This window comes from Pithys albifrons, chromosome 5 (assembly GCF_047495875.1).
Source record: "Pithys albifrons albifrons isolate INPA30051 chromosome 5, PitAlb_v1, whole genome shotgun sequence".
Lineage (NCBI taxonomy): Eukaryota > Metazoa > Chordata > Aves > Passeriformes > Thamnophilidae > Pithys > Pithys albifrons.
The window spans coordinates 63,191,020-63,701,367 of NC_092462.1; the positions used below are offsets into that span (position 1 = coordinate 63,191,020).

The following is a 510,348-nucleotide window of genomic DNA, read 5'->3' on the forward strand; positions in this document are numbered from 1 at the left end:
TCCAATTCGATACTCAAGAATGGCTTGCTGTTAAATGACACTCTGTTTCAGCCATGACCTATTTTATGGGGACTTTAGAAAAAAAGAAGAAAAAAATTACTTTTAGTTATACAGCAAATCAGAAAAATCTTGATTGTTCAGACCAGGAACTTAAGCCAATATGGCATAAACAGAAAAATAATGTATCCAAGGCTTACACTTAGTCATCTGTGTCAAAGCTAAATGACACCACTAAAACATATTTGGAATTTGAGGATCTGGAAAAAAAGTAAAGAATGACAGAAATAAAATATACGGACCTGGAAGTTCAGTCCCCAGACTAGTGTTTTAAAATAAGCCTAAACTCCTTGAATTAGTCACCTAATGAAATTAATTGAAGTACTGAAATGAATTTCCTACTGTAATAGATTTTGTAATAGCTTCAGATGAACAATTTATTTGCTCTGTTTGAGGCTTTTATGCAATTGATTGATTAGTGAACAGTTTTGCAGTTTAATAGTAAATATCTGTAGTGGCTTGCATGATTTAATGGCTAAAGAATTCAGTGTTAATTTACTATGAGACCAAAAATACAGAAAAACATTGTGTTTCAGTTGTTGGCAGTTGCTATGGCTGAGTTATATAAACACAAGGGCCAGCATCTCTTCAAGAACAGTGGTAGCATTTAGGAGACCCATCTGTGCCAGGCACTTCAGAGTGGCTAACAAAATGTGTTCTGAAAAGATAACTGTTGACCAGACCCCAAATTCTCTGAATTGAATGAAAATCCTCCCAAAGTCATTAGGAAGTCTGGAATCAGGGTCTTTCTTTCACTATTACATTTCAGACAGTGTCTGTGGTCTATTAGAGGCAGTAATTCTTCGTAAACACTGATTTTTTTCACTAGGACCATTTTTGTTCAGGATTCACTCAGCCTAGATTTTAGCACAACAAACTGCCATAAATGCAGTTTGGGTTAAATTAGTTCTGTTCTCCTCTTACACTCATTTGAAAATATATTGGTAGTATCATCTAAATCCTCAGCGCAATTTAACAGCAAGAACTGCTCTGCTGAGAGTTACCAGTCTCTCTGTCAATGACTGCTATTGTTTCTAGCAAGTTCTCAGTATTTCTTGTGGCTGTTTTAGCAATATTCTTCCAGGAATCCCTCATCCTTGCTCATGTCCTGCATCATTTGCACTCCTCTGAAATTGTATCCAGTTTTTAAAAGGAATTCAGAAATATGTCTGTGCTACTAACATTTTTATCACAGAATATGAACACAGAAATGGATTATTCAATTGAATGGGGGGGGGAGGGGAGAAAGAAGAAAAAAGAAATAAATTCAGAGCAATCCTACAGGCTGTTTGGGGGGAATATCATGACATTGTAAAAATGACATCTCATTCAGTATCCCACACGAAATAAGTTGATTGCCCTGCAGAAAAAAAAAGTGAAAATAAGAGTTTTGAGAATATACTTTTCATTGTTGTTTTCAAAACCAAAATCATAGAAACATGGAATAATTTGGGTTAGAAGGGATTTTAAACTTCATCTAGCCAACCCCCCTGCAATGAGAAAGGACGTTTTCAACTAGATCAGGAGGTTGCTCAAAGCCCCATCCAAAATAAGAGTTAGAACAAGAATGGGAGGACAACTACTATATGACATTTCTTGGTCACGTATAAAACTCAATGTAATTTCATGTTGTCACAGAAAAAAATTATTAGTGATTTATTTATCAATGGAAAAACTCTGTAACAAGCCCAGAATATGTAAGTGGTAGCAAACTACAGCAGCTTACTGTACCAGGTCTGCTTCAAGAAAACAACAATCTGATATTACCAATGCATTATATCCCCACAGAAAGTGAATCACTGCTCCTTCAGCCACTGACCCATCATTTTGGAAACTGCACTTTCTAACTGATTGCAAATACTAAGCAGAACATATGCAAATACTAAGCAGAACATACATATCAGGTGCCAAAATATTTTAATAGTACATCATCTGGAGATGTAGATGAATGAGTGAATTTTGACAAGTGAAAACACTCAGAAAAACTGGAAAGATACTGAAAAAGAGGGAGAAAAGTCATCCAGAAGTTAAAGTACTCTGTTTGCAGCTCGGCCACAGACTCCAGGTTTGACCTTTAGCAAACAGGTTTGTCATCAGCTTTTCCAGGTGCTAAACCAGACTTCAGCTTTCCCTCCATACAAGAAAAATGATCCTTCCCTGGAAAGCAGTTGGGATGATGCATTGTGAGAGGTTTAGACACTGTGGTGATAAACACTGTACAAAAACAAGCTACAGCAAGATAAAACTTGTACTGTCAGTCACCAGACTGTGAGGAGATGTTTTTCAAACTGACATTTTCATAATATTTACTATAAAAATGGGAAATTTTCACTTCTCTTTTCAACTGTACAACTATTGTACAGTAAGCATGTAAAGATAACTTAGAAATAAGACAGGCAAGTGTAAATGTGTAAACTGTGAGTGATGTCAAGTGGTGTTACGATTCATACTCAGACCTCTGTGACACCCACATGTCCTGAGGAGAAATGTGGCTCCAAGAGGGCAGCTCTGGCCAAAGCAGGAGACAAATGTAGACAGACTACAGAAAATACTCTGAAGCAACCTGGCAAGTTTATTTATGTCGTATATCAACACCTATTTATATAAAACAAACAGAATTATGTAATACTTAGGAAAAAGACCTGTACCTCTCATTACCAAAGGATGCTCTAAGTGCTAACATTACATGGGTACAAGGGTGGAGAAACAGATGAAAGAGAAACCCACTGAAAGCACATCCAAATGTCAGAGAGCTGGGGAAGGATGATAGCTGCTTGCCCAGTTCTTGGGTTTGCCTTGGCACTAACATATGCTACACTGGGGACATGACACTGACTTCAAAAGACTTTCAGATGGACCAGTTAAAGCCTTTCTTAAGGCATTTCAGAACAAATTTTCCAGGACACACACACATTTCCTGTAGTCAAGCCCTAAACCACATCTGCCTCCAAAGAGAATATTCACAGTGATAGGCTTAGGATGCACCAAGGCCAGGAGTTTCAGCAGAGGCTTCATTCCCACTGACTGGTCTTCTACTCTTTCCCCTGTAATACAGAAGCTCACATTTATAAAGCCATCCTCTTCTTTGAAATAACAACACTCTTCTTTTTTTTTTTAATTAATCAAAAGAGACAGTCTGTATTTTAGAACAACCATGATTATACAGTGATGCAAATATCCACATCACAGACAAAAAGGCTGTCATGTTACATCAGAACAACTGCACATCTCACACAATCCCCACTGAATTGTACTTCTCCAGGTATCAGGAGGGAGGATAACAAATATATGACCGAAACACACTGATGGTACTACCTAAAAAAGTGACACAGCCATCAGTTCACAGAGAACTACAAAGATAAAGCTGTACAGTCATCAGAAACACAAGCTCTTGCAGTTCATTTGTGAGCACTCGTGTATCTGCATCTCAGCACATACCATGAAAAAAGTAGTACCTTTCAGTCAGAACAATTAGTACCTTTGAATGGAAACATGTTTCAACTCCAAGATGAACAGTTTAATAGGAGGTATTTGTACAGACTGCAGTTTAATTGCACAATATTTCATAGTGGACTTCTCTCTTTTAATTCCAGTGGATTTCAGTAATGCTAAAATGAGCCCTGACCCAATTGTGTGTTCATGAAAGCTATCCATCTTATGCTATGTCTTCAGGAGGAGCCAAGTGCCATGGTGTGTGTGCAGGCACTGGTGTGTACAAGGGCAGGAGAGATTTTGGAGAGTGCAGTGTCTCCAGAGGGAAGGACCACTCATGTCACCAATGGAGCTCAGCAGCATGGCCAGCTCCTCATGACAAAATCTGGGCTTGGAACTCAGCCTCTTGCCCCTAATCAGTGCTTAGGTGAAAGGTGTGCGAAGGGGCTGTGAATTTCTAAGAGTTTCTCCTTTGCTCTGTGTAAGAGAAAGGAATGGAGAGTACATGATCTTTCAGAGCAAAAAGCCTGTGTCATGTCTGCATCACAAAAAATTAAATCAGTGTTAAAAAAATTGTGACCACTAATGTTCAAGCAGGAAACTAAGGCATAGATAATTCACACTGTATAGGGTTTTCCCCTTTTTTATTCCCCTACTAAAAAGTTCCAATGATGACGTCATCCAGGAATATCTCTTCTGTTCATTCAGTTCAAGGACTGTTCATTCAGTTGCAATGTTTTGAAAAGCTATTAAAATAACCTAAATAATTTTTCTCCTGATTTGCAAATATTGCAAAGTACAGGATCTCTCATGTCTCTGCACATGCATATTCTGAGTTTACAGAAACACTTGAGAATTATTATGAAAAGGCCTGCAGACCTTTCTTTCACATTGCATTTATTTGGTATCCTCTCAAGGCAAAAACAAGCACACATTCTCTACCAGCTGGGGTGCACTGTGTTAATTTTGATAGAGCAAACAGATCCAGACGACAAAGCTGTAAATATGTACAAGCACTAACCAGGGTTCAGAGGAAATGAATGCAGACACCTTGATATGAGCACCATAGCAACAGCCTCCAGTAAATCTTTTTAACCCTCTCTTAAAGAAGATGAAAACTATTAAAGCATTTGAAAAGCAAAAGCAAAAAAAAATTAAACTATGCTGCTTACCACTATGCCCGTAGAGAGAAATTCTGTAAAATGAAAAATGCATTTCTTTGTCAGTCTTTTTAAGGGCATTAAAGTATTTAGCTGTCTCTTTGGGGAAAGGAGAAGAACTAGAATGGTTGCTGCTCTGTGAGGCTGTTTTTGCTTCCCAAAAGACAAAATGGGAGCAGACAAAAAATTAACAGAGATGCTCAGTTCTTCTCCAGACCTGGTAAATCTCAGACTGGAGGAGCACTACACAGATAACTCCATTCACTGCCTCTCTAGCTGTTCTGTTGCTAAAGATACCTGGGCTTTTTCTTTTTACTTTTATTTCCCCTTCTTTTTTCATATCTTAATTTTTTACATGTCTTCCTTCCTTCCTTCCTTCCTTCCTTCCTTCCTTCCTTCCTTCCTTCCTTCCTTCCTTCCTTCCTTCCTTCCTTCCTTCCTTCCTTCCTTCCTTCCTTCCTTCCTTCCTTCCTTCCTTCCTTCCTTCCTTCCTTCCTTCCTTCCTTCCTTCCTTCCTTCCTTCCTTCCTTCCTTCCTTCCTTCCTTCCCTCCCTCCCTCCCTCCCTCCAGAAATCAAAAGCAGATGGATGCTGCACCCAAGGAACAGAGCAGGGAAGAGACAAGACATGAAGGAGGGATTGGGGCCAGGGTGCTGGTGATGGCACTGGTGATACACTCTCCCTGTCTCAGTCATCACTGCAGAACATTGATGTGGGGATGTAACACAGTGGGGATCACCAAAGAGCTCCCAGAGACTGGCTTGCTCCTCTCAGTGCATCTGTCTTCTTTGTACCACCTGAAAAGAAAGGAACTGAGTCAGAGAACAATAGTTTTTCTCAATTTGTCTACCAGTTAAGCCTAAATCAAAGCTTGATTTCTTTTTCATGTTGACTCTCAGGAAACATTTGATCTTGGTAGCATCAGTGGGCTTTTGGTTTTTTTTCTGAGAAGTTCAGAAGGTTATACTGCTTGCAAAAACATTTCTAGAATAAGGACTTGTACTTTGGCCAGCTTGGGTTTTAAGCCTTTATCAGTCTTCTCTTCCCAGTAACTTCTTGTACCTCCTTTTGGTGGTATGCACAGCTGAGCTGTCAGGGTCTGAAATGCACTGTAAATACTAAAGGATGTGCCTCGCCCTATTGCCATGTTAGTGAGCCCTGCACACAGCACAGGATGGGGTATACAGCCCTGACTGGCAGTCCCAGCAAGGCAAGTAGACCTATTTTTAATCAAAACACTCAAAGTTTGACCAAAGTGCTACTTTTGTGATCTTTTTGGAAACAAAAACAAATTTATGCAAGAAAAAAACCCAACCAAAATAGCTATTTTCCTACCAACTACAATCAACAGTTATGACTGTAGTAATTTAAATATCATTATTTCATGCTATTAATAACATCGGCACTGCAGACAAAACATGAAGTGACTATTCCAAGCTGGTACAAGCAGTAACTCCAAACCCAGCACTTACTCATGCTTTAGTGCTTACTCTGCTAGGCCAGGACATTCATTGGTATTCAGGAACTGCCACCTGAAACAGAGCTTCAGATGGGCTGTGTCACACACATATTTTTGAGGCTTTTATACTCTCTGCATGCTGATTGCAACCCTTGCTGATGATGAATCTATCCATGCTCCTGAATTTTAGATCTCACATTATATTCATTTAAGCTCATGAGTATGTGAACAGGTTTCTATTCACTGAAAAGAAACTGGCATCCCACCCTCTCTCTCCACACATATTTCACTGAAGCAGTAGTGGTGGAATTGCCTGGATAGCCCTTAATTCCACACTAACTGCTTTGCAATCATGGAGTTTTTTTAAGAGATTACCTTTACAATGGCATTGAAACTAAAGCACTTTGGGATTCAATGTATTCTCAAGAAATAACTGAAATTATTTCAGTCAGTAATAAAGATGTTCTTTTTTAATGACAACTCTCCATTATCTGAAGTGAAAGACTGTCATCCCCTCATTCCAATAGTTGCATGCTCAAGAAGTACTTATTGCTCTTTTCCCCTTAATTGCTCTCACAGGCCTTCATGTTTAGGGCACTTGTGAAATAGCATCAGCTATTCTTCACCCCTCACTGGGAAGGGATGGCATCAGCTACTCGTAGTCAACCTTTATGGGATAAATGCCATGTGGTAGCACCTGCAGGAAAGACCACACTGTCTTTTCATCAAATCTACTTATTCTGTGCTTCATTTGCCCCTCTGTTAAACAGTAGTAGCAATACTTCTTTACATATTTAAGCAAGACATGCTGAAACACAAAGTATTGTTTTTTAAAAGAATAAAAATCATTCAAGGTGAGAAAAAAGAAAAGATGTAAATTAGTCTTTGATGTACATGCCCACAGTGTGCAGCATCAGACTGGTAGTTGTCATTCCACCTGCAATTCTCTACATCACGCAAGGCTGCTCATGTTACCAGACAGTCTGAACACAGGGGAGTAGTTAGAATTATTCATTTTAACTGTGGTGAGAATCAAAAGGAATGAAAATTCCCTAGTCACTGGGAGGTTACACAAGGATGAATAGAGCAGAAATGGATTTCAGGTCTAAGGATTTGCTTCCAGTTAAAATACAGAAAGCATGCACAGATTTATTTTTTTCCCTATGTTTATATGTTTATGCTAAAGCAAAAAAGGAAGTTTCAGAAAACCCCAACAATGAAGCAGAAACATATGAATCATCAACAGAGCTTCAAGGGGTATCTGATACATCTGTTATCCATGGATCTGTGCTCAAGATCTAGCTACAAGGAAAATTTTTGGTTGGAAAACTCACACACTTTAGCTTACTAGTTATTTAATTCAAGCATCAGGAAAAACTAAGAAAAAAATCCAAACCATAAAATTTCCTCTTGGGACTGGTATGATCAATACTTTCAATTTTTGTAATGCAATGGCATGGCACAAGAGCAACTACTTGCATTTCAGAAGTTCCTGTGCAGTGGCATCATCCTCAACCAGGAGGAGTAGATTTCTTAAGTCAGCAATAGAGCTATGCACTCCCAGGCAAATCTATCTCCAGGATAGCCTTGTAGGCTCTGTAGATATTAACTGTCATGAAAGGAGTCTAAAGATTTGTTGGTGTTCATTTTAATTAACACAATCTATAAGCAATAAAACCAAGACTCTCCCACAACACAGTGAGCTCCAGATGAGCATGGCAACATCCTGAGCATATTTGCATCATAATATCCTTTAGTCTCCTAATATCTCTGTACCCCAGAGCCCCCAGAGCTCAGCCCCAGTCCTCACTCACAGAAACTGGGGAAGGAGCAAGAGCTGTTGGGCATGAAAACCAGCAACAGTAAGTCAATTGCATTCAGCAAAGACATATATTTCAGTGTGACAGTGACAAAATTTAGCAGTTTGCCAGAAACCCTTCCTTCCTTCAAAAATCTTGTAATGATGGTTATAAAGTGATAATCTAAAGTATTGCTTAACATCTGCAGGTAAAGAGCAAAAGAGTTACTCATCTCCCTTTCAGACTGTCTGCTACAAAGGTCCCAACCAAGTCAAAGACTGAGCCTGGATGACTGCATTGCCTCACATTTCTCCCCCCACTGAAATTGGGACATTTGAATTATTGGATCTTCAGACAACTATATTTAGGATTTTGGAGAACTGTATAAAGTCTACCTCTTCGGCAGTAACAATATCGTAACTCAGCCTGGTGTGAGGGAATACCTCTGCTTTCAAGATTACAATGTTTCTATTCATACAGGCAGGAGAGGACTATGAAGCTGCATCTTGGCATGATTTCTAGGACTGTTTTATATACATTGGACTGTTTTATATACCTTTGACTGTTGATGGAGGATGACATTAAAACACCTTTTTTAAAAAAACCCACTCTTCTCTTGTAAAGCCCTGGTCACTCATTAGAAAAGCATTAGAAATAAAACAAGCAAACAAACAAACAAAACAATTCTTAAATAAAAAAGTACCTATATATCTTGATTCCTCTAGCATGATCTGTGTCAGTCAGCTAACCCCCGTCAGCACAGCCCACAGGTGATCACATAAGATAGGCTGGGAGCAGCACACAGCTGTAGAGCCTCCACCAAGCCACCCCATCTAACTTCAGATGCTAAACATGTTTCAGGATCAATCAGACATCAGGTTACACAGTCTTATTGAGACTGGACTGCTTTGGGACTACTGGCACATAATTCCCAATTAAAATTTAGGTAACTGTGGAAAATAAAAGTTCAAGGCTTCTGAAATGTAGGTGCCTTTAGAGTTACAATGTAACAGAGAAGAATTTATTGAAGATCATATTTTGGATAATGGAATCCTTAAAAAACCCTAATATGAGCACTCATAAAAGATCACAAGACTGTGGATTTAGCCCTAAAGAACCAGTGTAAAATGAACAACTCTTTTTTCCAAGTGTTTTGTAATACTTTTTATATTTTGCTTCTAGAAAAAAAAGGCCTATTTAAATAAATTCAAGGAAAAGGGGAAAAGATTTTCTGTTACTTGAAAGAAGTAAGCAAAAGAGGAAAATGCAAAGTGTAAACAAACCAGCCTAAACATTTTTATTTCCATTTTTGTTTAATATGTGTTAAACAAGTTTGGTTTCGAAATGAGAATCATTCCTTCATTCTAAACATTGGCCAGCTATAATCACATATTTGTTTGAAATTGCTCCCACACCAACTGCAGCCAAGAGCTGAAAAGTTCTGGTTTGTTTTGAAAATAGACTTAATAGCTGTGAAGCTCCTCTGCTTTGCCCAAATATACTTGTTAGTCCAATAAAATGTAGTTGTTCTCGCCCATAACCATAGTGTCTGGAACTCAGTGTCTTCTGCAGAGGTGCTGAGATGCACAAGGAAAATGTACCTCTGCTTTGCAGTAGTCACACGTAGCAAAAATGTCTAAGAGGAGAAACCATCCCAGGGTAGTGCCTGTACCTGTCTCTCAGTTATGGGAAAAGCCATGACATTTACTTCCATTAGATACTGTGACATTTAGATGGCCAAAATAAGGCAAAACAAATTGCAGCACGTACCTTGTGCACAGAGTGTGCTTTGACAGCCAGAACATGCTAGCAGGATTTTGTGCCACACTGAATTACTCTCTGGAGGGAATCACTGTGTACAGGAGTTGTATTACCCAAACCCTGACATCTTCATTCACGTAAATGGCATCATCACATTTAAGGTACTATTCATATGCATAAAAATTAGAGGAATCAGGGAGATTCCCAGTCGTTTCTGCATGGCTTTTTTGATCCCTAAAGTTTACAGAGCTTTTCATATCATAATTTTCTTATTACACGTCCTTGGAAAATATTATTTCCAAATGCTAATAGAAGTGCTCTCTTCATACACTTCAGTTCAGAAGAAAAACTCAAACACAGACCCAAGTGCAGCAATACAGCTAGTCTCAGAATAAAGTAATTTCTAAACCTCACTGTACTCCTTCCACAGTCTGGGCTAGGTATCAGAAAGTAACTTCACTTTTGACAGTAACATACAAAATGTAGCTCAAGATCTCTGTCAGCACATGCACCATTAGTGTTGCAGCTTCCTGCTTTGCATCAGAAGCTCATAGGAAATCTGCTGAACCTGCAGCTTTTCTGTGCCTGCTTTGGAGGAGATGGTTCACGAGTCCCCTTTCCCCCACTGCAGTGCTATTCAGGAGTCAACTCCCATGAAGGACCATGTTGCATATTCAACAGCTGGCTGTGAACTGCCTAATTGCACTGCTGGTAAGATTTGCCACTTGTTCTATTCACAAGTGAAATGAAGTACACTGGGGCCTTGGTTCCCAGATCTTTACTCATCCACCACTGGGATTCTTGCGGGTTTTTTGGTTTAACTTATGACAGAAAACTGTATCTGGCTGAGAGGAGTTGACAAGAAAGCCCAGAGCTTTCCTTAGGTTTTTGTCTTTCAGTGCATGTGATAAATTGTCACATATCCATTCAATGAGGCAGAGACTTGAGGGTAAGCTAGGAGCTGTTCTGTAGGGAATCAATTCATTCCATGTGCTTCCTGAGGGTGTTGAACAGAGATGGAAGAAGAAAACGTACTAGATGTCCTCACTGGATACAGAATGAGTATTTGGTTTTGCAGGCACTGAGATAAAAACCCAATGCTATAAACAGCTTCTTAGCACTTATGTAATTGGGACTACATTCAGAAGTTAGAATGACATTACAAAGTCTATATTTATATATTTAATATGCCTAGTAGTCCTCACCAAAAAAAAAAAAAAATTTCACCCCCCTGCCCAAGATTATCTTCTTAACTGTGAACACACAGAATTTTGAGGACACTACAGCCTTCACCAGCTACTGCACTTTCCTCACATCAGAGCCACTTTCCTCACATCAGGAGGACCCTACAAGTTCAGCTCTAAGCTGGTCCTCCATGGAACCCAGGACTTCATTTGTTCCAGAACCTATGCAGTCAAGAACACACTTTACAAAAAGTACTATATCCCTTCAAAAAGACAATCATGTTAAGAGTATGCTGTCTTCTTATATAAGTAAGGTGAAAAGTTAGTAAACAGAATTGTGAATCATTTAAATCAACTGAATTGGTTGGATGTGGCTTTTCCTTGTCTCTCCTGTGAAGAGTTGCATTGATCTAGAACTTGTTTGAAGGCTTGCATGTCTTTATAAAGCCATATAAGTTATACTGATAGATTCTGCAGTAATCTTTGTTTGGGTTTCATCTGATTTTTTTTTTAACATGGCATACTACATATTTTCTTTAAAGTTTTGTGCAGAAAAGAAATGTGCACTACCCCACCAGGACTGACTTGGGCACCAGCAGTGCACCAAGCAACCACAAAGCTACTCAGCATTAATCAAACAATCATAAAACTAAAATAAATTAAGAAAAAAAAAAAGTGGGTGTTCATGTGGGTCTGAATTAAGTCAGGGAACATCACAATCTCTAAGACAGTCATTCTCCTGGAAAAAGGGGAGTTTCAGGAAGGGACGAAGCAAGGACTAAGATGGTAATTTTAGAATGATGAATTACCAGCAATCAACAGCAAATGAATAAAAGTTTGTTGGCAGACATGACCAGATTTAATACTAGTGATGGTCAAGCCATAAGCAGAACAAAAATATACTGGAAAAATATGACAAACAATTATACATTTCTCCAGATTTATACAGACATTGCACATCTATTCACTCAAGGTATTTTATAATGGCCTTTCAAGTCATACTGAAAGTAATATTTTACTTCTTCTGAAACACTGCATAGGCATATTTTTTGCTCAGTTGAGTAACTATAAAACCATTCACATATTGCAACCAGATGTAATTCTCAACTACACAATATCAAGGACTAAATTCTAACCCAATGCTCAAATTTACCAAGTTCTGCCCTCATATTCTGAATGCTATTTTGGCTTGGAATGGTACCTGCCACCTCCAGGTTTAAGTTTATTCTCTTAATCAGCTGTTTTCAAACATAAGTGGTTGAAAATACACAGCCTCTTTTTCTGAGGTAGCTTCTCTAGCATAATTGAAGAAAAGGCTCCAAAGAAGCTGACTTTTACAAAATACAATTCACTTCCCTGCACAAATAACCAAATGTCTGTTTTCTGGTCTCCAGAGGAATCTCTGAACAGTGGAGAAAATAAATTGCTTTTGGTCAGTTAGACTCTCAAGCTTCTTGGTACAGCTGAGGTGGGGAAAATAACTAGTGGGTTACATACTAACAAGCACAGACTGCTCAAATACAGAGGTGGGCAGTTTTCATTAAATATATTGATGAGATTAAATATGTATCACAGCTTGTCTGCAACACAAAGGCAAATGGTGAGCGCACTGCACAGTCTTGCACAAGTGTGGAGTCTGACCTTCCCTGCCTTGCTCTCTGTGAATAACAAGCAAACAAGTGGAAAGACAGCACTGAAGACCCGAGCTGGTGGCCTTTGCCAGCCATTGTGCAGAGGGGAACTAGAGTGGAGAAACAGAAGGTGGAAAAGGCTGGTTCCTGCTTGGAGCACTCAGATGGGAGGATAATATTCCTCATTTGCATGACATTGTTCAGCTGCTACCACTGTTCATTTTAACTCACAGAGCTCTCAACAGCCTGTGACAATATAGCTTCTATAATTCTATAAGGAAAATAAGCTTTATGCTGGTACACCTATGGCTGAACCAGCTACATCAGCACAAGCAGCAAAACATTTGGCAGAGAGGGAACAAGACCAACAAGTCCACTGAGGGAAGTGGACTTGGCACTTGGTGCTTTGAAAATCCCACTGTCAGCCTCTTGGGAAAAAGAAAGGCAGTGTAATTACCGACACTGGGTTGTACAAAGATAACAACATAAAAACTTAACTTTCCCCATTAGAAATGAAGGTGTTAAAATAGCAGCTGGATAATGAAAGAAAGCAGCAGGAGGTCCCCAGGTTCAAATAGGGCAGATGAGTATTTTGCAGAATTAACCTTATTAAAGAGACATTGTCACTTTAACAATTCATCTAAACCCAAAACAATTATAGTAATCAGTGAAGATAAAAGTTATCTAATAAACATAACAATTAACTCCACAAAAGTGTCAACTCTTCTACTCTCATTTTTACCTTTTTTCTGCAATGCTAGGTCCATATATGTATTTTCACTTCTGTTTACAACAGATTGACTGTGACACACTATTGATAATCTCTACCAGAACATCAAGTCATTCACTCTTGATATTAATTATTCTTTATTAGGCTTAGCATGTATATTGTACTTTATAATAAATTAATAATACTACTGAGGCCAGAGAAATGAAACATAAACATATGGCAGAAAATCTCAACCCACTTGTTTCATAGAAGCATTTTCAGCTCAATCACTGCAGAACAACATTGTGTGTACATTTTCCCCAAGATGTTTTACACCACGTGGGATCTTTGTTATTAAAAAAGCCTCCAAACCTTTAAATCTTTTAAACAAAATCTTGACAGAATGAAAAACATATCTTGCATGCAAATCCATTATCTGTATTTTTGATATCCCCCAGCCGAAAACACAGCAAGGAGAATAAAAATATCTTTTGAACTCTTGTTCTTTCTAAAGAGAATTATGAAGGCTTCATGATATTATCTATGACAGTGATTTTTGTTTCAACCTCTATTAAGAAATGTAGCAAAGAACTTCATTACTCAAATTAATTGGACTTCAGTGAAGGCATTTGTGGGGAAACTACAGCACACAACATGAACAACAGCAGCATAATGCATGTTGAAAAAATGGTAACGCAAAGCTACTGTTTATTAGTCCAGCATGGAGAATAATTGCTTCAATAAAACATAATGCTGCCAGTAAATCAGTTTTTACTGTGTGGATTAAAGCATCATTGCCCAAAGACAGTTCGTTTTGCTTCCTACTTGTATGCTTCGGCTCCTTGGCAAGTGGCTTCAGGTTCAGGGGACACAACAGCACAATGGAGACGGGAGTATATCATCAATGGTCAGGGACACAATGAGAAGTAATGAAAGTCCAGGGGAACACAATTTTGAGAAATTAATAAATTATTTGAGAGTTCTTTACTTCCAGTACTTTCAACTTTAGCAAATCCATTATATAGCCAGGTGGAAACTGACAGGGAGTGCTACTAAACAAGTAACACACTTCCCTGAAATACAGTAAGCATGATACTAGCCCCTCTACCAGACACTTAATTTAGCTACGTCTGTTTAAAATAGGAGGTTCAGCTAGACTATAGTGTCCCTTTTTGATGTTAACACAGTGAGAATGAAGAATGATTTGGAGCATGTGGATAATGTTTCAAATCCTGAATAATCTGGCCTTAGAATACTTATTGATGATAGTGAATCCAAATGGGCTTAATCTGAATGGCTTGTCCAGCATACGTATTCCTTGAAAGACTTCAGCTGTGAAATAAGGATGCTAATACCTATGGCACACACACAAAACTGCACACGAAACAGCTGGCACTCCTGTGTCCTGTAAATGACTGAAAACTGAACGTAAGTCAAGTCTTTACTGAAGTGAGCTATTTCTTGGTAGTACTTCTTTCATAAGGCACAAGTGATGTTAAGATCTGGATGTTTCTTTGAATATGTTTTGCATGATATGAATGTGACTCGGCACGGCATGGCATGATTCTCCCTCCTAGAATAGTTACAACCACTGAACTGCTTCAAATTTCTGCTGAGGTGTGAGAGAGTTGCAAATCAGCTTTCTGGTATTAGACAGACAGATTATCTATTAAGGATAATAAATTGATACAGCTATCAATATTCGCATGTTGCATTTTATTATCATAACTGATTAAAGCTATTGACCTCAGTCTTATCTGTGATGAGTACTGTCGTTTCCCTTTTATAACAGTGTAGAGTCTGGGCCTGCAAAGAAATCTTAGAAGAAACTCATGTTCAAGAGAAGGTACTTCAGCTTTCAAGCTCTCCTTGCAGCCATGAGCGCAGCCCAGGTTTTCCTATTGTTTTCTTCTTGCACAGGGCCAAACCTCTTTCTGAAATACCTGAGACAACTCCTATACAGCTCTGATCTACCTCCAAGGCAGGGCAAAACCTACTCTTTACCCACCCATGCCTTGGGGATGATATACTGGACACATTAAAATATAGCAACTGAACTCCCATAACCTTGATAGGCTCCTCCTTCTGTGACAGCAAAGACTTCCATGGAAAGATTGAAGAATGCAATCAAAAATCATTAGGATTATCAGTCTAATTACTGCATTCATTTTCTAATGCTAATAGTGATAGGAAACACTAATTGTTGTTCACTGTGGGATGAATATTTAAACATGTCAAAGAAGCAAGAAAAAATGGGTTTTTTTCCACTTGGAATAGATGCCAACTGCAAAAACAGACACATTGTAACATTTTAATTTTTAAAATTACATGGTACCTTATTAATGCAAAGACACAAAAGATCTGTACATGATAAATTACAAAATATATGATTACAGTACCCTCAGAGCACAGCATTCAAATATAGTTAAAAAAACCTCAAAACAAGCTTGAATATCATGAAACATTAACAAATACATGTGGTTCTCTTACTCAATATTTTCCTGTTCCTCTTTTTAGGATTCATATTTACAGGCTTCTTTCAGTCAACCAGACAGGTTTAAAAATTAACTCCTTTTGAAATGTAAAATGGTATTCTCATCAATTTAGAGAAATTCACCAATAAGAATTTTAAAAATACTCATCTAAAATTGTGACAGTTGGCAGCATTGCAACCAAAAAACTTTTGAAGGCATTCTATGTCTCTTTACATTTCTCCCTTTTCTGCTGAGGAAGATGATACTGGTTCACCAAGAAGAAGACTGCAATATGTTGTGAATATGTAACACAGTTTTGAACTGTAGCCACATTCATAGTGCAGCTGAGGTTAAGTTTAGAAACAACCGTTGAAAAGCTGAAATTACTCCAGGATACAAGGTTAAGTACATAAGTAAATGATGAAAATTTAGACTACCAGTTATCACAGTAGAACACAGACTGCAGAGTAACTTTCAAAGCATATAATATAGAATATAATATTACACAGCAAATCAGCTAGAATAACACACAAATCAGAGAACAGAGGACTTGTGGTTCATCCACTTCATCTCTTCCTGTCATCTGCTATACTGCAGCTTATTACAAAAGTATATAAATACAAGAATAGTAAATCAGTACCTACTTTATATAATAAACAACCTTTTATATAAATTATGAAAATACAGTAAAATCAGTGCAAAAATTATCAAAATGCACTGAAGGATCACTGAGTCCTGCATGCCAGCATGTGTATCATAAAACACCCATATTTCATCTAGCGCATCAAACACCGACAAGAATTAACAAAGGTACAATGCACATCACTAACTGTGCCATTCTAAAATTACAGCTGTTTTCGATGTCAGACAAATCAGATTACAACAACACGTTATTGAACCACACATTTCATTCTTTCTCGTTAATTTTAGTGAATTTTAAATAACTCCCTCTTCCAAAATTGACACTTCAAATGGAAGTTGCCCTCATAAGTCCATGTTAGCACGAGCGGCCTTTTTAGAATTAAGAAAGTTCTTTTTCTTTTTCCTTGGAGAATTATGCAAAGCAAGTATTGGATTACTTGGCTCACGGAACAAAAGTATCTTCTCCCCTGTGTCCAACAGCTCTATGGCTTCACTGGTTGCACCATTCAAAGAAACAGGTGGTTGAGACTGTTCCATAGGAGGATGTGTACGTGAACATCCAAGATGAATGAATGCTGTTTTTTCTAAGAGAGCACACTGCTTCTTCTTTATCAAACTACATTAATGAAAAAATTGGATTGAAAAATGAGAACTGGGAAAAAAAAGTGTACATTCCTACATCATATCCTGACATAGAAGTGGTGACTGGAAGCTAAATAAAATCATATTTCAACAGGAAGAATTGTAATTTTTATTCCAACCCCAAATAATTTACATATCATTTCATTAGATACAAAATTACAAAACGAGAAGTGACCTTATTATAAATAAACATAGGAAACATGAGTAATGTATATGAAAAAAATGTAAGAATTTTTTGAATATTTTTGGGGTATTTTTTGGGTATTTACTATACTTGCTTATCTTGTAAATATAGTGTAGGAAATGCAAGTACCAAACAGCAGAATAGTGCTAGAAAATGCATATTTATGAACTTATTTTCTGATTTCTAACAGTTCTAAGAAGAATCTTTGGAGATTAAATAAACTGTAAACAAAAAAAAACTCATGTATGTTTCTTCTGGCTTTGTTCTTACCTGTCTTTTCTCTTTTTTAGAGAAGGGATCCTTCCTACACTTCTGTTTATCAGATCTTGCCTTACTTTTTTCTCTAGTGCTTGCCACAACTCTTGGTTCTTCCTGAAGGAGCAGTGAACAAAAAAAATTCCCAGCAGCAAATCCCAAAATATAAACATTTTTCTCCACTTTCTGACTTCAGCTACCAAACCAATGACAGTAATACCATGAATATAGTCAATAAGAGTGTTCAAGTACTTTTGCTGCCCTGCCACATCATATAAATCAGCTAAAATCACACCTCAGGGCATGGTTCCAATGACCCTTATCTGTTCTTTGACAACCCACATCTGCCAAAAAGAGGGTTTAGTTTAATGCCACAACATCTGCTTTTCTCTCCTTCCCTAGTCATGGCAGGGAGTTGGGAGAGCAGATGTAGGAGCATCTCTCAGTGATAGCTGCACAAATATTCAGCTGATATTAATGGGGCTCCACTGGAGCCATGTAGGCTCTGGGAGTCTGCCTGTCTCTGTGAATAAGGGGAAAAACAATGGCCACTTGAGACTTCAGTAATGAACTGCAAAGGGACAGGCATCTGCAAGGCTGAAACTTCCACTGCTAGAAAGGAGGGTCTTCTTTATATCCTTAGAAGCTACAGACACTAAAACATTGGTGTGCTATGAATATTGTAAATACAAAAAGCAGAAGGAAAATATTTTAACAAACTCCACTTCAGTCAATAGAAAGCAAATAACTATGAAATAACTGTTTAATTAATGAACTTATAAAATTTATTTACTTTTTGTCAATCAATTTATTACAGTTAAAGTGTTTCACACAATAAGGTAGCAGTTTCAAAGTATTTATACCCCACAAAATACTTTGAAAGGAAACACTTATACACTTGTGAATTTTTTCTGTTGCTGTCATCTCCTTGTCCTGCAAATACAGGCACGTGTAAAGCAATAATCTTGTCTTGCAATGGTCTACCAGAAAACATCACACTTACCTTTTCTTGCAGCTGCCAAACTCATCTGCATTACTGTCATTTTCAACACCATCTGAATATTTAGTGATGGAATCAAGGACAGAGAGAACCTCACTTTGTGAGCTGCAGGGCAGCAACAAGTTCAGGATCCTGTGCAACATCCCCATTGATGCCCTTGTCAGTTTAGCTAAATAACCTGCCAGATGGACCTCCTAGAGGATTAATGAGTAGAATACAGATAAACTTAGCATTGAACATAAATGTTATACAATTTTAATTACTATAATTAAATAACTCGATTATAGAAACAAGAAATACTTTGGAAAATCATTATAGTAGTGACAATTTTGGTGTCAAGTGGTCACACTCCCATGCTGACTGTTTCCACCCATATGCATCTGACATCACAGTTGTCCATTTCATTTGGGATACAGGCAGTGTAAGTGTTAAATAAGTAGTGCATTGTGGCATATTTGCTTAGAGCATGTACTCACTGGCTGTCAGACTGAAAATTCAGAATGCAACCATGTTCTAACATGTAAGGCTTAGTTAATTTGTGTATTCTACTACTATAAAGAAATCCTTTCAAGATAGCAAGGAAGCAATATTGCAATTGCATTCCTTGGTCTGTAAAATCAGGGGGAAAAATAGCCTCTAAAACCCAATCACAGCATTTACGTGTTGCCATGAGTGACCACTTCGGTGTTCAGCTTCTCTTAACACCAGATTCTGTGATAAGCTCAGAACAGCTTTTAACATTTGTGAAGAGGTAAGGAAGTATCTGCTTTTGTTTTGGTGGTGGTTTTTTTTTATTTCCAAATGTCCTCTCTTTTTTGGCCCAAAGGTCAGACGTAAGGCATATTTATTCATATAATGTTTAAATAGATAAAAGTTCAAATTCAGTTGTTCCCTAAACACTCAGCCAGACCCATTTCCTGCATCCCTCTAAACACCAAAATCTCCTTGCTGTTGTCAAAAATGTAATGTTCCCAGGGCTGTTTCTGCAGATCTCTTCTGCATATATGAAAAGTCTACAACATATTGAGAACTATATGATAAGAGAAGAGCAAATTAAAGCAAGTTGAATGGCTCAAAGAACGACAGAAAAAAGCTGCTGTTGTCTATTCAAACCATACACATATCTCAGGTAGCTGAAGTTGGGTAAGAGGTGCCAGCCGCTCAAGATGACTCATGACAGCTGAGTCATTACTGCTCTGCTGACTCCCCTATAAGCACCAACGGAGGAGATGACTACAAAGCCCACATCACGTAAAAAAATCCACAAGGTCCCATCATGCAAGAGGACAGCCACTTTCTTTGTCCACAGTGGATTCAAAATGTCACAATAAATGTTTGAACCCTGCCTCTTTTTTGCTTGGCAAGTTGTCAGAGGAGTGAATGCACCTAGGAAATCCCTGTATTAAGTGAATCTTACTCTTTAAAATCAAAAAAGCATCACCAGCAAGGCAGTCTTAATCCACATTTAGATGGTCACACAAAAAAAGAAATCAGTAAACCTCCTTTTCCCACAATTGTACCCCAAGCAGAGAACTCCCCTCCAAAAGGTAGGAAAACTAGCCACTTCCTAAAGTCCCAAGGGCTCTTCAGTGTTGTTACAGGTTTTCCATGGAAACCACTGAGATCACACACAATTAACAAGACAAATCCTAAGACTGATGAGAGTTTAGTAAATTGGTGCAGTTCTCAAAACGTCCAGTATTTTCAGCCTAAACAGGCACCAAAGTTGGATACTAAAGAGATGTCTGCTCAGGCTACTTACTTGATTCTTCTTTGCAGAGGAATGCAAATAAGAGCACCCATAGACATCTAAGTCTAATCAATACTTGTATACAGGCCTTTGGTCTTTGAAAACTGTTCATTACAAAAAACAACATTAAGTGTGAATAAACATGACAGATCTCTGTGACCTATTCTGACCTTTTGGGCTAAAGGTCTCAGGACCTTTAACTCAGTAATTTACACATGGATGCTCGAAACATCATGACTTCAGTACTGCTTTCCTATTAACAGTTTCCTCTTTTCTCTGACCCTTACCTTTCTGCAACCAAATATGACCTGGACTGAGAGGTAACCCTTAATACTTTTCTAAACCAGCAGAATTATCAATTAAGCGATTCTGTAAGGTGCTGTCAACAATCCCAAAAGTGGTACAGGTGCCCATCTGCCAGATGCACCTGGCATATGTATAGCAAAGGGAGTGCTGGTGTGTGAACATGCACCAGCACTGAGCAGCGCTTTCAAATGCTCACAGCTACGCAAAGCAGATTGCAGAAACAAGAAGGAGAAGTGAATGTGCATCCAAACACGGGAATGGTCACGCTAGTCAGACCAAAAGCCCTCTAGCATTGGATGAGTTTGATTCTTCAGGTTAAAAGACCACAAAGATAAGGAACTCACTTTTTTGTGGTATCAAATGGATACAAGTGCTACTTGTGCCACCAATAGGCTTATCTGTATTCTCTGAATTTGGAAAAAATAAACCCAGGAATGAATCATGGTTTACCAACAGCAGAACTGCTTTAATGTATTTGGACTGAGCAATGTGTATTTAAACAACTAATGCAAGAATCAATGAGCTGGAGATACACTGTTTCCACATGACAGTCTGCCTGTATCATGTGTTGTATCTAAAATGAAAACAGTGCACCTGGGGCTCTGGCTACAAGCTTAGTCAAAAGTAACATGTTAGCCAGAGGCTTATGATCCTGACTCACTATCATTGGAGCAAGTCTCTTATTGACCTAGATCTACCTTGATATGGACATGAGGCGAATTATGAAATGCACAAAAGTAAAACTTGCCTGTTTTTTTCAGAGAGAGCTCTGACCAGAGCTCTAAAAACTAGTACAAAATGAAAAATCCTCTTTAAAGAAAAGAATGAGTGTAAGATAGCTGTAGTGTCCTAATACTTGCCCATGTAATGTGTTCTTTAAATTGCAAGAAAACAGGACTAAAAAGATTTAAAAATCAATTTCCAATATCAGCTTACAGGATAAGCACATCCAAAAGTAGGAGCATGTTATATTGTGAGCCTTAATAAATTAATATTCTACTAAGGACATAATTCTTCACAGTTGAATTAAGAGCAGTCAGGTTTGGAATTACATTTGGAGTTATTACAGTATTATACTTGTTAAGAACAGATATTTTGTTTTATATATCTGCAGGATAAATATGTATAGGTTTTATGGAATTTCAATAAAGTATGATGCAGAGTATCTCTGGTCTACACTTTGCATGAATAAATATAAACAAAATCAAATGGTATATTTAATGCATATTTACACAAATAAATTATTTCTTCAGGGAATCTTATGAACCAAACAGAAAGCACAGTAACCCAAGAACACACTCAGCAGTGCATGCAGTTTTTCAAGTGCAGTGAGGTGATAGCAATGCTTTTAATTATAGATCTTGAACATGTCAAGATCTATAATTATTAAGGGTCATTGTTCCCCTGCTATAGTGTGAAGAGGACTGGGTGCTGTGAAAATTATGACATCTGCTGTTTGCATACTTCTGTAATCTGCAAAATAATAATTTTAACCTCTCAATTTGCAGAATACATGCCATGATGCTGAGAAGCTCTTTCACAATGTATCTGTGTCAAAGAAACAAACATCATAAGACAATTTATCATAATCCAAAGAGAAATGGTCAATGATCTACTGTGCCACTTAAGGCACCCACAGACTTATGGGGCCAGATGAGATCCACCCAAGGGAATTGAGTGAATTGGTGCAAGTGCTCACTGAGGCATTTTCCATCATCTACCAGCAGTCCTGAATAACTGGAAGGGTCCCAGTTGACTGGAGGTCAGCCAATGTGACACTCATCATCCCAAAAGGACTGGAAGGAGTCCTGTTTAATATCTCTGTCAATGGTCTGGATGCAGGGATTGAGCACACCCTCAGTCAGTTTGCAAATAACACCAAGCTGGGGAGGATGTTGATCTGCTGCAGGGTAGAACGGGTCTGCAGGGGGATCTGGAATGGCTGGATTGATGGGCTGAGGCCAACTGTATGGGTTTCAACAAGACCAAGTGCTGGGTCCTGCCCTTGGGTCACAAAAACTCCACACAGCACTACAGGCTGAGGGAATGGTCTGCAAAGATTTCCAGCAGAAAAGGACCTCAAATGCTTTTTGTGCCCCTCACAAGAAGACAGACACTGAGGGGCTGGAGAGAGTCAGAAGAAGGGCAGTGGAGCTGGTGAAGGGCCTGGAACACAAGCCTTATGAGTGGCTGAGGGAGCTGGGGTTGTTTAGCTGAAATAAAAGAAGGCTCTGGGGGGACCTTATTGCTCTCTACAACTACCAGAAAGGAAACCTGAAATCCTCCAACAACATAAAAAGAACTTACAAGACTTGGCCCACCAAGACCAATGACTTAAACCATAGTAGGCCATGGAAAAATCAGCAAAATCCAAATGACCTTTCAAAACATTTTTGTATCTTTTCTGATGTTTAGTTTCCACTGATATCAATTAGTTTATCTTATCTAAGACTTATATTTATCCTATTCAACATGCCTCTGAATGTTTCAGCAAAATATATACATGAGCCTGTTAACTCCCTACCTGTTTTACCAAATTAAAAAGAACCCTGAAATCTTGAGCAACTACAAATGTGCAAACACAGCCTCATATTTAATAGCATCTCTGAAAAGCTGTCACTGCCCACAGCACCATTACACAACTGAATGAATGAATACATGCAAAGTTGAAAGTTATAAAAAAAAAATAATCACATTAAAACTCACCATAATGTGAATATTTACATCATAAGTACCCCACAGAAGCCTGCAGCAGAAATTTTTAGCTGTGTTGGCAGGATGGTATTTCTGTGAAGACCCAATAAAACATCAGAAGCTCTATGTGCAGGAGGCCATGGGGGCAGAAAACACTGTGAAGGAACTGCAGGCTGGGACAGAATTCAGCAGCTCCTGACAGCCACATCAGCTTATAATATACCAACTATGAAGGCCAACACGGTAGCAAACTGATTTGAAAAACACAGTTGCAACAGGAGGCTCAGCGAGAAATCAAAGTGGAAAATAACAGTAAAAACGCCACCGATAAACTCTTAGGGAACACATAGCTTGGATTTAAAACTGTAGGGTGGTAATGCTGGTCATGACCTCCTCAGCAAGCACCTTCAAATGTTATGCTCTATGAGACACACCAAAAGAGGTTTTGGATGGAAAAGTGTTAAGATGAGATCTAAATTCCCATCCTGCCTGATTTAATTAGTTAGCACAAAGCAAAATATTCCATTCCAGGACAGCACCTTAGCCATCACACTGACAGGCATGCAGAGTTATGCCTCTTCTAGCAAGGCTCCCAAAAGGACTCTGCTCTGAATGGAGTCCACGTGTCCCCATGAGAGCCAAGGACTGAAATTATTATCACATATCTGGAACCATTAGGAGATCCTGATGCAAATTCTTTACCCAAATCAGAGTAAGGATCTGAAAACGTGCCATCTTCCAGATAAATCTCCTAACACAGGTAATATAATATACAGTAGTCTCACTCTAATTCTTCATGAGAACACCTGATCTCAAATAGACATCTAATTCAGGAGAGAATAAAGAATTTAGAAAACTGAGCAGAAACAAGCTAAGACACAGGAAAAGATGAGAGATCCTTAGACTAAAGTGGTCCTTCCTTCACATGCTGGTCTCTGAAGCTCCCAATTTATGATACAAGGGACTGTGACCATGCTTGTCCCTGGGAGGCAAGATACTTGGATACAAAAATTTGTACCACTAAGACTCTTTTCTGATGAAAATACATCTCAACCAGCCGAAAAAAAATTAGGGTCAATCAAGTGATTCATTGTTTAAGGTCTTTTGTAGGACTGACCAGCAGACAACAGATAGTAAATTACCTGAAGACAAGATGCTCTATTTGAAAACAAGTATGAGTAATAAGAAAAAAAAACTAGCAGTCCTTTAGTAATTAGTTTTGAAACATAATCAATGCAAATAATTTCTAACATTCATTAAAATATAAACAAAACCCTGGTCCCATTACATGAAAATCAGACTGCAAATCTGTCTGTCAACCAGAAAACCAGGCACTTTAGTTCTCCATGGAATGAAATGCAACAGAACAACCCCCTGAAAGGATTTGTAAATGAACAAATGGAAGTAAAATTCAAAAGGCTGAAAGTAGGTGAGAATTAACTGAACTGACTGACAATACCAGCTGCAAACTGGCAGCAACTACTAGCAGACAGTAACTCCAAACGCATCTGTAGTCATTCCCAAAAAAGAAGAAAAGCTGATTTCCAGATACAGCTGTAATTTAAACTTGGAAGCTTTGTTCCATTTCATGCTTACCTGACTATAAACTGCCAAAAATGCATCCATTTCTATATTTTCCAGAAGATCTTCAAGCATCACACAATTCCATTGCTCATCTCTCAGGCTGAAATGAAAGACAGAATTAACATTGAAATCTTCCCAGGTGCAATGACTGTATTATAGGGAACAATATCTGAAAGTCATTCATTCAGGAAGCATATCTCTGTCAGCCAAGTTGTGTGAACAGCATAACTCATAAAATATGACACCTTCTACCATGTTCTTCCCATAACCACCAAGCAAACACCAGAGCAGAATCTAAGCCTATGCTCTTGCACACAATTCAGAACTGTAATTGCTCCAAAGTCATGTGATTCAACCTGTCCCCATTCTTTTCTTTAAATTTCATCACCACACTTTATGCCATGTTGTGAAATCTTTTTGTTGCTGAAATGTAATATTCAACAGTTAACTAACTCACTACTGGTGATTTTTTGGTTTCTAGGCCAAATCATGATGCCACCATCTACAAACTTGTGCACGTACAAAAGTACAAAACCTGTTTCTTCCCATAAGTTTTCAGGTAAAGATTAGCTGCAGTTTCTTTGAAGGCTTCACTGATAGGTTAATGGCTTGTGGGTACTGCTGCAGAGCTCTATTTGCTCTTCTAGTGACTTTACTTCTGCAACAGGAAAAGTTCTTAATGTATACTGAACAGAGCTCCAGCCTTTTCAGAATTAAAACAAACTTACCACTATCACAGCCATTTTTCATATATCATGGAAAACACTCTTTTCTAATGGAAAGCACCCTCTGAGGATCTCACATGAAGTCTGAAACACAGTAGGCTTTTAATACTGTGCAATACACATGGAAATATAATTTCTACCTCCTGTAACCCTAGTGAAGGTAATACAATAGGCTGCAGTTTTGCAAATTATCATCTATTTCTGCTAGGTAACCTGCAAGACAAGACAAATATTTCTATATACCTATATACATTTTATTTGTCACTGATATCTTTGCTTAAAAACTGGCCAGGGAAATGTGAAACTGAGCCTGTCTCTGAAGAGGACTTTATATATCCCACCAAAAATAGTTGTGTGACAAGGAATTCAGTCCTACAGTGTGACAGTGGAGATGGACATTCAATTTAAATTGTCTCAGCTACTTCCTCTGACCTCAGCAGATCAGGTTTCTCTAAAGCCACTACTCATCTCCTTGGGAGATGAAGTAACTGGATTAAAATTCTTTACCTTCTTGCTGCTAAGGAGCATCATTATTTTTCCACTATGCCCATCAAGAAATGGTGATTGCCATGCAACACAGCACAGTCTATATTTTACTAAATTATTATTATTTCATGTTTCTTATTTCAGTACTTCCAAGACTCCTCAGTTACACTCTGGGCCACAACAAAGAAGGGAGTGTTAAAAGACAGATGTATAATCCCTCCCCAGCACAACAGAACATTTAACATTCTGCTTCTTTGTGATGTCCTACGGTCTCTAAGAACTGCAGTAACATAGTAAAATCTGAGACCAAAGAACTTACCTTTGCTGACACAGATTTATAAATTGCCTACACTTATTCATGGCCTGTATTAGCAAAATTGTCATGTGTCTTTCTGCATTTGTTTCCACAGCTTCACTTGAAAGTCCCAAACCATCCAGAATCCACCTCTGCCTACTCATTAGATGGTGTTGTGCTGACTCCTTATGCAACATCTCATACTCCAGCTTCCTGTCAAGTTCTTCCATTTCCTAGAGGTTGAAAAGGTGCAATAATAAAACGTTATATTATAACTTGAAAGAACAAATTTCATTTGAAGTGAAGGAAAAAAAGATGATAGTATCAGATTTTCTGATATTACTTTATTCATTTCCCATTCTACCCAGACACTTGCAGTCATTACACTTTCCAATTCACTGCACAGCTTCAGTAAACATGACTGGGACATTATGGATATCAGAACAATGATGAGAGATTTGACTCAATTTTCATTGTGTTAAAAGTCAATGCTCTCTGAAAGCTTCCACCGTAGAGGACATCTAGAAAGTATAGTACCAGCATGGCTGAGATCTAAACTAAGGAATGACACCATTAAAATTCATCTATAAGCTGCACAAAATCACTGAAACAGATTGAGAAATTCAGATGGGCAAGTTTTAGTTATACTGAATTAACAGCTAGGATCAAAGAGATTTGAAGTTTAAAGACAGTTAGTGTGTTAAGGTTAGGGTTAAAATACAGTGCTCTGAAAATCAAAGGGTGAAAACCCAAAGTGTTTCAGTGAACTGGATCCCCCCTGCTAAAGAGTCAAACTAGACATCCAAAGGAAGGCTTTGTATTCCAGTTTTCCAATGTCATGGCTGTCTCAACTCAAGCTTTATGTCACTTACTATCTCAGTGCCTGACTTCCTAACCTGTACATTGGAGAAAATGCTGAGTCTTATTCCTCTGCCTCATCAGCTGTATTCACACTGCAGATCCATTGGAGCAACCCATCTCTAACTAAGTGTCTCCTCCCAGGATTTGACACTGGTGCTCAGAACCATTCTCCTAACACCAAATCTGAGTTTCCTCTAAGGTGATGAAGCCAATTCTCATATAGCCACGTATGTTTGTTTCATTGATTGGCAAAAATGATCACTGATGTCATCATCATTATGGAATCCTATGTAATTTAATATATTTGTTTTAAAGCAACAGGTGATTAAATTTGCCAGTTAGTGGGACCAAGGAGCTGGATACAAACATAGCAAGATAGAGAGGTTTGATCAGCAAGAAACAGTCCCTGTAAATCAAGCCTAACAGGGACTGTAAAAAGTTGTCTAAAATACCATCACTCCCTCAATACCCCTGAAAAAAAATAAATTAGAGCTTAACTCAGTTAGTGCCCATTGGATAAAGAAAACAGCATTAGCTGCTCTAGGTCTCTCTTCTGCCCCTCCTTCAATCCCTTTTGGTCCCCTGTTCAAGGATAGAGAAACTGAAAGTAACTTCTCTGAACAGTCCCCTCATACTTATGGCATAAAAGGCAAAAATATTCCATCTCTATACAACTTTCACTATTTCCTACAGGTTTAATACAATTTTAAGCAAAACTGGAGGCATAAAAGCATCCTGACTGCCACTCTATGAGAAACTCTGTAGAGAAGACCACATTAAAATTTAACCAGGAATTTTCACAGCAATAGCTGTATAATGATGCCCTCTAGCAAAGAGGTTTTTCTCTTCAAAACCCATTTTGTTTGTTCTACTCTAATGCACTCCCAAGACTCACTTGGATGGTTTCAAATAGTAGATGCAGAAAAAAAAAGTCCTTATGAATAAAGAGCACTGAAGTATTAAAAGTGATTAGAAAATTGGCACATATCAAGTATGTCATAAATACAGTGAAGGGAAGAGGTCTTTCCAAAGTTTCCACTATTTCAACTGCATGACTGTGCTTGGAGAGAGATAGACAGGTAGAAGTCTGTATATATAATCACTAAAATCTTGATAATTGAAACATATAATGGTGTTATGGATTTTATGTACAGATAAGACTTTGACATGAACAATTTTGTAACACAGTCACAACAATTTAATACCCCAGTCATGACTCAAACTCACTTCTCAGTTATTTTCCTTGCAATCAATAAAACATCAATTAGCCACCAAAATACTACTTCTTCTGACTGCAATTATAATTAAAATAAATAATAATAATAATACACATTCCTTCTCTGGCTCTAAGACTTTCCTTCTCTTTACATCTTTTACTGAATGCATGGAGAGCACATCATCACAGAAATTAAAGGCTGGGCCACCAAAAGTTGCAAATCAGCAGTTAAATCCAAATCAAAATAAGATACTGTAATAGCTGCTGTTTTCTAATAGGATTTTTTTTTTATTTTAACAACTACATTACTTACAGGATTATGTGCTTCTAAAATCTGAATACATTCCAATTTTGACAGGGTTTTTGATGTGCTTAGTTGTTCAAAGAGCAAAGCTTGCACATTTATTATAGCAGTATAAAGCTCCAGCATTTTGGATTTTTTAACAGTCTTTTGAAAGGCTACAGAAGCAATATACTCTCCAAGTTTATTTTCCAGGTCACGCAGGTGACACTCCTTTTCAAGCTGCAACTCGTACTTAATCTAAAAAAACACCAAAACAAAAAAGACAGAGATTAACAGAAAACCCTACATGTACAATTACAATTTTATTACTCTGTAATTAACAAAAAGGATTAAAGCAGCAAAGAAATCAATGCTGTTATCTTATAATGTTTTAAGAAGTGCTTTTAACATTTAATTCCAGCTTTTACTGTGATGAAAAAAACCCCAAATAATAAGGTCAAATACTGTAAAGAGATCAGGCTTTTTTTTTAGGGTAGTCACAACTTTAATATTAAATACTAACCCCAAACAGAACGTATATATAATTTTTACTATAAGTCAAAACTAAAAATACAAATAAACCTATGCTTACCCATGCTATTGATTAAATGGGAAAATAAACCCTTCTGTTTAAAAAAAATATGAAACTTATAGAAAGACTGTACTTAGTTCCAAATTGGCAAGTGTCAGTTAATGTTGACCAATGACATTCAGCCTACTATTCTTTGAGCAAATAACTAAAAATCCTCTTACACAGAACAAAGTTAAACTGTAAATCAAGCATGTACTGGTAATGGATTTCAAATCAGAATAAAACTGGATTGAGTTGACAACAAAGAGGATTAAATCAAAGTGATTTAGCTCAGTACCTCTGTTGCTGCCACCCATGTGATGGGATGGGACATCTACAAAAACTGTTCAAGGGTGAAAGGCAAGCGCAGCACATGCAAGCACATGATCAAAGCAATGTGATCGATGAGCTCTCTGTGCTATACCACTGACACTGACAGTCAAGGATACTGCACTGTGACTATTTCTTGGTTGGACAATGTGGAGAGCAGCCAGTTGCAATTACCTTCTTTAGTTGCTTCCATCTGAGCTTGCCACTCTAAGCTCCCTTCGTAGTCAAAGAAAAAGAAAAGGTACTTCTCAGTAGGTTTCATACTCTAAAAAATGGGTTTCCACTGATATGTAAGGTGGATGTGCAGGTTAGATACTGATGGCTACACTGCATACCTAACACTTAGGTATTTGAATCTTCAAAAGACAGTAAAAAATTACCAGTTTGGTTTTATTCTCTCTCCCTGTTGATTTGGTTTATCTTGTCAAAGCAAATTTATTTTTAAAATCCAAAGAGTCATTTCAAGACATTGTTATGAGCCAGTGACATAAGACGAAGGCCTAGAAGCAAGGCTATTCCACAGTTCAGTTCCAAGGCACATATTTAAAAGAAAAATAATAAATAAAAAAAATATTGTTCTTCAAAAGCCTGTGCACAAGACTAATTTCTCAAGTAAGAGTCAAGTTTTTGTTCTGAAAGGCATGTTGAAGTAACTATTGTACTACTGATCGCTGTGACACAAGACAATGTTACTAAAACAATTAGCAATTTTCAGAGTTATATTGTCCAACTGTCCAATTTTAAAGTCTCAGTTGTGATGTTTACATTGACTTGCCCTCACCCCTCATTTTAGTGGTGAAAGTTATGGCACTATTAAGTGATTCTTAAAGAGGGGATTAAATGGAAGCAGGTCCTTTACAGTTAAACAGACCTGTTAACAAATACCAGAACAAATGCGTGTATGGCCAAACTTCGCGAACAAAGATTTGGGAAGGGCTCTCCCCACATGGGTGTGCCCTTCGAGCCTGCGCAGTGGATTTTTTAGGTGAGGCACAGCGTGTGCAGAACTGGCCCCACCGTTTCAGTCCTGAGGTCCATCTGCCATGGCTGAGCAAGCTTGGACAGTGACAGTGAAGTCCTTGGGACTGTCACAGCACCCGGTACTAACCGGAGCTGACCCTGCTGAGCATCCGAGATCTGATGGGATCGGATGGCAGGGAGACATTGAACTGCCAGGGGACGGTCTCCACTGAGACTCGAACTCACGACATTGTGATCCAGAGTCCGGAGTGCTCACCATTACACCATGTCCAGAACAAATTGCTTGTAAAGAAAGGCAAGACGTTTATACGCAACTCAGCCAGCCACTTAATACTTCACTGCCAACAGCTGCTGTCTGGCAAAGTGTTGTGGGACATGCATCACCTCAGCAGGCATCACTTTAAGGGGCAATACATATTAGTAATCAACCAGCCTGGATAACTAATGCTGCAAGTCACCTTTGAAAACATGAACAACACTGAGTTTTCCAGTCCAGGAGGGAAAATAGGCTAAAGGTTGTCAGTATTTTTGCCCCTGTGTTTCTTCTGAGATAGATAACAGTTCCTTTCAGAAAGGAGCAGTTACTTCCTCAAACACAAGACAGCTCAAAACAGTTACAGAATACAGGAGTAGACAGTCTACTTCTGAAGATTTTCACAGTGAGGCCAATGATACTCTCAGGTGCTACAAAATTAGGCTTCAAATTTCTTGCCATGGCCTCCCAGCTCACTACCTTCTACCTAGATTGTCCTTCTCTGTCATGCCTGTTTTACCATACTACAGAACACATTCTGCTGCTGCTTTCATTGCATGAGCTGGTGAACCACTTCAAAGCCATGCTGTAGAGAGACAGAATCCATGATGACACTGTCTGAAGTCTACAGTAGTGAAGGTGAAGAAACACAGCAGGGCTGTATTGGTCCATTATTCTTTTTCCCTGCCTTGAATTGGCCATGCAGCTTCAGGTGGGCAATTTTGAGTGAGATAATAAAAGTGTTCACATTAAGGCAAAATGTAGAAGTGTAAGATTCTAAATGACGACTGAGGTAACAGATTGCAACAGCCGAACAAACTCTACTTCTGTGATCAACATAAGGTTTCCTGCAATACATCTGTGTTCTAACGATAATAGGTGAACTAATGGTTTTCTCTAATGTTACTTTAGCTTCCTTATTGGTAAACGCAAACAGGATTTGGCTTTTCATAACTAACGTGCAGCCAACACAATTAGAACAACAACACGTGTGCCAAATGGTGCATATAAAACTGAAACAATGAGGCTTAGAGAAAGTAACTTCCCAATTTTAAAACAAGATGCCAATAAAAATGTAAGGTAATATTCATATCAAAGAAGTATTTGGTACTTTTTTTAGCATAAGAGCTCAGCCCATAATTGGTTGCACTTCCAATTAACAGTACCAAAAAACCCCTAGATTTTGGAGATCAAAGCATTAGGTATTGAAGTCAAAAGTTTAAATGCCTCCATTAAATGATTAGGGCATTCCTGGACCACAGTTATTAAATTATTGACGAGTGCTAGAACACACTTTTTCACTTGTTGCATTCTTGCCCAAGCACCAGCTCTCATTTTCAAAGACTGAGTGCTGGACTAGCTAAACATTTGCTTTCACCATCTGCAACCAATATTAACAAGTTGCTCTCAAATAAAAATAAAATTATGTCTGAATTAACATGTTGACTCAGTAATTTTCATTTCAGGATACAGGTAAAAAAAGCACCAAAAAGAGGCATAAAACCAGATTTTTGTCCAAATCTTTTACTACAATTGGTATTGCAATCGCTTGTAAAGCTGTTTTATTTATCTACCAATTTTAAATACTAATGACACCTTCTTGTTCTGTGTAGTTCTTCCAGCTGTGCACCACCTATGCCTAACACAGTTATTGCAATGTCCCTCTAATATAAAACTAGTATTACCCATATTTTAGACATAGGAAAGAGTAGGAGAGAAAGGTTAAATAACACAAATAAGACCTCATGGAACATCTGCTGTGAGAGAAGGAAAAATCCTCCCAAATCCCACATTAGCATCAGCCCCAGTCATTTCTTAAGGATTAACTTCAGACTGGGGCTGTGAGTCTTTAAAAGGTACCTACCAGAACCAAGACTTACTTTCAATTAGCTCTGTACAAACACATTCAGCCCCTATCCAGTTCGGGGTTTCCAGCAGCATTAGCAGACGTTCAAGAACTAAATGTAGCTCAGCTAAAGTATGCAGTGAAGTACTGCCCATGTTTTGAAAGCCTTACTAAGGAAACCACAGGGTCTAGGGGAGTCTTTTAATCTTGCACACACCAAGCCCCAGAGCCACTGGGAGAAAAAACGGTGAGACATGAAATCAGTTCGGTAACTAAGATGCAAAAACCAAAAGCAAAAACTATTAAACTTGAAATGTACCATCTTGATAAATGCAGGCAAAAGTGGGGAAATGCATCATGCCACTAGACCTTATGCCTTCTTTTTCTTATTCTTATTCTCACTGACAGAAAACTGTCATTCTTCAATTACTAAAGACTTTTCAGCGCAGAAAAGGTTTGTACTTACCTTATTCAAATTTTCATTTTTCACCGAGTTTTCATAAATTAAAATTTTGTCCTGTAAAGATTTCTTCAGACTATCTAACTTATTTCTATTCCTGGATACTGTTTTTCCCATTTTAGAATGCTGCTGTAAGAAGATAAGGACAAAATGCTTTATTTGTAAGAGACATATGAGGATGCTAACGTTATTACTGCTATTATTGGCACATCCACCAATTAATGAAACACTTTGCAAAGATGACTTTCAAAATATTTCTGAAATGAAGGTGCTGCCTATTCCTTCAGAGGACTCCTTTTGAACATTCAGACAGAGTTGGGATTTTTTTTTTTTAATTTCTTTCAAGTACAATTATATATTCATCCTTTCCATGAAAACTGGTAGCATATAAATTTGATTTTAAAAAAGCTTAAGCAGTGATAATAAGAGAAGATTTTGACTGATATGTTGTCTTCCCAGCAAAGTGAAAAATGAACAAAGAATATTAAATTAAGAACTACATTGTTTTCAACATACAGTCTATGAATCACAAATGAACCATGATAATATTAAGAGGCACCATTCCATGCAATCAAATTATTCTTGACCTTTATGTTTCTTTACAAGAATACTAACTAAGTATAGGTACTCTTGGGGACATGATAACATCTGTTCAACTATAAGGCTTTGCAAAGTCATTTCCCTTCTTTACTATTTCAAAAATCATTAAGGTTTTGAACTAGGCTAATTCCTGGTATAATTAACACAAGGTAGTTTACATGTTTAGAAAACATAACTGAAGCAAAAGAAACCAAGGGCAAGCCCTCCTTTTTAAGTTGGTATCTGATACAATTCACACAAGAAACACTTTCTTTCCCTTTGCTATATAAGAACTGAAAATCATTTATGATTCCACAGATTTTAAATTTTACTAAAGGAATTAAATATCCCTCAAGGTTCTTTTTAAAAGTGCTAGATTTTATAGGCAGACAGACTCCTTGTTAGGAATGTTTCTCTAACTTTCAGTGAGTATGCCTCATGTTCTACATATGTAATGTCAAAAAGCCCCAAACCCTCTGTATACAGTCAACTCTTTTGGCAAGAAGAAACAGAAATCATGCCTGAATTCTTGCCAAAAAGACCTGTTAATTCAGGAACTTTACCCTCCTGAAAGGACAAGAGAATGTAGAACATTGCCTTTCAGAAAATCCCCAAATCTTTCCTTGATTTAGTGCCAAATTTAGTAATGAGTAGAGTATGACACAGAAATCTCAGTCTGGGCTGTCAAGGACTCAACTTGTCTCTAATATGCAGAATCAGGCTTAGCACCACTCAGACTTTGGCATTTCAGTGGACTCTCCTCAGAGTTGCTGTCCCTTTGGACCACCCATCTGCCTCTTTATGCCTTCTTCTTGAGAAAGCTGGAGGACACTAAAGCAGCAGAAATACCCAGGTGTATGTGAAAAAACCTGTCTTTATCCAACTGCCACCCAAACAATTGTCTTTGAGTCCCACTGGTCCACACAGACAAGAAAAGTGTGCACTTCTGCTGCACCTGTGAAGAACTATGGACCTGTATCTACAGCCAACACCAAGAACCCACAGGTACACCATAAACCCCTTGCATATCCCCACACTGATATCACGTCATTCCTACCTGTTTAGTGGTCATTGCTAAATTCTGATCGACTTTCAGTATCTCTGTGTCCCTCTGCTCCATCTCAAAAGTTTGAAGCAAAGTTCTTGCTCTTATCTTGGGCCAAGCCAAGCTGCTGTCAACCTGAGAGAAGCAGCAGTGCAACTCTTGCCTCATTCTAAGCAGTTCCTCCTCTGATAGTGAGAGGGGTAAACTTAGAAGCTGCCTGTTAAAAAAAAAACAAACGAGCAATTTGCTGTTCGGTGATATAGGCAATACTGTACAAAATATAAGAGACATGCATACAAATACTTTTCATGGTAGTGATCATTGGGTTTTTGTGTATTTCACACATCACTTAATTATTTCACACACACCATTGAGGTGCTCAGCATGTTCAAAATACCCTTGAGGATACTTTAAATTCTGCATACAAAACTTCCTGGACTGTAAAACTTCATTTTCAAGGGAAAACAGTTTTTGAATATTTAAAAAATAAATTATTTTTTGCACATTTCCTATGCATGGAATCCTTCCACCTCTTTAGATAATACAATCCCTGAACTTTGGCTGAAATCAAGACAAAAGCTTGCCATGAAGCCTCCCTGAGCTGTTTCCCAGCACTTAACAGTCACAGTTACTGTGAAGGGAAAAAATAAAATACAAAAGTCTCTCTTTATAAATCAACACATGTCATCTCTCCATCACCAAGTCACAAGGGTTCCAGCTATTATTTGTAAAAAGGCTCTCTGCAGTCTGAACACAGAATATATTTTAGCAGTAACTTGAATCACTCAAAGTTCCCATTTTGCAGAAAGAAGGTTCTCAACACAGAACTCTGGGGAACTGATCATCAGGTCAAGCTGATGCTGACCTAAAAATAAAGCATGCTCAACTGTGACTAACCTTAGACTACCTTCATCTGACCTTGTGACTGAAAATATTCCCTTAAGAATATTTCGTCAAAAATAATATAATTTTTATTGTTTAGAAACTTTTTTCTAGTTAAAAAATAATGGTTTTGTATTTAAAGCATGAAGAGCATGTTTTTTAAAAAGTAGTTTTCACTGAAAAATATTTTATACTGTGTGTTTCATTAGTATGTATGCTTTTATTCAATATATCACAGGCCTGCACTACCTCATGACTTCACTAAAATATTTGAGTTTAGAAATCCTTATTTCTATCTATTGATTCAGCAGACTACAGCTAAATCCTTAATTAAAACATTTTTAATGCATGAAGTTTTTCCCTTCAAAAAATTACTTACTTTAAGACAAGATTACTCTAAACAACCAGTACTTAACCATTTCTCATGCTGTCTTAGACTCATGGAAGAAAATCTACGCTATAAATCCATATACACAGATATATAGACAGAGATATAAAACAAAATACAGCAAATACAGATTTTCCATGTCTATATTTAAAAAGGACTTTAAGCATTAATGATCTTCATAAATATTTTGGACCAACTCATTGTCTCTTTGAAAATCAACAAAAATGAAAAGCTATCATCCAAAACAATTCTTTGTGAAAACTAGATAGCAGCTGAGAACATAAACATGAGTGCTGGTATCTGTCATCAAAATACCATAATTACAGACAATGTACTGAACAAAAACAGTGACAGATACTAAGAGGCTTTTGATAGGACAGTTGTTGATGTATTTTTTGTATGTATTTTCCACTATTTTACTAAAAAAACCCAAACAGCTTACTATTGCTTCAATAAAGACAGCATCTAGCAAATATGACAGGCCCACTGCAGGCTGGAACACAATTGCCATGGAATTCTAAGTCAGAAACAGGAATGTCCTGCCAGGTCATACAATCTACTTCTCTACTTCTGCAGGTCTGCTCTCACCAATATAAACAAGAGATACTAAGACAAGCTAGAAAATACATATAAACAAATGGCTTATAGGAAAATATTTTAAATGCTGTATAAAATACAAAGCCCTTGTAATTAGAACCAAAACAAGACACAAATGGAATTTTTTCTCTAACAAAGCAAATGTAATGGGTAAAGTCTCTTTTTATATACCTGTTACATGGTTTCACACTGTGTGGCAGGAAAACTTATAAAGATGCTGACTGGGAAAAACGGCCCCCACAAATCTATTTTGTTTTAAAGAAGAGGTATGAAGAAGAAACCTTTACTAGTCCCTTTCCCCCCCCCCCCCTTCCTATTCAATCTCTTATGCCTGGTACATTTTCTCCCGGGGCACGCAGCCTACTACACATTTGCCTGTTCCAGTTGCTTCCCCTAAAGCTGTAATTTTATTTTTTCATGTTTCCTTGTCTCTATCAATGCCTGTTATTAAACAGATGTTATACAGGAAATGCAGTATTATAAATATTCAGACAATCTAACAACTAGTCAAAAATGTACTTGAAAGCCAAGAAGAAATGCTGACAAAGAAACGAGGATCTCTCGGGGACCCTGCAGTCTGAGAGGCATGACCATGCTTGGTCACAGCCACAGCCTCCCCCTGTGCAATGCCTTCACACCTCCCTGGGGTCACACACTAGCAGGCAGCAATGGCTCATAGTATTTCCTGGGGCCAGAAAACCACTCTGCAATGCTGCCTGTGCCTCTCTGGCCCAGGGCTCTGTGCCAGGGATACTCTGTCAGCAGGCCAGAGTAGCCAAGTCTGATGCTTGGAGCCCATGAGCTGGAGAGGTAGGTTATTGCACTGTGTACTCAGGGAGTATGTGGAAATACTGTGACAAAGCTTAAAATGAACTCTATGAGTAAGGCCTGACTTCAGGCTAGAAGGGATAAACTGAAATTGGACATGGGGGGCTAATTAGGTCTGACATACTAACTGGTATTTCTAAAGTACAGAACCTCTGAGAACAGACTGAGAATAATAATGAAAGATGAGCAAGTGAAACCTCACATGGACTGAATGGAAGTATTAAACTTCCACTCCATGTTTTTCGTTTCAAAACTCCTGTCTCCTGGGATTTCCACTGCAGTGCTCACCAAGGAGGTTGCAGGGGCTGAGCATTTGGGGGAAAAAAAAAATCAGTTTCCAAGTACCTGACAGAGAACTAATCAATAGGAATTATAATTGGACAAGTGTGACAATTCCTAGTTCTCTTCTATTTGCATTAGTAACTAAGGAAAAACTGCAGAAAGATACTTGCATGAATACTGATTGTTCCCAGCTCCTTAATTTTTTTTGTCCTGAAATGCCTGCTTCCATTTCTTGGCTTAGTTCCTGCCTGGTGAGCTGAAGCAGCTCTTCAGCAGCCATGCTCTTGCCATGTTCTTCCCTTTCAAGCTGTTCATGTTTAAGAGCCATTTCTTTTTTATGCTCCTCCACAGCTTCTAGCAGGAACAACTTTGGCACACTGAACTTGACCAGTTCTTGCATAAATACTCCACACTGAACACGTTTAAGCTCTTCAACAGCTTTCTCTGTTAGGCTCAATAGAAGTTCTTTCAGCTCTTCACTGGCCTCGTTGTCAAGCTTTTCAGTCAGTTCTTCAAATTCAATGGTGTGATCACTCAGAAGATTTTTCCACTGTCTCAGGTAGTGTGTGATGTCATTAGAAGTCATGAAGTGGTCTCCAAGTGACAGCTGCTCCTTCTGATGCTCCTTCTGCTGATTCATTTGCCAAAAGGAGGAAAAAGAGCAGAGAACATCTCAAATTCTAGCTCTGTAAGTATGAATTTCATAGCAACACAAAATTTCATACTTCTGTTCTTCCTTGTTCTCAAAACTGCTTTTCAGTGTTCAGAGGCTCACCTAGCCCTCAACATGATAGCTTTGTATGCATCTAGAAGGCCTGTGATAATTCAGATTATTGTTAGATACAAGGGCTAACACAAGCCTGTGATAATATATACTATTTCTGGATTCTTCTATCCAACAACTAATAAACCAATGCACAATTATGAGGTTTGATATTAACTCAACTAGCTGAACTTCAGTGATCTGGCAGCATTCCAGGAGTGAATCTCGACCAAATAGCAAGTAGGGAAAAGAACTTAAAAAAAAAAAAAGGAAAAAAAAGGGTTTTTTTATTTTCTCCATTTGCAACATGCAGCAATTTCACTGGAAAGCTAAACCAAAGCTACCTACACTGAGAATAAATACAACAAATGATGTCTCTATTATCATACCTACTGTCTCTGCTCACACTGATTTCTGTTAAAGAGCATAAAATATTGGAACACATATGCTGCAAAAAATCAACCTCACCTACTTTTGATCATCTAAAAGAAATACCACTTAATCCAAGATAGATTTTTCTACAAAAAAAGGCAGAGAAAGATAACGTTGAAATCTATTTTTGGACAAAAACTCCCTTTCAGATCAGTTGCACTCATCTTACATCATGAGTTTACATTAAGCTCTTTAGATGGCTGAGGTGGTGAGGTAACATGAGTCCTCCCACAAGCAACCACAGGTAGAGCATCTTTTAAATAGTTTTGGTTTGTAGCTGAAGTTTAACTGTGCTGTAAAAGTCATTCAGGTCACACATAGCCAGGAAACCTACAGAAAATGACTGTCAAGTGAGTCATCTACCGTTAAACAACTCCAGAGCTCAGCTGGCTTTTTGCTCTCTGCACATTACAGAGGCTCGTCATGACCCCATTAGCCAGGTTAGACTAAGTAGAAGGATTTCAGAACTTTCTCCAGCTAAGCTGAAGTTAAATTACTTTATTACAGGTTTTTCTAAAAGAACAGCTACTAATTACTGAATAATTAATACAGTACATGGTGGTACACAGCTAAAATCAATGGACACTTATTTTTTGCCATGCTTCTGGCAGCGTTGACCCCTGTTTTAAGAACAAGATTTTATTTTTAAATTAATTTAATTTTTAATTCATGATAAGCCCTATGAAAATAAATACACTGAAAATAATTACCTTTTGCAGCATTTCCCGCCTTCGCTTGGTAATGAGTTTCTGGCAAAGCTTTTGCTTTTCTTGTTTTAAATCATGATCAAATTTCTGTTTAACAAAATTAATTTCAGACTCAGCTCGGTTCAGCAGCATTCCCAAATGACTTTCAGGCAGATGACCTGCTCTGCAAAAACAGTGTTTGAAGCCTGTTATCCCAAATTCTTAAGAGCAAAAGGATATCTGAGGCAATTAGTACCATTATAAGGCTCAACAAAGTAGACACACCAAACTGTCTTTGTTTCTTTAGCAGTGACACCTGGGAGGTTCAAACAGCAAGTAGATAAGAGAAGGACAAACTCAGAGATGAGTGTAGAACTGAGGCAGTTTCTGAAGACAGAGTGAAGGTGTATGAAGAAGGAATGGAAAGAAGGAAGGGAAGGCAAGTACAAAACTAATAACATACCAGTCAGTAATGTGATATTCAAATGAGACATTTTAAACCTTATATATTATTGGTATTTAAATTTTTCATTTTATGCCCCTGAAATGCAACTTTAGATGTCTTTAATAAAAACAACTTTCTCTTCAAAGTATGAAATCAATAAAAAAAAATTAAAGTGCAAAGCAATCATATCCATAAAACATATTTATACCCTGATATACTATTACATTTTTATCAGAACAATTACAAAAACTTTCAAAATGGTAGTGAAATACAATAATCTGAAAGAGAAAATTGTAAATCTTAGGCCCACAGTGCTTTCAAATGGAAGTTCAAGGTTATGGTCTACCTCCAGTTCCTATAGTATTTAATGTTAAAGAGAAAACAAGGTCCCAACAATGCTGGCAACAGTTAAAGAAATCTCTCTCTGCACATATTCAAACTGAATTTCAGAACTTAACTGCTACTATGTTTACAGTAGCTATTCCCCAAATCTTTCTTATTCAATGGAAGAATAAAAGGACATCTTAATTCAGACTAGGCTCTAGGACATTTATGTGTTATAATTTCTATCAAGCACAGTGGACTTCTGAAATCTGGTGTTGAAAAAGTCAACATAGAACTTTGAGTTGAAAGCACCGATTCCTGACCTGAACTTCCATGTTATCCATATCCCTTCCAGTTTACTTATCCAATCCCCATTTTTCCAAAGATACAAACATTACACACAGAGCCAGAATTCAGGTGAATTCAGGGCTTCCGAGGTTCCATTCCAGTGTGATACCTGCCCTAATTCATAAATTAAAGTAGCAGCTAAATGTGGTAAGTAAGCCCTTTAACAGAAAAGACAGTCTCATTTTGGTTGATTAGTATTTATTAATACTGTGACAGCTTAACTCCAACTAAAATCCTCAAAATAAAAGCTACAGGAGTGCAGAAGATTAAAGCATTGGCTTGTTTGCAGCCACAGCATTGTAGTAACAGTGGTGGCCAGATTCCACAATTCACACCTCTATTCACCTCTCCATCTACTGCTCAAGCATCCACAACAATCTGAGCAAGCCATGAAACATCATCCCCTATATAATGCATGTGCTGGATAGAAACTCGGATGTGCTTTATCCCACAGTTTTGTCAACCAGCTCCTTTGCAGAGCTTTTCCAAAGTCTATATATTACATTGCTTTAATCTTCTGCAAAGAGGATTAAAATACGTCTCAGTATCTTGAAAGCAATCTACCATGCATCATTCTTGGCCAAGTAATTTTTGCCCTGAAACTAATCAATGTTGAAATTACAGAGCCACAGAATATTCTGAGCCGGAAGGGACCCACATGAATCATCGAGTCCAGCTCTCAAGTGGACGGCCTGCATAGGGGTCAAATTTGTGACCTTGGCATTATTAGCACCATGCTCTAACCAACTGAGCTGATCTCAGGGTCCAATTCAGTGTTATGTCAAAAAAACCCAAAACCAACAGTGCCAAGTTTTTACCTATGTTTGGTAGCTAATTCTTGTCTCTCCTTTTTGATCAAGGCCAAGGCAAAAGATACATGAATAAAAAGTAGATTAATTATGGTGAGGAAGTGAGGGAAGATAATAACCAAGATATTATTTTAACACCTTCATCCTTTCTTGTACGGAGGAAATAAAACCAGGCTTGCTGCATCCAATTAAAGTCCCTGTCCAGAGCACTGAAATGAGTCTGCAACAGAAAAAGATAAATGTGCTGGAACCACCCAGCAAATGAAAGTTTAAGAAAAGTCATGCAATACAGAATGACAGGAGGATGATATATAGCTACCTATTTTTAGGATGAAAAAACCCCAAAACAGTCTTTAGTTTCAGGTTGTTGATTTATTTAGAGATCCAGTAGGTCAAGAGGTCATACTGTAGGTGATGCAGTATCCCACCACAGAAGTCTATGGCAGTTTATGTGCCAACTTATATTAATCAGTATTACAATAATTCCTAGAAGGCTCAGTCTTGGCAAGAGACCTTAATTTCTGGTTTCATATAAATACAATATAAAAACAATTACAGTATTAGGAATCAAAGATGTCCTGTTCTCAGAGGACTCTGAACAGAAATGCAAAACAAAAGGAGAGGAAAAAGATAATGAGACAGTATAGACTGTATGATAAACTGCTTGGTCTTAGCATACCAGACATTTAAGCACTGAAGAAATGTGCAAGCACATGTGTAATGTCTTTGAACAAGGAGAATTTTAATGAAGGAGAATACTGCTGTAATGATAAGGATGTTTAGAGGGAGATCCTCCCTCCCAAATGCAGTGAGCATCGAAAAAGCACAAAGATGACGTGTGCAGCCAACAGCAGCACTATCATAGGTCAGTCAGAAGCAGACCTTGACTTCTCTGTACGGGACAAAAGCCAACAAATTAAGGAGAAAACAAGGAATGAGGGCACTAAAGTAAAAAGCAGAACTTTAATGTTACAGAGAACTCTAAGGAATGCTGGACCCCAGCAAAGGAAGACTGTTTTATAAAAGATAGAAAAGTCATGGGAGCATCACTAAAGGAAAAGGGAGATAGGTATGAAGCAGAAAAGTTCTACCAGCCTGAATGTACATGGAGGCTGAATCACAACACTATACAGAAACTACACAGGGACAACTTGCAAGACTGTTCCCATGCTGCTCCAGCTACCTCAGAATTTCACCTACTGAACTGGCATCTTTCCAGTGCCTGGGTCAGCATTTATATAAATAATTCAGGGCAATTAATGTCCTACATATCAAAGTGCTACAAGCAGAAAAGGTTTTAAGATTAGGAAACTTCATATTGACGCATTACTCCTCAAGACATTCACTTTCCAAGACCAACTTCCAGAAAGGTCCAGTAGGACACTGTTGGAAAACTACTTCATATGGACAAGGTACATATAAATGGAGATTATTCGGGAGAACAAGACCAGCACAGGATGCTTTGCTTCAATCTTTTAAGAGTCTATTGACCACTTTAGAAACACAATACACAAGAAATTCTTGAGGTCTTATAAAAATTTAATTTTGGGGGGAAGTTTATAAAGGAGCTTGCAACTGTTTGTACTGAGCAAGTCACAAGAACTGAATTCAACTTTTAAGAGACTGAAGGAGAAAGAAATTTTCTTGTTCAAAGCAGATACTGGCAAAAGAATGATGCAATACATTACAGATGCTGCAGATTAAAAACATCAAGAATCTTGTATCTCTGTTGATAGCAGGAACAACCCAGAATAAAGAATGCCTTAAGTATTGCCCTTTTGCCCATTAGTCTCAAAGAAAAACCATAAAGAGCCTAGTTAGACATCCTCTAATCTACAACAACGGATTATATTTTAAAACCTCCTTTTCTGCCTTTTCTCACAGCAGTCCAGACTTGATTTTCAAAAGACAGAGGACTCAACAGCTAGTCCTGACAAATGGGATATTTTATTTAAATACTGTGTTTAGAAAGCCCAGCTTGAAAACTCTGGCTGCTCTATATAATTTAAAATGTTCACAACCCTCCCTAGAACTGGCTTTGGTTTATTTAGCTTTCTATAACATTCGTTTCTGGCCACATATGCTTTCCACGTTAATTTGAAATTGCCTTGCTATCTGATAAATTTTAAATTTACTATTAAGCTCCATTTACAAAAGCCTTTCTCCCCTCAATATTTATCTGTTGATTTATAACTGAATCTATCTGTGGTATGTGTAATCTGTATATTTTCTCAGTTTCTCTTCTCCATACAAAGTTACGTATTTTAAAATTCCATTTATAGCAGTAAGTTTAAAGCACTCTTCTAAAGCTAAACAAAATACATTAAGGCAGACCTGTATCTACAGACAAGCAGATTCAATGATAAAGTGAAAAATAAGAGGATATTATGGATACAACTTTAAAGTACCAGTCATTCAAGCCAGATTTCTCTTGGCGCTCTAATTTTATTATTCCAATTTGTAAACATTCCCCAAATCACTTTACAATTAAAAACTGAAATACAAGCCCATGTAATATATTTATAAATTTGGTGCATACTAGGGTATTTCAGTTTTCCTGAAGAAAACAAAAGGCTAGCACATCAACTGTAATACTACAATCATAGAGTTTTATAATCTCAACGTCTAAAGAATCAATAACAAGAGTTTGGCCAACATTTGTCTGAAAGGAATTACTGCATCAGGAAGTGTGAGAAGTTATAGGAAAATAACTAGTTCTAACCCCAAAAAGTCAAATGGGATTGCTTCAGTACAAATGCTACCTCAAAAATGTCTCCTTTGTCCGCAGAGTACAACAATCATTTCATACTTTGAGAGTTTAATAGAGTAGTGCTAGAAAAATTAATTTTTCTTCTTGGTAATGCTTCTTGCTGCTTTTTGAAGTTTCTGGGTATTTGGGGGTTTTTTGAGGATTTTTTGGTACATTTTTGAGGGTGAGATCTACAAGGTCTTGAATTACTAATACTATGCCTTTCCTCTGTTTTATAGTTGATCTATTTTGAGACTGTTAGGTGCAATAAAAGGCATTAAAATGACGGGTGAAACCTTCTCCAATCAGGCAAGTCCCAGCTGTTCATTGCAATGGCCACACAGGTGAGTTTCTCACAAAGGCTTTGCACATAACAAAAACATCTGTAAAAATATTTCAAATCATTTCTCATAATACAATTCCAAAGACAGGCACAAACTGATCAAAGGGAATTCTCTGTGAAAGATGTATCTGAATTGTATTTCCTATGCTGAGACATTTATTTTTTCCTTTATTCGCACAGCTGCACATCTCAGCAAAACAGGCAAAGCAGTGCAAGCACACTGGAAAACCTCTCTCCAACCAATGAACTTTGAGGCTAAACTTAGGGTCCTTGATTCAGGATAAACTCAGTGTATGATTCCAATGAGGCAGTTAACAGGAAAATTAAAAAAAAAAAAGCAATGAAAACTTATTAAAAACCCCAGAAAAATTACTTCATCACATCAACAGAGGCGATCTTGGGTAGCTTTTAACAGACTTCCTGTTTCCTAATATTACTTTTAAATTTAGTTAACATCATGAAAGTAAACCACACTGTAAACACTGATGTTTACCTTGTTCTCTTACTGCACATTTCACATATTTTTCAGGGACTGACATCAACATAGACATCAAAATATATAAATAAAGCTGGATGCACAGAATCAACAGCAGCAGTGCTATGTTGTTTTCTGGTACACTAACATATTTTGCTTCCCTGGCAATGCTACACAGTAATCTCTCTGTATGCCAAACTAACATATGCCACAGTCCTCTGAGTAGCAGCATGATGTCTCTCTCAGTGCTCCACATTGCCATGTAATTTTAAATAAGTAAGTGTCTGTGTGTCTGGTAAGTAATAATTTCTCTCTCTCCCCTTTGACTGAGTATCCTCTCAGAGAGTATTCAAACAGACTGGATCTGGTATGATATCTCAAATAAATTAAATGAGTGTATTACAACAGTCCATTTGCAGGTCTACTTTTTACTTACGTGACCTTTCAATCCTTGCAACAGGCATACTCTGCTAGTCGAAATGCTCCCCCAGTTACATTGTTTATAAACTTAGTCAACTATCTTTAGAAAATATTCACACTTTCCAGATGAGATTGTAAATCCAGCCCCTCAAACACATTCAATAACTAGAGAATTAAAATTGTTCTTTTCTGTTAAGTCCAGCTATTTGTACATAAAGAACTCAGACAAAAGGTCTTAACTGGCACACGTTGCAATGGACTCTGGTATGATTTTTCACACGATTGTTGACTATTTACACGTATAATGGATGTATAAAGGCATGGAGAATCTTACATGAGTCTGGTTACCACTGAAGTCAGAATTACAAACAGGTACTACACGTTTCCAGCAATTCACCTCTGTGCTATACAAATTGAACACAAACAACAAAATCTCACCTTAGCATCTGCTAGGATATTAACTAACCAAGTCATCAGTTCTAAAATATTTTCTTAGAATTAACTTAAAAGGCAATATTTTTATGTAACTTTCCTGCTAGGTAAACACAGAAAAAAGACTTGAAGAGTATTCTATAGTATGTGAGACAGTCAAACGGCTGACAAGAAAACAACTCTTAATATTTACCTTTCCATCTTATTAAGGAGACTTGATATCTGGGCTGCTGCTGTATTTATAAGAGCAGAGGCATGAGAATTCCTTAACTGTATCTTACTTATAAGATACTCTCTGTAAGAAAATCTTCTATTCAGATGATATTTTTTGCTAACTTGCAAAAAGTCCATTAGCTCTTCAATGTCTCCCTAGAGGAAAGAATGTGAAAAAATATATATTTAATAGATATAAGGCTAATTTCACCTGACACCTGTGAGTATCAGACTAGATTTGTTCATTAACAAAGTTAAAAATTCTTACAAGTGAAAAATAATAAGCTCGTATCAACTTAACTCTAATGATTATGTCAAATGATTAGTCATTTTAACAAAACAAAATAAATAATGTCCTGAGCTTTTGGCCTGACTACCTCAATATTGTGTGTACTCTCTTGCATAGTTAGTGCACTTCTTGAGTGCCCTGAGTTAACAGGTCATTTGATCAGGTATGCACAATTAAACACAAATGCAACCATATGATTATGGTAACATGTTCAAAGGTGTCTAAACTGATGTCAAAGCCAGTGATAACTCTTCCGCATGAGTCCAGCACAGCATAGGAAGAGCCAAGCCTGCTGCACACAGGCTGGCTTAGAAGTTCTTCCTTCCAGTGGTGGGGAACAGCAGGGGTTTAGCACCTACAAACAGGTCTGGCAGAGACTGGAATTAGGCACAGAGTGGCCTTTAGCAGACATTCTGCCTATAATCAAATAACCAAGACAAGGTCTGATAGTTATGTGACCCACGTCTGAGCAGGCAAAACATTGCCAAAACTTTTTTCACTTGCTCTAGCTCTCTGAGCTGTGTGTTACTAATTGCACAAGTGCTTGCTGCATCTGCCTCTGACAATGGCCCATGTGTAGCTTCTGTGTACTGAGACCGTACATCAGGTTTTAGGAGTGGGTCTTACATGTGTGGACACCTACTTTTCAGACATTTTTAACCTCCACTCTCAACCTGTAGGACCATAACAACCACATTCTTCCTCAAGAAGCAGACGAAGAACAATTTCCAGAATTTTTGTAATCCAGAGCGCTTTCAACTCAAATGGGGTAGAAAACAAACCAAACAAAGACATTGAAGAAACAATTCCAGCTATTTTGTTGCAAGAGGCTTAAAAAGTAACTGAAAGCAAAACTGAAGTTCTGACCAGCCCTCGACCATGTAAAACAAGTACAAAACTATAGTATTTCAGACATACCACAGTTTCAATAACCTACATATTTGGACTGGGGAGCTCAGTACATCTGAATGGCACCTGCTCCCAAGAGGGGTTTGAAAATGTGCATATGCTTCAATATACAGTTGTGTAGATGTCCAGATGTGCATAATGAAGGCATTATAATTTTTAAAATACTAAGCAAGTTAGCTATAAAAGTGACAATTATCCTGAAACATTTCTCAGAAGTTACTGTATGTTTGTATTATGTCATTAGGTTAGAAATGGAGTTACCTGTATTTTAGAGTAACCTTCCACTAATGTTTTAGCTGCTTCCAACTTCAGTTCTCCCTTTAAAGTAGCATTTGTTATCTGTGCAAAGAAGATAGTATGGAGCTCCTTTCTCTGGGTCACAGCCAGCTGTCTATAAGCCTTTGCAAAATACTCCTCCTGCTTTACCAGAAGGAACCTCTTCAGGCAGTCCTGCTCCAGTCTGTGAAGTCTATCCAGAAGACTTCTGTATTCTACAGCAGGCTGCAGAGGAGAGAGAAATAAATATATCTGAAGTGATTTTCAGATTTCAACATCTAGTCTAGTCTCCTCCTATAACCAACAGAAGGAAAAAGTCTTCTGCAGAGGACAAGTCACCTCATCCTTAAGATGTCCACAAGTATTTCTTCCCTGCCATTTCTTTTGAGTTTCTAGAACCTTTAGTTCATCTTATGCATATGCTACAGAAAAGCTCCCTACAAACAGAATTTAAAATTAATCTGGAAACGTCAAAGAAATTGAACTGACTCACTAGCCTGCTGCCATCAATTTTCTCTACACAATAGCCTGATAAAACACTGTTCTTCCGGAGACCCTCAACATACTGGAATACCTTTGATGGGCCACATTCAGCAAAAAAACCCTTCTTTTGTCAAAACTGCTGTCATGAATTATCATAACAGTTCTTAAAAATTACGGGTATGTGATATGCAAATATCCCTTGTGACCAAGAAGCAAAGCTGCACTCGTAAGTAACAAATTGCATTATTTATTCCCACCAAATCATCCTCTTTAAAGACAACCATGAAACTTTAACTTGGGCATCTTCACATTTTAACCTTACAGAGATGAAATATTCAAAATTTATCAGAATCCTTTCCAGCCATATGAAGTTGCTAAAAATACTAATATAAAAAAGGGTGAAGGGAAATCAGTTTTATTGTAAACATTCAGTATACTCAAAAAAGTACATGGAAAACTGGAGCATAACTTTGTACATGGGATGTTGGACTGGTGACCCAGGCTCTATTTCCAGCTAGTAACTATCTATGAAATCCTGGCTAATGCTACTTACTCATTTGGACAGAGATCTTGGAATGAAAGTGACAGACATAAGCACTAAATTTTTACTCTAAACTTGTAAGAATCATACTCTGACTTAAATTATTGATCTATTATCCAGAGACTGTTCCCAAAAGAAGTCTACTACCTGCTCTGCCTAAAATACAGATCATTCTGTTTGCCTTCACTCGGTTTGGAGGGAAACCAGCCTTTGGTTATGCTTACATTCTCACTTTCTTCAAAATAAGAACATAAATACTGGATGTTTTTTACCAAGATTGTAAGGTTTATGATGCAGTGAGTTTGTTCTGCTCTGAACGTGCAAAATACTTGTGTCTGGAGTGTCTGGAGTGTCTGGAGTGTCTGGAGTGTCTGGAGTGTCTGGAGTGTCTGGAGTGTCTGGAGTGTCTGGAGACCTCAGAAGCTGCTGCAGTAAAATGTAGTAAATAAAAATACACCACTTTGCAACAGTTGAAGTGACTATAAAAAACCCAACAGAGTAATAACAACCCTTTGTTTTCAGGTATCAAAGATTCTCTTGAGGTAAATTCATTTTCTGGTAAAGTAAAAAATTTCTTAACAACCACCCTAATTATGACATCTGAATTTTTGAACATACTTAAACTGTAGATCTTTTTCTTTACTCCTCTAAGAGGGTAACTCAGCTGTTCTGGTCTAAAAGAAAAACTATCTACACAAAACTACATATCATGCAAAATACCTTGATTTTATACCAGATTCACCTTTTCATTAATTTTCTTCATTAATTCCTCAGCCTCTTCATTTGCAGCTCTTGCTTTTTGGCACTGAGCTTCCATTTTCTTCCTAGTTTCCAGATTACATTCAGCTGTTAAAGCTACCATCTTCCTTTCATACTCCTCTTGAATCTCCTTCTCCATTGCAAGAAATTGCTTTCTGAAAACAGAACTTATCTTCTTTTCCACATGAGGAAAGAGGCTGTGACTTAAGACCATGTTCTTCAACATCATAGCAATCACTTCTTTACAGATCTGTGTCCGATATGCCTCCAGATCCGCATCTGCCCGTGTCAGGCTAGCAACCTCCAAGCTGTAGAAATACAATCCGGACTGTAAGAAATCAGAGATTATAGAAAATTTCTACAAGGAAACAAGGATACCTAAAGTCATTTGATACTGGGTAATGAAATCGCAGTCAGAAGAGTGCAGAAATATCACAGCATATGAGTTTACTAGTCATGACAGTAATCATTCACTTCAATGAAATATATCCATCTTTCTATTTCCATTTCAGACAGAAAAAGCTTGTCTTTAATAAAACTCAAAACATTCCCTCAGATAAAAGTCAATAGAGAAGTACCCCCTTCGAGGAAACAAAACCCACCACACCTCTGTTGGGAAGCAGAAATGGGTACCTGAATAGATTACAAATTTCACTGACTGTAGAATAGTTCTAAACTCACTGACCCATCTATACCGACACATCAGTGTTTTGTGTTCTGTGCTGGTATTACTCCCTTCTCTGCAGGGAAGAGTGGACAGTTTGATTATTTGATGATACATACAAACTAAAATAGCTGATATCTGACTCTCAAGAACATTAATAGAGTTCTAGAAAAAAGATGAAAACTAGATGGAAATCCAAAGACTTTTACAAAATTTAATAAATGCCATATTGTATATGAATAAATTCTCATTTATTTTAGAGTTAATGAAATTGGAGTTCTAATTATTCTAGCTTCCTATACTCTGTAACTACTCTAAATTCTATATATTTACCTATTCTGAACTCAATTTAACATTAGAAAATTAGGTTGGTTTTGCCCCTGCATGTCAAATTACATGACCACACAGCACTGTCTGCTTCTATGTGTGAATTATGTACCCACGAATTCCTTTGTGACCTAGAAAACACACTTTTAGGAGCTTACATTTGTTCATTTTTTCACATAGGCTAAAGTATTGGTCTGTGTTTTCCACAGATAAATCTCAGAATAAATTTAAAGTCCATAGTAAAGATCCTGACAAAATTTGCAACAAAGCAGAACGATACTAAATTCAGAATGACATATATCAAAGCAAGAAAATCTAGAAATATTTTGTCAAACTTGCCTTTTCTTATATAAGTAAATAAAGTTTAACTAAATCGGTGAAGTATTACCACGCCTTCCCTCCATTAACACATGAGATATATATTCCCCATCTAGAAATCAATGGGATGGAATTGTTTTCTTACAATGACTCAAACACAAAGTATTTAGCATTAGCTTAAGCAGTGATAATCTATCCCAAACCGATTTTTCTGTAGCAGTCTTTCAAAACCACAAAAACAGACTGGTGATGCCCATACTGGTCTTGGTGATCTGCTGTAGGGCTAGTTGCTTGCAGCTACAAAACCTCCTCCATTTTACCCCCTCTTCCTTCCATACAGGAGCAATTGAAACATCATGCACAGGAAACATTCTTTATAGTAATCTGAAGGTCCTGTAAGAGCTAATATTTGCTATAATGTCCCCAAGACAACACAACAATCCAGCTACTCTGTGCGGTGTACAGATGGGCATTGCAGGACAACACCTGAAGGTACACAGTCTTCTTGGGTGATGTTCACCTGCATTCATGGTCAAGTGCTCCAGGTGCAAATCTGCTCCCTCTGCCTGGGGAGAGTCCTTCTAACTCCAGAACTGCAGGGCAGCCACAGGACAGCTGATGGCAGGAACACAGTAACAGGATGCTTAAGCAACACAGCAAGAACTTTAACTGGGCAGCACAGTTGTGTATTTTCTCTTAAGCAATTTGGGGTTTAGTCCTAGGACTTTTGCTGGCACAGCCAACTACTAGCAAGCTGTTTGTTTATGACACCTTGGGAAAAAAAAGTATCTCAGTGTTGTGTAAATGCACTTAAATAGAAACAAGGATTCAGAAAATGGGAGCTTTATGCTATAACATTTCCCTAACGATTGTCAGGCAGTGGTAAAAGGCTTCCCTACACAGATTCACCAAGTCATTACTAGCCTGTAAAATCCAAGCCACCAGATTTATTTTTCTGTTTTACTTCCTGCTTTCAGTTCAACAGTTCTGATTTAATTGAAGTGTATCTGTTTTCTGTGAGAAATATCTCATCCTGGTTTTCAAGCATCCCCTAACAGAGAACTAAACACTTTAATTAATTGTTCCACTAGATAATTTCTCTAAGACCTAAAAATGGTAGCCTCATTCTCAGCTTCAATTTGATTAGTTTCAACTTCCTTTGTTTACTGGAAGAAAAAGTTCCTTAGTCAGTATTTTTCTGTTCTTCATGCATGCACTGATAGGCAGTGGTCCCAGTGCCTACTAACCCTTTCTTACTGAGTTGTTAAAGACTGAATTCCCCTTCTCTCTCCCTGGAAAGCAACACTTCACAGCTCTACCACACTGATAAATACTTCATAACATATAATTTATTCTTTATCACAAATACAGCAGCTTTTTAAAGCATGCTTTAAAAAGCATTCTTCACCCATCTCCTTAATTGTTACTTTTCCAGTCTTCTTCAGAAGTGATTCCAGGAATAAAAGCCAAAATCAAACACCATCACAACATTTTCTATTATCTTTCCCTCAGTCTTCCCAAGCATTTCTTCCTATTTACTGCAAGTCATAGACTGAACCTGATTTCATTTTGAGCAAGATTCCCATGTTCTTTCTCATCCACAAGATGAGTACCCAAATACCCAAGGAGCTCCACATGATGCAAAATGGAGGAGGAGCAATAGGAGTAGTTCACTTGATCCTGGTGTGTCAGCAAGTGAGTAATGAGGCTGATAAGATGTCAGGTGTATTTAACCTGCAACTCTCACTCTTCATTTTCCTGACAGCACAGCTGTGAAGAAGGCAATGAAAGAGAAGAAGCACATGAACTGTTCCACCAATCCAAGGATAACAGCATGGAGAAAAGTAATTACAAGTCACAGCTCTCCCAGGTCACATCCTGGAAGACAGCAGTCAGACCATTACCTTTTTCAGTGGCAGCTGGAGAAAAGTTGTTTCTGTATAAACTTGAAATCTACCGTCCCTGTGATGTGCTCTGCTGCTGGCCTGGGGTCTCTGCACAGCAGCCATCAGGAGTGAGATAAGCTCATCACATGCATCAGAAACCATGCTTCAAGCTCTTACTCAAAACAGAGAGGCTGAGGGCAGGCCTAACATGCTGAATCAGTAAGTCTTGGGGTCTTAGATGTCAGCTGTCGCTACAACAACATATCCAAATCCTGTACATATAATAAACCAAATGCTTTCATTTAGTTTAATTCAAGTCCATCAGAAGAACAATGTTTATAATCATCCAAATTAAATGTGCAATGTTTTGTGACATGTAACAAAAAAAATTCCAGACTGACACTGGGTCTCCTCTAGATACATTTAATAAGTTGCTTTAAATGCTCTGCACTCTGCTTGTTACAGCAGTTGATGTTTAAAAGGTCTCACCTCACTTCCTGAGATATACAGCACCACAGAAACATGAAAGCTAATGAAGTACAGGTAGCTGATGGCAATCTATTGATGAAAAAGACCAAAGCTCCTGTTGGACAAAACATGCAGAAAAAGGATGAGGATGGTATAGAGGGTAGGTGGCACAAAAGGAAGGAAAGGTGGAGGGAGGAAAGGTGAACAGACACATAGAAAATGAAACTGCAAACAGCAAGTATAAAGATTTTTCACTCACATGAAGAGGATATAAAGATCTGTCAGAGAAGACCTGGAAAGGGAGAATCCCAGATACCAAACACAGAGAAGCAGAGAGTGTGCCTGGAGCAACAGATGTCCTCCACAGACCTAGTAAGAGAATACAGGAAAGCAGCTAGGGTCAGGAAAGCAAATATAGTAAATTTAAAAAAAAATCTCAAAACATCATACCACAAAAAAAGGAAGCCTCCCATTAACTATCAAGTAATTGTGTCTTTAGGTCTTATTACTCAAATTACAGACCCACAGAGGGAATTCTTAAACAGGAGAATTAATAGCTGCTGAATTTAAAAGTCCCAAAAATAATTAATGGCTTTCAAACACATTTTATAAACTAATTCTGAGTTCACAAAGATAAGAAACTACTGTGACACAACTTTCTGAAGCTTAAAAGAGAGATAAACATCAAGCAAATTCCTCTTTAGTTACATTTTCTCATCAATATAGAAAAATCTGTCATTTTCAGAAGGCTCATCTCTCATCTGCCAGTGGCAGCCGAATAGTAGCATATATATTACTACAGTATCCAGAGGAGACTGGAGCAGCTCGGTAGCAGTTTCAGCAGAAGTATTGCTTTGTAATGCACATGCTCCCCAAAAAGCATGTAATTTAGGGCCATTTGTAGGATGGTTTGTCTCCACTGTTCCCAATGCGGCAGTGACTCAGAGCCCCAGGGCACAGCTGCTGCACTAGCTCCTGATGGAGAGACGAATAAAAATGGGGAAGGACAGACGGACAAGTGCTCCCAGCTCAGTGGCATCCACTGTTACAGTCTGAGCCAGAGCAGCATATGTCCTGTACCCATGGGCACAGTGACAATGGCACAGCTGCAGAGAGAAGGATAAAGGAGGACAAAACCCAGGTTATAGTTTGTGTTCCCTTGTCACACTTCAGAGAAGTGAAGATGGAGAAAGGGTCAGATAAGGAGAATCACAAAAACCAGTCCCTGCAGTGCTGTCTTTAGTAACAGTAAGCAAAGAAAGTCAATTCAAGTGTAATGGGCATCAGAAGTCTTTGAAAGCTGCTGATGTGGCTTGTTTCCCAATCATCCATTTACTGAGGGGTTAATAATACAATATTGGTAAGTTGGGCTGTGTTTTATTTTTTGGGGTGGGGTTTGTGTATCTGCTGTTTTGCATTGCTTTTTTAAAGTAACATGTCAACGAGGACTCTCTGTGCAGCCCTGTAGCTTCCTCCCTTCAGCTTCTCTCTCCTTCTTTGACCTCCTCTGCTTTCCATGCTCTCCTACTGGATGTAATCTCAAGAGAGACTGCAAACACTTCAGGGCAGGGATTTACAAAGGCTACAGCACAACAAGGTGCTAACCTTTGTAGGAGACCAAAATTGTGCTAAAGTAGAAGCAGAGGTAATGGCATGAGGTCTGAAGGGCCACCATCAGCTACTGACCGTCCAAACCCAAATTCTTCAGCCCTCCTGTGCCAGCACAGGGTGTGCTGCCTCTCTGCCTGCTGCCAGGCCGTGTTAGCAGAGGTCTGAAGGTGTTTGTGCTACTCCAGTAGCTGTACTGGCCTGCAGTCAGCTCTACACTGGAGGAGTTTATCCATCAGACTGTGACACTTACACAGCCAAGCATAAACTTGGCACAGCTCACACATGAGCCTACAGAGAATACAAGACATCACATCAGTAAATGAAATTGCTAAGAAAGGCACCTTACAATTACCTAAGGATGCTTTCATATGGATGAGTCACAGGTTAAGTTTAGCTTTCCAGAAGAGGTCAGAATGCTGACAAAACCAGAAACAGGATTCCTATGATATATAGCCAAAAAACAGTAATTAAAAAAAAAAAAGAAAAAAAATTGAAAAGAATGATAAATTGAGTGTAAAGACCAGTAGCTCTTCAAAAACCAAAAAAGTTTCATGAAGAATTCATAGAAGTCTAAGCACAAGATTTGGCAGCAGTTTCAACTATCAAATTCCCTTAATTTTCCACAGCAATATAAAAAGAGTAAAGATATTTCAATTTTTTTTTTTGCTTGCAAAAAATAAGAAATCTGATAAATCAGTGATCTTCAGAAAATCAATTTTAAAAATACAGCTACCTGTAATACAGTGGTTCCAATAGATCTCAGAAAGTGGTTCTTGCACTAAAAAATGAGTGTTAGAAACACTTCAGTCCTGCTTCCTCTGAAATCATCACACATTTTGCCATTGATTTCAAAAGCACCAACTTCAGCCTGGATACTAACAAAAGCATAAATAAATATTATGGCTATATGCGTTATGCTTTAATGCCTGAGGAGCTTCAAAATTTGCTGTGATCTACTCAGATCCCTCTGATCTACTCAGACAGGGTGAGTGTTCAGAAGACAAATGGAAGAAGATATCAATCTTCTTTCAAAATGATATGGAATAAAGCATCACTCACAGCACAATTCTCAAAAGGAGACTCTTTTCTGGATGAGATAAATTATTCCAGATGGACAGCAGAAATGACCCATATAATTCAGAACTTCATAGTTAGCCAACATGAAAGAAAAGTGTCATTTTTAGGATGAAAAAAGGTATGTATTCAATAATTTCAAATTACTTGCTTTCTTCAGTTCCCCTGTATTTTAGGTGCCTATCACATATTAAGTATTAGAGCTCCTCTGATGGTAAAAAAAAGTATAGTTTACACACTTGTCGAGTTCATAACAGCATTCATAACACAGAACTACACATGCAGGGTTTGGCATTTATATCATGAGTATTCATTTCATCTTACTGTTGTATCAACATTATTATTAATTTTAGTTGTACTCCTGCACTGAACACATTTCACAGAGTACTAAATATGGTCTCCCCTCTAAAACTCCAAAATTTTAATTACACTTTTACAACATTACGGAAAACAGAAATTTAACGCCTCAATTTATTTATTTATTTTAATAATAATGGAACTCTTTCTCAGCATTTTCTATGTAGGAATATTCAAGTCTAGCTGCTATGACAAAGTGATCGTTTATACCCCAACCCTGACAAGTGTTCAAAGTCAGGCTGGATAAGGCCTTGAGCAACCTGGTCTAGTGGGAGGTGTCCCTGCTCATGGCAGGGGAGTTGGGACTCAATGATCTCTTAGGTCCCTTCCTACCCATTAACATTCTATGATTCTACAAATCTTACTTTCCATTTGAATTCAGCGTTTAAAAAAAAAAATCGCATTTGCTTCATAGAAAATCAAACTGACATGTACAGCAAGAAATTTACACTTAGAATGTTAAAGTGAACTTCTAATACGGTACAAAATTCATTTTATTTTTCTGTCAAGGCTCTCTGGGGACAGTATGATCCTGTTCTCCAGTACACTGGTTTCAATGTCCTCTACCACAGGAGAAAATCAACTGCAATGTACAGATATTACTTACTCATTTCCCCAAATAATTGGCAGTATATATTGTGTATCAGCAAAGTGCAATTCAAGTTCAGCTAGAGCTTTGACAAACTCAAGGAAGCATAGCTGTACAAAATGAAGCATAAAAAGAAAAGTTGTAGTAGTGGAAGGCCATCTAAAAAATTAAGCTGCCTTTAACACTGCTGTATCATCTGAGACTATGAGCATGGTCAAACCTCATCACATCAGACACAAACCTAAATTGCTCAGCTCTCTTCATATTCAGTTCTAAACACAGGGAAAAAGAGACCTACAACATTTTGAAATGTGATCTTCCAGTGAGCATGTCAAATATTCAAATCATATAGCTTCCCCTTATTAGCATTCATTGCCCATGGGTTGATACTCAGTAACATACACAGCAAGGAACCTACTGAGAATAAAAGCCAAGCTATTTTGCAGCATAATGTTCATACAGGATATGGTTTATTAAGAAAAAACTCACAAATTGAGTAACCGAGAAGCTTCCTTATGAAACATTAAAGTATGTTTTGTTCTCTAGCCAATCCTCCTAACACTGCAAAATGTCTGCACTCCAAAGTCGTCCCTGTCCATAAATATTGAACACATGCTCCTGATGTATCTGCTAAATGATTTGGCACTGTCACTTCTTAGAAGACAACACAGCTTTATGTTGCAAAGAAGACAAAAACATCTCATGGCTCTTATACTTCTGAGTATTTTTCTCATTTGTATCTACATAAAAGGATGAAACACCAGAACGATTCCAACCATGTTTAATATGACAATGCAATTTGAAAAGAACCAATTATGTTGGCAAATTTATATGTGTGTCATGCAGGCAAAAATGAAACATATCTGCATCAAAACATGCAGAAGGAATTATAAAGCTAGCATACAAGCAAGATGATATTGGTTGGCTGAAAATACCTAATCAAAACTTCTCTACAAGAGCCTCTATATTTTTTTTTACCAAAATAATAATGTTTAAAAAAGTATTACGATGCTAAAATTCGTACTGATATATATATGACATAAAAAAGTTATGCTCAATATACAGGCCCAGTTCTTATCCTCGGTATATTGCCATTCCTATGAGACAGAACTAACCTGATTCCTTACTGAAAACACAAATATTCTGTTGGGTGTAACTAATGTAATAAAACAAAATGTAACAGTGGTGATACACTGCTTGTGACCACAACTAGTAAAATGACAATCCGCTCAAGTACAGAATTAATTCAAATTCACTGTAACTATCAATTAATAACTTAAAAATGCCCCATTTTTCTTTTTCCCATTATGTGTTGAAAATTACTATCCATAAAGCAGGTAATTCAGTAACAAGAAGAATTACTTCGTTCTGGTTTTAGCCTAGATTGCTGTCATAGAAGCTCCCAAGGCAACAGTACAATATTTTACCTTTGCCTTTGGAATTAGTTAAAATTCTGGATAATGTATGACAGTTTAGGAAGTGCAAGACTCAAATGAATCTTTTAAGGAATATAGATCAGAAATTAAAGGACTGCTTTGCCCTATATTGCAGAATTAATAAAGAACCAATGCTATTAGATGAGGAAACATCCTAAGCTAAGTATCAAAATGTTAACAACGAGGGATAAAACAAGAGGTGTATTATAGCTACTGAAGAAAACAGAAAAAACACTGCATGTGTCTAATATAACCACCAAAGTAGTGTTCATCTTTCTGGCCGCCCAGCCTGCAAGACTGGGATTCGTCTCACCCACCTGCCGCTGAGCTGATCAGCCCAGGCCTCAGGCAATCAGGTCAGCAGCGCAGCAGTCACACATCTCATTTCAGGAAGTCACACCCTACAAGTGACCTTTCCCACTTCTGAGTAAAGAAGGGAACTCAGGGCAACCTGGTGTAGGCATTCACATTGCACAGATCCTCTCTCAGTCAGATAAACGCATCACCAGTAAGAGAGGAGAGGAATGGGTTTGCAGTAACACATATATTCAATGAGTACCAATAAAAAGAGGAAAAGAATAGGAAAAATGCAGTAAGTGCATCTGTGTAACAGTAAATGAAACAGAAGGTCCAGTTTAAAAAGACAAGAAATGAAATAATAATAGAATTAGGAAGCACCCACTACACCAACAGTTAGAGGCTGATCTAAGCCCTTCACAGTAATGTCTGTCACCATTTCAATTGTTTTTCATCACAGGAATCACTAACTCTGGATACCTTTGAGGTGTCTCTACTATCCTCATCCTGGAAGAAAGAAGATAGCTCAGAACGCGAAGGTTAGTGAGTATTTGCTAATGGGCATCTACTTGATTCACTGAATGCTCTATCTGCTTAGAGGAAAACAAAATAGAAACTGTGAGGAAAGAAAAGGAAGAGAAATATGCACAAGTTCCATAAGAATATTAAAATCTTTAGCCCCTGGATACATACCTAAACTAAGATATGAATCCCATTTTATAGGTTTAGAAATAATCCTGTTATAAAAATAAACCTATTCAAAGGTTTGTAAGAATATTTACCTTTCTAATCTGAAAATAGTCCAGCAGGGTTTTTTCAACCTAGATAGATACTAACTATCCTTGAAATAAATTAATACTAAAGTGATTTTAAAAAAATGGTTGATCCTGTTCTTCCAATATTCACATAATGATTTTTCAGGATAAGTCTTCTCAAAGCCTGAGTTGCTGTACAGTTATAAAAGCAAGGACCAATGTACAATTTACAGAGATAAGTATCCAATTATCAAGGAAAGGCAGGAAATAATAATGCTGTTAGTTACCCTTTAAGAAAGAAAATTACATCCATGGTCCTGTAACTTTTCAGCTTCCACAGATTTTACAGTTGCATAATACTGCCTTTCACCTCACGTACCAGAAGCTAACGGTAAGACTGAATAAACAACATCCAACTAGTCCTCCCATCAGACCTTTTTATCAAATTCAGCTGAAGAAGAGATCACTTTTAACAGCAGTTTAAGTCCAACAGCCCTGACTGGCCTTTCAACGACATCAACAGTGTTTCTCTGCTCTACCAAATGGTTCCACCGATTACAGGCACATGGTATTTTTCTGGTAGCACCACAAACTGTAACACCTTAGACTCTGATGTAGGTATTTCCAAAATACACTACTGAACAGTAATGCTGGCACCCAACAGGGGCTCTCTTTTCTAGGACAAAAGCAGAATGTGTTCAGCAATAGTAGAACACAACCTTTCAACATTTCCTTGTAGCCAGAAAAGCTTTCTTTTACTTAGTGAACCACAGAGACAAAACCAGATGTTCATTTGAATTGGAAATATTGCATGTGTAAGGCCTAGATGGAGTTGTGACTTCTATCAGTGAAGCAATATGAAATGCTGACTTTCAGTTCCCATAGATGGTTGTTTAAAACAGTTCAGAAGCCTAAGGTAGGGCAGTAATATGTGTAAACAGACACTACATGAAATAATAAAAGGCAGATAATAAACATATTCAAAGATTTGACTGATGATAAATGTAACAAATGTGATGGGATAACAGTGAATTCTTACTCTTCTAAAGCTTGAAGCATGTTCCCAGGTTCTTCAAAGGCCAGAATATCAATGATTTGGTCATTCATAATTATATCTTCACTAAAGAGATCACTTGAATTAAAGTGAGAATGCTCCAGTTTGTGATATTGGTTGAGTTCATGCTGTACCTCCTAAAAAAAAAATAAAAGTAGCAAGCTTCAGATTATTAAAAAAAAATTATAATGAGTAATTGCTCTCGTTTTCTTGTCATTTAACTCTGGGTGAGAAGGTTACTACTTATCATCAAAGTGTGGAGCTGGAAAGGGTATAAGATTGTGCAATATGTATCTGAAATTAAATATACAACTTTTGTTTCAGGCTGATCTTTTTTAGTATGCAACTGATCTGGAATACAAATGAAGAAATGAATAGAAGACACAGAATACTTGAGAAAGTTGTCAAGGAAGTTATTTTCTACTATGAACTTTCTAGGTAATTTTCTTTAAAATTGCCATGGTATTAAATTATATATGGTAAGTTTACAGTATTTTGAGGTGAACAACTTGAAAAACTAATCCTACGCGTAATGGAAGTGACTCAGTTCACAGAAATGCCCTTAGGACTGAGGGTTAATAAAATTACTATACACAAAACCCACTATAAATATCTGATGCTAGGACCAGGCCAGACCGTTTTTACTACTTCATCATCACACTTTCTTCTGTAGAAGGAAACAAGGGAAAAAGTCACATCCTTTTCATTTAAAGATATTAACTTTTCAGACCTATTGTACATAAAACATTATCGATGGTGTAATTTTCAACCACAGATAATAGTTGCAAGGGATTTGTGAGCTATTCTGGTCAGTCCAGAGGGATGAGAGATCCACCACTGCCTGGACAGATGAGAGGTTCAAACCTCTTAGCTCACCTGTCTTAGAGGACTACTCCAAGCATGATAATACTCTGAGGTCTCCAGCTCCCTGCCATTCAAGTTGCTCTACTTTACATAAATGCAAACACAATTGATAGAAGCAAGGGCTGGATTTGGGCCAACTTGACTAATATTTATCAGAGTCTATATTTTCTCTTTCCATTCCAGTATGTACTGAAATCCTTTCTCCAAACTGGAACAGCTTGGATAACAAACACTGAAAATGCTCTATATCTACAAACCCATATGTTTTGCTTAATCACTCAAGAGATTAAGGCACATCCAACGAACTAAGAAACGAAAATTCAAAATTCCTGATAATCAGAAAAAAATTTGTACCCAAGTGTGCTGTGCTCAAGACAAGTTGCCTACTTGCCTGACAACTGTTTATAAACCAGACATTGTGCCTCTAATTTTGAGAGATGGAGAGGAGGACGGGAAGAATATGAAAGGAAATTAATAGCCAAATGGTGATTTTCCTCCAATCTAGAACCAACATCTAAGTACTGATGGCAGTTGTTTCGATCAGGTTATCATTCTTACACTCACCTCGAAATCTCATTTTGCAAAAGATTAGAGGTTTTAGAGACTTCGTTACCTGTGAACCAAATTCATCACTTGGTGGCTTTTTATTTATCTTCAAAAACTCTTCACACAATCTGTCTTAGCTAGCAAGTTATATGATCAGACATGGTTGATTAAAAAAATAAATAAACCCTCATAGACAGTATGACTCACCTGGTTTTTACTACAGAAACTCCATTTTACTATTTGGGTGCGGTAAATGATGAGAAAAACAGCACATGTCAATACAAGGGAAACGAAAAAAGCAGTGAAGAACCCTGAAGCAGTGATGGCATGGCTGTACAAAATCTGAAATTAAAAGATCAAATAATTAAAATGCATTAAAAATACATTTTAAATACATATAAAGATCAGATCATAATGGTAATTTGAAGATTATAATTGTAAGCAATATAGTAAATTATTTTTAAATTGTTTCACCAACTTTGGGGTTTCCCAGCATAATGTTATAATTGCTATATTTGGATAAATATTTTCAAACAAAAGTGTATTTTCCATCAGTTTCAAAGTCAGCATAGTTTGTTATGTTCCAAATTCCTGTACAATTCTAAGCAACAGAACTCCCACAGATAGAATTTTACATGCTGTAATTTTTGGGTGTTCAGTACTTAATAGCCTGTTCTCCAAAGTAATCAAACCCTCCTAAGTCTTTTTGAAACTAATGGCATTTGATGTTGCCCAGAGGCTCTGAAAACTGAGTCAGATTCTGGCTACCTTTAACTACTGGCCATTTCTTGATTCAATAAAATTGAGTGAATACCACAGAGAGAAAGTATAAACATGAGTTCAGAATAAACATGTAACTGACAGTTCACAAAACATTCAATCTGTGTGCACCTTTCCAGTTTCTGAGTCAGAAAAGAGTAGCAGGAGCACTGGAACAGTGAGGCAGATAACAGTTTTGTAGGTCTTTCACTTTAGCTCTTAACTTAATCTTTAAATTGAATTGCATTAAAAATTAATTTTTACTTCATGCTCCACGTAACAAAAGTTAATTCAGTGTTTGTTAAGTTCTATGAGATCTATGGATGAAAAACATAGCACAGCTATTACTATATTTCACCACAAACTAATTACTCTGCTGGGGTTAGGAACTGTAAATAATTAACATGCTGCTTGCAAGCTGGGCTGGGTCACCTCTTGGAGCAGAAACTTGACAGCATTCCATGGAGTCAGTGGGAATTCTGCATAGGAACCCATAATCAAACACGGTCCGCAATGTGAAAAAAGGTTTATTTCAATTTAACAGCAAATTTTATTCTTTACCGCAGGGGTTTTTTTCCTCTCTGATGTTTCTGTACACTGATAATCTTTCATATCTCTAACTGAAAGGAACTGCTTCAGGTCGGACTTTGTTGTTTCACAGGGTCAGCTTCTCAAGGCTCCTAAAGTTGTTCAGCAACTCATTGTTTTCAACATGTTTGCAGTTGAATTAGGCAATGATGTCACTATCAAGGAGATCATCAAGACATTAATGCAGGCTATTATTTCACAGTTCCAAGAGGATTCACAGTTTACTTCACAGCACTGTACACTTAGAATCAAAATTTGCTCCGACAGAGGTATGCTTAAGTTTCTTTATATGGTTTAGTTTTTTATCCTTAAAGAACATGGGCTCTGGAAGGACAGTCCATGTCATTGGGGGGGGCTGCAAAGCCCAGCAGGAGAACACAACTGGTGCTTAATGCCATCTGGAAGCACCACAGAGGATGCTTCAGGGCAGGTGCCAGAGCCTCAGCTCAAGTCAGAACCTGTGTTGGCCCTGCAAGTCGACCTTCAAACCACGGGCATACCAGTAAGCCTCAAAAGACATTCCCTACGTTAACTTCTGAAGCCATCCCAATAGTGGGAAGGGGCATTATAGGCCCAAGTTTCTTTCAAAAACTGCTGTGCTCCTGCTGCTTTGCATGATTCTGAGGGAAGCAAGCCTCATAAAAATCTAATTATCATCTATCCCATGCAACATTCTTAGATAGGAGAACTTCTTCTTGTTCTTTTCTAAAGTAAACTATCTTTAATGCGGAGGAAAAGGACTTCACTCAACCAGCCTTTGAGGTTTACGATGAAAGCCATTTATTATGCACTGCACACGGTTTATATAGGGTTAAGGCTACGTTCTATTGGCTAAATTGAATCTCACACCATCAAACTACAAATCCTAATTGGTTATAATCCATATCTCACAAGTCCAGTGTTTTGATGAAACATCCTAGCTGTTCCCAGGTGTATCTTCAGCATTCTGTGAGAAACTACTGCGTAAACTCCTAGGGAGTGATTTCCTCCCTACTACTCAGCAGCAGCTGTGGTCTTGTTTATTCTTCGCTGGTAGATGCTTTCTGTCTCACAGGGTCCATATAGATCTGAATTGCTCACGTTTCATTTCTTCATACCAACACTTTTCACTACAGCTTTGCATTCAGCATCAGACACACCCAGTCAAGGGCAGTACTCACAGCCCCTGAAGAACCAAGGGAAGACATCTGGCACAGACACTCAGATAACCAACAGTGATATTTTTTTCATAACCCACAAAATTACTTTGTCACAGGCAACCAAGCATTTTCTTCCAGCAGCACAGAAGAGAAATCCATAGGGTTTGTAAAACTTTAATGAATAACAGTAGCCAAGTGTGCAAGCAACCATGTGAAAGCTGATGGGACCAACTTAGCACGGCACTGCCTTGACTACATAATTAATTCTTCTCTTTTCCATCCTCAAAGTCAACATTAGGTATCAACTTAGTCACATATTTGTGTTGTCTTTAGCATACTCATGAACAGGCCTAAATAGTCATTTTTAAAAAAGAAATCTGAGATGGAGAGCATTTATGACTGTTGAAGATATGAATGAAATACAATACATTGCACCTTTTTCATTTAATTCTAATTTCCTTGCACAAACTGATTTCATTCTGAAACCACCTTATTCTTGGCCACAGCCCAAAGACAACTATTATGCATGTGAAACATGGTGTGTTCCATAATTTCTAAGCTTTATTTTTCAAAACTTTACAGTATTTTCCACACACCTTTACCACACTTTTTAATTACATAATCTAATTCTTTACTTAGTTCAAATGCAGCTGAGCTAATTTTACCCACCTATGGAATGGTCCCCAAGAACTTCCTGAGGCCTAACTATAAAGTTCAAGTTGGGAAAAAACCCAAACACACTAAAAAGGTTTTATGTGTAGTAACAGATTGTAGGAATTTTCATGGTGGGCTGAGACCAATGTACCTTACAGTCTCAGCTTAGACATCATCAATTGCTGCAGATTGATTCACACTGAACTTTACAGAAAACCATTTATTAAGCTATTTTTATAACCCAGTCAGTTACTATATGGCTTACAGTTCTAAGAACAGTTTCCAAAAGCTACATTTATGGCAATTCAATGGATATTTCTTAGCTATACAAATGTCCAATCCTTTTAAGTATTACTAGATCTTTATCCAGGAACAATGAGTTCCCTAGCCTATGTATAGTTCTACTTTATATCATGTTTAATTATGGCTTTCATTTTAACAGAATGTGTACTTGATCTTCAATTAAGAGAAAGCCAAGTCCAGACAGATCTGTTACAAGAATGGAAGATGAGAAGGCAGAGATCCCCAGCAGAAGAGAATACTGGAACAAGAGGCCCCTGTGCACAACCTGGAAGCGACTACTTATTCTAAAGGTGGGGAGAAACTCATGACTTATGGAAGGAATGAGTGATCCAGTCCTCAGGACCTATGCAGGCAAGCCTCATCCATATGAACTTTAGATTTCAAACAACACAACTAGGGCAAAAATGTTCTACAGTGAACAAAATATTTTTTCTGTCTGAAACAGAGAATCTCAGTGCTCTTGCCAAGCAAGCCACGGCCCCTTTCAAAAATGACCTCTTGCAACAGCAGCCTGTCAAGGTAATGAGCAGCTGATGGAGGAAAAGAAGTTTGTGAAAGAGCTGGTGAAGAGATTAGCCATGAAACTGAGGGATGCAGTGGGGCATTTCTTAAAAAATTATCTAGAATAATAATACCATTTGCTGCCATCAATGTAATTTTTAAGGTTTATTCAGCCTCTTAAAAACCCCATTAATTCAGACGCCAAGAACAGAAAGTTGTATTAGAAGAATGACTAGTTAAAAAATGAAAGGCAAACAAACTTTGCCACTCTTACTGCAGTTTTATTTCTAAGGCTTGTGTATCAGCATAATACAGAAACTTTGTCTCAACAGGTGAAAGATAACATCACCCACTGGGAAAGATGAAAACCCTTTTCATGATGGCTAGACACAAGAGCAGGTGAGCATATTCCTCATCAGAGTTTTCTGTGTTTGGACAATTCTTAAAATGAAAAAACATAGCAAGTAATATAATGGCATTTTTAGATTTTCCATACTAAATATTGCTGTTTTAAGACAAAATAAGAGCCCTTATACTGAGTCCTGTTTTCTTGCTCTTAAAATCTGAGAAGACAGAACTTTTGTATGATTAATAGCCAATGGTTGAGTGATGAGTCATAAGTAGCTACTAGGATTTAGTTTAGATTGTCCAGAAGTATAAGCAGGAGAGTCAACATAATACCACATCACAGAACTTACCTTCGTCTTTTCTTCTTCAGTTATGGTGAATGACGCTGTCAATGATACAAGATGTGTTTTATTCTGTGAGATAAAAAAAAAATTACCTGCATTAAAGACCTCCTTAGAAGATAAGCTCTAATTTTCATTAAACTTAAAGCTGAGACAAAGCTGATAAGAAAATGTGTACTTAGGGGTAACACTAAGAGACATGGTAGCAGCTGCTCTGCGGGATACACTTCCCTTCTCATCACACAGAGGCATATCCTAGTGGGCACAGCATTACATTTTTCTGTGCCTAAAAATCTTGGTGCCCAGAACAGGAGCAACAGTCAGTGCATACGTCTCTACTGTCACATTCCCTATTTGTCTTCATCTGTACCACTCTCATGCACATTGGACATTTTCTCCTCCAAAATAAAGGAGATATGGCAATTGAAAATATATCTGCAGGTTCTAATGAGATGCAATTATGAAAACCACAGAAAAATTATCAAGTCATATTTTAAAAGTGAAAAATTGTACTTTGGCAGAAATCACTTGTCCTGTGTTCTACTCAAAACCAGGCTAACTCCAGCATTAGACCACTTGTCTCAGAGCCCAGTGCAACTGAGTTCTCAAAAATTAGCAAGGATGGCAATTTCACAGCTTCACTGAAAAATCTTTCAGAGCTTCTAAACTCTCATACTAAAAAAATGTCTTTCTTATGAGCAAGGAGGTTTTTCTTTGTTGCAAACTGTTTTTTCATTAAAAGAAATTATTTTAAAATATGGCAAAACCTTCAATCTCTCATAGACTACAGGAATAGACACCTAAGTCTGTGGGGGACACCTATTTCCAGGATACACAGATAAACAGGAAAGAAATATAAAAAGCAGAAAAAAAAAAGCTACAGGACGACACAAAAACCTGTTACTTAAGGAGGTTCGTGACCTCCTAAGCTGTGAAGAATAACTCATGTTTACAGATGTTTATAAAAACTATAAAATATTTATAAATTCATGGTAAGCACTCAAAAGCTCTCTTAAGAATTTAATTTCATTATATGCTGGCTTCATTGCTTGGGCAGACAAGAACCACCTTGGAGACTGGTTTTTACACAAAAATTGCGAAGAGCAAAATAAAATTGTGAAGTAAATACCTGTGACGAACTCCTGAAAGTTAGCTTTGCAGGCAGTGTCAAGACCCTGCCATCCCACATTTCTTTTGCATCAAGAAGTGCAGAATAGTTGACTGCAAAGTGTTCTCCACCTGTTAAAACAGAGATAAAAAGCCAGGTGTGTATATTAAGCAGGTGAGGTCCATCTGCCGGTGCCTGGGTAGTGGCCCCTAAGTAATTGTGTCTGTATTTTTTACATGGAACAGTAGCTACACTGACTTGAAAACAATCCAGTACAGTCGTACATCTTTTTTTCATACAAGAAGATGGGATCAACCTCTGAGAAGCTGAGTACCCTGCTGAGATCAGGTGCAGTTACAGATGTTTGCCAAATTTGAAAACAAAGTTCAATATGAATAAAACATTTGAGGAGCTTTTCAGATTCCCCTTTAGACTGTGCTTTCTTGCCAGCAAAAGTGCTCTCCTAGGAACCATGGTGCAATAAACTCAGGACACAGACTTCAAGGGAATTCAGCAGAGGAGGCAGCCAGAGTCCACCAGCACAGTCCAGAGTGGAGGGATATGGATAGATGTGCTCTGTCCAAGGAAAATTCCTCAAAGATCCCTGGGGAAGGCTTGGCACAGCACTGGAGCTTTTTCCTTCTAACAGAGCAGATGCCCCACATCCAGAGTACAGTTCATGGCTGGTAAGCTCAGCAAAATCTTTCATATTTTCTGACTCTAAGAACTTAAGTAAATTTGGACTAGGTTCTGGAAACTGCATTAAATGATGCCCCCAAGCTACCGAAAAGCATCATTTTTTGATACTAAAACTCAATGTGACATATTTAAAAATATTTTTTTGTTATAAACCAGACAGCCTACATTATAACCACTAACTAGCTGGTTCTCCTCCTGTTGAAACCAAAGAGAAATCTGACAGATTTCAGCTGAATATTCATTGATTTCAGCTGATTCACAGTGCACTGAAGTACTGAAAAATTGTTATGACTAACATTCAGCATGACAGTACATAGGCCAGTGTAGGCATAGCCCTTCTGTCCAGGTCTAGTGGCAAGGTATGGGTGGATTTCAGGATTAACACAGTAATGACCAAACCTCAAACTATGCAGAAATCTGTTCTGCTGGATTTTCTTCCACTTCAGTATTTTTCATGCTGATTTGTACAACATATATGTGCTGGAAAAGCTAGCTTCAGTTCCAGATTCAGTAATTGTAACTAAATTAAATAACAGCTCCAACTGGATCAGCCATTTTTCTATTCTTTCTCAGGACCATTGTTTCTTGGGAATATCTGTTGAGAGCCAGCAGTTCCTTGATGTTTTCAGCAAAACTAGCCTTGTAATCAGTACTGCTACTCACACTGTTGTTATTACAAATGGAGCTTGGTTACCCCTAAGCAATCAGACAGCAGCTCCAAGTCTACTTATTTCCCTTTTCTATTTGGAAATCTTTTACCATAAAACCATCATGACCATAGACTCGTCAATCATGAACAGGTATCAGTGAAAACTTCTGAAGCTTCAAGATAAATATCATGACCCTCAAAAGCGAGCTGCTTATTTTTGATGTGCTTGTACTTCAAAAAAAAGAAGATAGAAATCAAGAAAGGTGAAATTTTACGCACATGCACTGATCCAACTGCTACCAAAGGAACAGACTGATATCAAGACTGGAGCAGGTTTATCTCTCTATTACTTGCTTTGACTTTATGATTTGCTCAGCTTGGACAGATACGGAGAAGAACTACCTTATTTCTGATGTATCATCTTCCCTGTTTGAATGGCCTTTTGCATTTCCAATGCACTTCACTATCTTAGTGAGCTGACCTGATCACTTGGCTAAAGAAGGCTCAAAATATGATTAAAATGCCTTGTGCAGAAGCTTTTAAAAATAACCAAAATGAACAAATACTACCATAAAAAACTCTTTCATTTTGATGGCTGCAACTTTTTAGAGAAGACAGGGGCTTACTTCTGTGCCCTGGAGATTGGAAGCAGTTCAAAGGTGGGAGTCAAAATGTGAGTTAACAGAATTGGAAACTGCAGCTCAAAACTTTTCCCAGTTTTTCACATCTATTAAATGACAAAGAATTTAAACCACTATAAATTAATAAATATTGTGATTTGAACAGATGCTCTTCCACATGTTCAGTCAGGGCTATTTCCCTGCAGATTTCGTTACCTTGCAAGAATCTTTTCCTGTAAATTTGTATGCCATCTGTGGTCTTATTCCCACTGGTTTTCTGAATGTGTAGACCAGTGATGTTGTCCAGGAGGATAAGATCAGTAATGTTTGTTGAGAGCAATGTGTTGGTGTTATTAATCACAAGTGTAATGTATGCAGTTTGAGGGTCATGCTCAACATCCACCTGAAAACAGAAGTATTAGCATTAATGGTGCAAAACCAGCTGTATGTGCATCTTAACAGCAAAATTCATAGTCTTGATTACAACTAAAACTTCATTATACATGGAAACTTATTTTCTGAAGGCATTCTGAGTGACCTGCAAATGAAACTACACTCAGTTTGATCTCAAACTCTCATGGAGATTTTAATCTTTGGTACATCAAGCTGTTGCTTGGAAACAAAGTGCAAGAAAGCCAGAAGTTGGAAACCCAGCTCATGAAGAACCAGAAGTGTAATCAAGAATCTAAGTATCCCCATGATGCCTCAGTCAAAACAAAATTGGATCATAAATTTATAACCAGACTGTGGAAAATTCTTAACTTTGAATTTTTGTACCATGAGGATGTTTCTTTTCCAAGCTGCCCTCACTGCAAATTCATTTTTTGGTCTCTATTTCCTTTCTCTTCACAGCAGCCCTCCTCTTTGAAGCATGTCGCCTGTCTTGACTCACCCTTCCTACCTGAGGGCAGATGGAGCCACCAGTGGACTTGGGAGTTCATGGCTCTCCTTCCTGTTAGTGGCAAAGGTCATAAGCTAATCACCAATCTCCAGCAATACACAGTCATGTGATTTTATTCATTTATTCCATTAAGCCCGTAAGTCTTACTGAGCAATTATACCCTCTAAATGAAATTACTTTGAACACAGAGTTGCCTACTGACCTCTCACCTTCCAAATTGCCTTTCCCTGTGTGCCAGTTTTAGCTGGGGTACAGTTAATTTTCTTCACAGCAGCTGGTACAGGGCTCTGTTTTGGACTTGTGCCGAACACAGGCTTGATACTGAGCAGGGCTTACACTGAGCCATGGTCTTTTCTGCCTTCAATACTGCCACACTGGCAAGGAAGTTGGGGGTGCACGGGAAGCCAGGACAGGTGACCTCAACTGTCCAAAGGGATATTCCAGACCATATGACATCATGCTCACTTGTATGAAGTGGGGGGAAAAAGGAGGAAAGGGGGGATGTTTGGAATGATGGTGTTTGTTTTCCCAAGCCACTGTTGTGCACAACAGGGCCCAGCTCTCCTGGAGATGGCTGAACATGTCCATGGGAAGCAGCGAATTAATTCTTTCTTTTAATTTGCTTGTGTGCACAGGTTTTGCTTTCCCTACTGAACTTTTGTTTATTTCAGCCCATGAGTTTTCTACCTCTTACTCTTCCCATTCTCTCCCTGATCCTGCTGGTGGGGCAGTGACCGAGTAGCTGTGTGGTATTTTCATAACTCATATTAAACCAGAATTGTCTGAATGTTTATGAGGTCTATAATAATAATGTGACCTATAGTATAGCCATGACGGTTTATGAGGCTTCTCAAAACGACACTAAATTAACACTTCCTTGTCTGATGGAATTATGATTCAGACCAAACCTTTCTCATTTTAGATCTTCGTTTTTAGGAAATGTCTACACTGTATCTAGACACCAGCAAATATAAAATAATAAAGCAGTCCCCGCAAAAATGAGTTCTAAAAATATGAATTGTGATAGACTTCAAAATCACACCAGAGTTCATGGCAACTATGTTTTTTTCTTGCTTTTGGAGCAGACAGTTAAGCTGCCAACCATCTACAGGAACCAAACCCAATGGCAGCCACTGATGATGCATAAGCACCTACTCTCTGCTTCTTGCTCTGCTGCTGAAGTGCACCGTGTGTATCATCACCCCGTGCAAGAGATGTCACTTCAGGTGCCGAAGACAGTGGAGTGAAAGAGTATGGACATGACAAGAGAAAAAGAGGACGAAGCAATTACCATGGAAGTTGAAAGGAATTAAGGGACTTTGTTAGCAATAAGTTAGAACAACTAGAAACAGAAAAGGAAGGGGGGAAAAAGGAGGATAACAGAATATTTGATAATCTCCAATGCACAAATGCTTATGAGATTGTGAAATGAGACAGATAAAAGTATTAAAAGATAAAAATTTAAATTTAAATATTTACTTCTTCTCTGCTAAATATTATTGTCATTGTGAAGTCCTATTAAAGACAAGTTTATGTCATATTATGGAATGAAGCTCTTAAAGAAGCACATTTCTGAAAAGAAGGGAGTGGGTGCTGGAAGCATAGGTAAAATTTAAATACTACAGTTTCCATATGAGTATTTCTGCAATAAGATGTGAAAAAATCCTGTCTCCAAGCATTAAACATATGTCACCTCCATGCTCTGAGGAGCCATTCATGGTAGGAGGAGAAAAATGGGTAAAATTCACTTTTTTCCATTTAAAACAGCTAAAGACCACCATATGTCCAGTCTGTCTCTTGGCATGAAAGCATCTGTTCAGATGACTTAGAATTGAACTACATGACAAGGTAAGCCAATAAAATAAACTAAACTGCAGCTCAAGGTGGAAGACAATCACATATATTTATACAGTTTTCAGTAATTTACAACCAATAGGACTGCAAAATTATTTACTCCTAAACCCAGCATCTACAACAGGTGACCTTGGATCTTGTATGCAGGATTTTGCAATTTTTCATGAGCCTGTGTAAGGCTGTGCTGTGAACATCAGAGAAAATCAACATGCAACTGTCTCAAACTCTTTTTCTGAGAGGCTCTGGTATAAAAATTGGGAATTTACAGTCAGAAAAGCAAAAAATGCTGTGTTACTGCTTCTTTTGCCTGAAATGTTCACTATTCAGCCTCATTAATTATGGTATGCTGCCATTTCAATAACAACATTAACGGTAATTAGTGCCATGAGATGTGATGCATATTCATTCCTCTGTATGCAAATGAACCGGTGCAGGTTATGAGGTCATCTCTCCTGTACTGGTTACTGAATCCTACATGCAGCACTTCAGTGGCCAAATTCAGACTGCTCTTAAAGTTGGATGTGCTTTCTGTCTCCCAGGGACAGGTAAGATGAACTGTCTGTAAGTATAAAAATTCAGTCTTGCTTCATTCAGTGTAAAAAATAGGGGGAAAAATACAAGGAAAAAAAATAAAGGAAAAGCAACAGTCTCGGCACACCTATCAACCTATGCCACATAAAGCAAAAATAAAATGGAAAGTTTAAAAGTTTCTTATAGCAGGGAGGTCTTTGTTCTTCATAAACATTTACTGAGTGAAATGAAAACTTTTTTTCATTAAATACTGTGGTGTAGGTGAGTCCCACTGAATATACAGACTATGACAGAATGGCTTTTCCATGGCTGTGTGGTAGGATACCCAAAGACCCAATGGACATCACAGGGCTCAGTGCTTCATCCTCTGGAAGAAGTCCATACACAGCACAGGAAGGGCATCAATGGTTGGGCCAGGAGAGTATCTCAGAATGCTTATCTCATCCCGTAAAATTTGTCTCTATCCCTACCCAGCCTTATGGCTGATTATTCTAGAGTTCACTGGGATTTGCCCATTTATACTTTTACAAATTCACAATGAAGTTTTTACTTTGATCACAGTTTAAACTCCCCCAGAGCCTGAGATGTTTCACTGACTTCTGTTTTGAATCAGCATTGCAAATGTGCCTCTTACAGAGGGTGTGACCATCTTCATATCAAAATGCACATACTCCCAAATACTCAGCATGGGCACAGTATTTTTCACACTTTTTATGGGGCATTTGGGTAAAAACTTCTTACCAAATTAACATGACAAATATAAGAAAACTTACCATACCACATTTCTGAAGGGTTATTCCAAATTCAGAAGACACTGATATATTGGACACATCTTCAGTCTATGAAGAAAGGGGAAAAGTCTACACGGTGTATGAAAATACTATATTTCTGCATCACAAGTTAAATTATGTAAATAATGAATTATTTTTAAAAAATGTAAAGCCAATCATCTTCATATTTAAGGAGTTATCTCAAAAGTTAATCTTTTTTTCTAGTCAAAATTTTCAGGAACTACTTATTCCCACAAGAATCTTAATAGATATATTCATGTTCTGGCTATTACAATTTCCTCGCAAAATACACCATGCACAAAGTTCATCAGACTATACAGATAATTTTAATTACCAAGTGTCTATCAGAATTTACTCAGCAACAACATAGCTGCATCTGTCCAGTAATTCTTTGGAAGTCTCACAACTAGTCAGCTGAAGTCATCTCAAATGAACATAATTTCACCTGAGACAGAAGTAGAAATATACTAATTGGATAGAAAATTTGCAACAACATTCATTTTTTACAGAATTGCTGCCATCCTTATAAATACTAAAAGAGGCAAACCATCTTTTACTGACCAACTGGGGGCTAACATCAGACTCTCGTTTGAACAAAATCTTCTTTGTCCATGAGGGTATCAAGGCAAACAGCGAATGGCTCCATTGGTTGTCGGAAGCTGCAGAAGTCAAGAGCCAGTGAGGGGCTTTGCTTGCCTGAATGTCCAGAGGGAAGGGCACTGCTGGAAACCAAGGCGAGATGCAGCATTAGAGATAAAGCTGGCTCCTGTGGGGCAGACACATGGTGCAGACTCCAACCAGGGATGGGGCTCATGGTACCTGACTCTCTGTGCACACAGTGACCAGCATGCTCCCTGTCAAAGCACTCAAAATCATTACAGACAACAGAAACTGAGGCCAGATGAGAAACGGACAGGATTTGCCCCACAAAACCCAGCAGGAGTTAGAACAAACCTGTTTCCTGCCAAGGGAACATCCATATACACCATAGACAGAAAACTCCTTACCATTTAAATGTAAAGTATCTAAAGCATGAATTAAAAGGTTTCAGCTTCAAATCAACTGTTAGTATTTTCAATACAAAGAAATTTTCAGCAAAGCATAAGTAATGGAAACACTCTACAACGTGAGAGGCTTCAGTGCTAAAGGTGTTCTGCTTCAAAGATAGAGTCTGCCAATTAAACATTGACTATGCCAATACATATTTAGAACTGAAATACTTCACTGTTGAAAAGTATATTTCAGTCACACTTCAGTTGAATTAAAGTGCCATGAAATCAAATGCTTCTCAATTTAGTAATCAGCAATATAAATGCTACCTTATACTCTTAAGTTTTCATGAAAGATTAGTCTGTATCACACAAAACAAACAGCAGTTTTGAAATCATTTTACTTTGATCTACTAAAGCAAAAGCACCTATGACATCAATAAAAGGAGTTTATACGGGAAATCAATACCATGCTAAATTGTCAAAAGGTAAAGCTGCTGAATTAAGATAAAAATGCCCAGAAAATTTCAAAATTATAGCTATTTGTGTTTAAAGAAAACACTTTTTTCATTGTTTACATAATAGTTCTATTTAATTACTTATTTTTCTCATATTTTAATCATTGATACATATTAATATGAACAAAACCTCTCATTGGAAAGAGAATATTTTTGTCAAATTACTTCTTCCCATTAAAAACTATTACATAGTAATGAAATATGAAAAGCTGAAGACATTAAAATCTTGTTATTATGAGAAGCAGCATTTTTTTGATAAGACCCTGATTTCTTGGAAGAACAGTATAGAGAAACACTGTTAGCTGCAGATAGAGAAGGCTCGCACAGAGCATTCAGAATTGGACCCTTAAAAGGAGCCTTGAACTATTGATGCACATGAATCACTGAGAATAGTTCTGTTAACGTAACAAATGAGATGCAATCCTGCTGCTCACAGAACCCAGGAGGGCATATGCACTTTGGGGAGCTTCCCTCTCTTCCCCTCCTAGAACAGGTAGGTTTTTATTTTGGAGGGAGTAGGGTGTAGTTTATATTGGACAAAATAGTTGATATATGGGCCAGAAAAAGATAGTGTTTATATTTTAAGTTTTAATTCACTTTTCTGAGTTTTATTTAAACCACTGTTAAAAAAATGCAACAGACTTGGTCTAATTTAGGGACTGTAAAAATAACATGGCAAACTCAGTGAGAACAGTAATATGTATAATTACAATACCAAATGCCTGCATATATTTGGGGTTGGAATTTTTTCAGCATAATCATGCACGACATATTTCTGTTTCAAGACTAAGCAACACCCCAAATCACTCAGGATGACACCAGTGCTGAATTCTAAGCACAGTACAGACCTGCTAGCTACCAATCTGAGCCCACATGGCCATGGCACTTCCCAGCATACCCAAGTATCATATTGTATCCCACCTCCAACGGCTCTAAACATGTCTCTGACTACTGAATCAATCTCCTCTGCAGTTTTGTATACATATTTCCAAACATTGAAAAAGAAGAATTTTATAAATGCTGTGTCATGTATTAATGCAATTGCCACCCCATTCCTGTGAGGATGGAGCATCAATTCTCCTTTTTGTTCTTGCCAGACTAGAGGAAATGCAGAAAACTGAAAACCTGAATGAAGACCTGAAATTTCTTGGTAGGGCTTTGTAAGAGTCAGAAGCCAAACCAGTAAAATGTATTAACTGAGTTGAGCAGCTACTACCTTTAAAGTGATTCTTGTTCAGTAGATAATTTCCTTCTGAATTTTGGATGAGGGCTATCAGCCAACAAGAAGTGGTTAATTGCTTCATGAAAATATCTTTAGTTCTTGTGCCCTGTGCAGCATAACACCCCCATCAGAACACCAAACTGCACCTTTCATGTGACAGCAAATCCTGATACCCCCCCTCTGGAGGATATCAAGTCCACATTAACCAATTTAATCAACTGATCACGTTCCTTGACTGAATAAATCTCTGGATTACTAATTACATGGATGAGTTTGTTTTCAGATTGTGTTTTGCCATCACTTACAATCCCAAGATAATGTGTCCAGCTCCCTGCAGAAGTCTCCAGGCGTGTTATTTGGCTGCTCCATCATCAGTAACTGGAGGTTGGGGATTTTGCAGGTTTTCAACATAATGTTAAGGAGCCTCAATGTTGACAAGGATGTTTCTGCAAATCCACTTGTATCTTCCCAGCACTCAGTGGAAGGTTTTGTTTAAACAGATTTAACCAGTACTACACATGTCCATACGGCAACATGTGCCACGGCCTTTCTCCAACATTTTTCTCATTCTTCCTATTAATTTTTAACAATACAGCTGTTCTGTAATACCCTAGTTTCCCTGACACTAAAGCAGTACTTTTCTGCAGCATTATTTTTTCTAGTAATGACTGCAATAACTTTTTCCTAATCCACACATATTTAACCTCACTAGAACTGCTGACCTACAAGAACATAACTGCTTTTTCACATAACTTGCTGCATATTCTTAACATCAAGACAATATAATTGTATTCATCAATTCACCTGCTGTCTCTTTTCAGGTATGTTTCTATATAGACTGTAAATGGCTGATGACTTCTTGAAAAGCTGGGAGCTGAATATCTGAGAAAGGACAGAACAGGCATAGCACATTCTGTGGTTTTCACATATACTCTAGATTTCTGTTCTGAAATCCTTTTTTGTTTTGTTTTGGGTTTTTTGTTTGTTTGTTTGTTTTAAAGAAATAGATTCATCTGAGCTTGAAAAATACTAACACTTGACTAGGATACCATGCTGCTCAAAAGTGCAAATAGTTTCCATGGTGACATAGCCAGTCCCCTTCAGCAGTGCACCCCAGTTTGGACAGCAATTCTGAGGTCTCCTTGTTCCTTTCACTCTTTTCTTCTTACAGCTTCAATCTTTGCCATTTTTCAGGCTGTTTTCAGAAAAGCTATTATCAAGCCTGTATGGTCTTCACTTTCATTAGTTTCTAAATGGAAACTATTCCTACTCATTTTAAAAAGAAAAGGCCAAAACGTTTCCCAGCGAGCGAACTAGTAGAGCATGAGGCTTAACCTGATGCTTTCCTGCAAACATCTCCAAAGATGCCAAGTGAAACAGTTCATCAAAGAAACACATTAATTTTGCTTTCTTTTGAGATGTGAGACAACAACCACCTTTAAGAAGAAATTTTGTTTTTTCTTAATTAAAAATTCCACATTTTTACAATGTATTATCAAGTTGTTAAATATTATCTTTTTTAATTAGCACATTAGTAAAATGTTTTCCCATGACTTAATCCTACATAAACCAAATATAAACAGATATGCCAGAACCCTGTCTTAAACTGCATATTCCTAGCTAATTACCAGTGCTGCTGGGTCAACTTTGTATTGAATAACAAAATGAAAACATGAAAATAAATATTAATATCATTGAAGCAGCTGGAAGATTGGTGTAACCTTTTACCAGTCATGTTACTGTAGCATTCGCTCAGTCCCACAAACGTGCAGTGCCACCACCATGTGAAATGACAAATGCACAGTTGATCAGAACAGTCTCTTCTAGCTCATGTTCCATTTTCTTTGCTGTTCCCCCTAGGTACTTATCTGTCACTCCAGCTTTTGCCCTGTTGCTTTGGGTGGTGACCTCTTGCTCCTTTGGGCCTCCAGGCTCCACACTCGAGGCACAGGCCTGGGAAGGAGAGCTCCCCACTGCCAGCCCTCACTGCACTTGCCTGGTGATCAGGGAGTGCAATTACCAAGGATCCCACCTGGTACAAAACACACCTACTGAATGGAGAGTGTGATAACAGTGGCTCTCTGTTCACACAGACTGAGGGTAGGAAGACGGGTATCTAAGAAAACAAATTGTCCCATTTGTGGTCACCATATTGTTCTTTGCTAAGAAACTAGTTCTATGTAAGGACATGGACCTGTCACAATACAAGCCTTTAGCACTGCACTAAACAGGTGGAGTCCTAAACATGTTTGTAGTACAGACAGCCATTAGAAGGGTAGGTATAACATCGTGATAGAAGTTAAAGTGAAGGTTATTCTTGGCTATGTGCCACCCTGACAGATCTTGGAAGCTGAGCAGGGTCAGGCCCAGTTAGTACTTGGATGGGAGACCTCCTGGGAATACCGGGGGCTGTAGGTTCTAGTCCTGAGGACTTCACTGTCACCATTCAAGCTCACTCAGCCGTGGCAGATGAACCTCAGGACTTAAACGGTGGGGCCAGTTCTGCGCACGCTGAGCCTCACCTAAAGATCTACTGCACAGGCTTGAAGGACACCCCCACGTGGGGAGAGCCCTTCCCAAATCTTCGTGAAAGAAGCCCAGCCACCCTCATTCATGGCTTTGGCAATTAAATAGGATGATAGAAAAGTCTTACAACAGATTTGCAGCAAAGACTCCAGTATGTCCTTAAGGCTCCTGTACCTTTACAGACATCCTAACCTGCCAAATTACAGTAGGACAGTGAAGACTGACAAGTTTGTGAAATGTCAAGTTCAGAATTAAAAATTACCTCACACTGAGAGGAAGAAAAGCAATATAACTAAGATATTAATTTTAATTCATACCTCTCAAGGGCTGAATTTCAATTCGGATCCCACAATCTCATTTGCGTTTCCCCCCCAAATTTATCAGCAAATCTTTAATCAACCTTGCTTTATTTCAGTGGGGGAGAAAGGAGTTAAATATACTTGTTTACCATATTTTTGTTGTTGTTCTAAATTACTCTCTGCCTTGAAAGCCATCCAGGATACAAGATCCAATTTGAAGCCCTTTCAATTACACACAACAATGAATACACAAAGGTAGCAATTTACGGTATTTCAGTTTTGAATGTTGCCATTAGCTTTTCTTGTTACAATGTCAAAGAAACTATGGGCATCAACAAGATAAAACAAACCTACTTTCCAGGCCTGTTTTCAGTAAGTCAGAGCAGACTCAAATGTAACTCTCAAAAATCCACTGTGTTCCCCTATCACAAAAATATTCTGGGGTTGTTCTTCTCATCTTATCCAGAAACAACTCAAGGAAGCTCCCAACAGTAACACTGAGATCAGTGTGCTGTTACAAACCATTCCACACTTCAGCACACTGCCAGTTTCAATGACAAAGGTTTTAAGCAGAAGTTTCCATCTCTCTGCTTTAATTGAGAACTTCAGTAAGAAGTAGAGAGTCTGGTACTCAGATTAGGCAAATCACTAAAACCTCTTTAAGAATGTTTAAAAATTTGTGTTTATTAGAGCAGGACAATTCTCCATTATAAAATTAAGCATATAATTCAGTGTTTGTAGCAACCCCTTTATTTAACACATATATTTACCTACTAACAAAATGCCAGTTTCAGAGAATCATAGAATCATTTAGGTTGGAAAAGATCCTTAAGTCCAATCATAAACCTAGGACAGTTAAGTCCACTACTAAACCATGTCTCTTAAGTGCCACATCTCCAAATCTTTTAAATACATCCAGGATGTCATGTGGCGACTCAACCACTTCCTTTTCCAATGCTTGATAACCTCCTTTCAGGCAGTTGTATAGAGTGTGATTAAGGTTTCCCCTCAGGCTTCTTCTCTCCAGGCTCAACATCCCCAGACTCCTCAGCTGCCTCTCATAAGATTCATTCTCCAGATCCTTCACCAGCTTCTTTGCCTTTCTCTGGACATGCTCCAGCACCTCCGTGTCTCTTTCCTGTTGTTAGAGGCACAAAACTGAAGACAGGATTCGAGGTGTAGCCTCACTAGCATCCAGTTCAAGAGATGCCATTTCCCTAGTCTTGCTGGCCACACTATTTTAACCACTAACAAAAACGTACTGCATGTCAAAATCCTCAACTTTTTCTTTAGTGCCAAAAGGTTCTTCTGAAATGTAAAACTGCATGCAATTCCTCTCAGTGGATAATACGTGAATAATTTGCAACCCATCAGAAAGCAACATGCACACAGAAAAGATGACATTGAATAAATACTGAAAAAAACAAGCAAGAAAGCACAGCAAATATGAATTACTTGCTTTTGTGTTTAAATTAATAAACTCATTTGTGAATTAGCCATGGCATAGGGCAAAGAAATTAGAGGTATCTCACTAGACAACTGCTTCAAAGTGTGTAATTTCTTGGCAAATATGTGTCATGAAATCATGTCTTGGGCAACTGTAGTGATAACAGGGTTTATTTCAGTCATTGTGTTCCCCTGTTAATGTGCTGTATGAGGAAGTCACAACCTTTCAGGGTGCTCATCTCTACCACTCTTGGGTGAGGAAGAACCTATTTATAATACACATACGAGGAAAAGAAAGACCAGAGACTCAGGGAAATTAAGTGATTTGTACAAATTTACAAAAAGCCTGTGGCAGTCAGCCCTCAGACACAGCTACTCCAAGCTGTAAGGGACTTCTCAGAGTACCCTGTTTTGATTGATTAGACAACTACTACTGGAGATGCTCAGTGTACCTGAGATCAATGACAAAAAAACTTGATATCCACTGTAAAGACTGTTAGTATCCCAGCAATACTTCCAGATCTACTATAAGATTTTAACTTGGTCCAGGAAAAAGTGTATTAGACGTTGTAACTGCAGAGGTCTTTGAAAATAGCTTGAAGAGTAGGTATTGCAACAGAGTTAGTAAATACACAAAGGCTAAGTTAGCTTCTGAAAAGGAATAAGGTCTTGATCAGCTTTAAGTAACATGGGTTTTGCACAGCCCTGAAGAAACCCCTGGACATCAGAGGGGGCTCCCCTACACCATTAGGTTCAATGAGGAAAAATGGCTCCTTCTGAAAGTGATTCAGAGCAGGGTACGAACTAAGGTCTTCTCAAAGGGTCTTTATTCTAGATGAGCTGTATAGGGAACCTAGAGAACCTTTGTTCCTAACTTTTTTGAGAAAACAGTCCCCTGTGGTGCAAGATCTTTATGATATCAACCCATCAGGGCACAGTTGCAGTTCCCTGCTCACTTTTACACCCATGCCCCATGAGTCCTGGGACTCCCACAATACTGAAAAGAGAGAGCAAACAGTTACATACCTTCCATTCCTAAGCATCTCATCTCTTTCTGAAGCCATAGATTACCTTTAATAACCTAGAAGACAGCAATTATAAAAAAACTCTTGTCATAAATGTCTATTAATAAACTTTTATGCTGAATTTATGCTTCACAGTTACACGGAACCCTATCCCACAAAGCCTTGAGTTTCACAAAATTAACCAGAAGAGACACAACAGCTTGTTAAGCAGTTACGAGACTCTGCTGCCCAGCGTGGCCATGCACACTTGGAGCTCAAATTGTACTTACACTTCATGTTATGAAGCTGAGCCTCTGCACTACAGTGGAGCCCAAGTGTTTGCTATTAATTTGTTCTTATTAAATAATCTTTCTCTGCCATTTTCAAAGGCATATTGGAGGACGCAGGAAAATGTGATCACTGGAAGTCAGCAGGAATGTGTCCATATTAGATGATCAAGTCTACTGATGTTACACTCATTTTTCCTCTGGAGCATTAACAAAGACTTTCAAAGGGACCACATGCTAAAAACGGCAGGTGGGAAGGCAATCTGTGCCAGCCTCCTGCCTGGGCCTGGACCACAGAGATTGGTACAGAAATCACAGCTCTCAAATGTCAGTAAAAGAAACCAGTGCTTTTAAGGATTGTTCCTGCCCAGTGTTTTGATCAGGATGTAGTACTCCTACAAGCAAGTTTTCATTTAACAAAAATGCTTCCTTGCAGGAGATAATAGAGAGTTTGGAATGCTGACTGATTAGAAAGGACCAAACTGCAGAGTGATGTGACCCACACTTGCTGTTTCTGTTTGCTACCAAGCACTGCATGTGAGTAATGTTAAGTACTGACTTATGTCAACACCACTGTTACAGTACAGCAAGTTAGGGGCAATTTTCTTCTTTGGCTGCTCAGAGAAGCCATCACTTTGGTTACTGCTAGAGCTGTAACTTTAGTTAACCTTGTATGAAAACATGTCTCACTTCACAAAGGGCATTTTCCCCCAGTATCACAGAAAATGCAAGACATATCACAAACTTGGATGCACCAGAAACCCTGGGGTTTAAGAGCATACTGTTCAGGAAAACATGTCTATACAGGATCAGAGGCAACTCCTGCAGAGGAGAAAGAAGAGACATGGAAATGAACACTAGCAGGTACACTCTGAGCAGCTCTGGGAGACAGCCCTCAGAGATCCCAGGCACTGAGCTCTCCATTTCAGGCTATTTCCAAATACCTTGTCGTACTGTCCTCCCTGCACTTCAGAATTCTTGAACGCAAGCTGAGTTATGGTAAAGTTCTCTAATGCTGTAGAGATTTCTTTTCATTGGTTAAACAATCTGTATGACCATTAATTTTAAGCAGCCACACATCTCAAAAATACAGAAAGAACAGGAAATTCCAGTGGCAAGCTTAAACAAAAAATTGTGTGGTGGATAGATACATATCTATATCTATGCATTTCCATATATGCATGTGGATATGCAGCAACAGAAATTACATCAACAGTGAATCAACCTTTGTCAGATAATTTCTAAAGCAGTCTAGAGCTCTATCTGCATTAAGGAAATGTGTACCAGTAGACTGAACAGACATAATGACATCAGTTTAAAACACTGATGAAACTATAAAACACCAATACAATGGTCTTTTACACTAAAAGAAATGTTTATAAATATAAATATCAAATATTATGCATTATAACAGCATCTATATAAATGTGAATGTTAAGCATCAACAGTTGCAGTGTAAATGAGCCTGTAACAAAAGCAGACAGTGGTCTAAGCATGCATAAAGACATTCAGAAAATGTGGCTTTCTAGCTAAGAAGCTTTATTTCCTACTTCTTAAGAAATCAGTGCACAAAAATCCATGGTGTTTGCATGTCCACATGCATCAATTAAAAATTACATAACAGCACTCCTTGTTTTCCCTTCTCCTATATCTGACATTCAGTTCTCAGTAGTCTGCTGTGGAAAATATAGCCTGGGTATTCGGCACAAGTCTTCCACTCTGCTGTAGAGAGCATCAAAACCAGAGGGCAACAACAGGGGCTCCGGATAGTGCCAATTCCATGGGCCACATCATGCTTCAAAAGTAATTAAATTAATGCAGTAATACTGTCAAGAGACATATTCCCAAAGTCTACATTAATTTATTCTTCTGGTAGAATAAGTTGGCATATTTTTGTTTGTTTTCATTTTCCTGCAATACTATTTCCAGTTGATTACTCTTTCTGTAGCCTCACCACAAACTATGATTTGTGATCTCCCTGTACCCCCTACTGTGCACGGTCTCAGATATACTCCATATGGACAAAAGAAAGCTCTGTCAACACATTTTGAGATGGCTTGACAAACACAAATCTAAATAAGAAGAATGAAACATAAAAGACACATTGTAAAAGTTAGTGGGCCTGTGACAAAACACCTAGGGCTGTGCACAGTGAAGCAGCAACACAGAATGACAGAACTGTTGGGCTTGGAAGGGACCTCTGGAGATCATGCATTCCAATCCCCTGCCAAGGCAGCATCACCCAGAGCAGGTTCCACAGGAACACCACCAGGTGGGTTTGGAATGTCTCCAGAGAGGGCCTTCATCCCTCCCTGTGCAGCCTGTTCCAGTGCTCTGACACCTTTCAGCGTAAAGTTGTTCCTCATGCCGAGGTGAAACTTCCCGTGTTCTAGTTTGTAGCCATTGGTCCTCGGCCTATTGCTGGGCACCACCAAAAAGAGTCTGGCATCATCCTCTTGGCACCTACTTTTGAGGTATTTATAAGCATTTGCGAGATTCCCTCTCAGTCTTCTCTTCTGTACACTAAATAGGCCCAGCTCCCACAGTCTCTCCTCATAACAGAGATGCTCCAGACCCCTATTTATGTTTGTGGCCCTTCCCTAGACCTTCTCCAGTCTTTCCCGTACTGAGGAGTCCCGACCCTGTCGGCTGTCCCACCAGGCCGACCCGAGGCAGCTTTTCGGGCCGCTGCCCTCAGCCCAAGCGCCAGGGAAGCGCCGCTGCTCAGCCGGCACTGCTCCCCGAGCACACCGTGAGCTCTGCCCTCGCAGGGGCCTCCCTTCTCGGGGCCTCGCACCCTCCTCCCGGCCGAGGGGCCGCTCCGCTGCCTGCGGGCACGGCGCTTACCGCAGCCGCCGTCCCAGCGCGGGGCTCCGGGGGCGGGCCCGGCCCGGCGGCCGCTGCCAGGGGCTGTGCGGGCGCGGAGGGGCCGCCGGGGAGCAGCGCCAGCAGCAGCCCGGCCAGCGGCCACCGCATGGCGGCGGGCGGACGCTTTCCAGGCGCTGCCACCGCGCCAGGCCGAGCCTCAGTCTCCGCATCCATCCGCCGTCGGTCTCCTCCCACCGCGGCCAGGGCGGGGGGCGGGCGGTGGAGGGCCCCGGGCAGCGGGACCTCCCCTCTGCTCGCTGCGGGACGGGCGCCGTGCGATGGCGTTGGCCGGGGCCTGCCTGCGGGCCGTGGGGCTGCAGTTCTGGGCCGGCTCGCTGCAGGCGCTGCCCGCCCTGCTGGCCCCCGCCGTGCTGCTGGGGCTGCTGCTCGGCGCCGCCGCCGCCGCCCTGCTCTGCCGCTGCGCGCTCGGGCCGCGCCCGCAGGCTCAGGTACGGGGAGCGGTGCGGCGGGAGCGGCGCACGGGCAGGAGCGGGCGTGTGTGGGAGGGCGGAGGGCCCGGAGGTGCCGCTGGCCGGCCCGTCCTGCGCCGCACGGGACCGCGGGGGACCGCCCTACAGCGGGGCGAGGTGGGGAGCCCCGAAATTCCTGACACGCCTCTGCTGGAAAGGACTTTGCGGCTTCATTTTAAAACAAACGGGCTGACTCAGAAAGAAGGCCGAAGTAAGGGTTTATACCTTCTGAGTGTTACCCCGGTGGCCTGTTACCTCTGCCATAGGTGACCCAAATGTTGGATCTCGCAGCCGTCGCTTTCGTGCACGAGGCTGTGTTGCTTTAGGGTGTGAGAAATATAAGCTTAATTCGTGTCAAAAATGTAATAAAGTATACTGTATGGCTTGCCAATGCATTCAATAGGATTCCAAAAGCATTGAATATTATACATCTGGGCGTTGCAGAATATGCAACAGAGCAACTATAAGGAAGACATGAACTTAGTTTAACATACAAAAAGAGAGTAAAAGAAGAAAGCCAAAGTTAGTAACTAAGCAGCCTTTTGATACAAGATAGATACAATGTAAACAAAGATTAAGCTGGGTACCTCAACACAATAGGAAATAGACGCAATTAAGTTAAGGAGGGAATACCCCCAAGCGAGAGGAAAAAAAACTTAAGCAACAAAGCGTCTCTAGTAAAAATTTAAGCCAAAAATATCGCAATCCTTCCTGACAGAATCAGGTGGAAAGATTTTTTTTTAAAAAGGGAATCATTTAACAAGAAATAAAGAATATGTTTTGACTGTATATAAGCAGAGCATGCAAGCTCTAAGGTTGTGTTACTAACAGAGCAGTGACTCTGGTTACACCCAGCACGGTTTTACTCTGTGATTTTCATTACTTGTACAATTAAAACTGCCCTTTTTGCTGAGTTACTTAGTCATTTTGGGTGGTCATTTATAACATGGGGGTAATGGAAGATGTACCTGGCTTGCAAAAGCTTTGCGAGATAATTGAAAATAAACACTAATTTCAACCCTAAACCAGTAATCTTGTTTCCAAAGCATTTTACGGACTTTTCCAAAGTTCATTTTACACACAGCACAGAGTATTAGTTCTAACCCTCAGCAATAACTTTGCACTGAGGGTACACACATGGTTATCTAAGAAATAAGGGAGCCTGAACATAGCTGAGAGTTTGCTTGATGCCAGACTAACAGAGTTTTCTAAAATGTGTGATTTTGTTAATATTTGCTTTTCTAAAGTTTCAGTTAATGTGGTGGATGGTTCGTGGCTCTTTATTGCATAAAATGTTTGGACCTAAAGATTGCAGAGACAGCCCAAACCTGAAGAACCACTACCAGGCAGATACATTTTCTGAGAATTGTCAATTTATGCTTCTTTCTCCCATTGCATTTAGTCCCAGACCTTTTTGGATTGACTGGATGTAGCACTGGTTGGTGCTGGCACAGCTGGGAAATTTTGAGCCCCTCAGAGAGTTCTGCCACCTTGCAGTGGATGCTTTAGACTGGCTTGGTTTTTACACCTTTTTTGAGCTATAGCAGCTCTGCTGCTTGTGTGTGTGTCTGCTAGTGTTGACCATCATTAAACACGACATAGGAGACAAATTCTTTTGCTCCCAGCTGCTTTGAAGTTGGAGGTTTGAGACTCTGAACCCATACTTCATCCTACTAATGGCGGCACTTCAAATGCTGGATCAATGTATCTTGTGTGAGGGCAAAGATCTCTGATTCAATTGCTCATTTTCCCTGCCTTCATTAGGTGTATCTCTATTGTACTGCCACTACCAGCTCAAATGTAGCAGTGTACAATTTTATCCTTTATGTCATATATGTCAATAGGGAATAGAAGCTGTCAGTTTTCTCTAGCCTGGATCTTCAGATATATTTAGATGTTTAAATGCCATTAAAATCAATGCTGCCTCTGTAAAAGTGTTATTTATTTCAAATAACTGCCTGCTGGTGCATACAGAACACATGGCAGCGTGGTCAGGTTGTATTCTGAGTCTGATTGCCCCAGTTGAACAGGGTTACCTTAGGGCGTTCATTCTTCACACTGAGTGCCCCACTGATGCTGTGGAGCAAGCTCTGTGTGTGTATGGCAGGTACTGAACTGCAAGTATTGCAGCCTTCTGTATCCAAAATAAAAGCAGGGATAGCTTGCCTGAGGATGGCATGTCCCATCCCAAGCAGCTCAATTGACCTTAGAGCAGGAGCAGGGCAAGTACCTAGAGTCCCAGGCAGCTTTAAGCACTGCATTAAGCCACCAGCATTTGTCACTCAGCCCCAATTACTCACTGTTTTATAGATCTCTGCCTTGATTTGTGGGACCTGGATGCATACAGTTAAGTGCCTTATTAGTTTGTTGATCTGTACATAGGATGCACTGGGTTAGTTTTGGTAACTAAGTTAAAAGATTGCTGAGGGACACTGTAGCTGTTCTTTTCTCAAACAGATTTTTAGGAACCAGCATCTGCAATTCACCACATCTTAGAGACTAACCCAGGAATATAATCTGAATTGTTGCACAGTCTTAAGTTCCAGAGAGGTGAGAGAAGCAAGTTCATAAGGAATTAAATGTGTGCAAAGGCTGGGCTGTTCTCCGTATTCTGAGAAAATGGCCTACTTTGCATACCAAGTGGCCAAATAATTCAAGGAGAATCTTTCCATAAGACAGTGACATGCATAGTGGCTGCAGCTGTATCATTAGACTACATCAAAAAGCAGTGAGTGGATTGAAAACCTGAAAAATAATTTAAAAAGTAGTCAAGCTAGCATGGCTGCCATCTTTTCCTTCACTACAAATAATCCTTCCAATACTGTGTTTGGAGGCATTGACCAGTGCTAGTATTGTTTTTTGATCTAAGTAGTGCATAGGGAAGATCATGTGTATCAGATTTCATTCCCATACAGTCTGTATCCCTATCAGTGGCTTTCTGTGTGTGGGAAGTGAGGCCAGTGATAGAGGCTGCCTTTGCAGAAGGAAGATGGTGAATCTTTTCTGATGAGTATTTCTCTCAGACAAGAACTTTCTCATACATAAAACTTAATTTAGGAAGTGTTTCTCGTAGCCAGGGAGCTAAAAGTGTTCTCTTCATTGCCAATAATTGTAGGTAATTTTAGTTATCTTGCTTTAATTGAGACATTTGAGCTCAGACTGCGAGACTGACTCCATAGCCTGTAGAAAGACGATTTGAGAGCAGATGGATTGATTTTACATGTTTATAATCTCTTAAAACTTTTCATATTGAAATTCTAATTGTGGAATGACAAATTAATGAAGTTCATTGATTTTAATTATTCCTTCCTGAATATGTAAAATTTTCATTCATTTTCAGATTGTGTTTTTCCAAAATTTTCAACTAATACTGAAGTATTTTTCACAATAGAGACATGAATGTATCCAGTCTGCTCTCAAAGATGTTTCCAGTGAATCTGTATGATGTCAGTGTTACATTTTATATATTTTCTCTTGGAATTTCAGAAAGATGATTCCCAGAGACTTCTGGAAAGTTTCAACTCTGATGAAAAAGAGCATACATTCACAAAAAATAAAGCAGAATCCTATACATCGCAAGAGGAAATGGTCATGGAGGTAAAGCTCTGCTCTTGGTGGTGGATGTCCATTTTGCTGCATGTAGTGATGAGCACATTTAAGGCCTGCTCCAAACTCTCTTAATTTTAGTGGGTTTGGAGTTGAGACTTTAAAAAAATGTTCAGAAAAATGTGAGATGGAGAGTGGGAGTTTGCTGCTTATGAATGCAACCATTTCAAGCACTCATTCGCCTTTATAAATTCCATTTCAGCTGGGGGACTCTTTAGATATTTTAATCAAGATCCTGAGTCCTTTTTGCAGAGAGGCTTTTTTGGTTTCATCTCACTGTCATCCTTAACTTCAAAGGGCTGATAGGATAAATTAACACTAATGACATAAGAAAAAGTTCTTAAGTACTGAGATAAATGCTGATAGTTAATAGTGGATTCTTTCCTGGACAAAGGGCTTTATTAGAATAACTTTGACAATAACAAAGTAATTCAAGTACTGTGGTGAACTGGGATTCATGGACAATGAGAGAAACGCTTTGTGAAGAAAAGTAGGAGAAGGTATAAACCCTCAATGAAAAAATCAAACGCTTTTTTTTTTTTAATCTCAAAATAACTAGAGAACCAGTCCTACCCTGTCATTGTTAGATCAGTGTCTTTCACCCAAAGCTAATTTGACTGCTCTTGGTGAAGACAAATGACATGGTTAAACTGCACATTTTTTAAAAAACGTGCGATTCAGCTTCTGTCTATTCTACCTAAATTAAATACATGCAGAAAAGCCAGCCAGGCTGCTGCTTAGCTTGCAGCAACTGATTTCAGAGCACAGAAGCTCTGGAAAGCGTCCAGAGAACCTTTGTGTGCTGAAGAAGAGGAGGTGGATGAAGACAGAGGGTCCCAACGACCCCAGCCCCAATTCAACAGGGGTGGGAACTGGGAGGGGACAGAGGTGGAACTGGACATGTGGACAGTAGTGATTGGATAGGTTATATTATGAAAGCTATAGAACTTAGAGCTTGCAGGCGCGCGCGTCGATGTATTCCTGGATGAGCGGGGTTGCTCATTAAAGTGCCTGCCCATTATCTTATCTCCTACAAAACTTGGCTCGAAGTCTTTTTTACAGACTTTTACGGCAACATACTGTTGGTTTAAATCCTCACAGGTAATTAATCTTCATTTAAGTTTTGTAGTCAGGAATTATGACAAACCATGGTTGGTCATTTTGCTTGAGTAAAAGTACAGCATAACAAGTGAGCGTGGATTAGATTCTCTTCTGGAGTGTAAATGCTGTGGGAGAACTTAAGCAATTATACATCTTTATGCATATTACTAGTGCTTTTGAAATGGGATCACAGTCTTTCAAAGGTGATCATTCAGAACTACATCCATTTCACAAACATGTTAGCTCATTTATAACACATTATGGAGTAACCTTGTTATTTGAGGGGACTTTCTGCCACCTATTTGTGTAACTAAAGTTTCATATATTTTATTTCTATTCATTTGTTCCAGTTTCCAGAGGTTTTTGCTGTTACTAACATCAAATTGAGAGTACATGAAGGAGCATAGATGGAAAATGCTTTTAATTAGGTTAGAGCACTTGAGAAAAACAGGTATTTTCTGAGACTTTCCACATTGCAATAATACCATAATTACTGTATTAATAATAACTGTGTTACAGTTATTCCTGAGAAGCAGGTTGTATTAGTTCTACCACACTGCAATATGGCTTTTCTAGCATTGGAATGGCTGCTCTGCCTCCAGCCACTGCAGAGCAATAGCTCTGTCAGCTCCTGTCCCTGAATATGTACTGCAGCACTGAGACCACTCAGCATGAACAAATGTTTTACATGCTGCCCTCATGCTTTTAACTTTATCAGGAAATCCAAAAATTATTTCTGGAAATAAGTGAAATGGGGATGAAAAGGTGCAATGATAGAAATCTGATTAATTATAGAGTTTGGTCTTCTCTTCCCAGTTCTATTTTTAGACTCTATTAGTTCTTTGATATTTCCTAGAACAAGCTATATAAAGAAAATGGTGTTTTGTCAAATCAGAGTCTTTCATTTTATATGACAAAACCAAAAATAGATAAAAAAAGAAATCTCCTAATGCTTGGATTTACATGTTTCATCTGTTGCTTATAGCCAAATTTTTATTAAGCCATACATAACCTCTGAAAACAAAGCTGATTATCCCATTGTTTCAGTGGTTAGAAAAAGGGAGTAGCAGAAAGTCAGATTATGTGATATAGCAGATTGTATGAAAAGAATGCATTATCTGTAAAAAAAAATTTGGAAAAACATCAGTATTTTCTCTAGATTTTAGGTAAGGGTTATACTAATAAAGTTCTTCCTGGAAAAAAATGATGACTAGTTTTCCTTAAGCTATTGTTTCTTTATTTAAATTGAAAGACTGAATTTATAGCCATGATATCTGTGCAGTTTATCCTTTAGTATTTTCTATTATTAATCTAATTTTAGTCTCATGTAAAATCTTTGGTTGTTGCTAAGAGTGGGAGGGGGTGTATGTGTGTGACAGGAAACAAAATGAGAATATCTTGTGAATAGCAGCTATTGCCTATTTTCCTTTGCAGGATTAAAAACATTTTTGTAGCAGTGTAGAGTTCCCTTACTGAGTTTTCATACTCTAAATGAGTCTTACGAGAAGGCTTCTTGTGCCAAAGCAAAAACAATCAGTAAATGGTTATCAATTCTAAGTTTTGTAGCAAAAACGGTCATGCAATACTTACAGTGAATAATCACCAGAGCTACTGCTGTTGCCAAATGCTTTTCTGTTCTTTTCCATACAGGAAAATGAGTCTCCTCTGAACAGTAACATCACGGCATTTGCATTAAAAGCAAAAGTGATCTATCCCATCAATCAGAAATTTAGGGTAAGGTTTTAGATTCTACTTGTAAAAATTAATGACAGTCATTCTGTGTGACAGTAAATTGCAGAGTCAAGTAAAGAAGAAAATTTATTGCCAATCAGCTTAATGGGAATCTTTCTTTGTTTATAGTCCATTGATTCAGGGCTTATTCTGTAAGGCATCAGCTGCTTTCATCTCCCCCTTAAACCTGCAATGCTTTACACTTCTTCCAGTCAATTTTCACTATAGTTAAGAGACTTTTCTGCCCATTAACATTAATGGAAGTTGGATCTGTCCAAGGAGCCGTAAGAAAAGCCCCACAAGGATCTGAAAGGAAGAAGGCATGCACGAAGCAACTGACTACAGTAGAAGAATGCTTTTCTGGGCAGTGCAAAAGCCTGTCAGTATCATGAATCTTAATTTATATGGAAACCCTTTCACTGTCTGTACTGTTTAATTTTTCTCTTGAAAGCAAACACTGCAAATTGATGAGATGTTTGTCTCCTTTTTCTGTTGTATGAATTGACCTGGTGAATTTTCTTTGACTTGTAGCCTTTGGCAGATGGCTCATCCAATCCGTCTTTGCATGAGAATCCAAAGCAGACAGTTCTGCCTAATCAAGTTATGGAGACATCTACATCAGGCAGCCTGGGCTCTCTGAGCCAGGGAGACAAAGAGGACTGCAGTTCCTCCATAACAATACATTCCACAACAAGTGATGACAGATTTCAGGCTCGAGCCTTCCTTAAGGTGACCAGCTTCCCTGAAGTGCTGATATGTGAGAGGTAAACTTGCCCTTGCGTTCGGTCATTTCCTGGTGTGCCCCAGCTGGTTTTGGCACAGTCACTAAAGGTCTGTTACAAACCAAAGGCTGGGCTTAAATGCATACAGTCACCACATCACCCGCTTATAAGCCTAAAAAGGTGGTTGTGGAGATTAAAGTAATACATTATGCTGTCTGTTGAAAACCAGCTTGTTGTTTATGAAATTATGAGCATCAGAACTTGGGCAAAAGCTGTCTCATGAAAGGTGTATCACTGTTAGGATAAAGAAATCACTTTGTTACAGTTCGTATGCTGGGTTCACCTGTGGTGATGTGCTCAGCTGGGGATGGAGTCCTCTGCACTGTACAAGGTCCAGTCACACAGCAGTTGCCTTGAGAACACCAAGTGATCTGCTCTCTCTGTTCTAATGAGATCTACTTCTGTTTTACTGTGGGAGAACAGCTCCTTTCTCAGATGTGCCACTGATAAGCAGGTAGAGCTAATGGAAATGGACTGTCAGCTCTGGCTTGCTTTCAGCTGCACCCCTACATGAATACATGTCTGTATCCTCACTAGTAAGGATAAGGAAATCACAGTTGTATCACGGGGATTGCGGAAGGTACTAGTGGTGAAAAATATTCCTTGTATTCCTTTTGTTGTAGCCACTCATGTCTATGTTTACCTTGCCCTTTTCTAAAGGAAACTGCAACTCCAGCTTTCTTAAAAGCACTACTTTATTTTGCTTACTTTTACATACACAAATTTTATCTGAAAGAGAAGGCAATGTAGACATAAAGCAACTGAACTGCTGTTTTGGAGCAGTGGTTTTAGGAGAATTTAGTGGTTAAATGAAACTGCTACATGGTGTTACCCTTTTGTGTAACCATAATTTAGATTGATATTAACATTTTTTTAATATTTCTTTTAGTTTTGATGTTAAGCTGTGCCTTTGCAGTCTAATTTTAAAAGATCTCATGCTTCTTGATACTGAACTCAGAAAAGAAAAGCATGTGGTAGGTACTTTTACCTCATTTATAGCTCTTTGTTTTGACCATCTTAGTTGAATATCAGTTTAGGAAACAACTATCTAGCTGGGATGTAGTGTAGCAGAGTTGGATTTTTACATTATTGTCTTTATTTTTTCTCCTGTATATATGTGAGCTTCATAAAGGAGTAAAATATAATGAAATATATTAGTCTGTGAAGTAGCAATATAGCTAGTATCAAAATTTACTTTTAAACTTTACTCCAGAGGATAAGATACAGCACTTGAGGTTCATAAAAAGAGGTAATAACTTATTTAAGGATGAGTTTGTCGTAAGGACAATTCCTATGTGTTGCAACTCGAAAGACGTCAAGGTTTTAGAATAAAATTGAAAATTCAGTTCAACTGAATCAGTGCCATTGTGATAAGTATAATAGTCGTGATTTTGTAGGACTAAGAAATTAAGGTGCCATTTAAACAGTAGATAACTACCTACACAAGTCACAGCACCCAAAGCTGACAAGGAAAAAAGGAAAGAAGTACTACTAAAACTGTACAATGCTTAGTTAGGACAATTGTTTGTGTGACTGGTTATGATCAATTACAGATTCATTACTGCTACTGAGTTTTAGCTCAGTTAATACAAATATATACATAAAGTCTATAGCTTGCTTCTCTGCTTTTTGCTTGACTTCTGTTTAAATAGTTTGGTGATTTCTGATATCATTTACTAAATGCACTGAAAATACTTCAAAGAGTGGGATTTTCTGAACAAATTTCTACACAATTGAAAAGAGGAAGTGTAAAAGTAAACCTGGAAAGCAGTTTCTATTCTGATGCATTCAATAGATGAGAAAGGAAACTTGCAATCAGATTCCAGAAGGGAGTTTAGCTTGACTAGTGAAGGTTGAACTTGATCTCAAAGTTAATCATCAAATTGTAAATGAAGGTAAGGTAGCAACACAGTGATGCAATCATAGAAACACGGAGAAAATGAGCACTTAATATACCTTGTGGCCCACTAGAAATCACCACAAAGGACTTTGACCTTTAGCTGAATATTTAAATACCTTTTTGGTAGCAGGGAAAAAACACATCAGTCTAGAGAACAGTTTTTTTCCACTCTCCTTTCTCTGATTTCAGTCTTTCTTTCTTACCATCCGATCTAAGGAAACATCTCTTTTCTTTCAGTTGTTTCCTGTATTCTTTTTTTCTTTCCTTTTAGAGTATGTAGTATCTTGGTGGTGTGTTCAAAACTAGACAAATTCCTATCCAAAACATTTGCAAATGAGATGCAAAACATGGCTGCTTTATGGTTTTCTCTTCTCCTGAGCTCTAATTATATTTTCCAATTTTGCTCAGCCGACACTTTGGCTGCAATAACTGTTTTTATATGTAAATATGTTTTTATTTATGTTTTTTTATGTTTAAAATGAGCAAGTTCTGCATCATCTGTTTTCAAGTATATGCGTAACAGGCAGGTGGCTGTTAAGTTTCACATATTTTTATTTTCATATTGGAAAATGCTGCAGCAGTTAATAGTGAAGTGAATTGTCTTTATACTAAAACTCTAATTGAGACAAGAGGGGAAAAGGTTAAACAAAATTTTTCCCAGTGTTAAAGAAATTCAAAAACATCTTTTTGAAGACACTAGTATTACAGTCTCAAAAAAAAGGAACACAACTGAAAAATAAGTATGTTTCTTGTAAAATAAGCCAGCTAGATCTTGAGATGGTTACTTTTGGGTTGTATATAAAAATGATTGATGCTTTATGTGACTGACTACAGTTGAAATCACTGTAACAAATCTTTATTATCTTTAGATTAGTTAGTATCTTTGAGTTTAGGGTTCATTAAACTTTAGAAAAATGGGCTTTGTATTTTTAAGTGATCTGCATTTTCTCCAGTCAAGAACAGTTTCAAAAGTGTCAGTCTGGTTACAAGAATAAAGGAGATTATGACCTTGTCTTTGTTAGAGTATAACACCATCTTCCAGTGTCTAACTGAAGCCAAAACCAAAAAACTTTTCATAATGGAAGAACTGGAGAGCTGCTGATGATGTATCTGTTATTTCACTTATGATTCACTATAATCTCCCTGTTTGATTTAAATCAACAAAAGTTATCCCAAAGATGTCCTTACAGTGATGAACAGGCACCTAACTTGTGTTTTGTTTACTTCCTTTTAAAAAGATGTTTATTCAGGTTCTCAAAATATACTTCACAGACTTCTATAGTAAAAAGAAGATTACTGATGATTCTTTCAAGAAGATCCTTTTAATTCAGGAAAATGTAAGTGGGTTTGTTTGTTAATACATAAGAGCACAGAAAATAAGACTTAATCTTATTACCACAGCAGGCTATCTCACCTGCTCCTGTTAAATAGCATTGTAATTTGTAATCTGTTTCTAAAGAAAGGCAAAGAATCTCCCTTGTTAGTTGGTTTTCTCCATTGCCTTGTATGAATTTCCTCTTTGTTGTTGTATGAAGTGGTCAGGACAGTGATGTGTGTAATCAGTGATGTGTGTTAAGGATAAAAGTATTTTGTAGTTTGATCCATTTAAGCAAACAGAACATTGTGAACCTTATTCACTCAGATTTAATAATTTCTAATTATCAGGACTTTGTTTGGTCCCATGAATCATTACTGATAATAAAATAGCAGGAAATAAAGTACCAAAACAAACTCAAGGCTTTCATCAAGGGAAAATATATCCTTTTTTCTTTTGTGTAATTGTATCAAAGACGATATGCCAGTTCTGAACTAGAAGACAGTCAATATGCATTTCAGGTAAAGTCACAGTACTATTTCTAAGGTTCTTAGAAGGAGAAAAAGTGTTACAAAACTAAACAAAATAGGAGAGCTACTGGTTCCACTTTCCATTTTCCAGTTTAGAATCATAGAAAAATCTGAATTGAGAAGCACATCTGGAGACTGTCTGGTCCAATCTGCTGTAGGAAGCTTGGCCTTAAGTAAGGTTGTCCAGTGCCCTGCCAATCCAAGTCTTGAATGTTTGTGCTGAGAGCAGCCTAATTACAGTACTGTTTTTTTCTGACATATAGATGTAATTTCATGTTTAGGCACTAGTCTATCAGCTTGTCAGCTCTAGTTGTTGACTTACTTTGTTTGTACAGTCTCACAATCTGAATTACTATGAGGAATCTCTGTAGTTGTACATTATAATTTATATCCAAATGCATTTTGCCTTAAAACACTCTTCTGCCTTGAATCCAATGAGAGTAGATGTGCAAAATCCTTTTTCTGATGGACTTTTGGTAATGACTTCAATTTATAAAGTGAGCTAATCTAGATGAGGCATGTTTCCTGATATAGCCTAACTCTTAGTTTGATGGCATTGATGTCTTCATGCACCTAACTAAGATGCTCCAGGACAAAGATTAAATCTGGATTACTGGAAGCAATAATTGCCTCAGTAGTCTGGTTGTTTAAGTGTTATGGGATTTCTGTGTCCTGTATGATGGAAGGAAAGATCTTGTAAACCTGACAGCCTTAAAACTGGGATATCCCAGAAGGAACGGGGCCAATTAGGAATAACATTTAAAAGAGATGTTGGCAATAAGCAAAAGTGTTATATGCTTTACTGCAGACAGCATTTTCCTCTTTTTATTTCTGTATCATAAATATTCAAGGAATTTTGATGACATGGTTTGTGAAGCATGTCAGGATCTGGTTACGTTTCTTTAAGGCGTAAGGATATCAGGTTAATGCATTGACACCCAAATGTGGGTGGTATTACAAGTAAATGCTTGTTATGTAAGGGATATTGCAGCAACAGAAGAATCATCCATTTCAGCATCAACCTACCAAGCAATGGGAGCAGATTAGTATTTGTTGCTATCATGAGCTTTCAGAAAAAATCCTCTTTGTTTCTGAGGCCTGAAAAACTTTAAAACCTCATATAATCATGTAGCCTATAATTTCTCCCTTATGAGCATTACAGGTGTGTTCATCCATGTGTGCTAGCACTCTGCAGGACTCACTATCTCATCGTCATCTGGATGCTTATCTCAGCTTTTAAACACAGCATGTACTCTCGTTCCTTCCATTTAAGATGTGGCACATGCATTAAAATAAAGGTATCTGTAGATTGATTCTAGGGATTATTAGTATGAATTCTCATGAAGTTCATAAAACTTGAATTCAGTGGTGTCTCGGTTTGAGGCGAAAAAAACCAAAATGTTTTACCCACAAGCAGGGGAGGGGCCTCCTCCACAATAATCACACCACTCTTTATCAAATTTAAGAAAAGGAATTTTAATACAAGAAGGATAACTGCTATATATATATATATATATATGTAAACAGACTAGTACAACCCACTTCCCCAACACCACAAGAGAGGAAAAAAAAACAAACCAAAAGAAACAAAACAACAACAAAACCCAGCAGGTTTTTTTCTCCGGGAGAAAAGGTTATACTTAAGTGTCCTTGTCACAGCCCGGCTGGCTGCAGAGTGAGTTTCAGTCCCTCTCCAGCGAAACAGACGAGCAGTGGGCTTTCAGATGGACTCAGTCTCTTCCCCCTGTGTTCCCCGTCCAAAAAGCAGAAAAGGTACGAGCAACCAGCAGCAAATCCAAGGCAGGTAGCAACAGCAGCGCGGCACGAAAAGTAGTCCGAGGTGGGCAGCGGCAAGACAGCCAGGAAAAAACCCCAGCAGTAACCAGCAGAGCAGCCTGCCTCCTTCGAGCCCCCACTCCCCCCGTTCCGCCGAGCCAAGACTCCCGAGAAATCCAAAAAAAAAAGAAACCAAAAGAGACAAACCTGCCCCCACCCCAGCCATCAACAGTTAACTACTTCTTTTGTTAACCGCTGGCCTGGGCAGTTAAGTGGCAGGGGAGAGAATTTACATAATAATCCCAAACTACAACAAGTGGAAATGGACAACAGTCTTGCTTGTACTCACATAGTAGTGGAAATGTATGTATGTGTGTTAAGTGTAGTTCAGAGATGCCATGTATCTGGAGATTTCCTTGCTTGCTACAGAAGGCACATTAGCCAAAGACAGAACTTTCTAAACACTCTTGTTCAGCTTCCTTACCCATAAGCCAGAACTGACACACAAATTCACTCCCAAATTTGGAAGTTATGTTTGTTTTTCTGTTTAACATATCACTTGGGGTTTTTTCTCCAGGATTTCGAAGAATTAAAGAAACAACTTGACTCTAGACTCCGGAATACTGAGATGTCAGGAGCCCATAATTCAGAGTACCAGACTCTAGAAGACTTAGAAAGGAAAGAAAGGGAGTATTCTGAGCACATAATAGATAATGTAACTTTCTAATTTTTTTCTAACCTTTTATTTTAATGTTACTCATTTGGTGGGAAATGCTTTAGTGCAATGGTTTTGTTGACTAGTCCACAGTTAGTATTTTATATGTGTACAAGTACTGAAAACATTTTTACATTGCTCCATCAGAGTATCTCCTATTTCCTCTGGGTGCCAATATATTTGTTGTACAAAACATGTTTTATATAGAAAAAACATTTTCATACTTTTTTAAAAACACTTCTGTTTTATCACTCTTGGTTTATAGCTGAAAAATATCTGTGGCTTGTCTGATGATAAGATTTATTTCAAGCCTATGTATAGCCTGACTTTTAGAAATTTTATCCTAGCACCTTTTTTTCATTAATCCCCATAACTAAGAGAGTAATAAAGACTGTAAAACTTTTTCAGTTGATAAAAGTACTTAGAAAATAATTACAGGGCAAAGCTTTAGTGCGTTTTATGCATTTACTTTAGCAAAATATTTTTCTTTGTCTCCTTTTCACATTTAGAATACATTTACATGGTTTTTATGTAAAAGTATTGACTGATATCAGGCATTCGATTTTCAAAGTAAAGATTTTTTTTTCTCTAAAGTAGAGTCATTGTGTTAGAATGGCTTTCAGGCTAGAAAACTGGAGGTTAAGAATATTCTGTGTATTATTTTCCAGTAAACTGAGTAATCTGTAAGTTATTTTCCTTCCCAGTCTCGAGGTTTAAGTAAAGTGACTGCTGATGAAAGTGAGAGATTGACTAGTCAGACTGATGGCTCTGTGAGCTGCCTGTGCTGATTGACTCTGGCACTTCAGCCCTGGACTAAACAGCCCATAGTCTCAGCCTTGGGCTTTTTCCTTACAGGATTTAACATTTTTTAATGTCTGGTGGTCAAGGGCTTCACTGTGGATTTTCTCAGCTTTCTCTTGATTCTCTGAGCCTTTCTGTTTATAGTGGAAGTCCTGGTATTGTTGCTACGTCTGTGTCAAGTTTCTTTTGCAATTTAACTTCACGAAGTGAAAAATTGATTGCTAAGAGTTCTCCAGAGGTAAATCACAGTAAAAAATTTCTGGCAACCTTGCTGAGAAACATGGGGCGGTTATTCACCAGCAGCAATCACCCTTCAGTGGGTCTGTCACTCTTGCACCTGCAGATGCTTTTCATCCATATTGAAAATTATTTCCCTCTGTGCAGATTTGTATAGATCAGGACCTTGAACTAATCAAGTCTCCCCTTGATAATATAAAGGGGTTTTTGCCATACTCACTGATAACATAGTCACATTTTTTTCCAAAACTCATGGATACTTAATAAAAATCTTGGTAGTGGATGCATTTTCATATCTTTATGTGTACTGGTAATTGCTTTGGAGACCACAGAATATTCAGAGTTGTGCACAGTCGTGTTTGTGGGATCAGAGCCTAAAACTAGAGATTAGCCATACAATAATCTATCAGAATGGGCACATACAGTCTGCTGATACTGCATAAAGTACTTAATTCCAGTGCAGTCCATAATATGCTTATGTAGCATCTGGCTATAAAAGGCTTTGATGGTGAAAAATAGTAACAAGTTTCAGTTTTCCTTTTTTTGTAAAAAATATTGTTTGACTGGAATGTCTGCTCCTACAACTAAACAAACTGCCCAGAAAAAAAGGTGCGGTTTATCTTTTATGTTTTTTTCATTAATACGAAAAACATAACAGATTTTTATAGATGCAGTATGGGGACAACTAACAACAAATTCTTAGCAAGTTAAAAGGTTATTTCATAAGGTAAAGATTGACCTATTATTTATATTTCACCACTTGTGTATGATCCTGTAATAAAAAAGCTCATAAGCTTTGCAAATTGTTTGCTATAACTAATACTGAAAGCTGTCTGTTGTCTCAGTGACTTGTATCTCTGTAGACTCGTATGACTGTTGCTGTAGTGAAATACCAAATGATTAATGAAGGAACATGGGTTGTTTTTTGATTTGTATTCCACAGATGGAAGCCTTCTGGAAGCAGACTGACAAAGCCCAGCAGGCTTTTTTGGACCAATCAAAATGCTCAAGTTCCAAAGCAACAAAGATAATGATGGATCTGACCGAGAAGATGATTGCAGCAGAAAGCTTGTTAAGTGAATCTGAAGATTTGAGGGCAATGGTAAAGTAGAAAAAGAAATAAAATTTGAGAGAGATTTAGTCAATCTGAACAGAAAGAATGATGCAAGTGTACAGAGCCTGTCAGTCCTGCCTCAGGATGTAGAGTGCTTACTCCAGTTGTCTTTGTGAGCTTTTTTGCAAAAAGCTCAACTTCTGTTGCAGTTTAGGAAGACTCACTTTCATTCAAAAATGAAGGCCTGTACTCTTGTGCTATAGAGTACCTCAAAAAGAGGCCCAGAACTTCCATGTTGCCCTTCTGTCCATCTTTCCTTCTTGAGTATTTAAGTTTGTTTTGCAAGCTTGTTGTTGTCTTTTACCGACTTAATGTCTTCGTGACAGCTACAAATAATGACAAACACCAATAGGTTTAGATTAGCTGTTGCACATGAACATGCAATAAACCCTCTGCTATCCTGCAGTCTTCAAGATACTCAGAAATATTTAAGTACATGGAAATTGTTATTCACATGGTCTTGAGAAGCATCTGCAATTTTCTGCATGGTTTGGGAATGAATAATTCAATGAAAGGAAAATAAAACCAAATATGCATTCTTGGTTTCTAAATAGGAATTTATGTTTGTTTTAGGACATACAGGAAAGGTTATTCAGCTGGGAGCTTATGGTCAAAATGATCGATTCACTTAAGTCCCATATACCAGAAGAGTGCAAAGGTAGATTACATATTGTATCAAATATTCTGGACCATTTAACTGTAAAGAATAATCTTTCAGTCCGACAAAAGGAAGAGTTTCTAACAGATCTGCACAAAGCCTTCTGGGAACAGCTGGCACATTTCAGTAATGGTGAGTACATCAGTTACCTGTGTGAACAGTTTGCTCGTAGTCACAAATTCACATATATCATGATACAATTTATTTCATGGACATTTGTTTCTAAAACTGGCTATGCCTACTTCATAGTCTTTGCATAGGTTCAGCCACTAACATTCTGTCAGCATAAGCAGACATCTGTAGGTGCTTTTCCCACCTTTTTGTCAGTTTTCTCTTGTTCCAAAGCAAAAATACCTCTGTCAAGGCCTTGATTTTATGCAAAGTAGGTGTTTATAGTTATGTTTAGCTGTATATTGTAATTAGTAAATCCTGTGCAGAAGGGCATTATCCATCTCCTGGTTTTAGATAGAAATGAAATATGCTTGAAAAAAAATTATCTGGAGTGCACCATTTTTCCCAATAGAGTCTTACATTGACCTTTCTTATGAGCTCCTAAATACTGTACCTATAATTCTCAAGCAGAGCACAAGGACAGCAAGACTGTTCCTTGGTAACAAACAAGGCAGTAGTAAAGAAACAAGTAGTGTTCAAAAATAAAACATTACTACACTTAATTTGGGTGGTACTTTTATCACAGGCTTTCCTGTACTTTCAGTGCACTTTCGAGTGTTTTGTCAGTGCATCCTTAGCCTGTGGATAAGCACAGTAAGTTAGCATGGAGAATAAGTAACCTGCTTGGTGCTGCAGTATTCTGCTCTTTTATTTCCTCACAAAATTTCTCATAGTTAGAGCAACTGGATGTGGTGGCAGAAGAGCAGGCACAGAAAACTGTTCTTTTGCATTCCCCTTTAGCTGCTTGTGTCAGGAGTGAAGTGCTTCTGTGGGGCAGGGCAGGTGGGAGAAATGAATAAAATTCTTCTTAGATGAACACGCAATGAGACATGAAGAAGTGGTAGAACACCAAAAGCACCAATTCCACTCAGCAGCCCAGGATCCAGATAGACTCATTAATATATAAATCATTTAGAGTTATAGCAGGGATGAAAGGTGGAGGAATTTAGTTTCAAATATTTCACAGTACTAGCATAAAATCAGAGGGACCTTGACAACTTTTGCTCCAGTTTCTTAGATAAGTCACTTTGGAAGTCTGGTATGGCTGTGTGCCAGTTCAAGCTAATCTGAACTAGCACTGCTTTGGACCTTTTCTCCCCACCATATGTTACTGCCCATGTCCTTGCAGCAGCATTTGCATATCTGCAATTAAGTAATGAGCCACTTTTGGACCTTCCTGAAGCAGGAGGGGGAGGTTTGGGAGGTTTGTTTCTTGAACTAACACGCTGCCTTTGCATAAGCAGCAGCACCAGTGAAAGGGAGAACTCAGGATGGTAGCCATCCAAAACCTGACAGATTTAAGTGCCATGTAATGACTTAAAAGTTCACATTTAAAAAGACCATCAGGGTAAGAAGCAAATTTCAAATCCTACATGGTAATTACTTGTCTATTTCACTCACTAACAGATTTCTCTGAGTTTATGTTGTGTGACAGTAGCAGATGCTTCTTTCCCCCTGTGGAGTTGTGGTGCATAATTGTTCGTGGTTTATGTTCCAGAATGTATGCAGCAAAGTAAAGACCTGATCTTGAAACGACTGGAGTGTCGTGCAAAGAAGAAGGAAGAGTTCAAACAGAGACAGGAAGCTGAACAAGAGAGTCTCCTTAGTAAAACTTTTCTTAATGAAGATGTTCATAGTTTTCTCAAGGTGAGCAAGTAAAAGTTTGTTTTCACTGTTTTACTAATCTTTAAGGCCAAATATATTGCAAATTTCTCCCAGTTCCATAAAATTTGGAATTTTGAGTCCTCATGAGAATTGTGCAGTAGCACAGGTGGACAGGGTCAGAACCCTTTTTGCCTAGGCTTTCCTGTAGACTTTTCCTCCACTGTTGGTCTTGTTGCATTGGAACAGAATGCCAAATGGGTTAATGCAAGATTGCACGTTTTGTAGAAAACTTGTTTTATTTAGACATTATATGTTTGCTTCAATACAGAAAATCTCTAGAGGAAAGTATCTGGCCTGCATTACAGAAGAAGATAGTCTGCATTGATCTGATTGCTTTTCTATGACTGAAGTTGCCAAGCCTCACAAGACTATTAAATTTCACAGTCTCCCATCCCAGATGAGTCTCAGCTGAAGGGTCAGATAAAGTGTGTCCACAGACAGGATGGGCTTGCTAGCCCCCCAGCAACCATCCTAGGAGAAGGACAACTCTGACTCCAAACCCAGGCAGATGGAGCTCACTTAGCCCTGTAAGGCCATCCATCTAAGAGAAGGATGCTCTAGCCAAACCTACATCCTGAGGTATTTGCTGTCACCGTCCAAGCTCGCTCGGCCCTGGCAGATGAACCTTAGGAGTAAGGGGTAGGGCCAGTTCTGTGCACGCTGTACCTCACCTAAAAAATCCACTGCACAGGCTCAAAGGGTTCACCCACATTGCAAAGCCCTGTAGCGACAGGTGAGGGTTAAAACGGCAGGTGAGGAAGCACTGGAAGCTGCAGACCCAACCCTGCATGCAGGCGGTTCAGGACATTCGTCATTCGTCATTCGAGACTGACCCCAGAGATGACAGTCTCGTGAGGCAGCATCCTGAATGACCAAGCAGCCTTTTTTAAGGAGAGCACTGCTTGCTCCACACGGAGAGGGGCCTAGAAAAGGTGGCCTAACCAAAGCTCATCTCCATACCCAGCTGGCTAACCATGGCCAACCAGCATCTTCTGATGAGGCCAGACAAAGACAAAGAGACAAAGACATACACCTGCTTCCAAAGGTGTGTTCAAATTGACACTCACATGTTGGAAGGAGACTTTCTGCTGTGTCTTTTGCGACTGGACTTGCCTTTTTAGCCACCAACATTTAGCCACCAGCATACTTGCAGCAAGCTTGGGTAGTGCCCTTCCCAAATCTTCATTTGCAAAGCCTAGCCATGATGATGATGATGGTGAGAGGAAAAACACATTATGATCTTTGGCAGGATGCCTTAAAGAAGGCAATTGATAATTTAATATAGTATACAATGGCCAGTGTAATGTTTTCTTGGTTGTATTTTCTATAGAGATCTATTGTTATTGTTCAGAATGAATATACAAAATCAGAATTCTTAGCTATAAATGCTGAGAGTGCAAAACACCTATAACTGCTTAGAACTGCAGACCTAAGTTACTAAGAATTAAAAGAAGAATCAATCCTCAATTTTAATGCAAAGAAATAAGGTGAAATTGGTTACATCCAGCAACATTAAAATATTGGTGAAATCTAGTACCTTAAATAAAATTACTGTGTGAGAAGACCCAGATTCCAGCTGTAGCAAACTCAAAATTTATTGATCTTAACACTGCAGAACCAACTCATTTAATTATTTTGTATGAATTGGATAACGCAGTTATTGTTTTTGTATGCACATCTGCCTGGCAACACCTCACATCAAAACAAAAGGTTTCAGGTGCTTTAAAACAGTAGAGCACTTTTTGCATCTTTAGCTTTTTGTAACTTGAGACAAATAATTCTATCACACATTTTTTTAGCCACTGAGTACTTGTGAATTTATTTTCCATAGACACAACATTCAAAACTCTGGGACACATCCAGGTTCATTAAACAAAGCTTAGAAATTTTGTATTAAGTCTTCTTCCCTACAAAGTTAGAACCACACAGCTTTATGCAAGACATGCTTTATTCTTACACCTTAGAAAGCTAATGACTATGCTTACTTAAACTGTAGACTAACAATCTGCTTATGACAAGCTGAGCAGGAAAGAGCAATTTGCACTTCATGCTGCAGAACAGAACACAGCTGAGTCTTAGTATTATGCAATGCCTATGTGCAAATTATAAAAGTCAAGAAGGTAAGCCTTTCTGCTGCCATGGCAGGAAAGTCTTTTGTCCTAGAATAGATGGGGTCTTGATTGCAGAGACTCTTTGAAGAATAGGAAAAATTTGTGTATACATGCAGCTCCCATGGTTTGACTTAAATAGTCCAGTAATTATTTGTAAGAACTATCCCCCTGGCATTGAGGAGCTATTTTGAATGTTTCATGGTTTCACAGCCAGCTCAGCAGTGAAGGAATTGATCCCAAAGCCTCACCATGAGCGCAGAGTTTTACCCATCAAAAACACTTTTTTCCTCTGCCTTTACTCCTCCACCTCACTGAGGGGCTCACACCACCATGGTAGCAGCCTCAGCAGTAACTGACCTTTCTGCTGAATTTTAAGTGGTTGCCAATTACTAAGGTGGATTTTGAAATGAACTTTCTTCACATCTGTTTCTTCTGAACGCAAGTTGGATGGTAATGATTTAGTTTCTGGAGCTCTGATTTTTTTATAAGACAGAACAAGATATGTAGTAAAGGTTAGAGTCCCTATATCATTCTGTCTGCTTCATTTATGTTTCCATTGGAAAAGGAGTGTTTTAATTTTGTTTTTTTCACTGGCAAAGAATATAGGAATGATCAAGTGGAGCACACAAACCATAAAGTGCCAGTTAGAGTAACCCACTCTGGCTCAGCCTACCCACAATGAACATACATGTTATAGCAGTTAAATTGTCAAATTCTGTCATAAACTACAATTCCATGAGGAGTGTGAATTTTCAAGTCTACCTCTACAAGAATGATTGGTACATGAAGAGTTTGTGAGCACTTTGATACTCGTTAGAAGAGCTCTATTGGCATACCTAATGAAGAAATCCATATTTACTATGGGGGTGTGAGAAAGCATTTGGCAGTTTAAACAAAAATATGAAATACTTACGTGTAAGACTACTCATCAGTCTATAGATTGAGATAGTCTGTGGAATTCAGTCATCCATGAGCCTGCCAACACATCCACAGTCGCAGTCCTCACTTGAAGTAAAAAATTGCATCCCTCTTAAAACTGTGACCAGGGACCTAGTCAGAACCAAGGCATAGATTATCCTTTTAGAAACCACCGTGGGGCATGCTGACCAACCCCAGTGCCAAAGCCCTGTACAGAGTGATACAGCTGTAACTCAGGTGTCTAATGATGACATCTGATGGCTGTTCTGCACCTCGTAGTACTGCTGTGATGCAGTGATTCTCGTACACCGGAGAGAAGGTTTCAAATCCGATCATTTCACTTGTTTTTCAGTAGTAAGTATATATTATTTCCAGATAAACAATTGCTGTTGCAGTGGTACATGGGAAGGGCATCGAGGAAGGAAAGGAGAGGATCACAAGAAGCTACCCAAACCTTTTCAACCATTTACATTAACCTATTTGTTTCTTTTAGGCTTACCATGAGCTGGTAGAGAAGCATCAGCAAGCACAGTGGGAACTGGAGGAGGAGGATGACTATGAGAGCACAGAGGCTATTGCCGATCTCCACAAGGTGCCTCTTCTGGTGACAAATGTCATTTACTCAATTGACTTTGAAAATCCTCTAACGACAGTACATAGTGTCAGGCCTCAGGAAGGATTGGGGAATTGCAGGAAAGATCATGGCAGCTCCAGGAGGCTAGGGTGGCAAACCAGAAGACCGATGGTCTCCCACATTAGCTTGCCTTTTCCATTATCTTCCCAATTCCTCTTAACCACGTATTGGTCAGAAAAAGCATGTGTGGTCTGCCAAAACGTGCTGCCCAGGTGGCTGACAAGGCTACAATAAGGTTGAGAGCATACAATGTCTGGCATTACTACCAGGAGGGAGGCTTCGTTTATGTACCACAATTATCTCTCCTGCATTGTGGTAGGATGATACTATTCTTAGTAAATTTAACTACATTTCCAAAAATAGTCTTTTCATCTCTTTTCCTCTCAGAGAATTTTTTTTTTCTCTAGTCAAAAATAGGTTTTGGTCTCAGCTATAAGTAATGTTTTTACACTTCTTTTTGTTCCTGATTTGGAAAATAGGTAGATGCTTCATGCTTTTGCGTCACCTTTAATTATTTTCTCTCTGAAATGAAAAAATGAGATAACATGAGCTATCTGACGAAGCCCAAAACTGTAGTCAGCACTGACCTTTAATTAGGCTGGAACTAAACACTTTCAGTTCAACAGGATCCTTGTCATGATTAATTATGACCCTATCAGGATGTTGTGGAAACCTGTGGTCCCTATCACATAATGATAATATTCTCATACAGTCTTAATTAGACCTAGTCCACATGCACTTTCATATTCAGTTGATTAAAAAAATTAAAGCTACTGTATTTAGAGCAAATAGATTTTCTATGCCTTTGTGTAATGGTGCAAGCAACAGATATTGGAGAAAAACTATGGCTTTGGAGAAAGGAAAAGTTTGCTTGGAAGGATATGCCAGTGAATCAGAGTAGATTAATTGTACAAAGCTATTTAATATAAGAGAAGTTAACATGTTTGCTGATATTACTATGCACAGTTCATTGTTTAGAGTTTCTAACTTCTCCACCCTCTTCCTCAGTTCACATGAAGTCTCTGGAGACCAAACAATTTTTTTTTTACTCTGCACAGTTCCACCTCATTTGTGAAATTATATTGTTTTCGTTTATTGTGTACTCTGATTTAGTGGCAGTAACATCAGACTGAAAATCCTATTTCTTTCAACACTGTTAGCTAAGTTTTCTTTCCCACTAAAGAAAAATTGGTTTGGGAGAATTAAATGTTTCTAGAATTGCCAGGTTGTCAGGATAACTGCACAAACTCAAACTCTGCCAATTCGTCCAGCTCTAAGCCATTATATTCTGTATTACAACTGCTCTCTTATGACTAGACCCAAACAAAACCTGCCAGACATGAAAAACCAAGTATTATGATCCAACTGGCTTCTATTCAATGATGGTCCACAAATCTTGATTTCCACCTTCTTTCCTGTAATAAAATATTTTTACGGTGATATTGAACATAATGAACAACTGCACTTTCTCCCTTAACCCTAAATACAGATGCTACAGACTGTTTTAAGAGGAGGCTACTTTTGAATATACCTCGTATAAGCTAGAAATAAGAGAAAATACAGATGAGCGTCTCCCCACTGTAGGTAAATGGGACTGTTCGGACTTCTACAGCAGAGAAACGTGCAATAGTTACACATGTGCCATAAAAGCAAAACCAGTTTTGCTGTTAAGGGAAGGTGGTTCATTGCACAAACAATGCCTTTACTTCTCTCTCTGCTCCACCACAATTTCAAAGCAGACATGCAGCTTGGAAAAGCAGAAACCTTTCCCTGGGCAGCAGGACTTTTCCCTTCACTTAGTTGCTCCAGGTCTTGCTAAAGAGAAGCTACTGCTACCAGTGAAGAAGGCAAGATACCTGTGAGGAGGCCACAGGGATTTGAGATACTCCACAGTGCTGTTCTGAGACTGCAACTCAGGTAGACCTAAACAAGCAGACATTAGACTGACCATCCAGGTACCAACAAGGTGACTTCATCACTGTCTATAACTACCTGAAGGGAATTTCTAGCCAGGTGGGCGTTGGTCTCTTCTCTCAGGCACTCAGCAATAAGACAAGGGGGCATGGGCTCAAGCTCTGCCAGGGGAAATTTAAGTTGGATATCAGAAAAAAATTCTTTCCAGAGAGAGTAATCAGGCATTGGAATGACCTGCCCAGAAAGGTGGTGGATACACCATCCCTGGAAGTTTTTAAACTGAGATTGGCCGTGTCACTGAGTGCCATGATCTGGTAAAGGGACTGGAGTTGGACCAAGGGTTGGACTTGATGATCTCAGAGGTCTTTTCCAACCCAGTCAATTGTATGATTCTATGATTCTATAAGATTCACATGGGAAAAGTCAGCTCTGTGCTACAAGGCCTATGTGCCTGATGGGTTTGAACCAGGGATTTTGTAGAACCAGTTAATTGGGGCACTTCTGCAAACACTGCAAAGCTTGGTGTTGTATTCCAGAAGGTCTGCACTTCCTGAAGCTTAACTGATAGTCATTTACCCTGCACACATTTGGAAGGTTTGGACCGTGCTGTTTCTGTTCTGTTACAAACAAGGAAAAGGTTAAATTAAAGATTTGGTTAAATATTCTATTGTTCTCTTAATGTCCGTATTTCCTAACTGCAAGTGTGTGTTAGTAAATAAGTTAGGAAGCAAGAAAACAAATTCACCAGCAGTAGTAGTGCCCTGTTCTACAGCTTTTTTATCATTCCAGTGGATATGGAGGCTTAGCAAGATTACTGAAAAAACTGAGTGAAACTCTAAAATCACCCTAGCATGCTCCACAGATACTTGGATGAATATTCCTCAGCCTGTGGGCCATTAGACATCCAAAGACAGACTGAAGATATTTTAAAAACAAACGTAATAGTCTGTCAGAGTCTTCCCCCCAGGGAAAGGGAGGGAGGAAAAAGAGAGAAAAAGAAACTAGAAGCAAAACTTCAAAATGGCAAGGTTTTTATATTTACATAGAAGAAAGAAAATTAAAAACAGAATATAACACATATATATATACAAATGTGAAAAGAAATAATACCTCTAGCGAGTCACCCAACCAACCACCCAAGCCCACAAAACTCCCCAAAAAGCTCTTCCAGAGAAAACTCCCAGCAAGAGAGGAGAAAAATTAACACGAAAATGTTCACCTCCCCAGGTAACACAGCAGGGGAGGGCAGCAAGGCTTAATCTCGGTAGAGGCAGCAAAGTGTGTCCTCACAGGTCCAAGGCGAAGAGCAAAAAGAGGCAGAAGCTCCACCTCCCTCTCTTTTTATATTTTCTATGATGTCAGATGATATGAAATATCTCTCTGGTTGCTTAAGTCAGGTGATGCTTGTCCCCTTCTATCTACATCACTCTGTCTGGGCCTGCCAAACAGAGGCCTAGCTAAAACTAAGGCCAAAACTACCACAATTTGTAAACACAGTAGGAGGGGAAAGAACTAGAAGTAATTAAACATTTAAGAGTTCAGTCCATTTTTATTTTGTTGCAAAAGAAAATTAGTCTTGGAAAACTGCACAAATTACTTATGCTTTCCTACACAGTCAAATAGCTGTTGCATTTAAGGGAAATAAAACTGAGGGCTCTTAGTAGGACCTAATTACCTAAATTCAAGAGGAGGCAAAGTGTTACCTAAATTCCAGTTTCTTCATAACCAAAATTTATCAATAGCATCTCATGTGCCCCCTCTTCAAGTAGCTCATACTCTTTTCTAGCCAAAGGTTAAAGAAATAACATATTTCTTCTGGGCTGAATAATCTAATATTGTCCAGTCCTCACAGGATTTTGAGTTCCAGAGAAGTTCCTGCTTCTGTACCCATTGCCATCCCGACTCTGGTTGGAAACCCTCAAAACTGGAGTGAATCACAACGCACTTTTCAGATTAATGGCAACAGAACCCAATCCTAAAAGGGAATTCAGTGTGATGGGGTTTTTCCCCATGACCAGCAATTTCATCCATCAGTATTGCAATTTATAAAATAAACACCAATATCCGAGTAAAAAACAGCCACTTTGAATCAGACAGATGACCGTTTTGAGTAATATCCAGTAAGTTTATGTAATGCAACACCACCATTGTGATGGAGATGCATCATATCCAGTTAGCTGAAGTCAGGTCCCATAGAACAAGGTTCCATTCTCAGGCAAACCTTCAGCTAAGAGTAGGTACTAGCAGCTTTCAAAGCAACTGTCTGGGAACACACAGTTGCCTTCATTCTATATCGGTTTTCTAGACCATCCTTCCTCATTTAAAGCTTGCATTGTAGGCAACACAGCAGAATTAATCCTCTAGGAAGACAGCCATACAAGGTTGCCAAGGGCTGCACAACTGACAAATTCACTCAACAAAGCATAGAAGCTCAAGTGCCCTGCCATCACCCAGAGTTCATGGACCTTGGTTGCAATAAAAAGTTCCTCTGTCATCTATGCACTAGAACAGCTTGCATTTCCACAGCTACCTTGCAAGCAGGGCAGTTAGCCTAAAAGACTTAGTTTCATGAATAAGTGGAAAGATGATCTCAATGCAAGAGGTGATACTAAAATACAAGGAAAAGGTCACCACGTGACCAAACAGGGAACCAATGACTGTCCTGGGGGCAGAATAAAAGATGTCACTTACCTGTAAGTGCCACTCCCTTGTGAGAGAAAATCCTAACCTTGTTCTCACAATGTTCTTCTAAGCCCTTCTCAAATTTCTATGCCTTTTTCATTTTTATGTTTTTCCCTTTTAAACAGATTGTGAGTTCATCAAGATAGATTTATATAACCCTCTAGTGCTGCAGACTGTAGTGCTACGGTGCATCAAAGAATTATCCAAATTGGTGAATAAATATGTAACAATTCAATGATCCGGAAGCTGACTGTGTTTGCATAGAATAATTGAGTAGGTTTATTTTGCGTACACATGAATAAATCAATTAAAATTATTTAACCAAGGTCAATGCAATCTGTTGATGCCGGAAGTGAATGAATGAGTTATATTTGGAGGATAGTGTAGGACTTTTCAGCCACACTAGTGGATTGAACTAGTGCAATGTAGGTGAATAGTCTGTGTCTCGACACAGGCTCTGTAACTAATTTTTAAAGTGCATGTTGAGGAATGGGGGTGAATGATTTGATTATCACCATGTATCATAACTGAAGGAATAATTGTGCAGAGCCTAATATTTTCATGAACACGATCTGCAGAGTTATCCCATATACCAGGGATGTTGTGCTGCAGTAATAATCTGTATTGGCTTGGGTAAATTTTCAATTGCTAAGATTTTACCATAGTTTTGTTTTACATGGCAGCAAAAACAACATGCACTCCCCACTCCAATATACCAATATATACTGTTGTATTTTGCATGATCTTTTGAAAAGAATAATGGCTGTCTCCTTGCAAGTCTGTCTCAAGTTATCATATCAGATATTTACCAACCTTTAATCTTTTCTCTCTTCTTTCTTTTTTTTCTTGTTTGTTTGTGAACTAACCATGTATTTCAGTAAGGAAAGAAGAAGTAAAAATATGTTAGTGAGTAACAATTCCTGTTAAGAAAACAGACATGCAGATTGCACAAAGGAAATCAATTAAGAGCTAGGAATTACATAGCCTGTGGTAAGATAGTTCTTTTTCCTCAGCCTTAACTTCAAACCCATAAAACCACAACTTATTGCCATTTGTAATTCCCCTTTGCTGATAGCAGTTCACCAGAATGTTGTTTCATTTGACTTGACACAGGAATGAAATGCACAGGAATTTAAACTAAAAGCTATTAAATTATCAATGGGCAAGGCAATAAACATTTTATGAATGGGTAACATAAATGTGAGATTGAAGAAAGTGTTTTATTCTTCCCTTTGATAATAAAAGAGTGAAAAAAATTTTTGACAAAATAAAAAGTAAAGATTCTCAGAGATTTACTCTTTCATTACTTTCCTTGTGTAATTTCATTGTCATGTGATATTGTTAGGACATCTTTCCAAGTACCGAGTACATCTTTTCAAGATGAACCACCTAGAGTTTGTTTCAAGTGGAAACCCCTTTCAAGAGACCTCCCCCTCAAATGCTCACTTTTGAAATTTTTGCCCCATGACTTACCCTAAAAAGGCTGAAAGACAGCATCATCTGATAGATTAAATCTGTGAAGTCTTACCATGCAAGCTCATTCTAGTTCTGGACTTGGGCTCTATGAAATTTTAACTGGTCATTTCGGTCAAAGATGATACAAGATGTCTGATAGGAGATAGCCTTTTCTAAAGTTTGCTTCTTGACTTAGTGTATAAGAAAATGTATTTTACCTCTATATAGTTTCACAATTTGTTAACAGTTAGATCTATTCAGAGACATAACCTTATCTACAAAGGCACATTTCTAAAAAGGGAGTAAAGAAAGAGAAGATTGAAATTGCCTCAGGGACTAATAAGGCGGTGAAATTTCAATGACTGAAATTTCAATAAATCTCCATTTTAAATGCATAGAAATCAAGCAGTGGAATATTTTTATTATCTTGTCCTAGGGATGAATTCAGCATCATTGTGTTTTAATAATGTTACGATGCTTAAAAGCAGAGTATGGTTTCATTTTCCAGTTGGCATTCCAGCATTTCTGACATGGATGAAAGAAGTACATGTAAGCAGCTTTTCCCCATTTAGTGTGTCTCTTCTGAGTGTATGTTACGTATCTTCTAGTGGCCAGTGGTGTGTATGTCCAATGTCTAAGAATTTTTGATGTATTGATGGGATGCATGACCTGAGTACTGAATCTCTGTGCTTAGTAAGATACAATATGGTCTGGGAGATGAATCTCTTATCTCCTAAACAAGTGTCCTAGCCACTGAGCTTCTGGAGGCACATGGAAGAGTGTTCTACAGCTTTGATCAGGCACTTTAATTCCTTTAATGAAATGATGTTGTATCACAAGTTAACAAGTAGCTGTTCCAAGGTAACGAATAGCTGTGAAGTTGCCTCTTTGAGATAATATATACTACTTAGTGGTTGGCATGTAAAATAAACCACAACAGGCCTTTCTAAAAACATTTTCTTGCTTCACCATTTCACTATTTATTTTATTCTCATCTACATGTAGGAATCTTTTAATCATCTAGTTTTGAGGGGGAGCATTAATACTGTTTTTCAAGTTTGAGTGAAATCTGATAAGCTGTGTATTTCCCCTGGTTTTTGACCAAATTTTATATTTATTGCCGCGTTTTAAATTCAGATGCACTCAGCATTTTAATCTGAGCTCATTTTATTTCTGTGCATACCCTGTGGTATTTCTTTATGCTTGATGAATTTCTGTGGGGATTTTTTGAAAAGCTTTGAGATTGACTGCCAGGTACTACAAACAGGTTCATTCATTCACTGCAATCAGTTATTCTATTAATGGAATCATTTTGAATAAATTCCATTAAGTCAAATCTCTAAAAACAAGAGATGACATATCAGGAAGCTTGTAAGAAATATTTTGTAATCCAAAAATAAGATCTTGGAAGCAGTAGAATTTCTTAACAATTTTCTTTTTATTTCTGTGGAAAATAACTTCTATAATACATAGTATGCCACCCCTGCTCACAGACAGACCTTATTGCTGTGAGAGATCAAGTAAATTCCTTAGTGTACAAACATTTTTGAACTATTTTGTTAGCTTGAATTGCTTGGGTAGAATTCAATCACATCTGTAATCTTTCTAAATGTAGACTTAGTATTTCCCCTACCTGATTTTAAAAGGCCAGTCCACTGTGGATTTTCAAGTGCTGCATTAAAGAGCGTGGCCATTGTATTCTCCCTGTGGTATGGCCTTGTGGGTACAGCGTTCTGTCCTGGTAGGGTCTGGCATGTGAGGACTGCCTGGGATCTGATGTCCATATGATTTGGCCCATCACATTAATGAGGTGGTATAGGTAAGGAATTTTTTGGGAACAGGACCTAGTCACATTTTTCCTGAGTAACTATGTACCTACTGTGGTAGTACCAAAGGCTGCAGAGAATACACGCAGAATTCTATTCACTGCATCTTTAAACAAAATGGCATGACAACAAGTAGCAAAATACCATCTTTATGTTCTGTGCAAAATATTTCCTAGTAAATAATAATACATAGCTGTGAGCATGCCAAGGAAATGCTTTCAGTTCTGTAGCTAAATGTGTTCCAAAGAGATTTAGCTGCCATTGTTTAAGAATAGAATTCCTTAACACCCTGCCCGAGATCCTTTGAGATTGCAATAGAAATGCCACAGACTCCTCTAGACTGCTTCTGAACTATTTCAGACTCAATATAAATTCTTTTATCACTGAACACCCAGTAAAGGCAGGGGAATTAACTTGTCTGGTAAGGCTGGTAAAGCTCAGAGAAGAGATGGTTTACTGAGATAGAGCAGTTTTTCTTTAAATGTTGTATGGGATATGAAGATCAGAAATGCAGGATCTTTAAGCTTATGTTAAGTCAGAATTTGGAGGCTTGAATTCTACAATAAATAGCAACAGAAGAGAAAATGCAGGCAAACCATTCTGCACTGCTTTTGCTAAGCTAAACCAGACCCACAACTACACAGATGATTAGGATGTCTCTTGTAACAGGGACAGGTAACTGCAATAATTAAGGAGTAGGGGAGATCAGTCCTTCAGCATAGGATGCACTTGTGTAGCAAATATTACCCCAGGGATACTGTCATGTCCAGATTATGAGCAATCACTAGAAATGGAAGAAATGTTACCAAAAATGAGGTATCCGATTGTTGAGTCTTTGACTACTAATTCTCATCCTTTGTGCCCAGTACCCAGTTTTTCAGAAAGCCATAGCCCAATTTGCAAGAATTCAGAACACTTTAAGGTCAAAGAAAGCCAGTGGAGGCTGGATTCTGAAAATCCTGCCAGCTTTAAAGAGATAAGAGAGTGGAAAGAGTAAAGACTGCTCATCTCCAAGGTATAGTGAACACGTTTTTTAGTGTCGTGCCTCAATCTATCCATAAGAAGAGGTTACTGCAGGGAGCTGTTAAGCTATTTATTGTTTGTGAAACAGCTAATTAATATGGTGATTAGCATCCTAGAGGGATCATAGGAGGAAAATAATAATTTCGTGTTCAGCGCACAGCTTGTGTATTTTACAATAACTGAGAAATACAAAATATTTTTATGAAATCAATCTGTTCGAAGGTTATTCATAAACCTAAACATGGAACAGATAAAGGTCCTGTGGAAACATTACATGAGCCCCAAATTTATTATCATGGGGACACAGAACCACCTTTCACATGCAACCTAACTTCTGGTCTTTCTTTATTTCTGAGCTCTTTACGTCACAATTTAACATCCTATTTTCGTTTTTTATGGTTTTTTTTGTATTTCTTTTTAGTGTTATTTTCTAATTTATGATTCAACATCTAACAGTTAGAATGGGCTCTTACACAATAATACATTATAGCAGTTTATACCCCCCAAAAAACAAGTCCCCTAGAACTTTTCATGGCTATGAGCTGCAGACAAATGTATTTGACATCTAAATAAATATATGTTTATATTGAGAGGTTCTAAATTTTGATCACCTAATAAATTGTAATTAATCCTGTAATTAAAAGAAGGGAACAGCTTGAAGACAATTTGTAACAGGAATGCCTAAAGAGTTTTAAAAATATTATCTGTATTTTAAAGAAAAGAAATCTAGCTGTTTTCAAGACAGTTAATACTGATTAGAATGAAAGCAAGCCCAGTTAGGCAGTAAAGCTTTATGGACTGGTAAGATCATGTGGAGCTTACACAGGAATAGCTCTTCATACTGCGGGAGTACCTCAGTGTCCATGTGACCTTTCCAACATGTTTTTGTTTTCTCTTTTCGACTAAGGAGAGCTATCTGTCCCCACTCCTTCTCCCCAGGAGTTAAACTGTAGCAATTTTGGCAACACAGGTGCTATTGCCACTGTGTGTTTAACAGTGGAATTAGAACAGAGTTTGTAGCTTGTATCTGACTAAATCACCCAAACGAGTGAAACAGCCTTAGCAATTGAAAATTGCTGGTATGGGACTAGTTTTATTAAAACCACGAGATGTTTGTTTTCCTAGGCTTGAAACTGTTCTGCATCAGAATGAATTTGAAGAATTCTGTTCTATAAAGTGCTGAAGAGTGTCATATTTTGAAGCACTAACTATTGATGACATGACTAATGTCAGTTTTGCCCCAAAGGTCCCAGGGTTCATTTTGTCACCTGTGTCTCTCTCTATCCATCTTTGTCTCCCTGTTAGGAGCTGTACTCTAAAGCTTCCCATGCTTTAGAAGAGTTGGTGACAGAGCTGTTTCTTCAGACCCTGCCAGTGGTGACCGGCCTCTCTGTAAAAGAATGTGAGCTTCTGAAAGAGGAATGGCAGGAGAATTTGGTCCCTCAGCTGGAGAAATGGGAGACCCACTGCCAGAAACGCTGGAAGCTTTTCCAGGAACAGCTCCTGCAAGAAAAAGAAGTGAGATTCATGTCATGTTTTGGGACCTCAGAGTTTAAAAAATGGAATATGGAAAAAAAATTATCAAGATACTTATTTGTGGGGAGTGTAAATATATAGCCCAGGTCCAGACATGACTCCAGATTCGGGAGGGGTGGTTTGACCTGCGGCACAGAGTGAATACGTATGCTGTGCATGTAGCCTTGCATAGAGGAGTCAGAGAGTAATTACTGAACATCTGTCCACAGTGTTTGACAGCTTTGTCAGCACATAAACATTTTTTGGCAAGGCTGCTGTCTGATGTCCTCGACTCTTGAGCATCTACAGAAACAGTTCAAAAAAACTTTCATTAGGGCAGTTTGGAGAAAATGCGTTTGAATATAGTTTACAGGCAAGGCTTTGCAATGATAAATACTTCTTACTAAGTTTTATGTATTAATACTATAATAATTGGAAATGTCTGATACACACTTTATATAAAACTTACTCTTTATATTAAGAAGGTGAAGAAACATACATCCAGCTTTCCTGCTTTGTTTCTGTCTAGCATAGGAGGCATTGACACCAGAGGTGAAAAGCAACAAGAGTAAACACAGAGGCAGGTGTCTTCAGCATTAGGCTGGAACTCAGTTATCCTTTCAGTTGATTCATGAAATGTTACATCTCTGTCAGCATTGCTTCTAACACTGCCTGATCAAAGGAAGACCTTCTTTATTCAAAAGTGTGCCCCATTCTAAAGGTTAAGTGTGTGCTGCAATGTTTAGAGTAACTGGAGCTTCTTAAATAAAAGGCTCGCAGATTTCTTTAGCACTGGCAAAATCATACTTTCCCTTATCCTTATTCTCCAAAGTGCCTGGAAAGCCAGTGCACGTTTAATGAAGTACTCAACGAGTCCCTGATTATTGCAGTGCTATAAGGAGTTTAACTTTTCAACCCACTCATATTTAAAGTTCTACCATAAAACAATGTGATTCAGAAAACTTTGGGCTTCCTACTAAATCTCCTTTTTTTCTTCTATATTTTCTTTACTTACATGCACTTCCCTGATCTTTTTATATTTACTTGATTGTAAGTCACCTGTTCTGAAACAGGTACTTTCGTACTTTCCTCTGTTGCTATCATTTGGTACAATGTTGAGTGGAGAAACCACATCCTGTGAATTTTTCTCGAAGGATTAAGAGGATTAGTTCATCTCCAGCACTCAGCTGCTAGATAATACCTGTTTGGGCAGCACCGTATGATGGATTCATTGCATGTGAATTCAGATGTTCTGGTCATGCCTAAGAATAAGTTATTTAAATTAGAAAGTTGACTTCCCATCACTTCCAATGTACCAGAGCATTCATAATATAAAACAGATGACTTCCTAGCTAAAAAAAAAAACAACAAAGGGCTTGCTGACATCATTAACAATAATTACTATAGAGGAATTAACTTAGCAATGACAGAGCTCTCACACTGGTCTCTGACTCACCAGCGCTGCATTTGGGTTTTATTCAATATAAAAATTTCCTGAGCACTAGCGCTGTCCTAAGGACCAGTGATTCTATGTGATAAATTCCAATAAGAGATAAGAGTTTCTCCTAGTGGGAAACTGTATGATTCCTCAAGACCATATTCTGTGCAGAAGCTTAAGTAGCTTTTTTAATTTAATGTGTGTGGCTTTTTGGAAAGTGTTTGAACTAAACTTGAAAAAAATCTGCTGTATCTCCAAAGAGAGCATGCAGGGAGATAGCTGTTTCACCAAACCTAGGCTGGCAAATTTTCCATTGTAAATGAGTCTGAGAAACATGACACAACACATTCTGTTATGTTCAAATGCTTAATGCCTTTTTTGGCCCTTTCCTGTTACAAACACAGCAACATGAGCATTTAAGCAACAAGCTGACACTTGTGTCCTACAAAAAGAAACAATTCATTTCCATATTAAGGAGAAGAGAGTTTTTGTGACAAGTGATAATGTCATTTAAGGGATCCTGTAGATGTTACAGTGGTCACCATGACAGAAGATCCATAAATCAGCAGTCATATTGACAGGCCTTTCAATTTATCAGCCATTTTCCAGTGGGGAACATGCAGGAGATATGTCTTTCATTTACCTTGTGATAAATATACTATACTAAGAGTTACACAGCCATCTGCTTTACAGGCTTATGAAGTCTTAATAGCAGAAGACTTTTCACCAGGGTGTTTATGTGTGCTTTTCAAGGTGGCTCAAAAAGACATTTTTCCCTCTTACATGAACCGCCTTTTTTAATATTTTAGATTGCCTTTCCTAGCATTTCTTCTACACATCTGAAATACAATGTCATTACAGGGAAACAGAATCTCTTTTACAAATGAAAAGAAAAACTTTTCCTTATACTCTTGAGGATGTGAGTGAGGTAAATGAGAATAAATGACTAATGAAAATAAATCTTGAGCATTTTGCTACATAGTCCCTAACTCATGATTTCTGTAGATGAGCTTTCCTTCCTGGGCAGGGGTTTCAAGGAGCAGCCTCCTGCACCAGGCTAAGGGACTCGCTTGTCAGTCAGTGTGAATCGCACCCCATCTACAGGCTGGTAGGGAGAAATCCCTTCCCTTCAATTTCCTGAATAATCTGTGCTGAATATGTCAAAACAGAGGCGAGAGGCATATTCCTCACCTTTATTGCCCAAGAGTAATGCTTAACATTAGGAGTGCTTCAGAAGATCTTGTAAATGGACTTATGACCAGGAAGCAAAACAGTTGGAAGCTTGCATAATAAAAACAGGAGTTTTCCAACCATTCCCACATCACTGACACTGAGAAAACTGAACCAGTGTCTGCTTACCAGTTTTAAAATGGTGTACATTTTACTGCTTTTGTTTTGGTTTATACTCATTTTTTCATGGCAATTGGAACAACACTTGAAGAAGCCAGACATTCCTTGCAGCTTTACTCTGCCATTTACCATACTTTTGTCACTGGTTTTACTGGTTAAATGCAGAATCAAAGAGCCTGAGTTCTGTGCCAGCCACTAAGTCTGTACAGCAGCCTGAGTTTCTTGCTTCTACACGAGAGCTGTCTCTGAGCAAAGTCAGGTCATTCCCAAGAACAGGAAAGCTTGTGGAGATGCTTGTGGACTTGACCCAGCATTGGAAGATTGGTGCAAGCTGAAAGCCTGACCTAACCACATGGCTTGAAATAGTTGTCTCTGGCTTGCTGGTTTTCAGTCATATGACAGCAGCTCCAACTTAACATTCCCAGAGAATCTTTACTGTTCCATTTCTGCCTATGTGTGTGAGTTCTTCCTGTATTTTGGAGGTAGAAAATACTTTGCCTTGCCAGCCCATCCCAGTGAGCTGCTGAAGAGTTACCTCCAATAAAAAGTATCATGTTCTCTTTCTTCACAGCTGATCCTTCCCATCTTGATCATCTTCGTAATAGCACTCGTGAGACAAAACACTAGTTTAGTGTTCAGTCCAAATCTCAATCCTCCTTAGTTATCTTAAATGTGTAATAATCCCCCTCCTTTCCTTTAGTTCTCTTACTACTAATATAACTAATGTGCTTCTACTGTTCAGTTTAATAACTGTTCACTGGGGGAATTTCTGCTGCATTCTCAGCTTTGCATTGGTCTCAGGGAAGTGAGGAGACATTTTATAGGTTCTGCAATGCACTCTTAATGGAAAAGGTGACTCATTCACTTCAAGGCACTTTCACCCCTACAGAACTAGGGTCTTTCTTCATAAACAGAAGTAAAAGATGACTATAAGCCCTGTGTTTGTTATCATTCTGAGAGCCTTTTTGAATAGGATATACTTGATAGCAGGTGAGGTTCTAAAGTTTGGGTTCTTGGCTGCAATATTATATCAATTAACATTACAGTTGTAGTTCAAAAATCATCTTCTGTTTAACAGGAAGTGTGCAGGCAGGCCCTTCAAGAGCAACTCCTCAGTGAATAATAAGGTCTCCAAAATTGATAGGAAACTGCATCTGAGCCACAGCCATTCTCTCACTGGAAATTAAAATACTTATAGAAAGTAAAGGGTCATTTTCAGCCCTTCTTTTAACTGCTGAAAGAGTCATTATAATACACAGTGTGGTGTATCTACAAGGCATATGCAGGAAGCCGTATCCACAGAGCTAAAGCATAGTAAGAAATACTGATACAGTTATTACTTCCAGCGAGTCTTTGCCATCTGTTACGATGATACCTGGCGATCTGATAGACCTTAATTTGACACTTGCAGCATACAATCAGAGAAGGCACTGTGTTTGACTGTGCTCTGTGATTATAAGAGTCATCTAGACCCAAATCAGTTGAGATCTGGATGCACAGGTACATCTGTGCTGCATGCTGAGACAAGTACCTTGCAGACTCTGAGGCTGTGCTTCTCATGCTCAGCTGCACTGTTCCCATCTGTCACTTGTTGGTGACTGCCTGCCCATCCTTGTCAGGCATCCTGCTCAGGAACATGTGTTTTGGTAACGTGTTCTGCATGGAGAGAGGTCAATTAGATGTGTAGCTGTGTATACTACAGAGAAGGTGCTTGCCAAGAAAGAAAGACATTTTTATTTTAAAGCCAAAGGTGGTTGAGGTTTCTGATGTCTGCACTTCCCAATTTCATTCTGTGCTCACAGATAAAGCTTCTCTCCTGCACAGATCTCTGCTTCCCAATGAAAAGGCTATCAAATCTGCAGGAGGGCCCAGTACCACTCCTAATTGTGGTCCTAATACTAGCAATGTGCAATTACACATCTAATTCTTTGCTAGAAATATCGATCTAGTGAAACCTTGCTGGCTGCAATAATAGAAAATTTAGTCCCCTGCGTTCTGAATGAGGCTGTAACATACAGTGAAGCTGTCAGAGACTCAGAGTATTATATTTAATTTAGGGCTCTGGATACACCAGCAGGTAACCTGCATTTATTCATCTGCCAGTGTAGCCTGAAATATACTCTTAATCTCACAGTAACAGAGTTTGGGGCTTACAACCATTTCACCTCATCACATATTCCTTAAATTCCGGCAATGTGCTAAACAAAATCTTAAGTCCATATCTCAAAAAATTTACAGTCTAATGGCAAATCCATCAAAACTCATTGAAAGATTAAATTCTTTGATCTAAATATCACCCTGAGGGAGCTGTAAACTTGCAGTCCATATACTTTCCTAATCACGCAATCTCCATTTCCAGCTATTAGCACTGTGTACTATATACACAAAAGTGTGATGGAAAATATCTTTATTTTGTTCAGTGAGAATAAAAACTACGTTCTCTACCAGTGAAAAAAACACAAACAAAAAAACCCACTGCAACCCGCTGATAAGAGTCGATACAATATTTTGTTTCATATTGTTATTTTTCTCTTATTCTTCTGTTGCTTAAACCAAAAAATCTGTAGGACACACAACTCAAGGCTTATCCAAACCAGTGCAAAGCCTTCCTTTTTTTTTCCGTGAGCTTGGTTTAAGATTGTGATCACTGAAAAAAATATTCCTAAGTAGAATAATTTTAATTCAGGATGAGTTTGTTTCTTGAAAGTGGGGGATGATTGCTTTTAGCAAAATGACACCAAATACCCCCTCTAGTTAACATGGTGACTAGAATGACTGAAACCAGAGTATTTTACATTTGTATTTTTTCCCCCCTGCTTTTAGCTGTGGACAATGGAATATGCTCTGTCTGCTGTGATGCAAAAGCACCTGTCTGAGAAACAAGAGAAGATAATTCGAGGTGTCGTAAGCAGACTAGGATGCCTGAGTGATGAGTAAGCATGGTTTCATCAGTCAGCAGCGAGGCAATACTTCATTGTTGCATGCACAGATAAAAACTAGGGTACATTACACTGTGCAGTGTGGAGGGATTATGAGCATCTTCAGACAGAGAGGCAATTGCTCTAGTTTTTCAACTGAGTATCAAAAGCAAAATAAAAAGGTAGACAAATCATGATTCCTGGCAAGTAGAAAAAGTAGTCTTGTGTGATTTCTCAGTGGTGTGCTTTCTGTGTATCTGCTATGTTTGTGAGAGATTTCTAGTCTTGAACCAGCCTCTCTGTACTCCATATGTCACACTGGAATTGCATATTCTTCAAGATAAAGTGTTCAGTCCAGCAGCATTTAGATGGTTATTTAACTGTTGTATTCCTTTTTTTCTTTTAACTCCAGTATGACAGAATTAAAAGTCTTATCACAGCAATACCCGCTCTTTACACCTGAGCAGCTTTCCAAGGCATGCTTTGTATAAAAAGACATTACACAGAGTGAAGAGTAACTCTGGTCACCTTTTACCAATGACTTTGCTGAACATAGCTGTGCCAAATCAGCAAGCAGCTTTGCTGATGTCTTTTTAATGGTCCTTTTTGCAGGTCTGTTAACTATATATTGCAAAAACACCAACTTCTGCTGTGTTCAGTACTCAGAAGGTTAACCCTACGAAGAGCTGGAATGACAACCCTGGCCCACATGAGACTGTCCAGGAAGAAGAGCTTGCTTCAGGAGCTGAGCGAGCAGCATGCCCTGCAGAAAGGATCCTCGCCATGTCAGGATGAGGACCAGTGGCAGTTACAGAAGGCAGTGGTAAGTACAGTGTCCTTGTGCATTGTCTCCAGAGGTCTCCTATGGTATGATATTTGGCATTAGAAATAGCCATAGAAGATCTTTAAAAAAAACAAAAAAACCAAACAAAGTCCCAAGTAGAAAGTAAAATGTTCCCTGTCAAAAATGCACCTGCTGCTGGCATGGGAGGTCCCTGAGTGTGCCTGTTGTAGTTTGGGCAGACATTTTAAACACCCTGATACTTTATCTGCTGTCTAGCCATCTGTGATATGTGTGTTCAAAGCAAGCTTATTTAGCAATTTATTTTATATGAAAATACTAATGAAAGAAGGCATGTCAACGTGTATAAAGGATTTCTGCAAAGTTGCTGCTTCAGCAACTCCTACTAGTTCTGCTAGGGATCATAATATGCACTTGAGATGTTCTTACTTGAGCATTAGAACAATTTCTTTTCCTACTAGACCTAGCAAATTCTTCAATACTGTCAAAATTTTTCAGTCTTTTTTTTCTCTCCACTGCCCACAAGAAGCTCAGCATCCATTCCCTTGACATCCTTCCAAATTATCTATTTCCTGTAGATCAGGGAGGTAAGAGTAAGGTTAAAGGATTTTTAGACTTGATAGGCCCACAGGTCACTTTCAAATCTGTTTGTGACTCTGGTTTTTAAGGTTGATCTATTAAGTGTTGGTTATTTACTTACCTGCATTGGAAATTTACCTAGAAAACCAACAAATTTCATGTCAACCTTAGACACCTTGTAGCAGGTGTCAGTGATAGCTCCTGCCCAACTCATTGCTCCTGCACATATGGGTTGAACCCATCCACCACTTTGCAGCTCTATGCTCCATGCTGTCACTGTGTAATTAGTTGAGAGATAATATTTTGTATCCCTCTAAGTTTGATTTGCATAATGCAAACCCTTCATCTCCACTTGGAAGGGGAATAAGGAAAATTTGTGTGCTGCCATTTTCACATTTGAAATGTCAATTGGAGTATTTTGTTAAGTTTGAAAATCTTAAAAACTCTTTAACCTTCAAAAGAAATCAAGCATAAACGAATAAAATACAAATGCATATCACTGCATTCCTCTTGCTTTCCAGTACTCCCTCTCATTTAGCTCCCACAGAGACCTTAATTGATGCAATCACTATGTTCCCTAACAAAAATTAAATGTTTCCAGGTATTAATGTTCTTTTGGCCCTCTCTCTTATTATAGCCTTTTTCCAAGTCCAGCTAAAACCCAGCTCACAAGGAAGTGCCTAAAAATACACATATAAGATCCTTGCTGCTAACAAAGTAGGACACAGGTGTGGAATTGTGAAAAGTCAAGGGAGAGAAAACATGTTACAAATTACATCTAAAACTAGAACCAATCTATAAGGAGTTAAAGAAAAGGTTAATTTACAGACACTCAACACTCAAGATTTTTAGGCATACTGTATTGTTTTAACTAAACTTAATTTTTGCTTGGGCGAATTTGAGATTGGTGGACACTGTCATATTTATCTGTTCATTTCATGTAGAATGTAAAACATTACTAAAGGATCCTGGCTTGGGCATGGTCATGGCATTGGGTTTCTGAAAAAAAAAAAAAGAAAAAATATAGTCACATTCCAACTCCCTAAGAAAACTTTCAAAAACATATGTCTGAGCTATAAATAAAGACATGTCAGGACAACCCAGCATTAATAGAGACATCATTATTTTTCACAGGTGAATGTGGCCAGAGCAGGTTCTTTTTCTACTTGTACTACTTATTTCCAAGAAGGCATCAAATAGGCACTGTTGAGTCCCCCAGAATAATTTTATGCTATTTAGCCTTAAATGAGAATATTAATGTAAAAAGGACATCAGCAACACAATAGAAGGCCATCTATGGGAGACTAACACATGTAAGGAAGACAGAACAGGTTGTGCTGGTGAGCATATACTATTGTGTGCTAAAGAGAATTTAAATGTAAAGTAGATTTTAAAAGAAGAACAGAAAATGGTGGCAAGGATGGTCCAAAGACCTCAAAGGACTAGAACTCTTTACCCTAAAAACAGGTGTCTTACAAAATATTGTATGTTTTAAAACTGGCATAAAATATGTGAATAGGGAATAATTTTTCTTGTGTCTTTAATGAAAGAAGAGAGCACTGAGCAAAGCTATTAGATGACAGGTTCCAAATGAAGAAATGTGTGGATAAGCTTTAGAACTCATCACCACAGGATGGTATGCAAATGGTTTTAAAGTGCTATTATACCATGCATGACCTTTCCCAAGGGCCTTAACTACCAATATACCAAGTTTTTCTCAGATAGAGCAAACCAACTGTACAAGTATTCCTGGTGCATAACTTGCATAACTTGTAAATTTGCCTTTTTTCTGTGCAGTTTATCAAAGCATCCACAATTATCCTTTACTGAACTCAGGTTATTTGACATAGATGTGCATACATCACTTGGAAATGTCTAATAGGACAGGACACAACTGTTACTGTGTGTGTCATGACAGAGGCTATAGTTTTGTTGCAAAGACAAGTGGGTTAAAAGACTGTACACAGTTCCACTGGAAATTACATTGTTCTCTTTATTAAAACAGTAACATTCTGAATGGATGTAGACTTCTTTCAAAGTGAAGCTGACTAAGTTTATTAACATATTTAAATGCCAGTGCTTTCTTTTTGTGTGATTATCAGGAGTCCCACATTCAGGAAGAGGAGGAGAAGCTTGAGGAAGAAACACAGGAAACCAATTTAGAATTTCATCAGCAGCTAGTCACAGAAATACAAGAAGCTCTTCAGTTTCTTCAGCAGCACATGGAGCAGGTGATTGGGCAGACGCTGCTGCAGCATGCCCGACAGGAAGCTGGAAAAAAGAGTTTGGATGATGGGCAGGACTTCAAGGTATGGAAATGTTCAGCAGCAGTTTTCCAAAAGGAACCCAAGGGCTTCTTTGCTAAAATGGAAGACAATTTCATTTATGCATTACCTTGTGTGTAGAAGTATTAGCAGAAGGAGTTCATTACAGCCTGTGTTAAAACTGAAAATACTTTGCCAAGTATTTACAAACTAATCCTTATGTAGCGGTAAAGTATTTGCTGTATTACCCAAACCAGAATTTATTAAGCCAAACCCTGGAATGTAAAAAAAAATGTCAGGGTTCTTGATGGAAGAGAACAATGAAAAGGAGGAAGAAAGGGAGATGGTTACCTCTTGATCAAGCTTTTGTGATTAATTGTGTTTGTGTATTAACAGCTTAATTGTAATTTACAGATAAATAATTAAATCAAACTAAAACTTGCTTCCTAGATGAATAAAATTTTTCCAAAGTAAATATTTGGATTTTCTGTGTAATGGAAAGTCATAGTAGAGCTACTAAGCTACTTTGCTGACAGTTGGGTTGACAGGTAAAATGGGCTACAGAGGTTGAATAGATAAGGGTAGGACCTCTTCCCAGATGAAAATAAGGCAAATTAGAAAGATTTTACAGCAGGTTTTTATGTCAAAATGCCATATTTTTAAAGCCACATTTCACACAATTTTGTGTGCACATACCAAATTAGATTGGGTCTTCAGTTTTAGACAGATCAAAACACTTCAGCTTTGGGCTTAGAAAATGAATTGTGACTTGTATTGTCTGATATAGGAGAGACTGGTGGAAGCTGCTGTTGAAAGTGTGTATGGGACCAGCAATAATATCAGTAGACTGGTGCAAAACTACTACCAGCAATTAGGAAAAATCACAGAAGGCTATGAAGGTAAAAAGCTTCAACAGTTGAAATCCTTGCAAGGTATGTATGATATTCACAACTGTAAAACAATTATGTCTAAATTAATTATCTTAGCACTGTAAAGATTGCTTTTATAGGTAACAGCAATCTGTTATTTAAGCATCAAAGCAAAATGAATGAGTAGGTCCGTTTACATCTTTGAAGAAGAAGTGGTAGAACAATTTTTATTAATTACTTGCATTACAGCTGTAGGTGCAGGACCCTATTACTCAAAATTTGGTACAGACACACACAGAACGATGTCTAGTGATGGAAATTTACAGTTTACCGTGAATGCTGCTTCACCAAGCTAAGATCAGAGATACCACCATAGTCACAACTGCCTGCAGTTGATTTTCCAGTTCTTTAATCCTCAACACAGGGCAGAAAAATTTTAAAAGTAAGGAGTTGTACAAGTATTAGGTTGTAAATCTACCACTGTTCAACTTTGCATATTAATTCATGCAAATGAAATGAATCAATGAATCAAACTGAAGCTTTTCCCTAGAAGGGAGGAGGTCTGAGTTTGCAATCTCTGCTCCCATGTAAAGAAAACAAACATCATTAGCAGATAGTCTGCTTTCTCTGAGGTGACTGCTCTGAGCTTTGGGGAATAGATTTTTAAATTAATTCCTTTTTTTTGGCTCAGTGAAGCGGTGTTGTTTCTGAAGTTGAGGAAATGCATTAGAGGAGAGTGACTGCACTGTTTCATATATGTCAACCATGATCCTCTAACACTCTTAACAGGTTCTGAAACTGCTGAAGAGGTTTATGAACTGCTGAATCTCACATAAATACAGGCAGATTCCCTGGAATTATTTTTTATTGCTTATTTCCTTCAGGATAAAAGAACGAAAGCAAGCTGTGATTATTGATTTCTTTTGTAAACACCTTCCCTTCCCCTGATGAAACTGTTGGCATTAAATGAAGTCAACAAGTTAGCAAAACACCAGTAACATCAGAGGTTAAGTATTTGAGACCCATGGAATGGATACTTTTTTTCCTAAAAGTAGAGTTAGCAATTTTTTAAATAAAAACTATTCTTTAATCACAGAAGAGGTTTTTTGAAGAGGAATAAACATATCCACTCAAGGCTGAGATTCAAACATGAGTTGGTAGGAAGGACATGTGACACCCAGTATTAGCTAGGCATACTCACTGGCCATTAGACTGAACCCATTTGTTCTGCACTTCTCTGCTGTGAACCTTGAAGACTTTGATAATGGAAGCTGAAGTGCTAGGGGTAAGGCAAAATCTGTGCAGGGATTTTTGACAATCTGTGTTTCAGACATTGACTGCCAGCAAAGTAGTACTTTACGGAAGTTCTCACAAACTACTTCCAAAAACCTCTTTGATCCTGATTGAACCAATTATAGTGTCCAAGATCCCTTTGATTTGAGTTCCTTCAAGCCACAATTAAAACTGAAGCCTGTTCCAGAATGCTTCTCTGAGCTGAGCTGAGATGAATGTCATTACACTCTTGAATGTTTTGCTTCATCAGTGTTTTGTTATTGCTCTCTGCTGGGTCTCCCAGTTAGGCTGTGAGACCTAGAATACCAGTCACAAGAAGCCTAGTCAACCTTCTTGTGGTTGTTCATTTACATTGTTTTTTCTCCTAGAAGTTGTGTGGATATGTTTTTGTTTGAGTGTGCTGCTATGCCAAGTACTACAAGGAAGAAAATGACACATGTAATGGAGCACATTTTCTTTTCAACTGAAGGAAAAGAAAATCCTTCTACTGCAATATAAGCCTTCAGTCAGGAGGGAGAATGAGAGTATTTATGTTGGTAATGAAGCAGGAATGGTTTAGATTTGGGTGGCCAGAGAGAAACCCAGCTGAAATGCACAGATCAAAAGAAATGCTACAGTGAAAAAATACTGCAAACCTACATGTGTGTTTTGTAGCTTGGCATTACAAGCTGCTGAGGGATTTGGACACTTTAAGTCACATAAGTTTTTCCCTAACCAAACTCCAGGTTTGCAGTGTATAGCCCCACTTCTTTCTTACTTCTGCTGCTCTATTGGCCCCAGAAGCACTTAAATTTCTCACAATGATTCTTAACAGCCTGGAGCTCTGCTCGGGCACACAGCCAGGTCACCCCAAGCCCTGCCAGCCAGCCAGCTGCCTTCCATCTAGGCTCATCCAGGAGTCAGAACATCCACGTTCCTTGCTTTGCAGGAGGGGTTAATCTGTGAGGTGATCTCCAAGAATGATCATTACACTAAGAGTGTGATCCTCCTCACCAAGTCTTCTCATAGCTTCTCTTTCTAAAACAAGATGGAAAAAACAGTGTTGGCAATAGAACCACCTACTGTGTTAGCTGTGGGGTTAAAATGGCCACATAGGAAATTTCTTACATACTTCATTCAGTGACAGCAAAGTAGGAGTAAGGACCATAGTGCCAGGCATCTCTCTGCCAGTGACTGCTTAATGTCAGGCTAGAGGATTATGCCTCTTCTGAGATCGCTGGATCTAGTAAATGTGAATTTAGTCTGTCTGGCACAGCCACAGAAAAAAAAGGTGGAGAGCACCTCCCCTCACACAGCCAGTGCAGCCCAGCCTAAAGTCATTGCTCCCTGATGGTGCCTGTCAGCCTCTCTGAGCATTCAGAAAAGGTTGGATACTCCCCAAATGAAGGTTATGTACCCTGATCTGTTACGAATCCATGCATCTCCCTCCTTCTCTTTTATTTAAGCAGTGGTGGAAGATCCTGTCTGTCAGATGTGATCTGAGCTCTGCTGCCAGGCAGGACTTCAGGGGCAAGAGTCAGAAGCCTGGTCAGCAGAGAAGCACTAACTTAATCACAGAGTATGAGCATATGCAAAAGCACCCAGAATACTCTGATGTCAGTTGAGGGGATGTTTTATGAAGCTAAGCATTCCCAGGACTAAGTAGCCTCTGAGTGGAGGTTTTCTTTATATTGCACATTTTGTTTAGGTATTGCAGTTCTTGCTTAATAAATCAAGGTCTTTTTATAAAACTTCTGCTTTGAATTCCATATTAATCAGTTAGTCTAGTGGGAGAATTCGGTAGAATAGGAGTTCAGTGACGTTACCATCTCATCTAAAGGCTGCACAAATTATTGTCAGTGCAACAGATTACAGTGGCAGAGCAACAGTGTGTAAGAAGTACTTGATATCCCCTAAGGAACAGTAACTTTGGAAAGACTACCTAGAACCAGGATTTTTTTTTTTTGCTGAAGGTTGCCACAAGTCAATTTGTGATTTTGATCAGAAGATTTTCCAAAATATTATTTCAACAGAAAGAAACGAAGGGATCAGACTTAAGAAGAAAGAAGAGAATGAACTGGCATTGAAAGAAACACACACCAAAGGCCTCCTGAATGTGTCATCCATGGTCCATCAAAGGTAAGGGTAGGCAGCAGCATGGCTGACTGTGTTTAAATATGAGTGATTGCAGATCTATATAAATGTCTAGCTGAATAAATGTCTTGAGTTTGAATTTTGTATTTGTCTTTGATGGAAAAGAAGTATCTGTTGCCAAATTACATCTGCCCTTTGATCTCAGGCATTTACATTCTTATTAAATAAACTTTTTGATGGTCATTAGTTACAGATTGAAGAACTGTACTTAGTTTGAAAAGAGGGAATGAAAAACAATGCCAAAACATAAGCCAAATTTTAAAAGAAATTTAACATAAATGTAGGATGGGAACCAGTGCTGTCCTTTCTACTTCAAACATCAAAAGTGTTTGTTAGTTTGCTGTGGAGGAAACATACACCATAATGAAGAGAAAATGTTTAAAGCACAAAAAATACTCAAAATGGTAAGATTTCAGTGAATGCCATTGACAATCAAGATTACTAGCACTAAATTTAGAGTACAATCCTTCAAATTTTAATTAAATAAAAATAAAATTTAGGTAAATACTGATTTTATAAAATATAAAGTCCAGACAAAAAGCACTGCAATTGCAAAGGAATAACTTGTCATAAAAAGCTGTATGGCTTGGCATGCACATGATACATTTTTGTAAACATTTTTGTCTTTAGTCTTGGTTTATTATCCAGAACAACAGAGCATCTGCAGTTTTGTAAAGGGGTTAATTTTTTTTTCAGGCATTGTTGCTTCTAGATTGAAAGAAGTTTTTGCCCACTTTTTTTCATCCTTGTTTGAATTAGTATAGAAATGGATTTATATAAAGGACTTCATAAAAGGTCTGTTAGTTATTCATTATCAAATTTTTCATTTATTCTGACTCAAATTTGCTTCTAGCTGTTGTCTCAGATTTTTTCTCCCATGATCAATTCTAGTATCTCAAAACAAAATACAATGAAATTGGCCTTCATACAAGCAGAAATAGGGTAATGAAGAATGTAATTATTCAGCTCCTAAACTGGTCTCATACCCATCAGTAATCAAACCCACTTTCCTATTTTCATTATGATTTCTTTTATGGTCAAATCCCAGTCCTTTTTAAGTTAATGACAAAATTTCCATTCATTTGTCTAACTCCCATTAAACTCTACATTATTTTACTGCTTTCTTTCTTTCTGCCCTTGGTGCAACATTATGAGTGTGAGTTCAAAAAGTAAATTTTGAAAGCTAACCTCTGTAGGCAGTGACCATTACAACAGCAACTTCATTACGTGGAGATGTCAGAAACAATTTGTGTTACTTCCTTCCCTGAGGAATGTAATGGATGATTGACAGCATTGCTCTCAGGTAGATCAGGCAAAATAAACCAGAAGAAATACAGATGCAGCAAAGTTTCAGCCATTCAGGTTGTACTGTATTAGTAATAATCCTTAACCAGAAAAGTAAGTCAAGCAAAGAATATAGTTGTCAATACTCTCAATTGCCAAATTTTGAATTATCATGTTTCTGGCTAAGTCACAGTCTGGTAGTGAAGAGCCCTGGATGAAATGTCTGATTCTTAATCCCTTATCCTCACACCTGATCTTCTAACAGCTTGTCTCTTTGGCAAGCAAACAGTAAAGATGATTTTAGAAACACATAATGGTTTTGAAAGCAGATTTCAGTTTTAGAGCTGAACTCCAGCTCCCAAAGTCCAGGCATGGACAACCCAAACTCCTGCTGCAATTCTTACCTCCAAAAGGAGTTTGTATCCTATGGACAGCCAAGGCAGGTGATTAAAGTAAGTACATCTGTCTAAAAATCTACCACAAAATTTTCTGTCCCAGCAGGATCTGTCTGGATCAATATTGTTAAAGAGCCTTTCTCTTTATAAAATCTTCTGAATAGACTTTGTCAGGATTGTATTCCTCCCTTGAACTGAACAACATCTGTATTTTTACATTTCTCTTGACCAGAATATTGCTGCAGCAAAAGAAGGTTTTGTCTCAGTTTGAACTGCAGCAGCAAATTCGTCTGGAGTCTCTAAAGCAGAAGCTGCTGAGCTTGCATCACCTGGAAACTGAGCTGGAGAATCAGCTAAGGGTAAATCAGAGTAAAATGGTGCATGGATCTGAAGCAGTCAATGGCAAAACATGGGATAGGTTGTGAGGCCTCTTTGCTGGCCTAGTTGAAATCAGGGCTAAGATTCACCACCATCTTGTGGGAACTGACTGACCATATTGTTTTCTGTGTTTGCAGTGACACATGCCTGTTTTTTAATGCCACATGTAGCATAACATAATCCACAACTGAGCTGTGTTGTGTTAACTGACTGCTGGTTTATCCTTGGGTGCAGGAAGCAGAGCAGGACTTCATGAGCGAGTTGGCTGTGCTGACCAGAGTTCCAGTGACTGTGAAGAAGAAGACTTCCAAAAGGAGCAAGCCAGCAGGTTGATACAATCCTGAATTGTTTAAAAAACCCGCATAATTCCTCAATCAGTGCAGATTTTGCAATATAACATATTGGAGTTTCAGGAGAGATTGTTCATCAGTGCCATTTCCCTAACTGGCATGTACAAAAGTAAGGCAGCCTTTGAAGGTCACCAGTGTGCCAGCAGCACAGCCACAAATAAGTGTCACCTTCTGTTGTAACTCCAGAACAGGCTTTGGACACTAGATCACATTGTTCCACAGAGGCGAGGCTTTGCCCTGCTCAAACCAAAATTATTTTTCATGTCTTTATCATGTCCTCTACAAATTACTCTGTTCATCTCAATCACTAGGTCTTTGGGAGAACAACAGAGCTGTCACCCAGCTGTCATTCTCCTGGTGGAATGGAAGAATTGCCTTCCCACACATATGCTCAAAACCAAAATCTTGCTGAATCGGGAAACTTGAAATATTTATATGAATTTACTGTAGTTTTAACAGATTAATTCATTCTTCAAGAGATACTTAGGGACAAATTGTCAGAATAGCAGTTGTGTTTCCCCATCCACATTTTGGGTGGAGCATACAAAGTGTCATCCTTTGAGCCATGCAATCTTGCTGTCATTATCAGCATGAAGCATTTGGCATTACATTCTAAAGATGCTGAGAGGCGAGATGGGAGCCTGAAAGGGGAAAACAGCTCACTCACCTGCACAGTTTTGAAGTCTCTCCCCCCAGGCTGGTTGTTTCTCAAGCATGCAGAACCGTGGTAGGCACATGACCCCAGGGACACGTGTAGAGACTCAGTTCAGGGTCCTAAAGGCAGTGAATTTTTAACACCAGATTGTTCTGATTCAAATCACTCAAAATTATGAACTAGCTTTTCTTCAGTTTACTGGTAATAAAAAGCCATTTTCAATTACTTGCTGAGAAAATACATGATAGGGCTTTCAACTGTGGCACCACATGGAAGCTTTACTTCAGTGTTCAGCAAGTGTGAAAGTTCAGTCTGCTGTGTGAGAACTAACCAGTGGTGAAAAAGCAGTATGCTAGTCTAATGTAAAGTGGAGTGGTTTCCTTGGAATACTAACATGTATGCATGAAGTGTTAGAGTGTATTGTTTTGCTTTAGGTTAATCAAAACCAAAAAAGCTCTACTATATGTGATTCTTTTTTTTTAATCCACATGCATTTGGCAATTCAGGGAAAAAAACAAACTCCAAAAGACAGACTTTCCACTCACCTGAATCAGCAGAAAAAGATGATTTTCATGAAAATATTCAAGAGCCCCATGGACTGACTTCTGGCTCATGCAGGTAAAGTAGGAGCTAGAAATATGGTATGTGAAAAACAATTTGTAAAAAGCTACTTTATTTTATAAAAAGCTACAAAAATCTACTTCATGAGCAGGCATGTCAATCAAACCCAAAATATAATGCCTACATTAGCTAAGCTTCTTCCATAATTGTTACTTGTCACATGTACTTGATCTATTTTTCTTTTAAAGTTAGGAAATTAATTTGTGTTTGCTTCTATGTATATTTTATAAATAACTTTGATTATAGGTAGAGAAATGAGAAATACTGCTTCCTTTAATTACGTTTTTTAAACCTGAGTCACAGACAGTATAAATCAGCAGAAACAAGTGAATTCAGTGGAGCTTGGCTGACTTGTAGCAACCAAAATATGGTCTGTGGTATTTGGGCTTTCAACTTCCACCTTTATTTCAGGAACAAAGGCAAGCGCCAGCCTTTGGCTGATGAGGGTAGTAGCTCTAACAATGATTTTCTTGATAGATGTTTCAGTTGGCTTGTGCTGGGGTACTAACTAGAGGAGAAGAAATGGCTGCAAACCCGAAAGATGCCAGCTGATTACTACAGGCAGATCAAACCAGCCAGCTGGTCACTGGGGCTTGATATATTGAGCAGAGAAAATCCTGCTGACAGGCAAAGCAAACAGTTGGTTCTCAGGAACCACAGGCCTTTGGGGAAAAGTATTTATCCCCTGAGTGACCTCAGCCTGGGGCTGACTTAAGGAGATGGCTCCTTTCCCTGATGGCATCAACCCTTTTCACACACTCCTTTCCCACAGCCAACAAGGGGTACATGTGTAGGGAACAGGGACACAACAAAGGAACGTTTATCTTTTTGCAACTTTGTTTTGGCACCTCAACAGAGGCAGCTGAAACCAGGGAGTGCAGAAGTTATATAGCAAGTGCCTTTCTTTTAACAAAACAGTTTAGTTTAAGAGAGAATTATAGTATTTTAAAATCTGTCTACAATTGTGTTTTATTTTTCTTATATATTTCTTTCAGAGAGATGTTACAGAGTCCACATGAAGTGGAGGCTGAACCAAGGAAAAACTCAAATATGTTAAAAAAAAAGGGCAGCAGGTAGTAAAAGCCTTTATGCGAGCTGTCTGAACACACTGTACCAAAGCGTTCTTCTGGGGAATCTCAGCCCCTGTAGATACTTACTGAGCTTCTTTGCTGAAGAACAATGAAGAAAATCAATAATAACTGAAAAATCTTTTTTTGCTACAGACCAAGAATCAATCCCAACTTCCTTTAGCTGCTAATAAAGCTTTTCTCTTGGTTTTGGTAAGGAGGAACAAGGAAGTCCTTAATCTAAGTGCTTTGAGGTATGCCTGGGAAATGTGGAGGGGAGATAGTTTCAGATTTGGAATACACATGAGGAAACTGCAGTTACAGGAGAACAGATCCACACCAGGCTGGTGGCCCAGGTCGATGTATCTCAGTAAGGTTTCATCACAACAGGAATGTACCACTTGCTTTTGAGCCCTAAATGTGGTGGATCAAGTCTTACTATTTTGTGATTGCTGCTTTGACTTAACAAAAATAGATAAAAATGCAAATAATATGTAAACAGACTTCAGATGGTATTGGTACATCAAAAGATGACATTTGGTCTCCCTTTTGTTACATTCTAGTTCCTCCAGGGCTATGTATGCTTTTAAAAGTCTGTACAAATATTTATATATATATATATTTCTCTGCCTTTGTCTCAGATTTCAAATTACTACTTTTAGAAAAAATGAGACAGAAGCAGTTTACTCTTTCACTTTTTTATACTTCAGTTTCTAGTCTTCTTCCTTAAGTGCACCCTTTTGTTTTCGATACACTTTGTTATGGTCATTACATTTCCTGTGGGAATTCTTGTTATGCAAAGCAGCCAGTTCTTGCTGGCTGTACAGAGCACCTGTATTGGATAATTAATTGCCCCACTTAAGCAACCTTATAGCTTTCATGAAATGGAAGTTTTCTGCCTTTTAAAAAATAAACATGGTATTTTGCTAATGAAAAGGCTGTTCTTTGGTGCAGGATGGAAAATACTACATGAGTTACGCAGTTTGTCTCAGACAAACGTGCTGCTACACAAATGAGTTTACCAGGAGTGTTAATTTTCACCCCAACCATTTAAAAAATGAATTTCTAAATTGTACTACCTCAGGCATTCGATTCTGGTATTTTGGTAGCTGAGCTCTGTGATTGCTCTGCATTCCTGACTTGGATATTTGATTTGCTGCTCATTCTGCCTTTTTTTCCCCTGCTCTGTGCAGATGGCATTAAGGAAGCTTTTACCATTAGAGCCGAAGATCCTTTAAACCACACAGCACGGCAGCGGCTCCCGTTACAGTTTGGGTGCAGCATCATCAGCCGAGCGGGTCTCATCACCCGGTTGGGGTCTCCCGGGTGCTCTCCTTTGCTAGGCAGGGCTGACATGGCTTTTTCTCTCCATTGGAAAAGAGGAATGGTTTGGATTATCCCAAAAGCGGTGCAGCAGTGCCCTCTGCTGGGCAGCTCGCGAGGTTTCCATCCCCTCGCTCTTGGAGGTGGCGGGGAGGGAGCCCCGGGAAGGAGCCCAGGAGGAGCCCAGTGCTCGGCAGGACCTCTGCGAGTCCCCCCAGTGGGTGCGAGCACTTCCCAGCCTTCCATTTGCCCGCCTTTCCCGGGATGGAGTTTCCACAGACTTCTCTTCTCCCACAGCGACATTAGCAATTTCCTGGCAAAACCCCTGCTACTCTTGCTCCTGTCACTGACTTCTCAGATTCCTTGAGTTCCTTCAGCACCAAGTTCCTGTTTAATGTCCTGTGCAAATTTCATGCACTGCCTGTCAGCAATGCACATACTGAACAAGACAGAGTTTAACTGGACCAAGAAACAAGTGTAGCAAATGCCAAACAAAGCTCAGAACAGTTGCTCTGCCGTGAAGGGCTGTTGAACTTCTCTTAGGTTATGGAATCATAGAATCATTTAGGTTGGAAAAGCCCTGTAAGATTAAGTCCAATCATAAACCCAGCACTGTCAAGTCCACCACTAAACCATGTCCCTAAGTGCCACACCTCCACATCTTTTAAATACCTCCAGGGGTGGGATGGTGACCCAACCAATTCTTTTGGCAGTCTGTCCCAATGCTTGGCAACCCTTTTGGTGGAGAAATGTTTCCAATCTAAACCTCCACTGGAGTTATGTTATTCAACTTTAACCACAGTAACCATCAGTATCTGTATCCTGATGCTGAAGATCTCCCTCCCATCTCCTGACATACTCATTACAGAGTGGGCTTTTTACCTCTGGCCCCTCAGTTTAGTTTAAATCCATGTGACTGCTTATTTCTGAGCCAACACAGGACTGAGATTTTTCCTGATGCTGTGAAATACTTTATCACCAGCCAAATGGGCACGGCTTATTGCAATAGTCACAAGTTTCAGCACAGACACTCCAGTTACTCACCAGGAAGAGAATATTCTCTGCCATGAAATGGATGAATTGCTCGAACAGGTAATTAAGAGAGAGTGCAAAACACCTATGCTTGGAAACTACAACTGTCAGCTGGACAGCATCCTGGTCAACCTACCTTTGAAGTTAACCCTGCTGTAGTAGGAGACTGGGCTTAAGATGATATGTCTTCCAATCTAAATCTTTCCATGAGTCTAGTATTGCTTTCAGCTGATGTGTTACTGAAATGTTTGGGTCTTCTTTCCTATGTATCTTTCCTGTATTTTAAGGGATGGTTAAAATTTCCCACAGGACAGGGATTGTGCCTACAGAGTCTTGAGAGATAAAGTGCTAAGGAGTTTTGCCAGATGAGAGCAGGCTCCAAGAGAGTGCATGTCAGATCAGGGAGCAGGGGTCACCTAGGCACCAGTCACAGCTCAAAACACTTTATAATACAAATCTATAAAGCCCTCTATTTTATTCTGGAAAGGGTAACATGGAGTTTTGATCATGTTTTACAGATACATATCAAAACCATTTGCTGCAGAAATTTAGGGGAAAATGTTCTATCCTGTTCTTGAACATGGAGGGTAACATTTTTCCATCTCCCATGCACCCCTCTCCCAAAACCCTCCCTGCCATCACTGAAATTTATTTGGAAAGTTTGTGCGAACTTTAGCACAACCATAATGAACAGCTATCCTAAAATCTGTTTGTTTAGATGACTGAGATTTAATTTTTTTACTAACAGCAGACGAACAATGACTAACAGTAGTAAGTACAGAAGAAAGGAAATTAGGAACCAGAGCATGGTGCATCCAGACATCTCTGAATTTTTAAGGGAGGTGAAAATTCAGATGAAAACGCTGAATTCATGGACACTTCCTGAATGGAAGAAAAAAAAAAAGGCAGAATCCAGTGTTCTATTGAGCCTGGAAGAAAAATACACATTTTTTATACCTAGGACTCCGTGAAAATTACACAGGATTAAGATACAATCTGAATTAAATAGTTGCTATTGCAGATTGATATTCTAATTATGAAGTTGTCGCTATCATGCAGATTTGCAATATTTCTAATTTTAGGGGTTCTTTTTAAATGTAACAGCTACACTTGCTAATGCCAGTGTATATTTACATGCACTGATAGGCAGATACCTGAGTAGATATTTTGTACACTAGAGGGTTTTCCTTGGACAAGTGTTCATGACAGGAAGATGAAATCCTGGAAAACAATACAACAAATTCTTCTTGCCATGTCCTTGGGTCTGCAAGGCTGTTGCCACAGGAGGTCTGTGGGAACCATGCTAGGTCTAAATGGCAAGCAATAGTTGGTGCCAAGATGACTAGATCAACACTTTGTCATCATGCATTAAGTTGTGCAATTCCTTACTCTGGGAAGCCATAAAGGCCAAGATCCTACTTGGGTTTAAAATCACTTTGGCAAATTCATGGCAGAAAAATTCACTGAGAGTTACAAAGAGGCTGTTGCTTTTCAATTACAAAGCAGCTGAAATAAACACTCAGAGGAACATCAGCATTACTTGTTTGCTCTTCTGGCCTCCTTCAAGCTTGTGTTGTTGGTTACTAAAACCCAGAGTAGATGGTCATCTGACCTGGTCCAGTCTGAGATTCTAGTTCTTGAGGACCAAGACCACTCTATTGCCAAGACACACATTTAAAGGCTAGGACAGCTGTCAGTTTTGGTACAGTTTTGGCATCATAATTAACAGGCTTTGCTACAAACACTAGAATTCAAACATTTAACTGCCTTGCTCTGGTAGCAGACAAACTAACACAAGACAAACTGGTCCAAAATACCATTCGGGAAAAAATCCATGGATACAGCCTTCTCTTCCACATCACTTGATTGACAAATAGTCCTGAAGCTGGTTGTAGGGACTAATTTTTACAGACTAATGGTCTACAAATAACAACAGGGAAGAGCCAGTTTTACACTGGCTACATCAGATGTTAAGAGGTCATAACCTGCTGCAAATTTTAGAAGCTTGATAATTCAGAAAGCATGGAAGCTCTGCTCTGCTTCCAGCTGTAGCCAAGCAGTTCCCCTCCCTCAGGTTCACAAACTGAACATCTCCCAGCTTGGTGCTCCTACAAAGGAGCAAACTTGAGTTTCCTATTCTGCAGGATGCACTTGGATCACCAGCTAATCCACATCTTCTTTAATGTTAGGGTTTTTTTAGGAAGGTTAGTGATGTAGGGGGCAGGGGCATTGCTATGAAATAGGCCTTCAGGTGGCAAGAGAAGCACCATTTACTTTGCTTAACCCTCCATGAGCAACAGCACATTCCATGTACCATCCAAGTAGGGTGGCTGTGCTCCAGTTGCTGCTTGAATCATACTCATGAACTGCATGTTCAAAGCAGAGACTCGGGCACAGCACAAGACCCACAGGGTCCTGCAGGCTGCCCCTCAGCAGTGCCATGGCAGCAGTGGCCAGGATGCAGAGCTTACGAACCTCATGGGCACAAAGTATTTCTCCTTGGAGAAATCATAGGATAGTCATTGACCTGACAAGCAGAATCTTGTTCACACAGCAGCACTGAACCATGAAATGCCTCTCAAACACCCACACATGTATTTATTCACAGGCACTTCACTGTGAAAAAATAAATTCCTGTTAACAGTGGATCCTCAAGTAGCTTGTTGGCAAAGGGTTCTCTGGTTTAGGAGGCTGTTAAATGTGTAGGAAAAGTGGAATCTCAACACCAGAAACACAGTGATCATTTCTGCCACCTCACATGTGACAAGCCTCATGCATTGAGCAGGAGTTTTATTTGGAGGTGAGCAACCATCGCTACTTGCACAAAGCATGCAAGGAAAGCACTAAGAAAATTTTAATGAGCAGGTTCAAAATTTTCACACTATGTCAAATTTGCTGCACAACTTCACAAAACAGCTGTATTTCTATTGGCAGGGTTACAGCACCAGGACTGTTGCTGGCTGTCAACACTCACAGCAAATGGGTTGGAATAGGACAGTGCAGATGAAGACTTGGCATTTCAGGACTGCCTTACCTGCTAGGTTGTAGGTTATTCCAGGGCAGGTTGTCTTTAGGCTTCTCTGCTAGCATTAATTTACTTCCTATAAAAAATCTGAACAACCAAATAAGCAATTTGTTTTAATCTTTATCATATAAAATATCTGAACCACCAAAGCAGACCTGGGTATGAAGAGTACTGTCCAGGCAATAGGAGACATGAATTCTTAGCAGAATGGACTGTTCATGAGAAGGTTTGTTTTTTTAGGGAGCAACCACTTTGGTTCACTGCAGACTGAATTGCAGTTTCTCCACTTGTTCAGCCCAAAGCCAAAGCTGGCTGTTCAGACCAGCTCTGCTGCCAGGTTTCAGACCAAGCTGACCAAAACAGTGTTTTCCAGCATAGTGGTTCTGTTCCCAGGCAAGCTAGAGGTGATGGCACACTGGCTTCACAATGACAGGCACATGGCAAGCACCACATGGTCTGTGCCAACATATTCGCGCTGTGTGGATGCAATGGAGGGGTGCTAAGTGGTCAAGCATCACTGTTAGAACCATTCCAGTGGCATCACACTGCTGTAGAACTTCTCCTGGAGCAGCTCTGTAGTGTAGACAGAGGCAGAGTGGCACAGGGGGAGGTGTTTTGCTGACCTGCCTAATCTCATGGCCCACACCTCCCACAGCATCTGCAACACAATTAGACGGGTAAAAAAACTTCAGAGAATTCAGGTTCACTCTCCTCAGCTTACCTGCAGCATGTCTTGATCATGCCATGCCTGGACACTGTCTTGGATCAGTCAGCAGAGAAAATCAGTATGAAGTCAAATAGAGCTTAGGTCAAACTGAAGCACTGCATACCACTAGTAAGCACATTTTAGTCAATAGTAAATGCAGTTTTTAGGAAGTACATTTTTACTGTGTGCTCTGTTTAATTAAGGCAGATTGTATCATGCTGTGGTATGCACATGGAGATATCTGTAATCATGTCTTTAACATTATTTGTGATCTCAAGTGATTCCTTCTATGGCATGGTGTCAACATAAAAGACAAATCCTCTTGAGTTTCTTCATTCTAAGTTTTCAATCACTGAGTCACAGGACTGGAAAGCAGAAGACGACACTTACCCATCAATTAATTTCCTTTATTTCACAAGCTTTGAATTCAGAAATTGAACCACAACTAGTAGATCTTGAAACGGTAGAGTAAGTAAAAATGCATGTGATTACAAAGGAAAAAATTTGTACAAAAAACTTTAAAAATCCGACAGCAACTTGGATTATCTGTAAGTACCAAAAATCTCATGCAGAAGGAGAGCACTACTGCCCAGGTGGAGAAATCCCTGCAGGGGTGGCAATGGCATTGGTATGTAAAAATTATGGCTCTGTCTAAAATGGAAACAAGAAGGACACAGACTTGGAATGTACCGAGTGGGAACAGACAGGTGCTACGGAGACCATTTGTCATTACGTGTCCTGATGACTTTCTGTGTCTGAGAGAAGTGCTTCTTGGATTTCTAATAAATTAAAGATTAAACAGCAGCTGCCTATACTACTCTACTTCTTACTTTCAAGATGGCCATTTTCTTCCTTCATAAGTGTTTTTGGTGGTGTTTCTCAAATACAGACATTAATCTTGGCATTGTGTCTAGTCAATTGTTGGCAACGTGTTCTAAAGGGACTCACTCACAGAATGCAACTTGCATAAATAACTCAGTAACATGCATTAACTACTCTAATACAGCAAAAGGGTGCAAAGGAACCATCATTCAGTTACGAGACAAAGCTAAAACCTGTAGTCACTAAAGGGGCAATGGAAGCACCATGCTTTAAGGTGACTATGGCATGAAAGCACAATTGTGAGGCAAGTAGTTCCAAGCAAACACACCACACTATTATCACCTCTTCTATACAAAAAAAAAAAAAAAGACATTTCCATTTTTATTTCCGTTAGTACCAAATAAAACTGTGGGCTCAATAACACAGATATTGAAGGGAATGGACATTATTCCCATGATACTTCATCCTTCTCTTTCTGTCCATCGTTTTTCAGCCAAGACTGGTAATATTAGAGCGACCACCAGGAGGCGCCACGATGCGGTGGCCAGTACGACGTGGGTTGTTGTCATCAATCTGAGCTCCTGCAACAACAGAGAAAGAAGAAACAAAGCTGTGAAAAGGAATAAACCATCAGCAGTGACATTTTACCTGGCTATGCTTCCCTCAGACCACCATCTGCTGGTTTCTCTTGAGCCAACCTCTGCCTGAAGTGCTCAAGAGACCTTCAGGCACATTTCTGTGCATAGCCAGTTGTCTTTAATGAGAAGTGTAAGATTAAATGTTTAGGATCACACTGATGCTCACCCTGCATGGGGAACTGTACTCCACTGAAGAAGAGCCCATGACAGCCTACAGACTGGGTTCCCTTTGCGAGATTAGACCCTGACAGAAAGAATCACTAACTGCAAAGAAACGCCCAAAACATGTATGTGCAGTGGATTTTTCAAACCTGATTCACTGATTTAGAATATCTGTCCCTACTGAGTCCATGGGTCAACAGTACAGTAAATCTGATGTTAGTGAGGAAAGGAGCACTGAGGTGATGTAACCTCATGCCCACTTCAAACTGTTTTTTAAAATGTTGAAAGGTTAAGCTTAAGGGGACAGCAAGCTTTCTGACAGGCTACATACTGCCTGATCACACTCAGCTTCCTAAAGGCAATGCAAGACTGCCATAAATGTGTGGAGTAATTTAAAAAGTACTGTAGTCTCTGGTTCTACTGCATTTCGCAAGAACCCAGTAATGTGTGATTGCATCATTTAGATCAAATTTGTACCACTAAATGGCTTGGTAGTACCCAGATTCATCAGTGGACTGTGAAACCACCGCTTCAGATGCTTATGAAAATCCTGCTGACTGGTTATTATACTAAGATGTCAAATTTCTAATCACTGTTTTTGCTTTTTATAGCTTCATATATATCTGCATATGCTCACCATGGCCCCAGGTGTATGGGCAGAAATATCCTTCAACTCACTAGAAGGGTTTTTTAAGTATTTGCTCTTCTTGGATTTTCCTCCAGAAGTTTCGTTTGGTTTCTAAGGACAGGATCTGTCAGGGAGGCAAACTCCACAAGGGAGAAAATCCAAATGACTTTCATAACATCATGTGGAAGCAGTATTCACCACTGGGGCTGTAGACTTTTGAAGGGTAAGGATTTGACACACTTGTAATCGTCTTCAGATGACAAGAATTATTTCCTGCAACCCCAAAGGATGATTTCCAATGTTTCTAATGTACCATGGAAAATGTTGTGGGCACCAAGAGCAAAGAGGATAAGAAATACTCCAATCTGCATATGAGCAACTTCTGCACACAGTTTATGACCATGGACAAGGACAGCTGAGGTTTCCATGTCTAGCAGTTTCTGGTGATGGAGCATCTGAGATGTCTGAGACAGAAGGGTTGCACCAGACCCGAGCCCCATCAGCTGTACACACCACAAGGGGCTTCCCTCACATCAACCAGGGCCTCAGCTAATTGCAGTGGGCCAGGTAAGTAATAATGGAAGATTGATGCAGAGAAAAATTTTAAATTGCAAACATCTTGAATATTTGGCAATGTGTAAAATATTCCAAAGGAAAGAATGAATAAAAGCATGTATGCATATGCATATATATTTGTTAAGTATAGGCATGCATATGAGTATATACAATCCTTTTACATTTGATTCAAGAAGCAATTACGATTGAAATTTATCACCAATAATCCATACTTACAGCTTTTAAATGTTTCTTGTTAGTCAGGCTGACTTACCTGATAAGCTGAAATTGGATTGATGGAGGTTTCTGATTGGTGGGGGTTGGTTTTTGGCAGGGGAGGATTTAGTTGAGGGTGCAGGAGTTGCGTATTTTGGCGTAGCTGGGATTTCATACACAGGGCCATCATACATTCCTCTGGAGACTCCTTGCAGTCCTCCCACCTAGACCAAGAGAAGAGTAAAAATCCATACTGAATGGTCCAATAATGCTGCCCAATGATACTCCTGCCTGTACGTAGAGAGCACTGAGCACAGAGCTCTATTCTGCACTGGCTGGATTGAAAACACATCTATACTTTATACATAAAGCAAAGCAGTTTGCTTTATATATAAAGGAAATTATAGATTCCTCCCTACATTTTTGTATATATAAAAATTATGAGATGCTTATCAGGCTTTCTTCTCAATAAATTGGGAGAAATGGGATTCAAAAGGACAAAGGTTGACCTAAGATGTTTGTTTTACGTAAGATCAGTCACAATCATCTCTTCTCTCTCCTTTCAGCTGCCAAATCACACTTGGGTTGTAACATGACTGATACCCATTTATACCAGCTGCAGCCATTTCTCTCCTACCTGTATTCCCCCTGCTCCTTCCCTTCACAGATCTCATTCTCTTCACTGAAAAGTGGTGGCAATTTTTGAATTAAATTTCAAATGTTTCTACTTCTTGTCATCAACTAAAAAGTGATTATAAGCCAGAGTGTGGCATGGGACCCATCTTAAAATATTTGTCCATAAAGTATCTGTCACTTGAGCTCTGATTTCAGTTCAAGGTCTCTAGATTTTTTCCCTGTACAGCAATATGATAAAAGACAATCAAAATAACTTCACTGTCCTTAAAAGCTTAAAATCTGAGAAATAACATTATAATAAGAACAGTTCCAATTTTCAGAAAGAGCCTGAAGCCACTGAATTGCAAAATCCAAAGCTCATCAAAAAGATCAGAAGTCCAGGACTGCAAGACTGTGGTTTCAGGGCCGTTTCCCCAACAGGTTAAAAATTAAATTAAAATACTGTATAGAAAGACCCTATTCACAGGGGTTTGATCTAGCTCTCACAGAAATCAAGGCATTTTTCTTGCTTTCAGTGATGGGGCAGAGGAGCCGCTGCCTTGCAGACTGAGCCAAAACTAATGCTCAGAGGAGAGCAGCTGCCAGTCACAGCAATGAATCCATCTTCCACGGACACACAAAGGCACAAATTTGTACTGTCATCCCTGTGCCAGGGATAAATTTGTACTGCTAACCTGTGCCAGTTTGCTTTGCAGTCCTTGCTTGGTATGGTTTTTCTATATTCCTGTCAAGCACTGACATGTTCCTATGGCGGCTGATACAACCATCACTGGGTTTTTCTAAATATTTCCAATGGATAAAATTTGACTGTGGGAAAAGAAATGCTGTCATGGATCTGCTCTCCCTTCCCCCGGCAGGCAGCAGAGGGAGCTGCAGGAGCAAAAACAGCAGCCCCTTTGTCCCTTTGCACACCTGGCCAAAGTATCAAAGGTCTCCCAAAGCCCAGGCCTGTCTGCAAGACGAAGGTTACTCAGCCCAGTTACTTTCGTGCAAACTCCTGCCAAAAGACACTACTCTCTGATACTTGTTTTTGAAGTGCTGGTTTCAGTATTCTAATGATATCATCACTAATTTAGACAGCACTCCCAGCAGCTAAAACCTTGAATAGCGAGTCTGAAGGGAAGGCCCATGTCATCTATATGGATCATGTACAAAAAAAGTGCAACACTGATTGGTATTTTGCAAAACTTTTGCAGGTTCATTTGCTTTTTATTGTGCCTTTTTTCCTAAGAAGCACAGAACTTTTTTGTGCAACTTGACAGATTTTTCATAATAAATGATGAAAGATGTGAACTATCAATCTGCTCATAGACTTCATTTCAACTGCCAGTCTCACAACCTATGATTTATGCTTGGTTGAAGAAAATATGAAGTTTAGTCAATTTTTTTCATTATCTATGTTCACACAGTGACTTTCTTGCTCAGTGGCAAGAAGCAATTTCCAAATAACCCCAAAACCAGTGCCCAGCCAATTGGTTTTCAACAGAGCAGCACTGACATAACAACTCAAAACCACAAGTGACCCAGTTTAATCTTGGTCATTTCCCAAGCTTTTTATTAAACAAAAGAGAAGTTTTCTGAGTCATGAATGCTGCTAATACCCGGCTCACTAACTGCACTAACAACAGTTCACAGATGCCCAATATAATGAGTATCTCTGGTTTACATGCTTTGCTTTTCTGCAGTGTGGCAGTTCAGTATGTAATTTAAAATTCTGCTTTTGTTCTGCTTAATCCTCCTCCACAAAAAGCTTTATCTTTTCCTGAATTTTAACTGAAAGTGAATTCTACCACTATTCTACCTCCCTTCAAAAGCCTGCACAGCTGGACATAAGTCAATTATGCCCAGCTGAAAATTATATGCTCTACACACTGAAGCTCCTGGTGTTAATGAAGTTTTATCAGTTCAAAAATTGCAGAGGAACCAGTTTTGTGGACATTTTTTGAACAAGTCATATACAGTCCATCTGATATGGACTCACATTTGCACAGTAACATTAAAAACCTGCACTACTGTGGTTCCAATGGGGTTTGGCTACAAAGAAGGTTAAACAGTATTTGACAATACCTTATTCCTGATTTTGATGCGCTGGTAAAGATATTCAGGGAAAGGTTTGCGAGGGATGAAGCGACCCATCCCCTTATTGACGTGCAGATTTCCATCTTCAAACACAATCTTCCCTTGGCTTATGACCACGAGTGGGGCACCATGGCACTCCATTCCTTCAAAGATGTTGTACTCAATGGCCTGAAAATCAACCAACATACTCACTGCCAGATCTCTTTCAATTAATACTTTTAACCTGTATTTTTGTCACAGTTTTAGACAACTGCCATTAAGAAATGTGTAAAATTGTTTTGTATGAAGGAAAAGTAATGCATTATGAAATTATTTTAAAGGATCTTTCTGATCAGACTTTCCCGGATCAGACTTTCCCTTTCCATTTCTCATTTTCATCAAGGCTTTCTCTCACTTGTCTTTGAAGACTTCTCTATTTTTCCACAATCTCTAGAAGTATGACAGCCTTAATATGAAGGAAAATTGTAACTCAGCTGCTGGATACCCGGAGGACATGGTCCCACCACGCATCTGCTGTGATGTGTAAGTGAATTTCAAAGGGGACAGAACACATATTTCTGTTTGAAAAAGCACAGAAAGGACCAGAAAAGCCTGAATCTAAATGAGAATAACAGGGCAGTTGATTATTACTTTCTTGAAAATAGATATATCCCAAGAAAGAGAAATAAAGAACTGGATCATCTACATTTACTTTTGAAAGGTTTCTAAGTGTTCTTGCCTTTTTAATATAAAATGCATTACTGAATTTCCAGTAAAACTTTTGGAAGAATTCCCCAGTGCAAAAGACCAAAGCACTGAGCAATAAGGTAACAACTTTGAGACAGACAACACATATGATAAAATCTGTCACAGTCAAAATCAACCTGACTGTCATTGACTAGTACTCTGCCCTAAGGGCAGAGGAGTATGTGGCAAAGCTCTGAAATTAAGCAAAAAATCCCATCCATGAAGCTGATTAGAGGTGTATTATCAAAATATTTTATCATCTCTCACGGTTTAGAAAACTGTTGATTTGATCATGCAATTTAAAGTATCAGGTTCCTTTCAGGTAAGCAAAAGAAAATGAGCTGGTTTAAAATTTATCCTCGTAGCCTTTTTTAACCTCAGCTGCAAAGCTGCTGATTTACACCAGTTTACAGATCTGCCACAAGCATACAAAAAATGCATAGGGCAAGGGTATATGCAGAGAGAAAAGACATCCTTTCTGATTCCAGTGTTTCCAGTGCAGGATTTCAACACTTTTGTGTCCTGAAACACTTACCCATTTCAGAATAGGAGTAGGCAGCTACCCCACTCCTCTGTTCCCCAGACATTTGGTGTTCACATGATTTAGATGAACAGCTGAAAAGCAACAGAGACATTCCCTTTTTCTTGCTGGTTTTCCTGTTGTCCTTACCGATTTATGGCTTTTGGCTGTTATAGTCTTCACCTTATCAGGGTCCCAAATAACAACATCAGCATCTGATCCTACAGCAATCCGGCCTTTTCTTGGATATAGATTAAAGATTTTGGCAGCATTGGTGCTGGTGACAGCTACAAACTGGCTCTCATCCATCTTGCCTGTGGCCTAAAAACAATGTGGTTTGAACAAAACATACTTATGAAATGGGGATTTAATATCCAGAGTCAGGTCAGGATGATACTGGAAAGCAGGTACTTTATAGATACGGTGATGTTGCATGAAACAGATTTCATCACACAGGACTTTATACAAAGCACATTATTTGAGAGTTTCAAATAAATGAATGTGTTACTCCTGGCATTGGAAACACCAACCAATGAAACCTTAATGCAGAAGATACCACCAAGGTACTCAGTTATCTAAGGTCCCTTTCTCTACACACTGATGCCTAAGTATGTTTTGTTCCTAGTCCTAGTAATTTCCATTTAAATGTTTAACCAATTTTAAAACAGAGGAACTTCTGTGAGTATTAAAAGCTGAAACAAAAGATCAAGAGTCCGATACTTTTGGGAGCATTTCTTGCAAATTATGTCCATTCTATTATTAGTATTACCAAACCTAAGTAATACAACCCCAATTATAAAGTCCTTGCCTGGAGAAATGTCACCAATAGAACTTTGTACAGTCAGTGATGGTAATCACAACTGAACACAACAGCATTTTGATTTCTCAGTAGAGTATTCTGAATTCTTCCCTGGCAATGAGCAAGAACAATGTTCTCAGAAAGAACAGCAGAGTCAAACTTTTTAGTACTAAATAAACACTTATTTCCTGCCTGGTAAAACATGAGGTTTGCAAAATATTGAGCTACTGAATGTTACCACCTGTAAATATGTTACAGCCTTTGTTGCAGGTCCTTCCCATTGAGGGAGGAACAAAAGAGAAGTATCACTGCCTGGCTGTGCTTTGCTTGCTTCCCTGCTTTGCTCCTACATGGCAGGTACCTGAAGCTGCTTCTGTGCTTGGAATCTCAATAGCAGTCCCTGAAAAAAGTGGCTATGAAATAGAGTCTGGAGAAGTGCTCATCAGCACACTGTAAACACCACCATTTCCCAGTTTGCAAAATGCACTCAAGCACAATGACTCCGTGTAAGGTAACGAGTGTGTGTGTGTGTGTGCATGGGTGTGGGTGTGTCTGTGTGTGTGTGTGCATGGGTGTGTGTGCGTGTGCATGGGGTGTGTATGTGGAGGCAGACAATAGAGGGAGAGTATCACTATACATCAGGATCCATGGAACCATCAAAAATTGCTTATACTGGCAGTCCACTGCAAAGTATGCCAGTATGAATCATGTGCAATGTTCTCCTTCAAAGCATTTCATCATTTAGCCTCAGGCTCAGCTGCCATCCATTTGCAATTTCTCGAAAACGATGAGACACTTCCCAAATTCAAACAATCCATTCATCACATTTATATGAGGTCCACTTCAGAACCATTAAGTTGCTCCAGATACTACATATCCCTCAGAAGCATCCGCTCTGACACAACTGGAAAATAGAACGGTGGAGTCTGGGAAGCCTCAGGTCTAATAAAACACAATCATGTTGCAGTGTCAGAAGAGAAATACAACTCTGAGTTTAAACGGGAAAAGGTTTTTGAAATAAGCGATTCACCTTGCAGTAGCATTCTCTCAGGGAATTCTCAGAAATATAATAGAAAGTCACTTAAGAAGTGGCCAGGAGTCTCCTGGCTTTCATTATTCAGCCAATACTCCATTTTTTTCAGTCCATAAAAGTAAGTAATTACTTACTACAGCCTTGTCCCAGACAACAGTCATCCTTTCCTCAATTCCATTGACCCCTTCAGGAATCATAGTGAAGTTGTCCTTTCCAATGGCTTTCTGGGCAGTGCTATATGGGCAATGTCCGCTCCCCGTCACCTGCAGGTCCCCACTGTGGAGTTAACACACAGAAGGTTTAGACCAGGCATCACCAAGGTGACCTTGGTCTCAGACAGGCTGAGAATGGACTTTCCAAGCCTACCTGCCAGAGGCATAGGCTGCAAATCATGTTGGCTACAGATCACTGAGGAGCAACAATAGCACTGGACATCTCCACTTTCCCCCAGGAGCACCCTGAAGGTCTGGATTACAGCCCCCTCTGGTTTCAGGCTGCTTATTGAGAGAGATCAGGCAAAACCCCACTAACCAGGCCAAAGGATTAATCTAGGATTAAGGAAATTATCAGAAGCTTGTATGAAATGTCTGCCACTCTCAAGATAAATTAATTCACAACCACATTAAAAAATAATGGCAAATATTACAGTGCAAAGTCATGAGCATCAAGCTTGTTTCCCTGTATTTCTCTCTTGCAAATATACTTTTCTGGCAAACTTTACATGAATACTTCTTATCTGACCTTCCAAAACAGAACCATGAAAATAAAAAAGGAAATTTTTTTACCAAGTAGTCTTCAAATTAAACAATGAAAGGCATAGTGCAAGTCAAATACATGCTCTGGATTATCTAACTTAAAGGTCTTACACAGAAAAAGGCATGAAGTAAAATGCAGAAAGTGCTATCATTTAATAATGTTTTTATTTAAGAAGTCAGGTCATTTAAGCCTAGAGAACATTTGTTTTCAGAGAGCAGAACTGGATCACAGCTGCTCTCGGGAATAAGGAGAAAGAACATAATCAATATGCGGAATCTTGCAAAAATAGAATGACAAAAAAGAAGATAGATTCTCCAATATCCAAAGGAAATAGGTGTTATTTTTAGCTCTTGATTAAGCTTATAGAGGCAAGCACATTAACACTCACAATGATTTCTCTCCCATCACAAGGGTGAGGTCCCCAAGAGCCTGTCATCCTCTTTTCTAACTGATTATGCAAGTTCCAACTCTGAAACATCTGAATGATTCTGGTCCACAAATTTAGATCCAGAAAACTAACAAAGAGCCAAGTACAGAAGAAAGAAGGGTCACCCCTCGGTAATTCTAATGCAATTTTCTGGGGTGCCAGCCTTAATGATTGCTGGCAGAGAAGAATGTTTGGCCCCTTTTCTGGTTCTTCACCATGCTCAAACCCATCCATGCAGTTTTTACTAGAAGCCAAACCCAAGAATTTAACACAGAAAAGGCAGCTACGGTTTAGCTTTTCCTCATTATTAATGACTGCCTGGTGTTACTCAATAGGATTAAACCAAATCCATCAGTTAAACACTCATTTATTCTAACACAACAGTAAAGTCAGAAGATTGCAATGCCATGTCTTCCTTTTTGATGCTCTTCTGTCAGCAAAGCTTCCTGTGGCTTACCCTCTCTTTTTTCTGCACCCTGATGGATACAAACACAAAAATCTGAATATCACAGCCAGGCCCTGCATCACTGCCCATTTCCCTGAGGTTATGCTGTGACTTTTACACCATGCTACTAGCTCCTACACCTGAAAGATAAAAAGGACTTGTTTCCTCTGAATTCCATTTTCCCTCTCTGACATTTAATGGCAATTAATGACATGCACTGCACTGCCCAGTCAAATCAATAGAAGATTTCTGAAGCTGAAGCATGTTGCTTGGGAGCTGCCCAACACCTCCTGGTTAACCACATGGGCACTCCTGCAGTCTGGATGCACTCTGCTGTCAAACAGGGGATAGGCACCACATCAATTAAAAACCTCAGAGTCAGAAGGGGTCACCACAAAATAAATGCCAGATTTGTCATCTTATTCTTCCCTACAAACAAGTTACACCTTCTGTGAAGCACCAAGACCTCCCATCTCTTGTTCCCAAGAGATGACATATCACAGCTGCAATAATGCAGCAGCCCACCATGGAAGATAAAAGCTAACTCAGGTTCATGGCCCACAGATGAAACAAGGACCAAATCCCATGAGGCAAATCCAATCTGCACACACCATGAGACATGCTGGGCTTTTGGACATTCAACTTTCCAGTGAAAAATGAACACTTTTTGGTGGAAAACAGCACAAGCAGTACACACTATACTTGCTGAGGAAAGATGTTTTAAAGCTATTTTAATGAATGTAAAACACTGGCAGCCAAATGAACAGTGCAATAGAAATGTGAAACACTGTCTTTACTACCATCCTTGAGTAACATTTCCTAAGAATGCAGGGCAGACTGTTAAAACATACAGTTCTTTTTTTAGTTGCACAATATAGATTTAAAGTATTAAAACTGAAAGCAGGCTAAGCTGCTGTCATTTAAGATCTAGGACTTTAAGCCACTAGGAAAAAAAAAGCCATTTTTGCATGCTTGAAGGATAATGAAAACTTCTATAACTTCTCAGTTGGTCTTTCTGAAGTTTATTTTAAAAAGTCATTATTTGGATTCCAATTCTAAATATTCTCTTGCTATTTTAGCTAATCTGCTTTGACCCACATACTATTATTTTAGGAATCTCTACTAGAAAACATATAGCCATGTCTGACAGAGTAGAGAGTCAAACATTTTGATAGACATTCACATGTACTGGTAGTGATGGATCAGACCAGGAAAGTAATTTTTCAACTTGTCCTTATTTTAGGGAATAAAAAGTTCAGTTATGGAAAACCATTTCTGCCATCAGATTGTCACAACAGAGCCACATGTAACTCAGAGCCCAACTGTGCATTTATTAATGCAGCATCATTAGAGCAGCTGAGTTGCAGCCTGAAGGGCTCTGCTGGACAGCACAGCCTGACCCACTGTGTGCAAGGAGAGATGTGTGCACACCACAGCAGTGGCACTGACTGACAGCAGCTTCCCATCACGTGGATGTGCCCATCCAGCTCCAGGGCACCAGAATCACACATGCCAGCGCCTTACATTACCAGCCACACTGGCACTGCTGGCCACACCACCTGCCTGTCAGTCATGGGGAGGAAATGTTTCCTGAAGGCCACTGGGTAACTTTTAAGGTTCAAATTCTACTGCTCTGTCTAGAGCACTGGAAATCCCAGAAAGGGGAGGCAGGGGGTGAGATGAATGCCACCACATGGAATTAAGTAAAGTTTTGGATGGTAAGTTGAGTTCATCACCCCAGTCCTAGAAACTTACTCTGGTGGGACTTCAGCTGTGAATTTCGTATCATTTCAGAACAGATGGTCTTTTGCTTAAGCTAAAGGAGACCCACAGTTGGATACAGGCAGGAAATACTTTCAGAGATGGGTTTACAGTCTGGGTTTCTGGCAAGGCACCGGTGATATCTTCTCTTCTATATGAGAAAGACACTTCTCCCTCTTGCTGGCCACATTCCTTTCACTCTCTGTAGTGATTAAAGTTTCCCTGCCAACCCGAAGGCAATCAGCCCATATCCCTATCCTGTTATAAATGATGGCCTTCAGTTTCCAGTGTGACTCCAACCAAGTCCCTGATGGTCTCATACCTGCTCTACATATACCACTTATTTTTACTGTCTTCCAGCTTGAGGACCCTGGAGCTTATAAAGACAGAAGGCAAGTTAAAATTAAAAACAAGGCTGCAAGAACTAAACACAAGTAAACCTGTATGATTTTGGTCCATCCCAGATGAAGGCAAACTACTATGTCATAAGTTTTCAATATGCAAGAGCTAAAACCAAAGAACTCTACTACAAACACAAGTTAGTTTAGGACAATTGATTTTCAGAAGAGCACACAGTCGACAGCCCTGCACCAGGGAAGTTTTCTCAGTTCTAGATTTCACAGACAACCCTCATTCCAGGAGCTCTGCTTGCCGGATATGACTGGGGCTTAAAACTGAGCTTTTCTCACAGGTGGGGGGGTCTGTCCACCAGATGGTTGCTTATGCTTGACAGTGAGTGTGTATTAACAATTCAGATAAAGAAAACAGCTAGAGAGAAGAGAAAGCTGTTTTGAAGACTGTCTAGTTGTACAACTATGAATCACTTCAAAAGCAGAAAGAATTAATTCCTGAATAGCCAGCAGTTGCCTCTCTATCAAGCTAACCATGGAGTGTCCATGACTGCTCACCTGACTGACGGCCTAAGCATAAGGATGTAACTATCCCTGGCTTTCTAAGTCCCTTCTCTGCTGTTTCATGTACAAGACTGGTCCAAAGAAAACCAGGCTGATCACTAGATGTTTCATCCCATATGGCTTGAGCACTTGCCTCATCATGAACCCGTAAAAGAAAAAGGGAAGTCTTACCATGCTAAGAGCGAATTTAAGTGGTCTGGAGTGGTAGGATCAGGGCTCAGAGGTGGTGAGGTCACAAAAGCTGCAGCCTTGGCCCAGTTTTTGCTCCAGTAATGTGTCCCATCTGTCCCCAAACTGGCAGTGATCGGCTCTCCAAAAACAAGGGGTCCTTGGAGAGAGTAAGGATACAAAGAAAATCATTACATCCTATTCTCTTTTCAGCACGTTACACTGCTTGCTGCATGCAGCCATGTATAATTCACGCACTGCTACATGGCCAGGGTAGCTTGCAGAAAATTAAGCAGCCCTAGTTTTGTCTGTTTGATAAAAAATTTATCAGGAGTCTCTCTGAGCTACACATGCTTTTCATCAGCATATTTACAAATCTCTCTTTCTAATCCAGAAGGAGACAGTTCAGACCTGGTATTAATTTGTTCTGTTTTAATCACAGCCACATTCTCTCTTTTGCTCCAATTCAGAGTGCATTGGGTGGTGGGTTCTTCAGCAGACAGATGCCTTTTTACTACTCCCAGGTTGGGCACAGCACCAGCAGATAGCAGCAGATGGTCCCCAGCCTCCCAGAACACAAATGCCAAGACGGTAATTTGCTCTTTGACTTTTCCATATTGATCACGAGCTTTGTAGTATCAACCAACAGAACAGTCCTGAGCTGCAAATGCAGGTTCAAAAGCAGCTCCTTTTGGTTGCTTTGTAACCTGGATCCCACCATGGCCCCAGCAAGCAGGGGGCACATCTGGAGGGTCAGCTTCTAGCACCATGGCCAGGAGTGAGCTCCAGGCATCTCTAACAGCAGGGTCACTGCCCAAGCCAACCCTCAGAGGTAACAACCTGAAATACTAGCATGAACAATGTGTGAGACCCTGTTAGGAACCAAGTATCTTCCTCCCATGAATAGAGATACAGCAGTCTAAGGGAAAACAGGATAAAGAAGAATTACAATGCAATCCCCAACAGGGCAGTTTGTGGGGAGAGCTTTTCAACTGAAAAATGTACAAGGATTTCCCCTCATCTTTTCCAGCCCTAAATATTTAAGAGTGTGATGGTGCTACGATTCCTTGACAGCCTCTCCCTGTTGCCTGTCATTTGGGTCAAGATATTTTACCACTGAGCTTCTATTCAACAAAACCAAATGAGTTTGGGGGAGAAAAGGAAGGCACTTACCTTTCTTTCTGGCAAGTGCAATGATATCAGCCGCACTCTTGCTCATCACCTTGGTGATGTACACTGGGCAGTTTATTCGACTGGCAATGGTGATGGCACGGAAAACTGCTTCTGCTTCAAGCTGAGGAAAACAAAGAGGAAAAAAGTTAACTGTAAATGCAGTCTGAAGAAAAAAATGGAGGACTGAGCCATTTCTGTTCAGCAACAACTCTTCAGAGGTTCATTCTACTTCCTCCATACAGAGAGACACAATGCTGAGAAACAGGGAGCTCAACCTCAAACACTTTGCAGTAGCATAACCACAGTCAGGATGTACTCAGCAGCAGGGCACAGCTGCCCCAGCACAAACACGGCTCCCTGCACCCTAGGAAAGGTCATGTCCAAGTAGCTGATGCAGCTCCTTACCTCCCTACCACCTTTCTGCTTCACACTCCTATCCTGCAGTTGAAAGGAGAATAAAAGTAAGGAAACTTTAACCCAGCTTGAAGACAAACTCTGAGTTCTCCCTGGCAGCTTACCCTAATCTTTACACAATGATGACAGTGAATGCAAAGTATTCTCAAACAGCAACTTCAGCACTATGGACTGAATTTAGTCCATAATCCAAAAAATGGCTTTGAAGCGTTGCCCAGCAAGTCCCCTCTGTCAGCCAGCGTAAAGGCAATCTCTTCTCAGGGAGCCATCTGGGACATAGGCACACAAAGGAGACTTCTTCAGACGTAGAAGCAGCATTTCCCAGCAGCTTTGGAGACTCCTTTCCCCAGCCATCAGTTTTATACCAGACCCTTCCCAGATGCACTCACAGTATTGGCATTTTAACTCCTAAAATCCTGTTGTGACTGAAAATACTGACTCAATGGGACAGAAAATTGTCTCCACGAGTTGTGCTAGAAAACTTGAGCAACTTAGGCTTTCCAAAACCACATGGCTTAATCCTTCACAGTTTTGTGAAATATTTTCCCTCAAATCAGACTGTCACTTCAGGTTGTCTGAGGACTTTTATCAGCACATTTGCTCTGGAAGCCACAAATGCACCTTGAGAAGAGCTAGGAAGGAGGCAGGGCATTTGTCCCTCAGCAATGGGGCTGAGGCAGACAGATGCATGGCCAGAAAGATGCAAAATTCCTTTCTAGGAAACTGCAAATGCAGATTTTCCTTAGGCTCTTGTTCTCATTAAAAAGAAACTACACAATTCTTTTAAAATAATTTAGGTGGAAGCTAAACAGTGAAATGGAAAACTACATCAACAGTTCAATAGAAGAATGCAACCAATTAAGCTCATTCCTTTTGCCTTGGGGAGAAGTTATATAAAGATCTGCAAACCACAACAATCTCTTCAAGTTTAGCCTCAAATCCCCAGGACCTCATCTCTTTAGTTTTCAAGGAAAGCAGTCACTTCCCACTACTGCTCCCCACCATTCTATTAACAGTCTGAACTGTGTATACATTAAGGGGCATTCTCATGTCTCCACATTTTCCTTCTCATTAAATAAAACCTTTCCAGATGCCTGAGAAGATCCACACCAGAGCCTGGATTTTATTATAAAGGAGTTGCATAAAAACGAGCTGCCTCGCAGCATCTTTCCATTCTCATGTATTTCCTTTCTACACCTGCATTTCTGCCAGCAATGTATCTGCTAGCATGAAAGTAGATTTATATGTAGGCATAATATCCATGGGTATATACATACACATGCATCTTATAGGAGTTTTTCAGCCAAAGCACTTCAATAAATGCCAAAGCCTAACCCTCAGGCTGCATTGCTGATTTTTACCCTAATAAGCACTTTTTTTTTTTGTCATCACAAATCAAAACACAAAGGCAACACTTAAAAACTACATGCACACCCATGCCTAGGGAACCAGGAGCTGCAGCTCCTGAGTGTGCAAGGACACATATCCCTGGACTGAGGGAACATACCTGCTGCAGCATCAAAAGTGTTTTTCAGGCAAACAAACAAGCTGAAAGGAGCTAGATTTTTCAGGCTTTGAAGAATATTGGAAAAGGCAGTGGGAGAAGCAGACTGCTGCCTTCCCCCATGCACCCATCCATCATCTGCACGTACAGAAGCCAAGCTCTGATACCATGTGTTCAACAAAGTATTTCCACAAACAACAACATGAGTAAAGTCTCTTACCTCTTCAGGCCTGCTCAGGGCATGTCCCTCAGGTCCAGTGATTCCCATCTCCAGAATACGCTTTTGTTCCTGGAATGCAAGAGATAAATGCTGACACAGCTCCAGGATGAGACCCTTGCACTTGGCATCCTCAGGGAGATTAAGAGCCATATTGTCTGACTGCCCCTTTTAATGTCTGTGTAAATGCAGCTGCATAAGCCTGCCGAACACTGAAAACACTGGCTCTAAACTGGTCCTGTGCCACCCAGCACAGCCAGCCCAGCTCTCTGCTATGTGATAGAGTGTATTTGTGTCCAAGTCATTGGGCTGCACCACCAGAAACCTCCTCTGCTGCCCAGAAAGTCTTGCTCGACATCAAGACACCAACCCAGGGAATGGGCTTCAACCAAAACTCTAAATAGTAACTATGGATACTTCCAGCCTGCAATTCCTTCTCTACTTGCCCAGGTAGAGTAACTTGCGCTGTTACACTTCTTAACTTTCAGCATTGCTGACACTTTCAGTTCTCTGTAACACTTTTTTTCCTACACAGTGAATCACTAAAATTATGCTTTCACAAAAGCAAAACAGTGCTCTCCAGTTGTGAGGGCACCGTGTCCACACCAAAAAGCCCATCTTAGGATCAACAGGGGTTTTTCAGAAAAAAAATTTGTGCTATTCAGCTTCACAGCAATGAGGTGGGTTTTTTTGGTTTTTTTTTTAATAGACAAAAAACTTCATTTAATTTAAGGCCAAGCAGTGGTACTGGGATACATTTCCCTTTTTGGAGAAAATGGTGGTCAGCCCTTTCTGATATGAGGTTGGTCCAGGCCTGAGAGCAGAAGTGGGACCACAGCTGTGGATGTACCTCCCACCCTGCAGGGCTCTAATGAGCCCCGTTCAACAATGTAATGACTCTGTGACACAGACAAATAAATGTCCTCTAGAGACCAGGATGAAGTTACTGAACATACTTGAATGTGTCATCTAATAAATATTTAATCCCAGGTCCCTGAGGGTGAAAAACTCACACATTTGTACCAAGACAGTCCAGTAAAACCTGAGCAAGGCAACGTTCACACATATTTAGCCTTTGCTGCAATCAATCAAGGCTGAAGAGGCATTGATAGGAATGTATCAATCTGAATGTGTAAGAATATTTTGGTTAGAAAAACATAAGGTTCCATAGGTATTTTTAAAAACAGCTGTTCTGAATCACTAATGCAATGGCTCTAAGCAGTGCCAGTTAAAGGTTTCAGATAATTAAAATATAGCAAAAAATGAAGTTCTAACCACATAAAAAATAGCAAGTTGGCACAGAATAGCTACACAAAGCAGGACATATTTGCAACCTGAAGGAAGTCATAAAATAAGGTCATGTGACAAAATAACACACTGTAAGAGGGTGCTAATAAACTAGAATATTTGGTTGACAAGATCAAATTTGTATTTTCACACAGGATAGTCCTGAAAAAACTACCTGCAGGCAGGTTTCTTTCGGTAAACAAATAATCCTTCTAAATAAAAGCATAAGGACTGACTGTGTGAGACATGGCAATGGTGAAGAAATATGTTGATATATAACATAATTTACATCTATTTACTACTTCTTTTCCTAGTATTTTTTCTGTCCCGTATGTTAACATTCCATGGCTGTATATTAAAGTTGATCAAACTAAAAGCTAACTGCAATAGATTTGTATCAGAAATGCAATTTCACAAGTCTGTCTTCATTTGAATGGGAAATGCATCAAAACATAACAGGTGCCATTTGCCTTGTTTTATTTGGCCATTCCTACAGTAATATTGACTTAATCATGTTTCTTATTATTCATTTTCATTCTACTGGATATTTTATGTTGCATTAAAACTATAAATTATGTATTTAGAAGTTTTAAATCATTCTAAACTTCATGAGAAATCACTTTTTTCACTCTCTTGAGTCCAAATGAGAATTTTACCCTGGTTTCTGAGGGGGAAAGACACAACTGCACTGAATGTGCTTTTTGACTCCTTACTAGTAATTTTTGATCCCAGTGGTTATTTTGGCCAAACTCAAAGTTAAATGTGAACGGCAGCTCTCAATGGGGGTAAATTCTAACCAGGCAGAAGGAGGACAGAACCCCACAGAGGGAAGAGCAAAATATACCCAAGGCAAGAGTCTTCAGCACCCCCAACCACTCAGACATTCCCTTGAGATTCTCCCTTAACCATGAGACAAGGTGGGTTGCCTTGTCCAGACCTCAAAGGCAGCTTTAGCTATTGTAATTTCCTTGTCAGCCCTGCAGCCTAGTCCTTGGATAAGCCAGCAGATAAGCAGCTCAGCAGATAAATCACACGGCTCACTCAGCCTCAGGGACCTAAGAGGGGCTTGGGGCACGTACAAGGGATCAGAGGAGGGAGACATCTCTGCAAGAGCCTGAAAAGACGCATCTGTCACAAATGCATAAAGTCACAACAACACCCACCCAAACCTGCCCACCCTGTTTTGGAGGAGAATCCTGGCCTCTGAAGGACCAGCTGGAAGTTTGCTGTCGACAGCTGTCCTTGGGTTACCTCCTTCTGTGCCACGGCACAGATCAGAGTTACAGCTTGCTCCGGTGTGAGGACAGCAGCTACCCAGGGGACCTGACCTGCAAAGACTGCACTGAGGGATACAGCATGTTTTAATGAACATACTAAATTGGAGCCCAGTTTCCTGGTTCAAAGAGCATGGATTACACTTAAACACACATTTTTGAAATCTACAGAAAATCATGACTGTTCTTATTCACAAACTTGAAAGATTTATAAGAATATTCTCAAAAATAAATAGGTCTGTGAGCTTTAAGACCCACTTCAAACTCACTGTGCTGCTTATGCTGATAGCTGCAGCAAGAGGCTTTAGCATAAAGCTTTCCAGCTCTACTTTTTGTCCCCAAAATTTCTGAACAAGGGTTTACATTATTCTGCTTCACTTATACGGATTCAGAATAAAACACCTCACAAAGTGAAGGAAAAATGACAGTTCACTCACCTGAGCTATTAAGTCTCCATTTTCAGCATGGACCAGGATAACAGCCCCAAGACTCTTTAGAAAGGTAAAGGCTTCATAAAGCTGCAGGTAGTATAAAGAAGGAGACACTGCTGAATAAGGAAAACACATTACTTAACACACAAAGCCCTCTGTTCTCCTCAGTTTTGTACCTTCTATGCTGGTAATCATCTCATGAATAGCAAATTACCTCTTTTCAGAGCCTGAGCTTCACTGCTTGTTGTTGACTTAACCACATCTGTACAGACCAGCCAGGAACCCAGGACAAGTTTCTGCCCTGCTGCACCAAGACAGGGTGAACAGCCCCAAGCAGGGCTGAATTTCCCTGGGACAGAGAGTCTGTTCCAGCCTCTGCACTGCAGGGGTGCCTCACCATGTCCTCCCACACAGACCTAAGGATAGTGGGGTTATTTTCTGTAGTTTTAGCAAATGTAATTTTTCCTATGTACTACAGACACTTTTAGTACAGATAGAACACCTCTTTTCTGAAGAGTAGACATAGTTTCTTCAGTGTCTACTTCTGCACTAGGGCACTCCAGGTAGCATGGAATGGGTCGCAATACACAGCTTGCAACATGAGCATTTAAACAAAGCAACAGCCATTAGTCCAGCCACACATTAAACATTTTGATGTATTTCTCTCAGCAATTCCAACAGGGAGTTGAATTTAACAGGCATTGCCTCCAGAGAATATTTATATAGTATTGTCTAAAATTCCAATTAAAACCACATGTATTGGAGGTGTAGCAACAGTTATTTAAGAGACCAAGAGCTGTAGCTCTGGGAATAAGTAAGAAAGAAACATTTTCTCAACTGAATAAGTAAACATTATTATTACTAACAGATGCCATTGTCGATTTCCAGTGGCCTGATACATATGAATGGGAAAGCTGAAGAGTCTGGAATCTGTAATGAGCTCTGGACAAACAAGCTCATTGTTATCTCCAGCCCTAATGAGACAAGGCCACCTCCCCCAAACAGCAACTCCACTCAGCTGCTTGCAGTAACCAAGAAACTCTTGAAACCTCAAAACTGACACTGCCTCAAGTGCTTCATCTTTTTCTCCTACTCTGACCTAAAGCTCTTGAAAGGTTACTGTAAAATCAAATGAGCACAATCCTGAGCTGACCTGAGTGGATCCAATGTTGGGAGACACCAGAAAATTGCTAGCGAGAGCGAGTGTCGTAACATGAAGAAACACATGCAGGTGTTCTACACAGCTCAGCACTGACCCCCAGAGAGAAGTCCTCCCACTTCACATTTCCCCCAGTGCCACTCAGGTTCAGTGGGATTGTTTCCCTGGGATTCAACCTCAGCAATTCCTCAAGCGTTGAGAGATGAGAGAAGAAAGCACGGATCACAGCAACGAGAAGCATTCAGAGTAATACCTGGCTGTCGGACATTTGGTAGAGATCTTTGTACGCCATGTAGACTTGAAAAGAGTTCACACCTGTTCCAAGACAAAATTCAAAGGTGTTGCCATGTAAGTGGATTCTTAAGTTGTATTCAAACAAAAACTTCAAGGAGTGCCTGGACTAGGCTTTTCACCACTGATTGCAGAAAACAAAGTATGGGTTCACAGCTGCATTCCAGCTGCTAGGACTTGAAGCCTGTATGCCCCTCTTCTCTGGGGGAATTTGTGGGATGCTGTGGATTGCCCATCTCCAGCCCTGGAGCAACCCAACCACCACTGCAAACAGGACTGCTTGTAGCCAAATCACAGACAAGCAATGGTGGCTAAAGTGAGCATGTGAAGTTTGTGAAGTCTGAAAAACCTTGTGTAAGGTTCTGTGAATCACTGGTTTCTTTTCAGGTTTCCTTAGCTGATCAGGAAAACATTTCAGCTTGACCTAAACTGTTCTTTTTGATAGATAAAACTTCTAGTTAAGTTCCCCCAAAGTGATGAGAAGATGTAGGAACTGTGTATCTGAATGTGCAGACAGAGTTGGTTTTTCTTTACCTTACTCCCAAAGCACCCAGCTTAGCTGATGGTAGACACTAGGAAGGAGGGGAAACAAAGCCTGAAACTGGTTTTACAGGCAGCTCACCACTTCTCTCCTTCCACCTTCCAAATGCTGGCAGTCATACAAAATCATGAAGGATGGCAGCCTCAAATTTTAAAAATCATAAGAAATGCTAGTGTTGAGTGTTGGCTGCCAAGAACCAACTGCATTCAAATCCTTACAAGTTTTGCTATTTATTCCAAATATTTGGTTATTTATACAGGTCTGCATTCTAACAGAACAAGAATTAGAAAACATCTTCTGTTCATAATTTCCATATATATGAATTCATATTACTTTATAAATTTGTCTTACTCTTTACCTACTGACAAGATCCCCAGTTTGGTAGATGGACCGTTTCAGACTTTTCTGGCTTAAAACAAAAGTAAATTCTAAGCTGTGTATGCTGCATTTCAAAATGGCTGTGATGAAAACTTTGCTTCCTGCGGCAAGGAGAGAAAGAGATCTCTTCATGTTATTTATGTTATCTACACAAAATGAATAAGGCACTCTGATGAAGATGTAAGTCCTTCATGAGTGCAGAATGAGCAAATACATCCTCAGGCAGAGGGTATGGCTGCTCACACACACACACAAAGAGAATTTGTTTATTCCTAATTACAGGACTAAAATACCCCAGGATACATGCAGGTTGAAACACTGAAATGATCCCTGGTACTATGTCTTCCTGCTAAGTCCAGGCAGCTCAGAGAGAAATACAAAGCAGGAGCTGGCCACTTCTTGCTGACTTCCATGCTGAGAAAATCCAGCCTGAAACATGGACTCCCATCAGCCCATCCTTTCTTCCTGTCTTCCTACTTATTAAGTCCTCAGAAAACACACATGGCCTTTACTAACTGTAATCCTTCCACCTATTCCTCATTACAGTTTTGAAGTACTCAGTATGATCCCATTTTACAACACAAGTTGACCACACCTTCCCTGGGGCCAGTGCTTGCAGCCTCATGCCCTCAGCTCTGTCTCCGACAGCAGGACCCGGCACATCCACCCTACCTGCCTTGGAGGAAAGCTCAATTTTCTCTCCTCAAACTCACCCCATATCTCAGATGTCAGCGGCACCCTGGAGCCACCTTGCACACACAAAGCAATGAGAGGTGTGTTAGGGCTGGCCCAAGCCATGCTTACTAACCTCAGAGATGGCATGGGACTGAATCCTCTCCTACACATTTCACTGTAAACAAAGAGCTGGGTTACCTATTGCTCTCCCTTATCCTCCAAGATCTAGCCAAAGGTAATTCACTTAATTCCAGTCCTTCAGGAGATAAGGCAGTTTTCTCTGAGTACTGTGGTTGACAGAGGTACACTGATGCAAGTAACGCATATTTTCACCCTTTTTTCTTTTATTGCCTTTGTATCCTCTGAGGTCCTCTTCAGACCTCAGTAAAATGACTGAGTTTTGCTCCCATTCTGTTTGATGTACTCCTTCAAATCAGTAAGAGTAGAAGGGATCCCAGAAGGGATCCTGGGCCTGCTCCTTCCTCCAGTGCAGAGAAGAGTTCTCCCATGTAAACACACAACCATACAACCCTCAGCTGCCACCTCAGACACATTCACAGTGGAAGAGCATCTCGTAGGCTGCCCTTACAGCTAACAGGGGAGATGGTGTCAACCATTCTGTCTCTGAGAGTACCTATACCACATATAAAGAGCACAAAGTTACACATAAAGGTATCCAAAACTCTTTGCCTTGATCTGGTGTCTTGACCTACTCATTGGAATTCTGCAGCTTTTCAAAATCCTTGGTCCATGGCCTATTGACCTTAACATTTAACATCTGTGACACACTATATTCTTGTTAACACCCCACTTCTCTCACACCAGGAGTACTCAACAGGATCCCCTCCACATTTCAGGCAGAACTACAGGTTTTTTTGAACAGCGATAAAGTCAAAGAAATCACTGAGGCCCCTGTCAGCAATTTCAGGCTTTTGTTCCTTTGCATATACTGGAGAAGACCAATTCCAAAACAGCTGCAGAAATGCTACAAGCCTGAGTCTTTATAATCAGTATTTGGTTCTACAAAATTTCCAGGCCCTTCCAAAGCTTGTGTCTTCTTAAATTAGCTTTGTATTGATTTAAAACTGATTAATTGTTCAATTATACCTAATGACAAGGCACCTCAACAGCCACCCTGTGAGCTCCCTGTTAGTCATGCTGATTGCTTTAGACATATGCAGCACTGAAACTCAATGAGCTGAGCCCTGTCACTCAGCTGCTTCATCCACAATCAGCCGACAACAAATTCAGTCCAGATTCCCAGCTGATGAAAACCAGGGTTACTCCACTGACATCAAGTCTATTTGCACCAGCTGGTTCAAATGTTTCCAATTATCAGGAAATATCACCCATTAATCTGAAAGCCCTTGCCACACTGAAGTATTTCCTATTGTGCTTGTGCTTTCATACTCATTCTTACCTTATGTCTCCTGATATAATGGCTCTTGCCACTAGAGAAGCCCCATCATACATCCTAGTTCAGAACTGAAGAACAGATTCCTGCTTCCCCTGACAACTAAAAGGCAGGTCAGATTTTTATTGAAAACTCACATTTCAATAGTTGGAGAAAACTATTAAACTGTCTGCATCACACTTTTAATGTAAACCCTCAGGCAAATTTGGGAGTGCTGAGCCATCTGTGATCGAGCAGCTCTGGAAAATACCACCCAACACTTGAAACAAGGCACAGTATAGTTGTCTGAGAGTATAGTCAGCTAATGCACAGCAGTGGATTCACGTTAATGCTGGTCACAGAGCAACAGCACAGACCTGCCACAACCAATGCTGACAGATGTCATCACCTTGTAAAAATCACCTATATTACAGACCTATGTAAGACCAGCTGCAGTTTCTCTAAATTATGTGCAGTCTTAACGACTGAAGTGTTTGGTTGCCTAAAATCTGGTTATACAACACATGTACTGCCAGCATCCTGTGATATGGGATAAACTTCCCTAGGTGACTGCACCTCCATGGCTTCTCAGCAAACAACTGCTCACTTAAAAATAGCATTTTGCTTTGTGTTTCTGCTTTGACAGTACATTTGTCCACAAAGAGAATCCTTCACATCTAAGTCATCACTAGCACCACACATTACGAAGGATGCTGAATACACATATCATTTAAGTTTCCTAATACAAGGGATCATTCTGATTTGCCCATAGAAATGGAATACCATGTCAGAAAATACTACGTAATTAATGTATATATTTTCAAGGAAAGTATCAAGTGAAAAATATTTGAAAATATGTATTTATGGAAAGAAAATCCATGCTGTTATGCCTAATTTTAAGGAACAAGATCTAAGCTAGGTATTTTCTGAAGGCTAGATCAAATAGCCCACACATGGGCATCTGGTGCCACCAAGATGCCATCCATATATCAAACTGGCATGCATGGATATGTATTTATGAGAGCTTTCATTTGTGCTACTCTGGAGTGGCAGATGGAGCCGTACGATAATTCATAGCATCTCACATGATAGAAGGTACACCTCTTAACTGAACTGAGTCAAAATCAGTTGTCTTAAAGTCCTAAAAAAGTGACCTTTTTTTTGGAAGTGTTGAAACAAAGCATGTTCTAGTAACTTCAGGGAAAGCCACTGGAAATGAAGCACTTGAGAAAATCAGGACATTTTTTCAGTATTAGGTACCTAACGTTAGCATCCCTTTTTTCTAACAACTTGAACCTTTTTAAAAATACAGGTATGTTTTATTAAAAAAAAATCAAGTCTCAGCAAATTATCCTAAGTCATTGCTAAGAAATGAGATTTAGCCTGTAGTGACAGTTTCACAGACACATGTGCTTTTACATATTTGGACTTAATTTGAGGCAGCTGAATCTCAGATTCCAGTCTAGTTAAAATTTGAACCCCTACCTTGAAATGTTTCATTTTTTGCATTCTCTAAATAGAGGATCTGAGGTGACTGGGCTGATTATCCTAAATGCTGATCTCTAAGTTTACCTTCAAGTAAAATCTACCTATGCAGCAATGCCTGAGCCTATTTCCACATGTACAAGCAAGCACAAAATTATGCATTTGTATCTGACAACCACACATTTAAATCTTCCATGCCTATATTGCACGAAGTTATATATATGCACAAAGTTTTAGGTTCATTTTACACAGCAACAAGTGGAAATACAAGTTCAAGATAGTGCAGGACAGCATAACCAGTGCCTGTGCATTGACTAAAATACTTCAAAACTCCCTGTAATATTTCAGTAAAACAAAAAAATATTACTATATTTCACTCACTAACCTTTGTCTTGCACCAGTACTTCCAGCTCTTCTCGAATCCCATCATACCAGCTGGTGATGTCCACGTGGAGTGAGTAATCACAACAGGATTTGGTATCAGCTGCCTCATGCCACTTCTCAAAGGAGGTCAGTAAACTCGATCCAGGTTCTGGAAGCACATGGTCAACTGAAAACGAGATTGAGTGTGTGTTAGCTGGACAGCATGCCCACTGTTCAGATTTCATCAGTGCCTGTGAGTAAGCAGTCTCCCAGCACCTCAGCCAGGACAGCAGCCCTGGAGGCACTTTGTGTGCAGACTGTTCCTTTGGGGTGTCAGCCAGGTCCTGCTGTCACAGGTGCAGCAGACTTTGTGAACGGTCCATACTAAAGATAACTCTGGCAACCTGCTTGGGGCAGGATCAATAGATACACAAAGAGAGAGCCAAACACCTCACAGTTTAGGAAACATTTGTCCTTCTCTTTAATGTTTTGTAAGAGACCACAGGTTCTGGACTTCGCTGTATTTCTTGTCTGATGTGTCCGTTTCTAAGTATTTCAGTAAGCACAATTATTAACCAGTGCCCAGCGTTCACTGAATTGGCCCACTGCCCTACCAATACATCAGTGCAGATGTTCAATGTTTTCTCAGCAGCCAAAACTGGGCATACAGCCAAAGGTCTCAATGGGGATGAGGACAAACACTTGGCCACAATACACAGTAGACTGAATGCCCTGCAACCACAGCATCTTCACTGCCTCAAGACTTTCTGCATCTAAGGATGCCACAACGTCTACTGACATAAAAACATGACTACTTATGCATATGTACTTCTTGTTGCAGCGCTAGGTCAAAAGGCAGTATGGAAACAAAGCAAGATGGGCTTACTAGTGGCATTTGCAAGTCTAACACTGCATATGAAGCCTCAACTGAAGAACACAGACTGAAAAAAGCTATTAACCAAAAGAATGAACAGCAGTGTGTTCTGTGCTTATTGCCAGAGATTCTTTCATCCAATACCTGCTGCTGAACACAGGTAACAGATCACACCACTCAGCACAAAAAAGCCACATTGCAATGCAGTGGGAGTGAAACTCCACTGGGAAGCTCCTCTGCACAAGGAAGCTACAACAATTTATGTCACTTGAGCAACAGCCTCACAAAATCTAACCAAGGCCAAGTCACTGCTAGTAGGAAAGATAAATCTTGTCCCCCCATCTGGTAGACCGAAGAAGGGTCTTTAACAATTAGAAACACTTTTTCCTTCCACCAAGAAAGATGTTCTTCTAGCACATCTCTAGTAAGGAGTTCCTCAACTCCTGCTGCCAAATCCAAGTTCGTAAATAAGCATCTTGTTACTTCCCAAGCCCTTGAAATGGCATTTAGGTGGGAAAAGCAGGTCTTTGTCAGATTTTCTGTGCCATGTACTTCAAGCACTACCTACATTGTTTTTCAAAAATCCCAAGAGTATGTATTTTACCCCCAGTGTTTGTTCTGTATTTCAGAGTAAAATCCATGAGACAATTGTCCATGCTGCTATTTCTTTCTGAGGGAAGGTTCAATTTCAGGCCAACCCTGAGTGAAAATGATGGATGGATCTTGAACACAGTGCCCAGAAATTTGAAGATTCATTGCAGAAGATCTCAGAAAATCAGTCTGGAGCTACCAGTAGCTACCCTCACATGTGCTACACAGGCTTCAGGCTGGCGTGGGAAGAGAGAGCATTGCTAGTACTCACTGATCATGGTGGTGCCCCCTGCTAGCGCTGCTTTTGTGCCTTGATAGAAGTCATCAACTGCAGTCATCCCATGGCAGGGCTTTTGTAGGTACGTGTTGACATCTATTCCCCCAGGAATAACCATGCGCCCATTGGCCTCTATGGTCTTGACTCCTCCAGGAACAATCAGATTCTCTCCTATTTGCCTGGACAGCAAGGAAAGCCAGTATTACTTTAATTAAACAAATAAGTACAGAGGATAGAAGCACGTAGGGCAGAGGAACCCAGGGGCCATACAGAAGGAGGTGGGTCTCCACAGGAAAGGTGAAGCTCAAGCACCTGCTCTGGCTGTCCTGCCCAGCACTGGCACAACAAAGTCCAGGCGACCTGCCTCACTGAGCCATGTGCTTGGCTCACTTTTCATTACTCTAGTGGCCAATAAAGGATCTGTAATGTACCAGCATTAAAAATTGATCCTTTCTTTATATGATTCCAATCTTTAAGCAATTAGAATTATGTACAGTTAATGCTCTCTTGGGGGTTCCAGTTTTGTATATTAAGTTCTTAAATGAAACAGAAAAACAAAGATCAACTATTACAGCAAGCTGGAATTGTAAAAATGTATGGCAGAAGCACAAGGCACATCAGAAAGCGTTATAATTAGTTTGTCATCAATTAAAAAGAAATTCAAATAACCTAAGATACAGAAATACATATTTAAGAGACCTTAACACCATGACACATATCCTTCATCCTCCTCTTGAAGTTAAAACTAAGTGAAACCATCTACTTAACTGTGTAGAAAAATGACAATTAACTGTTGCCATATTTTTCCCTTCAGGTCTACAAAGCAGGAACTTTTTTTCATTATTAAAAATATTAATCTCCCCCCCCATGCTGGTATGAGGCAAACTCCAGATACTTATGATCAAAATACTTTTAGTGTTCATGAACACAACTGCAAATAAATTAACCTTTAACTTTTAAAGCCACACAACATTTTGATAGTCTACTTTGCATGGTGCCAAACAGGGAAAGGTATGGGTCTGTGGAAGCCACACCTCTGCAGTGTTACACCATAATGTATCTGGGCTTAGAGGCAACTGTAAGGTAGTTTAAGATAACTTAGTTTATCTCACATTGCAGACACACAGTCCTTGTATTAATTTCCTTTTGTCTGGGATAAAATAACATTTATCTGCATCTGAACAAATACCCCAGACATTTGAGGTGCTGAATCTGTTTCTCCCATAGTAAAATGCAACTCCCACTTACAGATCAAAACACAGCAACTGATTAACAGCTGATTGCAACAAACTAGAACCAAAAGTGAATATAACTGCTAATTAAAACCAGTGAAAAAAACCCCCACAGATAATTACTCACATTGGAATTTGATCAAACCACTAGAGTTAATAAATAGCTCCAAGAGGTCAAGAATTTGTTTCATATGCTATGTAAAAATGTCACCTCCAGCAGCTTGGCTCCCCTGGTGCTCCAGGCTTTGGCTGAAGGGAAGCACAGCCATTTTAGCAAACTTCCCACCAGCATCCTTGAGCTGGGGTCTCAGCCACCCAGCACTGAACAAATCCAAAAGCACTTTCTTGTGAGAGCTGGAAATATCATGGCTTGGAGCTGTACAACTCCACATCTGGCCTCTGACAGTCACCAGCATGTGCAACACTGGGAGGTTGTCACAACCTGCTTACAGCCACACAGACTGTCAGTGACACCCTGACACACAGGGAACTGATGTCTATGCAAAAGCCAGCAGCTGCCCAGCACATTCAATTGTGCAAACAAAAGTTACAGGAAGCTCCTCTGCTGTTAAAATCTGACTTAAAAGGGCATACCATAAGACATTCCACTCATGAGCAGATTCAGTGCTTGCATAGTTAGGTAGCCCCACGTGTAATGATGGCATTGCACTAACATTCAGTAGCTGAATCCAGTCCCAAGATTTTAACCAGAACAACCCTCTGCCTTTGTACAGCATTTGTGCGGCTAAAAAAATTGAGCTGGGAAAAATATTCACTATGTCCAATCTTCTTTGAGTATGTCAAAAGTGTAATTGCACTCCAAGAATTAACACCCTTTAAAAACACCAGTAAAGAAAACCTACACAAAAATATTAAAGCAATTAATTTTTATTTTCCTCCACAGTCAGTTTCTACCAGTTACCTATTCAAGAAGATACATACTCTCTAAAGAAGAAAGAGTGCTAACTATAGACTAAAACTTTTTCATGACTCAGTGCTCATTACCTTCAGTGTACAGTCGAGTAATAGCCTATTCAGCTCTTTAAGTAACATGGGACCACATGGTCTTTGTGCAGCATGATGCTGCATTACTACCTGTCAGAACTCTCATCTCTTGACCCAGCATCAAGATTAAGGGTGAGAGAAGGTTGATCTTCAGTGGCACTCAAGGTTATTTTAATTCAGACTGACTAGAACAGAAAGTAGGAGATCAAGTGACTGGATTCAGGATTCCTGAATTGCTCACTCATTAATGCAAAGTGTACATGAATAAGAATGGGGTGCAGTTACTTGTGGATGAAAAAATACAATAGTGCAGATAACTTTGTTCCAGGCACTGTACAAATGGATGAGCTGCTTTTCTGATACACCAGCTACTAGAAAACTCAGACCAATGGGAAATTGATACTGTCTACCACTTTGAGTTGAATAAGCTGGTAAATTCTGTTGTACATGAGCTGATTAAAATACAACAGAAGCCGCAGGCTTCAGCCCTTCCCAGGCTTCCCCCAAGAAAGCTGAAAACCTCTCCCAGAACTCTGTGGAATTACTTCTATGGTTATCAAGCCCAGGACTCTTTCAGGCATCTGAGGCTCTTCCTAACCTGGCTGATCACCTGGAGCTCTGGAGATCACATCCCCAGTCACCCACCATGTGCCTCCAGCCCAGAGGGACCCAACCATTCCCCTTGGCAGGGATGGAGCAGAGGACAGCACGTACCAGACTTGGCACTGAGACCAGGGCTCATTTTCCCATGTGGTAACAGAGACAGGTAGATGCAGGCAAAATTTATCATTTATATTCCAATAGCAATTTAAATTACCAAATATTTAAACTACTATTTAAACACCTAGATGTCTCTCAGCTGCCAGCTAAGTGTGAAGGGCTTAAGTTTCAGGTAGGAAAAATCCACCACTGCTCCCTTGTACCTTGGGATCCTGTTTGAGCATTGATAGGTAGGAAAAAGCATCTACCATCCTTAAACTGTAGCTAATTTTCACACTCTAGGTTACATCTGCTTTTCTCTCTGCAGAACAATCTGCAGGGACAAAAGTGTTAAAACACCCTATTAATTTCATTAGTCTGCAAGAGAAACCCAACCCTCTATTTTACAATCGGTTTCTGCTGCAGAATAAGAAAATTAATCCAGACCTTTTATATCCCAGCAAAACAAGGACACTACTGCCTATTCTGGGCTGAGTGGTTTGGTGTCTGCTTCATTCTGTGGCAAGAATTCTGTATTATCAGCATGATCTGCAGCTGGAGAGTTAGAGCATCAACCGAAATGTGGATGCCTGAGGTTCAAGGTTCTGCTCCAAAGGATCTTGAGCCATATTTAACAATAATGTTAAATATTCAGACACAATGGGAAGTTCCAGCTGGAGAAGAGATCGAACTCAGTGCTTCCTTAGGCTGCAAAATTCATCATCTGAACACAGTAAGAACCCAAGCCCATCTCCCAGCAAGCTGCCCTCACAAATTAGCTAATTTTTTTCAGAGGACTTCTTGCACAGTTTACAAAGAAAGAAAAATCTTGGGTCACCTCAGTCCAGAAAACCAGGCAGGACTCTGGAGCTGAAGAGCCTCTTTGGGCAAAGATAAATGGCTTTTAAAAATTAAGATCTTCCCTATCTATTCATTATTAACCCCAGCTATCTTGGGAGGTAGGAATCCACACAAGGATTTCAGAGGGAGTCCATGCACTCAGCAAGTGCAGGTCAAAGCTTCGCATTGCTAACCCACCTACCAAGTATCATTGCAAAAAAATTCACAGCAATTTCAGACTCTCAGCATCTCATGCACTTAGTTGTTAAAACAGTTCTGATGCTGGTGTTACTAGGAAATTTGCAACTGAACTAACAAAAGCACAGAAAAACTCAACTAAAATACCTATCAAAGAGAGTACAACTTGGGTGATTGTTGCTATTAAAAAAAGATACATGTCCAGAATTTTGTGTCTTCTCCAATTATAACAGTATGCTCCTTTTGCCACTTCTGCAATGCAAGTAATAATACAACTGAAAAGGCAGAGTCAAATATTAAAAAGAAAAGCACGGATACAGGTATTCAGATTTTTTTCTGCTATAATATCCTGAACTATAATAATGTAAATAGCCACAGTTATATTAAGAATTGGACCTTTAATCAGATGATACATCCTTAAGGAGCTCTGAAAACAAGAAGGTAATTAATTATTTACCAGATAACCATAATTATATTTCTGTGCATTAAATTATGGCCTCTGGAGACCAAGTTCTTAGGTCACTAGTGAAAATGTTTAGTAATCAACAAAAAGGCTTCGATCCTTGTGTACATCAGCGTGTTTGTACACGCCACATAAATTTTCAAAGCTGGAGACCCTCATGTCCACTAAGCCAAGCTAGGACAAGCAGAGTACATGGACTCCTCTGTTATACTTTCCCAGACTCTCAGTAACATGTATTTCAAGTTTTTCACCTAGCAAATACTCTCCCAGTTCCTGTATTTTATAGCCTGATAAATCAGGATTTTCTTTCTACTTTATGATGCTTGAAGATCACAACCATTTCTTGGAAAGAAAAGGGCCACATCAACAGTGCATATACAGTGAGTTGGAAGGGGCCCACAAGCATCAAGTCCAACTCTTAAGTGAATGGCCCATACAGGGATCAAACCCACAAGCCTGGGTGTTATTAGCACCATGTTCTGGTCCACTGAGCTAATTTCAGGGTCAATGTTGTAGGAAAAGAACATGTTGTGCTTCAGGACTAACCAAGAGAGTGACTGAGGAGTGGCAGGTCACCATTTACACCATGAAACGTGGGGCCTATTTCAGATTTCCATGCCATATCACCCTTTAGAGCATGGCTGCATTTGCACAGAGTAGGTGTGGGGAAAAAAGAGGTGTTGAGAGGTCATACTTGCCTTGACTATTTTAGAAGAAACTAGGACTGAACTTTTTGAAAAGCAATTACCTTCAATTTACAGTAAAGAAATTCTCTATTTATCTAATCTTAGTAGAGATAAAATGGCAGAATTTAATAATTAAACACTCCTCTACTATGGCCTCACATCTAGAGGTAACCAAGATTTAGGCACAAGATCTCAGTCAGCACCATCAAGAAATCACAGTAGTCTATGCTAACAAACATGCAAAAAAAGTTCAATATTTTGTAAAACCAACTTTATAAGTCCATCTTCAAGGTATATGTCTGCATAGAAGGAGTGGTCATCATTGATAATTCTTCCTCCTTTAATGAGTAGTCGGTCACTCTGGAGGGAAAAAAAATGGAACAAATGTGGGTTTGTTGAAATAAATAAACATAATAATGTATTGATGACACCAAATATATTCATATTATACAGAAAGCCATTAATATCAAACACTTACCCCATATAAATGTCTACACCACAGATTGCTATGAGTACATGGACAGTGGAGTGGAAAACCACGGTTTCACTGACTCTTTATTTGTGACTTTCTGAATGTGAGACCTCACGGTCATCGCAGTTCTTTTTTCTAAAGGCAGAAATCACTGCACATGGAAACACTCAAAATGCCACTTTATCCCTCTTTTACCACCACCTTATTGCACAAAGACCAAAAAGGGAAGAGAAGTCCCCAGAAGAAACTGCTCAACACTGCAATGGCCAAACTGAGCTCACTTGGGACTCTCAGCACCTCTGGAAGAGTAACAGAGCTTGGAATGGGAAGGACAAGGTCAGGAGAGGCTGCTTAGCCCTGCCATGTAGAAATTCCTACCTAAGGAAATTCCTTTAACATTAGCTCAGCAGGGTTAACTATACCACTCCATTAGAGCAGCCAAGGGACCTGGCCCACAGCTTGTGCCTCCTGTACTGAGTTACAGACTGACAGCTGATAGTTTCATTATTCAAATGAAAGTATAGTTTCATTATTCAAATGTCATTAAGCCAATTTGTGATTCCTACAGGTCAGAGGATGTTGATAAACTGGGGACACTCTGTGCTGAGAGTCCCTACATCGTATCTCACTCACTCCATGAGTGATGACAGGAGGCAGTCTCCAAAGTTGGGTTCACATGAAATATCAAAAACAGCAGAGAGCGCTCCCAGCTCTGTATTTTCTGAAGTTTCAGAAAGCAAACATTGTTTTTCACTAAGAACCGTTCAAAATATCAAGTGTGTAGAAGTACTGTTCACAACTATTATCTGCTTATATTTTTCTCTATTCAAATGGTTACATTCTGTTCTTAAAAATTACATGTCATAGAAAGCAAACTCCTGAGAACCACCATTTAAACTCTCTCATTGAAGAAGTCATACTGGAAATGCCAGCACCCCGCTACCTATCCAAAAACAGGGCAAGTCTGTACCTTCAGTGCTGTTCTGATTATGGCTGGGGTATTTAATTTTCCTCACAGCAACTAGTATGAGGCTCTGTTTTGGATTTGTGCTGGAAACAGTGCTGATAACAAAGGGATGTTTCAGTTATTGCTGAGCAGGGCTTACACAGAGTGAATGCCTTTTCTGCTCATCACCAGTGAGGAGGCTGGGGGTGCACAAGGAATTGGGAAGGGGCTATCTGGGACAGCTGACCCCAACTGACCCAAGGGATATTTCATGCCATATGGCATCATGCTCAACAATAAACTCAGCAGGAGGTTGAAGGGCAGCAGCACTGCTTGGGAACTGGCTGGGAATTGATTTCTTGGTGGTGAGCAACTACACTGTGCATCACTTATCCTTGTTGGGTTTTATACCTCTCTTATTTTCCTTTCTGTTATGTTACTATTATTACTGTTATTATGATTATTCGATTTCCATTATCAATTTTTTCATCTCAATTCAAGAGTTTTTTCACTTCTGCCCTTCATATTCTCTCCCCCATCCTACTCTGGGGTGGGGGAGAACTGAAGGAGTGGTTGTGTGGGGCTGAGTTGCCAGATGAGGTTAAAGTGTGACAAGCACACGATGTTTTTGGAACACTTCTGCCAAGTGACTGTGAATGCTGTAAAACTCTAAAGCAGGCAGAATCTTTTTTCCCATTCATACACAAAAAGGACCATTTATTATAAATTATTTCCTTGGCTCACCAGACAATAACTCAGAATCTCCATTTTGTCCATGCTTTATACTGGTTTAATTACAAGATGACTCAGGCGTATAAACTATGAATGTCCTGAGTTCCCAGCTTAGAAAACAAATGAGTTGATATATTTCTTAATCTATAAAACCAGGACAACAATAAACAATAAGTTTCTAAAACTTTATTCATTAGAAAGTGCTAAGGCAGAGCTCAGGGTGTTCCAATATAACTTCTTCGTTAGGTGCTGCATAATGACTTCTTAGCTTGTATTTGAACAATTTGGCAGGTTGAAAGCCTTTGTATCATTCTAGAAAAGCAAAAGGGCAGAAACAGACATTTTTAAGGGGAAAAGGAAAGGATGGGAGAAGACATTTGAAATACAGCACACAACAAAAGAGTATGTACACAGAAGGTCTGAGGCTTTTATCCACGTGCTGCAGCAGCAAGATGACCCTGGGTGGGAAACCAAGGCACAGAACTATCTGACATATGTCCCTGGGACCTGCCTCAGATGTTGTCACCCCCTGATTAGAGTATGGAGATGAACGCAAGTCCTCCATCCGAAATTTGCCAGAGCAGGCTCCCTGTTTCCTCCTCAGCCTCCCTACTGTCACTTGTAATTGCAGGACTTGTGAATCAGCAGCTGGAATGGTAATAAGTTACTTCATCACATGCAGGCAGTTGCATCTCCTCACCATGATTTACTACGCTGCCTGCTGACCTGCGGAGACCACCATCTTGTGAGCTCTTTTTACGCTCATTCAATTGCCTTCCTAAACATTAATACTGTCCAATTACAAGAGGCAAGAGCTTATTGATACAGGCAGTGTTACCAGAGCACTGCATCTGTCACTGCTAATGAGTCAAAAAATCTGCATGCTCACCAGAAGTTCTACATATTATTGCTTTTAAAACAGGAGAAGATGCATAATGAATAGAAACAAATGTCACAGGCAGGGAAAATAAGACAGACTAAAATAGAGCTGAAGAAAAAACATTCCAGAAAAATAACTGCAGACATATAGATTTTATGTTTTTATATATACATATATAAGTAACAAAACTAGGCATTAGAATAATCTAATGTAAGAAGGATATAAATGCATTTTCAAGACAACACTCAATCATGGCATCAGCCATTAAATCAAGCCTCACTTAAAGCCTGTAAAGGATTACCAAAAGTTTAGCTACAGTCTTGCCCCCTTCTGAACTTTGCAGGGTGTGAGAAATACTGGTGAAGAAAAGAAACCTGCACTTTATGGATACTTTTAAAATTTTAATTCTTGCCACCTCAGAAAAAAAATACAAACAATTCAGAATTGTTTCAAAAGGGAGGAGGTCCTGCACCTGAGCTAGACTGGGACTAAGGATCCCCCAGCTGGGTAAAGGAAACTGTGGAAGACTAGGCCGCCAAAGAACACACATCTTGATACTCCTCAGGTAGACTGTCAAGCCAGCAGGGATGGTTCTGTGGAGCCTTGCCCAGCTTTCATCAGGACCTGATAGATGTGAAAGTATCTGTAACACATTTCCATTTCAACAAATCAGCAAATTCAGAAGAAAAAAAAGAGTTTTGTTGGAACTTCTTCCAAGCAGCCTGAGCTGCCAAGTGTGCCTGTAGGACACATAGCTTGCTGCAAAGCAGAGAGTACCTTGACACAGATGATGCTGATGGGCACAAGCAACCCAGGTGAGGTTTCAGTACCCCGTGCACACTCAGCAGCACACTGTGCCCAGTCAAACAGGTGTTGCCTCAAACACCCTGCTCTGGACCAGGGATGACTAGTTCTTAGTCAAAGCACCAGTACCCAATGCCTATGGGCACCTTCCCCATAGATGCATTTACATCAACAGGCCAGAATAATTACATGAAAACAAATGACTGGAAAGGAGGCACAGGTTAACATTGACAAGCAATTTGCTGTACTCCTTATGAAATAACTTTTATACAAATCCTTGGTCAGCATGGAGCATTCATTCCCTGCCACACTCTAAGTACAGGCTTCAGGAACAGGCACAGCCCTGGCCTCTTGTCCCCAAAGGCAAAGGGATGCTGCCATCCTGCACCACTGCCACCCTGACAGTGGTGCTGGGCAATCCTGCACTGGTTTAGGTCACTGGTACTGGCAGCAGTGAAATCCTGGACAGAAATCTGGGCACACACAGGCTCTCTGAAGTAGGTCAGCCTCCTCAGGCACGTGGGTGCTGTGTGTGGTCAGGGGCCGTGTATTATTTACCAGGGGCAAGACGTCAGGCAGCCTGCTTGCAGTCTTGAGAAGTGACAAATGTCTAGAAAAACCAGGGACCAGAATCCTCCTCTCCCTGTTCCATGCTGGAGGAAAGACACACTCTGCAGTCCCCTGGGGAAAGCAGCAGGGGGAGGGAGGAGTGACCTGAAGTACCTGAACTAATCGTGGCAGCACTGGCCCATATTTCCCTTTCCCAGCTGTAATCCCCTCTAGATAGGACACTGTCTTTGCCCAGCTCTCAAGAGGTACCCTCAGCCACTCACTGACCTCTGGGTGCTCTCACAATGCAAACAGCAACAGCAACAATGCAAACAGGCTCATCACTCAGCTCAGGAGGCGACAGTAGTGGCTGCCTTCCTAGGGTGGCTGCCACCTTTGTATTCAGCTGACAGATGTCCCAGGCCTGCCAAGCCCTAAGGGCTCCATACCAAGCCTTCAGTGCACTGCCTGGCACAAGAAGCTCCCAGCCCACATCTTCCCAGTGCAAGCCAAAGGAAGCTGCTGGGACCCTCTCCTCCCTACAGCCTGCCAAGGACAGACAGCAGGAACACAGCAAAACAGAGAGGGAGTATTATACCGAGCAGTTCATGAGATGCCAAGATTCAAGGGGAAAAAAACCTTGCTCTCACTGGCAAGGGAGATGTAGAAAGCACCACTGTAAATCCACACTTCACAGCCACCGCAGGCTGCGGGAGTCAAGGTGTTTCTCCTTCACTGGTCGCTACTGCAATGATGTGACCACATTGTTGCTGTTTGCTTCAGAGTCCTGTGCCTGGCTATGACACAGCACCAGCACAGCCACGATGCTTATCTGCTGTCTCTCCCGCAGCTCCATTTTACAGGCGCTCTGGCACCTCCCGGCTCTGCTCACTGCAGAGTATGACACAGCCACTTCACCTTCAAACCATGCACGCTGCCATCCTGATCATCCTTTCCTAATCACAGTCTAGCTTCTCTTGCTTAACCTGGCAGCAAAGCTGCAGAGCTTAGTCTGTGACATGACAGCAATTGTCATGGCAGCGGAAGGAGATGCCACAGACACTCCTTTGCTGCAGGAGGCGGGGCTGCCTGCTCAGACTCGAAGCGGCGGCTGTCGCTCCCTCACAATTACTCTCCACTACAGCAAGAGCAACACGAAACATCTGTAAGCCGGTGACTGGCACGATTTGTACAAATTGCCAGTTTTCCTGCTATTTTTCAGTGAGTCGTCTCAGCTCTTGTGAAGCGTGTCCACACTTTCACGAGCACCAAAGGCAAAGGGCAGCAGAGACAAAGCAGCATTAGACCAACCTGCAAGATCCCAAGCCCAGGGTCTGCTGTGGTCCCAAATCCTGCACTGGGCTCCACGCAAGTGCAAGTGAGATCAAACTCCCTTGGGCAGCAAGGCGCTCAGCTCTGGGTTATTTGAAAATATGATTCGAATGTTAGAGCAGGAACAGTTGCAAATAAATTTAAAATTAGCCTTTTTTTTCATTCACCCACTCCCCTCACAGCTAGAGGTATCTAAAAATATTGCACACAACAAAATTCAAATAGTTTTTACACATGTAGTTCTCAATCTGCTTCTTGGGACTACTAAAAAGCATAGTAACAGAAGAAATAAAACTGCCATAAGATTTACTAAACATTATTTCAAATTGGTGCAGCATGTCAAAATAGAATGCAGCACAAGTTAGAGCAAACCACAATTCTCTACAGTATCAATACCCATGTACTGCACCTGCAGTCACCTTTCAGAGAAAACCATGCCTGTCTAATACAAGCTGGGGTTTAAAAAAAAAAAAAGAATGAATTTTCCATTTGCCATTATGTATGCCAGCCATTGGAAAAGATTCAGAAAGAGTCAAAAGTGGTGTTTTCATCGAACAGCAGCATCTATCCAGACTGCAATTCCTACACATACTATTACATTCTTGCTTTTCTGTCACAAATGGAACGTCTGCCTATTACATCTTCATCTCTAAATCAAGTAAATCATTAACTATTTACAGTTTGCTTTACAATTTATCTACAATTAACTTCATATAACACTCAGCATATGGGTCTGAGAGCTGCTTCATTCTTGATTTGGACCTTCACAATTGCTGCATTGCAGATTTTGCCAAGCAAAAAACTGCAACAGTCAAATGCAGACTTTCCAGGCCTGGAGGAGGAGAAAACACTGAGCAGTGATTTCATCCTCTGGGTAATTCTAAGGACTTACTAGAACATAACATTGTCCTTGCATCTCAAGAGCAACAATAGCTGTATTCTCTAAAACCCAGATCAGTCAAGAGTCCTGAAGATGACTAAGGGTTTTATGCTAAATAGCCATTTGAAAACAGTTTAAATTCCAAGTCCACCTGTATTTCCAGTTCTCTGTCTATGAATGGATGTGATTTAAGACATCAGATCAAATGCAAGAGACATAAAAAGGCATTACACTAAATTATCACACTTGCAGCCAAGACACTCATCTTCACTCTTTTAGCACATCAGAGGCAGAATTCTTTGTTAGTAAGGCTTTAAAAAGGCCACTCAGTTACAAAAGACACATCATCCCCAGATCAGAGTGAATGTACAGAAAATACAGGTTGATATTTTTATTGTCTTGGTTATCCAAATCTCCTCAAGGAGATTATTTGCAAGAGAGCCCTTTGTCAAAGGCTAAAGTCCCACTGCCAACCAACGGAGGGAGGCACTCGGAGCTCCTCTGTGCTTCCATGCATTCCTTCTTGCAGACTTATTTCCTATAATATACAAGAGATTTACTTTTTTGGGGGAGGGCGGGAATGTATTTGGTTGCCTTTTATCAGAGCTGGTCAGATTCAGATCCAATTGTAATACAATACAGTTAAATTACCTTCCTTTTAGCAAAGTACTTACAAATAAGGAACATCTTTAAACTTAATGGCAAAAGAAGAAAGACATCCTTCCCAGGAGGAATGTTTGTTTAAAATCCTTTCATAAGGATCAAAGAGCTGTAAATGGGATTTCATGAAGTACTGTCTGCTTATAGAAGATCTGCTTTTAATCAGCACTATCCCTCCTTTTGAATTTCAAGTCTAGGCCACCCTCCACAGGAAGTCATTTTTAGCTAGAATGAACCCTGAATCAACTCAGGGAATTCCTTGTAAAAATTCTATCCTTGAGGCATCATTTCCGATAGGCCACTAATGGAGAACCCTGCTTTTAAGGTTCTTTTCTTAACAAATGCACTCTAGTATATGACAATTAATTTAGGAAGTATTATGTTGATAATGGATAATGCTGTATCTTGGTCTGTAGCCAATGTATTCATTCATCTTTATTCATTTAGAAGATCTGATGTTCTTTTGTTTCCCCTTTTGAGACCTGACTTTCTATTTAGCTGGCAGTTTCATGGCTTAATCACACAGTCTAAAAGGACTACTCCTACAGCTACCAACTCCACAGAGATTTCTTCACTGTAAATGTCATCTTTGCTTAGCTTTTAGAAAGGAAGTACAACAAACATCTTATTGATGACAATATTCATTGGCATCAGCAGGGGTTTCACCTAAGTATGGGCTGGAGGGCTGAATCCATTGCATTGTATGTTGCTATACCCATCCCCTGGGTTACACACAGGTTACGTCAATTAGAGGCGATCTCAAAATCCCAGCGAGCCACTCATAGCAAAGCTTAAGTCTGGGAAAGATAACAGCCATTTAGAGAATGGCTGGCTGCTGTGTGCCACTGAACTCAAGATGTGTTTTATCTAAGTTGTAGTCAGAAACCTGCATCAGGCTACTGAGACATACCTGCCTTGGCGCTAGTCACAGTCAAAATCTAGCTAAGACCACAAGGAATCCCTTCTCTGTCAGAGGAGGTGGATGCAAGGGAAACAGAATAGTAGAAAACGCTTTCAATATGATGTTAGCAATAAATAATTCATGATCAACTAAATGCAGTGGATACATGTGTATTGTTTGCACTGAGACACTTTCTGTTGTCATGGTCCTTCACATGTCTACTTTTTCTGCCAGTGAGAGCAAGTTGTGATGCTTGCTGCCTCACCTCACGTGGTATCAGCACCGATTCACAATCCTTCCATAGCCCCTTTGTTCTGAGCACCACCTACTCCTTTAGCCAGCCATGTGCAAGGTGGGCAAGGGTAATCAGCATTACCTGGGTCCTCACTATTACACACAGGAGATTTTACACTGACTGTAGATTTCACCGGAATCAGCAGGGACATTTATTATTTAGTAGTAATATAAGCAGGAGCTGATGCCTTAAACCTTGGAGGACATACACTACGTATCAAAACTGTTGTCTTGTGACAAGCAAATGTAAATCCCAAAGTACCTGTGCTCCACAGAACAAGGCCGCCATCTTTGTATGTAGCAAGATTAGAAATCTTCAAATTGTTTTGCTACTCTATTCCATCTGTCACATACATACATTCACACACACACAACAGCATTTATCTCTCCCATGTGTACAAAAAGCAAGTTTATCTCAAATAACTCTCACAGTGCTCAAGTGCTCCCCAAGCCAGTGGGCTCTCCTGCCTGCCAAAAAGGAAAATGGAAATTTCACTCTTTTACCACTTATATGATTCTTGATTATGAAAGAAATGGGAGCGAAGTGGACAACATGCCCCTGTGAGGAAAGCAGTTCATTGGCAGTGGCCACTCTCAACACTTGTAAGATGAAGGTTCAGATAACCACCTCACTGGACCAGTTGTCTTCCCCAACAGCCACTGTCTCCTTTCCAAACCTGCCCAGCTTCCAGCAAAACACAGCTCAGCTCCCTGTGGTGGCACCAGCTATGATGCTGAGAACACTGATGCGCTGTTGAGGGCACTGACTGATGAACTTGCTGTGGCAGTTAAAAGGATCACTGCCCAAAGCCCCTCTTTTTGTCCCTCTGCCAAAGGTTTCAGTCTTCACAGAAACATCCCCAGAAGGACCTACTCTGAATGTAATTAAAATCACCATATGGAATTGGCTTGAACACTGTGGCCACTTTTTCTACCGTATAAAAAAGGAAAGGAATAGACATGTCACAGAATCAAGGAAATGGTGTTAAAAGTCCAAAAACTTATACTGAAGCAACTAAAGCATCTCAAGAGCTACCAGGCTGAAGTCCAGTCCACTATGCCATGTGAATGCACAAATGTTCATTGACAGACAAGTAAACTGAGAGAGGACAAGTCTATTAAACAGATACAGATGGGAAAATGTAATTTTGAAGATTAAGCAAATAACAAAATAACAAATTACCCTTACAAAGAATAAGCAGTCTCAGGCCTTGGTGTTTTAAAGAAGCACAAAGAGTGCTGTCTAAATCAACCCAGATCTTGCACCAATAGCAGAATAATAACATGAAACAGAGTTCCCATGCCTAGGACTTAGTAAGCTTTTCAAACACTTTTGGCAAGTCACACCAATCTGAGTGTAGCTTCACACTGTTCAACAAACGTGGGAGGTAAAAAAGCATGACCAGGGGAGACACAGAACAGATCCAAACCTAGATGAAGTTCACCATTCCATGTGCTCACCATGCCTTGCATCTGTAGGACATGTCTCCCCTGGTGTTCAAAGTGAATTAGCTGACAGTTTTCTCACTACTCTTGTTTCACACCAGAGCACCTCACATTACCCCAGCACTCTGCTCAGGCCAAACAGAAAGTTTTTGTCTTGAACCAGTGTCTCCCACAGCAGAAAATACAGATGAATGCATTTTTTCTTTCTCAAAGTATTCTGTTGTCCTTCAGCTGAAGCCTACTTATTTCTCATGTCTCTTGACAACAATTCAAAAGGTAACAACTAAAATTATTATCTGTGCCCACTCCTCTGAATTTCTTCAGCCTCTCCATTTTCATGTATCTGCTTCTTTTTCTCATGCTGTATCAGCTCTTCTCTTTTCTAGCTATGCTCCATAATGAGATTGATCCTTCCTCTCTAACTCTCCATTTTTGAGCTGTCTCCTCACGCCTTACAGCTCAGGACCAGCAGTGTCTTTCCCCATTCATATGTCAATCCTTGGACCATTCCCAGGAGAATTAGTCCCATATTCTAGGAGATTTGGGCACCATTTTCCTCTCCCAAATGCCTCCTTGCATTTGCTTTGGTGACTAGCCACTCTGCCTTTGCTCAGTAGAATTGTATTCACACCTCCTCTTCACTGAGCTCAAACAGCTTATGTTTTAATGGTGCAGTTGCTGCTGGAACAAACACATCCTGTAACAGGCATTTTACATGCCACAAGCCTTTTTTAAACTGTGCTCTATATATGCTGAAACTTTGAGTTCATCTATGCTCAGGCCTTTCTTGAAAAGTGCCAAGCACTACCACAACACAGAAGCCAAAATAATCTGTAACAGACAGTTCAGTGTCATCATCTCCATTGATTCACATAATATGCTGCAGGAGTATAATAGCAATGTTGAAAGCAGTGGGCAGAGGGGTATATCCTGGAAAATCTGGTCTGCATGAGAACATCCTGCACAACTGAAGCACGGAAGATTGCCACCTCATGCAGAAAAACACCTCAGCAATGGATGTGATGGCTGTCCATACTACACAGGCTGAGAAATGTGCTCCCATGGACACACTCTTGGCCACACATTATTCACACTCTGCTCCACCCCCAGCCAACACTCCTGAACTAGTGGTTTGAGACAGCTCCTCCAAGGACTTCAACACAGTGCAGAGGACATGACTGCATGTTTACCCTTACTGGTTCAACGCATCACCAAACTGGTCTGGTGCTTCAAATCCAGAGGTCCTTCTCCTCCCACAATAGTTTCAGTGAAAGGGTCCCAGTTCCTTCAGTCTGACTCACATCTGAATGGCACCTTACACTGGAGCGCTGCTGGTGCTCTACTAACCACAGCAAGCCTGGATGCAGTGTGGGATGCATAAAGGGCAGAATAAGAGTCACAAACAGGATAAACTGCAAGAAGCATCAGCTTCAGAAAGTGAAATGATAAAAAAAAGGTAAATGAAATGAAAATAAAGAGGTGCAGATTGGTATATGAGAGTAGGGAGATGCTCAGTGCCAAAGGGGGCTGTCTCTACCATGAGAAAAGGGAAAAAGGAAGGCAGGAATAAAGCTCCTTCAAGGAAATGGGGTGAAGGGGGCATCAGTCAGGCCCTGTTGCCTGAAAGGAGTCAAGAGGCAAGACATAGTCAGGCAAAGCACAAGGAGTCAGTGACGCCCATGCACACCAAGGGGAGTACCCCAGACAGGATGCCACAGGGTTGCCTTCCCAAGAGTCGTATCTGCTCCCATGCTGATCAGAGGTGAAACCAGCCTCAGCCTCCTCCCAGTACTGCAGACCTGATCCCAGAGGGAAGTTTGGGCCAGGTACTGACTACTGGCAGTGCCTCTGCTTGGATGCTGTTCTGGTGCATGCTAGGTGCTGCTCTGGTGTGCTCAGGACAGCTCCTGGCTCCATGTAAGGAACACAAGCTTGATAGGGGAAAAACCACAGCAAAGTACCAGCATACAGGACACTGTCAAAAATCAGTTTCTCACTACTCCAATGAATCCAGGAGCTGGTGTAGCTTCAAAAAGCAGGACTGTGAATGTGGAGGAAATGTTAGTAACAAATGACATTTTTATATGAGTTCATCATCACGGTTGTTGCACACTATCGCATTTCCTTAGAGACCAGAAGGCTTGAACCTACAACATATTTCCTTAGTGGCAGGATTTACCACACTGGAATGGGGCTTCCAGAAGACACAGACAGATCCTGTGGGCACTTGTGAGATATGCAGCATGCACAAGGTTTAACACGGAGTGCCTGATTTGCTTTTGCTGAAGAAGGGCCAGAAGCACCAAACATAAGAAAAAAAAAAGGCAGCCCAGCCCTCATGCCTGCCAACTTCACTAATGTTAATTTATGCCTTTGATTTGGTCACAAAACTCAACACTAATGTTAATGAATATTCATTTATAGAAGCTTCAACACATCCCATTTCAAAGAGAACAGGCTGAGGTTTGGGTTTTCTTTTTTCCAGCAGTCCTCTCCCCAGTACGAGAAGAAAATTTGTGAGAAGTGACAAAATTAAAACGAACTGTTGATTCCAAGGCAAAAACTCATAATTCTTCCAGTTTCTTATTTTACTCCAAATTAAGAGCAAAGAACCAGCTATGGGTGGGAACATGTTACACTCCAGTATTCAATGAAGGTTGAGTCATGCACAAAGCACCTGACACTCACTCAGGGTCTCCCCTAGCCCAGACATACCCTGAGTAACTGCAAGTCAGACAACGTTGAGGAAAAAAGCAAGAGGAGCCATCACCCAAAAAGCCACTGCAACACGCAGCCTCAGCCTTGGCCACCAGGCACTGCTGCCTGTTGATAGTGGAGACCTGTATAAATGCAGCACTTCGGTATCATACAACTCTGCTTTTAGAAGGAGGCTGTTCCCCTCCAGACCAAGTATTTTGCCTGATGGATGTTTCTTTAAATTAGGGATAAAACCTCGAGGGGCTTACAAAGCCTTACCACACTGGCCCCAGTAGCTCGTTAAGCACCAGGTTTGCTCAGGAAGGTGCCACACCCACCAGGCAGCCGCTCTTCATGTACGGAAACTTGGACGGCGCTGCACTGTGTCAGGGAAAGCTCCACGAGCCAACCTTTGAGCTCACCCTGCCTCCTCACTCATCTCGGCTCCAGGTACCACTGCAGAGGTGACCCCAACACCCACTCAAGAACAAACCAGGCAGCAATCGGGAGACCAGCTGCTGGGGAAAACCTCTACCGTGTGAGCAAGCCATGGGTGTGATCTCCCCTAAAACACGACTCCCCGGAGCTCTGCCTTGTCTTTATCCCAGTCTGCATATCCCCAGATCCTATGTATATAAGGGAAACCACATACTGTACCAAAGGATCTAGGTCCATTCTTTCTGGCATGGAAAGCACACTCTATTGTAGCGCTATTCGGTATGAGAGCATCTAGCGGGAGACAGGCACCGATGGGAAGAGGATGGGTACGATTACCTATTTGACTTCTGATCCCCACAGTGTCTGATATATTAATAGTGTGCAGAGGTGATGGCGCTGGCATCATGGCGCTCTCTGATTTTCCACGCTTCCCCCCACGCCCACGCTCCCGCACCTGCCACTGCTCCGCACTCCCGGGCTCCGCCCGGCCCACGGCGCCCTGCCCTGCCGGGGGCAGCGCTGCCCCTGCCCGCGGCGGGGGGTGGCGGCAGGGGCACGTTGTACTGCGGTGGTCCCCTCCCTCTTTTGTTCTGCCGAGCCCGGCGGCCGAGCCGCCCCGGGCCCGGCTCCTCGGGAGGGCGGCGGCACCCGCGGCCCCGGCAGCGCCCGGGCGAGCCCCGCCGGCCTGCCCTGCCCTCCCCGCCCCGGGCTGGGGACAGCACACGGCAATGCGCCTCGGCTGGGCGGCAGGCGAGGGAGGGGAGGGGAAAACACAATAAAAATTAAAATAATAAAATTTAAAAATGAAATGCAGTCCCTCCGCGCCCACAGCGCCGGCAGCCGGAGGACGGGCGCCGCCGCCCGCACTCCTGCCCCGGGGAGCCCCGGCCCCGCCGCCCCGGGCTCGGCGCTCCCGCCGCACGCCCTTCCCCGCCCCGCTAACAAAGGAGCGCCGGGGCCGCTTACCGTGATGTGTGGGATGCTCTTCTTGCCCTGGTACGACATGTCGGCTCTGGCTAGCGCCGGGCGAACGCAACAAACCCGAGGAGCGAGCCGAGCCCAGCGGAACAACACCGGCGGTGCTGAGAGGAATAATAATGCGGAGCCCGCCGGGTGATGGGGCGGGGCAGGGGCGACCGACAGAGCCGTGGAACGGGGGCGAAGTTCCGTCGCCCAGAGGAAGGGGAGCCCGGCAAACCCGGCACCTTTTTTTTCCGGCTGCAATCAAACAGGGACGCGGCTCCCCGGGGGGTCGGCGAGCGCTGCCTCTGCCGGCGGCAGCAGCGCCCTCCCGGCTGCAGGTCGGAGCAGGATTCGCTCGCCGCAACCCAGGAAGCGTTTCCTTCCCCCCTGTCCCCCACCCCTCCGCCTGGCCCCCCTTCACAGCCCATCAATCCAGCCAGAGCCTCCCTCCCTCCGCACCGGCGCGGGGAAACACCGCCCCGCCAGCACCGCCACCGCCCCGCTCAGGTCACCGGCAGGTCCCACGCGTGGGCTGCCGCAGGATGGGGACAGCGGGGGTAACCCCCGGCGGTGGGTCCTGCTGTGCAGAACATGGCAATGGCACTGCCCATGCTGCCCCGCAGCACTGACCCTGATGGCACAGCCCTGCGCGGTTCCCATGGCACTGACGCTGATGGCACTGCCTTGTTCTGTCCCTGTGGCACTGTCCCTGATGGCACTGCCCCTGATAGCCCTGCCTGCTCTGTGCCTGATGGCACTGCCTGCTCTGTCCTCACCAGTTGCTCTGTCCTCCTTGTCACTGGCCCAGTGTCACACATCCTGCTCTGTCCTGTGTCTAGGGAGGCCATGGATGATGGCACAACCAGGCCAGGTCAGGTGGATGCTATGTCAGCAACTGCTGGAGAAATTAAGTGGTTAGTTGAAACCCTTTCTGTCTTTTTCTCTCACACAGTGCCTCACTCCGCCCATGGTACAGGAACCAACTGCAGGAAGGGTAAAAGGTACTGCAAAGCTGCACCCAAGTTAATCCCCCCCAAAGGCCCACTCTGGGACTTACAGCACACCGACTGCTGTGACACACACATACAAGGCATTTACCACCCTGGCCACATCCCTGACATATCTTCACCAAAATCAACTGCATGAAGCTTGTAAAAAGCTCTGGACACCACAGCACAGGGGTCACACACACCTGCTGCTTACCGTGCACCTTCCTAAACCAGTAGCCAAATCTTGACTGCTTCACCCCTCACCTCCTCACACCACTTTGGTCAACTTTGCCAGTATAGTGGGATCCAGAGAGGTAGCATGCAGCTGTGCTCACTACCCTGAGTCCCAGGACGAACTAGGAAGCAGGGAAGGTGGGGTGGCAGCACCAGGGATATGCTACAAGCTGGGGTGTGCCATGCTCTCCCACTGTCCCGGGGTCCTGAAGGAAAAAACACAGGAGTTCAGGTGAGCTGGAAAAGAGAGGACTGCGCTGCAGCTGGCAGCCTTTGAAGGCAACCCTGAGGTCGCTGCAGAGAAAGCAGCAGCATCCCAGGCAGTGTCCCACCAAGCCCTACCTCCTTGCTCCAGTGTCCCACTGCAGCTGGCACCCACCAGGCTGCATGGGAGGCTGTGTGGCACCTGCACCCATACCCCAGACCAGAGGGAACCAGCACTTCATTCATGCTCAAACTGAAGAGGGGAGAAGCGTGGAAACCCTCAGTTTAGCCTGTGGAAAGAGTAGAATGTGGACAAGCCATAGAGGCTCCAGGTGGGGTAATAGGGGAAAGGGAGCATCCATGCAGAGGCATCACTGCAAGGCCTAATTTCTTTCTAAGGGGAAATCAATGACAATGCCGGTTCCCAGGAGAGCCAGCCTGCCGGGGCTGCCTCCAGCCTGCGTTCCACTGACAGGGCTAAGATGGAGAAGCACAGCTGTCAGGGGCCGGCCAGCCCCACCGGATCTCACTTTTTCCTTGAGTCTACAGAATGAGTCCAGGTTGCAGCCCCAGAAGTGGGGAAGCCCGGGCAGAGGTTTCGGCCGATCCGCCAGCCTTCCGCGCTCCCTGCCGGGGAGACAATGCAGGCGCACCGGGAGCCGGGGGAGCAGGGGCAGAGCCGCGGGGCGGGGGTGGGGAGCCGGGGCAGGTCCTGCGGCTGTGTCTGGGACAGACTCCGCGGAGCTTCCCGGGGGAGCAGCGGGCTAGGGTTTGTTCCAGGGGGCGGCAGGGAGGCGCCGAGGGACCCGAGGTGCCCTGCAGACCCCCAGCACGGGCAGGAAGGGAAACGGAGAAAACTCATCGCCATCACTTACAAAGGATTTCTGGGCTCTCCAGCTCCCGCTAAGCTCCGTCAATCAAGTGAGGTACTTTAGGGGCCAGCCGGGCTCTTATCGGAGCATCAGTGTGCCGGAGAGGAGAGGGCCGCGCCTCCCCCACCTGGCGTGCCGAAACTGCCCCGCGCTGGTGGCCACTGTCCCCCCGCGCCGGCGACCGGGGCTATGCGGCACGGCACGGCACGGCTCCGTTAGGCTCGGCACAGTGCGGCAGGCTCGGCTCGGCTCGGCTCGGCTCGGCTCAGGCGGCGAGCGGGGGCGGCGGCTCCCTCCCCCCTGCCAGGGCCCCGCTCACCTGTCCATTGTCCTGGCCCTGCAGCAGCTCCTTCCCCGTGGGATATTTGATCTCCACGCCCGGGGTCTTGTCCTCCCGGTCTCCCGGGGAGCTGATGACGGAGCCGGAGATCTCGCTGATGTCGCTGGCGGTCTCGCTGTAGTTGTCCCCTCCGTCCAGCATGTCGTGCCGGCTGCCGCTCCGCGGGGTCCGGGACCCCTTCTTCCCCACGCTGTAGGCGTCGAAGTCGATGGTTTTGTTCTCGTAGGCCCCCTCCACGGAGGCGAACATCCCTCCGTATTTCTGCCGCGGTGTCTGGGCTGTTGTGCCTGGCCTAGCAAGATACACAGGCAGGTCATCTTCTTTATTCCAGTTCCTCTTTCTCTCGGCCATTCTCGCTGTCCGGATCTCTCTCTCTCTCCCTGCCTCCCACTTCTCTGCACCTTCCACTAGCGGGATAGGCTGTTAGTGACCATAAAAATGAATGGATGCATGCAGCAGTGGCGGAGCTGGGTTGGCTGGTGGGTTCTTTCCCTTAGGGAGATGCAAACGTTAACCTCCCACCCCCCTCCCGCCCCCCGGCAAAAAAAAAAAAAAAAGGAAAAAGAAGAGAAATAAGAGAGAAAGGAAGAGAGAGAAATAAATCCGAGCGGGATTTAAAAATAGCCGTGTTAGTAAAGAGCACGTGAAAATAAAGTACAAAGAGCGGAGCGGAGAGGGTGGCAGAGGCAGGTGATTGGAAAGCCCCTGACGAATGAGAAGAGCAGCAGCGATTCCCCGAGCAGGGACCGCAATGCACAGCTCCCCCGGTATAGAATGATCCGGGGGGCGGGAGGCAGGGGGAGGAGGCAGGAGGGGGCTCGCCGCATGCACACACAGCCGGTGCCAATGGGGCCCTGTCCTGCGGCGGCCGGGCGCCGGTCACCTGCTGGTGGCGTGACTTCGGGGCAGAGGGAAAAAAATACAAAAACCAAAAAGAGAAAAGCCACAAAAGCTACAAATCTTCCCAGAGCAAGTCGGAGGGAGTTTCCACCACTTTGCACACTGACACTGCGCCCGCCCCCTCCGCGGGAGAGGCTGCGGCGATGCCCGGGCGGGGCGGGGGGCGCGGCACCCCCGGTGCGGGCGGGGGGCGGGCCCGCTCTGGGCCGGCTCGGGGGCGGTCGGCGACCGCAGGAGGAGCGGTGGGGAGAGGGAAGAGCGATGGCCGGGGTCGGGGAGGCAGCACAACCAGCCCCCGGGCAGGGGGGCTGGCGCTGTCCCTGCCGCAGCAGCTGCTGCCCGCGGGGGTGGTGGCGGCTCTGCTCCGCCCCGCCGACTCCGGCTGCCGCTCCCCGCTGCGGCGGAGGGCGCCCGGCCCCGTCAGGGTGGAGGCAGCAGGGTGCGGGCAGCAGGCAGGGTGCCGGCCCTGACACGGAAGTGATCGCGCCGAGCGCTGCCTAAGCCGCCGGCACTGCCATCGGGATGGGGCGCCGGGGGGCGGCGGCTCCGCGGGCCCGAGTGTGCGACCCGCGGCACCTCCCCGCCGGCCCCGCAGGGCAGGGGGTGTCGGCCCGGCCCCGCGGAGGGCAGGGGCTGAGAAGGCAGGGGGTGTCGGCCGGGCCCCCCCCCCGCGTTCCCCCGCAGCGGCCCGAGCAGGGCGCACCCCCCGGAGCTGTCCCTTCAGCACCCCGGGCGGCTCCCCGTGCCGGCTCCTGTCTGGCTTTGGTCTCGGCAAAGAGAGGCAGCCAAGGGAGGGCTTCGTTTCGCTGTGCGGGATGCAAGTTCCCCGGAAAAAGAATGGATTTTTTTTTTCGGGAGAGGTGGAGCGTGTGTAACCCTCAGTTCTCAGCATAGCCCAGTTCAGAAAGTCCATCTTTATGCCCCTACGTGTCTTACAATGCCCAAGGAGATCATCAACCGAAGTCACAAGTCCTTGGACCCTCCTCTCCTGCACATGCAGCCAATCTCAGGCAATTGTCACAGCCTTAAACTACCCCAGTAGTTACATAAGGAACATTTTATGTTGCTTTGAAATAATGTATTGGAACAAACTCTTCTGAGATCGATTACATGACAAAGCAAATTTGAAGCAGTTGATCAATCACAAGGCCTGTTTGCTGCTCATGTACAACATACTTAAGCTGTTTGAATACAAGCCCAGCCATACAGCACTGTTGTCTGTATACTTGGTGGTCCCAGCACAAGAAAAATTGCAAGTTAGAAATCAGGAGAAGTGGAAGGTTTAAAACAAAGATCCCTGAGATTTCATAAGAAATTAGTGCAGATGACCATCCTTCTCATTAACAACTACCCATGGACCCAAACCATGTGAAAAAGCAGTGATGTGACATACCTGAGCATTGCCAAAATGCATCAAAGGAAAGTATCTTTCTCTTCTGCATTTGTTACAATGCAGAGGTACGTCTTGTCCTGAATGCCCTCTGTGTGCGTTCAACACTGTGGGTGTTCTTCACATGAGGGGAGTTAGGAAATTAGGCACAAAATTTCACCTATTATTGGTTATTAATGCACTGATTTTAGTCATGTCTGACATTTCTGAGCATATATTGCCCAGGATTCCTCAGCTCACTTATTAAACTGTACTTCCAGATTAACACATTAATATCATATGGAGGTTTCACTGGTGTGTGAAGAAATAAGTATAGCTAGTAGGATGTTGCATTGTTACTTCCTCAAAGTCTTTTTTTATATGTGGACCAATATTGATTTTTTTTGTTCCTGGTGGTAACATTGAGATTTATTGATCGTTTTGGAAAGAAAGAAAGTCAATTTGTTCCTCCACAGGACACCAAACCCTGACAGTTAGTGAAATATGTAGGTGGCACATGGAGTGTGATGTGTGACCTGCTTGTCTTCACAAATATTGGAAAAATTATTTATGAGTTATTTCTTTGCAATCAAGACATTAATTTGTACCTCCAGAATAAAAACTTCTGATGGTCCCATAGTAGGTGCAGTATGCTGCACATAGCGCATGTGTCTGCTAAATGAAGATCATCTTTTATTTAACATCCATAAAGCCAGGAAAGATGGACTCTGTTTACACTTGGGATCTAGTTAGATAACATTGTTCAGATTTCTAAAGCTGCTGAAGTTTTTTGGAATAAAAATGAATAATGCTATTTTTTCAATATTGATAGGACATTCATCTTAATGCTGATACATCAGAAGATCACAAGACTCAGAGAACATATCAATGCTTAAGAAAACAGCATGAAACTTTCTAGTTAGAAGTAAGCATAAAATCATACCAGAGTCTTTCTTTGCTTTTAAATGTTTGGGTTTTTTCATAGTGTAGCTCTTAGTTTATTAAAATCTAAGTGTTCTAATATACCAGAGGTATAATGTCCTTCTGTTCAGTAAGAGATAAAATTGCAGTTTTAGGTGCTACAGAAGCAGAGCCAGTTACATCCTGATGCCCTGCCATCCTGTGAGTTTCCCTAAAAACAAGTGTGCAACTTTGGAGGATTATACACTGCTTTGGTATAATTGTCTCGCAAACAGTGTATCTCTTCCTGTCTTGACCTTCCTTGATGAAAAGAGGACCAAACTTGATTGAAAGTGTACCCTCTTCCTGTAGGACTTTTATTCCAAATAGTCTAGATGAGAGAGAGCATAAAACCTAGAGACATGCTTGCTTCACACAACAAAACCTACAACATCTGGACAAAAGTACAGCAACAAGGATACCACATACTGGCTCGGCTTCAGTTGTAGCTGGAGCTCTTCTTGCAATAGTGTGAACGTCATGAGCTAGCACAGGACTTGTCTGGTGCAGGGGCTCAAAGAATATGCAACATACATTTTGCACCTATTTTTGCTATTGCGCATTTTGCAACAGAATCAATAGACAAAAAAGATGAACAGTTTCAAAGGGAGTGAGTGTGAAAGGAGACCAAAGTTTTCTTTCTCCCAGAAGAGTGACTTGAGTCACCAAGTCACTGAGTCAGTCTCCCTCTCTGCTTCATGTGACTGGTGTATCTCTGCCAGCAGTTTCCTCCTCCCTGTCCCATGGATTGGTGATTTGGACTGTCTCCCGACATGTAGGAAATGGGGATACAAAATTCTACAAGCTGGGGAAGGCTCAGGTTACTAATGTTCTGAGCAGTGATCCAGTTCATAGTATTCTGCTAATTCACATTCATTCCACTAAATCAGCAGAAGGAGAATGAAAGCTCATCTATCAAGAGGAGCAAGACCCCAGATGTAGCAGTTTTCTTACCCTGTTAGAAGACCAGGTGGTCCATTTCTCAAAACTGAGAATTCCTGGGTTACTATCCACAGATACAGTTGTATTTACAAATATATCTCAGAAGATCTGTCACCATTTTAAAGTTAAAATAATAAAAATTTGAAGTTTTTAATTTAAAATATGCATACATTTAATATACAAAATTATACAAATTATACATTTGACTAACATAGAAAAATACATCTTGTTAACAAGATAAAATGTCAACATATCTTACATAATTTAAGTGAGAGTTACAAATCTCTGATAATCATCAAATAGACTTTGTGACTTCATTACAATTATGTATTATCCCTACTTACAATGAAAATGAGTACATATGTACAGTTGACATTAATGGCAAATGTCTTAGAGTGGAAAACTTTGCTGAAAAGTCATCCAGAAGGTTTTAATGGAACAGTTAAAATATAAGTGGCCTCTCTCATATTATTGAAGCTTCTCACTTAGCTGAAAGTAATTTGACACCCAGTTACAGTGTGGTCATGGGAGAGAGTATAAACCTTTTTGCATTTATTTACAAACACCCTACCCCACCCTCCCGTATCTGGTACACCTGCTTAATCAGTATCACGTCATAAACCCCAGCCTTTTTGTGCATTCTTTGGTACCTCTTCAAATGAATTTGTGGCCCCAAGAACTGATGCTCATGACCACTGGTTACCACTCCTCTGCTGGCTGTGCAAAAGAGTTAAATAATTGTACAGCACTAAAGCTCAAAAGGCAAGATCTCTGTATATTATTCATCCCAGAGGTGGGGAAATATTTTTGTTTCAGTCAGCAAATGCGTGCAGTAAATCTTCACTCCTTATTTGATTTACATGGTTTCCTTTTCCAAGTTCCAGACAAAAGGCAGAAGTGTAATTTATAAATAAGCTATAAAAATCTGATCCATGCTGTGTCTTGTCTTACATACTGTGAACCATGTAATGATTTTCTTTTAAAACTATTTACATTTTCTTTAAAACTTGTTTGCCATCATAGGGAGCAAAACAGAAGACCACCACCAGTCTGATTTTCAGCCTTCATTTTTTTCTTTTTTTTTCTTTTTTTTTCAGGAAATTTGTCTTAATTCCTAGAAGATAAAATTCACTCATGAGCTAAAAGCTTATTCAACTTTTTCAAAGAGCTGCTTAGGGACCATCAGTGAGTACATTAATTGCCTCACGCAGACTTTTTTGGCACAAGAGTGGTTTTCATATGTTAGCAACATTTTCCCTCTTTTTCAAAAGGAGCACAATTCAGAGAGTAGAGAAATGTAGTTGTTTGGCATTGGTTTGTGCACACTGCACAGTAACCACTCACATTGGAATTTACATTTGCATATTAATATTCCCACAGCAAGAGTTACACAGAGAAACAACAGTGAACAGAGATTTATACCACAGATCCAAACAACTCCAAATCAAGGCAGGTCTCCACAGTTACTAATCTCTTTTTTCCTTCCCTATGTGCATATACAGTGTTGAAGAGAGCATGATGCCCATGTTATCTATCACATGTGAAAATTTCTTAAGCCAAGTAGAAGCAAGCATGAAATATTGGTCCCAGGGAAGCCAGTGGAAATTTGCCGGTCACTTGAGTGGTGCAAGCATTTCATCCAGTATATTTAAACTTTCTCCTTTTTTTTTTCTTTTGGCTTTTAACTGCACCTTGCAACTTTCATATTATGCATGGATCCCAACAGTAGAATTTAAGCTAGCCATATTTTTAATTCACATCCTATGTAAGAAACAGTATGCTGTCTGTCCTAACATTTGTACAGGGGCAAAAATTCCTGTCCATAATCCCATGGCTACTGATTTCTAATGCAAATATTTTTGAAGCCAAAGGCACAATATATTTTAAAGGAATTCTGCTAGAGCAGGTTGAACATGTTTCTGTAATCCTAAGGTCTGTTCCCCCTCTGCCTCCTTAAGGCACTAAAGGATTTCCAAAGGATTAGTGGCAAAACCTAGCATGCACATGTCCCTCCTTCCACCTCACAACAATAGTAAATTCAAATACTAAAAAGCCTCATCTGCAAGTGAGAAATACAGGTAGATTTATGAAACACAAACCAGACTTTGCACTTTCCGCAAGGATAAACATCAGCCATACCTTAGCAGGAGCTTTATCCTGGGATCTCTGCTGTGTATGTGAAGTATTTCCCGCCAACTGTATTATTCTGAATGTAACATGATTATCATGCTGGAGGCAATCATTGTACTCTCAGCATTTGCCATTCACAGTGGTGTGAAGAACAGAATTTGGGATTTAAAGGTTGCATAAAGAGCAACCTGTAAGCTATGTTTTCAATATCCTCCAATGCTCTATACAGTAGAGTATACATAAATAAGTGAACTGCCAAAGAAATCATATTTTCTATATAACACTGCCCATTTTGTCTATTTAAGGTGACAGAAGGAGATTGTATTTACTTACATAGAACTTTGCAGCATCTTAATTTTGACTAAAGAATTTGGTCAAAGCAGTATTGTGCATATAAAGCAATCAGAACAAAGTGCCCAATTTTGCATTCTGTGAAAGTTTAACACAAAATGACAATACATGTAAAGTATCTCCTGGCACCTTTACCATAGACAGCACATTAAACAAATTAACTTCTGCTTACTGACAGAAAGTCAAACAGACTCTGTAACAAATAGACAACACTTTTCACTGTAAGGCAACTAGAAGATAATAGCTAGGCTCTCTTTCTTAGCTAGGAATTTCACAATAAAAGTTTACTGCTTTTTTACAATAATTTGAAGTAAACTTGGGATTTAAATTCCCAGCCCTCAGCCACATGAAACATATCCATCAGTCTATCAATTTAATTAAAACACAGACTTTTCCAATATCTTTGAGACAATGTTCATATTAGAAAGTGGTAGAATTTCAAGAAGATCGATGTCATAAAACCACAAAGAATGAAATGTGTTCTACATTCCATATGCTAATGGTTCTAAAATGAAACCAAAAGGCAGAAAGCCTAAGATGTTACAAAATGGACAGCTTCTTTACCAACATTTAAAATTTATGGTGGGAGATTATGCACAAATACTAGGAAAGAGGCCTAATAATTTAGTTCAACACTTAATTCAGAAGGAAAGAGTAGGGTTTAATTGCCTGAGTGTTGTAGAAATGATGTAGGTTTTCAGGTGGATAGTATGCAAATAGATAGAAGTCTACACATATGTCATTGCTTTATTTTAGGAACTTGTAGTTAAGCTTCAAGTGTTACCATGACAACATGTGATCTTGTTACTAATCGTAATCTAGAAATGCACTTTACATTAATCTGATTTGGGATTCCACAGTTTATTATTATTATTCTGCTTCCTTTCAAATTATATCTGTAATTTCTGGGCAACTAAGCATTGTAAAGACAGCACATCCTAGCAGTTAGCTCAACATTTAAAAATAAAAAGGGAAATATCAGTCATAAAACAGTTATCAGAATTGAAGGTGCACCACAACATAAGAGGCAGATTGAGAGCAGTACCCATGGCTGCTGCCATTCAGGTCAGCACAAGTATTGCCACTGAGTTAACAGTGCTGTGTGCCTTTAGTTAGAGAATCAGTGGATGCACCCATACAACCCCTTATCCACAAGTCTTGTGCCTGCATCCACGTCTCCCTGCCTTCACAAATGGTACTCAGAGGTGAACAGTGTGTGTGATCTGTATTGTGCAGTGTAGTTGCAAACTGTGTTTGCATCATGTGTGCTATTACCAACCAGTGTGCACAAACCCACCTGTTTCAGCAAAAGCATGTATGCCTGCAAATGCCTCTTCTGAAAGTTAATTCAGTGTGGCCTGTTCATGCAGTTGAAATACTCAGAGTATTAGGACACAGCATTTTGATGTTCCAAGTGCCTCTCAGTGCACATGAAGTATATTCCCAGTTCCTACTTACCCTTGTAAAAATGCCATTCTGTCCCACTTGCTAAACAGTTTGTACCCTCAAGTATTGCATCCTCAGAAATACTAAACATCCCAACTCAGTTCAAAGCCTCTTTTAGGAATGCTCAAAGCCATATCAGGCTGAAGATATTACATGCCCACACAACCAGACCCATGAACATGAAGCTTGTGCTTAACTTGGTAATTGCTTTAAAATGCAAATGCTGAGATCCCAAGGAAACAAAACAACACTCAGTCTCAAACCACACACTGGGTTGTCCCACATGGCCAGCTTCCACTACAGGAGGTGGCTAAAGCATCACAGATGGCAATTCAGGGCACTTTTCATTTTTCCACATAACGTAGCAGCTGCAGTCACCACCAGGTCAAAGCACATTGCTTCATTCGTTCAGAGCTCTACTGCTTTTTCTGTGTGACTGATACACTTTCCTGCACAAGAGGAAGGAGGGGCGAGGGGGGGAAGAGAAGTAAAAAAAAAAGACAAAAGCATAAGATAAATATCTGAATTTTCAAAATTTAAGGACTTGTTATTCATTCAAGGTCAAATGAAGCATTTTTGTGTCTGGATGCTTCCATACAAACATAGCATAATGGCAGCACATTGTAGAAACTGAACTGTCCAGAACATATTGAGACATTCTCCCATGATTTACTGATTTAAGATGAAGAGCAGTTTTATACTTTTCACTTTTGCTCCTCCTCCTTGTACACAAGACAAACATCCATTTGACAATATGGAAATAAACACTCCCTGCCATCTTCCCAACACTATTCCATAATTGCCTGAGCAGGGATCTACAGTAGTCTTGTGAATAAAGATCAACTCAGGAATGACATCACAAATCCAACCTTCCAAGCAAGTCCAATTTCTATGACATTTCTCAGAGAAATATTCACCATTTGAATCCTTCCTCAGATATTAGGTTTCAAAACCTGCAAAATATTTTATCAGGCTTTGCAATTTTTATTGAGATTGTCATAATTCCTGTTAAGTATCACCAATAATACACTGCCTGCATAGTTAACTCTAGCTAAAACTTGATGTCTACTGGAGAAACATACATCTTAGTACATCAGGAGAACAAGAAAGGATAATAACATAGAGAATTTTTTTAAAAATTCTTATAATAATCAACTGGTGATAGTAATTAACTGTCATTACTAAAATATTTCCTAATCACTAACATGCCCCTCAAAACAGAGAAATTAAAAACTGGGAAAGAAGAGAGCCTTTATGGGCTGTACTTTAGTATGAAAAGGTTTTTCCAAGCATGAAGGACAGAAATAAAAAAAAAATCCTACAGAGTGGGGCAAAGTAATAAAGGGGAGGTCATTATTTTTGGAGAACCAGCTAGATGGGTTATTGTAGGACACAAAACCAGTGAGATATGCAAAAGTAAGTCAGTGAGCCAGGAGAGTGCCAACTGGGCAGGAGCACATCAAGGAATCCTTGTGATAAGAGACATTTAGAGCCCTTACATACTCCCAGATTCAAATCTCTGCCTTGGATCAGGGGATGGCAAATGTTCAGACTTGCTTCTAATTCAAAACAACACCAGGAGCTTTCCACAGCCTTTGTAAGACATTATACATTATTTCGGCCTCTGCTGTAGGTGGATCCAAACAAAACTGGTTTTGGAATTTCTTCTCTTTGCGTCATCTACTAAAGCCCCAGGTACTACTGCTATATTTGCCAAACTAATATTTGCTAGACTAAGGAGCATTTACAAATGTAAAAGTCAATATTTACATATTTTTTCCTTCAATTTTTAGTATTTTTTGTCTTGAAACATTAGCTGCCAATTATATTTCCTTTCTTGTTTTGTCAGACGCTTCACTTTCCCTTTCACATTCCTTTCATTCTCTTTGTCTATCCTTGCTCCTTCCTGTGTGACATTATTCATCCCTCCTTTTATTCTCCACCCAAAGTCATTATGAAACCTTGTGCTCCTTGAAGTCAGATTTCCCTGACAGAATCTGCCACCCTTTTCTTATTATTTTTCTTCATGACACTTATCTATCTAAGCAGTTTGGCAAAAGAAACATAAATCACTAATGAATTGTCTGGTAATTATTCTGGTCAGGGAGGAAGACTGTGTTGTGAAAAGCTTGAGGAAAATAAGAAAGGCCTTAATGATGTCACTTTACCAAAATAAAATATCGACCAGGTATTTCCCAGGCTTAAACACAAAGATGCAGATTCCAACCATGCATCACAGTGATCAGAAAACAGCTGAGTCTTTATCAATAGTGGATCTAAGGGTTTCAACATGGATATTTCTGATGCTCAGAAATTTGCTGTCCTCCTGTTCTTTGGTAGGGCTAAAGCACATGGTTGAGCAACGATGCAGAGGCTGGGCTTGTGCTCCTTCACATCACAGGCAAAATCAATTTAAGTCACCAACACAAAGAACTGCTAATGTGGAAGGTCATTAAACAAAACTGATTTCTCTGTGACATTGAAACCTTGAAGGAAACCTTGCAACATAAAAGTGATGACTATGCATTGCTCTCTAAGCCAGGACAGAGTCATTTCCAGTGATCCATGTTCATGCACTCACTTCATGTTCTCCAATCTTTTACCACCTCTCTGAGCTGCCAGCATTTATTTGTTCTAGCTGCTCCCAGCCCTTCACCTCTGTCCTTGTTCATCCTGTGCTAAGCACCAGGAAACTTAAGATCATAGTCAGTTCCAAAGCTGGACCAGTTTGCTCAGGGTTTACTTAGTCAAATTTTGAAAATGTCCTGGGAGAATGCACAGCCTCCCTGGGCAGCCTGTACCACTGCTGGGTTCTCCTCAAGAGGGAAATGATTTTCCTATATCCAGTCTGAACTTCTCTTGTTTCATCTTATGCCCTCTGTGTCTCACCCTCTCTCCATGCACCACTGTGAAGAGCCTGGCTCCATATTCTTTATGATTGTAAGATTCTAAATTGCTTCCTCACAGGGTCAGGAAGGTTGTTGTGAGGTTCCCCCAAAGCTGGCACTTCTCCAGCATGAACCAGCCTACATCCCTTGACCTCTCTTCACAGGGCAAGTAGTCCACTCCTTCAAGTATCTAAACTACCATTTTTAATGAAGCTCAGCTTGTTCAGAGACAGACAATACAAAGAATATAAAGATCAAAATAGTACTGACTGCTCTGCAGTAAGTTCATCCACCTCAGCTCATACTGGTGGAACAGAACTAGTGCTGACCACGCACCTTCTCCTAAAGATGGCTGTCGTGTTTGACTCCTCAGCTTCAATCAATTCCCTGCAGAGCAGAAGTCTGTGCCCACTGCCAGGGTCTATGGTATCCATCCCTTGCAAAGCATAGGGTGGATGGAAGCCATCTCCCTCTCCTTAAGAACAGCAGTAAAGACTTTGCAAAAACTTTCAGAGTGTGCATCAAAGTTTGAAAGGAATGAGCCAGCGCAGGTACTTTAAAGACAAAAAACATTGGGGCTGGAAGGACAAACACTAAGAGCTGCAGGACTGCACATGCATTCCCAAAATCTACTATGGCGTCTTCAGGGAGTGCCTATGCTCATTTTTAGAATAATTTAGATTGGAAAAGACTTTTCATATCATTGAATCCAACTGGAATGAACGCACACATGGGATTTTAAGTTAAACGGTTCCTTCCATTTAGAAGACAAAGACAGAAAAAGGAGGATGTTATTTTATTATGATAATTTGAGAGAAGACATGAAATATGGTGATACCACTGTCAAAACATATTTAAATAATCTCTCATCTCTGGGGTGGGTTTAGGTGGTGGACCATCATGCAATTCCAGTTGTTCCAGTCTGACGTCGGAATAGTATCAGTCAATGCCTACTGGGAACATTTCTTCAGTTTGTAACACAGCTTTAAAGATCTAAAGTCACCAGTATGCACTGGCTGCTCAGTGCCTCAGTTCTAATGTGCAGGGCCAGAAACACCATATTTCCACTGGTTTATATCACTAGAGGTATTTAAAGTGAAGAAATTGCAAAATTCAAGGAATTAATGAAATTTCATTATATCCAGCAAAGAAATACATATTTTTGCTATTTTGAACAAATATTTGAATAAGATACAATGCACCACCAGAAAAGTTTCTGCTGTAAAATATAAAAAGTACTCTGCTATGTCTCTGCCCTTATCGAGGGTAACAGATTATCCTTTCTTTAGTACCACTGCAGCACCACTAGTTTCTACCACTATTCTAGAGCTACAAATGAGAGAAAATGCCAGGCATGAGGGCTTGTGCTGTTCTTTAATGTTTTAGAATGAAATTGAAGATATTTTGCTTGGTCTAACTAATATGATCATGAGCATACAGTCATTTTATAATTTCTATTAATTACAAAAAATTAATGTGTCTGTGGCACACCCACACTTCAATAGAAAATTATCTACCATAAATTGTTTAATGTGTGTTTTATAGAACCTTATTTTAGAATATAAACATATTTACTTAGAAAAATTTTGATTACCTGCAAATAGAAAAACTGGCAAACAAGAAAGTGATTACAAGAAAGGAAACATGCAAAGCTGCATTTTGCCATAATACACATGGGATCCTTCAGCTGTTTGGTAAAGAAAAGCTATATAACCAGGAGCATACTGATCTTTGCAAAAACATTGGATTTTGGTGTTTGCAAAAAAAAAAAAAAGAAAATCAAACAGTATTCAATGTAGTCTCATTCACAAACTGCTGCTTCTAAAATTCATTTCTACTTGATGAATTCACAATGGAGATGAAGAGGTGTGAATCTCATTAAACTCTGAATGAAGACACATCGATCCCAATTACAACCAGAGGCCAACAGAGCTTGCCTATAACTCAGAGGAAAGGAATTGCTTCCAAGGAAAAGAAAAACAGCAACCAACTAACCAATCATGAATGTTGAAAACCATAAATAAATTATATTCTCTTAGAATGTTAGAAAATTAAATTTTTGTGCTTAATAAAAAACATTAAATACTAAACAGTGTTACATTTATAGACCTGATTCAACATCATTGCTCTGGCTTTATGTCAGTTTCTTTATTATGAAACTAACAGTGTAACTAAGGTGAAACTGTGGCAAATGAATTCATGAATCATAAGTGAGGACTGTCTTACTCAAACGCTATGCAAAAATACATTATTTTCATTAACAGTAGAATATGGTCAATATACAACATACAAGCAGTGCTGCTATTTAATGCTACATAACTCTTCAGAAAAATGTCACACACAGAGAGACACTAATTTTCACATTGCTTAGAGAACAACTTAAGAGTCTTAATTAGGGTTGGGTAATCACAGTGAAGAGGAGTTGCAAATGTGAATCTTATAAATGTGCATGGACAGTTGAACTCATTGCCATGCTGAATGTTATTCTGGAAGTCAGTTTCTTCTGTTAATGGCCTATCAATGTATATATAATGTATTTACTTTCAAAAATGTCTTCTAGAACAAGATCCTTGCAATCCTTTGCAGCTTTGAGATGCAAATGCTTACAGAAGAATCCCGATGTCTAACTTCCTGCTCATCAAATATTCCACAATTTTGCAGGCAGGCAGCAGTAACATACACACTTATGAGATCAATTGCTAACCCAAAATCTTAGACGTGCAGCCAAAGCTAGCCAGCTTGCCAAGAGGCTTAGGGTGAAACATGCTGATAGGAGGCAGTTTAAGAATTTAAAATGACAAATTAGGAAACCTTGAAGACTGATCACAGATTGTTGGAACACACACATACACGAAAAGGAAAAACCAGCTGGATTTTTTTTTTTACGATAGAGTTCACCCAGTGCTAGTCCTAATTAAAGTAAGGCCCTATTCCAACTTAAAATAAGAAACAATTAAACCACCCTTGTATTCAAAGGATCTTCTACGGGACTCCATTTACTTGGCTGATTTGATTTTCCTGTAATGGTACTGCCTCATTTATATATCCCAGAGCTTTTATTAGCTTTGAAAATCTACCAGCACTTATTAAATACAGGTAGTTTTTTGGTGGTAAATTATGCACATGAATTTAGTGTTATTTACATTTCTCCCAGTAAGACAATCATAATGGACTTGAAGACTAAACCAAATGAGTTAACGTCATACTATAGAGACAGTAACAGCATGACAGGTCCAAATACAATGGCAGAGTGGTACCTTCTATGTAGCAGGCACATTGTTTTTGAGAAACATCACAAAACAGTACAGTGAAAAAGCAAATTCCAAAAGGATTATCTTGTCAAGTCAAAAATGGGAGACAATTCCCATCACATGCATGTTTCGCTGAGCTTAGTTAAAGAAGTGAGCATCATCAAAAAATTACCAACAGTAACAGACAGTAACAACAATTCACAACCATTACTTCACATCTAATGTAATTCACTTAGTGCTTCAGCACCATAATACATCCAGTTACAAGTGGGACATACAGTGTTTCTTCCCGTGCTGGATATGCAACAGACAGTTTGAAACACAAAAGTCCCACAGCTCCTGTCTCCACAATGCCCACCCACCCATCCCCAATAAAAAAGCAATATTAGTGCATTCAACTTCATTATTTCCAAATCATTTCCCTTACAGTTTCTCAGAGAGGTACCCTTAACATTGAAATCTTCATTATTAGATTCTGCTGATTATGTGCAATATCATTCTCACAGAACAGTTGTTGAACACCACTGCCAACAGATATATTTGCAATAGGTAACAGCCATGAATCTGATAAAAGCAAGCTTCATGTCAAGGTGTTATGCACAACCGTGAAAATCTGAAAGTCCTGCTGGGATTGAGGAGCACAAATTGTGAGCAGGACAAAATGAGGCCCTTGGAAGTAGAGGATGTTTGAGCCCATCAGTCTCTGGAGAATGCTCTCTCTTTACCAGATGACCTTCCCAGGCAGTCCCATTCACATTTGCATGGGTAACAGCTGCCCCGAAGACTGAGGGTTATAAGCATCTAAGGCACAGTAACCTTTGGGCCACATGGGCTTTGTCCTGGGGGCAGCAGAGATGCCTGCAAATGCAGACCTGCCCACTGTCCTTCAGGGATTTTAATGATCTGAAAAGTACTACAAATGTCCTACAGAAAACAGATTCATTTAAATTACTTGACTTAGGGGGAATCACAGCCATTTTTTTTTAAAGACAAAGTCATTAAGAATGGCTCACTCAATACAAGACAAGATTTTATGACTCACAGGAGACTGGAAAAATCAGCAGCAACACTGCATATTTAGAGTATAATATTTAGTCATCAAAGACACTTTCAGAGTTATTGCCTCCTCCTTAGACACTTTTTTTTTAATTGCTATAACAGAGCTGCAGCAGTAACAAAGAAAAATCTTTCCTTAAAATGCACAGTCATACAAGTAACTGATCAGCAGGTTTGTCTTGCTGCTGCCAGCCTAAGAAAAATGGGCAAGTGAATTCACATTTCAGAAAAGCCTTTTTTATCCCACTACCTCTCCAACCATGCAGGAAAAATGATGTATGCACATCCACAGCAGATTAAGCAGCATCTGAAGAAGAGGATTTCTAGATGCTCTGCACCTCATAACAAAAGCTTAGGAAGACAGGAGCACATTAAGTATTTTAGCATTTCCGTTTTGCTTTGTTTTCCTTACCTGATCTTTACAAAGTTCTGTTAAATGCCAGAATAGCTGCTAAAGAAGGCCAGATTTTAATTTTTTTAAAGTAGCAATGACAACAATATCTTTACAAGTGTAGGAGTAAATCATAGACTTTCAGATGAACCCACTGCAGATTTGTGCATCAGCCTGCACATCCTGTCTGCAGAGACAGTGAATGGACAGCTGTGGTCGCAGGAGCACAAGGGTGATGGTACCTTTGAACACCCCATGGCAGAGCCAGACAATCCACTTGTCATCTGCAAAGCCTCCAGACCAACAGTGAATCTTGCTCAGCCAGAGCAATCTAAAGACTGCAGCGTTTAGTAACTGCAACACATTGTTACTGCAATGTATTCTGACCCACCATCAACAGTAAAAGCCTAAATGGTTTTATACAAATCAAACTATTTGAAAATTATTTAATGAAAGAAAAGCATTTGCTATTCCCACTGACATTTGCAGAGGCAAAGCAAATTTCCATGCCCCAGCTTTACCCCTGTGATGGAGGATTCAGCAGAAAGCATATGACCTACATAGCAGGAAGTCAAACTTTGTTATAATCTTGTCCCCCTGAGCACTGAAAAGTTTGGAAATCAGACAAGATGAACACAGTGGCCCAGATTCTCTCTGTCATTTGGGCAATTTTACATTGCATCATTAGTCCTAATTCACCCTGCAGGGGCTACAGTCATGACAGTGAGCCGCAAGGCTATATGGATAGGGAAAAGCCAGAGAATATTCACCTTGCAGGGACCTGCAGCTGCTCAAACGTCACTCTGTAGCTGTAGATTATAAATATAAATTACAGTAACCTTCAGGCTGCTAAAACTTATTTGGCAATACTTATATTGAACTTAAGTACATGTTTGGTACATACATGTGCCCGGGTAATTCTGTCCACACTATTTGGACCACTATCTCTACTTGGACACAGACCTCAGGGTCAATCATAAAGCATGTATAGGAAAAACCACAGGGAACCAACATGTTTTTCATCTACTTTTCCAGTACCCTCATATTAGTCATTCTGTAAGTCAAGTGTCTTTCTAGAATCACCATGTCCTCCAATACCCTTAGGACAAATGGGATTTGTAGGCCAACTGACTAAAGGCAGACTAGTGCTGTGTGAAGAGCTGCAGATGACCCACATCCCAACTACAAAGATACTGGAATGGTGTAAATATTTCTTTGTCCTCTCTTCTGCCTTATTGAGCTTTGCACTCATGATATCTAAGGCCAAGGGATGCAGGACCTTCAGGATCAGGTGCTGACATGTTCGGGTTTCTGTGTGGGGTTACTGAAAGTGGTCAGAAACACTTCTAATGGCACACTTGACTTTGATGACCCTGAAGAAAATCACACCTGATTTCCTGCCAGGTCCTCTTTCCTGTTCTTCAACTGTACTCCTGACAGGCTGACAGAGAGTGGGAGTTAAAAAGAAGTTACTGCTCCAGGATTGTCTCAGAGATTGCAGAACTCCTAAGCTGCTGGCTCCTCTACAGATCTCATTAGGCAGGATGCCAAGAAACTCAGAGCAGAGTATCCCTGCTCATAAACTCTCAGGCTGCCAGCTCTGTGGTAGCCCACCAGGCGGAAAGAGAAGAAGCAAGAGTCTGGAAGCTCTGGAAATGTTCAACTCCTCGGCACCCCAGGCAGCCAGAGGATCCTCACAGGATTCATCAAGCTGGTGACCCCAGAGCTTTTTCTGTTTCTAGTTCTAGATGTCATTCACTTCAGGCTATATGATGGTTGTAGGCCACTTCCAATTAAAAATATTCTATTTTATTCATTTTCTTTTCAAATGAGAATAAAATGTTTTTTCATGCTGCATCACTTGAATAATGGGCTGTAATGGCTGGTGTACAACACATCTTGTGGTCCCATTCCTTAAACACACAGATTGTACCATGAGTCAGCAGACTGAGCTTGCATCACATTAATTGCCTCTTCACCCATCCTTTTTATCCCAGGTATTTATGCTCTGCCAATTTAAATTTCAAAACCAAGCCCTTTTGGAAAGAACGTGTTTTATGAGGTTTTGTATCTTCATGTTAGCTAAACTGAACAGGATTTATTTTTCTGAAACCCTATTACCACAAAGCTCTATATGCAGGTCAGCAGGCTTATGTAACAGTGATGAATCTGGCTCTCTGTCCCAAATAAGACAGAATATGCTGTGACTGCTACATAACCTTGTGCATTGCTCATCAAAGGCTCATATACAACCTTTTTTTCCTATTAAAGGAGACTCACTGAAATCTTAGTCTTCACTTTTCCAAAGACCTATAATTGTTACATGTTCTCTGCCTGGTGCTTACAGTCAGACACAAAGGACATCTTCATGAAGTTTTTTTTAATTCACTGGTTCCTATTCATTCAAGTTAGGGTTAGGGTTTTGGTGGGGTTTTTTTGGATAGAAAATATTTTGAGTTCATTCATATTAGTTGTATTTTAATAAAATGTTTTAAGCTTTTGTAAACTTGTGAGTTCCCTCCAGCACATTGTCTTGCAGCTGCCTGTTCCTTTGACCTTTTTCACTTTGTCACCCCAGCGAAATGCTCATGGCAATAGTCAGGGATCATAAGTGCCCATAGGGCACAGTGTGGACACTATCCAGTCTTAGATGTTGTAAAAATCTTTTTTCCTTTAAAACTAGGTCATGGTATTTTGAAGGGAAGGGAATACAAGTCAACAGCAGGTGACCAGCTCGCACACTGAAGTGAAGTATCTGTAGATCCGTGACACGCACTTATACATACTTACAAACAGCAGATTGACCTGCTGCAGCAGGTAGGCACAGTGATATGTTTTATTCAGGTACCAAATACATGTAGACATCTATGCAAATCCCAGTTCTAGATCAAGCATGTAGCTCTAACTTGTAACTCTAGCCTCCAGCTAGCACGGAAATGAAATCACTGACTCTCTATAAATATGCAAATGTGGTTAAATGCAAGGTGATGTACCAGGAACAAGGTGTGCAGCTTATGCCTGCAGAATGGTAGACCATGTCCAGAACAGCAGCAAAGAAAGATCAGAGGCTCTTCCAGTAGACAAGTCAGCATGTCCAACAAGCACAAACCAGAAAGACCAAACAGGACTCGGCATGTAAAGTAGCAGGCTGATTGACAGACAAGCCTTTGACACCTCTCAGGGGTACTGATGCAGAGTAGCACATGTGAAGGAGGATTTCGCTCCTTCATTACTCCCAGGTTTGAGACTTTTCTGAATAAATGGTCCATCCTGTAGGTATGACCTTTTTTTTTCATTTAATTCCATATTTTTACTACAAATAAAATATTGACACTAGGCCTGGACAATAATTCAATACCAAGTAAACCAAAACCAATGGTTCTATCCAAGAACTGTAACTCTTAAACTTACTAAATTCACATCTGTAATAACATTCAGAGCATGGCCTGTTAAGTTCATGCACAGAGCAGGCTCATCCCCTGAGCGATCTGATGCTCAGTTAATATATGCAGTGCTATACTAAGCCCAGTTAATCAAGGCTATCTATTCTGAAAGCAGAAAAAACCCCTCTGTACGTCTATCACAATCCATCAGCTTTCCCCACTCACTTTAAGCAATTAGTTTCAAAGACTCCCTGACTCAATTTACATAAAATGCTTCCTTCCCTCATACAGTTTGTTAAAGCATTAGACTATAATTTGTGTGTCCCTGACATCCGATCCCGTCAGATCTCGGAAGCTCAGCAGGGTCAGCTGCAGATTAGTACTTGGATGGGAGACTTCCTGGGAAATGCCGGGTGCTGTAGGTTCTAGTCCTGAGGACTTCACTGGCACCGTCCAAGCTCGCTCGGCCATGGCAGATGAACCTCAGGACTTAAACGGTGGGGCCAGTTCTGCACACGCTGAGCCTCACCTAAAATCCACTGCGCAGGCTGGAAGGGCACACCCACGTGGGGATAGTCCTTCCCAAATCTTCCTTCGCGAAGTTTGGCCATACATAGACTATAATTTAATAAGGATTTCTTGGAGATCAACAGTGGCAGAGAGGTATCAAAGATTACACAATGCCTCAAGCACAGTTCCAGGAATTTTTGAGGGCAGCAATTTCCTGGACTACATCACCACCTTCAATTGACTCACATGCAAGAATGTTATTTACTATCAGAGATTTCTCAGTCTGTCTGCAGAGAGATGGCTATGGATGGCTATGGATGCAGATAGAATAGGCAGACGATAAGAGAACAGCTATCAATGGGCACTGGGGGGGCCTCACATTGTACAGTTTTGGGCATCACAATAAAAGAAGCACATAAAGCTACTAGAGGGTGTCCAAAGGAGGGCAGTGAAGATGGTGAAGGGCCTTGAGGGGAAGCCATATGAGGAGCAGCTGAGGGCACTTGGTCTGTTCAGCTGGAGAAGAGGAGACTGAGGGGAGACCTCACTGCAGTTACAACTTCCTTGTGAGGGGAAGAGGAGGGGCAGGCACTGATCTCTTCTCTGTGGTGACCAGTTATAGGACCCAAGTGAATGACCTGAAGTTGTATCAAGGGAGGTTTAGGCTGGATATCAGAAAAAGGTTCTTCGCCCAGAGGGTGGTTGGGCATTGGAACAGCCTCCCTAGGGACGTGGTCACAGTACCAAGCATGACAGAGTTTAGGAAGTGTTTGGATGATACTCTCAGGCACATGGTGTGACTCTTGGTGATGGTTCTGTCTGGGGCCAGGAGCTGGACTAAAAGATCCTTGTAGGTCCCTTCCAACTTCACACATTCTGTTATTCTGTGCCATAAAGCTGCAGTTGAAAAATCAGCAAGACTCACTGGAAAACCTCTGGAAGAGTGAACTTCAATCATCTGCAAGGGGAGAAGCAAGTGGAATGATCTGCCTGGATAAGATTTGAGGTCCAGGCTTCTGACGGTCAAAATGTTTGGTTACTAGGAGTTTGGTTTTTCAACCAGGACTCCAGCTGGCATAACTTCATGAGCTAGCTCAGTTCTAGACTGATGACTTAAGCAGGTGGTGATGTATTTGTGGCTTTCAGTTAACTACTTGGTCTTGCAATACCTCCTCACACAGATCTGTTCAAGAGTGTTGGAATGGGAACAGCATATTCAGGAGACTTGTAAGATGAAGCCCAAAGTATGAGGACACAACAGTTGTGTTGGCAACAAGCTACTGCAAACAGTTGCATAAGCTGAAGAGAAGCAGGAGCAATAGTTCCAAGCGTCTGCTTTTAGCATTATATTTACAGCTTCTCCCTGACTGTGCATATATTAAGCAGATTGCAAACTTGGTGAGTGGAGGGAACAATCTGGCTATTTATAAGGCAGTTAACCTTTAGGAATGACCTTTGTTTTTACATTAAACAGGTCTGCTTCACGTTCAGAGTACCAGCATTTTCCCCATTTGGAAAAATGAGAAAATATCTCATAGCTACCTGTGAAGATTGCCAGAAAGAAGATTACATCCTTGCATTCTGAAAGATCTTGGCTGATTTAGACAACATAGAGATGGAGTCAGTTCAACAAGGCACAGAGAGTGGCAGAGAGAAGCAACTCCAGAGCACATGCCAGAGTGAGGGAGACTTTTCACTGTGGAATATTCCAACTGACTTTTTTCTAATCAAAGCAAACATGCCACACCTATCTTTGTTCAGAAGCTACCAGCCAGTACCAGCTATCAGTTGGACTCCTCAGCCATATAATTTATCTAGTTTTAAGCTGGAACCAAAGAAATTGAAACAACAATGGTTGGCATGACAGCATTTTTCAGACCCAAGTTAAGTGTTTTCTTGTTTCCAGGGAAACTCACAAAAACCACGTAAAACAATCCCTGTCATGACTGAAAAAAAAAAAAAATTTATTTTTAGATTTGGTAAACCCATCCATTACGAAAGGGAAATGAATTACAATGAAATTGAGAGCTGCAGTAACTGCCATAGGATAAACACAACGTTGTCATTCACTACATCTGTGGAAACAATTAACTGAAAGTACAAGACACAGCTGATTACAGAGATCTGGGGCTGAATTACTCATGTTATTTCTATCTTAGCAAGCGATTTCATAAAAATATTTCAAATGTATTGTGATACTGTGCCCTTATTATGCCTACTTTAATTTGTCTGGCTGATTCGAAATTGATTTTCTGATAAAGGACCAGAAACCTGCATTCCATTCACCTTCAAAGACACAAAACCAGTGAAGCAACCTTTGGTTTTCTCCAGGGAGAACTTAGGATGGTCCCAAATTGCATACTAATACCATGAATTATTCAAAATCATAGCAGGTAACAACAAACATTCTGGTATGTGTAATGATACAGCTTAAGCATAAAAAAAACCATACAAGGAGTTTAATAACTAGAAAAGCAGAGTTCAATTAAATAGCAATTCCACTGTTGCTTATGCACTTTATTGGTGGATGGTTTATGCCACTAACTTCAGCACTGCAGAACTGCTCTAGCCCGAGAAGACACAAAGCTTCAAAGATTCCCTCTTGCTGCATGGGAAGAAAAATTAGGAGATTTGCAAAACCCACTACAACCAGTCCTACTTGACTTCAGCAAACAGGAGAGAAAAGTCTCCAGCTGCTTTCAGTTTGCTTGTTTTCATTGGGAATATCTGTAGAGGAATTTGAGGCAGGCCATACTTCTTCCAGCACACTTGTCCAGTAAAATCTTACCCCAGCTGACTAGGATTCACAGCATTATACACTATTAGCACCCATAATTCCAGCCCTGTTTTCTAAATGTGAAAAAGAGGGCTTAGGTTTAAGAAACAAGCCCTCTGCCACTCAGCAAAGTACAGGGGATACTTCATGGGACTAAGCAGTACCTCTTCTACACCGTTGTCTGACTCACTGTAATGTAAGGTGAGGTGTAATGATGTATCTATAAGAAAAGAAAAAATTCAATTCCAATCCAGGAACATAGAAATGAGGCTTAATATTTTCATGCTCTGAATTGTTCACATGGCAATTGTACAAAGTGAGATTTTTCAGAAAAGAAAGCAAAGGGAAAAATCACACATTTCCAGAAAACTAGTGAAGATCAGTCATTCAGCAGAATCCCTACAACCTCTACTTCATAAACTATAAAAAAAAAGAATATCATTTAGGCAATCTAAGAAGAAGTCACGCCACATGTTTCCTCAGAAAAATGTTGCACTTTTTATGAGGATAAAATTCAACTCAAAAGAGAGGAAAAATTAAAATATAAATAGCTGCTGCAGTGCTCTTTAACTATTACAGATGGCCTTCTCTTTTGACTGAAGGCCTCATGTTGAATATCATACATCTAATGTATTATCAGCTATACCTCATTCATTTTCAATTTACATTTGTATCTCCCCAGGTAATCATTATTTAGCTATATGGAAAAGACAATTCAAATCTTCCTTACACCCAGAAGTCATTTTATTCCAAGTGATATGCATTAAGGGAAATTGGCAACCTCATGGGGAAACCAGACCTTCTCTGAAGGCATGAAGTAATTTTTAAATAAAATGGTTCATTCACCCTTTATTTCTTTCCACCCTTCCTCACTCCTTGATAAACAGACTTTTATGTGACCTTTTTTGAAGATTCAGCAGCAGCCCTGGGATGAACCACTCCAACTGGTTGCTCTTCCAATGGAAAGCAGCTCTGCAGACTACAGCTTCTTCCATGACTCACATCTGTGCACAGGCAGTGGCAAAGAAGAGAATGACTGCACCTTCTCTCCATTCAACTCCCAGGTCAGTATTTAACCTGCAGTACTGAACACCAGGTTCAAAGGTCAGTTCTCTCAGCCATTTTGAGCTAAAAAGCTAGAAGGAGATTGTCACAGTCCACTGGGCAGACATTCTGTATCCCATACCTTTGCTTGAACATACCAAGCTGTTGGATTATGTGGCTAATTATTTTGAAAAATATCCTGCAAATTCCATAGGCTTGAGCCTCAGAAAGGGCACTGAGCCCATGAGTGACCCCAGGCAACTCACTTCACTAACATTCCTTATAGAGGCATCACACAATCTGTCTTCAAAATATGTAAACCACTCACTTCAAAATATGTAAACCACTGTTTTTAGTGGAAGCAAAAGAAAATACACTCATTCCTTCAAACTTCCTCTGTCATTGCCCAAGGGATATAGGCACAGAGTTGGACATTCAGTTACCCATCTGATTTTGGTGCCCAGCTGCCTTAGGCATATGGGCCATTCCTATCCTCTTATCCCTGAAGTCCAAAACTTGAAATATGCTCAGCAGTGCATTGTCCATGGCTACATTTTCATAAGACTAACAAACACAAAAAATTCCCTCAACTCTGACAGGAAGAACAATGTAGATACTTGTCTGATCCTGAAAATCCTTGGTTACCCAAGGAACAAGCAACATGGATAAGAGCTTTTCAAGGATGGAACCTATTTTATCAGCAGAGATTCATGCACTATACACTGTAGGAGTGTACACTGCTGTGTACACCAGTGGGAACTATTGGGAGAATTTTTATTTCAACAAGTCTAATGTTAATTAGTCTTCTGAAGTAATGACCATCTTGAGATGCCTAAGTGGGTGTTAGCTGTAAGGGACGTGTTCTTCCTATCTCCCACCTTTGACAACACTAAAGATCCTGAATTGAAACAACAGTATGAGAGAATTACCAATACTCAGCCATTTCCTGTGTCCCACCAACAAGGTGGGAGCACCTTTTCTTTCAAGTTTTCTCCTACCTAATTACATCACAAAATTAGAAGAGAATATTCCAATTTACTTCTGCAAGGATTCAAACTATGAACTGCTGTCTCATGAGCTGTCCCATAGATGAGTGAAACAACACAACCAGCTAATGCAATAGCCCTCTCTAGCCTGTGATGTGAAGGAGGGAATGGGTACAAGTTTGTGTCTGAAGTTGTATGCTACATCTTCGACTCCCTCTCTGTTCTCCAGAGAAGAGTTCATTTCACAGCCAAACTTTTCAGTTGGTTCTTGAGCACAAACCAAACTATCTCTGTGCCAGGAAGGAAGCAAGGAAAGCAATACAAGTAGAACTGCTGATGCAGAATCTTTCTTTCCCTTTTTCCCCCTGCAGAAAGCTGCCAAGACAGCAGCAGCCTCTCGGCACGAGCAGGCTGACAGTCTCAACAAAGCAGGTCACAAAACTGATCTGGCTTTTCAGGGACAGACAAAAACAAAGAGACAGAACCCTTCTAAAGCAATAGGAGGTTTCCTTTGTAGGCTCACGGGTTTGGGCTGGAGTGGTATTTCACAGGCTTAGCCAGCAAACTTCAATTGGTAGCACAAATGAGCTGTGGCTATAGGAGTATTTTGAGACTTAAGCTTCCAGTGGAAGTGGAGCATTTATCATTACTCCATGATGCCTACACTCTCTACTGCCTGTCTTTTACCTGCATTCCTGCACTACTTTTGAACTCAGTGGCCATATTTAAATAAAACCAATTTAGGGGAAAAGCCTCAAACTTCCTAAAAGAATTTCCTACAAGAAGGAAGTGCTCTCTGAAAACTCAGAGACCTGATAGAAAAACACAACTCTCGCAGTAAGCTTCCTTGCTATAGAAAAAAACTGACACAAGCTAGGATTTTTCCCCCTGTAGAGTTCACAAGGAACCTCTACCTACCAAAAGCCTGCAAATCTTCAGCTGGGCCTCAAGCCCCTGGAATAACTATCAGGAATATTCAACTCACAGGCAAATCTGATTCCGAACTTTGTAGTTTCTTCTCACTTGCAATTTCTCATTCCTTTCTCACCGAGAAAATCCCCCATGACAGACCAGCACTAGCATTTAATGATGCCTGTTACCTCTCTGCAGTCTGAGTGTTTCCTCTGTAAAACAAAGTTCATGGTCCCCACTAGCACTGGGCTGTATGCTTCAACAACTGCAGTCAATAACCTGAACTTACCTCAGCTTCACAGAAACCACATTTTCTTGGTTTTCAAAATACCCAATGTATGCATCCCAGAGAGCAGGTTCACACACAGGATCCATACCAGACTGTCTGTTGACACTATGATAGAAGACTGTAACAAATGAACATCATATGTGCCATAATTAATCGTTTTTCCCAATGAATTGCACCTCTGTAATGACTAATCTGTTGCACAGGAAGTCAGCTCTGAATGCCACCCTTTCTCATACACTCCAGGTCAAGGGCCTAATCCACACAGGACCAAGGCATTACAGTAATCAGGGTGCTGGTTGCAAGCATCCTTTCATTATTTTATTTATCTAGATAGCCAGATCCTTCAGTGTCTTTGCATTGGTAATGCAAGGTTACTATAGCAACATCTGTGACCTGCATGATAAAGATAGCAGAGAAGAGCTGATCGCTGGATTAATGTATTTAAAGCCTTGAACAGGAAACTTTAAATATTAATAATCTATGTAATTCATATGTACTCTACTCATGTTGTTGCATTTATCCTACTTCCTGTCCTTTTTCAAATACATTTATATCTAAATGCTAGAGTATGTGATACAATGTATTAAGACAACACTGTTTAAACTTGTACATTTTACACTATGGTTGACCAATTTATTAGCATCTTGTAGAAGCTAGAGTTCTTAACAAGATTTGCAGATCATTTAGGTTTCCACAATATTTAAAATAAGCAAATTCAGGACAAGTTAGCCAGCTTACGCAATATTAAGCAAGAGAACTCCTCAATTTGCTTTTTATTTTCCTGTACTTAACAGGTTCTTTTTAAGAGTCAGTAACTTCCATTCAACTAGAGACTTGCTACAGTCTACCACAAATTCATAACAGATCAACATAAATTGAAATGTTTCCTTGGCTGCTCTTCAGCAGACATTGCTGCTGAATCCAAGGTTGGACGAAAGTTGTTCACACAAACAGGATGGTGATATGAAGGAGTTGGATGTGGAGGGAGGTACTGGGGAACTGAGCTAAATTTTATTTCTTTTGCTGGATTGTCATTAAAGTAGAGACTCATCTACTGTAAGAATGTCAGGCAGCAAGCATAAATTTAGCCTGTGCTTCCTCCATTAGTACTTCACAGGCTGCCTGAGTGCGTACACACAGTCATATATCAGAAAGGTACAGGTAGTTCCATCCAGCTTTTAACTGCTTCAGCTCAGGACAAGCAAGAAATTCTCATTCTAAGTAACCATTCAAGCAAAAGCAACAAAACAGTGGGCCTTCAAGTGAGACTTAGGAAGCATATGAGTCATATGGTAACTTTCCAAACAGCCACAAAATATTGTCTCTATGAAACAGTAAATAATAATCATTGTTCCCTCTCAGGCAAGTTCCTTCTTTATTTTAATTTTTTTTATATATGTCATGCTAATATAATTCTTCTCTGAGCCAAGTTCTTCTCCCAAAGGCAGCAGGATTACTTTTCTATTTTCAGGAAGAAGGGGAATTGAGCTTCAAAATACAGTGCCTCAAAGCCAAACACTATATAAAACCCCCAACAGTATTGGTGGAAGAACTGATGGGGATGAACTAAATCCACTGTAAGAGTATTCCATCACTGCAGTCTTGACACAAAATGCAGAGGCTGTTTTGCCCTTGGAGTCTCATAAAGCAGATAGCTTAAGGGATTCTTGGACTGGATAGCTCTGTCATCAGATGGTCAGTTGGATTTAGGGTGGGTTTTTGTTGCTTTTTTGGTTTCTTTAGCTTTGATTTCTTACTGCTGGTTATTTAGCTAAAAAAGAGATTTTGTATCTTCTGCATTTGACTTTTTCTTTCTCATTGTTTCTATTGCAATCTGTGGACAGTATAGGAAGGATAGGCCCTCAAAAGTCCAGTGAAAAATTTTATTGCATTAGCCCACATCCATTTTCCAACAAAAACACTTATGTCAAAGATACCCAGTTACGAGTGTGGAGGGAAGAAGCTGATTAAATTGGGTCCATCCACCCGCTTTCCCAGTATAGATAGAGTTCTTCTTAATTCCAATCAACTTGTATAATTGACAGCAACCCAAAAACCATGGCACCGTATGTCTAACTTCACACTTTTAACTTTTAGACTTACTTCCCTTTGATATTTTAAGGCTTTGGGCTAAGATTTTTAAAACTCCCCTTCCCTAGCCTCCCAGCTATAATTAAATGGCCTGCTTCCTAGAAAGTGCTGAGTATGTCACACCACCACAGAGGCCTGAATGGTACTTAGTGTTTCTTGGTTGCTGTCTCACATGTCCCAAGTTAATCTTCAGAAAGTCTTAGACTGCATTTCTTGCAGCATATATATCAGCCACCAAGAAAAAAATCTTCCTATGCTTCCAGCATAACAGAAAGATGAGTAGAGGTTTTTTTGGCCCATCATCATAGCATTACCTTGTGCCTTTGAAAATTAACATTACACTTCTTCAGCTAATATGACCATACATAAGTTTTTCTCACTTCTTTGCACCCTCCTGTGTTCTAAGCCTTCATTTTAATTGACTTAAGAAAGGACAGCATGCTGGTTAGCAATTAGAATCTATTAACATCATTTCTGCAACCTTCCTTCAAATCCTAGTCTTTCTCTCATCTTTCAGAAAAGGGTCAAATCATCTCTAAAAGCAAGGCAAAGACAAGGAAAAATATACACAGATGTATCAAAGGGATGCCTAAAACTTTTGTAATTTATTTTTGTGTTAAAAATTTCACACACTTTTATTCATAAACCTAGCCTAAAATATATATCTAAAAAGATGTCTATAAAAGCCCCTACTGGTGCAAAGACTGGTTTTGTTTCCATTCTACCAGGATTTGCATCAACAAACAGCAATGCTGACACCATCTGCATTTCAAGGGTGACTTTGTAGGTCACTCTTGAGTGTAACCTGAGCATTAAAGCACAAGAAAATTGGGTTCAGCTTCTTTCTCCTCCCCAGACTTCTTGGGAAATGTTGGGGCAGTCACTTTGTGTCTCTGTGTCTTGATTGTCTCCGTGTGAAAAAAAGATGTCACAACTACTCCAATATTTAAACGCCTGCCTAACCCCTCAGTTTATTTAAAACTTTAGTGAAGTGTCTTTTGCTACTGAAGTTCATGAAATTTCATTTTATACTTAAACATACACATCAGCAGTTTTGCTGGTATGGCATTGCAGTGTACAGTGTATTCCCATCTCTATGGTGATATTAAAATATTTGAAGCTATATAACAATGTGTATTTTAAGCTAATGAGCTAAGTCAGTATTTTCTTTCTTAAATCCCAGGCAATCATGTTCTGCCTTTGTTAAAGAATCCATGCGATACTTCGCTGTGTTTGTCCAAATTGAAGCCATTAATCTCTCCTGTTTGTCACCCCCAGATTAAAGTGGGTTTGCTATCAGAGACAGTGTAGTGGGCCCCTGATGCTGAAACAAAGCTCTCTCTCAGGAGCCTCTACTGATGTACAAAGGACAAAAATTGAATGTTTCATAAAGAGAATCACAAGTAAGAAGGAAATTGTGTCTTCATTCAAACTCTGATCCTGCCTTACTGACCTACATTTTACTACTGACTTTAACAGGAGCTATTTTATTGCTACTAAAAGCAGGCAAGTAAGTATTTAGTATGCCATTAACAGCAAATAACTTGTTGGCCCCAAGTTACAACAGCTTTTTCAAGACTGTATGATTATGAGAGCAAAGACCACATGTTTGCAACTGTCCGAAAAGTATCTGACTACAATTTTTTTTGTTTTGTTTTCTTAGCAAATACCTGCTTAAAGGCATATCCTATTTTTATATGAAACATATTTATGAGAAAGGAAATATATTTTTTTAGACAACTTTAAAATATTTTGGTAGAGAGCACTGAATACAAGTTTGTAGACTTGGAGTCTGACCTACTGAGGTGTTTGAGGTTATTTTTAGTGATTTACAAAAACTGCTAAAATACAGTTGAAATATAAAATTCCCATTAATACTTTTGGCTCTGTCTAACTTAGCAATTAATGGAGTGCAATAGGAGCAGAGAGAACAGAAAGCTGGTGTTAAGGTCCCAATATGCATACTGGACAAGTTTTGGATCTTGATTTTGGAATAGCTTAATCTGATTTGATGAACTGAAAGCCATCAGCAGCTGGACAGCATTTTTCAATTTAGATTCACTTTGAACAAATTCATTTTGCCCACTGCACTGTTTTATCTATAGTGCAGCAAAGAGAGAATGAACAGGAGATTATTTTCCTAAAGTGCAAACTAAACATTCAGGCCAACACATTCAATCTGACCACAATTTAGGCATTCGCACCAATTAGACATCTGTCTCTGTAAATTCATAAATTTGGCACTGCAGACATTACTCCTCATGTTACTCCTGAAAATCAGTGAGGCCCAGTCTTCCCAGGGAAGAAGGGAATCACTAGCATATGGTGCACTGTGCAAATGGTGCTACATAAATTAATATACAACTTAAGGAGCAAAATTCACCAAAGTTATGTTTCCATCTCAAAAATACCCCATCTACTGTGGTTAAAAGCAAAACCTACTTTGTGCATTTAATGTAAGCTAAAGCTTGAATAAAATTTTTTCCATCTCTTGCTGAGTGTAAAGCTCAAGAAAGCTGACAGACCATCCCATGCAGCCCAGCAGGAGTGTTTGTTGCCGACCGCGCGCTAGTGAGACCGCAACACACCAATATGATGTTCAAGCGAGATCTAAAGTTTATTCAAATTGCAGGTATATGTAACTTTAAGTGACCCCACCCCAGGTACAAATGTCTGACTCCATAGGCTGAGGCTGGTAACATGCACTTTTAAGGTGAAAACGAAACCTTGTAGGCTGGTCCTTCGGACCTACCTGAGTTAGGGGTGGTAACAAGTGTTACTTCATTACTCATGGTTTTTTTCTTACTGCTCACTCTGCACTGTCCTTCAGATGAGCTCTAAACAAGAGCAAAAGAGACTGAGGAAAAGAGGATCCAAAGCATGACTTTGAGTGCCCAGCTGGGGACTCTGCACACAGAACATTAGTTCTGCACCTCTGGAAAACCCCTCCATAACAGTTCTTCGTATGAATACACAGGATCAATTTACCCTTGTTACAATGTGAGTCAAACATTTCTTATAAAAACCATGAAATAAAAAAGTGTTGTCCATCAGCACACAGAGAATTCTTGGCTTTACCCAAGATGACTAGTTTTCTTCATCATTACCTTTTTATTCTACAGTTTGGTATGGTATTTGCCAAGATCTTTTACCTGATATAGTTCAAAGTATACCTATTTAAAAAGGGGTCTTAAACTATGTTAAAGATTTTATAAAAATTTTAAATCTGCATCTGTTGAATAAGTCATTGAATATAGTCAGACTGAAGATTTTGTGTGAAAAGTTTCAACTTAAGCTTTACAAGCATTAATTAAAAATAAACCAGCAAACATGGAGAATCTACCATATGGCAATAAACACACAAGAATCATTGCCTTGTCATTTAGATGAGTAAAATTATTTTGCCCTGACTAGCATATAGCCTAAACAAGGAAGAAATCCCTCTCTTATTAGTCTGAATCAATATTATTTCCTTTTATTTTTTCATATCTGTCATCAAGACTAATGCTGCCTGAAATAATGTAAAATCAACAGTTTCCTCTCGATTTCAAATGTAATAAGAAATTAATAATCAGACAAGATTCTGTTTCAAATTAGTTAAATTTGTGTTGTGTTTGTAATCCAGCAGGCTGACTGACTGCACTTTTGTGGCAATACACAGCACAGCCCGTGCCCTCCCCTGGACACACTCCCTGTGCAGGGACATTTCCTGTAAGGAGGCATGTCCTGCAGCAATAAATCTGAGCATCTCCTCTCTGGAGACAGAACAACAGCAAAAAGGGAACCTTACCGAGCACACTCATGTCTGAACATTTCTCACTGTAATCTAGGTAACAAAATCACCTTTACATCTAAGTACCTATGTTACAACATCATATATATTACTTTAAAATTAAGGGACCTGCCACAGCTCCCTTCTGGCTTGGTGGCTTGGCAAAAGCACCACAAAGCACATCAAAAACTGAACCAGTAAAACATTTAAGCAACTACCATTACTTACTGATGTCAGCCTGTGCATACAGGCCCATGTAACAGAGGCATTTATGATTTCCACTTCCATTCTAGGATGTGTATAACACAAAACTGCCCAAGTTAGGGAGAGATCTCTGGGTAGCCAGAGCTGTGTAACTGCTCTCCCAGACAAACCCAAAGCAAAACTCAGGTGTCACACCTTGCAGATCAGGCATTCTTGGTGAGGAAATCTGGTCTTCTCACTCTTTTCCTTCATGCACCGCAGGAACCTGACTTTCAAAAACATTTGGATTAGCACAGAAATACCTGATTAACATCTCTTTACCAGAGACCCTCATTCCCAGGCCAGCATTTTTCTCTACTCTTCACCAAAACGTCTGCCTGTTACCTTCTTCAGAAAGGGAAATCATAACTTTCTTAACCAAACTTCAGAAGATCCTCCAAACTCTGAACACCATGTTTTTCTAATCCACAAGTCTTTACATTTTAGTTTTATGAAAACTTCAAAGCAAACTTTGCCATAGATGAGTACTCTTTCATTATACCCTTACTAACAATTTTTTCATGTTAGAGTGAATAAAATCAAGTCCTAATCAGGTGGTCTGAGGTTGCTCTTTATCTTCCTGCTATGGTAATGTCCAAATATACCAGTGTCAACTAGGGCAGGAGATTTGGTTCATAAAACTGAAACCAAACACTGCTGGCTTTCACTTTCCTTAAGAATCCCAACTCCAATTCCATGTGCTGTTGCTTGGAACTTGACTTTTAAGGAGGCACCGAAACTCCATTCTGCACCTGGGATGGGGCAACCCTGGATGTTCACACAGACTGGGGAATGAGATGCAGGAAAGCAGTGCCATGGAAAGGGACTGGGGATCCTGGTCCATGGCAAGTTGAACCAGAGTCAGCAGTGCCCTGGCAGCCAGGAGGGACAATCCTGTCCTGGGGGGCATCAGGCACAGCATCACCAGCCGGGTGAGGGAGAGGATTGTCCTGCTCTGCTCTGCACCTGGAATATTGTGTGCAGGTTTGGGGCATCACAATATAACAAAGATATTAAGCTGTTAGAGAGTGTCCAAAGGAGGGCAATGAAGATGGTGAAGGGCCTTGAGGGGAAGTGTGTGAGGAACTGCTGAGGGCACTTGGTTTGTTCAGCTGGAGAAGAGGAGACTGAGGGGAGACCTCAGTTACCTCCTTATGAGGGGAAGAGGAGGGGCAGGCACTGATCTCTTCTCTGTGGTGACCAGTGACAGGACCCAAGGGACAGGACCCAGTGACAGGCCTGAATTTCTGTCAGGGGAGGTTTAGGTTTAATATGAGAAAAAGGTTCTTCACCCACAGAGTGGTTGGGGACTCGAACAAGCTCCCCAGGGCAGTGGTCACAGCACCAACCCTGACAGAGTTCAAGAAGTGTTTGGACAATGCTCTCAGGCACATGGTGTGACTGTTAGGGATGGCCTTGTTTCAGGCCAGGAGTTGGACTCAATGACCCTTGTGGGTCGCTTCAAACTGAGCATATTCTGTGATTCTGTGTGATTCTGTAATTCTGTAATATGGGGTAAATGAAATGAGATACAGAGAAGAAATAGCATTGAGGATTTTTTTAATCAGTAACACTTGGGTTATACAGGAGTGTCAGATCACTTGGGAGTAACACAGATCTCCTTAAATCCTTACCATGTAAAGACTTTATTATCTCCTTCAGAAATTGCTAAAACATGTTTTTGGCAAAGTACTTCATGGCTTTACTGCACTAGGTTTTGGCATCTGGACTCCTGCTATAAAGAGCTCACTAAAAGTTATTAAATTGTTTATAAAAGTTATTAAATTGTTCTTTTATGCTAAAAATTGTTATGGCTCCAGTTCTATGATCTCAATCTTTCAGGGAACTGGAAGTGTTAATTGCATTTTAAAAAAGTTTTCCCTTTCCTGTGGGAGAGAACACTATAATATCTTGAACTTTAACAATTATCCTTGACATAAAAATGCTGTATGTAACAGCCCTTGAGAGAATCCTATCCCCTTCACAGGACCTGCAAAGGAGCAATTAGTATCTGTGAGAATTTCACAAGGTGTAGAAAAAAAATGATCTTGCCTGTTGTAATTTTTAATGGCAGTTCCTAGCCCAGTGGTGTGGAGAGACCCCTGGAGCAGAGATCAGATGGAGGTGGGGCCAAAGAGACAAGATAAACTAATCTGTCACGTGGCTATATGGTTTATGGCATTTCCATATTTGTTCTCATACTTCTATCCCTCCCACATACAGTTGACAGAGAAAGGAAGCAGAATCTGCAGCAGAAGTTATGCTACTGAATTTCCAAGGACAGATGCAGGGCATTGACATGAGCAACAAAGGGTCAAATGAGCATTTTTAGATCACAGACTGAATCATATAATGCAAGATAATTAACACACCTGGGTAAAAGAACATATAGGTAAAGCAGCATGAATGATGACTTCATGGAATTTGTAGTATTTGGGTATTATTCGGGGTTAACTCTAGTTCAGAGAAATAAACCTAATCTCAATGTACTTAGAGTAATAAATGCAAATGATGCACTTAAAGAGCTGCCATAACAGACTCAGAAGCTGCCTCAGCATTTAGTGCCAACAAAGCATGGAGTAGGCTAAGCAGGAGTAATGCTACCAAGAGCAGACTGACCTAGTCTCATCCCACTGTTTATCACAAATAACTTGGTATCTGTTAGGGGCTCACTAGGGTAAGAACCACAAATCCCAGCAGAAGCTAATGTGTGTCTGAGAAGGCACATCACATTTTGTGTACTGGCAACCAACCTTGGAGTGTAAGTAGAGCCCTTGAGCATCGAACCACCTAAGGGAAATTGATGAGCCATCAAAATAATTTCAGAAAAATGACAGGAAAATATATGTGCAATACCAAGTATTTAGTATCAATACCAAGTATTAGTTTGTTTCATGTTTTTTTTCAGAACACAGTGTTTGGTGTTTATTTGCTTACATGACTTCATAAAGTGATGAAAGCATGAGAGCATTAGAGGGGTTTAGGGAGCAGCTCACCCATCTCTATCATATGCAGGTCAGTGGTTGCTCCACATGAAATATTAATAGAATAAATAACATCTTTCAACAAAGACTTGGGTTACCTTACCATTTGTTAAATCCATTGCAGACTTACAGAATTCCTCATCTAGATGTAACCATGGCAGAAAACAAAAATAGGTAAAAAGTTGATGTGAAAAGTACATTTATATGATTTATATAGGATAGATAATTACCTTTGGTGGTCATGAAGTCTCAGGTGGTTATTAAAGAGTGATCTATGTTTCATGGCATCTACTTTATCCTGATTTGATTAGATGGACTCAAGGGCAAGTCGATCTGTCAGAGTTGGAGGCAAGCAACATAAAAGCCTCTCAGACTCTAGCACAGCTAGTATTCAAATGGTATTCAAATGGCTGACTAGAAATTGTCCTATTAAAGCTTTACAATATCTGGTTTCAAGCTTATCCTCTGATTCACATCCACCAATTACTGCAGAAAGGCAATGAGAGACAGCAATTTATATGTAAAAATTGAAACCCCAGACTAAGTATATTGGGTCAAATCCTATAGTCATTACTCTCTTCCCCTCCTCCTCACATGCATATTTAGATAACTGACTTGCTTAAGCATCTTTAAATAATTAAACATCTTTAGCATTCAGGCAAGTCTCAGGCTATTTTGAAACAAAAGATACATTTCCAGGCTTTCATAGGAAGCTACTAGCTTGGTCTGTCTGTGCCTGTGCTACAGAAAGCCATAGGAATTTCTCTGACTTGACCCACTGTTCATTGCATAAATGAAGAGGCACATATTCATGCTAGCTCCCCTCTGCTTGGGGCTGTGCAGATATTCAAACTGTCTTTTAAGTCAGTGTCTACATATTCAGTCCATTCAGTTAATTTGGATCACTTGGACTCAATTTCAGGTTTTCATGGCAAAGTGCAGCTTAATCCCGAGGAAGCAATGGATTTCAAGAGGACTGCTCATCAGCTCTTAGTTGATGCTGAATGAGGGCAACATCCATGAAACTGAAATTTCTGCTTGCAAAAAAAATCTCCTGAGTACCACCGTATAAACACTGACCAAAAAAACCAGACAGAAATATATGGCAACTATGAGAAATAATAATTCTTCAGCTACTATCTTAGTATGACAAACACATTTTAAACAGCCTAGAGAGCTGTTCCTAAATGTGCATGTCTATACAGACATCTTAAACCATGAGTTATAGAAGTTACTGGATTATAGATATTATTCCTAATAAAGAAGATGGTAGTACTATTGTCTTTAATTAGGCAGAACCAAGGCCTTGATAAGAAGATGGAAAAAACATCCCTTTGAAAGTTCATAAGTCATTTCAGATAATACACGCATAAATCCAAATGACAGGATGACTACAAGTAGTGATGTTACACTCATGGGAACTATGTTTAGAGAACTGGAAAAGGCAACAAAGACATATATTTAAAATTAATTATATATAGGAAGATGTTGAAGAATTGAAAAGAGTAAATAATTTTAAATGACAGATACTAATAGAAGACCACCCTGTATACCCTTAATATTGCATCTATACCAAGGCAGTATAAAGAAGGGAACATACTAAATCTATATCTTGATAATAGAATGCACTTTCAGTAGTTGATTGGAAAGTTATATCAATTTTCCTTAAGAAAAGAAAGAGGCTAGTGAATCTGACTCAGTACACAGGTGCTGGTTAAAATGAGCACAATACCTAGAACCGAGTGAGCTGCAGCAAGAACTGTCTCCTGCCCAGCCAGTTGTCAGGAGCTATGAGAAATGGTTAACAGCATTGCAGGTCTTTGGAGGGAGGGAAATGGGTAAGGGGCATAATGGCACAGACAGGAGACACTGGACTTACTGTGAAAGCACGGAAACTGTGATAGGGGCAGATGGAGCAGAGTCTCATAAAGAATCCAATAGTATGCTTCCCCCATCAACAGCAATGCAAGCATTCAGGCAACCACAGTATCAAACTACAGACTATGAAATCTCATTTTTGTAGAAAAGTACCTCTTTCAGGCCTACTCAAGCTTTCAATAGTTATATCCATGTAAGTTATTGAGTCTATTAACAAATATAGGTGTAGTAGTTTTGGCTTTAGTCAGCATAGGTCCCCATTTAGGCCTCAGTTTTTAGCAGGCCTCAAAGGATGTGACACAGATTAGAGGGGACAGGTATCATCGGACTTAAGCAGCCAAAGAGGTATTTCATATCATCTGACATCATCAGGAAGTGTTGGGGAGTATAACAAGCAAGGGGGGAGGAGTCTCGCCCCTTTTTCGGTCCATGCTTCTGACCAGGACAGTTCCCGCTCCCTGACTGCTGATATCAGGCCTTGCTGCCGGTTGGCATGGCTGTTTACCCGGGGACGTGAGCATATTCCTGTTAATTCCTCTTTCCCTCTTGCTGGGAGGTTTCCTTTGGGGAGGAGATTTGGTTGGTTTGGAATTTCACTTGTTAGCTGGGGCGACCTGGGTGACCTTGTTGTTTCCTGTCACTATGTGCTATTTCATATTCTGTGTTAAGCTCTCCTCTTCTCTGTATAAATATAAAAACCTCACCATGTTTAAAGCCTTGTTTCTGCTGTTTTCCCTCACTCTCCTGCTCTGGGAGTGGACTTTTTGACTGGGTACCAGGCAGTTGGCATTTTGCCAGCTCAAACTATAACAATAGGATTCCTGCATCTGCTACATAATCAGTCTGGCACCTTTCATAAGCATTAAATCTATTTAGAACCATAGAATTGTTTATGTTGGGAAAGACCTTTAAGATCATCAAGTCCACCAGTAAACCATATTCCTCAGTGCCACATCTACACATCTTTTAAATACTTCTTACTCCACCACTTCTCAGGGCAGGCTGTCCTAGTGATAACCCCTTCAGTGAAGGAATTTTCCTAATATCCAATCTCAATCTCCCCCAGTGCAACTTTGGGGCCATTTCCTCTCATCCTGTCACTTGTTACCTGGGAGAAGAAACCAACCCCCACCTTGCTGCAATCTTCTCTTGGGTAGTTGCAGAGAGTGATAAGGTCTCCAGGTTCTTCTTTTCTCTGGACTAGTTAATACAAGTAAATCAATCTCCCATTAAAATTACATATCAGCTTTCAATACATTTATTTATATTGCATAAAAATTTGTCAACTCTTCCTTCTTGACATAAGAGGATCTGGAGCTTAGTGCATTGCCTTTGGATTTAGAGAAGATTTTGATAGCCTGGTTTGCTACAGACTATGCCTGACCTTGGACTTAAATCTCTCCTGTACCTCAGGAAAAGATAAAGCTGCTGTATTTTGAAGGCATGGTGAAGGGAAGTAGACTTAAGACTGTGTGGATCTCGAATGTGATCAAAGCAAGCATTACATAGCTCATAGAGGCAGGTAAATAGTTAATACATGTTGGATGACTCAGCAACACTGTACAACTGGAGTCCTGGCCAAGACCAAGTGATGGGCCAGAATCCATGAGAGAGAGAAATCTACCCTTCTAGGTGGAACAGGAAATATAAATAAACACGGTATTTCAGCTAAAAATATCATAAGTACATTAAACCCAATTTTAAATAGTTGATTTTAAAACTATTCTGATGACATATATTTCTATTTAGTTTGCTGGTTTAATTTTTTCTTTTTTTTTTTTTTTTGGTTAGGAAACAGAATAGATTATATGTCAGTGACCAATGTGGAAAAAATGTCAGATGTGGGTTTGTCACCAGAAATGGTTCTATTGATTTTATTGAGTGTTTCAAGATCAATGGGCTGTACTTGAAATTTAAGACTCCTAAAAATTAGCATACAGTTTTCTCTATCCAAATGAAACTATACAGAAATAAAAGCATCAAAATGAAATTGAACTTAGTTAATAACTTTTGAGATAAAACATTAAATGTCCATTTTTCATTGAACCTACCTTTCATTCTGCATCATGTTGCAACATCTTAATTCATCATCATCTCTCTGAACCAAACATCAGGCTGCCTCTCCCCACTGTTAAATAACAGAGACTGATCCAACTGGCAAATTCATCCCTGGAGAGAAAACAAAAATCATATGTCAAGGATACTATTTTCATTTGCTTTTTTAATCAATGACAGTGTAAAATCAGGCACTGGAGCTTTTATCTTTTTAGTGAGGGAAGTCAATTTAACAGTGTCCTCAGTTCAGCACATTTCATCCATGTTTCTACTATTAAGTTAGTTGTTACCCTCCTGGCAAATACAGCATTCCAGTTACAATGAAATTTCAGTACATGCTTTAAATGTTTTGGTTCAACAGGGACACAGCTTTTTAGTATCAACTTCTCCTTATCAACACTGGGATTTTCCCTACTAATTCTGTATTTTGGAGTTGAGCAAAACATTACTCATGTCAGGCACTATCTTCAGCATTAGCTAGGCACTCTAATAAAATGTTCATTAAAATACTGCATCATATTGCAGACAAAATAGTGAAGGAAAAGAAGCAGGTGTAATAGAATAGGGTGGAATAAAAAGACAGTATATGAAATAAATAGCTAAATTCACAGGGCAGGAATCTGAGAAACACAACTCTTCAACCAGAAAAAGTTGACTGTCTTTTTTAATATTCAGCAGTGGAAAGAGTGAGCATTTGGGATAGAAATGTGACCTAAAAACATAAAGACTTTGGCTTTAAAAGTTTTATCAGAACAGGTAGCAACAGAAAAGGGAAGCCTGGAGACATTAGTTGTGCATACACAGCTTAAGAATGTTGACCAGAAGAGAGTCTCATTCTGCTTTTCCTCTTTATTTTGCCCTGACCTGTACTAACCTGAGACAACAAATTGTGAAGCTGAGGATTTCAAGGGTGCAAAATACTTTGGAGCTGTAGAGGGTACAGAGAAGATGAGAAATGTCGAGTATTTAAAACGGAAGTACTTACTTGGAATAGAAAAAAAAAGAAAAAAAAAGAGTTCTTTATTTCCTAACAGTTCATCATCTCATTACCTATCACAAAGAAGACAGATTGTTACATCAGTTATACCTCTGAAAGTTTTGTCTGTGTTCTGGAATTGGTCCAGTGAGTACTTTCTTCTAATTAAAAAGGGAGAAAAAATAGTAAGGCTGTAATTTTGGAAGAGAGAGGTTTTAGGACTTTTCAAAAATGTTTATATATGACATGAAATGGCTTTGGAAATTTGAGTCCAAAAGCTAAGAGCAAACAAAGATGTTGTTTGCCAGACAGATTCTTGTGCAAACTTTACACTCTACAGTGAAGACTGATTCTGGGGTAAGAGCACACCTAATTGGGAGCGAAATCAGGAATGACAAGGGCACTGATTGGTAATAGGTTCATAACAAAAAGGTTCTTACTGTGTAATTAAGTGATGGGACTCTTTTTCCATGTTATGCTGCAAAGAGAAAAAGTTTGTGTGGGTTCGAGAGAGACTTGACAACTTAATAGAAGGAAAATTCATCAAGGTTCACTGAGTGAACAGAAACCAACTTAACTTCATGAGTCCTTGAGTAGCAAATGATGAAAGCCCCGGAGAGGATCGGTCTGCCCTCTTCTCTTCCATAAGGTATCTGTTTTCAGCTGCTAGCTCTTTTTTTTTTTGATCTCCCTTTTCTATCCTATCCACAAACAAGTTTTCAATCTCTAAGCATTAGCCACAACACAAAGTCAGCTATTTGACTTCACTAGTTGTGTTCTTGTATATGTCTGCAAAATACACGAGAAGGTAACCTTGCATGTAAGAATAAAGTAAGTTTTAAGGAAATTATGCCTTACATGACATTCAGTAATTTAAATGCTGTAACTTAATCGCTCAAAGGATGTCCACACCAGTGTCAGCAAGTGTGGGGATACCACACAGGCACAACTTGCACAAGCTCTGTCCTGCCATGACTCAGCAGCAGCAAAGCCATTTTTAGTAGCCACTGCTGTCTCATAATTAAAAGGCCTAAAAAAGGCATAAAATAAATTCTTCATGCTCCTGCCCACTTCAATAACTCATTAAGGGCATAGATATTAGCCAGATCCAACTGCCACACATCATCAGGACTGAAAAAGCCATGATCTCTCTGGGTAAAATCTTTGAGAACAAAAAGAGCTGTAAGGACTCTGGCAAAGGAAGAGAATTTCAGCTGGCTGTTTAATTTGTGATAGCTAACCAAATACTACTTCTATCTCATTTAAAGATACTTTCAGAAGAACAAAGAAAATCCACAAGTGCAACTTAAATGACAGTGGTAACAAACATCAGCTCTCTCCATGGGAGACAAGGTGTTGTATTTTTCACAGCTAATCCTATGAAAAGGCTGTCAGCTGAAAACATGCTGTCATAGGGTTTCCTTAACAGCCAGAAGACTAAACAAAATGAATGGGAATTCCTGCCTAGACAACATCTGTTTCTTCATTTTGACCCATTCCCTCTCCCCTCAGCAAGAAGTCCTTCCCCACCTGGGCTCCACGCAGCCAGGCACAGTAGCTTTCCCATCTGAGTCAGCCCAACAGAAGATTCCAAGTTCTGGCTTTGTGCTGTGGAGGGACAAGGACCTCCAGCAGGGTGAGACTGAACTTCATACGAAAAATGTTTGCATGAACTGTCTCAGCTGCAAATTCTTGAAACTCTGGGGAACAGAAGGAAACTACACACTTTCCCCTTTTTTCCCCATTCTGAAGAATAGCCTAATGTATCATATGGCATTTTCTTCTTAAAATGCATCTATAAGAAATTAACATAAACTGCTTTTCACCCTTTACAATAACTACATGAACAACATACACATAAGGCAATCCAGAACTAGAGCTCACCCTGAATATTATTTCAGCTACCTTGCTGACAAGGCTCCATGCAAAAACCAATTTGGAGAGACACAAGCAATTACAGTAGTTATATTATTTGTTTCTGATATAAGTTATTTAGTAGTATAAAAAGCCTTCCATCACTGGAGGAAGCTGTACATATATTCACTGCAAATCTTAATGTTTCTGGCTTTAACTATGCTCTGCTGAAGAGTTAAATGTGTGCTAGAGAATAAAGTATATATATATGTTCTATAAAACATAATCATCAGAACTGAGAAACAAGGATTCAAGTTTAAATCATTGTCCTGACTGATATACATTTGCCTGTTTTCCTTTTAGTCCTTCTGTTTCAACACAACTTTCTTTTTCCTCCAGTCTCTGCTTCTGGACAGATTCTTGTTTCCATTATTTTTTCTCCAAAATCTTCTTCCTGTCCCTTCTCACCCGCTTAAAAGTGAGTATGAAAGAAACACCTTTAGCCAACTCAGTCTGCTAGCCTTAAATCCTTTATAATTTCACTGTGGCTTGTGGACTTTGTGAATAATGAGATACCCTGTCACCAGAAACACAATCAACTCTTTTTCATCACCTCCTGTCACCACGACAGTTAGGAGCACTCCTGAAGAAGACAGGCAGCCAAGCTAATGTAGAATCCTTTTTTCCCAGCTAAACCCTTTGTTTCCAACAAGAAATCACAAAGCTTCTCAGCAGAGAGATCTGTTTTACCATACTGGGAAAACCTTGTGTCTGGGGCACTGGCATGTAAGGTCTGGTGGGACTCCTCTTCCCATGCAGGAGGCACATCAGATCCAGGCTGCAAAAGAGGCACACGCCTTCCCTACCAGCTGCCTATGACATGGCTCTGTTCACTGGTGCAGATTGTTAAAGGTCAGAACAAGGCAAAAAGCCCTCTGTTTTCTGGAAGTTAGGAACTGTGCTTGCCTTTTGGATTGCACATCCCAAACATGAGAATTATGGCCTGGACCCACTACAAACCCACCATGTAAGCAGCCAGAGCTTGCTCTCTCTCAGGTTACTTGTGTCCAGTCTGATTGCTATCCAAAAGTAGACAGGATAATGAACAAAATAAAAAGCATGGAAATCCAAAAACCATAACTCACTGATGAAATATGTGATTGCCAAGGCACTGAAATCCTCTGAGGTTCAGACCCTAATAGAACTTTACCAGCATCAGGATAAGCCTGTGTTGAAATTGGAGGGTAATCATCCTTCACAGACTTCTTTAGATCACAAGTACTTGCAAGCTAGAGGAGTCAATTTACAGCTGTTTGATAAGAAAATTAGTAACAGTTCCAGGTGCAAAATGCTAAGGAGCAATTGGTGCTTAAATCACAGCTCTGGTGATGAATTAGTGCAATTGGAAGCCATCCATGCTCTTATGGATACGATTAAGGGTGGCAACTTCTCCTGGTAGTGCAAATGATTATCAGTGGCAGCAACAAGAGGCTGTTTTAACTCTGAACTGTTCTGTGGATGAATTTCCAATTGAGCTGTCTGGGCCCATCTACCATAGCAAACCAAGAAAGAGAATAACAAGCATCTAGGGCCTACTAAGAAGAAGATTAGGGAGGTGTGGCCCTAAACCACTAGGCACTGAGTCATTTTCACTTCCCAATTTTTGCCCCTTTCCTTAGCTCCAGGCAGTCACACAATGCTCCATTACAAGCCTGTTTTTCATAAAGAAAATAGGGTTGTCCTCTTAAACTACAATTGCTCCTTCCTCCTTTTATGTGCAGGGAAATTAAAAAGATATTTCTGTACTTTTCCAAAGATTTTAGATGGACGTACTTAAAAACAAAATATGATACAGAGAACAGAATGAATTTTCAAATAAAAGTATTCCAGGACAAAGCACCAATGCCTATGTGCTTATCACACTTGGGTACCTTCTGACATTTTGGGCAAGAGAAATTCCTGCTGGAATGACTGTGCTCAGCGAGGGGAGCAGGATGCAGACCTCTCTGCCCATCCAGGGTGCCAGAGCGAAGCAGCTCTGACGTGTTCCCTCTGATACACAAGTCTTCTCAAAGCCTAATTAAAAATGCTACAAATGCACAAGATCCAGTAGTCCCGGGGCAACGCCACAGCATTAACCAGTGTAACATCTTTGTACTAAGAAAACTGTTTCTCTCTGTTTTGCCAAGATGCCATTATGATTATAATGATTCTTTTAATGTTCAGAATACTTCACTGTTCTAGAGGGGGAATCCTGAGGTAGAACTTGCTTAATTTATGACAGAGATTGCATGAGTTGAATCCAAAGCAGGAAGCCACACTTGCACTCCCTCCAGCACCAGGCCCAGAGGAACAATGATTGTTCTGGTCTCATTACAGCTAACTTTCTTTCTGCTTTGAAAAGCAAGGATTCTTTTGGTTTAGTAAATTAGTTTGTACCTCTCTATACAGAATAATGAGGATCTTCCTCCTCTCTTAATGATTTCTGGAAAAAACAAGAAAATAGAATATCCAACCCACATCCCAGTCCACCCAGGAATTAAGACTTCTTAGAGGGTCTGAAAAAAAAGAAAGAGGAACACCATGTTTGTAAATGGAATAACGTATGCCCATATGAAAGGAAAAGCTAAATTGTCCTTTTCTATGAAAGAAACTCAACAGATTGCACAGAAATAGGCAGCTCCTGTTCCCTTTACTGAGGGAAGCAAATGCCATCCAGATGGAAATTATCAAATGGATCAAACACATACATTTTTTTCCCAAATGATCTTTGTTCTACTTATCACTCATTACACCAGGAAAATTCTTTTTCCTATAGCCCAAACACAGTAAAGAGAATATTATTTTATCGTATGCTCATTCAAAATATTCTGTATTGAAGGTTTCCCTGATGAGATATTGATCTTGACACACAAAAAGGGTGAGAATAAAAGCATCCTTCCTAATGGGAACATTCATTTAAGATCTCAGGAATCTGTTAATTCCCATTAAGCCCACACGTGACTGAGGGCTACGCTGTCCTTGAAGTGCAGCAGTCGGATCTGCAGCCGCTTCCTGGTGCCCAGGGACATCAAATGCCTCTGCAACAGCCCTGGCGCTCGCCAGGTTTTACAAAGGTGAATGTCACGGAGTCCCAGTGAAATTACCCTGAGGTTCTTCAGCTACTTCTATTTATACTGTCCAGTGGGTAAATACGTCAATTGGAAATTTTCACAGAATAAAACCAAAATTTGAGAATTGCAAAGAATCCTCATCTTTGCCCCCAAGTGATTATGTATGGCATGTATATACAATTTTGATAATTTAGGGGTTATTTTCAAAGACATAAGAGGAGTTAGTTATCACCTAGAAGAAAGGCAATGAAATCTGGATTCCTAATTCCTTTATGCAACTTTGAAAATTCTCCGTAACATTTTATGTGGTAAAAATCATATTTGTCTAAGCATACCCTCCTAGAAATTCCTGATTATGTATATGAATGATTATCCTATTCTCTTACAAAAGCTCTGGCTATTTATCTTATTATAATATGATCTCCTTTCAGCCTTAAAACCTACAGCAGCACATATACAGTCTTTTATGAGGACATAAAATGGTTAACAGCTGTGCCTGACTGACAGGATTAGATCGTGAGCATCTAATCTAACTGGGCCATGTAACACTACCTTTTATTTCACATTAATCATTGAACATGGGTTCAACTGTGTCATAGGTCTATCAAGTGGGCCTATAAATTAGGTAATAAATTAGAAGTTGATTTTTTAATGGTGTGGTCATTAACAGATAACATTGGGTCCAGCTGCAGCAACCCAAAATCACCAAGAATCCCATAGCTCCCATGGCCTAAAGTCTGTGTTACTGATGTTTTATTTCTCTGAGTGTCAGCAGATGGGTGTTAACTTTGTGATGGCTGGGGATGTCATGACTTTGTTGCCAAGGGAAAACACACTGGATGCCCTGACTGGGATCAGTGTAAACTCTTCCAAGGGACAGAAGGGAGGGGAAACCCCCATGCAAAGGGGTCACGATGGAAAGCACACAGATAGAAATGCAGCTCCTTCCACTGATAAACAAGGAGGACTTTGACAAGCTGATTCAGACATTTTGTACAAGACTGTGACTTGGTAATTAGTCCCAAAACAGTCATTCTGGAGCAGGAAGGAGCCCCCAACATCAAGCTTCCAGAGTATGCAGCCAAGACATGCAAAACAATATATTGCTACAGCCTCTGTTCAACTGAGAACTCAAAAGTAGTAATTCATAATAGGTCATATATCATGACACTTCAAATAAGACTTACAGAAAAGACAACCTCATCTGAGAGAAAAGCTAGGCTAGAACATAAAATATGAATGTTTTTACATTCAAAAAGGGTCAGATTTATCCACAACAGAAGTTATTACTCCTAATAATACTGCTAAGGCAATTGTCTTACTCATATATATATCTATAAAAGGCTTAATTTATCGTATATCCATGTACAGCAAAAGAGAGTCTGTTTATTTCAAAACAGAAAAGTGTTTGTTTTCATGCTAGACTTTAGAATCCTTTTTCCTGAGGATTACTATTAAACTGAGGCAGAACCTTCTTCTTGAAACAGTTTATTAAACTGAAAGATGCATCTTGACAATCAAATTTTTCTTTCCCCAGCATCCAGTTTGCTAGTACAAAGAGCAGCACTCATTCTTAGCAGATATTTCATCTTCTGGAGATTTTCTTTTAATTTAGGAGTAGCAGAAACCTCTTCCCTCCTTTACACTCTGTAAAGCTCCCAAGGAAGCATACCAATGAGGAATTGTTTTAGTATCACCTTACTGAGGACACAGAAATGAAGAAGAACACAAAAGAGGTCAGAAGCCTTCTAAAGGAAACACATGTGCTTAGATGATTTCCCAAGAGAACGGCAACGCTGCAGCTACTAATCCACTGAAGAGAACTCTGCACAGCTCATGTTGAATCCACGTGTTTGAATACACTAATTTATAAGCTGTTGCCCTCTCTTCTGCATTGTCCTCTTTTTTACACTATTCAAGAGGAAGCACACACAAGAGGAGAGCACAGTTCACAAATAAACAACAGTGAACATGGCTAATTTTTATGCAAAAGCATCAGAGTATTAGCACTACACCTGGCATATGCTCAATGCCTCACTCAATGAATGCTGCCTCTGATTTCCTGGGGCCTTGGGAGAACCTGTCAGGTCAACAAGGCTTCAGATGTACATACACATTTTATTTTCTGTCTCATATATTTATAAACTGGTACCTAAACATCTTACAATTAATCTAGAGTTTGTGACTATAAATTAAGACAAAAAATTTACAGTTATTCCCAGGGGTAAGTACAAGGGAAAAATCCTCAGGCAGAACATTCTAAAAAGAGAACACAACACAAAAGAGAGGTTCCCAAGTGTTAATGTCCATTTTCTCTTTTAAGAAGTCTATTCCAATGTTCAAAGCAGTCACCTAAGACACAGGAGGAAGATTTTAAGTTTTTGTCCTGCAAGGCATTCCCAGATCACCACAGCCAAGACCTTAGTCACTTTACTATTTTGGGTGGGAAACACCTTCCCTTTTTCTTGCAGCATAGACTTGATATTTGAGGTACTTCCACTCCACTCATCTTCATAGTCAGTGAATTGAAAAGGCACATCTGGAGTGCAGATCACCTTGCCCATTCTAGATCTACATTATGATGAGATGAATCCTGTCCTGTAGATCAAGTGATGATTTCTCTTCATGACTGCAGGGACCCCAGGAGACTAACTCAGACTTATACATGTTCCAAGAAATCCCACTCCTTGGAGCATGACTTAAGCTTAGTTCCCAAACACATGGTCACCAACTCCCTGCCTGGGAGATAGACATCTGACCATCACTGCTGTGAAGGTCTGCAGTGTTGGTGACCTGTAAGCAATAAAGAGCTTAATTCTATAGCCTTGTAAAGATGTCATGTCACTAGGGAAGAACCAGGACATGCTGAGTCAATTGCCTGTTCACATGCAAAAGTCAGCACACATCAGTCTCACAGAGTCACATGTGAGGGGGACAACAGGATTGTGCTGCTCTGGGAAAGATGCAGAAGCCAGATATAACAGAATCACAGAATCTTCTGAGTTGAAAGGGCCCCATGAGGATCACTGAGTCCAACTCCTGGCCCTGCATAGACAGCTCCAAGAATCAAACCATGTGCCCAAGAGCATTGTCTAAACAGTTCTTGAACTCTGTCAGGCTTGGTGCTGTGACCACTTCCCTGGAGAGCCTGTTCCCTATGAGTGAAGAACCTTTTTTCTAATATCCAACCTAAACTGCCCCTGGCACAACTTCAGGCCATTCCTTTGGGTCCTCACTGGTCCCCAGAGAGATGAGATCAGTGCCTGCCCCTCCTTTTCCCCTCACAAGGAAGTTGTAACTGCAGTGAGATCTCCACTCAGTCTCTTCTCCAGCTGAACAAACCAAGTGCTCTCAGCTGCTCCTCATACAACTTCCCCTCAAGGCCCTTCACCATCTTCATTGCCCTCCTTTGGATACTCTTTAATGGCTTAATATCTTTCTTATATTGTGGTGCTCAAAACTGCACATAGAATGTCACCTTATCTTGCTTTCACTGTGCACCCATCTTCCTTTTCAGCCCTATCTCCAAAGGAATATCCCTGCTCAGTCAAACTGGTCTTCTGCCTTGTCTGCTTGACTTCTGACATTTTGGAATTGCCTGCTCCTGTGTCCTTAGGAGGTTGTGCTTATAAAGTGATTGACACTGATGGACTCAAGCACCTTCAAAAGCATTTTCCCAGGGGACCTCACTCACTGGTGCCCTGAGCAGCCTGAATTCTGCTCTCCTCTTGTCCAGGGGTGAAGTTTTACTGGCACTTTTCCTTCTGTCAACAGAGATTTAAAATTTGATTACTTCATGTTTGCTGTGGCCAAGACAGCCCCCAGCCTTCACTTCAGTCATGAGACTCTCTTTGTTAACACAACACAAATCAAGGAGGGCATCTTCCCTAGTTGCCTTTCTTGGTACCTGTACCATGAAGTTGTCATCCAGGTGTTCTAGGAATTTTCTGAACCTGTTAGTGCCAGCTGTGTGACACTCCCAGTTAATTTCCAGCATGCTGAAGTCCCTTATAAGGACAAGGGCACTTGATTTAGAGGTGTCTCTTAGTTCTTCAAAGAATAATTAATTGGTGCCATTGTCCTGGCTAGGCAATCTATGGTAGACTCTTATGATGACATGCACATTATTTGTTAAAAAGCAGTGTTTTTTCTGGCTCTCCTGAGCATCATCACACAAGGTACTTTCTGTTCTGAACCTGATTCAGTACATGTAACACACCAGGGTTCTTGTCCATACCAGCTGCAGCTTTGTTTCTTAGGTTTCAAAAGCCTGAAGAGGTCATTGTCTCCAAGACCCTCTCCAACACTCACTCAGGGCCAGCCACCTGCCACCCACCACTAATTCCCCAGAATTAGTGCAGAGCTCCTTCTGTGGTCATCTACTGTTTAGCAGGTTCATTTTGACAGAAATGGCTTCTGGAGTTTATCACTTGAGCAGCCACACTGACAGGTGAGAGGAGACAGCAATTTTTGTTCATGGATAGGAGGCAATGGAGCCCCATGAGCAATGAGAGGTAAATTAGGGGATGAAAGCCTCTGCAGTAGTCAGAAGAAAAAAAAAATCAAAACCTCTACTCCCAGCTCAGACTTAGGAAATGTCCTCCATGAAACCATGGATTAATTTAGTGTTGATAATGCTCAGTGTGCTCTTAATGAAAGCTCTTCAGTTGGACCTTAGTTTTTCTAGACTTGGGTTCACCAGCTGTAGGATACAGACAGTGTACCTCTGCCTTGTAAAATGAGGTTATTTATATTTGCCAAGCTCATGTACCTCACACAGCCCGTCTGCTCATCCATAAATTCATTTGCAAAAGATCCACCACCCACAAAAAGTCTCTATTAACTATTAATTCAGAAGCCACATCATATTGATGATCATATCCAGCACAGAAAAGGCACATAGAATTGTAATGGTGGCAGAGGTGAGCAGAGCCCAGTCCCTCACTATCCACAGAGCAGCTACATTTTGGAGTGCAGCTCATCCTACAAATCAGTTCCTCTAAGAGACAAGAACAGCCTTTTGTCCCCATGCAAAGCTCTGTGCAAACAACGACAAACTATCAGTACCCTCCGGCCAGGCAGCCTCACGCTTAGATTTTAAAGCACATTTACCAGAATGGACTGTCTGCAGCCAGCTGGGAACAGAGATGAGGCTGCTGAGAGACAGAGTCCCCAACCCACAGATGGAAAAGCAGAGAGGCAACACTCAGCAGATGGTGGGGGCAAGGGACAGCCACATCCTTCCTTCTAGCTGCAGCATTTATTACTAGGAGTGAGAAAGAATCACTCATAATTTTCAGCCTCAGAGCTGCATTACACAAATCATCAATGTGCTCCAGGTGCTTCCCACTTAAAGGAGGCTTTGCCAGCCAGCCACATGCCTTCAAAGCTTCCAAATTGTCCAAATACAATTAATACAAGTCCAACACAAATGAACTTCCAGGAATCCTTTACTAAAATTCTCCATTGCTCCACATTCTCACAATAATAAAAAATGCAGTGACTAGGCAGAACAGACAACATATTAATTTCTGAGCAATCATTGATTTAATATTCCCAGTAACCTACCAAAAAAACCCCCTCTCTCTCCCATCCTTAAGATATTTGACCTGGTTCACTAATGGCTTGAACATAAACACAGTCTCGGTGCCTGGGAAGCCAGGCCGACAGCTGCTCTGGATCACCAGGCTGAAACTGAGCTGCTGTTGCACCCTGCTGAACCTAACCCATCATCTGTAACACGATCCTCTAAATCTTTTTTTTTTTCATTCTTTTTCCTCTCTTCTTTTCAATAGCTGCTTAATTCACAAGTTGTAGCTTTTTCTCTCAGGAACATACCACACTACATTAGGATTTCCAGAGGCAGAAAGTTTACATTACAAGAAATATGACAGGGCTACAGTTCAAGAGATCTTTAACAAGGGTGCAAGTCAGTCTGGCTCCCACTGTGGGAGCTTGACACTTTCCCTAGTGGTGCTACCTAGTAAAGGTTCAAGGGTTTATGCATATAAAAGAAAGACAAAGTTGTACTAACAATATTTTATACAACTGCTGATCTTTTTTCTTCCTCTCAGCAGCAAGAGACAATAGGGAGCTAAACTGCTAAAGGGTAAGGTTGTCCCATTGTCCTGGTCCCACTGCCATGTGCACTTGGACTGACAGGCATGCAACTGAATGCCCTTCCCATGGAATTTAGTGTATTTGGGAAGGGGAAGATAGAGTCATACAAACCTAGATTTTAACCTGCCGTGTAGTCAAGGCAAAAACAGAATTTTCACAGTATATTCTTAGTTTCCTCTTAATTTCAGGTTTAAATTTTTAAAAGAATCAGTTTCTTCTCATATGCCTACTTCTATTTGCAAATGCCAAGAGACGGAGTAAAAAAGAAAGGAAAAAAAGAGAGAAAGAGAAAATCTATTCTCCCTATTTATTATTTTATACTGTATTTATTTATGGCAAACTGCATGCAATTATACATATATATATATGCACATAAATATTTTATGCATATTTGTATGTAAATGAACACATTATTCTATGGTTCACCATTATCCTGACTGATAGCATCAGAGCTGCGGAAAGATTATATTCCTACCTAAATGTAACAGACCAATGTTTCTGAAAAACTCCATTTTCTGTCCCAGCCTTTCTAGTTCTCTTTATTCCCAAGAAAAAGCAACTGTGAGAAGCATGGACCTAAGTCAATGTTACAAGGTTCCTGGCCTGATGAGAATAATTGTGCAAACAGACACATGAGTTTCTTGGCCTTAAGAGAAAGGTCTGCACTTTAGAAATCTTTCATACATTATCAGGTTTTAATTAGGGGCTTTAATATCCATCAGCTTAAGGGCTCAATGAAAAGGCTGTTATTAAGAAGGTATTAGTGCTTTTACAAATCAGAATTACTACTCAAAAATATAAACAGGGATTACTCGGGACTAGAGAAAATTTAATCATATGGGCAACTTTGTTTTCTTTTTATACAAATACCAGCCCTGGGCATGCAACTGACTGACCACAGACTGAGCATAACATCTCATCCCCAAATTTCCTACGTGCATAAAAGCTTTTCATAGCACAAGACAAGCAACAGATATGCAGTGGCAGGCCTCAGGAGCAAACCTTCTGAATATTTTTTTACAAATGTTTAATATCCAGGAAAACCTAGAGTTGACACAGGCATCATTTACTTGAAAGGCAATGAGTTTTGTCATCTTTTCAGTGCCTTCCAGGCCTTCTCCAGCAGATCAGATCTCAAACAGAGATGCAGACCTTGTTCCTTCCACCGATTCTGATTAAAGCATGTCTGTTTTAGATATTCCTAAAATGTAACTGGCAACTGACTTTCCTTTTTGAACTTACACAATGAATTCTTTCTACTTAAGTGAGACTGCATGCACAAGCGAGTGCAGACAAAATATGGGGGAATTTATTTTTTTAAAGTATTATTAATGCTCTTTTCCTGAAAAATAAGAGGAGTAGAGGGAGTAGTCTAATACAGGAATTGCATTGACTAAAGGGAACTCTTTTAAAATATGCATGATCTGTTATTGTAGGTACTCTGTTTCTTTGCATATGAACTTAAAAAGTGGCATTATATTCCCTCTTTATTATCTCTATTACCAGTGAAGAGCAACAACTAAGAATTCACCTGCAACAACTGCAGGAGAATTATTAGTTTTCTTTGATTACAGAAAACTACTTACTTAGTGTTGGAAGACAATAATGGATTTTTTTTCACCTCCTATAGGAGAATAGCTATTCCTCCCAACAGTTTTTGGTACTCAGATTCCAATTTCTCCCTCATAGCTGATACATTATTCTACTGTGCATTTGTAGTTCAAGGTATGCCATGAACTTCGTTGTTAAGTTTATCTTTCACACAGCCTTTAGAAAGAACTAGGCACCATTTCAGGTTACTGCCTCCATGTAATTCTATTTCTAAGTAATACTTCTGTTAAAACTAGAGACAAAAGAGACAATTTCACTGCTAAAAAGAGATATTTTTACTTCAGTATTAGGAAGTTCAAGACTAAAAAAAAGAACTGGACAAATATTGCCTGAATATGTTAATAAACACTCATTTGCTGCTAACTGTTGATCCTAGAAAATAGTTTTCAATGTTGTTTCAAACAATTTCGTTGGAAGTGGAAGAGTCTGAATGAGAAGCAGGCTCAGTGAGCATCTGTCAGTAGGAAGCATGCTGTCATCCAGTTCCTTCCAAGTATCCTCATCATCCAGTCAAGTACAGGTAATGCCATTTGACTCATGCACATCCATGGATGACAAACAACAGATAACAGGTGATTCAACACAAGCCAACTGTTCAGATGTGCTCTGTAAGCATATTCCTACTGATAATCCTCAATTAAAAAAACTCCCAAACAAATAATTGACAGAATAAGAGGCAAAATTAATTATTCCGTATAAGTCATTCAGTAAACTCAGACTCCCAAAGGACCTCAGCTTGGCAGGAGACCAATAAAGGAACCATCTGGTTCACCACTTTACATTTTGGGTCAAGTTTCTATAAATGACCATGTTTAAAGAATTTGAAGGGCCTTGTCTGATGGTGCAATGCATCATCTAATCTTCTTGTAGATCAATTAGTGCATAATTATTTGGCATAATCTGACTATCACTTCTTATTTGCCCATTTATTAGTGGGAAAAATGGAGTAGGACAGAGGTTTAAAAGAGAAAGCCTTGAACTGACCCACCTTTTGCAATGTTGTTACATGCAGTGCTCCAAACTGGTTGCTGCTAATTTATTAGCTTTCCTCCACTGCAGTGTCTGAACTATCACATTTTTACTTAAGAGAAAGGAAGAGCAGCTGAAACAGCTGGCCAAATGGTAACTGTGGTATCTGCACATTTTTAAACAATGCTTTGTAGGAGGAAGAATGAATGTATTAAAAAATTAAAAACACAAGGGGCTACAGAATTTTAGCTGAAATCTGTGACTTGTGAGGCAGAGCTATGAAGTGTCAGCAAGAATCCATTTTCTGGATGAATTGTGGGAGTCCATTTTGCATTATAGTGCTTCAGTGCAGGTAATATCCTCGCAAATGTCTGTTGCTCCATCTACACCTCTGTGTGTCTGTAGCCCTTGTTCAGGAAATCATTAATTCCAGCAGAAGGAAGAATGGGACCAAATAACCTAATTAGCTAAAATGAAGCCTGATCATTTAAAATAAATCACACTTATCTTTGATAGAAAGAGACTGGACTGACAAGGGCTTAATTTCATGGAAAGTTACTGTAGTCCCAAACACAAAGCAGATAGCTGCACTAGGATAACAAAGGCTTATTATTGTATTATCATAGGGTATTATTATTATTAATGCCCTTATTGTTAGCACACTTCATGCATGATGATCTGACCTCAGACGGAACTGCCAGGCCCTGCATTTTACTGTCAGTAAGAGAAAGCTCCAAAAATTCTCACAAGGGCTAATTCTTAAAGTTTCATTTTATCAATGTAAAAGTCACCACGTTCAGTATTTACAGGTAGTTTTGCACATCAAAGTATTTTAACATTTGGCAAGGCAGCTGATATCTGGATTCAGGTATATCTGCCTTCAGAAGTTTTGGCCTGGCATTAGCAAGAAGAGAAAGATGCATGAAAGCAAAAGTCCCAATTTTGGAATCTCACTGGTGACTCCACTGCTTAGACAGCACTCAAAAACATCGCTTGCAGGGACTATATCCCTTGGCATCTGGTGTGTGTTTTCTAAAGATATGTTGGATGAAGAGCAAATCAGTTAGTGCTGTAAGCAACTGCACCACTACCTAACTGAGCAACTGAAGGCGGGTTTCCACAATAAAGTGTGAGTGTGTGCATTAATATTTCATCAAAACCAGTCATTTTATTTCTGGCTTCCAAAAAGCATCATCAAACAAAGTAGTAACATAATGTGAACCAACTGGGGTAATCGAGGGATGCAGAGGAAAAGCACAGGAACTGTGCCATCTATTACTGTGTGTTAATGCCCTTTCCCAATAGAAGTGATGAAAAATAAAGAATACTGGGAGATATGAATAATGGAGGTTTTACAAAAGTATTAACTCTGGTGGTATCGCAATATAAATCAGTATTTTGAGGAATTTACAGCCACGCTCAGTTAATCTTCCTGTAGTCAGCCAGCATTAGTGCACACTTGCACCTGCACAGACACACTATTCCCTCCTCCTTTCCATAGCCAGGATCCACCAAAGGTTCATGCAACTCATACCACAACTATTTCTGAGCCAGACTATGCGAAAGTGCTGTTCTGACTCTGTCAGTGCAGGTGGCCTGGCACCACATCCATTTCTCCCTGTGGCAGTTGTAGAGGTTTGGCAGCACAGGGTGCAGTCTGAATCATCCATCCCTTGAACTCAGATGTTACTGTACCCATGATGCCCATGCAGTCCCTTAATGAAAGTGGTTGTGGACATGTCCAGTAAAAAAAAATTGTTTCCAAAAAGTAACAATTGAAGGATGCTATTTTACAGATACTACCACCTGCAGTAATACATTCAGTATCCTGCTTTAGTTCAGCCTATTAAAAAAAAATAGGATAAAATTTTTAAAAATATCACAAGACTAAAGAAACACAGCAAAATGATGCTTCAATTTTTGTAAAATTAGTTTCTATGAAGTTCATGACATTACATTTCCTGACGTTTCAGAGAAAATAGTCACACAAGGCAGGTGCCTTTTTCAGTTAAAAGAGAAGTAAATCATCAGCAAGAGGTGAAAAAAAAATGGGGAGGGGGCCCAGCAACAGAAAAATCCATGGATTTCAGTGATGTCAAACGTTCTAAGAAATTTTGATCACAGAAAGAATTACAGCTCTTTTCAATGTAAATTCTCCAGTCATCTCAAACTAGTTGCTAGGCCATGGTAACTGGTAAAATATCTTTATTTTAAAAATTATTACTACTTTTGTAGCAATGGGGAAAAGCACATTGCTAAGATGCTTTACCTTGTTTTATTTCTGTAGGTTTTATTCTTTCCCATGCAGATGATTTCTCCCCACAGGATTTCGACCTTTATTACTTGCTGACAACACGTCTGACAAATAGCTTTCTGCTGTGGTAGCCGAGGTTGAGCCATCTGTTTTTTCTCTAGAGAGCCATGCCTTATTCATAATGGCATTTTTCTGTTTCATTCCCTGAGGAATAGCACCTGCATGCTGATTTCTCATTTGACCCTAAAATACATCATCACATTTCAACAACCGATCCCTCCCCTTCGTGGCCCAGAAGGCACCACGTTCCAGAGGCACCAGGGCATCCTTCATCCTTGACACTAAAGGCCAAGGGGCTTCCTCATGGACCATGGGCAGGTTGCCATCAGCCTGTGGATTTGGGTTGGAGGAGACAACTGAAGGTATTTGAGGAGGAAAGATGGAGAGAAACTATAACCTTGGATATCATGGTGTGTTTCTCTATGTTACAGGGAAACAGGCCACTCTGTGTGGCTGATTTCATCCATAGCTTCCCATGTAATTGTACATGAAACCCATGTCCTGCTCTCGCTGGGATTTAATTAAAGCTCATGTGATTTACATAAAAAAACAATCTCAGAGTTCAAAAAGGGCAGATCAATCAAAGAGCTACTTGCACTCTGCTCTCCATTATAGTTTTCTTTTATGTCAATATTTTCATTGGTCCTTTTTATGTATGACTGTGAGACGGAAAAGGAGCAGGAAACTTGATTAGAACTGCTGCACATATCCTCTAGACTAAGTAACATGTTATCTGAATTCTGAGACATCATCTCATTGTAGAATGAATTTCTTAACTAAAAGGACATTTCAGTATGTTGCATTTTTTTCAATAATGTCAAAAGCCGAAACAACATCTTTCCTTTGTTGAATTTATTTCAATCCATGATTATAAAGAAAATTCAGTAGAGCAATATTTTTAACTACTGTACCAAACTGGCTCCAGTAATTGCACATTTGAATTTTGTTTCCATACAATTATGGAGAGGTTCTGTTGTTTCAGAGAGGGTGAAATCTCTTGCGTGTTTAGTTTAGCAGCAGACTGTCACAAATGCAATTGCAATTGATCAGCTCTGTTCTTAACAGGATTCCTGCAGTTAATGGAAATTACTATAAAGAGCTTCCAGGCATAGGAATAATTGGATCACAAGAAAAAAAAAAGAATTGGAAAAAAAGGTAGAACAAGATGAACATAACAAATTTTTTTTAAAAACATCCAACAATTTTTAAAGATTGTTTTACAAGCCCCAAGCCACTCCTGAATAAAGGGGAAGAAAATGCATAATGAAAAACTTCAAATATTTACTGTTGTCAACTTGTTTAAACTAATGGTCAGCTGCACATCTCTGGAAGAATTCATTCAAACATCTGTATCTTCTGCCAAAAATAATGTATTTCACTAAACTAAAAACAGTGAGAAAGTTTTTGCTGACCTGGCAGTTCTTGCAATGGTTTTGTCTTAGTTCTTGATGGAGGGCTACAATTCTCTCTGGACTTGTTAATTTGATAGAACCGGCACATGTGTTTGGAGTGATGTGAGAACTGTGGGTGGTATCGGCCTCTTGCTGAGAGTTTGCAGGTACTGACCCAGTCATCCCATTCACTTTGGCATGTGTCTCCTGATCCTCTGCCTGTCCATTAGCCTGTGAAATATCTGTGGAAGGAGGAAGCATCTGCAAGAAAAACCACCATTTTAAGAAATTCAAGCAAGATGAAGTTTTCCAGTGCTGTTTATTTCGGATTTAGTGCGAGCCATTTGGATGAATTCATTAGAAGAAATATTCAGGGAAATTAACTGTAAATAAACTGCACTTAGCACAATGAGAGAAATTGTAATGTAACAATCATTTTAGATGTGAATCATTCCTTCACCTGTCTAAAAAAGAATCCTGTATTCGTCAACTCATTTTCAAAACAAACAAAAAATCTTGAAGCTTAAACTGCAGCCAGAAATTCACATGAATTAATAAAAGTCATAAAAAAGGAGAAAAAAATTACTAATATTAAAAATTGTCTCAGGTTTCCTCTTGAAGAATCTCAAAATTTCTAACATGATTCTTTTGCACACATATTCTCTCATTGCACACTACACAACTAATTCAGGTTTCTCTACCTGTGAATGTTCCAGAAAGTTAAGCTGAATGGAATTCAAGATTGTGTTAGTTCAGCTGCATGAACTCTTGTGCAGACCTTCTTCCTCCTAATTCACTTTATCTTATTTCACCTCCAAATCAACTTTACCACCACAGCAAATTATCCTTTTTGAACATCTTCACTGAGCTGAAGCCAAATTTAGAGAGAAATGGCACTTTAATTGTGCACTTTTTCATAACAGTTGCAAGCAGGAATAGAAGATCTCCTTGAGTGTAAATGACTACCACGGGGCAGTAGAATTTTATCATCCAAATACAAATTTATTATAGCTACAGGATGACTGTTAAATTTTTTCTTGCAATTTAAGATTGTTACCATTGGTTTCAGCCTTTGGATTTTTAAAGGGTTATTTATTTATTTCTAAATAATAAATACATATGATTATGTATTATCATCTCACTACGGTTAGTCCTCTTGAAAAAGCTCCAAAAATTCAAATACTATAAATATGCCAGGTGAGGAAGAGTTACTTGATATAAAACAGAATTTATTTAAAATAGTTTTGCCCTGTGAATCTTCAATGAGCTGTAGCTACATCACTTATGTCCATTAAAAAAAATAAAGCAAAGACTCTGAAATGCCATAGAGGTGCCAGATTGCTCTGAAATGACCTCTCAAAGAGACAAGCATTTATTGACAAGCTCCTGCATCTAAATATGGTTCAATTATGACATGAAGAAGAATGCATGGTGTTTAAGCTGTTGCCATTGCCCAGAGAAGTTTCACTGTTTTCCAGGAGTGATCACTGTGGAGCTTTATGGGAAACATGTTGCTTGAAAGCAGCTCCAGAGCAGCTACAATGCCATGGCTAAAGCATATAGGTATTGGTGGTGCTGTACTGCCCCACAGCTTTAGAGGTGACACTGACTCCCAGCTGTTGACATGTATAAGCCAGAGCTGAGAAATCTCATTGCTGTCATCTCTTTCTTGCAAAGCAACTTCTAAAGCTTGTGTGCTCCCTGCAGTATGAGTTGTATGACTCCTAAGTACACCCACACACTGGTATTCAGCTCATAGGGTCAGGTAGGTGGGCTGTGCCCATGCATCTCTAGACCTGGTGTGCTGCAGGACAGAGCCTTCCCCAGCATACACTGAGTAAGAAAAGATGAGTGGTAGACACAAGCAATGAACACTAACACTGCCTTTGAGCACATTTCACCTCCTGTTCTTAGCTGCCCACAATGAGGGAGGGAACCAATGCTGGTGAATTGTGGTCATCAGTCTCCTTAATGTACCCAACACAAGCATATTTGGCCAGCTGAGACACTGCCCAGGAGCAGCTGCCACCTGGATCATGTACTTCAGGCTAAACAACAGGCCAGGGAGCAAGACAGAGACATCCAGGAACTGAAGGACCACTCATATTGTCCAACTTTGGACACACAATTTAGACTGTTGCTCATCTGTAAAAGACTTACTTTCTCTATGCTGATTACGGAGGGAGTCTGTGACACTCTCTGGAAACTACATTTATTTAGGTAACGTGGTATGAATACCCAAAAATATCCCAGCATCACAGGCATAGATCAGCTGGAAAGTGAAAACTACCCATTTGGATGCTCCCCTACAAACACAGAAGCCCAAGGCAGCTCCAGAAGTCCTTGGTTTCTAACCAAGGTTACGAGTGCAGCATCTCTCCCCAGAGCTCACAGAAAATGCTGGCTGGCTGAAAGTGAGGGAGGGGTCACAAAGGGCAGCCCTGAAATGTTCTGAGGCATGAAGAGATTGGATCTAAAATTATTTAATGAGAATTTCCTCACTACAGGAAGCACAGTTAGAGGCATCTGTGGTGATAGATGAGAGTCAGCAGGAGCAGAACAAGTTCTAGCTCAATGACCCATGCAAAGGCAAATCACTGTCCTCCTCATAGACATGAGAGCTGGTAAAGCGACCAGAAAATACACAGCACCAAATCAAAGCTGTGACCCTGGCACATGTCACTGCCAGAAAAATAACCTCCTTGCAGGGTCGTTCCTTTCCTTCAACTGTTTCACCTACAAACTTCTGCCTCTTGGGATCAGCAAGTTCTTCTGCAGCTAAAGTAGTGAAACTCACCAGAGAGGTGGGTTAATGCAAGCCCTGGTGAGTGCAGGTGCTACTACACTGAGGAAGCTACCACAGCATGGTCTGTGCTGCATTTGAAAGTTGGTATGATTCTCTCAAAAAGGCTCAACTTTGGTGTTCCATAAGACCATGAAACACTAAAGATCACATTTTCTACAGCACTAAGGATGTAGCTAAGCAAAAATTCCGCATTTTGTTTCAATGCCCAGACATTAATTTCTTCTTCTTTTTTAGGTTTGTTTTCCTTTTTTTTTAAAAAAATATTTTTACGATATTGATTCTGTTTTCATTTTGATTTTTTTTGCTTTCCTCTCAGTTTTCCACAGATTAGACCACCTAGAAAGAAATGAAAATATCATAATATTCCACAAAGTTCAAAAGAGTGTAAACTCGCATAATGTCAAGTTCTAGAAAGGACTGCTGTTAACGGCAAAAACCATCACCTTCCCTGAAAACATTAAAAAAAAAATGACAGTGCTGTCAGAGATAAGAATAAAATGTTTTCATTCATCTGGATATTTTTAATTTTAAATTTTATTTTAATCTAAATGCTAGCATTTATCAAAAAATAGAGGGAGGTTAATTTTTTAAAGTTTTTCTTTTTTTAATCATAGCCATTACATCATTATTCTACTGGCATTTACTGCTCTAGACAAATGTATGCTGTTGCTCATGAATTACCATGTAAAAACCACTGATAAAGTTTCTGTATTATGTACGCAGTCAGGAAACAGGTCTAAATCTTTGTCAACCAAACCAAATTTTACTTTAAAATGGCACTAACCTTGAGTATGGACCATCTCCTCAGCCACCACAAATTCTTGAGATCCTCTCTGTACAATCAACCATTTACATGATTATTGAACAGCTTTATCAGCTCACTTGAAAGGCCAGGCTGCCACTAACTGTTTTTAATTTGTATTTTTACTAATTTTTCTGAAGGTCAAAAATAACACATCTCTCAGCAATGGATTTTACCCTTCTTTAGAAAAACTAAAATAACACCTGCTCTTTCATCTACAGGAATTTCAATTATCCGAGTCCCATTTGCTGTTATGTCAAAAAATAAAAAAGCCTTTTCCTGCAAAAAAACTGCCACTTGAAAGATTCCTTGTTCTTGATCAGCATTATCCCCAAAAGACTGGGGGCAAGTTAAATTCCCCTAAGTTAAATCCATTCTCTCCTCTGAGGGTGGGACTCACCTGAGCAAAGCTTATCTCCTCCTGGCTTCCTTCACAACCAATGGAGACCACCTTCTACTGCTCTTCCCACCTTACTACAGAATCACAGAGTGAGGGAGAGTGGAAGGGACCACAGTGGGTCAAGTGGTCCAAACTCTCTGCTCAGGCAGGGTCATCCTACAGCATGCTGCATCTGCAAATGTATCTCGCCATCAGTGCCAGAAAAGCCTATGACCTCACCAGTCCCACACAAATCATTTTAATGAGAGAATCACAGAATTTCATTTCAGGCCTGTTTCCTTCAAATATGATTCACAGGAAAGCTATAAGTGATTTCTCGCAAAGTAATGAGTGGAAATAAAAAGAAATAAACAAACAAAAATGATTGTTCTACCAAAATGTATCTCAGAAGAAATCCCTTGGCAGAAAGGAGAATTGAGCTATGCTGTTCAGCCCATTTCTTTGCTATTCTGTAAAACAAATAATTCACTGCACTGGACATATTCTTTGCCTGGAGCTTTCCATCCATAAGGTTTAAGATGACTGCATGAAAAGCTTTTAAAAGCACTACCATTTATCCCTATATTCCTTGTACAAATTCCCTCTCAGCCCCGAGAAATGGGCCACAATGGTTTCAGATACACTATGGAAAGAACATATAAAATACATCATCAAGTCAGAGCCTTCCAGCACAAGAGAAATTGAAGTGGATGAGTACAGTAGCATTTTCCATTACAGCCATCTGGACAGAGGCTGTTGGCTCAATTATTTGAGGGAAAGAATTAAACCTACTCTTGTGTCTCCACATATGCTCCAGAAGGGAGAGAAAAGGCTCCAAAATACTGCACAGCTGAACTGGCTGGGCTGTGTCCATTTGAAAGGCAAGCCAAGCTCACTTGGTCCTCTATACGGTTCTCTAGTAACTCAAAACCAGCATGGACACTGCCTCATGTCCAAACCAGTCAGGCTGAGCAAAGCCTGTTTCTTAAACTGCGGGTAGACACCTAAACTCAGGAAAAAATTGAGCTTCCTCTTCCATATTTCCTATTAGTTATCTGGAACATCTTCTCTTGCTTCTTACTGTTACCAATTCAAGTAAAGCAGCTGTTGCAAGCCAAATCCCAGTCCTTTTCGTTAGATGTTCTGTGAACATCAATGTCTAAGATCAGTTGATGAATGCTGTCCTGTGTTCCTTTCACTGGGAAAGGCAGAGAAACAATAACTGTTAATAATGTCCATGAATTAATTCTACAAAGCAAAAAAAGAATGATGAGCTCAAGGTCTTTCCAATTAAAAAAAAGATCAACAGCATTTAAAAGGAGGTTATTAAAATGGGACATGACAAAAGGCCAAATGGACACATTCTGTGTCTGACATCGGGCATGTGAATCCCAGCTATGGAACTGTGCCCAGTGCCACGTGCACCCGCTGGAGGCAGCCCTTGTCCCAGGAATGTGTCCTCTTCAGCCACATGCTTTCTATTTTCCAAAAATAAGAGAAGGTTTTAAAGTATTTCCATTGCCCAAATTTGCTATTGCTGTACTCCAAGGGACTCTAATAGTTTCTCAGTTTTTGTCTTTTAAAAGGAAAATACATCACAGAGCCTTAGAATTTAACTTCTTCATGCCTCCAAAAATTTCATGTCCATATTAGATATACATTTTCATTTCTATGGCTCCCCAAAAGGCTATTCTTTTCAAAACAGAGGCAGTGTTTGTTCACCAGCCTGCAGAGAATTTTTGCTTTCACTACAGTGACATAGGTGGTGGATTAAAAAAATCTAAATAAGGCCCCTTCTGTGCAATCATATATGTTCATTACAATAAAAAACCACTAACATTAAATTAAATTATACTAAATTGCTCAATTAAACTAAATTACAAATAAAGAGCTTCATGGTGTACAGATTAATGCTTAGGAAAAGTGATTCCAAATCTAGTTCTCTTTACAGGGACTTGAAAACAATGTTTAAGGAAGAAAAACTGGCTTTCTCAGTGAAGAGCACAATGCTGGAACAAAATCATGAGATACGACGTGATTCAAGCAAATTTTATTTCTCACTCACAAACATTTGAATGGAACACAAACTCAAAATGCATGATGCTCTTCTAAACTGAACTGATTGGAAGTCTTGAGTTAGCCAGCAAAATAAAGCCACTGGGGATTTATCATGTTGGAGCACAGAGCCTCAAATGCAAAAAGTGAAGTATGAAGAGAAGGTCCCAAGATGATCAGTTTTGCCTAACACTGTCTTCATGCTTTAGTATTTTAAGGGATGAACATTAGGAAGAAAATACTTCTGGGAAACAGAAGGAAATTACCAACCATCCGTTGTGTCCTGAATAAGCAAAGAACTAAAGTTCACTTCTGTCTTTAAGTACAAGCAATGGGGTGATGCCCATAAGTCCTCCACTGAAGCTGGAGTGTCCTGGCATTCAGCTAGCGGAGATCTATCCACTCTACATGGAATAACATGTACAGATGAAAAAGAAGGAAAAAAAAAAAAGGAGTTTTTAGTAGAATTTTAAAATGTATTTTTTCCCTGAGAACAAGACTCAGAGTTTTTAACTGAATTACAAAAGGCCAGGCACTGAAGTGAGTACAGTCCCCTTTCTCTTCAAAGGGCTCTGCATCAGTCCTTCATGCATCACTGCAAATTTTCAGGTGAAATTCATCAGTGAGCCAAATACAGAGGTTTGCTGCCAGTGCAGGCTTCCATTTGTCAGGGGGTCCAGAAATGAGTAAAGTCAATTGCAAATCTTTAATGTAAAAAGGAAAAAAAAAAAGCAACAATCCACCAGGTTCCGCATAGCAGTATTCAAATGTTAGGAATTATGCAGAAGTGAAAAACTGAGGGGAAGGAAGGAAATAAGCTTTCAAAGGAATTTTATGTAAGTGGAAGTTGGGCACAGCTTTGGAATCTTAGATGTGAATTCCAGTGAGAGTAAGAGTTGAAAGGAAGAAATGAATCCTTAAAGATGAAAAGTCGGTTCATTTTAACATATGTTTACAGAATTCAGTACAAGATTTTTTAAATCAAAGGAATGTATCACATGAAGAGAAATGGTCTCTTTTTTTTTTTTTTTATTGTAACCATTACTAAATTAGTAGAAGTGAAACTTGGACATTTTCTCATTGAAGTGTTTTCCAATGAAAACCTGACCCATAGAAACACATTTTTCATGGGAACATAAAGCTCTTCCTTGGCAGGAAAGATTTCCCTGTTACATGTGGAATTACTTATCACAGATCAGAATGGTCTGAAACTCAGTGTCAAGGTGCCCAGCAAGAGCCAGTCTGTTCTCTGCCTGATAAAAACCCCAGGCCTTAACCCCTCTGACCACTATGGTCCTGGATACTATGGGAAGTGTTTGTGCTCCACTTTGTATGAATAGCTAAATATCTGTTGAAGCAGTGACTTTAATGTGGGGCCCTATGTTGCAGATGAGCTCACTGGCTATCAGAATATGGATTCAGCCTAATTGTCCCATGTTGGACCTGCTAAGTTTTGTGATAATTAGACATGCAGGGAGACTGTGAGTGATAATTGTGTTGGGAGGCTTTACTAATTCTCCTCTATCACAGCACTGTCTGAGAAAATGTCTGAATGCAGCAGAGCATTAACTCCCTTCTGACAGATGAGTTACTAAGTAGTCACATAAAACGCTCCTGTGCAAGTGTGAGCTTGGGTGAGACAGCAGAGGACCCAAACTGAAGGTACTCAAAAGAGACATAGACAGACACAGAGTTCTGTCCCATCCTGTAACCAGGAATCAATCTTCATTTTTCCTAAACATACAGTTAAATTACTTCTTGCCCCAGAAACACTTATCATAGAGTGAAAGCTTGCAACACAATAACATTGCAAGAATAAGCATTGTCAGTGTCATACAGAATACTACTCACTGTGGAAAAATGTAAAATAATCAGAAAAATAATCCTGTGGTTTTACTATACTATATGCCCATTTTAAGCATCTTTACTTCTGCTAATGAATAATGTCAGTGTCATTAAGATAAATTATTGTTATATGTTTATTTTGCAGTGCATTGTGTTAGATGAAGTACAAATACAGTATGAACTTACATGTTCTGCTGTGGTAGGCACCCAATATTACACAAATGTGTAACATACAGTATTTCTCTGTCTCTCTCACTTTTAACCAGCAAGATTCTACTTGAGTATACTGACAAACATTACCTAATATTGTTTGGGTACTTTTACAGGCTTTGTTTAAAATATTAAGGGACAAAAAATCATAAGGAAAATAAAGAATTTGTTGATGGTCACTAAAGCATTGCAAAGGAATTCATCTTTCTTCAGGTTGCTGTATTCAGATTCTTGTCCTTAAGAATGTCTTCAAGTAAGGGCTACTCCAAGATTAGGAAGTATATTCCCAGCATCCAAGCTATTCACAACAATGTTGAACAGAACTAGGTGTGAAGCAGGGTGTATCCCACTTTCATCTTGCCAGTGGAACTCAAGTGACTAACTCCCTTTTGAATATAAATGTCCACTGACTTGACTTATATCTTAAAATGATTCCCTGTAGACATTTTTTCCTGATTTCTTCAGAAATCTGAGACAATGCACTGTGCAGGAAAAAAGTAAAATTCATATTTAAATTTAAATAGAATAATATGTGTTGTATTATCTACTCAGATACTTTGTCAAAATATCAGAGAAGAGTTTTTTGCATGGAGCATGATACACTTTGCTGTAAGTTCCTGAAATTTAAACCCCAACCAAAACAACAGTAAAATGTCAGCCTTTCCTGATTTGCTTGAAGGAATATTTACATTAAATGATGAAACATATTTTATAATTACACACTGAGTCTCACCAAACACTTTAAAAATCACTGACTTAATTTGACAGTGGAAACATGGGGATCTTACAAGGAAGTACAACTGCTTACCTCTTGATCACACAGTGGTGTAAAAGCCACTGCATACTCTGCCAGGGTCATGTCATTCACCAAGTTTTCCACCTCTTCATCAAATGCAGAGTTAGTAATTCCTTGCTTGTGAAATTCACGATGCATCTTCATAATGAAGCTGTTCCTTTCTTGGCACTTTTGGGTGAGGCAGGCCAGCTTAGCCTGTGGCATGAACACATATACATTCTATGATTCTATGATTTCACTCCCTGTTGAGACTGTAAGATAATATTTGTGTCTGATCTGCAATTACACACATTTTGACCAAAAGCTATAGATTGCATTCCTCTGTTTCTATACCATTAGGTGCCTCTGCAGAGACGAACTGAAAAGAGGTGTTCCCTCTCCATGTGCAAGGTTCCCCTTTTGACAGGATGAAGAGCATCATAATGCCAATAACATCAGCAAGCCCTTGCCTAAACCTGAAGCCCAGTAACACACAGCTAAGCCAGGGGCAACTGCAGAAGGAGGCACAGGCACAGAAGCCTGTGAGCAAAGAGATACAACTTTTGTAGGTCCTGCACTGGCATTCAGGAAAACACGGTACCTTCAGAGGAGCTAATGTCAACTTCACTTCAGACTTTCTCTTCTGAAGTTCTTTTTCCTGAAAGGTTGAAAAATATCCTGCATTAATTTTTTCAGTAATTACTTTAAAACACTCCTAGCAGTTTTTCGATATTTGTTTTAGGCCTGACTCTGAGGGGTACACTCTGCATATTTGTGTGACCCTGTATCACAAACTACACGAAACAGTGTGAGGAGCTGGTTGTACAGATAGGCCCTGGCACACAGACACTGCCCTACCCTCATTAACACTGGTCTTACGAATTAACAAAGGCTTTTGGATGTTCATATATTGGTAGGGTTATTTTATCAAAGCAGCATCACACTAAAGATTTGGTATCCTTCATTTTGCACTCATGTTTCTATTTACTCTGTGAATCTTTCCAAAGCACTCTTGGGGGAAAATGTTCTCTTACCAATACCATGATGCAAAATTAGAGAAATGAGAAGGGATTTTTCACACATGTATTTTACACTGAAAAGTGAACAGCAACAAATTCCTACCCTAACACAGTTGATGCATATCCTCTGTTAGGAGGTGAAACTAGGTGAGCCAGATGACCTTGTTTGTACCTTATCATTAAAATTTTTATTATCCTTGGTAAACCTGCTTTCTGATTATGCAGGAAAAACTCAGTATCTTGTCAGGTAAAATCCATTTCCATTATGAATCAATACAGTATTATTTGACAATAAAGCACAGATTCCTTTGCCTTCATTTTGCCTGACTATTTGTATTTCTATAAAGTCTGCAGTAAATATATTACATGAATCATAAAAATCCTCCTTTATGAGAACTCAGTTATGCTGAAAGTGGTTGCATGGTCCTGAGGTAAAAAACTGTGGTCTTAGGAAGAAACAGAGTAGGCAGGACTTTACATTGCACTAGCACTGAGGGAGCAAAGAAGGAGATGGCAATAGGTCCCTGCACTGGAGACATTAAATTCTTGATGAGGCAGGGAGCAACACATTTTGTTCATGCAATAGAACAATTAGGACTCATCCATTTATATAGATAGCACATCCCACCTTTTACTCACCTACCATGTGATATGCACCATCCATCACTATGGACACCAGACACTACAAAATTATTTCATTTTACCTCTACTATTCTTCTAAGAGGCATCCTAATCAATGCCTGAGAGAAGCCACTGACCCTCTGTACAGGGCTAGTTTAAAGCAAATGACAGGACATGACCAGGCTAGAAAAAACAAAATAAAACAAAACTAACAAAACACCAACAAACAAAAAAATAAACAAAACCAAAACAAAACTAAAAACTGTAGAACAGGGGGTTTTACTGTGGAGAAAGCAGGATGAAACATGCTCCCCGTAGGGACAAGACAATATCTTTTGTATTTCAGAGCACAGACAGAGGAGATGCAGACTCTACACATTGTATCACGGTATGAAGAACAAAGAATACAACTGAGAAAATATCATTTATGAGCTGTTTCAGACTATGATGGGCAATTCCACTTTAGCTCACGTGGTAACTATCATCCCTTTCAAATTATAGTTTCCAAGAAAACAGGACAGAAAATCCAAGGAAAAAAAGTCCTACCAGGAATTCATTTCCACTCAAGAGTTCAGTAGCTGTGTCACACTTACAGCTGTAGCTTTGCTGTCACACAGTAAGGCATTTGCTTTGCAAATGTTAATGTCTGTACCAGCCCTTGTTTGCCAGGTGAAAAATATTACAAAAGTGTAAAAACTGCTTTTGTAAGTATAATTATGTATACATGGGAGCTCTCATCAGAATAACTATTTCAATTAATAAAAATTCAACCCACAAACCTAATTGAAAATGTTAATGAAACTCTTAATATGCAACTCTAGCAGCTGGATCAAAAAAAAGTTAGGAAAAACTCTATTAAAATGCTATTACTAACTCACTGTTTCATAATCTGATATAGTGCAGCCAGAGAGCTGGGAATGTTAAAAGTCTTTAAGCCAAGGAGGTGGCTCTGTAAATGATTTCAGCATCACTGCTTGCATTCCACTATGGGAATTAGATCAGAGACTGACGTGTTATGATAGTCTATCATCTTTCCATGACACTGACCACCCAGGCAGTTTACATATTTTTCCTTATTTCTCTAAACTCAGGGGCACTTTTATATGCCTGGAAACCATTTAATTATCCTCAGACTCATTCCCATGATGGAAGACTATTTTGGTTCTCACCTTTGAAAGACAGAAGTAGAATTTGAAACCCAAGTTCACATTTAAAAACACGGAAAACAATTTTTGATACCTTTTCACATAGCTGAGCCTGAAGGAGTTCCAACACATCCTGCAAGTTATGAAACTGATTTTGTAATGCAGCCTGGTCCCTGAGCTGAGCTTTCAAGGTCAGCACTTGCTGCTGTAATCTCATATTGGCTATTTTGTTAACCTCTTTTTCCTGGGCATCTTTCACGGTGTACACAGGCTAGAGAGAAAATACACAGATTTTCAATTTAGGTGTGTTAAATAAAGAAAATATTCTCAACCATGTTTTAGAGTACAAAACTTCTCAGTCAATGTATGTACCTACCTTTTTCCCTCAAAACCAAGAAAGTTGATATAGAATATCTTGCACAAATCTCTTTATAAGCAATGAGTACTTGACCCCTGTGAGGGCAAGTGTAGGACTGGAATTTCACAACATTCCTTCAAGGTAAGCATGGTATCACAATAATATAATATAATATAATATAATGGGAAACTGGGGCAAAGGCAGATTAAGTGGTCAACTTAGGGTTACACAGTGAGTAAGAAGAGAATTCAAAAGTTCCCAGTCTCCTGCTCCAACAAGAAGCTGCATAACACATTTGTTGTTTTACTACATATATATCTCAGCAAATTCCACTCTTACAAGCACACTTTTGTTCTGGAAGATTATTAGTAAAACTAATCATATATTAAGTACAAATTTCCAAATTACTTTAAAATAAAATATTTGTTACATTAAAATGTAAGAATAGTGGTACAGAACATGTGGAAAGAGAAGCTTCTGAATTTAACTCCTCCTCCCCCACCCTCCAATTCTTTTTCTGCCCAATTTCATGCACTCAGATTGAAAGGATTAGTGAGAGCTTTAGATTGATGGTTAGCATCATAAGGTCAGCTTGTAGAAGTGACCCTGCCAGATTAAACATACAGCTTTAGAATGAGGAAAATCTCAGGGTAAAGAATGTCTCTGGACAAACATTTATGCCACTGTAATCTCATATTAAAAAAATATTGAGCTCATATACACAGCTGCCTGAGATTTCTGATAACGCAGTATATAAGGAAGTCTAAAAGATTAAGCTAAAAATTCTGGTCAGGCCCATGATATACTGTGGTAAAACCTTAAAACTTTCTGACCAAACATGCCAGAACATGGTTTGATTTTAATGGTTGCAAACATTGATACAACGGAGAGAGGAGCCAATACTCAGCCCTGATGCACAACACCACCTTTACATTTTCCCTGCCTTTCTGAGAGCCTTTCCAGCTTTGACATCCTTCCTGAGTAGAACACACTGAAGGCACTGCTGCGAAAGAACACCAAACTGAAGGGATAGATCCCATCTCTCTGCCTGCAACATGTCACTGCAAACACAGATAAAAGCAGAAATATGGCATTTTCACACTGTCCTCCCTAATGAAGTCCTCTATGCACGGATTCGAGCAGGTCGAGCGTGCTTTGTACCAAACTTTTTGGCTCCCTCTTGCGTCAAGAGAACAATAGGAAGGGCAGGACACATCACGATGGATTAGGGCAGGGCTGCGGTGAACAAGGGCTGAAGATGAGTCCCTGACATGGTATTTATCTCCGTTCCCACACATCAGGATGTTAAATACAAAATGGAAACACTCCCTAATTGAAGGTGATTTGTAGAAATAAAAAGGTGGGGAAACAAAAAACTTGCATGAACGTTAAAGACAGAGAAAAGTTCTCTCTTTCCTTTTGCATTTTAGAAGTTTTCTATAGTTTCAAAGCACAAATGAGTCATATGAGACTTAGGTATGATCACTCGGTCAGATGTCCCAGTTAGGTGTAACCATGGGCTGTGTAGTCAAGCTCCAGAAAGGTGAAGGACCCAGCAGATGGGACTGGGAAATAGGAAAACTAAGCCCAAAACACAGTATTTAATACACTGCATTCTTATAAAAACTGACAAAATCACTAGTCTTAAAAGTTGGTGCCCAAACATTAAAACCAGTATCTTCCTCTTCTTGTGTGCACTGTGCTTGTGTGAAAACTCAATGAGAAAATGGAAAGGAATATGAATATGAAATTTAGAACAGGAAAAGCATAAATTATTGTGGTTAACTTTTAAGAGTTTATTTATAACTTTGTGGAATGAAAAACACTTTTAGACAAGGGTGAGAAGTAACTGAAAACAAAACCAGGAACACCAGTCTATGAAACTGCCTCCAGGAAATAAAATGACGCTAGAAAAGTAGATCATGATTTTTATTTTTTTAATTTTTTTTTTTTTTTTTTTGTGCCAAAAAGTCTTAGCTGTTTTTTTGGGGGTTTTTTCAGTCTGGAAAAACTTGAAGCATATCACACAAACCCACTATCAACACCTTGGTGTATATTAAAAAGTTTATTTTAAAAGAGAATTACTGAGACAAAGTTGTAACCTTTGTTAAAATATATCTACTCTATTTTCTATTGTACTATTTGCTAAATTGTGGTTAAGAAATAATGCATTTGAGGCATGCAGATAATTAGTTCTGCCATCAAATCGTGCAGCTGAAGGATGAACCCAGTTCTGTGATGTACATGTATTGCATCTTTGACCCTGAAATGAGACACGTGTAATCAACAATTTGACAATAGCCCTATAACAAGTAAATCAACAGGATGAAGAAATCAAATCCAAATCAACAGCATCACAATATTGCATAAGTAACTACTACTGATCCACAAACATTAACTAGAAAACTTTAGTTATTGGAGGGACTTTAAAGTGTCATGTTTTTTTCAGGGAATGGCTGACCTGCACTTTTTCCAGTGTAAGAACAAGCTCTCGGGGCTAATGAATTTTGTTCCCATGTGAGCCACAGAAATAATTAACATCTTACTTCACTGACCAATAGAACAAACAATAATTTACCCAGACTGTTGCTAAACAAAAGAATTGAAGTTCCATTGCCCAAAAATGCCCCCAAAACTGGTAGTTTAAACAAAACACCCTGATACATTTCTTTTTATTTCCAAACGATTTAGGAGTTTCTTCTTGCTTGAAATAGATTCTATTGTTTTAAGATGTTACATGCCAATACATCACAATGATATGAAAAATCTGTACTTCCTTTTAAATTAAGAGCCAAAATTCAGCATTCTAAACATCAGGCCATAGTGCCATGTAGGTTGTACAAGATAACATGAAATGACTGCATAGGACTTCCAGGTGGACAACTACACCTCAGCCAGGATGCCCTAAGGTCTTTAGCTGGAATAAACAGTGACATTTAGGCAACTGAACTGATCCCAGAATCCTTACATTTTCTGGAATTCTTTTTATTTTTTTTCCAGAGCTATATCTATCTAACTTATTCAAACAGAATTTGCAAATGCTGTAGGTTGCTGCAAATGTGCTTTTCCAGCTGGTAGAAGTTGCATATTTCTTTTTCACAGCTTTCCACTTAAGGAGGACAGAAATAACTCCAGGGTTAGCTGAAAAGTCTTTATAAAAGATGCCTCCAGAAGATTACTCAGGAATGATAAATCTTTCCATAAAACACTTTATTTTGGTGGAAAACATAAATCCATATTAGGACAGAGAACCACCTGAAAACTGAAAAAGCTTTCATTTACAATTTCTGTGATATAAGCATATTCCAATGAGAATTTTCTCCATGTGGCAGAAAGATTTCCTGGATTTTGGGGATACACACTTGGGCAACATGCACCTATTAAAGACTTTGACTCCCTATTAATCCACACCATCTGTTCACTGGCAGTGGAAGTTGCTCTACAAAGTGTCTGGCATCATGGATTCATTTTGCCTGTCCAAATACAGAAATCAGGGCAGAAAAGCCAAATACTGGAAACACTGGAGACTACTCCAATATCTTTCATTAAGGCCACCTGAAAATGACTTTGGCTAAAGACAGCAGAACAGGAGTCCTCCTAAGACAATGTGTGATGTTTATAATGCTCATGCAGAGCCCAAACTCTGGACTACCCTGTAGACAGATGGTCTACCTTGTATAATATCAGCTCACTTTCAACTTTATAGCTCCAATGGCTCCAGGGGTTCTACATTTGCTTTAAATCTATTCCGAACAACAACAATGGGTGTTTCTGAACCCAAAGCCCTACCCCACAAGGAATATACTTTTTTCTATTCCATTTACATACATACCATTAATTCCCAGTGCTGTTTTCTCAACATTTTGTCCCCAGCTTCTTGTTTAAGGCGGTCTAATTCTGCAAGAGCCTGCGTCAAACGAGTTGCGATTTCTTCATACCTTGTCTCAGCAAAACCAAGCTCTCTGTACCACTTCTGAGCCTAGCAGAAAGAAAAAAAAAGCAAAATTACTGGTATAATTAGTCCAACAGCAGTATCATTTTTCAATACCAGCTTACAACCATGGATTTGAGGCTGATCTTCACATCATAGCATTTGAATTGTTATAAATTGATCAAAATAAATGGAATTACACAACACACTACAATCTTATAAGAAATGAACACAATTCTAGAAGGAGGTCTTATTGAATCATATCTCCCTAGAGCTATGCAGAAGAAGTAATCAAATTTATTTCTAAATTTGAAGGTACTGTGAGTATTCTAAATAAAGTTAAAAAAAGCAGTGGTGCATTCACATGTGATTTCAGAGATGACATCTTTGAAAGCTCTCAGAGAAAACTGAAAGTAAGATTTTATCAGCTGGGGGTAAAAAGCCTTCCCAAGAAATGTGTCCCGTTTTCAGCTGGTATAGAGTTACTTTTCTCCTTAGTAGCTGGCACACTGCTGTGTTTTGCATTCAGCATGAGAATCAAGACAAAAATGTCAAAAATGAAAAATGCAAAGCAGGAAAAAAAAGCCCTCCATATATCCACCTTTTAATTTTTTCTAGGGTGCCTTTATTCATTTATACACATTACCTGTCGTTTCAAAAAAAACCATACAAACCCAAAACAAAAACCACAAACAAATCCCTCACTAGCCCAGCTGATTGGCTGACAGCAAGCTCTTTCCCTTCTTCTCCCTTCTGAAAGCAAAGGCTTCACATTATTTTATGTTAAACTGAGAAAAGTATTGTAAAACAAAATTTTCTTATAAAAAAAGGATACACAACAGGATGAGAAGGACCCAAGTTAATCAGATTTTACAAGATAAATAAAAAATTATCTCTCCATGTTCAAATTGCAGGGTCAGAAGTCCTCTCCTTAATCATCCATCACTCATCCAAATCCACCCTTTCATTCTAGTTGCCTCACCTGAAAGCTGGGGGGGGTCTTATAAAGCAGCTGTCAAAGGACAATCATTTTGTACACACACCATGATAACACTGCTGCTCTTCAGCATACTCAACACACCTGCTGCTGCCAGTGGTTTGCCCACAGGGAGTCTGAGCGATGCCTTTCATTGCATGAAATGGCCCCATAAATATACACTTGCCATGAAAGCAACACATTCTGCTTAGATATGCATAGAGATTGATTAATAAAAAATAGGAATGTGAAAGTTAGTGCATTTGGAAAGGCACAAGACTGTAAGCTTCTTTGGTTGATGTTAAAACCACAAATTTACTTCACTCAAGCACAGGACTAACCACCCAAACAAGCCTCCATGTAGGTGGTGTCGGACTCAGTGTTTGCTGCACAGCTGTCAAGAGAACGAGCAGCATAAATGCTTTGAAATGCCAATGCATGTAGTGAAACCCCTTGACAGTGTCAGATTCTACATGATTTGGCTTCTTATTCAAAAATAACTTAGAATTCAGGTTTGCAGTAATCCTTGGTGCTTCTACTGCCTTTTGCTCTTCCATATTGCTAGTGATGGGGTGGGAAGCGGCCTGCCCAGAGATGGGAACATCAAGCAGTTTTTTTCTGTGTGCATTTATTAGGCACTCAGCTTCTGTCAAAGTGGACTGCCCGACTGCAGCTTCACCAGTGTTCTGGACAACCAAGAGTGACTGTGCAGTTCACTACTTAAGGATCAAAGAGGTACATTTTGGTTCTGCAGATCAGAGACTTCCCCGTTTTGTAAAGTGCTAAAGCCTGGCAGAAGGAAGAACAGCCATGTCAGAAAACATGATAGAAAATAAATCTGCTTCTCAGAAGTACACTAGAGTAGAAGGTTACCTCTTTTTTTGATTTTTCTAATTCCTTTTGCTGTATTTTTAATTCCTCTTTTGCCTTTTTGACTTGCTCTTTCATCGTACTGTAGCTTTCAAATGTGCTGCCCTGGATAGACAACAGAAAGATGTGACTTCTCTTACACATAAAAAATGGCACACAGATGTTTACAGAGCAATATACATTTTCCTTCTAAATTACTAAAAGAAATTGCATGAAATGAAGGTATTAGACATATATTTCCCTCTTGTTTATTCTCAACTGAAGTAATAATTCTGCATTTACAAGAACATACTAATCTCCACAGAAATTCACTGTGGTGGAAGATGAATGACTACAGAGGAAAAATATGAATGAGAAATCCACCATGAGTGAAAATACTGTTTTTAGACCTATGTTTCATAGGTATCAAAATAATAAAAAAAATTAGACTCTATCAGAATAAAAGTTAGTAAATGAACATGTGCATGCTTCTCATTAAGACATGAGTTTTTCATTGTTATAACAGTTTTCTTTTGGTAGGAGAACTTCTGGTTAGAAGCAAAAGCTTCTCATAAAAGCTTTTACTCTTACAATAAGATAAATAATTTTTAAAAATGCCTGAACAATGCATTCTTTTAAGTATTATTTTTAACTTTGTAGCTTTCTGTATCACTTTAAAATTCTCTAATAAAACATTTAGAAAAATATTCTTTGGCATTTTGCCTTCTATTTCAGAGTTAACTTTTAACACCTCAGATCTCCAGCACATGGGAGGCAAGGACATTTTCTGCATCACAAAATTAATTCAGCTTTGTCCTCAAAACGAATTTTATATCTCCCCCTTTCTTTGGAAGATACCGCTTGATAACATTCCTTACTGTTATTATTTACCTCTTTCCCAGGGAAATAGTTTGAAGGATTTATCACCAGAACTCCTTCAGTTTGCGTCACACTACACACTGTTTCAACTTTCTTTGGCTTACGACCATGGTGTTGACTTTCTTCTTTTAGTTTTATTATCTTTTTCTTTGTCCCCAAACTTTTCTCTTTTCTCAACTCTTCATAGTTGAAACCCAAAGAAGACAATAATTCTTTCAAATTTTTATTTTCTAAAATAAAATTTGTTTTTGCTTTCTGAAATTCATCGAGCTGTTCTGAAGTTTCTTTCTTGATTCTTTCTATCTCTCTTTTCAGTACATATTTTTCCTCCTGTAAATCAGAAATTGTTTGATAACAGCTGGTTTTGCATTCTTGGAGTTCTGAAATCAAGGTCCTGTACTTGTCTTGCTCACACTTTATCTCTGCCAAATGTCCCAACAAATTTTCTTTTTCACAGTCTGAAAGTGCTACTCTTTGTAAACTTTCCTCTCTCTCCTGTACTAATTCATTATATTTTGCTACATAGTTCTCCTTTTCTTGTAATAATTTGGCTATTTCTTTGAAGCATCTGCTTCTTTCTTCTTTTAGGTCAGAAAGCAGTTGGAAATACCTCAGTTTCCTTCGCTTCAGGAATAGAACACTCCCGTGAAGTTTATTTGTAGCAATTGTCGATGACTCTCTTTTAGAATTCCTACTTTTCTCTACAATACATGGGAGGTTCTTAGAGAAGGTTTCAACTAAATATGTTCCTGGGGTCATGGTGTTTTCTTCTGATAAGTTATTATAGCATTCACCAGAAACCGCTTTCTCATTAAGTAAATTCTGGAATGAAACAATGTTAGCTTCATCTACTGCTAAAATGTATTGAAAATACGCATCCATCTCCTCTTCCAGGGCACGCATTATCTGAGCATAGCTCTCATTCTCCTCTTGTAATATACAGACTCTTCTGGAGTAATTTTCATTCTCTTGCATCAGTAGAAATATCCTCTGAGAACACACAGCCACTGCATCTCCCATTACAGATATGCTCACATTAGGTTCATTACAGGCTTCCAGCGGAGACAGATGACAGAAACTTTCATAAAAACTACTCCCTGGCAGACACAGTTTGCTTAAGCACACAGCCCTCTCCTGCACAGGAAATAGTAAGTTCAGTGGAGTCCTCTCTTCATCTGACCAAAAGAATTTCTGATGATATGCACATTGCACACTTTCAGCAGCTATTTTTTGACATGAGAAATTCTTCTCCTTTGGTTCACCTAGTTTCAAGGTCTGTTTTTTCTTTTCTTTCAGGCCCATATTGCTGGAGCGGTTTGTTTGGTGAGCTGTTTTCTGAGCCTGCTCTCCTTTCTCTTTCATTTCATCTACATCTTCTCCATTATATCCACTATTTACCTCAGAAATGCAGTTTTCTGAGATGTTTTCTTCTCTCTCCATTAGTTCAGGACTCCCTTCCAAATGCTTCTTTAACTCTTTACAATCACCAGATAAACTTCGGACATCCTGTGTGCTACCTTGTTTCTCTTTGGTTTCCATTCCTTGCTTTCCAGGCCTGATAAATTCAGCTTTACGCAAAACTTTCAAACTTTCCTCAAGAACAGAGGTCACCAGTTGTGGCTGAGCTTTCCCATTCTGTATTTCTACTCCTCCAGCTCTCCCTCTAGAGATTTTTTGGTGATACATTTTATCATCAACAACTTCATCCAGACATCCGTTTTCACTTAGGCTTTTTGGCAGAATTTGCTTGTTTTCCCGAAGTTTTTCTATACTGTATTTTTCTAGACATGATGTGAAAATTTCAGTCACAGTGGAAGGCAACTTCCCACGAAGAAGTGCAGAAGCTTTGTCATAAAATCCTCCTTCTGCAACAATGCAGAGGTCAACAGACCAAAGATTAGGCTTTGTCTCATGGAAACTCACTTTCGTCACAGCGGTGACAGCTGATGTGTGGCAGCTTTCAGGTTTGAACAAAGTAAGCTGGAGCTTCTTCCTCATGAAGGTTTCAACCACAGAAGCAGGGAATGTCTTTGCAGGTAGAGCTTGCTCCTTCAAGAGAAAAATGGTTTCTTCATCTTTGGTTTCCTTACTTGTCCCATCATTAGATAACTTCTCAGAGCAAGGGGAAAGCAGTCCTGCTGCATGATAACTTGGGGTACACCTGAACCAAGTGAAACTATCTTCTAGAGTACCTGCCCTCTCTGTTCCAAGGGTCATCTGTTGAGAGAAAATTAGAAATGTTTCAAAATGAAATATATAAGCTAATGTATGTTACTAATCATAACTTAGTTTTTACTTCATCCATAGAATACTTCATTATAGACAGAGGAGAAAAAATATTTCCACACAGAGTTTTCAAATTATTTAAAAGATTTGTGATGAGAGTAATAATTCAAATAAGGTACAATAAGTAAGTCAATCATTTTCTTAGTGCACACCTGTATTCATCTTGTATAGCACCTGTAGTAGCTATGGGTTAAAGCTACTTTTACATTCACCTTGAAACTCACCAACTGTTCATTTTATCTCAAATTTCACATACTCCCTGTGCACAAGACAGCAACAATAGCAGGAACTTTTATTCTCACCTGCTCAGTCTCAGCTAGACCAGCAACTTTTGCAAAGGCTCTGGAATTGCATTCCCAAACTGGTACAGATTCTTCTGGTAGCTCCTCCATCTGCTTTAGTCCATCACAACTACATCCTGGTGTTTCTGTTATGGTAAAGCACTGGGAAAATGTAATGTCACTTCTGGACAGTTACAGAAAAAAATAAACCCCAAAACATCTGAGCAAATGTTTTGAACAGTGAGAGTATGCTCAAAATTACCATCTCTCCCAGAAGCATACATTACCAATGATACAGACATAAGCACAACATAAAATAAGAAAGCAAACTTCACAAGAAAACATAAATATTGAGCTCTAAAAAAGGTATATTTGGGCATCATCCTTTCCAGTTCTCAAAGTATTTAAAAATGGAAAATACATCTCTTTGCCATGGGCAGCTGAAAACGTATGTGTTAAACTTAGAGGCTGTAATTATTTAGTGCTGGTCTGCATTTGCACACACTGAAATTTGGTATAAAATGCCCATTAATTTATGTTTGGAAGAATTTACCTGACAGAATTTGCCAGGATTAAAGTTTTCATGTTGTTGGACCTGAAAAGCAAATCTGACTGTTGCACAGCATTCCCAAACACTATACCTCACTCAGGACATGCAAAGTACCCCCTCATCTCTGTAGCTTCTCCAGAGTTCCAGGATTTCTCAGGAAAGCTCATATCTGATGCCAGTATCATACTGGCAAACCTTCCCAAGATACAGGTTACAGATTAGGGGGTTTTCAAAGGTTTTACACCTTCTAGTCATGCACACACCATGAATCAAATCATCTTCACTTCAATTGCACACAGATGAAAGCAAAAACTCCAAATTGTTTGCATACCAGACACTTTAGCATGTAGCAGCACAACTGGAGTTTGAGTAGCTTTGCTTCTGAGTGAATCCAAGACTGGTCTCCACTTCAGATTTTGAACTTCATCCTGAATTAGATCTCCATTCTTAATGGGAAAAGGAGGAGGACAAGAAAAAAAGCCACACAGATTATAGACATCTGGTGTTTGGGATATGAAAGACAGGTACATAAATTTCCTTTGCTATTTTACATTCCAAAGACCCAGTATTTCATTATAATTGCTATTCTTTCAAACTATTTTCTCATTCCAACATTTTCTAGTAAATGCCATGATTGTAAACTTTCCCCTAGTGTTTCCTTCATACTTTACAAAGATTTAAGGAAGAAAACCTGAGTCATGAGCACGTAATATGTCAGATCACTGGTGAAACACTATCAGAACAGTGACTAATTTATATGCTCATGAGCAAAGAGAAAAGAAGGTAAAGTCTATTAGGGAATGAGACTAATAGTTCAGTGCCCAGCTACAAAGACAAATGTTCCAAGGCTGGAAAAACTCAAAGCAAAATAACCATTCCAAACAAAAATTTCTCTTTCCATTGATAATTTAATTGTACATTTCAGATTCTGCTCTTGACATTTATATTGACTCCCTGATTGAACTTGGAAATTGTGACACTTCCTGATGCAAAGCAGATCCCCCTACTGATGATATACAGCAGGTCACATTTCACATGCACTGTGCTCATTTTCAGTGAAAAGAAGACTCAGGTTTGATGGCCTCAACAAAAACACATAATCAAGAGGGCAACCAAAACAGCAACAGCACAGAAAGCAAGCCAACACAGGCACTTTTGTCTTCCTGAACTGCTCTGCATCAAACACCAGCAGAAAACAAAACTGGGCCCTTTGGACTGAGCTGCAGCTTTAAACTTCCATATGAATGGGAAAGGCAGTGACTTCCAAGTCTCTGCAGTGAGTCAAAAAGGGCCACTGATTTTCCAGTGCAAAAAATTTTTATGTCAATTCAAGTCAGCTGCCTCCCTATTGTGCTGTTATGAGATCTTGACTGGGAGTCGAGACTTAAATGGAAACTACAGCACTGCCAAGATTTTTTCTTTATTTTCTCAGTAATATTGAATCATAGAATGGTTTAGGTTGAAAGATACCTTAAAGATCATTTATTTCCAACACCTCTGTCATGAGCAGGGACACCTTCCACTAGACCAGGTTGTTCAGGCCCCACCTAACCTGGCCGTGAACATTCCCAGGGATGGGGCATCCATAACTTCCCTGGGCAACCTGTTTGAAACTCATGCCAATTCCCTGAAACACACTCATTCCTTTCCTGAAAGTTTTGTTTTATTTTTTCACAGATATCAATTCTTTATTAATATCTGGATATTGTCAAAGGAAAATTACACAAAATGTTGAAAAAGATACAATGCTTGGATGGCTGAACATCACACTGTGAAGTCAAGACCTCAGTGGTCATGTGAAAGGCATAGGAAGATGCATCACTTGGTGTTTCACACTTTTCCTCCACCAACATCTTCAACAGACCACTAATATTCACATCTAGAAACTGTCTGATAAGTCAACACACATCCACGTGGAACCAACTCTTTTGCTCTTGTGCATTTCTCAAAGGCATAGGCTGCAACTGGAATATTACAGATAAGATTGCAATACCGAATTTGGAAATTCAAATTTTTGACAAGCTTTATGTGACAACACCCCTCCATGAGATACAGTTCACCTCTTGGTGCTCAATCTAATTGTATCTCGTATTATTGGTATTATTGAATGAAGATTCAGTAATAAGTAAGGCTACTCTCTAAGAATAACTGATGTGATTGGCATTTGAATGACACAGTATTTACTGAGATCTCTCACATCCTGTGTATTTCACAGGAATCTGATAAGCCTGTCTTCACAAACTACCTTTTTCCTGGCTTTGAAACAGGCAAATGATCCCATTCGCTCATTCACTGAACAGTGTTATACAAGCAGTTTTCTGGGAAGGTAACACCATGAAAATCTTTCTTGTATTGCACAAAATTTCTCATTTTTATAGCTGTAGGTGGAGTATGATGAGCTCAAACAGGATTTTTCTGGTAACTATTGTGACTTAAATACTATGAGATCAAGGTGATGAGAATAAGATATACTATTTTATTAGGTGCTAGTAAAACTACAGATAATAGGGAAAAACTCTCTTCAGTTTTACAGAAAAACACCAGATGTCTCCCTCCTCCTTTTATCACAGATACTGAAATTTTTCCCTGCTGTCTCAAGTAATTTTCTACTAGAAAAACCCAAGTATATTAGTAGCACTAAAAGAAGAGGAAACCAGAAATGCAGAAGGAACAAGATTTACTGCTGCTGCTGCTGCTGCTATACACAGCATTTAAAGAACACTACCCACTCTGCAGCAGACCAAAGTAAATGCAAATTATGGCATATTCATAAGACTGGGTAACTGAGACACTGCAACTTCCTACGTCAACACATATGTAAATTAATATTTAGAAAAATGGTTAGAAAACTTTGTGTAGAGGAAGAAATAACCTTTTATTAGAATACAGCATAGAAAGAAAGAGATTTGATCGCATTTCTTGAAGACTTTTTTGATTAGTCTCAGTTGGTCAGTTGATATATCTTGTTTTCACACCTTCAAAAATCTCCACACTTATTTTGTCCTTTTCTCAGTTCTATCAAACCAACAGTAATCCTTCACTGCTTCCACTCTGGCTCTGAAAGCCCTCACTCCTCTTGATTTTAGCTGTGCAATCCCCTCACAGTGCATTTGTTTGTTGTACCTGTTTCCAACTCAGTGCAAGTCTCTCTAGAAGTGTCTTAAAATATTTCTAGACAGTATTCTTCATTTCCAAGAAAAAGTGAATACAATAGTTAAATTAACTACAGCAATGAGATTAGCTCAGTTGGTTAATTGTTGTAATAATGCCAAGGTCATGGGTTCAATTCCCTATGTGGGCCATTGACTTAAGAGTTGGACTCGATGATCCTTGTGGGTCCCTTCCAACTCAGAATAGTCTGTGATTCTGTGATGGTTCAGGGTAAGTTGTTGGTCTTCCTGCCACCTTGGGGCAGCTGCATAGACAGGTGTGGTGAGGCACAGCACCCGAGCTCTCCAGAGGTGACCCAGGGGCTGCTGGTAACTGCACAGTGATCTTACCACCCTTTCTCTCTCACACACAGACAACTTCCTGGAGCTTACTGATTTGGGACTTTAGAATCACTAATGGTACAAAATTAGCATGCCTGCAAAGGTGCACTCAACAGCTAGGTTAAAAATAATTGTCTTTATTTCCTCTAGCTTTTAGAGACTAGAGATCCTCTCTAGCTTCTCCCAGTTGTGGAAGTACTCACAGCCTGATTGTTCTATACGAAAGGGGCTTGTTCATGCCCATTATCTCGTAGTTAACTGCAGCTAAAATCAGAGGAGTTACTGGGGTATCAGGTCACAATCTGAATGAAGTAAACAGAGTACGAGGCTTAGCTGATTCAATTTAACAATTCTCAGAATAAAAATATTCTCTACCTCAGTGCATAAAGAATAAAACTTTGTTTGAGTCCACACTGTGAAAAGAATTGTTCCTTGTCAGCAAAATAAACTGGCAGAAGCTCAATGCCATCTTACAGCATTTGCAGAGTTTTCCCATGCAGTGCTGGGTGAAGTGCTCAAAGCAAACAAGTCCTATTCAGTGTATTCAGGGCATATCACAATGCTAAAGAGCTGCAAACCATTGAATATCTCAGCTTGCTCCCGGTCATGAACATTGTATCCATCTTCCCTTGTTTACCATTATCCAGAAAATCTCATAGACACAATTTACTGCCAACTGTGCTTTTTGCATCAGCACTTGGGCATGAATAACATGCAAAAACTCATCCAACCATATGTGTACTTCTCATTGAATGGTGTACACAAGACAGAAGTCTCAGTTCTTCTGGGCTCTACTTCTGTTGCCAACTGAGTCCTTTTGCCAGGGGCACATCACTTAAAAACTTACGGAAGAAGTGTTTGTGAAGTGCCCTCAACATGCACCTATGACTGCACTGATGCAATGAAGTTCTAACTACTGATTCCAGACGGTGTGAATGGGAAAGTGTGAAGTACCAATGCATAAACAAAAATAAATGAAAAAAATTCAGGAAGGATAAAGCCTCACTCTCTCATCTTGATTGCACATCTAATGACAAGTGTAATCTAGGGTGATATAAATATAAAAACTAATTATATTTTGCCTTATTTTTACCTATCAGTTAACTTACCAAGTCAATGCTGTCTCCATTCTCCAGTCTTTTAAGTTGTGAGTATTTTTCTTTCTTATTTTTCAACTTCACTGTATCTTGATTTTTTAAAGCTCTGTTTTCATTCAAAAGCTCTTCCACTTTTTCCTGTAGTTTGATTTCAGATAATTTCAAACCGTAGATATGATGGTAACATTCTTCCAGTTTTGTTCTGAGGAAGTCTTCAGTGTCCTGAGAGCACTGCAGTTCTATCAGCAAGTCCTGTTCTCTTCTGCTGTCCTCTTCTTTTTCCCTTAAGAACTTCATATTTTGCTGAAATGCTTCAAGGTTGCTTTTCACATCATGCTCCAGATTTTCAATATGGATTTTCCATTCCATTACTTCCACGTCAGGGTGTTTATAGCCCTGAGTCCCACTGAACGCTGATTCCAGCACCTGCTGGAGATGCTGCACCATTCCCTCTTCTAACTCAGAGGTCAAAAAAGCAACATGGGCACTAAGATCTAGGACTTGCTTCTCCAGCCTAGATACCTCACCCCGAAGGTAACATTCTCTTTTTCTCAGTAGTGATGTCTGTTGTCTCTGCCTTTGTTTGTAGTGCTCAAAATATTCTGATTGGCTTTTTATTTCCTCTTCTTTTGTCTTCAGCTGCTCCTGAAGCCAACACAATTTTTGCTGTTGCTTCTTCTCTGACTTCTTTTGGTTTTCAACCTATAATTTCAGTGAGTTGTATGATTAACATATTAATACTAAATCTCTTCTTCTCTATTTTTTTAATTAAACAATAATTCTGCCCTTGTTTTATGAAAACTCAGGAATGACATAAGTAGAATTTTTTCTAAAGCCAGTAAAATGCCTGTAAAGCAAAACTAACCTCTCTTGTAATTTCAGCCATCACTGAAACATCTCAGTAGGGAAAAAAACCACAAACTCACCCACATCTACTACATAAAATAAAAGAGGTTTTAAAACACTTTTTTTGCACATTCTGCAGTACGTATTATCAAAATTAAACCTTAGAATTGGAATTGATACATCCAGCTCTGACCTATAACAGATCCTTAACGCTGACAGTACTGTAGCACTGAGGTGTTACTGGGAGAGCAACTGTGGCTCTGTTTTGGGAAACAGGACACACACTTGCTAGAGAACAAGCTTTTGTCCTTTGCCCTTCACCATACCTGTCATCTGTCAGCTCCTCTTATGAACCTCCTGAAAAGGGAGAAAGGAACAGATGCCTTTTGAGGCAGTTTGAGAAAGACTTTGGTATTTTCATTTGCACTGCAGTGTGTTTGAACACAAAGATATACAGAGGTGAAAGATGTCAATGAAAGGCAGAGAAGGATTTCATGAGTCCCATGCTGCCCTTACTTTGAGCAGAGTAAGAGACATCAGCATCACAGGAACATTGCAGCAACTCCTAAGCAAGACTGAAGACAAAGACACATGAAGACATAACTTTATTTCTTAAAGGATTTTTTAGATCAGTCATTTTGATCTTCAGTATTTTCCTGTCTGAGACGCTCACTGGCAAGGACTGGACAGAAGGAACACTAAACTGAAATGTTATGCAAAGTCAGGTAGATGTGGGCTAATCCTTTGGTTAACTGTTGATGGGAATATATGTATGTCTAAGCTTCCTTAGTCTTGAAAAGTACATTTAACTTCTAAATTAAACAAGCAAAGACTATTCTTCATTCCTATGAGTCTTGCCGCATGGTACTAGTAAGCTGTGAGAGTATTCAACTTTGACCTGAAATGCTGTGAAAATGAAAGTATATCTTATGATAAACAGAATCAAAAGACATTGGTTCAAAGAGGGCTGCCCTTGAAAAACTTTCATTCTTTCTCCATTTTCATGGATCCATCCAATGAGATGTGCAAACTAGGTAAGAATGCCTGTTGTATGGGGCTAGAAAGATAAAGTCTGACCTAAGAAGGAGTACACTGAGAGGGTTCTGGGGAGAAAGAAGAAAATGTGAGAATAATTTCAAAGATCAACAGCCTGAATGAAAGAAAGAATGGTAGCACTGTCAAAAACAATACAGAAATAGAAAGGGGGGAAAAAATCCAAAAGTTCTTCTGATACCTCTGGTTGTAGAAAAAGAGAAAGGCTGCAATGATTTATTGCTTAAAAACAGAGAGGTCACTGGAGATGAGATTGACTTATAAAGTACTAGCACAAAGAGAAAATAAACTAGGTCATTTGAAACAATATCCTCCTCACCAAATTGATCAGATCCTCCTGAATGTCTCGCAGTTTCCCTTTAACACGCATGTTGGCATTTTCAACCTGGTGCAACTTCACATTGAGCTGATCAATCATCACAAGAAGTTTTTTGTGTGACAGCTCCAGTTCTTTCATCCTATGATAGTGAGAATGAAGATTTTCGCTAAATAAATACCACAGTACAGTTCCAGATAGACAAGCAGGCATCAGCAATGCATATATTTACCTTTATTTTTCCATTTGCCTCCCAAAAATAAAATAGTAACAAATTGCTGATAACCAGTATCAATTAAATTCTAACAAGTCTACTCAGGTTTGACATCACACTGAAGTGTCTCAAACATGTTACAGACAACACCTATGTTCAGGCCCTCTCTCCTGGCTTAATATGAAAACCATAGGCAAGCACATTTACAAGATTTTTGTTCAATGAAGCTTGGCATGCTATAAGAAATAACAATTTAGCTTAAAGAAAACCACAACACCAGTCTCTGCATGCATTTGATCACAGGATTTTGTGAAGTTCAGTTAGAGAGTTCAAATTCTATGATGATAGTAAATGCTTACCATCAAAATCAACCTTACAGGTAATATAGTAGTATCTGTGTTTCAGGGACTAAAGTGAAAGCATCTTACTTGTAACATCCCTTCAGTGGGTACTGAAACCTATAATGTGTAACTGTATTGACTTTGTCTACAAGGCTGGATTTTGACAAAATACATATTTGCTATACCTGTTGCTATTAAAATGGTAGTGTACATTGACATTGTGTATTAATGATGGGGTTCCTTTACATGGGAGAAATAACCTAAAATAATCTTACAATAGCAAGCTTCATTTTCCTTAAGAACTTCCTTCCGTTTACAGCTTACACATAAAAAGTTTCTCAATGCTGTAAATCATTGTGAATTCCAAAATATCTCTTACTTGTTAAGGAAAACGTTCAGAAGTCTTTCATCTCCTGAGGCAGGTACTAAAGCCCCTCCTTTTCTCATCTCAGAGATTCACACTTTACCCCCAGTGCCCCTCAGGGCCCTGATACTTCCTCTTGAATTTCTTCATTTAACCTTTAACAGTCTTCCACTCAGCTCCCCTGCTCATTTCTAACTTCTAGCTTCGACTTACTGCTCCCACTTGCCAAAATTTCCTTTTTGCTCCCACCCCTACAATGTTACCTTCACTCAAAAATCTCACATAAGAAAAGTATTTCTGAAGCAACAGGATCAAGATAGAAAACATACCATTAAATAATTGCCTATTCATGTATCAAAGTAAACCTGACGAGGTCCTCCCCACAACAGGCACTGCACCATCTAAGGCTGGTATCAAAAAAAAAGCAGGGCCATGTCAGCCCAGAACTCTGCCCTGGCTGCTGTCTCTGCTGCTTTTTTTTCCCAGTAATTCTGCCTACTATATCATTCCTCATCTCATCTGTCTGTGCTTCAGCCACAAGAACTTGAGGCACACGATTTCTTTTCTTTCTACTGGCAACCCAAACCCTGAAAATGGGCATCCACTCAAGTTTCAGCTGCTCATTTGTCTCCTTGAACTGTTCTCTCATACTTGCTTTGTTTGGGTTTGAAATAAAGTTCTTCCTAACTTCTCCTCCCCAATATCTTTGCTACAAAAGGTTTATTCCCATGAAAGTTTTTAAAAAAGATTCATTATTATTTTAGAAAAAAAAGCCCATCATGAAAACATTTCTGGCCAGACTCCTTGATGAATCAAACCAATTTTAAAATTATTCAAATAATTATTTTTAATGCCATTTCTATTTTCTATCCTTTTTAACTCTTTGACTTTCTTTAGGACAGTGATGTTGCTGACTATCAAAACCTTATTCTCCTAGACGAATTAATGATTAATGGCACCCTATTTGCTTTAATGATTAGCATTACATACTAAACTAGATGAAGTTTTCTGAAGCAAGGAAGTTTTTTTACAACACAAAATTCCAAAATAACTCTTATTTGAAAAGGAAAGGGATAAACTTTACATTCAGTCATAACTTTACATGTTATGAATATTTAACCATGCAGTAACCTGAGAAAGGTATTTGGTTATTTGTGAGAAGGTTTTAGGCCATGCTGCAAACCTTATTTAAATAATAATTCTTAAAAAAAATGAATATTGCATTTCCATTCTTACAGCTACAAAAAGCCCTTCTACATGCATCTTCTCAGGCACTCTAAGAACATATAAAGTCTCTGTTTTTGCTGGTTTTGTATGTATTATTTGACAGCCAGTACTTTGGGAAAGGGAAGAGTACACTTTTTACATCACAAGGAATTTGAATGTAAAACCCCATTTTATTTACCTATGTCTTATGACAGAATCTGACTCCACGTAGTCCTCTAGGACACCTTTCAGCTGTTGCTCTGACTTTTCCAGTTCTTTTATTCTGAGGTTTAAATTCTCTTCTCCAGCACTGTTTACTTTTCCATCGGGTGTGCTTGCATCTTCTAGTTCCTGGGAAATGCAGGAAGTAGCAATTTTAACACTGAAATTCAGGATATCAAATCCTTCATTGCTGGGCATTTTAACACAGTAACAAAATTCTTGCTCTTTTCCAGATGAAGGATCCATGATGAAAAAAACCCAAACCCAAATTATTAGGTCCACAACATATAGCACTCTAAGCAAGCAGTAACAGAGTCTACGCCTCTGATGATCAAATGAACAGTCCTTCTGGATTCTGAACACATTTATTATTTATGGAAAGTCTCATTTCATTAGCCCCATTAGCATGTATGAAAGGAGTAGCTGTTCACAACACGAGATCCCCATAAAAGATTCAGTTAGACTAATTAATAAAGAAACTGGACATCAAAGTTTTGGAAAAGAATAATTTTCTACTAAATAGAGGAGTTCATAAAAGTGGCTATGTTTATTTGGATAAAAGTAGTGTATGAATAATGTTTCAAGACAGAAGTTTAAAAAAGGGTATTTCTTATTCAAAAGGCATTCTGTGACTATTTCAGAGAAAATATTCAGTATATTTAACTGGTATTTTAGAATTCTGCATGCAGTATTTTACTTTTATCTACTTCACCTCTGACACTTTTGGAAACCATGGCTAAAAGGAATGTTCAAACTTAGGCCTGTCAAAGCAAGCTAAGTTTGGTTCTTCTCTTTTGCCTATTTTCACCATAGTAAAAAATTCTTCAACCTGAGTTTACCTTTACTTACAGAAACTCACTTCATTAAGTATAGTCCTATTATTGGGACAGAGTTAATTTTCTTCTTAGTAGCTGGAACAGTGCTGTATTTTGGATTTAGTGTGAGAATAATGTTGATAACACTGTGATGTTTAGGCTGTTGCTGAGCAGTGCTTACCCTCTGTCAAGGACTTCTCAAGTGTCTCATGCTCTGACAGTGAGAGGCTGCACAAGAAGCTGTGAGGGATCATGGGTGGAACAGCTGATCCGAACTGTTCAAAGGGATACTCCACACCTCAGAAACTGTAGTGTGCAGCACACTTGTTTCTCTTGGGTTCTGTTACTTTCTCTCCCTCTCCTTATAGTTACTATCATTATTATTATTATTATTATTATTATTATTATTATTATTATTATTATTATTATTATTACTATTATTTTAGAACATTCATATACACATATTTATAGTAGCATATTTATATTAACATTAGTATACTACTATAGTAATATTTTGTTTCACTTATGAAACTGTTTATGTCTCAACTCATGAGTTTTACCTTTCCTTTGTGTTTCTCTTCCCCACTGCTGGGAATGAGTGGCTGCATAGTCCTTAGTTGTTAGCTAGGTTAAATCACCATCAACTGGCAACCATGAAATGCCTTTGATTTTGCTACATTTATATTGATTTGGAATTGCATCTATAATTGGAATTCAGCCTTGAAGCTTGGATCTGTTCTCCAGGAAAGATATGAAATTACTTTTTTCTTTTATTTTTTTTAAAGACAAACGCTGCATCTACAGTGCAAAGAAGATAAAAGTAACATTTTTGACACTGAGGAGTATAAAATGGCACAAAATCAGTGCAAAAGAATAAACAAAGAATTATTCTCTTATCACCCCTTATTTTGCTATATGCTATCCACATGTAAGGTCAATTACATCATGTTTTACTACTTTGGTCAATTTTATCACCTCACTGGCCTTATGGCAGCCACACAAGGACCTAGAGCTGAAATGATTCAGCTACTCCTTGATCCCTTGTGAAGCCACGATACTTAAAAGCTTCAAGCATGGAAAGACATCAAAGAATAAATCCACACGGACAACAAGTTCAAACCGCTTTGTGATTTCTAGACCTACAAAGCCCAGTCCCTTTTCAGAGACCACACATCCCTGAGACCTGGTGCCATAATCATGGCTCTCCCCTGGCCTTGTATAATTTACCAAATGGAACAGTATCTTCAATTTAGAAGTTCTTGATACATTAATATTTTGTCTGTATTTATTACATGTAAAGTGAACAGACATCCTCTCTCTGACAATGGTCATGCCTGAATAGCACTGCAAAACATATGTGTAATAATAGTGGACATTGTAACTCTGCTCATTAACAATTTAGACTGGAAACCAAATTAACGTAATTTTCAACTGTGCCCCAGCCTAATACTCAACTCATAAGCTGTAGAAAGAAAAATTCTTAGTATATTTTGCAGAAGGTAGGAGGAGATAAAAGCAGTGAGAATGGAGAGAGGAAAAACACCTGACAAAATCAATACACCAATTTCTTCTCTCCTACTTCTAGTTCATGTTCTTGTTTATAGGCGCACTTTTATTCACTGATATAACGAATGTTAATGCAATTTCTAAAGCGGATCTCACACCTCATGCTCCATCAGGCTCTATGCTTCTGCTGATTAATCCTGAAAACTACCAAGTACTGCAGCATAAAACCAGGAAAGCTGTTACAGCTGACAGCAGCAATGAGAAACTCAGTTTTCTTCACGTAGTCAGCTGGCACTGATGATTTAAAAGCTGTGTCCCAGAAAGTGAAAATCAGGCCCGGCATCTTGTACAGACCAAATCACAGAATTACAGATTCATTAAGATTGGAAAAGACCTCTAAAAGCATCAAGACCAACCATTAACCCAGGAGTGCCAAGTCCAGCACCTAACCATGTACCCAAAGTGCCACATCCATGTGCTTTTAAACACTTCCAGGGATGGTGATTCCACCACTTCCCTGGACAGCCTATTCCAATGCCTGACCGCTGTGTTAACATCCTGTACCTGCACCCAGCTCTATAACCAATACAAATATAGAATGGATAGTAAAACTGTAACTATTTACTCCGTTTTCCAAAACTATGAATCCTGCAAGCTCAGTGCACAAAAAACCCATAATGAATGCAATGGAAATATCATTTCAATCAGCCAGATTCTTTGACTGATGTCAAAGAAACTGACACAGGTCAATTACTATGTAACAAAACACACAACAAAATAAGAAAATGAGATTGCTCATACCTTTTCTGCTTTGTAAGAAGACCCTCTCCTGTCTGTGCAGTGCATTTGCCGTGGCAGCCACATGCTCTGACCATCCCACGTTTGTGCTTATAGTTTCATGTTCAAAGTAGCGATGAGCAAAACTGTGTGCCAAGTGAATCATACTTTCCAATTTCTGTTCCTTCATCATCACCAGGTTTGATTATCTCAAGCTCTGTTTATCTCCCATTGTGGTCCTTTAGTTCAGAGTGATGCCAGAACTCTGCCTTTCGCAGCAAAGACCTCATTTTACCACATCCTGTCATCACACTGCTAAATACTTAACTAAAACATGAAAAATCTCTATTTGGAAACATATTCTCTAAAAGCTTGTTCCTCTTGAACAACACATTGTGAGCAATGCATTCTTTTGGAGATCAGGATTTCAGCCTTCTGTACGACCCTTGTTTCCAAGATAAATTGTGCTTTCTGTCAGACTCTCACATCGGCCTCAGTTTGCTGCCTTTGACTGAATTAGTATTGTGGAGTGTCTCAGCTGCTTCTGCAGGTGAATGCTCTTGTCTGGTGATTCTTAGTGCATGGCACATCCCTGGTCTTCAAAGTCTGATAATTATCTGAGAAAACTGGCCCCTTCTGAGGCTGATTCCTGCATCTTCAGCAGTGTAAAATTCAGTCACCATGACAACATTTTTCCTCAGCTTTCCTTAATTGTTCATTGCCTGATATTATTTTTGTCATTCTTAATTTCCACTTCATGTGTTGTGTTATTGTAACCATCTAATTCATATTGTTCAGTGTGCCCAGGGGAGTAGACTTGTTTCTCTGTGGCTTTCTAGGCAAATATGATTTTCACGAAAATGTAAGGGAGCAGAAAGTTACACTGTAATATTGTGCTCTTAATATTTTCATCTTGTCTTAACATTTCACAAATAATTAAAATTATGTATTTTTTCATATTACCTTTCCAGCTCTGATACATCAGATTGGTTTTCCAGCTTTGAAAGAGTAACTTTTTAAATTTTCTAACCATTCTCTCTCTTAAGAAGCTCTTCTCAACTTTCATTATTTCAGTCTGTGCTTCACCCCAAAGTTTTCTTGCAGTTCAGGTGGTCAAATGTCCGTGAGTGTTTATCTACCTCTGCTGGTTGAGATTGTGCCATTTTTGCTTCCTGATAGCTAAATTTCAACATTTTTTATTCCACCCAAGAGGATGTCATGACTTCCAAATATTTATGCCCAACTACTCTGCTTATCATATTCATCAACATGCCCATTTCTTCAAGCCCCTCTTTCTTCTTGAGGAGATAACAGAGCACAGCATATCATGCATTCTCTTTTCCTGACCTCTCAGGCCACCTTTGGAGTCTTCCATTTTCCCAGTGCTGTCTTAACAAGTTAGCCTTACTTTTCAAGAAACATTCAAAAAAATGTGTCTCCCACACGTTTCTTACCCATGTTAAAGTCCTCTTAGTTCAATCTACCAGCTTGCCTTTCACCAAAACCCTTTCTCCCTCTATGGATTTCCAGCTTAGGAATTCTACCACTGCAAGGTTGTAAATCTTTATTTGTTTCCAACTTTGAACAGTTTGCTTCCTGTCAGCTATTTACTATAGACAGCTTAATGTCAAACACTTAGCTTTTTTATATAGATATTAAAAAGGAGATTCTGTGTTTCCTGGGTGAAATGCAAACCACATTTGTTGAAAGCATGCAGCAGGGAGACAAAAATCTCAGTACTGTAAGAAAACCATTTGGTAGGTAACAGTTCACATAGCAGCCAGTAATTGCACTTGTATTTTTTTCTGCTGTTTCATTGGTGTGAGAGTGTAAATTCTGTTTAGATTTTTTTTTCAGTGTTTATGATGTGCTAGTCCATATTTGATTATGAAATCTTTCCAGCTTGAAGCTATATCTCTTTAAAAATGTCTAATTTTAAATTCAAATATTTTGCAGCTTCAAGTACTATGCAAACTGCTTTATGAAAAAAGTGCACCAATTTAAAGCTGCTTAATAAATATTTTCTGTATTTTTGCAAGTGGACTCAGCTGTTCACTCCATATGTTCTTTTAATAGCCTGTAAACAAAACAAAAACCAAAACAGAAAACAAAAGCAACAAAGAAAAGTCTGCTGAGTTTTAGATAAATAACATTACTTTAGAAATAAGCATTGGCATTAAACGCTAAATTCATTTTATATTACCTTCAAAATAACTAGCACCAAAATTACTATCAGTAAATCACCTGCTTTGCTTTGAAATAGTTAACAGTTTTTGAGAATGCAACAATGGTTGAGTATCTTAAAATTGGATTCTTTGTGCTACATTAATCAGAAATGGATTCACCTCTGGCAAAATGAATTAAAAGACATTGCTCCTCACATTAGTACCACAATGTGATGTGCACTCCTAGAAATGTCAAGAGCCGAGTAGCTATGTGGCTATGCAGTCATTCCCTGTGTTATTCCCTCAAAATGCTTGTCACCAAGCTTGAATTTAACTACTTAAATATTTACTGTTAACAGAAAGAATAGGAGGTTCTTTCAGCACAACAGTTTTTCTGGGGACTAATAATACTTGCAATTTTGTTCAGGTGTTTTTTTTCCTTTTTTGTTCAAGGGGAACCCAAAATACTATCAGCTATATCACCCTGGAGGCCTATAGGTACCTTGGATGCATATTTTTTCAAAATATTTTAAATGGAATGTACAAAATGCTGGTGGTATTACTAAGTTTATAAAATGTTTATAAAGTTTCTCTCGACTTGGACAGCAAACTTTTCACAATATTAAGAAGCAAACATATGCATCCAGATTTTAGGACCTCTAACCAGGACTGGTATCAAAAAGCTGGATGAAGCTCCAAAGACAATAGTTTGGTGTCCTTTAACATTGCCTTTTCAAACTTGTATTAACCAAAATAGCACTCGATAGTCCTATCTGACCTCCTCAGAATAAAAAATTCATCTCAATCTGTGGAAAGGCGAATGATGTACCACAAGGCTTCACTTTTTTTCAAACACCTCTCTATAGGCATATGCTCAATTTTGCACAAATTAAAGGAAATTCAGAAGGAATACTGAAAATGATAAAAAATATTGCTCAGTTTTCACCACTTTTCAACACCTATCTAACAATCAAAAGAAAGCCACTGCACTTGTAACAAAGCAATAATACCCTTGAATTACATTCCACTCATCTGCTTCTATCACTATTTTATTGAAAAATAAAAAACATGTCCAGCAACGCTCAAAATGAAAGTTCACAGCCAGTTCCAACAAGCAACAAGAGGAAGATGATAACTAAATGTACTGGGACCTGAGCAAACCCTCAAAGAGCCCACGATAAAACAGTTCTGATTTCACAAAAGTACTTGTGATCTAGGCAGAAGAAAATACTGTTTGAAGTTTAATGTGAGGTAAATACAATAGCTTTTGGGGGTAACTATTGTCACCATACTTCATCATACAGTACTTGACAGCAGTTTCAAAGGTGTTGATTAAACACATGTCCTGCTATAAGGAAATTCCATGAACATAATTCACAACAGATTACAAGAAAGAAAAAAATTGGTAAAATCGTAAAGGTAAAAGCATTGTGTATTATCAGGTTAAAATAAAAAAAACTTCAACAGTAACAACACTGAATAATATTCACCAGTTTTAAACCACAGCTTAATCCTCTGACAGGTTGTTGAGTTACCATCCTTACTGAAAGGCCGTGTGCAACTTGCATTGCTCCAGGGAAGAGGACTGGGACTGACTTTCTAAATTGTATTTCCCTCTTGTTCTCTGTGAAAGGTGAGCACTGTCACTATGGCTCCTGCTATAGCTGAAGAAATTCACTCTGTCCTTTGCATTGAGCTGAAAGGACCAGGACACTGTGGAAAGGACAGCAAGAGTGATGGTCGTGTCGCCAAGGGGAGGCACAGATGTTTCTCACCCTCACCCTTCCATGTCCACAGGCACACAGGGGCTCAATCACACTGCAGCCTTTGCACCACCTCATAGAAGGCAAAACAGGTTATTATTTCCTAAGTGATTCCATGGCCTCAAGGATCTTGAGGAAGTAAAATGAACTCCTTTTTTTGCATGGGTGGTGATGCTCCCGGGGCTTTTTAGCAAACAAAATTGGAAAGCAATGTTTTGCCACCTCTCTCTCTGGTGTTCAGCAATACCTGAACTTTTAGTCAAAATGTACCTACTTTGCAGAAATGAAAAGCACCCACTGCAGTTACAGCAGTCAGCATCTCATAAGGCAAAATCATTCCTCATTGAAAACCCAATGACTTCCTGCAGAAGGACAGGATGGAAAACATCCAAGTTGGATTTTATAGGTGGTTCTTCCTCTCTGTGCAAGCAAAACCAGTATGTCCCCCCCATGGTTTCAGGGTCTCACAAACACTTCTCAAAACATTGTAAAATCTAAGACTTAAAAAATTGACTGAAGAAATATAAAGAATACCAACCACATGTCTTGGTTCAGTTGTGTCATCAAGGCCACAGAATGAATGCTAGTGAAAAAAACAAAAAAAGGAACAAAAACTATAACATAAGATCAAAAGAAAATGAGGAAAAAAAGAAAAGAAAGAAGATGTAAGATATGTAATATGAAATCCAATGACATTACAGCAGTTAGTCATACAATTAATTAAGTTGATCAGAAAGAAAGATAAAGTATACCAATCTTACTCTAAAAAGAGGTACGAAATTCAGTATTTGATTTTTACAATGGTAACATCTGTGGATTATTTAACTTGAGAAATACTAGCCTTGGCTTTGTGAATCACTTCAGGAAGTACTTATAATTACACATGTGAAAACTTTCCTGAACCAAGGTTTATCAAGCCCAGGAAACAAACTAAATGCAGATGAAATAGTAAAAAATCACTCATGAGAAAAGCATGATGCTTTTAAATAGCACTTGCTCCTCATGTACCAACTCATAGACTAAAATTGAGATTTTACATTATTCTTCTGTATATCTTTTAGAAACAGAACAGTTTACTGAAGAATCTACAGGGCAGAAATGCTGTTATCCTTGTGTCCTGACATAAAAAACTGAAGTCATTCCTAAAGGAAAATAAAAAGTTGTACTCATGACACAGTGACTGTAAGTGGTGCATTGCCCTTAGCTACCATCAGTGATGAGGCTTAGCTATAAATACTGCTATTCCTTGAAAAGCATAAGATTTCTCTGCACAAGAAATTATTGTGCTCAGTATCAATAGCACATAGGTGTCAGTCTGTGCCTTTTGATGCATTAAACCTTCAGAAGAACAATGAAGTAAAAGTGTATTATCAATTGATTCCCTGGCAACACAATCTTCCTTTGGTCAATCAAATTCAGAATGGTACTTAATCCCAAGGAAAAAAAAACAAACTCAAATGTAATACAGAAAGTCTTCCACCCCTCCAGAAGTTGAAGGTTAATAGAAAAAGATGAAACTTTTTTGAGGTCTCTTGCTAAGGCAACATTAAGGCAAGGAGCACGTTAATCATTTTAACTCATTACCAGCTTCCTGCTAAGCCTGTGATTAAGCTGCTTCTTTTTCAGTGCTTTTCTCCATCCATCCATCCGGCTGATGAACCAGCACAGATAATGCTGTCTTCCATTTTCAAAATTATCAGGCTGTCTAATCCAATACCTACTTTGTAAACCGCAATGGTAATGCCTTAAAGGCTTATATTTTGGCAATAGCAACATCTAGAAATGTTGATGTTTTAGAATATATGGATAAACACCAATATTTGAAATAATTAACATGTAGAAGTATTACCTATCCCTCAACATTTCTCTGCTTTGACCTTAGACATCACTGGCTGCTAGGCAGGAACAGCTTCAGCTATAGAAGTGGTCCACAGTAGAGGAGGGCAAAAGCAGCAAAAGAGGCTTTTAGGGTGGATAAAGCCTGTGTTTCTCTCCTAGTGAAAACATGGAGCACTGCCTCACCAGTGGATGCAGACAGACCAGGCCCAGACAGGTTGTAGTGGGGGTGATTTAAAGCAATAATTAGCAACAGCAGCAGACAGCACAGTTTCCCACGTCTCTTCCTCAAACCGAGGTGGGTATCACAGTTTGAAAGGTGCAGGATGAGGTACAGTAGGGGAGACAACTAATGTGGGAGCAGAAGGGGCCAAGGAAGATGTTGAGAGTGTTGGAGTAGTTGCTAGAGGTGCAATAAACCCAGATGGTGACACTGGCAGGACTGCTACATCCTGAGAGCAGATGATGGGGCACTGACATTAGTGAAGGATGAGGAAGAAACCTTTCAACATCCAGTGAGCTGGTCACCAATGACTCTCTCAGTTCTGCAACACCCACTGACCTCTTTCAGCTCTCATCTTTCACCCCATTTTCATCCCCAAATCAAAAAAACAATGACTGAAAACTCCACTAACTTCATTCAGACCAGCAGTGGGTTTATGTAGGATTAGGTAGCCATAAATGCTGGAAAAAATGAATCTGAGATGATGTAACTCGTGTTGGGATGTAGGCATTAATTCAGCAAAGGTAATAAAACTGAACACTTCATTAGGGCCTAGAAAAGACCCACTGTCAGCTCATGCCCTGCACACCAACCTAAACTCGACAGACCTAGGAAACACCTGAGCTCACAGTCCATAAACCTTGTGCCATCCCTTGCTTGGGAACTACAGTGACACAAATACATTTGCTGTCTCAAGCTTTGGTCAGAGCTTCTTCAAAAGACAAGAAAATTTAGATCCAGGGTATTAACGTGTTTCTACCTTAAAGCAAGAAATATTCTTTGATTGTAGATTTTGTCACAGACACCTTATGCATTTTGTTTTAATTTTCAGTACTTGAATGTTTTGCAAAGCAATGCTAACCAAAGATGAGAGCTGAGCTAACCAATTCTGTCAGAGACAAATCTTTATGTTCTTTCTTGATCTAAACCACAGCAAATTCTCTACTAGTCCAGTGTCCCTCCAGACCCGTTCAGGCCTTCCTGTAATTGACAGAAAATCTGGATAGAAATAATTTTGAGCAGGTTAGGGACAGAGTTTAATTCCATGCAGCAATGACTTGAACTCAAATTTTATTTTGTTTTAAAACAGATTTCCTGATATTAGGTTAAGTACTACTAACAACAATGCAACAGAGAAAAACCAATTTGTAAGGGAAAAAATCCACTGGTACTACCCAGACATTTATTTACCTTTTCCTCAATTTCTTTGAGTTGCCTCTTTTGAAGTTCTATTTTATCTTCTAGATCTCGAATTCGCTGGAACAGAAAAAGCAAATTAGGCATTATTATATCTAACTTGAAAAGTATATGAATCAAAATACAAGACATAGGGTAAAAATAAAGAGGACAAATGCCCATTAATAATATAACATTACCTATACAGTTACATTAGGCATGCCCATGGTGGAATGGCTCCATGTTTCCATGAAACCACAGCATTTCAAGCAAGCTGCATGTTCAGAACATCATGTTTACTACCAGAAAGTCTACCCATCCCCACTCATTAATCATAATTTTAACATATACACACAATTTCAATTAGCAACAAAATTCTTAGAAATACAATATTACTTTCTCTGCAACTGAGAGAAATTTTTCTACTTACTGAGACAGTCAGTCAATTACATTACTACATTTCCTTTTAACTCTCTATTTTACTTTCCTATAAAACCTAACTATGCTTATGGCGTAGTCAGGCTACCCCAGAAAAAAACAGAACACACAGATTCTCAGTTCATCACCAAGACACCATCCAGAGATTCAGCTTTGTCCTATTGCCATTTACCTCCCACCGGAACAAGAGGAAATATTTCCTTCAGTGTAGGTCCCCATATTTTTAAGGAATTTTCTTGTTCAGTTTCACAAAGATTCTTCAAAAATTTGACACCCCCCCTGCTGGGTCCATATATCTTATTTCCTTTCTGTATCATATATCCTCTTGTCTCGTTTCTAAAAGTTATGCACATTTTTTATTTTTCTTTTGAGTGGTTTCTAAAATTCAGATGCATTTTACTACACTTTTAATATGTTGCACTTGTTACAGATAAAGTAGGTTACAAGCAATTTTTTCTACAGGAAACCTGGAATCTCCTTCTAACAGTCACTGGTGACCAAAGAGCAATTTTATACATTCAGCTTTTTTTCGGGATTAACTATCCAATCCCAGTCTGGCCTACAACAGCTAAGGCTGTTAACAGTTCCTGAACTTGAAAAGACAAATTATCATCTCCACTAATATGAATGGCATAGGCCAATAAAGTTAATGTAGCTGCTGCTGCCCCCCTCCCAAGTTACTTTATGACTCACAAATTGATTTGAACAATTAGTATCTCTTTCAAAACAACATCCAGCCATTACTTATAAACCTGTCCTGTCACCTCCTGTTGGTAGTTACTTACCTGCATGCAGCACAGAGACCTCAATAGTGCTGAATGTGCCTCAAGTCCAGCACAGCTGCAGCAAGGCAGCTGCGGAACCCATGACCACAATGGGTTTGAGAACCACAGAGTTTGGCTTCATAATTGCAAATCTAACCTGGAACTACTCCAAAAATGAAGTACACACAACCGTACAGTTCACTTTTTCCTAGGGCATACTCCTCCACACAAATATTGAAAACAGGCCAGGAGCAAAAAGCTTTGTTATTGTTGCTGCTGTTTCAAAATCAAAGATTCTGCTTAAATGACTGATTTGAATATTATACAGTCAGAGTAAGTCAATAAATATTTCCACTATATCATACTGCAATGCTCAAAGATTTTCTCAGTTAATACACAAACCAGCACTAACCAGATTACCCTCACGTGACATAAGCGCGTGAAGCTTTGCTGACAGTACCAAATGCCCCAAGCACAGCTGTATTAATTTCACTTTTCCTCTATTATACTTGAATTGATTTATATTTCATCTACTCCCTGCTCAAGGCAAGCCTATCTCTCAAGTGATCATTTTCATACATGGTATGTACCAGGAACGTAACAACCACTGTAAAAAACCATGGGATGAGAAGCAGGCAGGTGTAATGACCTCTGAGATCTCTAGTCCATCACATTAGACTCCTGTTTCTCTCTTCATTTCAGTTATGCTGATTTCTTATAAGCACATCTCAGAGCTGAGTGACAGAAGCTGTGCTATGCTCTGTGGTAAAATTTGACCGTAGCGAGATAAGTAGAGAGAAGCAATATTTTTGAATATAATTTTATCTTCAAGATTTATCATGCGAGATATTTTTCCAATAACTGCTGCGAGTTTGCCTTCAGAAAAAAAAAATAAATAAAAAAGCCACCAAACATCTGGTACCCCAGGGTTTACAGCAAGGATTCCTTTATAAAAGAACAAGTTAATTAGGATAAGATGACATTTTTAAGATTTGGGAATTCTGTTAATTAAGTAAAAATTGAGATGTTATTATTCCCATATGAATTTTAATCTTTTCAAAAGACTACAGCTATTCAGCTATTCTCTACAACTATTCAGAATGGTTCTAAAGAGGACTGAGGCTTCCATTTTCCAATTTCCATCCATAACCCCTAAAAATAGTAAAATTCTGGGAGATGGAAGATAAGAGAATAGTTTTAAGGTTAAGAAATACACACTTTCCTAAAAGTCAGTTTAAATACAAGACAGTCTAGCAATTGAAAGGGAAAACTCAAAGGGTTGGATTTCTCAGCAGAGAAAATCTACAAAAAAACCTCAAAACAACTAGATTGGTATCAATAAGGCAGATTTTGCTGGTTTTGGCAGGAGTAGAGTTAATTTCCTTCACAGTGAGTAGTATGGGGCCATGTTTTGCGTTTGTGCTGAACACAGGCTTGATAATACAGAGATGTTTTTGTTATTGCTGAGCAGTGCTTACACAGAACCAAGGCCTCTTCTGCTTTTCTCCGGCCACACTGGCAAGGACATTGGGGGTGCATGGGAAGCTGGGAGGAGACACAGATGGGACAAGTGACCCAAACTGGTCAAAAGGATGTTCCAGACCATGGGACATCATGCTCAGTATACAGAGCCGGAGAAGAAGGAGAAAAGGAGGGAAGTTTGGAGTGATGGTGTTTGTCATCCCAAGTCACTGCTGCATGTGCTGGAGCCCTGCTTTCCTGGAGATGGCTGAACAGCTGCCTGCCTGTGGGAAATGGTGAATAAATTCCTTGTTTTGTTTTGCTTGTGTGCATGGCCTTTGCTTTTCCTATTAAACTGTCCTTATCTCAACCCACAATTTTTCCAGCGCTTGCCTTTGCGATTCTCTCCTCAATTCTGCTCTTGGGGGAGTGAGTGAGTGGGTGCATGGGGCTTGGTTTCTGGCTGGGGTTAAACCACAACAGTCCTTTTTGGTGCTCAACACTGGGCTTGAACGGATCAAGATAACGAGAGGTTTGATTGTGATGTACTGGATGGAATTTATAGATTTTGGTGCTGTCTAGTTAGTATCAGCAGGTTCCTGTGTTGGCCACAGGGTTTGCTTTTCTGTGTCTTAGAGCCTACTGCTTGTTAGTGGCCACTTTTTGCTTTCTCTGCTTGCTGTAGTGCTGTACTGCTTATCACCCTGTTGCACTGTGTTCCGATAACAGCCATGGCCATGGCCTGGCAGGTGGCCAGGGCATTGCTGCTGTTTCCAAGCTGCTGTGCTGGGCAGGGTGGATATAGTCAGCAGAGCAGACATTTACATGCATACATGTGCATATGCAGAACTGTTCCAGACTTGCTGCCTAAGGATCATATGTCGAGGGCAGGTGACTGGTGTTTACATAGCTTGTATTCCTCTCATATGAGTGGAAATCACAATGACAGAATACTTACACTGCAAATGAGTAAGATTTTGTAACTAACTTCTTTACTATGGAAATGAAAAATTCAAACATAGGTCAAAATTTGTTCTACAACACAACCTTGGGCTGGAATTTTTCAGCAGATATCAATTCTTGGGGTTGTTTGTTCCTAGTTGTTTACTTGCTTTTCCCTGGAGGATTATCCAGGACGATGAAGTGGGTGTAGCTTTTCCCATCAATATCCTCTGATGGCTCAGGGACAGCACTGGAAGATAGCCAGCCTAGTTCAGCTATTTATATATCCTGAAAAATCTGATATAACTAATTTATTTTCATTTTACTGCAGAGATGACCTTAAAAATATATGCATGTATGTGTTAATATATTGGCAGGGAAAAAAGCAAATTTACACCTGCATAAAGCATTTAACATATAAAAATAATTATTTTTTTCCCCTACTGTACCTGTCTGGATTCACATTATCTTGACCACAAAGATAATGATTTTCAAAACAAGACTTTAAAAATCACATGTAAGATACATGCAATAATTGTAGCTGTAACAAAAAAGCAACTTCTACAAATAGCAAGAGATGTTTATCAGTCAAAGGTTATACTGAACTAATGAGAAGAAAATTACACCAAAGTTACAGATACTGATTAAGACCAAAGGCAGGACTGTATAAGCCTTTACAACTTTATCTACTGTTCCTTTTATTTGCAATAATTACCAATCAAGAGGCTGTGAACTCACACAGAGATTTTCAACCTGATTAGATGCTTTCAGGGAATTATGATTTGTTTATGTTTTCATAAGCATGACTGTGACAACAAATCACGTAAACTATTTCATTGTTATCAAGAAATTCTACCTGCTTTCATGCTTTAGGGTACAAATTGATGATCAGTAAATTGAGCTCTTCCTGCTATGTCATGTAGAGTTATAACAATTGTGATATAAAAGATGCATTCAGCTCTACCCAGAACATGGCTCACAGGAACCTTGCAGTGTAAATTCAGTACCTTTTCAACAGCACAAAAAATAAATTTAAGGAACCAACAAAATGGAGTTTATTTTGCTCTCAAAACTTTGGTAAGTCTCAGTTGAAAGGAAAGCCACAGGCTGTTCTTCTATTTATTTGCTTTTTTAAAAAGAGAGAAATAGAAGATATGGATAATGGTTACAGTCAGAGCAAGGATTAGGGACCTTGTAGAATGGTGCTCTGCTGTGTTCTGGCAATTCCTGTGTTCCTACAGTTAAGAACTGCCCCTCAGTCATACGAGTGCACCTTTATGGGACTGACAGGATGCATGAGAACAACCATGTGCTGTCAAATCCTGGGGCCATACAATGCAATTACTGTAGGCAAAGAGCCATAGTCAGGCAAACACAGGGCAATGGGAATGCAACCATGGAAGAGAGGAGTGCCGACATAAGGGACGGATTCTTAACACTTCACCTCACCTGCATTCAGAAGCAACCTGCCAAAATGATGAATACGAATTTGTCCTTAATTTTATTAATCAAATTTTATTAAAATAAAATCTCAACACAAAACTTCTGGATGATGGATGGGACATATGTGAATACTCCCTGTAACTGCCTTCACCTGCATGGAACTTCCCTGAGTTTCAAAAGAGGGTTGGACAAGCATCCATTTAAGTATGGTGAGCACCTACTTGACAAATAAATCATTTCTCTACTAGCAATGAAGTTTGCTGTCACTTCTGAGGAAGTGCTCATAAGCAGCCGGAGCACAGCAGGGGCTGAGGGCTGTTCCCTGTGCAGAGCTATCAGCAGATGGCTCTGCTGGTCAGGCTATGCTGAACAGCAGCTCCAGGCTCAGCGCAGAGATCCACTTGAATTGCCAGACAGCCACAGAACAAAGATACCTTACTTATTACTTAATTGTATTTGAACAGATTTTCAAGTTCCATTAAATTTTTTTTCTCAATAGTAGTTATATATGTAGCATATATAGAGGTGGCAGCTATAACCCTGAAAAACAACGTATTAATGGGAACAATTGGGTAAGAGAGAGCACATCCAGAAAATTCAGGCAGGGAAAGCACACGTTTCCTTTGGATGACAGTAATGCAAAGTCACTCAAAGACTGCCCCTAACATGGCACTACATATGACATTACTTTACTTAACAGAGTCCTAAAGGGAAGTTTATCACCAGTCAACCACAGCTGTAAAAATTACAGGTTCTCTGACTACAGTCCTCTCCAATTTCTAATTCTTGGAGAGATCCCAAACACAAAGGGAAGCCAAACTGCCCCAAAAGCAAGAAATCTGACATTTTTCTCAGCAGAAGATTCCTAATGTGCAGATGATTCCTCCTAAATGCTCATAACCCTCCATTTACTTTCACCTCATGATGGGAAGTTTGTCTTGCTGGGAAACAAAATACACTTCTTCCAGTGCAATTAATTATTCACTTAAGCAATTCTCTTTGGTAAGTGCCTTCCAGAATTGTCAGGGAAATTTAGACAAGTAAGCTCTTCTTTTCTCAAGTAGCAGAGGGCTGACACACCAAGATGGGACTACAAATTCTTACTTAAAGCAGTTCTGATCTTTGTACAGAGTGTGAGTATCTAAGTTTTCATGAAGTATGGTACTTAAACTGGCCTCGGTGGGACCGATTCAGGTATCTCTGCACCTACAGCTCAGTCTTCCTGACAGCTGGAAAATTTCCTTATAGGTCTTTGTTTTCTAAATACATCCAAACTCAGCAAAAGGCTAGATGCAGATTCATTATTTTCATGACTCCTTTGCACAAGGTGCCCAAAAAAAAGGATAAATTCAGTTTTTAAAATGGAATTAAAGGCAGAAAGTCCACTGAAATCATATTAATACATTACCAGTGGAGAACCAGACTGGTACTGATTTCAAAAGGGAAATTTCTGTAATGTTGGAATGGTTTGGCTCTTGTGGCTATACTGCAACCTTAAGGTTGCAAGCCACATGCCTGGGAGATCTGAGGAACCAAAGTTTAGGTGAAATGCAAGCAGCATGATGGTGAATGCAAGCCTAGAAATATTACTCTGCTTTCACTAACAGAGAAATTTCAGTAACACTGGCTTAGAATAAGACTCAGCTCGCAGTTAAGCCAAAATGAAAATATTGCTCCATTAAAAAAAAAAAAGGTTAATGGCATTCCCACATGTAACACATGAAGTATGTGCGCCCAGTTTGTGTTATAATAGCAATCTGTCTACATTAAGTACCTTTCCCATTAATATAGTGCCCATTATAAAGCAGCACTGGAATATGTGGAAATCTTTCTGCTGAGCTCAGAGAGCCCTGGGCTGCAGTCTCAGTGCTATCATTTTTATGCTGGAGGCAATCTATCAACCCAGTAATGATTTGTCATCATTTTGAGAGTTAGACATGGGAGAAACTTCAGCATTACAAAGAAAGAAAATTGATCTGAGATGTATACTGAAGTGCCCCACTACTTTCAAATGGTAGGTGCAGATTCCCTCCACCAAGCAACCAAAGTGTGTGCATTTCCTCATTTGGTTAAGCTTGTCTTTCATGCTACCACAAATTCTGATGAGAAATGGACTGTGTCACTCTGCAATTACATGGTGTTTTCTGTTTATTGGACAGTGATGCAGGCTAGATGAAGTGGATTTCTTCATCCAAGCCTTTTGTCCTCTCTAATTCACCCACAGCACTAGCCAGCCATTCATAGTCCTGAACCAACATCTCTGATGGCCTCAAATCCTCAAGTAGCTTTGCCAAATGAGGAAAAGTCTATCAGGAAAGAAATCTGTAGGACAAATGTAATTTTTCAGACAATGAAGAATACATGATTCTTTATGTAGGTGTCAAGCTGCAGAACTGATGTTCTTGTTTCCCAGATGAGTGTGTAAGTAAAGAGCCCATCTGTACAAATGTTTTTGGACAGCAACATCAAAATCAATTTACCTACCAGCAAAATATGCTCTTTGCCATTCTAGTATACTTGTGAAAACACAGGAATGTACTAACCAAGGGCGTTAGAAATTACCTTAACAGTTCCTGTGATACACTCTTATTGGATTTACATTCACGAGCAAATCCAAGAAAACAATTTGATAATTTTAGCACAAAGCAGACAAAGAAGGATTTGCTAAGCTGCTTAGAGCCTCAGCTCTGAAATGTTGCAAAGGTTCAGGTTAATGTACATGCACAGAATAGGCACCATGGATGGACTGTATCTGACATGAACCAGGTTTTGAATCTCTGAAGCCATCTTATGATCAAGAATGTCTCATTCTGCAGCAAAATATAGCATGGAAAGTATTTTATCCATCTGAAAAAGGGAAGAATCAATATTGTTTCATTATATCATTATTTTAAGCAGATTCTCATCATTATTAAGACACAGGTATGTAAGATCTTTACTAATGCAAACAGCATAACTATGTTAAATGTATAAATTTAAACAAAGACAAATATAAACTGACTTGCCTTTAGCTATTATTCAAATCACTAAAGTGATGAATAAAATTATGTTATGAAAATAAATACATTCTTTCCTTGGGCTTTTAAAAAATCTAACGCATTGTCACAGTTGTTTAAAAGCCTGTACTGTTTTAACAATACAATTTGCATTGGTAATTGTCACATGCATTTACACAAGCTGTTGGATCTGCTGCTGTAAGGGGTGTGGATTCAGGAATCCAAATGTTCCCTTTTGCCCTATATTCCTAGAATGTGATTTTGCACAGTGGTCATAAGGAAACAGAAAAGCCAGAGGCAACAGCGTAAGCTTAAGTAATTTTTGTTACCATCTTGTTTCACTTTATGAATGAAAACGTAACGTAAATTCAGCCGATTGAATACAATAATAAGAGATCATTTTGGATATACTGTATCTCTCTGATTCCCATCAAGATTTTCTTCATACAGCAGGTTAATAATTTCATTCTTTTCTATATTCTGTAGTCTCAACCATGATAATCTAATTAATAGTTACTGATATAGAATTGTTCTTGTTAATCTTTATTATGCATTTGTGGTTTCTTTATTTGCATTCCTGAGGCGAATGAACTTTTTAGCAGCTGCATTCATGCATTTCTCAGCATATACATTCAATCATATTGGTCTTAGTAGTAAATTAGTGAATTTTATAAATACATTTCGTCCAGAATAATGATCTGTTATAATCTGATACCAAATGACTATATGGATGTAATATTTACTATAAACTTGCTTAATTTTTTTTATCACTGAGAGTCTTTTAAATTATGTCACAATACAAAGTGATATCTAAAAGAAGAATATCAACAGTCCTATTGCCTTTCATTAGGGAAAAACAATAATTTAAGCCATATTAGACTTTTGTTTACACAGAATGGCTATGCTAAGTCGATGTGAACTCAGAAGACAAAAAAAAAATTCAACAACTTAAAACTGACTCCTTGACAGGCTAGGCACATTATCAGGTAGGAAGAAAAAAAAAACATAATGTAATTTTTTTTAGCATTACATTTAGAATATTTCACATTCAGGTATTTAAATGTAAAATTTCCACCTCAGTAATTATCATGATATATGTATAAATAATGCTTATGAAAACACACTTATCCTTGACTTCTATAACAAATTTTGCACACTTTTTTTTTCAGACTTGCCTTTGCTCAGCTCCCATTAGCCCTTCCTAAGAAACATAGGCTATTTGGGATTTCAGATCAGAGGATTTTAGTGTTCAAACTTCCGATAAGAGTTTTCTTGACACTAACACTATTGCAAGGCATAAAGTAGCTTTTAATTTTAGTAGAACCTCAATCACACCTTGTTTAGGACAAAAGGAGCAGACCTTTCAGATATATTTTGCAGCTGTCATACCACTCCTGCTATTATCCAGACAAGTAGCACCACTAAGGCAGTAGCAAAGCAGAAATGGTTGAAGACTACATAGAGAAAACATGCACAAGGAAACACGGCAAGATAAACATATAGAAACTACTAAAGTTAACTCTCATCTGCTCCGCAGATCTGTGAGAAATTAGTTTCTTGTGATATTGTCATTATAGCAGCAATAATGCTTGAAAGACTCAGTGTTCACTCCTGCATGACAAATCAATACCACAGGTCAACTATGATTAGTCCAGTCATGATGTGCTTGATTAATATTGATGACAGTTATATAGCTGCGATATCAGATGCTTTTAAGAGCAATTCATAAATATAAAAAAATGCATTATCAAGAGTAATCACTTAATTTTGAACAACAAAGCACAGAATGTTAATGCTAAACAAGCATCAGTCATTGCAGAAAAAAAATCAGTTATTGTCTTATATAATTCTCTTCATGCATAGTTATATGCAAATAGGTGAGAATGAACTTTCCTAGTACCTTAATGCTTCAGATTTAAAATCAAACATTAAACCACTAATTCTATGTAGATTTGGAAGTAAAATGATTTGAGACTCCCCAATTACTATTATGTAAGTAAGCTTAGTAGTAATACTTCTACCTGCTCTCTAAATTGTGTGACACAGCTGTGGGTTTTCAACCAAGGCAGCCTCTCTGTACAGGGCAACTCACCAGAGGAGAGGTTGTCTTCCATTTGTCCTCTCTGTTACAAAGCAGTGTGCCAAAGAGGACAAATTTAAGACAACACCTCCTCATGCCCATCAATAAGGTACTCTGAGCAGAGCATCCTCCCTCACTCTCATCCTCCCCCAAGAGGCTTCCCAGTCAAACATTAAACCTTAATAATTCCCCTTGGGTGAAAAATAAATCGTCTATCAACAGCCTACACAGCAAAGGGGAGCAGAACAACTGCTGAATTTATCCCAGCTATACCTGAACATCTGTAGTATATCAAGTGGCAAATCTCAAGGTCCCACTTCACTCTGGAAATTACCATATTAACATTTTTTTAAATGGAGATTTAAAAAAAAACTCCGAAAACATGCAACGTCTTTTCCTCCAAAACAAATATGTATTCTAAATGGCTGAGCCAATATGATCTTACAGATACAGTGACATCCAACCCTATGGATTTGTACACAAACTACTACCCCAGAGTGAAGAAGTTGTCCAACCCACAAGACAGCAGGAAGAACTCATGGAGGAATGCCATGCATTACAGTTTTGTTTGACCTTTAGGCAGCTAAGAGCTTTGCTCTTCAGGTATGAAAAAAAGGAACTAAGAAACTTAGTGAAGAAAATTAGTGTGTTGTTTCTCAATTTCAAGCTGTATTTTGACATTTCAGGATGAAAAAAGGCATCGCTGCTTCTGACTTTTCCATAGTGTCCTTGAAAAGCAGTGCCCAAGGCATCACATCAGCAGTGAATCCTTCTCTATGGCAGAGGTAAGTTCTGAGTTTTACCTCCTCTGTCCTAAAGGTATGCCTTATTCTAGTAAAACATACAAATATAGTGGTAATTTCTGCTTTTACTATTGATAAACAATCCAATCTGGTCGTGGGAGTGTTCTTGTTTAAAGAAAACATAGTTAAAATATTTACAGCTACATTCCACCTATTTAAAGTTGGAATTTGGATGACTTCATCAGTACAGAGGGGTATTATAATCAGGTCTAGAATCAAAGCAATGGTTTCTTTTATTTGTAAAACTGACCTTCACCCAAGAGTATGCTACCTCAAATTAGAATAAAACACCCTCAGCTTAGTACAATATTACAGTGCAACTCAGAGAAAAAACGTTTCACACCTTGATGACATGGTGAACTAATATATCTTTTCTCTTTCTTTCTTTCTTACAATTTTATAAAAAGATAAGGCTGCTGTGAGAAATTACTGGATTACATTAATAGAATCTGTCTCTCATATCCTTTCTGACTGGCAGCAACCATTTTTGGAACTGAGCATGTGTCAGTCTCCTGTTCTTCAAGGAATTTTGTAGCATCTCTTTGGGTTTAAAATAACTTCAGATGAAATCAGAGTAAATTATATTTCTCTTATAAATTTTCTTCATGTTTGAATACTGCCAACAATGCAATTTGAATTAATCTATCCTAATTTAAAGCCTGGTTCTGATGATTTTCTACAGTTTCATACTCCAGAAACAGCTACAGTAAAACCAACAGGAATATATTTAGGATTTTACTTTATGTGGTTTATATAAAGCATAATTGAACCTTTAAATATTTACAATTGCAATATATTTTTTAAGGTGAACTAACATGACACTGTGTGGATTTTTTGTGCTGAGGGTTTTTTTGCCAGTTGTTTTTTGGTTTGCTTTTATATTTGAGTTGGCTTCATTAGGAAATTAATATCACTGCTTCAGAAATATGCTCCATTTGAAATAACTTCTCTCAGAGATGGATTTTATAGCCATACAACACATTTTTCTCTCCCTTTAGAAATGACTTAGCATCCTATATATACATGAAAAATTACCCTTCTTAAGAGAACCTACTAAGAATGACCTTTATATTTTCCAAAAAGCACAAAAGTTATGCCACTGCATTGAGTAGAGCACAAATGTTACTTTTAATGAAGTCCTGCTAAAAATAAACCAGACATTGATTTATAAAAGCTTATAACAGTGTAGAACAATGAGACATTTTTTATGGCAACACATGCAGGAACAGAGGTTGAACTGCACATACCCTATTGCTAGAAGCAAATATCACAAGCTGCTCATGACAGACTTTTAATTAACATATATTACCTCCTCCAAATAAAGAGGATGGTGTAAATCAAAACACCTTCTCTGACTTAGAGGGAGTACTGCCAAAATGCTTTAGCTGAGGATCTGTCCCCCAGACCTGCATGGTGCACTCTGGGTTTAATAAAAGCATTTTGTGCCTTAGCAAGCAGATCTAATCTCACAGTCTGCCTAATTTAGCTCCACTGAGGCCTGGCTTCCTTAATACACAATGGGTATACATAAATGGTTCCATTTATATACTAATGAGCAGTAACAATGTGGGGCCATACATGCACCCAAGATGAACAGACCTACCAATGTAATGCAGAGCCTTACATCCTAAAATGTATTTATTTCAATGGAACAAAGTCAATATCCAATGGCTAAGAACTCAGGCTTTCTATGTGGACAAAGAAGCACAGGCTCACACGAGCAACCATTCACCTATTTTCTTATGCACATCACTGTCCCTTTAAGACAGTACACTTCCCAGGAAGAACATTTACCAGCTCTGTAAAACCAGCATCTCACACACTAAATCCTCAAAGTTCCTACACGAAGCAATTAATTTATAATAAACTCTGCAGACCAATCTACAGCATTCATCATGTGCCTTACCATTTCTGCACCCTGTAAGTATGGTCAAGGATCATTTACAGGCAGAAGGTGGGAGGTCCTCCCTCTCCATTACCAGAATTTCTTGAATCCCCATTCCATGTCTGACACAGAAACTAAATCAGAAAAGGTTGTTGCCAGCCTGCCAGGTTAAGCAAAGCTGTTCCTTTGAAGCCCTTCTATTGGGCAGACCAGTAGGTAATAGAAACAAAGTTAAAAGGCCTTCTGGAAGTGATCAAACTTCCAAAGTTTCAGAGAATTCAGAGTCTTTAATACATGGTTTGTGTTTCAGGTAAAGTTTGAGAGTAAGGTTTGCAACATGAAGATTCTGTACTAAGGTTTGCAGTTCCATCATGCTGTTCTATCACTCTGTAACCCCCACTTCAGTAGAATAAGTGTGGCATGTACTGTAAAGGCACTGCAGCCTGTAAAATATGACCAGCTCTAGACCATAGTTTTGCCAGAATAAAGTGTAATGGGTGCTTGCTGGTATCACAGTTTCAGCAAAACTACTCATGACCATAAATATATGAGGAAAGGAGTGGATTCATTTAACAAATCATCAGGGATGTACTAGACTTCGTGCAGCTTCATCCATTCATTAGGATTCTGCCAACACAACTATGGTTTCATTTGTGTAACATTCAGCTTCTGTCATTTGATAGTGTAGATGAAAGTAATCCTGTGGGAATCAGCCCTCCCCTAACCCAGGCAAATTAACGAGCATTCTAGTCTTTCTTTTTCCTGTAGGGTATGTGTGTGTGGCCGTGGGTATGTGTGTGTCAAAAATAGACAACTAGAATCTTAGCTCCCCAGTAAGCAGTAGTTTAATGTGCCCTGCAAGGCTGTAACATTAGCATGTCTAACGAGACGGGGACAATATGAAACTCTAACGACACGTTATAAAATGGATCTGGAGAGAGGTATATAAAAATCTCTGGATATGCTAGCATTATTTTTCTTCTACACTCATCATTCTTAACATTATGTTGTGAAGCAATCTGTGAATACATGAACTGGACTCAAACAGATGTGCTCCAGATGAGCCCATAAAGTGCTCTGATTGATAGTGAGCAGGCCATGGAGCAAATTAGAACTATGTCCAAGTTACACTCCAGATATGCACATAGTATGGATTTTGAGTCTTCAGGAACAACTGTTTCACTCTACAAAACTAATCTTACATTTTCCTTTCTATTTACCAATATGACATGAGCTTAACTTAGACCTGTTCAAGTTCCCCAAAAATACACTCCAACAAGGACAATAAAAAGGCCCTAGCCAAGACCAGTCCTTCAAAGTGTGTCAAACTACATGTCTAGTGAAAGCAAACTATATCTAGTCTAATGTTAAAATCTGAAATTGTGTATTATTTAGGTGCGGAGGCATTTCTCAACACACAATGTCATTCATTCTCAATAAATGTCATTGACAAATAATAACTGTAGAAGTGAAAAGCACTCCATTACTGTCATGAATAAAACACCAACACTCCACCTAGGAAGTTGGACTGCCTAAGTGACTGGCAAAACCCCTCTATTCCCACCAATTTTCAGCTACATTAATAACATTAGTTATTCATGTAACTAATGGCTCCATCTTTATTTACCAAATTTAACGTTTACTCTTTCTTTCTGACACTTTCAGTGCCAGCTGGTACCTACTTTCTCTAGTTTTCTCTACACCATTGCTGATGACTAAAAATAGATGACACCAATTGAACAAGTTCATCTCTTTGTCTCAGTGTTACACATTCATCAAGGAGCAAGAGAAAGGAAACTTCTAGGAAGCCAGAGCTCAGGTCTAACACTACCACCATAAGCACTTCTCATCACTACAGGATGGCAGGAGATGGTCCCAGCAGTGCTGGGTCACATTACATCAATTTCATCTCTATTCATCTACAAAGCCAACCAGAACAGAGAGAAGCTTGGACTAAACTGAAAGCAGTTCTTGACTCAGCACCTGAAATAGCAACAATGTTCTGGACACATCTGCACAGCACAATTTAGTATTTACAATATGTGATTCCAGATTTGCACAAAAAGTAGCTGAGCAGCTGGAGAGCAGTCCTCAAGATCTAAGACATCTGCCTGCAACTTCCAGAGGTTACTATAACGAGGAACCAAAATCCTTGGGAAAAATTATTCCTGCTGTAGTAGTTAACACCCTGAGACATGCAGCTCTCTTCTGTCCGTGAATATTTGCACAGAAAACCTAGCAATCCTACCAGCAGTAAATAATTACCACACATCCATAGGCCAGGACTCTGTTGAGTTCATGTTGTCAATACTTGTCCTTAATGAAGTAGTTTAGAACAGACAAGGCTTTTCTAAACCAATTTAAAGGTGTAAAAGCTTGTAAATGGCATCTTAAAAGACTTCCTATGACTTTCTCTTTTTATTTTTTGAAAAAATTTAACAGATAGCTAAAATAAAGGAAAAGGGGGAAAAATAAAAAACTTGTATTCCTGTAACTGTGCTTATGCCTTTCCACTTTTCAAAATGTTATCTTGCGACCCTCCATTCTGTTTTTTATTAATTTAGGCCTTAAACTCGCAACAAGCTCTCCTTGAAGTCCTGTGGAAGACTGTGTGGTTGCACACACATGGAACAGGTTGTGCAACACGACTTTGTGGTCAGACAGTGACTTGTTTTGTGTGTGCACCATGCCCAGTGCAACCAGGTCCTAAACACCACATGGCTCCTTGGCACAGGAGCTGTACAAGGAATAGACTAAACGGAACTCCACAAGGTGAGGGTGAAGCGATGCTGTTGTATGGGCAGTGGCAGCAACCACAGAGGTAACACCAGCGACGGGGAGGAGAGAGAACCAGGATTACCTGCTGTGCCTGCTGCAGCAGCTCCATCCGCTCGTGCAAGATCTGGGTGTCAAACTCGCGGCTCTGCCTCAGGATCTGCCGCCGCACCTTCTCCACTGCAGCCCGCAAATCCTCCCTCTGTGCTTCCGTCAGTGACTCGCTCGCCCGCCTCCCTGGATCCTGCTGCAGGGCATTATACAGCGTGGCCTCCAGCTCCTGGATTTTCTAATGCAACCCAAATCACACACAGACAGGCTGACATTTGAATCCAGCAAGCAAACAACCCACCAACAGCTACCAACAGCTCGAGGAGAAGGCTGGCAAGCAAAGCCTTAGGCAGGAGGGAAGGACGGACACAGACAGGTAGACGGAAAGCAGCAGTCGTGAGCAGTGAGGAGCATTCCACACAGAGTGCACGCAGCCTCCTGGCACTGATTTACACCCAAGCCATGGTTCCCATTCTAGTAAGTGATCGATTCTTCTGCGTAAGAAAGATTCAGACAATAGCTCTGCACTCAATACCTGATACAACTCCAAATCCTGATGCTGAACATTACAAATTTAATGCAAACTAACAGATTTCCTTCAACTGCAACTGAATTTTTAAGCCATCCTACAAAACAAAAAGACCACAGGAAAAACTGTGAACAGAAATCTTTCTTTCTCACTGGCCCTACTGTCCCAACATCCATGGCCCCAAGTCTGTGTCACTGGCTTGGTTCCAGGTTGCCATAAGCAATGAAGAGAGGAACACTTCCATACTTGCATACACCAATCCCTCATCCATCTCTTGCTACTTGCCAGATTTCTAACACAATTTTCACGCACTGACCAAAACTGCAGTACTTTGCAGAGCAGAGAACACAGGAGAACTTCGCATTCGCACAGAGAACTGTATTCCCAAGAAGAAAGAACGGAATCATGGCAGTGTTTCTCTGATTACTGGGGTTAGTATGATGCTATCAAAAAACATCATCCAGACTGACAATATTTGGATCAAGAGCATCTGATCACACCCCTTTAGCCCTCATAACACCTTTGTGAGGTAGGTAATTCCATCCATATTAGTGATACATAAACAGCTGCACAGAGAGGTTAACTGGCTTGCCCAAGGTGACAGTGCTAGAAATAGAGCCTGCTTATTTTTATCTCTGTTATCTGCTCTGAGCACTAGACCTTGCTTCTGTTCTGAAAACTTTTTCCCCATAAAAAACATTTACAATGTATTAAATAATGCTTCAGGCCATTACATTTTGATTTCCTGATGTTGCACTATTAACAAAATTGGGTGTGCAGTTTTATCACTTAGATAATTCCTAATTGTTGCTTAGCCTGAGAAAAGGCAAGGTTGCAGCTTCCCCTTCGAAAGCTCAGAAGGGCAAGGTTGGATAGGACTGCACAGGAAGAAATTGCATAGCAAAAACAGGCATTCCTGATATAGGATAGGCTGGCAGCAGTAATACTTACAAATGCTTCAGGAAAAGAAATATTGGAAAAGTTCTAAAGTAATTTCTGGTGTATTCTACTAGTCACAGATTTGTGCATATAAAAATGAGCTCTTCCCATTCCAGAAGTACTAACAAGATGTTTGCATATCATAGAATAAAAAATGCAATGCAAAAACATTACACTTGTAAGTACTATAATCCATTTCCTAAGTTTTCATTTAAGTAATAGTTGATTTCTAGTCTGCCAGAAAAAAATGTATTAAGTAAAAAAGAATCCTATTTATACTCACAAGAAAAAAAAGCGACCTGCATTTTATCAACTCTGTTCAAACAGAACGATTTAATGACTGTGCTTTTCCTACCATGTAAGCCTGGTCCAGAGCTTGCTTCCTGTAGTCGAGTTCTTCCTCTAAATAACCCTTCTGTTTACTGAACAGGTCCTGAGCAATAATAAAAACAAGGGAATGTTTGTTCTTTATTCTAATTAATGAAGAATCATAAATGCCATCATTTTTACACAAGCTTTCCATTTGAAAGCAAAAGAAAACCTACAGAAAATGACCACATTCATCCTAAGGATATTTGGAATATCAAATTTACAATATTAGTACTTCAAATATGTGTATTATATATTAATAAGTTGTACCTAGAAAGCATTGACCTCTACACCAGTGTACAAACCTGCCTGGACCTGACAGAAGTGCACAGAGCAGCAAGAGGTGAATAGGGATGTGCATGCATGTGGTCCAATAGCTGTAACTTGCACAGGGCAGGACAAGGGAAAAGAGAAACACAAGTGAGGGCACTTAATGGATTTTCTGAAAATGTCTCATGTGTACCCATAAGGAAATCATGGGGCAAACCCTAATTTCTGTTGTCAAGTCTGTTCTAGGTAATGGGTAAAGTGATGCCCAGAGAGGTTGAGTGACTGGCTGAAGACATGAAGAAGTTTTCATGATGCCTAAGATTTACAGGGCTTTTTTACTTTTGTTTTTAAAAATCAAACTCATTTCAAATCAAACTGGGATTTCAGTGGAACTCAGTATCCAAAAGCATGATGTTGCAAGCAAGTTGTAGACATTCAAATAGCTGTCGGAATAGTCAAGCCTTCAGAGTGTTCATAAGATGTTTCGGGTTGGAAGGGATCTCAAAGATCACCTCATTCCAATCCCCTTGCCATGGGCAGTGACACCTTCTCTCGGCCTGGATCATAATAAGTAGAACACAAAACAGTTATATGAGTTTTTTAGGTTTTCTTTCAAGACATGTTTTCATGCTCAAAAAAATTAGTAGTAGACCAGAAAGCAGAGAAGCCCTTTGATTGAATTTATTGTTTTCCATAATTATTTTTTGTATTCAACAGATTTTTTTCATCTCCTCAACATATAGAATAAATGTCAAGCACATAGATTTCTTAAGATGATTAATTGTAGCCTTTATTAACAGTATCAAAAAAATAAAATGTTGCTGTCCTGGTTAGTTTTATTAGATATGGGATGGCGAGATCCAGTGTGTGCCCCAAGGCACCCAGAGTCTCTTATTTGGCCAAATTTTGCCTTTAGACATATATGTGGACTTCTGACAGCTTTTCTGTTACCTGCCAGTGTAGCACTGACACAAAGTTTGCCTAAGCATGAACCATGGTGGGGAATTCTCAGTCCAAAAATCTACTTTAAAACAAATCCATTTTGATTACCAAATTAATGCTTTGGAGGGGCTCAGAGCATACAATGACCAGAGATGACCTCCCACTTGTTATGAACAAGCCAGAACTGGTGACAGTACTAACATATAAGACCAATGTTAGCGGACTCAGAGGAATAAGGTGCTATTTGTCTCTGTGTAAGAAGCATAGTATTTACTATTACTTTATTTTGTAAACCTGGATTTCTTTTAATTACCTTCTAATAAATTTTGAAGGTAAAGCCAAAGTCTAAGTCAGGCCTTGATCTTCAGGCTAGAATTTGGTTACCCACAGGTGGCCATCTCTTGCTATGATACCCATTTTAGAATATGACGCTTCAGCTACAGGTCCAGAAGGGCAGCAGTCTCCAACAAGCCCCATAGAACATATTTGGACATTTGTGGACATTTCCAGAACCCTAAAGAATGTCATATGGCATTAGACACCATGCTTATGCAACTGACTACCCAGGTGGCATCACCTCCTGATGTGGATGGAATACACCAACAGAGCAACAGCTGGTGGCTGTTGCACAGGATGCAATACCATGTGTGCTGTGTAATGCATAGTGAGGGACAGGCCTGGTCCTAACATGCTCACAGATGTCTGACACCACAGACTCGCCTGACTTGCCTGAGACTATAGAGAGGGTCAGATCAGCTCAGTCAAGTTCACCACCACATCCCAGAAAAGCAATGCAGTTGCCCTGATCATGTTATTTCCCAAAAAGGTATAGTAAAAGCTGTCCACAAAAAGCAAGAGGGAAAGAAACAAGAATAGGACCTCAAACCCTTAACATGGATTTCAAGGATAACTAAACTAGTGCTTAGTCCTTTTGAGAATCATGCTAGAATATTATTTCTCAGCTCATTCCATGATTAAGGCAATTGTTAGTGATGCAGATTCTCAGATTGCTGTGCTAAACAAACAAATGCAAAGGCTACCCACAGTAAGACTTGAAAATATCACAGACAGTAAGAAAACCCAATAAATTATTTTTTCCAATTCTTTTTACAAAAGAATTTAGTATTTATGGGCACTTTTCCTACCCAAAACTTTTGCATTTGTCCATAGAAAAAGTTAAAAATAAAGAAATACTAAATTTGGGAAGGATCGTGTCTGTTACAGTCCAATCAGTATGACAGGCTACACTCAACAGAGAACAGTCTGAGCACTTCTTTTTTTGTTTGTGGCTCACACACTTCTTCAGTGGCCCTGGGCAAATCACTTAACCTCCCGGTCCCATTCTGTAGGATGAATGTAATGGTGATTATTTATCTACCTGTAAAAGGTGTGGTGAGGATTAATCAGTGTTTGGAAAACCACTTGAAGATGTGAAGCACAGCATGCATGGTAAACCAATAAAAACAAATGCTAATTCTAAACTCTTTGTTCAACATATGAAAAAATAAGGTCAGTTTTTTTCTGCAAGACAGAACTGCTTTTGAGAAAACATTCTGTCTTTAGGCATGAAGACCATGGGACAAGAAAGGCCATCTGGAGTAAGAGGTCTTGACAGCTTGTCCAGATGCTGAGTACCAGAGAGCAAAGAAATACCCTTCACAATTCCACTAATGTGACCTCAAGATTAAAAAGACAATGCTGTTGCCAGACAAATTACTACACAGAGAAAGCACATACAATTTCACACTGTTTGGTCCGTGTGCTCTGTAGTCATGCCTTTATGCCCTAATTTATACATATTTTGATACTTTTGTTCTATATAGATTTGACGGTTCCCTCTCACCCCAAAGAATACAAGCAATAGATTGTTCTAGAAACCTCTTGCCTATATTACCATGAAGCAATCTCTGTTAAGCAGAGAAAGCTAACAAATCAACAAAGGATAAAGTTTATACACATTCCCTTGAGATGAGTTTTAGCTCATTGAATTATACTTTTAGCTATTGTTCCTTACCTTTTCATTCTCCAGGTCTAACATCTTCTGTGTCAGTGCAGCTTCTGTCCCCTCTATCTGTTTCAACCACTACAGGAACATAGCAGTGTGAAGAGGAAAAAACAGAACATGAAAAAAAACAGAGCTTTTGGAAAAATTTGTACCAAACATTTTGCACACTTGTTGCCAACACTTCCAGGCATATGCTATCTATTCATTTTGAAGTTCCACAGGTTGTGAGAACATAGGCAGAATGGAGGACTGCACAGACGTACTGAAGACTAACAAGTGAAAGTTGCTTTCCTACAGTAAATGAAATGGTCTTTCCCCTGTAAAGTTCAAGATACAAAATAGTCTTCAGTCAAGAATGCAAAATCAACCTCTTTGTTTCTTACTTCATATACTCAGTGATTGTTGGCCTGATTTGTGAAACCATCATCTGACTTCAGGCCCCCAGCCCTGCATTTTTTCCAGAATGCAATTTAAAAAAAAAGGCAAGGTGGAAAACTCAGCCCTTGATTTTGCAGTTTGCCGCACTCTTTGTTGGAAGAAGCTCACTTGCAAAACATTAGTAATGTAGAGAGAAAAACAAAACAGACAAACAGACAGATGGAAGTTCTTGTCATTGCTACAATGAATCCCTCACCATACTCGTGATGAAAAAACCAACCAGACTGAAGAAGAATGACATTCTTTGCTTTCAAAGGAAAAAAATTACATATTGTAATAGCTAAATGCATGGATATAAGGTTCTTGTTTAATTGTTAATAATCATCAGAATTATATTAGTATTTCATATTTCAGTGTATTGCAATGGATGGAAATGCTCTGTTCTGAATCACTTTATTTCATTTCCCTATTGATCTACAGTATCACTGACTGGGTTACAAAGAGTACAGTTTAGATTAAGGCTTCTATTTGTAGCACCAGCTCCCATCAAAGCAAGCTGTATCTTTGCCACTTATAATTATCACTTTCCTCAAATGCCTTGCTTACTAACATGGGACTACTCATATTTGCTTTAATTCTTTTGGTAAGAATTGCACATCAACTTTTTTAATTTAGAGTTTTGGTGAATTCATCAGGGATCAGACTCAAAGGAATGACACCCTAGGTTTTTTCCCCAAAGATTTAGATAGGAAATTTCAAGTATAAGTTTACAAATAAGCAAAATGTGAATTCATTACTTCATAATTTTGAACCTTCCACTATTTAAAAGACTGGTGAATAAAAATGGAAATTTTTTTTTACCTACTTAGCAGGTAGTGCTAAGAAAAAAAAATAGAACAGGAACCCCATATTCCCAAGGGATTCTATTTTCACCATCTTTGTTTTTCTTCATTTTGAAGGTGACAAGCTGAAGATATTCCTAAGGGAAGACTCACTGCTGATGCTCAGCAAGACTGTGAGCATTCTGAACAATCAATAGAAATGGGCATCTCTCACAGCTACCCTCAATCAAGTGAAGGGCTATTGGGAAAAATTACAGGTCTAATTTTTTGGAAGGTATGAATGATATGCAAAACTAAATGTTGATTCTGATCCCACTATGCCTGTAAGCCTTTCTGGAACCAAGGGGGACAGAAGAGACAATCATGCATTTAGGAGTCTCTGTCTTAGCCTTTTATACTGGGGTTCTAGTTTCATTTTTGGATGTAAAGGACTAAAATCATCACCTTTTCCTTGAATACTACAACACAATGAAAAACATATGACTTTTAGCACTTTTCCTAGTTTTTACTTTGCTTATAGCAATTACTCACTCAAATTAATGACTTTTTAATTACCTAATGTAGATTATCTACTTAAATAGACAAGTAGATTATCCAAGTAATATCAAATATTGCAAAATGCTCAAATTTTAGTTTCAAAGTTCTGATTCTGAATTTCAAGAATGTATCTAGGAAAGATTTAACAGAAACATATGAAAAGGATGGACAGAGGTTTTTCAGAGAAATATGCGAATCTTGCTTAGTTCTAAATATCACCCCTATTCATATACAGATTATATTCCCTCTATAACTGAGAAGAACTAGTCCTGCAGAAATGAGTGACCTGACTGGTTAGTCATCTTGTACAAACTACTTTTTCTCTATGTCCACTCCTTTACAGAGGAAAGGACTACTGACTGCTCTGAGCTTTTTCAGTGATGCACAGACAAGTCTGAAAGGGACCGTGGGTACCTCCCCAAGGACGTCACAGCACCGTGTCCCCAGAGTGCTGAGGACAGAAGGAAGTCTCCTATGTTAAGTGGTTTTTTAGTACTTTATGCTAAGGGAATATCTCCAAAACATGTCTTTATTCTGAAATTGGGTTTATTTTGTATATTTGACTTTACCTCAAGACATCACAGTCCCAGCATTCATGCAAGGATGAATACATGCTCCAACCCAGATGACCGAACAGAAAAGCCATATTCCCTGATGAAGTTATGTGATACCTTAGAAGGCATGGTCAATTTTTAGCAAAGAAAAATATTTACTGAATTCTACCTTTTCACAGAGGGAAAGCACAGTCCCAGCTTGGATTATTGCAACCTGCTCTTCATTTCTCAAATTCTAAAATACAAAAAGATGCATTTTGAATTGGATCAAAAATTCATCCTTCAACACAAAAAATAATTTTTAACTGAATTTCAAAATCTAAATAATTTATAACATTTAGAATTATAGACATGTTGAAGAAGTATACCACGATTGAAAGTATTAAAAGTTAAACCAGGAGTGCTTAGTTTCCACTCCAATGCCCCACCTTCCCAACACTTTTGCAGCAGTTCATTATTTGATCAAAATTAAGTGGTTTCTGTCAGGAATTTTGAAATTTTTTTCCTAGGCAGAAAAATGGCTGTTAATTAAACTATGGCCCTGCAGCAAGTGAATCTCCCCTTCATGCACTTCAGAGCTAAATCTCCCATGAGTGAAAACAATGCAAAGATCAAGTACCATAGAACTTTCAACATAACAAGAAAATCTAGAAAGTCAAACTAGTACTACGAATCTGTTAAAGCGAGCTATAAATTGGACTCAGCTCCCCAGATGTTTGTACCCACAGCTGCATGATCAAGATTTTATTCTGTATTTGGCAATATAGAGGGGGAAAGTGAGACAGTTATCCTTGCCCTTCTCCCAGAAAATCCCCTCCTGGCAGAAATAGCCTTCACAGTAGTAGGTATGATTTTTAATACTCAAGAGGAAAAACTCACAAACAATATGGACTAGCTTTCATTTCTGTTTTAAATATTTCTTAAATTTCTTTTTATATCTGGTCTGATTTTTATCTTTTCCCTCTGCCTACTACAGTGCCTTTTTCCATGTTATTCAGTCAAGACCAAATCCTAGCTTGAAAAAATACACTTTTCAGTAGCATCAGTCTAACTGAAAAATTTCAAGTTTGTAAAAGCAGTACCTAACCATTTATATTCTTCATACAAATATATACAGGTATATAAAAATCAACCTGTGGATTTTCTTGGATACTATTACCTTCTGTGGGGAAAAAATACTTCAAATTAACCATAAAACTGAAAGTATATTTTAAATTAAATTTTTTACCCCATTATCTCCAAGAATATCTAGTTTCTTCATAAGTTCAGATATATTCACATCCTGAAAGAGATGTTCAACACTTATTTTTTATAAAGTAGGTGAGAAACAGTTTTCATATGCTGCATTTTATGTACCCTTTATTCACTTTGCATGCAAAAAGACTACAAATGTAAATAGGTGAAACATTAGTTTTGCATCACAATTACAAAAGTGTTATTGATACTTTCAAAGACAAAACAAAATGTCACTCTTGATTATAGCAAGAAACCTGGATGTCTGTGCATGAGCGCAGAATGTTCCTGCACCATTCACATTTCTCATCCTGCTAGTGTGTGTAGAGGAAAGATCAAAACTGATAAACAGGCTTAAAAGACTGTTTAAAGATAAAAGGCTTAAAAAACAATTTTGTTTGTTTGTCTGGAGTGGAGCATCAACCACATCAACTTATAGAAGTCAAAAGGACAGAAAGCATGAATGAAGCAATTGCTAAGAAGGTTTGCAGGGTGATTCGCTGTTTGCTTTTTATTTTCTTCGTTAAACAAAAGTATGGAGTTTCAAATCAGCATTAGAGTGGTAGAAAGGAATTTACACAGAGGGCTGAACATGCTCCTCCAAACACCATCAGCTCATTACCTCTGTGAGTAGAAAGCTATGTTTTTCTGCCAGTCAGCTCTCAGATCCACAAAAAGAACTGAACAAAGTCCCCCGTCATTAAAGCCCACCCACTGAAATAAAATAAAAACACGGCTCTGATTAAAAGATAAAAAAACCCCCAAGGAATAAATTCACATGATGTCTGTATTTTGGACTGTGCCAGGGTCCATTCCTAGGCCTCAGAACTCTATTTTCTACTTTAAAAACTTGTTGGAAAGGGTCATGGAACTGTCTAAGCCGACCTAATCACGTTCTCCTGAACTATCCCAAGTATGGTCCACAAGTTAACACAGACCAGGGATCCTTTCCACTGACAGGTTCTATGGACATACACTATTGGAAAGTAGGAAGGCTTGAGAGCATGGGTAAAGACCAGCCCAAAAGGCTTAATGCATGCACATAAAGCAAACCAGCCTTGTTAAACACGGCCATCCTCAACTTCTACTCACATTTAGCACTGTCTAGAAGAACCAGCATTTCACAAGGTTCTTGCCTCACTGGTTTCTTTGCTTGCAGTACATAACATGCTGCTTTGCATCTACATTTTGGGCAATGCATTATGTCAGCAGTCAGGATTATCAATCTTTTTAAAGCTAAACTAGCTATGCTTGCAAATTACATAGCTACACCAGCATAGATCAGCTCGTGATTCAATACTCAACAGACTCCAGTGAGGAAGGCTCAATAACAAATGAAAGATTTCCTGAAGAATAGACACAGATGTGGGAAAGAATCTACAAATTAGTCCAGTACTGTGTTGTGTTCAAGTGGTTCTACCCTGAGAATTCCCATTCCTCTCTTCCCTCTATCCCCAAACACTTTGTGGTGTTCCCAAATATTATATTCACTATTTAACACTGCACATCACTAATTCTAGAATGGTGTACATATTAATACATGTGCTTGGATTGATGTTAAAAAAATATTGATTATGATCAGCATTGGCAATGTTGAATGGAAACTTCTTTAACTGAACAGTAATTTAGTTAAGAAGTGAATTCACCAAGGCATGCAACTTCTTGCACCTATTGAGCCAGAAATAATCATCCTAGTTAATTTATTTCCATATGAAATATAAAGGAAGAATCAGAAACCAAATCAGATTTTGCATCATTATGGAATCAACTTTGCTGCTGATGGCAAAAAGTTTTCACAAACACTGAAAAAAGACAAAAGGTCAGCAATTTCAGTATGACCATATTAGGTGACTGCCTCTCCTTCCAGGTAAGTGAACTGAAAGGCAGATTGAAAAGAACACTGCTGTTAAGGAGTATCACAGTAGACAATGGAAAAAAATCAGAATTCTGGATCCTGATACACTGTACCTGACTACAGCCAACATGAAAATTAGCGTAAGAGATAAGCTAAAACCAGGTCTGGCATCCCATAGAGGCTCCATTTGAAAGGTAATATGCTAACTGATGACTCTTGGTGTGGTCTGGGAGATGACTATCCAACAAAACTTGTAGGTAAGAATGAGGCTTTAATTTTTCTTTTAGACTACTCAACTTCCTGAAAGTATGAAGCCTACAATTCCAGTTTATTTCCTCTAGAGATCTCACTGTGCTCATTAAGGCACTGAATAGCAACAAGCCACTTATATGAGGACTTGTAAACACAACTAAAAATATTAGCATAAATCACTAGCAAGTGGCACTAAGATCACACTTTAGTTACATGTAGAAAAGTTACCCTGGCCTGTTGTGCAACATTACTGACAACACAAATGTGAATTCAATCTTAGCCAAACCAACATGCAAATTAAGTGTCAAAACTAGCCTGTTCCTGGGGGAATAGAAAAGAGTAATTCTTGCTTCCTCATGGAAAAAGGTAACCAAGGGAGATCCCAATATTTATCTTGTGCTTGATTTAAAATGATAGAGTTTCAACTGTCTGAATGAGTTTTGGACCAGGCATCTCATGCTTCAAGCAAGACCTTGGCCTAGGCAAATAGCTAAAGCATATTCATTCAACAAACTAAATGCTTCACTAAACTGAGTGTAAAATAATAGCTGAATGTCATATTTCTGGACTTAAATGAAAATATTCAATATCAAGAACAACGTACTGTAGTAAGCCTGACAATGAATCATATCAACATTCACATTCTTCCCTAGACCAAATATAAATTATTTTCTTAGACCAGCCTTCATTTTCATTGAGCAACTTCTGACAGACTACCAGAACATATTCTTATTAAACTCTTGCCCCAGTTAGAAACATCTATATTACTAATTTTATTTTTTTTACATTTTCTTTCCTGCTAAATGCCAAAAAATTTGTTCGGATATTAGGTTGGTCATTCCAAAAAAGTTCCTAGCCATCCAACTGTTTCTAATGCTCTGCATATACCTTTATTCCTTCCTGATGACAGAACAGCTGAAGTGCACTTCCATTGTTTTCAGGGAAGGTGGTTATATGAAGATTAAATGCTGGCGATCTTCGCTCTCTCTCCTGAGGAAAGATTTGTTTAAAAACAACATATGTGATTATGTGTAAACATTTCTTCCCCACCTTTACAAAACATATATTAAACAGGCATATTCCTGTTCACATTCCAAATATATGGTATTTCCTCTTACTTTTACCATATTTGAAGAACTTTGGCTTTAGCTAAACACTAAAATGGTGTTAGCTGCCAACTGATTCCACGCAGTTTCTGCAAAGCGACACAAACTCCACAGCTGCAGGAAACCCTTGCAAGAGTGGCCCTAATTGACTGGAGTCCTAAAATACTCTGAGAGTTTTTATGTTGACTATAACCTTATTCAATTATCACTTTCTCTCATGGAACAAACAATCCATTTAGGAAGAAGAAACTGCATAAAAAAAAATTTAACTCCATGATGAAATACTATTATCACTGAAGATTTTCTCACTAAAACTAAAGCTGGTTATCAGCAGCTCCTTGTTTATTATACAGTCAGACTTCTTCTTACAGCACTTAAAATCTCCATTTGAATTTACTGCACAATCCAGGATGTCAGAATATGTTGAATAGCAGCACTATTCTAGTTATGATGTTCTTTATGCCAAAACTAAAAATTATAAATTCCCATTTATCTAAAACTGTAGTATTTCTAAAACTTATCCAGTCCATCTACTTGACATTCATGCATTTCTTCAAAATACCAACCTATTATTTCTTCAGAGGCAGAAATAGAGTAAAATGAACAAGCAATTTTACTTAAATTAAATTTTAATGTGCTTGTGAAAATGACTGGATTGAAGGCTCTGGGAAACCAAGGCACTGGGTCTTACTCTGAATTCTCTTTGGCCATGGGAACACAAGCAAGAAAAAACAAATTTTATCTCCATATTACAAGAGGAGGCTTTGGCAACAACAGCTTCATTTTCTGAGAGGCAGTGCTATTGCAAATATTTTAGTTCCTATGACCATCCACAAGTTGCTCCATTTTCTAAATCACAAAATGAGGTGCTTTAATTGATATGGCAGTTAGGCTGCATCCATTCACTTAAGCAAGTTACAAAGCATGGCAAATCTTCATTAACTAGGTTAAAACTAATTTGAAACTACAAGGTAGAGAGCAAACTCTCCATAGTCTATGATTTTCCCCCTCACAGGCTTTATTTTAAATAACATTTACGTTAACAGCCTAATTCTGAAATGAGCTTACATGACTTAGCTGTTGTAATCCCAAACCAGAAGCTTAATTCTTGTCCAAATTCAGTCATAATTTTATATATTGTTAAAAATTAATCAGTCACAATGGCATTAAACTCACCTAAACTTACTTGCATTAAATGATAAACAAATGATTGTTTTCTACTTTAGCCTAATTTCCATCTGAAATAATTTAATCGCCCTAAAAATATTGTCCTGATTACCAGAAGCACTGATGCTTTTCCTAAGCACTGCATTGTCAGTCACATTTGTGTCTACATGCTTGCCTACTAGAGAAAAAAAAAATCTTTTCTCATAATTACATGAAAATACTTCCATTGTTATTCTGCGAAACAAGTTTTTAAAGCTTTGGCACATGACAAAATTCAACATATCCCACTGAGCTTTTTTTGATGTGATTCTTCCATGTGATAAATACATAAACGAAGGATGTACTGAAGATCATTTGTTCTTTTCCTAAGAAATTTTTTTCAGATTGTTTTACTTCTAAGAACACTTACACTTTAGGAAGCAGTTTCTAGTGTAACTGCCGATTCAAATGCTAAATTTTTCTGTATTTCACTTTACAGCTCTTTAATAAAATATAAAGATATGTATTACAAAGCATAGTTATTTTTCTGAGCATCTACAGAAATTCTAATAACCTAAATGTGAAATTTTGAATATAATCAACTACGATATCAAAACATATGACTGAAAAGGGATGAAAAAGAGATGAAGAAATGTCAAAGACAAAAAAACCATCCACATAACAGGAAGACATGACATTTTTATCTTTATCAGAGAAGTTACACATGCCAAAATCTTTGGTGAAACGTGCTGGGTGATAAACGTTATGGAGGAGCGACCATGACAGGTTTCTTGGAGAGTTTATTCTGAACGGTGTAAAGAATGCTGATGAGTTTTGAAACTGAACAATATGTGATCAGGCAACACAACCATGTGACAACTGTGCACACACACAACTAGTTTAGTGTTACTCAATTTGACACAAGCCCAATTTATGAGGTGAGGAGAACCACTGTTTGCTATTGTAATCACAGCCCGCATGTTATCAAAGTATAAATTTGTTTGCTATAGGCAACATATTAGTTTTACGTACAGAAGGTGCACTTTTGCTTCATAACTTTAACTTCATCAGAGGGGTTTTTTTCATTTTTCATTGATTGAGGCCAATTATTTCCAGTTCATGACCAGTTTAAACCATTAGAAAATGATTTCAGGTAAGAAGAATTCTTTCAAAGCTACTAAAGAAATGTGGGGTTTTTAAGATAAAATTATTTCATATGAATGTGGTCAATCTTAAATCAATAGAATTTAAAGTAATTACACGTTGATGTGATGGATGTGTCAGATCTTTAGTCAGATCACTGCATGCAAGATGTGAGGTGTGTTAATTTAATCAATGCCAAGCATGGCTGTAGTACACATACCAACTGATTTTACATGCAGGAAAGGAGCAGTTATGGAAATGAAACAAATAAAAAAGGCAAAATATTGCAAAACAAAATATTTTATTAGATTAAAACCAAACTATATGCAATTTATATTAGCTATATTACATCTTTATAAACATTAGTGAGCATTCTCTCCAAAACACATTAAGGCAGTGGCATCAATTTCATTATCCCAAGATACAACATTTAAAAAATAGATACCTAAGTGACTTCCCTTAAACATGCACCAGACATCAGTAATCTTTACAGGAATTTCAGCTTGGGTTCAAACATAATTTCTGCTCCATTTGAGAGTTTGCAACAGAGAGAATCTCTTACTTCAAGCTCTAGCACTCTGAATTCTAACAGCTCATTCTGGTCTTTTGCATCTTGCATCTCATTCTTCAGCTGATGCTCTTCTTGTTCCATTCTGTAAATCTATGAGACAAATACGACATGGTTAAAACCCTGTAACTACTAGAAAAGATACTGCACAGAGTTTAGACAAAACTTATTTCAGTTTCTCATTACATGTTGGGCCATCTCTTGCAGATAAAGAAGGAACATCACAGCAGAAAGTATTTTTGAGAACTGTCAGCAGAAAATGGTGAATGTTCTCTCAGAACAGTAAGCTGGAAGTAGCATGGAAAGTGATATGAATATTATATCTCAGTAAGTTAAGCAATACCAGCTTTCTTTTAAAATCAAACAACTGAATCTGAATTACATTAACACTTGGGTAGACTGTCCTTATTGTCTTTGCCTAACTAGACACCGACCCTTTACAGTACATCAAAGACAATAATGAAAGGGCTTTAATGCCCATTTTTTAATTTTCCAGAACTGTCCTAAGGGGCACTAGCAATGACAAAATAGAAATTCAAAACTGATTATTAATTATGTCAACTAATAACTCTCGTCTACTGTCTAGTTTCAATGGGTTATCTTCTCTTTGCAAGAAACTAAACAGAAGTGTAATATTTGGCATAATGTACTACAACATTTATAATGCCCATATAAGTGTCTGAATAAATTAAATCTGGCTCTACCTACTTTTAGACATGATTTTTGCCTTGGTTATCTTTTGTATTAAGCTACTCATTAAAAAAAAATAATTCTCTGATTTCCTGAGTACTACCTAACTTCCCACCAGTATCAGTGAAGAACAATTCAGATGTTTAGCTCTGAGTGCCCCAAACAGTAAACACAAGGAGTCTTAAATCAACTAGTATCTTAATGCATAGAAAAACTGTAAAAAGGGGAAGGTTGAAGGGAGAAGGAGATTTTTTTTAGTGATCAGCATAATAATAATCTTTGTGTAACTCTGTGTTTTGCAGGACTAGGAACATCAGCCAGCTTGGGATCTACAGCTGGCTACACGCATAACTCCACAATAAAGAGGAGCTTCAATTCCTGAAGAGTCTAAAGGTATATTGTTCCTTTAATCAGAGACATTAATTTAAATTTCTCTTTCTGATGAGAAATAATGTAAGGAATTTCCTGTTGATGATCAAGTGCTTGGTACATTCAATGTCTTTTATGATAAAGGGTAGCAATGATGAAAATATTCCAACATACCTTCTCTAGCAACTCCTGATTTGTTCTAATTAACAGCTGCTTTTCTTCTACCCATTTTGAATCCTATGAGGAAGAAGAGGATTAAATATATATATTTGGCTAAAGAAGACAGATGAACGACCACAATAATTAGAAGATTTCACACATCATTGTACTTTCAAGTATAAAATGGTCACACACTGAAAAATAAAGCTATCATAAATATTTCCAGGATATATAGCATTTTATACTACAGTGAAAATAAAAGTTCCTTTCATTTCTTGTTGCACAGTCTCTTTTTTCCTAATACGTTCCAGCTAAGCATATACTTCAAAATCTTTACATGTAGCAATTGTGGGTGACCACAGTTATATCATACTTTATGTCATTTTAAAAACATTTATTGACTCAGCTAAACTCTAAACTATTTCTTTCCATTGCAAAGGTTTGGGAACTTTCTTGCAAAATCATCCCATTTTGAGTGGTGCAATGCAAATCCCAAGGGAGAAAGGAAATAAAAACATTTAATTATCCCAAATTACTGAAAATAAGTTTCAGCAATATACAGTTAATTACCTTCTACTAAAAATGTGAGAATCTGAGTAATACACAGTGTTTGTGACAAGAAATTCAAAGCTGTTTTGGAAGGAAAGTAATACAACATATTCTGTACTCCATTTGAAAACTGTATTTCTAATTGATCACTTGTTCCAAAGCTGATCTTTCTTTTTATGTTTTCCCATGGCTTCAAAAGGCCTCATCAAATATCCTTTTGAAGACCCAAGCTACAAAACCTCACTGCTGGCCATAGCTGAACATTCAGATTTAATGGATTTTAACAGCCAAACTAGCTTTGTTCTGCCTGTAGAGAAAACTATTTACATAACCTTGCTCATATTGCTCTAAGTTTAATAAAACAATATCCAACACTTAATATGCCATGCTATCTATAGACTGAATTATCTTCTAGGTTCGAGGGACAATTTATTTAAAACCCAAATGCATTCACTAAAGAATTAAGGATGATACATTCTTTGTCAGCAAGGTATTTGCACATTGATGTGGCACAAGAAATCAATGAAATCTGGAAATCCCAACCCATGACACAGTCTTAAAACATCAACCAAAATACCTGAAACATTGTCATATGGTATTTACTCCAATTAGCATTTTTTAAAAAGTTTAATGTTAGTTTTTCTACCTACTTTCTGCTACAGTTCCATATTCTACCATTTTTTCTCCTTTTCCCACTCATAGGCAAGAATGCACAAGTGCATTTTAACTTTCATAGGATAAAAAAGCTCTTCAAGGTTGGACTGGATGATCTTGGAGGTCTCTTCCAACCCAACTGATTCTATGATTCTATGATTCTATGGTGCTGTAAGAATAACATACTAAAATGCGTACTGAAAAAGTATTGCATTTGCCATAAATTTTTGAAGCCAATGAAAGAAATGTTGAAAATAAAATCCGATGTCTAGCTAACATTTAACGAGCAATTTACTGAGGTCAAGGGATGAACAAAGAGTTGCACACACAGACATAGGGTGGATATCCCAATGCATGGATGTGGTAAAGGGCAGGTTCAATAGTTGCATCAGACCTGCAGGTTCAACTACTCCAGTTCACACAGACAGAATAAACAGATTAATTTGTTCTCTTGATAATTAACTTTTGTGTCTTTCTTGATGAAGTCCAACTTGACTTTCTGTAAAAAGCTGAGCTCCAGGGGAATAGTATTTACACATCAGATCACAGAGAGCTGAGCATTCATCCATCTGGCACATTACATACTCCAATAGTTTTAGATTTATTATTTACCATTATTAATATTTTATAAGAATTTTTTCACTTAATATAAATTTTCTTATGCATGCACCACAATGTACCTTCCAGAAATGGATTGTTAATTTTGTTTTCCTTCTGGCGGAATACTGAGAAATCCAACAGCAGAGGCATTAAGAGGGGCCACTGACAGGTATTTTGAAATTACACATGAATTATTATAAACCAAGCTTCACATAATTTTTTAACAATAAGATTGTAATCTCCTGCTATGAATTTGACTTCAGGGAAATTGTGAAGGTCTTTGTTGCTTCTGTTTCCTAAAGCAGTAAAGCAAGACTAAAGTCTTCTGGAATAATACACTTGAAGCTTTTGATTCATTGTTTCCTTTACAAAAGCACTTTAGGGACTGGCTTTCCAAATGTTATTAAATCATTACCACTACCATGACCATCTAAATTACAAATTAATAATAAAATAAATTTTTAAAAAATCACATAGTGCACAAATAATTCAGTTTATCATCACAACCATTTATTTTGTTGAATGTAAATACTAACAGGTGAGGAGAACCAAGCAGGTGCCATAGCTCCCAGGAAGACACTGTGACCCCATCTATGGAAAGCTAATGCTTGAAGTACAAACCAGCCCACTGGAGACACCACCATACTGCTCCTTGTGACATCCCTGTTCACCTTCTCAGGATTACTGAGAGATACAAGGCTGAAAATGTGGTTCTGAATCTCAAAGTGACAACTAATTATGTCCTAATTTCCAGATATACCTTTTTGACATAACATTCTTGAAGAAAAAATCACAGAAGTAATTCCTTACACGTGTATCCAAGTTCATTTATCTTATTTACATACACAGTACTTACATTATACACTGTAATAGTCAACTATTTTCATAATGTTTTAGACCACACAGCACTTGACCTGCAGCACCTTTCTCATCAACACACTAAAATAGCAGCAGCAGATCCTCGACAAGTCTTTGGTTTCATTTATTCTTCCAAAACCTCAGTGAGTCGTCATTTTCAGATTGACAACATATTCTCTGTTTTTGATAATATTGGATTTATGTGGAATTCACTAAGCAAATTGTGATTTGTGTGGAAGGCAGCATAAATGACTTTTGCCCTTAATTTGAATATGGTCCCTAAACAAAATCTTACAGAAAAGTTTTTTTACAAAGAGCAAACCATAAAAATAGTGATATCATTCACTTGGCATTATAGATTGTTATTTGTTCAATGCTACAGGATCATGGGTTTTTGAAATGCATATCTATAGATAACTCTATCTTATTATCATAAGCTACCTGCAATTTAAAAATTTATTTCAAACAATACAGCAGAAAATAACATCTCCCCATTTTCTTCAATGTGTTCCAGCAGTTACACCACTGAACAATTTGCAAATGTGTGCTTATAACTCTTAATCAGACTTTCTGAAGATGCCAGACACTATTAAATATGCATCAGTGGTCATATCTTTGTCATGTATTTACATATATTATATATACTGAGACATAAGGCCTGCATGATGGTTTGGGAATTTGAAAGCAGTTGGGTCCTCCAATAATTTAAACCCAGGAGAGCAGCACCACAGGTGGCTTCCAGTAAACCTGACTCAGTGACTCATTTCTCTAACATGTTAGAAGTTTGGGTTTTTTGAATTTTTCCATGCTATGCAACAAAAATATTCTCCAGTACAAATATAGAGTATTTATTTCATGGGATTTTATAACAAATATTAACAAAATGGAAAACAGGAGAAAGGCCTTCACCAAATGACAATGGGAACAGAATTTACAATGAATGTAGATGTGGTTATTTCGATACTATGTTTGAGCGTATTACATGTTAGACAATGAATCTGTATGACATTTTCTTAGACTGGAAAATACTTCCCTTTATTTAAGCAATCCATTGCTGCAGTTACAATTAAGCCACGTCATTCACACGAACACACCAGTAAGCAATGAAGATGGCAAGGGCACCACTGCATGCAGCCGAGAAAATGATGTGGTAGAGGACATTAAGAGAGCCTTTTACCTGTCCTTTCTCGATTAGAGCTTTCTCCAGGTCCTCAATTTTTGCCTGACACCTGAGAAGATCAGCTTGCAGTTGTTCACGAGTCTGGGGGAAAAAAAATCAAGAAGTGTGTGTATGCACATGCACATCCAGGTAGATAAGCAGATTTAATTACACACAGAATCAAAGTAAAGATACTTTCCACTGCTTTATGGGCTGTCCAGTCAGCTTTTAATGTTTTTTCAGTAAATAAATTGCTTTTGTGTTTATGTTACAAAATATTTAAAGCTGTCAGTTTTACAGGATTTCTTCTTCCTAGCTTAGAAAGATGTTATCATCACATATTCAGTGACAAATCTCTTCCCAAGGGGAAAAAAAATTAAGAACTGAAAGAGCTCTAAGAAGTTATTCATAAGCTTTAGTAACTCAAGGCAATGGGGAAAAAAGGGACAAGGGAAAAAGAGAATTGTATTAAGCACTGAAAAAGGCCTTCAGGTGAATAAAATATATTGACCCCAAATAATTTAAATATCCCATAAATAGCACACACTGTTCAGTTCTCCCCATTCTACATAAATATTACATTAACTATTACACTACAGAAGGTATATAGGGGGCACAGTAGGTACCCCCAGCAATGCACTAAAAGGAACTGGATCATACAAGGTACTAAACCAAAAGGAGGTAAAACAAAGTATATTTCTGGAGACCCTTAGTCACTGAGATTCCTTGAGCTGCTGCAAGTATTTTTCCCATCCTACTTCAGGTACTTTTTCACCCAAACAGTTAAAAAATTCCTACAGGAATTTCCTTCTGCATCTTTAGGTTCTTGTTTACCTTAAGCCTCATCTAAAAATAACAGGAAATGTTCACCCCACCAGAACGTTAGGCCCTACAAAATAAAGCATGCTTTCTGACTCACTTAAAAGGTGGATTTGCAGGGATGTAACTAAACAGATGAAAATGCCATTAAAAAGAAATAGCAACAATTTCCAAGTCTACAAAAGGGACAATTTGCAAATGTCTACAAAATAAAATCTTAAAAAGCCCATGAAGACAGAAGAAATACATAATGGTCTCTCCTAAGTTTCAAATACATGACTGCACCCAAAATCATACTTTAATAGTAAATGGAATTACACCTTTTGTCCCAATTCTATCTTGAGAAGTGATCTCCAAAGTCCTTACTGCTTTCCTTGACTAAGTGTCCTACTTAAAAAGAGAGTGTCAAAAGTGACTAGGCTTTTGTAAGATGCTGAGAACTCTATCAAATAAACCCATAAAGCAGTAATTCTACTATTATAAGAACTGTATTTCACGGGGGGGGGGGGGGGGGGGGGGGAAGAAAAGAAGTTAAAGAAGTTTAGACACTACAAAGAACTTTGAAAAAAAACCCATAGAAAAGTTGACCCAATTTAAAGTAAAGCCTGAATTCTCTAAATACAGGCTCTGAGGAATAGACTAACATTTTAAGCTGTAAACAATTCCTGATAATGTCAGGTAGTCTACACTCTTCTGCAACTTTTATATGGAAAGCTTTGCTTATTAACACCCAGAAAATCTGCTCCCACAAGCCTACAGTTTCTAGACATGAAAATACTCAGCAAGTGGATTTTAAAATGTTTGCCATAACAAAGGGTGTGGATGATACAGTGCACATGTTTGCCCAATAACCACGAATATAGAATTTTGCAAATATTTCATTAATTGTTCTAAATAGTGGAACAATTCAGCTAGTGGCAGCTCCTACCATTAAGTTGAGTTCTTTCCCACTAGTAAATTTTTAATACACTCACGTGATGAAAGTACCTAAGTACCTATAACAACCTATCCTGCAATTCATTTAAGATCATCATGTCACTAACAAAATTTCAGGTTCAACTGTGATATTACTCTTAATAACACTGTCTTACTACCGAAATCTTTAATATATTATCCACACTAGAATAAAATATAACATCTTTGTTCTGATCAGACCAGACTGATCTAAATTGTTGCCTTAGTGATAACATCTAATCCTCAAAAACATTGTGCTTTGCATTTCACTGACCTGTAAATACACCTCCTGCCATTACAAGTTGTTTGAGCTTTTACAATTATTTCAGAGTTAAAGGAATTTCTGTTAAAAAATTACCCTTGCTTCTCTCTCTGCATCCAGGGTTCCACCGACTTGCTCCTGTAGCAATGCATATGCTCTTTGCAAAGCCTGATACTCTCTTGTTAGCTGGCAGAACCTCAGTTCAGCTTCTTCTTTAGGTGTGCTCTTCATGAAGAGGGGGGGAAAAGTGGTTTTGTATAAATATATATATAATAATGGGTTTGTCTATATAGACATACTCACAAACATAACAAGCAACACAACTCATACTGAGTCTCAAAGTTTAATAAAAGTTTAAAATTCTGAAGCAAGTGGAAAGGAAAGGAAGGAAGAATGATGAGCAACTGTCTTTACTATATAATTTCAGGACACTACATTACAATATAAAGCAGCAACGTATAGAAATGGAAAAAACTTTCTGGGGAAAGACGAGGGGAAACATTTTTATGCTCCACTCTCTTCAGCAACTCCAGAGCCACAGGAGCTTCAGAAGGGGCGCATTCTACTTGTCATGCACTCCATCCCTCCCTCCTTACATTTTTTATTTACAATGCCAGAGTAAAGCACACTAACACAAAAGTTACATTCCAAAAGTCATAAGATGTTTTCTTAAAATTATTTTTTTAACATGAAGTATTTATAAAATTTTTATTTTCTTTGAATTTTGAGTAAATGACTTTAACACTTAGACGGTCTTTCCTATACTGCTGAGGATAAGAAATGTCTTTCCCTTTAATAAACTTTTGCTCCAGGAACTCGAGTTCCAAGGAAAAGAGATTACAATATTATTAGATATTAAACCAAGTCAAAAAGGAAGATTTTTTTGGCTGAGGAGTATTAGGCACACAAGTTAGGTTCATAAGTTAGCAAACAAGAAAAAAAGAGCATCTAATTCATGCTTTGTCCTCATGCCCACAATCTTCTAAAGTAGGCCAGCAGCACTATATATCACAGATTGAGACAAAACATCTCAGTGGGTATTTACTACATATGATCATTTAAGCCTTCATGAACTGCAAAAGCCTTTCTGAGTACTGTGAGCAGAGGAAGAAAATCCTAATTGTATCAAAACAGTCAAATAAATCAAAAGGTTGAAATGAAAACTGTTGTCTAAGAACTACTGGTTTTTGGCAAAGCAGTGAACCTATTCATTTTCTTTTGACTGATAACAAGGAGTTTGAGAAAAATAATTTTATTTCTCAGCCCAATATCTGTAAAATCTGTCAGGCAGAATATTATCTTATTAATTCTGTTGTGAAGTGTATATGTTACTGGACTTGAAAAAAAAAAGCAATTCTCTGCCAAATCTTTCACAGTTCCTGTGGAACAACAACTGAAAGAAAAGTTCATGTTTATACCTCAGTGTCAATTTTTGATAGAACTTAAAAGCAAATCAGTGCTACTTACATCTTCCAAATCTTCTTCTGGTGTTGCTGGTGTCCTATCTGTTTTATCTGTGTTGTATGAAGTTATAGATGATGTTTCTGAATCAACAGATTCTTCATCAAATCCAAAAAATGTCTCCACAACATGCCTCTGAAAAATTCGGGTTTTTTAGTCATTACCAAAACATTTGTAAAACCCCAATGACTCAGTAAGCAGGAGCCAAGGTCTTCTCTGATCAGTTTAGTATTTACAAATAAAAAAGGTTCCATGGTAAACACTTGTTCTCTGGTTGAAAAAACTACTCTTTCAACATCATTTGTGCAAGAACCTCCAAGAGCTGAGCTGCACATAGCACTGGGCAATTGCCAGTAGAATAATGCTTTAGCAAAACTATAAAAGCTAACCATCAAAATTACACGGGTCTTATAAGATTCACAGTAGAGGAATGCAACAGCTATTCAGAAGAAAGCAAGTCAGTGCAATGTGCCATGTAAGACGCACAACCAAAAGGAAAAAATTATTCTGTAGACCAATGTGGAATGAATTTAATTGTTCAGAGTAATTGAAAAAAAAAAACAAAAGAAGAAAGATTAATTTATAATAACTATTTTGCAAAACCCCGCTTAAAAGTATAAACTACTCCTTACCATTTATTTTTTCAATACCATTATTTTGAATTTTTTCAAAGAGTTTGCGCCAATATTAAGATTAATCAAAAAGATGTGCCTGGGGAAAAGCAGCATTTCAATGCAGATTTAAAAAACTTTAAACAATGTTATCACTTACATGCATGCTTACCCAAAATTAGAGAAAATGAGTAGTCAGTGGAAGTGAATAGTACAATGTGAACTGCAAAAATGGGATATTATATATAGAACATCAACATTTTAAAAGATTCCCTTTCCATCAATTTCCTAACATATGCTCAGAAAGCAGGAAAGTTCCATGGAAATTCCACTGTTCAAAAAATGATTTTGTTTACACATTTAATTACAAAAAACAGTTTTTCAGGTACTTTTCCTTCCAAAATAGCAAACATTAACTGTTATTAGAAAGTATAACATTTTACACCACACAAGTGTTCTAATGATCCAACACAACCTCAGGGAAGCACGAAAATTAAGAAAATTTTTTAAAAGAGTGTTGCTGGAAAAATGGAGTCAGGTAATAAAGCATTCCAGATAGGGAGACTAGTGGAAAAAGGTGGCCACAAGAAGATGAAGAAAGATCTCTCAATCTATCTCTGTATTTTTTGTCACTGCTTTATGCTGAATCACAAATCTCGATGTCCCAGTTTGTTGTTCACTTTTTTAAAAAATATCAATCACAGGTTGTATGTGAGAAGATAATAGTTTGTTCATTAAAAAAGTCTAGAGGATTAAAAAAGTTATTAGTAGTTATTAATTCCAAACATCATGAATCCTGCACTTCAGCAAAGCCAAACTCGTCAAGTGCAATTCTGAGCTATCAATTTATTCAAGATACTTAAAGGTTTCATTTTATCTGTAATGCCCTATCTCACGATAAAATTCAAACGTTTTCCTTACTCTGCCATCTTCTAGACTTATCTAACTCTAGACACTTCTCTAGTATTTTTACATAAGTACTGTCTTCACTTTCTCACAAAGCCCTGTAATGCTTACTATATTCTTTTGGCTCAACACAGCTCTCATCAACAGCCAAAATGCTCTGTCTTGATTTAAGTGGAACCATAAACCCAAGGCTGCAGGTGTGCCTTAGTGCCTGCATGTGCCACCATGTGCTCCACTTACAGCCTGCAGCCCTGGTCACCACAGTGCCACCATGTCACAGCCTCTGAGGCCCTGTCCTGAATCACTTAATTGCTGCACTTGAGATGAGTCCTTCAACCAGTACTTTAAAAATTTCATTAGGACCACGTATTTAGATGAACTAGTTCTAATAACATCTCCTTTTGAAAAGATGTTATGCACACAAAAAACTCCCACAAAAACTCCAAAAGCCACACCTTTTCTAAGTAGACTTCACTTATCAATATGCATGCAGATAAATATGATGCAGCACAATAGGTAAAGAGTTTCCAAGCAACCTTTAGAAACAACTTTCCTTTTGCAAGCTAGAGACCACTACTTCACGTATTCAGAAGAAAAGGATCACAGTTATAGTGCTACAGTGCTGCAAAGACACAGAACTCTTTTCTCAATTGTTTAGGAAGCACTGAGATCCTTTCAACAGGCTATGTCTACGATGCTTAAGACAAATAGTTCCCTGGGATAATTCACTCTTTTCCTCCAGCATTCATCAGTTCACCTTTCTGTCCTACTTAACAAAACAAAAAACACAGAGAATGGGTTTAAGCTGTATTCTAAAAATATACTTTTCCAGAAAGTTAATGTGTTGCCTCACACATGAATTACAAACATTCCAGATTTCTCTTTCATAAGTACAAAAGTGTAATTAGTCCATGGGAGATGGCCCATTCAGCATTTCTCCAGCACTGAATACTGGTTACAGCCTACAACCAACAGCAATACTACAAATAAATACTGGAAGCTGAAAATCGGGCTAAAGAAATGGTGCTACCTTCAAATTGTAATGGAGAAAAATATTCAATATGAGCTGTGAGCTCAACTCACTTTCCTGGCTCCAAACTGAACCACAGATACAGTTTCATAAAGATGAAGGCAGACTTTATGAAGGTAAAGAAGATGGTGGCAGGTAAACAAAACCCCAGGGATTTTAATGAAAACTGCATCCTAACTTTTCAGTGCAGTTGTGCTTTAGTAAAAGATGCTGGGAGCAAATGCAGAATAAAGCTTCTCACAGACTATACGGATACTTCTACATCCTGCTCCTCTGCCCACACCAGCTTGCCTGTGGGGCTCAGAACCACTATGTGCTTTGGAGGAGCTGAGCCCAGGACAAGCAACGCAGACAGACAAAGAACAGCTGACCCTGCTCATGCCTCCTACTTCAAGGGTGTTTGGCCTCAAAAAAGACAAATACACTTGAGCAAGGCTCAACCAAAACCCACGACAGATTATTGTCTTGAAGACAGACAAAGTAAGTAAGTGTCAATTCTTGACTTTGAAAAGGCTGAGAGAAGAGACTTCTAAAAGGTGGAGAACAAAACTCCAATTTATTGTCATATATATGGCAGGGAGAACCCAGTACCATGATGGTCAGCAGCAGCTTAGTTAAAATTGATTATAAGACATATCTATGGGATTTTTTTCTGCTATACCTCTGCTATACAGTCACTTAGACAACTCAGCTTGAGTGTGTGTCTTCCTTTCACCCTGCAGGCACACACCCACACAAGCCATTTCAAGGAGTGAAATAAAATAGCAAAACAACAGTGGGTTTGATTTTACATAAAGCTATATAGGTTTGAGAAGATGCTTAAAGCAATGACATTACTGTGACAAAAGATATCACTTCTTTAAATTCATTTTTCTAGTAGCAAACAGAGGGGAAATAATTTGCATATATAAAAAAGTACATCACTTAATTATTAGATGTGAGGGAATAATGAAAGAAAATTGTATTTCCCACCACACCAAAAAAAACCCCAACACTTAAAGGAGAGTTAAAAGTCAAAACCTGTTAAATGCTATACAGACTGCCTGTGATATTTGGAGTTAAGAGTGAATCACTTTTTTTTTTTTAATGTTTAATGATTCCTTCCTTTTTAGAGAAGCCATACATTTATCACTTTGTGGAGCAAACACTTTCCATGGCATTAAAGATACACTATTTAACCACTGCATATTACTTGCACATGTATGAATGGCTTCATGACATAATTACAAAATAGCCATGTGTATTGTTGATCATCCAGTATCTGAAGCAACTAGTTACAAGAACTGATTTACAGCAAAATCAGAATAAATTAATTGGCAAGGGAACAGCTGCAGAGATAGAAAAAAGGGGGGAAAAAAGACATCTGAGTCAGACAGTTGTTAATAAACACTCTAGTAAATAACAAGGCATCAATAAATACACCAACTCCAAGGAGGATTCCATACATGGCTCAAAAGCTGAATCACAATAGTTTTTGAAAAGTATATAGAAATGCACAATACTCGCTGGACTTTTGTAACTAAACACTACGTAAATTCAAGTTTCACTCAAACTTTCCTCAGAAATGGGAACATTCTCAATAACTCAGAGATTCTTTTATATTCATTTGTACATTTGTTATTTTTAAATCACAACTTCTTAACTGAGAAAATTGTCATGCAAATTGCTGAAAAATTCTGATTCGAATTCTAATTTCCACTGAATATTGCCATACATTTAATAGTAAGTATTTTTCATGTAGATTTATATCAATGTTTTCATGTAATTTTAAAGTAAAATTATGCATTAGGGTTTTATAACTCAAGTATTAATGCTTCTACTGAAGAACGGTGCTCAGTAAACATCAAAGTTTAGAATGCCATAAATCAACAGTGACACTTAGACTACATTATATGCAAATTTCAATATAATCCTATTTCTCTGCTGCTTAAATAATTTCATTTTACATTTAAATATCTCATTTTCAAGTACTTAATCGAACATGATGGAAATTATCCAAGATATATTTCCTTGTAATACATTCAGATGTGTTAATCAGAGGCTTCTTACCTTCATGCTTATATGTCATTTCTTGGCAGCCAGAAAAATACAGGCAAACCAAAGCACAGAGGCACAGAAAAAAAGAAAAATATAAAACAAGAAATACAAACTCCATCACACCAGTGTGCAGGCTTCCCACTATCACAAATACAGTTTACTCATTAAAGTTTAAATAACAACACAAATCTGTAGAGTCCTGAAGTTTCCAAACAAGCTGGGCAAATATGTTTTACTTTCAAATGCTTGACTCCATCAGTCATGCAATCACTGCAACTCCATTCTACATGTCAAAAATAAACAAAACATAAAAAACACTGTTTCCAAAGTTTCTTTGCTATTTCAGTATAAAAATAAGGGAAAAAAATTTTTAAAAAGCACATTGAAAAAAATTATGCTTTAAATAGCAAAAGATTCACCTGGTGAATCATAACCTTCCCCCTAGCAAGACCAATGGCACATTAATACAAAAAAAAACCCAAGTAAACCTCTACCAGTTTAGTCTGCTTCACCTCAGAGAAAACTATCCTTCAGTATCTGCCTGTATTGAGTCATTACATTACTCCTCTAAACACCCTGCAACCACAGAGGTTATAAAGCCCATCCCACCTGGCTGCTCTTTTCCTCAGGGAACTTGAGCCAATTGCCAGCACTGTTCTAGGGACTCCTATGCTCCTTGGGAATTAAAAGAGGGCTCACTCAAAGCTACACTAGCAACAGTAACCTAGTGAGCCTACAGAGCTCCAGAAATAATACAGACACTTCATTACAAGAGAAAAATAAAAAACAAAACCATAAAATTAAAATTTCCGAAAGCTTTTCCAATGAACTGATGTTCAGGGCTGTAAAGGCCACTGGCCTGGCCTGGTAGATTGTTCATACAAGCTGTCTCAGAGCTGGAGAAAAGCATGCCATGGATTCTGTTCAGGCAACAGCAGTCAGTGCCAGGAGAACACTCATAATTAGGAAACAACTACAGACACTGTGCAGCCAGAACACCTCAGAAATGCAGGAAGCTGGAGTGTAGAAGTATCCATTTAGGAGAAGCTGGAGGAGTAGATGATTGCAAATCTTCACCCTGCGCACCAAGTTCCTGGTTATTAGAACAAAAAAAGAAGTCTTCCTGTACCTTTCCATCTGAGCTTATCTGACCACTTTCATAAAACCTTGTTCTCATGAGTTATTTCCTCTTTCACTTTGCCAAGGGAAATAGATACAACTCCACAGCCAAATTTGATTATTCACTATGTAAATGCTAATGTTACATTTAACTAAAGTTTGTTATAAAAGCAAAGGCAAAGATTTAGATCAGTAATTTCTTTTCCAAGTGTTTGATTAGGACACAATTTCACTACTATGCCATAGAGGTTAGATCATCTGTATGGTATAAAAATATCGCACAGATCAAAGACAGAATCACACTTATGCTGTGCATGTCTATATATAAAGCAAGTCATCTTAGTCTGCTTTTACAGCCCATGGAGAGAAATAGGCAATTTTAGGACGAAACTCATACGGCCTATTTGGACAGCTACTTCCAACCATTTAATATTACCATTTCATCCAGAGTGAGATGTCTGTGTCTCACATCCGTTAATGACATCTAACCAACATCTACAGTGCTTGGCTAAATTAATTCTGCCATTTCATCTCAATTCCTGACACAGGTTTTAAAAACAGAGAAGATGAAGACAGTACAATCCCATCAGCTCATCTGAGTAAGCAGGCCATTCTACAGAGATTGTTTAAATACATACAAGTTTAGTACTTGTTTAAGTTCTAAACTCTGCAGAATTCCTCCAGTTACAGTACTCTGAGGACACAAAGAATAGCACTGCCATAAATTTTTTAATGGTATCATGCACATTCTCTCCAATCCTCATGTTGTGCAACTCTTGCTTTGATCAGTAAGGAAAAGAAGATACAACAAAAGCATCAGGTTGCTCAAGACAAAATAGGTAAAGGTAAAAGGAAAGGGTGCAGAGTCTATGTCAGAAGAAGTTCTATTAACACAGAGCATTTTTAAGATGTAAATGCATATTTATTGAAGTATAGAAATTAGCACCACCAGTTATCAATGCCTAAAAATTAAATTAACTAGTTTTGTTTCATTAGGAACTTTACAATTTAGCAAAATATCTTACATACTAAACTTAAAGTCAGATAAAGGCCAATAATTAGAGAGGACTAAAAAATACAGTAAAAGTTACATACATACATACATACAAATATATATATATATATATATGATTTTTAAAATTGCTCAACACACAACCTTCCAGTTATACTACATCAAGAAAGAATGGTTTACAGTTGCTGCAAATATATGTGCCAAGATCTATGGTTACTTCTGAATTTTTCCTTTTTTTCCCATGTAAAAGACACATCATTATTAGAAGCAGAATTTGAAGAAACTACCAGTGAAATAGAGAATCCCAAAGAAAGCATTTTTCAGAATACAGGCATTAAGAGAGTACAGAGCAATAAAAAAGCACCACCTGGAGGCCACCAGGAATAGATTGCAGAGCACACCAACAACAGGCGCCCATTTATGACATGTATCTTAAGCTGCCATATAGATGATAATGATATCTTCCCGTTTCATTTCCATTTTTAGCATCTTACCCCATTTCCCTCCCCTCACATGCTCCAGGCTGCTAATGTTCAACTTCACCAAAAACATTATTCAGCAAATTAATTACTTTAAGCACATGTTACAATGAACATTAAAGGTACATTCCAAAGCAAAACATTTCTGTTTCTACAATCTAAATCTTTCTCTTGTACTTTGCATTCTAGAACAGAATAGCTTGAACCTTCTTATTATTTATATATCACATACAGAAATACAATTTCAGTAACATCCATAGCATGAGTCAAAGTTTTCAATTGTGATTAAGAACTGTGTTGGTACAAGTAATTTAAAGAGTGTATGTTCTTTAAAAAGGACTGAGTATTTGTCCTTTGAAATGTTAGTTGTTTTAGGTCATTACATCATTTAGGCCTTAAGCCACTTGAATATTTGGGCCACAGGGGCTAACATTTTAATTTCATTGTTTGTTTAAAACAAACCCCAAAACTACACCACTTGTGTGCAGTACAAAATTTGCAATTCCTGAATTATCCTAAAAATATTAAGCACTCACCAGAGAAAACAGAATGGATTTTTCCCATTGAGTAGAGCTTTAAATTCAGGCAGTATTTGAAAGGGGTGTTGTTCACAACAACAGAAATGCATGAAAAACCGAAGGTTTGCTCACCTTTGGAGGCTTCAGACTTTTCCTCCTCTGTTTTTTAGACCGCAATAACCGTTCTCTTTCCTAGGAGGAAAGAGAACATTTTGGTATGGGTTTGTTTTAAAACTATACTTAAGATAGGTCTAACACAGAGAAATATCATGAACATTTTCTCAAAGCCTATGGTAAAGCTAACAAAACGTCTTTATCCTTTTGAATAACGCCGTGTTGATAGAACACCACCCTCTACTGCAGCTTTATCCCTTTAGCAAACAAACCTTCAGCCATACACTTCACACATTTGATGGGAAGTTGGCAAGAAAAGGCTCTGTTAAATACTGGGCACAGATTTCTGGCAGTTCTTTTGACTCTTTTACCAAGAAGCTCACTATGGAAACAGAATTCACAGTCTCACTGCAGTGTTCAACCATCCTGAAGAAGCAGGTCGGGAGCCAAAAATGAGTCCAGTCTCAGTAATTATGAGTTATTGTATCAGTCATACTCTGACGTACAAGTAACATATGCAGATATAGTGTTACATGTGACTTATCCTTGCAGGGCAAAAGTCTCAAATCCAAAGGCACTCAGTCTGTGTCAGCTTAGTCGATGTCTTTTTAATACTGACTCTACCATAACATGAGGAGCTTATGAATGGAAATGCAAGATTATTAAATCCAATACTGCCTTGAATTCCAAAGAAGAGGAACAGAAGGTAAAAAGTGCAAAGGAGCAAGCAAAAAAACCTCAACGCCACAGGAGGCAGGTGCTCTGTCTTCTTGTTTTTTTCCTGATTCTTTCCTTAGCTCTGCATCTTTTGCAGCACCTCTATTTTTAAAAGACTGATTGCAGTTCCAAGTGCTTCTCTAGCAGTTATTGCTCACTGCATGATATTACTCTATTCAGAGTTATTTGCTTTACACTCAGTTCAGAAACTGGACAAATAGGAAGCTCCCAGTGGAAATCACAATAAAATTAGTTATCAGCACATTGTTCCAGGAATGAAGTTTTCGAAAATACAGAGTAATTGAGAAAAGCACAACAACTTAAATAACACCTTGAATGCATGTGGTTTGTAAAATAGAAAAAGTAGTGACTGCCAAGGTAGAATGATGCAGGTATTTCAAGTTGCAGAACAATATAATATTTTAAGCTAAAGTCAAAACCAGATAGTTTAATTTTATACTGTTGAAGAAAAATGCTCTCTTCTCAGGTATCTGCTTAAGGCACAATCCCTGAATGAACTGGGGTCACCTGCCTCCCAAGCAGGTGTCCAAACAGATGGACTTTCCTCTTATTTCACTTCAGTGCAGAATGAACAAACCCTTCCAAAAACCCAGTTCTTCCTCTTTCTAATCTTGTTTGTAAGAAGACTGCTTAATTTACTGTCTCAATAATACATCAAGCTACGAGAAAAATAATAATGCCAATTAAAAACCAATAGTAACTTCTGCAATCATCTGAGTTTACCCTGAAAGCTTTCCATGTAAGAATTAACCAGAACACTACAGTTGTGAAAGAACTCAAGTTCACATGGTTTCAATAACACCAAAGGTATCCGATATCCTACAGAGGACACTGTTAATTAGTTCAGATATTATTGCCTAAGACTAATGGTCTTATTTCTGTGTATCATATTGAACTCAGCTAGAGTTAAGCTGCTGACTTTTGTATTAGTCAGGTATGGGACATTAGGGCGATTCTTGATAACTGTGATACATTTGTATTCTGTAGAGGTGTGGTTTGAGCCAGAAAAGATAATTCAAAAGCAGAATGAAGAGTAGAATTCCACTGCATTTACACTGAAGGCACAGCCTCAATAAGTTTGTACTGCCAACCAAAGGAATATCCTAGTTAACAATTTAACTTACTTCTGGAAGTGAAATATTATCTGTAAATAGCAAAAAAAGCAAAAATGAAACCATATTTTAAAATAGTTATTTATTTTACTTTCACACTAAACACAAGTTAATACTATTTGATCAGTCAGGATACACATTTTATTTCCTCACATCACTATCTGAGACAGCAAAAAGAGAGTCCTTTCATATCCACTCTACACTGAAATATAAGTGAGGTTATATCTGCCATATATTGTACATTTAATATCACATCACCGTCCCTGCCTGTACATTTGTATTTGGAAGGTACAGCAGCATTGCTTTGTGAACCAGACCCTACATCATGGTGTGTGAGTAACATCCTGCTGCTTGTAACACTATGACACTGGAGAAAGCACTCAGACATCAATCTTTGGCACTGATTTCAGAGAAAAATCCAGGGTCAAAATCTCAGAGAAAATGCCAAGAATAGAGGAAATGTTCCAGATACAGCAATAACACACCTTGTTGTTTTATCTTTTTGGACCTTCTATTCTTATTTTCAAAGTTGTATCCAATCGTTTAATTTTCTATGTAGACAGAATGCTCTGAAATTCTTTTATCATTTTGTAGTTGTCAGTAGTGCCATTTGGGATGTCTGAGTCTGCCTGAGTTCCAGAAGCTGCTCCAGAAGAGCAAGGGTCTCTCAGAGACAGTACAGAATTTCTGCTAGCACCAGAAGGGAGTATCATAAATTGCACTTAATAGCACTAGACACCTCTAGCACAACTTGAGATTCCTGATCAAATAGTGCAAAGATCTGTGAGCATCACCTTAAGAAGCCCTCACAGTCAGAGAGCAGCAGCTGTGCAATTCTAATCCTAAACCATGCTGCTACCTTTGGTTTGATGACCCGCAAACATTTCTCCCCATTTGTTATAAAGACAGCTGGTGTGACCAGCTCAGTTACAGATGCTTAGCCAAGTGAAATTAATGCCATCATGCATGCTCCTTTCTTTTAGGAGAACTTCTAGTGCTTCACTTTGCACCAGGATTTACATCCAACATATTTTAGTAATTAAGTCTTGGAAAGTGTTCTTTCCTCAAGTTGCTTAGTTGTTGGCACCCAGTTTTGTAGGTAAATAACGAACTGGTGATGCATTTCCTTCACGAGCAGCTCCTAATAGGTAAATATTTCATAATACAAAGATCCGTACACATTCCAAAGAAACTCATTCACTACCTGAGAAATAATAAGAACCCTTTGACACCAAAAAACAACTTCTGTATCACTACTACAACTGGAGTTAAAACATTCCTCGCAAATCTTTAGCTTGCCTATAGATGTGTGTGCATGCACATGTGTATACCAGTCATAAACATTACCACTGTAAGATCATCAATAACATGCTGTTGTTCTTTGACTTGCAGTCTAAGGAATTCAATTTCTTGTTCCTCTCGTGTGCTGCTGAGATCATTCAAAGACGTGTGTCTCTTCAGTGGTGGTTGTGCAGATAATTTCTCTTTCTACAAAAAACCCCAAACATAAAGAACATTTTCAAGTCTCTTGCTGTAACTGGAGGTAAATTCTTGATTTAGCAATCAAGAATTCTTTGGATTCTTTAGTGTATACTCCACTACAACACAAAGCCTCATTCAACAAAAAGAGTACACGTTTTGTATGCCTCAGTATTAATCTCTCACATAAGGTATTTTAAAACAGAATCAAAGAACATCATCTGGGGAAAAATTAGCAGACAAGTGAACTCAGAGCTCTAGCATAGTACATGCATTCAAATTCAGTTCATACTCGTAATCATAAAAACAGTATTTAGTCATACCTTCTTAGAGCCTGCAAAAATATTTTATCTATCTGTGATCCTTTCCCCCATTGTGAATTGATACAATACAAAACACATGCCACTCTGAATATAGAATATGAATATTCAGCTGCATTGTCTGAATTTTACAGTTGCATCATCCCACCGTGGAGACTGATGTGTTTGTGTTGGAGTACAAGCACTTCCACCTGAAAGTAATGTGTGCAATATGTTCTTTTAATATGATGTCAAAGATGATTACTTACCAGTTCTACATTTTCCCTTGACAGATTTTTTATTTTTTCTTCCATTCTCTGAATACATTGCAACATATCATCATTTTTTTTGCTCATCCTCTTATTTTTTTCTACCAAAGGCTTCAGCTGACTTTCTGTCTCCCGAGAACGTTTCAGCTGCAATTGGTAAAGGAACAGAGTTAGCTGTGCTTTAGTTTACCATTGTAGGAAAGAAGATAAAGGTGTGTTTTCATTTGTCTTTCTTCATTCAGAAAGTTTAGCTCTTTTGTTAAGTGGTGTTTGATACAGACTAGTGCTCAGCTATGAACTACAAGAGTCCAAACAAATAAGACATGGCCTTTCTTTTTTACAGTCCACCAAAACACTAGGGCTGGTCACTGGATTTTTTTTCTTGGCAAACACTTATGATGATCCATAATAGTGATTTCTTGACAAACTCATCTCAATGTATATAAGCTTCTTGTGACCAACTAGGTCTCTAATCAAGTTGCTCTCACCAATTATCCCTTAGCAGGAGGACGCTCTTCCTCCTCCACTTTAAAAAACCCTTCACCTAATGTGTAATTAGAGCAATGAGAAAGTCAGCCAGAGGGCACAGATTCAATCTCAGCATTCTGCTGACATTTTCAAGCTGCTCAATTTTGTTCCTGTGGTTTTACAATGTTAGACAATTACATGAAGCAAATTGCTGCTCTTTCTTTATTTGTGTATATTCAATATTTCACTCCTTTTATTTCATGAGCTGTTTTTTTGAGGAAAAAAATCTATTTTTTTCCAATCAAGAGATTTTTAAATTTACTGAGTTTTAACTGGAAAAGAGAAAAAGAAAATCTTTTTCCTAAGATAATTTCACTGAGTACTTGCTTGTCTCTTTCACTCTCCAGAGAAAATTATTTTTCACAGTGCTTAATCATGTGGCCTTATTGATATTACCGGTTTTGCATGATATTGTCTCACAATATGCTAAAACCTACTCCATATCTCTTTTAAAATATATTTCTTATTCCTCTAAATCAAGAATCAAGAAGAGCTCTTGAATGAGGCAGACAAGCTCTCCATCTAGAGGGACACTATCTGAAAGATACATGTTGCAATACTTCAGATTCTTCAGGGATGTTTTGAATTACATATGCCCACAGAAAGGCGATTAGCAGGCTGAATTATCTTGAAAGAAAGGCAAGATGCAGAGAAAAGCAACTGTACCAGTGAAGGGAAAAAACCCAAAACAACAAAGGCCAAGGCAAAATAGGAAAAATGGCAAAGTATACCCAGGCTAAAACACATGTTCTTCTTATGCAAAGAAACTTTAATTGTTAATGAGGAATCAATTTTTGTCCTCTGAATAGGTTATTTAGACTATATAACTATTTAAAAAAGAAAATTTTAATGAAAAAGACACAATGGTGTTCTGAATTCATCCAAATTTTTCTAGCATTGTTCAGTTGTTCAACATGTATTAATATAGATTCAGGCATGATGTTGGACAAAAAAAATTCAAAAATTAGTTCTGATAATCACTGAGTTGTCATAACTAAATCAAGTCCCTTTATCATAAAGCAAAACCTTCTTATCTCAACATGAAGAGCTAAGACTGAGAAAACAAGGAGGAAGATGTCAATGTTTCACAAAGATGTCAGCGTTTCACTCATCTACAGGACTGACAAATGGCACCACTTCAGCCCTCATCATACATAATAGCATTATTTTAGAATCAGATACATAGGTTCCATTTGTTTAGAATGAAAAATCTTTACTACTGTCACTAGAATTAGGGCATTACAGGGCATGTGTAAAAATTCCTGTTGTGAAACTCATCTCCCATTGCAGTCAATGGGAGTTTTACCATTAACCTCAGTACAAGCAATTAAGTAGCGATGCAAGCTAATAAAATTCATTCTTAAAATTCATGTCATATCCTTTCTTCGTAAGTTACTATCCCTCTCCCAGGATAATTTCACCTACTTAAGAGATTTCCCTTGAGAAATGAAGAGAATTTCTCATCACTAACACAAGAAAGCTTTTTTAACTCCTAGCTAGGATAAGCATGTCACAAAAACAATGTCAAATTTCAAAAATATTAATGCAGTAATTTAAGGGCATAGATTATGTATGTTTTACACAGCATCATTACACAATGCCACAGGCAAGATACCAGTCATTTTGATTACGATGAACCCAAAACATATTTGTACATTTTTATTTTTGTTGAACAAGAAAGATTTCATCCATGTCTTCCACAGTCACAAAATTAATTTCTATAGAATCTCTGTTATATTTAGATATAACTGATTGAGGCCAACCAGGACTAATTTATAAATTATTTATAACACTGACTTTCCAACATTAAATCTTTTGCCATAAAGATGCCCTCCCAGTCACCATCTGTGTTAATACTAATTAATTTACCAGTTCATTTCTTTCATCTGCTAAGAGAGTATTTCTGTCTTCCAGCTTCCTTATTACAGCATTCAGTTCAGCGATTTTTAACTGAAATCTCCGCACATCTCGTTCATCCAAATGCTGCTCCTTGACATCAAAAACATACAGATCCATAAAATTGCCTTTAAAAAACCATTTGATTAGCTTTAATTTAATATCATGGTTTAGCAAATGGATTGTGTAAATTTAAAACAGACTCATACATCAATGTCTGGAAAACTTATTTTAATTAGCTGCAACACTAAATAATAACATCCTGTGAAAATGCTACATGAACAGTGTCTGCTTGTGAAAGGTATGCAAAAGTCTAACAATTAAAAAAAACCCAAACAAATAAGCCAACAGCTAAATAAATAGTATTGCATGTATGACAGGTTACTTCTCACCAGATTGCTTATTCTCAGCTAAAACAGTTCCAGTCCACAGGACCAGATTAAACCACTAGATTAAAAGCACATGGGATAGTCCTTGAGAAGTAGTGTACCTATTAACCAATGTTAAAATACTCTTATAGTAATGAGATAGTAAGAAAATACTGGGATTCACAGCTGAGGATCACAATGTAAATTCTAGAAGTTCTATATCATCATATTTTTCAACATTGTTTGCAAGTTAAGAGGTCCAAGGAGTTTTTAAATCATCAGTGGAACAGCACAGTACAGTGCAGGGCCAATTACCATTAATTGGTCTTTATAACATTTTAAAAGTAACCACAAACCAATGTGAACAGCCAGGCAGTAATTATCCTGTGTTGAACAGCTGAAATAAACACAGTTTTCTTACCGGACTTCCCATGAGTTCAGTGATATCCCCTACTCCTGCAGGAAGCTCTCTCTTAGGACTACTGTGGTATCGTTCTGCCTCCTTCACTTGGACAAGCTGTTCATCCAAAGCTTCTTTCTGAAGGAGCAGTTTCTGTGTGTGGCCTGCCTGGACACCAAGGTCTTTCTCCAGAGCCAGAATCACCCTGTCTTTGCCTTTTATCTCGTCCATCTGGAAAGAAATAATGCAAGAGGAAGTTTCTGTAACATCCCCAACTGCTCATGCATGCATACCCACAAACTTGCAAAAACAAAGTTCAGTTTCTGTCAGAATTGTACCAGCACCCAAAATGTGATTGCCAAAAAAAAAAAAGGAAATCTATCTCCTAAGAATCCTTGTCCTCCCTCCTTAAATATGTTTCAGCTCTCACTTGATCATGAGTTTGATACAGTCTCAACTCAAGGGACAAAGAAAACCAGATGCAAAGATACTGTGAAACTGAATACATAAGCACTGAAAACATCCCCTTCATCTGGTGATATACTTTTAAAAGCAGGAAAATCTCCCTTCACTATGTTTCAGAAAAAACAGGGGTAATACAAGATAAGACAAACACACCTTTTAAAACTTACCTGGGCTTTGTTTCAAAGCTTGAACCATAAACATTTGCCCCATGTTTACTCTTTCTTTATTAGTGAAAATCACATGTGGTGAACCTCCTCACAGACATTTAAAAATTAGTAGCATATACATGCACAATATTTAAATGTAAAATCTTAAGCATACCTATGATTTTATGTGCCCTTGTTACAAGATTCAAATGAGGACTAGTCTTTGTGTAGAAGGAGAAAAGTAAATGCACACAGAGCATTAGAAAAAAGGGTAGGAAGAAATAGTGCTTCAACAGCCTCTCTGGTTACTGAACTGTGTGGTCATACATCTCCATACCAAATAAAGCACCCTGCTCGCAGGGATCTACCACAGCTTTCATAGGATTTGTCCCTTGCAGCATCAGTGTTAAATTCACTTTGGTATTATTCCAGAAAGGAAGTGATAATCTGAAGCAGTTACTATAGAAACTGATTTCTTAGCAAGAATGTTAACCATTCACAATATATTTGTTGAACTGTGCTGTATCTCCTTCAGTTTACAAAACTGTTTTCTTGGCCAATATAAACCCATGGAATTTTGAAAATAAAACTATTATAATCTTATTTGAAAACATAAAACAAAATCATGAACTTGTTAAATCATACATGTGTTGTTCATTATAGTCCTACATCCAGAGAAGTCCTTTATGTAAAGTTACACCAAAAGAGAAAAGAAAAAAAAAAGAAGTGTTACAAGCAATTTATAGTTCAATCTAAGTGATGTACAGGATTAACACAATGAGATTACATGATTGGATGCAATTTGCTTCTTCAGGACTCTTGCCTTAATCCTTTCACAGTCTACAAAGCACGTGAAATAAGCTTGTTTAAAGAACCTGAGTGGCAGGAGGTGGCCTGGCTGAACCATGATCAAAGATAAAAAGGTCAGATTTGAAGTGAACAATCTGGTCTAGACTACTTTTAAGTTCTAACTGGAACTGATGAATATTGGTTTTGATGGAGATTCCTCCTGATTTAGAAAAGTTGCTGGGTCCCAACTCCTCATATAGTAAATAAAATCAATACTTCCCAGTACGTCAATTCACACTTCTGAGACTTTCAAGTATGCCAAAAAAGACTTACAGGAAAAGAGTGAAGTTTTTATTAATGGAAGAAGTTGCAACATGCAGGGTTTCAGAGGGACTGTGCAGTGAACAACAATGACAAAAATTAAGCAGCTGCCTCATTTACTGAATGCTATCTGTCATGCACACTGATCTGTCAGGGAGCCCTTGGGAGGAAAAAATGTCATGTAACTAAACACTGTGGACAGTTTTGCTTTCAATTACACAGGTGTTCACACTGACCATCCATATAACTGACACAGGAATTTGTCCATGCAAGGCACACAATTAATAAAAAGACCCAAGGTTACATAGGCAGTCCTGATTTCAGTTACCCAACTAGTAACACATTTCGTTCTCTTCCTATTCTTAGAACTTAAATGGTAAATGCAATGGATATGTTTTAAGTTGGAATAAAATGGAAGGCAACAATCTTGGTATCTCTGCTACTTGCTGAACTGATGTTTTGAAACAGATGTGACCAGTGCAGTCACACCCATGTCACCCTCCTCGCACACTGCCATTGATCACGCAAGCTCACACAAATTAAGAGAGAAATGCCATGAAAGAGCATAGCTTTGGCGTGGGGGCTAGGGGAAAGCAGGAACGAAGACAGAATTCTCCTCTGCTCTTCTTACCACTCTTTTTCCCATCAAAAAAATCTGTATGTGGTGAAACTTCCAAAAAAAAACCCCAAACCAAACAAATGCCTCATGTTTCAAACAGAAAAATCTTTGAGACACTGAAAATAATTTAAAATAGCAGTATAATTGCAATGACTGCAGATCTATTCTAAGTTGCAGGCAAACACTAGAGAACCACTCACTCATGTAAACGTGCATGTGTGCGCACACAGAAATACACAGAACTCTGCAACAGCACAAAGAATTTTACAGAAAGCAACTTACCACAAACTGATAAAGACAAACAGAACTGCAGCAAGAGCACCTCTAAGTTCTGTCTCAGAAGCCTGGGGCTCGAAACAATTCTCTCTTCAAGGGAATAGTTACATCCTTTATTCATCCAATGCTACTGCATCAAACTAGTTAGTGACTAATTCTTAAATTTACCCCAATGCCTGATCTAAAGACTTACTACCTTTTCCAGACCTGCATAGTACAAAGCAAATTTTGTCATTCTCCTTGCCTGCTTTCTCAACAGAGAGCAAAAGTTACTCCAGAGGGAGGAAAAAAAGAGAAACATTTTACAGCAATGCAACATCCCTCAGTTCCATGTGGGAGTGACTGCAGGTCAAGGACACAGGAGGTACACGACTAGGAAAAAGAGTGACATAGTTTAGGTTTAAACTGAACACAAGCTGTCAGACTAAAAAGGTCAACCATTCACAAAAGACACTAGTTTAGCCTAGTCTTATATTCTAAAAGTTGTAAAAGCTCAAAGTCTCTGTGTCAGTTCTGTCCCACTAGAGAACCACTAGACCCACATTTTGTTGCGTGAAAGAAAAAAACAGTTGGCAGCATAAAGGAAAACAGCCTAATGTAATTAGGTATGCATTAGGTATGTATATTACACCATGCATTAAGGTCTCTATTTTAAAGGGGAGAAGAGTATCTTCCATTAGGCAAATGAAAATCAAAATGGATTAATCCAGGTTCCCTGCTGCTTGCTATTTTGATCAAGCACATATTGTGAAAGCAACACTATCACAGCCAAGATTGTCTAAGAATCTACATGGTCTAAAAGAGAAGTAATATTTTTGATTAGACTAAGTGACAGAGTTGGAAAGAAAGCTGGGAGGCACAGAAGCCCTTCAGCAGATCAGATTAAGAAGCATTTTCATGTTTTCCTCTATTGGCACTGTTCCCACTTGAAGGAATAGCATGTGGCAACTGGAACCTGACTGCACTAAGCCCCTACCACTGCTTTTGTGTGTTCCTGCCTGTACGACAACTCGTTTCAGACCTCTTACTAAGACACTATCTTTTCTTCCAATGTACTTAGCACTATGAGATCCCAATCCATGCATTGAGCTTACAGTTATTGCATTAAATCAAATATACTATCTCAGAAATTCCTTCCAACTGGCTGATTTGGTTTCAAATTTGTTCTCAGTTCAAAACCAATTTGCCTGCTTTTTGGAGCTACAGAGTAAAACAGGGTCGCATGAACTCTTTTACATTCTGGTTTGCATGGATTTTAATGCGCTTTAGAATAGTGTTATTTTTAATGCAGTTAAGCATGGCACAATTCAATACAAAAAGTCTGTGATAGGAAGGCAGTGGAGCAACATGAGGTTAGAACACATTTTCAATTATATACTTTGAGAAGAAAAGTAGCAGTAATACTCTCTAAAAGACTATTTTAAAGAAAATAGGATCACTGACAAGCACCTGCAGAGGGAAATTACTGAGAAATCACCTTGAGTAGTGTAAGTAACTCTGGAGCTCTTGGATAAAATTAGAGCTTTCTAAAGTACCATTTCTTAATGGGTTTTGTGCTGTCAAATGTTAGGTCCCAAACATGGGCACTACCTGTATTATGTCAATGAAGAGCTAGCATTTATAGTCTGTGCCAAAATTACTCATGTTCCTGAGAACATGTATCTGTATCTAACTGCCTCCTAATAGCTAAGAGAAATGGGTAGAAATGAGTCTTTTAATAATATTTATCAACCATGAAAGAGAACCAAGCCAGTCATTGGAAAAAGTATCTCCTGCCAATTATCCCACACTTCAACAGCTACAGTGAAGGAAAGTCAGAGACCTTTGGGGGAACTTTAGCCTCTCACAAAGTTAAAAGAGAAATTCCCAGGGAATTAAAAGCCACTCTATCAAGGCAGTGACATACTCAGTTTCCAAAATGGAAAAAGCCAGCTGCTGCATGGCCAAGTGTAAGACCTTCCTCTTTACCCATCCCTGTCATAGTTATCTCCTAGCCAACTGCAGAAGAAATAAAATTCTACAGTGCTCTTCTCCAGAAGAAATTTAACTAATCTTTATACTAAATGCCTGACACTGAAAATAGGACTACCTTGACAGAAGGATTGCTGGTTACTAGGAAGATTGAAAAGATGCTACTCAAAAAAACATGCAAAAATTGAACCAGATGGAATTAACATCTTTTGTGTTTATAAAGGGACACCAAAACCTGACAGCAATCAGTATCTGAAGCTGAAAGCCCACCTGGAGGGAGGAATTCAAATATTCCAGTGTTGTGCACACATATGCACTTTCTACACTAGACATGGTCAGCTATTTAAATGTTTGCTGCTTATTTAGGAGCCCTGGGGGGAAAAGGGACAAAAGATGACAGCCATTCAGTGGAGTAGTAAGGGTCACAGACAGGTAGATATCACTTAATTTAATGTGTAATTTTTCTAAACCAACAATATTTTCTCCCAGTAGCTTTTTAAGCATGTAAATCTCATAGGCAAGACATACACTAAAAGTTTTCATAAATTATACAAGAAATGTCACATAGGTAAAAATTCCAGAACTTACTGATAGGAGGTTTCTCACATCTTTCTCAAAAGCCATTATTGTAGCAACTGACAACTTGTACTACTGGATTTCACCTGCTATCTATCTGAAATGCTTATTGACAGAGCTATAATGAACAAGCAGTCAAGACCATGAAAAATGTAGCAGAACTAAGTAATACAAGCATTATAATACTTTTGTCCAGGTGCCACACCATATGTAGCTTTTGTGGGGTTTTAATCCTGCTCCATATTTTTTAAGGAGATATAAAAGTCAAATTTGTGACCTACCTACCATAACAGACTTTTCAGAAAATACTAAGAACAAACACAAAATGCTGAGCATGTGCTATAAAAAAGGTTTCATTAGATCTGCTTGGTTCAGGCTAAAACAAGGTCTGGCTGGAATGCTGCCCTGATAGCTCCTGAGAGGACAAGCATAAATCTTTGGAGGACAGAAAGCCAAGTATTATTTGCAGTCCTACAATGCTGGAGGTAGTGGAAGGGTCTTTGAAGGAGATTAGCTCAGCCTTGGAATGCAGCTGAAACATGCATCTCAAACAGATGGCAAAATCCAGGGCAGCAGCCTGCTATTTGGGATCAGCAGCTGTGTGTGACACACACACGTGTTTAAGTGGCCAAAAAGGAGGCTACAGCAGGCTCTGCCCAACCTTGCACAACTGCACTGGATGAGTCAAAGCTCAGCTTTCCAGTCTCAAAATTCAACACTTTGTTTTTGGAACCCAAACTCATGGGTACGTGCCACTGCACAAGTGAAGTGAGAAAAGCCAGACTCCACCCTTCTTCTCAGACCAGCAAAGGGTCTGGGAGTGTCCCTGACAAGAGCCAACTGTTCCTTCGCTCCGGAATTTTCAGGGACAAAAGATCTCTGCATTATCCCCAGAACTGAATGCAACATAGATACAAATTTCACTGCCTTAAAATGGCAAACTCCCAGTAATGGGAATGTGGGAGAACATGAATGTTATCAAAAATAGTTGCCACCACTGCGAAGTATTTAATTCTGGGGATTGCTTGAGTGTTAAACTTCTGCTTCTACTATTTTTCATGTTTTACTGAACAACGGTTGCTGAATAACTTAGAAGTATTCTATTGGGTCATCTAAATTTCATTCCCTGAAAACTGAAGGGAATAACACATTTCAATAGCTTCATCAATTCCTCAGATAAGGAAACAGAAAACATCTTGCTCAAATCTGTGGATGATATCAAATCTGGGGGAGCTGTTACTACGCTAGTGGACAAGTACACCATTCAGAGGGACTTAGACATGTTGGAGAAATGAGCCAAAAAACCCTCATGAAGTTTGCCTGACAGGTACAATATCCTGCCCCGGGAGAGTTCAATTGCCTGCAACCAAAAAGGTTGGATGCCAACTGAAGTTGGCAGTTCTGCAATGGGAATAAAGAAAGAAGAAAGAAAAAAGGAAGGACTTTGGTGTCCTGTAGGGCAAGTTCGATATGGGTCAGTGGTGAGAGCTTGCAATAACTGAAGTTAACTTTATACAGTGCCAAACCAGGAGGAGTGTAGCCAGAAGAATAGAGAAGCAATTTAGCCTTTTATTGAGAATTTGTGAAACCACACCAGGAACAGAGCAGCCACTTTTGGGCTCACCAGCACAAAAAAGGTATTGACAAACTGGCATAAGTGCCATATAACTGGAGGAAGGCCAGTAAGACCACTATGGGGCTGCAGCACTCAGCATTCAAGGGATGGATTAAGGGTGCCAGGCTCACTGAGCCAGCCAAGGGAAGAAGGCAGAATGCATTACAGTGTCAGACACGCATTCAGCTGTCTCAAGGGTCACACGGGGATGAACAAAGCAGACATTTCTCCAAGATGCACAGCAAAAACAGGAGTGACAATCAAAGTTACAGGAAGAAGGAAGTTTCCCAGTGACTAGGCATTGGGGCAGGCTGTCACACAGACTGTTGAACTCAACTTGGGAGATTTTCAAACTGGGCTGCAGGAGGCACAGAGCAACCTGATCCAACTTGGAAGGCAGCGCTGCTTTGAGAAGTACATTGGGGCAGTGACCTTGAGAGAACCCTCACCACCTACATTTTTCTGTGATTGTATGATATGGCAGTTCACATATGGAATGTCAATGCTGAATAACACACTAGGGACAGACAGACAAATATTAAGAGTTTTTCAAGGTTAGAAAATAGGAATTTGTGAAGGACATGAGTTGAAATTTTGTTTTGTACTGAACTGGAACAGTCTAATTTTTAATTCTGAAAATTTATTGCTCTCAGTCTTTTAGAAGTCTTCACTTAAATTATGAGATGCCGTGTTACACACAGACACAAAACTGAAATAATACATTAAAATACAAATATAAATGGTACATAAGCTTATTCCGTAAGAGGGTTTTTCCCTTGAAGGGAAGTTTCAGTGAAACTGCCTCGATTTTTACCTTTAAAAACTGCTTAATCTATTAGTTTGAATTATATTCTTCCATATGCTGCATTATATATATATATCTGGCAAACACCAAACAGAATTCGAGTTCCACACTGGAAGGAGTTTTTAATGTATGCAGCAAGATAATTTGGACTAAGGAGAATAAGGACACTTAAATGGTGCATCTGTCTCCATAAATCATGGCTGATCAGGAATTTCTAAAAACCACTAGTGAAAACAATTTTTTTTTACTTTGATTCTATTAACAGCAAAAGGATTTTCTGCCTTGTAAGTATGAACCTGGAGTACTGTTATATACCCTTCAGACAACTTTTATGATGGTATTTGAAAATACAATCAACATATGCAAATTTAATTCATCTAGTGTACTGTGTGCCCTGTTAAACAGGGACCTTATCGTGCATGTAATAAGATCAGTGGAATCTTTTACAATTATTTGGTGGTTAAGAAAACTGGGACTATTTTACATTAAAGTGAAATAAGTCTTTTAATCAATTTCAATCCAAGCTGCTTAATAACATTTAGGAAGACTGTATGTGTAAATATTTTAACAGGGTAGAATGGTATTTAGATGTTGAATAGATAAAGGCTTGATGTTAAAGACATGTCCAATATAAGAAACAATATTTACTGAAACCATACACCACAAAATGCAGGATGCAAGTGTCATCTGCTTATTCCAAAGTTTAAATATTATGTTTATATTACCCATGTTCACAAAATAAAGTTTCTTATTCAAGAAATACTCTAAATGAGTAATCAGTGATGCCATAATTCAATATCCTTTTAATGACTGGGCTTTTGAATATATTTTTCAAGACAAGCACTGTAAAGTGTCCATTATTTTTACCTCTGCAAAAACAGTACCTAGAGAAACACATCTTTCAAAGTAAGGGCCTTCTTAAAAACAGTGTGCAAGTAGTCTCAGAATAAGTGTAACCTGTAATTAGTAAGATATATAATTACTAGCCATGCCTTCCTTCCCAGCTGTGCTGCTAACAGAGCAACGTTGGTCTGTTTCCAAAGCTCACCAGCAATGTGAAGATGCTATTTCAGCAATGCCAGGCAAAGGAGAGAGACTTGACTTACTGCTGAAAACTAACTTTAAACCTGTCTCTAAAACCAAGTAAGTCAGTTAAATGGTAAGCTTAATCAAGGCCTAATTAAAACCAGATGAAATAAACTGTTCTTTTGTGTACTTTTTCTAAATTTAAATTAAACTTTAAATGTCTTTGTAGCACAGTTCTGTTCTTCAAGCTACTTCATAAAAACAATAAATTCAACTTCTTGTCACCATGAATGGGATCTGTATTAAATTCACTTGAATTAGACATCAGAAGGAAATCAGACATACCACTTACAACGATGTCATTAAAACAGAAGCCTATTGACACAGTGTTATTTAGGTATGCACACTGTTGCATCTGCAGCCCTCAGCAGGATGTATGCTTTGAGTCTGTTAACACTGAACCTCCAGGAACAAAAATGTTCAACTATGATCTTGTATACCTTTAAAAAAAACACCAACTTGACCCATAAAAACAGCCTTTAACATTTTTCCTTCATGCATATTATTTTTCAGTTTACTATTTCTGATTTTTTCCCTTTACTTTCATTTGCTGGCTTGTAATGTTAATTCTTTCTATGAATCTGTATCAACGTTCTATAGAACAATACAAGTGTTCAGACTCATCAGAAAATACAGGCTAAAGAATCAAGTAATAGCTCTTCTTGCTCTCATCTTATTTTCCAAGGTGTCTCTTTACTTTTAAGTCATCTATTTCATTTGTCTCTCCAGTTTGTCACTAGCTATTTTTACTTCTGGTTTCTTAGCTGCCAGCACATTGTGTTGATGCATATATACAAAAGGATGTATTTTCTTGGGGGTAGGGGAATGAAATCCACATCATCTAGACTTCCTTAAATTAATGAGAACATTTATATCACTGTTATATTGTCAGTTACAGGAACAGACAAATTCCAATACAATTTCATACTGCACAGAGAAAGTGTTTTGTATTTTTTTGCCAAATAGCTATTTTTTTGCCTTATTATTCCCCATTCAACATTGTGTCTATTGAGGTTTTCTGAGTGTTTTCCATTGCTTAATTCAAGACTGTGAAGACAATCTTATAACTGATTAATCATATTTCTAAATACTGACATTTTTACAGTACAAGCATGCCTGTTAATGTACTCAATATAATTGTATCCATATCCATAGTCAAAGGATTTTCCTATTTTCCTTTCTCAAGACCTATTTTTTGATAACTGCCAAGAATTGAAAGATTTTACTCAAATTTGTCATCACTCTTACAATTCATGGCAAAAATACTGATTTCTTATTTTGCCCAGCTGCAACATCTGTAAGAAATATATTTGCAAAAGTAACCTGTGATCTGAAATGCAAAATAAATCAGCCAAGTCTGACAAGACAATCAGACTGCACACTGAATTACTCCATTTGAATTTGAATTACAGTATGACCAGGCCATTAAGACTGTTAATCCCAAAGATGCTGGTTTCTTAATAGTGCCATAAAACACTACACACATACAAAAGGGCATATTAATTGAAGTTCAGTAACAGAACTGTGCTAATATTAATAACACTGCCTGTCTCATCCTTGGCATTTCATTCCAGAAGGGTGAGAACCAACTGAGAACCCCAAATACAGAGCTGATAGGGTTAAACTGAAATTGAAGGCAAGCATGCCTTGAACTAATTAAAATGGAGGGGGAAAGAGAGAGGAAAATATCCTGATGATCAGACTCTATAATCCCACTGGCTCTCTCAAAGGAGCAGAGCAGCATCCAGGAACCTTGCAGTATTTTTTTACCTCACCCCAGATTTAAAGAGCACCTTATGCAATAACAACAGCCTAAATTCTTCTAACTCCTAGAAGAAACACTCCTCTCAAAAAAACCCAAACCATACAATTTAATGCAAAAGTTGAAATTCATTATATGAAAGGAGTCAAGGTACTACAAGGCAGCACCAGCCTCCTGAAGGAAGATACAGACATTTCCCATGAAAGCCCATGGGATCAGCATGAGGCTTCCTCTGGTGCTGGGAACAGGGAACCAGAGTTATCTACACACTACCCCAATACATTCACCTTTTCAGAGTAAGAGGTCCAGCAAGGCCCAAACTAGAATTCTGAATGACTTGACAGGATTTTTGTGTGCCAGACAGAAAGCAGAGTGCCCTTCTTCATCAACCTTGCACAACAGAAGTCTGAAAGCTTTTACTCTTGAAAAAGAAAAATTAAGTATTTCCTTTAAAATACCACTCAAAGGCATGACAAAGGTGTATTTACTGGGGTGACTTCTCATGGCAGAATTTGGGATGCATCACTTATGTGGCTCACCTCATCATTTTTTGGTAAGGTAACCCTCTTTGAGAAGGTTAAATTCATTTAGAAAATGTCCTCAAGAAAAAGACATACCACAATGTATCAGTCTTCTCTCCTTGCTAATACCTTTTAAAATTGCCTGTACTTCACAGTCATGATTTTAGAATTCTACATCACAATAGTGAACAAAATATGAAAGTAATTATGTTTGCAGAAACTCCACATTGTCAGTCTTTGCAGTGGTCTTTAATTAATGAAGGAAATAATACCCCTGAGACTCGATCAACATCCAATTCATTTCAAGCATAAATATTACTGCATTAAAAGCTTTCATTGCCTCAGACAGAAAATCACAACCATTAAACAGATATTACACATTTATATCTTGCCCTCACTGTAATTTTTCCTAAGGAATACAAGAAATAAGAGGTCATATCTGTGCAAATGCAAACTGCCATGATATTTTCTTAAAGAAACTGATGTTTCATTCTATTTGACGTCTGTATTTCTTGACATAAAATAAATATTATGCTTATTAGAAGTTTAGATTTTATTTCCATAGCTATGGTACTGCTAGTTTGTGCAGATTAACAATTAGATATATGCACATATATGGAAAGTATCACAGTACCAAACAGAGGTATCATCTGATGAAGACCTCTCTAAAGGTACTACTGTGTACAGCCCATCTTCAGTCTTTACATTTTCCAAAGCTGAATAATTTGAAATATTTGGGGCACCCCTTGTCAGGAAATATTGCCTGGTTTTCAATGTTACACAAACAGCACAGCCTGCCATCTGTGCTGAAACCCTAGGGCTTATGAAGCGTGAAGAAAAGCCTGCTGTTCTAGGCCCTAACTTTTCTGCTGCTAGAGAAAAATGAAAGATTTTGAAAATTAAAAAAGGTCAACAGTGCTGAAAATTCAACAACCTGGATAAAGGTGCAGAAGAAGCAAAGACACCATCTTGTTTCTTGCAATTAGTTCCTCCAATTTAAAGATAAAAGCTCTACGAGAAGTTAGTTTTGCCATCTAACAAAGGTGTTCTTGCACTGTCAGATGAGCAATGCCTGACTTGTTCTGTTAACTGAGAGTATAGTTGAGCAAGTAGGAAAGGGAAAGTGTATGTCTTTAATCTATTGAGAAAATTCATCCTGGAAAGAACTGGTTGACTCATCTCCATTTGGTGGAACATAAAGCTTTTGGCTACATAAGCCATGGAGCCAAGGTTCATCTTTGCTGTAAAGAGGAAAAAGTAGTGGAAATAGTGGCCCATTGTAGCAATCAGTACTGATGAAAGATGTCACTGCCAAAGATATTTATGAGCACATGCAGCAATACGTTAATACCTGCTATAAACTGAAATAAACAGCATTACTTAATGAACTTACCAGTCTGCGGATCTCCCTCTCACATTCCCGCTTTATTCTATTAATCTCATCCTGGTGGGACTGATAAGCCGTGCGCAGGTCGGCAGCCTTCATTTTATCTGCCTGCATGATGTTGTTCAAAGCTTCTTCAAGCTGCTTTTTGCCAGATTTCAGCTCCAAGATCTCTTGTTGCAACTTCATTCGTTCGCTGTCGAACGCCTTGCGAGCCTCCTCCTTTGCTTCGCTCAGCAGTGCCGTCTTCACTTTGTCAGCCGCTCCGTCCCGCAGGACGTTCACTGTCGACTGCAAACGCTGAATTTCACCATCTTTGATCTTCACCATTCTTGCCACCTCCTGCTCGTGCTGCCGGATCAGGAGCTCTCTGACACTCTGAAGTTCCTTCATTTTCTCCTCATGGAGCTTGGCTTTCAGTTCAGAAACATAGGCAGTGTGCTTGTGCTGCTCCTGCTCCCTTTCTTGCTTAACCTCTTGGATTTTTTCTCTCAGTTTACCCACCTGGAACAATAAAAAGATACTGATCAACAAGCACTACCACACTCTTAAAAGTCACAAAGGAAACTTTTCCTAAAACATTACTATAAACCTATTCTGAATATTTAAAAACAAAGACTGCACACCTGACGCTTCTCTCTCCTGTAAACAGCTAGAGAACCAGGACTGGGAGAAGGCCATGCTCAGAAATCTGCTATGGGGATGTGCAATTGGCAATGACTTCTCACAGTTTTTGGGAATAAAACAAAACTGAACAACATGCAATCTAGTTATCTCGCTTCCTGCACCAACCACGCCAGACTACTCTCACCCATAGCCCCCCTACTGTACTCTGTAAGTAGACGGAAAATGAATCAAACACAGAGAAAAGAGTTTGTGTTTATGCTGGGAATACTTTTGTTTTGGATTTCTTAATTTCTTAGCTTTTTTAATGGGGAAGTCCTTACTAGATAAGCCAAAAGAATTGGCCTTCTGAAAAATCAAGTCTACTCAATGGATCTCAGACCTCACTCCAAAACTGAGACTAGTCATGTCAGCAGACGTTTTAGAAAATATAGGCCAGTGACTCTAAGGGCTGGGGAGGGAGTAGGGAAAATTGTTATGGCCTTATATAGTAATAACCACTGTGATGGAACCTCATTATAAAATGATGCTCAGAAGGCTGCATGGAAAGCAATGATTTTTCCAAGTGGGATTAGCCATTAATTTAGAAGGAAAAAAAAAAAAAGCAGCTCGTGGGTCTATTGCAGGATATCAGAAAGGCTACAATGTGTTTCATCAGGCACAGTGTTGGTAATATCTCTCTGCTATCTCTATCAGGGTGAATGCCAAAACGTGGGCTGTATGCATGTACTTCTCATCTAAAGCAAAAACAGAGGCAGAGGTTTCAAAGACTTTGAGTGGCAATACAAACATGCCCGTGGTGCAAATCATGGTAAGGCAGCTATGTCCCTGCAGGTCCACAGTGGAACAGAGATCAACCTGCAGCCATTGGATGACCCCACACTGGATGTGCCCAAAGCAGGCTCTGACCTCGCAGGAAGCCCATGCTGGAGGAGGCTCCTGGCAGGACCTGTGGATCCATGGAGAGAGGAGTCCACACTAGAGCAGGTTTGTTGTTAGCATTTGCATCCCTGTGGAGTCACTTCACCTCCATGGGAGGGACGTGATGGAGCAGTTCATGAAGAACTACAGTCCCTGGGAAGGACTCACCTAAGAGAAGTCCACGAAGGAGTGTCTCCCATAGGAGAGACCCCATGCTGGAGTAGGAGAAGAGTGTGAGCAGTTCTTGCCCTGAGGAGGAAGGAGTAGCAGAGACATTGTGTGGTGCACTGACCACAGCCTCCATTCCCTGTCCCCCTGTGCCACTGGTGGGGAGGGGGCAGAGAGTTTGTGACTAAACTTGAGCCTAGGAAGAAGGGAAGGGTGGGGAGAAGGTGATTTAGATTTACTTTCATCTCTCAATACCCTACTCTGTAATTTATTGGCAATAAATTAATCTTCTCCAAGTCGACTTTGTTTTGCCTGTGACAGTAACTGGTTAATGATCTCTTACTGTCCTTATCTGGACCCATGAGCCTTTCATTCTATTTTCTCTCTCATACCCAGCTGAGGAGGGCAGTGATAAACCATCTTTGGTGGGCATCTGCTGCCAAGCCAGGATCAACCCACCACAACTCGATCCAAAGCACGGACAGTGAACTCTCCCTGTGCAGAAGGCATTATGATCCTATTATTTTGAAGAGTAACTTTGGGAATTAACAAACTCAAACTTACCCTTGATTTAAATATATATATAAAAGAATAAAGGAAACAGACTGGAACAAGAGAGGAAGAAAAAGTATCTACATTTTTATGAAAGTAATCTACATGCATGGTGGATAAATACCAGCTAGGACAGTACTATAATTACAGCTGTGTAAAAGGTAACAGCTCTGAACCAGACATTGTGAGAAGCAGATTTTATTGCTCAGTTACTGTTACTCTATTCCAAGATGATTTGATCACATATGTTTATTAAGAGAGATAGAGGCAGGGAGTGGTTTCCCAAAATGTTAAGTTTGGCTATTGGAAATTATCTGCAGGAAATATCCATATATTATTTCTGCAGATGGGATCACATTTAGTTCCAAGCCTATAGTGGATAGCACTTATTTTCAGTGCTTGCATTAGGGTACCCAGTTCCATAGAAGAATCCATGGCAAAAAGGTTGCAATAGATGATGTTTAAAGGTCTCTTCCAAACCAAACTATTGCATGATGCTACAACAAAGCTAAGTCACCTATTTACTATCAGAAATGGATGACTTTATAGATAAATTTGCAAACAAAACAACATTCATTATTTACTCATTGCCTTACTGATGAGCAAAGAAAATTGAAATGAAACTGAGCAATAAAACCTACTAAAAACAACACAGAGAAACAAACTGTATAATGGCATATATAAATATGGTTAATATACCTCCAGAGCTACAGTAATTTTAAATTAATCACATCATACATAAAGAATGCAACTGAAAGGCAGTTTTTAATATAGCACATTCATCAAACTTCCTGAAAGCATTTTTAGTGTATGAAAAACAGATTTTGAAATTTTGAAGGAGCACTGAGTTACACAAAATGGCATACTTGTTTGATTTTTTTGTCTTTCACTGAAATGAGGGAAGGCAACATCTATATGCATTGTTGCTGACAGTGAGAACACATATTAAACCACTCAGAGTGACAGAGTATTATCATATATCACTACTAATTTTATCTAAATGCTTCAGCAAGAGCAATTTAAACAAGAATTAAAAAATCCTTCTAAAGTTCTTGGATTTTTACACAGAATCTTAAATGCTTATCACACCTCATGACCCAGAAAAAAAGATGAATCCTAATTCTCAAGGTCTTTAAAAAGTTTTTTTGTTACTGCTTCTTATCAGAGAAGATGCAAAGTTAGATCTGACTGTTAAATCTTTCCTGAAAGCCATAAGCTGCCCTTACCACATCCCTCCATCCCTCTCCTGCACACTGTGCAGTTCTGTGCACGTCTGGCTTCCAGACCAAATGATTGAATGAAAATAGTACTGTGGTATTTTCCCATATGTCTAAGTCTCAGTTTCAAAATGAACTTAAACTGTAAGGCAATGTCTCTTTTTTTAATTTCTGGAACTTTTTTTCCCCAACGAAGAGAGCTATTCTATCCAAGAAATAAAGCCAATAAGGAAACGAAGTCAGGTAGGATATCAGGTCACCAATAAACCAGCTACTTTCTACCCTTCTGAATTAAATCTTTAATAATTGGTGCACATTGACACAATGCTGTTGCCATAACAAAAGCTGGCTTCTTCAAAAAAAATGTTACACATCATTGCTTCCTCCCTTTCTTGTGTCTGAAGTGTGCCTGGCCTGAAAGCAGGATTTTCTCTAAAACAAGATGATTGTATTTTCATAGGGCATTTGCATCTGGTGTTGTTTTTTATAACAATGTGCTTTGTGCACTTCAGACAGAAAAATAATATTTCATCTATATGATTGGAGTCAATGGCATAATTTTTAAATTATCCGTTTCTAAAAGGCAATGCCCTATTAAATCATATGTGTTTCCAAGTGTTACCAAACCATGGCCCCAGTAAAAATGTTATGATAAGAACTTACTAAAGACTACCTCATTTTTTTCCTCTTGGATTTAAATGCAGACTTTTTTAATTTGTGGCACAATAGTCAATCACATGAGGAATGTCCCTCCCACTGCCTTTTCCCAGGAACTGCAAACTTGCGTGTAAAAAAACCAGAAGGTCATTGGGAACAGTCAGCATGGATTCAACAGGGGAAAATCATGCTTGACCAATCTGATAACTGTCTATGATGGCCTGGAAGGATGGGTCAACAAGGGGAGAATAGTGGATATTGTCTACCTTGACTTCAGCAAGGCTTGTGACACTGTCTCCCACAACATCCTCATAGGTGAGATTAGGAAACATGGGTTAGAGAACGGACAGTGAGGTGGACTGAGAACTGGCTGAATGGCAGAGCTCAGAGGGTCACAGTCAGCAGAGCGGAATCCAGTTGGAGGCCTGTACTCAGTGGTGTTCTCCAGGGATCAGGAGGATGAGTTCAATCTTATTCACCTTGCTTATCAATGACCTGGTGAAGGGATAGAACATACCCTCAGCAAGTTTGCTGATGAGACAAAGCTGGAGCGAGTGGCTGATACACCTGAAGGCTGTGCTGCCATTCAGGGGGACCTTGATAGGCTGCAGAGTTCAGCAGAAAGAAACCTAATGAGGTTCAACAAGGAAAGTGTAGGGTCCTGCACCTGCAGAAGAATAACCCCAAGTACCAGCAGAGGTTGAGGGCTGACCTACTAGAGAGCAGTTCCACAAAGAAGGGCTTGGGACTCTTGGCGGATGACAAGTTGACTGCGGCTGACAGTGTGCCCTGGGTGCCAGGAGGGCCAATGGTATCCTGGAGTGCACTGGGAAGAGTGTGGCCAGCAGGTTGAGGGAGGTGATCCTCCCCCTCTACTTGAGCATAATGAGGCCACATCTGGAGCATTCTGCTCATTTCTGGCCTCCACAGTTTAAGAAAGAGAGCCCAGCAAAGGGCCACAAAGATGATTGAGGGACTGCAGCATCTCTCTTACAAGGAGAGACTGCAGGAGCCAGGCCTGTTTATTCTGGAAAAGAGAAGACTGACAGGGGATTTCATCATCAATATATTCAAATATCTCCAAGGCAGATGTTGAGAGGGTGGTGCCAGACTCTTTTCAGTGGTGTCCAGCGACAGGACAAGGAGCAATGCCCATAGTTTTGTAAAATACCTAATTCTGCCTTGCAAAGTGCTGCCTGCATGGCAAAATTGCTTAACCCATATTGCTAAAGAAATATAGCACAAAGTGCTGACGTTATCTTGTTCTTGCTCACTGTATCTAGGCCTAAGCAATTACTAAAGACCATTGTACCATATATTAGAAGTCATAAATTAAGGTAACCTAGACACATCAATAGGATGAAATGGTAGGAAGCCAAGATGTTTTTACAAGATTTTGGCTAGGACACTTATGAAAGAAAGTTGAGAAGGTCAAACTGAGGAAGAGCATGGACTGAGGCAAAAAACTAGAGGCAGCACCACAAACCACACCAAGAATCAATGTCAAGAGAAGAATCTAGAAAGCTCTGCCTCTAACTCCACCTATGTACCACCCAAGTATAAATATTTTAATCACATATTGTAATAAATTAATATGCATTGCAACCATGTACTGTATTTGTATAAATATATCTATACTGGCATTAGTACTTGGAAGTGAGGTTTGTGCAGTGCGAACTGCCTCACTTCCTTGTGCAGAAATAAATACCTCGCTGCTAATGGACAAAAGCCTCTCTTAGTTTATTTTCAAGCTTTTTTGGTTTCAAATAAAACACAAGAAGTTTCACCTCAACAGGAAGAATTTTACAATTAGGGTGGCAGAGCACTGGAACAGCTGTCCAGAGAGGTTGTGGAGTCTCCGTCTCTGGAGACCTTCCAAACCCACCTGGACTTGTTCCTGTGTAAGCTGCTCTAGGTGATTCTGCCTTGGCAGGGTGGTTGGACTTGGTGATCTCCAGAGGTCCCATCCAGCTCTAAAAGTTCAGTCCTTCTGAGTACTCAGGTTCAATTTATTGCCAACAGTCACAAAGTCAGATTATTAAGGGTGAGGCAAACAGCTAAAGATGCTACTGTTTATTTTAAAAAACATATGCAAGAGCAACTTCCCTTCAAAAAACCAAAATTCTGTATGCTCTGCTTTTTCTAAAAAGTATGTAAACTCCAACTCTGGTCAAGCACACTTCTAGTGTTCAGCCAACAGCCTGTCTATTAAAATTTAAGCATGCAGTGGTTCGTGCCATTAAAATGATTCACTTAGATAAGACTGCTGTGAACATGAGCAACCAAGGATGCCACTATGAAAAAGGCAGATGAAACACCAGTCCCATTTTTATCAACACAACAGCCAAAGATTGAGGGGGAACAGCAACATATTTGTAACAGAAACCCTAATCTAAAACCAATGTACAGTCACAAGCAGAACATGGGTATTTAAAAGTAGTAACTGAACTTGGTGAAGATGGAATAATAGTGACAGCAAACACTATAACACTTTGCTGTCAAGAACAAAGTATTACTTGTAGCATGGGAAGACTACTTTCTACTTTTTCCTAACTATCTCAGTAGGTACTTTGTAATACTTGTTCCTAAATATTCTTGGGTCTCAGTATAAACATTTAAAAAACCACTGAGCTGACTGCCAAGTCCATGCTCATTCACTGTAGCTCCTCGTGCTCACTGCACCAGATTTTAAGGTTCAGCCAAAGCAAGTCCTGACTCCATGTTAAAATAAGTATAATTTTTATCCTTTGGTCAACTGCTACTCAATACCCAAATTTTGGATGTCTTCCAACCAAGCTTTTCCAATAGCAGAGCAAATGCAGTATGTGAGCTGCTGTACAGTTCATGCATTTCCTTCTCAAGGATCTCCATAGATGGCAGCAAACCTACAGTCCAGGAGGACATGCTACCTATCAACAGGCTGCCTAAAGATATCAAACAAATGCTCCTAAAACAAGAGGCAGTACACAGAAAGTAAGGCAGGGACACGATTCTTGCTTCACCCTTCAGGTAACATAAATGAGCCCATATACTCGCATGTCCAATGCCAAAACACCACCAGCAAGATCCACAATTATGCACTTTCAAAGTCCTGCGGACATACCAGTTTTGGGTCAGATATTGCATAAGCATGCAGGAAAATTCTTCTCTAGAAATTTCCTTAAATGGATCAACAACCAATGAAACAAAATGAACTGGGAAAATATACACAAAGTTTTGGATGTCTCTGGAGTAAAATTTTATTTCAGAGAAAGCAGTATTTTTCAGGCAGAAGTATGTTAAGACTAATTTCCACTTGTGATGTCTCTCATCAATTAGAATGTTCCTTCTCAGATAAATCATTAATGTAGGCATACACACGATGGACAAAATAGTTTAGGAAAATTAAATTAAATTAATTTGTCCCAAAAGAGTTTGTTACCTTTCTTGGCACGGTTTGTATCCCACAGGCCTCAGAGTTGTCTGTTTAGCAGCTTCAATACTTTGCTGTTACCTCTGTGCCAGTGAAACTAAACAATTTATTTAGAATTCCCTAATATTTTTACTTTTCTGATACCAACCCATGATTTCTGTTGGTTTTGTTCCTCATTTCCAAACTAGTCTAAACCAGAAAAATCTCTGTGGCTTGGATTTACTCATCTTGTCAGTCAAGGCATTCTGTGCAACTGCTGCTCAGACCAAGAATAGGCTGGGAAATAAACTATATAGTTCAGTTCTAGTTAAATGATTTATAGCAAGCACCACAGCACAGATGTGGGAAAGACACTGAAGATCTCCTTCCCTGCTTGCATCCTTCCAGAAATGCACTCCAGCATATCACAGAATTTACTACAGACTGCAATGTAATTACTGGCTGTAATTTCCTCTTTCATATCCACCTACAGAGTACATTATCTGAGCTCACTCATCTCTCTGCAGACGTATGTGCACAATACACAGACAACCTCAATACACCAGAAAAAATGAAATGCTCAAGCTGCAGAAAGATGAACAAGTAACCAAACTGAAGCAAATCTTACCACACTGAATATAGGTAAATAAACAGACTAGTTTAGAAAATGTCCCTGCAGCTGTTATGAGCTTGTAGTTACATCTCATTCTTAGCTGAATCAGAGTTAAACTTGATGCTATTACAGGTAAAGCATCAAACCTGGGAGTGTATCAGGACTAAACTCTTCCTAGGGTTCATGTAATATTTTTGTAGATTTTTTTAGAATCCAAATAATTTAAGGACTCAAAATTGATTCATTCTTCTGTCCAAGGTATAAGATAACTTTATGTGCTTTTTTCAATGCCATTTAAAAATTATAATAAAATTCACCTTTGTGCATGAAAAGTCATACTGAACAAATTAGGAAATAAGATAAAATATTTAAAAATAAGAATTTACTAATGTAAATGCTATCTACCACTCTCCAGAGAGAAACACTGAGATGTTAAAAATGACAGTGAAGTAATACAATTTATCACCCAGGAAACTATAGAGGATATTAGCCACTAGTAAATTTCATGGTGTGTGATTTTAAGAAACAAATTTGTGCCATTTGTTTAGAATTTATTCTCATTATATCAAAAAAGAGCAGGAGAAGTTGGATGAGGAAGCCAATAGCAAAACCCATTTCTGTTCACTCATCAATATTCCTGACACCTAAAACTTTTTTCTTTAGTCTTCAAGGAAGAAAAATTACCAAGGCAACACAAATTTAGTCAGCTGATATATACTGAACCTGTGGCTAATTCAAACAAGAATTAAGGCTTTATTGTTTCTTTTTCCTCTGTAAGAAATAAATACTGAAAATTGCATTTGCAGACGTTTTTTGGTTTGCTCTGTAAAATAAAATACAGTAAAAAGACCATTCAAAGCTGAGTATCCCACAAGTCTATTAAAGAAACTGGAATGTACAGACATTGTTATTCAGGTACTCCACATTTTACACTGATACAAAGGAACAAGGGTAGAACAAAGTATGTTATATAAAGTGAACATGTTTTCAGTGCATGCGTGTTCCACTGGTAAGTCTTTGAGATACTTGAACTACAGCATCACCAAACAAACACAGATAAATACCTCTATTAATCTCCAAAACTGCCTTGTGCAAAGTCAAACACGCTGAGATTAAGAAACTAATAGAATAGGAATGACCTTACTGGCTTACAGAAATACATAAAAGTAAATGCTAATCTTTACAACTATAAATGTACTTCATGAATTAACAATTTCTCCTAAGTGTTCTCTTGATTACCCCAATACCTGTTGAACGTGAGTTAGATAGACAAATATTGATGGATCTGTTGCATTAGCAATCAGATGCATCATAACTTCAGCACAGCAAATCAGGACTCCCACATAGATAATTTCCAGTTAATTTGTATTCTTCATAGGCATTTAAAGTGACACTTTAATAAGGTGCTGATGTTCGATTTTGAAGACAATTCTTTTTAGAACATACAGATTTCAGTGCTAAAATAAAAGAAAAAACTCCCTTGCCTTTAAAGCCATAGGAAGCTAATTACATTTGTGTTGCAAATTTCAGTGACTGGATGACTAGCGATATTTACTTTCTTTTGCACACTATTTGAAAGAGTTGGCACCAATTTCAAATTTATCAGGGGTTCTTCTGGTTTCACTTCTTTGTCAAGTTTTTTTTAATACTAATGCATTTTACTATCAAACTCCTGGTTTCTAACAGTGCTACTGTTAAGTAGAATGATCAGAAAATACAGATAAACAAATACCTTGCTTTTTTCTTGCTGGAATTCTATCTGGATGTTGGTTAGTTTAGATCGCAGCTCCTCATTAGCAGCTTGCAGGGCTTCAATCTCCATCTCGGACTTCTCTCCCTTGGCACGGCTTTTCTTTGACATAATTGTTTTTGAAGTTTAAAATAAAATTTTTGCTCTACACTGAGCTACCAGCAAGTGCTTTCTGCTTTTAGCAGTTAAGAGTTGTGTAGTATTCAACAAAATGTTTCACACAAATCTCTGCCATCGCGGGGTGAGAGCCGTCTCTCATGTCCTGGAAGAAACAAAGTAGTGGGAACAGAATCAAGCTACAGCACTGAGCAGAATCAAGCATTAAACTAACATCCAGGTTTTCAAATGCACTGAACTTTCTTTTGTTATATACTATGTTGCTTAGTGTACTAGAGTTTGAAAGAAACAGGTAGGGAAAGAAGTCACACAACATTTTACCGTCTCTAAACCCAATCCACGGTATTCTAATGTCCACAGAAATAAAATTCTTTACAGTTATGATAAATACAGTATACAAACAGAAATCATATCTGATTGAAGATCTAACCAGAAACATGCTCAGGATTCCCAAGAGGCACAAAGAAAACTGTAGGTTAACTGAGGCTCATGTTTCAGTGGGAATAGTTTCTTTCCTGCAGTAAGAAGAGAGTATTTCTCATCCTAGGGTACTAGTTATAATGCATCATTGTAATATTCTTAATTATCATCGAGTCTCACAGCAACAGCAGCTATGAAAAAGGTATCACAAAACTGGAAAAGCATGCAAAACTATTTCTTAAAATGTCATACATAAAAGCTGTTTATGTTCAGGGCTGATACTGTTTGGAAAGCTGTAATTAAAACTGAAAGTATTCAACTTCATTTTATTTCCCAGCCTGCTCAAAGTTTAAAAATTATTCAATTATTTAAATCAGCTTTATGCAATATTCGAGGAGAATATCAATAGCAGACAAAGAACCCTAATTCCAATATTTAGGAAATCCCATGATTAGTCTGTTTCATAAGCAGTTATAGAAGCTTAATCTGTGACTTTTTTCCTCTCTGCTAAGAATAACCTGGTGCTCCACAAGAACAAACTGAGGAACAAGTGCTATCAATGCTAAATTAGCTTCCAAACCCACATCCTCTGCTCAGTTTAAATATCCACATAATTTCATCATTAAATTGTCAACAAAGCAGAAAGGTTCCTACTTTAATACTGAACGACATTCCTGGAGTATTATATTTCCAAAAAAAATGGCTACCAAATTGCCTTCAAACAATAAGTTGCTCTTTCCAACCTACTCCTGCCTGGGAGCTATTTTAGAAATTGCATGAGAATGAAAACCCCATGCATTCCTTTGTACATACTTTCTAAAGTGTTGTGTACAGATGAAACAGTAAGTTTCACTCTCCTCTTCAAGGACTGGTAAACAGGTGGTGACTTAAATATCTTGCTCAAAATGACAAGTCAAATCAGATGAAAAGTGAACAGAACTCAGGATAAGAAGTTCAGTCTGTTTGACAATATTGAGTTCTTTCCTTCATAAAATGTCACTGAAAGAGGACCAACTTTACGAATTATTTGCTGAAGTAATTTAAGTGAAATTGTTGGTTTGCTCTGTAATTTTACATGTATTTCCTTCAAAATATAATTCTATCAATTTATCCTATTCAATAATATTTAATCTGTTCCTTAATTCACTATATTCAGCATTTTAAATACATAATTTATGAAAAAACAGGAAACTGAAATCCAATCTAATTTTCTTTATGTATCAGCCCTACTTTGCAAAACAAATAAACACCAGTGCTATTGTGATTTTACATATAACAATTAATTCAAGAAACATAAATCAGCAATATTCTTTTGGTAACTTAAAGTAAGGAACTCTTGGGTGAGTAGAAGAAATGTGAGGAATTATTGTTCTTAATAAAGGAATTAATTTCATGCTATTCATCTGTGTGGAGTTTCTAGGATGCTGAAGACTAGCACCAAGCACTTAGTATAACCAGTATACTCCATCAAAAATCCTTCATTGTATGGAAAATTTGGATTAAGAATCAGTTGCTAGTGTTATTTCCCTGGACAATTCATAAAGAAAATAAAAAATAATGCAGACATGCAAATCCAATCTATAATAATCCCACAGTATTTACAATGGTGCAAAGGGAAATGAATTGTCCTTTATCTTGAAGGCTATCTGGAATATTCAGATTCTATCAAAAATTATTATTCCTGAAATCCTTACTAAATCAAAATTCCTGATGCAGTCAGATTATATATTATTTAATTCAGCAGATTAATAATTTAGTTAGGAAACCAAAGCCATACCTCACTGGCCCGGCTACATGAACTTTAACCTCATTAGATCCGCCCTCAGCCGTTTTCCAATTACGGTTTGGAAAAAAAAAGAACATTTCAGTGTTTGCTTCTCTATCTGTAAAATGAGGAAAGTGAAGTAACTGTGCTCAGTGTGGATATACATGACATCCAAAGAACAGAAAAAGAGATTTGAAATGTGGGGCATTTAGAAATTACCACATATATTTTGTCAGTAGTAACAATCTCTCCTGATGGTATCATATTACCAAGCATATTATGAAGATATTAAGCCAGTCAATATGAACATTTAAATTCAGTTATGTACAGCAGGATATGGCCTGTCACTGATGTTATGGTCAGGCATAACTCTCAATGACTGCAGAGCTCATATTCTATCACAGACTCACCATCACTCAGAGCTCTTAATAAACAAGGTCTTACAACCAGGTACCAGAACCACACTGTCAGCTACTTTTGAAAATGTACAGGTCTAAATGTAATATGTATTATTTCAAGCTGTTCAAATTGCATTTAACCCTTAAAAATAAAGAATTTAGCAGTACTCTTTAAAGTATTCTTTAGAATTTAAAAAATTCTCAAAAACTTGCACTCAATCTTTTTCCTATAACTCACAGCAGTCAAAAATCGTATCTTTTAAGTAAAGTAAAAGCTTAGACCCAGAACCTGAAGAGAATCACCTGCTTCTCTTAGAGGAATGAAAGGATAGGGAGGGAACAAATCCTCCCCACCAACCCTGGCAAACTAAACATAACTAACCCGCCCAAAATTACAAAACAAAACAGAAAGAAAGAAGAAAAAACCCCACATATAACAAACAAACAAAAAGCCCCAAACACCATCATCGCCATCAAGTTGCAGTAGTGGGCATAGAAAAGTTTCCATTTTTACCCTTCCCTAGATATTTCTTCTAGCCCTACCTATTCCAAAAGCAGGATCTATGACAACACAAAGCCTCTCTTTATGCACAGAAAGGCATATAGCCCAGACACACAAGGGATACAGTAGAAGAGGGTGCTATCTCGATTCCCAAAGGAAAGGGTTAGAACCAGTGAGTGCCCAGATACACACATTTAATGTTCAGATAAAGGTCAGGATAATAAAAACTTTATCACGCAGCTTGTAAACACAGTGAGAAAAATAGAGGGAAAAAATATTCTACTCTAACAATATTTTATTTTACTGACGCAGAAGCTGAAACAACCAACCTATTTATTAACTCACCATATGTGAATTGAGAGGCAAATTCATGATGCCACCACAACACAGTCCCACATTCACAACGTGAATAAAAATAGTCACTTCCTGCACTGTGAGCTCTACAAACTTCTTGCAAACCTTAGGATCATTTGAATATATTTTATATTTGACACACACACAAAAACCAAAAGGATAGGAAAGAATAATGGATTCTAAATCAAAAGTCACATTTGTAGCATACATATCAAGTTTCTCACTTTACTTGATAGGTATAGGGGCATTTGTAATTAGAGACAAACATCAACAACAAAAGAAATAAACTTAATTGGATTTGAATCATCTGTTCAATACATTGGGGGATTGGTGTGTCAGAGATCAAAATATTTAACATGATTTGTGTTAGATGTTTTGGGAAATCCACTGAATTCTTAACATACCTAGAAAATCAATTATCTGAACAATGTTCCATTCATAACTTCCAATTTCTCTTCTATTTGCTTAACAGATTTAAAGGATGTGTTTTTATCACTACCTCAATGTCTTCCCTGGTTTTATCAAACAAGACCTCAAACTAAGAAATGAAGTGCTATATGATGCTTCTGGATGTTAAACAGCAATAAAACCTAATAGGAAAAAATAAATTAATTACTGCAAAAACTTATCAGTGAGGAGCCTAATACGTTCTAGTGAAAATCCCTAAACATAATTCTGTACTGAATACACAAAATCAACAGAAGGTTTGTACCTTTATAGAGTCTTTCAGTGACAAACAGTAATGAACAGGAAAAGTAAGTACACCTATAAAATCAAGTAATAAATATAGATACAATAACATGGCAACAAGAAAAAAACACTAAATTATGTCAACCAAAATTCAGCTTTCCAGTCTTAATTCAGATTTGAACAACATTATTCAGCTGAAACATAATTTTTGGAAGGTGAAGTTGTGAATGAGTCATCTCAGCTGAAACACCAAGCCATAACTCAGGTACTCAAGGGAAATAAAAACCTTCTTCATCTAGACATTTCCACATAAATAGCGTTTTACCATTGTACTTCAACCTGCCTCTTATAATACTGCAGAGCCTACTACAGGCTACCCATAACCCTCTCTATGCTTGTGAACATGAGATAAGTACATTCTTAGTATAGCACAACACTGAATATTCAAGAAATTTTAAATAGGTTTTATTGACCTAGCACCTGCTAATAGTAAATGCAGTGGACAGAGGCACAATGTTAACTTCAAAAGTAAGTGCCATCTCACCTATGTTATAGTTTAAGAAAACAGTGGTAATCAGCAGTGACTGTATGGGAAAGAACGTTCATAGCTACCAATGCCCAAGGCACATTTCTCACAAGGTTCACATGACCTACATTTACTGCTTCAATTCTCAGTTCTATGTAATAAAACATGACTGAATGAATAAAAGCAAAAGCACTTCTATAGGATGGTAAAATAATACTCTTCCCAGAAAAAAAAAAGTAAATTCCATTTCTCAAAATAATTGTCTAAGTCTATTGTAGACTAGTCACATTTTAGATACTCATTTGTTAGCTACCTACAGGGACAGATCTATTTCTGTAACAGTAGAACCTTTGAAGGTTATTTTAAATCCTATCCCACTCAGGGAAATACAGAGTTTTCATATTGTGGAATGCTTTTGTAAGTGTCACTTCTGATTTTTTGACAGATAAACCCCAAAACATCTTTATTGTTAAATAACAGCTCCACATTCAGTTTTGCAGATTCACAGCCTACAGTCCTGAGCCACTCTTGCTTCACTAAAAATAGACCTATAGGGCCATACTGTATACAAAGCAATCACCAAGAAACTCTAAGCATTTCTTCTTTGCTTTTTTTTTTGCAGAAGAGCTCATAGTAGTGTAATTCTACCAATATCAAACTCATTTAGACCCTATGCACGCACTCAAATACATTTGCACCTACTACTAACAGCAACCACTTAACACCAGATTATTGTTTTTGAAGGGTACTACTACATGCCACTGGACAGCATCCAGCACCTTAATGGCTTCATTCTAGTGGAAGACATAAGCATCTCACACACAAAAACAAATAGCTGGCTCTTAATTTGCAAGGAATTATCACAAGTAAAAGGGAATGTCTTAGCTGAAGAGGACAAGGCAGGAGGAAGGGAAGGAATCCTGCACCTCCCTTCTGCATTACCCAACAGTTTTTAGTACACTAAGAATCATAGAATCATAGAATCGACTGGATTGGAAAAGACCCCCAAGATCATCAAGTCCAACCCTTGGTCCAGCTCCAGTCCCTTTACCAGATCATGGCACTCAGTGCCATGTCCAATCTCAGCTTATAAACCTCCAGGGATGGTGAATCCACCACCTCTCTGGGCAGCCCATTCCAATGCCTGATTACTCTCTCTGGAAACAATTTTTTTCTGAACTCCAACTTAAATTTCCCCTGGCAGAGCTTGAGCCTGTGCCCCCTTATCCTATTGCTGAGTGCCTGGGAGCAGAGACCAACCGCCACCTGGCTAGAACTTCCCTTCAGGTAGTTACAAACAGTGATGAGGTCACCTCTAAGCCTCCTCTTCTCCAGGCTAAACAACCCCAGCTCCTTCAGCCTCTTCCCATAGAACTTGTGCTCCAGTCCCTTCCTCAGCCTTGTTGCTCTGCTCTGGACCCACTCTAGCACCTCAATATCTTTCCTGAACTGAGGGGCCCAGAACTGAACTCAATACTTAAGGTGTGGCCTCACCAACACAGAGTACAGGAGAAGGATCACTGCCCTGGTCCTGCTGGCCACGCTATTTTTGATACAGGAGAGGATCCCGTTGGCCTTCTTGGCCACCTGGGCACACTGTTGACTCATGTTGAGCTTCCTGTCAATTAGTACCCCCAGGTCCCTTTCTGCCTGGCTGCTCTCCAGCCACTCTGTGCCCAGCCTGTAGCGCTGCAGGGGGTTGTTGTGGCCAAAATGCAGGACCCAGCACTTGGCCTTGTTGAACTTCATCCCACTGGAATCAGCCCATCTCTCAAGTCTATCCAGATCCCTCTGCAGAGCCCTCCTGCTTTCCAGCAGGTCGACACTCCCTCCCAGCTTGGTGTCATCAGCAAATTTGCTGATGATGGACTCAATCCCCACATCTAAATCATCAATAAAGATGTTAAACAGGACTGGACCCAACACTGACCCCTGGGGAAAACCACTGGTGACCAGCCACCAGCTGGATGCAGCTCCATTCACCAGCACTCTCTGGGCCCAACCCTCCAGCCAGCTCCTAACCCAGCAGAGGGTACACTTGTCCAGGCCATGGGCTACCAGCTTTTCCAGGAGTATATTATGGGAGACAGTGTCAAAGGCCTTGCTGAAGTCCAGATAGACACATCCACAGCCTTCCCCTCATCCACCAGGTGGGTCACCTGATCGTAAAAAGAGATCAGGTTGGTCAGACAGGACCTGCCCCTCCTAAACCCATGCTGGCTGGGTCTAATCCCTTGTCCACCCTGAAGGTGCTGTGTGATTGCACTCAGGATGAACTGCTCCATAACTCTGCCATGCACGGAGGTCAGGCTGACAGGCCTGTAGTTGCCAGGGTCCTGCTTGCAGCCCTTTTTGTGGATTGGGGTGACATTTGCCAACTTCCAATCATCTGGGACCTCCCCAGAGAGCCAGGACTGTGGGAAGAGTTACTGAAAACTTAACCTGAATCTCTTCTCAAAAATTTATGAGTTTGACACCAGGACTTTAAAGTAAATAAAAATATTAATTGGATTTACACAATTTCATTTACAGAACTGTTTTGAGGACTCATTAAATCATTAAAATCACTCTATTAACCCCATTAAAGACCAAATGCTACAAACAGCACTTCTGTGACTATATAAAGTTAAGACACTAGCACAAAAAGGCAGAGTTCAAACACCACTAAAAATGATAAAACAATGTCCTCTCTCTGCAACCTTCAAAGCTCAGGTCCCTTAGGCAGCCAGAGTGCTGTAGGTACTGGGTTCACTGCGGCTCCCTAGAGGCAGCCCTGGGCAGAGCTGTTCCTCTGATGTCTGTGCCAATTCCTTTCCTTACAGCACAGGCAGGACACCTGACAAGATGCCTGCTGTCCAGCACAGGGCATGCCCAGCCTCCAGCCCTTCTGACTGTGCCCTGGGTGTGACGCAGGGAGATCCCTGGGCTTTCATTGAGGAGCAGCACTCCTTTTAAAGAACAACATTTAAGAACAAAAAGAGAAGCAGGAAGAAAGGGTGAAGTTTAGCATTTTTAAATTAGAGTTAGATAAATGGCAAATACAGAGAAAGATTTTAATATCTTTATTGACTCACTGACATCCCACAGATTAATGATGATGTCAATTTTAGGCTTTTGAATTGTGCTGGATCACCTTTGTTTATCTATTCATCTGATTTTTTTCAGGAAGTCTCCTTTGGATATTTTTTTAAACCCATCATCATTATCATTATTTTATTGTAAAGAGCAAGAATAGCTGAAACCTGAAACTAGAAAAAATAAAGTCAGTGATGACAGCTGTGTAGAAAATGTGCAAGACAACTGAAAGGCTTAGAAGGAGAGGCTCAGATGCTCAGTTTGGTAACTTGAGGGAGGTGGAATTTGATTGGCGAAAACCTGGGGTTATCTAACACTTTATTGCATCTTGAATATTTATTATTTTGCAAATCAATAGAATAGACTTGGGAGGTCAGGTAGGTGTAAGGATGAGAAAAGGTGTATCTGGATGTGATATTAGTTACCAGCTGAACAGTGAGGCAAACAGAGGTGGCACGATTTCATTCCACTGCCTCTGATCTCAGTAATTATTATGTGCTATTGTCTACCCTTATTAAACCTGCAAGCCACCTCATACCGTGCCCGACAACTCAGATTGCCACCTTATTGCTCCACTGCAGAAAAATCACAGAGCTGTGTGCACAGCAGCACAAACACATCAGTCAGCACAAGAAAGGAAGTTGTAATGATGAGCAGGTGAATGACAAAACTTCTTCACCTACCAAGGGCTGGATCAACTTCAAGATACCTCATTAAAATCAGGACTCGTAGCCAAAATAAAGATATCAGACTATTTCAGTAATACGGGAAGACTGATAAAAGAACATGCTTTATTTTCATCAAGGTTCCCATTGTGCTCTATGTCTAAAGCCAAGTTCCTTAATTCCTGAACTGGTGGTACTGTTGCTTAATTATGAAGAGTCACAGAATTGGTCCAGTAAATCTACCTGTGCTCAGGAATTTAGGACCTCAACCTTATGTTTGATTATTGTACCAAGGACTTCTGCTCAACTTCAATTTTCTTGAAGACACCCTACATTCAAATCTATTTTCAAATCTCATTGGATGATACCAATAATGGTTCTTAGTTTATGCACAATGTACGGGCTAAGGTTTGATGGATTTTGGTTCCACTTTCAGTTCTGTCACACATTCCTTGTATTTTCATGAAAAAAATCACTTAGCCTCTCAATAAAGTAGGCATTACACTCAGAAAGATATTCTGGGGACAATATAATGAAATGAGAGACTGGATAAGGGTTATGAGAAATGAAGCTTGAGAAGTAGAAAGAGTTTGCAATTGCTTTCATCAGGAATCATCACATTTAGTGTTCCACAAAACTGCAGTCCTCTCAGAGGATCTGTTAACTTTCTCACAACAAGACTAATAATCAGCCAGCTAACAATGGTATTTCAAGGGCTGTATTTGAGTGAATGCTCATTGCAGTGAAGAGTTTAATTCACTCCAGCTGACAGAACTGCATCACCTGGAATAAAATATTTAAACTGGGTATTTCAGCCAGACAGTGGCCTCTTTGCTCTCTCAACTCTCTAAATTCTGAAAAGGGAGCAGTGCAGCAGCTTAAAACGACTGGCAGTAAAAAGCACAGTTAGATACTAACACAGCAAGAGCCTGGAGACAACCTTTCATTTCTCTCACTGGTTAAACAGGACAGAGACAAGAATGACAAAGCACAAGAAAAGCACAGAGGAGAAACTTTGTGAACTAAAGGTTTCCTTTGTGTAACCTTCTTCCAATACCACCACCGGAAAATGCTTCAGCACCGTGAGAAGACTACAAATAAAATACCCTTCTAATTAACTGCCAGCAAATTTGATTCAAACCATTCCAGACTTGTTGGAAATGGTGTTGGCAAGTTGGCCACCATAAGCAGGAATATGTTTTCTGAAGATACTTAGAGTTGAATGTAGTGGTCAAGAAAATATATTTCTCCAGGTAAATGCATCAACATCATAATTTTAAGGATAGCATCCCTCCAAATGTTAAAAAGACACATTCAGTCATAGTTCAGCTTAAAAAGAAAGAAACAGGCAACTAGATACGAATATGAAATCCCAGAATTATTCTGGGACACACCATTACAGACTGTGAGATTGTGTGCTGTCCAGATTAGACCTTCTCAATGAATTTTGAAGCTAAGAAATTAATCAATGCACACAAATGCATATATGTATACATATATACACACACATACACATGCATATATATGAAAATAAAGCTTCCTAAATTTGAGAGATTGTTAGACAGAACAGAGATTACTTGCACCTGCAACTTTGAGCTCTCTAGTTGTGCATGCAACTTAAGGGGATTTTATCCAATTTACAGGGGCACAGCACTGCTAGCAGTGTATCCTAAACTGCTGAACACTAGTCATAGTCAGGCTGGTTTGGACATTTAGGGGAATTAAAAAGTGATACACTGTTCACACGTAAGAAAATATCTTTATCTGTCTTTAGCTATATAATACCTTTCCTTCATTAAGAATCAAGATTTCATTTCACTATATTGTTTCAGAAAGACCGTGAAGGCAACACAGCTGAAGCCAAGACATGTTACCTAAAGCTTACAGAAGTCCCAGTGGTCAAATGAAGATGCTTATGTTTCACTGCTTATGAACACAACCTCCTTCTTCCAACAGTGCCTGCAAAGAAAGCAAGGTCTAAATGGTTCTATAAATCATCTCTGACCATGGACGAAAACCTTTATTCAAGTTACATTATCATGCAAATTGTACACAGTAGCAATCCTAACTTTGCATCCAGTTGTGTAAATATATGTTCATATATTCATATGAATATATATTTATATAATTTCATATATTCATATAATTTCTGCTATGAATTTATCTTAGTGTTCAGTTCTGTTCCTCTTCCCACTTGATCCCCTAAAAGAGGTGATAGAGGGAAGCCTCAAAAGTCAGGGTGCTGGCAATGACTTCACAGGCACACTTAGTCTGAATGAAGACTCAGTGGAAAAATATGGAAACAGGTATTGCCAAAAGAAATATTCTTTCTACATCACAATCATCTCACTAAACTTTAGATGAAACTGTAAGATTCTGCTATAAGGTATGGCAATAACACTGCAGTTTTTCATCTATATACTTAACAGAATTTTAACTATCTGTTTCCAAAACAGGAAAAAAAAAAAGGGTGATGCAGGTGATGGGAAAGCATATAGCCTGGGGAACGGACTACCAGAATGGAGTTTGCTTAAGAAGGCTATAAAGGAAGAAAGAGAGTTAGCTTTCTCAGTGCAGTAGGCCACTTGTTATCTTACCTAATAAGACTCCTATCTTCTCTTTGTCTGCTCTTTCCCCAGAACAACCAGTTCTGAAACACAGAAGGAAGGAAAGAGGAGTGCATATCAGAAAAGGAAGAAGAAAAATATAAGGGTGAGATGAAACCTGAAATTTACATACAACTCAAGACTTAGTTGTTACCCGCATACACTGCCCTTGTACCAGAAAGGGGAAATACTGAAATGATGCCTGTTTCAGTGAACAGTGTGAAAAACTGGGAGCTCTTAAGTGTAACCATGTTCATTCTCCTCCCAAGGAATATAATTTCAAATGGCTATGCTGCAAACATAGAGTACTTATTATTATGTTAGCAGTAGAAATCTGAAATGTCAAGTTATAAAGATGTTCACTAACACTTCACAAATGTTGTAAGGAATTAAGGATAGGAAATTACTAGATGTTTCCTTGCAGGTCTACACCAGTAAATAGCTAGGTTATGTGTTTCCTTTCACTGCACATTTTTAAAGCTTGCCTTGGCTGTTGCAAGTTAATTGAAATGTCCAAGTAGTCTCGCCCTCCCTTCTACTACAAAATATCTCTTTTTTTCTTGGGTTGTAACTACATCCAGCACACCTGGAAACTTCTTTCCATCAGCCTTTTCCCTGCTACCCCCCTTTCATTGACTCATTAACTTGAAAAACAACCCCAAACATTCATATATAGATCACTAAATGTAAGGCAGAGGAAATATAAAATTATGCTTGTGCACAAAATAGTGACAACTGCACTCTTGCAAGCAGTTTAACATAAGTTGTTTTACTTGAGAAAGATGGGAAGTCAGCTTTCCACAGTTTCCTGAAAAGCACAGAAATATTAAACTTCCACAGTTGAACAGATGGAATCAAGTGCAACTGATCCCAAAGGCAAAGCAATGCCAGGTTAAGTCTCAGAAACACAAAAAAGTACTGTAATTCTTCTGCATCCCTTTCCACCTCTTGTCTGAAATAACCAGAAGGCAATACAGTATTTCCTCAATACAGAAATGCAAGTTCCCCAATGAAGCAATAGAAATGCCTCTGCCACAGACACTTTTACATCACTATATATTCACTCACCTGGTACTCCTTTGCATTTCTTAATTTTATGTTAAATTCCACATAAGGCAAACAGAATTTATCCCCCCACCCCACCCCCAAATTTTTACTTTGGTTTTTCATAGCAAGTGGCACACAATCGAAAAAGGTTGTTGTGGCAAAAGTGCTTATCCAGCCTGCACAGCTCTCTGTTCAGGGATTGCCAACTGATCCAATATAAACTTTTTTACTTTTCAGAAAATTTCATTATTTCTTATTTCCTCAACATTTTCCATCTTCAGGACTATATACAGATTTGCATACCTGATGTTCCTGACTTCAAAGGACCATATCGCATCATTCTGTCTACATAGAAATCACTCTTAGACTCATTAGTCTGTCTCACTCTTTAACAAACTTGAGTTGTCAGCTCCTCTTATCCCCCTTTTCTAAGATGTAAATAGAGAGAATTCATCTTGGATCATAAACCAGTACTGGACCCAGGGCGGGGCACTGTAACCATAGAATCATACAATTGCTAACATTAATAAAGACTTCTAAGTCCAACCATTAACCTAGTAGTGCCATGGTCACCAACAAACCATGTTCCCAAGTGCCACGGTCCGCACATTTTTTGAATACTCCCAGGGACAGTGATTCTATCACTTCCCTTGGCAGCCTGTTCCAATGCCTGAACCCTGTCAATGAAGAAATATTTTGCAATATCCAACAAGGTGCAACCTCAGCAGTGCCAAGTACAGGGGGACAATCACTGCCCTGGTCCTGCTGGTGACACTATTTCTGATACAAACCAGGGTGCCATTCTTGGCCACCTGGGCACTCTGCTGGCTTATGTTCAGTTGCTGTCAACCTGCACTGCCAGGTCCTCTCCCACTGGGTCGCTCTCCAGCCTCTCATCCCCTAGCTTGTAGTGCTGCCTAGAGATGTTGTAACCTATGTGCAGGACTTGGCACTTGACCTTATTGAACCTCATAAGCAACCAATCCAGCTTGTTAGGATCCCTCTGCAGACCCTTCCTACATGGCAGCAGACCAAGACTTCCACCCAAATTGGTGTCATCTGAGAACTGACAGAGGGTGCACTCAATCCCTGCATCCAGATAATTGATGAAGATATTTAACAGGAATCACCCCAATACTGAGCCCTGGAGACACCACCAGTGACTAGCCACGAGCTGGATTTATCTCCATTCACCACCACCCTCTTGGCCTGGATATGCAAACAGTTTTTACCCAGCAAACTGTGTACCTGTCCAAGCTACGAGCAGCCAGTCAGAAGAATGATGTGGGAAATGGTATCGAACACTTTACTGAAGTCCAGGCAGATAATTCCTAGCCCCTCCCTGACCCACTAAGCAGGTCACCTTGTCTTAGAAGGAGATCACGTTGGTCAAGCAGGGCTTGCCTTTCATGAACCCATGGTGTTTGGGCTTGGGCCCTCTGACGTCCAAATGATAAGCATGTGATAAATTTCAATACCCAGTAAAACTTCTGGGTTTGATAATGTGTTTTTTAAATAAATGCTTAATGTATCATTCTTTTGTTTGGATACAATCTCTACACAGTGTCTCAACATCTAAAAATAATTCAAGTAAAGAGGATCACAGAGATCCAATCAGTGCAACAGGTTTCTGACTTCACAGCTGACCAAAATGTATTTCTTCAAGACCAAAATACAAAAAGTGAGTAAGACAGAACCTTGGAGAATACCCAAAAAATGATACCACATAGTGTCCTATGCTAATACTGTATCTTTAGATTAACATCTCTGATGAGCAAGCAATTTTTCAGCACAAATCAGAACTATGTTGGTTGATTCTGCAGTCATGAAGTATATTTATGCTACTCCACTCTGTTTAGACCCCAAAGAGTGTATTCACTGGAACGGGTTTTTTACCTTCACTGTGGTGGGTTGTGTATCTAGCCAGCATTGTGAAGCTGATGCTCTGTTTTATTCAATTCAGTTTCTATACTCACACATACGGTCCTATGAGATGTTCATTGTTTCCCATATTTTGCTGCCCTCATTTCTGTTTCCTGCTATAACCAACACACACAAGAGCTACTAATATATTTTTCAATAGGCAATGTTAATAAATGTGATTCTATTACATAAGTGCATATGCAAAGTAACTTTTCAAACAAACTTAAGCTATATTTTCTGGTTTGTGTTAAAGTTCAGTTTTTGACACAAACACAGATCTCAGTCCACACTGCACAAAAAGTGAATTCAGCTGGAAAATGGACCTGTTTCAGCATATAAAGTTTTTCAGGCACACTGACTCTAAATTTTACATAAAATACAGGGTATGCAAAAAGCACACAAGGCAGAGGAAGACAGGCTCCACGAGTTAAACAGAAGTCTGCTAGAAAGCAGTTTCCTCAAAATAACACATTACGCCACTCTAGAGTACTTGACTGCAGAACTGCAGCACTGAGTTACTGAGCAACAGCATGAAATCGATTGCTATTGTCCAAGCTCATTGTGATATGGAAACACATGAAGGTACATTTTAAAATATGGTTTTGTATAAGACTACTTGTAATATAAAATCTTCATAATCCACTGAACGTATGTATAAATATAGTATGTGCATATGTGCACATGATGGTTTCCTTCAGAAAGGAAAGGTGTTGGGCTAATTTAGTGTCCAATGTTTTTGCAATGCTATGCCTAGAACAGGCCTTCCCCCCAGCCCCCCAACACATATATTTTTATAATCAAATCACATTATCAAAGCTATTTAATATTCATAACACATTCACAATTATTGATGTTGCAAATTCATTGAAGAGCTGACAAAAACAAACAGAAAGCTAGAAAGACAACCATAACCACGAGAGAGCCTTTTTATCAAGAAAAAGCACTGAGTATTGTGGAAATGGCATATCCTAAGGCATTATCAGAGCTACCAACTTCATGGCCTCCCACTACTGTTTACTGAATGCACACCATGAGGCTTTAGCTTTCTCACAGTTCATACCTGGTTTTTCCATTCAGACTCATTTATAAATATACAAGGAGCTTCACAAAAAGCTGAAGATCTGTTATGTTTAATACTGGACAGCAAGTCTTATTTGAAAGACCTTTCCAAGTTAGAAAAGTTTGCTTAGTTATCTTTTTAAGATCTCTTGCAAACACTCAACACACAGAGGATTACTTTTAGATGACTAAGTGAAATGTTGTCTATCTTATCTCAACATGACCATTACCAGCCACAGACTTATCTAATGGCAAAACATGTGTGGGAATTCTGCCAGCAGTTGTACAGCTATCAGCTACCCAAATGTTATTACCCTGTAACATTTGCAAGTAAGAGAAAACTATTTAGACACAAACATATTATATTACTTGTTTTCTGTGTTTGGAGAATAATGTATCTGTAATCACGTGGCAGTGAGCATGAGTAATATTTCTACAGAGGATTAGTCAGCATAGATGGATTGTTCAAAGGATGTTCAGAAATAAATGGAAACACAAGAGTAATACTGAAGCATATCTCAATTTAATTCCCTATCTAAGGGCCAGGCACATTGCAGTAATGCTAAATTTTCACTGAAGCAACCAGCCATTCTCTAAAGCAAAGTGCCAGCACACAGCTGCACGATGATGCAGCACCATTCCTGCATGAATGCTTGTGTTTGCACCACCATTCTGAGGAGACAGGTTGGAGAGATCAGAAATAGTCTAGTCAAAGACATGGACATCCAAGAAATATGACTGATCAAACAGGACAAAAAGGGGCCAGATATGTAGAGGTTTTTTCCTGTAGCAGTGAGCAAATGCGCCTAAGCTATCCAGAGTGTGAAAACCCACTCCTCAAATTTTCATAAGCTAGTTCCAAGTACTAGGAAGCCTTATCAGTAATTTGCACAAGACAAAATCATTTTACAAAAAACATTAGCTGTCAAAAACTCTCTGTGTTTGGATCGTTTCATTTTCATTATGCAGAGTCAGCTAAATAAAATATAAATCAATTTTTTAATCTATGTTCAGCAGTTTGGATGTACAGGACTAAACAGTTTAAAAGACAACAGGGGGACAATAACTTTAAATGGCATTCCTTTGAAATTAAAAAATTAAAATACATTAATCTTTGCAGAAAGGCAAGTTATAATACTCTTCAGCTGGGTTTAGAGTTCAGCATTTTAATTCTTTTCCAAACCAGCATATTTTACTTTCCATTATTATTACTTAGATAGGGAGATTATTTTTTAGATCCATCTGTGACTGCAGTTCCTCATTCTTTCTGCATTACAGGTTTCTGGCAAACCTTGAACATATTCTCAGTGTCTTTCTAGATAAAAATCTCATTTCTAGGGACTCATTGCAGGATTTTGCTGCAGAAAAGACAGTTATACAGAGTGGAGGTCGCCTATTTTCTAATATTTCTATATCTAATAACTCTATCATGACTGCAGTTCCACTGCAGGACTACCACAAGATGAAAACCCTCAAAATTAGTCACCACATTAAACTGTCATCCTTACCATACTTCTCTAATAGGAGGAAATGGATCATTTTCCCCATATAGCAGATGATCCTTGAAGAAAAAATAATATTGTGAAGGGTTTTATGCATGACATATATAGTTGCCTGCTGAATACCCAGACATGTGCACATTAGAAGCACATAAAAGTCAACAGAAGGCTGGGAAAGTCTGTCAAAGGAGCTTAGCATCTGACTGAGAACAAAGCAATTAAAGCCTTTCTTCTTTATAATAGTGACAGATACAGCTGAATTAAGACAGTGGTCAAGTTAGAAAACATATGATAAACATAAGACACTAAGCTGTGTCCTCCTGTACTGCACATTTTAGATGCTATGGGTAGTGGTGAGGAAATTACTCAAAAAATTAATTTAAAAAGAAAATCATGAGTAAAAAATGTTCATAATGTGAAGAAATCTATTCTGTGAATATAGAAAGCCTCTGTACAGTGAATCAAAGCAACTCAAGCAAAGACAAAAGCTTCCCATAGATTGGTTTATGTTACTGCCTACAAAATTTGATTGGGTTTAAAGTCTTTCTCAGTACAAAAAGAATTTTAAACTTAAAGCTTCAAATGATATTGTCTCTAATGAATTGGTAACATCATATCTGTATTGCAGAATTATTCTTTTCCTGCTCAACCAACATGTTGGCAGCTCACAGTACCTTTCTCTTGTCCACAGGTTTCTGAGGCAGTTGTGTTCAATTTTAATGTAAAGAGGTGAAGACTGAGCAGCACCAGTAGCTGAGTCACTAGGTATGGTTGTTCTGGGACTTTCCACACTGCCACTTCTAGTCCTGTTGGCACGTTCTCTTTTTCATCAGCAAGAAGGAATTCCTGAGCAATATTAATGACATCATCTGTTAAACAAAAAAAAAAAAAAGAGATTTAATATAAATCAGATTTGATCAACAGGTAGAAATGCAATGGAAAAATATGTAAATAGGGTAACAAAACAAAGCAGAATAAGATATTGCAGAAATTACAAGTGTGGCCTCTTCTTTCCATTAAGACCACATGTTGGTCTTTGCTAAACGGTTCTCACTGAAATTAGGATGAAGCTGTTAAGCTCCTTGGCACTTAGACCAGGTCCATCCAGACTGTTCACTCAGCCCAGCTAACACTAAGGTTGTATTCCATTTCAACACAAGCTACTGGGTTTTGGACTACAGGCCCACATTACCATGGTGGCCACCCATAAATTGTCACATACAGACTGGCCATTGCCATAAATCTTTTTAAGTACCAAAAATATATCAAACATAAGGAAGTTATCATATGTCTTTTGGAAACAGGAAAAGGCTGAATTTCCAAAAACCTGAATTCTGTTCTCCTGTACAGCAAAGGCAATGATCACAATTTCCTTTCTGAAAACAAACAAAAGAGATGCGCAAAGCCTTAATATTGTCATACTTCACATTTCTTTGTAATATTTCGACATAGTTTGATCACAAGGGGAAACAACAGAAGCATTCAAATTTTTGTTGATGTTCACTACATGTTAGTTTGAATTAATATTTCCAATGCACAGAAAAATCCATTTACAGAAATAAAATTATCATTATGGAGATACCATTATGGAAAATAGCACTCTGAAAGCTTAATGACTGGAAGCAAGTCCAGTTCCTTAATGAGTATCACCTACCTCAGTTTTCCTGAAGTCTCCAAAAACCTTTAACAGCATATTTATTAATGCTGTGGAGTACAGAAAAGAAAGTAAGGTCTCTTCAGGAACAAATCTCAAGGCATGCCCTTTGTGTTAAAGACTGAGGATAAACAAATTGAACAAGGCAAACAGATTTCAGCAATGTCTTAAGCAGACATGGCCATAATTGTGTCTCCAAAGCAGAAGGCTGTTAGGACACAGAACAGGTCAAACTTCCTGCCTTTTGTGCAAGAGAGTTGGAAGCCAGACAGAACACCCCATATGAACTGCACTGAAACATGATGGATGTGTCCGCTACCACATACACTGTTCAAGTCTTCACAAATAGCTGCACTTCACATAAAATACCTCAGGATTCTATCCAGTAGTACCAGTCCCAAAAACATAACTCCTAAACAATTTCCTTTGCTGGTAAATACTGCACTTATCTCTAGGGGTCTACTTAAGGTTTCCAAGTAGATTCTGTTGCTAGTGGATTAAAAACTAAATCCCTGGGGAATAAGTTACCATCTTATATGTTCAATAGAGACAGCCATCTAGGTAGTATTTGATGGAGAAAGAAAGGAAATCTGCATAGCCATTTCCTTAGGGCCAAATTCACTGCTGTGAGAGAATACTTTTGAAGACGATGAAAGTACAGCTGGGCCCAGATCATGGCAGAAGATCAAAGTGCTGAAACAGCTTAGTCAGCATATTTAAGTAGCACAGAACATTGGAAATAGGAATTAAATTTATTTATATAGTAACAAACCTCCTCAGTCAGAGAGGGAGGCCAAGAGCTTCTGGTTTTTTATGTCTCATTTCATCCTAGCTTCATCATCCTTTTTGAGTTGCCCTGTTTTTAAACATTCCAATATATCTATATTCCACATAAAGCAACATTTTGTTACTTTCTTCTGGTCCTCAGTTAGCAATCTGAATACATCTAAATAAAAGGGAAAGAGAAGGTTTTCCCATATTAACATGTTATGTAGAAACACCTAAGAGAAAGTATGAATTTACTTGTCAAAGGCAAGTAAAGACAGCAATCAGGCCAGTAAGATGACTACAAAACACACCAATACCTATAAGTCTCCAAAGGAAAAAAAAGACAGAACTCCACAACTTCAAATTCAAAAGTTATCTAGGTAAGTTTTTTACATTGAAAAATGTACTTATCTTTTAGTAGAACTCCTCATTCTGCAATACCAATTTTTCTAAATGGAAAGCTATTAGATTCTAGGAAGTTCATCGTTAAGATTAATATTGTATTTAAATTCTTTAGTAAATTAGGAAATAAAAAATATATTAATAATATTATTGGCCACGTGGCCTTGCTATATAAAGAGAACAGTGTTTACAAAAGTTTTGAGAGCAGGATGAAACACAGATCTAGAACCTGCATAAGTTACAGTAATAATATCAAATTAAAAAAATATATATTGATGTGACAATACCTACTTTTGAAAGTGGATGTTTCAGTAGCATGGCATAACAGCGGGATTAAAAAAGAAAACTGGCAATGTCTTGCAAAAACTACAGCAAATTTGAAACGTTTGATTATGCCAGTCACTACAAGTTGTTAGACTGCTATTCCAAATGAATTACCAGCAATCACTGGAAACTTACAACCCAATAATCCTTCAGTAATCTTCCTATAGCTTCTTAAAAGATATGGTAATACAAAAATAACTTAAAACAATTGGATACTTAATTTCTCACTTCTAGTAATTGCTAAGCTAAATCTGTTTCTAATGGTGGAGGAGAAGGATAGAGAAGGGAAGCTCTTACTGTGGCAATGTATCTGTGAATCTACAAATTCAGAGGGCATAAACTGCAGTTGTTCAAATTCATTCAGAACTCAAAAGAAGCCATGCACACAAAAGCTCCTCAAAGAACCAAAACTATTATAGAAATAATTTGAGAAATGAGCTAATGTTTGATAAATCACTAATTTTACTTAATGCAATAAAGTCAAGGATATGTTTGTATCCTGTAGTTATGGCAGTGCACGTTACATAAAGAAAGTTGATTCACTTATGATCTTTATTATATAACAGCTCTCTAGACAAATTTCAGTATTATAAAAATGAAGGGGGTTTTCTTTTTACATGGCAATGACTTGAAACACTTGTCAGCAATTACCAAATAGTTAATCACGAACTGTAACATACAGAATCTTTGGTGAAATATCTGTTTCTCACACATTACTCCATTATGTCAGGTAGCATCATATCTTGAGAGTAATGTAAGTTTAAAGGTAGAGAGCAAACACTGCTGCCAGCCTCCACACTTTCCTTGGGATTCCCAGAATAGGCAGAGCACTCAGGTTCTCAAAGATTTGAGCCAGATCTGTTCACATGGGACATCTTAGTCCATTTTAACTCTAAAACAGAATGCACTACTTGAAGAAGGTTTAAAAAAATTACTACTAAGGTGGACAGATATTTTAGACTTCTTGGAAAGTAGAACTGCTGAGGACAATTACTCTGAAAATTGGGTTAATGTTGTATACAGTGCACATATGCTGGGTTTGTGGACTACAAGGGGCAGGGATCTCAAAAGAATGCCATTTTCTGTAAGACTGCCCTCCACACCTCAAGCAGGAACAGGCTGAGTTTAACTATAATCTTAAGAGCAGGAAAAATAAGATAAACAGCAAGCACATCCTTAGCATGTGGTAATAGCAAAGGAGTTTCCCTGTATCCTGTGCAGCTGATCCACATTTTGAAGACTTTTTGGAAACAAGGCTTTTTGGTTTCAAAATGACTAAGCATAAAACACGGTAGACAGTGACACGACTGACCCAAAAACAAAGCAATTTCTTTGGAAAAGCAGTGCTGAGCACATCTGTGAGTTCTCTGCAGTAGCCGCTAGGAATTTCCCTTGGCAAATGCTTTGTAACGGGAATATGTACATTAGCATTGGCTTTTTGTCAACAGTTATTCTAATCAACAGTTAGAGGAGGGAGGGAAGGGGTTCCTTCTTACCACCAAATGTTCAAGGATTAAAAAATCGTACTTCTTTCAAAAAAAGCGTGACATTACACTGCAGTGCCTTGTTTTCCGCTCTAAAGCTTTATTTTCATAATATTAATTTGATTTATGACTTGTCAGTAAGAGATCTACTTGTCAGGCATACAAATGACATGCAAGAGGGCTGCATCTTCCCATTCTTGCCTCCAGTCTTTGATTTCGAAGACTCTGCTATTTGCTTCAGTACCAGATTTGCTGGGACTCCCAGCAGAGCAAAGACTTTATTTACACATAAATAACTGTGGCAGAGATGCAGCCCTTCAGGAATGAGACTTAACATGTCAGCAGCCAGAACATGCAACAACAAACACTTGCCCAATATATACCACTTGCTCTCTCCTTTACCCGTTCGATCTCTGCCTAATACACACTATTACAACCAGAAATGTGCTGCCTTGTGCCGTGGCTGCACCTAAAGCAGACTGGGGATGAAAAAAAAAAAAAAAAACAACAAAAAAGAGGCATTTTAAAGGAATCCACTGAAAGCAAAGAAAATCTAAACAGAGGCTTCAATGTGAATGCATCATGGCCCAAGGTAGAACTACCACAGATCACACCACAGAGTCATCCCCTTTCAACACAAAGACTTACCAGCAGGTAAATACTATGGCACGGCCTTAACAGACCACTCTAATACTCTCAGCAACATACACTTTGCAAAACGTTCCACCACCATCTCTCCATCCTTTATGAAGTGAACCAACTTAAGAGAGGGCAGAATGACTTCAGAAACTTTTTCTTCTTATTTATAATTATCAACTTTGAAGTTGATATAGCAGAAATCAAGGAAGCTGCAAGTTCCTGCCTACAAATACTTTTTTGATGACTACCTGATCTCTTGTTTTATTGCAAAATAAGTCTTTGGTGGACAAAACATTGTATTTTCTTTGGATACTGGAAACAATGACAGTCATTCACTTTCCCACCTCATCTATATTACAGTTTTCTGTTTTGGCATCCCCATAATCAGTCACTATTTAGGATCATTTAAACTTTTGTCAGCAATGGTAGACTATCAAAAATAGGTCAGCAATTTGAATTTGTTTCTGTGTTGTTCTTTTTGCCTTGCTGTAGATTACCATGCCACAATTCCCAGATGGAGAGCCTACAAATGACTGGCAAGCAGTGCATCATGAATCAGTGCTTTCAGAGGAATTGATATCATTCCTGCCACCTTGCTGTTTAAATTGGATTGTCAATGCAGAGACAAATCTTCCTATTCTTTCTCTTTTTTTCTGAAGTAGGGAGCAATAGAAATTCTTGAGCATGTTTTTCAGAAGACATAGAGTGTGACTTGCTTGTCCAGTTGATTTAACACCATAAAACACATATGGAAAATCAGTTATTTACAGTACTTACTAGACTTTACATGACAACTATGGTGAGAAAACTGCAGGACATTGTTGGGTTTGTATGCAAAACTAAGCAAATCTATATTCTCTGTGTTACATAGTGCTTATGTGTAATAAAGTCATACAAAAACTTTCTTGATAATTAAGATGACTGGAATGAAGTAGTACTTAGGTGAAGGAGGGCTATCCATGTGAACTTATAGCCTATATATGAACAAATTCTATATTCATTAAATATCAAGCCCATTAAAGCTTTTAAGAAACAAACTCAATGAGCTTTCAGTGAGCATGGCCAGAGACTACACGGCCTCACTCACACTAAGAACCAGGCTTTTTACATATTAAAAAAAAAGAAAACGATCACGCAACATAAAAATGTTTTCCCCTACACAGATTTCCTTGCTGAAGGCTGAGACTGGTGACACCACCGGTGGCAAAGTTTGCGGGCTCTTTTTCTGTCCAAGTCTGTCAAAGGAGCCAACCTGCTTCCTGGAGGCTCCTTCCTCTGAGACCCCTTCTCTCACTCCAAATAAGCTCCTAGAGAGCTTCCATACAGGTAAGAGGTTTTAGGCTGCTCAGAACTTACAAAATTAGATTATCCTTTTATTCATATTACACTAATGTTTATGTTACAGATTTATCCAAATGCAAGAGAAATGGAAACATCAAGGTTTATAGAATCATCCACACTGCATCATTTAGGCAAAATATAAAACTGGGGGGGGGGGGGGGGGGGTGTCTAGCACTTCAGTAGGACCAGAGCTGAATGCATTAAGAAACTTGCAGGAATATTCTTTTCTTCATACAGTTAAACACAAGTGGGTTTTAAGAACTTATAAGAACAAAGTAATGCTCTTCAACACACTCTCCATAGTCTTTTCTGTCTGTTAAAAAGATCTTGGGAGAGTTTCCAGCCACACACAGGCTTCAAATACAGTTCTAGGCAACTCTCATTCCTTGGTTTGCTGCCCCTTGCTCTGTCTGCCTGGTGCTACACCAGCAGCCCAGTTCAGCCCTTACAGACTCTATAGGCTCCCCATTTGAACAGGACAAGAATGGAGATGTGGTGCCATTGCTCTGTATCAGCAGTGCTTGGCTCCCAGATCAGTTTCAAGCTACTGAGTACTATTTTTTGTGCCCAGCAATCAAAGTTAGTTAGTCTTGCTCTTATACAGCTTACTCAAAGACATGGGGTGGAGCAATGAAGTTTTACAGGACCATTTTTCTTCCCAACTTACACACACAGTGTTCAGTGCTGCCTTACCAAAGCGACTGACATTGCTGATGGAAGATCACCCATTAGACTGGCCCTCAAAGGGAATACAAACTTACTCATCAACTCACTCTTTTCCTGAACTATTTCAGATATTAGAGATTTTCCAGTTTGAAAGCCTGAACAAGGATTCTTCATATATCTGTCGCTGGTAAGGCAATTACATGCATTTGTGTGCCCAAAGTCCTTCACACGATGGAAACACAAAGATTTCAGCTTCCCAAAAGAAATCCTCTTTTTATAATGGTGTTCCACAAGGCCTATTATTTATAAACTTGAGTCTAATGCAAGATTTATTGGGCTATTCAGGCTTTTTAGTTCCTCTCACATATGGCTTATTTGCTGCTTTGTCTCAGCAGTTCATGTAGTATATAACCATGTATGACATTCATTTTACATTTGTATGAGTAAAAGAAAACACATATGACCCTCTAAAGAAACAACCAGATTCCTAAGTCTGAGCAACCTGGAGTCTGTTTCTTGTATCTTAACTCCAAAAATCCTTTACACAAAGGTTATGATTTATTTATTTAACTTAAACTGACTTTTACATGATTAATTAAAAAGTAAAAAATTTTCACATCAGCATTTGGCAAGAGTGTGGAAATTCCCAAATCTGACCAGTGCTACAAGTAATAGTGTTTGCTTTTAATTTCCCTGTATACTTGGAAGAAATTTGCACTACAGTGATAGTTCATGGCATGTGTTTTATTTCTCAGAGGTTCTGACAAACTACTCACAAAACTTTCCTAGAAGTTCTATGACAGTCTTTCCATTTATAAGCCAGATCCTTACAGCTACCAGAAATCTTAAAATATGTTTTTGAATAAGAGAAGATTTGAAAATAGTACATTTAAAATTTCAGCCATAATGAGAGCCAAGTGCTGTGCCAAGGATCTTTGCCAGCTGGAAGTTGGTATCATGTGAAGAACTGGAAAAGTATAAGCTTTTACTTTACAATGTTACAAAGATCTTGTAGGATCACACAGTATTTCCTTTAAACTTTTCCACTAATTTAAGACAAATTCCTGGCTTTTTACAAACCCTTGTAACCCTGTAATTCTTGGGAAAGTTAGTTAAAAAAAAAAACAGAACAGTATATATCTAAAAGAGATAAAATATCTGTGAAATTAAAATATATTCTGTCTGAACAGGATAAAATTATCTGTCAAGAGGGGGTAGAGAGGATGTCAAAGACCTGTTACAGAGATAGTCCACTATAATGCTACTATCTCTATAGATGAGCATTCCTAAGCATAGACATATATGTAAACAAAAAGGCATATCTAGTCAAATTGAAAGTCACATTACATTGGGAGACATCAGATTTTTAAATTTGAGCACTGGCTTTTCTTAACACACTTATTGCTTTTTAAAACACAGCCCTCTTAATTTGGAATCAGTGTTGGAGGGTCAACTAGTATATACTCTAGAGTAAAGGAAGCCAAAGATACTGTCTCTCGACAGCCCATCTACAGACCAGTTATCAACCCTCAGTACTCCCCTCTGTCCCTTACATATACCCCCATCTTTCTTTTTTATTACCGACACGTGATGCCTACCATAAGGCCAATAAAGCATGAAACAAACCACGTAATTCACATTCAGTCTGTGGTTTCACAGAACTCCTCACCCAAGAGTGATAGTGCAGGTCCCTGCTAGTGCTCCTCCTCTGCAGGCAGCACATGCCAAAGGAAGAGGTTTGCACAAGGTCACGCAGTGACTCAGCAGCAAAATGTGGAAAGGACCGGGGGCAGCAGAGTTGGATGTGCCTGCTGTAACTGCAGCTCAGTAACTATCCTGCCTCGCAGAGAACTGCACTCCCACACCCAAAGGCTCTGCTAAGGTACAAACTGAGCACCCTCACTGATGTTAGGTTTGTAGCCCATTATTAGTTAATGCTTCAATTCTAATAGTAAAGTTACACTAATCCACATTTTCTCCAAGTTACATGGCAGCTCTGAAGCACTGAGTTGCTGTGTGCACTATAAAGACTTCATCATGGTCATAAAATGACAGATTTGTACATCTGCAAATTTCTGTGCTTCTCAGTGCTCTCTTGCAGATTTTGACACAGACTTAACATTTTAAAGTATCAGAATCCAGCTAGCCTATTATTCCACCTACTCATAAAAGGGATATTCTTCTGTTCAGAGACAGCATGTTAAAGTGATTTGCAGGAGGAGATAGTAAAAGTTTCCTTCTCCCAGAAACCTCAGGAAGTTCAGTTAAACATGGACAAGCGTTAACAGCTTGAAACAGGCACTCTTTGATACAAAGACATGCCTATCTTTCAGTAAAGGACTTCACGCTAGTTTTACATGAACAAAGAGCTGCTTCCAATTAAAATCATAGTAATGGGGGGCTGGAAAAAAAATTTAACCCAAATGCTTTTCAGGTACTTGCCTTTACAGAACAATTACCCTGTGATGAAATGACATCCCTTTCCAGCCACTTCACCAAGAGCATCATAAGGGAACGATGTAGAGATGCAGCAATATATAAGCATGATGGCTGCTAAAATCTAGTTCTCTTTTATTTCCAGTCCAGTTATTTACTAAACTGAATTCTTCAGATATCTCTACCATGAGTCTGACAATTACATGCTTTACCTTCACAACGTATATAAAACTATTACTGAAAATGCATCTACCAGTCAAAAAATATTTGGGTATCCAGAGAAGCAGAGAGATAGTGATATTTCTTAACACAGGCAACCAATACATGTTGGTAAGTGTAACTTATCTACCACAGTTTTTCATTCCTAAGACTGAATACTACAACACACAGCTGTTTCAGTTACTCCTATGCATAGAAAGACCAAAGGCTTTTGATATTTTCAGTTCTTCAATATATTTAGTTATTTAATTCAATAGCAGCACCAAAGCCACACCTCTCATGCATACATGAAAGTCTAAGCCTATTGATAGGAAAACTGCAAATTCAATATATGTTCTTTTTAATATACTAGATTACATTCTTCCTCTACCCCTTTCTCCTCTCATGTCTTCATATGCTACAGACAATGAACTCTCTCTCTTTTTCCCATTGGACACAAATACCTCATCACTTCTTTGTATTGTCCCCATCACATTAATATCCTTTATATGCCATGAGCACTAAATATCTTTTCTTCTAGAGATCTTCTGGCTGATATATATATATAATAAAGTCAGAATAGGTGTTCTTACCTCAGTATAAGCTGGCCTTTGAAGGTGACTTCTTGTGTTTCAGACATGATTAAAGGGCTGCATGTCAATGACCCCATCTAACTCTTCCAGTGACATCAGCTGGATTTAACAAAAGCCACACCAGTGCTCCTGCCTGCAGACATTACCAGTATAAAGAGGAACTGATCTTTGTTGAGGAGTAAACATCTGCCATCAGGATTGAGGAAAACATGTTGGAGGCATTTTAGTCATTAATGAACAGAAATGCAGGAATCCACTGAGTAGCGTTTAACAGAGCTTTGCCCTCAGTATTACATCAGGAAGTTCTGCTTCTAGCCTCCCTAGCAGGAGCTGAAAATACCAGCTGTGAAAATCTGAGTGTCCTAAAAATATGGCTGCCATGGCCTTCTTAAGATACATTAGAGACACTAATCTTGTTCCACTAAGTAAATGAAAAGTAGAAACACATCTCCCAAAGCCTGGTGTCTGAAATCCTTTTTCCTTCCTCTCCCAGCACAATTTTATCCTATATATACATAGAAATTTAAATACACAGAGGAACACATATGCTATACGCCAAAGCAGAATGCTGTCGTTAAAGTACATAGCCAGAAATGGCTGCAGATTTGGCAGGGAAAGTTCATTTCTTATATGCCTGACACTTCAATCTCCGCCTCAGATGCAGTGACTTCACCAAAGCATTACACTGGTGTTCATTAAGGTCAGGAGGAACTTGAGCTGGAACAGACAATACCCCAGTAAAACAGCCTCATTCCAAGTGGTGACATGGGGAGGAGCCAGCCTGAAGGGCACTGTGCATACACCCTGCTGGGTGGGTTTTCCTGTGTTTGTCACATTCCCTTCAGCATTTCAGAGATCTGCTCATACACACAGGCAAAATACCCACCCTTCAAGAACATGAGTATGGGGTCAGACAGAGACACAAACCTGCCTGCAACACTTCCACAAAGGAGTTCCTTGCAGTTCTCATTATTATGACATATGCTGAGCTTAAAATTCTTTCTGGCCTGTCTGTACTAACATAGCTCAGCTCATTTTCCTTTGCCAGATTATAAAGTTCAAGCTCAGCATCCTTAGCTGCAGCTCAGTGCTGTTCTCGGCAGAGTGAACCATCCCCTTTCTTTTGCTGGTTTGTTCTCTCACAAACACATCCTTTTTGTTCTGTTGCCCTACTAGAATTGCAAAAACAGAAACAGAGCAAGCTCAGTTTCAAGAGAAGCATAAATTTGCTTTAAACTTCCCTGCTCTATAGCAAGCTAATTTTGAAATTAATATTCTAGTATTATGTTAGGAAATAACAAATCAGATTCTTTGCAATACCAAAAACACTGTATCAAGTATTTTCTATTTGAGAATCAGTTAAGATGGTTTATCTCAAAAAAAATTATCTGAATACTATCTAGTTAAAAGAATCAATTTATTTTTCCCTTTCTTTATTACACCACCTTTAATGAAAATAATAAAATCACCATAGAAGCACAGAACACTCTGGGTTGGAAGGGACTCGAAAGATCATTTATGTCTAACCCCCCTGCCATGGGAAGGGACATTTCACTAGACTAAGCTTCTCAAATAACTTTGTGCTACATTACTATCTATAACATGAATGCTGAACAGAAATGTTAAAAAAAAATTCTCTGGTTTCATATTTGTTTGTTGGGTTTTTTCCCTTTGGTTTTCTGTCTATTTACATAAACACCTACCAGTAAACAAAGTTTCAGATGAGATAGACTGTTGCTTGAGTCAGCAAAGATACACTAGAAAAAGAGAACTAACATATGCATGCTACTACATCAAAGTATCCAGATTTGTTGGGTATAATGGAACAGTAAAGTCAAGGAAAGTGCAAACATCAGCAGAAGTACAAATGTTGCTGATAAAACACATTGAAGAAGCCACCTAAAAGCTGGCTTATACTTAGTCCTTATCTACATGGCAATAATTTATACATGTTTATATATACATATATACATATATATACACACACACATATATACATACACACACACATATACACATCCAAGATTATTTTTACCACCAGTATGGCAGTTCTTAAGCATTTTCACTCTAAGTAGGGAAACGCACCACTTTTAATAACATGTAATTTTGAAATCCTTTCAGGGGTTAAAATGGATATATGTATACTTTGAACTTGCATCTCTGGCACAGATTTCCTCTATTAAAAGGTAGGCCTATAGAGAACTAACGCTGTGGACATTACCATTTCTGTGGTACTGTCCTAATTACCACTCCCTGTGCCTACCACCTAAAAGTCAGGGTGTTGGATTCACTCTTTTTGGTTCAGTACAGCACAAAGGCTTTCCAGGAAGCTGTTCACTAGGTTGCATAGATCCATCATAATTTATAATCTAACAGACATTACAATTCTTCATTTCCACATGTATCACTTTAAGTAAACCTGCACTAAATGATATTTATTCTATCATAAGCTGACATTAACCTAGAAGCCTTTCAAATCCTTGTGGAATTCCTCACAGTACTATTAAACAGAGGCAATTTGTTTGCTGAAAGCACAGAAACTGCTGTAAAACAAACAAAGTTCAATTAAACTTTATATTGAAGTATTACTAAGTATGAAATGTCTTTGTATTTCAAATTTGATGGGTTCAAAGGTAATTGATTTCAAACCACTGAATACTTAACAAAAAGGAGAAATTGTTTTAAAATTTTTAGAAGTTTTAGAAAACAACTTAAATAAGGTTTATCGGATACAATGTGTGACTTAGTCATCCAACTATCCCCGATTTTTAAATACCAAGCCAAGCAGCAGCATTTGGGAAAAAATAAAATTTACCTTTAAGATAACTCTTATTTTTGGGTAATATTTCACACAGAGGGTTACAGAAAAGAAATCATCACTTTTTCCCACAAGATCTTCTGGCTGCTGTACAGCAGTAGGATAAATTACCCTTTCCCTTTTGGTTTTGATGTTTATAAAATAAGACTTAGTAGAGAAGCAAACAAGTCATGAGCATGTTTCCAGAGGGAGAAAAATGATTCGCACAGATACAACTAGATTCTTCTACGCATACACTACTTGTTATGCTAAGCTCCACGAAATTTAGTAATTGTGGAAATTTTAGTGCAATCTGCTAGTCTAATCTCACAGGCTGAAGGCATGGAATAAAAAGGAAACCTCTTAAACCACTCTTTGGGAATGTGTTATTACCTGAAGAATATCTCCAATTAATCTAGTTAAGGAACAGACTTATTAAAAAATTCTAAGTATTATTTACATAATCCTAATAACAAATTGTTAAAATTGAGGAATTAATGACTGAACATTTAGAATTGAGGTCCTCATTCACAAGCAGCACCATAAATTTCCACAACAGAAAATGACAATTAATGAATCCATAATATGAATGCACTGATCAATATAAATCCTGGTTAAAAGTTGATACATAATATTCTAGTAGAGGACAAAAATATTTACGTAACATACTATATTTATAGTCTTTTTCTTTTTTTTTTGAGGCCAGAATTAAAACAACGTGAGCAAGTAATTATTTTTTTACAACAAACATGAGCAGATAGAATAACTTTTATTCAAGCCAGATCTTGTCTAAACTACAAAAGCAGGATAACAAGTTATAAAACAGCTGGCTCCTGCTAATTACTATTTCTAGATTTATTGGATTTTGGCCTAATTAAGAAATTTAATTAAAGTTCAATCTACAGCACAGATGATAACTGTATTAAGCACAGCAGCTTGCTGGCTTTGTTGGATCATTAGCACCTCTCAGTGAACATCAATGGCAGGGCACCCAGCCACCCAGCCAAGTGAGCATCCCTCAGTGCCCTGCCCCTGCCCCACACATCCCCATAGCACTCACAGTGCCATGCAGAACAGCAGCATTTCCTGCAGGATTCAGGGAGCTGCAAACCAGCAAACACACCCAGTAAAGGCACTTAGACATGTTTTTCAGTAGCTATTACACCAGTTTTCACATTTCTTAGGTAACTGCCAGTAGGGCATAAGACACCAAGTTGGAATTCCCTTCAAAGAAAGTTGAAAACCATGCATCAGTTTACCTAGACTTTACTAAAGCCTTTGACACTGTTTCTCATGGCATTCTCCTCAAGACATTGTCTGATCATGGCTTGGATGGGTGCACTGGAATGGATGTCCAGGCCCAGAGAATGGTGGCAAAGTGGCATAAATCCAGGTGGTGGTCGGCCACCAGTGGTATACCCCACGGCTCAGTACTGGGGCTAGTCCTGTTTTATGTCTTTATCAATGATCTGGACATGGGGATTGAGTGCACCATCTGTCAGTTCACAAATGACAACAGGCTGGGAGGGAGTGTTGATCTGCTGGAGAGTAGGAAGGCTTTGTGGAGGAATCTTGACAGGCTGGAGAGATGGGCTGAGGCCAACTGTATGATGTTCAACAAGGACAAGTGCTGGGTCCTGCCTACAGTGCTACAGGCTGGGGGCAGAGTGGCTGAAAAGCTGCCCAGCAGAAAAGGACCTGGGGGTGCTGATCAACAGCAGCTGAACATGATCCAGTGTGTGCCCAGGTGGCCAAGAAGGCCAATGGCATCCTGGCCTGTGTCAGAAATAGTGTGGTCAGCAGGTCCAGGGCAGTGACTGACTCCTGTGCTGGGCACTGGTGAGGCCACACCTTGAGTGTTGCGTCCAGTTCTAGGTCCCTCAATTGAGGAAGAACATTGTGGTGCTGGAACAAGTCCAGAGAAGCACAACAGAGCTGGGGAAGAGTCTGGAGCACAAGTCTAATGTGGAGCAGCTGAAGGAGCTGTGATTGTTTAGTCTGGAGAAAAGGAGGCTCGGGGGGGGGGGGGGGGGGGGGGGGGGGGGGGGCCTTATCACTCTCTACAACTACCTGAAAGGAGGTTGTATCCAGATGGGGATCGGCCTCTTCTCCCAGGTAACAAGTGATATGGCAAGACAAAATGGCCTCAAGTTTCAACAGGGGAGGTTTAGATTAGACACGTGGAGAAATTTCTTCATGGAAAGGGTTGTAAAGCATTGGAACACACTGCCCAGAGAAGTGGTGGAGTTACTGTTCCTGGAGGTATTAGAAAGACATGCAGACGTGTTGCTTAGGGACAGGGTTTAGAGATGGACTGTGCAGTGCTGGTTGGACTCAATGGCCTTAAAGGTCTTTTTCAACCCAAATGATTCTGTGATCTTATCTATATATAATGTTCCATGGGTAATAAAACACTTTTTATCTTGAAAAAAATTTCAGTATTAAAAAAGGATGAGCTTGAAAAAACAAAGCTTATAATTATATATAGAAAAGTTTAGCATAGGAGCACCAAGAAAGGGATTCTTATGTTACCACATCTTTCCCAGACTATCTAGAAGGTCCAAAGCAGCACTGTAATGGTTGACCCTGGCTGGAGGCCAGGTGCCCACCAAAGCCACTCTACCACTCTGCTCCACTACTGGACAGGGCAGAAAAAATATAATGAAGTGTTCGTGAGTTAAGAAAAGGACAGTGAGAGATCAACCACTGGATACCATCACAGGGAAAACAGACTCAACTTAGGAATATTAATTGCATTTATTACTAACAAAATCCTTCCCAGGCTCTGTCTACTCCCCCTCAGTGGCACAGGGAGCTGGGGAATGGGGGTTATGCTCAGTTTATCATGTATTGTTCCTACTGCTGCTCAGGGAGAAGAGTCCTTCATGCGCCCCAGCATGGTGTCCCTCCCACGGGCAACATTTCTCCATGAACTGCTCCAGTGTGGGTGGGTCACTCTTGCATGGGGTACAGTCCTTCAGGCACAGGCTGCTTCAACATGGGTCTCCCGAAGGGTCACAAGACCTATCAGGAAAACCTGCTCCAGCATAGGCTCCTCTCCATGGGTCTGCAGGTCCCTGCCTGGAGCCTGCTCTAGCATGGGGGTCCCACGGGTTCACAGCCTTCTTTAGGGCATCCACCTACTCCAGGGAATCTAATTTTGTACAGAAATAGGCTATTGAAGGCATCTACATAGAAGACACAAGAAACAGGCTAAAACAGACGGCTGAAAATACCCTTGAATAGAAGACAGAAGTGGCAAGAGTCTTCGTATATGTGAAGGTTGTTACCGAGAAAAAGGAATAAAATTCTCACTGGGTTTACTGGGAAGCAGATTATAAAGGAGTAAGACTTAGGATAGATACTCTGAGGGAGAGGAGGGAACCAGAGAGAGGGAATCAGAGAGAGACATAACCTAGAAAGATGTATCAAATCTTTCTGAGAAGCATCTCCATCAGGCAGGCAATTAAGAACAAGCTGAACAAATATATTGTGGTGCTTTATCTATCCATTTTACTGTTAAGAACAATGAACCAAGTAATGTCCAAATCATTTTTAATTCCTTGATAGATATTATTTTTTGGTGGAAAGGACTTATAAGTTTATCTCTGCATTGCATGTCAGTTCTGCAAGACCACTTCTCAAATGTCTCAGGACTAATTTCAGGGTCACTTAAATGCAAGGCTAAGATAATTTGATTGTTTAGAGGACTATCAAGGCATTTTGAGAGGGCCACGATCTAATGTTCAGTGCACTTGCCTTATCACCATACTTGCAGTATTCTTTGTTCGTGCTTCAAACACTGCACTGCAAAGTAAGGCTTCTCTTTTTTAAAGGCAGAAATCAGCCAGGGTACCAAATTCCAATCTAAACCACACATTGTCTCCTCAAATGTTTTAAAAGACTAGTTTACAACTGAATGTCTTTAATCACCTGAGCTTGCACATCTACACAAGAAATAAAATCTTGTTGCTCTAAAACAAGCAACCTAGAAAGTATTAATTTAATTCAAAGTGTTAAGAATGTCTCAAAAATCAAATACCCCAACCAAGCAAAAATTCCTTTTTTTCCACTAACGGTTTTTAATAGTTTCTGATTAAAATTTTATATTCATCAAGAATTACAAAGAAAATGTCACTATTTATCTCAGATCTATGCAATTGAATTTTAAGTCAGAATTTAAATTTACCCCCTGAAGTGATTGTCAAATGAGGCAGAAAATCTGCTATGTCTTCCTATCCTTGCATATGTTTTTTTAAATTTTATTAACATAAAACTGACAGAACTCCAGAACAATCGAGAACTACTTATTTGTATTTTGATGAGCTGCAATGAAGATGTAAACAGCATGGGCAAAGCAAGAATGTCAAAGATTTGTTAAGTCAATACCTTCTGAAAACAGCTGTCCATGGCATACAAAACATGTGCAAATAAATGTGCTCACATATCCTAGCACATTTTTAAGGAATAACTGAGTAACCTGTTAGGTGGGTGAGGATTTTTGCCTTTTTTATCGTTTATATTTTAAATTCCAGTTTTTCTGGCAGTACACCTTGCTCTTACAAAAGACACCAACAGGTGCTAAGACTATTGCAGGCATTTTTGTTTTCCAGGAAGGCTCTGGCTAGACCAAGTCTTCCTCATGTTACAGGCAATAAACTCTAAGCTCACAGCTGGTGTCAAGCAGGTTGGTGTTGAGTATCTGTAGCAGGAAGCTACAAAATGAAATCAACATGTTGACAACATTGACTTTGTAACAAATATAGAATCATAGAATCATAGAATCAATTGGGTTGGAAAAGACCTCCAAGATCATCGAGTCCAACCCTTGGTCCAACTCTAGTTCATTTACTAGATCATGGCACCCAGTGCCACGTCCAATCTGTGTTTAAAGATCTCTAGGGATGGTGAATCCACCACCTCTCCGGGCAGCCCATTCCAATGCCTGATTACTCTCTCTGTAAAAAATTTTTTTCTGATATCCAACTTAAATTTCCCCTGGCAGAGCTTAAGCCCGTGCCCCCTTGTTCTATTGCTGAGTGCCTGGGAGAAGAGACCAGCCCCCACCTGGCCAGAACTTCCCTTCAGGTAGTTATAGACAGTGATGAGGTCACCTCTGAGCCTCCTCTTCTACTTGTGTCAAATATGCTTTTTCTTCTTAAGAAATTGCTCTTCACAGAAATGTGCACAAAAAAATAGTTTTTCCACTGAATTTAACAATGCAGGGAACATTATGTCAGAGTTGTTAATCTCATTTTAGTATTCTGTTTTGGATACCACCAGCCCTGCCAGGCCAAAACAGCAGCAGTGGGCAGATGAAGAAAAATGCTCCTGGGATAAATACTGGATTCCTATATTCCATTACAGTCTTCATCTGAAGATCCAGGTCTGATTATTTCAGAGTGAGGGTCTGAATAGGAAGGAAGAGTCTCATGTTTGCTATTACAGAACCAGCTTAATGGTTAAAACTCAAAATATTTATATATTTTTTTGTATTACCAGTGTCCCCACTCTTGAATAGCAGTGATGGTTAACAGTGTGCAGTGTTGGAGAGAATTCCTGGTTATTCCAGGTTATCCAGGACAGCAAGACATGTCAGGACCTCATGGGTTCTTGCTCAGGGGGGCAGCTCTGAGGTCTGACCAGATTTCTTTGGCCTTTATTCAGTCTGTCTTGAAAATCTCCAAGGATGCATCCTGCAGTGACCCCGCTCCCCCAGCAGCCTATTCCAAATCATTTCTCACTAGTACAGGACATTTTGCACACCATATTCTATGTTGCTTATGCCGCACTGAAAATTCTGCCATGCTGACAACTGAGGCTGTTCTAAGAAGAGTTTCTTCCAATAAGCATCACAGTTTTTCTTGAAATTTGCAGAACCCACTCTTTCCTTTAAAAACCTGTTATCCTTCTACAGTGTATCCCCCAGGACAATTAACATGGACTGTATTTTTCCTTTCTGTATTCCCACTAGACACTTGACCAGCAGCAACTACAACTTAGCCCAAAGTAACATCCACAGACCAAACACAAATCACCTTTGCTTCACTGACTTTTTTTCACCATTATGTTTGATCACATTATTTTTCCATTTGAATTCACTGATTTAGTCAATGAGAAAACAAATAATACTGTTTATATAAATACTTAGGTGGTGAACAACTATTACTGTTTTCACACACTTCTAAAACACATCATAAACATTTTTAAAAAAACCACAAATGTTATAAATTTTATACAGCTTTATTAATGAAAAGGACACCACTTTGTCATAAGTATTTGGCCAGATGGGGGAGAAACAGATGCCACAACCTCCATCTGAGCAGGAAAAATCAAATACAAATGTCTGAGATAAAGAAAACCATGGTCCCTGCTCCAGTGTAGCATTTGATAGATGTTCTAAACGCTTGCAGATTAGCACGTGCAATACAGCAGATCATGAGCATTTAATATTTGAGCATACTAGAACATGGACACAGTGCAAGGGGGATGAGATAAACACCCAGCTGAAACAACTGCTACAAATTTATTTCATCTCAATATGCAGTTCAACTCAAAAATGCATCTGCCTTAACACCTCAAATCTTAAATGATGGGGGGTCTATTTGAACAGGCACCAGCAGTGCTTTTTCTCTATGTGCTCAAGGACAATACAGAAAATCTTTTCTTTAAGCATCAGTTCATTACACAATAAATAATTGATCAATATTCTACTGACTCCTCTATAATTATTCAAGCTTGTCAGCAGCATAACTTCTGAGAAGATAAAACCAAAAAGACACACACACACATTGAGAGTTTTAATTTAACTGGCATTGCTCTGGAAATGGCAAACATCCATTGGTTGAACAGAATACATAAATGCTTTGTTTGTTCAACTAACTGCAAACTTCTACACTCAGATTACAGCAGCTTTGATACAGCAAAACACAGAACACAAACTCTGTTCACTACGAAAGAGTTGAGAATATTTATTAAAGACTTTCCAAAACTAAACCCTTCAGCTCCCAGGACTGACATGACATGTTGAGATACAGCACATTTGCTTCACAGATATGCCTTTATAAAATGCATTTTTAAAGTGGATTAAGGACTTTCATAGGTCACGCACTTTATTATGATAAAAAATGCAAACTACATAAAGAAGGTATTTTAAAATCTGATTTTGTACCTTGCCTGCTCTGTACATAATTGATATAGTAAGATTAACATCAACTTTGCACTTTCTTTGCTTCCTATATATCAATATTATTTACTAATATTAGAAGAAAATATTAAATATTGAAATCCAAACAGTTTTTTGCACATTTTAATGACACAGCTTGACTATGATATAGCAGTCAGGTCACCATGTTGATTTATCATCTTTCATTATATATTGCTCTGTTTTACAAGAAAATGTTATGACCACAATCCAATTCTGCATGGATAAATTGATCTTTGTTAAGGAAGGTCATATTGTACAACTGCTAATCAAAGAACATGTTTCTCTATTAACATGCATGAGGGAGAGAGGGGGATTTTGACACACACTTGTGAATCAGTCACCCAACTGAAAAGAACCAGGTAATTAATTCAGTCTTTAAAGCTATCTCCCCATTTACAAGAAATATTATACAAGTTAAGCTCCTGATCTTGTGTTCAACAAGAATCTATCACATGCAAAAGAAATTTAAGTACTTACTACTGACATTAATGCTTCCTCACTGCTCAGAGCTAAGATTTTCGTCAGTAAAGTGTCTGTATTTGGATATTAAAATAACTTAGACATGCAGTAGTTGGACAAATTCTACTTTGGAGGCTCTTTGGTCTTCATTAGTCTCTAAACTGCAGAGATAAAAATAAGTAAATAAGCAATCACGCTCTACTTCTTTCTTATGTGGAGATAATAGTAGAAACTTGTACCATTCCTACAAAGACTGCAGCAATCAAACCATTTTGCCCTGACAGAGAAGGTTAACATACATAAAAAACCAAAATGCCCACAACTGGCATCTGCAGCATATTCCTCAATCTACAAGATAGTCACATTGGATGTAACTGTGGCACCCACTAACCTGTCAGTTCCTTTCTTCTCTCCCTCCTGCCACTGCATTTCTAACAAAAGCAAAAAGAGCCTTTCAAACCACTAATCTCAAGAAATCCAAATCCCGACTCCTAGATAATCTGGAATATTGAATGAAATTCCACACATACCATTTCAAACTTTAGGGAATGACTAGAAATGCCTCAAAGAAGTGAGATCTATCATATGCATGCTGATTTCAGTTGTCAACAAATCACAAGCATATAAAGAACAGTGCTGTCAAAACAGCAAGTATGACAGTCAAACCATGTAGCTGAATTTTCATATATTTAGATTATATTTTTTTTCTTTAAACATGCAATGGATTTTGAAGGAATGGTGCACAGCACTGTTTATTCATAACTACAATCTCACTTCAGGCAGCTTTCACACCTGAAGCTGTTTGTTAAATTACAAAACATTACATCTTCACTACAAAGACATAAGCTGGAAAGGTATGAAATAGGAATAAAAAAAAAGAATACAAAGGTAATCTTACATATTTTTTCCAGAACATTGTGTAAATCTTTGTTGTCCATATATAACCTGCCAGAAGTCTTACTGCATTACTTTCATCACCATGTAAACAGAAGGGTTAGGAAGAAATTACCAGCATTCACTGAGAGTCATCACACAAGTAAGACTCCCCAGAATTTCTCTGTCATAACAGATGAGTCAGATGAATTCAAGTTAGGATATTATACCTGAAAAAATTAAGCAAAATCTGTGTAGTATCTGAGTAGCAGCCTGGTAAACTGCTGGACCAAACATGAGCATTCAGTGAACATGTGTGGAATTCCTGTTAAATTTAAATCTTGGTAAACTTCACTGTAGGTGGGAGAACCAGAATTCTTCATTTTATTTTTCTAAATTACTCACAGATTCACCATTTGTATTGTTTATGCAATATGGAATAATAGACTGCAGCACTTGTTGATGAAGAACTTAAGCATAACCATACTGGCTCAGACCAAGATCATCTAGTCTAGCACACTTTTTCTGACATGAACTGGGTACTAATCCAACACCAGACATCTTGGGATAAACATTAGAAAAAAGCAAATGAGGAAAAACAAGTCAAAAAGTATGGAAGAGCTCCCATGCAAGAAAATTTGTGTAGAGCTCTCCAGCTTAGAAGAGAAGCAGCTTGGAGGAGGATATTCATACAGATGGTTAAAAATCAACTGATATTCTCTTCTAGAATAAAAATATTGTATGGTGCAGACTTAGCAAAAAACCAGGGAAGGTGGCTTTTCAAGGAACAGACAGGAAGGTAGCGAAAATGATTGAAAGGACCTGTTGCTCTAGAAATATATATAGGTTGAGAGGGAGAATGGATGAACTTCTAGGGAAAAACAATTCAGGGATAGTTGCTAAATACAAAGAAACCACATTTAGCACAGAAAATCACTAAGCTGCAACAGTTGGAGGACAGAAGAGTAAGTGGGAAGAGTCTCATAATCTTGTCCTGCCTTTACTCTTAGCCCTGACTCAGCTTACTAATGCTCAGGACACTAAATTTGTGTTGGATAAAATGCAGTATAACACAGCTTAACTTCACATTAACTATTAAAAAAACCCATAAAAATGGGTCAGCTCAAGATTACAATTATAACTGTATTTAAGATTTCTGATTCTTCCTCTAAAACATTATGGTGCTAGTCATTATCTGAGATCAGATATGAGACCAAGGATCTGTGCATAACAGCCAGGCTTCCTTCCAGCAACCCAGTGGTTCAGCTGGAAACATTCAGTGTTTTACTAAAGGAAAATCAAACCAAACAAAACCAAAAAACCAACAACATAAACTTAATTTATGTCTTATTTTACATAAACCTGATTAATTGGTTACAAGTTATTGAATGACAGAGATTAGCAGGAGACCATATTATGAGGAGTTTTTTAGAGTGTCTCCTCTTACAAATATCAGTTTTACCAAGTTTTAATGATTTTCTTTTAAAAGCAAGTACCACTTAAAAAAGGCTATGTTGTTAGCTTCTGTTTCCAAGTAAACTCTTTATACAGTTTTTCTGATTAGTAGGAAGAGAGAACAAGCCTATCTCTAGCTTAAAAAGCTAATAATGGACATCAAAGCATCCTTTTGGAAGAGGAGGGATGAAATAACTACCAGTTACAATCTTCATATTATCATGTCAAGTTGTCATGTTGAAATTCACAGAAAAAAACCATAAGACAGAAAAGAAAAAGCAATCTGACAGTAATTTAAACAGGAGATTTCTGAAAGCTGTAAGAATAACAAGTCCTGTTTGATACACCTTGTTTTTTCCACTCATAGCTTGAGGGCTTTTCCTCAACAACACTGAAACAACTTTTTAGCGAAAGCTTAAGAAAATTTTTAGCTAAGGCAGGGTATGATTTTTATTACTCCATGACACTTATCATGGCTGTTCAATTTTCTGAAAAATTCAGAAAGGTTTAAAACTCATATTGCCAGAGGTGATGGGGAGGAAAAAAAAAAAATGAAAGTTAGGTGAGTAACAATTCATATAACTCAACAATTATAATCAGCAAAATGACTAACAATGGCATTACCTTTCCTCCAAAAATCCTTATGGCAAGCATGAATCCTCAAAAGGACACTGATAAATAAAGTATTTATAATTGTTACTCTATCACTAGCAATTCTGCTTTATAAATCACTGACATTAGTTTCATCATTTACACCTTCTTTCCCATTTCCACTGGCAACCAAGACACTTCAGTTTGGAAAAACTATTGATTGATGGAGAGCTTTGTTTTTCATTTGATTGCAGTAGCAAGTACATGAAATGAAGATTTATCACACGTGCACATCTACACATACACACACACACACACACTCTCTGAAGTCAGAAGACACAGCACACACAACTTTATTACAGCACTACATAGCTGATATTCATAATGAATATGATATTCCTATTTATATTCTTGATACTAGTATTACACTAACAAATGGTTGAAAAAATCTATAAATGCTTCTGCTTATTTTAAAGAGGAAAATATAAACTAGAAGATGTGGAGATTATATACGAATGACACATAACAAAGCACTATGTCACCATAGAGTTCTATGTTCAAAAAACATGTGGATATGGTACTTGTTTCAGTGGTGAGCATGGTGGTGGCACTCAGTTGATTGTTGCACTTTATCTTGTCTTTTCTAACCTTGGCAATTCTATTCTATGGTTTCATAGGTTTACATGTTCTACTTTATATGTGTTTACTGTGTGTAATAGCCAATTCTCCACTACGAAAAAGGAAACACAGAAGTCTATATTTAAGAAGGGTAGTTCAGGCTCTTAATTGCTACCATCTACACAAGAATACTTGTGTCTTTTATGCAATGAGAGAAGTACCACCACAGTGGCACAGGTCAGCCCGTATCCACTAGGCTACAGCCTTCTCAGTCCATGTCAACCACGCTACAGTTTCACATCAAGATGACGTAGAAGGAAAAAGGTCTAACAAAGCTGAACTCAAGTCTTGACAATGCTGAAGTTTAAGAGTTCTCTTTACCTCAGTCCTTAGCAAGGCTAGGAGGAAATCCAGCAGCACTTTCTGCTGAAAATGGCTTCATATATCTAATCCCTCAACATGCAATTGTGTGTGTACATATGCTTTACAACAGGAAGGAATAAATGTAGGCATTTAGGAAGTTTGGCTATGAGTAATTTGGTTTGGACTTTTTCCCTTAAAATGAAATAAAAGAAATCCTGCAGAAAATAGCTGTCTTATAACTTCTGTCACTCTGTTTCTATTGAAATCCTGAGCTCTAACGGCTTGAAGCTTCCCTAGAAGGGAATTTAAAAAAGAAAAGCTCTGAAAGGAGTTCAGTGTTTGCTTTTTCAAAAATATATGTGTGTATATATATCTCCTACAAGGTTGAGCAAAACAAGAACACAAACAAACAAACAAAACCAAAAACAAAACCAACCAACCAAAAAGAAATAAGAAATTGCTTGTATTTTCTGTGAGGAATCCTCTGAACAGAGAATTGAGGGAAAAAATAATTTAAAACCTGCCCAAGATTACAAAAGCAGCCTGTGAAAGAACAAACTGGGACAATCCCCTTAAATCTCATCATCAGCAACTGTTACTAATCTTGTTATGAAAGCTTTACTTTTCCTTGAGGTAAGGCATGAATTTCTCAATTGCCTCAACTTTCGTCTCTTAATATCCCATTACCCTTTACAGTAAACTCTATATAAGAGTGTAAAGGTACTTAGAATCTTTCTCAGAAGTTGGTATGTTGAGGCTTTTTTGTCTAAAGGTATCAACATACTTTATTTCTAAGTACTTTTTCACATTATGACTAAACTCAGCCAATGACTATACATTCTGTCTTGGGGACCAAAGGAAAATCCTAAGGCACACGTTGGGATAAAGGAGTATAACTCCTCTTCAAAAATACACCAGCGTACTTTTAGCTTTCAAACCATTTTCACAGAAAAACAATCCTAAACTCAGAGCACATCTAAGGCTTAATCCATTCCATTCTCTCTAATTCTTAACAATTAGTTATAAATATTTCATTTTCTTTACAGAGCAGGATTATAGGCTACCAATGAAAAAACAAATGACTTGTATTTTCAACTCCACTCCCGCTGGCATATCATTAGGTCATATTACTTCTTCCTGAAACAGTCTAGGTGCACCTTCAATAGCATCCTTGCTAATATCATGCATTTTTTTAAACTAAAAGTCCTAATCTATTGTTATTCATGCACAACTTGCAATAACATTAAACAGACCAGAAAGCACAACATAAGTGCAGCATCTCCACTAAGCTGCCATTTAAATTTCGGATACATTGATTTACATGACTGGGATCTCCCACCATGTAAAAGACTCCTGAATTGCAGTGGTGCTTGGAAGAAAATATGGGGCTGGTGAAATAGCTAAAAAAAACCAAGGAGGATAGCACAGAAGACAGAGAAGGCAAGGGAGTGAAGGTATCCACCTTATTTTATTTTTAGAGTAATCTCAGGAAAACCAATAAACTCACAGCCAGTATTCGCAGCTACTAGTGGTATCCAGGAAATTTAATGCACCAGTATACATTCCCCACAGTATACTTACGTGCCTGGTTTCATACAGATCCATAGCAGTATACTAAGCTTTGATCCTCATGTCCAGCAGAATATAAAAGTATGGCTGATCACTGTGGTTGAGTTGCAACAAATTCAGGGGGCTGCAGAAAGCACTAGGAGACTGCAATATTCACCACAGGGCTACAGATGAGATACAAAATAGTGGTAATGTTGCTAAGTAGCAAGGCAAGGCATCAAAATCTTCCATCTTCAAAGGAGTTTTAGGCAGATAAATCATCCCCTGAACAAGAGGAATATACATGCTGCCCCATTTACAAGAGTTCAAATTCCTATCTGCAGTTCCTGTGCAGGTGTTTTCCTTGTGTAGGATGTTCAATTTAGGGCACTAGAATTGCATGACTGAAGGATAATCAGGTCACAAGTACTCTAGAGAACAAAATAGCTGGTACTTTGATCACTTGCCCTGCATACAGTGCAAATATAAATCATAATCCTAGCTTTTCACATAAAAAGCCCATAAATCTGTGAATTACACTGGAACACATACACCTAACTCAACTCCAAATATTAAGTTCCTATATGTATTTTAAAGTTGTAGGATCTAAGAATACATTATAACATCTCTATTCATTACAGGCCAGTAATGTAACCTGAAACCTTTTTGCTCAAATAATTTATTGATCTATATCCTGTTTTACACACAACACACATCTTTTCCTCCTGCTCTCCCAAACTAGCAGTCAGCCCTGAAAAGAGAGAACAGAAGCAAAAAAACTCACCAAAACACCAACTTTTCTTTCTCTGTATAAAAACCTGAGCATTTCTGTGTGCACACATATAAATAAAAGAATTCCCTCAAGCAGAAAACATTATATAGAATGGACCTCTTCTACAGAAATAACAAAAAGCAATGCATCAGTGTTTCAGACTGGAAAAATGCTTGAGAAGATTCACTTCACACCTGGAGAAATTAATTAATGATTATTTATTGCCAAAGATCTTGCCAAATGAACAAACAGCATTTCTGCAATTCAAGATGTACTTCATTTCTGGGATTTCCACAGTATTTCTAACAAGACTCCCTTTGATACACAAAGAGGTGCTGATTTGCTTGGGAGAGGAGACACACAGCTGTGGTGAACATAAGGATTTTCCTAACTGGGAAGATGAATAGCCTGAAGGCAAAGAAACCACAATAACCAACCAATCAGGTTAATTCTTTGCTTTAAGAATTGCTCAAAAAGTGACAGAACACATGCTGATGAATTTGGTTAACCAGATAATTTTCAGCCTGCTTTTCCACTGGCAGGCTGCCCCCCTGACATGATGGGGTTCTTTTTATTTTATAACAGCACCACAAAAATCAAGACACATATTTAAGACCATCTCCTGTAGTGTCTTGCATGCATTCGTATCACAACTCTTCAAAAGCTCCACTTCGCACCAGGAGCTAATTTTCAATTAAGTTTTTGCATTACTGATCCTGATGGCATATAATACACTTGTATTTGCAGCATTACCTATTTTTGCTTATTGAAAGATACAAAAGGGGATTCTATTAAATATATTAGAATACTTTGTCTAATTATTACCTCCTTTTCATTACTTGTGTAGATTTAATCCTATTTCTTTCAATGTGCCCGTGTAATCAAAAAGTTCACATATGACAGGACAGCCAGGAAGGCTCTTTAATCTTCTATAACTGTGAATTAACCTGATGAAATCCTGAGAAGCATCCTGGGTTATCATAAGACATCCTCTGTCCAAAGAAATTAAAACTATGACGTACAGTGGAAGGAGCAATTCTCTGAAGCAGGGTGAGGCATGAGCAGTTCTCTTGTCTGGTATTTCTACTGTGTCAGTATAAAAGGTTTACTTTACCAACCTTGGCATTATGAACATCACATCCCTCCAATCTTTCCTAACCCTCTCAAAAATAGACTGAGATGATGAGTGTAAAACCCTATCAATACCTTTGTACTACAAAAAATAGTACTACACTACACACTTTCATAGTAACTCATTCTTGAACAGCAGCATGGAGTTGAGGTGCAGGATGCACTACTGTCACAACCCTCCTCCCCCAAAAAGAAGCCTTCATCAGTGTGCTGGTTTAAAGGTGAACCAGCAGGGGAAATGAACTCACCACGAGAGAGATTGTAAGTCAGACCTAAAATTTAATATAATATTACAATAACAACACTGACACACAAGGGAAATTGCTTTCAACTCACAAAACCCCAGCAGTATAACCCAGTGTCCTGGGGCACAAACCCAAGGGGGTTTGTTTGCCCTTGTGCTGAGACCCCTGTGGTTCCCCCAAGTCCAGAACAAAAGGAAAAGAAAAACCTGTTGGTGCAGGCGAGGGCTGTAGTCTGGGCAAGAGCGGTGATCTCCTCCTGTCAAGGTCCTGCTGCTGCTCTGGATCCGACGAGAAGTTCCCGAGGTCTTCTTACCCACCACTTATGTACCCTCAGGGAGCTCTCAGTCCCTCCCCCTGGGCGGGGACTCACACAATGGGTGATTAACTCTGGGAGCCAGGGGGTGTTGAATTGTTGATGGCCCATTAGCAGCTCCGCCCCCTCAGGCTGGGTGTGAAGGTGATAATGGCTCCCTGGGCAGCTGCTGCTAATGGCCCATTGACCTTGGGGAATGAATAGAGGGGGTAGAATACACAGCTTTGATCACCCTCACACAGGGTTAGCTGGTCCCTCCTGCTGAACTAGAACAATCAGTATTCCAATAGAACATAATCCATGCTAATGAAGTGCAAGAGTAAAACAGTAAGTACTCCTGAGAAATATCTTGACTGTAAAAACTGAAACACTTAAATGGTAATAGGTTATAAATGCAGAATTACAATACAGCATTTCAGTAAAGTGGTTTTCTTCTTACCAAATGTATCCTGTAGAAAGGAAAGTAATTCTTACTGGGAAGTAAAAAGTAGTCTTTTGCCACAAAAAAAATCATACCGGTAATTACAAATAAGTAACTGAATTCCTACAGCAAATGATATTTAAAAGTCAAACACTTGTTTCACAGTGCTTCTTATTTTATTTTGAAATTTCCTTACAGATACACATAATCCAGATAGGAGAAAACAACTACTGAAAACACTGTGTTCTATTCTGGTTGTGCTGCTGCCTTTGGAAAATACACAGATCATGATTTGAAAAATTTTATTAACTTCCTGGCTCCATCAAGAACATTAAGAACTTTGCTATTGACTTCTACAATAATTTGTTCCCCTGTAATTGTAAAACACAGAGGAAGTCCACAGCAGTGGGGTTTTGTTATTTTTAAACAGTTAAACTTCATTTCATCTGAAGCACTATATTTAAGAGAGTGCAACCCTTCTGTATTTCCAGAAAATATCAACTTAAGATCCGTCCATCTGCAAGGTGACTAACCAGCTCAGAAATCTGTCAATAAAACACTGTGATTATAGGCAGATGATCAGGCTGTGAAGATATCTGAACTATTAGGAGATGTATATATTTGCAGACAAAAAATTGTTTGCAACTGGTGCTTTTCTTTATCTTTAAAACAAGAAAGGAGCACTTTCTGTCAGAAGAGCAAATTGCATTTCACTTCTTTATGGAACAGCCTGTGTTTCATTCTTGGTGAGCACCCTGAACCAAAACTGAAACCCTACAGCATCTCAGAGCATTCAGTGACTGACAGGAACACTGAATCACTTTGCATTACTACTTTTTGTCTGAGTATGAGGCACACCAGAACCACCCTGTAAAGCTGGACTATACTTTTCAAGAATAGTAAAGTTATTTTTTAAAAAATAGTGTTTGGAAGAACACAAATCCAAAGCAAGTCTAGGAGTAAATATGTAAATATGCCTGGAATCATTTGCTATCTGGGACAAACTTTCCTGTTACACAATGCAAGAGAAACTGAGCAGCTACTACAGAACCCAAGGGCATTATGCAAAGGCATCTGCAACATAGTCCATTTAAGAATTAGATGGAATATCTGACTCAAGTTTTATCTCAGGAAGCAGTTTATTTTCTCACAAACTGAAGAGGTGTGAAAAGATCTAACAGATGTAAAGACATTGGGCAGTTAATTGGGAAACATAAAAATATAAGGAGGGGATAATGCAGTCAGATGACCAAAATACTGTTTTCCTTCTTTCATTTTGGTTATTGCTAGCTGCTGTTGGAGTATACGTGAAGGACTAGCACTGTGCATGATAGAATGATAGAACAGTTTGGGGTTGGAAGGGACCTTTAAAGGTCATCTAGTCCAACCGTCTTGCAACAAGCAGGACAAAGATGTATATACTCATGACCCACAGCTAAGAACTTACCATTTCGCAAATGCTTCAAATCAAAATGGCAATGTCCCAAACCAATGAATAAGTAGTAAAAGAAAGAACACAATACAATCCTTGCTGTCTAAATGAAGTCCTGCTACATGATAATGTGATTTCATTTTAAAAATATAAAAAATAATTATTTTCATTCCTTCAGCAACAGCATTAATGCAGCTGTGTCAAATAGTATTAAAATTCTGTCATTTATCATCCTGCAGAAAGACTGCTTTGCTTGGTACATTGATAGAAAGCAGAACAATTTTTGCCTTCCTGACAACACAAAGTAACAGGAGAGCCTTGCAAACCAGATGTGCTAGTTTAGTGGGGATGTCCTGACTTCGTATGGCATTCTCAACTACGTGAATTAATTTGCAAGTCCTGTCTTGCTTTCTAATGGACTCTGGAGATACTTGGGTGCCTGCACTAGACTAGGAAAGAATTCCATCGGAGAATTGCTTGTATCTACCACCACTCTGCACACTAATGTAAGAGATATTCTAATAGTTATTAAATAATAGTTTCATTTTATATTACATCACAGTAAGATGTGAAAACTATGTAATGCAACACTGTCATGACATAATAAAAATATTTTTAAAATTTAAATTAAGAAGTATCAATTCTTATGCTACATGAACACTTATTTAGAAGATTGTTTTTACTGTTTCTCTTTATGGCAAGAGACAAAGTTTAATGCAGTATAATCTTTAGCATACCTGGTGACTGTAAACCCTTACCACCTACAGTTCCATATGTAACTGGTATGTCTTTTGAATCTTCCTTCTTTAGAAAAACATGACTTGGAAGGGATTTAATGTTCATCTAGTTTCAACCACATTGACAGGGATCAAGGTGCCCAGAGGCCCATCCAGCCTGGCCTCAAACACTTCCAGGAATGGGACATCCACAATTTCTCTGGACAACCTGTGCCAGTGCCACACCACTGTCACAGTAAAGATTTTCTTCTTAACATCTAATTTAAATCTCCCTTTTTTAAGTTTAAAACCATTTTCCCTTGTCCTATCACTAACTGCCCTTGTAAAAAGTCCCTCTCCTGCTTTTTTATAAGCCCCCTTTAAGGTACTGGAATGCTGCTATAAGGTCACCATGAAGTCTCTCTTCCAGGCTTAACAGGCCCAAATTTGTCAGCATAGGAGAGGAGCTCCAGTCCTCTTAGTGTCTTCATGGCCTCCTCTGGACCCACTCCAACAGGTCCACATTTTTCTTGTGCTGAGGACTCCAAAGCTGGAGGCAGCACTCCAGCTGGAGTCTCATAAGGGCACAGTAAAGGGGCGGAATCCCCTCCCTTGACCACTCCTCTTTTCATGCAGCCCCGGATATAGGTGGGTTTCTGGGCTGCAAGTTCACACGGTTGGCTCATGTCCAGCTCCTCATACACCAGATTCCCCAAGCTCTTCACCACAGGGCTGCTCTCAGTGAGTTCTTCTCGCAGTCTGTACTCACGTCTGGGATTGCCCCACCACAGGTGCATCACTTTGCAATTGAACTTGTGGAACTTCATGAGGTTCTGATGAGTCTACTTCTCAAGCTTCTCCAGATCCCCCTGGATGACATCCCCTCCTTCTCCTGATCAACTGCACCACAGTTCAGAGTACAATCAGAATTTCCAACCAGTGTAATGAAATTGTTTCACTTGAAATAATAGAAATTAAATAATTTTTAAAAACCCCAAACAAATGTTATTTTAACTATGCAAACCCTCTTGGTAGAGGTGACCTGCATTATGTACACACAATTGAAAATGAAAACTTAGTCCCCTTCCCACCACTCCAGTGAGTTTCTAATATTTGCAGAAAAGAAAGGCAGTGAGAGAATTATTACAGCAGGATAAAAGTGAAGAGAGTACATGTCTTCAAAGGAGAGGAGTGTTTGAATACCAGAAAATGCTGCATTTACATGCACAGAGAACCTAGCTTTGCACGACAAAAGGTGAGATGTTCACAGCTAGAGGAGAAAAAAAAAAGCTAAAATAATCCTAAAATAAATTCTTTCATGTACACAGACAAAATATTTGATACTGATGTACCTGCATTAATTTAACTTAGATACAAAAAGATCCCATTAATTGCTTCACTAGTCAAGGCAATAAGAAAACTTCACAATATATGATAGTATCAAGTCCTCTCTTAATAAGAGTTAGTGTTACACTGCTTTGTTTCACTTGGTGGGATTCTGCTGCAGTTGAGAACCACCACCAATTGCTCTCACTTACCAGACAGTCTTTTTAAATATGGTTAATGTGAAACACTTCCGATAAATTAATAAATAAATGAGGAGCACTTGATAAAGTAGCTGCCATTAAACTTTTCACCATTCCTTAATATGACTCATGAGGTTTTGTTTTAATTATGGCTGTGCTATCTCAATGCTGCAAAATGTGGAATATGTAAGAATTTTCTTAAGCAATTATGTTCTTTGATGTTTTACCTTTATATACTTTATATATTTTGCGCACTTTTAAGCCTAGACAAGAAGGAGATTTAATCCAAGAAACAGAGAGCAGCTAACAAGCAAGCTGTAAATGATGCCCAGGTGTTAGAAAGACAAATTGTCAGCAGAATTGCCTTGTTAAGGTTCAGGGCTCAACATATTTCAATGATTTCAGACCTAGGGGGAGGTTAACAAAGCCTGGGAAGAAAGACGTACCACCAATAGTGGACACAAAGAATGCAGAATTTACAGACTACAAGGACATTTGGTAGAACTCCCAAGATAAGGAAGAAACTAATAAAGACAACTCAGAAACTGTGCTGAATCAGCTGCAACTGGATAAAAGGAAACTCTGGCAGGAGGAGATGGCAGCCACCAACACATGTACCACCAACTCAAGAAACCCACTGACCCAAAAGAAGAGAAAGACTGAACATGTGGACTAATTAGCATGAGACTCAATAGGATCATTACCAATAGAAAACAGAATATTGTAACTTGCAGCCATTGAACATTAACACCTTTGTTTGCTAAAATGTGTAAGTAGTAAAAAGTTTAGATAGTTGGTGTGCTTGATTTGTGGAATACCACTGAGCATCCAGACTTGCACAACTCTGAAATAAATAACCCATGTCTCTCCAGAGCATGTGAATATTGGCTTGTTGTGCACCAGGTAACAAATTCAGTTTTTCTGGATAAGGCCAATTGCCCAGAGGGAACAAATTGCCAAAGGGAACAAACATCTCCGGTCATCAGTATTCCCAGCATTCAAATTACCATCATTTAAACAGATTCCAGAGATAAATAGTAAAGGTTTTCAACACTGTCCAGAAGCTGCCACTGAGAAGGAAGAAAAATAGACATGGATTCTAATTTCAAGGTTATTGTGAATATTTGAGGTGGCAGCACGCTGAACTGCTGGAAGCTGCAGCGTGTGATAATGGTGATTGTGCTACATCATGTGCAATTAATGATTTAGTGGTAGATCCACACAGGGGTTTCGCAGTTGCGGCATCAGAAAACATCCAGAATGTGCACCCTCTGGCCATTCTTCTGCTTGCACAACAAATGGGAAAGTTCACTTTCTCCTCTCTATACAATCCTCAGCAGAAAACAGGCAGTAAGCTGTATGTCTGTGGCTAGGGCTTCCTAAGGCACGTATCTCCACTTAATATAGCTCTAAATCCTCTTTTGTAGTTCAATTCCCCACGGCCTTTTCTTAAAAAATAAAGCAGGCGTCGTTTTTTTATCTTTAGGTGCAATTGAAACACCATGTTGTAACAGCCCTTCACACAATTATAATGACTACAGTGCTTGCCCAGCAAATCACTGATTCATTTTTCTCCACTGAGGGCCCTAAACATTAGTCTAGAGATCTAGGTCCTTCCCTAAGGACCAATAAATCTTTAATTATTTTATACAAAGTGACCTAGTTTCAATAGAAAATTGGCATCCTGTAGTATTTTTTAGGAGGGTTAGTTCTGATTTAAACAAATAACTTCTACAGACACAGAAAAGCACTCTACTACCTCTTCCTCTGATTGTATTTATGAGCAAAAATCCAGTAATTGCATTTCTTAAGGCAACCAATTTTCTGGCATATATTAGTAAGAAGCAACTACTGACTTGGTCCCCTTTGGGAACACAGATTAAGTTAAAGGCTGGTGAACAGTGGCTGGTTTAGGAACAATGTCTCTATTAGCTTGGAAAAATTTAACACCTGAGCTCTGGACACACAAACTCAGACCCTTCCAAGGTGGAAGTTACTTTAAGAATTACTTTAAGATACTTTAAGAATTTCACCTTTAGATCTGCATAAGCCAATGTCTTTTTGAACACAGCCTTTCCCTACCGCCTCACTAGATCAGCACCTAATGATAGTCTAGGTATGACCCAATGCTGTGGCTGCAGCCTGCAGACAGTCAGGCAGGCCCAATACCCTGCCACCCACCTTGGCTTTGCAGAAGCAAACACTGTCACAGAATTCAGCACAGAAGCAGAGAAAATGATTAAACTTAGCAAGGGCTGCTGTGGAGCATCAATGATTAGGTCACCCATCTCCCTGCTGCTCTTGGGGATGGTGCTCATGAGGAACACCAGAAAAAAGGATACAGAAGGTGAGTGCTGAGGCTTGTACCTGAAGAAATTACCATTTTGGGAGAAGTTTCTGGTCAGTGCTTTCAGAATGATGCACAGTGACACTCCTCATTATGTCCCTGCAGCATGCTGCAATTAAGGCCATAGTTTCATGGACACTTTAAGCCAATGTAAAGTTTAAAAAGAAATATTTCTATCCCTACCTTGAGCCAGCACAGCTGTGGTAAGCCAAAAGAGACAACCGATTCAAGCTAAAAGTGAGGCATTTTCCATTCTCCCTATCTTTTACATTTATCACTCCCTCTGAGCCAATTCATCTCATAATCTGAAAAATGGTGGAGCCAGCCCAAAGGAAAGGTTGGCAGAGGAAAAAGAAGCTGGGTATGGCAGGAGAGTTGGAAAACCTCTTTGAATTGCAGTGTTGGCTTCCAAACTTCTTGTGAAATTAAAGCGTAAACTGTATCAGTGGTCCACTTCCAGCTTCTTCATTCACTTCTGCCTACTAAACATCTAATGAGATTTTAACATCCCACAGTCCACATGGGTTTTTATAATTTAAAAACACATGGCCAAATAGATGTGATCATTTTTTCCAGCTATGTGTAAATACTCATAGTGATCTAGCTGAAACTACAAAATTGGACATAGCTGTAAAGAATTATAAGAAATAAAATTAGCTGTACTTTACAACTTGTTGCAAGCAGACCCAAGGACCGACATTGACATAATTTTGATTTTACATAGAGTTCCTGCCTAAAAGGTGGCATTTTCTATTTATCATTTTTGTTTGGAGGAAGAAAATAAGACCACTTAATTTACTCCCTGTTCCAAAACACTGCTAACATCTGTATCCTTGTTCCTTTATGTTTGCAGTAAATGGATCCATTTGGAAAATGGATTTTTAAATCATCTAAAGTGGTACAGACAGTTCCAAGAACTTACACTGTTACCAGATTTTGAACCCATTATTAGAAGCACTACAGAGATTTCTAGAAAGAGGAAGGTTTGGAAAGAGAGGAACAATCTAATTTATTTGGGCACTGGAAAATATTCTACACATATCATTGGGTTTTCCAGTAACTGTACAACTTTTACAGAACAATATAAAAGAAAACTGAAGGGCTATTTGAAAAAGCAATAATATTACTTGATATCATACAATAAAGGCAGAAATGGGCCAGAAACAGACAAGTTGTGTCTCAGAATAGACCTTTAAAAATTAAACTTGGTTTATTTGACACCCTTCTGGAAAGAGAAAGTATAAAAGATCCTAATCAGTGAAATTCCTGTGAGATGGTTTCCTTCTCTGGGAACAGGCAGCAAATGGGAAGCTGCCACTTGAGAACACAGGGCAAAGAATGGAAGGCAGCAGTTGAACCCATAAGATACTGAGCACAGGTTATGAACCAAGTTTATTACTCCAGAGGAAGAAGAAATTATTTAGTTACAGAGTTATAGAAGAGTTTTAAAACCGCCTTTCCTTTGTGTTTTTTCAATACACATGTCCTTCCCCTCTTATTTTGTTTTTTCAAGTTTATTATTACTGTCATTTTTATAGCATGGCCTGTTGTCTCCCTTTCCATCTTATAATTGCACTTTATCTCATTTATGCCTGTGACCCCACATACTCGTATGACTCCACTAAAATCAGCCATCAATGTGTATTATACCCTAGACTTGTAGATGCCCTCTCCTAAGCACTCCACAAAGACTGAAAAATCTTGTGCTGCTCAGACCCACCGTGCTGGTTTGGATGGATTCAGCCCCATCCAGCACAGTGTCCTGTTGGATGGGTTCAGCCCCATCCAGCACAGTGTCCTGTTGGATGGGTTCAGCCCCATCCAGCACAGTGTCCTGTTGGATGGGTTCAGCCCCATCCAGCACAGTGTCCTGTTGGATGGGTTCAGCCCCATCCAGCACAGTGTCCTGTTGGATGGATTCAGCCCCATCCAGCACAGTGTCCTGTTGGATGGGTTCAGCCCCATCCAGCACAGTGTCCTGTTGGATGGGTTCAGCCCCATCCAGAACAGTGTCCTGCCTCCCACAGCAGCACAGGTGCCACCCCAAAGACAGCTGAGCACAGAGCACATCTATGTATCAGCATGTCTCCTACTTCTGGCTCAGAGGCCTGGAAATTCAAAAAGCAAAATACAGAAAAAGAAAGGATGATTATATATTTTTCCAAAGTATCATAAAAAAAGAACCATGGCAGAGGGAGGAAAGAATTCACAATGATGACAGAGAAACACACTGCACTGGTGCAAACCCTTTAGTCAGTGGTTCAGAAAAAATGTGTTGGAAGCTACAGAACAATGACAGCATGCTACAAAGGTAACATACAATGCTAAGCCCATTACACATTTCAGGTGATGCTCTTTTTGTCACCCATACTTTTAGATAAATTAAATGTCCATGTTATAACACTGCTGTTCTTTTCTTTGCCTCTGGTCCAAGAAATTCACCACGATCTGGGAATTTTAACAACTAATATTCTGCTTCATTTCAGCTGAGGGGAAAACAAATCCACAAAGCCACAATCCATGCTTGCCCACTGACCCCATATATTTACACGTATTACATAATCTCATGCCTGAAAATAATACAGAGCAATACCATGAGATCTTTTGAGCAGACTTTTTAGCAAAAATTTAGATAAACAGATCTACACATGTGGTCTTTACATTCAGATGATCTTGAAAGAGGGATTCATAACTAAATAGATAAACAAACGTTGTTTCAAGCTAATAAAATGTTGTTAATGAGTGCTGCAATTCAGTGGAATTCTAATTGTGGCATCACCACCAAGAACAAGACTCAAATATGAAACAGCACAAAGAATGAAAAGGTCTGTCTCACAGCAAGGACCATTCAGAACTAGCGATATAAAACACGATGCAAGGCAGCAGTGACCTAGATTTTACCTGAACATTTTCACTTTTCTTGCCTAGAAAGAATTTGCATATTTGCCAATAATATAAAAAATCTGGACCAAATCTCTATACATATGTGATGCACAGTGAGCAAGCCAAGACTTCTAAGAAACAGAAGTTCCTGCCCATGAACAGTAAATGTGATGCATTTAGCAACCACCTAGTGCGGGCAATGGCAATCCAATGCAGTGCATCTGCATATTCTTCTGCCTGGGAAATTCCAGACAGAAATACAGCTGCCCTATCACTGCTGTCCTTACAACCCAATCTCTTACAGCTTTTCTCCACATTTTCTCACTTAAATATGAAGCTTATGATTGTACAACACTAATACTACCGCATGGGCCACATTTCAGACAAATATGGTACTCTAAATAACTTCAAATGTAAATTAGATAAACTGTCTTCTGAGAGAAGCTATTTTTATAGTACCACCTGCAAAACATCTTGATACCAAGAGAAATGCTGAATTCCATACAGACTGTAGAGGGCAATTTGTGTTCATTTGCATACTTCAGAATTAAAATTTGTCTGACAATAATTTTGTTATTACAGTACTTATTTCTAGAGCATCTATCAAAGCATGAAACACAGACCCAAATACACTAAGGAAAGCATTAGTTACTGTGTCAGTTGAAACACAACCAATTTCAAAGTTAATCTGGACAAAGTAGTTTATTTATAGCATTAACAATTATTATTACTTGAAATTCCAGAAATGCAAGGAGAACCTAGCTGAAAATGGGACTGCTTGTCACACAAATGTGCTGTCTTTATCTAGGGATCAAAAACACAGCTGTTAAAATACTGTAAGAGTCTTGTCCAGATGAAAAACCCAGCCTAAGCTGGTACAGATAAAAAGCTCAAGGAGAGACAGACTCAAACTAGCAAAGCCACATCTTGTTAAAGCATATGTCGCCTGTCTACAATATTTTTAACACATGCTAGAACATACTGGATGCATTATCACATTTATTGCCTTGACAACCAAGCTATATTAATAGTACAGGATAGCCCCTGTTCCAAATAACTAAAATTTGAAAGGAAGCAAAGGAAGTATTAGATGTGTTTTCAGACACAATCCAAGAAGTGTTTTCTGGGAAGCAAACAAAAAGCCAGTCTTTAAAATTTGCTGGTTAACTAGAAGTTCTTCCCAAATGTTGTTCTGTGCCTGGCAAAATAATTAAAAGAAAAAGGAAAAATAAGGAAATCTATTTTAAATAAAACGTTTGCAAAAAAAATATTTTTGAATAAAACCTTTCCATTTTTGAGGTCTCTTTTTGGGGTTTTTTGCCTTAAAGCTGAGAAGTAAAAAAGACATTTAAATTCAATAGAATAGAAATACATTTGCAATAACCAAATATATTTGTTTCCTCCAAGTTTAAAAAAACCCACAAACCACATTTTCTCTAGTACTGATCTTGGATACTGTATTTAGGAAAGTTGTACAGAAAATACCTGTCATGGTTCCACCCCAACCAGAGACCAAGCCCCACGCAGCCACTCACTCACTCTCCCACCACCAGGATCATGAGGAGAGACTTGGAAGGCTAAACGCTGGAAAACTCATGGGTTGAGATAAAGACAGGTTAATAATGGAAAAGCAAAAGCTGCACACACATGCAAAGCAAAACAAGGTATTGATTCACTGCTTCCCATGGGCAGGCAGGTGTTCAGCCCTCTCCAGGAGAGCTGGGCCCCAGCATGTGCAACATGTCCCCACTTTTTTCCCCCATTTTATTTGCTAGGCAAAGTGCCTGATTCTGCACCTGGGATGGGGCAAACCTGGACGTTCACACAGACTGGGGAATGAGATGCTGGAAAGCAATGCCATGGAAAGGGACTGGGGATCCTGGTCAATGGCAAGTTGAATATGAGTCAGCAGTGCCCTGGCAGCCAGGAGGGCCAACCCTGTCCTAGGGGCCATCAGGCACAGCATCACCAGCCGGGCGAGGGAGGGGATTGTCCCGCTCTGCTCTGCCCTTGGGGGGCCTCACCTGGAATATTGTGTGCAGTTTGGGGCATCACAGTTGAAGAGAAAGATATTAAGCTGTTAAGAGAGTGTCCAAGGGAGGGCAATGAAGATGATGAAGGGCCTTGAGGGGAAGCTGCATGAGGAGCAGCTGAGGGCACTTGGTCTGTTCAACTGGAGAAGAGGAGACTGAGGGGAGACCTCACTGCAGTTTCAACTTCCTCGTAAGGAGAAGAGGGGCAGACACTGATCTTCTTCTCTGTGGTGACCAGTGACAGGACCCAAGGGAATGGCCTGAAGTTGTATCGGGGAGGTTTAGGTTAGATATTAGGAAAAGGTTCTTCACCCAGAGGGTGGTTGGGCACTGGGACAGGCTCCCCAGGGAAGTGGTCACAGCATCAAGCCTGACAGAATTCAAGAAGTGTTTGGATGATACTCATGGATTAGTTTTTTTAAAAAAATAAGTTTACTACTATAACTTGAACTTACAACTAGATTGTACTTGGTGGGCATGGCATGATCTTATCACAGTTGTACAAGTTTGTCTGAGAAAAAGAATTTCAACAGCCATTATGAATATGAATTATTCTCTTCACATCTTCAGCTAAGGCTTTCGCTCATGCCAGGCTGTGCTTGGTTCTAGATGCGCATATGCACCTCTAGCAGACACAGCACTGACTTCATATTTGGAATACAACAGAACTTTGCCTCTGGTGTGCCCCCACATGTTCATAGATAAAATGCAAAGCTACACTAAGAAATGCAGCTCCTGGTTTAACAGAAGCTGAAGAGTTCAGCTCTGTGCAGTGCAGTGCTGCTTGGAATCATAGACTGCTCTGGGGTTGGAAGGCACCTAAAAGACCATCTCATTTCAAATCCCCTGTCCCATGGGCAGGGATGCCTTCCACTAGACCAGGTTGCTGAGAGCCCCAACAGCTCCCCCAGCAGCTAATTCATACTGATGCTGTCAGAATGAGCCTCACAGTGCCAACAAGACGCTTTTTAAGAACAAAAGGTTAAATCACACTGGCAAGAATCTTTCCAATCTATCTGACTGCTGTGTATAACCACTAATATGTACAGGTCCATATAAACAAACAGACAGAAATATGCATCCTGCCAACTACGTGAAAAAATGACATTTTTGCTGCAGGTCAAGGTAAGACCCTACAGAGAAAATAAAGATATTTAAAACCTACCTGAACTCTGATGTTAGGAAAAAGGCATTTGTGGATTTTGTTCTGTTTTGTCTGGGGTTTTTTCCCAACCTTTTGAATGGAAACTGGAAGCGATTGATAATGTCCCTAGCAAATGGTGCTTATAAATAATGATACAAGTATAGAGCAGTAATATAAAATAAAATAATACTCAACATCTTGCTAAGGAACACTGCTTCTAGGAGTTCATGCCTCAGTTCATAATTTTTATGTAGATCTAGCAGTTCAAAAAAGGAGACCAAGGGACTCTACTAATTCCTATATATTGAATTCATTTCCTTTACTGTCTTTGTAATTGTCATATAATTCAAAGTTATATATTTTATTTTGCAGCTTTTTATAACTAACATAATCTCTACTTTTGCTGAAGCACCCTTCAAGATTATAGCCTAAACCTGGAAAAGTAAGAAATTATTTTTATAACTTGATTGAAGAAAAATTAATTACTGAAAAGTCCAATGTATATATTTCAAGTTTATTCCAACCCGACTAGCTAATTAGTATTTCTGTTTTTAAAAATCACCCCACCCTAAATAACAGCAATAAACTCACAATTAATTCCATTAAAGATTCATGTGTGAATTTTATTTATATTTTCACTGTCTTGTTTTTAAGCATAGCACGGAAAAAGTGGAGAAATCAGGCTACATCTTCCAGTCAACTAGTCCCTCTGGCAGCCACATATTAGCTTAAACTACAGAACTATATGTAACCTGAGAAGATAGGGTCCTGTTTATGCAATCCTACTTTAGGAGCTTCTAATGAATTACTGCAGCCTAACCCAGATATGCCTGCCAGCGAGTTCCCTGCTCTTTCATGTCAACTCAATGATGAGAGTACAATTTCATTGTAAAAATTGCTGCACAGCACAAAGAACACTTTTGTTAAACATGGTGATCATCATATAATCAGTAGACTAAAAATAAACTTTGCCTAATTTAGCTCACATTTATAACATGGAAGCTTTATCTTTATATTATATTTGCTATATAGCCATTGTCAGTGTTATTATGAAGACATTCCTGAGGCAGGGACATAAGCAGTCAATGGAATTAGGTAAGGAAATTGGTAGGTTCACTGACACTAGAGCATTCACAGAGAGAGCAGATGCCTACATTTACAAATCAATGAACACACGGAGAAATTACTGGAAGATGCTTTAGGACTCAAGTCACATGGTGAGTTATTACCACAGTGGCCTCTTTTTGCCTTGAAAATCTACTGACAAGAATGCTCATCCATCTCAGAAATGTCTTCATCTTTTAGAGAGCATCCTCTGAGAGCTGAGCTTCCCCAGCTGAGAGTCCTGAATCCCATCCAGCCACCTGCCTCGCAGACACACAGGGAACATGGGGATCTGCAGGGGCCAGGGCGAGCGTCAGTCACTCAGCAACATCTGCCCACTGATCAAAAGTGGCACTAATGAAATGCAAAAGCACTTTAGTTCACTCCTTCATGCTGAAACACAGCTGTAGTGACAAAAGCTATATGTGGAACACAACACATTAGATGGTAAAAGGAGCAGGAAAAGGATGAAGCTGTTCAGAATATGCTTTTTGACCCAAGTCATCTACTGTAAACACCTTGCCAAATACAATCATAGTACTGTTTGAAATCAAGCACAGCATGAAATGCAAAACAGTGATGTAAGAAACAAGGACAGGAATAATAGAAGGCCTAACTACAAACAGAAGAAATACTTAATCATTACAATTTGTCATTGTATCACATGCTTCAGTACCTGTTGTTTCTAGATTTGGCTGTGTTTAAAGGGTTCATCTCAACAAATGATCACAATGCAAAAATTGTATTATGTATAAAAATACTTTGAGTTTCAGTGTCACTAGTTGCTTTCTCTACACTGTATCTATTGATACTGTATATACAAGAAAAGCATTAAAAATGAAGTTCAAAGAGATGTAGTTTATGATTATCACATTTTCTCTGGGGCACTAGTATGCCTTTCTCTGTTATTATATCTGGTCCACAGATTTCAAAATTCAGAGAACAGTGACTATACCAGGCATGGAGACATGGCATTCCCAAAACCAAACAAGGCCAACAGACCATAAACACAGTATCTTGGCTTCAAATGCCAATTATTTCCCTGCAAAGCTGAAGCTAAAGTCCAGTGGAAAGTTCTTTTACTAATTTGGTTCCTCATAAAGGAAACAATGAGGTGCCTCAGAGATTAACAATAGACATTTATTTTACTTAAGTATTTTATTAAAAAAACTGATGACACAAAATAACCCAAATAATTGCCTCCAATCTATCACAAATTTAGATGTTGGCTTTGTTGTTCCCTGTTATGGGTTCACCTAGGTGAGCCTAAATTTGGGGTTCAGAGTAGGCCTGAGGCTGTCAGCTGACTTGAGTTGGGCTAACAGCTGACTACTTCTAGCCAGTAATTTCGTATTCCACACCACATTAGGACATCATCTCCAGGGAAGTAGGAACCAGTGTGGGAGTGGTTAAGGCAGTCACTGTTTAGCCTTCCTCTTGGGAGGACCCACGATGCTGCCCCAGGGGGGATGGAGAGGGCCAGGCCCACCACTGGCTCACAGGGTATCTCAGGAAAGTAAAATGTGTTGTTCTGGTTCTTTCCTTTCTGTTTGGGTTTGTCTCCTTGGGGAATAAGTTTTTTGAAGTAATGTGTAGTTAAGATAGCAGAATTTGTGTGTTCGTTAGGAAGTGGGGAATTGTTTGTTGTTGTTGCAGACTTGAGTGAGTGTATATTTGTACTCTCTTCTAATTGTCTCTTTCTTTCTGTAAGAATATATGTAATTTTAGTATAAACGTGGTTTGAATTTTTTTTTTCCTTCCCCCCTCTTTTCCTCCCTTTCCTTGGTGCTGGGAGGGAGGCTTTTCTCTCTGTACTTAGGGGGGTTGGCAGTTTGCTAAGACATTCCCATAAAACACATAAACTTTAACGCAGCTCAATCTGAGAGAGGCACATGTGAATCCTCCTCCACTGACCTGGCCATTGGGATGAACTGCACAAAAGGGGCCCAGGCACTGAACCATCTCACAGGCACCTTTCACTTAGGGCTTTACACTGATCATACACTGCACAGTGAAGTGAAAGATTGAGAAGGAAGGTCTAAAAGACAATTTTCTATAAATGTGGCTTTAATACTTTGACTTCTAGTATTCTCCTCAAGCTCAAGAAATCTAATCTACACATTCAAGAAGCAAACAGTACAATCAGTGGAAAACCTGGCATTAAACAATGACTCAGCATGTTGACTGAGCCTCAAACTCTGAATAAAAAATTTATAATATATTTCAAATTTAGAAGAATGGTTACACTCACACAAAGAGAAAAAGAAAGTAGTAAACTAGTAGTAAGCTAACTAAAAGCAAAAATTATAAATGAGAAAATAAGCAGATTGCTATTTAAAGAAAAAAAAGGTCAATTTCCTTAGTGTATGGGCAATTAAAAAAAAAATTATTAAACAAAACCACTGTAAATTCTCTGTAAATTTGAAGTCATCCAACATGACATGATCTTCAAGTAAAAAGCTGATGCTGAATTCAGAAAAATAAATCCTATGCTTAGCACCAGTAAAATTTATTATAAAATATGTTTCTTTGGCACTATAAGGGGAAATTTGAACCTAATTGCTAACATGTACTATTAAAAATGCATAATATAAAGACATTATGAATATTCGTTAAAGTGCATTACACAAATGCATATACAGATGATCTGTGCAAACTCAGACTGAAACGTACAGTCCATGCTACAAAGACAGATAATCTCAATGGAAGAAAAGAAGCAATTATGTAAAAAGGAAATGTAGAATGAAATAGATATCAGAAAATGCTGAAATTCAAGTTACACAGGAGGATTAGGTGCTTCATGAATAAAGAAGGAAGAAAACTTCATTAAGGGAGGAATCATGCTATGAAGGAAAAAGAGAAGGAATATCAACTACGTATACAATAATATGCAGATTATTATATGGAGACATGAAACATCAAAATATAAATTCTACTTATCAATAGAATTAGTTTTAGCCATGTTAAAAAATGCAAAGCTGAGCTCCAACTTACAGTTCAACACTATAAACAAGGTATTTTTCTGCTGGCTCAGTATCTCATGAAGAAGGATGACAAAAGAATTTACTCCTTTCCTGCCATGTGGGTAGGCAGAAGGATAACTAAACAACCACCAGCTTTGAGCACATCACTTTCTGCCTTATCAGGAACAGAATGATAGTTTTGTCTCCTTGACATACTTCCATAGCCAGCACTCCAAACACAGAAGCAGCAGATCAAACTCCCCTGACATTAAAAGATGAAATAAATCTCTGCACAGAGACTATTATTCCCTACACATATACTTAGGAACAGAAGCAGAGCCAAATTCTGATCCAACTGGCAGATTGTCTCTTTGCCAGTTGCAGTGATGTAGACATCAATTCTGAACGGCATTGTGCAGCATCACTACAGGCATATCCAAGGCAAAATCATGCAAATATACGAGTCTCGGCATATTCTGCAGGTTAAGGCCCCTGTGTCACCCCACATTATTAGAAAAGCTTTTTTTCCCTTGTATTAAAAAGCATTGTTTACATGATTATCAACACAAACACCACAGCCTACTCCAACATTAAAAAACTAGAGAAAGAAATACAAAATTTAATTGAATTGCTTAAGTAATGAAGCTTTGATATTTAATTGATTTGCCTGAAACTGCAAATTGCTAAAAACAAAACATTATTTTACCCTGACAGTCCCATTGAGACCAGTATTGCATACTACACTGCAAGCTTATTCTAAGCTGGTTATCAGCAGAAATAATACTAACAGCATGCAGAAAAGATATCTCAGATCTAGGGCTGGGTTTGAACCTCTGCTTGCTATAGTTATAGGATAAAGCTTCATTTTCACATCTGCACAGGTACTAACCAGTCGAGTTTGAAGATGACAGAGCTAAGGGCTGAAAGTCTTCAGCACCACTCATAGCTCTGCAAGCGAGGATTTCCTTCAACATTCCTCCAACATTCCTCTTGGACTCAGGTATTTATTAGTTTACATGTATTAACCAGCATTTAAGTCTTCAGCTACATGACTTGCACCATTTCTCCAACATCCTGCTCACCTAAGTCAAACAACCTTAGATACCACAATGCAGAATATTGGCTAACCAGTGAATCACACAACATGCTGCTCATGTCATCTATCAGCTTCAAAACAGCACAGAAGACAGTGCTAGGATAGGCTTTAAAAATATCTGAAGAAATAAAAGCTCCTTAGTGGATGGGATGAAGTCTCTGTAAAGGGATGTCAAGCTAGAGAGCACTTGGTCTTGTATACCGGATGTAATTCAAAGGGACAGAAGTGGGCAAGGAAAAAAAAGCAGGAACAAACCAGGGGAGCTGCAGTCAGAGAATTGTTAGTGGGTGTCCAGGACCAGATTCCTGGTTTTGCTTTCAATGAGCCATAACAACTCAGGTGAGCATACTGAAAATATTTACCTGGAAAAAGAAAGGAAACACATCCTGAACTACCTGACAGTTTTCCATGAAGGCAAAATTATTAATAGTCACAGAAGTCTTGTTCAGGAATTTTAATGCATGTGTACAGGCCATTTCTCTGCTCTTGATCTTTTGTTTGACCAGTCTGTAGTATAATATTATGTGTTACCCCAGAAGAGTCACAAGACAGATAACTCCAGTGTACCACACCTCTCTAAGTTGATATTCCGCTAAAGCTCATATGGAAAACAGGCCTGCAGTTTGCATCAACAGATTCAGAATACAAGTGGATTGACTTTCACTTCCCCCAAAATTTACTTTAAGATGAAATCTTTATTATCTCTGTGACAGTGGCTTTTACAAACATAAAAAGTGGGGTAGGTCCTTTTTCCTCTGGAGCTGCATATGTGCTGTTTGCTTAGCAAGTTACAATGAGGGCAGCAATGGCCATGATCAAGTACCAATGGTGTGTGTCTGCAGTGCCTTCAGCCAGCTAAATGCATGTGGCGTGCAGCATTTCTACCAAACACCTTGGAGCCAAGCACAGTTTCACAAGCCACAGCAAAAATTAAGAAAGTTCTCAAAATATTAAGAAAGACAATCTGATACCTTACTTAGAGAAAGTTAAATCCTATTTGCCAAAGACAGGTAAGAAGACCTCAGTACCCAAAGCACAACATCTCGGAGGATTACCACACTGGTGCCATTGAAGAAGCCTGTGGTGAGACCTACAAAAACAGGAGCATTATTCTTCCCAGCTTATGTGCTCCATGCAACATGGAAGCTGTAGGCATACAGGTTACTGACAGTCTTTCAGAAAGACCAGACTCAAAACTGACTTTCTTCACTGCTTCAGTAGCCAGGAGCACCCACCACCTGTGCAACTGACTGCAGCCGTGTACCAAACACTGATTTCCCAATACCCAACTGGAGGCTCACAGAGTTATCAGTGAACTCATACACCAGCATTCCCAGGGCAATAGTTACCGCCGTCTTTACAATCAGGGAAACATTGCATGCACACAATGTAAGAATTCCCCTGCTTCAAAGGCACAGCCATTTCTTGTCATTCAAAATCTGCTAGGGACTGGGATGCACCAAATATATACCACCTGTCCTACAAAGTGTCAGTCTATCAAGAATCTACAGCAATTCTCAATACTGGCAAAAATGACAGAGCCAGTAACCACGGTCTGCCAGGTTAGCCTACATAAGATCGCCCCACAACCAGTCAACAATTCAGGTTCAGAAACAAACACAGAATTGTTTGTGAATCTCCAGTGCCTTCTACACGTTCAGTCCACCTTCTGGAAAACTTCATCCAGGCCTGATGTCTGCCACCAAACAGAAAAGACTCAGAGAACACATGCCACTGGAAGTCAAACACACTGCTGGATGAAGAAAAATGTTCCCCAGAAACACTGAAGCTTACTTAAAAATGCTAAGAAATAAGTTCTAGGGCAGTTCAAATGAGAAGGGCTTAGCTCTTGAACTGACAACAAAAGTAAGCACAGTCAATGAAGTCCTAACAATACAGGCATGGATGAAATGAAGCATTGTGACATGGATGTTCACAGGTAGGTTTAATGAGTCTCAGAACTACACAACAACTAAGATTAAATTTATTCACATTGTAATTCATAAATGTTTTATACTAACATATATATAGCATACTATAGAAGAAGGTCTGAGCACTTCATCAATCACTAAAGTTTTGGTCTGTGGCCCCAAAGTCATATTTGTCCACTAAAATTCTTAGACTACATAAAAGTACCAATTTACAGTCCTGCTTTTCAGGACAGGTTTCATCCATCAGAAACACTGAAGCATGGGTCATGCTAAAAGCTGAGGGGAAAAAGTCCAATATTTAAACTCTACTGCAGACTATTTACTGCAGATTAAAGAATTATATATATGTAATCAAGCACCAAAACTGTAGCAACTCTCCCCACAGAGGTCACGGTCACCATGAGTGTAACTACTACTGTCAACCTCTCTGCCTTGACTAGTTGTTATTTACATCCAGTGTAAATTCAGAACACATGCAAGAGAGCTGAGGGATATATGGATGATGGATCCATGTTATACAGACTGTAACTGAGATTAGAATCAAACTAGTCAGTATGAAGAGGGTTCTTATTTTTCTACTAAAAATAAAAGAGTCTTTGGAAGAGAGAAGCCATGACAACAGTTTTACCACCAATGGGGTGGAATGTATCTCACGCAATATAAAACAAGAAAAACTAAAAATGAGTTGACTAATTCAAAACCCCCCAAAAATTAGATTCCCATTGTGCAGTGTCATTGCTTAAGAATGTGTCTCATACTTAATGGTTCCTTACACATTAAATTAAAAAAAAGTTATATCAAAAAACAGAATGACATGGCTTAAACTGTGCAGAACATCCCCTCCTCCATCACGAAAAAGCAAAACAAAGTAAGAACATGTAGCATTTTGACACCAACAAAGCTGCCTACATAGACGCCCACTCTTTCTTATTTTCTCTGCAGCATACTCTTTTAACTCACTCATCTCCTTCTGCATCTTTCTTAGAATTCTTGACTTATCTACCTTCCATACAGCTTCTTTATCTTCGTTTTCACATGAAAACTGATGATGGAAATAAGTTATTGTCATATAGACAGTTCTGAAGACAATATTCATTTTTTTCCCTCTCCCAATATATTTACAAACCAATAAAAATTATTTCCTTCTGAAACAGAGCAGTTATTCCACACTATTTAAAATCGAAAATAATAGAGTAGGAGAGTTATTCCACATATCTTCATGCTGTGATAGATTCACACATTTGGTCCCACCTCCCAGTAAGGAGCTGGCAATTACTGCATTCCAGTGCAAGTCCATGGATTTTTTCCCATCTCCCTTATTCCACAAGCCAGTTACAGCTGATTGTGGCAGCTGAACCAGAAATGCACTTTTGCATCAGATGCACAAAAGCTGGAAATACTGGCTATGAGAGAGAAAATGCATGATAGATTTTGGGGTTTCTTTCTGCAAATGAGATTATCATTCTTAACAATCATGATATTTAAGGCTCTGCTTCACTGACATCTGACAGAATTTCAGATTTACAGACCTAAAGATGGTAAGAAATGCATAGCATTTATTACTTCCAGTGATATGGGAACACATCCCTCTAAAGGGTTTAGATATTCCGTTGCTTTGCGTGAGAAAACAGCAAATAATTAAAATCCTGTGTTGCTTTTGTGCTATTTGAAGGATTAGCCTTTCTCAATTCCTGGACAATATATACATTAAGTACACTAAGTACTCTGATTGGAGCTTAAACACTGTTTAAATCAGACACGTCTCCAATACATCCCCTTGCAAAGCATAATCCGTCATCATTATGCAATTATGTTACAGTGCCAGTACGCAGGAATCTTCTATTTCACCCAGTTTGTCAGATACAGTCTTTGCAAACAGATTCAGCTGTACTTTAATCCTTGGAGTATTTTCTGAGTGCACATTTGTGAATGCACACAAAATTCTCTGCATTTACTGTTTTTACTCTTAAAAATCACAGCTTTGTTCCTCAATATGTAGATTCCTAATAGCTTGCTAAATAGATAGACTAAATCTAGCTCAAGATATATCTAACCATGGCTGTCTTCATTGTTCCCTCTGTGATGCAGAAATAGGCATCTGCTTTCTAGACTACAAACCATCTAGGAAAGGCTAAAGTGAAAAAAGACAGAGAAAAAAAGTACAAAAAGTAAGCTCAAAATATTTCAGGCTTCCTTACACAATGGACAGTAGAGTAATTGTTATTAACCTAAAGGCAGGGTTGGTATAATTAGCTGAATGCAGGAAAGCTCTGGGGTTTTAATAGTAATAGCCCCAAACCTCCCAGCTGGTAGACTGCAGAATCTAAAAAATCCTGAGAAATGTTAACATATGATGGCAATGCATTAAAAATAAACAGACAAAGACACACCAAAAACCACACCAACCAAGGAAACAATAAAACTCCACCACCAAACCAAACTAGTAAACATTAAAAAGGGGATATAATGACATGTCCATGGCATGTCATATGACAGGAACAAAAGAAATCATCAAAAATACTCATTTTTTTAAGGTAATTCATTGCAAAGAATACAAGTTCATGCCATTTATCAGTGAAACGATTAAAAATACAAAAAGCCTCATCTAACTTTCGCAGTCAAGTATATACATCTTGAGTTCTGGAGCATGAGATTTATCTTTGAGACTTGAATCCTTCTTGCAAATGCAGTTTGAAATTGGCCAACAAATGAAAAAATTAGTCATAGGGGACTGAGAGACAGCAGAAGCATTTAAGCCTCATTTCCATAGGAAGCCAGGCTACAGCAAATGTAATTGAACTTTTTAGTAAGAGTTTGCCATTTTACTAAAATACCCAGAATTACCAGAACAAACACTAAGTGTTGGGGCACAGCATCCCATTCTCCCTCCCTATTCTACGTGGTAGTGGCCAAAGCCTCATGGAAAAGCTAATAGGATGATTATCTTGAGAAGGATTATGCCGCACAGAGAAGCTGAAGTCTGCCTTTGTGAGAATTAAGTCCATCATCTTCATTGGTCAGTTGAATTATTTTCTTTTCCCATAGTGCAGATAGATTATCACTCTGGTCTTTCTTAAAATGAGTGAATCTCAAAGAACATGGATATAAGAAGGTGGCATAAAATGTACTTGCAGATCTTTTTTTTGGCTTAAGAAATAAGGAGCTCAGAAAATGATATAAGAGGAAAAATTACCAAATTCTTTTTTAAGAAATAAACGTTTGCTACCCTAAATTAGCGGAGTATCATTATAATGTAGTCTATAGCTAACAAGCTTAGCAATGAATGATTGAGACATGATCTGTTCTACAGGAAATGCCATGATGTGACTCAAGTAGATCAACATAAGGTAAAAACATGGTGAAAATGTGAAAGTGCTGCTTTAAACCTTGATAGGGAAAAAAGGTTCTTGGGGTTTTGCCTCTCCTTTCTAAGCAATTTAGAGAAGGTACACATTCCACCACACTTCATCCATCATGATAGGGACAAAAGAGTGTTTACATCCAGGTAGTGCAGAAAGAACTACATGAACAAGTTACTTCAAAATCACAGAAGCATTTGCAGCTTAGAATGAGAACCAGTGTCTCACAAAGTAAAACCTCCACCCCAGAAATGTGTCCTGATTAGACTCAGGATACACGTTCATCACACTGCCACAGGTAATTATAAACATGGATAACAAGCTTGTTCAGAGATTCAGTAGTTCACAAGAGAACAAGGCTTGTACACTTTAGTGGCATTCAACTGCAAGCCAGTGAGAAGTAATGCAAACTACTGGACACTCTTTTGCATAAACAAAAGTATTACAGTGCAGGAAGCAAACAGGTACTTGATGCTGCATACTGCTGTAGATAGAAAACAGAAAAAGAAGATGAAATCTCAGCCTCATAATCATTGACACTTTGGAAAGTCTTAATAAAATTTTCTAATTTTGATAGATAAGATACTCTTTGTTCTGACTGTTGAAGAAGAGAAATAAGGTAATTTTGGATGAACCTATGGAAGATTGCTCTGCAGTGGCTCACTCTCATTTTCACCATATAAATATTAGTAATAACAACAATAACACTGCAGTTTCAATTACACCAACACACCACTTGGCCCACTTATTCTTAAAATAAATAGGTAATGTTAGATTAAACTTTAGTGCATTATACTGACAGGCAAAATCAAAAACTCACCTCTGCACCTGCACAGCAAAGTCAAAGCAATCAGATATGCAGATATTGCCCATAATGAAGGTTGACAACTATGGTGACTTTAGCCAAAGGGACACCTTTTATTGAGGTTACACCCAGGAAGCCATGCATTTCATCTGCAGCACATGCTGAGCATCAGTGCTAAATCAAAAGTGAAACTGCAAATTACAACCGGGTGGCTCTACTGACGCTTCCGTGCTGAATGGAAAGGTACCAGCTCTCCTAAGAGCAACTAAAACAATTCAATATTGATGTCTTCTCAAGGACAACTGAAATGGAAGACAACTATCAGTTATTCAAGAGGATGAAAGGTTAAAATGGTACTAAGAAATATGAAAAACATACTTTCTGAAACAGCTCCTATTTTTCTCATTGTCAAGGTGGGGTGCTAGAAAATGGGCAACATGGTGTTAAGATGGACTACAAAGTGAGAAGAAAACAGGGCAGAACTCTCAAAGAGTTATGAGAGACATCTTGATCCTCTTGTAGTTGTGGCCACATTCAGCATTTAACAGGGAACAAATAAGCAACTCATGAACAAATATACACTGGGCTGATAATAAAAATAGCACCTCTCTTAATTCTACACTGCTTACAGAACGCCAGCTTGCAGACTAAATACATAGGTTTTTAAAAATATCTGCAGGAAACAAATTAACTAATATTTACATCAAAGTTCTCTTATTAGAACAAAACAAAGATGCCTTTCAGCCATCTTCCACTAAAAACAAAGTAAAACCAAAGCAACGCAAACCAATGGTCACTGTGCTTTTTGACAATGACATAACCAGTATATAATCAATCCATTCACTGTTTCTAAACATTTCATCATTTAAGTGATTTTTGCTTCACTTTCAGACTTTCACCTCCAAAAACTGGTTTCAGTTAATCAGGTTTTTCACTTTGTAAATAGGACAGCACCAAAACAACTACATGTGTTTGTATGTTTTTATATCATATGTGTTAGGCACTCCTCTCTTAAAACCAAGGTTATAAAGATAAATTAGAAATTGCCTCACTATATCAAGCACCTTATCCATTCCTGTCTAACTTAAAAGCTGCAGGTAGGAACTTCCCAAATACATTTGGCCCCTCATTTGCATTTATGTATGTATTTGAGAGTCTATACAGTAAAGAAAGAATGCATCAAATCCAAAGGTAGCCGTGGAATTAAATGCCAGACTTATGAGCCCATATTGTGTTGAGAGGAAAAGAGGAAGCCCTAACCTACCCCAGCACACAGCAGAAGTTTCTCTTCACCTCCCATTCTTGTTAGATGAACAAAGAGAATATTGTAATTAAGGAAGTAACCAACCAAGTTCTAGAGATCTCTAAGAAAGGCCTACGAAAGCATTCTTTGTGCTAAATAAAAAATTTCTATGACTTATAATAATGTGCAAAGGATGGAAGTATCACTGGAAAAGAATGAATAAAATATTAGTTTAAATTACTACTGTTTCCATTTGACCCCACTGACAATAAATCTATATCATTTTTATTGAGCTACTATACATATTTTCCATATTACTGAAGTGAAGGCTGATAAAGTTTCTTATTTTAAAAAATCTAAGCAAAAGTTTAACACAAGGAAGTTATAAAATTTGTATACAGAAGGAAGACTACTCGAGATGGAAAAACCTCACTTTTTGAGATGATGAACTCATGACACTTTATTGTGACCTGCGCACAAACTATGAAACAATGACCAGGAAATGATTTTCCTTACTACTGCTTAGCAACATTGCAATAAGTCCCATAAATCAGCAACTGTTCTAAATATGGAACTTTTTAAAATGAAAAACAAGAGATGGAATGTATTTCTGCGTATCAGTACACAAACCTGCAATTAAGGCTGAATATTGTCCCTTGAAAATGAACTGGAACAAAGTTAATGAAAGTTGAGAGGAAAATAAAAATCAGAATTATAGACAAGGACATGAGAAAGAGTTTGATGTTTTCTTTGCTTGATGGCAGAGAAACTTTGGTTCAAAATTAATAAATGAATAGAGACCCAGTAATTAGTGGTACCTGCTTATATCTCCTCTGAGAGGGAGGTAGCATGCAACCAACTTTGCTTCTATACAAAGGGGCAATCCACCAACATATTCCTCAATATTTTCTGCTCTATGACCTGTATATATGCCAGCTCAATCTGGCCTTACGCTGTCCAGAAATATTGCTTAGGTCCATTTCTTTCCAGCATCTACTTGCTACTCCCACATCTCCTATTTTCTATCATAATTTAACCAATATGTTCCACAGGAAAAAAAAATACATGAATATAACTATAAACATTTACATACTAACAAATAATATTGAAAAGCAGAAACTGGCAGGGCTAAACTGTAACAAAGATGGAAAATAACTAAGCTTGAATGAGATAGACGTTGAAGAGCGAAACCACGAGGAACTTCTGTCTCTGTGTACTGAGATTAACATTTTAACAGAGTCCATCTCTTCCAATTCAAGCCTCATTTATAGCTCAGGTTCAACACATGGCCTCTTTTGAAGGTATCTCCAGCTCTCACATTCCCGTAACAACAATCTAAGGCACTAAAGGAACATATATTTAAGTGGAGAGTGAGCATTGCTCAGAGCATTTCCAAAAAGCAAATGGAAATAAAAAGCCTTTATCTGCATGAAGGAGCGCTTAAATATGTTAGGCAAATCTTTTCCAGTACCCTAATCTCAGCCCCAGTGCCTCAGGGAAAGAGTCCTAGGGGTGGCCTCTTTGAAGCTGGAGGCCATCCCTCCAAACAGTGGTCTCTCCACCCACAAGAGGAATCACCTCTTCTAGAAAAAACAGTATTCTAAGACCCTTCTATTTAAATCTCCAACATATCTATTTACTTCATATTAACAATCTCACTACCTGCACGCATCCAGAAACAAAAACCCCAAATCCCAAAAGACTCCACACCACCTCAGGAGCAAGAAACAAAGTCATCCTAGTGTACCGAGAAATACAAATGGAGAGGAGATTGAAAAATGTTTTAAGCTGTACAAAGTATCACAGCTTCTATATCACAATAACTAATTTTAGCATTATTAACAGTAAGGCATGTGTCTTTCCAATGCAGAACAAAAACACCACCTCAAAAGATAATTAAGCAGAATTCAAAAGCCTTTATAAAACCTTCCTGCCTAAATGCACCATGAATTAATGTGTCTTAGAATCACAAAACATTTATTTTTATCAGGCTTTGGAATACTGACACAAAACATATTTCCCCCTTGCCATATAAAACCTGAAACTGAAGGTGGCATCTCAGAGAGATGAAACACAGCAGACTCTAATAAGCACTACAAAATCCAGCTCCTGCATAAATACATATGCACAAGCAGCTTACTGTCAGTGAGACCAACCACATAAGAGACATTACTGTGTGTACATGATGAGTCCTAAGCACAGGGCAGGGATGTCATGAAGCAAAAGGAATCCTGGAATGAAGTGGGACTCATTTTCTTCCCCCCCTACAAAATTTTCTAGGACTTCCTTCAAATAATCCTATCTTTTTAAAATAAATACTATCAGTTAAAATTAGCATAATTTCTTGGGATTGTTTGATTAGGCAGTGTGGTGCATGGAAGTCATCAGTCAGACTAGTAAATTATGACTGATAATCCGCAAACACCTAACAAAAATAATTCTTGCTTCTTAGTTAAACCCATGTCCACTCCATCCTTTCTCTGATTTAGTGATCCTGCAAATCTGCAGTGGTTCGCAGGCCTAGCAACTGCTTTAAGGGCTGAGGGAAAGAACTTTTCTCAAAACCTCATCCATGGACTAAAGCAAATCAGTCTTGATGGGTAATTAAGAGAGAAAAATTATAGCGTCTGCAGATACTCCTCTCATCCAGCCCCCCAGAGTGATCTGTTCTGTAGTGTTGCCATAGAAAAGGAAAAGGAAGCCTCCAATTAGGGACGAGGTCACATTTAAGCAGATATTATGTAAATATCAGCCAGCCAGCACCCTGCAAAAAAAAAGAAAAAAAGGCCTCATCCTGTCAGCCCTCCAAGGGCAGGCCTCCTGGAAGACCCCTGCCAGCAGGGCTGGGCTTGCCGGGGCAGGTGTGAGCCCCGGAGCCCGCCCCGGGGACCCCGCGGTACAGCCGGGGAGGGGAGCGGGGCGGGCGGCAGAACCGCGCCGGGGCCGGGATGCTCCGCACCACCATCCCGACCTCCCGCAGGTACCCACGGGGATGGAGCGCTCGGGCAGCCCCTCGCAGCGCTCCCGGCCCCCTCCGCGGCCGCGCCCCGGCCCGCTGATGGCTGCGGGGGAGTTGCGGGAGGGCGCGGCCGGCGGGCCCCCTCTGCGGGCAGGAGCTGCCTCGTCTTGCCTGGAGACTGGCAGCGCCCAGCCCTGCCGAGGACCGACCGCCCTTCCCGGGGCTTCCTCGCCCGTCGGGTCACCGGGACGGACGCGCGAGCGGAGGGGCACGGCCGCGCCCCGCCCCGGGATGCACTTTTTTGCTCTCGCACGACCAAAGTCTCCGAGCGCGACAGAATCCTCCATCAATCTCTTTATGCATCCATCCATGTCTCTATGCATCCATCCATTTCTCCATCCGTCCGTCCGTCCGTATCCCTCCCTCCCCCCTACCCCGTCCCCGCGCCACCCCCGCATCACCCACGCATGCCACTCACCCACGGCGCGGCCGACGGCGGCGGCAGGGCCCGGCCGAGCCCTTGCCCGCTCCTTCCCGGGGGGACCCGCTGGCGCGATGCGGACGCAGCGGAGCAGCGGAGCGGCAGTGAAGCACCGCCCGGTAGCCGCACCTCGCTGCCGGCGCCGGGGCCCTCCCCAGCTGTCACCGGCGGCCCGCCCTCGAGGGCGGTGGCGGCCGGGCCCTCCCGCAGCCCCGCCCCGCCCCGCCCCGCCACTGCCGCTCGAGATGCGCGGGATGCCTGAGATGCGCGGGATGCTCGAGATGCGCGGAATGCGCGGGATGCTCGGCAGCCCGGCCCGGCGGGTCCTGCCCCGCGTGGAGCCGGGAGGTGTGCGGGTTTACCCCGTCCTGCGGGCTCTGCGGTGTCCCCATGCTCCTCCCCACCTCGGCAGGTGCGGGGCATGTCCGGCTTGGAGTACTGAGGAGGATGTACCCGTGGAACTTTTTGTACTGCACAAGAATTAGGCACGGAGTTGCCAGATTAACTCGCTCGCACTCACTGTCCCTGCCAGACGCCTGCAAACCCTAATGCCATTTAAAACCCCATTATTTTTTCGGAATGGAACAAAATAGCAGCTTCAGGCTCCTGGACCCAGGCTTTGCTGTGGGTTTCAAACCAGACTGGCACTCTGCCCGGACATAGATTGGCTTTGAACGCACCTTTACTAAAATGCTGTTCATGATCATATTTCTGTTGATCCACATTCAGTGACTGACCCAATGAATGCTGAAGAGTGTTACCAAACACCCAGACCTTAGGGAATGGGAACGGTCATGATGAGTGGCTCAGTGTTATGTTGATAGCTTGTAAGTTTTTGTGTATATAGGCCCAGAATCGAGGAGAAAATAAGCAAATTTACCATTGTATTTGGTTTTATGTTTTACTGTTGTTGCTAATGAAGTCCTAGGTTTGTACTTAGTTCAGTAAGACAAGAGTGCAAGGAAAAAATAGATTTGAAAGAGAAGCCACAAATACAACAAACATGCATCAGCCTGGAAATATGCTCAAAGAAATGGGTGTATGGATTCATCAGAGACAGCTCCAGGCAGCATCACAGGGACAGAAATTTGAGAGAGAACACTTTGCAGACAAAACTAATGCTATTACTGGCCACACTGAATGCTTCAAATCCAAATTTGGGTATAACACACATTTTAACAGTAAAGGTGATTAAACAGTCAGAAACACCTTTTGAGACTAAAAGGGAATATGCATTGCTGAGCAGTGGGGAGCGACGTTTATAAACAAATCTCTTTCCAAAGAGACACATTTCCAACAGATGCTAAAGGAATTCTTGTAGCCAGAAAACCTTTGAAAGTTCCTACTCTGTAGAGAAAATGCTGCTTTTGATTTCAAAATCAATAAGAATTGAATGTCCCAGTTGGGGTTAATTATTTCATATAGTGAATTTGTTCCATTTTCCAAGACAATTTCAGGTATAAATGCTCGATATTTGTGCTCTTTAAAAATGCCAACACATTTATTAGTGGCTATGTTCCAAGTCTGGATTAATGAAACCATAATGAGCAGCTTGTTATGATTTAGCTGCTATCTAACTTTTCTTAATAGAACTAGGAATAGGAATTCGGGGTCTAAGTTCTGGCCCTGGTCAGGGAGAGAGGAAATTGGAGCTCTTACATTATATATGCACAGTTTTGTATTAGTTTTATGTCTTATGGAAGGATGCAGTGTTGTGAAGAAAGGCAGGATATTCTGTATAGGATTTGCTTATAATGGGCTGGTTCATAGGGTTGGTACATGCAAATTATTTTCTTATTAAATAATTTTTGCTTGAAAGTACGTGAAAATAAATAAGAAGGTGAATTTTTTGACTTAGCTAGCACTTTCTTTGTCAGTATTTTTCATTAATAGAAGTTTTTGAGGTTTTTTTAACTAACCTAAATTTGACTTCATTTAAAAGTCAGCTTAGATGATCATCTTGTCTGCAGAGTCAAAAATATTAGCTTCCTGTCAGACATGGCTCTATAGCTGCTGTTTCCTTCAGCTGGAGGGCAACCATCACTTCATGAACCCTAGAGCATCCTTTTGAGAGCTTGGGAGTTGATACCTACTAATGTCTCGAAGCTGAGGGACCAATTGCACTGTCTTTACTGCACAGATATACTGAAAAGATGGTCCCATCCCCAAAGAACTAATGCTATTAGTGGACATGGAATATGCAAGAGACGGAATATTAAGTGAAAGTATAGATTTATAATCTGGCCTGGGTTTTGTTTGCTTGTTTATTTCCAGCAGTGTTTTACCTTGCTGGAAGAAAGTTACTGGGCCCTACCCAAGTTCACACAGGAATTCTGTGGGTCAGCCAGAAGTTAATCCTGATATATCCTGGTAACTGTGGTGTCCCTGCTGATGTGGGAAGCTTCTGAACAACACACATGGAGTGTGCAGTTGTGAAATACAAAAGATGTCTGTGAAGGTAGAGCAGCATTTTGACCAGCTATCGGCTGATACGTTAGTACTGATTGTTTGACTAGTGACATTTCCAGCTTCCTAACTCTGCTTTTACTGATTAGCAAAGCAGATTGAAATATTGAATCTGAAAAGTTCTATATGAGACATCAACATGAAAATATGCAGCTATGTTCTGAGTTCCTGAAAATCAATGCAAACTCTTGATTTAGTTCAGGAGGAGTAAAACTGACTCTTTGAAGTAACACTTTAAAAATGCATTAAAAACCTTTTGGTAACTTTACGACTGTGCAATTTAGAATTAGAGGTACTTTGATTTTATTGTACTCATGCTGCAGTAACTATATTAAGTAGAAAGCAAAATAAAATTTCAAGCACAGGCTGTAATTGAAAAGTTAATTAATTTTTAATATTGATATATTCATTGTAAAGAGATTTAACCCTGTAGGCTACCTGAAGAATATCAGAGTCCTTGCTCTAAATTTGCCTTTTAATCATAATAAGAATCTCTTGTAAACACAGGTGGTTTTCCTGCTCAGTTAAAACTCAAACTGTGACAAATTTTTAAAGCTTCAACTCTGAATAATTGCAATGCTTAAAGCTTTTACATTTTTTTATGAAAAAACCAGCAAAACATCCTAGAACACTTGAAACTGGTTTAGGCACAGGGGACAAGAATATCTGCTGCTGTAAATGTAAAATCAGTACATTGATTATTTTTAATTGTTTTTGTTGTTATTGTTAATATTAATAATATTATTATTTACAAATCAGAAATACACATCTAAGAACAGATTTATTTTCTTTTGCATACTCTGGTTTCTTCCCATTGAAATGCAGCCATCTGCAGGCAACTATATAATAGTGCATAGCAACAGCACAACAATTATGTACAATATATGGCTATATTTAAAACTCCTTACTGCTCAGCACTGATTATTATTAATGGACAGCCAAGGAAAAATGACTTTTAGGGGGAACATTAAGTAGACTGACTGTAATTATGTACTTTAAAGGATTTGGGTGTGATCATTCCTGGGAATGATTTTTCTAGAAAAGTTGGATTCAAGGCATCTCTTTCAGAAATCCTGAGAGATTCAGTCATTGAAATGGAATGAGGCTTATTCTTCTAGGTTATTGCAGCATTGTGAAACTTGCAGTGGATTTTCATTAAAAATAGTAATGTTTTCATATTCATTTCATTCTTTTAGAAAACGCCATTTATTCAGATTAAAGAGTGGTGGAAAGAGCTGACCCAAATTTCTGTAGTTGAGTTGTGTTTTGTTCAGAGAACTGGCTGCTAAGTGTGCAGGGAATGCGTGAGTTCCCTCTCTGTGTTGTGGATGAATCTCTGGCAAGGCTACCTTGCCCCCTGGAGCAGAGGTGCCTCTTACACACCCCAAGAGAATTAGTCTTGCTGCGCAGTCATGTACAAAATTGACAGTGGCATCAACACACACACACAAAAGATCGCCTATAATGCTGCCGCATTTCAAAACGCAGAATGTGCATCTGCTGAACCAAAAGGGAAACTGGTCCTGGTGTCTGCAGCTCATGAGGTGGGACCATAACAGGTGGGGGGCACTGTTCAGTTGGCCAGAGGTAAAGCCTTCTTACACCTACCAACAGCCCTGTGTGCATCCTACAGATTCTTTCAACCACACATATTTTGTCACAATCAAAACTTACCCAAATGATAGAAGTATCAATAGGAAAGTTGTAGTGTGTTCTTAGAGATGTTATCCCCCTCTCTTTCACCCTATTGATGGGTTTGGCCTTAGGTGGATGTTGGTAGAATATCCAGAAATAGCATGTGTTACAAGCACGTGCTTCTAATAAGGAATAATTACCATGCAGGGATATAAATAGCAGCCAAAGGAATCAGATTGCAGTTAAGAGTTGAAATAGGTAGCTTTAAAAATCCTGTTACATTTCTGCATTGCATTAAGTAGACTGTACAGTATTCCTTTCTTTTGTGTGTGAGCATGTGTCTGAGCATATGTATGCACTTTTAATATTTTCTTGCACCTGTTTTAGAGAAGTCACTTATTCCTTAATAAGAGGGGGTAGAATCTTCTGGGAACATATACCCTGAAATTAGGATTTATTATAGGCTTTATGTACAGCTGACTTTGTTAAAAGCTGCCTTGCTGTACGATCACATATCAAATTAAAAATGACAATATAAATAGAGGATGTTAATGACTATGCTGTGGAATATGGGAATAAAGCATTTGACTCATGCTGAATAGAAGGGGAAAACTGAAGATTCACAATCTATTAACCCATGTTTGGTCAAAGATGCTGCTATAGAAGTAAGCACTAGGGCTTTGGATGGCAATTGATTTCTCATGCTACCTGCATAGCCCTCTTTAATGCATGTGTTGAGATGATTAGCTGTAATAAGGAGAGGCTAGGGATTAAAAGGGTAAAAATAACTGCCATTATACTTCTTAGAAGAAATTCTCTAAGGATGTGTGCCCATGGCTCACTCACACTTGCTTTAATACATGAGCTATTCAGAGCTTTGTTGGAACAAAGCTGCTAAACAAGGCTGTTTTTTTCTCTTAATTATTCTTAATCTTCTATTTAAGGAGGAGTTGTTTAATGGCTACCTTAACTTTCCAAAGACAAGATTTTATAATATTGTATTGGTAATATAATCTAAGTTTGTCAACTCTGACTAGTATCATTGCAATTACAGAAATTTTATGTGCAAAGGAAAAAAGAAATGAAAATATGCTTTACTGATCTTTCAATTAATATCAGAATTTAATCAGATTGAAGCTTTATGCATTTATGCGTTTAGAAAGCAGATGTACTTTTCTTGTATCTATATATTCAAAATTGCAGGTTCAGGATCTAATATATAGTTATGCATCATTTCAAAGGATAGCAGCTACTTGGAAATGCTCTTTAAGAAATGCCATAGCTTCTGTTATGCACATTGATGTAAATCTGCAACCAGTATACAAAATCAAGAAATATTTTACTGCTGTCATGCAGATAGCTGCAAGGTTTTTATTTAGGAGGAATATTGAGGAATTCCCCCAGGTGTATTTTTCCTATAGAATGAAAAAAGGTTGCACTCATATAGTTCATCTTTGTGAAGAAAGAAACGGTGATAGGGAAATGAAAAGACAGTCTGATAAATTCCTTCCCTTTTTCCCTATTTAAAGAGAAGAGGATGCAAGTATTTGTTTATCTTTGAAAAATAGGGTGTAACGGAGCACAGATCTCTAAAGTCTGCTGTTTCTCAATTGGAAGCAGCTCTCTTCAAGGACAGTGTAGGACTTTGAATCCTGAATGTGGTCTTTTCTTGAGAGGTAGATACTGGATAACCAGAGAATATACTGGAATCAGTGATTACACCTTGTGGAAAATTAAATGGACCCTTTCATTTTTATCCTGGCCATGCACTAGCATAGTCAGCAGAGATACCAAAATTCCTCCTGTATTCTTGTATATTCTTTTAAACGCTTGGAAGCAAAATAAGTGAAGTTTTTCCTAGCTGTGTATAGATTTCAGGTAGTACAGAATTTGGATGCTCTTGTACTCAATAAAAGTATATTTAATCTCTGTTAAGTGACAGGTTAATGTGCAACAGAGGAAAGTAAAAACATTTCTCAAGTTTAAAAATTAATTGTATCAGGTATAATTTGTCTAATTGTAAGGGAAAAAAGTTATTAATTTTCCATACAGTTTTGGTCTGCTTATACCACTTGAAAGGCAATTTCACCTACATTCAATAAAACAGTTTAGTCAGGTTTAATGACATTAGCTGTCTTTACAACATTTGTCCTTAGGAAAGGTACAAAATCAATTATTGTCTTAAAGTACACTGCTGAAGAGTTCAGTAACAACTGGAGTAATTAAGATTTTGTAAACATAGACTTCTGTCCAAATAACATGGAGTGGTTTTGTATTTTTCTTATGGCCTCAGACAAGTTATAGTGAGCTTTATAAGTAATTTCCACACACACACACACCCCTTTTCTTTAGATAATTTCAGAAAATTATCTTTGAGGATAGAATATAACTGTTCAGTTGGGAGGAACCTACACCAGCCCTCTAGTCCAACTGCAATATATGTTGGTGGAAATTGCTACTATCATTACTATACTTTGCAAATAAAGACTAAGAAAAAAACAGGGATGCGTGTCAAAGAAAATTTCATTAAACTGTGCAATTGCAGGTTCAGAAAAAGAGCAGCACTATGAAAATGTTGCTGTGAGTACTCTCATAAGATGGTACTCTTCACACAAAAATTTAGAAAACACTCTTGTTATTTAGCCATTGTAACATAGTACTGGGATCAAACAGATCAAGTGGGAACATGATAGTAGAAGATACCAGTAAAGGAGGCTGTGAGAAGGTACAGAGAACATACCATGGAGGAAAGGGTAGTCGGCAATTTTGGTGACTGAACTGCTGAGATCCCTAAGCTCCCACTGTGTTTGAGCTGGTTAGTTCACAGCCCAGTGCACTGGGGCTATGGTGCTTCTGGAGCATCAGTCCCCATGTGGGCCTTGGGGGCTGGCTTTAACCACAGTACTTTGTAAGATAGACCTTTTTTCTCCATGGTTCTTCCTTTGGTGTTTTTTCGTGATTTAGTTAAATAAGAGGGGGCTGCTGAGATGACAAATTTATTCTGCAGATACTGTGTGCAAAATAATTCTTTCTTTGCAGTCTCTCCAATCTCCCAAAGCTCATCTAAGGAGGTTGCATGGAAAAAAAGAAGCAAATAGAACATTGTTGATATTCCAGAGCTCAATGTATAACATTCATTTGGTCTGGTAAAGCCAAGTAAACCTGGTAAAGCACCCTGAAGGTACTCAGAATTTCTGCATTATATCCCTATCTTATTTTTTTATTTATTTAAGATGTCAGTACAGTGTATTTGGAACTTAGCCTGCCTATGCTCTACAGAAGCCCCCCTTGCTTAAATGGAATGCGTCAGGCACAGTGTGTATAAAACGCTTTGTGGTGCCAGATTGAAGCAGTGTAATGCAAAGTATTTCTCCACTTCAGAAAAGGAATGTTCTCTTGCCTAAAGTGAAAATGAAACGAAACATCCAAAGGAATTTTCTGTTCCTCGTGTACCTATCAAAGGCTATAACAGTATTGAATTATTTAGGTAACTTTCCCTATTAGGCTGTGTTCTTTCATGGATCATTTCAAGTGGCTTGGGCTCTAACCATAAAAAATCTTAGCATATTCTAAAGACTTTGAGAATGGCCCGAAGGAAAGATTAGGTGTGTTAAAAATTTATAGCCTAAAAGCTTTTGTGAATCTCAAATTGCACTTTAATGAAATGATCTTCTTAGTCTTTGCAGACATGCTGGTTTTGGCTGGGGTAGAGTTAATTTCCTTCACAGTGACTAGTATGGGGCCATGTTTTGGATTTGTGCTGAACACAGTCCAGGGTTGATCATACAGAGATGTGTCCATTACTGCTGAGCAGGGCTTACATAGAGCCAAGGCCTTTTCTGCTTTCCATACTGCCATGGATGTTGGGAGTGCATAGGAAGCTGGGAGACACAGCCAGAACAGGTGACCCAAACTGACCAAAGGAATATTCCAGACCATATGACATCATGCTCAGTATATGAAGTGGGGGCAAGAAAGAGGAATTGGGAATGTTTGGAGTGATGGTGTTCATCTTCCCAGGTCACTGTTCCATGCCATGGGGCCCTGCTCTCCTGGAGATGGCTGAACACCTGCCTGCCCATGGGAAACAGTGAATTAATTCCTTGTTTTCTTTGCTTGTGTGTGTGTCTTTTACTTTCTCATTGTTAAACTGTCTTTATCTCAAAGCACGAGTTTTCTAGCTTTTACCCTTCCCTGATCCTGCTGGTGGGGCAGTGAGTGAGTAGCTGTGTGGAGCTTGGTTGCCAGCTGAGCTTAAACCACAACAACAACAAAAAAAAAGGCTAAACTCTTTCCTGCCCCCTCTCGCTCTACTAAAGAAGTTGAGGGTGAGAAGATTGTCTTGAAGATTTGTTTCTTCTTCCCACACTGCTAATGAAAGTTTTATCTTAAAACAAGATGACACCTTGACTGTGTGTAAAGAGCAAATCTCTATTGTGTGAAGCTTAATGAATGCAATGATTCACATATGTATGTCAATAAAAGTACAAAAAATAGCAGACAAATATAATACTGGCTTTTCATTTGCCAACTGTGAATATTGTCAACCACTGTGTTAGCTAAACAATGTTTTGAACAAGTAAATTATTATGCTGATTGGGTATCCAAGTTTGGCTCTTACCAAAATAAGTCTGTCTGATCAGTGGCCTCAGCTGTGTCCAGCAGAAAACCATTTTAGGTTAACTTAGTGAGATTTACAGAGGTAGGAAGTATTAAGGAAATGAACTAAATTACGTTGAAAAAGTGATATATTGCAACATTCAAATGGAATCGAACACATACCAATGTTCTGAATCTTCTAAAACGTTCTTTAAAAGAAGAGTAGTTAACAGAGTGTGATAAGCTGAGAAATTAGTTACATCTGAAGAATAAAGGAATGTTGATAAAAATCTCAAAGCTGTATGAAATATTGATAGAATCTCTGAATTATCCTGTTGTCTGAAGCACTATTCTTAATACCTGGATATTTCTTATAGCAGTTTGTATTTTCTGCTCTGAAAAGAAGTCCTCTGATGGTGGTTGCACAGATGGCCTGCTACAGTGTTCTTGTAGTTTTAATATCCAATTTAAATCTCCTATGCTACAAGTTATTACTGCCTTCCCTATCCCCCCTGTGCACTAAAAGCATTATCTTTTCATAAGATTTTGCATATTTAGAAGTATCCTCTTTGCCAAGGCTGAAAGACTAATTTTCCCACATTTTTCCTAGATTCCATCCAGGTTTTTGACCACTCACTCCTTCTGCTGGATGTCATCCATGCAATTTTCCTCTTTCCAAATTTTCCTCTTTCCTCTTTTCAAAGCAGGTTTGAAGTGTGGCAGCTGTGGCCTTACAATCCTGAGTAGTAAGGGATTACCTCCTGTATGCCTTACATGCCATGGTGGCAGTTGCCTTTATCTGAAATAGAATGACGTTCGTGATTTATCATTTTTTAATCTACTGTAATCCCCAATGTACTGCTATACAGCCAGTTATTCTTCGTCCTTCTTTGGCTTCTTGATCCATCCTGTTATTGACCTATCCTAGATCACAGATTAGCTGCATAAAATGTAACATACAATATTAAATACTGTATTAAATTCTATCTTGGGTTGTTTGGGTTTTTTGTTTGGTTTGGGTTGGGGTTTTTTGCGGGGGGTTCAGTCTATTGGAACAATTCTAACAGTAAGATAAGTGAAGAACTGTAGCAGATTGTTTTTGAATGTGAGGAGTCATTTTATTTAATCTTTTCTGGATCAATTCCAGCAAAGAAATGCATCTTGCCTTAGTATAGAGAGAGAAGGATTAGAGAAATGGGTTTGAATCTCTTCCAGTCCTGTGTTTTTGTAACCATATAGTGATTCTTTTCAATAGTTTCCTTTGCAGTTAATGAAGTCAGCAGAGACTGACTGAAGACAATTCTCAGCAGTGAACTGCGTGAAATTTTGTATTTTGTTTGTTTTGTGTTGATAAATTCTATTTCCATTCTGAAGACTAAGTAATCAATAAAAAGTACATCTGAATTCAATGCAGAATGTAATGGTATCTTCTGGTTAATATATTGCAGAAACTAGGGAAATGCAAACTGGAAACTGCAGATTCTGTCACATGTTGAAAATATATGTGTACCTTTTGATGAAAGCCAGAATTACATGATTTATTTGTTCATTGGGAATAGTATTTCTAGGAAGTGTATCTTAGAAGTGTATCTCTTACTGTACCTGTGACTGATGCATTATTACTGCATTTATCAGTGGAGAGGAATGGATGGCCATGTTATAAACCAGAGAGCTGATAGTGCCTTGATGGGGGCTTGTAAGCATTTGCTTAAATGTGCATGGACCTAAGATGAAAGATATTAGGAATACAAAGGTTAGAGGGCAAATAACAGAAGACTACAATCATGCTTTTCAACCTACTGCTGACCTTTTAGGTTATATATCCTGTACTTTTGCTTTTACTTGCATCCTAATTTCTTTTGTCTTTGGAGCTTTTATTTTATTAATTTTTTGTGAAGGAATCACTGTTGGCGTAGGTCTTTGAGGGATTTTGGTGGCTTTGCCGAGGGGGCAGAAGTGGTACAGTCATTACTGTAGCCTTTAATGTTAAATTCTGTATTCTTAGTATGAACAATTTAAATGGCAACAGATGTAAGTACAAGTCCTTAATGAAGAAAATTAGGTCAATTTTTAGATGGGTTTTTCTAGTGTTTAATATCTCACAGATTTTGTAATGTTTCACAATACCTGGAGTGTTTGTGTGTCCACAAGCTTGGATGGACTTTTCTCCAAATACATCACTTTGCCTAATAAGCAATAGTAACTTTCTCTAAATCTTTGCCTTATTTAACAATTCTTAAGGCCATTCAGAAAGGCAGTTAAGTAGCTTGTGCAGATAAAGAAACAGAGCTATAGAAAACGGTAAACACAAATCCCGAGTGAAGGCAGCAATTCAGTCCTGATACCAGTTTCTTCCAAGAAACTGGTGCCTTTTCATGGATGCAGCTATTGTGGCTTACTGAGCTCAATCCCCTGTCCTGCTTAAAGGCAATATGGATTGCCTGGCTGCTCTGCTTTATTGTGGAATATTCATTTTTCTCTCACATTGTTCTCTGTTCTTCTATCTCAGCTATAAACCTGCATCACACATTCAGATAACTGCCCGGATCTCCAACATCCATAAAGAACCATTTCAGTTGAGATCTCTTTGTCTTCTGATAACCCATGTTCTGTTCTTAGCTGATTCCAGCCTGGGAGCATGTTTGTGTTCACTTGAGAGGTGTTACATGCAAAGCTTGTTAGATAGGAAGACAACCCTCGTTCTCTCATTATGGAGAAAGAGATATTACTGTAGAACAAAGCTGCTCAGACAACAGAGGGGTTCTGTGTGTGCATATCTATGAAATGGACTCACTGAGCATATGCACCTGTATTACATGTTTTTACAGAATCCCATCACATAAAAAATCCTTCTTATCTGTGGAATCAGGATTTTCTCAAAGCTTTAAAGTAGTCTCTTTATAACCCTTGATGCCAGTTTTCCCTTTTCAGCAAATAATGGGTCTGAATTACTTGTAATTTAGTGGAAATTAGCTTCCAACTTTACTAAATACTTTCAGTCTTCACTGTTCTGTATTTTTTTCATCTAAGCAGGGTAATGAAATAATGACCTGTTTGTCGAACACATAAATGGTCATGCAGGTTTTGAGTTTGTTTTTTTCAGGTCTCTTCATAACCAAAGAGCACCTTGTTAGAAAGCAGTACTTACTGAACTTCTTTGATAATATTTAAGTGAATTTTTATCTGAATATAAGTCACTTAAAAAAATAAGTTTAGAGGCTAAGAAAACTAACTTGGCAGTGCATTTCTTGCAGTCATATACATAATATCTATCCTGTAGGACACATCTATCCATGCACATCAAGTTGCTAGCAGTGCTTTCAGAAGAATCAATTTAGCACTGGCTAAATTCAGTAACTTAAAATAGCTGAGAGGCTTCCAGGAGGAGCCTCCAGTGTTTCGGTTTGTGCCCATTTCCTCTTGAACGCCACTGTGAAGAGTCTGGGTTCTTCACATCCTTTTATCAGATATTTATAAGCATTGATAAGAACCCCTTCTCTTCTCCAGACTAAATAGCTCCAGCTCTCTCAGCCTCTCCTTATATGCAAGATGCTCTGGTCCCATCTTTTTGGCCTTTCACAGTCTTGTTGCCCACCACAGTCCCCAGGCCTTATGCTGCAAAGCTGCTTTTCAGCTGACTAACCCTCAGCCTGTGCTGGTTAGTGTGGTTATTCCTCCCAAAGTGCAAGATTTTACTCTTTTGTAACACTTCAATTGTTAAACTTTGCTTATTCCTGTAATTTGTTTTAATGCTGGAATTTTTATATGTCTAGGTACACTGACATGATTCCTTTAAAATGTACAGATGTATTTCTCTTCACTGTTAAAAGAACCCATGACATTAAAATACCAGTTCTTCTCCACCACTGTTGGACACATATCACATCTTCAGTGTTGGTATTTATCTCTTCAAAGCCAGAAAATTGTGGCTGCATGAGTACAAATATAACAAAGAAATTATTAAAGGAAGGATTTTAAAAACTGACGTGCTTAAAGAAAAGAGAATTCAAACTGTAATGCATGTCATTTCCAGGAGATAAGTGTTTTTGGAGGTGTTTTTTACAACTTTGGAATGTGAGCTATCAAACCTGCAGTGTAACTTTCTCTTCCAGTGCTGAATCTGTCTGGAAAGCAAGATTACAATGGCTTTGGACTTGTGTATGAAAACTGTGTAAAAGGCAAATTAATGCTTACCAAACAGAATGTGTAATTATGCATCTTTTTTGCTATAGAGAGGAATTTTTAAGTGTAAAGATGCGTTTGATGCTTTAACTCAGTTTATTGGAATGGATTTACTCAACATAGCACTTCTGAGAGAAAAAAAAGAAATTATTAGAAGATGGATAATAATGTTGAGGGGCATGGATTAAAGAGCATCAGTAGAACAGACCTAGTGAGGCACACTAATTCAAAAGGCTACTAGTTCTTTATGTATCTTCAGTGGCAATTTGAAACCCTGAAATCCTGTGTCAGAACAGGAATATTCATGCATGGATGTCTGGCCTTGAGAATTTAAAATTTCTCCTTCCCTGAAATTTCTCCTTCCCGCCTCCCCCCCCGCCCCTACCCCCCACTCTCTCAAGCAAAAGAAGAAAAAAAAAAAGAGAAAAAAACCTGAAAAGAAACTGAGAACTTGAAATAAACTGAATTAAATCAGAATATATATATTTTCTAACGTTTACAACTGCATTTGTACACACTATCAGGAGCTCCCGGGGAAATAGGGAAAAACAAAGGGGAAACAAGGACAAAGAGGGACAAAACAGAAACCAAACAGACAAATAGAATCAAAACTTCTAAAAAAACTTACTTGTTGTCTTTCCATCTTCCATTCTAGGAGAGCCTACCCAGCTTCCTTCCAATTCTTCCTGTGGGCTTCTCTCACTGGATTCCTCATCCCACCAAATAGTGCTTGATTTGTAGCAAGTTTTTTTTTCTCAAGAAGTATTTATTTCTGGAGAAATAAAGTAATTTTAAAAATATTCATAATTCTTTTATATGGTTGTTATCTAAGGTGACATTTAGCATTCTCCCCCTCACCCTTAATTGTTAGTTTTCTATGTGTTTAGATTTACAATTAACAACAAAATATTGTGCAAGAAAATTCTTGGAAGAGGGAAAAATATTGAAAGACTTTGGGAAAGAGTTAAATACTGCTATACATCTGCAAAACATTCTGGAACCTGAGAGGTGGCATATTCAAGATGACAGTGCATCTCTGCTGTGCTCCCTGCAGTGTGCACAGAGCGAGTCAGTCTGACATGTCAGTGACTAACAGTCTAGATGAATGCTACATGTCCTGGCCTTCTCAAAATGTTGAAGTTTTCCCAGTTTTAATGTGTTAAGATGGCTTAAGTTAGGGCTGTGTAAAGAAAACAAGCATTCAGCAATAATTTCAGACCAAGAGTCTTGTAAACAAACATTGTGAACAAATAAACGTTGGGTAATTTCAGCCGCAAGCTCAACAACAGATGGTAGTTGGAAAGAACTGAGTCATTTTCGAAACAGCCATTTTTAGCTGGATAAAAGGTGATAAGCATATAAAGAAAAAGAGTTATGACTTGTGGCCCCAGAGGGGACCCATGCTGGAGCAGCCTGTTCCTGAAGAACTGGGGCAGGTTTTGCTTCTGACATTCCAACACTAGTGGCAGTCAGCTAAGGCTGTCTCACGCTTTTTGGGCACCATTCCTGAAGGATGGTGGCAGGAAAAGTACTTCATTTGCATTCTAATAGGTGGCAGAATAGTGTAAAAGAAGGATAAAATTCAAGAATGTATCTAGTATTGGACTATGTCCTCTATGTCCTGTAGATACAAAGTATTAATTTATCTAGATATGTACATATGTAAAAGTGCACACATATATATGTAAAAGCGCAGTAGCATGTGCTTCATTTTTCTCATGTTTTTTCTTTTTTTTTCTTTTTGAAAAGTAGTTTGGAGTTCATCACCTTTTCTTTCTGATACAGGATTTCATGTAAAAATTGTCTGGCTTTAGTAGAGATCAATTTTGTCACAAAGAACAATAGCATCACTAAAGGGGACTAATGCAGTACTAGGTCTGATATGATACCATATACCTGACTTCAAGAGTTTAGGGATATTTTTTATTTACAATTGCTATAATCTCCATTTCAGTGAATTAGTTACATCATTATCAGACATTCCTAGTGAATCCTATTTATGTACTGTTGAGAATGTGCATTTGTTCTAAACCACATCCTCTGTGTGAGAAAGTTTGTAGCATGTGTCTCCATCTCTTTCCTTAGGACTGTCTACTTGACTCATTAAATGATGTCTTCTTTGCTTGTGAAGATCATTTTGAGCACTTACAACTTCTAACATTTAGGGATCTCCAGAAAATAACTGATCACACTTCCTGTTTGTGCCTGACAAGACACTGAAAAGTCAACTACTGTGCAACTAGTTTTGAGATTCCACAGCTGTTACATCTTTTGGTTTACTCAGACATGCCCTCCTTCTCTTCCTAAAAACTCTTGTAGGAGAAATTTGAGGATTTTTCTCACTGGTCAGGGACTTTATGGATGCTGTCAGCCCAGTAACTCTATGTTGGCTTCAATCTGGAAATCCTGAGCATATGGAACTTGTACTGCTGGCCTAAGCAGGTGCACAACTCTGCACATGTTTGTACTGTGTTGTACAAAGATTGCTGACCATATGCAGAGCATCTGAAAAATGAGTGCACAGCAAGTCCACCACTTCTGGCAGATAGAAGTCTTACAGTGTGTGTGTGCAGGTTTCTTCTCTTTCAGAAATACAGGATAGGAACATAACAGTCATGTAGTGCTTACAGCAATACATTTGGATTAAATCTAGAAAGAGCATTTATTTTGTAGCTGAAGGTGTGAAATTAATCAGTCTACATTTGAGCTAGAATTGTGAAACTTCTGTGAGGTTTAAGCTCCCACTAGTAAATTAGCATTTCACAGTGTCTGCTCTTTGCTGTTTCATCAAAAGGCAAATTTAAATGATTTCACTTTGTTAGGAACCAAATGGAATATGTTACCTGTATTTATACTGAAAGAGCTGTTTTAAGAACCCAACAGTGGCTGTTGCCCAGCATGCTGCTGTCTGTTCCCAGTAAAAAATGACTTTCTGTAAATGTTTGTACCTTGAGAGTTCAGGAAAATAATCTTCTATCAACGTATTATAAATCACATTTTTTTTCTTTCTAGTTAGTACACAACATACCTTTCTACCATCTAAAATAATAGCAAATGCTTTAAAGACTGAAGAGTATTATTGCCACCTGGTGGGAGCCTTGTGTGTACCATGTACTAGTTACAGACAGGATTGTGGAGATGTTGAAATAGCTCAAACTGACCAACACTATTCTGTGAGAATACAGTCTAACTACATCTGGCATGCTGAGCATAATTAGTTGATTGCATTTGCTATGACAAAACAGCATTATTAAAGAGCTGCAGCTTGTCCTTACACTCCTTTTAATGTCAGGTAGAGACACTGCTAAAGTTAGTAAATTCCAGTGCTTTTGATGTTAATCAACAGGATTGGAGTACTGACATATAAATAAAATCTGAACTAGCATATACATATATGAAATATGTAGTAGAAAAATTGTATGTAAAAGATTTTGGGAATAGTCTAATGACCACAGAACAGAGGTTTGAATTTGCATTTTAAATTGACTGAACCTCTTCTCTGTATTATTTTATGTAACTAACAATTAATGTGAAATTTGCAGATAATAATTCTGAAATTCTCCATTTAATAATTCCTTAGCACTTCACTTTCTTTTCACATTTCGGTCAATGTGCTTGCATGAAAGGCTTTGAAATAAACGTCAGAAGAAACACACAGACGATATCATCCCATTTCTATTTAAGTAGATTTATATGTAAGTCCTTTCCCAGGACAGTCTCAGTTGGATTTTGGGGAGGAAATGTCATGGGTTTGGTGCTCTGAAGATTCAATGCACAATTGCCATTTCATCACAGTTTTGGTTTTCTCCTGTTAAATATAATATATTTGAGTTCTAGTGATGTTTCACATTGGCAATAACTGATAGGTGATATAAAGACATTTTTTGTGCATTTAAATTTATGTCCTCTTGTATATAATTCAAATTTTTCTGTATTTAATTGTATTCAGGTCTGTCTGCCCATCTGTGCTGGACTCTGCTGGTGTCCTTTCAGCAGGTGGAAATTAAACTATCAGTTTGATCAATCAGAAGCACTTGTTCTTTTCATCACACTGTGGTCATTGATTTGGGGAGAAAAAAAAGGGAAAAAAAGGCCCAAGCCTTTCGTTCTTGTGGCCAGTGTGAGTTGGATGGGAAAATGACAATGACACTGCCTGGAGTGGGAGTGATGTGGGGAGGAGAGGGTGCAGTCCTGCTCTGGGCTGCAGAATGGGGTGATGCAAAGTGAGCTTGTGAGTGAGGGGAATCCAGGAGCCAGTGCCAGAGAGGCTCTGGAAAGGACAGGAGGGTGTTGGACCATCTCCCTGCAGTTCAGCTGTGGACGAAGCTCCCCTTGCCTGTTGCAATGTCAGATGCGAAGCAGTGTGCCCATCCCTCCAACCTGTCGAGATTCTTCTGAAGGACTGCACAGCACTCTGGGGTATTGGCCACTCCTCCCACCTTTGTGTCATCAGCAAACTTGCTGAAGAGGCATCTACTGCTTCAACCAAGTCATTGATGAATAAGTTAAACAATACCAGACCCAGTTTGGACCCCTGGGAGACACCACTACTGACAGGTTTTCAACTAGACTCTGTCCCACTGATCACAACCCTCTGAGACCTGCTATTCGGCCATTCACCTGTCTATAAGCAATTTATAGAGCATGTCCACCAGGGTCATTTGCATATGCAAATGCACTACATCAGAGGTCTACTTGAAATCTTATTGTTTTGATTGATGTCAGAACAAGTGTTCTAGGATGGAGCCGAACAGCTGTGGAGAGTGCAGTGAGGTCACCCCTCAGGTTCCTTTGCTCCAAATGACACATACCTAGTGCCCTCAGCTGCTCCTCACAGAACATGCCTTCCAGCCCTTTCACTGATTTTGGCTGCACTCATTTCCCCTGGCTGCATTCAGGGACCTTTCCTTCCTTCTTCAATTGTGGATCTAAACAGCTTTTGTGTGAGCAAATGCAGTTTTCTGAATTATGTTGGTGTTAATTAAGCTCATAAAGTGCATGTATTTTCTACAGATTCTTGCTTACAGCAGACTTCCTGCATCTTCTGTTACATTGTTCTTCCTCCCCACTCCCTCTGCCATAGCTCTGGCTATGCTGGGAAGCAGTTTTTCTTTCTGGAAAGAGAAAGACTCCCTGTTTTGCCATATTTCAGAATGAGTGGGACTAGTGCTTTTGAATATGAATGACCTCGAGAGCAGGATTCAGTGCACCCTTGGCACATGACAACAGGCTGAGTGGGGCCATTGACAGAATGGAAGAAGGGAATGCCCATCCAGTGGTATCTGGACAAGCTTGAGAGGTGGGCCCATGAGATTCTCATGATTTCAACAATCCAAGTCTGAGGTGCTGCACCGCTGTCAGGGCAATCCCAGACATGAGTCCAGATTGGGAGAATTCATTTAGAGAAGCCCTACAGAGAAGGACTTAGGGGTGGACCAAAACCCAGACATGCCCCAGCAGTTTGTGTTTGCATCCCAGATTGCCAACCGCATCCTGAGCTACAGGAGGCCAGCAGGTCAAGGGAGGGGATTTTTATGCCTCTACTGTGCCCTCCAGAGACCCCATGTGGAGTGCTGTGTGACAGCAAGGGGGAAGGGGGAATAGTTTTAAACTAAAAGAGGGGAGATTTAGGTTAGATGTTAGGAAGAAGTTCTTTACTCGGAGGTTGGTGAGGCACTGGAACAGTTTGCCCAGAGAAGTTGTGGATGCCACATCTCTGGAATTGTTCAAGGCCAGGTTGGATGGGGCCCTGGGCAACCTGATACAGTGGGTGGTATCCCTGCCTATGGGAGGGGAATTGGAATAGATGATCTTTAAGGTCCCTTCCAAGCCAGGGCATTCTAGGATTCTATGAGTGTGCAAAGAGAATTCACCTTACCTGAACATGGAACACTATGAAATGGTTACCATGGCAAGTCCTGCTTCCTAACTAAAATCCTGAAAGCCAAAATATGACAGAATTTGATCTGACATAACTATTAGCGTATATTTCTTGCCAGAAATTAAATTTTCAATGTGACAGTTTTGCACAGTTTTAAAACCTTAATTAAATTCTGCACAATCTCTATTACAAAATTCTTTTACATTAGACGTGCCTGAAACTGACATGTAGCAAGGCAGTTTTTCAGACAGAAATTTATATGTAATATTTTGTGTCTACATGTCTATGTTTGCTGCTGTGCAGCAGATGGAATCCTGGAAAGAACAGAAGTACTTTATGGAAATAATTATTAGTGTCTTTTGCAAATTACTGACACTTTTTATTTCAAGCCATGTAAATTTGTCTGAAAAAAGAATTGTCATTTCTATTTGTCCAAAGTGAGCCTGAGACTACTTCCTCTTGAAATGCAAGAAGGTGCTTATAGCTTTAATTCTTAGTAGCAAGGGATTGAATTAGCTCATTCCAGAGCTAAATTCTCTTTAAATACCAATTTAACACTGCCAACCATCAGGAACATTTCTTGCTATCTTATTTTCTATAATGACCTCCTTCACTTTCTGAAACAAACAAAACAAAAAAAAACAAAAAAAACCCCCCAAAACTAACAAAAAAACAAAAAAAAAAAACAAAAAAACCCCCAACCAAACAAACAAAAAAAACAACAAAAAACCAAACAAAAAAAACCCCAAAACTTTTGCTTTAGGGCTTTTTGTTTGTCCCCTTAATTCATTCAAATTGTTCTGCAGAAGAGGGGAAGGAAATGGTCACTCCAGTATTATTGGTTGAAGAAAATGCATGTGATATATTGAGGGTAATTCCTAATTATACTGGTGTCGGGAATTGGAGAATCTGTACACTGATTTATATCCCTCATACAAAGTCCAGTGCAAGACTTCAGAAAGTAAAAGCAACCTCTTGCACTTGGGAATACTGAAAATTACCTGGAGTTTTTGATAAAGAAAAATCTGGTCAAAATTGCACAGAAATGAAAGATCTTTAAATTCTTTATTTGGTAGGCCTGAGGGAATGTTTTTAGTTTCATGGTTTCTTGTTCATATTTTGCATGCTTGCAGCAGTGTGTCACACAGTCAACAGATGGCACATATCTGTCCCCTTACCCAGGTTTCAGTATGAACACTCACACAGTTCTATGAGCACTGCCTTTGATCGCACTGACTTGTCTCATCCATTCACGCTAGAGGTCACTGTGACCAAAAGAAAAAGCTCGACTTGCAATGGCAGAAACACTGCTGGATCAATTTACAGAAGGAATTTGTGGCATACTTTCCAATTTTAAAGGTTGATATGAAGCCATCTATGTTAAATATGTTGCTTGAGGGGGACCACAGTACTACTTAATGCAGCTTCATTTACTGACAAACTATTTACAAAACGTAGACTAAGAAGTTATTTCTATCAAGAAATCCTCAGTGCTTAAGTATGTCCAGTTTAATTTTACACCAAATTTAATCTCTGGAAACACCAAACTGATTCAAGATAAAAGTTCCAGACTTTGTTGATGCTTACTGCTGGGTTTTTGTCTATAAACACTGCAGTACTATCCCTTCCCTCTAGGAAAACTGCCCCATTTTCTCTAGACAGTAGCAGAACAGTACAACTTTGATTCAGGTGCTGACTGTACTGTGGATTAGAAATGAAGTCAGTAGCTGCCTCGGAGTGAAACTGAATAGAACACACCTGGAACATCCAAGGAAGTGGAAGAGGAGTTTCCTGTTCCAGGGAATGCATCCAACCCAGGGCTTACCTCTCAATAGCTGCTGTGTCAGACCTTCACAGCCTTACTTATTACCTGTGTGAACATGGCTGTATCTCTGCCCGTTTTTAAAAACTTTTCATCTTTCACAGTGCATGTCCATGATTAGAAAAGACAGCTGAGCAGTAAGTGCAAAACTGAACATCCAGTGCCACATAAGTCGCAGCTTCCTATAGTGTAGGTATTCATGAAAAGGAAAATGTTTATACCCTTTTCTCATAGCTGAGACAGCTAATGGGAAAATGAGAGTGATGCGTTTTTATATAAAGCTGTGATTATGAACAATATTTTTGTGCTGCCATCCAAAAAGCATTTGGCACAAGGACACTGGAATAAAGAGAGGTTAAAAGAACAGGATAGGGAATGATGTTCACATTGCCCTACACACTTTAGCACATGAAAACAGGTACTTACACAAAAGCTACTCCAACCCTGAGGTGGCAGAGGCATATTTAATAAGCAGATCTGGGAAGAAGATTCTCCATCATCATCTTCACAAAATCAGTTCCTATTTTTACCTTTTTTTTGTACCCACATTCTTGTGGGTTTTGTTCCATTTCCTCCCACGCTCATCTTTCATTAATTTTTTCCACTGTATGTCCATCCCAAATGGCAATGACATCTTAGTTGCTCACATTATACTCTTGATTCTTCAGATTCTATGTCCCTTTTCTCAGCATGCTTAATGTACTGTGCTCTTTCTGACAGAAAATAACTGTCACTTTAGATTATGCACTGCCTTAAAAAATAAGAAATAAAAAAAATCTATTTTCACTTTGCTCCTTAGTCTAATGAAACAACAGTACCTAGCTGCTCATGAAGGACGCTGTATCTTTTGTTGCACTAATAGTATGGTGATGTAATGCTTCCATCAATTAAAATACACTGTTAAAATGGGTGTAACAATAAACAACAAAACCTATTATTTTGAAATTGCACTTGTCTTAACTAGTAAGGCATGGCAAAAAAAAGGAGATGATCTTTGAGACTGATTTACTACAGGTTACTTAGCATTGCTCAGATATTTCCATTTCCATAATGCACTTCCTTTCATAACTACTGAGGATGCAGATGGCATTTCTCTATGAATTTTTCAGGTCTTCTTACTCTTACAAGAGCACCACTGACAAGATTTTATCTGGGATTAACAGTATCCCAAAAACACCCAAAGTAACTACACCAAATCTGTTTCGGAGTGTACTGAAGAAATGGAGTCATAATCAGTGACAAACATAGGGAGCTGAAGGCTATGCATTGGAATGAATCATACTTCATGCAGGCCTGACTTCTTGGATGATCACTGTTTTCTCTCTTCATTTACCAAGTCTGATTAAATAGTTTTTCCCCTGGACTGATGACAAACTACTTGTCTGTCATCAACACTTTAAGTATGATGTCATTTGAGTAATATGACACATAAATCAGTTTGAATTGATTGATTCAGTAACAAAATGTTGTATTTAAATAAATAATGCTTAGCATGATCCTTTGCTGTTATAAAAGGCAGACTTTTCTTAAACATTTCAATACTAAACACATGCCTAGATGTTGAAATACAAACCTCATAACAGAATGTGAAAATGTCAGTTTATATTACATGCAGTTTAACAGAGGCAACATACGAGTTACTTAGATCATTAGATATCCCAAGTATATTTCTAGAACTAAATGATGATTCTATAGAAAAGCAGTTAATTTCAGCCTGTATCTCAATACTGTATCTCAGACGTTCAGGCAGTCATTTCTACTGCATTTCATCATCTCTTGAGTAAACAGTGCTTATAGAAATCAGCTAAAATCAAACAAAATCACTCTCTAAACCTTCAAAATGTTTATAAAAGGATTATTGATTCTGTAATACAAAAAGAAACTAGCTAACTGCAAACTTTTTATTTTATTCTTGTTGCAATAGGGGTTTATTTATCTAGGCTGACAGGAACCTCAGGCAGTTAAGCAAGTGTCCAGTTCTAGTCTCGCAGTACAAGAGACATGGAGATACTGAGTCAGTCCAACAAAGAGCCACTAAGATTAAAGGGCTGGAGCATCTCTCCTATGAGAAAAGGCTTAAAGAGCTGGGACGGTTCAGCTGGGAGAGGAGAAGGCACAGGCATATATCAATGTACATAAATACCTGAAGGGAGAATGCAAAGGGGATGGAACCAGGATCCTCCCAGTGGTGTCCAGTGACAGGACCAGAGGCAATGGGCACAAAAGGGAACACAGGATGTTCCCTCTCACCATCTGGGAGGGTGACTGAGCACTGGCACAGGCTGTCTAGGGAAGTGATGGAATCTCCAATCTTAGAGATACTCTTTTAAAAAGCCATATGGACATGGTCCTGGGCAACCAGCCCAGGTTCTGCATGAGTGGGGGGGGCAAGGGCAGCTGCCCTCATGAGATCCCTTCCAACCTCAACCATCCTACTGATTTGACAAGTCATACCGGAAATTTAAGATGGTGCTGTGCCAAGTTATCACAGGATTTCCATGTTTCTTCTCTGCAGCTGTAACAATTCGCAACTGTGATAATACCAAATGGAAACTCATCATCTGTGATGAAGTAAAGACAAAGTGAAACCAGTGAAGTTGGTAATGGAAACTCCCATTATGTCCAAGTTTGATTTACTCCCAGTAACATTATCTGTATTGATATAACATGTACATGAGTATATAAAGTGAATGTGACAATTCATTTACTGCAAAGGTTTAACTGGCCTCAGGTAAGGACTCGAACAAATTCAGCAGAGGCACTAATGTGCATCTTCAATGTAGGATCACACAGAATGTACTTTACATCCAGTCTCACTGTTAAGCAGGTTAGTAGTCAGTGTGGCAGTTTCACCCTTGAACTGAGCTCCTCCAGAATGGCTCATGCCATGTGTGACTTGCCTTGGGTTGGAAAGGTGCAGGCACAAACAGCAGAGGAGGCTTTATTTCACACTTCCTTTTAAAGTACTTTTCCAGCTACCACCCTCATTTCCACCTGTTCCCAAAGCACGTTACATCCATTACACACACCCACTAAATATCAAATAGATTGTATAAAATAATATCTTGAAGGAAATGCGAAGAGAAGGGGAAGCAGATTGTAGCAGCAGTTTGTCATATCAGAGTTAAGTCATACTATCAGTCTAAAGAAACAACTAAACAGTTAACACAAGGCAGGCATTGCATGTTCCTAATGAAACCATGTTACATTCAGATTGCAAATGATCTTAAAAGTAAATGTGGGGGGGGGTTGTAAATTGTTTAATTTGAAGTAGACAGGTGTTTAACTTCATGTTTGTTTAAACTTATTTTAGATAAAAATTAGAATTTTCTCATGACTTCCAAGGCAAGGAAATGATGAGGCCAGTAGGGGCCATGTTTTTGTTTGAGGATTAAAAAAACCCCATCATGCAGTGACACCAAGAAGTGGGGTCTGACATTTAAAAAAATGAAATACATTATAGCTGCCCATGATCTGCTACAAACTTGGAACTTGTGAAAATCAATAAAGCCACTTACATGAATGACTGAAGTTTAAATCTAATCTCCTATTTTGAATTTATAGGTTGATTGTGAGTTGTGGGGTTTAACTAGAAGCTGTTCAAAGTGCCATGACTTGTGACCTTGACTTATTTAAGTAGCTCGCAAATAGAAAGCAATGTATTATTTCTAAAAAGTAGTAAGTTTACTATCAATACAACAGCAACACTTATAGGTAAGATTAAAGCTCGCTTCCAGCCGAGGAGCTTTCCACGTAAGGGGCAGAAGTGCAGGTGTTTGTAGCAGTAGTAACACAGGAAGAGTTAGGTACTCTGTTACTGCCCGTACCCCCCCTCCCCTCGCTCCTGTTGTCCTGTACGGAGGAGCTGCGATGGGGGAACGTGCGGGCTAACACACCCGGCTGCCGCCTCCGGCCGCTGCCGCTCCCGGTGCACCCGCACCGGGCCCTTCGCCGGCGCCTCCTGGGCAGGGCTGTACCCGCACCCCGCACCGCTGTGGCCGCAACGGCCTGGCCGGGCACCGGCACCGCCCCCGCTTCCCAGCCTGCCACTGTGGAGCTAACCAAGCCCGCCCCGGCCGCCTCCGGGACTCCGCTCCGCTCCGCACGGGCGGTGAGTGGATGGGACCGGTGCCCGCCCGGAGCCGCCGCGCCGGGGAACACCGCACACAACACGCTGCCTGCCACTGCCGCCCTCCGTAGGCAGCTGCCACCACCTCTTCCTCCTCCCCCACCCCCGCCCTGCCCCGGCGGCCCCGAGAGAGGCGGGCGGTGAGTGGCGGGCGGTGAGTGGCAGCCGCGCCGCCCCTCGCACCGCGGGGAGGTACGGGAGGGGAGGGGAGGGGGCCGCGGCCGATGGGCGGGCCGGGGCCGCCCCCGAGGGCTGCGGGCTCCCTGCACACCCCCAGTCGGTGCCCGGCTGCTTGCGGAGCTGCAGGGGAGGGTGTTATCGGGCGAGCCGCGGTGCTGACTTCGCCCTGCAGGGCTGGGTGAGCTTCTGGGGCGGGACCGCTGCGGGACGGCCCGAGCTGTCGGGCCCTTCCCGGCCCCTGCCGTGGCTTTCCGGCCTTCCGGGGAGGCAGCACCGCCTCGGCACTCCCGGCCCCGGCGGGGAGCGAGGCCGAGCGCGCTCGAGTACTCCCGGCCCGGCGGCGGGTGCGGAGTCACCGCCAGCAGCGCAGCGCAGCTCGGGCGGGGCGGGGCAGCCCCCGGCTTGAGAGCAGACTCGCGCTCCCGAAAGCCTTGCCCTGCCTCGCATTCCCAGACTTTCAGAAGAAATCCTCAAATCAGATCCAAGGGCTGGTTTCTGCTGGAGCCAAAGCCCGCGGGACGGAAAGTTGGCGGTGCCCTCTGTAGGACCGGCGCGGAGTGGCGGGCGGGACGGGAGGGTTCCCACGGCTGGCGCGCCCCGGGTGGGCTCCTGCGCCCTGCCGGGTCCCGCAGCCTGTGCGTGAAGGGCCGGACACGGACCCGGGTGGGCTCCTGCGCCCCGCCGGGTCCCGCAGCCTGTGCTGGAAGGGCCGGACACGGACCCCGCGCATCCCTCGCGGCCCGCTGGCTCCTCTCACAAAGCGCTAAGGTCAAGTGAAAAACTGGAGGCAAAGTAACTTTTGTGATTGTACAAGGGTTAAAAATACTCACGCTGGTTTATTGGGAAGGTATTTTAATCTCTGTGTTTTCCGAGGGTTGTTTGAAGGTTGAGCTGAACTGTCTTGGTTTATTTATAACTTGGCGTAGAAACATAATACACAAATGCATTTACTTAAATCAGTAAAATATTTTAGGGAAATTTAATTTTGGCAACCAAGTGGTCAAATTAAAAGAATATGTTTTGCAGTGGTAATATTATTGGCACTTTTAGCATCCCATCTTGACTTTAGTGTTCTTAAAGTGGAAAAAATTGTAGCCTGAGCTAAGTAGTAACTGAAGTTAAGCAGTGTCTTTGGTTTTAGCTATACTGCTTTCATCCTTGCAAGGACATCTTCAGGTCAGTATTCTGAATTCATTCACAAAACTATAGTTTTGTGGCCAGACACCTGCAATGCTCCTTGGAAGTTGCTTGACTTTAGGGAAGTTGCTCGACTTTTGAGAAGTTGTTCTTAAGCAGCAAGTTACTATATGTTGCTGTGTGGTATATATGCTTACCTTGCTACTTCTGTCTTGTTAAAGCTAAACTTTCAGTGAGCACTTTTATTACAGTTCAGTTGCTTAAGGAACTTTTCATTAATGAACAGAGATCCCTTCACTCTTTAGAAGAGGGCTTACAGTTAAAAGGCCTTTTCTTGTAAGCAGCTATAAGGCCATTTCCTCCCTGCCTTAATGTGGCATGTAAATACAATTTAAAAAAAATTGATGCAGTAGTAAATAAAGTAAGCTTATTTTGGTCTGTGTGTATTTCATTTAGAAATATCTATGAAGAGCAGCCTTGGTTGTGTGCCCCTTCTTATTTTCCATGGAAAGTTCTACATCTTCTTCCCTTTTGCTTTCTTATCTTTCTTGTCTTACTCTTATCACCTGATTAGGTGATGTCAGTTAACCAGACCTTTGATGTAAAGTGAATTTTTCTATTGTTATAGACATGTCTGTAAAAATTTAGGGGCTAGTCTTTATTTCTTGCATGTGTAAGTAGAACATTAGACTCAAGTAAGTTATTTATATGCAGCATTTAAGGATTAATTCATTTTAGCATTTATTTACATTTGAAAATCAATTTTAAGGAAAAAGACAGTCCCTATTCTGGCACAGTGCTGTGTATATGGTCAATCTTATTCAACAATTGCTGCCCATGCTTGGAGTTACTTAAGAATGTATAAATAGATCTTTAAGTTGCTGTCTGCCTTCCTGTCCTTTTTTAGGCTTTTTGTTCAACTAATTATACAAATACATTCAGATTTTAAATTTTTACTTGGGTTTTTACATTGTGACCCTACTATCTGATAATTAATCATTATTCTCTTCTCTGTCAGTTAAAATGAATTCAGCTCCTGATCCTTCCTCAAGCCCCTCTCACCCCCAACTGCATCTTGGAAGATCCCAGCTCAATGCTGCTCCCGTGGGCCTCAGTGAGAACACATCTTCAGAAGATCCTGCAGCTTCTGTTCCTGGCCATTCCCATAACAGGGAGAAAACTGAAAAAAATGGTAAGTATGAAAGCAATCTTTATGCTAAATTGGCTTATGTTAAACACTGGGAGATTATTGTGTATATGTGTGTTCTAATCTCTGTTTGAACTGACACTATAAAGTAGGAAAATAAGTTTCTCCAATTTCTTTTAACCTGTTATTGTGCAAGAGACTTTTCTTCTGCAGCTTACTTGGTACATTTCAGATTTTCCTATCCAATTTTTTATAAATGTACAGAGTAATAGGAAAGAGGTTTGTTTGAAAAATTGGCAGGAAGAATTAAATTAAATTTATTATACTACTACTGTTTTTTTAATTTCTTTATTTGGCTAGACCACTTACTGACTATAGCTTTAATATGAATTCTAATGTGGATGCATAGATACTACTGTACTGTAAACTGAGGGAATTATGAATATATGATATATGAAACTAGAATTGAAGTTAATATTAGCAGTCAGGTAAGAACTTGGATTTACAATCATGATACACTGTGAAAGGCAGAATGATAATTTATTTTCTTCCCCTCACTCTGAAACCACTGGGTTTCAAAGATTGTGGAAACTGATGGGATGAGAGAAATTGTCTCCTACAAAATGCAAACCAAAAAATATCTGGCTCCTGTATTTAGGTGCTGAGCTCCAGTTTTAAATTCAGTTTGTAGTCTTACACTTGTGCAACACAGTCTTATGTTCAAAGTTATCAAAATTACTGCTTTTTAACTTTCTTTAAAATTGGACTTTTGTTTGTAAAACTGCTTGTGTGCATGTCCTTAGACTCACAAATATGAGTCACTCTGTTGAAGGTAGTAAGGCTGTCCAAGAGTTTAAAATTATTGAATATGTGAATATCTATGTGGCACACATCAGATGCAGCTGAGCTCTGCACATAGTTTGAGCCAATACTGTGGCTGTGTTAGCACATCTATTGTATGCATCTGATTCAAAATTGACTGTTGGAACCTTCTGGGTTCTTTGTTGCTAAAAGGCACATTCCAGATGGAGGAAGGTTTTTTTAAGATACCTGAATCTCTAACATTCCTCAGTGATCATTACCAATTTTGTCATCTAGCCCACCTGTAAAAGAATTGAGATACTGGAGAGACTTGACACTTCTAATATTAATTACATTATTAATTTGGAATCAGTGCTAACAGGATGTTTTCTTTCTTCATTCTCCAGTTTCTTAATAGGCTTCAAGAGGGAAAGAATAGCAACTATCATAGGAATATGATGTGATTTTATCTCAGACTTAGTTACAACATGATTTGAAAGAGCAATGCGTAGGTTTCTGTTACTGGTGCTCCAATTCATGGAAGATTCTGAAAATTAATACAAGGTTTTTAGTGGTGTTTTGCACATAGCTTATGTCAGGTATTCTTCTCTGGCTAATTTGGAGATTTCCTTACCCTACACATACTGGACTTGTCAAATCATACTGATTTTGTCTTAGTTCTATTCACAGGCCTGTGTATTTACTAAGGATCCCTACTTATGTGGTTTTGTATTACAGACGCTCTTACTTGTGCCCCTATAAAAGAGGACTTTTGAGCAATGATGTATTTCTCCATTTCAATTGTGATTCATCCTTGATTGCTTTAAATATCTGCCCATTAAAATATTATTGGTGCCTTTTGCCAATGTCATTGCCCTTTCCATGCCTGTCTTAATATATGCAAGTGTTTAATGCAGCAGAATGAGCCAGCATTGGCATTGTGTCATGCTGGAGTTGCTAACAACCAAGATTTTAGTGGATTTAGATGCACGAGTCTTCAACAACATTTAATACAGCATTTTCTTTTATGGTTGTTTTAGAGCTATGCCATTTATCGTAATGCTAACAGTTTCTAGAACTGAAAACTTTTAAAAAAGAAAGGAATTAGAGAATTTTTCTTCCACCCACAACAGCACTGGTCACCAGGACTTCAGAAAGAAGTGCAAATAGTAATACAAATTCATAGAGATAGAGATGCATGTGAGTATGAAAACAAAGATGAAGAAAGTGATGTCTCAAACAGCAAATTGGCACTTCATCAATTTTCAAAATACTTGAACTGATGGAGAGGGTATTCTTTGGAATCACTGGAACTTTTATCAATAAATAACATTCCAGTTGGTGATAGGTCTATGAGTAGCAAACAATTTGCTCTCTTAGCCATGGCATGCTGTGGTTTGATTGTATGAAAGGAAGTATGCACTAGAACAGATGTTCTGGGAAGGGCTGTGAGTGAAGTGAAAGAGGACAGAAAAGACCAGCACACTGATGTACAGAAAGCCATCTCAATAAACATTATCAAATATGTAGAATGCTGCTCTTTAATGATGACTTAAATGTTCTTGCACAAAATTATACAAACTTAAATTTGTAATTTATTTTTTAATCATCTGTGATTTACATTAGAGAATGGCAGATGTACAATGTACATCTCAGTTATCTTGAAAGGCAGTTTTATCTTGGGCCCATCTACCACATGCCCGTGTGCCCTTCCCCTAAAGAAAGGTACTGGAATCCGGGGCTGCAGTAGTCAAAGCATTGCCCCACAGATGGAGGGAGTTCCTTCCCCTCCACCAGCACTGGTGAGGCCACATTTGGAGTGCTGGATGCAGTTCTGGGCTTCCCAGTACAAGAGAGGCATAAATTGAGTTCAACAAAGGACAGCTAAGATGAGGAAGGGCCTGGAGCATCTCTCCTGTGAGAGAAAGCTGAGAGAGCTGCGGCTATTGAGCCTGGAGAAGAGAAGGCTCAGGGGGATCTACCAATGTACATAAATACCTGACAGGAGGATGCAAAGAAGACAGAGCCAGGCTCTTTCCAGTGGTGCCCAGGGACGGGACCAGAGGCAATGGGCACACACTGAAACTCTGGAGGTTCCCTCTGAACATCAGGAAACACTTTTTTGTTTTTTGATTTGTGGGTGACCAAGCACTGCCACAGGTTGGCCAGGAAGGTCATAAAGTGTCCAGCCTTTGAGATACTCACAATTGTGCCTGTGGACACAATAGGTGGTCCTGCATAAGCAGAGGGATTGGAAAAGGTGACCTCCAGAGGTCCCTTCCCACCTCAGCCATTCTACTAATTCTTGTAATATTCTTGCCAAAATATCTGTCTTTCTGCTCTGTTCTTTGTCTTCCAGTCTTTATTTATATACACTGTGTTTTAAGGCTACAACATCAAAGTGAACATTAAGTAATTTGTTTCCCGGAAACACCCATCATCTATTCCTGTAGCATTATCCATATCTTGCAGCATAATCCAGCAAATTAACGAATGCTCTGGCTCTGATTCAGTAAAGTACTTAAGCACATGCATATCCTCAGCTGCTCAGGTACTTTCTTGGGGTCAAACTCTTAGACTACAGGTTTTTTCTTGGTAATCTTTCTGTCTGTGTTCTGCTAATGTATCATTAGTTATGTTATTCCTCATATAATCAATTCTAGATGTAATGAAAAAAAATTTCAGTGGTTAGGATGATTTATAGACAACTAGTTTTGTTGAGCTAAAAAAGAGACAGAGCATATTCCTATTTCTACCCAAAACTGTTCCCTTCTGCCTATATATGTTATTGGCTTTCGTGTATTTGTTAGGAATGGAATGAATATATCAGCTCTCATGTTTGAAAACAAATGACAAAAAAAAAGTTGTTACCCTTTCAAGGATATTCATGGACAGGAAGTTTATTAGTGACTAAAGCATACACTACTAATTAGGGCTCCTGAAATTTTAAAACCATTGAGTCATCAGTATCCATGTAAGCAAATTGCAGGAGAGTTCATGTATAGCAAGGAAGACCAGTGTCTGCTTGCTTGTGAAGTCTGTTGAAACAGACTAAGACTCAAATCTGTAAAGACACTTCTGTGCCTCTCAAGTGCACATACCCCTTTCTGGCATCTGTATTTCATCCACTCTGTGCATCCTCTTCCTTCAGATACAGCCCTAAAACAATGTGAAAAGAGCTCTGGAGGTCCCAACACCAAATCCTCCAAGTAGGTTTAGAAGTGCCATTCTTGCTGGTGAAACCATTTCCTCCACTTGTACACAGAGCAGATATAGGGAGAAAGCACCTTCAATATAGTGACTTTCATATGAGCATCTGTAATGCTGCTGCTATTAATGTAGGTTTTTTTGAAGAGATGCCTGAATCCACACTCCAGGTAGGTGGTCTGTATTGCTGAGCTAGAAAGGAGATTTATGTGGCACAGTGGATGTTTTACTTTTGATTCAGATGAAAGGAAAGCAGAGTTGAGAGAAAATTCTCACAATATGATGGTGATCAGATACTTGCCTGAGACATCAGGATTCAAGTAACTGCTTCAAGTCAGCCACGATGGTAACTTGAGCTGGACTGACTCTAACCCAGGTGAACATTTATTGTGCTGGAGTTTATCTGGAGGAGCTACCATTTCTTGTAATGCTTCAGCACTTTCAAGTATGTAAAGTGTCTTTCTTAAAAACTGGCTGTCTGCCAGTCAGCAGGTAAAAGAGATCGTGCCAGGATACAAGAGAAACGGGGCACTGTGAGGGTGGTAAGTCTTTTCCTATGAGGGTGAAACAGATTTTGTTTTTACATCATTCATGCACATTTGCTAGCCAATAAGGATGGAGAGGAGGAGTTGTAAAGTGAAGTTGCAGTGCTTGAATAAACATCTTGTTGGTTAAAGAACTAATTTTTGTTTTGATTTGTTTATGTAGATTTCTGCATTTCATTAGGTTATGAGGGGTTTTTGTATCTCTTGGAAGAGAATTACTTTATTAATTGAGTGACCTAGAATTTCTAAATAGTAAAAAACGGTCTTCTAAACAGTTTATGGGGCACTGTAACAATTTATAACACTGTCTCCAGCACATTGCTAAACGATAGCTAACAAATAGGGAACCTCTCTAATTTACAAATGTTTGCTGAGTGTTAGCCTCTTCCAGTTAAGGTTCCAAACAACCTTTGCTTCAAAGCTCTATTTTAGTACTTCTGCATCTTCACTTTCTGGTAGTTTGCTATTACAGACTAACTCTTGACGCAAAGTGAAATGTTTGTTCAAAGCTTGAAGAAATCTGTGAAAAACCTTTGATTGTTTGAAGGGGAGGATTATGTCTTGAAGTATTAATTACTTAACAATTTGACTGTCAGTTTATTAATGCCCCTTCAAACTTTACCTGTAATTACTCAGGCTCCTGGAAAGCTCATTTGCCAGGTAGTGCTATTGGGAAGAAAAGATTCTATCCAAACAAAAGGTAATGACTGTATTTTTTACTAAAATTTTGAGACCTCGTCATAGTTGCTGCAGAACAATGGAAATTGGCTTTTTCAGGTCTGCTGCTATTGTTGCCAATAACATGCTGCTGTTTGTACCATAGGTAGGTGTGGGATTGGGCACCCATTTATTTGAGGAAATATTTTCCTCTTTTCACCATTTACAGAAATGGCTTTTTTTCTGCTGATAACAAAGGTACTGCTAACCATTTTTTGCATTCACACAATGTCCCAGGTTAAGATAGTGCCATAGCTCATTATTTTTAGGTGGATTGATTTCCTAATCTGTTTGATAATAAAATGTTTTTTTCTAACTTTGTCCCAGGGGGTTGGAAGGATAGAAGTGAGCAGTTGAAGGGTAGAAAGGGAAGAGCTATACTTAAATTTTTAAATTATATAATGAAATGGGAGTGGCTCTATAAATTGTTTAGTGCTAAGAATTTGAGATTTCTATTGTACACATTTAAAAATTTAATGGTTGGAATACAATCTTTCAATTAAATTTCCTTCAGAAGGAATCCAGTCTTTGTGTTCCACTGTGCAAACAAAAAGCATGAAATGAGAATTGTTGAAAAGTTAAAAACACATTCCTCATCTGAACCAGTTCTCTAATGTAATGCATCAGCATTCAGCATTCAGCACCACCAACTTTGTGAGACATTTTGCAGTGGCCTTGGAGGAAAACATTTGGAAGTACCTGATACCTGTACATTCATCTTCAAATAAAGCTGCAGCAAATCCCTGTTACACCACAGTAATCAAGGAGAGACAAAGTCTGCTGTGCTGCTGGAGGGCTACTTGCAAAAGTTGTGAGTCTGGAAACAGTAAACTGGGAGATAAAACAAATCCTTTACAATGTTAGGTCATTGTTAGAAGTGCTTACTTAAGACACTGATTTTGCTGAAGAGTTGGAATGGACCTTTTTCAAGGGCCACTCTGTTTTGACAGTAAGCTAATGAATTGCTTGAGTGCCTATGTGGTGAAGTCCTCAAACTGCAGCATTGCTGAAATTCCATGTGGATTGTGCAGGTCGTTATGACAACTTTAAGTCTGCACCTAAAAAAATATGTGGGCTTGGTGAGGTTTGTGGTCTCAACTCTTCGTTGTATTTCTTTTCTGCAGGTTGCTTTTTTTTTTTGGTGGAGAGGTTTAATACTGATGATTATCAACTGAGAAATTACAAAAAAAGCTAATTTCTTCTTAATTCTTCAGTTTTGGAACATGTTAGATTTATCCCAGCTCATCCATAAAGGACTTAGTCAGAGATGCATGCATAGAAAAGGCAGCCAGAGTGTCTCATTAGTTGTGTGTAAAATTATTTTAATGACTTTAAAAGATCATTGTACAGTAATATGTAGGCTAGAAGAAAATAACTTTTAAGAGTAGTTTTTCCTCCACTTTTAAAATCTACTGTCTATAATATCATCACTCTTAGTCTTCTACCTACGTAATTTTTTTTTATTGCTCTCCTCACAATTTACCTTCATTTTATGGGGGTGCAGAAGTTGTTCCCATTTTAATTTAATGCTGTTTGGTGACTTGCAGTTGTGGTGTGACTGAGAGTATTACTACACTACAAATGCATTGCTCCTCCATGGGAAAGCAGAGTTGAGTCCTAGAGTTCAACACTTCTGTAAACAAATGTAACTCCCTTCTCTCCCATCCCTGTTACCACCTTTAAAAATAGAATGCCTGCCAAAGTATGCTAATATAAATACTTCTAATTGTTCTTGAGACAAAGTAGGACCACCTTAAGGCCTAACTATGAAGGCTTAAGGGCATAGCAGAACATAGAGGCTGCTGAAATGGATGAAAGAATTCAGCACTCATGGATGAGCAGCTAAGCATCTAAAGTTAATGAAACCTTTTTCAAATCACTGATATTTGTCATACAAAGTATTTCTGCTCCAGTCAGCTCCTCTGTGTCATTATATTTGCATGTATAAATCATGTTTGTGACATGTGACACTTGATGCCTTACTTTTGAGTGGAATGTCAAGTCGTTCCAGAAATGTTACTCCTACATAGTTACTGCACACAATACCATTGAACTTTTAGAGCTTCTGGAAAGTGAGTAGGAGGATTTCTCTAGAGCCTCAGACTGCCTCTGCTGAACGCTGAAAGCTACAGTACAATCCAGTGACACACAAAAAGCTATTAGAACACTCATCATTTCAAAATGTACAGATCAACTTTTTCTAAAAGTGCATTGATAATGAACTACTACCACATTTTACCCATGGATGAACTGTTTAAATCAGGGTTTTTTCTGAATGAAAGAAATCAGACATCTTTCACTTTGGAGATAAGCTTACATAGCATCTTCCAACTAATGGAATGTTTTTTATTTTGTCATTAATATATATATGCCTTTAGTACTAAAGGCATCTGAGATTCTAGAAAGCTTGCTTGTTTAATAGTTAAAAAAAATCTGTAATAAAAAGCTGTGTGCTGTTCCCTGAAATTGTCGAATTTGTTGAGGGTTTTTTATTAACTTAGTAGATTTGTGCTTAAAGTAAGAACTTTTCCTGCATAAAATCCTGTGTAACACTGTATCAGTTATAACTATACACTTCCAAAAGGGACTGGAGATACTACATAGTACATGACTCCTAAAGAAATACCTTCTAGGGAGATATTGCACAATATGTATTCTGCTCTCTCTGGTTTGGTTGATATCCACAGGCAGGCACCGCCTAAGCTTCTATTTTCCTGTTTTTCTTGATTATTTATTGCTTGAAAAACATGCTTCCATTATTTACATGGCATATGCATGCCTGCTTCCTGTGTAATATTATAAAATTTTCTTTATACTAGCAAATGAGCTATTACTGAAAATTCACCATAAAATTATTTTCTATAGCTAGTATATTGTGGCATTCTTAAAGCAAATTCACTTGCTCTTCTAACAAATTAACTTCATCTTTGCAACAGCCTGTTATTTCTGATGTTCCAGTCATGCTTTGTGTTTTTTGGTGTTTGTTTTTTCAGTAGCACAAAAAGACCAGGTGATTACAATACAATCTTACCGTAGTTTTGGACACTGGAATAAAGCCTCTACTGACTTTATAAGAAGGCATAACAGTTTCTGAGTGAACTTCAACAATAATGGAGGTAACGAGAAAGGTAAATAATGGAGGAATAGCGAACAAGACTTAGGAAAGCTGAGGGTATAGGACACAGAATTCTGTTACAGCAGTGGCTTAACAATCCCACTCAGTCATCCAGACCCAGGAGGTCCCAGTGCTTCATAGCAGTCTGTAAATACAGAGTTTTTGCAGGTGGATTCTCTTTAGCGGCTGAATACTTAGTTTTTAAGAAGCAAAATGATGCATTTTCTCTTTTAGTTAATTTTACCTTATTTTTACTGAAGGCATTGAAATCCAGGGAACAGAACACATTTCAGGGCCCTTAAATGCAAACTGAGGATTACTGAGAATGAAAAATTAATATTAAAAAATGACTGGCTTTCACCAAGCTGATTCTTCATAGATACTTATGGTGGGTTCTTTCTGTGCACTGCCCTACCTTCCTTTGGCACATAATTTATGACATGTTTTTGATCTGTTGCTGGCTGTTTCTTTTTCAGGCTAATCCAGTACTGTGTTAGATAGCTACTTTTTAATTTTTCCTGTGATGAACCTTGCGGCACAGAATGCATTTATAATTCTAAACTTCATGACTGTAGAACAGTTAGACCCTTTCTGCAAGTGCTACTTAGCCACTTTTATTAATATTAAGAATGGGATAAGCTTTGCATGTGGCAATTCAGAGGCATGTTTTTATGGAAATCTCTAGTTGTAAAAAAAGATGAAATAAAAATCGAGGTTCAAGTTTGTCATAATGAAAGTCATGGAAGAGGCTTTTAGGCTTTTTCAAATACAAATAATTCTATATCTGACTTTTCTGTGCCGTGTCTGCCTCCACCTACACATTCATTTGTTCATCCTACCTTGTGGAGCCTGGTGGGAGGAGTGGAGTGTAGCAGCGAACGTAGGTTATTCATACTAGTATCCTCTCACAGTAAAAGCACGTAATTTTCCTTGCAATTCAGATAATACTCCCTTTCAGATTCAATTACAGCAAAGCCTTCCTGCTAAGGCAGTAAAATGATGTGTGGCTGAAGCTTCAGGTAAGTACGGAGCTGTACAGTGTGACAAAGTTAAGTTCAGACATCACTACCCTTCATGGTATATGGAGAATTTGTTCATGTGTTGGAGAAGATCTAATGTCAAAGAAGATATTCTTCTGTCCCTGCTCCCATCCCACCCCAGTAATTTAGCTGGTGGAAATACCTGTGGATGAAAGCTTGTTCCATGCTACCCTATCAAGCATCTCAGTTTTTCTTGTCAGTTAATAACATGAAGCTGAGAGAGATGCCTGAGATCTGTAACTTCCTGTAAGTAGAAAGTCCACATATTTCATGTAGTGAGCTTCTGGAATAAAGCTAATGAAAACACAAAATACCATTTTTCTTCCCCTGGGTGCTATCCAGCTTTTCCTTTTCTCCTGCCTGAGCTAACACGGGAGTGTTACAGTTTGTGAAGGCTCACAAGAGTTGCTGTCAATGCTCAGTGTTAATAGTGGAGAATGGGGACAGGCTTTTTCAGGTTCACGGTTCTCGTTACCTTTTTCATGAGAATCCTTTACACAATTAGTTACAGCATTCCTTTAGAGTCAGGCAGTTTTTTCTAAATGCAGTGCTAGTGCTGTCCTTATTTATATTTTACTGAGATATTAAATGTGTCTAATACCCTTCTCAAAATGTTTTTTATCACCTTGCAGCCTTGAAACTTCCTTGCTCTGTGGCAAGGCCTTTGTATTGTGCTTTCTGTGTTTTTTCTTTTAATTTGTCCAGTTTCTTCTTAAACTCATATAAGTATTTGGCATTTATCAGTCTATGCCCTTTAGTTTTCAGATTTGGAAAGACATTGAACAGTCTGTTTACCTTCTTCATTTTACCAATTCCTCATATGTCTAATTATCATGCTCCTCAGTTTCTTCCCCAGGTTATAAAGCCCTGATAATGGTGTCTTACTAGCACTGAGCTGTGTTTTTCATAAAACATGGTGTAACAACTCATGATATGATTGAGTGATAACAATTCAGACCTTAGCCTTGTGTGTGCAGCAGTGTGACTTCTTGATTTGCTACATTTCATCTGGCCTTTTATCACTTAATCAGTCATTTAATCCTTCTGCAGGTTTTGTTTGGGTTTTTTGTGTGGGTTTTTTTTTTGCCTGAGTAACAGAGAATCATCAACAGACTTTGGCACCTTTGACACCTGTGTGTCTGAAGTGATCATCTTTCCCCTGGAAGAATGAAAGCTGTGTATTTCTATTCTTCATATTTTATTTCTTAATCTCTCAATTATCCATGTAACAGGCTACATTCTAATTTGCTTAGAGGCCTTCTGTGAGAGGCCTTACTTACTACCTTTGGAGATGGAAATATGGCCTGGATCCACCTGTCCAACCTTTTGACTTCTTCAGGGATATCTTATGTCAAGGCTTTTTACCCAATATATCTTTTTTTTCTCTATTAGGAAAAAAATGGGTTTCTGTCTTTTGGTTTCCTTGATAACTCAGAAAGTTATTTAATAAATGTATTTAAAATCATATATCAGTCTCAAATGTATAACTTTGTGCGATGTACTTGGTGTCACTATTGCTGCTTTCTGGCCTTTTTGTTACTCTGATTTTTGTCAGTGTGCCTTAGTCATGTTTATTCAAACAAAAGATCAAGGAAACTGCATTTAAAACTCTATACTTAAAACCCCTAAAATTTACAAGATCATTTGTGAGACTGACTACTAACCATTGCTTGGCTCACTTTGCTGGGCCACCTTGGTAATAGTTTTCACCTCTAACAACTGTCATCTTCTCAGGGAAAAGGGGAAATATTTGTGTATTTTTCTACCTGTGTATTCAGTGAGCTTGGAGGTGTATTCCCACTGGGTAGGATTGAATGTATCAGTTGTGTTGTGCATTTGCTTAATTGTTCTGTTTTCAGTCACTTCAGCAACACTTGCTGTACTAATAAAATGGGAAGGCCAATCCAGAAAGCTTTTTTCATATCTTGTCATCTTGGATCCTTTATTTTCCCCAACACATGGATTTTTTCCTCCTCCTGCACACCCCTGTCACTTCATTTTCTGAGCCTAAATGAATGAATGCAGTCATGATCGTATAAAGTGTGTGTGCTATACAGGTTTCCTTCATACTCCTAGTGTGGGTGTTGCTTAATGCATTCATCTTTTGTTCAGTAGGGTTTCCATGAGCTTAATATTTGCTTGTAAAACCTGTAATTTCTTTAAACTTACATATTTCATGTGAATATTTCACTATTGCTTCCTGTCTGAGAAAGTGCTTTCCGTTTTCCTTTTATTCAGTTCTCATTAGGCTTTCACTGTTCAAAGCACTTAGAAGTCCCTAGCTTGTGTTTGTTTGCAAAAATGATCCATGGTGCATGATAATATAACTGTCTTGGGGCTAGCCTCCAATAACTGTGAAAACAAATAAAATCTTAAGCTCAAAAGGCATAAGAAATTGTGATCCTTTAGAATATATTTTTTTCACTTTATTCCTCCCTCATGGTCTTTCTCCTCTTGATTAATCAGGAATTCAGATCAGCTGTAGCTGTGACCCAAGGAGACATCTGTGTGCACCTGGCCAGGGGCTGGTAATAGCAGGCAAGGTGCTAAAAGCTCCTTTGTGCTGGGTAAATCCACTCTGCTGAGAGCTTTAATGTGTTTGTGTTGGTAGGAAAGTAAATCAACAAACAGTTTTATTACTTGACATACACTGTTGATTCTGCCTTAAGTAACTTTAGTAGGGGTTTTTTGAAGGAAGAAAGTAATTCCTAGAGGTTAGAAAAGCACGTAGAAAACTCAGGCTATTTTATGTGGTGAGTGTGTGTGTATGATCCGCTCTGTGTATATACACAACTACAAATCTGTGTGAAAGGATTATTATTTATGGGCCTTAGAGATTCTGGAATTTGACAATGGAAATATCATTCATATCCAGTGTTACTTTAAAAGATGGTGTTTTGGAAGCAATGTTTTTCTAAGATGTGTGTAAAAGATTTTTGCTAAATATATGATCAGATACTTCACTTCTAATCAGCCAACTTCAGTGATGCACCCATGATGTGTTTCAGTTCTGTGTGTTAAGGGTATTATGTTGGGAATCTATTGCGTACATTGTTGGTCTGTGCTAGAATAGAGAAGGAAATTTCATGACAATCCCAGTGTACTCTGTTTGTCAGTGAAATCTTTTGCATTAAAAGGATTTCTTACCTAGATTGTCTAAGTCCATTCTTCAAAACCTTGTACAAATGCTGAAGAGTTTGTTGGGTTTTAGTGCTTGATACAGTCCAAAGTTGAGGCTTTTATATGTTACTTAATCTATGATGGCGATTTCCTTTTGTGATATAAAAATTCTGATATCTTGCAATCTCACTTGGGCTAATCCCCTACTATGGATTAACTGCCTTATTATCAGTTTAATGGCTAAATTTCGAAGGTAGGGGACAATAATTGCTTTCAAACACAGCATTCTCTAAAAGACTGCAGTGTTTCCTTTTGCAATGTTTCCTATTTCTAGTCTAACTAACAGAAACAGTAAAAATGCCTGCCTATGTCAAAATGAATGCTCAATTTCCATTTAAAACTATAGCAGTAAAACTGGAATCTCTATGTAGCTAATGTGCCAAGAAATGTGTAAAGTTTCAGAAAATAAATAGTTGTCTTTAGTTTTCATCAGCCTGTTTACAGTCTACCTACGTGAACAGCTGTGTTTAGATTTCCATATTCTCAGTATTTTTCCTGGAGTTGTAAAACATACATTTTACTAGTAAACAGAAATTACTCTGGTGTTATGTTTCCAGTGCCTTTGAAGTCTATCAGTTAATAACAGCAGGTTACTCCTCTTCTGAATGCTGTGTACGACTCTGAAGAGCATACAGGCCCTTATCGGTTTCATTGTGCTGAGTCTTTTTTAATAAGTGCTTTAATAAAATGGGTTTTAAGTGACAGCTTTAATCTGTTAAATGAAAAGCCTGAATATCAAAAGTGGATTTTTCTGTAGGCCCCTAGAGGTTTAAATGCTTTCTGTAGTATAAGAACATAAATGCAGCAAACTCGAATACATCTGCTTCATGCTTTGCAGATCACAAATAAATTTTTTCAATTTTTTTCTTCCTGAACGGGACTGAGAAAATTAAAGAATATAATTTTGTATTTTAAGCTTAAGAGTTAATAACAGAAAAAAATAATAATGCTATTGTTCCAATATCCACTGTATTAAATGTCCTGTCTCTGGGAAGGTAGAATTAACTATATTTGGAACTGAACTATGGAGCAGTTTGATGATGAAATAAGATTTACACAAGGTCTTGGTGGCAGAGTAGAAACTACAGCCAATATTAAGTACTAACCACCCCTCCACACCCCTGTTCTGCCTTAATTTGTTTCTTACATGAATGCTACGTGCCACCTAAAATTTGTGTGCTTTCACTTGCCTGCTTTCATTTGAATGAAAGTGCTTGTGAACTTGAGTAACTAACAGACTTCATTGGCTTATGTAAATGCACCTGACACTAAACAGCTAGTGAAGTCTATTTTAATTGTCATAAAAGATACATGAAGTCTTGCAAAATGAATGCTCCTGTCTTCTGGAAATTTTTATATTCAAGACAGAGTAAAATTTGACATTAAAAAGACTTGAGTTTGGAGCAAAGCTGGAAAATAAAAGCTACTGACAGCATTTCCATTACAGTGCTCTTATGTGGGAGGAATACACATTGAGATATTTTCTGACTAAAAACATGGGTAAGAACAAAGGTGACAAGTTATAGATCACCACTTTTTATGGTATTTTTATAGTGGGTGCATATACTCTTGTACAGTGTTTGTTCTAGTGTTGTGCTGAATTGAAAGCAAGTGTGTGTTGTCCATCCTTGTTCAGAACACATTTTGGCTGTGCTTTGGACCTTTAACCTTCAGAGACTTTTGTGAGATGGTAAATTGGCATGGCAGCCATGAAACATTCATGCTTTACCTGTTTATTTACCATCTTTCTTTTAAGCAAAGGAAAAATACTGCTAGTTACAAGAAATGGTACTAAGATATTCTAAATTTGATCTCCAAAACACTTCACAACCTCTTTTTCTGCCCTTGCCCTACAACTACAGAACCAACCCACAGACATATTTTTAATTAACTAGCTGATATTTATAGATCACATGTGAAAGTACATGGAATTCATAACTGGGGGGGAGGGATTGGGCAGTAGGTTGAAAATAACAGCAGAAAGTGTTTCCTTCCCGGCTGTCAGCTCTGTTAGAACAAACATTTCAACAAGTTTGCTGTAATAACATCACTTTTCTTTTTTTCTTGTTGAAGGTGGTAGTTCACCATCAGGCTGCATATTTTTAATTTTTCTTTTCCATCCTCATAAAGACCATTACTTGCATATTAGTCTGCAATGTAATTGCAATAAAACAATTATATCCTGGTGGTGTAAACCATCTCTGTTTTGTTTCTTCAGCTTTCTATTGTTAGAATTGTTCTTATCTAACACAATCACTTGAACAAACAGAGCTGGAAGGGCTCAGAGTCGTGCCATGCTCTTGTATGTAGGAAGTGGAGCAGGAGAGAAAAGACTGCCAGATAACTGCCTTTCTTACTAGGTTTGTTTTATATTGAACACTGACTTCTGAATGGTGCCTCCAATGTTATCCAGAGTATCACTGAAATATTTGTGGTATTCTCAACATGCAGAAAACCCTGAACAGAAAAAGAAAGCATTCTCAAGACAGTAGTGCTGAAGGGATTAATAAATATGAAAGCATAGGTTGAAACAGAAGAATACTGCCTTGCCCATCTTGTTTCATTGGGGTGGGGTAGGTGGATAAATATTATGTTTCTTTCAAACAGTATGCTCTTTTCTGTACCTTCTTGCTTATTGTTAGCAGAGCCCCTGAATGATGCTGCTGGTCTGAGTGGTGCCACCTGGAAAAGTGGCTTCTGACTTGCTTAGAGTTCAATCCTGTTGGTTATATATCAGGACAAGGAGATTAAGTAGTTAATTTTGGTTTGAGGTGCTGTTTGCCTATTTTACAATAATATTTTTGCAGCTTTCCGAAAAGACCAAGTACTAAATGAAAACTGGTTTTCATCATATGCCCTGTTTAGCCAGACAACATGTTACAATCTGGTATTAGCACTTTTCCAAGTGGAGCTTGGCAGACAAAACTGCGGCATGGTGAAGAAGAAATCTTACTTTGTGGTTTGCTCTTGTTAAAATACAACCATTTTAATGAAGATGTTGGCTTGTAGCCTGTTCTTGTTTAAAAATAGTACCAGGGACATTAACGAATGCAAGGAGCCCTGTTCTTCAGGAGACTCTTTGGAAGGGGGTTTGTTTCTTCCTTCCTCTCAACTAGTGCAAAAGAGCTGAATGGCACCTCAGCTGGCAGGGCTGCTTGGCAGCTTCTGGCATTGCTGCTGCCCAAATTAGGTCATCTCATAAAAAGTCATCTCCTACAAAAGTAGGAGTAAGCTTTTCTCCCTAAACTAATTCTTCATTCAAGTAACATGCAACTTGATGTTCCTTGCAAACACTGGATTTTAGATAAAGCTTTCAAGACTCTTTCTTTATGATTGACTGGGCAGTCAATATAATACTTTTGAAGAAAAGAATTAAGTCTGTATAGGTACAGTGGATGGGAAAGGAGAAAAAAAATCAGGTGGAGCGTGGAGCAAAACAAAAAAAATGGTGATGTTTAGAGGGTGTAATCATTGTTAGTTTCTGTATGCTCCAGACACTGAGAAGCTGAGCTTTTAAATGTACTGGGCATATTTTAAAGGCCTACTAATTTTTCAAATCTCTAGAAAAAGTTTCAATACTTAATGAAAAGACTGACAGGTGAAAGACTGAAGTGCTATAAAGAAAAGAATAGTGAAGTATAAAAGTTGATCCATACTACATATTCTACATGTGCTTGTATTTATTGTAATGAATATTCTAATGAAAAAGGAATTTTGTGGAAGTAAATGAGAAGCTGTAAACTGTATGTGGCATCCTGTGGCAGGTACCAAATAACAAGTAGTGGTAAATATGCTGAAGTAAAATACTGAGATGGAGTGTAAATACTGTAAAAAGTTAATTTCCACTATTCTTGCAAAACACTTGTGTTGGGTTTTTTAGGTATGATGCTTTAACTCTTCAACTACATTTAGCAATGATTTTTAAAATGTTTTATGCTGTTGATAGTAAACAATTTTCTTTGTTGTATTAATTTATAGAGGGTATGAAGGAAGAACCTGAAGTGCTCTTTGAAGAATTGCTTGAGAGGGCAAAAGCTGGAGAACCAAAAGCACAAACAGAGGTAATTTCATGGTTTTTGCCCAGTCTTGTTTGCTCTTAATTCCAAAAATAGCACTGCCAGCTCTAGAACTATTATCTCTTTTTCAGTTGAACTGTGTCTGTTTGATCTTAAACTATTCAAAAAAGGTGGTACCAGATGGTTGCTCTGCTTTGAAAAATGGTGCTCGCTTGGGAGTGTGACAGGCTTCAGGTCCAACTCCTGAACAAGCCTTTAGAGCACCTGGAAAGTGGGGAGGGTAGGCAGAGAGCATGCAGAAGGGAATTGGTTTTGTGGGGTTTCTTTGAAAGGAGCATGTGCCAGAGAGCTGCTTGTGGAGGTCTGCAGGTAGGGACTGTTAAATGCTGTTGGTTCAGCACTACACTATATACAGAGATACTGGAGCTCTTGGGCTGGACTCTGTGGAAGAAACTTCATCCAGGTGCTTTAGCAGTAACAGAGGTTGGTTGATGTTTTGCTCATATACCGTTTCTCTCTTGAATAAACATATTTTAGAGAAGAAGCCCCTCCTTGTTTGTTGAAATTAGCTGTATTTAGTTGTTCAATGGCAGGTAAAATTGAATTAACAGTAGCAATTCTGTCCCTGTATCTGTTAGCTTTTCAGGTGTCCCTTAGGTTTTAGAAAAATTGCACCATTTTCCAATGCATTCCATCATCTGGTGTATTGGTCTAGTATAAATAACTTCAAATTGTTTAGAAGGGGTTTAGTTTGTGTTTGACTTGGTTTGTGTTTTCCTTGAGCATTCTTTTCCAGCTTCAGCTTTGATGCTGAAAGGGATTGGTTACGGTTTCCTCCATGCTCATTGGTCATTTGGATTTTTCCCTCAAGGATCACAGCTCTTTTTGCAAATAAAAATCAAAGGTGGGGATTGGAAACAAAATCTTCTAAACCTGGTAAAAACAATATGGCAATGCCAGGCTTGCTTCCCATTCCATCTGAACTTCTTTGAGAGGCAGAGTGACCTTGGAGGTGTAACCTGAGATAGTAACAAATTCCTCCCTTTGAAACAGCCGGTGACTTTTTTGGAGAGGAAACACTATCCTTGAGGGAACTGCTGCTGTAAAATCCATGTTTTGGCTCTATTCCTTCACACAAAAAAAATCAAACTGCATAAATGTTCTTTCAGGATATAACTTCCAGATGAGTAAGAATGCTCAGAAATACTTATATATACGCTTAAGCCTGTGATGGGTGTGTGGGTGTGGGTGGGGTGGGGTGTGTGTGTGTGTGTGTGTATACATATATAAATTTTTTTTCTCCTTCTCAATTCATTCCACTTGCAATGCCTTCCTTTAGCTCCATAACTCTGTATGTTTTCTGTTCCCACACAGTAATAACATTCTTATCCTAAAAAGATGCAGCATACAATTTTGCTTCAATATGCATTCAGGATGAATTGACAGCCTGAAATGGAACCCAAAATACATTAATTTCTTTTCTGTGCAGTTATATTCCATGTGACTTTTGGAAAGGGAACTAACTTTTAGTTTTTAAAACACTAAAAAAGATTTATTTCTTCTCTATTTTTGAATATGTTTCTTTAGAATCAGAAAAAAATTAATTTTATTTCTTACCTCTGTAGGAGTATGAATGAAGGGTTGAGATGCCACTGGTGTGCTCTTTGCTAATAATCACAAAGTCAAGCAGACGAAATCATTCAGTTCACTGCCTTGTAGTTAGTTATTACTATGAGTTTATTAAAAAAAGTTCTGCCATGACTATGGAAATCAATGTGCTCTGAGTGGCTGTCAACATGTATTACTGTAACGTTATGTAGGGGTTTTTTGTTGAGAAATAACTATGTAAATGAAACACCTATGGCTGGAATTCCATAATGGAGACAAGGCAGCTCTGTGTCTTTAACCAGAGGATGTCTGCATTGTGACTGCTTGAGATAACCACCTCAGCAAAGCCAGAGACTGGAGCAACCTCCGGGGAAGTGCAGTGTCAGGCTCTGTGTTAAACCATTACCAGCTATGACTTCATTTCAGTTTTAGGGCATGGGAAAGAGAGAATCCAAGACTGCTTAAATGACAAATGTGAGGTTAGCACCTTTTCCCATCAGCTGTTCCTCCTTCTGCAGGCCAGAGCTTTGCAGCCATTTTCAGGTGGTTTGATGTAGGAGCTTTGCTATTAAAACCACAGACAAAAATACTTTAGTCACAGAACAGGTGCTGTGCCACTGTTTTGCTTGTGCAGTAGCCTTGTAGGATATGACTTGTCTCAGGGTCTGCTATCTGATGTTGCAATATGAGTTTCTATGTCCAAGAGGTCCTTAGAAACTCAAGAGCAGCTACCCTTGAAGCTTTGCTCAAAATCTTAATGGCTATAATAGAAACATGCTCAAGAAACAGCTGTTCTTGTCAGATGGATGTTATTTAACATGTCACTTGTTCAAGCAATTCCTTTCTGAAGGAAATAGCTGAAAGTACATCTGCAGTCGGGTGATAAATTACCAGGCAATTGCTGAAATATTTTTTGGTGATTTTTTTTTTTCAATCTTACAAACTCTTTTCTTGGTGTGTCACTGTATTGATGCACCTCCTGTTGAACTCTGGCATGACTTTGTATTCAGTGTTTAGTTCTGACTTTTGGATTCCTTAGTCCAGTTTTCTTCCTGTTTCTGTAAAGTTTTTGATAGATTCACTGTATGTGCTATGGGTTCAAGTGTTGATGTCTACCCAATAACTCTCTGTAGAAGTTGCTGGAGCACTCATTTAATTGTATGAAACAATTTGAAAGGCTGAAGACATAAACTTTAAGAAAAAAGATCATTTTGATTATATCAGTGCATTTAGTCTACATTAAAAATAATGTGAATTATTAATCTTCTAATAGTATTTCTTTAGTCACCTTTAATGGTAGCACCAAAGACAAAGTTTCAGAGAAACTGTCAAATGGGTTTTTTCAGGAGGTAATACTGTGGACTTATGGAGGTGCTGTTAAGGTATTGCATTAATTGCTCCTAGAATGCAGCAGAAGTAACATTAGGGGGAGAGGGAGTGCAGTGATCCAACCAAAAACATTTCCCAGATTCTTCAGGTATGCTGATAAAATGTACACCAGTTTTGGTTATTTTCTGCCATTTAATGCTTTATTGTCTTGTGATAGGCAGAAGTGTTTCATACTATGGCATAAATGTATTTACTTTTATCGTATATTTCAATTTTTAGAAGGAAGGAAAAAGGTGGTGTTTTTTCTTGTCTGTAAAACAGTAATACAGGCAGCTGCTTGGTAATTTCTGTAATCCTGAGTTGGAGGGTTTTTATAAGATATTTCACTGAATTTGCTTGATGCTTATGCAATATGAGTTTTATTCCCCTCACTAATTAATCATGAGTTTGCTTTGACCTTCAGTGGCTAAACTGCAGTGAGCCAGGGATTGCACTCCTTGAAGCCTGCTTCCATGTCAAAGCCTTGTCAGTAACTTCATCTGAATTTCTGAATGTGCCATATTACATTTACTTTTTTCTGTTTCTCAGATGAGGCCAGAAGTGTTGTCTGGTCATTGTTGGAGGAGGAAAAGAATTCAAGAAAACACTTAATACTGTGAGGTTCACCTCATCCTGCTAGATACTGAAGACCAATAGCAACTAATGCATTGACCTGGCCAAATGTGTTGCAATTCCTTCTTGCTTCCAGTTCTTTCAGATCTTTCCATGCAGAAGATCAGCTTACAGCTATGTTCTTTAGTGCTAGGAGCAACTGTTTTGACCTTTTGTTCAGAGAGAATTTATTTTAGCTGAGTTCCAAGAGGTGGGAGGGGAGTGTCTCTGGGCAAGAGAGTATATTTCATAATTGAAGGAATTTTATTTCCTATTTATTCTAGGTGGGGAAACACTTCTTGAGATTAGCAGAAGAGGAGGATGAAGAACTTAACAGTTGTAGTGCAGTTGACTGGTTCATCCTTGCTGCTAAGCAAGGTCGAAGAGAAGCTGTCAAACTGTTGCGTAGGTGCCTGGCAGACAGAAGAGGTAGGGGCTCTCTGAGGCTTTCTCCTTGCACTTCCCACTTTGAACTAGTACTACTTTCATTTTAACTCTGCAAAGAGGGGTTAAAATGTGATGGAAAAATTACCATGGCAAAATTATGCGAGTAGTTGCTGACAGTTTGTTCCAATTGGTAATTTAAAAAGTATTAATTACTAATACTGCTTATTAAAACATTTTTATTTCTTACTTTAATTCCTTCATTAAATCCATGCTTATTCTTCCCCTCTTTGCCTTTCACTGAATCTTCTTTTCTTTGACTGTGCAGGTCATACATATCCACACACCACCTACATATCTGCTGTTGTTTCATTCTTTTGCCCCTCTCCAACTAGCTCCTAATTGGTCTTTTTCATTATGTTTTCCCACTAAGATTCTTGTCTTATTTCATTCTACTTCCCATGCTTGGAATGGTCTCTCATCTGCCAACTCCCTGAACTCTTACTTATGGGGTAAAAAAACCAGTCCACTGATTTTCACTCAATTCTTGCTGCCTTTTACATGCCACTCATGCACATCTGCACTACCTTTTGTCTGATCTGCTGTATTTGAAAAGTGAAGCAAGACATAATTGTAATGCATGTTTTGCAGTCTTTGATGTACAGTTTAAGCTTAAGCAGTGTGTTTAGATTTTGATAAGCAGTGGGCACAGAAAGGCAATTGAGTAATTTACTTAGGTGGTCAAAATGTGACAAAAACTTGAAGTTTCAGACTCAACTGTAAGCAAATCTGTCATTTCTGCATGGGTGTGGGTTAATAGTGTGTAATGTATTTTTTCTTTTCTTGAGGAATCACTTTTGAGAATGAGGAAGAAGTGAAAAAGTTATCATCTGAGACTGACTTGGAGAGAGCTGTGCGAAAAGCTGCCTTAGTCATGTATTGGAAATTAAACCCAAAAAAGAAGAAGCAATTGGCAGTTTCTGAACTACTGGAAAATGTTGGGCAAGTTGACGATGGAGGTTTGTTTATGGTATTCATAAAATGCAGACTTACATGCAGAATACAGGTGGAATCTAAAGGCAGGACATAAAAGTAAATGTATGATCTGCTTAAGAAACTGTAACTGTCTTAATGACTCTAAGGCTCTTTTAAGAGCAGTGCTTTCTGAATCACTAAAGTTAGTTCATCAAGGCCTGCCAACTCTTGCAGTAAGTTGTGATTCAGTTAAGTACTTGCTCAAGTGATCAAATATTTAGAATATCTTAACACTCACTGTCCATGGAAAATAGGTATTTAGTGGTGTTACTGTATTCGATTTTTCTTTTTTAATCTCTAACAGACATCCTGATAACTCACTGGATGTTTTAATTTGCAAACCCAGTCTTCCAGACATTTGGCTCACTCTGCCATCACAGCACTCTGTGTTAGCTATGTCAGTCCTCTTTCCTTTTCTAATATAGTAACAGGAATATAGAAGACTATATAGCCTCTTCTTACGTGTTTACATATAAGTCTGTTCCTGACCTTGAGGAGATGCCATTCCCCAAATACTATGGTTGCTGTTTGATCACTTTGACTGCTTTGACTTTCCCTAAACTTCTGTTATTGAACCAGATGGTGAGAAGCAGCCTGGTCCAGTCCCAAAGTCCGTGCAGAAGCAGAGAAGAATGTTGGAGCGACTGGTGAACAGTGAATGTGAGTGCGTGCTGCTGCTTTCAATCTTTGCCAGTGGTTTTGGATTTGATAAACAATTTTGTGCTGCCAGAGTAAGAATATACAGAAAGTTTGGATTGCAATAAACTGATAGTGTCCATTTATTACATGTGCAAGGCAAATAAACAGATCTGCATGTGAACTTGCAGAAGGCATCACCATATAGTCAAATACTAAGAGGAGTTTGTGTGTCATTTGTTACTTTTATATTCTTGTCCTTTCAGCACTTAAAGGACTATTCAGCAAAAAAGATTTTGCACTTTCAATATTTTTTTAGTTCTAAATTGCAGTAACCTTTATGATTACAATGAGGGAATTAATTAAGCAACCATTTAATGCAGGCAGATCTCTCATTCTATTTGCCTTTCTTCTGTTTGCCCTTTCCTTATAATTAATATTTGTCTTTTCATGTTTGTTCAATAAGTGATATAGGAAAGATGCACCAGGAGATTTCTTTTGTAATTTGTGAGTAGCTTAGTTCATGTTTTGGGAAGAATTAAACTACTCAACCCACCCAGGGTCAGATGTGTAGACCCAAATCCGTGAGTTTTATAAGGTATGGTGGGGTGAGGGTTTGGAATTGAAATAAAGTTCTCCTTAACCTAATGCTGATGCATTGTTGGGCTTTCAGGAGGTAAGTCAAGTGTTTATGTTAAAGAAATTCATTCTCAACAATGCAGCATATGTAGTTTTTCAAGGACAGTATCTAACATAAGGTTCAATTAATCACTGTAGGGAAAACCTCAATTTTTTGAAATGCAGTATGTCATATGAAATAGTTCATGTGCAATCTAGATCAGTTCTTGAATAGCACTTTTAAATGCCACAAAGCATGTTGTTATTACTATCTGTAGTTGAGAATACGTGTAACTAAAGCGTCATACATGGATTAGTGAACCAAATCTGGGCCTTTTCTGGTTTAAACTCCTTGAAAGATTAGATTTACACTTCTTAGGTCAGTTTGGCTTTTACCTTCAAGGACTGTGTTCATTGCACAGGTGATTTCTGAAAGTAACTTTCCTAAGAAGAGGGGAATATTTCAGTCTTACATTAACTTTCACAGAAGTAAAAGAGGAGGGACACGTGCCTGTGTATGAATAAGGAAGTAGGTGATGGGAGAAATAATATTCTGGAGAGCAAACTTCTGGTCCTGTCAAACCTTCTATAAGAGTATGTCAGGTGTTCTTGTGACTGGTCTGCTTCTGGAAAGCTAGAAATAGCTCTTCAAGGATAAGACTGTTGAGTTTCATTGTCCGGTCATAGTGTCGTAATGCAGATGTATTTGAGTTCAGTAGAGCTGGGTTGCATTGGTGTTCTTTGCAGTCCTCAGCTGAACTGGCCCATGCTGGTAGTGTGCAAGTCATTTGGTTCTGGTTTCTTCAGTTATTCAGCAGGTATCAGAAAAGGAACTGGTAAATATGGGGTTTTTAAGGCTTAAATGGTATATAAAATAACAGGACAGTAAATGAACCTACGTGTAAACGTAGGCAGAAATTGATGTGAGTATTTTTATTTTTCTATGGTGGAGGGGGAAGGCAGGGAAATTTGTCATAACCAAATTGAAGAAAAATCTATGAATAATAAATAGAATCTACAACACACTCTTTTTATATCAATTCAAGAGACATTTTGGTGACAAAATACTAATAACATTTAAAAATGAAAATTTTTCGTCAAACACTTAAAGCAAGAGTTAGGCTGTTACCTCTTCTCTAGAGAGCTTTTATCTTTTCATACTTCTCTGATTCACGAAGTTTCTCCATTTATCTTGCCAGCAGGAGTTTCTTCCTTCAATTATAATACTTTGACAATACTTGGAAGATCATTTTTAAGTCAGATACATGTTTGCAGATACCTGATCTGGGTTATCCTTAATGGAGGTATAAACAGAAAATTAGAGCTAACATTGTCAGTGGGCAGTTGTTGCATGCCTGAACGTGTGTATGTCAGTGCATCTCTACACAGTAATTAACGACTCCTTCCTTCTCAGGATGTCCCATGGTCCTTTAAACATGTCAATACGGTTTTTTTGTGAGGTTCTAACCATGTCTGCTTGCTGATTCTACACCAGTAGGACTATTTTAGTTCTGTATAGTATGTCCCAGTAAATTTAGATGACAAATTTCTTATTAGCCTGTAAACCCCAACAAGACAGGTAAAGTCTCACAGACTTCTTGGTGCAAGCAATATTGCCTTACAGTCTGTGAATGGTAAGAATAGTTAGCAAAAATAAATCCTTTCTGGTTTCTTGGGATGCATGCCAGATGGCATTTTGTGGGATATAAGGGTTTGTCCAAGGAGGAGGGAGAGGTAAAAGTCCAAGGAAAAGGCAGCATCCATGTTCTGAGATTAAAGCAAAAAATAGATTGTAAGCTGCTGGTTTTCTATTGAACTCTTTCAACACTCCTCTTCCTGTAATATGTATCTTGAGACAAATACCTTATTTGGTTCTGTCCCATGTTACAATCTGCTTAAATATTGCAGAAAGAACTTAGGTTTCAAATATTTTCCCAACAAAATTAAAACTCAAATGTTACCCGTTAATTCCAAAAACTGATTGATTATTTATTAGGAATGCAGCTTTTGAAATGCAGATGTGGTGCTCGGTTTCTGCTGCTGGTCTCTGCTTGCTCAGGCTGGGCAGTCACGGCAGTCACGCAGTCGCAGGGAAGATGCAGGGGCAGGGAGTTTCACAACTCACAGGTGGAACACAGCTGGCCCTTTGGCACATAGCATGGCAGGTCCCAGTTTCCTTCAGGCTGGCAGATCTCAGTCCTCAGTGGCAAGAAGGCAAACAGCTTGGTTGGCAGAGAAAGAAGAAGGTGAGGTGAGGTGAAGGTGGGGGAGATAGGAGAGTGGTTCTCTCTTTCTTTCTTTTCTCCACACACCCCCTACCTAATTTCTAAGGTGTCTTTGGAGTTTTGCCTTTTCACACGTAGCTTGCAAATTTCATAAAAACAGGATATAGCTTTAGCTAAGCTGTTACAACAGAAGGATGCTTTGGTGCTGACAGACCATGTATCTGTGCTGGTAGCAGGCAGATGGTTGTAAACATTCTTTGGCTGAATTTGCTGATATGGCAGCTAGGATCTTGCAGGATGTGTATGGATAGATGTTTGTGAAAGTTTTCTGGCAAAACTGCTGATAGAAAGTTTCTTCAATAGGATGTTTTTGACAGAGGAACAATGGAGGAATATTATTGATTGCATTTCTATGTTAAATGATTGTCACATACCTGCAGTGTTTTCAATATTAAAAACTGAAATATTTCTGTGTAGCTTCTATGAATGTAGCATTTTTTAAATTAAAAAATTAATAGGCTCAAAGCTGTTAATCCTCTCATTTTAAATTTAATGAAGCAGTTCAGTTTTCTGTCTCTTTAAAATATCAAACTACTATTAATAATGCTAGTTTTCACATCTTTGTATCAGCTGACTCGCTGAACTTCATGTGTAGGAGGTGTTACAGATTTTTGTCATTCAATTTTTTCAGGTATATAGCAGTGTCATTTGCCTTAGAGTATGGAAGAAAGTAGCTGTTAATTATCCTCTTTTACAAACTGCATCAGCCTTGTCTGCCAGAGGAACTAGCTAATCCATGCTTATGTGAGGAACTGGCTGTGCAAACAGTCTGAACCAGCATATAAATCATGTTCAGTTATGCAGCTTTCCTAGAGTTTGCACAAGTAACCTCATGTCTCTGTTCTGCTCACAGGAGTGGATAAGGATCTTCCAGGGCAGAGTGTTAAATTCTGTGTATGTAAACTGAGCAAAGTATTTTGTTGCTAGCTGTCTGATTGAGATTGCAGTTGGTAGTTTTGGGGAGGCCTTTTGTAGAGCCACATAGAATGTTAGATTAATACCTTGTAAGTAATTCACATTTCATCTTGTACATACGAATAATTGTGTAGTTACCATAATTATCTATCTGTAACTTCTAAACTCAGAATAATGACTGTTAAATAACAAATCAAAAGTCAGTTTTTCTGTTGGTAACTTACAGATAATTCATTACTGTTCCTGTACAATTCTTTCTTTTCACTGTGGCTGTTAAAGATTTTGCTCAAGCAGATATACTAATTTATGACTTCAAGCTGTGTGACCTACTCCAGTAGTCTTTTTTCTGTGGAATATTTGCAGATAAGCTTCATTCACTCTATTCTCCTATTTACCTTTATAATAAACTTACCTGCTGTTCTGACAAGATGTAGGGTAGTCATATTGCTGGCACAGGCAGCTTGTTGTTTTCAGCACAGACCTTGGAACAAGTTGCAAGATAAACCTGTGTTATCAATAGTTCACTTTTTGAAGACTAGAGTCTGGCAGGAAAGAAAATTATTATTCTAATTCATAATCAATACAGTGTTGTGGTGATACTATTTACTCCAATTTTTTATTTTATCATTTTAGCTAAAAAATTTATTGCTCTGGATGACTTTGTTGAAATTACCAAGAAGTATGCAAAGGGAATCATCCCATCTAACCTGATTACGCAGGAAGAGGAAGATGATGAATTGGCAGGGAAGACTCCTGAAGAGTTACCCCTGCGCCTGAAGGTAAAATGGCAATCCTGAACACATTATGTTGATGGACTCTTAAATTACACATCCCAGAAAAGACAGAAGTGACTTGCACATCTCTATCTATACTGATGTTTAGTCTATATCAATCAGTCCAAGAATTATTGCTGCAATTTCTTTTTGGACTTGACTTCATATATATATATTTAGAGTTTCATATATGAGTCATATATTTAAAAGAAAGGGATAATGGTTTTCCCTGTAAGAGGACAATCCACCTTCATTACATCTCAGTGAGGATTTAAATGGACCTGTCATCACTGCCATATTTTTATTATAGATGTTATTATATGCTTCATATCTTTCTTAAACAGGAGCAAGCAGGTGGGAAAAATTACCCATAGCCTCGAGGTGTGAAAAGGTTCTATTATGAAGGAACTCAAGAGTGATGGAACTTGCTGTTAGTTTCTACACCGATACTTCTCTAGGTAGTGAAAGTAGAAGGGAAAAATAAGGTGCATGCCTTCAATACTGGTATATATTTTAAGCAAGGTAGGATGTTTCTGGCTGCTGACCTGAGAGTTTTTGTTGTAGTTTTGGTGTTCATTATCATATAGTAGTGGTGGGGAAAAGGAGGGAGTGAGATATCTCTTTCCAAGCTTTTAAATAGCTCATCTTCTGAAAGAAATGCATTTACAAAGAACAGGGATACCTTCACAAATCATACGCCCAAGTCTTTGTGTGTATTGTCCCAATTCATCACAGTGCACAGGTACTTCCTGGAGCATTCCTGGCCTTTTCCTTGAACTGATTAATACAAAAGTGTAAGATCTGGGGAAACACAAAACCAGACCTTCTGTGGGGGAAGGTGGGTTGATTGCATCATCTAATATGCATATGCAATATCTGAATGTGTGTCTGAAAAATCCTGTCTAAAGTGTGGCTGGTCATAGGGAGAGGATTCAGTCCAGCAGTTGCTCTGTTGTCTGGAGCCTGTGTTGGAAAATGCCACACAAAACAGGTGGAATTTTAAGATCACCAACCATTAATGTAACTTACAAGTTACATTTGTAAGTTACAAGTGCAGTTAGAAGAATTTCTAAATGTGTAGTAATTAGTTAAACATACTGCTGCTGCTTCCAAATGAGAGTCTGACAGCTGCATCCCTAGATGCTTGGGAAGAATTGTTTAAAGACAAACCACAGCTCTAAAGACTTCCTGTAAGTGAATATGAATCATAGGCACTACTTCCTGTATGCACAGAATGTATAGCATAATCCTTGCAGACCATGGCAGAGTTACATGCTTCAAAGCTACAGTACTCACAGCTCAAGTAGTGGCATAAGATAGGGCAGGACTGCAGCCATGTAGTTTATCTTCAGTACGAAGTTAGTGGAGCAGAATATTTGACTAGGAAGCCATTTAATTATATATGTCAAAGGTAATGAAATACATCTTTCTTGAAATCAAAATCACCTCTGAGCTTCATCTGACTGAATTAATCAAAATAGTGCTAATAATCTCAGACAGAGTAACCTTATTTTATTGGCAACATTGGTCTGAAATATAAATCTTTTTATTTCAGCAGAGATTAGACTAGTGGCTGCTAATGCTTCAGCTAAGAATATCTGTGATGTAAAGTTACAAAACTGCTCATTAATAAAATGCTTCTTTCTCTCTTTCCAGGTTGTAAAATACCCGCTTCATGCCATTATGGAAATTAAAGAGTACCTTATAGATATTGCCTCAAAGGCAGGAATGCATTGGCTGTCTACCATTGTGCCAACACACCATATCAACGCTCTCATCTTCTTCTTCATCATCAGTAATCTGACTATTGATTTTTTTGCCTTCATTATACCATTAGTCATATTCTATTTGTCCTTCATTTCTATGGTGATTTGCACACTGAAAGTTTTTCAGGACAGTAAGGCTTGGGAAAACTTCCGTGCTTTGACTGACTTACTGCTTCGTTTCGAACCAAACCTAGATGTTGAGCAAGCTGAGGTGAACTTTGGGTGGAATCACTTAGAGCCATACATTTATTTTTTACTATCAGTATTCTTTGTCATTTTTTCCTTCCCTATAGCAAGCAAAGACTGTATACCATGCTCAGAGTTAGCTACTGTCTCAGTTTTCTTCACAGTGACAAGCTACATGAGTTTAAGCACATGTGCAGAACCTTACACACGGAGGGCATTAATGACTGAGATAGCTGCAGGCTGCTTATCCCTATTGCAGGTGTTACCTGGGAATTTTGGCTACTTGAAATTCTTAGGTAAAACCTTCTTTATTGTTCCTGTAGGCCATTTTTTTGTGATAAATGTAAGCATCCCATGCCTTCTGTTTCTGTACCTGTTCTATCTTTTCTTTAGAATGGCACAGCTACGGAATTTTAAAGGCACCTACTGCTACCTGGTCCCATATCTGGTCTGCTTTATGTGGTGCGAACTGTCTGTGGTCATTCTGCGGGAGGCCTCTGGGATTGGGCTTGTTCGTGCATCAATTGGTTATTTTCTGTTTCTCTTTGCACTCCCAGTGCTGGGTGTAGGCATTGCACTGATGTGTCTTATCCACTTCATTAAGTGGTTTTTGTCTCTGGAGCTCATGAAAATTGTAGTGACCCTGGTTTTGTGTGCTGTTCCTTTGCTCTTTCGGTGGTGGACAAAGGTTAACTTCTCTGTAGTTGAAGTGGTTAAATCGCTCACTCGAAGCTCCATTGTGAAACTCATTCTGGTGTGGATTACAGCTGTGGTGTTGTTCTGTTGGTTCTATGTGTATCGGTCAGAGGGGATGAAGGTTTACAACTCCACCTTGACGTGGAATCAGTATGCTTTCCTCTGCGGCCCCCGGGCCTGGAAGGAGACCAACATGGCACGTACCCAGATTTTGTGTAGTCACCTGGAAGGACATAGAGTGACGTGGACTGGGCGGTTCAAATATGTGCGCGTGACAGAAATCGACAACAGTGCAGAATCTGCAATAAATATGCTTCCGTTTTTTATTGGTGATTGGATGAGATGCTTATATGGTGAAACTTACCCTCTCTGTGATCCCAGAAATGTTACACTGGAGGAGGAGGAGTTGTGTCGCCTGAAATATCTGACAAAGCATAACTGCCACATGAAAATGTTTGATCGGTACAAATTTGAAATAACTGTGGGCATGCCTTTCAGTAACAAAAATGGAACCAAGCCTATAGAGGAGGATGATATAACCAAAGATATTGTGCTGAAGGCAAGCAATGAGTTCAAAAAAGTGTTGTTGAACTTGAGGCAAGGGAGTATAATTGAATTCAGCACAATTCTGGAGGGTCGTCTTGGCAGTAAATGGCCTGTCTTTGAACTGAAAGCAATCACTTGCTTGAATTGCATGTCTAAACTCTTACCTGCAGGGAGGCACGTGAAAATAGAGCATGACTGGAGGAGCACAGTGCATAAAGCCATTAAATTTGCTTTTGATTTTTTCTTCTTCCCATTCCTGTCAGCTGCATAATGAGCTCTCCTATTGGTTCAGTGGTATCTTCAGCGTATGGTGCATTTACACTACCAAAGGTTTGGCTTCTTAAAAGGTAAAAAACCCAACAAAAATCCACCTTGCTGTAGCAATGCTCTAAATGTATACTACTGTAGAGCATTGCCTGGGTTTTGCAAGTGTACACACCATATCCTGGCTTTAAACCCTGTATGACTGAAGTAATATATACTAGTTTAATGTTGTAAATGATTGCAGGGGATTGCTGCTGACTAATTGCATGGAGACGGTTTTGTCCAAAATGGATATATATTTGCCTGTGGTACACCACTAGATGCATTCACTTGCTCAATGTTAAAAGCACTTTACTCTTTAAGTATTCATATTGTGCCCATTTGTATTTTCACAGGTACAATTTAGAACAGATTATGTTGCATTTATTGCTTGTATTTATTTGGTGTTTTCTAGAAAAAAGGTGGAAGTCAGTACCTGGTGGTGATATCTGCATACAGAAATCAGTGTTTCACTATTTGTCCCGAAGTTAGTGACTTGTTTTTTCGAAGGGCACAATATTACACACCCCAGCAAGGTTTTAAAAAGACCTCAAGCTTCTATTTTGCATTAAATGTTGTGTACAAAATTTGCTATTTGTTCTGATTGGTTATAGTAGTTACACTAAGGTATAATCCATGCTGGTGTGTGAAAGGCAAACACCAGAGAGTAAGGTTGGTGTTGAGATGGTACCAGTAATGGACATGCCAAAGAACTGAAATTGTACCTAAAAGTCTACTGTGGAAACTGAAATAGAATGTTTGTGTAATGATTTGTATTGTGCAAATAAACATAAAATGCAAACTTGAATTAAACAGGTACAACATTTGTTCATTATGCTTTGACTTTGTGAGCAGTTGTTTGTGTTGTGCTGATAGCAGCTTTCACTGAAAACCACAATTTAGAATTTTTTGAATGTTCTGGTGTGGGGTACTTGAAGTTGTATTACACATTTTCAAAGCCATCCATAAAATCTAGTATGCCAGGTGGAGATTTTGTAGCTGTGAAGTCTACATGTGCTGCTTCCCCCTGTTTACATCACACCATTCACCTGACTAGTCCAGTGATCTTGCTTTAGATTCCTTTCTGCCTTTGCCTATCAGTCATCACTGGGACTGGGGAAAGGGGTCATCAGTTAAACCTGATAGAGAAGGGGAAACCTCTGGGGACAGGGAAGCATTTGGCTGAACTCCAGCAATGAGCACCCTCTTGAACATCGCCCAGGGCTGCAGCTGGGGGGAAGCCAAAGGCGTCAACAGACCTGCTGCCCAGTTCCAGCATTCACACCCCCCTCAGTCGTGCTTCAGCCCATCAGAAAAATCTGTGAAGCAAAATCATGACCTAAGGGTGCTTCATTCTAGTTTTGAAAACTTGACAACCTGCTCTATTTCCATCTGGGGAAAAGGAGTAAGGCAGCAAGTAAATGTAAATTTTACCTAGTCCCATTTTGGCTGGAAATAAGGCAAACTTAGCCCTTTCTTCTCCTTTTGTTAGAACACCCATGGGTTCTTTTTAAATACTCAAAACGTTTTTTCTGGGTCTGAAATTTAAGCACAAAAGAATATTTTTTTAAACTTCTGTTCCCTTATGTACACACAATTGTGAAACTTCCTATGTTTGTCAGGTAAAAAAAAAAAGGAAACAGTCTTGGTATTCAGAACTAATGATGACATTTCTCCTTTTAGCTTTTACTCGTATGGATGTCAGTTCACTGACTTACTGTGGTGCATTTTGAAAGATTGGTTACATATCCTGAAAAAGACAAAGTGACTGAAGTCAAATGTGGGAAGTCTTGCAAGAAAAAGGAGAGTACTTCATTGGGGGATTTTTTTTTTGAAAGACTTGCCTTTTGAGATGTCACAAAAGGGTTAATCCTGGTACCTCAGTTCCCATCTGTGCCATAATAACAACTCTGAGACTTGAATTTCAGCCTTTTCTGAGGAAGTTGAGAGAGGATATTGGCATATAACTGTGCAGACTTTGAATTATTAGCTAAAAATCTCTAGTTCTTTGGAAAAGGGGAGCTTGCTCTAGGATATTCATATCAATATTGGTCAGATTCAAAGCTATGCAATTCCCCTTTATGCACTTATGTGAAAAAAAAAAACCCAACACAAACACAAAACCAAACTCTAATTTAGCCAGTTCCAGGGAAAAAATAATTCATGTGCTCTGTAGTGATGGGTTGATGGGGACACTTGAATTTGTCAGGTGCTTCTGGCACATTGGAGGTTATTTTTAAGATGTTTTCAGCTCTGCAGTGTAGCCAAAAAGGACAGAGGAGGTAAATTTGACTGTAAGATCTTTAAATCGCACCCTTTAATGCTAGTTCTCAAGTGTTTCTTCTTGATGCTTTTACATTTTTATGGAAAAAGAGGACACAATAATGGTAATGTGATGGATAGGTACTCCATTTTCTTGTCAGACTAGTGTTCAGTGTTCTAAAACCTTTGCCAACTCTTTTTTTCCTAAAGCATTTTATAGCTGACAAGCACAAAATTGCAGTTGCAGTTCCAGGCAAGGTGTTTTTGCAAAAGGTGCCTCTATCAACTTCACATCTTTCAAGCAAACAGAGCACAAAATAACTTAGTTTCACTCCTGCTACAGCTCTGTATTCCAAACCAGTCCATTGTCTAGGTTGGAGAGACACAGAATGTGCCAGCTGCTGTTAATTATTCAATTAATCTTACATTTATTATTTTCTTACTGTGTTTTGAAGATATGCTGAATTATAAACAGTTCAAAGACAGGTGCCCTTTCTCTAGGCTGATAATTGTCTTTTGAGTTAGTATTAATTAACTAAAGAGGAGGAGGAGGCTATTACATGGCTATTGACATATCCAAATTAGGTTCAGCTGTTCTGTAAGCTCAGCTTTAGCATTTAGAACATACAGAATTTAGAAGAAGTATTCATTATTTGAATTTCATCCCCAAAGTAGCATAAAAAATACTGCTTGTTCTCCAAACTAGTACATTTTTCCATAAGCAGAGAAAAACAGGAAAACACATATAGAAATTCTGAATAACTTAGAAGCCCACTCTGTAATGACTAACAGCACCTTGCAGTAGGCAAGAATGCAAAGTTTTGCCCTGTTTTTCCAGAGAAATAAATCGGTATAACTGTAGTAATTACATTCAGCTTTATTTCTTAGAGTTAACTGGTCTTCTGTAAAGTGCCATAAAATGGACATTATTAACTGAAAAATTGTTTCCATATTTTTGTAAGGCAGGGTAACAAGAATGTTGCCCGGAGAAGCTGTGGCTGCCCCACCCTTGGAAATGTTCAAGGCTAGGCTGGATGGGTCCTTGAATGACCTGGTCTAGTGGGAGGTGTCCTTGTCCATGACAGAGGGGTTGAAAATGGATGATCTTCATGGTCCTAACCCACTCTATGACTCGGTGTTACCAAATGGGGTAGAACAGTGCTTTCTTACCTTCTGACACCGAGCCATCTGTCTGCCTTTTGCCTTCTCTGTTTCCACTGGACAGGCAAAAGATGTTTCCAGATTGTGAACACCTTCTTATTACTTTTGAAATCCATTGCAGCCTTTCAGCATAAGAGTCACATCCAGTAGCAGCTGAAGGAGGTTTAAGGGCTGTGCTCCAGCCTCAGCTTCATAGCTGCAATTATTTGAACAGCAGATTGATGCAAAGGAAAATCAGCTACTCTGTCACTGAGTTGGAAAAATACTAATCCATGCACCAAAATTAGGTGCAACTTGCCAGCTTGTAGAGACACACATACCTGCTCTGGCACCTACATGCAAGCAAGTGTTGCATGAACATAAAATGCCTGGAAACCAAATAACCAAATCACATCATTGTTTATATGCCTTAGGATGGCTCTTTTTTTCCCCATAGTATTACTCAAAAAAATTAATTAGCTTTTATTCCCAAGGTGGGGAGTGGGAGGGGGAAATTTGCATCCTGCAACTCCTCTTATAAATCATAGCCTAATCTGGAAAAACTGAGAGTCACTTTCCTCTTAGGAAGGATGTTTAGCACTGAAAAAACTTGTGTTTTCATCGCCTCTAATAAGCTTGAACTTCAAGTTTTGAAGCAGAACAGGAACATAAAAACACTGCTTGTAGCCTTTCCTTACAAAAGTTCTCACATGAGTATAAAAGGAAATAAATAGGATCTATATCTTTCCACTGACATCTACAGGAAGCAGTTTCTATAAGATTGCAGCTTGACAACACTAATTTCAGCATTTTCATACAAGAGAAGATTCTGTGGAAGAAGTGATGAGTTTTACTGCACATTCTGATTTGAGTGCTAAGTTAGCTGGGGAATTTCCTCCATTAGCTGTCCCTCCCTGACCTCTGCCATCTGGTAGACTCCTTTAGTTCTAACTCCCCTCTCCCTGTTTCCCAGGTGACCTGTGGGTTGGGATGTGAATTCCTCCTTCACTGTCTCACTTTGCAACAAGGAAAATAAAGCAGTGAAACTTCTGAGTATTCCCACTACTCCCAAAGGATAAGCAGGTTTTCCTACTGTTGTGTGCAGACAGTGGGCAAGTATCTTCAAACAAAAACCAAGATCTCCTCCCAGGGCAGTGACAATAATTCATGACTAGGCAGCCCAGACATTGGTGGCCTGCCCTAGGTAGATGGGTACAAACGTGGACACTGGTGGCACTACCTGATTGAAGACACAAGCTGCAGCAGAAACAACATCCCCTGTGCTGCGTCTGGCTGGATCCTCTGCCTCAACACATTTAGAGCCTGCTGCATCCTTCTCCTTTCAACAGGTCCCCAGAATCTTTTCTCCGAGGGAAAAGAGAGGGCTCTATCCGAAGGTTTGTGGATGGTCAGTGTGATGGGAATGGATTTACCAAGGGAGCTTGCATTCCATTAGTTTTGAGCTTTCCCATGTGCCACCAGTAATAGAAATTGGGCCAGGTCACGTGCAGAGGTACTACTCCAGTGCCACAAGGTGCCAGTGTCTCTTGGCCTAGCTCCATTGCCAACAGGAGCTCTCCCCTGGGACATGATATGTCTTTTGATGGCACAGCACGAGTGGGATTGCTGCTGTGAAATCAAGCCTCAACGCAGGAAAGGCACCGTGTACAGCCAGTGAGGGGACAGCAGCTTCTGCTCCAGACAGCAAAGGGTGTTGGGTTTATAGGGGGATCCCAGACTCCCAGAGAACATGCTGGGTTGAATTGCACCACCTGGTTATCTTTGACTCTAGTGCTCCTGTATGCAGAAGGTGGTGATTAACATGGGCCATTTCTGCTTCCAGGCAGTGCAGGGGTCTCAATCCTGGCAATTTTTTTCTGTTGCAACTTTTGTTCTAAGCATGCTATCTTTTTTTTAAGGTGTTGGTATCTTCCTGGTACTCTCTAGATAACACGCATCAAGTTGATGTTTTTTTCAGGGGCCATTTGGAGAGGGAACTCTCAGATGGATTTAGCTTCCCTGACACAGCCTGGCTTGTTCTACATGCAATATATAGGTGGAGTCTCAGTTTAGGATGTTCTGCAGTGCCTGAGGTTAGTCAATGGGAATATCTCCGTATTTACCCTTATTGCTTGAGCACTATGAAAGTTGTAGATTTGTGACATAGAAACATCCATACCTCCAAAGCTCTTTAGTCCATGCAGCACAGGTTTGGAAGCTAGAAGAGTGTGGCTGAAAAACAGACACGCACTTTGCAATCAGAGAAATATAATATGAAAGCAAAGAGAATGGTGTGGTGGGTTGTCCTTAGGAAATTCCTATTTAACAGTGACACTGATATCATGTAGGACTTTTTGCAGCTCATGAGGTCAGACTGGCTCATGAAGTCAAATTGCAAAGTCCACTTGACTTGGACGGGCAGAGAATTTAAATGATTACACCCTATAAAGAATAACTGAAAGTAGATTTGCACATGACTTTGTGGGTATATGGTAGTCACCCTAAAGTCTGGCATCCTGTGTCTTAATGTAAATGTGAAGCAGACCTTTTAACCTCTGTGATGATAGAATTCACCTATTTGAAAACTTCTGTTTTGGCATTAGGTTACACATGTATTGCTGTTCCAGATGCAAACATAGAGCAGCCTCTGCCTTGTCCTGGTTCAGCAGGTGGAACCAGTTTATCACTGTGTGGGGGTGACCAAAGCTGTGTATCCTACACCCCCTATTTATTTCCCAGGAACTGTTAACAATGGATCATTTGCAGCAGCTGCCCAGGGCACACCCAGCTCCTTAGGATGTGAGCTGGGTGTGAAAGACACCTGTGAGATAAGAGCTGTGATAACTCCCCTCCAGGGAGTGTTAGCACCTTCACACCCAGCCTGAGGGAGCGTGTCTGCTAATGGGCCATCAATAATCCCAAAATACCCCATGACTCACAATCAGATCACCCATTATGTGACTCCCTGCCCTGGGGAGTACTCCCACCTGGACCTGAGGGTACATAATCTGGGAGTTTGAAGACCTTGGGGAACTACTTGCTGGAACCGGAAAAGGATCAAAACCTCGACAGGAGGAGGCCACCACTCTTGACCAGACTGCGACTACCACTTTTAAATAGGCTGCGACTGTCATCTGCACCAACAGGTTTTTCCTCTTCCTTTTGTTTTGGACTTGGGGGAAGCATGTGGGTATCAGCACAGGGGCTAACAAGCACTATTGTGTTTGTGCCCCAGGGTGCTGAGTTATACTTCTGGGTTTTGTGGGTTGAGACCAATTTCTCTTTGCCATTGCATTTGTTGTGATATTGTTATTAAATTCTGGGTCTGACTTCTGATCTCTTTCGTGTTGGGTTTGTTTTCTCCTGCTGGTTTACATTTGAACCAGCACATGCCCCTAGGCCAGTGCCACCTCAGGCAGCATGAGGCTTACAGCACCACAGCTGGGGAAAGGCTTTTGTGTGAGTTATGGCAGTTGGCTCCAAGTGGAGATGTAGATCACACCGTGAGTTCTTGCTGTGCCAGCTGTGGAGTCTGGGGAGAACACTCTGTCTTCCACCACAGAATACTTCCTTTGGATCCTCTGTAGCTCCAGCCAAAGCACCGGGTGGCTGCTCTCCAGCTCATGCTACAGCTGCTGTATTTTCAGTTGAGTTCCTGTGGTGTTGCCAGTGCATCTGATTTTATTCCCACTCTTATGTCAGTTGATATTTTTCTTAACACTGTTCTTGAAGCTTATAACTATGTGGCGGTGTACATTTTACCAAAAACTAGTTAAGTTTTAAGAAAACTTGCTCCATATGGGCTAAAGACTAAACTTCACCTAAAATCCCTTCATTTCGTATCCAAGTTTGTAGCTTCATTTTGGTTGGCATTTTGTTATGAGACTGGATTAGTCAGCGACATCTGCCGTGGCTTTATGGAGACGTCAGTGAATGATGTACAAAGGTAATTAACAATTCGTTAATTAAGACGTTTCCAGTGTTAATTATTGGCAGAGATTTAGTTCTCATCTGCAGTTGATGCTGGATGCCAAAAGCGTTGCAGTACATCACCCACCTGTTGATGAGTTACACTTCTTCAATATATTCTTTACAAAGTCAGGAATCCAGTCCCGGGGTATCCAGCAGGTCGTGTCCTCACAAAGGGGCACTGCCTGGCAATTAGGTGGGGCTCATTAACCTCCGGAGAGAACACGTCTGTGTCTGCAGCCTCTCTGTGCCTGTTTGCTTTATCTATTTAGTACTTTTTGCCCTAAAATGGTCCGTTCTCCCGTTTGGCAGCGGGTGGGTGTCCCCGCCTGGCACAGACCTCCCCTGTGCGCTTTGCCTTTGTGCCACCGGGTGGCACTCCAGGCTCACGCTGCCTCCTCCCTCCGCTGCTGTCTCCAGAGGCACCGCCAAGGAACAAAAGAATCAGGATCTGGGTTTTCTCCATTTCGGTGAGGAAATGCAATTAGGAAAAAACCTTTTATGAAAAATAGGTAACCATTTGTTAAGCCGATTCCCCACCAGCAAAGTTACACAAATGCCGAGCAAAGGCATCTCTGTGGAGTGTGTCTGCAATCCAAGACTAGGAAAAGGGTGGAAAAAATAAATCTATTTTTCCATGTGATAAAATACTGTGCAATGATAAATGAGCAGCATTTGAAACAGTGCATGGGAAACCTGTGTAAAGTGCAGCCTGGCTGCTTTGCTGCTCAGCAGGTTTTGAGGAGGTTCCTGTCCTTAAGATCTTTAAAAATAAACTTGTCAGCACCAATCAGCATTTTCTGATTCTGTTATAATGTGAGCAGTGACAACACACAGTCCTAATAGTCCTGCTGATGGAAACTCTGTTTTTCCTGCGTCTTCATATCTTAGATGCAAAAAAAAAGAAAAAAACAAACAAACCCCAAAAAACACAACACATCAGGGCTTATCATAGATTAAACCTTTTATTAACTCTCTGTTATCTCAACAATTAAAAACCTAGAGAAAAGCTGTGTCAGTTTAATTAAAACAGGTAGAAGCCATGCTGCTTTAAGGGAAATTCTAACTGCAACTCTTGCTTGAGATAACCACTCAGAGTAATTAACACAAGGATTTGGGGAATGCAGAAAGGTTGTGGCAAGATCACACACCAGCTAAAAGGCCAATAAGAGAAACCCTGAAATACTGATTTTTCATCTTTTACAAATCAAATAGAAAGATGACAGCAGGTTGTTAGACAGTTTTTGTTTTATTTTGGAAAATGGCAGGGTTTTTCTGCAATAATAGCAAGTTTGGCACCAGAAAGACCCCTGCAGTCGTTTCTGTTAACCACGGGAGACAGCAGTGCTTGACAGCAGGAGCTGTGTCACGCTATATTAGAAAGGGTTTGAACCAAGACCACAGACCCCATAATATCCCAGGAAACGCTGTGTGTTGATCTCAGCATGGCCTGTCTTTATTTGAAATAATTTCTTCACTTTAAAGAGCGAGGCATTTCAACAAAGCACCTCTTCAATAGTTTCCCTCCTGTTCCTCCCTCCCTATTCATCGCTGGTGACAGCAGAGATGTTTCCACGACAACAAGCCATGCTGTTGCCTCAGGTGACAAACTATAACTTCAAAAAACAATCATTGAAAATAGCTTCAAACAATTAATTAGGCAATGGAAATGTTACTTTAATAGGGCTCAGATGTTTTGGAAGTAGTCTACAGACCAAATTCTGATCAAGAATTTGTCTACAATCAAAGCTGCTCTCTGAAGGTCAGGGCGGATATCACTGTCTGAATACTCCAAGAACCCTTTTTTAAAAAAAACCAAAAACTTCAAGATCCAAACATAGTCAACCTAAAAAGCATGCAATGCAAAACAAGTTGGTTTTCTGGGGTTTTTTGTTGGTGTTTTGGTTTGGGTTGGGTTTTTTTTGTGCTGTATTTTGTTGAAAGCACATCCTGGCAGGGATTTACCAACTTCCTGACTGCAGGCAGCCCGTGGCTAGGGCACTCCCCGAGTGTGTTCCCCTGCACCAGCGACAGGCAGATGATGAGCCTAGCAAATGGTTTTGCAATAAATGGATTTTTCAGTTTTCTCTTTACAGAAGATACTTTCCTAGAGTTATAAATAGATGATTCATAAATCTCTCCTAATGCTTCTTCTAGTAACAGTTCAATTGATCTTTAATCGTTGTTTAAAAAGTGAATCTCCATGGAGTGTTTCAATCCTATAACCTGAAGTTTCTCTTGCCCAGGGCAGCAAGTCTGTCTTGCAGCTTAGGTGTACATAGTCTTTAAGTGAAGATGGATACACTGAGTATATTCATGTGCCTTATATCACAGTCCTCATATAGCATGGGCACTCTTTGGGACTGGTAGTTGTCCTGGCAGAATTTCTCTTTTGCTTTATTCATTATATTAAGCTTCTCTGGAGCAGTGCAGCTATGAAGCCAGCGCAAGAAAGACAAGGGCTGCCAGCTTTCCTGTCCCATTGTGTTGTACAAACACCTGCCTATGGAGTGCCAGATGTGCTCCCACTTCCCTCAGAGGCTGATTAGGGATGTGGTTATGGGTTAAATCCTACCTTTCTGTACAAAAATTTTCAATCTCTAGATGAGGGACTCTGCACTGCTCCTACTGCATGTTCCTCAGGTAGCTCCCTTTGGAGAGATTAACAACAGCTCTTGTAGCTCCATTTGCAGTATAATGGGGTTTTGTCCCACTGCTGCCAGGTGTCATCACAAAGCTTGAATTAGGGCACTGAGAACAATGTGGAATAGAATATAATGTGCAATAAATACTGGCAAAATATGAAGTTTTTAAGGCAGAAAATGGTGATTTGTGTAATCTAACTTTTGTAGAAGCCCTATTGTTTTTGTTATGACTTAGTCAGGTCAAGGATGGAATTCAGGTTTGCTCCAGTCACGGTAAGAAAACCTCACAACAAATTTTGTGTGAGGTGTCCAAATAAAGCAGAGGCCCAGCTCTGATCTGCACCTGGCACAAACCTTTGGAAGAAGAGAACTGAGGGGAAGGTGTATTTTCAGACTGATAATTAAGGTGCTATGCTGGAAGGGAAAAGATGGGAATTCTAAGCTGTACAAACCAGAGAAAATATATGGGATCACAGCCCTGTGCCTTTTTCACTCTGAGTTTTCATTGTGAGGCTTCTTTATTCCCCTTGGAAACCCTTGCAGATCTTGCTGTGGTCACAGGAGCATGAGACCAATATACAAAACCTCAGGGTTTCTCTGCAAAGAGATTCCCCTTCTCCACTTCACTTCCTGCATGAGAGCAAATGATATGGGAGTGGGCCAGGACAGCAGCCTCTGGTGTATGCTGGGAAAGGAGAACATTACCCCTGGGTGCCTTTGGCAGGTGCATGTGCATGAGGCATCACGTCCCTCTCAGTGAACCACCAGAAGGGCTTTCTGTCTGTTACATGACAGTTGCCTCTTTGTAGTGGATTTTATAATTGAAGGTTTAAACAGTTAAACTGCTTTCTTAATGCATTGGTGGTTGCTAAGATACAATCTCTCAAATTCTGTAGCTCTTCCACTTGAAATACAGTACAGTGGCAAACAGGGCTTTCCTCTGACAGCTCGGGAGGGAGGGAGGTGACAGGGCACTTACCTTGTGCCACTGACCAAACTGCTCCTGGGGCTGGCCCAGGTGGCTGTGCTTGGCCCTGTGCTGGGAGCCACTGGGGGCTTACTGGGTTATGGACACTGGGTGTGGCCCCAGGAGGAGGCTGAAGGGAGGACGTGGAGAGTGACAGGATGTGGTGGAAGGAAAGGCAACACAGGGAGAACAGGCAGCACAGCGGGCTAGGAGGTGTGCTGGTAACACTGGGGACTGTGTAGAGGAAGCAAGGGAAATCTTTTTGTCCCCTGGTTTGGACAGCTTCAGGCTTCAATTGTCCTTCCTAAGCAAGAATCATCTTCTCTGCTCTATTGTAATGAAGAGTGGATCTCAGAATAATCTAGTTTTGGGAGAGGTTTGACAGACCTTGGGGTTAAGCTGTGCAAGGAGAGATTTCTTGCAGCTCTACAAAGTGGTAAGGAGATACAGATTTAAATGTAGCACTGGATTCCTCAACATTCATTAACAATATTACAATAGCAGATCAAAATAGCCCAATATTTTAAAAGGAAGCCTTACAAAATGTGTGGGGGAAGGTGGTATAAAATAGTGCAGTTTATCTCTCATTTCATTCTAAAGTAAGTCTTTACCTGTGAAGGTTGCAGAGAATATTTTGAACATGTTGACAGAGTGCAATTGATGCAGCAACATCTATCTGGGTTTGCAGATCAATAGTTGTGAGAAACAGAGTACAGCTGTTCATCTCAGAGAGGTGTTAGCAGAGATGTCAGAGGACAATAATTGAACCAGCAATGTTCTCCTCCCCACCTCTTCCACAAGTCAGTCCAAGACGTGCCTAAATTTACTGTGAGCACGGTCTCCTGTATTGCAAAGAGATTGCAATGCCAGTGTCTTTCCTATCTGAGGGGAAACCTCTGCTTCTTTCTGCATCTTCCCACTACAGTGAGAAGGAGCCTGGTCTAGAGCACCTGGCAGAACTGTTGGGGGTGTTCAAGCCTTGTCAATGGGCAAAGGAAGCAAGAACTTGCCAGGGCTGCGGTGTTGGCACAAGTTATTCACGGTTGGGTCCCACTGTTCTATTGACTGGGTAGCATTTATATTACAGATAAAGAATGGAAGAATATCAACCTCTTTTCTCCCAATCTGACACCCTAATTCCAATTTCAATTACTTATTTTTTATAATTTACAGCATTTTTTCCCACTCGAGTTGTTCCTTCTATTCAAGAAAAGATGATGAAGCCTCAGAAAGCGCTGACGGGGTTTCTGGAGTTCTCTGAGCTAAGTGCTCTTCTCCCTGGAGCACAGTCATAGTGCCATATTCACATAACCTATTGCCAGCTGAAGAATTTGGTCCTATATTTAATATTTTTGGGAGTCTGCTGAAATATCTTGGATGTGTGATTAGTACTAGTTTTAAACCAAGGAGTGGCCATCCAGAAAACCACCCTGCATACTTTGATAGAATCACTACTGTAGGGTTTACTCATTCTAGCAGGATGCCATAAAAAGAATGTATAGTTTCACTATGATCATTAAAATAATTGCTTAATGGAATTGCTGGTTTAAGGATCTTGTCCTTCTCATTGACTGTCTCCACCTGGCAAATGGCAAGACAAGTAATTACCTGTACCTTGCCTGGCATGTTCATGGCAGCTTTTATAGCTCAGGAAACTGAGGTAAAAGTTTACTCAGTCAGGGGCTCCACATGAAATGCTTTGTATTGTGGGCCAGATTTAAGATCTACAACTGCCTGGAGTTGTGCTCCCTTTCACGAGTTGTGCTCCCTTTCATGATCCTCATCCAAAGACAATGAGAAGGAAAATAAAGTTTTACTTCTAAGAAATGCTTTTTCATGGTGACCTCTGAAAGCAAACCTTTCCAGAATGCAGAGTGAAATGGCCTCTATACAATATCCAGACCATTCCATGCCTTCACAAAGCCTAAGTAAAATACCTTGTACCTACAAAATTAGGCGCACTCCAGTAATCCTGGTTCTACCACATGAGCAAGATATGTGAATTCATGCTCTAATTTTAGACTTAATACAATTTACTGAGAAAACTGAAAATTGAAAAGAATTCATATTGGGAGTGGGAGCAAATGGATAATAATAAAGTTACTAAAAATTGGATATAGAGGCGAATAATTCTTATACTTGCTCTCTCATCAGGGGCAACTACAGGCTCCAAGTGAAGGTTCCAGAGCAGATAACTCTGCCTGAAAGCAGGACGAGTGGCTGGGGCTGCAGCCTGGAGCAGGCAGCTCGTGCCAGGATCTCCCCACAGACCACACAGGGTTAAACTGCCGTATGCAGCTACTAAGTATTCGTGTGGAAATTGCAAAAGCTGAGAGTTAGCCATCTGGCTCCTGCTCCTACTGGGTATTTGGGGATGAAAAGGGAAACTGGAAAGGTAAATAGTGTATTGCTTGATGTGTTGATTTTCATCTGAGATTTCTCTCTTCAGTGCCTAGTCATATTTGTCCATCTAAATGAGAGGGATTGACTGTGTCTTCCCAAAAAGGGGGGGAAAAATTAGCATGTAAGCTCTGGGAGAGCTGTGCAAAGCCACACACTGCCTCATGCAACAGCTGAGGCAAATTTATTCTGGTCTGCATCCAGAGAAAGGTCTCAGCCTCTCAGTGTCTAACTTGTGTGTATTGGTGGGTGGCTTTGCACTCCCAGGGCACCACATAGAACAGGCAGGCAGGGTTACTTGGACTGAGATTCCAGAGAGCTGCTCCAGACCATGA

At 39.1% G+C, this 510,348-nt stretch overlaps 6 protein-coding genes across 25 annotated transcripts; 2 read left to right on the forward strand and 4 right to left on the reverse strand.

Moving 5' to 3' along the window:
* Positions 1-13,352: 13,352 nt before the first annotated feature.
* On the reverse strand, positions 13,353-84,998 carry EVC2 (EvC ciliary complex subunit 2). Of its 6 annotated transcripts, none has more exons than XM_071556812.1 (22): positions 84,497-84,998; positions 81,385-81,439; positions 73,920-74,077; positions 73,341-73,406; positions 69,498-69,684; positions 67,335-67,444; positions 66,215-66,277; positions 61,780-61,914; positions 60,148-60,299; positions 49,310-49,634; positions 47,529-47,768; positions 46,050-46,225; positions 39,536-39,695; positions 37,797-38,261; positions 34,666-34,866; positions 33,036-33,158; positions 28,619-28,846; positions 26,253-26,461; positions 24,735-24,822; positions 18,392-18,582; positions 17,404-17,505; positions 13,353-16,923 (listed from the first exon to the last, which is right to left on the reverse strand). In XM_071556812.1, exons 1-22 carry the CDS (start codon positions 84,689-84,691, stop codon positions 16,650-16,652), a joined length of 3,903 nt encoding a protein of 1,300 aa, XP_071412913.1. In that variant the 5' UTR covers positions 84,692-84,998; the 3' UTR covers positions 13,353-16,649. The 6 variants fall into 6 exon arrangements, with proteins under 6 accessions (XP_071412913.1, XP_071412912.1, XP_071412914.1 ...); XM_071556811.1 differs by having other exon boundaries at positions 37,797-38,258; positions 73,920-74,080; XM_071556813.1 differs by having other exon boundaries at positions 33,036-33,155; positions 73,920-74,080.
* On the forward strand, positions 84,562-136,551 carry EVC (EvC ciliary complex subunit 1). The gene is made up of 21 exons (XM_071556816.1): positions 84,562-84,966; positions 88,474-88,584; positions 91,345-91,428; positions 91,957-92,189; positions 93,097-93,181; positions 95,346-95,444; positions 98,306-98,443; positions 100,425-100,583; positions 101,169-101,385; positions 102,923-103,071; positions 106,612-106,710; positions 116,958-117,170; positions 122,779-122,888; positions 123,486-123,696; positions 126,357-126,563; positions 127,306-127,450; positions 130,693-130,798; positions 132,725-132,851; positions 133,105-133,198; positions 134,382-134,493; positions 135,492-136,551. Exons 1-21 carry the CDS (start codon positions 84,796-84,798, stop codon positions 135,571-135,573), a joined length of 2,952 nt encoding a protein of 983 aa, XP_071412917.1. The 5' UTR covers positions 84,562-84,795; the 3' UTR covers positions 135,574-136,551.
* Positions 136,552-142,035: 5,484 nt separating this feature from the next.
* CRMP1 (collapsin response mediator protein 1) lies at positions 142,036-191,986 on the reverse strand. 2 transcript variants are annotated; one of them, XM_071556818.1, is made up of 14 exons: positions 190,997-191,986; positions 174,656-174,744; positions 169,256-169,440; positions 167,542-167,706; positions 162,647-162,708; positions 161,241-161,321; positions 158,246-158,314; positions 156,108-156,228; positions 154,938-155,094; positions 150,598-150,739; positions 148,782-148,952; positions 147,374-147,553; positions 144,729-144,894; positions 142,036-143,052 (listed from the first exon to the last, which is right to left on the reverse strand). In XM_071556818.1, exons 1-14 carry the CDS (start codon positions 191,366-191,368, stop codon positions 142,961-142,963), a joined length of 2,052 nt encoding a protein of 683 aa, XP_071412919.1. In that variant the 5' UTR covers positions 191,369-191,986; the 3' UTR covers positions 142,036-142,960. The 2 variants fall into 2 exon arrangements, with proteins under 2 accessions (XP_071412919.1, XP_071412920.1); XM_071556819.1 differs by lacking the exon at positions 190,997-191,986 and adding an exon at positions 188,382-188,755.
* A 6,903-nt stretch (positions 191,987-198,889) lies between these two features.
* C5H4orf50 (chromosome 5 C4orf50 homolog) lies at positions 198,890-282,096 on the reverse strand. Of its 5 annotated transcripts, XM_071556822.1 has the most exons (16): positions 282,012-282,096; positions 278,867-279,018; positions 276,546-276,684; positions 274,340-275,029; positions 270,071-270,185; positions 269,211-269,335; positions 266,635-268,839; positions 265,768-265,869; positions 263,820-263,966; positions 259,724-259,900; positions 257,446-257,502; positions 256,878-257,060; positions 247,994-248,233; positions 229,621-229,738; positions 225,922-226,024; positions 216,657-216,719 (listed from the first exon to the last, which is right to left on the reverse strand). In XM_071556822.1, the coding sequence occupies exons 1-14, from the start codon at positions 282,072-282,074 to the stop codon at positions 229,733-229,735; spliced, it is 4,401 nt and encodes a 1,466-aa protein (XP_071412923.1). In that variant the 5' UTR covers positions 282,075-282,096; the 3' UTR covers positions 216,657-216,719; positions 225,922-226,024; positions 229,621-229,732. The 5 variants fall into 5 exon arrangements, with proteins under 5 accessions (XP_071412921.1, XP_071412925.1, XP_071412922.1 ...); XM_071556820.1 differs by lacking the exons at positions 216,657-216,719; positions 225,922-226,024 and adding an exon at positions 198,890-199,564; XM_071556821.1 differs by lacking the exon at positions 225,922-226,024 and having other exon boundaries at positions 216,653-216,719.
* Positions 282,097-283,975: 1,879 nt separating this feature from the next.
* Positions 283,976-439,252, reverse strand: JAKMIP1 (janus kinase and microtubule interacting protein 1). Of its 5 annotated transcripts, none has more exons than XM_071556825.1 (25): positions 439,098-439,252; positions 382,455-382,649; positions 376,244-376,296; positions 375,521-375,605; positions 365,117-365,396; positions 355,251-355,745; positions 342,927-343,136; positions 342,111-342,230; positions 339,714-339,860; positions 339,014-339,154; positions 335,835-335,894; positions 327,997-328,125; positions 326,626-326,754; positions 324,513-324,596; positions 320,690-320,752; positions 319,451-319,549; positions 316,382-316,483; positions 313,382-313,435; positions 312,323-312,388; positions 309,852-309,920; positions 306,612-306,689; positions 304,823-305,026; positions 289,166-289,231; positions 286,454-286,498; positions 283,976-284,064 (listed from the first exon to the last, which is right to left on the reverse strand). In XM_071556825.1, exons 5-25 carry the CDS (start codon positions 365,243-365,245, stop codon positions 284,032-284,034), a joined length of 2,523 nt encoding a protein of 840 aa, XP_071412926.1. In that variant the 5' UTR covers positions 365,246-365,396; positions 375,521-375,605; positions 376,244-376,296; positions 382,455-382,649; positions 439,098-439,252; the 3' UTR covers positions 283,976-284,031. The 5 variants fall into 5 exon arrangements, with proteins under 5 accessions (XP_071412926.1, XP_071412929.1, XP_071412930.1 ...); XM_071556828.1 differs by having other exon boundaries at positions 286,454-286,529; XM_071556829.1 differs by lacking the exon at positions 304,823-305,026.
* Positions 439,253-463,784: 24,532 nt separating this feature from the next.
* Positions 463,785-497,467, forward strand: WFS1 (wolframin ER transmembrane glycoprotein). 6 transcript variants are annotated; one of them, XM_071556832.1, is made up of 8 exons: positions 463,785-464,006; positions 466,150-466,323; positions 482,862-482,944; positions 486,772-486,916; positions 487,720-487,890; positions 488,486-488,566; positions 492,994-493,139; positions 494,790-497,467. In XM_071556832.1, the coding sequence occupies exons 2-8, from the start codon at positions 466,155-466,157 to the stop codon at positions 496,596-496,598; spliced, it is 2,604 nt and encodes an 867-aa protein (XP_071412933.1). In that variant the 5' UTR covers positions 463,785-464,006; positions 466,150-466,154; the 3' UTR covers positions 496,599-497,467. The 6 variants fall into 6 exon arrangements, with proteins under 6 accessions (XP_071412933.1, XP_071412934.1, XP_071412935.1 ...); XM_071556833.1 differs by having other exon boundaries at positions 463,785-463,968; XM_071556834.1 differs by having other exon boundaries at positions 463,785-463,954.
* Positions 497,468-510,348: the final 12,881 nt, after the last annotated feature.

What these genes read in the sequence shown, in the direction of transcription:
- EVC2 (XM_071556810.1), bottom strand. Translation starts at nt 84,691, where the DNA reads ATGGATGCGGAGACTGAGGCTCGGCCTGGCGCGGTGGCAGCGCCTGGA. An exon ending in CCCTTCAGAAATGTGGTATG is followed by an intron (nt 69,685 to 73,340) that starts GTAAGTTTTCTT and finishes TTCTGTTTTCAG; the next exon opens with GTGGATGTTGAGCATGACCC. An exon ending in TTTTAGAAGCACATAATCCT is followed by an intron (nt 26,462 to 28,618) that starts GTAAGTAATGTA and finishes TTCAACCTCTAG; the next exon opens with GAAATGGAAGAACTTGACAG.
- EVC (XM_071556816.1), top strand. Translation starts at nt 84,796, where the DNA reads ATGGCGTTGGCCGGGGCCTGCCTGCGGGCCGTGGGGCTGCAGTTCTGG. An exon ending in CTATTGCCGATCTCCACAAG is followed by an intron (nt 106,711 to 116,957) that starts GTGCCTCTTCTG and finishes TCTCCCTGTTAG; the next exon opens with GAGCTGTACTCTAAAGCTTC. An exon ending in ATGATGGGCAGGACTTCAAG is followed by an intron (nt 126,564 to 127,305) that starts GTATGGAAATGT and finishes TGTCTGATATAG; the next exon opens with GAGAGACTGGTGGAAGCTGC.
- CRMP1 (XM_071556818.1), bottom strand. Translation starts at nt 191,368, where the DNA reads ATGGCCGAGAGAAAGAGGAACTGGAATAAAGAAGATGACCTGCCTGTG. An exon ending in TTAAATTCGCTCTTAGCATG is followed by an intron (nt 150,740 to 154,937) that starts GTAAGACTTCCC and finishes TTAACTCCACAG; the next exon opens with TGGGGACCTGCAGGTGACGG. An exon ending in ATCCAATTTCAGCTTATCAG is followed by an intron (nt 143,053 to 144,728) that starts GTAAGTCAGCCT and finishes CTGTTGTTGCAG; the next exon opens with GAGCTCAGATTGATGACAAC.
- C5H4orf50 (XM_071556820.1), bottom strand. Translation starts at nt 282,074, where the DNA reads ATGTGGCTGCCACGGCAAATGCACTGCACAGACAGGAGAGGGTCTTCT. An exon ending in AACAGCACTGGGAATTAATG is followed by an intron (nt 259,901 to 263,819) that starts GTATGTATGTAA and finishes TTTTCTCTCTAG; the next exon opens with CCTGTGTACACCGTGAAAGA. An exon ending in AGGCTCAGCTATGTGAAAAG is followed by an intron (nt 257,503 to 259,723) that starts GTATCAAAAATT and finishes TCAACCTTTCAG; the next exon opens with GAAAAAGAACTTCAGAAGAG.
- JAKMIP1 (XM_071556825.1), bottom strand. Translation starts at nt 365,245, where the DNA reads ATGTCAAAGAAAAGCCGTGCCAAGGGAGAGAAGTCCGAGATGGAGATT. An exon ending in AAAGTCTGAAGCCTCCAAAG is followed by an intron (nt 328,126 to 335,834) that starts GTGAGCAAACCT and finishes CGAATTTTTCAG; the next exon opens with AGGCATGTTGTGGAGACATT. An exon ending in CTCTAATCGAGAAAGGACAG is followed by an intron (nt 320,753 to 324,512) that starts GTAAAAGGCTCT and finishes TCTTCCTCATAG; the next exon opens with GATTCAAAATGGGTAGAAGA.
- WFS1 (XM_071556832.1), top strand. Translation starts at nt 466,155, where the DNA reads ATGAATTCAGCTCCTGATCCTTCCTCAAGCCCCTCTCACCCCCAACTG. An exon ending in GTGCCTGGCAGACAGAAGAG is followed by an intron (nt 486,917 to 487,719) that starts GTAGGGGCTCTC and finishes TCTTTTCTTGAG; the next exon opens with GAATCACTTTTGAGAATGAG. An exon ending in AGTTACCCCTGCGCCTGAAG is followed by an intron (nt 493,140 to 494,789) that starts GTAAAATGGCAA and finishes CTCTCTTTCCAG; the next exon opens with GTTGTAAAATACCCGCTTCA.